Here is a 573887-nt window from a genome sequence, read left to right as displayed (position 1 = left end):
GAACTGTCATGTTATTTTGAAATAAAATATCTTTGAAATTGTGCATTTTGTTTTTAATTTTACTATCAACAGATATTTATGAAACGAATATATATATATATTATATAAAAAATCATCATTCCTATCCATAAAATGGAATGTCGTTGTTCAGGATCTCAACTTCACTCTCCTGACAGAGCAATCCGGCGTGGTACCACCAGATTCCAAAGGGAAGTGTGACTGGAGTAACTCTTCAATAATAACTCCAGCTCTTGAATATTGGTCTTTATTTAAACAATAAAAAAGACCCGTAGGGCAGCTCATGTACGGTGAGCCCAATATTGCTATCTCTCTCCGCGGTTTTATAAACCACATGTAAGTGAAAACCTGGCAGCTCTGCCGTTTTGCCAAAAACGACCCGCCCAAGACGGATGGTAACAAGAGAAGAAGGATTAAAAATCCGTGGCAATACGAAATTGCCCTGGCAATCGCTAACACAAAATAAAATGTTGCCACACCCATTAGGGTGACAATCACCAATATTAAGATTTCAGTACCTGAAATCTTAACAGTCGTAGAGGTCCACAAATATTATTGGCCCAATATCACTATTATCAAGTACATAAAAAAATTGTTAGAGAGCAAATCTTGCATTTAAAAAATAAATTCTAATCAATTTGGCTTAAAAAAACAAAAGCACTTAAGATGCTCTACCGAAATAAAATAAATAAAGACCCCAATAGGTAAAATTACTTGATCAAGTTAGTGAGTCTGAAAGTATTTACTTCTCAATACCTCAAGGTACAGGGTTGAGCCCTACGTTATTTATCATATATGTCCAAGATGTACTTAATGTCTGTAAATTGAATTGTCTCTTACGCAGGCGATACAGTGCTAGATGGACGGAAATAAATATTCGAAGCGATACTGACAATAACTTCCAGATTGGAAGACCACACCATTCAGAATTGAAACGTTCCTGGAAAAAGGAAAGATAAGAAACAAAACCTTTCCTACAAACATAAAATAGGTTGTTTTCAGGAAAAATAAAAACAATAATTGTTTATTAAAATATTAAATGATTTATTTGGCGGTTAAAAATAAGCCGACGTAGCACAGTTGTTCCGTGTACCTGACAGGCAATCGAATATACTGGTTCAATTTCTTAGTGCATTGCATAAAAACCTTTTAACAGGAAAATGAATAATTTCGCCAGATTTTTATTAAATTATTGGTAAGTTTTCTCCGTGAATTGTGAGATTTGAATACTACTCTTCAGTGGAAGCGTTAGCTTGTAGTTGGAAGAGGAGTGTACAGTACATTATTGTAGTTATTTTTATCTATGAAATAATATAGTAGGTACACGTGAGTAATATAATATAATGTTATATTTAAGATATATGTAAGTATTATATTTATATGTAAGTACAATGCAGTAATACATATTTGTTAAATTTATTATAAATGTGGGAAATTAATGAGATTTAGGTTATTCTCAATATCAATTAACATGGAAAATGTTTTTTTGTTATCAGATTGTCTTAGCAATATTTTTCAACAGACTTTAAAGATTCTTTGGATTTTGTGATTATATCTTCAAATTTCTTCATTTACAGGGTGTTCGGGGGTAAAGTGCGCTAACTTCAACTTAAGTAGAAAAGATACATAACTTTTTTCTAAATTTAACATTTTAAGGTATAGATTATAAAGTCGAACCGTTTGTATGAGAAAATAAATATTAATGTACGGGAAAATAAAAATTTGAATATCCAGAAAATATAATTATATTTTTTACTTCTTTCAATGTAGAATTACTTCCCGAAGTATGCACACTTTACCCACGGTCACCCTGAATATATATCCTGTAGGTATTTGATGACCTCTGTGGCAGAACGATAAGATTGTTGGTGTTGGATCCGTAGATTAAGAGTTACTAGTAGTAGCTCAGATAAAATAACCTAAGATCCAACATTACATGTTATTTAAAAAATATATAATGATCGAATTTTTCATCACTTTCTAGACTACCATTAGAATCTAAATGTAATTGATCGGGCTTTCATTGAACTATACTTTAACTATACTCGTACATTAATTATCCAATAATTATAATATCGGGTTACAATAATAGCACAAGCACTCTCTTTAGGGTGAATTGCCTAATACAAAAAAAAAAAAAAATAGCACTACCAGCTTCGAGTAGAGAAATTTAATGCTATGCAATGTGAAAACCAAACTATCGAAGAAAGCAAACACTTTGTGGCTTGACATTATACAAAATGAAACAAACACTTAGTTTTAAACCACTTTATTTCGAGTTATATTCGTCGACCGGTTTCGATTGGACTCAATCTTCATCAGGACAATAAAATATAATACTAAATTATAATACAGAGTAAGGTATAAGGTAAACATAAAAGAAAGAGAAAGTATGTAGTAGAGGGAAAGAACATCAGAGACTGGTTGGTGGAGGGGGTGGGGAAGGGGTAGGGGTTGGGGGAGGACCAAAGGAAGGGTGGGGGTTATGGGTTAGGTTGGAGCAAGGAAACAACTTTAAAATCGGGCTGTTGGTTAATTCTATCTGTTTATTTAAAATTTGGGAATTATTTTTCGTTGATTTAGAGATTTCCAAAGCTTCTAAGTTATTCAGGCGTATTCCTATTTTATTTTTATGAATTATTTGGACTCCCGTATTTTTATTAAATGTGTGGTTAGTATTGATTAAATGTTCAGCAAATTCTGAGAAGCCTGTGTTTGTTAAGCACCTGATATGTTCTTTAACTCTAATATTTATATTTCGCGCGGTTTTTCCTATATAGGTTGCTGGGCAATCGTTGCAATTTAGTCTATAGATGCCAGAGTGGCTTAATTGATCCTCTTTGTCTTTAGAATTAATTAAAATTTTTGCTAAGTTATTGTTAGTATAGAAGGCCGGCCTTATTTCTGAAGGAAGTTTAGATATGCAAAGTACACTGTAATAATTATGCCCAGAAGTGAATATAACTCTAAAATTGGAAATTTTCTTAACAATAAAGCGTTTGAAATATTACGTTCAGACCCCACTAATAAATACCAACAACATGTAAAGAATGCTTTGAAAGACTGTAAAAACCCAGTTTTCATAGATTTGTCATATGACAAAGTTAAATTACTCACTAAAAACCCTAAAATCCCCAGGTTATATGGGTTCTTAAAAATCCACAAAAGTGACTCACCAATTCGCCCAGTAGTTGCCTGCTGTAATGCCCCAAATTTTAAATTAGCCTCTCTTGTTACTAATGTGTTTAATAATTCCAATGTGTTTTCCCCTAATTATACAATTAAAAATTCCATAGAATTGGTGAATCATTTGAAAGACTTAGTTCTCCCATCTAACTCTAAACTCATTTCATTTGATGTTATAAACTTATTTCCGAATATCCCTGTGTCTGAATGTAAAACTTTAGTATCTAACTTACTTAATAATTCCCATTTATCTAACGACCTCTCTAATGATCTCTCTCGCCTTTTTAATTTGTGTTTAAATCAAAATTATTTTAAATTCAATAATGTAGTGTACCAACAAAAAGATGGCCTTGCAATGGGATCGCCCACCAGCCCGGTATTAGCTGACATATTCATGGATAATATTGAAAACAAGATATTTGAATCTAAATCCCCTTTGTTAAAAAATGTTCTTTTGTGGAAACGGTATGTCGACGATATAATTTGTATGTGGACGGGCTCAGACCGTCAACTCAACACCTTCCTATCACTCCTTAATTCCTTCCACTCAAAAATCCAGTTCACACTAGAGATAGGCGTAAACTCCAACTTAAATTTTCTAGATCTCTCTTTAACCATTATTAACAACAAAATTAGCTTCAACATTTATAGAAAACCTACATTTACCGACACTATAATACATAATACCTCCAACCACCCTATGTCACATAAACACTCCTCTTTCCACAGCATGATTCACCGGCTTGTTACTATCCCCTTATCTAATAATAATTTTTCTAATGAACTACTTACAATTAAACAAATAGCCATCAACAACGGATATGACCCCGGTCTAATTGATAAAATCCTCTCAAAAAAACTTCGCCGAATCACAACAAATAAATTCCTATATAATGCCCTCCCAACTATTAATAATAATAATCCTGCCACCCAATGGCGTAGAATTTTGTATATAAGTAAATTGTCTTCCCTTTGCATATCTAAACTTCCTTCAGAAATAAGGCTGGCCTTCTATACTAACAATAACTTAGCAAAAATTTTAATTAATTCTAAAGACAAAGAGGATCAATTAAGCCACTCTGGCATCTATAGACTAAATTGCAACGATTGCCCAGCAACCTATATAGGAAAAACCGCGCGAAATATAAATATTAGAGTTAAAGAACATATCAGGTGCTTAACAAACACAGGCTTCTCAGAATTTGCTGAACATTTAATCAATACTAACCACACATTTAATAAAAATACGGGAGTCCAAATAATTCATAAAAATAAAATAGGAATACGCCTGAATAACTTAGAAGCTTTGGAAATCTCTAAATCAACGAAAAATAATTCCCAAATTTTAAATAAACAGATAGAATTAACCAACAGCCCGATTTTAAAGTTGTTTCCTTGCTCCAACCTAACCCATAACCCCCACCCTTCCTTTGGTCCTCCCCCAACCCCTCCCCCTACCCCTTCCCCACCCCCTCCACCAACCAGTCTCTGATGTTCTTTCCCTGTACTACATACTTTCTCTTTCTTTTATGTTTACCTTATACCTTACTCTGTATTATAATTTAGTATTATATTTTATTGTCCTGATGAAGATTGAGTCCAATCGAAACCGGTTGACGAATATAACTCGAAATAAAGTGGTTTAAAACTAAGTGTTTGTTTCATTTTGAAAACCAAACACAAATGAATTATTGCTACCTATTTAGACCGTCTAGAAAACTTTTTACAATTTAAAATTATATCCAACAAATCGAAATATTTCATGATGAAATTTCTTTTCATATTAATTTTCCTCAAAAAACCTTCATCTTTCGGTGCCATCGATTTAAAATCAGGGGAAATTGAAAAGTTCCCGAAAACCTTGAACAATTTGCCGGAAGGAAAAGCATGAGAAGTTTGAATTTCAGAGAGTGATTTATTTTATTAGATTCGTAGAATTTTTGACAAAGGCTGCGCTCGTCGAACAGTGCAGAATCAAGAATTCGTACCTGTTTAATACTGAAACGGTTTTGTGATTTTTCCTGTACAAATTATCATTTCGCTTGTTCCTTTCCCTTTCTGAAAGTCTTATCTTGGAAGAAACAAGAACTGAAGCAAGAAGACCGACATCAGTGTTACACATTACTTATTAACACACATATTATGTCATTTGATTTATGATTCGAATTTTTTTCGTAGTTGAGAGTGCATGTTATTTAGCTCTTCTTATCAATAATATCATGAAAAGTCCATAGAATAATGTAAATAACATCCCGAAGTTCAATATTGTCGTGTGGTGAATTGTTGAGTTGTGAAAATTTTCTTATTAATTCAATTCAATTTGCCATTTTTTTAGGTATATCTCTTGGTCGTTATAATTGTACCGTTTATAACTTCATTGTAACTTCGGTTGTAACTTCATTGTAGGACATGAAAACCATACTGATTTTTTGATCAACTACATTTAGGAAGTACGTGGGCCTCCCCACGGGTGATTTCATGAACAAATTGGTGCGACTCATTTTTCAATAAAGGAGGTTATCGCTACGTCCTCGAGAGTGTGACTTTGGAGCAAAGAAAGAAAATTTAACATTAATGGTGATTGCATAAGGGTACACTTATAAATTTTAAGTGACCCACGGAATCTACAAGAAACCAGCATGACTCAGAAAAAACCAACATCATTACCAGGTAAAGGCTTCTTTTCCTCTTATTGATTCCTTATTCCCTATTGATCTTCCCTTTTCATTTACATACTGATATTTTAAATGCCAATTAGGCATCAAGCACTGCCCGTACAGTGTACATGCCCTGGACTTTAAATAGAGTAATTCCCCAGGGTAAGCGCGTTTTGCACCATGATTCTATTTCATATGTACGTTGCGTACAATGGAGTAAATTAATTTTCACCTTTGTTGGAAAAGGTTCTATCAGTTTTTTTTTTCAAAAACAATACTTTTGCTCATTTCAATAACCAAAATAATTTTCAGAGCCATCTGTGGTGTGTTTCCGTAAATATTTATGTAGCGGAAGTTCTATCTATTTTACGTGATTCTAACAACACTTTGAACCTAATGCAATTGCTATTTTGTTTGTATCTATATCGTTATTGTGAGAAACAGTGGAATATGGTAGGTACTATCCTCGTCTTCCTATCTTCTGTGATATGTGGTATCAAAGTTTGCAAGGACAATAATCAATCAAACCATTTAATATTTTGGGGTTCAAATATTGTATAAAGGAAAATATAAAATGTTTGGCGCTGCCTCGATATGGCACTAAGGGAAGTGTAATTAGAACAATATAATTATTATGCCCTAGCTCTAAAACTGTAACTATAAGTTTTTTCTTTAAAATATGTTAACACTCACTCAATGATAATAATAAACCAACTTCATTTCATAAGCTAATGGAAAATAATGCATGCAACCCCTGAGCCACCTAAACTATTAATTTACAAACTTTAAGAACCTTTATTAAAATTTTAACAATACAATAATTGGAGGAAATTTTACTGGGCAATAACCATTTATATTTTCCGATACTTACTCGGAAATCAATAATGGCGTCGATAATATAACGATAACCTTATGTTTCAGAACAAGGTAAAGTGTAGTTAGAACCCTGTCTAACCAAAGTGACATCCATTAATGCAGTCCTTTATACTAATTTACGTGACGTTGGATGCTTTGTTGTTCTTGTACCGATGTAGACAGTGCCGCCACCTACCGGGTTTAGATGTTTTCACATTGAATACATTTCTGGAAAAAAGCAGCTTTTAACATCTACAGGTCGATAGGGTGTTTTACAACAGTGGTGAAAAATGACGAATAATGCAAAATTTAAAACAAAGAATAATACAGTTAAGATCGTGATTTATAAATATAAAGCAAAATCCTATCTGTATGTATATTCTATGTACTCCTGTACAATAATGATTTCACACGGAGAAATATGAGAATTGCTTATTTATTAAGAAACTTTTCAAATTATTGGTACGAGTAATTCCGATTATAGCAAGCCTTACAAACGAATTCCTTCCGATTATCACGAAATCAAAGTTCTTTGAATCGTCATGATATATAATCAAAATCATTATATTTTCCTCTTCCTCTCCCCTTCCTTTAACCCAAAATTAATTTCAAGATATTAAAACATCATTTCCAATGAATTTTAGCATTAGAAACTTCTGTGGCTTGACTTCAGTTAACTTGTATATTTATCATTGTATATTATGTAAAAGCTGTTAGTTTCTTACAAATAAATAAAAACATTTTTTTCTTGAATTGAAGTTTTATTAATAAGGCTTGTTAATTTATCGTGAGAGCAAAATTGATCTGTCATAAGAAATTAAGAACTATAAATATAAGATTATAAAACAATACTGTTGTATTTCACCGCACGATGTTCAACATTATTATAAGCTCGCTCTCTGACGGGTCGGTAAGGAATAGACATAACCCGGGTGCAGCAAGAATGAGGACAATCAATGAAAGCACGCAATTACCTTGCCGTAACGACCAGTTCACGCTAGTCAATAGAAATTTATGGAACGGTGGGCTCCCGGTATATTTCTTACTGCACTCGGTTTATGTCGGTTCCTTACCGGCCCATGAGGGAGCAGCCTAAGTATGAGGTGTACAGTAGCCACTTATGCTATGCAATCTAAATACGAGCGAATATCAATCTGGTTACTTAGACCTGACAGTGTAGTAACAATTAAACTGCCTTTTTAAGGTTGCATAGTAACGTAGAACTTATATCATATTCCGCATATACAGAAATATATCTAGAAGTTACGAATACTTCACGTAGCATACCCAAAGATGATAGAGATCATGAGGGTAGGATAAAAAACCTTGGAGCCTTCTGTGTACACGGAGAAAAAAATTAATTGGTAATTTATTAAGAATCTCTTCAAATTATGAAAAAATTAGGTTAGAAACAGGTTTTCTGTAAGCTTTTAGTAAATTACGAATATATTATCTCATGATATATTATTAACGCAAAAGCGAGGAGATTTTCTTTGATAATATATTCGTACTTACTAAAAGTTAATCTTATTTATTTTGAACTCGTAAGGCTTGCAATCACGTTTTTAACCAGAATTACCAATTAATTAAGAGATTCTTAGTAAATGATCAAAAGTCATTTAACTTTGTGTGCAGATTTTCCGAAAAAGTTAATCTCCCTAAGGCATTCGTCCCTTAACAAAATAAAACATTTTCATAATAAAATCATCCCCTGTCCAATTCGGTCCTCCCGTGCTATAAATAGCCCGATCTGGGCTGAAAATACTCGGTAGGTGATGTTTTCAATGTCTCTAGATGCAACCTTCACCCGCAGCGAGAGACCGGAAATGGGGTGGCATATGGGGCGGTGTTGAGGGGGTTGGGGGTTCTGAAGGCTGCGCGGGGAACCTGGTTTAAGGACACTCCATCCGCCCGGGATTGAATGCCGATTCAATTCATTCAGGATCATCGTAGAACCGCAACTCGGCGGTTGTCCGACAAAGCGTAATTGGAAAATGATGAAATCTCGGCCAAGTATTAATAACTATGCATGTTAATGCAAGTGATAGTAAACGTTTTTTTCTTGCAGATGAGAGAGTATTGGAAGGCTTTCTTGTTTCATTATAAACCTACTTTAATTTATTTATTTCACGCCTATTAAGGCTTTTATATACATATATATAAAAATATTTACGAAATTATAAACAAAAATAGTGCAGAAAACGACTATTTAAAACAATTGCAGAAAAATAAATATAAATTAAAAATATCACTGAACTTGATCTACACAGCATGCAGGCACAAAACATAAAAAATCCAAAATATCTTTTTCTGTTTCAGTTGACAAAATTATTATGTGTTAGTCAAATCAAATAAAATACCTTTATTAAAATATTCCACTACGTGACGAAAAAAACTTCAATAGGGTATGCTTATATAATGAAATTGATGTACTAAATATATCAACAACATCGTGGTATTTGTTTCCTAGCTGTTGAATCCGTGGCATAGGAGTGTGATATTGGGACGTTGATATAGAATTGCTACAATAATATGGTAGGTACTGTCTTGTAACCGACCTGCTTGGAGTATGAAAAGAAATTACATATAATAAATCAGGGGTATCAAACATTGAATTAATAATTTTATGCACACAGGTTAAATCGTAAATTATTCTGCGATCAGATAATTTAAATAGAGCACGTAAGGCCGAGTGACTCAGATTATTGCCTTTGCACCCAGAAGTCACGGGATTAGTCAAACATGTAAGCTAAATCATCAAAAGCATTTCTTGTGACCAAAAAAATTAAAAAATTAATCTATTCTTTTAAAATTACAATCGTTAGTTTGTTCAAAATCTTAAATCTCCGAAAGTTCTTCGCCTTAAAATTTTTACATAATATTGCGTTCAAATATGCGTGTGTTTTTAAATATCTATATTATATACATGTCATCTGTGACATGTAGAATGATTTTATTTGAAAATAGCGCCATCTGTTGAACGTAAAGGCAACATGCGCTATTGTTTCTGAACCATAGTGGCGAAGATCACCTAGTTAATAATAATTATTAACACTTCTTCGTGTAACAATAATGCAAGGGAGAGTTTAAATATATCCAATGAATTTTGCACTGTTAAAAAAAGAATTCGTTCAATGTGTGGTTCGCAATAATTACTATACGCAACATATCAAAGAAATATAGCACAACAAAAAATGCAAAAATAAAACGTCTGTATAGTAAAAAATATACCAAAAAAGTTTGTAAAGGAAAACTGTATACAATTAAGATGTGCAGTTAAATTAAAAATCATAATTTAAGTCAAAATTGATAAAAATACATAATAGAGTACAGTTTATAGAATTGAATTTAGCTATAACTTTGTATTTCTTTTATTTGTAATAAACAAACGGCCTTTAAGTTTTTTTTTTTATTTTTATTAACGTCACAGGGTTACACAAATAAATGTGTTGGGCTCACAGACATATGAATATATAGACTAGAAATTAAAGGTGAGGGGTAAAATCAACTGTTGAAGAACGAAGGGGGTAAAGCTGACTGTGATTCGTCAATAAACCAATCTGACAGTATATAGGCATCTCGCATTTTAATATCACCATTTAGTTCTTAAAAGTAAAATCTGCTTTTGAATGAATAGACATTTTTACATGGCAGCGCAAATTACTCGCCACGTTATGAACAAATTTGCGAAGTCCAAATTCGGCAAAAAAAAATTCTTCTATTTTCAGAGTCCAATATTTTGTTTACGTATTTAGTTAAGACACTTTTATAAGTGTTCATAATTTACTTCCCAGTAACAACGATGCGCACACTTGGGAATCGCTACATTCGACCAATGTTGGAGGGTTGTCACAACCGCTATGTTCCTACTAATAATAAAATATTGAAATCTTTAAGAAAGAAAAGTAAAACAACTAAAAAAAACAAATGAAATTATATACACACAGTTTTTACCAGCGATTCCTAAGAGTATTTGGAGTAAAAATTTGGAAATCATTTTGCCTTCCGATGACATTTTTTCAATTAAAAACAAAAAACATGATTTTCGATCACACATCGCCACTCGGTATAACCTAGCGCATTACGTGATATGCACTCCTTCTCGTTCCAGCAGTACCGTACATACGAAACAAGCGCGTACCTAACGCGTGGTACCTAAAGCGCAAAAGGCAAAGGCACATCCCTGATTCTTATGCACACGGCTTTGTATTTTGCGTCCAGATGTATCTTGATGTGATAGTATATGTTTCTACAACTGATCCATATTATACGATGTGAATAAGCTTAAAATAATGCTTACATATGGAATGTAATACGACAATTGGGTTTATTCTCTTTTTCACATCTATTTTTACAAGTTTTCATATCACAAACCACCATTTTGCCGTGTTATTTCGTAAAATGCCTCGACCATAGCTCGAACAAGAATGATGACGTCAAATTCTCAAGATTCACGGGAAGCCATACGCGAGCCCAGCCGGCTCCAATGGGACCGGTATGGGGAGTGGGTAATAATACGCTTTTAATCACTTAGGGCAGGTCTACTAATATTCATATGTCTATGGTTGGGCTAAAGTTGATTAGAGATAGTGGTTATACATTATATCATACTACATTGCTGATAAAATAACAAACTTTGTTTTTACAAACTATCTTCTTCTCTAATCTCTAAATAGTGTAAAACAATGTCGCTATCCGCTTCAGTCTATTTATGCGCTAAGTTTTTCTAAGCTACGCAACGGATTTCGATAGAGTTTTAATTTTCATTTAGAAAATTTCTTTCAGAAGGTTAATATATATATATATATATATATATATAAAAAAGTTTCCGAGTATACGTAAGCTGGTAACACATAAAAATCAATCCTGCTTATGTTTGTCCTTCGCAAAGCTCGAAAAGTTGTCGGCCGATATCGCTGAAAATTTCAAAGTTTATTCTATTAAGAAATATACATTATTTATTGTACATAACTGAATTGCTTGATTAAAAATAAATTGAAGATGTCCATTGACTTGGTATAATTGTTTCCCTCCATTAGTATTCTGGGCAAAGAGGAATACATATGGTAGTTAGTCCCAAAATTTCTGCACTGAAATAAATCCTGACTTCAAGTATTACGTTGTGGAATCCGAAAGCTTATCAATTCTAGTAATACCGGACTATCAACTAATTACTAAATAATTTAGAATTTTATATAGAAATACCAAGTCAGTGAAAATTCTTCTGTCTGACAATTTGAGCATATTCATATAATTTAACAGAGTGTTGTAGCTCAACATAATTGCTGGAATACACATTTTAATAATAAATACCCATACACAAAAATATGAGAATAAGCTGTGTGAGAACAAAATAAATTAGTTATCAATGTAAGAATTAATTTTATGGATTGATTAAAATTACAAAGAAAAATTGTTTTATGTATGTAAACAAAAAAAACTTTTATAAATTAAAACGTTTATGAGTTCAACTATGTTTGTTATAAGTTCCGTTTCAAGTACAAAAATTCCTTTTTAATTCTTCTGAAAGGTGCTCAGGTCGTCGGCCGTCTTATTAACAATAGATAATACGAAGGAATAAGAACAGGTTAGTAGAAAATCTTACTCATAATCACGTGCATGCGTGCTTCTTATACCGGCCGTAATACCGCAGTATTAGTGGCTGACAGATTTATAAACCGCCTGACCCGCAAGATTAGGGACGTATTACTATCGTTTTAAGATGGACATCACGGAATTTCTTAATAATCTGGTTTGTTTATATTTGACAAATATAATGAAAATTTAATAAAAGCAGTAATACCCATTGGCAGCTCTATAAGAGGAATATTTAAAATTGAATTAACAAAGCAAATACGGAACGCATAATCAAATTGGCCAAAATTCGAAGCAATTCAAAGCAGACCGGGTCAATGACAACGCAAATATCATCTGAAGAAGCGTGAAGTTAGCAACTAAACGCGAAATGCAAAAATTACCAGGTTTTTTTAGGATTGGAACCAAGTGGTGCCAGTTTGAAAAAACCTTGTGTGAATATTAATATGAGTAAATATTTTAACCCGAGCAGTAAACGGGTCTCTTCACCTGAGTGGTTTATTTATTCTCTTCACCTTACAGCTATACCAGCGCTGCAGCGGCGAATTAGTGAATATTTATAAGTAAGACTGTGGATATTTTGCTTCTGAATTCTTTGTTAATATTTGCTTATCTTATGATGCAAGAAAATCGTATACATTACGCTGTTTTCTAGTAAAATGTATTCCTTACTATCATACATATCAGTCATATTATCATATATGAGTGATTTTTGTTTTAGCAATTTTGATAGTAAGATTTTTTAAATGGTATTTATGTATATCTGTTATTTTCACAAAATTTCCACATTTCAGTATACGAATAGGACCAGTTTTATAAAAGAATATCTGGTTGGGAGTATCTAGAGAACCAAGAGTTTAAGATAGGCTTTAAAATTAGATATGAATGAGATATCTTCCTCCGTTTTCATCATTGAGGTTTTGCAGAGAAGGCTGTATTTTCAAAAAAACAGAAACTGAATGAAAGATATGAATGTAATATACATTTAAACGTTTGGATCATAATTCCGCAGAGATGATTTGAATCGTAATGTTAAGGTGGTTCATATTACAACTTCATTCCATTTAACCAGAAATAAGCCCGCCTCATTCGACCATAAAGTTAAGGTGGTTCATATTTCAACGTCATTCCATTAAATCAAAAATAAGCCCGCCTTATTCGACCATAATGTAAAGATAGTTCACGTTATAACTTCATTCCTGTTGACCAGAAATAAGCCTGCCTCATTCGACCAAAATGTTAAGATGGTTCATATTTTAACTTCATTCCATTTAAACAGAAATAAGCCCGCCTCATTCGACCATATTGTTAAGATTGTTCATGTTTCAACATAATTTCCTTTAACCAGAAATAAATCCGTCTCATCGTTAATCTCATCATTAACGTATCATTCAAAGCCAGTTTAATCAATATTTTTATCGTAATTAATTTTAAAAAATAATCATAATAATTCTTTTAACCCAGAAAATCTCAAACAACATTTTTATTAATTTTATTTCATTAAATCATTGAAGAAGAATATAATACTTTTAGATCTAAACGAAATATAAGATAAAAAGAGGTACAGAAAATAAAAAAGTAACGGTCGCAACTAGGAATCGAACTCAGGATCTCTCTTTTACCGATAGAACGTCTCTAACAACTCAGCCAGGTCATCAAAAAATCAGGTCACAATACCTGATTTTTTTAACCATCTTATCTTCAACTATATTTTTTTTTTGGTTGCTCTCTTTTTGTACGATTATTATGTTCTACGTGAAATTACTTGTAACCTAGAACCTAGACAGTGTCTCGGTTATATCCGATTTTTGTTTATATTGGACACTAATTGAATTTTTCTACAAGATTTTTTACATATTTTGTTAAGATTTATTAGAATCATCAACTTATTCAATGATTAAATATTGCAGTAAGGGTTATAAAATTCCATAGATATTAAATATTATTTAATTGGTTCAAAAAACTTCCTATAAAAATATTTATTAGATCGAAGAATTTAGAAATATATCGTTGTTGCTGTCTAAATTTACTACTAAAAAAAACAATAATAGGTTTAAAAAAATCGATCTTAATTTCTCAGGCAACAATTTCTGGCAAGCAAATCAACTTCTCGACATCCGATCGAACTGAAATTTGGTAGATGGACTCGTTGTCAATAAAAATATGTTCCGTTAACTTTTTGTTGCAATCACACATACACACGAGACATATTCGCATTTCAGTTAATATACAAAATAAATGTCGGTCCTACCCGATCGGGGTTTGGCGGAGAAGTTACCGCTGTTGACTCGAGTCACAGCAGTAAAGAGCCAGCCATGGGGAGGAAGTTTCAATACTCAGTCAAGCCAAACAAAATATATACATTTTTTTATGGACTTCACAAATATGAATCATTCGTTGGTAGGGGGATCAAAATGATAATTTTCAACTCTGAAATACTCACTCTAGATTTAAATGGGTTTCAAAGCGTACGTATTCTGTTTATCCAAGGACTCTGTCAATATTAATAATATTATCAATATCAAGCGGACGTTAAATACACACGCTTAGTAAAACACGTGTAGCAAAAATAAAGATTATTAAAACTGAAAACGACAAAAACCTTGCGCCTCGAAAAATTGCATGCAATATTAAGTTAGCCTTTGTGTCTTTGGAATCTTGTTTGAAATTCTTTTTGAGATTTTTTTTGATAATTCATTAGAATTTTACGATATGAAGCAAATACATTTATGAATATTTCACTGAAGCTATAAGATAAATTTTTAATATTCTTAAAATTGAAATTTATAGAAAAAAAAATTCAAATATTATGTGGAATAACTTTACTTTCGGTTAATCTTAGAGATTGAGAGAGATCTTGGAGATTGGAAGACAATTTTTCCACCGGTTTTATACAGGGTAGGGCAAAAGTTCCGGTGTTCTTTTGCTGTAATTTTTGTTATGATAAACTTTGGTACTGTTCGTTATTCCAACTTCTTGCAAAGTAAACCGATTTATGTCTTGTTGATTTGTATTCTGCGTTTGTTTACTTTACAAATGTTAAAACTTAATTGACATTTGGCGTCATTTGCATAAGTTATGGCGTTTTTCAATAAGGTGATTACTTTTGCCCCACGCTGTAGAATATACTGTAAGTTCAAGAACACCATTCAGAATCAAAACCATGATTGAAAGGTTTTAAAATATTTTTACCCAAGAGTCTCAACGACCCGGTGAAATTTCATGAAATGTCGGAATGCTCCCGAGGTATCTAAAATATGCTATATGTATCTTATTTTTGATGCAGTCGTAAAAAATACCATTTTAGAAACTGGATAAAATTATAGTTGAATTTTTTGTATTCTAAATAATAAATTTTTCATTTCAAACATTAAAACATTAAAAAAACTTTACCTATGCATTTTGTCTGAAAACGTTCATAATTGTGGAAGAATTCGATATTTATAAAACACATTCTTTTTGTGTAGGGGGTTTGTAATAAATCTTTCACTTCACTTTTTAAGCTGCTTATACAATAAATAAGACACAAATCTTTTTACAACTTTAAACTTCAATGGAAAAAGTCCAGAAATTTGTAATCATACGCTTCGAAATTTTTTTGGATTTTATCCATGTTCATGTTACAAATATTTTAGGCAAGTTGAGAAGAATTATATTTTTTTTTCCATCGACGAACAAATAACATTTCTACGCATTATGGAAAAAAGGTAAGAAAATATTTTAATAACGTATGGATGCCCCGGTCAGATCTGACCTTCAGAGCCTCTAACGGAATATGATATTTGTCACTAATAATGTATGGATGCCCCAGTCATATCTGTCCATCAGAGCCTAGTGCTAATGGAATATGATGTTTATGACTAGTAATGTATAGATGCCCCGGTCAGATCTGACCTTCAGAGCGTCTAACGGAATATGATGTTTGTGACTAATAATGTATGGATACCCCGGTCAGATCTGACCTTCAGAGCGTCTAACGGAATATGATGTTTGTGACTAGTAATGTATTGATGCCCCGTTCAGATCTGACCTTCAGAGCGTCGAACGGAATATGATGTTTGTGACTAGTAATGTATTCATGCCCCGGTCAGATCTGACCTTCAGAGCGTCGAACGGAATATGATGTTTGTGACTAGTAATGTATTGATGCCCCGGTCAGATCTGACCTTCAGAGCGTCTAACGGATTATGATGTTTGTGACTAGTAATGTATGGATGCCCCGGTCAGATCTGACCTTCAGAGCGTCTAACGGAATATGATGTTTGTGACTAATAATGTATGGATGCCCCGGTCAGATCTGACCTTCAGAGCGTCTAACAGAATATGATGTTTGTGACTAATAATGTATGGATGCCCCGGTCAGATCTGACCTTCAGAGCGTCTAACGGAATATGATGTTTGTGACTAGTAATGTATTGATGCCCCGGTCAGATCTGACCTTCAGAGCGTCTAACGGAATATGATGTTTGTGACTAGTAATGTACTGATGCCCCGGTCAGATCTGACCTTCAGAGCGTCTAACGGAATATGATGTTTGTGACTAATAATGTATGGATGCCCCGGTCGGATCTGACTTTCAGAGCGTCTGACGGAATATGATGTTTGTGACTAGTAATGTATGGATGCCCCGGTCAGATCTGACCTTCAGAGCGTCTAACGGAATATGATGTTTGTGACTAGTAATGTACTGATGCCCCGGTCAGATCTGACCTTCAGAGCGTCTAACGGAATATGATGTTTGTGACTAGTAATGTATGGATGCCCCGGTCGGATCTGACTTTCAGAGCGTCTGACGGAATATGATGTTTGTGACTAGTAATGTATGGATGCCCCGGTCAGATCTGACCTTCAGAGCGTCTAACGGAATATGATGTTTGTGACTAATAATGTATGGATGCCCCGGTCGGATCTGACCTTCAGAGCGTCTGACGGAATATGATGTTTGTGACTAGTAATGTATGGATGCCCCGGTCAGATCTGACCTTCAGAGCGTCTGACGGAATATGATGTTTGTGACTAGTAATGTATGGATTCCCCGGTCAGATCTGACCTTCAGAGCGTCTGACGGAATATGATGTTTGTGACTAGTAATGTATGGATGCCCCGGTCAGATCTGACCTTCAGAGCGTCTGACGGAATATGATGTTTGTGACTAGTAATGTATGGATGCCCCGGTCAGATCTGACCTTCAGAGCGTCTAACGGAATATGATGTTTGTGACTAATAATGTATGGATGCCCCGGTCGGATCTGACTTTCAGAGCGTCTGACGGAATATGATGTTTGTGACTAGTAATGTATGGATGCCCCGGTCAGATCTGACCTTCAGAGCGTCTAACGGAATATGATGTTTGTGACTAGTAATGTACTGATGCCCCGGTCAGATCTGACCTTCAGAGCGTCTAACGGAATATGATGTTTGTGACTAGTAATGTATGGATGCCCCGGTCGGATCTGACTTTCAGAGCGTCTGACGGAATATGATGTTTGTGACTAGTAATGTATGGATGCCCCGGTCAGATCTGACCTTCAGAGCGTCTAACGGAATATGATGTTTGTGACTAATAATGTATGGATGCCCCGGTCGGATCTGACCTTCAGAGCGTCTGACGGAATATGATGTTTGTGACTAGTAATGTATGGATGCCCCGGTCAGATCTGACCTTCAGAGCGTCTGACGGAATATGATGTTTGTGACTAGTAATGTATGGATTCCCCGGTCAGATCTGACCTTCAGAGCGTCTGACGGAATATGATGTTTGTGACTAGTAATGTATGGATGCCCCGGTCAGATCTGACCTTCAGAGCGTCTGACGGAATATGATGTTTGTGACTAGTAATGTATGGATGCCCCGGTCAGATCTGACCTTCAGAGCGTCTGACGGAATATGATGTTTGTGACTAGTAATGTATGGATGCCCCGGTCAGATCTGACCTTCAGAGCCTCTAACGGAATATGATGTTTGTGACTAATAATGTATGGATGCCCCGGTCAGATCTGTCCATCAGAGCCTAGTGCTAATGAAATATGATGTTTGTGACTAGTAATGTATAGATGCCCCGGTCAGATCTGACCTTCAGTGCGTCTAACGGAATGTGATGTTTGTCACTAGTAATTTATGGATGCCCCGGTCGGATCTGACCTTCAGAGCGTCTAACGGAATATGATGTTTGTGTCTAATAATGTCCCTCCGAGGCTTGAAGAGTTAAATTGTTTACCGAGTTTAGTAATCAGGTCTGAATTATTATTATTTGTGTATACCGCACAAGTCCGCTCCCAACCATCTAGAGCCTGTGAAAATATGGCATCCCCAATCAGGGTATGTTATGGTGAGGGGAAAGAGATGGAAAAGAGTAAGGTGGTGGAGTACCTGGCTATTCAGATCTGTCATTTCAAGCAACATTTCAATTGTGAATGGTGGTCTTACACCAGAGCGATAATGGGAGTATCTTCCGCTCTGGAACTTACCGCAAGTATACTTTATATTATTTTTGATAGTAATATTATTATTATAAATTGTGATAGAACATAAATTCGTCAAACAAAATTTACTTGCGCACGCCGGGATTTGAAGAAGCGACTTTCGAACTGCTAGTGAAGAGCCCTACCCCTCGACCACGGAGGCTGTCAATAGCCCGGTACTTTCCATTTCTTAAAGTCCTAAAAACTACGCATTTCCAAAATCGAGAATTTATGGTACCACATCTCTGTCAATATTGATACTGTTAAGCATTATCGCTGAGGTTTTTTTGGGCTGCAGTCTGCATGGTGAATATTACCGTGATTGAGTCGTCATCATCATTTACGAGAAGACAAAACGTGACATTAAATGAACGTGGCCTAGGAGTAACAAGATTCCGTCTGACGTTTAGTCCGAAATTAATATTTGATAATTGACATTTTTAAAACGTTTTTCAACAATAAAATTACGAGTTTTTTTATTATTTTCTACACAAAGAATTAGTAACTTCTCTAGGGATTCAGTCAAAACTATCTCGGATTTTAGTAACTCGTTTATCAGAATGAATTAAAAGATCCATCCATGCCTAGTTAGACCAATTTGACCGTGGGTCCGTCCAATGCACTGCGCACACGCGCCAAAAATGTGTGTACATACCTTCTTCACTTACGTCGTTAAGATTCCGATGAATATTATAGTATATTGTGTCTTGTTAATTTAAAGCCAAAATTCATAGTTTGTTCCTGGAAGCAAGAAACCATACCAATTACTGTTGGCAAATACATAAGTTTAAACGTCAGGAATTCCCTAGTTTATTTTACTCTGCCAAATTGTGTCGTGATATACTCCCCTACCTGGAAATGGATATTACTCGATGTATTTGATAGCAGTATCCGTTTGTTTGGATGAGTTAATAATTGCTTTCACGGTTAGCCAATATTTACCTTGCCCAATAATCCGGTGCATTTTGATATATTTTACTCTTTGTTGCATCAGACGATAAAGCAAACAAAAACAGTGCTGCAAATATTGCGGGTGAAATTTAACGAAAACTGTTTGTCCATTCTGCAATTTAAATGCAGGTACGAGTATTACAACATACTCGAAAATATAAAGCAATGACAGATACATTTGTTGATTCGTCTGTGATGTAGACGCGGATACACTTATCCATCTAAAGTATAAGTTAGGAAAACTATGTATTGAATACATAAGACATGGAATCAAATGAACGTAATAAAATAACATTATTTATTAGTACATTAAAATACAGAATAAAACAATTGTAGCAAAAAAGGTTTTTAAAACAACTATAAAATGTGAACATGCTAATATGATAACTTAATTTTACAACAAAAATTTATAATAAGGCTACAAAATTTTAACCAATAACTGTTTTAAAAAATATGTGAAATCCTTTTTTTTCTAATTCTTTGTGTGCTATTGAAAATATCTTCTACTTTTAATATTGGTTACTTAAGCTGAGTATGCGCGGTATAGGGGAATTTAAAAAACTAACAAACCATCACGCCGTTTCCCCGCAGGGGTAGGCAGAGAGAACGGACCGCCAAACAACTCGGTCTTGACACACACTCCTTGCCTCATTCACATTCATACATCGTCTCATACATACTCTTCTATTGTTCTGACTCTTGACATGGCCCGACTCAAGTATCTGATTCACTTGGTCGTGCCATGTCTTCCTCGGGCGTCCCCGACTTCTGCTACCATTCACATTTGCATCGTATATTCTCCTTACACTCCTTTCTTCGCTCATTCGCTCTACATGCCCAAACCATCTAAGCGTCCCTTTCTTGATCTTACTCATTACGCTTACATCAGCCTTGCACTCTTTGCGGATCTCCACATTCCTCACACGATCATACATGGTTTTACCACACATACGCCTCAGGGATCTCATTTCAACAGCATTCAATCTACCTTCATCCTTTCTTTGCCAGTTCCATGCCTCACTTCCATACATCAGGGTAGGTACCAGCACTGCATTGTGGACTGCTAACTTCGCTTCTTTGGACAATTTCTTGTTAGCGCCAACTGCGTTCAGTCCTTCATTAATGGAGTTACCTGCATTTACTCTTCTTTCAATATCTCTGTCAGCCCTCCCATCTCTCGTAAACATGCTTCCTAAATACACAAACTCATCCACCTGCTCCAAGTATTCCTCATTCACAGCTATATTGCACACTGTTTTCGTACTCTCTCTTTCAAACACCATTACTTTAGACTTACTTACATTCATCGTTAACTCATTCTTCATGCATACTTCGTTCATCCTAGACACGACAGACTGCAGATCATCCATACTATTAGCAATCAGCACCGCATCATCAACATACAAGAGGCAACATACTTTCAATTTACTCAAATTCGCGCCCAATCCCACCTCTTTCAATTCTTGCATACAAATATCCATGTAAAGATTGAATAACCATGGTGACATTACGCAGCCTTGTTTAACACCTTTTGTGATATCAAACCACCCCGTAAAACCACCGTTCACCCTAACACATGCAACGTTTCCCTCATACAGAGACGCAATTGCCTGAGTCAGATTCGTATTCACTCCATACTTGGACAACACCTTCCATAGCTTTTTCCTGTCGACTCGGTCGTATGCTTTTTGTAATCTACAAAAGCACAGAAAAGTTTCTGGTTTATTGCCAGGAACTTCTCGGTGAGCATACGCAATGAGAAGATCTGGTCCATGCACCCACTTCCACTCATAAAAGCACCTTGCACATCCCATATTTTATCCTTTGTTTCCTTTCTTACCATTTCAATCAAAATTCTACCATACAGCTTGCCAACTGAACTTAGCAGGTTAATAGCCCTATGATTCCCACATTCCATACGTGACCCTTTCCTTTGTATAATGGCATGATCACTGCCCTTCTCCAATCTAAAGGCGTGTAAGCCTCCTTTGAACATTGGTTAAAAAATTATCTTCTGTGTATTGTTAATAGTTCTGTGTATTTGTGTATGCATGGTACAGGAGGGCTAATAAACTCTTTTGTACTTCTATAAATTGGTTGCCTGAGCTGTGTATGTGTATGCGTGGTATAGGGGATTTATAAACTCTCTTCTACTTCCAGATATTGGTAACCAGAACTGTGTATGTGTATGTGTGGTATAAGGGAGTTTATAAACTCTCTTTTACTTCTGCATATTGGTTACCTGAGCTGTGTATGTGTATGCGTGGTATAGGGAAGTTTATAAATAACTATTGTTGCAGTGAAGGGTATTTTATATGTGATAATCAAACATTTTTATACACCACTCTTAATTAATAATAATCCTTACGTTTCAAAGCCAATGGCTTATTCTTCAGAATAATGAAAATTAACAAAATTGGGATTGCGGTCCTACTACCAATATTTAAATGGAAGATGCTCCAAAGAACGTTAATTCCAGTATCGGTGTACAGTCGGTAAACCTTTATTTCCTTAAAAAGACCCTTCCACCCGGCATCCCCAAAGACGACGAAGGCCCGAGGAAAAAATATTTTACTCAGGGTCACATTTCTGCCAAAATAACAGAGAACTTGTAATTAAAATTTATTTAAATAACTTTGTATGTACAACCATTTTATAAAAATAATCGACGTGTTTCAAAACAAATGATTTCTTCGTAAGGATAGTATAAATTAACAAATATAAGAATAGACAAAAAATATAGACCAATCAGTATCTATGGACAAAAATTATTACAATGAAAGGTGATTAATTAATTATTATTATTGAAAATTTTATTAAAGGTAATTGTTGTATTTACGTATATTATATAAAAACTTTTATAAATTAAATCATTTTATATATATTATAAATGAACAAAAATTTTGTTGATTTCTTCAATTCGCGTAATAAACTGGAATCATTACAACATATAATGATGGTTTTATAATTTTAAAACATCCGATTTATTATAGTAGAGACCCAAACCATTAAATAGGCTTTTTGGGTCCATGTAAATAATACTTCTTCCACTAAGGTAGATATTGATTTCTGTTGCAGCAATCGGTCGTCAGTGTTGACAGTTCTTAATAACATGCTCGGCATAGCACCGATCTCTACTTACATACAGTGGGTTGCCATATTAATAGGGACACCTATGGAAAATGTGTTTTTCACACTATGTGTTCATAAAACAAAGATGTTTATGATTTTAGGTGCGGTTATTTTTATTTACTAACAAGAACATTGAATTTTGAACAATTAAACACCATATTTGTCCTTAATCTGCGATTATTTTTTATTATTTTTAAACATTATCGAACAAAAAGTTAATATTTCGTAACTTCGCCTTTAGCCGCAATAACAGCTTGTACACGCCGTGGTATACTCTCAATGCACAATTTTTGCAGTAATCTTTAGGTCAGGAGAATGATGCCACACCCGGATGAGGGTTTTGATGACCTGCTGCTTTGTTGTGATCACCTCCTTGGCAATCTCCCTCTTGGTGAGCTCCTACAGGTTTTAAATAGGGTTCATACTAGGGGAATTCCCCGGCAAAGGTAAAACCGGCACATTTTTTTCAGCCAGGAATGCAGTGACAGTCTTGGCTTTATGACAGGGTGCGGAGTTGTGCATGAAGACGTATTCCTGGCCACCAGGGAACCATTCTCCGACTTGAGGCAGTAATCGATTTTCCAGTATTTGTCTGTAATTATCATGCCTCATAGTCCCTTGCATGATGTGGAGGCACCCCATCCCTTTAGAAGAGATGACTGACCACACCATGATACTGGCAGGGTGTTTGATCGTCTCTACAAGGCAGTCCGGATGAAATTTCTCTCCTGGGCGTCGTCGGACAAACGATGATTTATCCAACAAAATTTGGAATATGGACTCGTCAAAGAAGCACACCTAAAAAAAGGGCCATAATCAAACTAATGGAATTTTTTTAAAGTTTGATAACAAAAAAAATGTTAATTACCATATTCCAGTTCTCTATAGTCATTTTTTGGTGTGCGTTGGCCCATTCCAGTAGTTTTTTCCTCATATCTACTCTACTGTGAGGCGAGTTTTTTAGCTGGCCGATGGCCAATGAAGTTCTCCTCAGCCAATCTCCTCTGGACTCTCCTTTGGTAGACTTTGATATCATCTTCGTTGATCATCAAGGTCAGACGAGCCACACTCTTTTTGAGGTTTTAGAGAAAGACGTCTATGATTTTGCGGTCAGTACGAGGTGTAGTGATTCGTTTTCTGCCACATTTCCCATTTTGATCCAATTCAAGGGAGAGGGTTTTGATTGATTTTCTAATTTATCCTGTTAACCATAGACTTTAATATACCTGTAAAGGCTGCTATTTCCCTTTAGGAATGTTGAGTGTTTAACAATAGTGTCTTTACTTCCGGATATTTTCTTGGGGACGTGTCTGAAGACCTAGCCATACTGAAAAAACAGAACATCGGACTTAATATGGAAAAACTATTCACTGAAATAAGAAATGAAAAAAAAATATTACAAAATTAATAGATAATTAATAATTACTTACATTTTTGTACAGCTAAACTGTTAAAACTCGTAAATATAATTATGATATAAATTTATTTACCGGAACTTCAATCACGCATTTTCACAATAATGCTGGCCACGTGGAAAAAACCTTAAATTTTCGAGGGATGTGGCACTTGTGCGAGTGTTTCCACTTCTTAAAAGTGTCAGTGGTGATACCAGCAACAAAAATAACGAAGGAATGGCCATCATATCCAAGTTATTTAGAAGTAGAGACAACGTTAACATAAAAATCAGGAAATATTGGAACTGTTCCTATTAATATGGCAACCCACTGTACATAAATAATACAGAATCCGTCCCACTGAACAGATTATTGCCTAGAAATGTAATCCATACCGAACTGAAAGAAATGTATCTGATTTGCATTAAATCCTTCAGGATAAATCAATTGTTGCTCAAGAAAGAAGTACAGTGTTTCAAATATTTAATTGATATTGTACAATGACACTGGATTTGCATCACCGTAATTTGGGGCGGAAAAGAGGGTTCTCCTTTTTATATTCCAGGAGACTTTGACTAGGAGCTTGCGCCACTCCAAACAATACACAATGTAATCGCCAGATTTCTCTACTTACCAGGTTGGTGATTCTTTGGTTCGATGTCCAGCGGGGCCGGACTTGGGAAGAACGTTTAATTAATCACAAGACACTGTTTTTCACATAAGTTAATGCACATAATCGGCGAGCATGTGCTACAAATAATGAGGGTGAAACAGCGGTTTGTATTGTTACTTGCCGCACTTTACTCGGTGCGTGCCTGTTATGTACCAAAATCAAGCGCGGAATTTAAATTCCTGCCACATGGTTGGTGAGAGCAGAACAAAGCTGATAATGACAGAAAAATGACAAACGTCACAACGAAATAATTAATACAGTAAAAAGAAGGACGCGCCCACAGTACGATTATATGACTCTTAAAACGCTGGAAAAAATCCTTAATCCCAAGAAGGATGACTTCCAAATTGTACGATCTAGGAAGATCAAAGGCGCCGGTATGGCTTTTCAAGCCAAAGATAAAAAGGGCCTGGAGAACATTAAGAAAGCCGAAGCAAAACTCGCGGCAAGTGGTCTGAAGATGATCAACCCTCTGGGCCGACTTCCAAAAATTGTAATTTATAATGTGCCTAAAGGAGAACAATCCGCAGATCAGGAGCTCTTTTCCGAGATTTATGCGAACAATTTATCCGGCCAGACTTCACTGTCTTTGGAAGATCACCTTCGGACCATGCGACGAGTTTCGCTTTTCGGTAAACGAGATACTCCCACCAGATATATGGTGGTGACTTGTCATCCAGCCGCTCGCAAGGTCTTACTAGATAGCGGAATGTGCTTCCTTGGGTGGAATGCCTGTCGCACTCGCGATTATACAGGAGCCACAAGATGCTTCAAGTGTCAACAGTACGGCCATATCAGTAAGTTCTGCTCTCAGGATAAAGAAACCTGTCGCCACTGCGCCGTTGTGGGACACAGTCATGAGGATTGCCCCAAGAAGGCACTTCCCGCTGTCTGTGCTACCTGTACTCGTTTCAGGAAGGTAGCTGACCACCCTACTGGGGATAGGGACTGTCCGGCACAGCTGGCTGCAATCAACGCACAAGTCAGAATGACTGACTATGGCTCCTGCTAATCTCCTCTCCCTAGGTCAGATTAACTTACAGCGTTCCCGGATGGCCACACTGGAGGTGCTGCGGGTCATGTCTGACCTAAACATCGACATCATGCTTATACAGGAACAGTACACTTGGGAAGGTAAGACTCCTATTGACTTTCCGGGAGCGGTACTCGAGGTCGGCTCTCTACCGGGGGCGGGTGTTCTGGTCAACACCTCGTTGATTAGCCCCCTCCTTCTGGCCGGGCTATCCAATGAGTACCAAACCTGTGTATGTATTAAATTTGCTGATACTGAGATCTATCTGATCTCAGTTTATTTTAAATGGGGAACCCGGTAGGACCACATATCCTGAGTCTGACACGCGCCCTAAACGCGCTTAAAGGTCGTAACATAGTTATCGGAGGTGACTTTAATGCTCGCTCTCCCCTATGGTTTGACAATAATAAAATTCATTCAGTACGATCACGGACTGATGCCGTCGAAGACCTGATTGCTGCGCAAGGCCTTTGTATCGTCAACGAACGGAGTTCGTTTTTCACTTTTTCAAACCATATGGGAGAGAGCAACATTGATTTAACTCTTTGCTCTGAATCAGTTGCGGCCAGGATATAAAAATGGATGGTCCACGAATGCGCAATAAATTCGGATCACAGACTTATCACATTTACGATTGGTGTCAAGAAAACCGAAGCTCCAAGATCCTCCTGGAATTTCAACACCACTAGGGCGAACTGGGATAACTTTGGGGAAGCTCTACGAGATACATTAAGGGATTTTTACCACGTAGCAGCTACCGATCCGGACAATTTGGGGAATTTTTTCAACTCGGCTGTAGTATCAGCGGCCAACTCATCTCTGGGCAGAACAAACCCAAAGACAATTATCCGGACGACGTGGTGGTCACCTGAGCTGACTTCGCTTAAAGGGGTTTATAAGAGAGCTTATAGGGCACTGGGTTTGTCCAGGAGGGGTGGCTGCACGGAGGAGGAGACAGCCCCTCTCTGGGCCGAACTCAGAAAGTCCAGGGCGACCCTTAAACACGCTGTACTTTCTGCGAAACGAGCTGCCTGGCATAATTGGGTTAATAATGTGGGCAACGCCAACCCGTGGGAAATCCACAGCGCAATTGAAAAATCCGGAAAAGGATCGGATCGGTATTTGTCTAGTCTCATTGGGATCACAGAAGGTAGGAACGCTGAGACGATAGACGTGGCCTCTACTCTCAACACACTTTTGGGCAAGTTAGTTCCTGTAGAATCAGTAATTGGGGAAAGTGACCACCATAAACAGGTAAGACACCTAGCACGGCTTCCACCTAGAGACCTCGCCCAAGAGGATAGAGTCATTCCAGTCACTAGAGCAGAAATTGATTCAATAATTAAGGGTTTGGGTCCTAGGAAGGCACCAGGGCATGACAGACTCAACGGTGTGATAGCGAAGCAAGTCTGGATCCACGCTAGGGAGGAACTCTTCCAAGTGATGGAAACGTGTTTGAGAAGAGGAGTTTTCCCTTCTGAATGGAAGAGAGGCGTGCTCAGGGTCATACCTAAGGGGAACGTCAAGCCACTAACTGATGTCAAGGCCTATCGGCCCATTACCTTACTTCCAGTGCTTGGCAAGATCCTGGAAAAACTTATCCGGCATAGACTACGACAATCACTCTCCCCGTCCAGCGATCTTCAATTTGGCTTCGTCCCCGGTAGATCCACCGTGCACGCCATGTCGTTTGCGCTTGATTGGGTGAAGGTTTGTACTAAGAGGTATGTAGTTGCAATCTTCCTCGATATCACTGGTGCCTTCGACTACGCGTGGTGGGACATGATACGCATCAAGGTTAAAAATAGGAACTGCCCAAAACTTTTATTTAAATCGGTGGACAATTACTTATCGGGCCGCACCATCATTATATCTCATGGCGACACCGTTATTGAACACGAAGTCGATATGGGGTGCCCTCAAGGCTCCAACCTAGCTCCTGAATTTTGGAATATAACCTTCGATGACTCCTCTAGGTTACCCTTGCCCGAAGGATGTATCATGATCGACTATGCTGACGATAAAATGTTTCTTGTCTCTGGGGACAGTAGAAGAGAAGTTGAACGTAAGGCTGGTGAAGGTTTGGACACCCTCCTTAAATGGGGGGAGAGGAATAAAATGACCTTCGCTCCCCAGAAGACAATGGGTCTCCTGATGAAGGGTTCTTTCAGTAAGGAAAGAAACCCTACCATCCGTATGGGAGACACTAATATCAAATTTGTGGATAACGTCAAATACTTAGGTGTCACTCTAGATCGATCGTCCTCCTTTCTGGCTCATGTCAAAGATGTATCCAGCAGGGCTCAGGCGCTTTTCCTGAAGCTAAGAAGAATCTCCACGGCTGAGTGGGGACTTCGCAGACCGGCTCTGCACGCTCTCTACAGGGGGGCATATGTTGCGCAAGTCTCATATTCTGCCTCTGTTTGGGAGCACCGCCTGGATAACTGCTTAATACTTCTAGCTCTCAATAGGGGTCAACGCACTCCCCTGCTGGCACTATCTGGGGCATATCGAACCGTCGCCTCGGACGCTTTGCCAATTTTGGCTGGTGTACTACCAATTGATCTAGAGATTAGGGAAGTGTTAGCGAAGCAGCGATTAATCCGAGGATCCCCGGCAAACCACCTTGGTGTCGTTCTGACACCGGGTGGACCAGGAACTCTCCCAGGACTGCTCCGAACGATGAGAGACCTGTCGCTCAAAGAGTGGCAGGTCCGTTGGGATAGGTCGAACAAGGGAAGATGGACCTTCTCCTTCTTCCCTTCAGTTAAACTCAGAATGGAAGGGGCCTTCCTCAAACTGGACCATCACGTTACGCAGCTCCTTTCAGGACATGGGGAATTCAGGGGAAGGCTTCACAGCCTTGCCCTGTCCACCCACCCCAATTGCGCTTGTGGCAATAATTACCAGTCGGCCGAGCACATTCTGTGGCACTGTGAGATTTTGAAGGATGCCAGAGACGAAATGATAGAAGGTCTGAATGTCCCCATTAGACCGGTGTGGAACACCGATCTTGTTTCTAACAGTGTGAATTTCGAATGTTTGAGGAAGTTTACTAGGATCTGGGTTGAGAGATGGCCTGTGCTTAGAGTCGTTGACTAGTGTAATAATTGGGAACCCCCGGTGTACTGCTCCTGCTCCATGACTTATTCTTTTACAACTCTTTCATTATTGTATATGCTATTCAGTTTTTCTTATTTTACTATTCTTATCTTATTTCTTTTTCTTACTGTACCAGCTGTTGCAGATGATTTCCATTCGTTTATATTTTGTTTTTTTTTAACTAACTTAATTTTAATTCTTATTTTCTGTTTTCTTTTCATATGTTTCTTTTTCCCTGTCTAAGGATAACACACTGTTTTTCTTTTTACAGACACTGTAAGCACTCTTATATATTTGTGTTTACTAATTATCTCTCTTACTTCTTATTCTTATTCAATACTTACTGTCCTCTCTACAGACCATGCAGATCTTATTTTTACACCTTTACTTTTGTTTTTACTTATTTACCGTTGCCCTTATGTGGCACTTTTTGGATTGATTATTGTTTTTAATTTTTCCTCTTATTTTCTCTTCTTTTTGCATGTATTTTTTCCGGTTTTCTTTTCTTTTTTTTTAGTAACAGCAACGAGTTTACAGGCGAGAACTGAACTCCGTTGTCTGTTTTGTTTTGTTTATTTTCCCCATTAGGGGTTGGATAACGGGCCTCGTCCCCGCATGCACGACTGGAGCTTCTTATTATTCTTTCTTACTGGGGACTCCGCCAATCACCTGCGCCACCCCTGATGAGCGTTGGTGGTCAGAGGGGTGACTGTGCGGGCTGGGGTAACCTCCACCCTGCCTCCGACCTCCTGACGCTTCTTTCCCCTAGGTTCTTTAGGGTTTTATCCCTCTTTTTCCAATACTTATCTTCAGGGCACCACCGGGTGGTCGGCTAAGGGGTGTGGAAGTCCTGACCTGCACCAGTCGCCCCAACCACCACCAATTTCTCAACAGGACAGCCAGTCGTGGTTCGGCGAAACTCCCCCGTCACTCTATTGTTTTCTTTACTTTTATGTGTTTACAGGTACTGGATGGAGTGTGGGTCCCCTCCACTAACTATCTGCCTGACACTTGAACTTGATTGTTTTGTTGTTTATTTTTCTGTGTTGTCCTTAGTTAAGTACTTGTAAGCGCTTGCATACCGCTTCATAACACCGTATGCGGGGACATTGAAGGCCTAGCTTCATTTATATAAATTGTAGAGCCGTTTATTCAAAAAAATTAGATTCATGCGAGAGCTCCGAAGGGGTGACCATAAGTCACCTATACCGGGTGGGACAGGGTGGGTGTACCTTCAAAGTACGATTATATTGGTTTGACTTTTTAGTGATCTGAACTATTTAGGACTAGGTATAACACTACATTCAGAAGCAAATGCAAGTAATCAAAATGCTTTCTGTTAAGGCGATGCACTACGTCGTGTGATATATTTAAATTGAGCCGCTATCAATAACAACCCTTACGTAGATGGCGATAAGGTTTAAATTCCCGCTTAACACCATCCGCATGTTTTGATTTATGCAAGAAAAAACATGGCCAAAATGTACCTTTTATTTTATTTCGTGGAAGTTCAGGCATAATTTGATTTTTCGATCATTTTATAAATTACTTAATTTGCCACATTATACAATAAAATCATAACCGAAAATGGGTGCGTAAGTAGGAGATTTTGAACTTTAAAGCAGTTTTCATAGGCCTTTACATTATTTTTTTCTGAGCTTATAAAAAGACTTATCTAAAAAATACTCGATTTTTTCAAAGGCCAAGATGTATTCTACTCGCAGTATTTAATTAAAGCATCTAAAACATTTCTAGTCGACCAAATTTTCAAACGAAAAACACATGATTTTGCATTACTACGTATGGCATCGCCTTAAAATATGCTTTCTCTATAATAATATAGTCCCTACAGGCGGCTTTTCGTGAGCTTTGTACGATTTGGTGAAGTTCCCTGATAGTAGAGTTTTCCCCTTTGTATGTACAGCAGCAATTATTAGGATGTGTTCAAAAATATTTGATAAAAATCACATATTCCAGACAAAAATTCCGGATAAGAATCCGGAATATTTATGATCGGAAAATGTGTCGGGAATTTATGTCGGGAAATTTATACAAAAACATATATTTTTGATAGATTTGAAATTATCCATGCTGGCATATTTTTATTTTTCCGAAAAATAATACTTAACCGGAAAACTATGTAAAAGTTTTTGAAACTGAGAAATTCCAAGTTTTATTTTTGAGCTTTGCTCATCGGGAACGCTGTATGAAAACTTCAACGGTTCTTTTTTAAAATGACAGAGGGCGCCATTTCCGTCTACAATAATCAAAGCTGTTCAGGCTTGGAGATACTAATACTATCAGATAATATTTATTCTTTTAATTTTGCAATAACTTAATACTAAAACATCAAAGTGTAATATTTAAACATTGTAGACGGTATAAGAGATTCTCAAACGGAAATTTGAAAAAGATAATCATAAAAAGATACGGTAACCTTTCCGATGGTAGGCGTTCAATTCTTACAAGGAGAAAATGAGTAGGTACTGCTGATTTATTAAAAATCTCTTTAAATGTTTTTGTAATCTGGTTAAAAACGGGATTGCAGGCCGTTTACTTAACAACGTAGTACTTAACTAATTTATAACGAAAAAGTGTTCATGCACCTGCACAATGCGTTGATAATAATATATGATAACGAAATGTTGTGATTTTTATGAACACATGTTCCGACATCGTGATGATAAATTTTTCTTTAATTAAAAGTTAAGAACCTTTCCATTTAATTGCTAAGTGCCTAAAATCCAGTTTTAAATAATATTAGCATTATATTTTCAGTATGTTTTCTACGTGTAACTGCAATAGTATATTTTTCTAATTTTTCTTTTTCAAAGGTTCATTTTAGAATCGCTTATGTTGTCTACAATTGATTAAATAATAATAATAATTGAATCATTTATATATCGCCGTTTTTGTGAAAAAACAACTCAACGTAGTTAATCAGTTTCCCGCTTGAACTACGAATTTGAGGACGTCGTTTATTATAATCAATGGTAATTCGTTAAAATACAAACATACTGTGTTCACATCATTCATTTTACAATTAGAAAGCTCTGTAATAAGGATTACGTTTCTATGCGGCAATACAAACCAAGACGTAATATAACACTGAGTGGGAAGAGTTACGCGCGTCATCCCTTTGTTACGTCATAATTCTCTAACATTCCAGAATACGTTCGTTTAACGTAGTCTCGTACGTCTGGTACGTGCACGGTTTACTGGCTACGTCTCAAAAACTCTCGATGATTACGAGGTAGTATTTATAACAATAAAATTTAGCACAAAATATTATTTTCGTCACCAAATTGATTATTATAATTTATCAATTATTATTTTTTTAAATATTATTAGATTCTATCAATGATAAAACAATACAAAACTGCCGTATATACTTTTCTTCTGGTGCACTCGGAGGTTAGATGCCATCAGGATAGTCAATAATACAAGGGTATAAAGTTTTTTATTTATTTATTTGTAATGATAAACTAATATTTATAAGACAAGGTTATAGTACAAAGGATAAAAAAAATATCATAAGCAAAAAAATTACTCTTTAACTTACATACAAATTGAAAATTTCTTCCGAAAAAAATTATATGCCGCCGATGGGAATTGAACCTGCTGTCTTCGGATTAGGGAATTGAACCTGCTGTCTTCGTCAGCTGCGCAGCGCAGCGCTGTCAGAAGTCTACGTTTCAGACTAATACTAATTACTTATAACAATGTTTGTTTTTATTTTGAAATCTAAGAAGAAGATAATTATTAATCAACGAAACGTAAAATAGAACAAGATACAGAAAAATAAAAAGATAACGGTCACAACTAGGAATAGAACCCCCTTTCCTTTCCTAAACACGCTCATTAAAGAACATAAATATATATTATTAAAATAAATACCAGAAAGTCCAATTATGTTCAATTTTTCAATTATGTCCTATATCCTGTATCTGAATTTCGCTAATAAACAATTATTACATGATAATTAAGTATTAATCTCAAGTGACCTACCAGTTAAGTATGGTACTGTATATTATCTCCATATATAGTTAGTAATAACATAGATCATTGTATAAATCTATTATATATTTCTACAGCGCCCTTGAGGTGATTTTGCACAAAAACGGCGCTTTATAAATCATCCAAATATAAGTGGAAACTGATCGTTGGGCATTTGTCTGTATTTAATTATAATTTTTAAAATTACCTAAATTTATATATTTTTCTTTATTTGGATTAGAGTTGTGGTAATTGATTTTGAAAACGACCACCCAATGTAGCACCTGATATTTCATTTTGGCTGTAATATATATTTTTTTAATGTTTTGTCATTCTTCACTCTAAACTATCGCTTAACTGCCAAAGCAATTTTAAAGTTTAACTTCACAATAATAATTTTACTATAACACTAACGCACACATATAACAAGACACCGCAATATATAAAATAAAGATAGAAGAAAAACATTACAAGTAACTAAAATATAAGGACATAAAATACACAGCCAGATAGACATATCAGCGCCAACATACTAATACACTATTTTGCATATGTATATATAAGATTACATGAATAAGAGTAATAGATTCTAATGTAAGAGGCAATATGATAACAAAAAAAAATGTTGATCGACTAACCATTTTTTTAGTTCAGTGTTGCAATATATTTCGCTTTTTATATGCATTGTCATGGTAATAAGTGAACTTTTAATGCCCGTATTTACTTTAATGTTTTGAATGGCTATACCTTCATTTTGACTAAATCTTGTGTTGTGTGTATTTTCTAATTTTTCTTTTTCAATTTAATAAACCATTCTTTTCGAATAATAAACTTTCAAAGACAAAAAAAACATCATCAGCGTTTAGTGAAATATTAGCAATAGTGTTGGTACTACACAAATAATTTTCACATGCACAAAGATATAACTCCTTTACATTATACAGCTTCCTTGACGAAATAGTCTTGTAAATCGAATTTCAGTTTTGTTTCAGCCGATGGGACTTCCTGAAAACATCCCTTCTCTCTTGAGCTAAGGTTGCCAGTGACGTCATACTCCCAGGACTAAAGGATGGGAAAGTTTATGAAAACAGTGGTAAATATACGAACAATGTTATATTAGGAGGATACACAGAATGTGTCTACTGTTATTGTATCAGAGATTATAAAACAATATCGTTCTTAGGCTTTGCTGCCGTATGTGGATAATATTACTTTAAAGTATTTGGAATAATATTTTTTTCTAAGATTACTTTTTTTTTGGAACTAGCCGAATTCTTTGAGGGCTTCACGTATAGCTTTTTTTTTAAATCAGATGTAAACAGCAATTATTGTTCTCTTATTTGGAATGCAAAGTGTGTAAAATTTAATTTTAAAAAATTAGGAAAATATTTCTAAATTCTCTAAAGGAGGAAAACGTAAACGCAAAATATATGTCTGCTTTGAATGTGTCTAACATCACTTCGAATATTCGTGATAGGAATAACAATCTTTAATAAAAAATAATGATTAACCTGAAACACCCATGTATATTGAAAAAATCTTCAGAGCAAAAATAAATGCCGCCGACGTATATCGAAATTTTGTTTTTAACAATGCCTTTTCCATAAAAAATATTTTTGGTTAATTCCACGTGAATCTAATAAGCAATTGTTGAATAAAATACTGGTATTTATTGAATTATTTGGCGGTTTAAAATAAGCCGACGTAGCGTAGTGGCTTAGTGCACCCGACCGGCAATCGGAAGGCTGAAGGCTCGTTTCCTGTCGGCGGCATTTATTTTTGTCGGAAGATTTTTTTTAATTTTTAAGGGTGTTTCATGTCTCATCATTCATATTTGAAAAATTCCTACTACCACCATAGTAAGCGGAAATGTTGCTTGAGTTGTGACGGAGAACTTAGCCAGCCAATGAATTAATCATACGACGCATGGGTGGTACCCAAACGCGATGCCAACTCAAACACTGAACTGTCTATATATATAGTGATTTGTTTTGGGGGTATTATGCCGTGTAACGCTACCTTTTTCTTTAGCCAACGTTTTGGACAGTATTGCAGTGTCCATCGACAAAACTAAGGAGGTAGCGCCACACGGCATAATACCCCAAAAACAAATTACTATAATACTTTTGGCCGTGAAAATCTCAAATCATATCTGTCTATCTCTCTCTCTGGTTTCAATCCTGGGATTGGTTTGCAGCAATTTCATCTAATCTCCTCTTCCATTCTTCCCTGTCTTGTGCGGCTCTTTTGACTTCTGCATATGATGAGCAGCGCACGTCCACCAGTAGGTCCTCCAGGTACTCTCGGCGTGGGCGTCCCCTAGAGTTGGTCCCCTCGGTCATACCCTCCATTATGACATGCAAGAGGCCTTCTTGTCGTATAACATGGCCGATCCATTTGCACGCCTTTCGGACAAGGTCCTGAGCAGGTGCCTTATTCCTTCGATTCTTTGGAGGACCTCCTCATTTGTAATATGGTCTCTCCAGGAAATTCCTAACAGTGTTCTATAGGACCACATCTCAAAAGCCTCTAGTCTCCGTTTATCTCTTTCGGATAGGCACCATGTTTCGCAGCCGTACATCAAGATACTCCATACATAGGTCTTGATGAGGAGTATTCTCAGTTTTAGGTCTATATTATTCGATTATATTATTTTCGACCTTTTATTGAATGCAAGCCTAGCCTGCTGTATACGGCTGTCAACCTCGCTCTTAGACCGACCGTCCCATGTTATTTTGCTCCCGAGGTAGACAAACTCCTTGGTGTTCTTTAGTGGAACTCCTGCCATCTCTACTCTCATCTAATGTTGCGTTCGGCCTACAGTCAGCAGCTTTGTTTTGTCTATATGATTATTTTGTTAATTATTTCAAAACAAATAATCACGGAATACATTATTTTTAAGTTTACGCTTACATTTTTCAAAAAGTAATCAAACTTATTTTATTTAAATTCTATTCAAATACAACGATAGGAAAAGCTTCAATTTATCCAAATCAAGGATTTTGGTATTCATAATGTAAACTAATTTGTAGTTAAGACTAATCGAAAATAGTGATTTTATAAATAGCTTCAACAGGAAGGTTAGGAAAGGGGATGGGGCGGTTTTTAGAAATCATCTTTATGTATGTACCTACTGTATACTTAGATTATCATTAAAATATTTTCTAACTGAATTCAGTTGAAGATGAATGAACGAAAAACGTTGTTAAGATATCGATTTATTTTTGTTTAACAGGTTTCTTTCTGTTATTTCAAATGTTACAGATATGAAAAAAATCTATGCGTATCTTTAAATGCAAATTAAGCATTTGTCAAGAGATTTTTGTTCAAATTCAAACGAGTCGTGTTTTATTAAATATTTTCACTAACATTCGTATTAACATAACTCCCTTTCATAGCATCTTTGAACGCTTACTAACTGTGCACAACATTGCTTCGGAACATGTGTGACATCATAAAAAAACTAATATTGCTAATTTATTAAAAATCTGGTAAAATTATTCGTATTGCGGTTAAAAACGGGACTGCTGGAATTAAACGAATGTGTTATGATGATCTCGGAACCCGTGTTCATAAAAATCCTAATATTTAAACATTTCGTCATTATATTTATAAGGAAAGACATCTGCTCGAACACATTAATTAATTATTAATTAATATATTGGAGAATTTGTATAGCGCCGCTTTTGTGAGATATCACCTGAGGTGTGCTTTTCCGATTTATTCTGAATTTACTAATATTTTATTAGGAACGGCGTGACGTTTTTAACAGGATTTCAATAAATCACCACATTTATTTTTTTCAATGTTGTACAACAGTGTTCTGCAGCCCCGTATTTGTGGGTGTAACAGCACGTACACTAATGGTTTTAATCGACGGTTCCTGACCATATTTGAAGTAAAAAACAAAGATACTATTTTGTTGTTCGATGTTATTTTTTTCAATTTTATTAACGTATATTTTTCTATCATACGTCGCCACAGATGCGACGGACATTTTTTAGTAGAATTGTGCTCAGGAATCTCTGGTCAATATCTTTCGGGTCTATGCTGTTACACCCTTTGTAGATAGGTATTGTTAATTTAAGTTATTTTATGCTTTTGTTACGAGGAGTTGTTTTTATGAGGAGATCTGGTAATTACACACATAGGGCTATTTCCATTTAAGACGACACTGAGAGTTAACCAATCTACGTTATTTCCCGATTTAGACAACTGCACTAATAATAATTTAATAAAACTAAATTAACTGCGGCATCAATATAATTTCTAACATTCTAAAGAGTAAAGGACGAATTGTATTTTACCTTAATGAAAACCGTCAGGAAAAAACTAAATCTTTCAAAAAATCTAACAAAATAAATACACATTACAAAAAATGAAATATTGTTTAGTTATTTTTCTGATTACATATTTATCTTCATAACTATTCTTCACAAGATCAGTTCCAATTTTGAAAATGACTCAATGCAAATTTGAGATAATTGGATCAGACTTCACGCAGGAATAACTAACGCACAGAAAACTGAAATTTGTATTTTTGATTAATAATATTATTCAAAATTTAAAAATAAAATTAAAAAGAAAGGAAAACGCAGGGGAGCGGAACCTTTACAAACCGCAAAATAACATTCAGAATCCGGAATATCATCATTGTGCATGTTCAGTGGTCTGGAAAAGGTTTATATTTTTCATTCCTTTCTAAACATGATTCTCATTGACTTCTGAATAATAGAACATCTCACCCGGTAAACAAACATTTTTTTTCCTTCTGAAAGCAATTTTTAAGCGCCCAACAATATTATTTTCATTATTCTTTATTCTTAAAATTGTATAAAATTGTAAATTGTTCATTTGAAACTCTTAGCTCCTAAAACGACCCACTAACTCCGTACATTTATCGGGCCGGTTACTTTGGAACTATGGCTAACGAAACAGAAGCACAAAACTTTTTTAAATTATCGTTTTTTTTAATAAGGCAATTAATTTACCCTAAAAAGAGCGCTTTGTTTCAATTTATTCATTGTTCTTAAAATAGCACCACTTCATGTTGACTAATATAAAATTGGTAAATATTTTAATTTTTTCTTACGCTTCTATTACTAATTACATACATAATTTTTACATTTTTATTTGATTTTTCTGAACTAGGTATATTTTTAATTTCACTAGGAACTAAGTCATGCATTTGGAATCCTTTATACATTAAAAAGATCTTTTTTCTGATGTTTTCTTTCTGTCGTGTGTGGTTTATGAGGAAGTCTTTATTATATTGTAGTTTTTTTCTAAAATCTGTTTTAAACTTTGTTGACAAATATTAAAACTTAATATAAAAATCATTGTTTAACGTTAGGCATTTTTTTCGTCACTTCAAAATTTGTCTGATTGCTCTATTATGTATTATTTTTAGTTTTACTAAGCTAACTTCATTAATACTAAGATAGAAAATACTACACATCTAGATTTTGAACGTCAATTTTACAAAATTTCATTGAAAAATATCAAAACTCTGCTTTAAGGGCGGGAAAATGAGATGGGGTGGATATCATAAATATCATTTAGCCATTGACATTTCTATTCTTTTGATGGTTAAGTGTGCAAAATTTCGTCAATATCGGAATAAAACTGTAAATATCTATAAAAAAAATACACGCCGCTTGAGACAGTTTTCTGATAAACATAAGAGATTTTGGAAGAGCCTTAAATGTAAGTATATTAGGTTATGGATATAATATTTTTTTAATATTTAAAATGGTAGGTGATTAGGTCTTTCATATTTAACTTCCCGGCTTTCATCCTTCGTTCAATGTCCTTATCTGCCCTCTGGTTCCACAATCCATAGTATTTGCGCCGATTAGCTGTTCGGATCATTACGGCCGACAGAGTTTCATTTGCATTCAGCCCGGTACGCCATTGTGGAGCCATTTTCCATAGAAATTCAAAACCATAGATTTCTACAGTACCTACGGAGGAGAGTCTGTGGAAAATGGGGAGAATTTCGAAATGAGAACAGTCATTATCTGAAAACGAGAAGATGTAAAGGTTTAAATAATTACGTAGGTACCTAAATAATTTGAATCCAGAGATAAAGCAATTTTAAAATACAGTCTGATGTTTTTCGGAGGAACCTAATTTTGGGTAATGAGAAATATTATTTAAGTTATTGCGTAGATGAACATTGATGATTAAATATTTCTTTAAAATCAAAAGTTTTGATGTTTGAAAATCTTAGTACCTACCTAATCAATTGAGATTTTAAAAATCGTTTAAAAGCCAACATTTATAAATATTTTAGTAACTTTTTAAACATTTGCCTGATAAATATTTGAAGCAGCAAAACTCTCGAATGGTGATCTGTGGGGTCGTGAAATTTGCATTCAGTTTGACCGCAGCGCCCAAGGAATGGTTTTTCTGCACCGCTTTTTTTTCTCATCTTTTATTTTATAGATCTTTTAAATATTGCAATTTTCAACTACCATCGTGAGCTGCAAATCATTTAAAAATGCATGCTATTGTAAATACATAAATAATTTTTATATATAAAAAAAGAGGATAAGGGGTTTTGACAAGCGTTTTTCAATCTGTATCTCGAATGAAGCCGGGTAGTAAATGTAATAATTAGTAAACACGAACAATCTTCAATAATGTGCTTCTTGTGACAAATTATTGTCCTTAAATAAGGGTTGAAATATTATTAGTTAATCCAACCAGCGAAAACACTAGATCCTGCAATCAAAGGTACATCCAACAAGCATAATTACTAGATCCTTAAATCAAAGTTACATCCAACAGTCAAAATCACTAGATCCTTCAATCAAAGGTACATGCAACAATCAAAATCACTAGATCCTACAATCAAAGGTAGGTACATGCAAGAATCAAAATCACTAGATCCTTTAATCACAGGTCCATTCAATAAGCATTATCACTAGATCCTTCAATCAAAGCACATGTACATGTACATGCAACGTTCAAAATTACTAGATCCTTCAATCAAAGGTACACGCAACAATCAAAATCAGTAAATTCATCAATCAAAGGTACATTCAACAAGCATAATCACTAGATACTTAAATCAAACGCACATACAACTAGCAAAATCACTAGATACTTCGACCGAAGGTACATCCAATAAAATCTAACACGGAAAATCCCAGTGGGGAAAACATTATCACATAAATTTATGTCAATACAAATCATAGTAAATAAATGTTGCAAACCATTAAGACTGAAAACTAGTTGGCAACAAACATGAATAATTGTATGCATGTACGAATGTACAATGTACATAGTTAATTTATATTTGAAACTTTTCTTTATTTAAAATATCAGATGTTAATCTTAGTATTTGATTTTTATTTTTGTATGTAGTTATGCTTTTATCCAAGTATTTTGTTACATTTACATACATAAATTGTCAATTTCCTCTGTAAAAACCCAATAAGGCGCTAACAAATAATAAATAACATAAATAAAAAAAGAAGTCACAATTTTTGCTACAATATCATCATGATTACATTTAATGTCAGGACAATACTTTATTCGGAATAAATATCAGAAAGCAAACGAATCATGCTGTATAGTCAAAACCAGTCTAAATACACTTAAGATTTATAACAATGGTATGCTTTCTTTGTTCAGAATAAAACAAATCATTATTTTCCATTTTGTTCAACCTCGCTCTATGCAACAAAGACGCAAGATACACGTGGGTGCATATTATATATCTCTATATGAATAGACTGACCCGACTATAACAAGTAATCTGAAAAATCTGTTTTTATTTTAGATAATAAACGTGTATTTTACAAAAACCTTTGCAATTTATCAATTCTCTCAAATATGCTGTAGAAAAGAGATCCCTAAGACATTGTGTAGTAAAAACATGTCGTGTGCAGTTTTACAAATAACGCAAGGTATGAAAGTTTAACGACTAAGATTCAGAAAGGGACGATTAGAAGGGTCCCACATGCAGAGCGATTGAAAGAAGTTTGAGGAGAATATAAAAGCCGATTTTGACTGGTAAAAGTCGGGTACGACCGAGGAAGGCATGGCACGATCAAGTGAACCAATTACTTGAGTCAGATCATATTTGCAAAATTAAAGGTTAATAATTTCTGCAAAGGTCCAAAGAAAAAAACAATTTTTCAAAGTCTTGAAATGAACCACTGAAGCGAGTTCAAAATTAAAGGTCAAAGTTTAAATGTTTATTTCACCCGGTTAAAATCTCGGATGTGGTAAAGGTTTTCTCGTATGTTTTCTTCCTCAAATGATTTCTAAATTTGTAGTGCTACAGTACAGTAGGGTAGTAGTGGATACTTTCACCATGTTTAAAGACCAACAGTCAATATCGAAATCTTGTTTGAAGTGGCTTTAAATGTGTGTGTTTAATAGTTAATCTTTGTAATCTCTAACTTTTCTGTAACGCATCTCTTTCCCCTACCACAACCACTTTCAGTGTGTGTCAGGACCGAGTTGTATGGGCATCCTCTCTGCTTACCCCTGCGAAGAAACAGCGTTATGATTTATCGGTAACAGCAAAAACTTTAATAAATTAAAACAACCAAGACACCTAAATAACAAAAAATGTTATGAATATACAATATAGGTATTAATATACAATTTAGGTATTAATATACAATGTAGGTATTAATATGCAAAGTAGGTATTAATATACAATGTAGGTATTAATATACAATGTAGGTATTAATATGCAAAGTAGGTATTAATATACAATGTAGGTATTAATATACAATGTACGTATTATTACACAATGTAGGTATTGATATACAAAGTAGGTATTAATATACAATGCAGGTATTAATATACAATGTAGCTATTGCTGTGAAAATAAATTAAGGAATTTAAAACAATTACATTTGGTTATTACTAATGATTATATTTAATGGAGAAATAACATTTTATCTTATATACGAAATTTATATGTATATGTGTGTAAAAAATTAACCCTTATATACGTAAAAAGAATGATTTGTATCCAAAATGTGGTTGGCAAATTTATAATATTTATTATTACTCAAACACCTTTACGGACTGGTATACTAGAAGTATAGATATATGTATATATAAAGCTACAATCGTTACTAATTAGTTTATGAACTTACGATTTGATCAAAAAAAATTCTTATTCTTGTTAGAGTATATATTTATTTTGCGTATCAAGAAATGGATCAATTTTTGGGATGTTTTTAATACTAAATTTTAAATAAGTATGATAAGCAATAATAAATATTTGCTGGTGTATTTTTACGTTAACATTAAATTATTAATTATTCAAGTTTTACTGATATTTTTTTTGTAAATACAAAAAAACATTTTCTAAACTCTAAACCCTTCTCTTCACTTCAAATAAAAGGTATTATGGCCGAGTATAAAATGACGGGGATAATGACGGCAACTTTATAAAGAAAAGGTTTAAGACTTCAATTTTATTATTAGTTTTATCTGCCTCAACAAATAATATATGTGACAGTAAATACAATATTAAAGTGAAGCGCATGCAAAAAGTTTTAAATGTATTTTGTATGTTTTTGCCACAAAGGGTTAGCTTAAAATATATAGGTATACATCGGAAACGTTATGTTATCAAGATATTGTTATTTTTTTCGATGGGCCTCTGTAGTCGAGGGGTAAGGTTCTCGATTAGTTAACGTGAGGTCCCGGGTTCAAATACCGGAGAGCGCAAATAAATTTTATTTTGGGTTAATTCACAATTTACTCATTAAATGTACATTTGCGGAACGTTCCAGAGTTGAATATACTATCAGTGTCGCCCTGGTGTAAGAACACCATTCAGAATTGAAACGTTCCTTGAAATGGCTTTGGCCGTGTTTGGTGATCAGATCGGAATAGCCATGTACTTTCCCACCTTTATCTTCCCGCTCTCCTTCCCCCATCCTCGGTACCTTCAGCCTCATCCCCCAATTGGGGATGCAATACTGGCTCCGGTTGGGAGCAGTTGGAACTATGGCAGTGCGATAAGAGAACATCGTAAAGAGGAAGTTAGGGAACGAAAAACCGGGCTGTTAAAATCTGGTCACCAAATAAACTCCTCCTTCTTTAGCCAACGTTTGTTCATCTTCCAACCAGATGTGTAATCTGAGATGAGCGGAGAAAAATTAATATTGCTAATTTATTAAGAATCAATTCAAAGTATTTGCTAATTTCAGTTAAAAACGGGATTGCAGGCCTTACGAACAGGATTCCTGATAAAATTTAAATATATATTATCATTATGTCAGAACACGTGTTCATAAAAATCCGAATATTTTTGCATCACAACGAAAATTCTTGTGTATCGTCGCGATGAATTATCAAGGGACATCATTAAAACATTCCTAAATTGATGTTTTGTCAATAAGGCATGTTAATTTATCTGGTTGCATAGAATCGATTTATCTTTAGTGTAATTACACATCAGTCCTGATTTACGTTTACCCTGAAAATTTCTGAAATTCTCAAATAATTATTCTACATGGAAAAAACAAAGGTTATAAATATATTTTTTTATTATTCACCTACGGTTTTGAACCCCTAAACAATCCCCGACCTTCCTCTTCCCCATCTCCTTCCCGTCCTCACTACCTTTAGCATCACAACATACCACAGTTGGGGATGACATAGTCTCACTGGCTCCAGAAGGTTGGGATCAGTTGGGACGCTTGTACGGTAGGGTGTCCCAGGACATAAGGAAGAATATTTTTTTCATGAATTTAAATATGCATACCCTCTTATTTTATTCCATTTGATCCCAATAACTCATATAATAAATATTATTTTGATTAAACACCGGCAACCCGTGCCGACTTGATGCCAAACATATGGTACAGAGTTAATATGGAAGAATTTTCAATTTTCATTTTTGTCGGATAAATAAAATTTAAAAATTCACAAATGTTCAATTATGTAGTATTTTATATTTAAAAATGGTTTATTGATTAAATTTTTTCTTCATAATTTTTTTTACAGTCAGGATAAATCTTCGGTGTTCCTGAACGCATCGTAACAAAAATTATTTTTGTTCCTCTTCGACCGTGAGATTAAACCATGAAAATCTTGCATTAACTTAACAGTTCTTTCAGCTGTATCATTCACTACCCTCAGCGGCGACACCTTCTTTCTGACTTCTTGATACGAAGCATTATTCGAACACATCGTAGGGAATTCGTTAAGAAAACTGGCATCTGTTTTCCGACGATCAAACAAATACTTGCTCTTGACTGAAATGAAGTCGTAAATATTTTTCTCTGAAACAAAAGTCACTAAATTATGATATGAACAAAAACCTCAATACAAAACATAATTTAAACTACTTAATAAACTTACCATAGGTACAATTTAAAATCAAGATCTTCCTTCGATGGGATGTAACGTTTGTCATGGGTTGATAAATTAATTTTTTTGATGTTAAGGGCATTTTTATTTTAGTTTTTTGATCCACAGCGTCGTCAAACAGCGATAAAATAGATCCTTCATCGGTCAAATACTATAACTGCTTACTGAACAGAAATAAAGCTGCCATTGAGATGTTTTCATCATTTTTTTCTTAAGCCTTCATCGATTTCAAAAAGCACAAGTCCTGGTAAGGTGCTTTAACTGCTATAATACATTGTAACCATGGCTTGACATAGGATGTTAATATGAACAGGCAAAACGTCTAAAAGTGCCGCCTTATCCTTACCGGTAATTTTAAATTGCGCACAAATTAATGATATTTTCAAGGAATAAAGCGCCTTTGCCATCCATCGAGCACCTGGAGGCCGAATCTTAAATTTTCTCGCTGTATCTCCTCCTAAAACTATCACACAGAGCTCTAAAAACTGTCAATAGTCATCTCCAAGTATTTTTGTTCTCAATGCAGTACGGTAAAAGTCAAGCAAATCATCGATTTCGGAAGCGGTTAGGTGCAATGTGAGATTTTCTCTGTAGCACTGAATTTTATCGGGATCAACATTTTTACAGTAATCTCGAAACTTTTTGAAGAGTGGTGTGTCAGGGCTTGTAGTCACTTGACTGATTTTTACTTCAAACACAGCTTTTAATACCAACTATGGCTATATTTGGTATATATTGACAGTTAAATTCACTTTCCGGATATTGTAGAACAAAACTTCAAGAACTTGTCCATTAGATGGCAGTTTAGAACCCGATATTTGGTGTTTTACGACTCCTATTAAAAATATACTCTTTTTAGAAGTCCGTAAATCTAACAACATCTTGCCTGAACGAGTGATTTTCGTTACAAACAAAATAGAAGTTACTACAAGCTCATCAACACGTTTGCTCGCTGGCGTCTTAATGTACAAGTACTGACATCTTTCGATGCAAGTCGGCACGGGTTGCAGCTGTCCAAAGTAAACGAAATATTTTTTATAAGTGTTTTGTCATTATTAAAACAAAATTAGAGGGTATGCGTTCAAAAATAACAACTTTAATTTTTTTGGGACACCCTATTGTACGGTATTCACAAGTTCAGGGCAAACGATCATTTCGCTTTATCAGGATGATTATCGAAGATTTTTTTTTTTTTTTTAATAATATCTCTCACATGCGCCTCGTAGAAATTGTTGTAACTCTCTTACTGTCATAGCAAGAAATACTATCTAAACGGTGTTAGAAAGAAAAAAATACAACGCTTTATATTCAAATCTAGAATTTTGCCACGAAGTATTTAAAATGTGCCCCTCTATGTAAACCAAAGATTAATTTAAGAAAAAAATATTTATATTTAATGAAACGACGAAAAGTGAGGTGACAGTAATGATTTTTATACATTTGTCTATTAAAATGTGGGTGTCTTTATTTTTTCGTTATCATTAATTTTAGTCAGAAAAACGTAAGGTGAGGTATTTTTTTTTGCATTGAAAATTTTTATATTCTAAATTTTTTTTATTTTAATATAATGAAATTTAAAAGATAATTTTATCACCTCTTTTTGTCTCCTCTAAAACAATTATTTGATCACAGTGAGATATTTTCAAAGGTCCAAAAAATACTTATTTTTGCTAAGCTGTTATTTTAATTTTATTTTGGTCCAATTGTGCGAGGAACGGTTAAAGGTTTTATTTAAATACTAAAAAGGTTTGTATTTGAAGATAATACGCATTTCGGTTACAAAGATTTTTGTATTTCGGAGCACGATTGTGTTTATCATTATTTATCGGTTTGATTTTTAAAAGAAAATTGTATTAATAAATATTGTCGCTTTATTCTTTTTGATTTCTTTGTAATACTTAGGACGAGTCGTTTCACAGAATTTTCACAATTCATCCAAGTTTCATTCGAATTAATTTTCAGGTACTGTGAACGTTATATTTAAGTTCTGTTATTATAACATTATGGGCGAATTGCTTCACCGAACTGATGTAATAACAGAACCTGAATATTAACTTTGAGGTACCTACCTCAATCAATAAATAAATAATAGTTATTACTATAAGGACGGATTGTTTCGTAGAATTTGAACATTTCATCAAATTTCAATGTTAATTTTCAAGTTTTGTGAAAATCTCATTGAATTTCTGTTATTATATCATTACGGACCAGTTGCTTCACAGCACTGAAATAATAACACAACTTGAATAGAACTTTTGCAGAACTTGAAAATTACCTTTAAAATGTTGATCAATTTAAAAATTTAAACTTTCATTTTCGGGCTGTGTGAAAGTAATATTCTAGTTATGTTATTATATATTTATAGGCTAGTTGCTTCAAATTCTGTGAAACAATCCGTCTTTAAAGTACCTACCATGACAAATACCCACATTAGCCATATATAAAAAGAAAACAGTGGTGAGAATAAAAAAGACCACTGTTGAATTGAAACGTTGCTTGAACGTGTTTGGTGGCAAGATGTGAATAGCTAGGTACTTTTCCATCTTCCTCTTCCCCATCTTCTTCCCTTTCACACTACCTGCAGCATCAAAACATTCCCCAATTGGGGATGCCATACTTCGACTGTCTCCAGCCTGTTGGGAGCATTTAAGACTTGGGCGGTTCACATAAAAAAATATATGTTTGCCAATAATTTTCCTCTACAATATGTAAATACATTCTCCCCCTCTTCACAAAATACTCGCAATACTAGAACATGACATACACGTATATAATCCCTTACAGTTCTGAAGGTATTGCCACAATCTTACAATATCAATAATTCAAGTAGATTTTTTAAAATTGATCAATAATATTATTATTAGCAGAAAAGAAACTCAAAAAACAAACTCCCACTTAGTGTCAAACAATTCAAAACAAAAAATAACTACATTAAGTCTTGGATTAAGGAACTACCGGGTAAAGAACTTACTAACATACTTAAAACATCGTCGTAGAAGTTTATGGAAAACCTTTCCCAAAACATGAAGTCGAATCATAGAAGTCGCTGAAAACTTCCAACACCTAGTCCCCCTCAACACAGGATCTCCTAGTGAGGAGGACTACGAATGTAATCAAAATCTGTTATACATATATATAAATATACTCGTACATATTTTTGTAAAAAATGTAAAAATATATATAGCTATTCAATAAAAAATTATAATTATTTCACCTCCTATAATAGCCAGGAATCATATTTTTTACATGAATATCGCAAAACAGTTCCAACTGCAGCAATTATGGCATCACCAATTGGGATATGTTGTAAGGCCCAAGGTAGTATGGAGGGGAAGGAGATAGGTAAAAGGAAAGTGGAGAAGTACTTGGCTATTCAGATCTGCTCACCAAACACGGCTAAAACTATATCAAGCAACGATTCAATGCTGAATTGTGGTATACTCTGGAACGTGCCGCAAATATTAAGTAATTAAAAGTTAAGTTTAATTAAATAAAATTTGCCGGGAATTGAACCCGCGACCTCAGAATTACCAGTCGATAGCCTTACTCCTCGACCACCAGCTACCAGCATGTAATTAAAATCATTTTAAATTTAGATCGTAGTATTCTGTAAATAAAAGCTTGCTTTATTCTATAAGAATTTTTTTGAAAAATCATGTCCCTAGCCAACTGGAACTCAATCTTAATTTCTGATCATTGAGGGATGTTACACAGACATGAATTCCCACCCTTCAGCCCCTAGGCCTTTCACCCGTAAACTTAAATCCATCAAAGAAAGTGTTTCAAATTGCGTATTTTCTAATTGTGTGCATCAGTTCTAAATCTCAACAAATTAAAATGTTTGCAAATGACTGAAGTGCTTCTATTTAGAAACTTATTTTGCCTCAGTAAAAGTTTGCTCAGAATTGTCTTTGACATTAAGTGCGATTCACTAAACTGCCTGTGACGTTCTGTGAACCAATTAATTGCTTTCGCGTCCCTCTCCATAACTTGAACTTAATTATTGTGTGCTTCGTGACTCATTTACAGAAGTTGTTGTTTTTTTTTTTTTTTTATAGTGAATACCTCACAAGAGTCCCAACTGCTCCCGTCTGGAGCCAGTGAGACTATGGCATCCTCAATTGGGGGATGTTGTGAGGCTGAAGGTATGTGGGGAAGGAAAAGAGGAAGGTGGGGAAGTACCTGGCTATTCAGATCTAGTCACCAAACACGGCTAAAGCCATTTGGAGCAACGTTTCAATTCTGAATGGTGGTCTTTATTAGAATGTCAACATATTAATTCGAGGAATTTTCTTAAATAGTTGTAAGTCATTATTTTATGTTCTGTTTATCTATTATCTAGTATCTATTTTACTGGTAATCATATATCTTTTCAAACAAAATCGGTGGTATTCTGTTAATTTCCCTCTTATTTAAATATAATGGAGACGATCGGGAGATTTTATTAATACTTCGGTTCGTCTTCGATCACGAGTATGATTATTATCGTGACGTGTTTACAATAGAAGTGAAGCGTATTTATCGTACCCAGTAAAAGTACTGGGTATTTTCTTGCGATACTTTGTACTTGTGACAAATCTCCGAAATACCTGGTTCCAAAATACTCACAAGTATTTTACACTGGGACTAAAAATTTTTAATAGGTACTTTTACCAGGTACTGTTGGTATATATTTTTGCTGGGTATTTTTAATAGGTATTTTTGATGGGGTTTATTTTAATAGGCATTTATTTTTGATAGGAATAATGGGGGGAATCTTTCGACAGGGAATTTCGTAGCCACCCCCCTTCCCACGGATTAAAATAATTACTGCGGGGAATCAAAAATGTATTTATTTTAGGGGAATAACTTTTCTAGTTCTCTAACAAGCCTTTCCCCCTCCTCCATGGATTTGAAACAATTTCGAATAATTATTGGAGGATAAAAATTTGTGGGTGGAATTTATGTGAGTCCAGTTTAGAAATTACGTATTCTTAATCAATCTTCAGGTCGGTATTAAATACGGAAGTATTTTGACACCGGTATTTTTACCAGGTATTTTTTGTACCTGTACTCATTATACCCAGTGACGAAAAGTACTCACAGGACCCACCCCTAGTTTACAATCAATGTCTAACTGGACGTCCATTCTACAGGATGCTTTAAGTTATTCTGAAGCGGAGGATCGCATGTGGATTCAATTGTCCGATAATCGCCTCTCTCATGTGGTTCTATCACTGACACCTATGGAGATACCTTCAAACTATAAAAACCAAATATAGGGCCTTTTTAAGGAAATAAAGGAGATAAAGTTCTGGGAAGAACAAAGTTATGAGGGGTGGGTAGGAATCTACGGGTCAGTGTATCCAGTTGTCTCCTTCTGCAACGTATGGTGACAGGTCAAGAAAGACCAGTTGGAGAGGTCAAAGGGTCTTACCAAACCAGACGCCCGTATTTACTAATAATAAACTACTCAATTATTCAAGACAATATTAGCGATTCGTAAACAAAAATTTGTAACAGAAAAATCAGAAAAAAAGTCGCATTGCCAGGGCACAGCTTTACCAACTGAGCTAATCGGACCCTATCTCCTTCGTTCATATTTAACTTTATCATACTTCGATAAAAACTACCAATATTTTCTTCATTTTCTCACCGCACATCTTTATGTTATGTGTGCCCCTGCAAGGCAAGAGTCCTGGGTTCGAGTCTTATTTACAAAGATTAAACTATTAGTTACACGTGCAACTAAATATGAACATCGATGGATTCCTGGTTCTTATTCAAAAATGAAACATTGCTTGGAAAAATTTTTGCCGTTTTAGTGACCATATCTGATTAGTCAGATTATTCTTCACCTTCCTCACCTCCATTTGCGTTTTTTTCCCAATAATTTCACAACATACCCTAATTGGGGATGACACAGCATCACTGGCTTCAGACTGTTGGCTGAGCAGTTCAAACTCTTGTGCGGTATTCACATTTAAAAAAAAATAAGAATAATTATTAACAACTTATATCCTTGCTTTTCAACACACTTTGCCCTTTATTCAATATGCACTTCAATGTCCCCGCAATATACTGATGGTATCAGAACCTGACTTCGACAGCTGCTGTCAGATTCATATCTCCTCTAACACGTGACTATAGCCAACTTCCCTTTATGTATATTATTAAATATTTTATTATCCATTTATTAATTTAAATATTATCGAGTTACAAATGCGTATTATTCGCCATTGGAATTACGCACAAAACCCCGTTCCTGCGTCATTCATATGTTTTACAATTTTCAGATTTTACTCAATGAATGGCAAAAGGTTTTGTTACGTCAAAAAAGGTTTTAAATATTCGTCAAGATATACTTATGAGTTTCAGTTATAAATGGTATAAATAAAAAAATCACTGATATTTTTCGTGCAGTCAATTTTTTTAATATTTTGGAAAAATCAAAAAAAAAATCGTTGCAGTTTTCGGGGCCGGTAAAGTTTAATGATGCCATGATTTATTTATATGCAAATATTTAGTAATGAGCACTTCCCCGGCAAGAAAGGAGTTCTGGGTTCAATTTGAAGTCTTTTTCTGTATTTTCTGATTCACATCTTTCGTTAAGAGGAAACTACAAGCCAAAAATGTGCAAATTCTTGGTATGCTTTATATCGTCACAAATATAGGTAATAAGCATAAAAATCGCTTGAGAAACGAATTTAGAAACGCTCGATTCCAACCGCAAAAACGGTTTTTTTTGTACAAAAAATTATACGAAAACAAAAAAGTTAATTAAGGAAAACTGTCACAGATAATCTAAGCCATAATATTTTGTCTTTTAAACTTTTTTCATTTATGCGTTCATATATTTCTGTTGAAAAAATTTTTTTTTCGTAGTTTACATTTATGTTTTATATTGAGTAACTAAAATTATCATTTGGATTCTACCCAAAGGAAATGACACGAAAAGCTTCAATTTATCTAAAGCATATTTTTGCTATTTCCAATGTAAACCAATTCGTTACAAAGGTTAACCGAAAATAGTGATTTAGCATTAAGCTTCGTGTGATCACAATAGGCGAATCAATAGTGGACTGTAAAATATTAATTGTGAACTTTGACGTTGACACAACTATGGTTGGAGATGGTGAACATGGAGTAAAGAATGAATCCGACTTGATGTTCTTCAAAGATGATGATGATTGGTTTCACTCACAGGAGATATGAATTCACGCAAAAGCTACCATAACACCCAGGTTGGATACGAAACACCCTGAGGGAACCGAATAAGTTAACTGCACAGGCCTTCTACCCTGAGTTGATATCAATAACAGCACTGATAATAAATACATGTTCATCAAACAGGCTCCATCAATAAACTGGTTTGATAGTCACTTTTATTGTTGTAAAATGTCACACACGCACGTGGGTATAGTCAGATAATGACAGGTACTTGAAAATAAATAGGATGGAAAATGCAAGGACAATGTTAAAGGATGATTAATAGTTGCGTCAACACTTCGCCTTAAATATATTAATATTGCCTTCAATGATAAAATATTAATTTGTGGTTTTTATCACAAAGTTTACCATATTAAATATACATAAGTAAAATGTTAATCAAAAACCATTTTAAAAAAGTAGCCCACCCTTTGTTCTAGTATAAACCTCCGTGGAAAATCAGATATTGCCCAGTTGAGAGAAATATATTTTCCAAACGAGTATAGCCTCACAAAGTATCTATTTGTTTTAATGTATGTGATATAAAAAGCATTTGTGATTCTGATAATGGTTTCGTTGCGTAATAAAAGGTTTTCCGTTCGGAAATAAAATCACCAAATCAAGAGATTCACGGCGAAAAAAATAAATATATTTTTGGAATGAGTAAAACCTCAAATCGTAATATTTTATTATTGAAGACAGTTTTAGCGACTCAAACGAAAATTTTAATAATATTTTCGATAATATTGTTTTCAATGATTTAAAAATATCATTTTTGTCTTCAATGTGTATTTATTAGAATGTGACCTGTGTATATATTTTTGATTTTATTTTATATTATAGAAACAAACAGTACATGATTTATAGAGATTAAAAAATATACAGGAATAAGGTATTTCATGTTGGGTATCTATGATATGTTTCCTTGTAATGTCTGCTATGTGGTATGTTTATTCCTTAACCACTCGAACGATCGCGCGTCAAAAAACTTTTTTCTCCGATTGCTCGCGGTTTTTTGGCGACGAATTTGAATATTTTCCGCCAACATTAAAAAAATCAAACCTCCGAATTTTAATACGGAGACATAAAACTGATTGTAGTGCTATACAGCCAATGAATTCACTTATATTTTAATAATCATTTTATATTTTTAGAATTGATAGATAAATTATTAAAAAATCTTAAACTTTATAAATGCGCGAAATTAGCGTTTTTGTGATTTGAAATTGCCGCCAGTGGCAGTTTTAAATATCTTTATAGAATATTTATACGTTTTTATGTTTTCTATGGCCTGTTTGATAACTACAGATGCAAGAATATAATAGAAAAATAATTTTTTGTACGTTATGCTCTCTTCAAAAGTTTGGTTAGAAAATAATTTTTTAAAATTTGAGTGCGTGACGTGTCAAAATTGAAATCACTGTATTATACTATATAATAAATTTACCACAAAAACTGGTATAACGTTAGGAAGATACATTAACTGTCTACAATTATTAATAAGCATAGTCGCCGTGTTGGCTTTATTTTATTCATTTGATGAATTATACAGAGAGCCTATTTCACGATGTCAATATCATGGTGCTACTTTTTAAATAATTTTAAATTAGAACTGGAGATTTGTAAACATGTTTTTATATAACGTGCAAAACGAGGAAATAAGGCTTAAAATGAGATATATATCATAGATATAAACATTGCCAATATTTCAGGGGGATACTTTGAAAGTTGATGAAATTCACCAATATTTGACGAAAAATCACTTCTAACAGCTACCTTAAGGTCAATCTACATAGGGTAAATCGGAATATGTAAAATGATGATAAATTTGTATATATATATCAAACCGTTGTATGACCGTAGAATGGCAAATAAAATCATAGTGATAATTTTATATCTAAACGCAAAGGTATCGAAAAAAAATGGGGTAGGGAAAATAATTGATAGAACCAATAATTGATTTATTTATTAAGCCCTAATATCCTTTTAAATCAATGTTACAGTTGTATGGTTACAATGAAAGAGCAGTATATTGATTTAAACATTGTTTACACACTTTGTCATACTAAAAATGTATTCAGTTCATTGGTTTATTCATAATTCAAGAAAATCAATACATAATAATATCATTGTGCCTCGCTATAGAGTGAGATTCTGAGTATCGCTCTGGTGAGGGACCACCATTCAGAATTGAACATTGCTTGAATTGGCTTAGTTATGTTTAGTGACTAGATCTGGAAAAGCCTCTTTACAGAAAAATTGACAAAATATAATTAAGACATAAAAATAAAACGAGTTATTTAATGTGTACAATAAACAGGGAAAAATGAGAATACCTGTGCATTTGTTAACATGCATATTTCAATGATCAGAATTGAAATATACATATTAAATGTCCACCGAACCTGATCATATAGAACCTTTGAGGACAACATAACATGAGACGTGAGTATGCGGAAAGAAATGATTAAGTCCAGCCATCCAGGCCATCATAATTGATTTTCAAACAAATTTAATTAAATTTATAAATTTGAATTTCATAACTAAAAAACCAAAAAAGAAAAAAATGAAATAAAAAAAAACCCTCAGCAAATCTATATTGTAGTGTGATATGGCTTCATGCAATCATAGCATAATGCCACATCACACTTTGTAAGGGTCCTTTTGAAAATGTTATTTATGTTGCACCACGCACATTTCACCTTTTTACCGCTACGGACCTTTCAGGATAGCTCGCAGAGTCTTTCCTTCAGCTATTAGGCCAATGGTCCGCACAGTCGTGTCAATTTGACTACGACAGAACAGCAGAAGGAGTTCATCCGCAACCTCACTCCTGAAGTTTCGGTACAAAATGCGTTTATTTTCCTTGCGGAGCTTTGAGCCGTACAATATATACGCATTCTGCACCGAAACGCTTAGTAGTCTCCTGAAAAGCTTCTTGTACCAGACCAGGTTTCGCTGTCGTTCAATGGGAAAGCCTGACAAAAGCTGATCTTTTCGGTCAACCCCCCCCATTACCTTGTTATAGTCTAGTACGAGTTGAGGTTTGTAAGTCTGATTGATCTGCATACCTGTTGGTCTCTCTCGCCATCAGTTCAACGAAATCTGCATCAAAGATTTTAAGAAAGGGTTTGCTCATTTCGTCGGTATTGAAAGTTGGTCCTGGCGTGCCTGTGAAAGTCTCCCTTATCCCAGTAAAACGTAAAATATCATTAGATCAATCGAAAGAGTAACCTTCAGGCGGCAGAATCGAACGCATTGCCTCACTATCTACCTGGTATTGTCTACTAAAGTCTATGGGAGTTAGGTAAAACGTTGATAATATTATGATAAGGTATTGGTGGCATGCAAAAAGTATCCTCATCGCTCTCTTCGTGGTCGACGTCGGCTTATGACTCGCAATACGATGGTCGCGGGATCAAATCAAATAAATTATATTTGAATAATTAGTGTTATTTTCACACAAAATTCATTAAAAATAATATATATTATATTTGCGGCACGTTCCAGAGTGGAAGATACCCATGGTATCGCCCTGGTGTAAGACCCCATTCAGAATTGAAACTTTGCTTGAAATGGCTTTAACCGTGTTTGGTGACCAGTTCTGAATAGCCAGGTACTTTTCCACCTCCCTCTTCCACACCTCCTTCCCCTACCCGCTACCTTCAGCCTCACAACATACCCCGATTGGGGATGCCATAGTCTCACTGGCTCCAGCTGAGGCTCTTGTGAGATATTCATATAAAAAAATAAATAAAAAGTTAATCAAATACTTGAGGCGGGCAATGTCAGGAGTCAGAATAGCACAGTCAGGTAGGTATGGAATGAAGAAAAGAGTGTGCGTGCCAAGATCGAGTTGCATGGTGGTTCATCCTCTCTGCCTACGAAATGGCGTGAAGGTAAGTTAGTTAGTTTTATAACTCACGGTTTCCAAGTACAGACTCTTCTAGTACAGCTGCCTCGTCCACGTTACTGTTTCTGCCCATGTCTGACTCTGAAATAAAAGAAAACACAAATTTACAGTAGAATTTGGATATAATGACTTTGCATTTAACGGTCTACTGTTTTAAGTGACGATAATGTAAACTCTAGTAAGGTTTCATAGCTTTTAGTAGGAAAACGTATCCGTTTAAAGTGACCAACTACGTAAAGCGACCTATTTTAATGATAATTTGTCCGGTTACAAAACCCACCTACCAATACAGCCTCGCTTTTGACTAGGAAGCTCGACACAATGAGTCCCGTGAAGCGAAAGTGTTTTTTCAATTTAAGAAAAAAGTGCTGTATTACACCGTTTAGAAGCCGGTGAATCAAATGTAATCCTCGCAAAGAAGTTCGGCATGTCTTATTTCTCACTCTGCAATACCCGTTACAGAAAAAAAAGATGTGTAATGATGCATCCACGTCATAACAACAATACATTTTGTATGTTTGTTATGTGGAATTTTTAAGTACTATGCTTATTTCCTGCCAATATACCAACAGTGAAACTGTGCTAGGGATATCAATATAAAATATAGATAATTGATTTTATATTGAGCCCCTGGTATGACATTTCAAAAAATAAACTCACCGTTCCCAAACGCCGACAATTCTTCGTAGAATGGCACGTCCACCCACAGCTCGCTGTGGTAGCCGGCCTCCGGAGAGAAGAGTTCCCCACACTGGAGTTCCCCACTCCGCGATGTCCCAGGTAACGGCTCGGGAGATGCTGCACGGATAGGCATAATTGGTGCATTGGGAGCCGTTGATTGGGTCTGTGCGGGAGTGGACATCCACGGTGGTGGAACGGGTCGTAGCAACGGTGAAGGCGTCCCTTGTGAAAAGGGACACGTTGTTCTCTCCGGAGATGGAATTCTGAAAACATTTACATAAATCATATAAATTGTTCTCATTCACGTGTGAAACAGTAAGTACAGTATGTAAATAAACAATAAAATTAGAACTCTGTAAAATATGCACTGAATGTGCCAAATGCACAGAGCGCTGATCTTACCAACTCTCACTGTAAGAGTGGAACGCTGTCAGGAAAAAACAATAATATTGTATCAAGCATCTAAATACGATTAATTACTTTTGTTTACTTTTTCTTGGAGGTGCGGTAGGGAGCAAAATGCGCGCCGCCTGCTTCTTGAATTTTCGGCTTTCCAGCTCTAGCCGGAAGAAAGCAAGCAGGGCCCTAACAGCCTTTAGGGCCTTGACGCGATCCTCTCGCACCAGTAGCAAAGCAGGGTCGCTGTTTAAATAAATACAAATATATGATGAGTTCAACGGCCACAGCAAAGTACTTTCATAAAAAAACATTAAAAAATACTAACACTCCAGACGAGGCTGCAATTGCAGCTCTGCGTTGACGTCCACGTGCAGGTAGTCCGGCACCAGCTCGTACCCCACCTCTCCCTCTTCTTCTGCCTCCTCTTGCAGTCAGCACCACTCTATATATTTTAAATTGAAAACACTTAATGTAAGTACTTAAATGTTTAAATTTTGTTAAATATTGCACTAATATAAAATTTGAAAATAATTATTGGGTCGTGGAGTTCTCCCTTTCCCTGGACGACAGCTGTTTCTGCACAAATTTGGTAAAAGTAAACAAATTAATTAATTATACAACTAAATTACTAAATTTTTATTGTGTGACGAAGGCTTTACACCATTTTACATGTAAAAAAGAGTCAACTTTTTGACATATGACTTAAAATAATTGGTTAACAAATATCTGTATTAATAATGAACAAATTCAAATAAAACTTATATATATCTCTTTGTTTTGAATCACTGTGATGGAATATCTATATTTCAAATGCGCGAGTGCAGTATTTAAGACATTATTGTAAATCAAAAACAGATGACGTCTTCAGTTGACGTATTCTTACACAAAAACTTCAACCAAAACAATATATTAGAAACAAACGAATTTAAAACGCATTTCAAAGATAGATAAGTCAATCATGATTACACAGATATATAATTATGCGTTAAAAACCCAATAAATTAATTACTTACGGCATTTTAGGAAGAGTCCAAAATTTCGTGAATGTTGAAAATTTATAATTTTGTTTTTTGACAGGACGCCATAAAAAAACCGCGAAAACTCGTTAAATAACACTTCAAAGACAACGGATAAGTTCATAGACAAAGAGAATATATTATCAGCTATTCGATAAAACAAGTAGCTGGCCATGGAAACGTTTTAAATAATTACAATAAATATTTTACGAATGGTAGAAAAATCGGTCCATTTTTGGACCGATATCAATCGCAGAAAAATAAAAGTGGTCGATTTTTCGACCGAAATCGTTCCAGTGGTTAATTACCAGGTGACGTGTGTAGTTTATAGGAGTGTGTGTGTGACGCATGTAATATATGTGTAAGTGTCTGTGAGTGTGAATAGTTTAAATTATTGAAATGATGCCACGTTTGAATTTGGGCAGTGAATCCGAAAAAATGTTAATGTTAGAGTTAAGACAAATATTATTTAGAGTGAGAAGAGCTCGGTTAATTGGCGAATTAGATTCTGCATTTGTTTTATAAATAAGCGTGTAAAATAGCGCTGTATGTCATGTACGTCTCAAAAGTATGTTCAAGTTAATAAGGGACAGAAGTTCAGTGCAGTCATTGTCATTGTTTAAAATTCTGTGTATAAATATGAGTCAGCTACTGCTAAGTGTCAAGTGTACACTCAAAGTTATTATTGAATTTGTAAGTGATATATTTTATAAATTTGTTTTGGATACGTTCTATACTATCTATGTAAAGTTTATATTGTGGATTCTAAATAGGCGAAGCATATTCCAGTGTACTTATGACTAATGCGAAATATAACATTACAATTGTACGCGGATTACTGAATATTTTACTTACACGTAGCACGAAACCAAGAATTTTATACGTCCTATTCACGATTGAGTCAATGTGCTTATTAAATATAAGTTTGCTATCAAGTTAAACGCCGATGTCTTAACATTCCGTTTTAGAGATGACAGATTCATTGTTGAATGAATATGAGTATTTAATTATGAGTTTATTTCTGGTGAATATCAAGTGTGACGTTTAGAAACGTTTATATCTAGATAGTTAACTTTGCAATACTTGCAAAGCCTATATAGGTCACTCTGTAACGCTTCGCAGTCATAAAGAGAACGAATAACTTTGAATATTTTCATGTCATCTGCATAAAGTTCATATTGGGAATTTTGAAAACATGATCCAATGTCATTTATATAAATGTTGAACATTAGTGGACCTAGGTGGGATCCTTGGGGGACACCAAATTTTACCTTGAATCATTTTGAGAAAACACCGTTGATTAAGATTACTTGATTACGGTTACTAATGTAAGATTTGATCCATCTAAACAGGTCACCGTTTAAACCAATTAGGATGAGCTTTTTCAAAAGAATGAGTGTATTGCGCGATCGAAAGCCTTAGAGAAGTCTGTATACATAGTATCAACATGCTATTTGTCATCCATCTTGCTATGCAAGAAGTTAATGAAATATATTTTCATAATTGACTGAATACAATAGAAACGATATCCCTCGAGTTGCAAAATAAAGATAAACTGAAAAAAATCATAGCGGATGTAAGAGTGGTGAACAAAAAGGAAAATACTTCGATGTTTTGGACATTTGAAGCTGATGAACAGAGAAATGAGTAAGTTTTCTCCGTGCAAGTTGTAAAGTACCTGGCTATTCAAATATGGTCACCATGAGCCAGTAGTTTCACAAAATTTGCATTTATAATCAAATTTCAAAGTTAATTTTCAAGTTCCATGAAAGTTCTGTTATTGTATCACTACGGGCCAGCTGTTTCAGTGAATTGAAATAGCATAGCTTTCAATTCAATTCAACCAATGTTTTAATTATATTCTAAATTATGAGCGATACTGTTTGCTTTCACTTACCTATTCTTGCATACGATTATCCTTGCACAGACTGACTAACTAACAGTTTTCCAATAATTTATCTGAGAATAGCATCAAAACACATTATTCTTTTACGAAAAGAGTCCGGAGATTAACGGGTATAAAGATAACATAAGTAATCGCTTCTACTCTATTAATTTATACTGTCTGGCAGTAAATAACCATTTCAGCATCTATTTTATTACCTCCTTTAAGGCAGTGAATCCCAACCTTTGCAATATCGCCCACTCTCGCTGCGCTCTCTCTAAATTTTGGTCAATATAAAAATTATAATTACCAACCAAAAACACCAAAAAATCAAAGCAAATAATGTTAATAAAAGTATTAATTATTATTCCTGTAGTATTCAAAAATCTGTTTCTGAAAAAATAAGAAAACACACAGATTTAAGAAATGAGATTAAAAGAATTTGGCAATCCCAGACTATAAAAATATTAAAATTTGTTATTTCCGCTATTGAAATTATACCTAGCACTCTAATTCTAAATTTAGGCGTATTAGATCTGTCAATGAATTTATATAAAAATGCAAAAAATCAGTCATTTTAAATACATGCAGGATTAACAAAGATTTTTTAAATATTTATACTGAGGGATCAGTAGGATTTATTGGTATATTTTTTATTTTTAATGAGTTTTTATTATTCACAATGTACATTTGTTACGTATAAATTTTTTTATAAAATTAGCCACCGGTTTCGACACGTTTCAAAACCAGAATTAGGGAACACGAACTATGTTTAAAAAATGATAATTTCTCCGAGTTCGCTAATCATTTGATAGAGACAGGCCATAGCTTCAACTGGGATAAAACTATGTTTAAACATTCTAACATTAATAAATATTTTAATTTGTGCGCATTAGAAACATTAGAAATCAACAAAAAAATTAATTCAAGCATTAATATAGTAAATAAAATAATAGCACCTTGCAAATCACCTCTATTGACAATGTTCCCCGTTATGTTGACTCCTCCCTCCGTTTCCCTCTCAACCCCCTCCCCCTCCCTCAAATCCCTCCCACCAAAGAACCAAACTAAATAAAACCCCATATTTCTGCACTTAAAAATTTAGTTTTAAAATAGCTAGTTAATGACACGGGCGTGTCGAAACCGGTCACTAATTTTATAAAAAAAATTATACGTAACAAATGTACATTGTGAATAATAAAAACTCATTAAAAACAAAAAATGTCTAGAAATTGTTACATAGTTAAGAAATACAAAAAAATTTATAGGTATAGTTATGAGTTCTACCGAGCCGAACCCTCTGATATGAAAATATCTGGAGTCGGTGAATTATTTTACCATTTGATCTCTGGTGATTTGACGTGTTGTTCTTGTATTGTTTTGTATTTATTATGCTTTATAATGCACTTGCATAGTGTGAATTGACTACATGATCTTTTGTGGAAAAGTGTGTGAAAGGGTTTAGTTTTATCCTGTGGATTTAATCCGGACACAAAGTTACTGTAAAAATAAGTATAATTCTTTAAATTAAGCATTAATATAAAATTAAGTATTTTTTTATTTTTTTTTATTAGGTACAATATTTTTTACAATTCAAGTTTTCCAGTAATGTAGGCCTTACTGGGTGGCTTGCCCGTGCTGAGGCCTTCATTTTATAGTATGAAATATAAACTACATAGTGCATTTAATGAGAAAAATTATACATTTAAAATTAAAAATACATAATAATATATTTAAAATTTAAAAAAATAGTACACTGAAAATAATCTTATGTGTTTGTGAGTGATGTGTGTTTATATTGGTTATGTGTGTTACGTGTAGGTTTTATTTTTATTTTATGCTATGAAATTTTGGTAATATTGTCTTTTTTGTTCTTTAATTTAAGTATAATTCCACCACCCCGAATTTTTGTTTTTTGTATCACGTGTCCTAAGTCACGTGGTGCGAGCGGATTTCATATCGCTCATGGAGGAATGTCGCCTGGGAACAACAATTATTTATACGTTTGGAGCTTGGAGCTCGACCACCGTATTGAAATGTCTCCAAAACATTAGCGGCGCTCATAAAAATCTCGGAAATCTTCCGTGAGGCGGATATACCCGAAGACACAGTATATTTTTGTCGCGCCGAGATGTTAGCTTATTTAAGTTCAGTTCGCATGTGATTGCTAGTTGTTGTATTCTGTACCTGGTATGGGGCGTAAGGGATGGATTGACAATGTTTTAGCGTGTCATACAATTTTATTAGTACAAGCTAATGCCCACCAGTGTGCAATTTAAGTCGCTTGTGGTGCGATCAAACAGTAAAGGTATTTTGGAGGGTGATTTTAATATGGTTTTTGGCGATAGGCATACTTTTAAGTACTGTCAATAAGTCAGTGTTTTTATTTTATAAATTTTATTTGATGAATCTGTATTATTTCAATTTATTCATTAAATAAAATATATAGTATCCTTGTTTAACGTTCCAGAGTGGAAGATGCTCTTAGTATCGCCGGGGTGTAGGACAACCATTCATAATTGAAACTTTGCTTGATCTGAACATTCTGGTACTTCCTCACCTTTATTTTCATTATTTCCTTCTCCTCCCTACTACTTTTAACCTCACAACATACCCCAATTAGGGATGCCATAGTCTCACTGGCTCCAGAACGTTTTTGCGAGCATTTAGAAATCTTGTGCGGTATACACAATAAAATCACAAATAAATGCTTGGAATGCGACTACTTTGACCATTACACCGCCAACGAATAAAAACGGCTGCATAAATTCATTAAACGTACTGAAAATAATAAGAATTATGTATTATGTTTTGCATTTTAGAATTTTACGTAGGTACTCATATCACAAATGAAATTAAATTGGTTATTTATAACATTTAATTATGTTTGATCAAAACTGAATCATACTATTTTAGTTTTTTTCACATATAAATATACACTTTCTTACTTATTTTAAAATTTAAAAAAATAAATAAAAATTATACTACATGATATATGTTTATAATTAAATTCATATCTTACTTTGTTGTAGTATTAATTTCTTATAATTAAATTATAATATGTAAATGAAATCCTCAGCACGGGAGATCCCGGTGAGGATGTCATTATCTCTATATGTTACTAAGAAAAGAAGACAATAAATCATTATTATTATTATTAAATAAATAAAATTCCAAAAGATTCGTGACATTTTTTTTCTTCGGAATATCGCATTTTGAATGATAAGAATCAACTGCATTCAATTTTTTGTTTTGTCCTTAAGCCTAGAAAAATGAATGAATTCCGTTTATTTAGGGGGGACCATGAAGAAAAATATAGGTACTCGAAAATGAACGAAAGTTTGGAAACCTATGATTTAAGGCTTCGATCAAAGTTCACAGTAGTGGCCTTTCCGCGTTTTAGTACTATCCCTGATCTTTATTGACTTGTTGCCTCGACTGGGCAATCTACGTCTGCAATCAGAGATTTAGTACCTTAGGGAAAGTGCCCTATTTGTTGACAGGGAGAAAAGATTACCAACGTTGGAAATGGATCTCTCAGAGGAAGGCGTGTTGAAGGAGTGTTTCTGAGAGATTCTGACTTACCATAATTCTAGCCCATTACATGATTTCAAACATTTCAGACAATTTTAGACCAAAGCTCAGATTTTTTTTTCATGTCACGATAATATTCCGAAAAAATTATTCATCATCAAGTTGATCAATTCTACATAAAAACAAAAAACAAATATTTTATTTGAAAGTTGTATTGTGGTTGTAGTTTTTGTCGCCTTTTTGACTGAGCGTAGCGAAGTTCGGTTTTGACTAGACACTTTGCATTTCATCAATCCTGTCAATGTTAGCCGTGTTTGATAATACCTTTTTATTTCGTCAGAGCGCATGAACGTTGCGACTTTTGCGAGCTGTCAACAGAGGTATTCTTGCTTGTGTGTAGGTGTGCTGTATCGTAGGATTATTACGAGTAAAGTGTGCACTAATACATTCCAGCGTGCGCTCTTCAAAATGTTTTACAGGCAAATCATTTTAAAGAGACACACGTGGAAGGTGGAAGAAAAGAAGAAGATCTGGCAACCCACTCAAAAGATGAACTGTTAAGCAAAGTTGAAAGAATGATTCGTGAAACCAATCCGTTCTTCTGCTAGATCTTAAGCATTCTTTCTTTTTATGTGTGATTTAGTAACGTTAAAATGAGTATTTGATGAAGTACAACTAAACCCCAAATAACTCGGTCTTGACTCTTGGCACACACTTCTTGCTTCATTTGTATTCTTCTCAAAGGAAACGATAGGAAAACCTTCAATTTATCTAAAGCATGTTTTTTGGTATTCATAATGTATTCGTTATAAAGATTCATCAAAATAGTGATTTTACATTATGCTTCGCCTTAGTTTTTAAAAAATGTTAGGTATTTATAATGTCACGATAATAGTTTTTTTTCTGAAACAATATGCAGCCTGCGGATATTTTGGATCTCGAGAAATTCGCAGACTTTACAATATTATATATCAGTTCTATAATTTGCATTTAAGGTTTTGACGGCCTCCGTGGTCAAGGGGTATAGCTCTCGACTAGCAATTCGAAGATCGTGGTTCTAATCCCGGTAAATTTAATTTAATTAAATTGAGTTACTTCACGATTAAATCATTTAAAATAATAGTAGGTATATTTGGAACATGTTCCAGAGTGGATGATACTTTCAGTGTCTCCTCAGTGTAAGAGCATTATTTAGAATTGAAATGGTTGTCCTACACCCCGGCGAAACTAAGAGCATCTTCCACTCTGGAACGTTAAACAAGGATACTTTATATTTTATTTAATGAATAAATTGAAATAATACAGATTCTTCAAATAAAATTTATAAAATAAAAACACTGACTTATTTACAGTAAGCTTAAAAGTATGCCTATCGCCAAAAACCATATTAAAATCACCCTCCAAAATACCTTTACTGTTTGATCGCACCACAAGCGACTTAAATTGCACACTGGTGGGCATTAGCTTGTACTAACAAAATTGTATGACACGCTAAAACATTGTCAATCCATCCCTTACGCCCCATACCAGGTACAGAATACAACAACTAGCAATCACATGCGAACTGAACTAAAATAAGCTAACATCTCGGCGCGACCAAAATATACTGTGTCTTCGGGTATATCCGCCTCACGGAAGATTTCCGAGATTTTTATGAGCGCCGCTAATTTTTTGGAGACATTTCAATGCGGTGGTCGAGCTCCAAGCTCCAAAAATGGCTTAAGCCGTATTTGGTGACCAGAAATGAATAGCCAGAACTCCCCACCTTCCTCTTCCCCATCTCTTTCCCCTCCCCACTACCTTCACCTTCACAACCTACCCCAATTATGGATGCCATAGTTTCACTTGCTCCAGACGGTTGGTAGCAATTAGTTGGGACTCTTGTGCGATATTCACATATAAAAAAAAAAAAATTGAAGCACGCACTTTTATCATTAAAAAAATAAAAATTATTAGTAATACAAAAATTGATTAATTATACCTAATAAGTTTTGTTCTAAGATTTGTGTTGCAATGGTAATGAAAAAAATAATCAATTGTTCGTTTGAAATTAAATTGAAAGAGTTGAAGACACAATTGTGTTCTGTTTCATGTTTTATTTAGATTTATCAGTGTCATTTTCTTCTTCAAATCATTCATAGATGTTTTTCTTGCTAACCCAATATTTAAATGGCAAACCATTTAATTGCTTCTCCTTTTGTATAATTTAAATAGCGAATCATTTAATTACCTCTCCTTTTATATAATTCTTTAGTCTCTCATCATTATGGTTTTAAGTTCGGATTATAAGTTACGATTAGATTGGCTTAAACACTTCTTAAGCTGGAAGTTTGGCATTTAAGGATTGAAATGTCGATGGTGGAACTCCATAAAGCCAGACTTGAGCTAATGCTTTCTGAAAAGTGGGCGATTTTAAATCATAGACGGAAAGATCAACAGGTTTTATTGGACTGGGACTCATCATGGGTCTGCACACCAACTGATGTTGGAATGTTTTATTTTATTTATTTTATATTTGCATTTTTTGATTTTGATTTTGTGGATTCTTTCGTAATCCTCTAACTAGCTTGGCTTATAACAATACCCTTTCATGTGTCTAACTAATTAGTACTGCGGCTCATTTGGCATTATTACTATTACCATCTGATGGTTGGATTTACAAGACTGATTTTAAATTACATTCATGTTTTTTATGATGAAAAATTCTTAACTGGATATAAAACCTCATACATAGGAAAAGAAAAACAACAAGTTCCGAAATTCTTACTCAATTTTGCCATTATGATTTACTGGATGTAAATGTTTCATTTTTCAATCTTTTAAAGCTCCGTCCTTTTCGCTTTGGTAGTCCTGCTGCACCTACACATCAGTGTTTACTTGCATATCTACCTGTTGGGAGAACAAAGTTTATGACATGTTACATTTTTTTTATGAAAACAACTGTAGTATCCTTGATATTAGTGTATGAGCTCACCCATATATAGATTATTAGGTTTCACATAGATGGCGTTAACTGTACAAATTAATAGGATTATGAATAAGGTGAGAACCTTAAGATATCAAAGCCATTGTCAATCTACAGGGTTTTCCAATAAAAGGTGTTATTTATAGCCAGCTATTTCGGTAGATGTTACTTTTGAAGTTGTCATTTTTTAACATTTGTCAAGTAGAAACTGCGCCATTAATAAAAATGGAACCATACACGCTTCAACAACGCATTGAAATTATTAAAATTCACATGAGTGAATCAAATGCAAATCATGAGTAATCATTGAGTCAAATGCAAATCATTGAGTAATGAGGCCTATTTACACCTCGGCGGCTTGGTCAACAAGCAAAATTGTCGCATCTGGGGCTCGGAAAACCCAAGAGTTATTGTTGAAAAGCCTCTTTATCCTCAACGTGTGACTGTTTGGTGGGGCTTATGGTCCGGCGGAGTCATTGGACCTTACTTTTTCGAAAATGAGGCTGGAGCAACAGTTACGGCGAACGGATTGCGCTATCGAGAGATGATTAATGATTTTTTTATGGACGTAATTGGATGGTATTGATCTGGATAACGTTTACTTTCAACAAGACGTCGCTACGTGCCACACAAACAACGAAACCATTGATCTTTTACGATTGAGTGTTTTGTTTAAGCCGTAGTTTTATTGAATCATTGAGTTTAGTTTATGAGAAAACCCCGGAGTCAGATGCTTTATTCGAGACAACTTCAGTATAAGCGGGATTTTTCTTAACTAACTAACAAAATAAACAGTAGATTGAAAAATACTACGTCTTGACACATCAGTACATGATCATCATGACAATGGTCAGGGAATCATTTCATAAAATATTATTTTGTTTTATGTCTCTTGACATGGCCCGACTTAGGTAAGTTTTGGATTCTATATCCATAATAACTTCCGCATTCATTAATCGAGCTACTCGTCAATCAGTCTATTTATTATAATAATTGTCATCATCAGAGATGTGCTTTATTTCAAATAAATCCATTTCAAATGGAAATGCAAAATGCAAAATAGGTATTTTCCATTTTGCATTTTAAATGCTTTTCTAAAAACCATTTTGCATTTTGCATTTTAAATGCTTTTCTCAATGCATTTTCCATTTTAAATGCTTTTTTGCAAAATTCTTCCTACTTTCTCCACTAATATTTTTTTCATAAGCCCCAAATATCAGTCTGTCCTCAACCTCGCTATATGAGATAATTTACATTTGTCAAGTTGCTCCCTGGTAGAAGCCCTGACAATTGAGTGATACCCTTACAAATAATACCGAACATGGCCGACGCTGTAATATTAAATGTTAGATTAGCAGTTTCTATGTTTTTACGTTAGCAACATTAGTCCCGCGCAAATTTTTTGTGGTTTCATAATCTGTAGTCGTGGTGTTTTTGGATTTACCATCATGTAATATGTTTGTTCTAGATTGATGTCCATTATTAAATGACAAAATTGTATAAGAATTCTATGATTATTTTAATTGTTTGACCTGAGAAACCATTTTGCATTTTCAATGCATTTTGAAAATAGGTATTTTGCATTTTGCATTTGAAATGCTTTTCTGAAAACCATTTTGCATTTTGCATTTTCAAATGGAAAAGTTTTGATCCATTTCCATTTTGCATTTCAAATGGTTTTGGGTACCCATTTTGCACATCTCTGGTCATCATCAATAAAGAAATTGGGTTTCATTTAAGTATTAACAAATAACTTATTTATTTATTTTAATATCATCGGTATAAAATATACCATGTACAGTAAATTATAAACAGTGACATCAGAAAATATACAATTAACAGAATCTCTAGAGGGATATAAAAAGTTAGAAATACAAGTAGATACATGCAAAACTTATAGGTAGACTAGGTTAGATTCGTATTGATTGAAATATATGATAGTATAGATACATGATATAATATATTACAAAAGCTAAAATGTATGCATTTATTTTCAGGTTTTGGTTGAAAGTAGTTAAGTGCCAATCAAGCTGTTGGTTCACCGTATTGAATATTATTATTGACCCAAGTTTCCTCAGTTCCCCCAGGCAGTTCATTTTATATACATATTTATTTGACTTTTTACGTAAGTATGAGTAGACTAACATTTTATTGGTCATGATTTAAAAATTTGGAAGTTTCTTTTGTGGGTTGTAGATCGCCATGAATACTTACTCGTGGTAGCAGGGCCATTGACTCGGAGTAGTAAAAGAAATTTCCACGTTTAATTATTTATTCAACGGAAGGTTATGTATAACATTTAAGAGCGAAAGTGATTTTACAAAGGTAACGACGTGTTGGCTTTTGGACGCCCAAGAACAGAATACCGCTCGAGTCGCTAGCGAGTCCCGTCGGACCTTCGGTGACTCGAGCGGCCGGTGTTGCTATTTAATAAAGGGTAACCATCTTCTAAATAATAATCAAAATATTGGGGTGCTTTCTTAGATAACGACACCGCTTTGTTGTTTGAATGTAATGGAGACGTTGACGAATTTAACAAACAAGTTAACGAGACTTGCCAATTAATATATTCTTTTCTAATCTTTATTTTTAGTTTAAATTTATCTTTATTTTAATGTTGTTTTTTGTTTAAATGTATAAATTCGTATATTTTAAAATGGGGGTCTCAATTCGGGTAAATAACCCAGTGAGGCCAACATTACTGAATTAAGATATAAAATACTGTAAAATAATGTATCAATAAAAAAAAAATAAAAAAATTGCAAACTGGCTGTTATCGCAACATCTATCACTCAACACAAACAAAACCCAAATTTTAAAATTTTGTCCAGTGCAAGCTACACCTATAAATATAAATGTAAACATTAATAATAATATTATCGAACCTTCCCAAACCTGTTCACTACTGGGAATAGAATTAGATATAAACATAAACTGGAAAGAATATGTTTCAAAAATTGTAGCAAAAATCAGTAGTTTGTCTTATGTTCTGGGTACCTCGAGAAAAATATTAAACACCGAATCAGTAATAGCCGCATACTATGGTTATGTATATTCAATAATAAAATACGGTATTATTTTTTGGGGAAACTCGGTAAACGCTAAAGATGTTTTCATCATACAAAAGAGATGCATAAGAAAAATTAAAAACTCTGATCGTTTAGATTCATGTAGACCTATGTTTAAAAATCTGAAAATTCTGACAGTCACACACATATATATAATGGAGTTATGCATGTTTGTGCGATCATCTACAGACAAGTTCCCACTAAAAAACTCAACACATAAATACGCTACAAGGCTCACAGAAAACTTACTAATACCAAAAGCAAACGAAACAATATTCCAAAAAGGACCATACTACATGGCCATTAAAGTATATAACAACCTTCCACATAACACTAAACAAATACAAGATACACACAAATTCAAATCGTTACTAAACACTTTCCTTGTTAATAAATGTCACTACACATTGAGTGAATACCTCACGTAAATGAAACACCTATTTTTATTGGTATATATATATTTGTATTTTTTTTATTTTTTCATTGGAATATTGTTATTTTATCTGTATAAACATTGTAATTATTATAATAAAACAAATAATATTACATAAGCATTGTAATTAAATAAATGTGGTTAGCTGGAAGAAATGGGGTCTACCCATAAACTACACTTTTGTAATTTTTATTTTACAATAAATAATTTTTGATTTGATTTGATTTGATTATGATATTAAAGCCTCTTTGTACCTAGCTTCTGTGCAGTTAAACAGATCCGCTACATCTGCGTACCTATTACTAATTTCATGTAATCTAGGTACAAGCGAGTGTTTGAACTGTTCAGTCTTAAAATTGGCATAATTAAAGATTGTTTTAGAACGAGTAGCTCTTACTGGTACATGAAATTCAATGAGGTTAATTAAATCAATGCTGTCTACACTACCATTTACAATTTCGAACATAAATATTTAATCGGATATAATTCCGACATTAGAATTTAGATTAATTATCTTCCAACTTAGTTCCCGAAAGTTGAAAAATTGATAATTTATAAACTAGGTATTAACGCATGTAAATATTTACAACCACGAGCCCAAAATTTGCAGAAAACTTGTGAGTTTGGGTTAGTTAAATAATGTGTTATTTTCCGGTTAGTTAAATGTTTTTTTGATTTGTGAAATAAGCTTTTTTTCCAGATGTTGACTTTTAAGCTAGTCGATATTTTTTCAGGATTTCAGGATTCAGAATTTTCAATTTTTAATTTCATCCCATCAAAAATAATCACGAGATAGAACACAACCGAGTATCAAAATGAAGTAAACGCTTCCTTAAACGATGAATAAAAAAATTAAAATGCAATTATGATTTGAACTTAATAATTTGAATTTTACGATTTAAAAAAGATTTTATGTTTTATGTAACAATACTCAATTTATCTAAATTTAAAGTAGTGTTTCTCAACCTAAGGCGCACCGTACGGAGAAAAATTAGTATTCTTAATTTATAAGAATCTCTTGAAATTATTCGTAATCCGGTTGAAAACGGGATTGCAGGTCCTTCACAAATTAATTGGTAGATTTCCTGTTCAAATTTTTGTAAAAAGGAATTCATTATCACGATGTCGGAACACGTGTTCATAAAAATTAAAATATTTTCGCATTTATTCATTATATTATCAAGGTAGTGTGTTCATGCAGGTGCATGAAAATGTGTTCCAAAATATGAGAAATTTACAAAAAAAATTATCAGGAAACGGCCTGCAATTCAGTTTTTATTCGAATATTTTAAATCAGCAATACTAATTTTACAGTAAGATTTTATAGATGGATTAATGTTTTTTTGTTATGACTATATATACCAACTTGTGATTTCTCAATTGTTATCAAAGTTATGTGAAAATGCCATATAATTAAGAGTGGTTTTAATGGTAATCTAAATGTGCCCAGGAGTAATGCTCCGCAGTCTGCACAGAAAAGGAGTGCATAAGAAAACTTTTGGATTTATATATTTGTTTCTGAAAAATTAAACTTTTAAAATCATTTAAAGAAACATGCATCTTTCAATAGATATTTGACTTCGAACCAAGTATTAAAAACCAAAAAGCAGTGGAAGAAGAAAGCTTTAAAGAATTAAAGCAACGGGAAACGGAAAAGAAAAAGCAGAGGGATTCTGGAAGCGTGTAGCGGAAGCTGAAAACGAGAAGCAAGAAGCAGCGGGAAGCAAAAACCAAATAAATACTTTGCGCGGGAGGTTGGATGCGATAATCCGGAAGCGGGAAGCTTCAAAAAGGCGAGAATCAAAGCTCGATCAATTCCTTTATTCCTGGCCATCCTACATTCACACTGGACATGTATACCGGTCGAATAAACTACAACCTCCTTCCCATCGTTGGAGAACAAGTTCCCTCTGGTGTACCAATCAGGTTGAGAAACACTGGTTTTAATGTTTAGTGTGGACTTATAATTATTTTATTGCTGAAAATAGCTGTATTTATCGCCTAATGTAGTAAGCAATGATGACGGGCTATAAGCACGTACATCTCATCCCACAACGCTTTACTGCCGACAGTAAAATGTTTGATGAACAGAGTTCTTCTATCAACTTATTGGCAGAAGTATAAAAGGAAGGAAAGCGGATAGCTGACTAGACCGTCCTTTTAAAATACGAAGGTTGTGGATAAGACAAACCGAGGGAAATATATAGAACAGTACCGACTGTCGCCGAGATACGACCAAACTGCACGGGCTATCAATGCGGCGCGCGCGACGCAGGCAATGAGAATTCTACGTTTGGTGACTTAACAGGGGTGCTCAGGTTCTTGGGGTGAGGTTTGTCTAGGTCTTTGCAGCGGATCCATTTACCCACCTACTTACTGCGTGGCGGGCCGGATAAGAGAGACTGGTTGAGGGAGATTTTTTGAAGTCAGCACCCTGACTCTCTGATCAATTTTCACCCCAGTGGGAGGGATGGATCTGGGTGGGCAGCACGAGCGCTCGCCGCTAACTGAATCGGGCGAAGGTTTGCGCCATGGGCCACAGACCTACTACGTCCAGCGTCACCCGAACGAGAGGCTTCGAATTAGTACCGGAAATGTTCAATGGAAAAGTGGTTTGAAAGATAGAAGAAGTCAGGGAGGTCCGAAGCAGTGGAACTTTGAACTGGAAGAGGAACTCTGCACTGGAATGAGATCCGTAGTCAAATTAAAGTCGATATAATGTAGTTGTTTTAGCAGTAACAATGTGACTATTATGATACTACATGATGTGAAAGATTTAGAAAGTTTCGGACGCCCAAGGAAAACATGAAAAACATAAATATTTGTAGTAAATCGAAATCTAAGTGACGAACTAAGAAAAAGGTTAAAAAAGAACGTGTGACTTGAAAGTGATTGGTTGAAGAGATAAAGAACGCTCGGGAAAGACATGACACGATCAAGAGAAATAAATACTCAATACAATAATATTCTTTCCACCTTAAAAATGCACACAATTTTCACGTACTCTAATCACCGAGCAATTCCGGGTATACGTCAGCTAGTCTATTATAAAGCGAAGGATATATTATATCATCAGTATTGACCATCTCAGAAATCCTAAGTGCGTTACTCTTGCTAACGATCCTTGTTTGATTTCTCCAATACTCTAAGTTATCTCCCTCGAGTGCGACGACTCCCCCTGATGCATTATTCAAGCTTCCAAATTAACATTTGCCTGTGAAGAGATTACTAGTTAACTAAATCTGCACAATTGCCCTTAACAGTCTCGTGTTCCAGACGTCTTGGATTTTATACCCCGATAATAGCGGTAGCCTTCTGCAAAATAGATAGGGTAAAATAATTCGGTTACGAATTCATTTATTACAAAATGGACTCGACAGAATAGCCTGATGTTATTTTCCAAACTAGCTTTTATGGCTATTTGTCGGATTCACACTTGAAGAATTTTAGTGGTTTGAGGATGGAAAGCCGTCAACCAACTGATTTTGAAATGTAATGTTGTGATTAAAATGATTTACGGAGATTATTGGAATGAAGGAGAAATCTTGGAAAATTTGTTGGAGCAAGAGCAAGGAATGGGGATGATGTAGACTATCCTCTCAGAACAACATCATGAAATCGACCCATCCTACGTAAACTATCGCATATTCAAAATCCCGATTATTGAGGAGAGCACTATAAATATTTTGATTTTATTTTGATCGCTACAAATCTAAATATTAACCGATTTAAGTCAAATATTTTTACAATAAAAGATATAAATTTGTTTTAGACCACTTTAATCAGTAAATATATTTTTTTTTTTTGCGCACGCCGAGATTTGAACCCGCGACCAATGACTTACTAATCGAGAGCCTTACCATGGCGGCTGGCAAATGATAAATATCAACCATGTAGATGGTCAAATGTTGGGCGCGTGTTTGGCTTGTTCCCCGACTATGTACCGCTGATTCAGAAATCAATGACACTAGTTCTTAATCTTCCATTGAAACACTGGTAGAACAATAAAAATATTTGTTTGATTTTTATAACGCCGTTTTTCTGCAAAATCACCTCAAGGGCGCTGTACATATATATAATACATTTCTTCAATGATGTTATTGCTAAATATATATGGATATAATAAACAGTACCACAATTACCTGACCGGTCACTTAAGATTAACACTTAATTAACATTATCTAATTGCTTATTAGCGAAATTTAGATACAGGACTTAGAACATAATTAGAAAGTTTGAATATAATTGGACTCTCAGGAAAGGTATATTTAATTTATGAGTATGACAGCTTAAAAGTTAAGTTTTTAGTTTAGACCTGAATTCTGTTGGACTTGTGATGGATCTTAGTTCCGGAGGGATTTTATTCCAAGCCTTCGGCCCAGATATTCCGAAAACGCGATCACCAAACTTAGTATTTGGCTTGGGCTTAGGTGCCATCAGTCTGCCGGATGATGTTGCTGATCTAAGATTTTACTGAGACTTCAGACCAGTATTTTCCAGGACGAATAGTTCAGTGATGTAGTGTGGGCCATTCATTGATGGATTTAAACACCATCCAGCACAATTTGTACTGGATTCTTTCAGAGCACTTGAGCAAGTGAAGTTTTCGAAGGTGTTCTGAAATGTGCGAATATTTAATGTATGAGCCGTGCTGCTCCATTAAACACTGATTGAAGTTTGTCAATTTGATATTTTGGAAAGCTGGCATAAATGCCGTTGCAGTAATCGAGACGTGCGACTATCTAAGAGTTGATAAGTAGTTTAGAATCGATTAGTAGTTTAATAAGGACATCATTCCCACCTGACGCCTGTGCTCTAAAGATTGCAATACATTTTTTAAGATAAGGGAATCTATCAAACAGACCTCTCAATGATTTGATTTGATACAATACAATGATTTATACAGTACACAATCCAAGTAAATAAACATCACTCCAAAGCATTGTGACGTTGGAAACGTAAAACTTCACAAACTTATGCATCAACCCATTAATGAAATGAAATACGAACGAATTGCACAGCGACAATTCTCCCTCTAAAGTTGAAGTTATTTTGTCAGTCCACCCTCAAGTTATTTGTTCCACCCCAACTGCGGTGGCACTTACCTCGTTTAATGGAAATGAATCTCGCCGAGCTATCTGCATCTTAAGAGGTACCACCCTATCAAGGCGGGACGGGGTGGCTAAAGGACAATAACTTACCCTTCTGTCTTCTTTCAAGGCTAGATAATAAACTCTGCATACAAACTGTGGCTCAAGTTTGTATGCAAAGTTGTCAGACATCTGTTGGCGATAAGGATTCTGTTTATTTACATAGACATAAGATTTGTAATTTTGTCGCGAGATTCGACGAATACACGAAAAATTGTGGGATGGGGTGGCTGTGCTGAATCTATTATCAATCCAGTTATTAAAGTAAAGGACAAATTTTTGAGAATTCTATTTAAATGCCAACCTACCCACCTCTTTAACGAACTATTTGCTAAAATTAGGGTCTTAGATATTCGCCTGTTATTTACTAATACAATCTTGTGAAACATACGGAAAAAATAAAGTGCTGGTGTCTCCACAACATCAAGCACACACTCGCTTTTCATAAAAACTGGGATGCGTGCTCCCTAAAACTAGAACCAACGACAACGACAATTCTGGTTCATCGCTCCTAAAATATACAATGCCTTAGACACCGATATAAAGTCAATTAATTCTATATCCTTTTTTACTATCTTATTCCCTTTTATCTATATTATTAAACATCGAGAAAGGGGACGAGCCTGCTTTAAAGAATGCATGACTTCCTAAACTGTTTAAAAAAAGTTTTAACTCTATCATTTATTTAAATATTGAAGACAATATTAGTGATTTCTAAACGAAAACCTGAAACAGAAAATCAGAAAATGAAACGGTCACATCTGGGACTCGAACCCAGGACCCTTGTCTTTCCGTCACAGTGCTCTACCAACTGAGCTAATGGGACCCTATTCCCCTCGGTCATTTTTAACTGTATCATACTTCGAATAAGAACTACTAACATTGTCTTCATTTTTTCACCGCACATTCATATGATCGCAAGATTCAACCCGAAATAAATGCAATCTAGACAGCGTCTTTTAGCGTATTTTTTATACCGCTTTATTCAAAAGTGACAATGTTACCATAAATAGGTATATTTCTAGATAATTTTAATTTATTTATTTATATTTTCTTTAAAATATATTTTTACCAATCAGTTTTATAATTATTTCTAATGTAGTTTCTATAATAATATGCTTTTTTTAAATTTTCTTTTACCATAACAATTTCCTTTTCCCTTATGTTTTATTGTTGTTCAACAAAATATTATTATTGTTATTCTTACATTAATCATGTACGACTACCATAATACGGGTAAGAGCCTAGTATGGTAGTTCAGAAAGTCGCCAGAATTGTAATCTTTTAAAATTTATAAAATAAAAAATACATCATTCGCATTGATATCAGTGTTTCTTGCAACGTCTCTATGAAGTCTTTTTTAAAATTATTTCTAGTGGATCCTGCAACGCTTCGCTATTGCTAATGTCTTTCTCGTCTTCTTCCTCTAACCACTACTATTTACCACAACGTTACTGTTAAAAAACTACATTACATCGACTTTAATTCTACTCTATATCTCATTACGATGCAGAGATATTGCGTTAAGTATTCCTCGGACGTCCCCGACTACTTTTACCATTCAACTACTCTCTAAACATTCCTAGCACTGATAAGAACAAACTTTAAATTTTAAGGTATATCAGTCGACTACTTTGCGAGCCACGCTATAAGCGCGCTATATTTTCGTTGCTGAGTCTATTTCAGCATATCGCTCGTCCGCTACCAATGGGAATGTATGACTAGCGATATGCTGAAATAGGCCAAGCCAAGAAAATATAACGACTTTTTTTTTCTATTTTCTATAAATATAAAAAGTAGATAAAAGTATATTAGTAAGTATGTTTCATATATTAGTAAGTATATTTCATAAACCTTTTGGAAGAAATTTTCGAAACGATAATGAAAACTCAATCAACATCCGTTGCGTAGTTTAGTGATAATAATAATGTAAATATTGTAAAATAAATTTATAATTTGCACGTTCCAATATAATATTTTCTTCCAAAGAAAATGAATACTAAACGAAATTACTATCAAAATCCGAAGTTCACGGAACTTGGGCAAAAGCGCGTATTACTGCGTAATTTCTTCGTAAAATTCAATTACGTACTGGTTAAAATATTTCGCTTTAAAACTTCGGGTTCAAGGCTCTAGTTTCAAGTTAACAGTTCCGTGTCAAATTGACCCCACGTGTTGGCTCATTCCACGTGGCACTACGGCCTGAAAAATGGTTCTTCACTGCGTCGTTAACTTTCTTGATTAACATCAGCATTTATATCAATAGGTGTTTAATTAAAATAGTTGGTAGTATTCCAAGAATACAGAACTATCAGACGAATAAAATTATGAAGTGTTGAAGTGTTGCGTTTTTGGCGTGCTAGAGAGTTATTAATTTATTTATTTATTTATTTGTATGCAAGGTGTAAGGTGCTGTTATTTAATTTTTCAAAGATGTAATAATTTTGATAGGTATAGTTTTTTGTAAGCTGTTTCGCCTTTCGGAAGCTTTGTCAAACTGATACATACGCATAATATTGTTAGCAACTTGGAATATGGTCAGCGAATCCTATAGTTTTTTTTAATAGTAAATCGCCACGTCGGCGTCACCCCAAAATCAAAGAAACCCTTTGTTTATTTTAAATTTTTGCGCATTGAATATACCTATATATATATATATATATATTTATTTTATTACTTACCCGAGAAGGTGAGGGAGTCTGTTTTACCCCTAGATCCCAAAGCCCTGCATTTGCAGTCTGGAATTATTGTGCCTACAAACATCACGAAGAACTGCAATTGCAGTGTTGACTATATATATATATTCATTTTGCCTTAGTATATTACTTTTACTGGGTTCGTTAAACACAATAATCAAAATTTCTCTTTATCAAGTGTGGCCTACATGTTATCCTTAACAAAAATCTAATTTCATTTATTGAGTAATATTCTTTCCGGGTCCTAGGGGGAATAAAGGAATGGATGTTCTTTTTATTCATATTTATTTTCTCAGGACCTATGGCACCGAACTGACTGAAATTTTTCATACCTACTAAAAAATATGGCTTACGCTGGGCAGTGCGCGCAAAATAGACAGCGTATCTGTCACTTGCGACCGTCTAATCAGGGTTAGCGCAAGTTTATCGCGGGTATTTGTAATTTTGGAAAAAACGATTTTATTGATATTGTTTTACCCAACGAAAGGAATAAAGGTATCTAGAGCATAACATTTGTATTTTAGCTCAAGCTTTTGAATAAGTCAATGTAGTGCCGTCAACTAGCAGTGATTTTGGGAATGATAATGAAGAATTGAATTTGCATGATTACGACAATAACAGTTCATACGAAATAGAAGGTAGGATATATTGTGTTTTCTTTGTAATATATAATCAATAACCAATACGTCGTTTCCCCGCAGGGGTAGGCAGAGAAGACAGACCGCCGGACAGAACGCCGGACAGACCGCCAGACAGATAATTCGGTCTTGGCACACACTCCTTGCCTCATTCACATTCATACATCGTCTCATACATACTTTTCTATTATTCTGATTGTTGACAATGGCATGATTCAAGTATCTGATTCACTTTAAATGTCTTCCTCGGGCTTTCCCGACTTCCGCTACCATATAACGTAAATTTAAGTAAGAATCACTTTGCTTACGTCGCGTCGTTTTTGTAAATCTTATAATTATTGTGCGTAACTTTTACGATAAAACGTTGGAAAAATTAACTTGAAATATATTGGATGTGACTATTACGATATTCTACGATGGTAAAAATAACTTGAAATATATCTGATGTAACTATTACGATATTCTACATTGGAAAAAATAACTTAAAATATATCGGATGTAACAATTACGATATTCTACGTTGGAAAAAATAACTTGAAATATATCGGATGTAACTATTACGATATTCTACGTTGAAAACCATAACGTGAAATATATCGGATGTAACTATTACGATATTCTACGTTGAAAAAAATAACTCGAAATATATCGGATGTAACTATTACGATATTCTACGTTGGAAAAAAGAACAAAAAATATATGGTATGTGATATTTCCAATAATTTATATCGTCAGATAATTTTACATTCGATACTTTACTACTGAAAAGATTGTTTAAATTAATAAATAACTTATTTTTGTTTACCTTCCTAGAATCTCCATTACCGCCCGGTGAAATTTTGGAAGAAATAAATGCCCTTCTTGAACTGTTATCCGATAAGAATAACACTTGATGTCACATCTCCGTTTTTACTTTATCGATCACTAAATAATCCGTTGTTAAGGGTAATCCGTTGTTGTTAAACACGCTTTTAAGGGTATTATAACTTGGATCTTTCTAAATAAAGTGTGCCAAATAAGCACAGTTACACAATATTTTCTCATGCTTTTCCAAAAATGCAAATAATAATGCACAATTAACAATAACCTAACGTCTTTCAGATAATCCAAACAATAATAGAGAAAATTGCACTGATGATGAAAATGATAACACACCTCGACAATCGCTGAATTTTTCATTTACATATACATTACTTCGATTATTTTTGCTATTTTTTTTTCTAAACTTGATTTGTAGTAAATCCTTAAACCAAGCTTCCTATGTCTTGCGATTCATTCAACAAAATATCCTCTAGTATTGGAAATTTATCAACACCTCCGACAAGTAATCCACCATCATTATCAAATAAGATCATATAGAAAAGTAAAAACAGTTCAAGAAAAAACTGGGGTAAATCTTTGTTCCCAACGTTTAGATCAATCAATTTGAGGCTCCAATCAGCCAAGACATTTATCCAGTAACGCTCGATTCGCCTGTTTCCAAACATCTTTGATACGTTAATTATCTTAAGTGGCCCCGCCCACTTTCATAGACAATAAAATGACTAAAATTATTTCTACTGTAAAATGTGTGGATGGACGACAAAAAAAAATGAAAAACAAGTGAAAATGTTGTCGTCAAACCACACATTTTCACTTCAAGATGTTAGACAGAGAGATAATACCAGGATATAGTTAATGGAAATTTGAAACTGGGCTTTTACGTACCCAAAAAGGATCAGTGCAACCAATGTCACATTTTTAAATTAGTTAGTTGCGTCCCATTATACTATAATATATATGATATAATGGAACGCAACTAACTCACTCTGGCACCTTGATCAGTGGCGTAGCTAGGTAACCAAAGGCCCTGGGGAAAATTAATAAATGGGGCCCCACTGCTATGTAAACTGATTGGGTTTTATCAAATAAAAATATGAAATATACAAACACTTTAAAAATGCTAAGCTACTTAAACTCTTTTTTGTGCACTGCATACTGCAGGGCAGGTAATAAAAATATTAAACAGTAACAACACAAATTACAATTAATACTTGGTGTAGGTTTGGCTAATAAAACGAAATAGAGAAGATTCAAGGGTTTATTATATAAAGGTCGGGCCTAACAACTGATTAGATAACAATTATATTTACATTTTTTTCCTAGCTTTAGTTTTCGCAAAAGTATCAATGACTTCGTTTAAATCCAGGCTTGACGCGGTTTTGTTTTCAATTGCTATTAGCGATAAATGTCGGAGTCGAGTTTGGCCCATCTTATTTCTTAAATTATTTTTAATTTGCTAAATGACCTTTCAGCTGCTGCAGAAGTGACAGGAATTGTAAAGAATAGTAAAATTCCATGTTTGCTCATTATTTCCTTACATAATTGGTGAACAGTCCATGCTTGAGTTAGTTGAGGTAAAACTAGATGGTAAATATTAATAAATTGAAGTGAAAAACTAGGGCCTATTATATCTGAATATTTTCTTTGGAATTCGTCACACTTTTGTAATAAAGTTGCTTCATCAACATGTAATAAAAATGTTGGTGTTAGAAAATCGAATATGTGACAGACTGCACTCATACTAATAAAACGTGTATCTAATTGAGATATTACTGTGTCTAGTACATTATTGAAAATCTCAATTTTAAATATTTTTTCTCGGTTTGGAAATCGGTGATCAGCAGCTAATTCATCAAAATGTTTTTTAACTTTTCTTTGCCTTTTTTCTTGAAAATGGGTATTATTACCATATTTTCTTGCAGTTTCACTGGCTTTGCACTTGAATAATTCGAAATCATTTCTACAAATTTTCAACTTTGCTTTGGTCTCTGCTAAAACTTTACTCGCCTCGCCCAAATTGATGTCGCATTTTTGTAAAGTTTTGGATGCATAATTGATGTCGTTCAATACACTGTGCATGAATTCGCAAAGCAACACGAACTCGAAATTTAACATTTTTGTTTTAATACTCTCTGCTTCACTACGCTCATCTTTATTAGGACTCTTTAGAACTATTTCTGATAATGCTTTGATAACATCAAAATAACGAAGTTTTATTGCAGATTTTATTATCGTATTGACCCTACTGGACCATCTAGTCGGATTTAGTTTTTTTAGAGTGGTGTCCGATTCGCCAGTGACTTTTGTAAATCCCAAAGTTTGATGCTGTTTCCGAAAAAGTTATACAAATCTTGCAACGTTGCGAAAAAAATGTGTATTTCCACACAACTGCTAACGGCATAATTTATCCCCAAATTTAAATAATGAGTGGCACAATGTATGTACTCTGGGTTAGGCTGGATAGCCTTAATATGTTTTTGTACACCATTATACACACCACTCATCACACTGGCTCCATCATAGCCTAGAAACACTTATTTTACTTCTATATCAATTGGCTGTCCATTTTCCGATCTGGTTATTACTGCATACCTCACAACAATGCTTAGCTGATCTACCTTCGATATGTCCTGTGTCGTGTCCAGACAGATGGTATCCTTCCTGACTTAAGTCTTCTTGATGTCTTCTCAAAGCCAAAGAACTCTTTGCTAGGGTAAGTATGATATCGCATAACCTTTGAAGAACCATTTTCCAAAATCTTGCTTCTTTGCGAATTTCATCTTCAAGTTCCTTGTCGATAGTATTTGTTCGCGCAATATATATGGGATTGTTAGGTATGCATCCACAGGCTTAATGGACAAGTGTAATGTCAATACCAAATCCTGCAAATGTCCTACCTACCCTTTTACCCATCCCAAAATGTCACCATATTAAAAATATTGTTGCGACACATGTGAAATCTGACAAGTGGTGTCAGTTGCTTATCAGAGTTCGGAGTGATAATTAATATCAGACAGGGCGAATATACATATAATTTGTGAAGTGAAATCAACTAATACTCCTGGAGACGTGTGATAGTCATCAACGGGTGAGTCCATCTTTCCTGCTTTCCAATCTGGGCTTATCTTGTGCTCCAGAAGCCCAGATTTATACCTTTGATTATTGCACTGTCCATCGGGTTTGTCGGATGCATATATCGTCCTATAACCTATCATTCGGAGTAGTTTGGGACTGGTCCTTTGGGCGTGTGGCATATCACACCACCTTTAAAATATATAGTGGAGTCGCAGCTTCGCGACACCAGTATTAGTATCGTTTTTTTCCCAAATTCATACACAGCACATGCTTCCGAATGGCCACTCGAACAACTGTGTTGTTTAATTCTTTCTGATAAATGCTTCCAATCTCGATTTCCCGTACACCAAACATTATTCCTTTGTGAAGCAAATAACCAGCAGGGTTGACAATAGGCAGCGTCTAGTATTTTGGAATAACACAACCAAAAACGATTAACTGGCCCATATTTAGAACACGAAAAGTGGTACGATTTTGAAAAACACCTATTGTTCTGGTTGATGTCTGTTGGAAAAGGTCCTGAAGGCTGTAAAGGCCCCATATCAAGAATTTGACGTTTTTCGTTGTCACTTAATATTTTGTTCGTGAAGTTTCCCAAGTCATAAGAAGATTTGAGGTCTGTGGTTCCTTCAAACCCTCCGATCTTATGTGTGTCATGCAAACATCATCCACGTTCACATGATCGGCGGCGGAGGTATCTCCAACTGCAATAATTGTCGAATCTTCTGAAGAATCTTGAGAAGCCTACTGAAGTAGGCTTCTCAATTGAGTCACTATCAATAGAAATATTTTGGCCAGATGTACTTGCAGAAGGCTGACTAAAAAACTTGTCAATTTTGGGAAATTTTTGTTTACTATCTTCTCTTTCTTGGCGTTGTTTGCGTTTAAATGCACCACTGGGTTTCTTCTTTTTATCTATATTTTAATACGCTACAAGTGTCGTTGGGGAATGACGCACATATCACTATCCGTCAAATTGACAACACTGCCAACCTACAGAAAGAATTTAGGGGAATTCCCTAGGCATAACTTTTGAATTTCTCTCAACTGAGTTGTCATGATTAAAGTGGGGTTGCAAGTTGCAACCTGTCATATTTATTTTGAAAATGGGAGAAATTTCCAAAAGTTCAGTTCGATCGAGATTTCTGGTAAGGATTCGAGGGCCCCCTGAGCTTGAGGGCCCCGGGGCACTGCCCCGCGTAGCCCCTACGTAGCTACGCCGCTGACCTTGATGCGTATCTGTCAGTAACTATGAACCAGAACAAAAAGTTTGCTGAGTAGCCATGTGATGACAATTCATTCTGAGTTGTTCTGAATCATTACTGTGATGAATAAGTTTGTTCTTAAAAATCATGTGATGAGTCCCAATACTATGAGTTGTCATGATCAGTTGATACCATCGCATATATCAAAGGATGCAATTGACATTCTGGAGTATAAAAAAAACTTTCTAACTGACCAGAGTGACTAGAACAAGTGCTGTTGGTTCGAGAGTAAAATGCTGCCCGCCTATGTTTTACTTGGCTTGCTGTTGTTGCGACAGCATTTATGGACTATAAAAAGCTGCGCGTCTATTGCTGTACTTACAATCCGTCCATTACGATATAATGTATCCAACATTTATCTGTTTTTGCACACAGTATACAGTTTTTTGGGACTATCTAGGATGACGAACCTAGAGACTCAGAAGTGGCTACAAAACTATGCAGAAAATAGTGACATGCATTTATTTTAAAAATACTGTGTAGTATTCAGATAATAATGAGAAGTAAATATTTCAGTTTTGCGGAAATTTTCTGTATATTTACCCAAAACTTAACACAATAGCGTATTAGTACGTAAACGTACAAGTCCAGGGTCAGCAGAATATGTGTTTTACTGTAACACATACATTTTATATCCATAAACAGATTTCAGTAATAATGGCACAAATCTATCATATCCCTTGGTATATACCAATTCAAATTATGTTCATGTCATAATCCCATATTTTTTCACTTTAGGATATTAAAATACCTTCAAGTGACGAACGTTGACAGCGTTTAGGTTTTTTCCAGCGTAATGCGATATAACCTCCACACACAACACAATACGTACATACACATACATGTATACTTACCTTCTTGTGGGGAATTTGATACGGCGGTACTTAGTGAGCGATCCTTGGAATATTTTCTCATTTCGGCTGAGCTGACGGGCGTATATTGGATCATTCGCTTTTCACAATTTCGACGTTCGTCCTTTCAAAGTTCAACAAACTTTATACTATCTCCGTAAGAATTTTTGTATGGCCCTTTTTACATTCAGAGTATTTTGTTAATTTAAAGAAAACACGTCTCAGGTCTACAATCTTACGTATATTTGAATCGGTTCTGTGGAAAATTTTGATTGAATATGTATATTTAATAGGTACTTAGCCAGAGTGATTTTCGGCATATTATGCCGAGTTTTCAAAACGTCTCAAGTGATCGCACACCATAATGTACCATTTTTGACTCGTTTTTTTTAGAATATAAGATAAACGCTTGAACGTAGGAGAAATCATTGGCCAAATAGCACTAAAATCAGTTTACATGTCTCCGTATTAAAATTCGGAGGTATAATTTTTTTAATGGGGGCGAGAATTTTCCAACTCCAACGCCAATTACTCGTTCACTCGGGTGGTTAATATAATATATAATAATAATTTAAAATGTAAATATATCTCCTTATTTTTTTCTCCGTCTGCAGGTAAAAGTTAATTAATCCACAATCTATGCATAGGTACGTTTTAATAGTAATTACTTTGAAAATTAGTATTTCAAAAGCATTCCTAACCATACAAAAAAATAACACGTCAAACCCAACCTTGAAACAATCGTTGTTTATCCTTTAACAATTGCGCCCAACGTTCATTTGTACAAAATTAATATTTGTCACACGAGAACGGGGCGCTTTTACGCCGAAGAAAATTAATTACATAAAACGAATAATTACAAATCTCATAATTAGTAGTATCAGGCTCCAAGGCTTGGAATAAACTCCCCCACGAACTATGGTGTATAAAACAACAATAAAATTCAAATCGATACTTACGAAAATAAGAAAATAATTTCCATAGATAAACAATAATTGAAATTCTTATTTTTAAACTACGGTTCACTGAATTCATACTTTTAAAATTTTCAATTTTCTGTATTCCTCCAAAAATAAAACACGATAATAGTTCAGACCGTGGAAATCTCAAATTACCTCTTTCGATATCGCTTTTTATTTTAAACAATTCTAAGTAAATCCCATAAATTAATTCAAATTAATAATTACATTTTTGAATAAATCTCAATAACCTGAAATATTTCTGTTTTTTTTTTCCTTTCATCGGTTCTAAAAGTTTATATAGGTACGTTAAATTCTAGTTTATCTTCCTTTGTTATTCATTGGTTATTCAACACCACTGCCGTAGGTCACCCACTAAATCAATGAAGTAACAATGTCTCCACCTGGTGAATTACTTGTAATTCACCCACTAAATCAATGAAGTAAAAATGTCTCCACTTGGTGAGTTACTTATAATTCACCCACTAAATCAATGGAGTAAAAATATCTCGAGCTGGTGAATTGCTTGTAATTCACCCACTAAATCAATGAAGTAAAAATGTCTTCGCCTGCTGAGTAACTTATAATTCACAAACCTTATAACTATACGAAAACAAGATTGTTGTATCAATGGCGACCGGTACAGCTAACAGATTGATACAAACTGACGAATTTGACAAGTTACGGTTGTTTAAAATGACATGCAAACCATTGCCGTTAATGATTCAAAGGACCTTGTAATGTTTTCACCCTCCCTCAACGTTCTCGTTCTTATTAACGAATTAATATTTTGCTCGTTTGATTTGCAACTTCTCGCGGTTTATCAACCCTTCAATCTTAACGAATTAATGTGTCACGTTGTGTCAATTTTTTGTTTCGACAGGGATTAATTCATTGAAGGATCCTTTTAATTGGTTGTGGTAACTTTGGTTCTTTTTAGATGAGGCGTGTTACATTCTGTATGGTTTGAAAATAAGACAATGACCGACTACCCTGATTTTAACTACCTTTTCCTACCTTGTTTGCTCGTCCAAACGTTTCCGGATGCTGCAGTCGATAAAGTGCTAATATAATGAGACAATTAATTACAAGTACATGAAATTCGCTATAGACAATTCAATTCAAGATGCACAAAATTCTAAGTTAATGATTTGACTAGGGATTATTAGTTTGTGAGTTATTTCTATGAATAGGTATTTTTGGGAATAGCTAGAGACAAAACATGTGTTGCTTTCGATTGGTCTCCGTCCAAATCCCATCCATCAACGTGACCAGCTCGAGAGCAGCCAAGTTGATGGTCCAATCCCAACACCTCCAGAAATGAATTGAATATCGCTCAGCGACAGATGAAATAATGACATGCTCTCGCCTCCTGCCGGAGGGTGATGAAGGTGGAATGTGGGTCCTTGGTGGTAACTGATGATGTTGATGTTGATGATGAATGATGAAGATTCATCTTATACCGTTAGGTACAAGGGGCTGCTCCGGTCCGGTGGCATGATAGCCTGGTGTCAGGAACCATTTGGGTCACGTGGGTAGCGCGAGGTCTAGGTCGCGTCAACCTCCCCCAAATCGATGATGAGTTAAGCTTCGCCAGCATGCCGAAAATTAGGAGTCCACTCTACTAACCTCAAACATAAACATATACTGAAGTGGTTTGCATCAGCAACGTCAGGAGTTCGGGAGTCCCGTGAACACCCCTCTGGTTTACGCTCGTAAAAATAATGATGAATTCAGCTTCAGTTTGTTCGACTTCGCCTCTGCAGTCACGCTACTCCAAATAGCTCCTGGCTCCAGTCTATACAGCTTCTCGTTCCAGTAGAGGTAATGACACATATTTATCATATGTACAATACAGAACATACTTCAAGTCTTTCGTCCACACTCAAAATAGTCATGTCAATATTTAATTTGGATGAGGGCGTCCATCCGACATAACGAATGTTTCCTAGACGGGAGATTTTACCCCACTTCAAAGTCATGGTCATTCGCTCTATCGTTTGTTACCCTCCGTTCGCTTCAAATATCAAAGAATGGTAGAAATTGATATCCTCGACTTCCGGCGCTAAGGATCAGGGATACTGGAATCATCAGGTCGTGAATCTGAAATCATCCGATCTCCGTCAGCTCAAACGGTTTCAGTCGGAGTCAATTTCCAACCTAATTCTGGATGACTTCTCCTCCTATAGTGGGGTAAGTACTTATTGAATTTGACAGGAAGGACGTCAGAAATCGCCGAGACAACTTCATATTCGTCACGATCCCTTCGTTCTGTCAGCGAGAAAATCCTCACCATACGCCAGACAAGAATAGCATAGCCCTTATCCGCTTTGTTCCTTCGTCTACCAGCTAACTCAAGTAGGAAAGCCCATTAGCAATTTTCGTTCCCTTCGATCTGAACTCAGTGAAAGCGTCCTCTCACCAGCTGAAAATACTCGAAACAGGGGTCTATTCAGGGTGACTATCTAAGGCTGGTCCGCCAACACCTTCGACAGAAACCGGTGCTTTTACGGGAATAACTCAACCACACCTGAGCAGGGTAAAAACCGGCGCTACTCTACTGAAAATAGACTTTATCTCGGTATCCAGGGTTATCGACTTTGCTAACACAAAAGTCCCTATTAGGCAAGCCAATTACAAATTTCGTTCCCTTCGCTTTTGTCGCTTTGGTAAGATAGGACAGCCTTCGGAAAATTCGTACACTCCGTCCCCGCCAAACTTATGAAAAATTAAAATCTCACTTGATAGAATAGGAATGCCAGACAGATGCATTCTCTCGGCGGCTAGCTTCCATCCGCTGCGTTATCCCGATTCAAAAATGAATGAAAAGAGTGATGTTTGAATAAATTATATTTAATTAAATATATACTATGAATTCCGTGAAGAATAAGTTGAATTCCCAAGGAGGATACGACAACTCATTGTCAAATAACAGGCATTGAAGCATTTAATTAACCGTTCTATCCGTTACTATTCCGCCCATAGGTATCTGATTGTTTCGACTAATAACCGTTCTATCCGTTACTATTCCGCCCATAGGTATCTGATTGTTTCGACTAATAACCGTTTGCCGAACTATAAAAACACTGCATAGATACAATGGTTTGTGTTCTATAAATTTTGGCGCTAAATATAACTACTGGAGAATTATTAAATCATTTTAAATTGCATAAAATAGTCTAACTCATAAACAATGTCTATTGTTGGATGATCTAAAGCGGTTTCAGGGTAACCGTTCTTCGTCTTTTTTTTAATGGCCAGGTCTCGTAATTTATGGCCTCCTTTGCTAACGGGTCCGGACCTATAGTACTCAAGTTAAATACCCTTACTTCAAAATACAATTGGATTATTTGGTTTACATTAGGGAAATAAGTGTTAGTAATTAGATTATAATAGACTTACCGATACATCTTAGTGTCAACAATCCAAATAATTATAAGAAACAACCACACACACATGCAGTAAAATACTCATGCTGTTAGAAAAATCACTCCTTCTACACTAAACGACTTTAGCCGTGTTCGCGTCCCGACGATTAATTCTTGTTGACGCGCTTCCTAGTTTTTACCGACTCGACTATCCTAAAACGCTGACCGATCCTGATTATTCCTGACCGTCTCCCAGACCTTGAAACTCTGACCCCCTTGACTTTATTTCCCGCCTCCCAACGTTTTCAAAACCTGACTCTCTTGAACCGCTTTTTTCACCCTCGACTATCGACTTTCTTCTTCCGTTCTTCAACGCTGACTGTCTTGAACCGCTTTTTCTAACCACCGACTATCGACTTCCTTCTTCCGTTCTTCAACGCTAACTGTCTCGACCGTCTCCCCGCACTTTCAAATCCAGACTCCCCCTTCTCAAACCAACCCCCCCAAATCACCATATGCGATTTCTAATTTATTTTCTTTTGAATTCTGAATGCTTTTTGTTTTCAAAAGACAGAAATGCACTAAAGGAACACATCAATTATGGCCCTAGAACCTGTCACATTAATTTTAAATCGTTTCAAAACCAATAAATTGTTACTTCTCCAGTAAAATGTCTAATTCTTTGTTCAAAGGATGAAACTTGACTACCCCCAGTCCAGTGGCGTGTTGGCCCACCAGTTTTTAGCCTCTTTTCAAATTACCAACCTAATTCTAGAATGTAGTAAATAATTATGATGTGATAGTTTTATTTTTTTAATCTTCTTGCGAGATTTTAATTTAATTAGGCAAATTCCAAACTCGTCCTGTTAAAATGTTATTTACCTCGCTATTCATAATTATAATTCGTCTGAATCCTTAGAAAATTACGTAACTATATTTAACGGCGTATTTCATACTTAGAAAGCCACTTAGTAGCATTGCTCAACCTAGTTGAATTGTTTCTTATCGATCTCGTTAGGTTTTTTTTTCCTATCCCCCCCCCTACTCTGGCAAATCCATTCTACCCCACTGAATAAAATCTAAGAATTCAAACGACCATCACGGAGGTCTGTGACGATACAGTGCATGTTCCTATTTTTTTCTCTACCCTAATAAATCTAAACACTTTGTAACGTAAAAGAATTGTGCAAGTTTGGATTGCCAGGGTAGTGCCCGATTATTGTTTTGTTGAGAGTTTTTCGGGTGGCTGCACTGCGATCGGTTTGACGGGCGGGCAGAATAACGCGGGTAGATTTAGATTGGAACATTACGGGAACAATACGCGAGACGACGATTCCGCGGTGCGGGTGGTTTTTGGGCGAGAAAGAGTGATATGGAAAATAATGAAAAAGATCGCGCGGATACCTTGAACTTAATATCCTTCGGAGACTTTCCGTTTAAATTTACAAAACATAAAACCAACGTTTCGACTCCTGTGTGAGATCGGCCTGTGCTTGTTCGAGTGTTGTGGCTTGAAGAGATGGAAATATACAATCGTTTGTTTGAAAGTAAAAAATGGTTTTATTTGTGAGGCGTAATTCCTTGGGGACTACACTGGATTACCAAGCATGCTGTCGAAGTGACACAAAGATGAATCATCATTGTTCCGTTAGACGTTAAATGGAAGCTGATTAATTGAGGATGGCCTCGCGCACTCGTTCGCACTCCATCTGACGAATCTCTACCCGGCGCAACCTGCTCATCAGACGTGACAACATGAACAAGGTTCTTCAATGTTTTTTACACATTATGCCTGCTTGCTTTAGCCCCATAATAGCCCTGGTGATTGACAAGGGTCCATGCTCATCAGACGGGACATCAAACGGGACATCAGACGTGACATTGGCGCTCCAACGTAAATAAAGTTTTAAAACAACTTTAGGTGCTCGTATTTAAGCCTATGGCAAGGGGATACTATCTATCGTATCAAATTTAAGATTAAAAATTGTAATTTAATAATTTTTAATGTATAAATTCTCTAATAATATGCTTAATGTATAGATATGATGTGCATTACGAAGTACCTATGTGTGTGCATTGTGGTTGCGTTGTGGCTTCGTTCGCTTTACATTGATGTTTTGCTCGGTAGCCGGTGTACAATTTTGACGTGAACTAGCTTCGTTCGCTCATTTGCTCGAAATATTTATTTTTTTAAATTAACTACTGAATTGATATTCGTGTACCGTTGTTTTATTCCACTGGTAACACGGACCTGTCAGTTGATATTGTTTTGAACATAGTGACAGCGATAATGTTTATTATTGTCGATCATTTGATATGTCATTACATTTGTAAATGCGAGCTATACACTTATCAAGAATTTGAACACATTTGTTACGACTTGCGGTAACGTGTTAGTGTACCAGACTGTTTTTTAAAATTTAAGAGTTAATGTTTTTTAAATAATTTTTGAAAAATTTCTCAAAATTTTTTTTTCCTTTCAATTAAAATGGCGATTCCTAACATCAATAGTTGTACGAGGGAGGAGTTGATGGTACTTTTAGAAGATAGAAAAATTGTTCCGGAAGCAACCAAAAACTAAAGGGCGGTTTTCACCATCTTACGTACGAGGATGAGGGGAACCGTACTTTGTTTTCATCTTTGGAGTGTTCTAAGACACGTGCAATGCAGGCATTCACGCCTCTGGAACATGCCAAAGATGACATAAGACCACATATTAATGTTAAGGACATAGTTCGTTTAGATTAAGTTTAGTTTAGTATATCATAGGAAGCCAATGAAATAGTGTAAAGGACTACCAACCCTTCATGCTGCTTCATTCCCTTCTTTATGTGTTTGTTCCGGTCACGTGTTCTGGAGTTTGGTACCTTCAGGACTTGTGCTTGGAATAAACGCAACATTCTAGTGTACTGATGATAGATTTCATTTTTTTATCCTCGTTGGACTAGAATAGGAACATCTTCACAAAAGATGTTTCTCTGATCCTAGTGATCAGTGGCGCCCATTAATTTAGTTTAGGTCTTAATTTTTTATTATCACTTAAACTTTACTGAGATTTATTCTTATTTAAGTTTTGAGTAATTTTCATTTTAAATGACACGATTCGTCTTCTTACTGTTGTGAGCTTAGTAGTGCGACGCACACGCGCACACACACACATTGGTACGTTCCGTCAGCATAATGGACATAAGTTTTGGTTGTCATTATCCTTTGGTCTGAACCCTTCATTCACAAGTTCATTGGAGTTTTCTTATACTTTTGTCAAGTATCGAAGTTTTATTAGTATCCAAAGAGTCTTCAGGGGACTTAGAAAGAAGGATTCTTATTTTTTTTTGTGTGTGAAAGAATTGAGCAATTTTTCATACACAAGATTATGTAATTTCTATTTTAGTTGTTCAATGTACTAGTTTTATGGTTAAATATATTTTGTTTAATATATATATTTTTAAGTCTTAGTTTCTTAAGGAAATTCTCAAATTGTGTTGTTTCAAACAAAGGGAAGTACATACTGTTTGGCGTGCTTACCTATTAAATAATTCCGTCTGGATATTATCACCTTACCTCTGCTACGTAAGAGTGTGTCTTTGTACAGTTTTGTTAGTCATAAGTACAATTTGGTTAGTTATAAGTAATATATGCATAAGTATCTCATTGCTAGTACCAGTGTTATGCTGTAAATTTTGTAGTACAAGTGTCGATCTCTTGAATTGTGCTCGTACACCTCGTAACCTGTGTCAATTATCTAAAGCACATAGTTGAACACCAATTATATTTTGTTTGTCCAAGAAATTTCGACTCTTTGCTTACATGGTAAGTGAAATTTTTGTTAGAATGCCATCTAGGCTACTTCCTTAGTCATATTTCTTGAGCAAGCAATGTTCATTCGAAGAGAATATGCTAGGTATTTTTTATATGTAAACCTTGATTCAACCACGATAGACAGGTTTATCTTCTGATTGTAAAACCTCATCTAAAATTCTTGGCATTAAGTTATGTAAATCCTGCACTGAACATTTTTAAATCAATGTTGTAATTGATTTTGTGAAGATCCCTTAGAGATTTAGTGGATTTTTATTTTTTTATTTTGTTAACACTTCCACCCCGGACCGGGGTTATAATTCTACACTAACTAGAGTTTTAAGCTGTATCTAGATGGTTTTTTACACCATATAACAAATAATTTAGGTAATCTTAGAAAAACTATTCAGCTATCGATCTGCATTTAAAAAATTTATATCGCATTACTACTTTTTAAGATATTAAATAAATTACATCTAAATCTGATAGAATATTTTTTACGGGGCGGGACTTTATAAACGTTTCCACGAACTGGACGAAGATCCTGCCGAAGCCGGTAGCCGAAAGATAAATTTTGCATTGTAATAAAAAGGGCTACACCGTTATAATTGAGTCACGCTAGTATTCTTATTATCACTTTACCATTTTGCTTTACCTAATGATTGACCGGAATTGAAATGGGAGAGGCGGTAACTGGACAATTTTTAAGGGATAGTAAGTAATTTCTTAGTTATTAATGAAAAGGACTTAATCCGAATCGGTGACACAGCGCTTCTCATATGTCCTTTTGAAATACTAAGATATTCACTTGGCGGTCCCAGACCATTTCGTCTGGGTAACATCCGGCGCAGGTGTCCTTATACATTCTATGAGCAACACATTTTAGGAACACAATTAAAATTGCATCCGTCTCTGTTTGTCGTATGAAATACAAATAGACCAGAAAGAGACAATTATTTTTTTAAATTTGTTGGAATTTGGAAGATAGAACTTGCTCAAAAGTTTAAAGTACAGTATGATTGAAGACTGCAGCGAATAAATAGTGTTTTCGGTTATTGCTAACTTGTGTTTTGGTGTTAAATAATTCTCTTTGGGAACGGACCAGTTTCACAGTGCTACGGGCGTCTTCAGATTGGTAAGTACATTTATCTTATGCAATGGCGTATAAAAGTATATGTTTCAGGGGTGTTAACTAACTAACTAACCATCACGCCGTTTCCCCGCAGGGGTAGGCAGAGAGGACGGACCGCCAAACAACTCGGTCTTGGCACACACTCTTTGCCTCATTCACATTCATACATCGTCTCATACATACTCTTCTATTTTTCTGACTCTTGACATGACCCGACTCAAGTATCTGATTCACTTGATCGTGCCATGTCTTCCTCGGGCGTCCCCTACTTCTTACACCATTCACACTTGCGTCATATATTCTCCTTACGCTCCTTTCTTCATTCATTCGCTCTACATGCCCAAACCATCTGAGGGTCCCTTTCTTAATTTTACTCATTACGCTCACATCAGCCTTGCATTCTTTGCGGATATCCACATTACTCACACGATCATACATGGTTTTACCACACGTACGCCTCAGGGATCTCATCTCTACAGCATTCAGCCTACTTTCATCCTTCCTCTGCCAGTTCCATGCTTCACTGCCATACATCAGGGTAGGTACCAGCACTCCATTGTGGACTGCCAGCTTTGCTTCTTTGGACAGCTTTTTGTTGGCGCCTACGGCATTTAACCCACCATTTATGGAGTTACCTGCATTCACCCTTCTTTCAATATCCCTATCAGCCTTCCCATCTCTCGTAAACATACTTCCCAAATACACAAACTCATCCACTTGCTCCAAGTATTCATCATTCACAACTATATTGCACACTGTTTTCATACTCTCTCTTTCAAATACCATGACTTTGGACTTACTTACATTCATAAACATTATTTATTCTCCACAATATTAAAATATTGCATTTTAATAGTTTGCTTTTATTGATGGTATCAGTGTCAAAATTTCTCGGTGTATTATTATTATAACTGCATATTATTGCAGCTTGTTTTTGCGCTTTTACTCAAAATGTTCATTTGGTTCCCATATTCTTTTATTTTATGATAAAAATTATTATATTAATTCTAAATTTATTTTCATGTAAACATTATGTATTCCATTGCTCAAACCATACAATTTATAGAATAATCGTACTACTAGTAGTACTAATAGTACCTACTAGTTTTTCACGCATTAGAATATGACCATATGATTTAAATAGCGCCGTTTTTGTGAAAATTCACCTCAAGAAGCGTTAAATTTAGTCTTACATTAATTATAATTAACAAAAAGGTATCATTTAATTCTTTTCTTTATGTGAAATAATAATTTCAAGATGTTTTTGTTATTTATTTTATTTTATCTTCGTTATTTGATAGATCATTAAAAACATAAAAATGTAAACACATAATCAACGGAAGGCACCCATGGTTATTTTTTGGATGCATAAATTTTCGATTTGAGATATTTTGAGAATATCAATCTCAGATGGGAAGGCTGATAGAGATATTGAAAGATGGGTAAATGCAGGTAACTCCATTAATGGAGGACTGAATTCCGTTGGCGCCAACAAAAAGCTGTCTAAAGAAGCGAAGCTAGTAGTCCACAGTGGAATGCTTGTACCTACCCTGATGTATGGCAGTGAGGCATGGAACTGGCAGATGATGATGATGAAAGTAGACTGAATGCTGTTGATATGAGATCCCTGAGGAGTATGTGTGGTAAAACCATATTTGATCGTATGAGAAATGTGGAAATCTGCAAAGAATGCAAGGCTGATGTAAGTGCAATGAGTAAAATTACAATATGCCCATGCTATTGATTATATTACGACTGGCAATTTAATGTTATTTTTCTTGGAAGCCTCGAACCAGGTGAAGGTAGTTATAATGTGTTGATTGTTTTGAGAAAGGAATTGTGGAGCGGGAAAACGAAAAATTAAAAACAATCATTGATTATAAATTTTATGAATAAAAGTGTTGTTTTCTAATACACTACACATATATTAATAGTAGGGGCAGGTAGGTAGGTACTTACGACTTTTAGAAAACCTATTTTGGATAAAACGAGTAATCGCTCTAAGGAGAAAATTTAGTTTTTTGTGCTCGCTATAACCAAGTTTGACTGTATATATATATTCATATATCGTCTCATATATATATATATATATGAGACGATATATGAATGTGAATGAGGCAAAGAGTGTGTACCAAGACCGAGTTTTTGGCGGTCTGTCCTCTCTGCCTAGGTACCCCTGCGGGAAACGACGTGATGATTAGATATTTAGTTAGTTATTATTGAAAAGTAAGTGGGTTGATGCTACATAATTACTTTTTTCTGATTACAGATTGCAGGCTCTGATTGCAGATTCAGTTACGATATCAAGTTTACCTACTTACTTTTTAAATTTACACAATTCTAAAAAAATGCCCAAAAAATTTTTAAACGCTGAGCAGGTGCGAGCGTTATTAGAGAAAGACTCTGGTAGTGATGAGTCAAACAGTGATTTTGAATTTGAAAACATTCAAAACACATCGGACATTGAAGATCATGTTTCTTTTGAAAGTTCTTCTGAAAGTGAATCCGACACCTCTGACGAAGATGCCGAAAAGATTACTGATGAAACGGAAGAAAAATCTTTTACTTCCAAATCTGGATTTAAGTGGAGTTCCGTTCCTCCGACACAATCCCGTAGTAGGCAACACAATATTGTTTACTCTCGTCCTGGCCTGACAAATGAAAGCAAAAATATTTCATCTATTGGAGACGCATTTTCATTGTTTATTACTGACGATATTCTCAAAGAAATAGTTACTGAAACCCAACGTTTTTGTGTGAGGGAAAACAAGGGCACAGCCGATGATGCATCAATTTCTACGGATGAAATTAAATCCTTTATCGGCATATTGCTTGCTGCTGGGAGAAACCGTTGCAGAAAGATGCAGTTGAAAGAGTTGTGGACAACGAATGATCTATTTAGGCAATTTTTTTATACAGCAGCTATGTCTAGAGATAGATTTGCATTCTTATTTAGTACTCTACGATTTGATGATAGAGTGACTAGGCACGAAAGAATCGCACAAAGTGGGACAAAACTGGAGGCGATAAAATCAATTTATGAAAATTTTAACGCAGCTTGCACTAGAAATTACTCCCCGGATTCCCACATCACCGTAGACGAACGTTTGGCGACGTACCGGGGATCATGTCCTTTCCGTGTATACATGAAAAGCAAACCTGGACGATACGGAATTAAAATATGGGTGGCAGCTGATGCCAAAACAGCCTATATTTTAAATACTCAAGTATACACGGGCAAAATTGGCAATGCCCGAGAAGTAAATCAGGGGTTACGAGTCGTAACTGACTTAGTAGCACCATATTACGGTTCTGGAAGAGGTGTTACGACAGACAACTTTTTCACGTCAATACCTCTTGCCAATAAATTATTGGATAATAATTTGACGCTGACTGGTACATTGAGGTCGAATAAAAGAGAAATTCCAAAAGAATTTTTACCTTCTCCGCAAAGGGAATTACATACAAGCCTTTTTGGTTTTACCGATGCACTTACAATTGTTTCTTATGTGCCGAAAAAGAAGAGTGCAGTGGCTCTTCTTTCAACCGAATTCCACGACGACAAAATTTCATCAGCGTCAGAGTCAAAAAAGCCAGATATAATATTACATTACAACTCAACAAAGGGGGCTGTAGACACCGGGGACAAAATGACAAGGGAATATTCCTGCGTTAGGTCGACAAGAAGGTGGCCATTTCGTATTTTCATGGAGATTTTAGATATGGCTGCCTTGAATGCTTATGTTATTTGGATCACTAAATATCCAGAATGGCATTCAAATGACCGAAGCAGACGAAAAATCTTTATCAGGGAGTTGGCCATGGACTTAGTGAAAAACAACATTAAAAGTAGAAAAGAAAGCGGTGTAAAATTTCACAAAGCGCAGCAATACGGCTTCGAATTATTTGAAAAAGTTATGCCGAGCACAAGCGACGATATTGTATTAAATGAAGTACAAGTTTTACCTACCAAGGCAATACGAAGACGGTGTTATCTTTGCCCGCGCAACATTGATAGAAAAACTAAGCTGTGTTGTTATACTTGCAGGAAATCTATTTGTGTTCTGCACAGGGTCCAAGAAAATTTTTGTACTAACTGTAAAACTATCAAGGACAATGCCAATAATGAATGTTGTTAAAATAATAAAAGTTGCTTAGGACGGATCTTTTGACAGATTTTAAACAATTCATCAAATTTTGATGTTAATTTTCAGGTTCTGCGAAAGTTCTATTCAAGTTCCGATATTATTTCAGTTCTGTGAAGTACCTGGCCTATACTGATATCATAACAGAACTTGAATAGAAATTTCATAGAACTTTAAAATTAACAAACAATCTGTCATTTTTGTAATAAGCATATCCGACCTTTAGAAATTTCTTCTATTATTCACTTTTTCTAGTATTTTTGCTGTTTCTTTTCAAGTCATCACTATACTAATGGTGCCATGATCTGCAATTTTAGGTTTGTCTAGTATTTTAGAATTTGTTCACGTTCATTTGATTACACAAACTCAATTAGTGTACTGGTTGTTTGTGTTATCTTGGTGTATTCTCAGTCGAATTGTTTCATTTTTAAAATGATCACGTTGGAAAATATTTTGCATAAAAATCCGTTTTGTTTATTTCATATTAATATTATAGTTTTTAATAATAAATTACGTGTATTTTAAATAATTAAAGCATTCATGATAGTGCATGTAGTCACTTACTAACATTTGGTAAATGAACAACATATTTTTCTATAAGAAAACAAACATTTTTCGACCATATCTTTTGTGCTTTTAATCATTTCTCTGTTTATCACTTTTTTATAAGAAGTCCCTCTACTGTTTTAGACGTGGTGCACTTTTCTCATTTTCCATTTAAATTTATGTATAAAGGTTTCAATTGCTCAAAGCATAGTGGTCATTTGGAAATTGTTAATTTATGCGATTGTTTATTGATAACTTGATATCAATTTTACAATGTTTTCCAGAACATCTAGTTCACTTTTGCAGTCTTGTGCAATAAGTATATATCCAGGAGTCATTACGCTATAATATCTTACAAGTGAAATGTTGTCAAAAACCGGACATAATATCCAATAGTTACTGTACCTTCTTATAACATTATATTTTATGTTTTTCCATCAAATTACGCAAAAATTGTGTTGTTAACGTCAGCTTATTTTTGTTTTGTCTTCTTTTATAAATATGATCCCAATTTTAGATTAGATTATTTCTTGGTAATCACTTTGCATTTCATTTTTTCATACAATTTATTCTGGAGTATATTTATTCGATTTACCAATAAATTAAAGTTTGGGATATGTATGTACCAAAATTAATAGCTGACAGAATTATTCGCTATTTAATAATGCTGATTTTATTCCATGTTGTTTGGGTTTAACTTTCATCGTGTTGTGTGTGTTTTTCTAAATTGTGAATTTTTATTTAAAAAGTTATTGTCTTCTAGCTAGGTTATAATTTTCGTTTATTTCATCTTCAATTTTGGGAACTCGTGCCGTGTGTATATGTTACATTCCACTTGCTCAAGAAAAAAAATTCTTTGTAATAATACGATAAAGAGTAAATATCTTACATTTCAAGTTGTGATTTTCATCACGCGATTTGTGTATAATATGTAAATATAACGATCGTCCAGTTGATTAGTCAGACATCTCCGAAGAATCGGAATTTGAGTTGAGTATACAGTTATATGTAAAATGAAAAAACAAACAAAATATATGTTTTCTGGGTTATTTGTAGAAAATTTAAAAATGTCGTACTAATGTACCGAACCGTTATACTTCCCGGTGTTATTTTTTTATAGCATATTTAATTTATAAAATACAGACACATGTAAATAATATTTGGTTTATGGCGAGCATTCGAACATTGCTTTCCTCATTATCTCAAAACTTTGTATTTAGAGATGTCTGACTAATCAACTGGATGATCGACATGTCTTGTTTACCAGTAATAGGTATGTTCATTATACTATATGTGTAATAATTTTTGCTAATATCTAATGTTTGTTTCATAAAACTCATTTATTATAAAGTAGGTACCTACCTTATGTGTTTCCAAAATGTTGAGGTGTATTTTTGTAAAAATATAATATTTTGAGGTGTGTTTTTTGTCTTTTTGTAAATTTCTTCATTTTACTACGATATTATGTGTGTAAGATATTTTAAAATTATATTAAAATTATGTTTTATATTACGAATGTCTTTTTCTATTTTCTATTATAATTTTGCAATTTTCAGTTTATTTAATCAATCCCTATAAATGGTCACCATAAAAGAGATAGCCTCCTAGTATGATGACGTTTCTATTCTAAATGGTGGTTTTTGTTCAGGGCAATACTGAACGCATTTCCCATCCTTGGCCGTGCGGAAAATATATTATATTAAATGCATTATATTTTATGAATTATTTATGAAATATCACATAATTATTGAATTAATTTGCGCTTGCTGGGATTTTGAACCCGCGACCCAGAATCTCAACCATTTGACCATGGGGGCCGTCATTACTAAGAAAAAGAGAGAAATTCTCCGGTTTCTCATATGTATCCTATTACGAGTTTATAAATACCGTTTCCAGATCTCTCATAAATATTGTTTATCAAAAACGGGGAATTCTCAGGCTACAATAAAAAAATATTTATTTCAAGATTGGATTTCAATACTTTAAAAATACCTTATTTTTAACAATTTGAAGTTATTAAAAATACCTTATTTTTTACAATTTTATTTGATAAAACATTACAAAACAAAACCATTCACCGTTAAAAATGTAAAACATACCTACATAAATGGATCAGTGAAAAACTATAAACTCAATATATACCTATTCAAGCAAACGCATCATTTATGATTACAGGTTAACTGCGGCACGATGCTAGATGATACTCTAAATGAAATTATAATAAAAACAATCAGAAATAAGATATTAATTTTTTTTTTTTTTGTAAACTAATGTTTAAGACAAGAATTTTTTTTCATAGCACAAAGGGTAACATTTATTTATAAGCAATAATTATTAGCTTGAAACACTCATCCACATTGAAAAATCTCCCGAGAAAAGATACATAATAATAATAAGAATAATTGTAGAAATAAAATAATTTAATACCTACATTAAATATCAACATACAACATTTGTTTCAAAATATTTAACATCCGTACCTAGTTTAGTAGTACGTAGTAGTTTTCATAAACTATAAAAGTAAAAAATACATATCCATCATTTACAGACCACCCTATGCAAGAAACTAGCCACCCACGTCGACGCTTAATCGCCAATCGGCAGTCGAGATTCGGAAACGAGGCGCGATGCTTGCTACGTACCCGCCTTCTCCGTTTTCTTTGAAAACATATGCGTTATGGTCTAAATTCATTAGAACATTAATTATGACTTTATTTATGAAACGATTTTGATAATGACTACTGAAATATGTAATATATACTTCCCTCTAATTATAACCAAAACAAATTTCATCGAATTATGTCATTAACACCTTTTAATAAGCAAAACAAATTGGGGGACTGAGTGACCCCGCTTCGGATCCAATGTGATTTTTTTCTTTCCGGGACGAAAGGGTTAAGTTCTAATGTTTCAAGTTTTTATCTTAGAATGGTAAATTTGTTTTATATAAACATAGGGAGAGAAAGAGAGTTTATGTAGTTACTTTATTTATTTTCTGTTAAAAATATATATGTGTTTTTGTTTTCTTCTTCAAGAATAAAGTGGGAGCTTGAGTTCTCCATACTCACTGGTGTCTCAGAGAGATTGTCTCTCGATAAGTGAGTAAGTGTTTGCGAATCTCATATTAGAGATATAAAAGTGAAGGTACAATCCCCATGTAAATATTGATAATAATATCGGTTGTGCAACACCAATCTGCGAATTGGTTTTCTCTTTTCGTTTTCTTGGTTTATAACTTGTTTAGTTTTATGGTTTTCTGTAAAAACTTATTTATTTCTACTAGCTTTGTCTTTTGTGTACATGTGCGGGATAGAAAGGTATTCGCGTGGGTTTTTTTTGTTTTTATTTTAAGGTAATTTTACTTCACTTCGCGGCGTAAAATTTCCGGGGGTTGCGGGGAATTGTAACGTAAAAGAATTGTGCAAGTTTGGATTGCCAGGGTAGTGCCCGATTATTGTTTTGTTGAGAGTTTTTCGGGTGGCTGCACTGCGATCGGTTTGACGGGCGGGCAGAATAACGCGGGTAGATTTAGATTGGAACATTACGGGAACAATACGCGAGACGACGATTCCGCGGTGCGGGTGGTTTTTGGGCGAGAAAGAGTGATATGGAAAATAATGAAAAAGATCGCGCGGATACCTTGAACTTAATATCCTTCGGAGACTTTCCGTTTAAATTTACAAAACATAAAACCAACGTTTCGACTCCTGTGTGAGATCGGCCTGTGCTTGTTCGAGTGTTGTGGCTTGAAGAGATGGAAATATACAATCGTTTGTTTGAAAGTAAAAAATGGTTTTATTTGTGAGGCGTAATTCCTTGGGGACTACACTGGATTACCAAGCATGCTGTCGAAGTGACACAAAGATGAATCATCATTGTTCCGTTAGACGTTAAATGGAAGCTGATTAATTGAGGATGGCCTCGCGCACTCGTTCGCACTCCATCTGACGAATCTCTACCCGGCGCAACCTGCTCATCAGACGTGACAACATGAACAAGGTTCTTCAATGTTTTTTACACATTATGCCTGCTTGCTTTAGCCCCATAATAGCCCTGGTGATTGACAAGGGTCCATGCTCATCAGACGGGACATCAAACGGGACATCAGACGTGACAACTTGTTTCTAAAGCAGCTTTAAGGCCAACATCTGGTAAACCCTTACTTCGTGAAATCAACTGAAAAATTCTTTCTAACCATAATAAATCAAAAATAAAAAAATTTATCCCAGGGCGAGTCCATCACAACCTTTACCCTGCCCACAACATTTAAAAAAATGTAAATATCAGATTTACACGGTTCAAACTTTCTGAATAACTACGCATTTTAAAATTTATTTTACTTTACATTCTTAAAATATTTTTCTGACCTTTTAAAACGCCTTTGGGATTAAATTTTTTACAAAATGGCATCGAAGTTATCCAAGTTTTTATCATTATTATTGTTATAGTTTACTAACATTACTTTTTTGGCTTGACTGTTTTTAACATGTATAAATTTATATTTATATTTTATGTATAAGCTGTTTGTCTCTTACCTTTACCAATAAATAATTATTAATATTATAAAGTCATTGACCACAACGGATAATGCTTGAGGCCACCAATGAAATATTCTGAAAATCTCGTTTCTTTCGCGGAATAAAGCTCCTTTCTAACCATAAACAAAAACACACCAATTTTATGCAACAGTATTTGTAATAATGTATATGTTTATAGCGTTCACTTTTTGATAAAACTCGCCAAATAACTTTTATTAGGTTCGTAGAAACAATTTTTCAGTATATTGGCCTACCTACCATTTTTTTCTCTTTTATTGAAAAGATGGCTTCGAAAAAAATACCTATGTTTTGTATATATCATTTGGTATAAAACATGTTTTTCTTCAATTTGTTTTATCCCTTTACTTGTTTTTTTTAACATACAAAATAAATTTACTATGTACCAAGGTTATAAATACAACAATAATTATATCTGCACTCTCCAATCCCTGAAATCCAGGCGAACGGCAGCTGACATGACATTTCTCCATAAAATAATACACAACAAAATAGACTGCTCAGAACTTCTATCCCAAATAAATTTTAACACCCCATCTAAAAGAACTCGACACAACAACCTTTTTTACACAACTAGTAATAATACAAACGCTGCAGCCAATTCCCCTATTTCTCGCATCCTTCAAACATTCAACTCAATTCAAACAAGCACAAATACTGATATATTTTTTGATTCTCTCCCTCTATTTAAGAAAAACTTTTTTAGCACACCGAATTCGCCCACATAACACATACAACCACACACACACAGGCTCATGCACACGTACACACAAACACTCACACACACCTCTCTTCTTCCCCAGCACACTAATTAACTTAGCTTAAAAATGTAACTTAACCGTAAAATGTATAATATACCTCATATGTATATGTCAGCGACATGTCATTGGTATAAATTATTGTACTAACTTTTATATCTTTGTAACTATTGTCATCTATGTAATTATATACTGTTTGTTTCTGCAATAAACAAAAAAAAATAATAAAAATAAAAATAAGCAAAAAAAAATTATAAATTCTTTTGTTATTTATTAATTACGTATTTATAAAAAAAATGAAAGAAGATTTCTTTTTAAGTAAGAATTCGTCAAACTAAATTCCATAAAAACTAAAATCACTATTTAACGTCATTACTGCTCAACGATTTTTTTCTTGTGTAACGACAGAAAAAACGACGAATTTTACAAAACAAAGCAATGAGAATAATACTTAGGCGAAAAAGATTTTTAAAAGTAACTAAAATGTTGAAGGAACTAAATTGGTTAGCAGTAAAACAGATGCTGAGCTGGAACGCGATGAAATTTATCCATAAAATAGTAAATCATCTATTACCAAAATACTTTTCAAACAAAGTTGTACACAACAAGGACATTCGTAGACATCACTCAGCAACGTTTAATGAAATCAAGCTACCAAAAAAGGACCAAGCTAATACGCTAAATAGTTTACTATTCAAAGGGATGAAGTATTATAATTCGCTGCCGGAAATTTTAAAATCTGCATCAATAATTGGTAGATTCAAGATGGATTGTAGAAGCCACATCAATAATTGGTATATTCAAAATGTATTGTAGGAGCCACATTACAGAAGAGAAAATAAAGTACATGTCATAATTAATTAGTAATTTGTGATGTACAAATATAATTAATAAATATACAAAACTAGTTATAATTACTGATCTGTGTACCGTGGTCGAGAGTCATTTTGTTTACGTCATTTTATATATATTTTATTATGGTTTACAGGTTTTATGAACGATTTTTGAATAAAAACAAGTTTCTTCAATTTTTTTATATCTAATATATTCATAGTTTGCAGTACGAACTTTCTGTAAATTTTAACTAAAGAATATTACAGATATCTATACATATATTACACGTAGGTATATTAAAAAAATGGTCTAATTTCTAAATCGACATCAATTTCTTAAGGTTTATCATCATCATTTTCATTTCTACAAGAGATTGTTTACCTTATTTGTCTTATTTTAAAAATGTGTTTTAAATAATCCGCTGAAATACGTGTCATGGAATTCTTCCTAATGATCTATGTAAAGGGACTATTTTTATATTAGCATTGGAACGTAATTTATCCAGTTCTTACATATCTTCAACCATCAATTTGCTGGAAGAGGATTTGAAATGTAGAACAATAGCAAGAACACTACAAATTCGAATTCGTTTGTTTGGAAAAAAAATTTGAACGACTGGAAGCGAGTTGTTTGTGGTCACCGTGTACATAATCTTTGAAAAGAAGGAAGAATTGAAAGAGCATATCGTTAAAGTATTCATTAGTTGTGTTGTGGCGAAAATTACCCCGAGGTTTCGCGGTGGAACTCTTATAAACTATATTGTGTTCTGTGCTGCTATTTGGTAAGTGATTGTTCGACATTTTTTGCTTCTTACCACAACTTGTTCATCCTTACATATACTATCACCCAATTCCAAAAAATACCATCCACTTCGTTTAGTTTTAAATTCATTCACAGTCTACAATTCATGTTAATCTGAATCTGTAATTCGGTAACAGTTTCGGATACAACAATTAAGGTCATTAATATTACACTTTACGGAATACGGAACTTAAAACAAATTTCTAATAAAGTTATGTAAATTGTAATGTATGTATGTGCGAGCTTGGGCCAGCTTCAAGAAAAGTATAACCATACCTACCGCATGATGTTTAGCCTTCCTATATACTGCAGCGCTTCCAACATGCTCACGGAAGGGCGAGTACCAGGTTTTACAGCCCTCATGATTCCGGGTAGTAGGTTTGAGGGAGAGGACAAACAACTACATATTTTTCCTTATCATGGAATCACAGCACAATGGAGAAAGTTGTTGGCCACGTCAATCGAATGCTTAACGCATAGACTAAATTGTCTTTTGTTTGTTCTTATTATTGTATTATTATAAATATGTATGTTTTATGGAATTTGAGGGAACGCACAAACGTACCAATGTTTCGGAATAAACTCGTTTTTTTATTTTTTATAGTGAATACCTCACAAGAGTCCCAACTGCTCCCGTCTGGAGCCAGTGAGACTATGGCATCCCCAATTGGGGGATGTTGTGAGGCTGAAGGTAAGTGGGGAAGGGAAAGAGGAAGGTGGGGAAGTACCTGGCTATTCAGATCTAGTCACTAAACACGGCTAAAGCCATTTGGAGCAACGTTTCAATTCTGAATGGTGGTCTTACACCAGGGCGATACTGGTAGTATCTTCCACTCTGGAACGTGCCGCAAATATACTATATATTATTTTAATTAATTAATTGTGAAATAACACAAATTAATCAAATACAATTTATTTGCGCACGCCGGGTTCGAACCCGCGACCTTCGGAATGGCAGTCCAATGCGTTACCACTGGACTATGCCGGCCGTCAATTATTATTATTATATATGTAATAAATAAATTAATTATTAGGTTTCCATGTAAATTAACAATATGTTCTTTCTTATATTATTTGTGTTGATGTTTTATTTCACATAAAAACGAGAATATTAATTTATGATGAAAACAGGAAATCTCCATTGTTATTATGTTAAATTTTCAGCCAACATGTTGTAAAATAAATAATTTACGGAATCAAACCAAATCGGATATCCTATTGTCACAGAACAAAGAAGTGATTGGAGCGTCCTTCAATAAAGAGATCCTTTGGTAGACAAGAAATCGACTAAACAATATCTTTATTGAGATAGGTATTCTACTTATTGTATACAAGGTTTTCATAACATTGAAGAGAATGATCTTGTAGTTGTCTTTAGAAATCTTAATTATGATTTTTCATTAACGCCACACAAGAGACCACGAGGAAAATATTTTCCTTATGGGCCTGTCATATATGGGGATGCTGTGTGAAGGACATTTTTAGGGAAAGAAAGAGGAGGAAGTTCGGGAAAGGATAAAGGTATGAGGGATGGGTATGAATCTAGGGATCAATGTGACCAAGAGTGACGGTCTAATGAATATAACCCTCCCACTGCGGCACAAGGCGATTCGTCGAGATACCAATTGGGGAGGCCAAAGGGGCTGCACAAAGGAGCCTCTCCTGATCTGGCGCATCCTGAACACACCTCAACAGATGAACCCGTGTACCCCTGCTTAGTCAACAAACGTAGCTAACCACTTGGGGGTGATCTATAGCAGAGGCGTTGGTTATCAAATAAATTGCTACTTGCTATTTTAAAATAGATTTTCGGAGTCTTATGGAATTTGATTTATCTCTTGTTTAATTGTTTTTCATTTGTTCGTACATATTAACTTTCTGACGTACTGCTCCTACACAAAATTATACATGCATCAGTTGATACACCAAACATTTTATCCCAAATTAACATCAATATACCATCAAGAAAATCAACAAGAAGGATGAAAGACATTTTCTATATTAAAGCCTACCACACAAATACAGGATATTTTTCCCTTGTACCTCGAACATTAAGAAATTATAACATTATACATGGCTCTAATAATGAAATAGACATTTTTAATGACCAATTTAAACACTTCAAAAAAAATGTATTACCTTTAATCATATTGAGCTGATATTGTGATGAAGCCCTTTATTTAAAGAGAAGAAACATTGTACCTAACTAATCAGTGTCTTACCAGTACAGGTGTGACAATAACAAATCGTTTATGAACATATTTGTATTTACCTTTTACCCATTCTTATTTGTTATTTACTTCTGCATATTTAGCTTATTCATTTTGTTACAATTTTTGTTATTATTATGTATTTAATCATCCATGTATGTAAATTCTTGGGCACCATGCCTGTTTTATGTACTTAAATAAAAATAAATAAATATCTAAATGCATTTAAAACCTGTAGATTTTTAAAGATTTCAATTATTACTACAACTAATATTTTATTTAATACCGATCTGTGGCTGAGTTGGCATCCCGTTTTGGTCCCACCCAGGCGTCGTGCGTTCAATTCCTCGGCTGGCTAAGTCCTCCATCACGACACAATCAACATTTTCCACTTACTGTGTTGGTAGAAAGAAATTTTAAATACTCAGTTTATTCGTAACTCGGGAATGTGAGTCTATCTTTAAAATAAATAAATACGTCTTTGAGCAATTCGTATTTACGCAATCGTAAACACCTGCTGGACAAATTTTAACAATTAACAGGAAAATTAAAATTAAATTTCCGATCTAATATTTAACTGTAGGTATTTACATATTATGTTTTACCAACTAAATAAACCCTTTGTCCCGTTTGAATATTATTTGCTGACGGAGTATGAACAACACTATACTAAATCCTTTTATATTTTGCAGACGGGTGAAGTACAATGGATTTATGCTGGTCTGCCTAATGTACATTTGAACAAACCACACGGGGTGTTCAACTCAAGAGCTCGCCTAATAGACGATGCCAACAGATATTGTCATTACATAAATCATTCTTCTCGTATGTGATTGCATACACTGACCTTGAATCACCGATTAAATGAACGATTAACTGAACGGTTAACAGCCTATGTAGCGTAGAAGTTATTTTATTTTTTAAACTAATCACAAAATCACTGTCTTGCGTCATTTTAATTTAAGTAAAATAAATAACTTTATATGTAAAAATATTTTTTACATCAGCTCCACACATCACCTCAGGTCCTATGACATCTTTGGGGATGCTGTGTGGAGGGTTTTTTAGGGAAACGAAAGAGAGAAAGTTCTTGGAAGGAAAAGGGTATGATGATTATATTATGTATTTCTTGCATCTCTTACTTTTCTGTAATATTTGTATTTCATAATTATTTTTATTTTTATTTGTTTTATATTTTAATCTTTATTTAGGTATATGAGAATTAATGTGTCTTTGTATGTGTATGTGTATGTTCTTAGTTTTTATAACTGGATTGTTCTCGTAAGTGAGATCGTCTGTAAAAACCCAGTATAAAAAAATAAATAAATGAGTGGGTAGGAATCTGTGGTGTTAATGTTTCCAGGAGTGACGGACGTATGAATCCGTCCCTCCCACTGCGGTGCAAAGTGATGCGTCGAAAGAGTCCGGGTGAGGAGGTTGAAAGGTCTCTCTTAACCAGTCTCTTCCGATCCGACCTACAAAGCGGCAAACGCAACCACCGTCAAAACCTAGACAAAACTCACCCTATGATCCCGGGTAACCCTGCTCATTACGTTTATTTATTTTTTTATTTATTAGATCTATGTAAGTAAAGCTTATTGTTTATTGTTTATTGTTTATTGTTTATTGTTTATTGTTTATTGTTTATTGTTTATTGTTTATTGTGTATTGTTTATTGTTTATTGTTTATTGTTTATTGTTTATTGTTTATTGTTTATTGTTTATTGTTTATTGTTTATTGTTTATTTTTTATTGTTTATTGTTTATTGTTTATTGTTTATTGTTTTTTGTTTCTTTACACTGTATGTTTTTAACGTTAGAACTTTTAACCTTACTAAAACAAGCCCGTGTTGAGGATGAGATTTAATATATTACATATTTACACCTCTTTTGGTATAAATACACAAATATGTATACAACCCCCAAAAATATAAACATGTTGATGAAATCGATTCGCCTCATAAGCAGCAAATATAATCAATAAATTCTTTACTATACATTGAGCGTTCATCAAGTTTTAAAAAAACGGTCCTTAATATAGTGGTAACGTAGTTTTCCGGCGCATGAAGAATCCTTAGACGTAGTGACGTTAAATTTTATGAATTTAATCAACCCCATTCGCCGCTTGTTCCGCCGCCTCTCGGAGATCCTCGTAGCAGCTCGTAGCACAGTGGATTCGTAGCTCGTATCTGTAGCGGCGTATCCCACCGTTTCTCAGGCATTCTCGTTTAGGCATTCCCTCGTGATGGGTGTACTGCGGGAGCAAGCTTATACCGTAGACGAGACGGCGTCTCAACACCCCGCTCAGGCAGTCGCGCGTAGCTTAGTGGATTCGGGCGTCGCGAGTGGACGGTTCAGTGTTGACTATCAAGACATTTACAGGAATATCTCGGACCTGTTGCCGGAACGCAACACGCTGCAGGAAGCGAGGGTTTACGGCGAGGAAGACGCAACACAAAACGGTCTGTAAACTTTACAACTTTACAACTATTCAACTTTTTCTCCACGCTGTATGTGATTTTTATACGATATTTTACTACAGAAAAGTGATGATTTCAAGTGGAACGAGCTCATTTATATCATTTACTATACAGTTTTGTTTATTTTATAACGAGGATTTAACTATCACCAAATTAGATGCATGATGTCCATAAGATGGTAGTTGAACTGTTATTTCTATTTATCACTGAAATCAGCAAGAAAAAAATGTTTTTGTCTTAACTAAGCACCTGTGAAACTATCACTGTAGTTTGTCAACATGTACAACAGGTATTTTGCTCCGTGGTTTCTTAATAACGATACATACGTACATAATACATGTATTCGTACGTTCATATAGATATTCTAAGGGAGAATAATTATTAGTAAAACGGTATTAAAACTTTATTTAACTAATATAGATGTTGTTCCATAAGTAACTAAAATATAGGTACTTTAAATGGTGAAAATAAAAAGAAAAATACCAAGGAATAAGTATACAAAATAACAAGTTTTGTGAAACAATAGTTTCAATTGATGAGAAAGTTTTTTTTATTTTTCTTCAAGATTTTTTTTTTCGCTATAGTAAACAATTTTTTATACTACGGTAGTTTATTAACAGATTCCAAATAACGCCGCCTTTTTAAGGTGTATTTAATATGAACTAAGTACAAAGATTCAAAGTACATTGTTGTTATTTTACTTCCCATTAAAATCTTAAAGTCCGTTTATATTTTCTAATAAATCATTAAAAAATTTATGCAGTTACGAAAAATTTGTTATTTTATTAAAAAATTCGGAACTTTTGTGGCTAATAGAAAGGTCGTGCTTATTTGTTCCAAAATTACGTAATAAAAAGCTTTAAAGCTACAAAAGAAGCATTTTTAATGTTATTCATAAAAATGTTTTGGAAAAATCTATGGAACCACTGTTTTCGTATTTATTTTTATGCATTGGAGAATCACACATTTAACGACTACAGATTTAATAAAAAACACAGTTTTTTACGAGATGAAAGCATAAAAAACATAATTATTTATTAGTAGAAAACAGGATTTTGTTACAAGGATTTCGAACAAGTAATGTTGATGAGGAATTTTTCGATGTATTATTCCACATTAAAAACTACCAAAAATAATATGATGACTATTTATCCAGCATATTTAAATGTTTCCGCACAAATTTATTACTAAATCAAAATGTATTATTTGTTTTAAGAATGTACAAAATTCTGCTAGGTGTGGTTATTTATATGCGTCACAGGTGTTTCGCCTTATAAAATTTGAAATATTTAATGAACTGTAGTAATCCTATAGTACTCCCAAATGTTAACTTTTCGAATAAAAACGATAATGACGCTGAAAGCTCTGCTGTAACCTCTCCCTGCTTCGCATAAACGACGCTTGTGCCAGAAGGCGCGGTTGCAGCGGATCTCTCAGCGGTCAGACAACGATGATGATTATTTTAAAAATGATGTTGTTTCAGGACAATTATGTTTACAATATAACTAGCTCTATTTAATTATTGATTCAGATCATATCAAGAGTCTGCATTATATAAATATATGTATGAATGCTAATGAAACAAACAGTATGTTACGAGGTTTATCCTCTCTGCCTACCCCTGCGTGGAAATAGCGTAATGGTAAGTTAGTTAATCAGAAATAAATACTGGATAAGAGTTTGTATAAAAACAAGTTTTTATTATAATGTAAATGAAGCAAGGACTATGTGCCAAGAGATAGTTCTCTAGCAGTCTATCATCTCTGTCTGCTTTCGAGGAAGCTGTGTGATTTTATTGATTTGTTGAATACATTTGATACGAGAAAATTATAAGTAAACGAATGTAAACATGGTTGTTTTATGCACATTAAATAGATATAGGTATATATACGTACGTTTAGGATAAGATGCAATATAGTTGTGAATACGTTATGGTCCAATCAACAATAGTTTCTAACTGAGCAGTGTCTGGTAAGTTTTTAGATTTTCACGGCCAAAAGCATTTTTGTTGTTTGTTTTTGGGGTGTTATGCCGTGTTGCGCTAACTCCTTCTTTAGCCGACGTTTTGGACAGCGTTGCAGTGTCCATCATCAGGGCAGATCCGGTAGATCCGAAGATGTGTAATTGTTGGTTGTCGAGTTTGTATCGCTTCCAAGTAAATAAGCACAAACTCGACAACCAACAATTACACATCTTCGGATCTACCGGATCTGCCCTGATGATGGACACTGCAACGCTGTCCGAAACGTCGGCTAAAGAAGGAGTTAGCGCAACACGGCATAACACCCCAAAAATAAACAACAAAAATGAGCAGTGTCTGTTCGAAAAAACTGTTCACATTTAAAAAATTAAAGTTATTAGTCTGTATAGTTATAAGTTTTGTTACTAGTTTATTCTTACAGTTGTCTAAAATATATGTATATAGCAAACTGTTTGGCATCTGCAGAGAAATCGCGTGTAGATTCTTGATATCCAGCCTTTTCGAATAAAATAAAGTCTCGCGCTCACTTTGCCGCTCCCCGATCCTTGCCAGATGCGACCTAGGCCCATTCCGCCGCCCGGCGTGATGCGACCCTGACCAGGAGAGTCCTGGGTCAATGTCACGCGATCGATGCAACCGAACCACCCAACGCCACCCATCACAACCCGCTACAACCCGCCACCACCCACCTGTGCCGCTCCACCCCGCTCAGGTGCGGCCGGTGCAAGGGCACGCGCCCATTCAGATTGCGCTCGTGTATTGGTGCAGTTCGCACGAGCGCAAGGCGGAACTTAATGGAACATTACGGAAAGGAACATCATGGAACGGAACATTCCGGAACCTAATAATCGTTATTGAAATTCGAGCATTGTGTGGTTGATAGCTTTCAAAGTCGATTCTACTCGTTGATAAGCAGGTTTTTTTCATACAAAACTGTTTATTGAATATATTATCAAAATACCCAACCAAACTGAATAATTTTTTTTACACCAAGGCACATAAAATATCTTATTCTACTCCGAAAAATTTTATGATTTTTTGTTTTAAAAAAAGAATATTTTTATGTGAATACCGCACAAGAGTCCCAACTGTCGGGGGCCAGTGAGACTATGGCAACCCAAATTGGGGTATGTTGTGAGGGTGAATTTACTGGGGAGGGGAAGGAGATGGGGAGGGGAAGGAGATGGGGAGGGGAAGGTGGAGAAGTACCTAACTATAAAGATCTGACCAAACATGGCTAAAGCCATTTCAAGCAAATTTTCAATTCAGAATTATGATCTTACACCAGGGCGATACTGAGAGTATTTCCCACTCTGGAACGTTCAACAAATATACTTTATACTATTTTAATTAATAAATTGAGAATTAAAACACATTAATTAAATGGAAATTGTACCGGGATTTGTACCCTCGACCTCAGGCTTGCTAGTCGAGAGCCTTACTTTACCTCGGAGGTCGTCAAACATGGAAATTATTTGCAAATTTGTGGATATTATTGAAAATAATATTTTAATATCCGGTCTGCCAAGTACAAAAATATTAAAAAAGCGTTTATACGACATATTTGTGTTCCAGCGCAAATTGGTAGTTTTTATTTTAAATTTCTGCACATCATAAAACACATTTTTTTTTTAAATTTTATGAAATTTACAATGTAAGTGGGATATATTTTTTTTAATAATTACCATAAACTCACACATCATTGCCAAAGCTGCCTCCATAATCATGTAAAATCTAAATCCAATTAAATTTACGGGGACTAAGTGAAAAATAAAGGATCCTAGTTTTGACTTCAAAAAGACAAGGAGATTCGTGAGAACATATTATGATTGACTAACGTTTCTGATAATTACATTTGTGGGGACTAAGGGACTCCTAATAAGTCAGTGCTGTCGATAAGTAAACTTCACTAATTAAATATTCAAATCAATTTTTTATATAATATGCCTGCGGTCAAACAACACACAAATCTGCAGTAACAACGAGTATCCACAACAATCGCCACCATTTGAATGCTAACTTTGCTCGATGGCACTGACTTGATCACGTGACACGTAACATGAGAAAATATGACGATTGACCTAAATTTATCTGACAGCGATTAATTTTGCGGAACTATGTAAGTGGAAATAAAGGATTCAAATTTTATAGGGTTCTATGTCAATTCAGGACAGTGGCAATTCAACACACTCAAGTTTAATAGTTAAAGTTAGGATAGATTTATAGAGTTCCATGGCAACTCATAACAGTGGCAATTCAACATACTCAAGTTAAATAGTTTAAGTTAGGTTAGATTTATAGAGTTCCATAGCAACTCAGGACAGTGGCATTTCAACATACTTTTGAAAGGGATATTAAGACATTATAGGTGATGAATAAACATTTCCTATAAATTAAACCTGTTAAATCACTTTTCATGACTTTATATACCTTTTAAAATCTGTGTTGAATTGCCACGGTCCTGATTTGTCATGGAACTCTATAAACCTAACCTAACGTAACCTAGTTTTTTTAACACTTTTCATGACATTATATCACAAGAGTGTTTTAAATTCAAAATAGAGCCGTACGTTATATATATATAATCTGCCATGGGATACACATGTCAAAGATATATACTCACAGACACAAATACTTCCTCTTACAGTCCTACCAAAGTATAACATCGCAACTGCCATTCTACAAATAATTCAACACTCCTCACACATCAACACTAAGCCAGTTTTTAATTCTGACATACACCAGCACAAAACACGATCACAAAATCAAATACATTTATCGTCATTTACTTACACGACCAAATTTTGAATTAAATCCTTACAACACATTGCACATAAACAATATAACGCATTACCTAGTAATTTAAAAATTCTGGCAACGAACAAAAAAACATTGGCAAAAGCTCTTAAAAGCTATTTCCTTAGCAGTTTCATTAATGACTAACACAATCTATCTCTGGAACTCCATAATAACATCTGCGTTTATTTATTTTATTTATTTGTCTTGTCCTTTCTAATGTTATCTTTCCCGAAATGAGTTTTATAAACTCACTGGGAATAATACATTATTACTTTGTTATCATTTTGTAATGTATTTATTATCTTGTAATAAAAAAATAAATGTCCTGAGTTGCCCGGTAATTAGTTTATATTAAAACAAAATAAATCAAACGCTTCTGATCAGTACAAGATATTTGATATACCTTTTGATTTAAGTAAAGATCGTTCATGGTATGGTTGGGTATTTCGGCCTCATATCCAAAATTAAATTTTATTTGAAAAGATCCTAAAATTGAAAACTTGTACATTTAATTTTGCTGATATGTATCTGTAGAGTAAGAAACTACGGTTGCATGTCTTTTATTTCATAGTAACGTAGTGTACAAAGATATTGATAATTTTTGAAACCAGGATTGTGTGAAATATATTAATTAATCTAGACAGATTGATATATCTCATCGACACTTCAACAAAGTTGGAAAGTTTCTTAAAAAACTTACTTATTCTGGCTACTATTTGTTAAAGATATACATTACATATTTACTCCCAACTGCCCTAAGGTATTGCAACTATAAGTTGTTTGAAAATAGACTCAAGGAACTAAGATTACCAACCTTACAAGATAGAAGAGAAAGGGGTGACTTGATTGAGACTTTCAAAATTTTATCTGGACATTACAGTTGCCTTAGCATCCAAGAAAACTTCACTACTAATAAAAATATAAATCCCCGTGGACACTCAAAAAAAATTACCAAAAATCCTTTTGCATCTAATCCTAGAAAACACTTCCTTGCAAATAGTGTAGTGGGTGCTTGGAACAAACTCCCACAACATGTCATCTATGCAACAAATATAAATCAATTCAAAGCTCTATTGGATTCACATTTTGAGAGAAGAAAGGACTTAGTTCAAACTTAAAACAACTCAATTACTGTCAAACTTGTTGTGAAATCAGATATGAGCGCATCAGCAGAATGCTGCCTGCTCATTACATAATAATAATAATAATAAAATGGAAAGGTTTTGAGGAATTTTCTGGGACTTTTGTGAGACTACAAAAAACAAGGTACAATATAGTACCTACCCGACTATTTCGATCTGACCAATGAAAATTGCCCAAGACTTTTTAAGGTACTGATTACACAGGCCTGCAAATTGACACTTTTTGATAGTTTTTTTCACCGTAATGGGTGAATCGTATGTATTTTGGTGCGCTGAGTCCAAATATGCCCTCAGTTTTTCTCCAGCACGTAGGGATTTTCCGCAAAATGAAAATGAAAGTTATGTAAAACCCGCAGTACATATAGGTAAAAATGTTTTTTGAAATAAAAAAAATATATATTACTAGTGGTTTATTTACATTTTTAAATACAAATTGATAAAAATAATATGTATATACAATAAGGATTTATAATTCTTTATAATATCTACATCTTTTTCCCTCAAAACTCCGTTTTGAGCTTTTCCGTTTGCGTGGGATGTCTGGAAGTTCTCTATGGAGCATCCAACAATAGTCTCCCACCATATTCACATCCCATCGTCCTTGGTACTGGAATACCGGGTCCATGAGGCACAGGTCGAAGTGCAGATTGCATGTTTGGGTAACATATATCTTTTTTTATTTTTAGAATTATACCATTGTATGTTGCAAGAATAAAAGTAGCAGTCATCACCGTGGTTTCTCGGCTCTCTCCAAATCATAGGCACCCCAAAACGAAAAGATTTCGCCTTTCCTTTAGACCACTTGCAAAGTCCTTCAACACAGCCTGAACACACTCCATGAGGGGCCCAAAATTTTTCTTGATCTCCGATCTTCACACCAAAATAGGCAAAGTACACTTTTTTTAAAAACTCCGTAATACATCGAGTTTGTTTTTTTTAATACAAGTTCGCCACAAATGTAACAGAAACTATGAGGATTATTAACACAAGCTCTTGAAGACATTTTGAAAGACACTTTAAGAATGTTTAAATTGAAATGAACAAATCGAAGGACAACGAGGGGTATATTTAGGACAATGGGAAAATCCAGGTTTTACCATCTTAGTCACTAAGCAAGACACCTTTCTACTGGGTTTCCAATGTTTCCATGATTCATACGCTGACTAATACTGTTAAATATACTCATTTTTATCATATTTCATAGTTTCTGATATAAAACTATAAAGCCGAATAGGAAAAACAACTTTTTTCGGTATATTCATAAATATACGCCTTAAGGTAGGCAATCCCGCAGAAAAATGCATTTTGCGGAAAATTCTTACGTGCTGGAAAAAAACTGGGGGCATTTCTGAACTCAGCGCACTAAAATACATAAGAATCACCCATTATTTTAAAGAAAGCAACTTGGTCGCAGGCCTGTGTTATTTGATGCTGTTCAAATATAAGTTTCTTATTTTTGTTCGTCATGAGCATAGATACTCTCAGTATCACCCTGGTGAGAGACCATGAAATGAAAAGAAACGAAATTTAAAATGATGACGGCTTAGTAACCGTATCTGTTGAATAGCTGGGTGCTTTCCTATCTTCCTCAAACACATCTCAGTCTAAAATAAACAAAATTATATTGAAATTAGCATTTATTTTTTATTACTTAGTCATTATTGGATTTTCTCTTTCGCACAGGCTTTAAAATTAACTGTTTTTGAACGTTTGCTTCAAAATAAAACTAATTATGATTTTTCAATATGGATGGATAAATTCATCATCTCCATTCAGATAATCATTTTCCCCACAAAAAATACTCCCCGCAAATAACAAAATTCTTAAAAAATCAGGATTGCCAATTCTCCGAGAATTGGCAACCCTGATGTGAACATTGTAGAATAAAAGATATATTCCTCACATAGACTGGTTATGACGAGCAGCAGATTCAGTCGTACAAACCACGCGGTGCGTTTTATTGTGATTGTGGACTATTCGTTTCAAAACGACGATTTATTAATTCTACTTATAATAAAATATAGTTAAACTTATATGATATATTCAGAATCAGCGCTTATTGATCTATATAAATATATTTTTTCACTGGAGTTCCTTGTGATCATTTTCGTGAAACGTTCTTAGTGAGAGCTCTTGTTTGCGCTTCAAACGTGAATAGCTACTGGCTGTATATACATCTGATGATTACACGTGTTTGGAGGTGTACATAATGTATTTGAGAATGTGGCACCGGTTGCTAAAGGCAATCAAATATTCTTCTTACGCAAATATGCGTTGCTGGTTTTATGGAATATGACTAGTTTAAAAGACGTAGTTTGAAGTAAAATTTTAACATGAAAGCAAATCTAATAACTTGTCAAAACTTTTCGATCGAATTAAAGAATTTCTTCGAATCACATCTGCAAAATATTTTATCAGTTATTTCAAAACTCGGTATTGCTTTTTTAAAAAAAATACATATTTGAACAAGGTCACTGCATAAGATTTTTGTGTTTGTTTATTCTTTATTTCTTTCATTGACTTTGTTCTAATTTACAATATTTTGTCCTGCTTACTTATATAATCTTATATTTTTTCTTTTCTTTCTTATTTCTTTATTGTGCTATGACTGTTAATAATTATCATGTATGTACATACATGGCACTTATGCCGTTAAATCTAAATCAATAAATAAAAAAACAGCCTTCGTAATCTAAACTCTTCTTGAAATGGCTTTAGCTGTATTTAGTAAGCAGTTCTGAACAGCCATTTAATTGCCTACGTAACCGCATCTTCTCCCTCCCCCCTACCTGCAGTCTCACAACTTATCCTATGGTGATGCCGGTTCTATGATAACTCCCCAAATTTGCAATTCAACACACCTATTAAAAGTGCTATAAAGTTACTAAAAGTGATGAAACAAAAACTAGGTTAAATAGTTAACATATGTAACTATTTAATATTAGTTACATATAGGTTACATATGTAACTATTAAAACTAGTTTTTGTTTCATCACTTTTAGTAACTTTATAGCACTTTTTATAGGTGTGTTGAACTGTCATTTTGATGAGTTAACCGGTCACCGGGGATGCTATAATCTTACTGGCTCCATATGGTTGTATGAATTTGAGGACTCTTGAGCAGTACTCATACAAAAAATTTAAAATTTTCCGAAAACACTTCATGTACTCAATAAACAAAAACAATTACATAAAACGTGTCTAAAATACACGTTTTTTATCTTAAGGTTATTAAGACAAATCATTTGTTTGCGCCCGTATATACGCAATATGAATATGAATCAATAGTTTTGTTCGTTTAAAGACTTAATTCTTTCGAGAAAGGCACACAAATACATTATTTTACCGATGATTCAATCCAATATTGTATTTGTATGCCTTTCTCGATAGAATTGAGTTTTTATATGGACAAAACTATTTATTCATATTCATATTGCGTATGTGAGGGCGCAAACAAATAATTTGTCTTAATACTGTAAAGCAATACCTTGCAAAAGCGTATTTAAACTAAATTAATTAATTAATGCCATCTGTGAACACGTAGAATACAACGAGCGTTGCGTTTAACCTTAAGGCAACGAACTAGGTACCTACATAGTTTTGCAAAATCATGTGTTGTAGAAATATTTTAGAAGCTATAATCAAATACTGCTAGAAGAAAACATCTTGGCCTTTAAAACAATCGATCATTTTTGGGTCTTTTTTATAAGCCTGGAAAAAAATAAAGTATCGGGCCTATAAAGACTGTTTTAAAGTTAAAAATCTTCTACTTAGCATCGAATCTTCGAATCGTTTTCGGTTATATTTTTATTGTGTAATGTGGCAAATTAAGTTCTGTAGAAAATTATCGTATGATATTTAAATTTTTGTGCCTGAACTTCATAAAGCAAAATAAAACACACTTTTTCGATGTTTTTTCTTGCACAGATCCATGCGGCTGGTGTTAGCGGGAATTTAAACCTTATCTACATAAGGAGTGTTATTGTTAGCGGCTCGATTCCAAATGTTACACGACGTGATATGTGTTATTTCTTCCCGTTTTGTCGGGCTATTATATATTATGAAAAATGGTTTAAGTATTTACAATGGTGAGTTATTTGTCGATAGTTAGAAAACAATAGTGATATATGTGGAATGGAAATCATACCGATTGAAAGTAAATTTAGTGATTATTGATTAATAATGGAATCTATTTCTTGATTTTTAGACGACATAATACCCAAAAATTAAGTTGACATAAGTGAAGAAAGCGTCTACAAAAATATTCGGCGAATTGCCCGGGGAATTATACCGACGAAGGCCTAGAAAATTGAACTTTCGGCTGGGTTTATTTTAATTAATTCTTATAAACATATTACCAAAATGTCCGATGTTCAACCAATTTTGGAGGCGGGTATAAGTACCATTTATTGGATAACCAACACTCTTACCATAGGTCACTCCAAGTGGTTCGAAATGTTTGGAGACTTAGCAAGGGTGCCCGGGTTCATGGGGTGAGATTTTTCACACCTACGTGGCAGGCCGGATCGGGAAAGACTGGTTGAGGGAGAACTTTTAACTTCTCCAGACGGACACTCTCGACCTTGCCCTGCAGTAGGGGGAATGTATTCATACGTTCGTCACTCCTGGCACATTGACCCCCCAGATTCCTACCTACCCTTCAAACCTTTTTCCTCCCCAGAACTACCTCTCCTTCCTTTCCCTTAAAAGACCCTCCACACGACAACCCCAAATATGACGTAGGCCCTGAGGGATTATTTTCCACTAGGCCTCATGATTGGAGTTAATGCTAAAAAACTAAATACCTCGGGAAATTACTAATTCATCTTCAAGAAAAATAAAACTTTTTGCTTACAGCAAATTACAAAATTGAAAAACGTTTTACAATATATTCAGGCCGTTTTATCGAAAATATTTTAACTTGAAGGTACAGTTTTTATTATTTTTTAGTATAAATAACTTTATTTACAAGGTTATCGGTCTAGAAAAAAAGTAATTATAGTTACGAATTCGTCTCAATTGAATAAAATGTGAGCCTCGTGCAAACCCATAAGGTAAATAATTAGAATGACGTGCCAATTTAGCCTGGTTTACTTCCACGTGTACCTAAGCACGGGAATTCTTAATCAAACATCCATCAGTGTAAATAATTGACGTTGCTTTTGCAGTGGGATGCACAGCGAAACTCAGCAATTATTTGTTAACGCAACATTGGTGATGCACTCCTGTGTACGTTGGGAAATATTTACAGTGCATTAAAATCTAGAAGATTGGTGTGAAATGATATTGAAAATCGGTTAGTTCATTCTTACAACATAATTTTAATTAAGTCCCTTTAAACTGCAAAATATTCAAGTTTGTTTCATTCTGAAATCTGCGGTATTCATTTTAAATGAATATCTCGAGTCTCAACTGCTCCCAACCGTCCGGAGTATTTTTTGTATTACTTTTGAAAAAACCCAAATTCATGAAATAAAATTTGATTGACTTAAACCCGCCTTCGGATTACTAGTCGAGAGCCGTTCCCCTCGATTTTTAATTATAGACAGAAGATATTTATTGTAAATAAAAATTAAACAAAAACAATTTTTACAAAAACATTGAATCGGGAAAAAGTACAAATATAAAATAAGAAAAAAATACAATTCACCAATTTTTCAGCACGCATCTCCTACCGAAAATTAGTTCACAATTTTATTATTAAATTTGGTAACGCATTGTAAATTTTAAGGACATTTTTATTCTAAGTTTCTTTCTGAACGTTTTTATTTAAATATCTGGGAATAACAAGTCTAACGTTTGCAGTTCGTCTTGTATTATGAGCATGTTTCATTGTTGTTGTTATTCAGATAGAGATGTGTACTGACTCATAATAAAGCATAAGCCGATAATAAATATACAGAATTGTGTAACAATGATTTAGGCACATCGTGTATTTGTTAATATTTAGCTTTGTGAGTAATTTGACTATGAAATTTTGTAAATTTTGGACTAAATTAAGATTTGTTTTTGTTGAACGTCCCCATTTAGTTATTCCATAACTTACAATAGATTACGCCAATTATGGGCACTATTATTAATGTATTTTGTGTTAGTTATAAATATTTAACATTTTAACCGTAGGGGGTAGAAAAAGAGGATGGGATGCAAACCATCACTTGATTTATAACTCCTGGCTTCTGGTTTCACATGCAACTATTTTGTTATACAATTGATCTGACTCCAGGGTGTATTTGATTAATTCGATTGAACCTTATCATTTGATGAATTCCCCTTTTCCTATCCTAATGGATTGCAAGTTTTAGAGCACAGGCGTCAGGTGAGAATCCCAGAAAAAAATACAGGTAACGTTAAAGCCTTCATCGGTTGCTGATTAGTGGAGAGAAGCTACTGCTATTAAGCTATGGCGTCCTCCAAGGCAGTATACGGGGACCGATTCTATTTATTGTCTATATAAATGATATCACTCACCTCAGCGACGAATCAATAAACCTTTGAAAAGTGAAATATAAAGTCATTAAAAGCGATGAAAAAAAACTAACCTATTAAACTAACCTGATATCCTATTTGACCTGTGTATTGAGTGCTCCGGTTACCAAAAAACAGTTATAAAATTATCATATAGTCAGTCTCCTGTTGTATTCCACCATTTAAAATAATGATTTTCTCTGAATTCAAGCACTTCAGCACTTACGCAATAAATAAAAACGTAATAGAAACGATCTTTTTCAACTTAATTTGGATTTTTCGCCAAGTACCCAACCTAATTAAATATCTATATGTGTTGTATAATCAAAATATTTATTACGAATGTGCGTTATTTAAATTATTTGTTTTTTCAATTAAAAAACATTGGCCATCAAAAAATTCAATGATTTTTGATAAAAATAAAGTCGTCGCGGGATGCCTGGCAGATGTGAAACTTTGAAATTGATTTATGTATGTCGAAGGAAGTTAAATGGAAATAAACAAGTATTTTTGTTTTTGAAAATAAAAAAATTATTTAATTATTATAAACAATATAAAGAAAGAAATATATTACTTCATTGAAGAAGAAGAGTCTAAACGAAACATGAAAACATGAGATGGAATGGGATATCCAAAAACAAAAATTTTTTTTTAAAGACGCCTTAATAATTTACTTTCATACTTATTGGAAACGTGCGATATTTCCCAGAAAAAAATACAGGTAACGATAAAGCCTTATACGTTGCTGATTAGTGGAGAGTAAGCTACTGTTATTAAGCTATGGCGTTCCCCAAGGAAGTGTACTGGGACCGATTCTATTTATTATCTATATAAATGATATCACTCACCTCAGCATTAAAGGAAAGATCATCAGTTTTGCAGATGATATCGTTGTATTATTTCAGGAAGATAACTGGACGAAAACATTTTATGTGGCTAAACAAGGGCTTACACTTCAAAATTAGTTGAAAATTAATTCGCTTACCCTTAATGTAAGCAAAATTAAATACGTTTCATTTTCAATGAACTCAATGGGCCAACTAGTAAAATCACTAGAAATAATGTTATATGTTGCTACCCAGTCATACAAATCTTGGAGTAGTAATTGATAAAAATCTTAGATGGAACTTCCACGTCAAGGAGATTACGGAAAAATTCATAAGCTAACATTTTAAAACTTAAACATTTCTTTAAAATTTGTAAATAAAAGAGATATGTATAAAAAATAAAATTAAAATACATGTATTTATAGTTTTCGTTTGTCATTTGCATTTGAAAATTGTCTCCTATAAAGAGTCAACAAGGCCATTAGACATGATGCATTCTTTAATGATTGGACAAATGTAACTGTTATAATAATGGCCTCGTTAAATTAATGATACCAAGAAATATAATTGATAAGTTTTATTCTTTAGAAACACACATCACTGGTAACAAAAAACAACGACCCTCGAATTCCTTAATTATTTCATGGTTGTTATTGATCCGTTATTTAGAGAGAGAAGAGGAAGAAAATGGGCTTGCAAACCTATTTATAAACTAATTAATTTGAATGTATTGGTATATATAATCACAATTATTGCCCTTAGGGGAGACATCTGTCGGATATTTCAATTACTCAATACAGATACAAGTGGCATTTTCGTTGGTTTGATTCTTGGCTAAAGTCTGAACATGCTGCCAGGGCACGGAAGAATTTATTTTTTTACACATAAACAAAAAAATTTTTTTTTTTTAAATAACCATAATATAAACAAAAATAATTTGAAAAATAAACATAATATAAATATGGACAAATTAATTTGAAAAACAATCATGAGATGAATATGAACAAAAAGTTCTAAAATAAGAGAATCATAATATGAACAAGTTAATTCGATGTTCCTAGGTCATCCTTCAGGTAGGTTGCTAATTCTTCTCCTTCTTATGACTGCTAGCAAAAATTTGATGGTCCAAGGTCATCCTTCAGGTAGGTTGCTAATTCTTCTCCTTCTTATGACTGCTAGCAAAAATTTGATGGTCCAAGGTCATCCTTCAGGTAGGTTGCTAATTCTTCTCCTTTTTATGACTGCAGGAACTTATTTATTCAGTCCGGGGGGTACATCGGGCGTCCCTGTAGCAATGCTTGAATCCTTTTCCATGGGTAATAAACATATTTTGCTGATAGGTCTCTTAAATGTTCCTTGTGCGGTTTTGAGGGTAACCACCCGCACTTTCCCGTCAGCTCCAGGGTGAGTAGCTAGGATCCTGGCTAGTTTCCACATATTAGGCGGCAGGTTGTCCTCCTTTAGTATGACCATGTCGTCCCTTTCAACAGTCCTGAGGCCCTTGTCTTCCTTCCATTTGGTACGTCTTTGTAATTCTGCAAGATATTCCAGTTTCCACCTGCACCAAAATGTTTGAATCAGTGCATTTAATTTTTGATATTGATCCAATCGATTATATTGTATCTCCCGAACATCCTTCTCAGAGATAGAAGCTATCCCTCCGCCAATCAGGAAATGATTTGGAGTCAAAGGATTCAGGTCAGTCGGATCGTTGGACAGAAGAGTGAGCGGACGTGAATTTAAACAGCATTCTACCTGACACAATAAAGTATATAATTATTCAAAGGTTAAACTTGAATTATCGGTTATTCTTTTTAAATGATATTTGGCGGATTTCACTGCTGCTTCCCAGAGTCCAGCGAAATTCGGTGACCGTGGTGGAATAAATCCCCACAGTATTGACAAATCAGCTAAATATTTTTGAATCTTGTCATCAGATTTCTTTAACTTATCATACAATTCTCTCAGTTTATTATATGCTCCCTTAAAATTGGTCGCATTATCTGAATATATTTTAAAGGGTTTGCCCTTCCGCGCAATAAAACGTTTTAAACAATTTAAAAAGTTGTCAGTGGTGAGGTCCGTTACCAGTTCCAAATGCACAGCTTTCGTTGAGAAACAAACAAAAATGCATAAATAAGATTTCACCAATGGAGCCTTCCTGGTGATACCGCTTTTCATCATGATAGGACCTGCGTAATCAATCCCGGTAACCTCGAACGGCCTGCTAGGTGTTATTCTGTTTACGGCAAGTCACCCATGATAACTTGACTGGTTACTGGATTTTTTCTGAAACATAATATACATTTATGTAATATTTGCTTAACAGTGGTTTTTCCGGCAATCGGCCAGAACTGTAATCTCACTAGAGATAACAAAGTTTGTGTCCCTGCATGTAAATGTACATAATGAAGATGTCGAATAATTAATTCTGTTAACTTATTATTTTTTGGTAAAATTATTGGGTGTCGTTGCTGGTATGATAAATGTTTCGCCTTTGTTAGCCTGCCCCCGACGCAAATTAATCCATTATTTATAAATGGATTAAGCGACAAAATAACGCTACGTTTATCCAGTGAACATTTATTACTCAAAGCCCTGAACTCATCCTTAAAATGGTAGCGTTGAATTATTGCTATTAGACGATGCAATGTATTGTCCAGCTCCGGCACGCTTAACCTCCCGGTTAATTTACAGTTTTTTGTGTTACAATTATTAAAGAAACGCAATATATATGCAGTTACTCTCTTTAGCTTGTTGAAAGAGGAAAATTTTGAAAAGATGTCCCACTCCGTGACATTAGTAGACACGCATACCGCCTTGGTTTTTATCTCTGGAGGATTTATACAGGAATTTTCTGGCTTCGGCCAGTGATCGGCCTCTCTTATTAGCCAATCTGGACCCTTCCACCAAATATCGGCTTGTAATAGTTTGTTTGCTGTAACTCCTCTTGATAAAATATCAGCGGCGTTTTCCTGCGATGAAACATGTCGCCAATGGGCGGGATCGCCGGCCTCTTGTATCTCGGCAACCCTGTTGGCCACAAAGGTATTCCATCTAGCTGGCTGTCCTCTTATCCAGCATAGTGCGATGGTAGAGTCACACCAGTAGTATGTATCCACCTCAACCATGTTGAGCGCTTCTTTGATGTTTTTTAATAATTTCGTTAACAGCACCGCACCACAAAGTTCCAATTTTGGCAGGGATATGCTTTTTAATGGCGCTATCCTGGACCTGGAAGATATTAACTGAGAGTGCATCTTACCCTCGGCGTCCCTGGATACTAGATACGCACAGGCTCCGTAGGCCTTTTCCGATGCGTCGCAAAAACCATGGATTTGTAGGCCGTTTTGACCCCACAAGATTCTTCTCTTTATTTTCAACAGGTTTATTTGAGATAAATTTTTCATGTAATTTTCCCAATCTTTTAATATTCCCTCGGGTATTTCTTCGTCCCAGGAAGTCTTAGATATCCATAATCTCTGCATAATTAGTTTTGCTACAACCGTTACTGGTCCTAGCAGTCCTAAAGGATCGAACGTTGAGGCGATACTTGACAATATCTGCCGTTTGCTTTGTACGGTACATACTGGTTTTTTCACTACATATGAAAAGTAATCAAACTCACTGTTCCAGATTAATCCTAGTATTTTTTCTTCTTGGGGTTCTTTAGATATCAATCCTTGCATATCTTGACCTGGTTCGGAAGATAATTCTGCCACGTTCGATCTCCATTTTCTTAGATTCATCCCTGCAGATTTTAGTAAACTGATTACCTGTTGTTTTAGAAGGTGGCACGATTCAACGTCATTTCCTCCCGTTAATAGGTCGTCCATGTAAAAGTCGTTTTCAATGACATTGCTTGCTATAGGAAATGAAAGCCTATTTTCAATACCTATTTGCTTCAGGCATCTTGTCGCCAGGAAAGATGACGGTCCTAATCCATGAGTCACTGTCCTTAGCTTGTAATGCTTCAAATCCTCATCCTGTGAAAAGCGCCAAACAATTTTCTGTAGATTGCGGTCGCTTTCCTGCACGTTTATCTGACGGTACATTTTCTCTATGTCCGCAGTTATGACTACAGGATGTTTTCTGAAATGTAAAATTTGCATATTTAAATCCTTTTGTATGTTAGGTCCGACCATCAGAGCATCATTAAGGGAAATACCAGAAGATGTTTTTGCCGATCCATCGAACACCACGCGAACTTTAGTAGTGGTGCTTGACTCCTTCATCACCGCATGATGTGGTAAAAAATATGATCTCGCATCGCATTCGGATTTTCGGCACTCTTCCATATGACCCAATTGTAAATATTCTCTCATAAACATGCTATATTGACATTTCAATTCTTTATTGGTGGAAAATTTTCTTTCCAATGTATGAAACCTTTTTTCAGCCATTGACAAAGAACTCCCTAGTTGGTCTATACAAGGGCGGGTTGGTAAGGCTACCGTAAATCTGCCCTCCGTGTCTCTACTATGACACTCTGTAAAGTTGACTTCGCAAGCCTTTTCTTCAAAATTCTGAGGTTTCATGGCATCCACCTCCTCTAGTTTCCAGAATCTTTCCGTCTGGTTACCTATTTTATTAATGGCTAGATTACAATTAATTGATACTGGCCTTGTTTTAGTGATGATGTCGATCGCTCCGGAAACAATCCAACCGAGTTCAGTCCTTTGAATAGTTGGCCCGCCCTCCGTTAAGCGTATTCGATCATTATTCATTATTTCCCAAAAAACTTCCGCACCCAACAGGATGTCAATTGGAGACGTGACATTGAAATCCTTATCCACTAGTTGCAAGCCAGATGGGATCTTCAACTCTTGTTTCCTGAAGGTCATTTGGGGTAGGTCGGTTGTTATAGCCTGCAATACTAAACAAGAAATTTTCTTATTATAATCACTATTCACTGCTAACATGTCAATTGTAACTCTTCGATTGATATGTGTGATGCGATTTTGTATTCCAGACACCGGCGTATTTATTTTTTCTGTTTTTAATTTTAATTTTTTTGCAAAACTCTCTCTTATGAAATTCGATTGAGCGCCTGAATCCAATAATACCCTCGCTTTGTGTAAACGGTTGTCGCTACCTACGATATTTACGATTGCTGTAGATAATAAAATTATCTTTTCATTTTTATTTAACACCGTATGATTTGCCACTGATGTCGAGCTGTGTGCCTCTTCATTTGTGTTTTCACTATTTAATTCATTAACATGTATCAAAGTATTATGTTGATCACTTGCACAGATTTTACATTTGAATTTATTTTTGCAATCTTGTGTAAAATGTCCTACCCTCAAACATTTGAAACAGGCTCGGGCCTTTCTTAAAAATTCTAATCTTCCCTGGATATTTAATTTGAGAAATTTTTTACAATAATACACTGGATGATTTTCTTTACATAGGATGCATCCGTGTTTGGTTGCTATCAATGAGACAGACAAATCTTTCTTGCGATCATCACGTGTTGTAACATTCTTGTAGGTAGGCCTTTTTTCTTGCAAATTTGTGAACTCCAGTACCTCAACACGTTTGGTTAGACATGTAATAAATTCTTTCAACGTTGGGAGTGCACCATCTATTGGCTGCTCTTCCCAAAATCTACGAGTTGATCCATCCAATTTATTAGATATTAAATATATCATAATCGCGTCCCAGGAATCAACATGTAATCCTAGATTTTTTAACGCTTCTAAATTTATATTAGCCTGATCAATAATATGCCTTAACGCGACTGGACATTCTTGTTTCATATCTTTTAACTGAAATAAAGATGCAACATGCCTATGAACTATTATTTTTTTATTCGCGTAACGTTCCTGCAGTATCTGCCACGCAGATTCGTAATTGTCGTGCGATATGGTCAAGGAGGCAATCAATTTAGCTGCGTCTTTTTTAAGGCACGATTGTAAATAAAAGAATTTTTGAGAATTGTTTAACGTATTATTTTCATGAACAAGTGCTTTAAAGGTCTCAGCGAATTTAGCATAATCAGTAATTTCACCATGAAATTCAATAAGTTTCAAAGTTGGTAATTTAATTTCACATTTTTCATGATTTACTGAATTCAATAAACCTTTTGCTAATGCAAGTACAGAGAAATATTGATTTTCAAAGGATTCACGTTGACTTACGTGTTCTGCCTCGTCATCCGAAAGTTCTTCGATTTGAGATTGAATTTTTTCAAAGTCATCTAACAATTTTTCGACCTTTTGATAACGTAATTCTAGTTCCGTTTTATCGATTGTCTTTAAAATATCATTAAACCTTGTCAATTTCGCTTTCAAAACTCCACGCTTGTTGATTAACTGCTTTAACTTTTCCATCTTTAATGGTAAATAATAAACAATTTAACTTTTAACCTCAAACAACTGACAGTTTACGAATGAAAACACGGCGATGTTAGTAAAAATGCTTGTCAGTGCCAGGGCTGACAACCTTTTAAATCAAAACAACCACTCACCACTGACAACTTTTTAAATCAGAAATTCGCTGAAATTATTTGTAGCAAGATTTTACCCGGTAAATTTGAATATTCGCGTGAATTATTTTTAATTAAATAAATCCAATGACAAAACTCTTACAATTGAGATGCTCATTTAACAATAATCGTATCAATTTGCAATGTAGGTAGCTATTAAAATTTTATGCAACTGAAAAATCAGAAACAACAATAATTTTTTTTCAATCTTTGTTGCATATTTAAATATTTCATTTGGGATAATTTGAAATAGGAAGGATTCGGGATTCGGTCACAGTTTTGATAGGATGGCATTGGGATACTTATCTGATGATGATCTGCATCTTCTTGGTTTTTTGCTGGTTCATATTTCGGCTCTTCCTGGTGCACGATCCGGCTCGAAGGACCATATGTTATAATAATGGCCTCGTTAAATTAATGATACCAAGAAATATAATTGATAAGTTTTATTCTTTAGAAACACACATCACTGGTAACAAAAAACAACGACCCTCGAATTCCTTAATTATTTCATGGTTGTTATTGATCCGTTATTTAGAGAGAGAAGAGGAAGAAAATGGGCTTGCAAACCTATTTATAAACTAATTAATTTGAATGTATTGGTATATATAATCACAATTATTGCCCTTAGGGGAGACATCTGTCGGATATTTCAATTACTCAATACAGATACAAGTGGCATTTTCGTTGGTTTGATTCTTGGCTAAAGTCTGAACAGTAACTTCTAACTTGTTTTGCAAACTCCGACTATCAGTAGATAATATTATCTAGATTTCTGCCCTTTTAAATCAGCCCTGGATGGTAAAATTTGAATGGGTATAATTTTATAGGGTTCTGTTGAATTCATGTAAAGTAGGTAAACATTATTTTTAACGTTTTAATATTTTAGTAAAAGGTTATAATATAGAAAAGTATTTATTTTACACGTTTCAGTTTTGGAACATTACTTCCGAAAGGTTAAACAAATTTTCAGCATTATATAAATATAAAATTTGGACCTTCATTGAATTGCTATAATACACACGTTTCTTTAGTAGATACCCGAAAACCACATAACAACACATAATATAGTGTGGTAAAAGTTTTTGTACAAATACTCTTCATACACTTAAATTAAATATACCATTCCTGAGAGAAAGTCCAGTTATATTCAATTTTCCAATTATATCCTAAATCCTGTATCTAAATTTCGCTAATAAAAAATAAGATAATGTTAATTAAGTGTTAATCTCAAGTGACCTACCAGGTAAGTAATGTACTGTATATTATCACCATAAATAGTTAGTAATAACATAGATCACTGTAGAAATGTATTATAAATTTGTACAGCGCCCTTGAGGTGATTTTGCACAAATATGTATGATGCTATACAAGTCATCCAATTATTATTATTAATATTAAATAAAATAAACTGATCTACTTAATACTTCGCTATTTAAGGTGCTCTGAACACTTCGTTATTTAAGGGCACTGCGAATAAATGCTTTAATCAAATACTGCTAATAGATCACATAATGGACTTTAAAATTATGGATCATGTTTTTGACGAGTCATTTTATCCAAGTCCATAAAAAAATAAAGTATTAATCCTATAAATATTTCTTTAATGTGCAAAATCACGTTTTTTTCATTTGACTTTGGACATGATTTTATTGTATAAAGTGGTATATTATTTTATTTTAGAAAATTATCGGCAAATATTTTAATATTAGTGACTGAACTGTGAAATTTTGAGACTCCAAAATTAAATAAAACATGCTTTTGGCGAGGTTTTTTGCGTAAATGAAAACAGAGGGCTGTTGTTAAGCGGGAATTTCAATCTTATCGCCATCTACGTAATGAGTGTTTGTCCTGATTCTGACTGGTTAATATCCACGACCACGTATCCGTAAGCCAAGGGTTCATATGCCGGTTTGGGCAAAAGAATTCTAATTGATGATTTTGTAATAAATCTTACACTAGCTGAAGTCCATGGCATTGACCGGGCTTTCGACACAGTTTTTTTTAAATCAGATGTAGGCAGTCACTTTCCTCTTATTTTGAACATCGAAAATTATTTCATTAAAAAGAATAAAAATTCCGCTTTAAGGATTGGGAAAAGGTGGTGGGGTAGTTTTTATAAATCTCGTTTGACAGAGACCTTCCTCTTGTTTTAATGTGTGCAAAATTTCAGCCTTGTAATTAAATTGTAGATTTGTACATAAATCAAGTGTCTTTCACAGACATTCTTATTTTTTAATAGTTATACGAGTAAATATATTTGGTAAATACTTTCAGTATGACCCTAGTGAAAGACAACCGTAGTTTTTGGCCAGATTTGAATAGCCAGGTCTTTCCCCACCTTTCTCTTCCCTATCTCCTACCCCTTCTCACTACCTTCAGTCTAAAAGATACCCCAATTCGGAGATGGCACAGAGAGACTTGCTTCAGACGGTTGCGAGCAATTGGGACAATTGCGACGCATTTATATTTAGAAATAAAAATGATCAGTGTAATTATTTTTGTATGTAATTTGTTTGATATTTCTATTTTGATATTGACAATTTGTGGTGGAATTCCATTATGATATATTGAAACAATTTTAAACTTTTATCTTATTTTATTTTTTTACCGTTACCGGTTTGTGCTTATTATAGCCATCTGTAACAATTATTCCTTAAACATAAGCTTTTGTGAATATTCTTCACGTGTTCTAAAAATATGTATTAATTTTTTTTAAATCCATTACAATATTATTTCCTACTCCAATGTAAAATATGACTCCCTATAAAGTTTAGCATAAAAAATCTTTTTACCAAAAATGTGATAATAATAATATCAATAGACACCTGCCTGACAACTGTAATTGGGTGAAAATCATTCAATTAAAATTTTCGTAAATAAATATTAAATTAATTTATAAAACCGAGGTAATAATGCCTGTTGGTAATAACCAAATATTTGTGAATTCAGTTGAGGAACACTACACAGTAACGAAAGTGGGGGAAAATTATTATAATTGTAATAAAATCATGGTATTCCACTCCTGTTAACCCCCACTCCCTATCCTAAAGATTTCGCATATAAACCATAATAAATGAAATATTTGTCTGAAGATGGCTTAGCTCAAATCTGTAACGCTAAAAAAATCCGTGGAAAATAATAAATATTATTTGAGATTTCTCGGCCAAAAGTTTTACAGTTCTTTATTTTTGGGGTATCATGTTGTGTTGCGCTACCTCCTTCTTTAGTCAACTTTTCGGACAGCCTTGCAGTCTCCATCATCGGGGTAGATTTCAAAACGAAGATTATTTTCATGTTTCTAACTAACTAGTACTGCGGCTCATTTGGCCTTATTACTATTACCATCTTATGGTTGTATTCACAAGAATGATTTTAAGTTATATTAATGTATTTTAAGAGAAAAATTTCTTAACTGGATAAAAAAACCTCTTGTGATGAAGTGTGCTTATGGTCTTAGAAGTGATACCATGTTGCCAGGTCCAAACATCTAAAATACTGGTATTACAGTACAATTTAAAATGTTTTTTTGCGTTTGGTTTTGGGGTATCCATCAATTACCGATATACCAAGAGGTGCTGAGCCTAGCTCCGTCAATTTTATTAATACTAATGGTATTTTTATGAATTTCAATTGCATCCTCCACACGACTTCAGGAACAAATCCGAAGTAATGGCCGGTTTCAATTAAATACTCGGCCGTTGCCGATTTATCAGGGTGGCTGAGTTTACATGTGCGAGAGTGATATCGTTTTGTGGATTGCCTGTTCTGTCTGGCCTACATAATCCTTGTCACATCCGAAACAGCTGAGTTTATAAACTCAATCTGTTTCAAGAGGAAAATTGGTTTTTGTAGGCCTCAGTAAGTTTTGTATTTGTGTTGTAGTTCCGAAGAGTCTTAATGATTTCTTTTCTCAGTATCTTGGCAATTCTGTCCGTCACATTGTGAACATAAGACAAGAAACTTTTTAACATGGATACACCGTAATAATAATGAACTAATATAATGTGCTTAACTGAAACTACTGAGAAATATTCTGATTTTGTTTCTTATAAACTTTGATATAAATCCAGTACCAGCTTTATCTCATGATATACTCATAAAGAAATTAATTGCTCACTGAACTCAAACATGTGTTTTCTGTTCTTTTTACTTGTTTCGCTTTGATATTGTTAAATACGTCTTAGATAATTCCTTTAACTTTTTCTATTTGACCTTCCTCGCGGCGTACTATTCGTTTTGTTTTCTCCACTCAGGCTCGTATAAAATCGAGTGACATTTTAATTTTGAAAAAGACAATTAAAAAAAAATTCTGTCAAAATATTTTACTGTACATGGATAAAAATGAGTTTTGCCTTTCATTTTTATTGGTGATTAGGCCAAAAACGGGATTGCAAAACTTAACGAATGAATTAACAGGTTTCCTGATATACTTTTAGTAAAATACGAATACATTGTAGCGATGTCGGAACATGTTTTCATGAAAATCCAAATATTTTCGCATTTTATCATCATATATTCTCAAGACAAAAGTACGTGCATGAACACGTATTCCGATATATTAGGAATTTACTGAAAGTTTAGCAGGAAACAGCAGTAACGTCAATATGTCAGAGTTATAACACGTGGAGATAATTACACTTTTTGGAACTATACACGTAAAAAAATTAACCCAACTTAACTTTTTTGTTTTTCCAATAGTAGTAAATTTTATTTTGTACGAACTTCAAGACTCTTTCTTTTTCTTATGTTTTGGCAGAGAACAAAATAAGTTGCAAATTCTCCAAAATAGAGCAATGAGAACATACTTAGGCGTAATAGATTTACAAAAGTAACTCGAATGATAAAGGAACTAAATTGGTTTACAGTGAAAAAGATTCTGACCTTGAACGTGATGATATTTATACATGAAATAATAAAAAACCTATTACTAAAAACTTTAAAAAGAAAATATATTATCAAGGACATACACAGACATAACACAAGAACGTGAAATAAAATTAGGCTACCAAAAAAGGACAAAAAATAGTTTACTTTGAAACCATAAAATCTGCATCAATTGGAATATTCAAGTTGGATTGTATACTCTATATATTACCATATTAATCAAAATTAATAAAATTTTATAATGTACCTATGTAATTAATCATAAATTAGAAATTTATAAACTCTGATGCAAAAATGGCTAAAATAAATTGAATTTATTAAAAAACGGATTTTTTATGTGCGTAATTCTCTTTGTGTGTAATTTTTTTCACGTGTAATTCCTACCATGTATAATTCCGGTAGTGTAAAATCGGTACGTGAAATTCACGTCCATGTGATTTTGTTTCTAACACAAATAAATAGATAGGTGCTTCACCTCGGAAATTTTCTTGAGTTTCACAAATTTTGATTATTAATTGGCACGGTTCCATCGTCTCCTAGTTATTGGCAATGAATTTTTATTTGTCAAATTTTAATTTAAATTAACATGAAATTTATATAATCTTAAACACCATATCAAAAGCTGTTAAAAATGTTCCACAATTTCTTCCTGAATACAAGAAGTTAATGCTTTGAGTCCTATTATTTTATTCTGAAACTAGAAGCGACCAAACATTTTTCTTTTATATGGTATTGTGTATGTTTTTAATATTTTTTTTAACAGTTTTTTTTTTTAATTTAACGTAAATCATATTTAACAATGTTCTTATTAAGTTCTACAAGAATTTTTGTTTTTTTTACTGTGGTGACAGCTGTTTCGGTATTTAAGACCATTTTAAAATTATGATTGAAACGTTGAAATTTCTTATTTATATGATGCTATTATTTCAATTATTATGATGTCTAAAGCGGCCGCTACACTACTCGCTTCGACGCTTCGACGAAGTCCTCGACGAAGTTAGCCGAAGTTCGAAGTGCGTGCCCACACACTCGTGCAACTTCGCGAGTAACTCAGTCCAACCAGTCAGTGATTGGTTTATTTATGCCGTGACGCTTCGAGTCCTTTGACTCGGGCGCATTTACCGACAACAATCGGAAGTCGGGCGAAGCGAAGCGAAGTTGCCCGAAGCGAAGCGAAGTTCGTGCCCACACTATCGTATTCGGTCAACTTCGATCAACTTCGCGAGTAGTGTAGCTGGGCTATAAAATAATTTGAGCCGATTTCGCGAGAGTGTAATTGTGACAAAAGATTAATTATTAAATACTTGCAGAACTTAATAAATACATATTTTACAATTGTTTTTTATTAAATTTAAAAAATAATAAATTAGTTCCTCGAATTAAACACAAAAACAATTAATAATGAGAGAGGGGTATTATGCCTTTCTTCCATGTGGATAACAGGCCATATTTAAACTATGTTGGTTCACCAAACACAGGACACAACAAATCTTTTCTTGTATTGGGCATTATACAGTAGTTAGTGGCAACAAAAAAACGATGCTCTTGAGTGATTTTGGGTTCCATACGCCTTGCGTCTTTTTTTAGTATATTTAATTTATAGACTTTTGGCTTCCTTAACATTTAAAGGGAGTTCATTAAACATTTTTATATCTTTGTATTAAATATTGTTTTTTATTGCCGTTAAGTTTGTCTTAGGAAGCCTAAAATCGTTGCAGCTTCTCGTAGGATAGCCATGGACATACTAACACTTTTTAACATATAATCTGGTAACATTTTATCTTTAGACTTATATATAAATACTAGGGTATTATAGAACAAACGTTGCCACACACTTAGAATATTGAGTTTGCGTTGCATTGTTTGCGTCCTAGTATATCTTCTGAATTATTTTCTTTCTTTTAACTTGCCTTTTATTGCTAATAAACATTACACTTGTGCAGTAGTTCATGTGGGATGCTACAGTGGTGTTGTAGTCCATTTTTTTTGTTGTTTTAGAACCTATTTTACTTTTATCCTACTTAAGAAGTAAACCGTTTTATTGGGGAGTTTGGAATGTAATTGCGAACAATTTAAAAAAAATATATATTTTATTATATGTTCACAGCAGTCGTTTACTCCTATTAAGTATAATAGCTCTTTTTAATAGCGCGCTCTTTCTATCATTCATATTTACTATAAAAATGTCCCATTCAAACCATCTTCAGTGATCCACTTTTTGAATGCTGGTAAAGAAACCTGAAGTGAAAAATGATACAAAAACTGTCTGGCAGGCCATTTGTAAAAATAACCGAGTGTTTCTGTATGAAACGACATAAAAAAGTTGACGAAACAGATAGTATGTGACATCCCACACTATCTGCTTACATTTTCTGGTAAATGGCAATCATATTTGTATCAAAAATATTCAATACTTCAAATTTACAAAGAAATACAGTCAAATACTCATAACTTACAATTCAATACATCAGCAAGATACCAGAAAACTATTAAAATCCCAAAATTTAACACTAAGCTCATTCAAAATACTTATCTTTATCAAGGCATAATTTATTTTAATAACCTTCCATTAAATTTAAAAAATATCGAAAATATTCAGGAATTTCACCTTAAATTAAAAAATTACCTTAAAGTCCAAAATAAGTTCACTACTTACATCTCTATGTAATATTGTTTAAATCTTGTGTTTTTTCTTAATAATTTATTTACCTTAATACTAACATGTACATAATTGAACTAGAATTCCCTCACCAAACACAAGAGCATTGTCTCTTTATGGTGAGGAAACTACTTTAATTTCTATTGTTTTACATCTTGTTTATATCTTGTATACTAATCTATGTAAAAAAATATTTTTTTCATATATAAAATAAAAAATAAAAGAATAATAATAAAATATTTTGCATATGTTTATGAATTATATTTTAACGTTTTGTTAAATTTTATAAAACCTTAAAATATGAGAAAAAAGTGAAGTGGATTCATTATCTTCGAATTGCAGTAATCAGTTTATATGTTTCCATATCGATATTTGAAGGCGTAATATTAATTAATTCGAATGGTGGAATCGAAGGTCGAATACACGGAAATCTCCATCGCTCGTGTGTCTAGAATTATTATAAAATATCTGGCGTGTACCCAGCGTTGCTTGGGGACGTATAAATGGTTTGAGGTAAATTTTTGAGACTGTGAATTCTAGAGTACCTAACTGACTGGGTGCATTTTTACGGTGCAAATAATATTATCGCTTTGTAATAAGTATTTGTTGTACTTTATAAAGTGATTTTTAATATGTTCAAAAATAAATATGCCTCTGAGGAAAATACAAGTTTAAGCATGAAAAATGTAAAAGATGTGGCATATGAATGAAATCTGTAAAAATAAAATAAACAAAGAAGAAAAAATAAAAGAGTGGTGATGTGCGGTGAGTTTGTTAACTTTAAGAATAATTTGACCTTTTTCTTGAATACCAAATATGTAATTTTTTTATTATTTTATTCTTCGGGAAGGCTATTAAAATATTTGTGTACCTTTGGAAGTATGTATTTCTTTATGTATAAATATAAATGGATTTGTATTGAGGTAGAACCTGCAGACAAGCAGCCATTTAGTAGCTTCGCGGGACTACCTATCTAATAAAAAAAAATAAAAAATAACTTGATCTTTGTAATATTTCTCTTTTCGCCATTCTTTTATTTGTTTAAAACAATATAAAATTTTCTTCTCTCTTGGATATGACCGATATTTAATTTTTTCTCTAAGGCTTTGCATATGTGTTCGCAGGGATGGAAAATTCCTCCCCTACAACACATAAGCCTCCATGAAAATTGGACCCTTTTCTTTGATATCTACAGAAAGCTACTTAAAGCTCTCTTGTACTATATATCTTTATAGACATATGTACTTAACTAATTAATACGTTATTTACGAACTTGAACGCAAATATTTCCGTATTTATATTGTAATTAAATTCCATCAAACGTTGTGTAATTTTTTGATTTATGATATAGGATTTTAATTACCTTCATTTTTGTGGTAACCCCCTTGGTTCTGATCGAGGCGTCGAGTTTCACAATTTAATTGGTCTTTCCATTGCAAACCTAGACTTAAATGAATTCCCTGAATGAGCTAACTTTCCTATTGTAATTATTCTGATTCCCTGCACCCTAACAAAGTCGTAGTTAAACGCTGATAAAAGATATTATACATGTTTATTTGGACAGGTAATTAAATATAACTCAAATGGTTAATTGTTAGTAAATTTGATTTTGGTAAACTTTTGTGTCAGTTTGTCGCCACTCCTTTATGATTCTGCTGCTATAAGGTACATGTAAAGATTGATTTAGTAGGTTAATGTAATTAGTTAATTGCATATTTGACGAACTCGGAATAGCCCATTTGCTGGCATAATTTGGCTCCAAATCCTCCTGCAAGTAAACGAGATGATCGTGAGTCAACAAGAAATTCGCACAATCCTTTGACACGGCTCTTTGATTGATACCTAAGTTATCGCGTCCCAAAAAGCCTTCCACGTCATCATGCACTGCCTTCAAGTTTCCCCTCGAGTCCCGATACCCCCAAATTCCGACCCCTCCTTGGACTACAATTTACTTAGGGCGAACTGGTTTCGTCCTATATACAATCATATACTCACGGTTGGTGTGGACTTACGGGTCGTGAATCCTCATTCCACGTTTAAGAGAGGATGCGAGAGTGGTCCGGAAGACCTAAAATGCAAGCTGTATGCAGGTCCGCATCCTCCAGTAAACAGTACATACGAATAAATATATGTATACATACAGTTTGGGAAAGGTTTATAACTCGCAATACGAGGCTATCTACCTCGCATTCCAAGCTCGGATCTCGCACGAAGAGTTCTGCAAAACTCTAGGCTTGGTAACCGAATATATACGTAAGAATAAGGTTATACTAATAAATACTAGTAGAATAAGGTCTTATTGATAGTTTGTTTTGGAGAGCTATCGAACTCCAGGCTTTTTGTTTGGTTTTGACGTTTTTATTTAAGAGAATCGTCATCTCTATTTGGTTTGGTTAATGGTCTTGTTGTAGGAGCGACCACTGCCTCCTGTTTGATGAACTGTATTTGTTTTAAATTTTACCTCCAGGTTTCAACATTAATTTTGTTCATCCTATCCCGTGATTTTCCAATTGTTTCAAGTAGTTGGTTGCCACATTAGAGAGTACTCGACTCTCAAATGTCTCAGGCAACTGATGGGGTTTTGTATGAACACCCAATCAATAACATTCAAATGTTTTGTATAATTATTCGATATAATCCTACTAACCCGTGATTTTCCAATTGTTGATTGTGAATGATAAGTAATTATAAGCACGCAGCTTCCAGCTGTTTCAGGTAACTAATAAAATCTATGCGACTATCTAAACAATGATATTTAAATGTTTCATGTAATTTTTCGATATAAATCTTGCTAACCCGTGATTTTCAATTATTGTTTGTGAATGATAGGTATTTGCGAATACGCAAAAATCGCTGCACATTGTACAATGACATCCTGGTAATTATCCTTATAACCCTGACAAATTATCTAGTTATGGCCAAGGTCGTTTTCAAACTATGCAGTTGACTGACCCAATTCTTCAGTGTATGCTTTGTTTTATCAACAAATTGAACAATGTAAACATCTCATCTGACCCACTAACCCAGATGTGAGATTGTTTATTTTAAAATATCTCGCGCTCTCCTTGTGATTCAGTTTTGTTACCGTTTATTGTGCATAGTTAATTTAAATATTTTTAATTCCTTTATTGAAGTTAAACTATTTTTTCATTTTCCGAATTTAGTAAATTTACTAGAAGTTAGGTGAAAAAATAAATATAAATATATATATAAGTACACATATCTCGATTGTCAAAATACGTTAAACAAGATTACATATATTAATAAATAAATATAAGATATATGATTCTACATAGTCTTGAATATTAATAAATACATATTTTCTTTTCAATAAAGTAGATATGTCCTCAGGTAGGTATCTAAGATCGCTACCATTTCGATGTTCTGATTAAATGATAAATATATATATACCAGTGGGCACATACATTACTCATATATATATTCTTTATATACAATATATTACTTTATTTTTTTATATAGATAAATACAAATATTACATCTATTAGTGTGTAATTCCTTTTTGTTGTTTTTTCTTTAATATTCAATTGATATACTTCCATTTCACAGCCCTTCTGTGTCTCCTGGACCTGAAAATTATTTATAAAAGGAAAACTTACCCTAATCAAGGTATTTCCGGTTGGGTGGTACACAACAACCTTGATGAAGAAAACTACCTAATTAACTGTATTTTCCGACTAATTTCAAATAAATCTTTTCGACTATTTATTCCTATTTAATATTTTATTCTTGCTTGAATCATATAAATTTGCTGATAATTGATTTTTCTTCCGAACGAAATCCTAATCCAGAAAACCCGTTGATTTAATAAGACCTTTCTAGTTTAGGCTTTGAGTGATAGCTATCTCAAATTCTTTTTCGAAATAATGGCTTGATGTTTAAAATTCCGATTAGAACGACAAACACTTTTAACACGGTCGCTATGCGCACGATGGGTTTTAATCGATCAATTTATTGATTCTAAATTTCTTTTATATAAATTTATACGAAATTTTTTCCGAATTGCGCAACCTTTTAATTAACTCGATTCTTAATAAATTAGATTTTTTTCGAACTTTTACTTTTAGAACAAAGGTTTGAGCATTTGTTGTTATTTCTTTTTCGAACTGTTTAAATTGTGTTTATTTTAAACTAAGATGTAAATGTTTATTACTATTATTATTTTTTTTTTCCAAATTGATGTTAAATTATAATCTATTTTTAAATTTCAATTCACGAGCACATCCACTCTAGATGAACGACAAAACTCTCAATCGAATTTTAATTTCACTTGAATGGAATAATTATATTTTGATTTAATTTTTAATTCAGTAATCACTTTTTTGCACTTCACTAAACACTTTTTAAGCACTGAGTTTAAATTATATTTATTTTCACTGTTTAACCAAATTAAACTGACTCAACAAAACTTCACTGATGGGATTTTCAAAGGAATTTAAACTGAATTTAAAATTTCTAACTTTTCACAAAACTTCCTAAGTCCAGGGACTTGTTCAGAATTTAAACTTAGACTTTTTCAAAATTTAACACTTAGATTATTTCACTAGAATTTTACCAATAGACGTAGTACTGCGACGTAAACTCCGTTTTCAAAATCTCGACTGACTGTGTCAAAACTGGTGTGTACCTTTATTTTATACCCTTCTCAGATTCCAAAAGACGTATCTGAATTTCCTCTGATGATCGATTCCATCTTTTACCAACTCGCAAATCCGAACATCCCTGCCATCAATATCGATTGTGCTTCCATAAGATGTTCTGCTTTCCGGCTCTGGGCGGTAGTTAGTTTTTATCTCACGACTCTAAATCGATAGGGTCCGAATCGGGTAAGTCTGTGTTAATCGCCCAAGCTCCCTTTGTCCTCTGTTCATACAAAATGTAGTTAAAATCTCATGATTTTGCGTTCCTTTTTTTTCTCAATTCGCGATAGGTCCGTCCTCAATAACATATATATAGATCCCAATTTTATGCATCTCGTGCGAAAATTGTTTAAATCCATGTCGAAGTCTTTACTACGCATTTTTGAATTTCGATTTGTCTAAATTCTACTTAATTTTATTGTCACTTATATGAGCTTTTCCATTTCCACCCGTACTTTCTCTTCTTTATGTCGCAGATTCGAATTTCCCTTTTTCTTCGAATTTTATATTATTCGCGACGTTTTCTTCCACAAATTTCTTCTTTATTCTTATGTTATTTCTCATAACTCTACAGCTACTTATTCTCCAAGTCGTATTTATTTATTTCACGGATAAATTAGAATTGTATCGCTTTTCTCCACTTGGATCATTCCTTATCACCGTTCTTTACCCTTCCTTTTATCTTTTTCTCACTTTTCCCGATGTGTGTGGTCTCCAGGAAAATTTCATACTTCATCTATTATTAATTAATATATAATTTTCCACACTTCTATGGGAGATATACCTAATTTGACTCTGGGATATCTGTCACTTTTATTGTCTGACCCAATCTCCGCCCATTCTCCATCCCTCACTTACAAGATTTCACATAAATTATACGTCTGGACATATGTTTACGTCTCAGATTTTATGTACTACGGCCGTAAATTTAGTTTAATTTTAGAGCCATTATTTTTAATCTCTTTTGCTTTAAATAAACATTCCATAAGGTCCACGTTAAAATTAATCGTCTCTCCAATCGTTTATTACCTTAACGTAAATAAAAATCATGTTCGGATTTCGATTGTTTATATTCCAAAATACACATGAGACCGTCAACCTTTTATCTTGTTTCGATCCCTCTGTAATCTTGTGTAGCTCTAATATCTATCTAACCTAATAATTATGTAAAATGTCTACTTTTCCTGAATATAATCTATCGCTATATGTTTAGTTTTACTGTCTTCTTCTGATACTCAATTTTCATGTCCCTAGGACCTTTGTAGCAGTTCAAAAATCTCTGTATTATCCTTCCATTCGGTCGCCGCACTTTTCTAAAATGTCTATTTTTTTTTGCGAGATTTTCATTCAAAATTGATTTACCAATATGTCCGTTTCATCTTAAATTGATAACGATTAATTTCCATTGTTTCCAAAACTCTCACCTCTCTTTAGTACGATTTTTTCGAACTCGACACCCTACTTCTATCATAAATAATTGCACTACAGTTGAAAATTCCGCCAGTAACTTTCCTTCGCTTTTCCCGTCCTTTTTTATACTATCACGTTTATAATTTTTTTCATTGCATTTTCGTGTGTGTGTTTTTCCAACATGAAAACTTCAAAGCACTCGATTACAATGGTTCGCTACCTCCTAAATTTCTCAGTTATTGTAAACATTCCCAGGAGTTTGTCACCTTGAAAGTCGATGCTTACCCTAAAGTGCGTTCACCTCTAATTTCTGTGGGAATCGAAATGTCGTTAATTATCTATTTTAATGTCGGGTCCATAGTTCGTTCCTTTGTTTTTCGTAGACACACGCCCCTCCGTTCACTGATTGGTTACTCAAAATTTTATAGCTCTTTGTTCAGATCTATTGGTTGACAAAATTCAATATTTATTTTTAGGCCTAGAAAGGGGGTTTTCTTTCTCGTGCTAGACGATTTTACGACCTCTCTGCTTTCGTCCCGGAACCTTGATTTAATTCCAACTATTACAGGTGTCTACTGCAAGCAAGCTGAATCAATTCTTTCTCCGCCAGATGTCGTTAGCATGTCCGTTTTCATAAATAATTTGTATATTTTTTTGCAGCTATGGTTTATCTGTTTTTTCACTGTGATTTAAAGCCTTTCATCACATCTTGCCGTGTCCTCCTCAGGCGTCCTCAACCTCGTCTACCATTCACTTATAAGTCATACATTCTCTGTTCACCCCTTTTTGATAATCATATAGGTACGCCTCATTATACCACTATGAATTATTTGATTCATATCTTTCTCATATTTTTGAAGTGAAACTTCTTTACGCGCGTTATGCATTTTCGAAGACCGGAGTAAAACCGACTCATGACCGTCACGAAAAACCGTGATCATTTCGCTATAGGAGCCTAGCTAATATTATATACCTAGTTTAGGTCACTCTTCAAACTCATTTTCGCGGTCTAGAGGCAGAGCGCCCGACTCCCGTCGTGAAGAACCGAGGTTCGATCCCCGCATTAACTATTTTTTTTTCTTTTTGTGTTTTTTTTTTAATACGAGGAAAAGTAATAAAATGCTCTCGTGCTGCGACTTAGTCAGGCATACATATAAGAAGATATCTACATGATTGTTGTCAAAGATGCACATTTATATTTTTTTATTGAGTAATTTATTTTTAGAATTTTTGCGATCGAACCTTCTAATTATGTTTGAAACGATCGATTGAAGGAAGCGAATTTTGTATCGTAATATAATATCATATACAAACTCCGTTATAAAAATAAGCGCGGGACAAGTCAATTGAGGAGTACACGTTGTATACGCGGTTCTCGTCGCGCGAGATACCTCTCCTCGCGGTCTAGAGGCAGAGCGTTTGACACTCGTTATGCAGGACCCGGGTTCGAATCCCATATTTTTATAACTTTTAATTTTTCTTATCACATGCTACTTATAAATATGTCAATATTAGGAATCTAGTTAAACGTTCATTTGTTAAAAAGCATAAATAAATTTATGCTTTTTAAAACTATAATGTACAGCATTCTGAATAATAATAATATGAAATGAAAAGAGAGAGAGAAGAATACTAAAAGTTTCACTTCCGTCGTGCGTAGGCTTGCCACACACTGTATTTTTTTTTACCATTCACATCTCGTACTATCGTAAAATCCGCATTGTCGCTGTTAAACTAGTTAATTATACAGACTCTAATTCAACCCCGTATCTCATTCCAGTGCAGACGTAACGCGGATATCCCCAACAATTATACAATTTATTACTGTTACTAAATTGTTATTTTTAAAAAAAGTACATCATATAGACTGTAATTCGACTACGCATCTCATTACAGTTCAGATATAATGCTTTAAGTCTTCCTCAGGCGTTCCCGACTTGTTCTACCACTCTCTAAGCACTAGTGGTACTAATAAGTATGATAATCAATCAATCGGATAAGTGGAATAGGAAAGCGTACGGGACAAACAAAGATATATTCATTTTAATAAATTCATATTTTTCCAAAAATAATTTGATAAAAGGGTACTGAAACGCGGGCAAAATCGTGTATCACTACTATTGAAACGTAACCTAGTACTATCGTAAATATCACTTGATCTTTGTGCAAAACAATCAGGAAACAAGTTTTGTTCACAAGCGCGGGCGTAGAGAACTGATCTAAAACAAAATAAAACCGAGCGCTAATGAAAAAAGTTATCGGTGCGTTGAATTTTTGGTAGAAGCTCAGAGATTTGATTTCAACAATAACCAAACTTCCGAGAGAATTTACTAGAACCCCCACTCCACTAAAATAATAATACAAATATTTAATAATTCACCGAATTATACTTGAATTCTTCACCCGATGGTCGTCAACTGCCTACTAACAAAACCATTATGGTGAAGCATTCATTTATTGTTGATTGCTGTAAATTAATTAAAATTATTGAAATAATATTTTTTTTCTTTCTTTATATGAGTCCTAAGTGTCCCCTGTTATTGAAGTCAGAGAGACTATGGCATTCCCATTTGGGGTATATTGTAAATATTTCTAAGCAATCAAATTATAAAACAAAAAAATGACAAATAATTATAAGCAATAATATTATCTATAAAAATTGATAATATCTCCCGAGTAAAAATAAATCCCGCCAACGGGAATTTAACACTTACCTTCTAATGTCCGGTCAGGTACTCTGAACCACTGAGCTATGTCGAATTCAATATGTACTAGCACCTCAATCAACAATTACAGCTTATTATATTTTTTTAGCTGTAAACAACCAACTTTATTTTTGTAGGAAATGCTTTGTTAGTGCTAAATTTTCCACTAGATGGCGTCGAGACATATTATATCTACATTTGTTGGTGAAATATTTTTGTTGTCAAATATTATTGAAATATTTCAAGCGACTAATTGTTGCTTATAATTATTTGTTATCCTTTATGCTATGCATAAAACCTTAAATTATAAACATTAGTTTATCATTAAAATTTAAAAAAACACATGATTTTGCATTACTTCATAATTTTTTTTCTTAATGGCGATAATTTTAACAACAAAAAAAACTAAAACAAAACTTACGTCGAAAACCACATTAATTTAATCAAGTCCTTTGAGAGTTATCAACTCTACATACGTCATAAACTCACACTTCACCACAATCTACGGATGATGATACTGTCATGCTGCTCGAAACGTTGTTTAAAGAAGGAGGAAGCGCAACACGGCATAATAACTCAAAAATTAAATAAATGTGCAACTTTTGAGTCGCCCGACTCTTACAAATTCACGAAAAAGCTTATACAGCGTAAAAAAAATCCTACTTTTAGGTGTACACTTATTTTCCAAAATACGAAATAAGTTGTGTCAATTATAATTCCAATTTCAGAATACTAAAATAAATTTATCGCTCGTCTGAATTTTTCACACAATCAGTTCCAATTTTGAAAGTGACACTTAAATTCAAACAGATCCAATTTCCGAAGTTCCTTGAAACAAAGTTTAAGACAGACACACAACCGGAATTATTATTTTCGATTAATGATTTAGATTCTACAGGTCAGTTCTTCGAATGTTTTAAAAATATTGAATCTGGAGTTTTTCTAATATAAAAATTGTTTTTTTTTGTGTGATGTACATGTATATATTTCACTAGTAATTAGATAAAAGATATTATGATATGATTAATATTTATTATTTTTCAATGTTCTCCCATAATAAGCAATTGCTCGTGTGTATGGGATGAGGTATAAAGTTATAAATCAAGTCAATTAATTATTTAGTTACAAATATGAGTTATAAAGCGAAAGGACTCTTTTACACTATGTTTTCAAATTGATCACTTTGCAAACATTCTAAACTCACCAAATTCCCAACTGGCCGCTTTACCAACTAGTAATAACTGACCTATCACGCTTTTTGCTTAACCTAACGCTAAAGTTACACCCAACTTAATCGGGACAATGGATAATAGAAATAATGGATACGCCATGAACCCATTACCCGAATGAAATCGCGCGCAGAAAACGGTTGCCAGCATTATTCGACCATACTAATGCAAATCGTCATTTAAAATCTTTATTTCCACCTACACACCAAACGCACAACTTTCATTGGTTCGCCACTTTGATAGTCCGTGCAGTTTGATCGTAGTTTATACACGGTTTTACCACACATATGCCTCGGGGATCTCATTTATACAGCATTCAGTCTACTTTCATCCTTCCTCTATCAGTTCCATACCTCACTGCCATACATGTAGGTACCAGCAGTCCATTGTGGACTGCTAGCTTTTTTTGTTGGCGCTAACCGCTTTCAGCCCTCCATTAATGTTACCTGCATTTACCATTCTGGTTCTGTTATTTAACATGCAATAGAGATGAAAAAAACCAAAGCGTTTGTTTAAATACTACTTAACGCAGATGTGAAAAGTTTTTAGCAGTACTTTAAACAAATTGTGTTTTATTAAATATTTCGAAAACAATCATCAACGCCAATTCAATGTAATCGTTGTACAGGGTGTCCGAGGGTAAAGTGCTTTATCTTCTGGAGGTGATTCTACATGACGGAAGAAGTAAAAAGAAAAAATTTCAAATTTTTATTTTCCCATAGAAACTTTTTTTTTCTATAGAGAAATATTTTCGCATTCAAGCAATTCAATTTTTTTGCGTAAAGACTACCTTAAAACGTTGGAATTTCTAAAATAATAATTCATCTATTTTACTTGTACTGTGTAGAATCACTCCCCGAAGTTATCTCACTTTACCCCCGGACACCCTGTATATTATAGCGCTCACCGTATAAAACTTGTTTTATTGATTCCCCTCCTAATTTTTTTAAACATCATTTGGTGACGTAAGCCTCACTGGGTGCTTACCCGTGCTGAGGCCACCATTTTACAATTTAATAAAACAAATTATTTATTTGTTTCTTAGTACTCTATCGCTCTTTAGTATTTTAAATTAAAATCCCTATTTTTTAGTAGGGATTATAAAAAAATAGGGAAATGGTTGCCACCATTTCACAATTTAATAATACAAATTATATATTTTTTTCTTAGTACTCTATCGCTCTTTAGTATTTTAAATTATGATCCCTATATTTCCCTATTTAATCCTCAGCACGGGTAAGTGCTGTGGCCACCATTTCACAATTTTTAATACAATTTTTTTTTTCTTAGTTCTACTATCGCTCTTTAGTATTTTAAATTATAATCCCTATTTTTTAATTCAATATTTCCTATAAATAAATTATTGTCCTATTTATCTACCTTCTATCTATATTTATAAAATATGAAGGAAAATGATTGCCCCTTTCGGGTGGCGTGGGTTTGATTATTATACAAATTAAAATTCAAATTCAAAAAAATATTTATTGCACGAAAATACAGAGTACAAAGGGTATAGCTTATATGTTACAACCTATTTCTTCCAGCTAACCTAACAAATCCACACTATATTACATAACCCAACAATTACATGTAAATAAATAAGTAAAAATAAATAACAGTAAATAAAAAATAAAAACAGAGGTATTTAATTCATTTAAGGTGTAGTGACATTTGTTTAAAAGAAATGTTTTTAGTGATGATTTAAATTTAAGTATGTCGGTTATTTGTTTGATGCTACGTGGAAAGTTGTTATATACTTGAATGGCCATGTAGTGTGGTCCTTTTTGAAACAAAATTTTGTTTGCTTTTGAGATTAATAAGTTTTCTGTGAACCTTGTAGCGTGTTTATGTGTTGAGTTTTTGTGTGGAAACTTTTCTAGAGTTGATCGAACTAACAGGCATAACTCCTTTATATATATGTCCGTCACTGTCAGAAATTTGAGATTTTTTTTAAATTGGTCTACATGAATCCCGGTGATCAAAGTTTGTAATTTTTCGTTGGCACCTCTTTAGGATGATAAAAACATCTTTGGCGTATACTGAGTTTCCCCAAAAAACTATTCCGTATTTTACCATTGAGTATACGTATCCATAGTATTACTGAAAATTACAAATCTACGTTTATTACGAACTTGATAAAATTTTACACACTTGACCTTCAAAACAAGAGAGAGGTCACTGTCTACGTGAAATTTCATCAAACTCTGCTAAAAGATCGGACAACGCCGCGTATTTATTTATAAATAAAATAAATAGTAACAACAAATCATCAGTGTTTATTGAAACAATATCTCACATATTTTAACTTATTCTGTTATAGTAAAGATCACTAGAGAACTATTATAATTTTACCTTCAACCAATAATCTTCTTAAATCTTCAAGTCTATCGTGAAAACAAACTCGAGAAAGAAAGGACCTGTCCTGCAATAGATTCCATCACATCTCACTGAAGAATTTTTCATTAGAGCTCCACTGCACCTTGCAAGGCTGTAATTAATCCCTTAATGGCCCTGCAATTGTACGAAAACCCTGTTGTGTACGAAAACCGACTGCTGGGGATACCCTTATTTCTATTATCATTATTTCTGCCGCGTAGAGGATGGAACTTGGGCGAAGGATCAACTTATTGAAAAAGTACGTGATCAGAAGCTCTGATAATGCGCAAAACGGTACAGCTATAGAACTAGTCGACCAATATAACCCTGGGGAATTGAAAGACCAAAACCTAAAAGGATACAGGTGGCATTTTAAATTACTAACACCTGTTTATAGTGAATTTGTTGTGTGTATCCTCGTATAAACTGTAAAGAAATTGCAAAAATTATATATATTAAATTTTTTAATTTAATCAACTTTTCTTTAATAACTTTGAAAGTTATACCCAACAATTTAATATATCATTGAAGAAGGAGATAATACTTATAAATCTAAATGGTGAAACAGTACAAGACACAGAAAAAAATAAAAAAGGGTCTAAACTGGGAATCGAACCCAAAATCTCTGTCTTGCCGGGATAAGGTCTTTAACTAGTTGCAAGATAATACTTTTAATTCTGAATTTGAAAGATGCGATCGACAAAAATTACGTATAAATATATTATATTATATTTTAGGTCCCAATGGTCAAGTGGTAAAATTTATATCTAGTTTTATTTAATTTAATTTTTGCACAGGATACATCCATCGATGAACTAGTTTATACATCGATGAATAGGTCACATTGTTAGATTTTAAAACCTTATAAATTAGGTTAAAATAACAAGTAGAATAAAACCAACAGATACGATACGAATTGTAGTAAGTTTTTGTGAAACTGAAATAATTTATAATAAAAATGATTGCTTCAGGATCAATGCTAAAAAAACATTGCCAAAATAAACAAGTTTAGACGACGATAAATTTACCTTTCGAATGAACACCGTTTGTAAACTTGAAAAATTATGACCTCTAAAATTTGTTTTTTAAACCCACCATCAAACCCTAACAGCACACCACTGAATTTTTATATATATATATTTTTAATTATGCCTTTCATAAATATAGTTTTTTGTTTTATACACATATCATTTGATTTTCCTTGTTTGTTAATGTTATTATTCTGAGATTTCAAAAATAAGTCACAAATATTTAAAATCTGATTTTCTAAGCATTTGCTCATGAGAGCCATTTAAACCTTTTAAACGGCTTGCCACGTGGATCCATTTTGTCGATTTTAACTATACATTAAAAATTATATAGAATAAAATCTGTATGTTAAACCCAATCGGAAGAAATTAAACTCTCCAGTACAGTGACATTTTCACCGCATTTTCGTCTGAAATTTGAAAGTCTAGTAAACTCTTTAAAATATTTTTAATGAAAATTACATTGCGAGATGATAAACTTCCGAAATTGTGTCATGTTAGGCTTTAAAAGAGTTTATTTTTTTATATAGAAGAAGAATTATGTATCTTATTTTTTTTTACTTCGGAAATATTCTAAATTGCAGTAAATCACGGTAAAACTCCTTCAATTCAATGCATAAATAATATTTTCTTCGATTACAGAACAACAATTAAATTAAGCGTTATTTCCACACTTCATAATAAACCGGGATGTAGACGCTCATTATTATTATTTCCGTTCCTGAAAAGCAAAGAAACAACAAAACTTGAGTATTTATAGTTCTGGCACCAGGCTCTTCAAACTACACCAGCCTTATTAAAGAAAAACCACTTCACATTCGTTAAACGGTGTTTTTGTTACACATCGTATAAAGACCGTAAAAGTTTAGATTTGAGTTGGTACTGATCAAAAATATCTTTAACTGGGCTCCGAAAGAACTGGAAACGCTGGATTTCCCGCAGTTATTTTTTAATTGACTGTTACATCAAGAATTTGATAAGAATTCTATGAAAGTATTTTTTTTCATAACACAAATGTTTTATGTATGTGTAGGTAAAATAAATCATAGAAATCAACGTTTATATTGCGCTTACAATGAATTCAAAATCTCATTTTTTGTTTTTATTCTCTGGTAATTATTATATATATTTTTATTTTATTTTATCAACGAGATTAAAAGTGAAGTAACAGTTTTCTTGTACTTTCCATTAATGAAAAGAATGTGTTTTCTCAATTTCAGCGTTTGTAGTAAAAAAATGTTTGTTCTTTTTCAACTTTTAATGTTTATCTCAATATATAAAAATCACGTATCACTGTGTACACGCTAATCTCCGAAACCGCACAACCGATTTCAATGAAATTTTGTGAGTGTGTTTGGTTGGTTCCAACTTGAAATATAGGATAGTTTTGGACCCGATACGCAGCTGTCGATAGCTAAAAACAAAATGCGGTTGTATTTTTTTTTTCAGATTTCTCATGCTAAAATACATTCAACCAATAGACATATGAATATTAGTAGACCTGCCCTAAGTGATTAAAAGCGTATTATCCCCACTCCCCATACCGGTTCCATTGGAGCCGGCTGTGCTCGCGTATGGCCTCAAGTGAAATTTGAAAACGTGACGTCATCATTCTTGTGCGAACTATGGTCGAGGCATCATCGGTTCATTTTACGAAATAACACGGCAAAATGTTGACTTGTACTATGAAAACTTGTAAAAATAGATGTGAAAAAGAGAATAAACCCAATTGTCGTATTACATTCCATATATAAGCATTATTTTACTTTATTTTAAGCATATTCACATCGTATAATATGAATCAGTTGTTACTATCACATCGAGAAACGTCTGGACGCGAAACACAAAGCTGGTTGGTTGCTGGGAAGTAAATTATGAACATTTATAAAAGTGTCTTAACTAAATACTTAAACAAAATATTCGACTCTGAAAATAGAACCGAATTTTTTTGCCGAATTTGGACTTCGCAAATTTGTTCATAACGTGGCGAGTAATTTGCGCTCCCATGTAAAAATGTCTATTCATTCAAAAGCAGATTTTACTTTTAAGAAGTAAATGGTGATATTATAATGCGAGATGCCTATTTACTGTCAGATTGATTTATTGACGAATCACAGTCAGCTTCACTCCCTTCGTTCTTCAACAGTTGATTTTACCCCTCGCCATTATCTTCTCGTCTATTAATTCCTATTTCTGTGATTCAACCACAAAATTTAACTTCCCTACGTATAAGGCGGTCTGTGACAGGACAACGTCTGCCCGGACCCACTACATATACAATAATCAAAAATTTATAAAATTAAATCTAGTTTCTTTAAATGTTATTTATTTTTACAAAATCATCAAAAAGAAATTCCGAAATTCTACTAAAATTTTTAAGTTTAAACAACAGATAAACAACCCCTCTTTGGCTTCGTAAACAATGTATTTATCTTTCCATGAAATATTTTCAGTTTCAGTAATGTTTTAAACACACAGTTTATCAATTGAATAAAATATTCACCATGTCTTTTGATATTTTATTTCGTTTGTTAGGTTAGAAAATTAATATTTTATTGATGACGGAACCTCAAAATAGTGATTCATTAAAAATTACTAATAATATATTTACGATATAAATACACAAAAATCGTTTGAAACAGTTTATTACAATAATGACCGCTCTATCGGTATAGAAGGGGACCTTCCTTCATTCAAACAAATGTGCGTGTTTAAATTATAATGATGAAAAGCCACAAAGTAAATGGTTTCTTCAACATGTAAGAAAATAGGTAGGTACTTCTTCAACAGTAAAATCAAGTAAATTTTTATGAATATTCACTTAACCTATTCTGAAATAATTTTCGATGTTTAAATTTTTCAAAGCCTGCCAATAAGAACAAATTCTGACGGGGTACATCCAACTCGGCTATGAAATCAACAAATCCTAATGTAAATATTTAAAAAGATTTCCAAAATATGAATTCTTTTAACATAATTTGTACACCACAGTGATAACCGTGTGAGAGTGTACGCAGCGAAACTTGGCACAAAATTGTCCGAATTCTTAATATCATATAAGTTCTGTCAGAACACACCGACCAGTCACATGGTGTTAGTATCTTACGGTTTTATTCATTTTTAAATGGCGATTTATTAATTCTACGTTTGAAATATTCAGTAATCAGCGTTTGTTTGTTTTTTTTTTATTACTGTTTCGACAAATTATTATCAATCCAATCAGTACTATCTTCTCATTCTGACACTCTTACGATCTGCGAAGATAATTACACAAACAGGTAAAAGCATTTAAAAGTGTTATTGATCAGGACAAGGGGAAGGTCACCATACGTTTTGTCGAATAATAATGAGATACTGCAAGCTACCTACGATATAATGTTTTTAACAGGATATTATTTTTGTAATATTGAGTGTTGATTTTTCACGGGTCTGCGCTAGGAATATAATATCATTAAATACAGTGGTTGAAACTAAGTGTCTCTTCACTTTTTAAATAATAATATAGTTTTTTCTACTTAAGGCTTAGTTCCGTGTTGTGATTTCGATTACAATCAACTATCGTGGAATATTATAATAGTACCTTCGGACTCTGTACAATTCACAGTTCACCCAACTTCTAATGCCAACTTAACTTGGGGCTTCAATGTGCCCTCGTGCCTAAACTGGCCACTTAGGGTTACAGCGAGAATTTCAAAAGCTTGTTGGGAAGATTGCTTCCGTTGAAAGAGACTCAGGCAGTGCTGAGTCTATAGGAATATTATACTCATTGGCGGCTTTCTGTAAGGAGCTTACGTGCAGTGAACTCCCAAACAGTACCATGGACGAAAAAGACTGATATGATTTATAATATAACTACATCTTGAACATAATAAATCCGCCTGCCACTGCACGTATAAAAATTCGTTTATAGGAGCGGAATCCAGAACGCACCTATGGACAGAAAATTTCTATAGAATATTTCATACGAACAGTATTCTGACCCGTAGAATGAGATGTACTTACCTCTCTTTCTCCAGGGCCAAAATATTAGTACTAATTTATGCATATATAGATATTATACGCCCATATGGGCTTTTGCAAACACGTACATAATAATTAAGTGGAACAGTAATCACAAGTAAAATTTTCTTTTAAACTTATATATAACCCAAGCAAAAGAAAAGTATTATGCTTACCTTAATTGTAATCATTACTGAGCTATGGTATTATAGCCTTCTTGTAACTATATTCAATGCAGTTAAACATATGTCAAACTTTTGCAAAAGTGTTGCCAACTGCATGCAATCTAGGTACAAGCATGTATCTAAATGACTGCAGATATTAATGTTGCAATCAAAAATAATTTTTGATCGAATAGTTCTAGTTGGCATGTTGAAGGCGGCTAGATTCAATAAATCAGGGCTGTCTATAATACCATTAATCATTTTAAAAATAAAATTCATTATTGTTGCCTTTGAAAATATTGCATAAATGAATCAATTTTTGTGTATAAGCGATTGAATTTTTTTTTTTCCTCTCTAAGTAAACTTTGATTGAATCCCCATTGAGAATGGCCAGGCCACGAACCTCCACTGATTAAACTTGGTTGGTATTTTGTATTTCAAGAAAATGTTTTGTACGAAATAATTAATTTGAGTAAGCTTACTAAGGATGTACAGGCGAATCATTTTAAGATTTTTCACACCGATAGTGGTTCAAATTTGTTGGAAATAGTTTGAAACATCTGCCCGTACTCCCCTATTACCCCCAAAGTAGCCCTACGATACAATACACCAATTTTGGCGATCGTTAACTTTTTGTAGAAGGGATGCTTGGCAATATATTTAGGTATACCTACAAACTGCCTACTAACAAATATGAAAATCTACAGACTCGCGAATAAGATGCAATTACTGACTAAAATAGTGTATCAGATTAGCTATATACATTCTTTCAAACAATCCAAAATCCTTAAAAACTGATCCAAAATTAAATACTTTATCGAATGACATATCTACAAAAATACATTGTTCAAATAATTCGACTTCAGTCATTCAAACTTAACTGTTAGTAGTTAATCGTCAGTAACAATACACACGACTCGATGTAAATTAAAACCCTTTATTAAAAATTATGTCGGATGCAGATTTTACATTCAATGACTAGGGAGACGGGACTGAATGTGCATCAGTGAAATTCTAATCCTTTGTGGACGCGGAACGAACATCGAATCCAATCCACACTGTTCCTTGAATCTGTGTATTCTAGCATTTTGGGCAGTTCGGAGTTACAATTTCAACTTTTTTGTATATCCCGTCGCATCTGTGTATTCTGTGATTTTGGGCAGATCTGAGTTATGAACGCCACTATGTTGTATATCTCGTACCCCAGGGGTCGCATCTTGGACCACTCTTATTTAATATTACATTTTGGGCAGATCTAAGTTATGAATACCACTATGTTGTATATCTCGTAGCATCTGTGTATTATAGCATTTTGGGCAGATCTGAGTTATGAATGCCGCTATGTTGTATATCTCATTGGACGTCGAGTGGTATAAACAGCCGTAATATAATATAAATAAAAACAATTTCAAGGTTGGCTTTCCTGCAACAACTCAATGATATCCAAGACGACCCTAGCTTCTAATCATCAAATAAAAGAGGATGGAATAGTTGAAACCTATATAAAACTCTATCTTGTAGAAAAATTGGAAGGAAAATTACCAGCAAGTATCAAAATTAGTGTCAAAATGATGCAGTTATATCGAACTGTCAAAATTTGGTTTGACATCTCGTTGGTTTAGCTCAAGAAGTTTTTAGGTGATATTTTTTGTAAAATTGAGTTTTTCTGAAAACTACGAGTATATTTACGCTTTTGGCACAAGAAGCTGCTTTGGAGGAAAGAAGTCATTAATTATTATATAAAATGTAATTTTATTGAAAAAAAATTTCAGATTACTTAAGAATTCCTGGTAAGCTTTTAAATGGAAGAAGAAGATGGTTTGAAAGAGAGATATGTAATTATGAATATTAGAGATTAAAAAACGGTTATATTTAAAGAGCGAAAGCGAAAATATTTAATAAATCATGATTTATTTAAAATAGAACCAAAATCTCTCGACAAATGTCTAAAGTCGGATTTAAACAAATACTGTGGTATTTTCATATTATCATTATTACATATTAAATAACATAGCAAATATTTTTTTAGTTTGTAATAATTTTCGTAGCATACTTTCCTTTTTTTCCTATCGAGGGAATTTCATGAAATTACCGTTTCGGCTCGGCAAATGTAAAGATATTATCTTAAAATACAGGGTGCACCAAAACTGACAGAAGGGCCGTAACATCCGTTGTTGTGTGGTGGGGAAAGTAGTCTGGAAGGGATCACATTATTTCACGAGGGTCGTGCCGTTTTCAGTCGTTACCATAGTTTGGTCCGGACAACAACGGGGCTTTGCCTTCCGCACGTTTCTTGAAAATTAACGTCATGAATAAATAAAATTTTCATTACAATAAATAAAATAACACAAGGCAACTTCACGAGAGACCTCTCCACTCCCCAAAAGTTACGGTGTGGTGTGTGATTTCCAAATTTAAGGTGATTGGCCTTATTTTTTGGAGAAGAATGGACAAACCGTGACTATCGACGCTCAATGTTATGTTTCCATGTTGTTAATAAATACATTAAAAACGATTTTTCGAGTTTTCCAACATCTGTTAAAATCTGGTGGAAACATATTTATTTAAAGTTTAGTACAATTAAATTTGAATAAATATAAAGTAACGATCAATATCCCTTTTAATATGGCGCTCAATAAATTTAAAGCTCTTAATGAACTTTATTAAGTCTATGAAACTTTCCTCAACACAAAATTCATTATTCGATCATTGAACGAATAGATCAATAAGTCTCGCATAATATATTGAAGTGCTCGGTTTATGTAAAATATTTGTATTGGTTTCAAATTATTATCGTAATATAAAATCACGTTTCGAATTTTGAAATAAATTATTACTGGAAATATTTAGAATATTCTATTTTTGAAAATCTTAGTACTTAATGGAATTCTGCCGTAAAGAGTACAAAATTGAGTCAATCATTTTGAATAACTCAAAATGATTGACTCAATTTTGTAATTTTTTTTTTTAAACGGCGGACTAATGACAAATATGAAGTAAATTTATTTAACAGTACTAACAATAAAGTTTAGGGTGAATTGCCTAATACAAAAAAAAAAAAAGCAATAAAGTTTATTAATTTTCTTATTTGACCCCCGTCGGCTGCACGAATCCGAATAATAAGCTTGTCTTGTGTTGTCGAGTTCACTGCAGCCACGTTATGGTTCCACAGGTTATGGCTCGGCCATAATTGTTGTTAGAGGTGGTACATATTTTGAGAATTGAAAGTGTTTGAAATATGAAGTTACGAAAGCGAATTAAATTAAAACTAACCCTTTATAATGAAACAAATTTAAAACCTTGTTCCAGTTGTTTATTTCTCAGACCGGTTTCAAACAGTTTACACGTTTATCTTCATGTTGGTACATGTGAACAAGAGTCACTCGCTTGCTAAGGTAGAGTGTTGAATTTTTATAATATTATTGATGTAGTACAATCTATCTAGGTTTTGTCTCAGCACAATTTAGTACCCAGTAAGGCCCACTTTAAAAAATAATGTTAAAAATCATATATTGTCAAATAAAATTACGGCGATTTTGATGGGACACGGTAACATTGGCGGTCAATAGTATTGGCAAGACTATTGATGGGCAAGATAGTTCGTACCCCTAGTCTTAGACTACGTGTCAAAGATTTGCAATCTTGAGTTAATAATGCAGAAATATTGGAAACATTCTTCGAAACCTGCTTCAAATCACATCTCTAAACAAACTGTACAAATTTTTAAGACATAAAATTCCTTACGCCTTTTTTGATTTTTTTCTCAGAATAGTTTTTACATGTCATGACATGTAAAAACTATAACATGTGATCCATGGGTCTGATAGTCAATAATCTGATAGTATTATTGTCCCAGCGTCTGGACGATGTAGGTCCTCTGATTGGTCAAATTAAAATTGTCTGTTTCGGGTAAATTCAGCTAACTTGAAAATTAAGACACGATTTCATACTAAAATAGGATCGCCTCATAATAATACGAGATTTCTTCAAAAGCATCGTTTCTGCTCATATAATTTTTGGATAATATCGAAAATATGTTTTAGAAAGTTCATAATCCATTGGATTAATTACATTACAGTGAAAATTATCCACAGTTACGTGATTATGTTTGACGTTTATAAAAAAATCACGCGTTCCTTCAATTGCCGATACGCACGGCTATAGATTAGATGGCCGACAGAGCGCACCTCTGGCGGTATAAAAACCAACCAAATGAATGGCGCGAATATTTAAATATGCAGCTCACAATATTTGACTACTTACGATTAACAAGCGTTTAATAAAAAGATTTCTTCTGGAAGCTTATCACTTTGTAATGGAATTTTTCATTATTATTTATATTTTTTTTGTTAATTAATTATATCTGATTTTATATTGACATGTTTTCTAATTTATAAAATTTCAAAATTATTTATTTGCGATGCTTTATATCCTGAGTGAAGTATTTTAAGACCTGAATTTTTTATCGAAAGTGTGATCATTATTCAAACTCAGATTCTATATTTCCATTAAGAGCCCTGCGATATTCTTTAGTTCTGACTTCAAAGTTTCTATTGGTTCTACCTTTGTAAAAGAAATTACAATCATCCCAATTGAGTTTTTAAATTCCTGATTTTTTTGTTTGAGTTTTGCTATCTTTATTATTAAGAATACATTTCTTGATTGTTATTAGTGTAAAACGCCAGTTGAATAGTACCAGGATTGTTTTTATATATAATTTTAGAAGTATCGTTATCCACAAACAGAATTCTACGCCATTGTTTATTTCTATCTTTAGAAAGACCGTTTGAAGAGAATATGTTTAATTTTTTTATTTAGTATTTCAACTATCAATTTATTAGAATAACCGTTATTAAAAGCTATTTGTCTTATAAATATATTGTTTTATGGTTATATGCTATTTGTTTTTTTCAGGTCTTAAAATACTTCACTATAAATAGTTTTGAAATTTTAGAAATGAGGAAACATGTTAATATAAAAGCAGATATAATTAACAAGAATTTTTTTATAAACTTTCTTTTAAATATTTTCCCACTCAACTGGTCTTTCCCGTCTAACGATATTGTAATTCCTAATTATTATAAACCCAGCCTACTCTTACCCCTCCCCCCTCCTTCCACGTCTTCTTTCACAATTGCAATCTATATTTAATTTTTGACTTCGCTGTATACACAATAAAATGTAAACATTATATTTATTTATTTATTGGACAATTTGCATAGCGCCGCTTTTGTGAGATATCACCTCAGGGGTGCTATATTGTAATAATCTACCTTTATATATAGATTTTTACTCTCCTGATGATGTTGTATATATAATCTAACGTTAAACTTTATTAGATACAGTAACAGTTGTAGGTAAAGAATTACTACCAGTTGGAGTAAAATTAACACCTTTTAATTAAACCGACTGCTAATCTCATCGCACAATTAGCCTCCTTTTATTCATAAACACGGGTACAATTAATCAATATGTAATAATCTATTATTTAAGTCAACTTTGTTTAACTATCTTTAATTGTAACAAACTAAACGATATTGATTCAACTTATAGACATTGACGGTTGTAACACATATTTAAGCACTGCAAGTCTCCTATGAGCTAATTATATTAGGTATCTAAGATAACAGATAATATCAGTTGTAGACATGTAGTCAATAATAGTGTTTCATTTGAAATAATCCATCACAAATACGTAAAATTTCATTTATTCAAACAACTGTCATTCTTATTATGCGTAAATTTAGCATGTTATTATTAATTAACTCCTTCCTGTTCCGTGTTTTAACAATATATATACTCACCCTCTCTCTGTGAATGTCCTAATATCTATCTATTAAATGTAACTGTTGTTAACATCACTTAAAATGGGCGAAGCCCAACCAAGAGCCGCCCGCAGGGCCTAGCAGAAAAAAACCCGCGGAGCGGGTTTTTAACTGCTAGTATAATATAATAGTATAATCTGTGCTATAGTCAATAATAACCAATTTATCTTGATAGTTTACCAGGACCTTTATGATCTCAATAAAACCACCACGTCAATATTACGATGGAACGTCATTTCAAAGCAGTGAATCTCAAAGTGCTACTGAAGTGGCCTCAAGTGCACTGGGGAACGTTCGGAAAATAATAAATTGTAAAATAAATTCGGTTGAACGTATTTTTTTCTTAATTTTCCCACCACAACACAGATCCATAATTATATTGCTTGGAATGACCTTTCGGTGGTAGAGTTTGCATCGCGTCTGGTTCCCAATACCTACCCAATGGGTATTGTTAATTTACTAAAATTTTTGGTAAAATTATTCGTTTTCCTGTTAAAAACGGGACTGGAGGCCTATTACGAATGATTTGACAAATCTCATTACAAACTATAAATATATATATAGTAAAGCGCGAATATGTTATGAGAAAGTTGGAACATGTGTTATTACAAATAATAATATTTTCATATTATTGTAGAAAGTAATCACTTTGTGGTTTGACATATTTAATAAAATAAAATAAAATTCCTTTTTGTTTTAAAACCACGAGTTTTCAATAATTTTTAGAACCGACCGGTTTCGCTTCACTCAAGCATCTTCAGGGTACAAATTATTACTAGACAAGAAGTACAAAGTGTGAGCTTTTATATAAAAAAATTTTGAGGGAGACAACATGATATAAATACACGATATACGACAACATTTAAAACAGTGCGCACGTCAAATAATCGCTCCACAAAAATCGCTCAAATTCATAGTTAAAATCTCACCAAAATCAAACAACCGACGGTTGGTGTTTACCTGAAAAACCAGTGAAGTGATTCATCCAATTTAGTTTAGTCTAAACGGCCTAGTCATTACAATTTTAAGTGATTAAAGTGACAATTTGAAGTGACAGTGACCGCCTTGCAAACTCAATCAAAACCTTTTATTACAACAAATACAAACGGACCTGTGCCCTCACAATTAATATTATAATTATTTATCGATACGTCACAGGCGGTCAGTAGCCTGGTGGTATAAACGTTTCGCCAATTCTCTCCGTGGAATACGGGAAGTCAGTTCAAACCCCACAGTTTCCAAAAAAAAAAAAAAAACTTTGCTGCTTTTTTTTCAACCGCATTTTTTTTTTTTGTTCTTTTAAATTTAATTTTAATCTGCATTGTAACGTGTGATATTTTTGAAACCCTTTAAACAAAAAATATAGAACATCTAATTAAACAATAAACCTTTTTTAAAAAATACACAATGAGCAGCACCAGAGGCAAGACAACCATTCTGGATAGCGAAGATAAAATCATACAGTTCCTAGAAAAAAAAAATGGACGTAATGAAAAAAGACATAATGTCTCAAATAGCTATTCAAAACATTGAAAACCAAAAAAACATCGATAGCTTAAAAAAAGATATGTCGGAAATTATAGAAAAAAAATTCTCTGCTGAATTAAAAGATGTAAAAAACCTCAAGAACCAGCTGTGCGAACTCACCAAGACCATTGACTTTCTTTCACTAAAAATCGATGACTATGAAGTAGAGAGAAATAAACTACACAAAAAAATTAAGGAAGTGGAAAAAGAAAACAAAAATTTAAAATCTGTTGTAAATCAATCTCTACAAAACTGCCTTGAAACATCGCTCGAAATCAACGGAATCGAAACTAAAAAAGAAGAAAATCCTAAATTACCTATTGAATGCATCTTTAAAAAAATAGGGTGTGAAGATTTACTAAATAATAATTCCATAATAAACATTTACACCAACTCACTAAAGAAATGTATAACAATAAAGATGGCTACAAAAGAATTGAAAGACAGGATCCTTTCCCAAAAAAAGAAAGCGGGATATTTCTCCGCCAAAGATATAAATCACTCCACCTCGATAAACCCTATCTACATAAATGAAAAGCTGACGCCACAAAACAAGCAATTACTCTGGCTAGCGAGAGCAACAAAGGCGATGGGTTACCAATACGCGTGGACGAAGAACGGGAACGTCCTTCTCCGCAAAAATAAGGATACTCCAATTATATACATCAGAGACGCGAGCGACATACCCCTTCAATAACCTGGACTCCCTCCTGTACCTTCAAAGATGACCTCCGGACTCAACTAAAAATGGCCCCTTCAGAAGAAAACAGCATCCCTGAAACTCTTGAATGTGACAATTTTGAAGATGTAAACACACTTTTCTACGACACATCTTTCAACATACTAAACATGAACATCAGAAGCATTCGAAAAAATTTTGATGATTTCTGTATCCTTTTAAATTCGTTAACCTTCCAAATTGATTTTATTGCACTCACTGAAACACAAATGCGTGAATGTACCCCTTTCAACTTACCAAACTACACTACTTTTTCAATTCCGTCTAGACACACCTCTCACGATGGCATAACCATATTTTACAATATACACACCATATCCAACATTAGCATAGACAACACTCATTTCAAATATGCAAATGCCGTCCATGCAACCTTCTCCTCCAAAGGAAAAAAATACTCAATTTTAACAGCATACCGCTCCCCTTCTTTATCCCCAATTTTGTTTACACAAGAAATCAAAACTTTTATCAACAATAACAGCTCTAATCAATTCGATTTTGCATTTTTTATGGGTGATATTAACATAAATATACAAAACGCTGTATTAAATCCGACCGCAAACGAATATCTAAATGTTCTATACTCCACAGGATACCTATCATATATAAACAACACTACCAGACCTAATCATCCAAACGATACATGTCTTGACCATATATTTCTAAAAACACACAAAAATTTCCAACATAAATCCGCTACATTAAAAATCGACATAACTGACCACTATCCCACCTTTTACGGCCATCATACACCAAATTTATCCATCTCTGTTGAACCGAAAAACAAAGCAATGATTAAAATCAACTATTCAACTTTAAATAACTTACTGAACGAAGAATCGTGGATCGCTGTCCTATCTAATGACAACCCAAATTTGGCTTTAAATACCTTCTATGAAATACTTCAAAATTATATTAAAAAAAGTCAAGAAACAATAGCACCGCCAAAAAGTAAGCACAAACACATAAAACCGTGGATTACGCGCGGACTAATAATCTCAATACAACACAGAAACAAACTTTTTAAGATCTATAAAAATCACGAAAAATATTGCACATCCAAAAACGAAGCACAGAACCACACCAAACGGAACGAATACATTTTATTTAGAAACTACCTAAACTCAATCATAAAAAAACAAAAACAACAATACTACTCTACACAACTACATAATGCTCATAACGACTCCAAAAAAACATGGCACGTCATAAACGAAATCTCAAACAGGAACCAAAAAGTTCATAAAACTCCTCAAAAAATCATTACTGACAATAACACAACCATCGAAGACGCTGAGAGCATTGCAAACAATTTCAATCACTTCTTTACAAACATCGCCTCAACCCTCATAGATGATAATCCCAGTCTTAGCATTCACTCGAATCAAATTCCTCCCGGCCTTTCAGATTCTAATGTCACTACATATGAACTATCTACATTCAACGAAATAACAGAACTTGAAATCTCAAAACAAATTGACAACCTTAAAGAGAAGTCTGCAAATGGCCCAGATAACATTAGCAATACCACAATTAAATCAATTAAAAAGCATATAATCATTCCAATACATCATATTTTCAACAACTGCATCAGGCATAGCATTTACCCCAATGACTTCAAACTCTCTCACATCATTCCAATACATAAATCCGGATCTCAATTCAAAACAGACAACTACAGACCTATAACTTTAACTTCTCAATTATCCAAAATCTTCGAAAAGTGTTTAAAACGACAAATTATGAACTTTCTAGAATCTAATGATATCCTCTCAGCTAATCAATACGGCTTTAGAACCAAACTGTGCACCGATGACGCTATCTTTAGCTTAACCAAAAGAATATACTCTAACCTTGACTCTAACACTAAAACGCTAACCATTTTCTTGGATTTAAAGAAAGCGTTTGACACAGTCAACCACAAAATTTTATTAAAAAAAATCTCTAAAGTCGGTATTAAAAACAAAAGTTTCATGTTATTAAAAAGCTATATATTGAATCGCCAACAACGCACAAAAATAGGAACAAGCTTAAGTACCTATGACTTGACAAAACATGGTATTCCTCAAGGAACTGTCTTAGGGCCACTACTCTTTCTAATCTACATCAATGACCTATGCAATATTGCAATACCAGGTAAAATTCTCTCTTTTGCCGATGATACTGCAATAACAGTACAAGGTAAAACGTGGGAAGAAACAACCAGGAAAGCCAACAAATGTATTGCAACAGTCAAAGATTGGCTTGATAGAAATCTCCTCAGTCTAAATTTGAATAAAACTATCTTTATTCCCTTTTACAATTCCCAAAAGTCATCCCCTAAAAATAATCTTAATCTGAAGTTCCACAACCCTAATTGTAACTTTGCGACATGCTTAAACTGCGAAGACGTGAAATTCGGACAATATATCAAGTATTTAGGAGTTACTATAGACTGCCAACTCAAATGGACTTACCATATAGAAAAGACGGTCAATAAACTGAGATACCTAAGTTACATTTTCAAACGAATGAGCAACATTGTCAATATAAGAACCATGAAACTTGTTTATGACGCGTTAGTGCTTTCATCTATTTCCTATGGAATAATTGCCTGGGGAGGAACTTACAATAATCACGTAAAACCCTTAGAAATCGCTCAGAAATCCATCATTAAAATAATGTACCAAAGGACCAAGACATATCCCACCAACCAGTTATTTCAAGAAACAGAAATCATGGAACTAAGACGGATCTATTGTATTCAATGTCTCAAATTTATATTTACGCGTCCTATCAATTTCACCAAAAACACAAATCGCTCGAGCCAGAGACATACCACATGCGTGTTCACAGTCCCTCACTGCAAAACTAGGCTGGGCCAAAGGCACATCAACTATATTGCCCCAAAATTGTTCAATTCTTTACCCAATTCCATCAACATGTCTCAAAACCTGAACTTATATAAGAAAAATGTTAAAAGTTGGATAAGAAATAATTTCGAAGCGAGTAACTTTTTTCTATAATTTAAGCCATCTGTTTCTAAATAACTAAACTACCACATGTCTCTCTGTAAATTAAAGATTAATTTCTTTAAATCAAAGAAATATATACATGCATCTATGTTTTATGTGTGTGTGTGGGTGTGTGTGTGTGCGTGAGTGTGTGTGCGTGTGTCTGTGTGTGCGTGTGTCTGTGTGTGCGTGTGTCTGTGTGTGCGTGTATCTGTGTGTGTATGTGTGTGTGTGTGAGGGTGTGTGTGTGTGTGTGTATATGTTTGTAAATTTAAAAAAAAAAAAAAGAAAAAATAGAAACTTCTCTAAAAAAAAAAACAAATCACATTGATCTCTATAGATACATTTAACAAGTTTAAAAAAAACTATATTTTAAACACCACTGTTTTATCCTTACACTATAATACCCACGCTCAGGCTTCGCCTTTGTGGGATTTTTTTGTTACTCTTTCATTCTATATTACTATGTATGTACCTGAATTGTATATGTATCAAAAATTTTGTTAATAAAAAAAAAAAAAAAAAAAAAAAAATATAACAAACACAGAGAAATCCCACAATACTTTTACACAACGCTGTCCTAGTTCTTGTATGTTCAATAGACCTTTTTTTGCAAAACTGAGTTTTGAATGCCAATATGTTCATTAGCCTATTGCGCATTAATGAAGCTAAAAAAAAACATATTTTTTGGTTTTTAAGTGACATTTTAAGCATTTTTCGAGTGCAAATATCCACTCACGGAATAATTTTTCTGTTCTTATTTGTTCAATCTCCTGGATATTGAACATTCAAACACTCAAAGTTATGAATATAATATTTTTAAAAAGTTCATAGATATTTTTTCAACATCCCACCGAACGTTGAGGTCTTGAATGTTCAATCTCCACTGTCAACCAATCAAGAGCCGACTAGTTAAAATGTGCGGCGATGTTGATTTTTAGTTGTTTTCTAACAACTAAATTGTTCCACTAAAAATACGTTTACTTGCGAATATATACTGTTATTGAACTAAAAAATGACTTCACCTACTCCAGAATCAATAAACCTTAGAACAGTAGCTCCAATAGAAAGGTAAGTCTTAAAATTATTTCATTTATAGGCTTTTTCACCATATTTTACATGTACTTCTTGAATTTGTAGGCAAATATACAGGTGCTTCATTTATTATTTATTTATTCAATTATTTATTTACAAACTTAGGACTTTTGCCTAAAATGAGTATTAATAAATTATATTAGTGCATTAAAACTTATTTTTATTCAAGAAATACAACAAAAGAGCCAGGACATGGAAATGTGCAAAAAGTCGATAGTCTGATTGAAAGACATCTACGACACATATTTAGTCCGTTATCACTGCTGAGATCGCTGATGAAAACGAAGTCCAAATATTTCAATTTTGAATTCATTCAATTAAAAGTTTCTGATTTTTTGTTTTTTTTAGTCACATAAAAAACAATAAACATATTCTTATGTAGGAACTACAATAAAACCAATTTAATAATAATAAATAATAAATTTAATGTTAAATAGCGCACACCCATAACCCAAATCGCGGGATATTATAATTTTAGGATTTTAAGAGCTGAAAGTAATTAAAAAAATAATATTTTACTCACGATAATCAACATAAATAATAAGCTCACGGCAAATAAGACCTTCCGAAAGAAAAAAAAATCTTTCTAAAGTAAGTAAACTTTAAAAATTACATTTATCAAATGTAGGTAACGAAACAATAAAAATAAAACAAATTTTCAACTGAAAATTGAACTTCAATAGTTTTACACATCACTCGGGATTTTTTTATTGAATACCGCACACAGTCTCAACTGCTCTCAACCATCTGGAGCCAGTGAGACTATGGAATCCCCAATTGGGGTATATTAGTATATTGTGAGGCTGAAGGTAGTGTGGAGGGGAAGGAGATGGAGAGGAGTAAGAGAGGAAGGAAGAATGAATGAGAAGAGAGATGGTATGTGAGTATCTATTCAGACCTGATCACCAAACACGGCTAAAGCCATTTCAATTCTTATGGTGGTCTTTACACCATATCTTCCTCTCTGGAACATGCCGCAAATAGACTATATGTTATTTTAAATGAATAATTTGTGAAAATAACATAAATGAGTCAAATAAAATTTACTTGCGCACGCCGGGATTTGAATCCGCGACCTCCAGATTTCCAGTCAAGAGTAACCCTAGACCACGAAGGCCGTAATACGTACGATGTAAGAATATTTCATATCACGCATGCACCGACAGCCGATAGTAGTATATTAGCGGTAGGTATACCGCACACAGTCTCAACTGCTCTCAACCATCTGGAGCCAGTGAGACTATGGAATCCCCAATTGGGGTATATTAGTATATTGTGAGGCTGAAGGTAGTGTGGAGGGGAAGGAGATGGAGAGGAGTAAGAGAGGAAGGAAGAATGAATGAGAAGAGAGATGGTATGTGAGTATCTATTCAGACCTGATCACCAAACACGGCTAAAGCCATTTCAATTCTTATGGTGGTCTTTACACCATATCTTCCTCTCTGGAACATGCCGCAAATAGACTATATGTTATTTTAAATGAATAATTTGTGAAAATAACATAAATGAGTCAAATAAAATTTACTTGCGCACGCCGGGATTTGAATCCGCGACCTCCAGATTTCCAGTCAAGAGTAACCCTAGACCACGAAGGCCGTAATACGTACGATGTAAGAATATTTCATATCACGCATGCACCGACAGCCGATAGTAGTATATTAGCGGTAGGTACCTTTGTACTTGTGCATTGTTTTCAAACTTCCAAAATATTAGATGATTTATATAGAGCTGTTTTTGTGAAAAATCAACTCAAGGGCTCTGTTTGTATATTTTAAAGTAATACTTTAAGTCAACTACTAACTAAGATAAAAGTAAAGTATTTGAAATCTGAAAAGCATTCTGTATATGCAATTTACCATTAATTGGCTAATTGAACAAAAAATACCTCAAACTTATGGGAGCCGAATTGTTCAATCTCCAGACAATGTGTTCAAAATCCAAAATAATCATTCATCATTTTCAAGCCATGTTCAACGTCCACCTTTAAAGTCATAATATGGGCATATTATAGCTTCAATCTTCGAAAAATGATCATTAATAATTTTTTGTTACACATATGTATTAAACGAAATGACCAAAATCGAGAATTTTTTAGAATTTGCCTGTAAAAACAAAAAAAACGTCTCCTGTAAAATTTGCTAAATGGTCTATTGAACATACAAAAACTAAGGCAGCGACAAGTACAAAATACATGGTAAAAACCGATGTAGGGCTGATTCAATACAATCCTGTTAAAAACGTACTGGCAAGCGATTTCTTAATAAAATATTAGTCCATTCAGAAAATATCAGCTTCGCTTTTCCTGATAAACATATATATGAAATGTGCCAATATTAGAGTTTTTATGAACACATATTCCGACGTCCTTATAACACATTTGTGTTTTACTCATAGTTTGTAGGGAAATGTATCTATTCATTCGTTAATGGCCCGCAGTCAGGTTTTTAACATGAATGCGAATAATTTGACCAGATTTGTAATAAATTTGAAACTTTTTTTATCAGAAATTTTTCTAATTGTATCAATAATTATTGATTGGCTTTTCTTGCAGCAAGGAAGGTGGGGGCGATGTAATAAAGACATTTTTGAGAATGGGGGGCGGTGAGTCAAATAGTTTGGGAAACTCTGGAAAGTTTTGAAAGACGGACGGCGCAACCGATAAATCTGAAAGCCTTTATGGGCTTCATAGGAAATTCAATACAGTTTGTATGAGGGGATAAATCTTATAACATAAAGGCTATACACGTGCAATGGGAACCGGTCGCGATTTTTATTTCTTCGGTAGACCATGTAGGTAGGTACTGTACAAATAATATAGTTTCGATGTGAATTTTATATTTCAAACCTTTCCATTTATTCCGCTTCCTCTCACCGGATTTATTGGCGCCGGATTTTGTACGCGTTTATAATTTAAACTAAATCTCACCGGAAACGAAGAAGTACGTAGTTTTAAATATCGTATTCATCCATTAGGTAATGGCGCTTTTATTTCAGTTCAAATATTAGTACATTTTTGAAAAACAAAATACTTCGTGGTCATACAAAATAATTTAATTATTCTCCAATTTTTACGATTAACTTCCTATGTTCTGTTAAGATTTGCAATGTTTCTGTCACTTTTCAAACCCCTGTTGACGAATGAAACAAACCCTCTTCATTTCTGGGTCAAAATTTTTTAAAAAATTATTATCTAACTAACCATCACGCCGTTCACCTGTCCAGGGGTAGGCAGAGAGGACGGACCGCCAAACAAGTCGGTATCGGCACACACTCCTTGCCTCATTCATATAACATCGTTTCATACATACTCTTCTATTATTCTGACTCTTGACATGGCCCGACTCAAGTATCTGATTCACTTGATCGTGCCATGTCTTCCTCCGGCGTCCCCGACTTCTGCTACCAATCACATTTGTCGTCATATATTCTACTTACTCTTCATTTTTCGCTCATTTGCTCTACGTCCCCAAACCATCTAAGCGTCCCTTTCTTAATCTTACTCATTACGCTTACATCAGTCTTACATTCTTTGCGGATCTCCACATTTCTCACCCGTTCATACATGTTTTTCCCATTTCTGCTGCATTTTGTCTTCCTTTAGCTTTCCTCTGCTAGTTCCTCATCAAACAAACAAAATATTATTCCGCATGGTTAGGCCAGACATAGTAATTTAATTACTCTGAAATGTTTATGATTAAATTCCTACGTTCTGGCGGTTATTCATGTCTGCGCCCCATTGTTTGTGGTTGAAAACGATTTCAAAGTAAATTTCGAAGAGAAGCATCGTTGTTAAAAGTGATTGCTTCGAGATTTCAGAATAGACAGGCAAATGCAGAAAAACTTCTTTCAAAAAGCTGCTTTTGTAATGTTTATGTGGCCTCGTGTGTCTTAACTTATCACTCAAAGACTAAAATGTCTCCACATTTAATAAATCCGGTTCATTCAATTATCAGAAACTTTTTGATTCATTATCGGTCGAGGGGTAAGACTTCCCACTAGTAATCTGAAGGTCGCGGGTTCAAATCCCGGCATGCCCAAGTAAATTTAATTTGATAGTTTTTGTTATTTCACAATTCCATCATTTGAAATAATATATATGTGCGATTCGCTCCGTGCTCTCAGTATCGCCCTGGTATTAGACCACCATTCAGACCTGAAAGGTTGCTTGAAATGGCTTTGGCCGTGTTTGGTGACTAGATTTTACTAGCCAGGTACTTTCCTCACTCTCTTCTTCTCCATCTCTTTCCCGTCCCCACTACTTTCAGACTACAGCTTCAGAGAGTTGGTAGCAGTTGGGACTCTTGTGTACTATTCACATTAAAAAATCAGATTACAAAACTGTACTGCATTAAAATGTCATCCATAAGACAATAAATATTCTTTCCATAGAACTATCGTCTTGGAAACTAAAAATGCTACGAACTCTACAACCTGCGTTTTGGAAGTTTAGAAGTCCTCCTTTTAAAAAAGAGCGGAAAACATATAAATCTGAAGAAACTACATCAGGAGAAAATGTTGGAAGTGGAAAAACTGCAAATAAATTATTGCGCTGTGATCCCATAAAGTACAGCCTCCTAATCAATATACCTACTGCTAGTTCACCTTTGTATTTTCATGTTTTCATATATCCATTATCCTGGTCAAATAATGTCCCTACCAAATGTTACGGTGGGCAGAAAGAAATTGTTAATATTATTGTTTAGTTACATACGGCATATACAGTACAAACTTCCAATTTATATTTGCATTGTTACTTTTCAAACAAGGTAACGTGATCTGTTGACAGGAAAAAGGGTCAAAATTTCAATTTCAAAAACAGTTAAAAAAACTGCCTTCTAAATATTATACGTAAATAACATTATTTATTTTTCACAAAACGTTCTAGTTTTAGGTTTCGTCATTCACACTCCATTGGATTTGATGCCCCTCATTTTGTTTTCTACTATCGACATTCGAACGATCCCTGAATTTCTAATATATAGGAACACGTATTTATGCACCTGCATTTGCCTTGATAATGTATATAATGACGAAATGCGAAAATATTAGATTTTTATGAACAATTATGATTATGTTATTGCAATAAACGCCCGGGTTGCCGGCAATTAAAAAAAAATCTTCCGAAATCGTGATAATATATTCGAATTTTACTAACAGGAAACTTATCAAATCATTCGTTAAGGGCCTGAAATCTTGTTTTCGACCGTATTTCGAATAATTTAAAAAGATTCTTGATAAATTAGGAATACTCATTTTTATCCGTGTAGTGGCGGGAAACACAAACAAAAACTTTGAATATTTACAGCTAAGTATATCTTATTGGTAGGAGTTATAGAATTTTCTGCTGTTTTTAACATTTTTAGTGTAACAACGTTTTTTTACATTAAATAATAATAATTTCCTTCAGTGCCTATGTCATCTGTTAGTTTGCTGCGTCTTTTTTAAGGAAAGGAAAGAGAAGAAGTTCTGTGAAGGTAAAACGTATAAAGGCTGTGTAGGAATCTAGGGATCAGTGTGTCTAGAAGTGACGGAGAAATGAATATATCCCTCTCACTGCGGCGGAAGGCGATGGGTCGAGAGACTAGTGGAGACCAAAGGGTCTCCCCAAACCAATCTCTACCGATCTGGTATGCCACGCACAACACACCTCACCCGTTGAACACGGACAACCCTACTAAATCACCAAACCAGAGAACCACTTTAGGGTGACCTATATCAGAGGTGTTGGTTATCAAATAAATGATTCCTGGGGCGGCGGTACCAAAAACCGATTCCCGAATTGAATGCTTACATTCACGCACGTTTATTTTTCCTTTATTTATTTGTTTACAACTTTTTTTAGGTGGATATTTGGATCTTTTTGAAACGTACGACACGATATTATGTGTTGGCATTTTGCATCAGTGATTTTGTGCGATTACTTCTTTTTTTGGCGATAAACCTTGTATTTATCTTCATATGCCTGTTCTTCTGTTACAATCCCTGTGTATTATCTTCTCTTCTCTTTTCTTCCCTTCTCTTCTCTTTAGTTTTTGACATCCTAATTCCTAACAGATCAATCATTTATTATTGTCACATTCTCTAGAGGCAGCATATTCCGAGTAGTGGCTTAGTGCAGGGCAGAACAACTGCGGCTCGCGGCCCACAGTGTATAAAATCAATATTTTATTTACATATTATAAATTTGTAAAAGGCGTGATTATGAAGGGTGATTTGGATAGTACGCGAATTCTCATCTAGTATCGAGAATCATCAAAAGAACAAAGAAGATTGAACTTTGTCATAATTAATGATTCAAGGAAATACAAATAATTAGGTTGACTTCGTGACTTAAATAAACATATCCATATATTTTAATGTGTGACCTTTATTGTCTTTTCTCGGATGAACATTTTATTTTTTGTAAAATTTAATGAGTAAAACCTCAAATTGAAATATTTAGTCATAGAAGAATATAGACAAATATACAATTCCTAGAAGCGACCTTATACTTATTCTGATTTTTCTATTTCAAATTTTCGTTTGAGAATAATTATTACATTCCATTATTACAATTCGAGGTTTCGTTCCTTAAGTTATTCCAAAAATAAATTCATTGCTTCATACTCAAATTGCAAGATGCAAGACTTTACAGTTGATGATTAAAGAGTGACTCACAGATTGCATTCACGTTTAGCATTCGTGATTTTCAAACTGCTATTTTTTTAACGAAATACTGCTTCAAAGTTTTAAAATCTGTATAAAATTTGATAAATCTATTTTTTTAATTAAACAAATCACGAAATCTGTTTATCTACCAATATTAAGTCTTAGATCGTCGTGCCACGGGTCGGTAAGGAATCGACATAATCGGTTATACGGCTACTTATATATGAGGTAATTGAATGTGCTAATATAAACATAAAACACAGAAGACGAGCGAATGGCGCGTTAACATGTCAACTATAACAAACTATTTTACTACTCACTTTTGTAAGGTTACTAAAGTGCCTAATTAATGAATTCGTAAGATTATTTTGACGGCCTCCGTGGTCGAGGGGTTAGGCTTAGCAAGCAGTAGGTCGCGGGTTCAAATCACGGAGTTCGCAAGTAAATTTTAAGTGATTAATTTATGTTATATACTAATTTACTAATGTAAAATAACATTTACTCGTAACATATTTGCGGCATGTCCTAGAGAGGAATATACTTTCGATATCGCCCTGGTGTAAGACCACCATTCAAAATTGGTGACCAGATATGATTAGACACTTTCCTCTTTCCCATTTCCTTCCCTTCCCCTCTACCTTCAGCCTCACAAGATACCTCAATTGGGAAAGCCATGGTCTCACTGGTTACAGACGGTTGGGAGTAGTTTGGGCACGACACAATTTCACGTGAAAAAGGCATTTTAAAACTAAAATTTACTTTGTTAATAAATAATATAATTAGAAGTTCATTTTGTGATATTGGCAGTGAGGCTATAAATATTTATCGTCCACTGAAACTACGTACAGTGGTATGTAGTATACGGGAAACACGTCGCATCGCTCCCGCTTCCTCCCCGGCCCGTTTGCAGACCCCAATACCAATATGTATATAAAATAATAATAATAATTGGATTATTTATATAGCGCCGTTTTCGTAAGAAAATCACCTCAAGGGCGCTTAACAACTTAATTTATGCATTGATCAATTAGACTTAATTAATTTTGGTTTATAACTAAGTTTCATAGCCAGAGAGAGACTTATAACTAAGATTAATGTCGATTGATTAACAACTAAGACTTTTAACTAATGACTTAAGCTATACATATTTTTATGACCAAGTGGGCATTTACACAATACCGCTATATGGATCGGTGGGCTCTCGGATACCGCATCCTTACATCACCTGGTTTTGTCGATTCCTTACCGACCTGTGGGACGGCGGTCTAAATCTATTTTTTCATTTCACCGTCGTCTGTGTATATCGTTCTACAGATTACTTGTTTGGTAACATTGTATTAATATATAAACCGGTTTGCGCTCATCTTTATTTCTACCGATATAAATTATCCGGTGACCGGATAAATCATTACAATGATAATTCATCACATCTTCAAAAAGTTGTATAAAGTCATGGAAAGTGATGAAACAAAAACTTTATTAAGTGGGTTAAGTAAGTTGGGTTAGGTTTTTTTTTTTTTTTTATAACCCCAAACTAGGCAAATGACCGTGTTATGGTGGTAATAAATAAGAAAATATAAAATAAACCATAAGAAAATATAAAAACATATAAAATAAAGGTTAGGAAAAAAAAAATTCCATCGTTTCTAACGACTTAATATCACTTTTTAAAATTGTGTTGAATTGTCACTGTGTTGAATTATCATGGAAAATTATCCCGTGTCTTTTATTCTAGGGCACACTTTTCAAAGCGACCCTACAATAAAAGTGCGTTTCCAGCTCTGGATAGAGTATCACTCCATCCTTTCACTGTCACAATATAAAATTTGATGTTTATGAGTAAGCACCTGCCTTATTTTCTATTGATATATTTCCAATATTCTAGTAGGTAGAATGTTTTCTGTTTTATTTCATTTGTTTAAAATAACTCCAAATTTCTGGTCTTGAAGAAATAATTTCCCTCAAGGCTTATTTCATGTTCGGGGATGTTGTGTATAAGCTCTTTATAAGAAAAGGATGTGGAAGAAGTTATGGGAAGGAAAAGAGTATTAAGGGAGGGGTAGGAAGATTATCATTTCATCCCTCCCACTGCCGTGCAAGGTTACGGGTCGATAGGGTCCTACTGGAGAAGTCAAAAGGTCTCCCTTAATCATTTTCTCCCGATCCACCTGGTAGGTGGGCGGGTTCATCCACCGCCAAGTCCTATAAAAACTTCACCCCATGAACACGGGCACCCCTGATACATCACCAAACGTTGAGAACCATTTAGGGTGACTTTTGGTAGAGGTGTTGGTTTAATAAATGGTTCACGGGAGGCGGTATCCAAGCCTGCCTCCCAAATTGCAATATTGTTCTGTGGCGTTACTTAAATAAATTTTCAAAACTTAACCATATTTGTTATTAGAATTTCTGTTATTGTTAATATTGAGGTATTTCATAACTCTGAAATGTTTTCTGTCGGCAAATATAGGCGGTTATTTGTAGTCAGCAAGTAAAACAAGATTGATCAGCAAGTAATTTTAACCTGTAACCTAACCTAACCACCTTTATTTTCTCTGCCAACAAATACATTGTATGATGTTCAAATGATTAAATTGAGATTTTTTTCTTGCTAACCCAATATTTAAATTGCGAACCAATGAATTACTTCTCGACTTTTTTTTACTTGATAATCACTGATTAACCAATATGCCATTTCTGAGCATGGTTAGGCAGAAAGGTAGATTAAATATTTCATCAAAATTAAATAGACCAGTGAAATATTTTTCTTTAATATCTTAAATTCAGCATATAAAGTTCAGCATCAAAGGAAGTTTTTAGTTATTTTTTAATGTGATTAGCGTAACGAACTTTTTTGTTAAACAAAAACTTTTCAGGGTAAGAAAATATAATTATTATTTTTAAATATAAATGAAAATCCAATAAATATGTTTTTAGACATGCTAAAAAAGTAAACACATTTTCAAGTTTTAAGATCAAGATTTATAAGCGTTAGGTACCATTATAAGTAGGTAGGTACCATTTGAACCAAAAATCTTCAACTATTGGGCGTGGCAACGATATGCGCGGTGATCTGCTAGCCAGGCTATATTAGAAAATTATGCAATCCCCACTCCTACCTACAGCAGGAGAATGGGTCAGAACAATTTACGGAGCGCTGTAATTACGCGGCTGTCATCTGTCAAAGTGACAGATCCCATACAAAGAAATGATATTCGACAGCAATTCCGCGATTGAACTGAACCCCTCTCCTAAGAAAGATTACAGCGTAGTGTGTGACCCCAACATATAATACGTATATGTAGCTCCCAAATTAATAATATAGCGTAATATGTCTAAGGCTTAATAATCTGAATACGAACGATATAAGCAGGTACAACACAAGTTATCGTAGAGAGTTCGGTTGTAATAAGAAATAAGTACTTAATATACTATGAAAGTAGTTACAGAGAAATGTACAGTAACTTTGTTGATATTTATAAAAGGAGACCTGAAAAGTTTGTTAAATAGCATTTAAATTCACTATTATGCCAGATTGGGTGTTATAATACAGCGATAAAAGGTACACATGAAAAAGTATAAAATATATAAAGAAGTACAGAAAGTTTTAGAAAGGAGTTTGATACGTGTTTTACTAACATAATAACGGGACCAAAGATATTAGAAGAACGAGATATGCTATGTTGACCGCCGGACTGTAGCCGGAGTACTACCTAATTAGGGTACTTTGAACGGTATCGGGACGTGTACGCATAGAAATCTGTTCTATGTATTAGTGCGGATACCTTAGCGCAAGCGAAGGTGTGCAGTAGTATTGGTGAACAAAACCGGCGACACTCGGCAAAACAATTCCACTCAGTACGAACTGCTCATAGCACATCTCGTTCTTCTAATATCTTTGTCGGGACTAAGTTTACTTTAACTAAAGTAAGTTTGTTAACATTATTATAAAAATCAATATGAACAGTTTGTTGTATAGCATATTTGCGTTTAGAAAACATTTTTTACGCCAGATTAGCTGTTTTACAGAACATAAATAAATTTAAAGATAAAATGTGTACATGGAAAAACATTATATATCTTTTACAAATATTCTAAAAGACTGGATTTTAGTTTATAGATATGTTACAAATATTCTTTAAGACTAGATTTTAATTTATAGATCGGTTACAAATATTTTTGAAGACTGGATTTTAATTTATAGATCGGTTACAAATATTCTAATTAAGACTGGATTTTAATTTGTTGATCGGTTACAAATATTTTCAAAGAATGTATTTTAATTTGATTATGATACTTCCTAGCACTTTCTCAATACGCATTAATCATAATTTATAACTCCATCGACGATATCCACGCAATGAGTAAAAGTACAAGGGTACAAAATAATCTCTCATTTCAAATTTATGACGTAATAATGACGTCGCGTTATCGACGTTCATACTTCCATGAAGCTATTCGTCTTGATACGTATTATCTTCCGGCTGACAACACCATGACAAAACACTTGATACGAAACTTGAAACCACTACAGAATAGTTTAATGATATATTCAAAAATTCTTTAAAAGAAATTCTTAAATATAAATAAATATATAGGTATCTATAAAATTTGATAATAATATCACGCCTTATACAAATTTTTGAGGATCTAAAATAATATTTCTATCGTCTGACAATGATTGCATTTTCTCATTGCTTGATGAAAATATATGCATTGGCACATTGTTAGATTCAATTTTATTATTTAATGAGGAATCCAAAACACCTTCATCAGGAGCTCCTATAAAATATAAATTTATGATACATTAACATTAATCTCAGGTAAAGAATAAGGCACCATCATAATATTATTTAAGGATAAAACACCATCATATAGGTACATAGGTTAGGTATAGAACAGTTAGGTATACAGATAAAACAGGTATTTCTCTATTTTATTACAAACAGTGATATAAAAACGATCTAAAGTTGGAGAAAGCCATACATGAAATTAATTTAATCTCTATTTGGTATCTATATAATTAAATGTATTCCTAGGTATTCTACTTTTTTGGGGTTAGAATTTGTAAACTTTTGTTATTAAATTTACTGATATAAATAGGAAACATTATCCAAAATTTATATACTTACCACAAGCCTTGTTTAAATTTTTCATCATTTCCATAAAACGCCGAGATCTTTTCATTTTGTAATAATAATTAATTGAGTTAAGTAAATAAATAATCCACAGAACACAAAATAATCACAACAATGTAAAGCAAATGACAAACGTCAAAACTACTAGTGACAAACTTCATGATGGTCACAATAGTACAAGTACATAGGCACGCCTAGCGACATAATCATTTAGAAGTATTATCGGTGGATGTAACAGTATAAGGTACACTTATACTTATGAAACTGAAGAAATGTGTCGAATTACTTTTTGCACGTGTGTACCATCTAGTACAAGTACTTTTATTCTGTTTCAACCGAATCTTTGAGCTAAAGAGGTGATTGTCATTACGAGTATAAGTGATCTTATACTTATGAGCTCAAGTATTTTAAGTTAGTTTAATAGGCACAAAGTTGTTTATTTATGTTTTGAGTACTGGTGTAACTATACTGTTAATACCATTGATGCCGGCATACACAAGACACATTTTCTCATATAAATCGTTAAATGGTCAAAAATGCAGTTATACTGTTATGTCCGCCCATCAAAGATATATCATGTAATTTATTATTTGAGATTTTCATGGACCAAAAGTATTGACGTGATTTTTTTTGGGTTATTATGCCGTGTTATGCTTCCTCTTTTTTAACCAAACACTTCCAAGAGTGCAAAATCGACCATCCGGACTAATCATTAACTAGGTATATATTATTTTAAATGAATAAATTGTGAAATAACACAAATTAATCAAATAAAAATTTCTTGCGTGCGCCGGGGTTTAAACACGTTTAATTTTGTTTATTCAAAATCTCTTCACATTATTGGAAAACCGGTTAAAAACGAGACTGCAAGCCGCTTCATGATAAACCTTTACTAAATTTTTAATAATATCGGAACGTGTAACGTGTTCCGACAACGTGACAATACATTGTTTTTTTTACTAAAATTTTATCAGGAAACCTATCAATTGATTCATTAAAGGCCTGCAATCCCATTTTTATCTGCATTATGAATAATTTGAAGCAATTCTTAATAAATAAGCAATATTTTTTATCAATTAGTTTTCTCCGTGTACGGTTAAATGGTTAGGCAAAACATTTACAGAACAAACCTCATCAACAAACACATTTAAAATGATGAAACTCATTATTTATTCCCTTCAGAATTTAAATGAGATGACAAGTGACAGTAGTTGTGTTTACCAGGAAATCAGAAGCACGCGGCGGTACATTATGTCTCTGAAAACCCCACCTCCGGCCGGCTGGCGGCCGGCAGACATCACAACTTCCCGGCTGTCAAATATATCGGAAGTTCCGCGCGGTCTGTCGTTTATTTAATGAGGTTGCGATTGGATTCATAACAGCTGTTTACCGGAAATGTCAACTCATGATACAACAAAATTGTTGTTCATTTTAATGGCGAAATAAAATACACGTACACGTTTAACACTCTTACTTCCGAGTATTTTTACATCAAAATTAAATGGTGATCTTCTTGAACCTTGAATTCATTTGTTTGACTTCTCGACCTAGACATATCTGCTTCCGAAATACTAGCACTTTTTACGATGGCGCGCAAATTGCTGGTAGCGTAATAAACATTAAACATATAGGGATGATACTAGAATATTCGGGAATTTTCGCCCATGCAAAACGCATCGTAGCTAGAACTCTCTAGATACGATTCTAGAATTGTAGGTAAATTCTACCTACACGCCCGAAGATTCTAGACGCACCGGGTGCCCACAAAACGGGCCTCATTGAGACGTAGTCAGTCAGTCAATCAGTCATCAATCAGCAGTTTCAATTGTGAAGCAACCTGCAGGCCCTGCGAGTGCTCGCTGCCCACTGAGCAGGCACCGCGCCGCTTCAGGTCACGGACTTACTTACTACGACCGGCTTTGCACGGACCTTATAGGAGAGGCTACGGATTATCATGGAATCCGCGGGATTACATCATCGCCCTGGCCCGGATATTATCACTGGCCTGCGCTCCCCAAGCGCCTAGACCCCGCGACAACGTCGCCGGCCTGCATCTCCCGCGCATCTGCGGACCAGGTCAATTAAACATTCGGCCGAATCCGCCCTAGAGTACCAGGAAGACTCCACGTCTTTGCCAGTGCTGAACACATCCTCAAGTCTGGTCTTCACTAACGCAGTGTTGAGCTACCCACTTTATTGCATCGACCACTACACGTCATGTACATGTCCTGGTGTCATCGTCTTGCACCTGGTGTCATCGTCATCGGTATGGAGTAACTTACAACTGCGCTACTGACTCAAAATAAACATCATAACCTACCCGTCTTTCATTGTCTTACCACATCCCCAAAAACATATCTACCAAAATCGGATGAAAAATTTCGGTCTTGTTTCCATAATTGATTATTTGTTACACTATTTAGTTAGACACAATTACAAATGTATTATAATTTACCCACCTCAGTCATATTCGCGTCGCTACGCAACTCGATTTTAAGTTTGGTTATTTAACCGTTTTTTCAAACATTCCGATCCTGCGCAGCAAAGTCTCACAACGGACTGTGTTTGCAAACCGTTGCCTTACTTTTTACGAACTTGACTTTGCGATGTTTACTTTTTACAATGTTTGGGTCTGAGTCTGAGTCTGGTTATTCCAATATGCGCTCTTAGGCGTTCTACGTACGACTAATATAAGTAAGTCTATCATTTTGGATGTCTATGAACAACAGACTGAATATTATAGAAATGAGATCCCTGAAGCGTACATATATGATTGTGTGAGAAATTTTCAAATAGATAAGATTAAGAAAGGGACACTTAGATGGTTTGGGCATGTAGAGCGAATAAGCGAAGAATGGAGTGTAAAAAAATATATGACGAAAATGTGAATGGTAGAAGAAGTCTAGGACGCTAGAGGAAGACATGGCACGATCAAGTGAACAAATACTTGAGTCGAGCCATGTCAATAGTCAAGAGGATGTATGTATGAGTCGATGTATGAAAGTGAATGAAACAAGGAGTGTGTGCCAAGACCGAGTTGTTTGGCGATCCGTTCTCTCTGCCTACCCCTGCGGCGAAACGGCCTCATGATTAGTCAGTTAGTTATGAACAACCCTAATGAACGCTAATAGCTCCAACTAATCTATCCAAGAAATGCAAAATAATACGTTTTGAACCGATTATGTCTTCCTGTGTAATGAAATTGAATGGAGTTCAAAAGAAAATACAATTCAACAGTGTTCCGGCGGCTTCGAGCAAAATACGATTATTCTGTTAAATGTCTTCATCAATATCCTGTGTTTGCATTTCCCCGCTATTCCGCCTGAATGGAACTTGTTGCCTGTTGATTCGGGAACAATGCAAACGATAAATACTAGTATTAAGCATCACATCGTTTCTCTGCAGGGGTAGACAGAGAGGACGGAACGCCACACAACTCTGTATCGGTACACTTTCCGTGCTTCATGCAGATTCATACATCGTCTTACACATATTCTTCTGTTATTCTATCACTTAACGTAGCCCTCCAGTATTATTAACAAATTGATTTATGATCCCCAGCTGCTCCCAACCGTCTGGAGCCAGCAAGACTATAGCAACCCCAATTGGGGTATGTTGTGAGGCTGAAGATAGTGGATAGAGGACGGATATTTTGAAGGGGAAAGTACCACGCTAATCTAATGATCTGGTCAGTAAACACGGCTTTAGCCATTTCAAGCAAACCGGAGATACTGAAAGTATTTCAGCTATTTTTCATACGTGGGACTTCTGTCAAATATAGGGAGTGTTCAGAGCCCGGCAGTGGCGGCTCGTAACTTTTGGGTGTACTAGAGTGCTAACATTACAAAAAAGGCATTATTGATGTTTTACCTGAAACCGATTTTTTATTTTTTTTTGAAAATACTATTTTTTTGTGAAAATTTTCAGGAAATTTCAGTTTAGTCGTGCACCGCACGGATTTCCTGAAATTCTTCATACAAAAAATTGTATTTCCGAAAAAAAATAAAAAAATCGTTTTCAGCTACTACAACATCAATAATGCCATTTTTTGTATTAAAAGCACTCTAGAACACCCAAAAGTCACGAACCGCCACAATTCAGGGTTTCACGCTCACACAACAGTCGGAATCAAAATTGTTTGCCCCATGTTGTATCTCCGGATTTTTTCACAAATTCATTCTCTTATTAAATCGACAATACACTTTTCGCCTTATGTGATATATTGACATTGGGCTCTGATATCCTTAGCGGTTAGAATGATATGGACCCCGACACGAAGGTTCCCACCTTATTTATCAAACACTCTCTACAATGCTTGACAGCTAAATGCCATCAACGGGTAGCATTATAGACTAATCTAGTGCCAACTTTGACCGCATGTCACTAAAATAATGTCCTCGCATTATACATATGTAACTATTTAAATTCATCGTATCTCTGGTATTAGCGAGTAGACCCTTAATGACGGTACCTATAAAGCTTCGAGTAAGAGAAATCGGTTTTTGTTGAGTTGTAAACTCCCCTTCATAATATTTATTTAAAATTGAATAATTTATACAGCATCGCCTGCGCGCGCCTGCGTGAAAATCGCGTCAAGGACTATTTTAATTAAACCACGTTGTTAATTTAATGAAAATATTTTATGTTCAATTAAAATTCACTTGATGATTTAAATATTATTCTGGCATCTTTTTAGTAAATCATGGTAATAAAAATGCCCGGGAATTTTGTTGAATTTTGTAATAATTTTAACAACATTTGTAGAAATGGTAATTATATTTGATAAATTTAAATTTGATTAAATTGTTACCTTTGTCTAGTTTTAATAATGTACGATGACAAAATTCACAGAGCGTAAAATGTAGTTATGTTGATATTTTAAACTAGCTGTCATGTACCCAGCGTTGCTGTGCGTCATCGTTGGGAGGTAGACATATACCGTCTTGGACTTTTTTGTAGGCTTCTTTAAGATGTACTATTCTGTAGTGTTGAAACATTATATTGATGTATCTTATGAGGATTAGCCAGCGTTAGCAATGTAAACTCCCGAAAATATATTGTTTACGACTTGATTACAAAATATCAACTATTCTCTACTTTCTATAAATATTAAACGTTATTATATATATTCATTTTCGTTTTGTTTTTGTTTGATTTGGTAGAGCATTGTATAATTTCGTAGCATAGAATTTAATATTTCTATGTCCAAAAGATGTATTCAAACTGGGAGTAACCAGTATATTTTGGCTTATTGCTCTGGTTGAGTATTTATGTTGGGCAGTGGAGTGTTCAGATAAAAAAAATGTTTTTTTAATAAAGTTTATGTATATTGTAAACTTGCAAGTTTTTAAATATTTCGGAATTTTAGAATTTTCTTTGGTACTCCTTTTTGGGCTATGTTGAGCCGCTTTGTGTGAGTGCTCAATGCCGTTTTTCCTTTCGATATTCTATATTTTATAAAAAATTTCGAGGCCGTAAATATTTCCGGTATATTGCAAGAGCTATTAAAACAGAATGTTTGACAGATGTCGTAATTTTTCAAGCTTATAAACATTTAAAAAGTTTATTCTGACCGTCTTTTATAAAGATAAATATTTTTTTTGACAAATAGTTTCAAATTCACAAATCCGTCAATTATAATATCTTGTATTTTATTTTATAGGGTCGGCGTACGTTATATTATATTATTGGTTAGTTTATGTATTTCTTTTAAAAAATATATCTTAATTCAACGATTGAATAAACTCGAAAATAAAAAGTTTTTCGTTTTAATGAGCATAACTACGGAAACATTTTTAATTAAAGTTGTCGAAAATTCGGGAGCTTTATGCGTACTTAATTAAAACAGTATATATTGATCACAAAACCAATCACATAGGATTTATTCTCAAAACCTTCCACAGTGTTTTTATTGTTGGCAGTTGAGCGTGTAAACAAATTAATTTGAATGCAAATTGTGGAAAAATAAATATATTGACGAACTTGAGCTAATATTTCTGGTTAGTTGTAAAATTCCATAAAAACGAATTTCGATTATTTTTTTATGTATTAGTATTTTGCTTTAAATTAATGTAAGACTGAACGTGGTAGTTGCTAATATTGCAGTAGTTAATATTGCAGTACTGAGAACAACCCCGAATTAAGGAAGGGAAGCATAGAACTGGCAGAGGAAGTATGGAAGTAGACTGAAAGATGCAGAAATGAAAACCTGGAAGTAAGTATTGAAAAACAATTTAATTGTATTTCAATTGTGGAGATCCAAAAAGATTGCGAGGTTGATGAGGCGTAAAGCGGCAGATTAAAAATTGGGACTTACATAGTAATGCACAGAATATGTAAAGCAACAACTGGAGAAAACAGAGCTAGGAGAATATGTGATGCGAAAGGAAGTAGTAGGAGTCAGGACATCCGAGGAAGTCTTGAAACGATCAAGTGATGATGAAACGATCATATAACGGCCTCCATTGTCGAGGGGTAAGCCTCTCGACTAGCAAGCAGGAGCTCGCAAGTTCAAATCCCGGCGTGCGCAAGTAAATTTTATTTTATAAATCTGTGTTATTCACAAATTACTTATTCAAAATAATATATCGTTTATTCGCGCAACGTTCCAAAGAAGAAGATACTCACAGTATCGCCCTTGTGTAAGACCACCATTCAGAATTGAAATGGTTGCTTGAAATGGCTTTGGTGACCAGATTAGAATGGCCAGGTACTTTCCCACCTTCCTCTTCCCCATCTCCTTATCCAACCCACCACATTCAGCTTTACAACATAGGTACCATATGTTGATGCCATAATGTCAATGGTTTTAGAGGCTTGGGAGCAGTTAGGACTCTTGTGCGGTTTTACATAAAAAATAAAATAAAAAAGTAAATCAAGTGGAAGAATGATATAATTCAACAATGACTTTGAATACACATTCAATTTATGCAACAAAATCCAGCAGTAGCTGATTTAATAATTATACACAGAATTTTAAACAATAACATCGATTGTACAGAACTTCTCTCCCTAATTAATTTGGACATACCTTTGAGGCATACCTACACACAATACAGTACTATTCCATAATATGATATATTACAGAACAAACGCAGCAGTTAATTCTAATAATATTAGCCTAAACTATTCTATTATCTATTTAAAAAACGAATCATAGATATAAACTGCTGCATTCACTTCACAGATCACCACTTTTCACACCTGCAAAACTACATTCATACATTCACCCGTATATTACGTACATCACTTGGTAATAATTAAAAAATATGCATGTACCTAATACGTACCACAGGTAAAGCATTACAATAAAACACGTCAAAGGTACCAACAAAGAAATATTTAATATCTCTAAATTGTTTCATTACTGTTTAGTCTGTAAGCCTACATAATGTGGTCCACAACTCTACTAACTTCTAATTTTGAGGGATCGTCTTCATTGACTTCGATGTCCTGAAAGAATGTATTTAAAGATTTGCGACTTAATTATTGACTATCAAAGCACTGCATTCCACCAGCCTATATGTCGAACTATGTGTGTGACAAAACCTAAGTGAAATAGAAATTAACTTGAGGTCAGCAGATTTTTATTCTGCTAAATGATTAGTTGAACCCTCTATGATCGTATAACTCATATGTCATTTCATATGTCTAGCCCAGTAAGCTTCCCCCGAGTTCGTGCGGAATTCATAACAAAACGATTTAAAAAATCCTATCTTAAATAAAACCTGTCATGTTATTTTGTATTATAATATTTTTCTAAAACTTGATTCATTTTGTTTCTGCAATGCAATAGTGAACACGATGAATATCAATGCATTTTATGAAAACGAATCAGAAACTGTGTTGGTTTTTTGTTCGTTTCCATTTACTTTTATTCGATTGAGTGCCCAATTTTTGCTTCGTTGAAGCCGCTATTCAATTCATGCAGTTTTGTACTGTGTGTTCAACCCAAAATATCTCCATTCAATTCGTAACATTTCTCTTTTTAAGAACGTTTACTCGTTCTGGCTTTTTAAAGAAATTTTGTGAAATGGTCAGTACCAATGACATGTCCCTATGAAATGCCTGCGCAGAGAAAAATATGTTGGGTATCATATGATAATTCTAGGCATTCTATTTGTTATTCCGGTTAAAAACGGAATTGCATGTCTTACCAATAAATTAACACGAAGGGACGCCCTAACAAAAAAATAAAAATTATATCTTTATTTAGGAAAGTTTACACATTACAACTATACATACATATTATGGTGTACATTGATTTATAACTTTAATATTTAAGGTTATAAAATTAACAGAAAAATACAAACATAATATTGTGAAGGTAAAAAGAAAATAAAAGTACAATTGAGGTTTCTCAAATACCGCCTCACTAGGCTAGCCTGTGTTGAGGCAGAATTTTTCGTGTTAGTTCCTAATACCTTTGAACATACCTATACTTGTATTAAGATGTATTCGCTCAATAATGTGGTGACTTCAATAACTGCGAATTTGGGTGAATGCACCGGTGAAGGCCCTATTCTCATTTTTGATCCAAATTTTTACATTATCTTTGAAATTTTTTTGTGTATCACATTGTTTTATGCTTTCTGGAAGAATGTTGTAGAGTCTTGTCGCAAAGTATTTAAAGTTTCGTTGACCAAACGTAGTAGGTGTTATCGGTATTTGTAGTAAGTTTTTGTTGTTGCTTCGTATACATCGTGTATTTGAACTTTTTTCGTAGTATTTATGTATATTTGAGTATAGATGAGTTAGGATAGTTTTTGCTGCCGAACATCAAACACATTCATAAAATTAAAAATTAGATTCGTGTCTGTAATTTGAGGTAGCCTTAGAATTATTTTTTAAATTGTTTTCTGAGACTTTATGATTCGGTCTAGTGCAGATGAAGTGCCGCCTCCCCATGTTATGATGCCATACTCAATAATAGATTGGAAAAATCAATTCGTTTGTTCAAATCACTAGTTCAATAAATATTATCTACGTATAAATGTATGTTGTATTCGAATGATTTGTGAACGATTATTACTAGGATAAATTTGAAAAATGAGGGGATTTAACCTTTTGACGTAGGTAATCCTTCAAACGTTTCGAATAGGAAATTGCCGGAATTTTAATAATTAAATTAGCTTCAGAACGTTAACTCGAAACAAACCCTTTAACTCTTCGGCTTCGGCCTAATCAAGTTATGGAGTATGCGCCATGGCTTATTAGTCTCGAAATAGAAAAACTGGCGTGGGAGGGTGTTAAGGGTTTGTTTTTTTCATTTTAAAAATAAACCTCACGGAAAACAGACACCCTTGGCGAACATGTTTTAGAAAAATGTTCAAACATACCATATTTTACCCTTAAAATAAAACTAAAATAAGAATTGGCATAAAAAACCTTGTACCGTTTGTGGTGAAGGTACTTATTATATGATGTTTTGCCTTCCTGTGTATTTTTAGCATGGTTTAGCAAAGTTTTATCGATTATGTCGGTAACTTGATTTCAGGTTGTCAACTGTTCACAACGACTAAGTGTTCCTAATTTATTCGACGTGAATCTTTGTTTGCTTTTGTTATACTCTGGAATGATGACAAGTTATCGACATTATCGATACATTCTTTATCAATCGCCCGTATAAGTTACTCTCAAGCTCTAGCATGAAAGCCCATCATCGATTCGATAGAAGTTTTATCGAAGATTTCGGTTATTTGTAAATTGTTGTCAATTTCCGAGCTCCACCGCAGATCGCTATAGATAAAATCTGCTAAGTTTGCCGTTGCCCAACCGTCCCAAGATTGTCTACATATCGTAGAACCAAAAATTTCGCGCCGAGATCAATAATATTGGTTGATTTGTAAATCAACAGCAGTGGTTAATGAACGAATACCATTTTTAACCGGGGAATACGTTTTTTAACCGATATTCATGCAATGCTGTCCGAAACGTTGGCTAAAGAAGGAGTTAGCGCAACACGGCATAACACCCCAAAAACAAATAAAAAAAATACTTTTGGCCGTGAAAATCTTAAATCATATTTGATATTCATGAGTATGTTTTATTATCGGTGTGACAGTTTACTTCCAATAAGCAATAAGGTAAGCTGTCATACCCTTAAATTAAATATACCATTTCTGAGAGAAAGTCCAATTATATCCAATTATGTCCTAAATCCTGTATAGCTAATAAACAATTAGTCAATGTTAATTAAGTGTTGATCTTAAGTCACCTCAGGTAAGTATGGTACTGTATATTATATCAAAATGATATTTCATCACATCTTTAAAAAGTTATATAAAGTCATGGAAAGTGATGAAACAAAAACTTTATTAACTGGGTTAATTAGGTTAGGTTGGGTTTAATTTTTTTTTATTCATCGTTTCTAATGACTTAATATCACTTTTCAAAGGTGTGTTGAATTGTCGATGTGTTGATTTATCATGGAACCATTATATCCATATGTCTAGTGAGTAGATCATTTTAGAAGTGTATTATACATTTGTACAGCGCCCTTGAGGTTATTTTGCACAAAAACGGCGCTATACAACACATCCAAATATTATTATTTATTATTATTATGGTTCATGGTATTAACGACTATTTGCTAATAAAAATGGTGGATTTTCGAAGTCCTCTGATCTTATTTTTTACACGATTTTCTTGTCAAATTGTCAGAAACAGACACAGCTTATGTTCATGTTTAGTTCATTTAGTTAATCCACGAAATATATTCAATAAAAAGTAAAAGAGAAATCCAACTTCCAATCTTCTGCTTAATCTTAAAAACTTTTGTAGAATTTTTTTTTAAATACGAGAATTTTACAAAAATTCCGTTGAGATTTGTGTTACCACCCAATTTATCTTTAATTTAAAAGAAACTTTAATACATTTCCTTTGGAAAGGGTATAATAATCAAATACTGGAGATATTTTATAAAATATATAATATTTGAGAGATCTTCACACATTTCTCTTGGGGCACCAATGTAAACGGTTTTTCCATCTCTTCGGATCATTATTTCATTTTCAGAATTTAAATTTACAACGAATCGACACAAAATATAATAGATTAAACATTGCGACCTTCGTGGACGGGGGGTAAGGATCTACTAGCAATTCGAAGGTCGCGGGGTGAGCAAATAAATTTTATTTAATTATTAATAGACAATATTAACGATTCTTAAACGAAAATTTGAAACAGAAAAAGATTCGGACGCACATGGGTTTTGAAACCTGGACCATTGCCTTTCCGGGGTGCCGCTCTACCAACAGAGCTAATGGGACCCTATCTCCTTCGTTCATATTTAACTGTATCATACTTCGAATAAGAACTACCAACATTATCTTCGTTTTTCTCGCCGCACATTTTTGTTGGCTGCTATCTATTTATCGCGTGATCCCGGCATAACCGTAATGCAGAAAATAGTCTTATTTCAAATAACTTCTCCCAACTCTTGAACGGTGAGCTCTGTCAATACGTAAATTGGACAGCTTTTTACTTATGAAAATATGTATTCAAACCGTTTTCAGCTCGCATTGTCAAAGCCATCATAGGTTATGGAGTTTAATGTTTTAAGTTACAAAAAATAGTACGGAAACTTACTGTTACCGAGTTGTTTAATTAAACTAGGACGAATCAAAGCTGCTGGGCTATTATTGAGAAATGCGTCTGGTTCCCACTCAGACATCATGGGTTCAATTCTTTTGTTTGCTAAAAGTTCTCCATTATGCCCCCATCAAAATTTTAGTGATGATAGTGGGAAAATAATTTCCTACAGGGCCTTTTTCATCTTTGGTGATGCTGTGTGTAGGGTTTTTTAATGTAAGTAAATAGAGGAAGTTCTGGGAAGGAAAAGGGTATAAAGGGTGGGTAGGAATCTAGGGATCAGTGTGTCGTGGTGACGTAGAATGGCAATGGGTCATGAGAGATCTGGTGGAGAGGTCAAAGGGTCTCCTTAAACCAGCCTCTCCTTCAGGCACATCCTAAATACACCTCACCCGATAAACCTATGGCAGAGGTGTTAGTTATCTGACGAATGGTTCACGGGACGGCGGTCTGTAACTGTAACTGTATGTATGAGACAATGTGTGAATATGAATGAAACAACGAGTGTGTGCCAAGACAGAGATGTTTGGCGCTTTTTCCTCTCTGCCTAACCATGCAGTGAAATGGCTTGATAGTTAGTTTTTTGTAGGAGTTATTAAAATATTGTTAGATTTTCAGAAAACATAGTTTATGTCTTTCTTTTTTAAATAGAATAATAACACGAGCCACCCGTGTTTCAGCCTACAAATGTTAAATAAATATCATTTAAAATTCCAATAGGAAGCTGCCTTACTATGTCTATTTAAATAAGGGGTTGGTATTTATACTTTCCGAAATTTTCATTAATTTATCGAAAAGTTGAGAGTTTTTCGTGTTTCAATATGCCAACCTCACACATGTTTCGAATCAGATTTCAGGATACAAAAAATATGTAATTTTCTTTCTAAAACAAATCATTTTCTATGTAATAACAGTAATGGCAAGTTCAGCAACACACAAATTGTAGTACCTACGTACCTGAATTTTTAAGGAATATGTTTTTTCAATTTAAGCTCTGATGAAAAAAGTTTTTATACGGAATTTTTTTTATAATTTTCAATTTTCGAGTCAGAGAATTTTTTCTACAGATTCAAAAACTTCTTTGGAATTTTTACTAAACAGATTGTCGCAGAATAAAACGGTTGTCAAGAGTAGAACTGATTTATAACTTCTTTTTGTATTGGTTTTCGCCCTGTTATCGAATACGATAAAGGAAATTTTCTTTATCTTTTTGAAACAAGGTGACTTGCTGTGTTATTTGTTTAAATTCAGTATTATCATTAACATTTTACGTTTCAACATAGATTTTTAAAATATTGGAAAAATTATTCACATATGTTCGTGACATCCTTAACCAAATGGTTAATTTTCGTAGCTCTGGGACCGGAGTTTGTGAGTTCGAAAATCAATTTCCCTTTGTCTATATTTGTTATTTCGCAATATTAATACGAAATATTTTTTTACTTCTTCAAATACTAAAAACTTGTTTTATTAATACATTTAATTATTATTCATTTAAAAATATATAATACGAACTGGAGAACAGTAGACCAGTAATATTAACAGTAGAGAGAATTGTAGGTACCTAGCAACACTTTAATAAACAATGACAGATTGTACTAAAACACACATCAGTAATATTATGATTTCTTGAGCAAAGGTTTCATGAAATTCACAATTCACGCAATTATCTTAAGTGTTTCTAGTTACAGTGCAGTGCAGCCCTGACGAATGTGAGGCTATATGTAAAAGTAATTAAATATTAATCATTTTAATTTTTCAAACCAAAGCAATTTTTTTCAATATCGTGTATGGTTTTGTTTTAATTAAATATGTACAAGTGAACGCAAGCGGCGTTTCGTTCAATTTGCGTTGCTTCATTCCTTTCCCCTAATTCGTGGCTCGGCTCACGGAAGTTTTGTCTTGTTTATATATAGCATTAAGTACCTATGTAATTTGTTCTTGTAGAAACATAATACTTAGATGATAAGAATAATAAAATAATTAATAATTATAAACAGTATTTATTGATAATAGGTCAGTTTATAAGTCAGAAGTATCGTGGAAATAATGGCGATCCTTGAAAATGAAATCTGGAATGACTGAGAGTTGCGAATGTCACCGATTTTCCCGTTGATTTCATTGCGAAATGTTATGGCCGTGTAATGCTGTATACTTGCGCTAGTTCAGTACTTTATAATTTTAAGGGGTCAAACACCAATTGACCTAAGGGAAGAACCGCCACTGGTCTGTTGTCTCTTTATTTATGGGCTAAAATTAAACAGCTTCTACACGTGTTAATATGGATCAATTATTCTTATCTCTAAACAGAATGCCTGAGAGCATTAAGAAATCAAGTAAAGTAACCGAAAATTAATTTCTACGGTTAAATCCCATTTGACTTATGATACGTGTCAGGTCATAAACGTCATAAAAGATTTGCCATCGTAAAATGTGTGTAACAGATAAATGTTTATTTCCTTGATTATTTTTAATGTATTTAACGTACGTCCATCTGCTGTCCGCTACACACATTGCTAGATTGTTTGCGGCGGGATTTACACAATCGTTTTTGCCCCGTTCAGACAGAGCGATTTTAGTTGAACAACTGTTATTGAACGATAAAAATTTAACAAGAATTAGTTCAGACGTTTCAGTTTAACTCGAACCGATATTGTTAGTCAAAATGGCGTCAATTGAAGTTATCGCTGCGTGTGTACCTATAATTTCGAACCCTTTGGCGAAACGAACTTGAAAATATGAAAAAGAGCAAAAAACGTCGTATTTGGGCCAGATAATGGATTATAAGGAGAAACGAATTTAGTGCTTCTAAAACTATGATGAGAGAAATGGCGTTAGAAGGTATCGAAGGCTATTGCAATCATTTACGAATTGTGGAAGAGCAATTTGATGTACTTTTATCTAAAATTCAGTAAAAAATTTAAAAAAATGATACAGCGCGTGGCTGTTCTGGCAAAAACTATGTTAGTAATTATGCGATGCCTCGCTTTCACCTGGATTTTCATTGAGATAGATGCCATGATGGTAGGTACTAGGTACGCATAAATAAACCACTCACTAGGAACGTCTAACGTCTACTTTCAACCGCAGGGAACTAAAAGTCGCAAGCGACTTGAAACATATATTCACACGTTTCAATTCGGCGGGAAAATCGAACGATGATTCATACTTGAACAACAAAAGTAGACGGGCTTTACACTTTCGTCGCTCAGCTAAAAACTAGATCAACTCTGTTGAAAGGGTGTCGATTAGTTTTCAAGTGTCATTCAACACAGAGTTGATCAACTAAAATCGCCCTGTTTAAACGGGGTATTTGCGAGTTTTCTAAGGCGGCATTCACCGGAGGAGCTTGGGTTATATTCGACCAACATTCGAACCATTCGAACGCTAGCGTTGCGTTCAAAAACAAGAACACACTGGGGTTTGTCTGTGGTTTTCGGAATTGAATTTATCTATTCAACAATATATATCAAACCAATCAAATAATGTAGACGTAGGTACCAAATCGGCGCAACCACCATGTATATTTCGTCGCATCAACCTTTACAACTTAACATTTATAATTCACACTTAAAACCATTAAGGACAGGTATTTGAAAACGTGTAACATGATAGGCAGTTTTAGTAAGTAATAAGTTATTACTTACTAAAACTGCTTGTCATGTTACAGGTTAGTACTAATAACCTAATAACAGATGACAGATTCAAAATCGTCCACAATCATCATAGAACATTTAACTAATCCATCAAAACGCCTTATGTTGACCTTCAAGTAATAAATTTGTAATTTTTATTTAAATTGACGATTTAGCAAATGCGTAATGGCAGGGTTTTGATATCAGTTCGCAAACAGAGTTTAGCAATATTTCATATCGTAACACGGCTTTTGCGTAAAATTACTTTCGCAGTAAAAAGAGTTTAATGATTTACCCTTAACGAAATGTGAATTCCGGCCATCAATTCGATAATAAAAGTCAACAAATTTTGTGCAAACAAATATTTTTCAATCAAGCTCTGTTGAGTCAGTAAAATTCAAAAATATTTTCTTTTTTTTCCTTGAAATTTTATTTTACAAAATATTTGTCTATAGTTAGGTTATGTAACTACAAATATTGATATCCAAAGTAATAGTTACTGTCCAAAAAATATCATTTTTGTTCATACATTCATAAAATGCTGGAGGTTTTTAAAATATTTTTTTCCTTAAATACTCGTTTCATACATTTATTTCGCCCCCAAAACGTTAAAAATGACAGGTTCGAATATAAAGTTGTTTTGTAATGAAAAATAGTAATTTCTGTTGTATGTGCGTGAATGTAAAGAGTAGTTTTATTCCTGCGTGAAATATTTCACGTTAAATGCGCTCAAATTTACTTTGATAATCAAGTAACATTTCAAAAATTGGAACTGATTGTTCAGTAGGTTAATAAAATATTTTTAACATAATCGTAAAACTTTTTTTTTCAACTAATTTGTTAAATATCCTACATTTGAAATGGGCTGTTAATTTTTTTAAATTTTGGTCAGTTCTCGTGATTTTTTCTTTTAACTAATTGTGTTTATTAAAAAGTTAAATGTCTGATCGTCTCTCTAATTTACAAAATAAAATTACATTATTTGTAAAATTGGCGATATTTAAATTAGCTAAGCCAAAGCCAATTTCATCTTTATATATATTGCTTGCCATGAATAAAAACTTAAATACCTACACTGAATTATTCATAAAAAATTACATCGCTAACATTCGGTTTAACTATATTGTTTCTTACTTTTTTGTTTTTTCGAAATATCGAATTCTGTCAATTTTTTCTACGTTTGGAGTAAAAAGTTAAGTAAAAATGTAGAAAGCGTTTTTGTCAATAGTTATCCTGTTTGATATTAAAATTGTATTATTTGAACGCAGCAATATTTATTTTAATTACATACGACGGTAAGATAATTTTATATAATTCATAAAATACCATTTGTCTTAACGGAATATTTAAAAAAAAAATAACAATATAGCACAATTGAAATACATCGAACACATTGCAAGCTGGGGCAAAATATTGAAAAGCCTGAAGGGTTTAAAACCATTATTATCTATTTTCTAAATTTACTAAGGCATTTTTCGAAAATCAGCTTAAAAAAAAATAAAACAAAAATTAATCACAATAAAATTTTAAATTGCAAATCGTTCAAGTGAAGAACAAAAGCAGGAAAGGGGAGAGTTTGTCCTTTGTTTCCAATATTCACCAAAATTGATTTATCTCTTCTTCTCCTTTCTTTCAATTTAACTTTTAAATCACCAGCGAAAACCATTGTTTCATTGTTCAATTTCAACATAAAATTTCCAAATCTTGGTTACATTTTGACATAAAATTAGTCGCGTTAAACTAAAGTAAAAAATAATGTTATGTGTTGAGACATTATATTTTTAATTAAATCAAATTCTTTGTTTTTTACCACGAGTTTTTATTGTTTTTCACATCGACCGGTTTCGCTTAGATCAAACTTCGTCAGGATATAATTACACAACACAAGCAACATTTTCGGCTTTCTGTGGTGGTAGTAGGAGATTTTCAAACATTGTTGGGTTATCCGTGACCCGGGAATGTTTGTCTTTAAAAAAAAAAAAAAAAAAAAAAAAAAAAAAAAAAAAAAAAAAAAAAATAAAAAAAAAAAATAAAAAAAAAAAATAAAAAAAAAAAAAAAAATAAAAAAAAAAAAAAAAAAAAAAAACAGAACCTAAAATATAGAGTAAACGGTGAAAGCTAGGTGGATTCATTGGCTTTGGTCTGTCTCGATACAGGTGTACCCTAGTGAGACAGATGTCGAAAAACACATGTAAAAAACTTTATATTGATAAATAAATAAATATGTAATCTTTGTATGTAGTTCTAATGTTTTCACATTAATATTTTGAGCAATGACATTAATCAAATCGAAAATCAAACAACTATCTGTCGAGTATAATTTCAAATTTAGAACCTTTTAGCTTGTATTTAATTTTCCAAATAAAAAAATATATAACGTATTTAAATAGCGATAAGTAAACGATTTTGTCATTTTTCAGAGGTACGTTTACAGAAACAGTAAAACAAAGTTACGCATGTATTACCAAATTTTTATAATACAGTATTTTTCTATCTGTTAACTACGTAACAACAACTACAAATTGCGTTGAAAAATAGCGTAGTACATTTACGAGTAACCGAATTTTTTTCTTTACCAGATTTTTATTTAACATTATATACTTCAGACGGATTTTTGCATTTTTGCACGATTACTACCAAATATCGCAACATAATGTCCATAATAAATTTCACTCAACAGTCTACGTTAATTAATCTACAACTTTTTTCGAAAAGACTGAAAGTTTTCAACTTGACGCTTTAATCCAAAGTAACAAAGAATTCCAGGCGACTTGAAAAGCATTAAAGCCCTTTTGCAGCTTCGGTATCAAAAAAATATTCAAAGAGAAATGACATTCAACGTTCAATCCCACTGAACATACTATAATACAGACTAGAAATGTCTTAAAAGGATGTTTGAATGGAAACCATACGTCACAACTGACTGAAAAGCGAAACCTGGTTGGCTGTCAGTTATTAATTCAATAAAAAAAGTTGTGTATGACAAAGTGTATTTTTTCATTTAAGATAAAATTAGGTTTGTTTCTGGCAACATAAATTATATGTGATACTTGTTGTAATATATTAAAATTTGGTTTTATTTTTAACGACTATTTTTCATGGTATGTACTTATGCATATTTCACAATATCATACATTCATAGATTTATAGGTGTGTGTTTTCATGTTCTACGGAGGTAAATAGATCTAATTTATGTTTTTACTTTCGAAATGTATTTCTCTTGCTATGTCTCCAGGTAATTTTTTGTTTTTTTTTTTTTTATAAAGTTTTTTTACAGGTTTTTTTTTTCGATGTCTGTCTCACTAGGATAAACCTGTGTCGAGACAGACGTATTTGATACATGAATTAATGTGTACATATTTTTTGATACATAAAATATTTCATTACATTAAATGATATTGTGAAAAAGATACAAAATGATGTAATGTGTTAAACACATCAGGAATTTTATGCCTCTTTTTCTATCTCCGTATACGTTTTGTGATTTATTATTTTAAACATCTGTACATCTCTATACCGAGTGAAACACAGTTCTGTATTTAAAATTTAAGTAAAGAATGGTCAGACTTTTTAATGACAAAATACGCCCACATCTTAATTCTCTCGTTCTACTTTGTCCTTGGTTCAACCCTTACATAAAGCATACCTGCCTCAGCACAAAGGAAGCTTTAATTCAGTTGTAAAGAAAATTCAAGGAGAAACAGAAATTTTTAAAACGTGTTTTTGAATTCCTGAGAGAGAAGAATTTCGTCTATTATTGTGATAAGTGTTGAGAATAATAAATGGATTTACAGTTTAGCTTAAAATATTTATTTTTTATGGGTCCAACATTATTAATTTTTACTTGCGAGGAAGTGAAAACAATTTTTTTCTTAAAAGACAATCATTGCCGAGTAACGAAAAACCTGACAATATATGATTTGATCTTACATTAAAAATGGAAAGTTTTTTTGCAATAGCTCCATGCGGGAAGTCCTTAGGTAAATAATTTGCCTCATGACCTATGTCATCTTTGGGGATGTTGCGTAGTGGGTTTTTATAGAGAAAGAAAGGAGAGGAATTTCCGGGTAGGAAAAAGATATGTGGGTTGGGTAGGAATGTATGTCTAGGAGTGACGAACATAATGTTCTCCATAAAACGGTTTTTGCACCAATATTCTACGGAAAAGATCAAAAATTTGAGGTACATATATATATATATATATTTTTTTAAAGCGTAGACGGTTTACACGTAGTTCCCGTGAGCACTTAGGCCATAGGCCCATTGTGCTATCTCCCATTTTACCTCATTCCTTTAACAACAACCCAGTCCCTTTAATAAAGTTCACCAGGGTTGTCATTGGGTATGTGGCTATGTACATGTAAGTATAAAACAGTGATTCCCAAAGTGGTCTATATCGACCCCCAGGGGTCTATGACAACCTGCAAGGGGTCTACGTCAGCAAAAAAAAAAATTGGGGGTCCATGAAATGAAAATGGGGGTCCACGATAGTGGATCTCAACGTACACTGATAGTACCTATTTACTTACACTTAACCGACACTAAAGGTGAATCAATATTTCATGTTTTGAAGGATTACTTCATTGAAGATGGTAGCTATAGATGGAGCACCTGCCATGGTTGGACGTTATCGTGGATTTATAAGCTATTTAAAACAAAATGTGCCAGGGGTGTTAGCAAAACATTGTGTCATCCATCGACAACATTTAGTTGCTAAAAATTTGAGTGTTAGATTACATGAATCTCTTCAATTAGTCATTGATGCAGTAAACCGAATCCGAAGCAACGCGTTGAATACGCGGTTATTTGCGCAGTTGTGTGAAGAAAATGACGAACACTTTTATCAATTACTCCTTCACACTGAAGTACGCTGGCTGTCGAAAGGCTTATGTTTGACAAGATTTTTTGCACTTTTTGAGACTATTTTAGAATTTCTGGATACTAAAGATAAAATTTTAAAAGACAATTTAATGGAGTGGAAAACAGACATCGCCTATTTAACAGATTTGTTTACAAAATTTAATATGGTTAATTTGCAGTTACAAAGCGACAGTCTAAATTTGATTTAAAAAAAGTCCATCTTATCAGCGTTTCTTGCCAGAGTTAAACTAATGAAGCAAAATATTGGACGGGGCGAATTTTCCCAGTTCCCCAATTTGTCACAGACAAACTGCCAGGAAGACGACGTTTCAACCTACGTTCAACATTTAAATGCCCTCTATTCAGATTTTGAAACTAGGTTTGAGGATGTTATGACTATGGTAATACCATCGTGGATAATTAACCCATATGGTGACATAGAAGAAACGAATGTCATAAAACAAGAGGAACTGACTGAAATAAGTACAAAAGAAGAACTTAAGGTTCAGTTTAAGCACGGATATCAGCACTTCTGGCTGCAAAAAAACATACCCGTTACTTATCCCGTATTATGGAATATAGCGAGGAAATTTTTAATTTCCTTTCCATCGTCATACCTAGTGGAAAGGGGGTTCAGCGCTGTTACCAATCTCCTAACGAAAAAAAGAAACTGACTGGACATCATTAGCCGAGGAGACTTAAGATTAAACCTTACAAAATTGACGCCAAATGTTAATAATCAATAATTTATTATTAAAGCATCAGGTTCATCCTTCCCACTAAAAACATTTACTTATTGCTTAGTTTATTTTATGTTACGTTTATTTTATATAACATATACAAAATTTATTTTGAGTAGTTTTAATTTAAATTCAATTAATAAATGTATAAAACTGAACAGTTTTTCTTCTTCTTCGATGGCGCTACAGCCCATATCGAGCTTTGGCCTCCTGCAACAGTCACCTCCAACTCCTCCTGTCCTCAGCGGCTGACTTCCAGTTTGTCACCTGGAGAAGCTGTGCTGTATCCCTTCTTACCTAATATTCCCACCTCAGTCTGGGTCTTCCCACTTTTCTCTTTTCACCTGGGTGACCAGTCAGAATTCTTTTTGGGACGCTTGTATCCGGCATTCTCTGTACATGCCCAGCCCATCTCAGCCTGAGGAGTCTCATGTGTGCAGAGATGCTAGGGGCCTTATATATATCGTACAATTTTATATTGTGCCGGATACGCCACTGTTTGCCCTCTTTCACGGGTCCACATATTCTTCTCAGCACCTTTCTTTCAAAAGTATCCAGCATTTCAGCCATCTTTACCGTCAGTGCCAGCGCCTCACATCCATATGCCAATACAGTTCTTACAATGGTCTTATATATGGTTATTTTGGTTTTTCTGTGGACACTACGTGACTTAAACATTGTTTTTACTTTAAGTTTTTAACACTAAACTTCACTACAGTTAGAAATTTACAAAAAATCAATATCAGGTAAGTAGGGGGTCTACCAAAAACAGAAAAACATGACAAGGGGTCTACGACACAAAAAAGTTTGGGAACCTCTGGTATAAAAGGTTATGGCAGCAGTTTTAATTTATTGTGACATATGTTAAAAGATCGTGTTTTAACAGTGTGAAGTGACGTTGAAAATTTCGATGGTCAATGCAGAATCTCAAGCAGTTGAGTCGCTCTGTTGATTGGCGCGTTCTGATAGCCAGAAGTCTTCGCTTTCGGTTTTAAAAAATTTGGTTTTATTATTAAAATTTGGTTTTATTTTTAACGACTATTTTTCATGGTATGTACTTATGCATATTTCACAATATCATACATTCATAGATTTATAGGTGTGTGTTTTCATGTTCTACGGAGGTAAATAGATCTAATTTATGTTTTTACTTTCGAAATGTATTTCTCTTGCTATGTCTCCAGGTAATTTTTTGTTTTTTTTTTTTTTATAAAGTTTTTTTACAGGTTTTTTTTTTCGATGTCTGTCTCACTAGGATAAACCTGTGTCGAGACAGACGTATTTGATACATGAATTAATGTGTACATATTTTTTGATACATAAAATATTTCATTACATTAAATGATATTGTGAAAAAGATACAAAATGATGTAATGTGTTAAACACATCAGGAATTTTATGCCTCTTTTTCTATCTCCGTATACGTTTTGTGATTTATTATTTTAAACATCTGTACATCTCTATACCGAGTGAAACACAGTTCTGTATTTAAAATTTAAGTAAAGAATGGTCAGACTTTTTAATGACAAAATACGCCCACATCTTAATTCTCTCGTTCTACTTTGTCCTTGGTTCAACCCTTACATAAAGCATACCTGCCTCAGCACAAAGGAAGCTTTAATTCAGTTGTAAAGAAAATTCAAGGAGAAACAGAAATTTTTAAAACGTGTTTTTGAATTCCTGAGAGAGAAGAATTTCCTAAAAAAGTGCCTGGGATCTTCCACGACTAAACTTGTTAGGGATGAATCCCTCCTACTGTGGTGCAAGGCGATGGATCGAGATTGTCCTACTGGGGAGGTAAAACAGTCTCCCTAACCAGTCTCTCCAAATCCGGCCCTTCACCCAGCAGATTAGAAAAAGCATCCGCCGCCGAGACCTCACCTCCCATGAACCCGGGCATCCCTGCTAAGTAACCAAATAGGTAACCTATGGAAGAGGTTTTAGTTGCCCAATAAATGGTTCCTGGGGCGGTGGTACCCATACCCGCCTCCAAATTGAGTGCTATGCCAAAATTAACCGCATAATAATTAAAATGTACACCTATATGAAACTGAAGGTTCTATTATTAACTTATATTATTTTGAAAAACAGTTTTTGTTTTTCATATATGTTATTATTATAATATGCAAAACTAAAGCTGATCATATACAAACAAACAATAATTTAAAAAAGTATATTTTTAATTTTCGAACTAAAAGGTATCATAGAGTACTGTGGAGAGAAGCTGAATTCAAAATTTAAAAAAGTATAAAAAGCGATTAGGTAGGTGTACCGTTTGATTTTGGGGTACTCAAATATTTTGGTACCTTTTGAAATATCATTAATAAAAATCTATTGAATGGCAGTAACCTGATACTCATAACGTATTTACCGTTCACAACAAAACAAACTCTGGAAACTAAATAATTGACATTTCCAAGTACGAGTAGTACCTTAAGTTATGACATTGCCTCGACTAGGAATTCAAGTAACTGATCATCGATTTCTTAGAATTTTTCTTAGTCACATTACAGAATGAACAAAGAATTGTTATTTTGCAATAAGCACCTACTCAAGTTTTTTTAAAGCTATAAATGCCTATCATGTTGACGTTTGTAATTTTATTAATGTGAAACAGCATGTAACAATGAGATTATTGCGTCAACTTAAATTCACCACGTTGAACACCATAGTAATAAATAAAATCTTTACCAAGTAATAGTAATAGATAATTATCAAATATGAGATGACAAACCCGCGATTGCGGCATCATTGTAACAGATTAGGTTTACTATCAGAAAGGGTTGCATTGAATAAAAGAAAGATGAAGTTAACAACATTTATTAAATAACAATAAGAAACATGAGACTCTCAAATTATCATGGATTACATAATCTCAAGGTGTTGCAGTGAAAAGAAGATCACTAGCACAGTTGATATTAAGTTAAATAAGTGACAAGCGATTACAAAGAATATTGTCTGACCTGTCTCTCAAAAGGGCGCTATACAGCTCTTAGATTAGAACTGTAAAATTTATAAAGGTTTACATGATGACCAGCGATTACAACAGCTAGCTAATCAGCCATCATAATCTCCCGTAATGACATGAGCAGTTGCTCGAATCCTTCCCGTTGTCCTGTCTTCGCTCCAAGGCCGCCCTTTTGGTATTGAATTCACCGGAGATCGCCAGTCGAGCTGCTCTGCGATCAACCATAGAACGAGAGTCCCATATAGGAAAGCGGTCTGCAGATAGAGTTGTGTAAAGAATTACCATAAATAACTTAGGGGTGAAAGTGAACTGCTACAAGCTCAAGATTCTCAACTGCCCCCAACCGTTAGCAGCCAGTGAGACTATAGCATTTCAGATTGGAGTATGCTGTGAGGCTGAAAGTAGTGGAGAAGGAACCTGGCTATTCGTATCTGATCACCAAACACGGCCAAATCCATTTCAAGCAACGCTTCAATTCTGAGTGCTGGTCTTACACCAGGGCGATACTCAAAATGTCTCCCATTCCGAAATTTGATTGATTTGTGAAAAAACACAAATCAATCACATAAAATTGATTGCGAGTCAAGAATCTTACCCCTCGACAACGGAGGCTGTTTAAATTTAAATGTACAAATTTAAAACATCATTTATTCCTGTGTCTATCACAGTCGATTGATAAAGATTGTTTTGATAATGTTCCCTAGCATGACGAATCGGTACATCTTTATCGTTTGTAGTTTAGCATTATTTGTTTAGTGTTGATTGCTAAAACTATTTATGTCTTGTTTGCATCTTCAGTGGGCGATTCCCTGGTTCAGAAAAACACAGAGCACCCTGTAGATAGAACGTGAGTCCAGTTAGATATTCATTGTAAATACAACACCATAATAAACACAGACCCGTGATCTCAGAACGAATCAAAGGGTTATTGAAGTCTCCCGATTATCCAAGTGCATGTTTAACGATCAGAGTAATAATATCAGTACCCCACAATAATTGAATTTCGTAAACGAAGCTTAAATGTTTGACATAAATCTACGCTTGCTTTCCAATCGAAGGTCATCCAATCATTGTAATTTACTCAGAATTAACCAGTTTCCCAGAATTTTTATCAACACGCCTTTGTGTACGTTGTCTCCGATATCATTTGCCTCCATATTTAGCCAAAAATCTGCGAAAATTACATAAAAAGAAATATCATTGATATTTTTCAAAATTAAATTATTGTCTTTATCAAGAGATAGTGACTTTTAAAAAATATATTTACACCCCACAAGAGACCTAACTGTCTGGAGCAAGTGAGACTATGACATCCCCAATTCAGGTATGTTGTCAGGTACGAAGGTTTTGGGGAGGGGAAGGAGACGTGGAAGAGGAAGGTTGGTGAGTAACTGGCTATTCAGATCTGGCCACCAAATACGGCTAAAGCCATTTCAAGCAACGTTTCAACTCTGAATGGTGGTCTTATACCAGGGAAATATTGAGAGTATATACTATATATTATTATAAATTAATAAATTTTACACAGATTAATAAAATAAAAATTACTAGCGTACGCCGAGTTTTAAACCAGCGACCTTCGGCTAGCTAGTCGAGAGATTGCTACTCGACCAGAGGCCGGCTTAAAGTGTCCATTGTTAAACAAATATGTACGATTTATTTTATAAGCAATAATTATTAGCCTGAAACACACATCCACATTGAAAAATCTCCTGATAAAAGATACATGACGCCAACGGGACGGGTTCATGTCCCGTTGGGTCATGTATCTTTTATCAGGAGATTTTTCAATGTGGATGAGTGTTTTCAGGCTAATAATTATTGCTTGTAAAATAATTGTTACCCTTTGTGCTATGCATAAAAAAATCTTGTCTTAAACATTAGTTTACAAAAAAAATAATAATTAATGTACGAGTTAGACAAAAAAAAATTGTACCTAGTTGTTTTGGTTGGGGTACGTACAGAATAAAGTTAACAAATGAACATCATTTTGCACTCCTTGAAATGCTGAGGCTGCAGCCGGCCGGCTGCCGCTGACTACACACCAATGATATATAACTGCTAATTTAGAAGGTGAACTGCGTGCATACAAGGATATTAGAGCAAATCCTTCGCAAAACAACTTTCATATTTGCGAGGCAATTTCGGAAATGAATGAACAACAAGTGCGATCTAAAAATATTATTATTTGCAATGTGCCCGAAAGCATTAAAGCGACAGAAGCTGGCAGGATCTTGGATGACCAGGCAGCTGTCACCAGTATAATCGGTGTAATCGACAATTCAGCAAATGAAAATATTTCTAAATTTTATAGGGTTGGAAAATTATTAAATGACAAGCCTAGACCAATAAAAATAGAACTACAAAATTCAACACAATCCAGAAATATTCTAAACAAACGAAGTCTTCTCAAGAACAATGTCAGAATTTACCCCGACTCAACACCGGCGCAACAAAAATTTCTGAGCGATCTGAGGGTTCAGCTGGAAAAAAGGAAAGAAAATGGTGAAGATGTCACCATAAAATACATTAACTCCACCCCCCGAATCGTGCCGAATCGACCAAAAAACTAGGAAGTAACAAAAATATTCAAGAAATCCCACCTAACCGAACCAGAACCATAAAAATCTATTATCAAAACATCCGCGGACTGCGATCAAAACTCGATGACCTACAAGCAGCTCTACCTTCTCATCATCATGACATCATTATACTTACGGAAACCTGGCTAAACTCGGAAATCAAATCGACTGAACTCGGTCTTACTAACTACAAAGTATTTCGTTGCGACAGAAACGTCAGATCAAGTTCCAAGTCAAGAGGTGGAGGAGTTTTAATTGCAATAAAACAGAAGTTGTCAGCAAGAAAATTAACCACGAAACACAATAACATCGAACATATTTTTGTGCAAATAACGACTCCTCTCGAGAAAATTATATTTGGAACGGCCTATCTACCACCACTTTCTGACCCTCAGTCATATAGAAACCACTGTCAAGACATCGAAACAATTTCATCAAAATATCCTGACTCGAAAATTGTTATTCTTGGGGATTATAACTTACCAAACTTAATATGGAAAGCAAATAACTGTGGTCTCATCATAAACGAAAGTGAAAACGATCGTGCACGTGAAATTTTGGACATGGTAAACTTTCTAAACTTTCATCAACATAATTTTATATATAACAGTAACAATCGCTTATTAGACTTAGCTTTATCAAACTATCCTAAAATGTCTGTTGAACTCTCAAATGATCCACTTCTACCTATAGATAATCATCATCCTCCCCTATACATTAAATTAAATATGACATGTGATAATGAAAGGAAACCTTCACAAAGCGTCCTAAACTTTAAACGAGCCGACTTCGACTCAATTAACTCCCATTTCTCAAATACAGACTGGTCTTTTTTATCCGATGAAAGCGTTGATGAATCGTTAGATAAACTTTATTTATATTTTTCTAATACTATTGAATCCTATGTACCTTTTTACACACCAAGAAGCTATACCTACCCGGTTTGGTTTTCATCAGAGCTTACAGCCTCTCTTCAGCAAAAAAAGAGTCAACACAAAAAATTCAAACAAAGTAAATCCATAAATGATTATATAATCTTTAGTGAAACTAGGAAAAAATGTAAAGATCTTTCCAAACAATGTTACAAAATGTACATAACCTCTGTCGAGGACACTGTCTTTAAATCCAAAAACCTTTGGAAATTTCTTAAAAAAATGAACAATGAAAACACAGACTACCCGCCAATAATGCATATGAATGGAATCAGTGCAAACAATACACAGGATATTGTAAACCTTTTTTCGGACTTCTTCAAAAATGTATATGATGAAGACACTCCAGATGATAAAATACCCGAATACAAATTTAATATGACCACAAACTTAACAAACTGCCAAATCACACAAAAGTGTTGCGAACAAAAATTACGTTCCTTAGACACTGACAAATCCGCTGGCCCAGACAACATTCCACCAATATTCCTCAAAACATGCTCTAATACATTATCTAAACCACTTACATTACTATTTAACCGTCTCTTGTCCCTTGGACATTTTCCAGACCGCTGGAAATCTAGCTTCATTACACCGATCTACAAAAAAGGAGACGATACTGACATAGCTAATTATCGCCCCATTTGTATACAGTCAGTACTGCCAAAGCTTTTTGAATCATTGGTCCTTGATGAAATCTATCCCAAATTAATAAAATTAATTAATCAAAAACAGCACGGTTTTATCAAAGGAAGATCCACCGCAACTAACTTAACGGTATTTCAAAACTTCATTATACAATCATTTGCAGAAAATAAACAAGTCGACTGTATATATACAGACTTTTCGAAGGCATTCGACAAAGTATCCCATAAACTACTAATCCAAAAACTATTTGCTCTAGGAATAAGGGATAACATGCTAAAATGGTTTAGTAGCTATTTGTCAAATCGTAAACTGTTCGTTAAAATAAAATCTTGGATGTCGAAAGCTTTCCGGGCTACCAGTGGCCTACCGCAAGGTAGTCACCTTGGCCCGGTTTTGTTCCTCATTTTCATCAATGATATAACCAATTGCTTCAACGATGTCGAGGTATTGCTCTTTGCAGATGACGTCAAACTATACAAGAAAATAACTGATATAAATCATTGCCATATACTACAGTCAAATATTAGTAAGTTTAGAGATTGGTGCGTTCAAAATAATTTATTTTTAAATGTAGTAAAGTGCAAAACCTTGACTTTCTTCAGAAACAAAAATCCTGTTTTATTCGAATATTCCATCAATAACATAGCTTTAGAAAGAGTCACGGAAATGAGAGATCTTGGAATTATTTTGGATGAAAAACTAAGTTTCACCAATCATATCCATCAAATTGTGAACAAAGGTATGAAAACACTAGGCTTCGTATTAAGAACAACTAAAAACTTTAATTCTTTGCAAGCCATTAAACTATTATACGTATCTCTAGTAAGAAGTCTAATTGAATATAACTCAGTAGTTTGGTCTCCATCTTATAAAATTCACATTAACAACATTGAGCGAATACAAAAAAAATTTCTACGTTTTATAAATTTTAAATTAAATATCCCTGTCGAAGACTTAAAATACAATTTCTTACTAAATACTCTAAAAATACATACATTAGAAGATAGACGTAAAATAAACGATTTAACGTTCTTATTCAAAATACTTAACTCTAAATTCGACTGTTGTGAACTCCTGCAACTTATAAACATACATACACCCACAGTAACAACACGACAAAATACAATATTCTACAGCAGCACACATAAGCGTAACTACATTGCCCACTCTCCGATACAAAGACTTCACACCATGGGAAATCATTACTTGGGTGATGTTGACATATTCAATACCAACTTGGCAAGTTTTGTGGATCATTTAAAACATTTATTTCAACAATACTCCTAAACACATCATGTAAACCAACAAATAGCTGTAATTTTCTGTTTTTGTTTCTTGTGTTTGTATGACTTGTTGCATAGCTTTTATCAAATGTTATTTTATTCTTATTTTTTATGTTTGAAAGTATTTGTCAAATTAAAATTATACTACCAACCATGTAAAAGCCCTCTGGGCGTTAAATAAATAAATAAATAAATAAATATAAAAACGAATACAGTAAAATATACATATGCTCGTCCGATTTATTTATTTATATATCTATATAATAGACATTTACAAGGCATTGATACATTGAATCCGATGTATTTATCTATATATCAATACATGGTATATAATAGACATTTGCAAGGCATTGATACATTGAATCCGATGTATTTATTTATATATCAATACATGGTATATAATAGACATTTACAAGGCATTGATACATTGAATCCGATGTATTTATTTATATATCAATAAATACATCGGATTCAATGTATCAATGCCTTGTAAAATCACTCCTATATTCAAAAATGTTCTGATTGATGAACAGCATGGATTTAGATCGGCGAAATCTACAACAACTAATTTATTGTCCTTTACAAATACCATTGTTAAAGCCTTGGAAGACAACACTCAGGTTGACGTACTCTATACTGATTTCTCCAAAGCCTTTGATAAAGTAAATCACTCGATTCTCATGGCCAAACTTTATGCTATAGGCATTAGAAACCCGTTGTTATCATTTTTTCGCTCTTACTTGAGCGATAGAAAACAAAGGGTTAAAATAAACAACTTTGAATCCTTTAACATTGACGTAACGTCCGGCGTTCCCCAAGGAGCTCATTTGGCCCCGCTTCTCTTCAACCTTTTTATTAACGATATCACCAAAGTTTTTTCTCATACACGCTTCTGGCTTTTTGCGGATGATAATAAGATTCTTCAGATAATTAAATCCTACCTTGACTGCTTACATTTTCAACGTGATATTGACTCGTTTAATAATTGGTGCAAAATAAACTGCATGGAACTTAATGTTGATAAATGTAAAATTTTGTCCTTTTATAGAACCAAAAAACCTATTCAGTTTGACTATAAATTAAACAATGTTTGTTTATCTACTGTAACATCTATCAAGGATCTTGGGGTCACTCTAGACTGCAAACTTTCTTTCCGTGAACACATTAACAACATTGTTAACAAATCACTTAAACTACTTGGCTTCGTTCATAGAATAACCTCTGATTTTAAACATATAAGTACCCTTAAAACTCTTTACTGCTCGTTAGTTCGCCCTCACCTTGAATACGCTAGTGTTATTTGGTCTCCTTTCTATGCTATCCACATTTGTCACATAGAATCCGTACAACATCGCTTCCTACGAGGAATCGCTTGGAGGTTGAGTCTTGAAAGAGGAGAGTACTCATATGATGAAGTTGAATAAACTTTAAACATTTCTTCTTTGGAGAAACGTAGAAGGGACACTGATCTGATTTGCATATTTAAGATTATCAATGGTATTACAGACTCACCTGCTTTGTTGCAACTTATCCAATTCAACATCCCTTCCCGTAGACTCCGAAATAATGAATTGCTGTTCGTCAATCAACATTCTACCAATTATGGATACCATTCTCCTTTGTCCAGAATGTCGAGACTTGTCAACTCACTGTCAAGTCAAAGCATTGAATTTTGTGGTATATGCCTAAATGACTTTCGACAGTCAATACGCAATGTCTAATTTCTAATGCCCTTTGAACCATCTTCATGCTTTGACTTATTATTATCTCCCATTCTTACTTTTATTTTATTATTGTCATTGTTATTGTCTTCGCTCCTCATTTATATATGCTCTCCTTTCACTGTCATCTCTGTTTATAAAACTTATTCGTGTAATTAATATGTTGTTAATGGACTATTTGTCCGTAAATAAATAAATAAATGTCTATTATATACCATGTATATAATAGACATTTATAAGGCATTGATACATTGAATCCGATGTATTTATTTATATATCAATACATGGTATAATAAATCAGATATAATAAATAACAACCCCGCATTTCAAAACCATATACATCAACCCACTCAAATGGACGAACACTCTGAAAATTGTCCTAAATTATCTCAATTTAAACGTGTTACCGAATCTGATATAATAAAACACATTGACAATCTTAACACAAATACAGCCAATGGTCCAGATGAATTGAGCGCCATCGCTATCAAGTCTACTAAACAATACATTTCGAAGCCCTTGCAACACGTTTTTAATTCCTGCTTTGAAAAAAATGTTTTCCCAGACGCATTTAAACTCTCCAATATTGTACCAATACATAAATCTGGATCAATCTCTAAACTAGACAATTACAGACCAATATCGCTAATATCCCAACTAGCAAAGATATTAGAAAAAAATATTAAAATACAAGTACTAGAGTTTTTAGAATCAAATGCACTTTTGTCCAAAAATCAATATGGTTTCAGAACAGGTCTTAGTACAGATGATGCTTTATTTAATCTAACAAAAAATATATACACCAATCTTGACTTAAATATGAAAAGTTTAACAATCTTTCTAGACCTGAAAAAAGCGTTTGATACAGTCAATCATAATAAACTGATTAGAAAACTCAATAATATAGGAATTAAAAATAATTGTCTGTCACTTTTAACAAATTATTTACTTGATCGCAGACAACGTACAAAAATTGATGATATTATTAGTAAACCAGAATCTGTGAGACATGGGGTTCCACAAGGAACAGTTATCGGTCCGTTATTGTTCCTAATCTATATCAATGATCTGTGTAATATCAGTATTCCGGGAAAACTATTCTCGTATGCTGATGATACTGCAATCACAGTTGATGGTAAATCTTGGAAAGAAGTCTCTGAAAATGTAAATAAGTGCACATCCATTGTCAAAGAATGGCTAAACCAAAACCTTCTAATCCTGAACTGTGAAAAAACTATTTATATTCCATTTTATAATACCAAAAGGACGGCACCCTTAACTCACCTAAATATAAGGTTTCATAACAATACTTGCAACCCTGTTTCGTGTTCTAACTGTGTAGAAATGAATTCGGGGAACACAGTTAAATACCTAGGAATTACTATAGACAGCCAACTAAAATGGACAAATCACGTAGAAAAGCTTGTAAATAAACTTAGGTATTTAACTTACATTTTTAAAAGATTAAATAACATAGTTGATATCAAAAGAATGAAACTGGTTTATAATGCATTGGTACAATCATCAATATCTTATGGAATAATTGGATGGGGGGGTATCTATAATAACCACACTAAGCCGCTAGAAATATACAATTATTTCAAGAAGCTAAACTCTTAGATATAAGAAAAATTTACTTTATGCAATGCCTGAAATATATATTTTCACGAAATGTACATTTTACAAAAAATCAAAATCGTTCTAGCAGTAGAGTAAATAATGCATATGAGGTTCCACTATGCAAAACTAGGCTTGCGCAGAGACATGCTTTTTTCATTGCCCCAAAAATCTACAATGCACTCTATCAGACTATAGAAGTTAGATCTAAAAATATATCGTCTTACAACATATACAAAAATGTAATAAAGACTTGGATCACTACCATTGACACAAATACTTACCTGCTATAGCATCCTACCTTTTGTAAATTTACAAATCCTTAATTTTTCTATTTTGTAACCTTTTTTTCTTAATTATAATTTTGTATAAACGGAATTATTTTGTTTTATAAACTGCACTAAACAAAATAAGTATACCCACGAACTGGCGATGCCTATGTGGGATTTTTTTTGGTATATATGCATACTATTCTATTATATTTTTTATTTAATTGTATTATTTTATTTTTCTTATCTTAAAGCTACCTTTTTTTATTTTTTATAGTACCTTCTTTACCTGTGAATGAAATGCTTTTTGTAATACTATAATAATTTTATACTTGTTTTTGTAATACTTGATTTTTGTAAATATATTTTTTATGCATGTAACAAAAGAAAATTATTAATAAAAAAAAAATAAAAAATAAATAGACATTTACAAGGCATTGAGACATTGAATCTGATGTATTTATTTATATATCAATACATGGTATATAATAGACATTTACAAGGCATTGATACATTCAATCCGATGTATTTATTTATATATCAATACATGGTACACAAAACCTAAAACACTCCCATTAGTAAGGGAAGTTTGGAATTAACGTTTTAATTTCTTCACAGTTCAAACGCCTTTGATCAAAACAGCATAAAATATTATCTACTGAATGAAATCAAATTTTTCAAATGTATTCGTTCCTCAAAAAAAATTATCATTTAAGCCCAAACTTAATGTAATGTAACCATTTCTAAAGATAATAAGTGATTTTGATAATTAGATAATAACAAGATAAGAATCTTTCTGGAAAGAGATGAATGTAATAAACATGTTAAAACAACACAAATAAATATAATGAAATATCTAAAAATGAGATCAAAACGGAGCATTAACATTTCAGTAAAAAAAATCAAGTTTTATACAATATTGATATAAATGTATCAAGTTCTGCAAGTAATCCCTGAATAAAACTATTATTAGAAATGTTACTGATATTAAGGAATATTATTTATATGAATACAAGAGATTTTAATTGCTTATATGGTGGGAATATTGAATAGTAAAGTACGAAATTACATATTGTCACATTGCGACAGTATGTGATTTCTTATTGATAACTATCTTACGTGGTTGTCCTTAGAAGATAGACTTATTATTACATTATCTTCGATTTTTCTGTAGGCGTTTTTAAGATATATAATTCCGTTGTACATTATTTTGATGAGTCTCATAAGGTTAAGCCAATAAAATATTTAATATAAAAATATTTCGAAAAATATTTTTACGACTTGATTATAAAACATTGACCTTTCTCTACTTTCTATAAACACAATATGCATGCATTAAATATGTAAACCTTCCATATCAATATCCGTGGCATAGTTTAGAAGAACTAAGCGTACAAAAAAAAACGAATCAAATAAAAATAATGAATTACTAAAAAGATTAAGATTTAGATGTCATAGAAATAAATTGTTTAGAGGTTTATACTCGACATAAAAATGTATTTTATATAACTAAACAGACAGATGCGGAGAGCGACTTGATTTTATATATTTATAAGAGATAAGTTTATTTTTATGTAAAGATCCACAGTCGGGGAATCAATGAGTCTATAGAACTAGGAATTGTTATGGTCTATTTGGGGTTGATAGAAAGAAGAGAAAAATAAGCTTTAAAAAGTGTTATGCCTATTTAGTAATTTATTGTTGTCTATTTGTCTTTTATTCATATTTTTACACATTTAAATACAAACATATCCTTGAGGTTTTTCGGAATACTTACCCATAAAATAAACACTTTTAAACAAACACAAAACACAGATGTGTTTTCTTAACTCGAGTAATATAACCATTTTCAAGGCAAATGAGTAATGTATTCTTTTTCCTGTGTTAGAAAGCGTAAAAGCGCTTCCTGGGCTTAAAATAGAAATTTCAACCTTGAATGAAGTATTGATTTTGACAGGATTCTTTTTAAAAAATATACAATGGGCTCGAATAAATACAAACAAATATTGAAATATCATCAATTCGATTTCATTTTTATTTTACTTTTGTTTGGAGAATATAAATTGTGAAGCTTCGGAATCGAATACAATTTTTTTGTCATATGTAATAAATTTTTTTTCAGGACTCAATATACAGGGTGTTCACGGGTAAAGTTCGCTAACTTCTGGGGGTGATTCTACAAGATTGTAGAAATAAAAAATAACTTGAAAAGGAAAATAGATTTTCTTCAACCTGTATTATTCTAACATACTGGTGTACTGTATAATGATCTTCTTGGTATGAAATATACTTGAGTTCAGCTGCATTCAATAAATGCTTTGGTTCGTCAAAGATTACGAATACTTTAGTATCGTAAGATAATTACAATGATTCTTTAGCAGGACATACGTCCGCTCTATCAGAGGCCATGAGTTATTCTAACTTGGGACGCAACTAGAAGTGAACTCCCAACCTGGGAATCGGCTGCATTCGAAACCATTCGGGTACAACCGACATGCTATCTCTGTCAGATTTTGCAAGTACTCCAATCTATGGGAGAATCCTTAAAACTACATTTACTTGATGAAAATGACTTAAATCTACACACTTTATCGATATCTGGCGGAGGGTATCGAAACTTCAACCAAATAACAACACTAGAATTATGAGTAAATTTTTATGTCTATTGGTTACCAAAGCTCTTTTTAAATGAATATAAAATCTCAACTGCTTCCAACTGTCTGGAGCCAGTGAGACTATGGCATCCCCAATTGGGGTATGTTGTAAAGCTGAAGGTATTAAGAAGGGAAAGGAGATTGGGAAGGAAATGGTGGGGAGTACCTGTTTATTCAGATCTGGTAACCAAATATAGCTAAAGCCACTTTAAACAAAGTTTCAATTCTGAATAGTGGCCTTATACCAGGGTAACACTGAGAGTATTTTGCACTCTGGAACGTGCCGCAAGTATACACCATATTATTTTAATTGAATGAATTGTGAAATAACACAAATTTATCAAACAAAATTTACTTGCACACTTTGAAACCACAACCTTCGGCTTGCTAGTCGAAAGCTTTACCCGTCGACCACGAGGGTCGTCAAAATGCTAAATACCTTTGAGAGGTGTTTGCTATAATGTGTTAATATAGGTTCAAGACATTAATAGTATTTCACTTAAAACTTAACGATTTCTTGATTTTGTAAAATAGTGTGGTTTTTGCAAAAAATTTTAAGAGTTTATTCCATATAATATCCCACCTGTTCATGATCTCACTCAATCAGATTTTCATATGTTCCGGTCTAACAAATTTTTATCTACAAGAAATTTCATTAGATAACAACGCTCATCTTTTAATATTGGCTTGACTAGTTTTTCACACCCAATCCAACAACTCTGCAGTTTCTTGACCGTAATCGTAAAACTTCCGGGTAGTTGGAAGTTAATGGTAACTGTTGTACAGTATGTATATAAAAGTCAATAAAATTATAATATTCATAGACATACCGTTCAAATCTCAAAGTGCCAAACCAAAAGCAAGCCAATTGTATTGTTTTCAATTTTATAGTTTTAGTACTAAACTGCAAAAGTTCTCGTGTGTAAATAAATATTTTCATTATTCGGCAAACACTAAATAAGATTTCATTCGTAAAGACAGACAAATTATTTTATAAAAAATCCAATTGTTTGAAAATTACGTTATTTTTTTTTAAAATACACTTTGGGTATTTAGAGCCAAGAAAGGAGTGTAAGGAGAATATTTGATGCACATGCAAATGGCAGCAGAAGTAGGGGACTTCCGAGGAAGACACGGCACGACCAAGTGAATTAGTTACTTGAGTCGGGTCATGTCAAGAGTCAGAATAAGAGAAGAATATGTATGAGACGATGTATTCTCTATGCCTACCCCTACGGGAAACGGCGTGATGGTTAGTTAATTAGTTAGTTACATTTGTTCTGTATTGTTTCCAAAGTTTTCAGTGAAATTAGAGAAAGTGAGATAGCGAATGTACTAACACATAAGTGTAAGAAAGACCTAATAGCAGTAAGTCGTTTCATACAGTATTCCGTGTTCGTCTTACAGTGTTAGCGAATGAGTTTATCATGGTATCTCAGTCACATCTGTGATGTAGAATGTAGAATTCAACGCATTTGTCTATCGTTTATTTCTTACATACGCACATATTTTTTTAATGTCTATCTTTGTCATTCAATTACAAATTGAATTAAGAATTTACTGGAAACATAATAGTATTCTTACTTGAGTTTGTGAGACAATAGGAGGTCTAGATATATTGTAACGTCATTAACAAAAATCATTTAACAACTTTTTTAAAATTGAATTATGCCTCTACAAACTTATATACGAAACTTTTATATCCATTTCCATAATTCTATGCCCATAATGTTTAATTTGCGTGTATTAATACGTCAGGTAATCGCTGTAAATTACACATGACTGAAGTTCAAGTTCAGTAGAATGTAAAACTGACAATTAAGCGATAAATAAAATTTAACAAATACTTGTTAAATGTTACATCCTACCGGAAATTAATATTTTTGATCATTCTTTTTGTTACTTTTATCACGATGAATTATATATTTTTAAATTACTCGTACTATGGGAAAAAAACTTTATAAATTTATGTTTTAACAAACAATCGGTTTTAATCTGTGTATTTTCACAACGATACATAGAAACTGCTTCTAAGGTATTCCACCATCCTCTTGATAAGCACTATCCATGGGATAATGTATCATTTTATTTATTTATAAACTGTATTTCTTATTAGATTCTTAGGCAGCCGTTTAACGTAGGTGCGGTAAAGCCGGTCTTGAGCAAGGTTAACCGACCGTTGTAATCAAACAAACGCCATGGTAAGTCAAGTTTTTCACTCTTCTAACCTTATGCGCCTCGTAATATTTACACCACGTTTTTTACTAAGGTTGAAGAGTTCACTTTTCGGTACTCGAACCTAAGAATATTGGCTGTATATTACATCGGATAAGTGTGGTGATCTCACTTGGTCCAACGACATCCCACAAATATTTTGCAATAGTATTAATTTAAAAAAAAAACATTTTAGCAAACTACCCGATTATTAATTGAGTTTTATTATTAGTGCAGATTCGTGCGGTAATAGTGGGTTCCAGTGCCATCTAGCGTCCAAATGAGAAGCTATTATATATATACATACCATGGGTCACTTTAAATTTAGTCCCCAAACTATGTCCTTTCTTTCTCTTTGCTACACACACAAAAGAGTTAAACACTATCGTTTGCATTTTTTTCTATCCCGAGAATTTTAAATAATTAAAGTTTCATATAAAAATATCATATGTTCTTTTAGAACTTAAAGAGTTAAAGAGAAACTTGTTATAAATCGGTAGAAATTGGGAATGCAGGGACTTAAATATGTACCTTCGAAGTGGTTTTTTTTCCCGTGATGTTTCGTGCGTACCATATTAAATCTATAACCGTCAAGTGAAAAATACCTATGTAATAAAACATATTAATAATAAATCCTTCAATTTTCCACAATTTACAAGTATTACCTTACTAAATTTAATAAATAAATTCTCGTAACCAAAATAAAAACTTGGTATTTTTCCGTAATTTTCCCGACATACTTTGAAGAATCTAATATCGTCGAGAGATGAGAATTTACTCCGAAAATATTTATTTTACGATCCTACCAAATTACCTTGTTCATGTGTCGGGTAAATACCCCGTCGATTTTTCTTATCGTATTTAGTGCCTATAAAGCATTAATAACCGCTTCAATCCTTCACACAAAGCACGTGTAGTAATAAAAAATAAAAATAACAATATTCCTTCATAATATATTGAAAACATTGTTTCCTAGTACTTAAATTAATCTATTTGTATTACATTTTTCTTTTAGATGAATGCACATCTTAGAAGCAGAAATTAACCAATTTCCCAACGTTCGATTAAGCTGAAACTCCGCAGATAAACTCTTTATTGATGACAATGTATTTTATCAACTTTTGGTGATAATAACGCATATCCGATCTGGATTTATTGACTGAGTAGAAAGTTTGAATCCTCAGTGAAAACAAAAACAAAAAATATTTTTTTTTAGTTTTGATAAATAAGTAAAAAAAAACATATTTTTATGGGTTTATTTTTATTAGTGTGGTTTGTAAAGGAAATTGTAATTAATGCGTGACGTATTTCCTTACCTTACAGTGTAGATTGATACACTAGACTCTGTAGTGATTGTAATAGTACCTGGATAAATAAACGCCAGATATGGAAGGTGTAATACTGGGAAATGAACAATCTTAAAGTAATTTAAAGTTAAGAAAAAATATATATTATATTTAATAATTTTAATATTATTCCTTTTTGAATTCATAAACAAGTTTTTTTATGCAGTATTTTTACGGGTAACAGCTGTTTTGCCTTCCGAAGGAAATGTCAAGCTGTGGTGAAGCCACTCACAAACGATCTACTTATATAATTTCTATACAATGAAAATCCAAATTCCTGTAATATTCAAAAATCTGTTTCTGAAAAAATAAGAATATACATAGGAAATGAGATTAAAAGAACCTGGCATTATCAGACTAAAAAAATATTACCATTTGTTATTTCGGCTACTGGCAGTATACCTAGCTCTCTCATTCAAAATTTAGGCGTATTAGATCTGTCAATGAATTTATATATAAAAATGCAAAAATCCATTTAAATACATGTAGGATTACGAAAGATTTTTTAAATATTTATACTGAGGGATCAGTAGGATTTATAGGCCCTGTTAGGAGTTCTACCGAGCCGAACCCTCTGATATGAAAATATCTGGAGTCGGTAAATTATTTTCCCATTTTATCTCTGGTGGGTTGACGTGTTGTTCTTGTATTGTTTTGTATTTTTTATGCTTATATAATGCATTTGCATAATGTGGATTGACTAGATTACTAGATTATCGTTTTTGGTAAAGTGTGTGGAAGGGTTTAGTTTTTTCCTGTGGGGAAGATTTAACCCTGACATAAAGTCAATAAAACCTTATCAGAAAGTGGACAACCTCATATTATGAAAAGCCAGCGTTCACTGAATCATCAACAACATAAAACAACTTATTTACGCGTAAATAAATTTTAGATCGTTTTGGTCTGGTCCGAATGCTTTCTCCCTGACGACTATGTTTTTTTCGTGGCATCAAATATGATCAACTACTAAAAATACAAAACTAGAAGAATAATTTGAATTTGGAATACGTCCATTGGTGATGGTTTTGATTTGACTTTTTGAAAATTTTATTTGTTTTTTCCTTTCATCGTTATTTGTCGAAAATCAAATCCAAAAACTGTGTAAATACCCTTTAGCAGGAAGTGGCTGCATTACTTCGATCAAAGATATTAGGATACTTTGATACTCTTACAGAATTTACATAATTATAAATTTCTCTTCGTGCAAAATTTTTTCGTATTACTGTTGCATTTTTCAATTGATGTATCACTATTTTTTATTTATGAAAACGATATCAAAAAACTTTATAAACTAAAATTATTTTAAATACTTTTGAATAAAGCTGTCATTTTATGGTTATCCATTAAAATAAAATGAAAATTTATAAGTTTTTTTATTTTTTTATTGAATAAATAGTAAATACATATCAACAAACAAGTCCTGCTAAGCCAATTGAATTGGCTTGTCAACAGGTGCTTAAAGTTTAGTTACATATACATTTTATAAGTTATAATTTACATCTTATATCTACAGAATCAACAATTTTTTCAAACAATTTTTCATACATATTAAAGTAAAAAAAAAAAATTTCGATAGCCAATTTTTCACCATATATTTAACCTTATTCATAGACTTACTTTGCTTTATAGTGTCAGGTAATAAATTAAATATCTTCGGTATGTTGTATTCAAACGTTCTCTGTCCGTATTTATTATTAAATTTCGGAACTATTAACCCGTCATTGCGCGTGAATTCTATAAAAAATTATTTTTTTTATTAACGCTGACCGGTTTCGGGATAACCATTCCATCCTCAGGGCAAATCAAAGTTTTTCATGGCCAAAAGTACTAAATTGTTTTATTTTTGGGGTATTATACCGTGTTACGCTACCTCATATTTTAGCCAGCGTTTCAGACAACATTACGCATCTGCTCTTTTGACAGACACTGTAAACATTGGCTAAGAAAGAGGTAGTGCGACACGGCTTAGTACCCCAAAAAAAATCACTATAATTTTTTTTGAAAATGTCTTTCAACTAAACCCCTTTTTCATATATATTAAATTCTTCCTTCAACATTCAACATGTAACATACAGGGTTTTCCAATAAGAGGTGTTATTTTGATATTCAATCGTAAAAGATCAATGATTTCGTGGCTTGTGTGGCACGTAGCACGTTTCATTGAAAGAAAACGTTGTCCAGATCAATACCATCCAATTTCGGCCATAAAAACTCATTAATCATCTCTCGATAGCGCAATCCATTCACCGTAACTGTTGCTCCAGCCTCATTTTCAAAAAGTAAGGTCCAATGACTCCGCCGGACCAGAAACCGCATCAAACAGTCACACGTTGAGGATAGAGAGGCTTTTCAACAATAATTCTTGGGTTTTCCGAGCCCCAGATGCGACAATTTTGGTTTTTGACGAAGCCACCGATGTGGAAATGGGCCTCATCACTCAAGATGATGTGCATTTGATTCACTCAAGTGAATTTTAATAATTTCAATGCGTTGTTGAAGCGTGTATCGTTCCATTTTTATTAATGACGTAGTTTGTACTTGTCAAATGTTAAAAAATGACAGCTTCAAAAGTAACATCTACCGAAATAGCGGGCTATTCAAAATAACACCTCTTATTGGAAAACTCTGTACAACCAATCAAATAAGTTTTTTCAAAACCACAGTTTCCTTTCAAACTCTGATAAAATTCCCTCTTCAAAAATGTACTCTATTTATTGCATTAGAAAATAGAATAGAGGCCCATTTCAAATAATCGGAGAAATCCATCAGGAAAGTACTTTCCTATACATAAATATTCTTGTAAAATTTTAAAAGATTGTTCTATTTTTGAATGACAGGTACCTACCTTCTCGCAGTTTTACTTGATCCAGAAACATCGAAAAAAATTATGGCTACTCACTGAAATATTTACCTGTCTTCTTTAAGGTAACCGTTTATATAATTCAAAGGCGTACATCCATGAGAGAGAACCAAACTATAGGGAGTTTTTTCGATCCCAAAAACCAATAAAATATGCAATAAAATGGTAGGGAATTTGTCCTATCATAAAACTGAAAAACAACATGTGTAATTTTTACGTTTCTACCTTATTTTTATTTGGTAGATTTAGTCTCATAAAACTAGGGCTGATAGTTACTTCCCCCTATTATGGAGGACAAAGATGTCCTTCGATTGATAAGAATTTAACAGAACCTTTTTGATCCAGGCAATATCTATTTTGTATTTGAAAATCAATGGTCAGACGTGGAATGGTTTTCTCTGTTGTCCTTATTGAAGAGAGAAAGAAATGGCGAAAATGTGTATATGCTGGCTCTTTCATTGCAAGCACTTATCAGGATATTATTTTAAACGAAATTTGATGTGTCGGTACTTGTAGTACCTGTACACGTAATAAAAATTCAACAGTAACGTTAAATAAAAAAATTGAATTTAATAATAAAAAAATGTTTTTGTTTTACTGAGAATTGAACCTTTCTCCCTGGAGACTGACTCTTAGCTGACTGTGGACTTTTAAATTAACACAACATTTTTTTTTTAAATTAACTATCATATGCCGCGTTTTTTCTGCTTCCCTTCTCTTGTCTCGTCGTCCGTCCACTCCTCCCCCTGGACTGCGAAGTACCCTCATCTTGGACGAAGTCTTCCCTGCCACGGGTTAGACCTGAAACATGGAAAAACAGTATTAGAGTCACTTCTACTACGTAACATACCTGAGAGATTTACTTCATCCGTCGACAGTTCCATTGTGTCAGACGTACCGAATTCCGGCTTATCTCCCTCCTGCCATGAAACATGTAATTTTTTAATCTGGTCTAAATGTTTTTTCCACACCATATTAGACTTGTTAATTTTTATGAAATATATTTTGCTACCTTTTTTTCAACAATAACCCCAGGGACCCATAACCTATTACCCTGAGCTCTGAAATCTCTAGTCATCACTTTCTGACCTACATTCAAATCTGACTTATTTCTACCCTTATATTGTCTTTTCTGATTGACTTGACTCTGAATAACCTTTTGCATTACTTCGTGTTGTCGAGTAGAACCTGAACTATTCGTTCTTTCATCAACCTTCCTAGCTTTTTCGCCGCTACGCGCATCAATTCATGCGAAAATAATTCGTGCCCCCCACGCTACGCGCATCATATCATGCGTTTCACTTTAGCGGCTTGATACTACGTAAATACGGCACGAATTTAGCAGATAACTGAACCAAAAAATAGTTCAATCCTTTTTCTTACTGACATCTGGCGTTTGCTGGTTAAAATATAATAAATTGTTTACATAAAACATTGTGAAAGCGATGATTCGTTAAATCTTCATTCAGTCATTTGAATGTCGCGCCGCTGAATCGTTGTGTCATCCATAGTATTTCTTAGGTGATCTAATCTGCTTTGATGGACTTATGCGTCGATGTAAAATATTGACCGATTTCTATTTTGCGAATCTTTTTAAGTAATTTATTTTTCTGTGATACATTAGTTTGTTTGTGAACTTAAGTAACGTGACGTGTTTTAAAAATAGTTATTTTACTCAAGACTTTTTGATTGACTTTCGTTTGTTTGTGAACTTGTGACGTGACGTGTTTTAAAAATAGTTATTTTACTCAAGACTTTTTGATTGACTTTATTTTGTGATTTTATTTCTAAATTTTGTGGACAACCTAAATAGTAATATATCTGTCTATATTTATAGGCTTACCGTTTATATATCAAAATTGAACTCCCTTAAAAATGGCAAACCCCAGTCTTACGGAAGACGAAATTTATAAAACATTTTTAGACATAGACTCTGATTTAGAAATAAGTGAAGATGATCAAGATATACCAATTACTGAAGAAGTTAGTGACAGTGAAATAAACGCCCCCGGGACAAGCCAAGATCATGACTCTCGTACACCTAACTTAGACTATACCGTAAATGCAGACTGCTTTTCTTCTTGTATTAGTTCATGTATTTGATGATTTTGTGTCAGGTTTTGATCCGTCCACTTTATTTTCTGGTAATTCATCGGAAATTGACTTTTTTGAATACTTCTTGAACAAAGAAATAGTGACAAAAATGGTGATCGAAACTAATCGATATTACATAGCCACCATATCAAAACAAGAACCTTCCCAAAAATCCAGACTTCGTAAATGGGTTGACACATCTGTCGAAGAAATGTACATTTTTTTTGCACTGTTAATGTTAATGACGAGAAACCGACATCTTACTATCGAAGAACACTGGTCCACTGACCCATTGCTCGCTAGTACAATTTTCGGAAAAACCATGTCTAGGGATCGTTACGAAATTATATTGCGAATGTTACACTTCTCAAACCCCGACACACAAATTCCTGGTGACCGACTTTACAAAATTAAAATCCTAACTGACCATACCCGAAAAATGTTCAAAAAAACTTTGATGCCTTATGAAAATTTATGCATCGATGAGAGCATAATTGTTTTCAAAGGGCGTTTAATTTTCAAACAATATATACCATCCAAACGTCACCGGTTTGGAATTAAAATGTTTGTATTGTGTGACGTGAAGACGGGTTTTATATTAGACTTCATTATTTATTGTGGCGAAGGGACTGACATAACTGACTCTGAATGTCTCGGAGTTTCGGGGGCTGTAGTAACGACACTACTTCAAGATTATTTAAATAAAGGACATAATCTTTTTATTGATAATTGGTACAGTAGCCCTCAACTATATGATTTTCTCCATACTAACAAAACCAATGCATGTGGTACGGTGCGGAAGACACGAAAAGGCATGGCAAAATTTAATAAACTTAAAAAGGGTGAAATGAAAGCACAACATCGTGGACCTCTGTTGGCTTTAAAGTGGTGCGATAAAAGAGAAGTTCACATGCTAACAACCTTACATGACGACTCCATGGACATGACGGGAAAAGTTGATTGGAAAACTCGTCAACCAATTATGAAACCCAAGTGCGTTCTAGACTATAATAAGTGTATGGGTTCTGTTGACAAAGTGGACTTGATGTTAAGTAGTATTAATTGCCTGCGAAAAACAATTAAGTGGTATAAAAAAGTGGCCTTCCATATTATTGATCTGTATTTATTGAACTCTCATATAGCTTTTAAATCAATAACAAATAAAAATGTTAGTTTAGCAGATTTCCAATTAGCCGTAATACGACAATTGTTGCAAAAATATCATGAAACTTCCCGATCTGAGCCTCATTCTCGCTCTTCACACGATTTACCTCTGAGACTAACTGCTAAGGCATTAGCAAAACATATGCCCCACCCAATAAAGGGAAATAATTCTCAAAAACTTCACCGAGCCTGCCGAGTGTGCGCCATTTCTAAAAAAAGGAAAATGTCCCAGTATAAATGCCCAGAGTGCGATGTGACATTGTGTGTGTGGCCATGTTTTAGAAACTACCATGAAAAACAAAACTTATAAATATTTCTCCTCGTGTTAACTTTTTATTAAAACTTTATTTGTTAGTAGATATAATAATAAAAATAATTGTGTTTTGATGATATCGGCGCAGTGGTCCAAATCCCATCAGACCGGGTAAGTAAATACTATAAACAATATAGCAGTGTGCATGCGATAGCGACAGTTCTTGTTGATTTCTTGTGATGGGTCACTGTTTATAATATTATATCTGTATCTTGCGGTTTATTGTTTATTTATGTGTTTCAACAAACTTCAAGAGCACTAATAAAGCTTTTAAGATAAGCAAATCATAAATCTGTCTAGAAATAAGAGATTTATAGCTGTTTCAAGTGGTAGGTTTTGATTTTTAAAGTGAGTACCGCGTACGAGTGTAATTTTCGGTACATTTGATCGCGGTGAAAAGGCTAGGAATCAGAGAGTCGAATACTGTTCTAATTTTCCTTCCCATTAATAATACAGATGGTTCACACCCTGTTGTTGCATAAACGGTATTTCTATAGTCTGTTAAAAAGTTACCTAACTTTTTTTTATAATCTGAAGGAAATCTATTATTTTTACAAATTTTTTTAAGAAAATTTTTACAGGTTTTAACAGCATTCTCAGCTTGCCCATTGCTACTCGGGTGGTTAACTGGACTAGTGATATGTTCTATCCCATTTTTCTTACAAAATTTTTCAAAATCCTCAGAACAAAAACACGTACCATTATCACTAACTAAAGTTGCTGGAAAACCAAATTGTGAAAATAATCTATGAAGTACTTCAATATTTTCTTTTGAAGACAGACTGTTTACTTCCAGACACTCGATCCACTTCGAAGAAGAGTCTACCACAATTAAAAAGTTTTTATAAGCTACCATGATCAATATGCACCCTGAACCATACTTCAGGTTCATAAGGCCATACTGCTAATGAACTCTTTTGTGATTCTGGTTTAATTTCTAAACAATATCTACAATTTTCTGTTATTTTCTCCAAATCTTGATTAATTTTTGGCCACCAGACAAAACTTTTTGCAATGCCTTTCGTCTTAAAAACCCCTAAATGAGATCTGTGTAACATCTTTAAAACTTCTTGTCTTAAAGACTCAGGAATAACAACTCTATGTTGATATAAAATACACCCATTTATCAATGACAATTCTAACCTTTTCTCCCAGAAAACTCTAATAAAACTACCATTTTATGCCTTTTTTACTGATGCTGGCCAACCTTCGATAAGAAATTGTTTTACTTAACTTAAAATTTCGTCCTTTTCGGTCTCACTTCTTATCACGTCTAAAGACAAATTAAACCCGTTATTTTCAAAATAATTAATGTAACCAGACTCTATATTATCTTCACAGCTAACCTTTTCCATTGGACACCTGCTCAGAAAGTCTGAACAATTATTTTTCGACTTTACGTATTCAATCGTAAAATTAAACGATCCTAACATAACTGCATAACGCTGTAATCTTGACGCCGCAATCTTAGAAATTTCTCTATTCTGACCGTAAATTCTGACCAAAGGCTGGTTATCTACAGCTAAAATAAATTCTCTGCCGTACAAATATTGATAAAACTTCTTAATCCCAAAAATTATAGCTGTTACTTCAATATCCAAAATCGAATAATTCTTTTCCGCTTTATTTAAAGTTCTGCTTGCGAACCCTATTGGTCTTTCTACGCCGTTTTTAAAGACGTGGATTAACGTTGCTCCGACTCCATTCAAACTCCCATCCGTGACAAGTTTCACAGGAATATTTTCGTCGAAATGTGTTAAAATCCTATCCGAAGTTAATATTTTTTTTATTATCGCAAAACTGTTTTCTTGTTCCGTACCCCATTGAAACTTAACATCTTTTTTAAGTAAATCGTATAATGGTGACAATTTGTTTGCCATGTTTGGAATAAAATTACGATAATAACTAACCGTACCTAACAAACTTCTCAATTTATTTAAATCACTAGGCGCTGATGCGTTTAAAATGGCTTCTTTACTCCGCTGATACGGTTGAATCCCTTGCTCACTTATTTTATAACCTAAAAACTCAATAACTTTTAAATTGAATTCACACTTTTCACTATTCACCGTTAAATTACAACTTTTTAACCTCTCTAAAACGAGACACACGTTTTTTTCTAAGTCGACTTCATCTTTTCCTATCACAATAATATCATCCAAGTAGAACGTCATGTCCCGTAATCCTGATAAATAATTTGCCATTGCTTTAGCAAAAACTGCTGGCGCTGGTGACAACCCAAACACTAACCGTTTATACTGAAATAATCCCAAGTGGGTATTGATTGTTTTGAAACGTCTACACTCCTTTTTCAAAACAAACTGGTTATATGCGGATTTTAGATCAATTTTAGCAAAAACCTTGCCTCCATTCACTTTGGTCAATAATTCCTCAATTCTAGGTAACGGATACTTGTCAATTAATAACTGATTATTTATTGTAGATTTATAATCACCACCGAATCTAATGCTAACATTTTTCTTGATCACCGGCACGATCGGACTCGCGAAATCACTATATTGAACTTGCTCTATAATACCGTTTGAAAGTAAATTATTTAATTCGCTTTCAACTTTTTCCTTCAAAGCGAACGGCATTATTCTTTGATTACGATATATCGGAGTGGCAGAATCTTTTAATGTTAGATTCACTTCGTACTTGTTAAACTTGCCTAATTTATCCGTAAAAACTTCTGGAAATTTTTTTACTAATCGCTCCTTTAAAGTATTTTGTTTTACACAATTAATGATCCCAGTTATTCCCACGTAAAAGAGATTCATGAAATCACGTCCTAAAATAGAAAGAGACGCGCTACTGACGACAATAATCTTGAGTCGGTGTCGTAAACCGTTAAACTCTAGTATCGGTGAAAAAGTACCTACCACACCAATGAGCGTATTGTCAAAACTCCGTAAGCTCACGTTTTCGTGCATTAACTCAATACTGCTGAATTTATTGAAATAACATTCTTCGGGAATTACGCTACAAGATGCTCCAGAATCTACCATGAATTTATTATTTATTCCATCGAGTGAAACTTCTATATAATATGGCTCAATACTTAGTACATCACCAACCATTCCATCCGATAACAAAGTATTCACGTTTTTACGTGTTGTTACATGCTAACATTGTTTTGTTAAATGACCCCTAGTACCACAAATTTTACATACATAATTTTTGAATCTACATTCTACCGCCGTGTGATTATGATATCCACAAACCGTACAATTACGTTTTGTAACTTGATGAGACGGTGAACGTGCCCGATTATAGCTACCGTTTCGCTTGAAACTATATCCATCTCTGTTTTACACATGCGTATTAGGTGAGACACGACCTCCGCTGTCTTTTACATTAGCTAAAACTCTGTTAACAGCTGATTGAGATTGAGTTGAAGCTACCAGTTCAATACACTCTGCTACTTGCACACATTTTTCGAAAGTATATGACTCACTATCGAGAAATAATTTTTCTCTAATCTTACCGGGTTTACAACCTAATACAAAGAAATCCCTTAATTTCTCTGATAAACTTTTCCCGAATTTGCAATTGCTAGAAAGAGATTTTAAACGAACAGCAAAATCGCGAACTGATTCGTCATTCCTTTGTTTAGCTGAATAGAACTGTGATCTTTCTTCAAAAAAACATTTTGTCGTACAACAATATTCATTGAGCTTAGATATCAAATCTTTTAAATCAACCTCTGTTACTTTTTTGGAATGCACAAATTTACCAGTAGAGAAAAACAATCATCTTGCAAAGCATTTAGGAAAATAGCTCTTTTTTTATCATCCGATGCGTACTTTTCATGATTCACAAGGAGGTACTGCTCGAGACGGACCTTGAAGTTCTCCCAGTTACCGTCACGCAAACTGAAGGACCCCAATCCTGACTCCATGCTTCCTCTGCCCAGAAGGTACCCACAAGACAAGAAAAGAAAAACAGAAAAAAACTTCCCAATGAGATTTCTCCGCTCTCCAATCTGCTCTCTGGAACCTCTCAGGAAACCGCTCCTTGACCCTTGTTGACTGGATGGCTCTTCCCAGGCCGCTCCTAAGACCTGGTAACACCGATACTTGACCCTCGGTGCTGCTGATGGCTGCCCCAGACCACTCTTGTGGCCCGGACCCCTCCGATCCTTTGACCCTCGGAGATGCTGCCGCTTGACGCCCTGGACCCTCCCGTGCTTCCCCCTTCCGAGAAGCTGGCTGGCTCCAGTGGCTTCTTCTTCTTCTTCACTCCTTCCAGTGAAGAACAATAATTTCGGTCCGGCCTTTTTTACCGACCCGAACAATATGTTGCAATCCGACAATATCGCGTATTTTTTTTCTGTGCGAAATCTCGCGCGTCGATTCTTTTAATCGATGTTTTTACGATTTCCGTAGGCTGCGCGACTGTTATTTACAGACTTGGTGGTACTTAATAATAAAACGCGTATCGAATATAATGTTTATTTAACAATTTAGTACAGATTGACTACTTCTATCTTCTGAGCTGTCGGTTTGGAAAAGAGAGCGAGCAGATGCATCCGTCATCTTTTATACCTCTATCTGTCATCTCGCTCTTACACATTCAAAAGGCAGGCGTACCACCTAAAACCATTCTTACAATTTTTAAAATTATAAATGGTTTGACTAAGGATTGTACCTTTCACCCAAGCGACTGGAGTCACCCGCGCTAACAAATGAGCCATATCACGATTGGTTAGGACCGACATTTATTTCGTATACTAACAGCTGTAATGTCACCCAATTTTAGAGAAACTGTTAGAAATGTCTTATGTGCGTTTGACAATTTAATGTGAGATATTTTCCATGACGCATATAAATAGTGTTAAAAACACACATATTTTTATGTTTTACTTAGTCTTGTAATTTTTAAAATTGTTTTTTATTTATTCATTTTCAGAAAATCGATAGTTTACATTTAATCAGTTTGTACATGAGTATTGTATAGATAAATAAAACAAATTATGGATTTCCTCCTTGTGATTTTAACTGAGACAGCATAACATGGATTAAGTTATTTAAATTTGTGAAAAAGGAATATGAATTAAAAAATTTATACAAAACAAAAGATTATATAAAACGAAAAATTTACAAAACAATACATTTATAGCCATGGAGAGAGGTTGTAGATATAAATCAAATCATAATAGAGACATAAACATTATTCACAAACCATCAGAGAAATATTCTTTTATGGACCTCTTTTATTTGGTAAGTTCGCAACTGAAAATATCAACCTTGGATAATACGCTATTGTAATTATTGCATAGTCTGTTCAGGCAAGAATTCTGCTCAGAGAGTTATTCATCTCACTGTATGTTTATCCTTCCTTTATTTAAGAATTTTATTTATTGGTTCTATATCTTGTTAGTACCGTTTTGCCGAGTTTTAGCTCGATCGGATGTCGGGAATCGGGGTAATTCCCACTTTCAAGATTTACTTTCAAAATCCAAATTCAAATAGATGAATTTAAAAATTTGCATCAACATGTAGTTAATGTATTTTAGTAAAGAGTAGTAATATTTTGTATGTTGTGGTCACTGAGTGAATATTACAAAAACCCCGATAAAAATTTTAACATTATAATTACCTACCACTTGAAAAGGAAGAGGGCTCTTGAACATCCCTACATACTTTTTATACTTTTTCACATCTTTTATACCCTTCTTCACAACTTTTATACCCTTTTTTACGTCTTTCTGTCTCACTCCTGTTTAAGCTCATGTTTTAAGAATAGCAAATTGTAAGGCTATTGTTGGTGGCATTTGATTTTCCGTAACTATTCTGCCACAACCGTTATTTAAATGCGAACGCCTTGGCTTATTTAGAATTTATCGAACAAGTACATAACAAAGGAAGCGAAATTCGCATTTGTAAGTGGAAATCACGTTAGGTAGTGGAAATATTGAATTCTTTGGCTTGAACTGATATGTTAAGTTTACTAGTTTAATCGCTAAGATACAGCACTGATATCCATTGCTTTCCAGAAACTAGTACGATCCGATACGGTACAAATATACCACCCCAGCCAGGAGCACTCCTGTCCCGGCGCGACCGGTATATCAGGGGGTACTGATTTGTTAGGACTTGGAACACGTGTTCTGAGCATAGTAAAAATGTTGGAGTTCAATCGGTCGGTAGACATGGCAAGCTAATCAAGCAATAGATTGAAGTTTTTTTTCTCCTCGTATCATCCTTCTTCTTGCCTCTATTTAGCTCTTCATAGTTCTTATTGGCTCGCCTTAACTTTTATTGTATCTGCTAGTTCCTTCTTATCTCTTCCTCAACGGTTTCAAGAAACTGGTGGTTAAATATTAAAATATCCGGAAATCTGTTTTTAACTGTCTTCATTTGTAAACTTCGCTTACCAGCATTGGATTTTTACGATACTGATTATGGTATATTTAAGAGGTGTATAAGTGTACGTTTATACGCATTACCCTTTAAACAACTTCTGAAACACGAGTAGCCAGCTGTTGAAAAATATTTTATGTTTTGTTTTATTTTTTCACTTTTTCACTGACGCAACTAGCGATGGAAAACCATCCAAAAAAATCAAGCAAGATCTCACTGTTCGCGGGTTTTTAGTGGGACGCCCAAACAGATTTTCTGATTAGTTTTTACTAAAATAATGATTTGCGTATTGATACATATATTACGTAGGTATATAGCAGTACTCTGCACCGTGCAGTGAAGCAATAGATACACATCTGAAAAAAAATTATTTTTTTTTCAGAATATATGGGAATATTTTTCATAAAATTCGGTTGTTACATATAAACTGTTTGACACCACTGCTTAGATCCGAATTCCATTACCCTCTTTTCTGCCTTAAAATGAGTTGAAGTACTCGCACATCGTGAATGTGAGTTACGACTATACTCCTTAACATCCTTATAAACAGGCATTTATGTAAATACACCTTTACAACGAAACATTCGAACAGGTAATGTCATTTTACTGAGAGCATCTGCTAGTAGCTTAAGCTTATTCAAATTGCCCCACCTTTGAGCCGACAGATTTAGATCTACTCCGCGCAAAGACCTATTTTTTATAAGTCGTCACAAGAAGAGTTCCTTTTAGAACATTAAGGCATATTCTTTCTAGATAGAAGACTGTTTTCTCGCTTTTTACTTATTTGAAAACTGTTAAATTGAATGACTGAGACTGTTAAGTTGGAAGTGTCGTATTTATCTTTAGTCAAGAACTTAAAATATGTATAAGGCCTTACTTATTTTAAATTCTTTAAAGAGATACGGGATGTTTTCTTTTATTGCGGCAATAACTTAATAGCAAATTCCTAGCAATGAGATTTATTCACATACTTACCGATTTCAAATAAAACTGACGATGTGAATTTTGTGATGTTTTGAATATCCACAAAAATAAACGATAAATAATAAACGAACGTGCTCAAAAAAAATTTTTTGGTTAGACAACGACGGAAGATTTATTGACAGACAGGCCTGGAGTAAACAGATTCCCACGGGAAAGGAGAGACCGGAGGGACAGTCGAGTCTTGAACTTGGGTGCATTGACAACCCCGAGAAATGGATACAAATCAGAAGTGTTGTTTGAAATTACAGTTAATTATTGAATTCAAATGGTATTAGAGAATATTGCGGAATATTGAATTAAAGTGAAAGATTATTGATCCGGTGTTTGTGTGAAGTGAAAGTGGTTCGACTCAGTGAGAAACAATTAATAATAATGACAATAATAATAATTGGATAATTTGTAGAGCGCCGTTTTGTAAAAACCCACCTCAGGGGCGCCAGGTGTTGTGCAATCGCGATTGTGTTATAAAGTTGTGTTGATTTAAATGTGTAGTTCAAACTAAATTACTTGTCTTAAAAACATGAAAATAATAATAATAATGATTTCGTTTTAAAAACAGAGTGACCGTATATAAAGGCAGCAAGTTTTAATCGGGCTAGGTTATAGATTTGGCGAGATGGCATTCTATCCACGGAGACCGAAAACCAGAGAATCAAATAAATTATTAACTGTGGGTTCGAATCCTGACAGATTAGGGAGGTACAATTTTATTTACAGGAATATTTAATTACCCTTTTATAAGCGTAGGGAGGAGGTCGAAAATTAAAGTGATTTAGCTATATAGTGTAACCAGGTAAGCTTCACGCTGAGAATGAGAGGTGACTAACTGGGTGAGTTTTTATATTATTTATTAAATTTCAGAGGACCTTTTTAAAAGACGGATACAACCGAGGTACAGGAACTAAGTTTACGACACCTGCCGCCCAAATAATGTTATCATTAACAGGGATGTGCTAGGCGAACCGTCAATCAGCTGTGAGCGAGAGACAAGTCAACGACCTTTTCATATATAGGACAAGACGCAGGTACAGTCAGTCAAAGGGGAAGTTTTGCTGGCGTATGCCCTCCCGAATTGAAAGCGATCGGATGCAACCAGACGGAACAAAATGAAAACTTTTCTTCTGTTATTTGACTTTCTAATTTAATACTTTTCATCTATTGTTTGACTTTCTAAGTTACGAATTGGGATGCACAAAAACAAATCTAAAGTCGAAAGAGGGAGATGGTAATCTCCGAAATAAAACTACCAACCGAACAACTTTTCTCAACAGGTACCTTTCGAGAGGTAGGCAGCCTCTTTAAATTAAATGCAAAAATCAAACCAATTATCCGTTTATACCTACCTGAGAGGATAGGTATTCAGTAGGAGTTACCCATACCTAATACACGAGGATGCTAGTAACCTCATAAAATAATTACTAGAACCGAATATTAAAATACAGACAGTCCTCATCCTAAATTTGGCATTTCGAGTAGACCTTACATATATCTCACATGATAATTGGCTGAATGGGTAGGCACACAACCTATCGTTAAAAGGCAGGCTAAATGTCGACAAGATCGTCGTGTGTTATCTATGTATTGACCTAGAAAGCGATGTAAATCCCCGACGGCGTGGGAGTTACAATGTTTTCTAGAGGTGGCTCGTAACTTAGGACCTTACGTGTCACATTTTCGCGACTAGATTCGTGACAAGGGATGTCATGGCTTTCCCCTTCTACACTCAGTAAAGTAGGTTATCCTGGAGGTGTTTGAGATTGGGGCAATTCTGAAATTGGTGATGAGACCTGGTTTTCTTTATTCTGGCGTGAAGGTTGCCGATTTGGAACAAGGGGAGACCCGGCCGGTTGTGATATCCAGACACGCAGATATCGATCGCTTTGCTCAAATTATCATCCATCAGTTTTGTTTGGTAAGAGGAGGAGTCAATCTTAGCTTGAAAAAAATTCATTTCCTTTCCTCTCCTTCCCCTCCCAAAATATATACATGGATGGCGCCGACAACTAACACCATAAACTTATCGTATGTATATCACATATATAAAATCTAACACTTTATTATATTCACATTACCCTACGATAGGTAGAATCGAGTAGCTAGTGGGGGGGGAGCAGGCGACTTAAAAGATAAGGTTTATAAAATGGTTTTAAAACACAGCGGTAATGGATTCAACTCACTCTATCTCAAAAGAACCAAGGGATACCACACATATATAGATAACTAGGTTTCTAAACCGAGAAACAAAAACCCAACACAACGTTCGGTGAAGCCTTTTTATACTGATCCGTCACGTGAAATGAGTACGTTCAAGGTCGTACGTCACGTAGACAAACTAGGATGTACACACTTGAAGGGGTGTGTAATAAAGAAAAGACGGCAGGGAGGACCTTCCTACCCCGGATATATATATAACCAAAGCCTTATGGAAAAGTTACCTACGGGACTTAAGGAAAATTTATCGTAGAAAGAAGAGAAGGAAAAGTTTTAAGTAGAAAGGGAAGATCATTACAATTTATATAAGAATTTCTCTGCTAACCCGTATATATATATGTATAGTTATAGCTATATATGTATAGTTTAAAAGTCTCTTAATAGTTTGCGTGTGGATATACAGTTTTATGTAGTTTTAAGGTGTCTCCATAGGTGTCAGTAGTAGTACCATATGATAAAGACAACTATCGGACTTTCGAGTCTGTAGTGGCCACAACTGTAACTACTCTGGCTCCTCTCTTTCCTTCGAATCTGCATTACGTCGTGATGAGTTACCCTGACATACCGGTAACCCCGTCTCTAAAATGGATGATTAGTAGAGACACCACGGAGCAGCGCGCACCTTAGCACGTTAGCACTAGCGTGAAGAGAGTTACCCACCATGGGTACCCATGAGCGGCCATAACAACTGTCCGATATCAGGGCACATTGAAACATGGCATCCCCAATTGAAGTATTTTGTGGGGCTGAGGGGGTTGGAGAAGAAGAAAAGGTGATGGGGTAGGGGTTGGTTGGAAAGTACATGGTTATTTCAATCTAGTCACCCAAATACGGCAAAGCGATTTCAAGCAACATTTTCTTTCTGTATGGTTATCATTCACAAGGGCGATATTGTATTGAGTATATTTTCTGGAGTAAATCCGGCAGCAAACATTCTCATGAATTGTATATATTGTACGTCTCCGTCTGGAAGCAAAATCAAAATCTGTTGACAAGGTCGTTTGCATCGAAAATTAATTAAAATATTTCATAATAAAAACACATAAATTTGTTTTTGACCACGATAGTTTTATTTTCACTCTACCGGTTTCGGAAGATCCCTTCCTTCGTCAGGAGAATATTTAAAACTAATCTACTACACAAAATATTGACACATAAATACAAAAATGTTAAGTGTTTGAGAGAGATGTCGACAAAGTGGAAGGGGTAATTACGGGAATTCCAGGAAGAACAGAGCGGTTAACTGGAAATATGTCAAGAATAGGACTATAAGACAGATTAATTTGGTTATTTATTATACTGGAGTTATTATTGATGGCTTTTCTGATTTCAAGTGCTTCTAAATTATCTAATTTTTTGCCTTTATTACTACGGTGAAGAATTTTAACCCCTGTGTCTTTACTAAAAGTATGATCGGTGGAAATGAGATGATTGGCAAACTCCGAAAAATTATTGTTATTTAAAAATTTGTGTTTTTATTATAAATTATGATGAGCCACAAAGTGAATGCTTTTTACAATTACGTAAAATATTTCAATTTAAAATTGGTCGGAAAGAAATAAAGGTGTTGAATAATTAGTTTTTGAATCTGCTGAGAGATAAAATAAATTGATTATTTTATTATAATGAAACTTGAGAGACTGAAAATATGAAATTAAAATATGCAAGAGTTCAGATCGGTGTTCTCAGGCGAAGCCAGGTAATTAAGCAAAATTTCAAAATTATCTTTTAGAATTTAAAAACAGTTTTTTGTTTGACAAAGTGTCGTATCATACTGGAATGAATATATTCATAATTAATCACTCTCTTTGGATAAAATTACCAGTGAAGCGAATTTTCTTGTGGCATAGCGATTCGATATTATGTTTTAATTCTCTTTCGTAAAACCTGCTGAAGAATATTAAAAAATATATATATTGAAGACACGAATCTTTAAAAATGCATGTATGCATGTCACCTTTCACGCATCAAATAATATTTATTTATTCATGTTCTCCATAAAACGGTTATTCACCTATGTTTGATGAAGCAACTATTTCAGACATACTGCATGAGCTAACGAACTATGAACAAGGTACACACAATGCGTCATTAATACACTCTGAGTACAGTATAACAACGTCTACAGGGCGCTGTTCGGCCTCCCTTGGCAATGCAGCGCCTCAGACAGATAGAGTATTGCACTCACAGCTCTGTTCAGCTAAAATAAATAAAATGTATTATTATTATATTACAAGGAAGATTACAAATTTGAGGTACATGTTTAGAAAAAAGGTCTTGGGGCAGTTTTACTATTTTGTGACAATGTCAAAAGATAGTTGCTGAATTTTCAATCGATCGAGTCGGTCCGTTGATTGGCGCGTTCTGATAGGCAGAAGTCGTCGCTTTTAGAGTATATAAAAGTGCATATTTTCTCCCACGAGTATATCTACATGTTAGGCACATGTTGACCTCTTTCAATATAATTAAGTGGATTAGGTAAAGTTCCATAGATTTGATTAAAAACTATTTGCCAATTAATATTTCAGGGGTCTTATATTTACATCCATTTATATACCTGTTTTTCGGTAAAGAAAACACGTCCTTAAATAAGGTTGAATAAGATTTTTTTCTTCAATTCTTCAAACTTTTCTTCAGTTTGGTTAAATATACATTTAAATTTTCATACAACAACAAAAACAGCAATATTAGTAGGTCTTATTAATATTTGAGTATAAAATTGAATTGTATGCCTTACACTACCTACCTGACTAGGTGTAACCTGGTGATAACTGACAGGAATGTTAAAATATTTCGTTTCAATGTTATTTACAGATTTATGTGTTTATTTTAGATAAATGTGTGAAAGAGAAGAATTAATTAAGTGTGTAGTGTGGAAAAGAAGAAGAAAATAATACATTTTAGACAAAGATAAAGTTAAAAAGACAACGATCAGTAAATATATTTTGTTATATTGTATATTTATTATTTTGCCTTTATTGTTGTATTTTATTTTAATTCATCTCAGTTTTGTTTTAATTTTTTTGGATATATTATTTCATATTATATTTTTTATTTAAATGCAAAATGGATGCTTCAGCACTGCCAAAATACAAAATAATGCCCGCATTATCAAATAATATTTGAAAAAATTTAAAAGTATTTGTATGTCAAGAAATCTATCTATCTATATAAAAATCTCGTGTCACAATGTTTGTGGTTGCACTCCTCCGAAACAGTTAGACCGATTTTTATGTTTTTTTTATTTATAATTTTTCGGTATGAGAACTGGTTTTGAAGTATATTTCATACCGTTAGGTGAATAGGGTGTCCCTAGCCAGAATTTTTTTTCTGTTTTTTTTGACAAAAAATATTTTTTGTATTTTTTTATTATTTTGTATCAAAAAATATCTATAACCTTTAATCTTCACTCTCCTACCCTCACCCTACCATTTTTTAATCGTGATTTTAGTATTTATGTATGAAAAAATTTAACCATCGCGTCGTTCATATTTCAAAGAGAACAAAATTATGTTAGTTGTTGAATAACAGATGGCACTGCGTTCGCCTCATCGAACATTTATTCACACATGCGCAAGTCATTCACGAGAAACGTCGCGACAGTTTGACATTTCATTTGGCATTAAATTTGTTATGTATCACAACGCAGTGCGTGCATAATTTTGTACGATTTATTTTAATTTATCTATTTGTGTGCGTGTATTAGAGTAAACAATGCCAGCAAGACGCAAAGGGGCCCATTTGAGCCGTCGAACGAATTTTTTTATTTTATTTTTATTTATTTGTTTGTTACAAAAATATTACAGCATAGATTTTGACTGTCCAACTAGGAAGGTCTCCCGTTCTAGGACAGTCAATAAATAAAAGCAACAAACCTTCAAAATAGTAGAGCAGAAAGAACAGACATCAAATCCAACAAAATACCGAAAGTGTGCATGTGAGCATGTCGCAATGTCGAATTGAGAAAATGAATGTTTGTTTTTATCGGCGGTCATCGTCTTCAGTGCTCCATTCATCTTTCTGCCATTTATATCATCCCCACACACTTACAATACATTCGTTATTTTTTATTTAACAACGAAATATTCACTATAAATTATTTATATGGCAGAACAACGTTTGCCGGGACAGCTAGTAAAATAATGAAATTTGAAAAAATTAAATTAATTTTGATGTAAAGAAATGAAATAATAAAATTTGAAAAAATTAAAAGTATTTTTATGTAGAGAAATGAAATGATGTAATTTGAAAAAAATAAAAGTATTTGCATGTAAATAAATTAAATAATGTAATTCGAAAATCCAAGACAGTGCTACAAGCAATGCTTAAAGAATAATAGATATACGAGATGTTCCAAAATTCAAGACAAGTTTTGGCCAAAGAAACCACATATATCTGGCAACCAAACTTACAACATCCTTTCTCCAAGTTTGAAAAAGATAGAAAAGATAAATAAGCTTACAGAAAAAAATCAACACATGGGTGAAAGAAATTAATGCAGACATACTAGAAAATGTATTAAAAACATCATAGAAACTAAATAACAGAAAATTAAAGAAATCTACCAGACCGCCTCTGCACAGGACTACCTAGTTAGGAGGACTAAGAACAAACTATATGAATGAAATATTATAGATTTTTATATAATGTAACTCTCATCAAACCTTATTAAATAGACACTAATAATAAAAAAATAAAAAATTTCTTAAAATATTTTTTTTACATTGCTAACCATTCTTATAATGTTTATGAGTAGCGTAATATAAACAAAAATGTCAGTAAATTGAGTACGATTTATAAAAAGAAACATATTTCAAAGTTGCAGAAAATGTTTAACGTTCCTAATCTACTTCTAATGTGATTCAAAATTGGGACTTTATAATATTAATTACTAACAGTTCTGTGAACAGTATATACCTACAGTGCAAAAAGGATGTTTCTATTTTTTTCTTATTTAAAATCAAAACCAAAATTTCCTCGGAAATCATAAGATTTTTAAGGAGGTACTTAAATACCTGCTTACCGATGATTGTGTGCCGATGCGATATTTTCTCCGTACGGCAGGAGATTCAATTTTCGTAATAACTCACATGTTTTGGCAAAATTGTGTTTTTGTATTTGTGGGTTTATTTGTTTATTTTAATCTTACGCGTTTATTTTAATCTTCCGTAAGTACTCTACTAGCACAGCTTCTTATATTCAGAGAAATTACTTTTTTGATAGTACCTGTCGGCTACTGCGGCGCATGACAATGGCGCATGGTGCAGGTTTAAACGGTCACCATCTTGAAACCGTAACCAGAACGTAAAAACCAATTTAAAACACTTAAAAGGTCTAATAATTGAGTTAAAACGGGAGATATGGTGAGCCATTTTTTTTCAAACAAAGTTCAGAAACTAGTTGAAAATAAAATAATCAAAATTCATATACATGAGTCAATTAAACAAAATGATTTTATCATTCTATGTTACACTATGGATCAGAAAGTTATGCGTTTTCAAAACGTTTCAACATAATTAAAATGAAATACTTCGCATAACCAAAATATAACCACGAACCATGTTACGCATATTAAAACGAAAATACCACGCAGGAAACATTCCAATCGGGTAACATTGATTTCAAATTGAATCCAAACAATGCATCGATGAATCAAACAATGTTTGAATAAATGTTAATTTTCAGATGCCCCCGGGCCCAATTAAAATGGCCATTAAAAATGTTAACTCATTTAACGGTAACTTGAGTTAGAGTTTATGAAGTGTCCCAAAAGCTTTTACAAAACAATTTTATTTTTTAACACTCAATTAGCATTCAGTGATTTGAGTTATGACGTATTAATTACATCTCAAAGTTTTTCCTTCCGAAGTCCAGTACCTACTTAGAATGAAATTAGATATTTTTCAAGGTTTATCACCGAGGTACACGCGGACGCACAATCTATTTTCTTTTGCAGTTAACAATCAAATGAAGAGTATAGTAATTAGTAAAACAGCCTTTTTAGGTTAAACTAAGAAGTTAAATCGAAGTAAATTTATCGGAAAACTACCGCATATTATAGATGAAAGAAAATAGGTTTAACCTCTCGGGCTAATTTGTTCGGTTTTACGAACAAACAACTATTATACCTAGAGTCAATCTGTTAGCTTTTGGGTACAGCTCATATGATCTCGTGGAAACCGTTGTGTTTCCCCTGCTGTTACGGTTAGAAATATCATCTAAACGGAGACGGAAAGATAACATACCGCGCTTTATATTCAAATCTAGAAGTTAACCACGGAAGAATTTCAATGAATACCTCTATGAAATGATAAAAAAAAATTATGAAGCTTTGTGATTTTTTTATATGAAACGACAAAAAAGGTGGTTGTTATTTTTTTAATAAATTTGTCTAAAAATTTTTTGATTTTTCGAATCGATAATTTTAGTTCAGGGCTTAGACAAAAAAAAAACATGAGGTGAACAATTTTATGTGTTTTATTCCAAATTTAGTACCTACTTACATTTGAATAATAATACTTTAATTTCTAAAAAAATTATTTATTTCGTTTGTCAAAAACATTTTTCTGGTTTGCGGATCGACACATAGCATAACCAAATTGAAATCAACAACATTGCAAATATTATTCTGATCTAAACGATAAATCATTTCAATTTATAATTATTAAAATCAACATTGCCTTTTAATAAAAACTACGCGTTTCTCTTTTACATCCCAGCGTTTAGGTAGGCCCCATCCCAAGACTTTATTTTTTTCCACAGAATCCACACGGGAGGCCTTGAGAAAAATAATTTCGCTCTGGGATATGCTTCGTGGAGGGTTTTTTTAAGGAATGGGTAGAGGAAAATGTATTAAGGTAGCTGGGGGTCAGCATGTCTGAGAGTGACGGACGTATGAATTCATCCCACCCATTGCAGTGCAAGGCGAAAGGGTCAGAAGAGTCCTCCGGGAGTGTTAAAAAGGTCTCCCTCAACCTGTCTCTAGTAGCAGGTGTGGGGATGCATCCGCCAAGACCTAGATAATTCTCACCCCGTGAACGAAGGCACCCCTACTGAATAACCAAGCGTAGCAAATCACTAAGATACAATGAATTTTTCCCAGGGCTGCGGTATACGCTGTATCTTTACAAATAACACCCCTTATGCTAATTTGACATTGTCTGGGGGTTTTTATGCTATTTGTTTTTTGATATTAGCATGGGTTTCTTCGAATTTCAACTTTTCAGCGAGTGTTTAGTATGAAATATACGTTTTGCTTTTTAAATTTTATTACATTCGCCATAAATTTTACCCCATTTGCTTACTTAGAATAGACACTTATGCCAGACAATTCTTGTGGGACATTGAACTCTGCGATAATTTTAATTCAATGCTTTATACTCCTAAAGAACCTCTCCGAGATGACGAAATAAAGTTTATTTTAAAGGACCTTATATATAATGTGGAACAATTATATTAATAATATATTTTATTTGATTTAATAACTCAAACATTATATCAAAAAACATTTTCTAACCCCTCGGGCTAATTTGATCGGTTCTGCGAACAAACAGTTATTACCCTTAGTGTCAACTTGTTCACTTTTCGGAACAGCTCATATGGTGTCATATAACTGAACTAAACCAGCGCGCTTTATATTCATATCCAAAAGTTAACCACAGGAGAATTAAAATGTATACCTCTACGAAACCAAAGGTTCTGACCATAATTTGAAAAAAAGTTGTGAAACTAATTATTTTTGTATGACAGACTACAAAAATCAGTAATGTTCATAAAACATTTTTCTAGAAAAATTAATTTTAGTTCAGTTTTTAGAGACTGAATCATTTTAATATTTAAAAAAATAAGAAATATGCCTATTATTTGGATTTTCTTACAAAGCGGAAAAACATACAGACTCTCCGACTTTTTGACAACGTCTGTATGAAATATAACGGTAAATATGCCAGAGGCCTGAGGGGTAAATTTTTAATCCTTTTGTTGAAAATAACAAAAAAGCCTATTTGAGAAATGCAAAAATACATGTTTTTGAAGTGAAACTTCTTTACGCGCGTTATGCATTTTCGAGGACCGGAGTAAAACCGACTCATGACCGTCACGAAAAACCGTGATCATTTCGCTATAGGAGCCTAGCTAATATTATATACCTAGTTTAGGTCGCTCTCCAAACTCAGCTTCGCGGTCTAGAGGCAGAGCGCCCGAATGTCGTCGTGAAGAACCGTGGTTCGATCCCCGCTTTAACTATTTTTTTTTCTTTTTGTGATTTTTTTAATACGAGGAAAAGTGATAAAATGCTCTCGTGCTGCGACTTTGTCAGGCATACATATAAGAAGATATCTACATGATTTGTAATAATGTAGTAAAAAATTACATAAATTTGTTAATTTTAACCGAGAGTCTCCCGAAATGTCTAAATCCATTTAGTGAGACTCTAGACCGGCAGGTGTTCACTCGAGTAATTGGCTAGAATTAACGGTCGGTACCTATATGATATTTTGGTCAAAATATAGCTTACAAATCGAACCGGTAGAGTTGCTCGGTATTTTGATTAATTATTTTTATTTTGAATCATTAAAATTATTAAGCAAGGCCGATAACGCGACTAATTACCCTCGCAGACGTGCGTGACAAGTTTTTTTAGTAAAAAACACAGCCTTAAGTGAGTTTTTCAAAATTTGGAAATGTTTTTCAAATTCAGACTCCATACGGGTATGAGACTGTTAAAACACGAAAGATCTTTTCCAAAACGGACTATTTACAACTATTTCCTATACGGAAATATTTTGAAAAAAGACAGATATGACTTCACACTGCCGATATATCTTCGATTTGACCCTATATAAAGCGTTAACGAGACGTTATGTGATATTATTCATTTGCCGTGTTTGAAAACTAAAATTTGCGCTAGACAAGTCATTTGAGGAGTACACGTTGTATACGCGGTTCTCGTCGCGCGAGATACCTCTCCTCGCGGTCTAGAGGCAGAGCGTTCGACACTCGTTATGCAGGACCCGGGTTCGAATCCCATATTTTTATAACTTTTATCTTTTTTTTATCACATGCTACTTATAAATATGTCAATAGACAGAAAAAAAAGAGAGAATGAAATGAAAAGAGAGAGAGAAGAATACTAAAAGTTTCACTTCCGTCGTGCGTAGGCTTGCCACACACTGTATTTTTTTCTGTCATTTATCAAGCACTCGTGATGGGATAAAAAAAAACGAAGTAGATAATCTAATAATAATAATATTTGGCTAATTTGTATAGCGCCATTTTCGTGAGAAATCACCTCAAGGGCGCTGTACAAATATATTTCTTAAATTGTTAATACTAGAAATAACAATACTCGTATTCAAAGTGTGAATAATACTCGTAGTCAAAGTGTGATACAGTTAAATATGACTGAAGAGGTTATGATTGGATTACCTCAGTAATAAAGCAAAGTCCAGGCAAGGTTGGGTTCTTGGGTTCAATTTAAATTCAATTTCTTTTACACAATTTTCGTTGGAGAGTTTTTTTAATACTATCTTCGATGATTATATTTAACAATTTGAGGTTTTACTCGATAATTTACTCCACAATTAGGATATATATTTTTTCAATACATACCTTTTTGACGGTGTTAGATATGTTTATTTCATTGACCTATAAAATAACGATTTTCAAAATTTAAGACAAAAAAACATAACAATCTGCCTCAAACACCTACATGAAGCAGCTCGAACACAAAAAATAATATAAAAATGATTCTGAAAGTAGCTATCAGAACTCCATCAAAATCTTATTATCTTATTATAAATTTTGGCCAGAAAAATTATAATATCCATCATAAGCAATTATTAACAGCCTGAAACATAAATATATTTTGAAAAAATCTTACGGTAAAAAATAAATGCCGCCGAAGTCAACCATTTATTTTTTCCCGGAAGTTTTTTTCAATTTATATTTGTGTTTCAGGGTAAATATTATTGCTCATAATAATTGTTATCCTTTGTGCTTTGCAGAAAACCATATCTTGTAAACATATGTTATTATGCCCTTTCAAATGAAATTACATCCACAATGGAGATAAATTAGTTTAAAAATAACAACAAAATATGGCTAACTAAACATGAAGATAATGAAATCATTGATATTATGAAGTAACATCAACACAACTTACGGACAACAAACATGAAGATGATGAAATTGTTGAAATTATGAAGTAACATCAACACAAGGCAACAAACATGAAGCTGATGAAATCATTGAAATTATGAAGTTACATCAACACAACTTATAGACAACAAACTTGAATTTTTAAACTTACTCATTTTTTTGTCGAAATCAAATACGTAAAGATGAATAAATCATGATGCCCATACAACAACCAACAGTCAGTATAATATAAAGAGTTCTGATAAATTTCATCTACTACATGTAAAAAGGGGCTTATACTTTAGCGTTATCCAGTTCCATCTATAATATCTGATAGAAATATGGGATAACACAAATATTACATACTTAAACTATTTACAAATAATAAAAAATACAGTTATGAAAAACTCTTCAAGTATCCCAGATACCTCGAAGAAATGAACGAAGAAATGAACTTATTGAAAATTAGAAAATTTTACGAATGTAACATATGTCTCTTAATCTACAAAACACAAAATGGACTAATACGCTCGAACACAACATGTATAAAGACGTCAGAAGAACACAAACACAATACAAAACAACATTAAAAAATATACACAAACATTGTAGGAGAAATCATAATTAATTGTGCACTAATACAGAAGTACACAAACACTACACAATACATTAAAATAAATTGTACACTAATAGAGAAGAATATTTACACTATACACATCATAATAAATTCAACACTAATACAGTAAGGACTGAAAGTACTGACAATCTCTTTCCCGATAACCTGAAAACGGAGAATCGAAGAATATATTTTAAAAAACGATTCGCCAATCTTAATATGAGTGAACAAAATCGCCATGTCTTCTAATGTAGAATAACTGTAAAAATATGATGTATTATTTTTATATTATGTAAAACTATTATTTTATTGTGTATTAAAGGGTGAATTTTTATATTTCTTTAACTATGTATAGTAAATATATATATTTTGAATATATAGCATTGAAGTTGATCAGTTTTTCGGTTCAATGAAACGTTCACTTTTATAAATTTTATTATTTCTTCCACGTGGTTCATAAAGATTATTACTTGTTAATTTCTAGAAATAACGTATATTTTTGTTGTTGCAGGCGAGTGGTACGGTTGGATTGTATACCAGACTGCGGGAGGGCTATCGCTGGTTGCGATGGCCCTAGTTCTGCTGGCTGCAGTTGGATACCACTGTGCCAATACATGGAAGTGGATTAAAGGGAGGTAAATATCGCACTTTACTTAACCGCTCGAGTGATCGCGTCAACAACTGGAATATGAGTCACACCTCTGAATTTTAGTACTGAAACATATAAACTGATTATAGTGATATATAGCCAATGAATTCACCTATATTTTACTGTTTATAAAATATTTTTAGGATTTATAAAAAAAATCGTAAATGCGCGTATTATGGCGTGCGATCACATTCCGAAAATCGCTCGAGTGGTTAATAACGTTAAACCATAAAATTGTTATACACATCTCTGGTTAGAAGCCAAATTGAATATAATTCACGCATTTGGTCTCATTTTAACTCTCATTGCTGACAAATTAAAAAATTAAAAATATTTTTTTACGCCTTGTTAATTTCAAAATTGGTATTCATATAAATTAAATCACTCATGTAAATTTACGAAGTAAACTCAATTTATAGAAATTATCTGAGGCGAAAAATATTTGATCTCTTTTTATTGTATAACATTACTAATTCAAGGCTTGACTGCCCTGACTCTATAAGTTTGCTGTCACTACATATATCTCCAAAAAATACAAAATGGAATATATATCTCACAACAATAATTTCGTGTTTAATTCTGTTATGGCGAGAATGTGTTGGCTGGACAATGAGATTATACATGTCGCTGATATTTTCATTTTAAATCTAGACACATTTAAAGCAAAATTAGTTCTTGTAAATAAAGAATAAGTAATCATGATTTAAGCATTTGCTTTATAATTCGAAATATCTTTTTTAATATAATAATAACTTAATATGTCTCTTGTGAAGTATAAAGCTGCACTAATAACACATTTTAACGCCTCTTATTTTAATGAGGTCACTACAAAACAGGTTTATGTTTTTGCTTCTTTCTTTATTGTTACTTTATTTGTTATGTTTTAATTTAATTCTTTAATTTTTCACTCATCAAAATTAAATATTGTACTAAGTATGTATAAAAAAAATTATTTTTACACGTATATATTTCTAGGTTGTTTTAAAGATAGTATGATAATAACTTAACAAATTTATTGTTTTTTTGCTTTATTTTTTAGATCTTTTTTTATTTATGGTTTACTGTTGTTTTCAATTATTTTTTATTATCTTTGTGTTAATCCCAGTAGTCTGTTAATAAATAAATAACTTTAGATTACATTTACGGTACCACCATGCATTCCATTGATATCCTTGGTGTAACTCTAAGGGCCCGTTCCCACTTCCGTTTTCAAATCGGAGGCGGGTCCCGTTTTAAAAACGGACGGCCAATGGCCCTGTTCACACTACCGTTTTAAAAACGGATCCGTTTTAAAAACGGACCATACTCTACGAAAAAAAATAATTGTCGATTCAACAAAAACATGTTATTTGCTCATTCTTCAGTAATGGTGCGCAATGGACGACGATGAAGCTCTTGTTGTCATGTTGTACTTATTAAAAAGAAGGAAAAAAGTGAAAAGAAAATTTTGGGTACACCCAATCATAGCCGAATGATTTTCTGTAGGAATTTTCCAAGTGTTAATTGGTGAGTTGAGAAGTGATGAACTAAAGTTCTTTAATTATTTTAGAATAATAATGATTGGATTATTTATATAGCGCCGTTTTCACCATGAAAAATCACCTCAAGGGCGCTTAATGGCTTAAGAGAATGTCTATCACTTCCTTTAACCATCTACTGGAATGAGTTTCAGAGAACTTAACATATCAAAATACAAAATTGAGAAAGTGCATTTGTCCTGAAGAAAGGCTATCGATATTTTAAAGTAAGAAAACAATAACAACTCAAATATTTTTTATTATGTGTTTGTTAAAATAATAAGCTCTTCCGTGCATCTCATTAAAGCTTTAAAATTTAAAAAAAGTAAACTTAAAAAAATAAAAATAAAAATTTTGATGTACAAAAGTTGTGTACACCAAGTGTTTTGTTTTTATTTGGTTAAAGATAAAATATTACCATACTCTTTCTTCGACCAGTGGTATTAAATTTTCGGGATTTATTTCCTTATCCATTATTGTAGTTTTGATTTATTTACTTAACAAAATAACCAAATACAAGCACGCAGCGTGCCTGCTTCCTTGCGACAGGGAGCGGGCGGGGAGGGGTCGGGGTTTGGCGGGGACTCTGCCGGAACGACTGGACGACAAGTGTGAACAGCTCCATACAACACTATGAGCGAGCGTGTTCCGACACGATTTGAAAACGGACGCGCTGCGTAGGCGAGCCATCCGACAAAAAATGTCGGATCCGTTTTCAAATCGTGTCGGACAAGTGTGAACAGCTCCATACATCCACTACAGCCACTAGGGCATCCGTTTTTAAAACGGGACCCGCCTCCGATTTGAAAACGGAAGTGGGAACGGGCCCTAAGAGACCAGTTCAGGCACGGGGGCTACAGCGACATCAGAGTCAAGTTCGCCTTTCAAATGCTGGGCGTTTTTTGATTCTGGTGATTTTTTAACTATTTAATTGTAGAATTTTAAAATCCCTGTATAGTTTTCATTGATCCTATAATAAAAGAAAATTAATTGACCTACGTCTTCAGGTAATGCGATTAACCTTAAATTTATAACAAAAATAATAATTTGGTGAACCCAAACAGTTTGAATACAACATGAAAATACTGTTTGTGGGTGAAAATTATATGGCCTGAAACACTCATCCACATTGGAAAATCTCCTGATAAAAGATACATGACGCCAACGGGACTTGAACCCGTGTCCTTTCGATTTCCGGTCGACAGCTCTGACCACTGAGCTATGGCGGCTTATCTCTTCTCTCTCTCATCTCTCCTTCTTATAGTTGATAAAAAAATTATGTAAATCAAATTTAATTATGTTATTAATAAGTTCTGCAAGCGTTTTAGTTTGTTAATTATTGTGACAGCTATTTCGGCAATCAATGCCATTTTCAAACTTCACGGCCACGTTGTGACTTATTTATATGATTCTACTTAGCTCCGCACAATTTAAATTTTAATGATGTTTATAATAATTTATTACCGGTTAAACCGATTTACTTAGAAAATAATAGTGACATTAGATTCTCTATTCTCTTGGAAACTTTGAAATCGGTTTTTTCCACATTAAATTGTAATGTTTTCTTTTTTTATAAATGATGTGACTAATGTGTTTATCTTACTTTAATGTGTTATATTGTTGAATTGTTAAATTAAAGTTGGGCGGGGGTAAATAGAATCATATAAATAAGTCGACTAAGCGTGGCCTAACCAAGGTTTGAAAATGGCCTCGAACAACGAAACAGCTGTCACAATAATAAAAACTAAAACATTTGCAGAACTCAACTAAACATTATTTATTTTTAGAAATTAATTATTAAAAGAAATTAATTAACGGATTTCTACGAACTAAACGCAAACAAAATTAATAATGGTTCGTATAATGTTTATTGGACCAGTGGGTCAACAATCAAGTCTATTTTTGGAAAGAAAATTCGGAGAAAACTCCATTTGTGTGCTTGTGTCGTTTTTTTGACGCTGTTATATTTATTACAAAATGGTCCTATTATTTTCCGGCAGGAAAAATGAGCACCATCTTAATACGGAACCGGAACGTAAAAAACAAATTGGTCAGTGAGTTTGTCTGATAGTTGGTTGTGTATGTATTGCAGAAGAATGTTGTAGTTTGTCTTGTATTCCTAGTCGGCACAAGGAATTTAATAGTGGCAACGATGGCAGGACTGTCAATTAAGTTGTTAATGACTCTGTGTAACACAACCAGTATGACATAATTCTCCTGTCGGACAGTGTTATTAGATGCAATTGATTCATCGAACTGATGAAATAACATTAGAAAAACAACAATATTTACCTACTGAATATTTTTTTAAGCTCATAAAAAATAAAATCACGAACTCCATTACCACCGATCACATTACCATGAGAAAACTAATTAGACTGAATAAAGTAAATAGCAAAATGTTTGTCGTTAATTTTTTTTTTTAGAGAGATACTCGTCCTTAACAATATGAGATACATGTTTTTCAAACCTTATAACACCTTATTTCCCAGAAAAATTCTACTTTTGGGACGTTTTTATGATATTTTATATCAGTTTTGACTTAATTTGAATAAAGGTTTTACATTTCTCGAAACTATTTCCATTATAACTACGTTAGCTATGCCACAAACTGTATAATTATTTTATAAATTAGACTTTGTCAAAAACAAAATGAAAACTTGAAATATTTTATTCTCTACAATCATTCATTTTCTTTTTTCGAAAAAAATAATACAAGATTTTTTTATTTTATTATTCAAAACAATATTAGCGATTTTACATGAAAATTTGAAACACTAAAATCAGGAAACGATACGATCTCAACTAGGACTTGAACCCACGACCTTCGCCTCGCCGGGGCACTGCTCTACCAACTGAGCTAAAAGGACCCTATTTATTTCGGTCATATAGCACTGTTTCACTCTAATTCGAATAAGAACTACGAACATTATCTTCATTTTCTCACCTCACATTTTTACTGGCCGCTATCTTTATGTTTGATCTTAAGATTCAGACCTGCACCCCCACAAATTGAAGGTCCTGGATTCTGTCCTAGATGCGACAGTTTCTTTTTCTGATTTTATATTTTAAATTTTCATCAAAAAATTGCTTATATTGTCTTCGACAGTTAAATATTACGATTTGACGTTTTACTCATTAGGTTATTTCAAAAAATGAAAATAATTTATTTTATTTAAAAATTACAAATTATTTTTAACTAGGCAAAATCACATTATTTTGATATAACTCATTTGACATTATTTTTGTCCACCCTTGGAATGCCAGATGTAAAATGCCAGTCACTCACGGTACGCCGGCTGACACTATTTTCCTAATAACTTACTTGTTTTTTGTAAAATTATATTTTTATAAATTGAACTGTCTTACCAGATAATGTGTTCATTTATTTTATCCCTTAAAGTTTCCAAATGATAGCTACTTATATCCAGAGAAATATTTTTTTTCTCTGATCTTGTAAAATATATTTAATGAAGACATTTGAAAAAATTCTTGGTTTTTATAATATTTTCCAGCTAAATAAGCGTTCTTAAGTAAATCATTTGTAAATAAATAACAGTACTGGCTTTTTAAAATTGGAATTAGGACATTTGACATGGAATTTTGCGACGCGCTTTTTCAAAGACAGGTGACGAAATGAAAAGCTAGAATAATATTAACGTAGGTACTTTATTTCCTTGCCAAGCGAATAAAAAATATTTTAGTATGCTAGGAGCATTTTTTTTCCACTGGAAAAAACACGGCTATATCTCGGCAGGCTAAAGGTTAAATTTGAATAAAATTATACAGAGTCATAAGATACGTACTTGACTTACTTTAACCAGTAATTCCTGACATTATTTTAAGTAAAAAACGTATCTTCGATGAAATTTTTTTTCCAACAAAAAACATTAAAATTCAGTAGGAATTGGACAGCTAGGGTCAACAATATGTGAAAATTTTAACAAAAAAAAACATAAAATAGACACCGCTGACCAAAATTTAATTTACATTATTTACTCCAAATATCGTCAGGAATCACTGGTTAAAGTAAGTCAAGTACGTCCCTTAACAACCTGTTAAAGTAAGTCAGGTACGTCCCTTAACATCCCGCATGAAGATTTATTTATTTTTATATATATAAATTACAAACAATACAAAACAAAATTAACCTTTGTCTGTCCAACTGGGAAGGATTCCCGTTTCAGGACAGCCAAATTGTGTATTTAGTACATAATATTCTTACAATGGAATGGCGATGCTGTCAAAACAAATTTTGAGAACATTATTGATTGCATTCAAAGTGACAGGATGGTTTCTTGAGGTGATGTAATTTATTACCAGGGTCAATTTGAATAACATTAGTAATTGCATTCAGAACAGATGAATGGTTTCTTTCGGGACATCACAAGTCTGAGATTCTTTCCAGGGCATTTTGGAGAACATTTACAATTGTATAGTTAGAATTTGCACATTTATAAATCAGTATAAGACATATGAAACCTATAGTACTATATTTTTAGAATTTCTTAGGTGATAGAAATTACATATTACTAGACAAGAATATATGCCGTATGACATGAATTTTCAATTAAAAATTTCGAATCTTTATTTATTAAATGGCTAGTCATTATTATACAGTAATCGAAATAAAACCGCGCAAAACATTCGTAAATTTTAATTTAAATAATAACAACAATGAAGATCAAGTTATTAGGAACGAAAATAACATTTTTAAACTTGAAATAAAAAGTTACTTTAGATCCTTATCTCTCTTAAGTATAGATAGTTACACAGTTCTCATAACGTATTGAATATAATCAAAGTGCGCCATATCAAACTTTTACATCGTGACGTCTATGTCGACATTCCAATAAAATTCAATTTGATCTTCGAATTCCCCTTTCCCTTCAACACGTGTACCGAGTGGAAGTTTTACTGAATCCATTACAGGCGTGTTTAACTTCAACCTTTAGAAAAGTCTGCATCCGAGAATCTCGCTTACGTTGGCCGACTGCAAATCTCAAGATTGGCTAACTTTGAAGCTAGTTTCACATTTCACAGTTGATAAAGAATTCTATTTTAGAAGGGTGAACGGGGAAAGCAAGTGTAAAGATAATTTATGGCGTGAAAGTAAACAGTAGAAGAGGAAAGGGATGTAAATAATAAATAGTTTTTTTATTATAAAATGCTTAAAACAACACCCTAAAATAAAGTCGGAATCTTAACGACGTAAGTCAAGAAGCCATGTAAAAAAATATGCAACGCGCGGCTGTGGTGTATTCGACAGACCTACGGTTGAATTTGCCATGGCAAATCTGGGAATCTTAACGGAATAAGTGAAGTAGTCATGTCAAAAAAATGATCTTTACGTGGGGTTTATTTTAAGTATTTCTGATGATTGTATTACTAAATTCTCTGATATTTCTAAAGGGATACCTGTGGAAGTTACTAAATAATCATCTAGATAAATAAAATCCAGTGCTTATGGCTAATTCTATAGTTGAAAACGTTTTATAAAATAAAAATTTCTTCTAACCAATTTTCATAAGATATTTTCATGGTAAGGTACTGTTTTTATTAATCCTTAAAAAAATAACTAACATCCGTGGGTATCGGTATAAAAAATAAATATGTATCATGTATATTATCTTTTTGAATTCGTCGGAATTAATTAAAATGTTAGACTCGAGCAAACCACCGTTATTGACGCCTTAAATTCTAATGAAGGAACAGTGTGCTGAAAAGGAGGAGTCGATGTAACTGTCGTGTATCTATCTACCTTCTTTATTTTGTTATTGATTTTTTTTACATGGAACAGATATAAAATGCTGCCTAAGATAAAATGAAAATAAAGAAAAAATAAAATACAAGGAAATTTTATTATTTATTATTAACTGTAAACAAATTAAATCCCACAAAGGCAAAGCCTGGTATTACAATTATTTATTCCTACGATTTAAAATTTTAAATTATACCTTAAATATTAAGTATTACATAAAGTCTTAGTTTTCAAGGTAGAAATATTTGTAAAATGGAATTAATAAGGCACATAAAATTAAAATAAAAAGAAATAGGGTTCAATTCTGCTTAAGTAAATACCATATACCTTTATTAATACCGTTAAGACTTAAAATAAAAATATATCTCTTCCAGGGATGCTGCAAAAGGTTATTTTAATAAAGGGATAATAATTGAGATCTAAGTAAGAAACTAGCAGAAGTTCCCAGCATGTGCAGAGTACGTTTTTTATGTTAAAACCTGTTTTTTTTTTAATAAATAAATAAATTGCCCTGGCTTCACACAGAGTTTTAATAAGAAACTAGCAGAAGTTCCCAGCGTTGCCCTAGCTTCACACAGAAACTAGCAGAAGTTCCCAGCGTTGCCCTGGCTTTACACAGAGTTTTTAGAAATCAATATTTACAATGATCATCCTCTTGTTTTTGAGGGTCAAGTGCGCCAAATTTCATCAACCTCGGAATAAAACTGTTGAATTGTGTAAAAATTAAAATCCCGTAAACGTCTTTCGTTCGTCACTATGCATAACTTATGAGGAAAATGAGAGACATATTTCTATGATCGTATTTATTTTGTTTTGGTAATTTTTATGATGACATTAAACAATGTACAGGGTAGTGAAACAGGCAATTTATAACTATTAAGACTCCAAATCACTTTAGTAAAGAAAAATACACCGAAATATGAAAAATACTACCGAGATATAGTATGGCTCTGCGATTTCTGAAAGAACTGAAAATAGAATAATTGATTTTTAAGGAACCAGCTTGTATATAAACAAAATGGATAACAATAACAAAAGTATTGACAAAATTCTGTGTTTACAGGTAACCACTGAAGTATCATCCTACCATATCAATAGAGTAACTGTCTTATCATATAATCAGTGAAACATAATTAAGGCAGGATTCAGTCAGGCTTCAAACCGAATATCTTTATATTTACAACATATAGGGCTTTAACAATCCATTTTTAAGCAGATTAAGTAAACTATCATCACCCGCACAATTTTTCACTCAATAACTTTGATACTTTTCCGCCAAGCTTACTTTTTAGACCACCTCAATACCTACACGACGACGCACGAATAACCCATGTAACCCATGTGTGGAGTTATGACTGATTATTTTGTCGTACAGGGTGAATTTCGGGTGACCGGATAAATCATCACAATGATAATTCATCACATCTTTAACAAGTTATATAAGTCATGGAAAGTGATGAAACAAAAACTTCATTAAATGGGTTAAGTAGGTTAGGTTAGGTTAGGTAAGATTAGGTTAAAAAAAAAATTCATCGTTTCGAATGACTTTATATCACATTTTAAAGGTGTGTTGAATTGTCACTGTGTTGAGTTATCATGGAAACGAATTTCGAGGCTCTTATCTGACCGCCTCTCCGTTTGATGACGTAAGTGCACTAACAAGTAACGGACAATGGTCTATTTTTAGAATATATGTATGTCTTTTGGCGCCACAACCCTTGGGCCACGAGATAAATTTAAATATGTGACTACAAAAAAAGCGTTTCATTGCTAACTCTTGCGGGAACTCAGTACGGGAGCCTTCTGAAAAACGTATTCAACTATCTTAGCCGTAAACTTTAAAGGAATATCTTCATTATACTAGTTTCGAACAAACTAAAAAAAATCGAAATTATGGCCCTGATGGCTATCGCGGGTGTAATCTGCACAAGTTTCAGTAAAAAAATGATATTATACACATTGAGAGAGCACTTTGCATGTTCACGGCACAGCCTTTCTTAACAGACTGGTCATGTACAGTTGTTGTAATTTTACTGATGTAGGTATGTACTTCACACTATCAGAAAGGGAAAGGTAATTAGGTTATAGTTGGTAGAATGCAGGAACATATGTTAGAGGGAGATGCATATAGTTGCGTCAATATGACATTTTATTTTTAATTACTAGTTTACCCTAGTCCTATGAGGTATCGAATATTTATGCACATCACTACTTATTCTGCGGTCTTTAAAAATTGATTTGGACAAGATGATATATGAATACAACGTTATTGGATGCCAAAAGTATTTAGGTAAAGTAACGATAAATAAATAATCTTTAATCATTGAAAGACAATGTTAACGACTGTCAAACGGAAAATGTGAAACACAAAAAGATTCAGTCGTATCTGGTAATTAAACCCAGGACTTTTTTAATACCGGAAAAATACTCTGATCACTGAGCTAATTCGATCATATGAACTTACGGCATTTTTGGAGAGCTACCAACATTATATTTTATGATTGAGTTGGTTTATATTACGTTTTATATGTATAAATTAATATACAAATGGTTAAATTTGATTGTTTCTAATATTTAGGCCTTAGACTTTCAGGCATATTTAGGTATCTATATAATGGCGACAAAAGACTATCAATAACGGTGGTTTTTTCGAGGTTCACCTTTTAATTAATTCCCACAAATTCAAGTCTCTTAACATTTTTTAATCTCTAATAATTTTTAATATAAGATATTTATATATAGTAAACAAATTACTTAACCATGAAAATATTTTACATTAAACAGTTTGAAAATTTATAAAATTAGCGTTAAGCACTATAGTTCATTTTTCTGAACGTTGAATTAGTAATTTTATTCGAGGTTTAGAATGTTTAGAAACATTTTAGTAAATCGTTATTCAGAAAAAAACTGCCAGGGCAAATTCAACCGTAGGTCTGTCCAGGACGCCGAACCGCATACAAAATATTTTATACGCGACTTCTTCACTTACCTTGTGAAGATTCCCATTTTATTTAAGAGTATTCACTAGGGCAAATTAGACTGTGGGTCTGTCCAATACACAAGAGTCGCGCGTCGCACATGTTTGTATACGGCTTCTTTACTTACGTCGCGTCGTTAAGATACCAGCTTTATTTTCTTTCATTTTGCCATGTCTTCCTCTATTATTCCCGATATCTTTTCGCCTTGCATTTTTAGGTGTGTTATATTTATGAATTGTCTTTTCCAGGTCACGAAGGTCGTCCGAAGACAGCCAGTGCGACTCCCTGTCTCGCCAGACAGCCATCAGGATCAGTCACTCCCTCCCCGACTTGCAGACAGAGCCTCTCAAGAAGGAGTATGTGCAGGAGCATAAGGAAAACCTAACTAATAAAAAAGTATTCATTTTTCTATACTTTCTCCATTGAATTAAAAAAATATTGCCTGTAAACTTCCGCCACCATGGATCATTCAAGATACAACACAGCAAAACAGATGTTCTAGAATAACACATCATGAAATCAACTCACAGTTTTAGAATCTAGAAAACATGACATCTACTTTTGCTCCCAACCGTCTGTATGTTTTTTGTATATTGTGAGGCTGGAGGTAATGGAAAGAGGAAGGAGATTAAGAAGATCAAGGTGGGAAACCTTGCTATTCAGATCTAGTCACCAAACACAATCAAAGCCATTTCAAGCAACATTTCAAATCTTAATCGTGGTCTTACACCAGGGTGATACTGAGCGTATCTTTCACTCTGGAACGTGCCGCAAAAATAGTAAATATAATTTTTAGTGAGTAAATTGTTATTGAAAGCAAATTTTTCAAACCAACTAACTAACCATCACGCCATTTCCCCGCAGGGGTAGGCAGAGAGGAAGGACCGAAATACAACTCGGTCTGGACACACACTTCTTGCCTCATTCACATTCATACATACAATCTTCCGAACAGGGCTTTCATTGATATGCTTGGTGTAACTATAAGTGACCAGCTCAGGTACGAGGGCTCCATCGAAGCCAGAGTAAAGTTGGCCTCTCAGAAGCTGAGCGTACTGTACAGGGCACGCAGATACTTTAATGGTACACAACTGCTGACCCTGTACAAATCGTAAGTGCGCCCTACTGTCGAATTTGGCAGCCATCTCTGGTCCGGAGCCCCTAAATACCTGAAACAAACCCTTGACTCTGTGCAAAAACGGGCGGTCCGTTTGATAGATTCCCCAATCTTAACAAACGGACTGCAATCTTTAGAGCACAGGCGTCAGGTAGGTATGCTGTTCTTGTTCTATCGGTATTACAATGGAAGATGCTCTGAGGAACTAGCGTCATTGATCCCTTCGGCACCGGTGCGTAGTCGGGATACACGCCAAATGCGCGCCTAACATTTGTACACGGTTGACATTTGTCACATGAGAACGGGTTGCTTCTATGATTCGTTCTTAGGTTCAACAGCTCGGCTGTGGAACGAACTGCAGGCCTCTGTGTTTCCTCCCTCCTACAACTTGGGACTCTTCAAGACCCATGTTCACTCCTTCCTCTCCACAAAAAGACCCTCCACACAGCATCCCCAAAGATGACATAGGCCCTGAGGGAATTTTTTTTTCAGGGCCTCCTCTGTGGAGTTAATATAAAAAAAAATATACATCGTCTCATACATAGGTACTCTTCTACTATTCTGACTCTTGACATGGCCCGACTCGAGTATCTGATTCACTTCATCGTGCCATGTCTTCCTCGGGCGTCCCCAACTTCTGCTACTATTCGCATTTGCATCATATATCCTCCTTACACTCCCATCTTCACTCATTCGCTCTACGTGCCCAAACCATCTAAGCATCAAAAACCATCAAATTTTTCAAATCAAATTAATAAGATTTGAACCCATGACGCTAGTCGAAATCCTCACCCTTCGATCACGGAGTCCATCATGTGATTCATGTTTAGGATTATTAAATAGAAGTATATCTTGGAATGTAATTGAGATTTATTTTAAATCCTTTGAACCGAGGAATATGACCTGTTCAAATTTAATATGAAAAAAACAATAAATCTCAAGATGATCGTTTGAATTTTAGAATACAAAATCTTTACTTTGAAAATACAGAGTCAATTTCAAATTAGAATGCTTGAGTCCTCCTTTGACATAAATTTTTGACATATCAGTAATAACTAGCCCTTAGAATAAGTCGTCCATCAGCCAGCAATAAAAATATACAGCTGTGTTAAAAATACACAAAAATATATGCACGTTATTTGAAATCAACTCAAACGATTTTTGGCAAATTATGCCAAGTTTGCAAAAACGTTTGAGCGATCGTTTGCCAAAATTTGCCAAATTTATAGATCCTAAAAAAATAGGATAGACGGGGAAATCTAGGTGGATTCATTGGCTTCTAGCCACAGTAAGCAGTTTTACATGTTTCGATATTAATATTTTGAGTAATGGTATTAATTAAATTATTTTGTAAATGTATATATATGACAACAATATTTCGAGTGGGTACTAGACGAGGGATAAAATAATCATGCTCTGTTCCAAAGTTTTTCGAATTTGTTTGAACCACTACCGGTGTTCACAAAAAAAACAATAATTGTAATAATATGTATAACTTAAAAATAATATTATTTAATCAATATATATTATAATAGTACAATGTCCGTGCTGCTAAAAATCAGTAACGAGTCCCGGTACAATCAAAAGAGTTATAAGGTGTGGTAGCATCCCCCATCCATGAAGAAGGTTTCCGTTTTTACCTGAAAGGCGTTCTTTTGAAAAAAGAAGGGCTTGAAGTTTCGCCCTCTACAAATTTCTAGAATAGTCCGGAACATTCGAGAGTATTCGAGAGCATTCCACAACATTCCAGAATACCCCGGTACGTTCTAGAATGTTGTAGAATTTTCGGGAATAGTCTGGAACGTTCGGGAACATCCCGGAACATCCCAGATCATAATGAACTAAAAACGGGATTATAGGCCGTTTCCTAATAAACTATTAGTAAATTCGTAATCGTGACAAAATACATTGGTATTTCTAAATAGTATAAAACACAGTCACTATCCGAGTCTGTCTGTCTGTGCGCTTAGCTCTTAGTGCTAGTTCAGACACGGCGGGAACCGCGCGGTTTGAGAACCGCGCGGGAACCGCGTGGGTCTTATTTACGCAGGTATTTATATAATCATTCAGACATAATCGCGCGGTTAGTCCAACCTCGCGATTACCGCCACTCAACCGCTATAAAATAGAATCGTGCGGCGCCCACGCGGTTTTATTACTATGGAGATCTTCCTCAGCGTTCAGTAGCGTTGCGGGCACCGCGCGATATAATAAATATCTTACCTCAAAGTTACTACGAGTTTTTCTTCTGGTGACACGCTTGCCCTCATATGTGTTTCAGAGCTCGAAATATCTTCCCTGATTAGTTTAATTAGTTCATCAAAAGATTTTATTGACATTCTTAAATAGTCAAAAAATTTCCTCTCAAACATTCTTAAATTGGGATATAGCGTTACGAATTGGCCATGTGTCAGTCGATCCCTTAATATTGGATGCACCTAATACTGCCTTTTCCTTCTTTTCTTTATTTTTTTCTGAAGCAGCCACAGACACGCTAGTTCCTCTTCGACTTCCATCTTGAAACTGATCGCTAATCGCTAACTAACCGCCGATGTTTGAACAGTCAACATTTTTGCGGTTCAAACCGCGCGATTTTATCAATCGCGCGGTTATCGCCGTGTCTGAACAGGCCCTTATAAATTATGAAACGGAGTTTTATAGGGTTTTCACTATCATTTAGAGAATTTCTTCCGGAAGGATGTGGATATTATATTTATTGGAATAGAGAAAAGTCGACCAACGCCGGGAACACGTCAGCGAGTAACTAATAATAATAATAATATGAATGTAATAACTTTAAAATGATACGTCTTTACTTTAGTTTAAAACGTGCGTACAACTCAAAGTTTATGTTTTAAACCAACTCTCTGTGGGAGATAGACGCAGGTGCCATAAAATGGCGGTTTTAAAGTTCGCGTAAGTTTCCTCGGCTCGACGTCGGTGATACACGACAGCTTAGCTCTCAGCTCAAACTATGACGAGATGTCATCGACAAAGGAAGCTCTGTGTTATTTAGGAATTATATTGCCATATTAAATTTTTCAAATCAACAAAAGAAGAAAAAATCGGCGAGTGTGAGTGAAGTGCTGGAGCGTTTATCTCATGTGAATTTAGTAAGAGAATTAGAACGAAGATTATCGTTATTATTTGAGTTTGCCCTAGCCGCTGTATGAAGAACTCTTAAACTTAGTTATGCCTATTATAGCTAATCAGGATACTCATATGCATACAAATTATTTAGTACAACGTAATCAGAGCAAGAATGGAAAGCAATTGCTGACGAGTTTGAGCATAGATGGTAATTTCCAAATTGCTTAGAAGCTCTTGTCGGGAAACATGTTGCTATAGTAGGTACCTTCAGTTGTTGCTGGTCAAAGATATTAGAAGAACGAGATATGCTATGTTGTCCGTCGGACCGTAGGCGGAGTACTACCTAATTAGGGTACTTTGAACGGTATCGGGACGTGTACGCACAGAAATCTGTTCTATGTATTGGTGCGGCTACCTTAGCGTAAGCGAAGGTGTGCAGTAGTATTGGTGAACAAAACCGGCGACACTCGGCAGAACAATTCCACACAGTACGAACTGCTCATAACACATCTCGTTCTTCTAATATCTTTGTTCCTGGCTCACATTTCTTTAATTATAAAGGGTATCGTACTGTTATTTTTATGGCAATATCTGTACTGTTTGATTACTTGTTCGTGCATATATAACTCACAAAACAAGAAAATACTATCTATCTAATGTTTGCATACTTGACCTTCAAAATAAGAAGGTTGGGACGTGGGACTTCAGCTGGTTAAATAAATAAAAAATAACGCTATTAATAAGTGTGCTTCCAGTGCGAAAAGATTATATATTCCGTTCAGTTCTATTTTTATTTATGAGAGTTTCAAACCAATCATAAAAAACATAAAATTTGTTTCTTGATTTATATTAGATTTTCAATGAGTTTAAATAAGTTAAGGGCATATTTTTTTAAATTTAAATCTACTACAGTTCATATTTTCTTTGCAAGAAGCTACTTTCAAGATATCAGACATCACCTGTATCTTTTTGAGTTTCTTTGCCGGCTCCTAAAGCCGGGGAACACGTCATTCACTCTAAGTATATTTTTTTTGTAATCACGCTTGAAGAATGTTTTGTTTTTCGATTTTTGCCAGAGATTTAATTAACCAAAATGCAACTATTGTTAAACATAATCGTTCGATACTAATTTATGTATTTTAATATATTATTTTTTCTTTTCGCTTATTCTTATAAGTATAAAATTGTATGTTTTACTAAAGTTTCTATTATTTTATAAGCAATAATTATTAGCCTGAAACACTCATCCACATAGAAAAATCTCCTGATAAAAGATACATGACGCCAACGGGACTTGAACCCGTGTCCTTTCGATTTCCGGTCGACAGCTCTGACCACTGAGCTATGGCGGCTTATCTCTTATCCGCGAAATAATTCAATATATAATAGTGTTTCATTCAACAATTACTGCTTGTTACATTTTTCACCTGAAACAACCAACTTTATTTTATATGAGATATTGCTTATAAAATAATTGTTACCCTTGTGCTATGCATAAAAAATCTTGTCTTAAACATTAGTTTACCAAAAAAATAATAACTAAAATTTCTAACAGGAATTCATTGTTAACAATTTTTTCCTTCTATAAAATAATATGTTCTATAATTAAACAACATTATATGAAATTATGATATGAACTAAATTTGTCAATTTAACTGGCCTAAAACAGGATTCATTCCTAGTTGGCTAGTCAAAGTTTCCGCATATTATGTTTTATTGTATATTTTTTTGTGAAATATACTATTATTTATACCTGATTCAAAAAAATTCCCCTTTAACACGAATCCATTTAAAAAAGCTTTTCGAATATCTACCAGTAATATTGAATATCTACAACTCTAGCACGAGGTGGAGTAATTACAGATTGGACGTAATATCCCTATACATATTTTCAGAATTATTTTGTTTTTGGAAAATAAAGTCCCTAACTAACCAAGCCAACGAAGTTTGATCTACATAAATCGTCATATACATAATAAAAAATCTGCTGATTTAAAAACGATTCATTAGGTTAATTTAGGTTATTGGTCATTTGTCCCTCTGCTCTGCTATGAGCTGAGGGTCCCAAAAACTGATTAAGGCGAGTAGGTTGGTTGGATGACAGCAAAGCAACACTGGCGACACCCGATCCTCCCGGGACCTGGACCACTTAATGCCAGGAAATCTGATCGGGCTGGTCTACAAGCCGCTTGACAATTACAAGAGCGGATTACATCACAAAATAGCTGATTTTCACTATGTACGTAATACAGTTATTTAGATTAACACCTGATTCCTGTGTTAATCTATCTGTAATATTATGTTTTAATGTATGTGAACTACGAATTATACAAGTTTCCAATAATCTACGCACATCGGCATTTAACATTCGATTCAGACGTAACCATTGCCAAATTATATGGTTACAGCATCGATTCTTAAGCTCCCCGCATTCCAAATTTCTAGCGAACAGTTTGAGTTTTAAGCTGTTGTTGACGATAATATAAATACATTTGTAGAAGCGAACCGGTAATTATATGAAATCAACTCATTGGAAAAAAAACGCAAAGTGTGCTCCGAAAATTATTAAAATCACCTTATGTTCTGTTATTTATCATGTTATAGATATGAACAAAATAGACAGTATATCTTTAAATGCAACTAAGACATTTGTCGAGAGATTTTCGTTTTATTATAAACGAGTTTGTTCTATTAAATATTAATAATTTTCGCAATTTTTTTCTTCTTTTTTAATGTTGAACATTCGTATTTATGTTTCCATGACTCAAACAATGAAAATTCAACACACGTTTAAAAAGTGACACATCTCCCTTTTAAGTCATCTACTGTGGAGCCTACTACGGAGTATTACTTAAAATAAAATAAAAACGCCAATGACGTACAGGTTATTTAACTAAACAGTGGCAGGCAAAACTTTCACTGGATGACATTATATAACGTGTGGGGCGCCAAATATAACGTATGAGGTACGGGGTATTATATTTTATTTAAAAACTATTGCCGGGCAAATGAGATCCTCTCAGGTTTAAGTGGAGCAAGGCTTGTGCTGTCTTGGGAAAAAGAAAGGTTCCATTTTTGTTCTGAAATAAAAAAATTCGGCTAGGAGCAATCATGTAATGTTTATTTAACCAAAACAAATTATGAATAAGTAGTCATCATTTGCAAAACAATCATCGTACCTGTGGACCAGACGTAAAATTGAGCTAATCTAACAAACTATGTAGAAAGTACGTGGAACAACTCGGATGGGCAGAGCAGGATCTCTCGTACGTGACGATCCTGAATCCAAACAAAGCATCGAACTATAGCATCCCGCGGAGCTGATTCCTTCAAAGGCGAGCTCGCTCCATAAGGCGAAGATAGCCGCCAACGTGTTAGTAGATTTTCCATCGAGGGGGCCCACAAATAAGGCTTTTGCGTGAACTCTTTAGTTTTAGGGTGCATCCGTGTGATAATTCAACAGGTACTTCATCACAACGGCAGCACACTTTACATTTAAAACGAAAAGAAAGTTCTAATTTTGAAAACACCAAAATATCACAATGGCAATCGTTCTTAACAAAAAAGATTGCCTAAAAGTAAAAAAAAAGCAAGTGAATCACTTTGATTATGTGACATAATCGAATCATCGTCCTTCCCCTCACACGGCAAGAATTCCAGATGTGACGCTACTCCCAGAAACGGTGCTTAAATTCCCCAAAAAAATTTTGCCAGTCAAATTGAAGCTTGTGAATTAATTCCTTCACTGGCCAGGTAGTTAGGAAAATAATTATTTTCTTGACAATTATTTTATAAAATACGACTACTTTTCGAGTTTTGCGAGTTTTTCGAATATATATTAAGATTAGAAACCAGTAAGAATTTATCTCAATCATATGGAATTAATTTTATAATATAATAATAATAATAATAATGATTTATTGTCTTCTTTTCTTATTAACACATAGATATAATGATATCCTCACTGGGATCTCCCGTGCTGAGGATGTCATTTACATATTATAATTTAATTATAAGAAATTAATATTACAACAAAGTATAATGTAGTATATATATATTTTTTAAGTAATTTTAAAATAAGTAAGGTACTGTTTTTTGGTATAGTTCAGTTGATTCTGTTTTAGTCTGTGTTTGATTTCAGTAAATTTTCTATTTCAGATCTTCCTATGTTAAGTATCCAGCTTTTTATTTCAGATTTAAATGTTAAAGTGTTGAGGTTTTTGAGTGTGAGTGGTATTTTGTTGTAGAGTTTAATACTGTGATATAAGAAGCTTTTTTGCCCAAAAGTTGTATTTGTAATTATTTGTTGGATAAGTTTTTGATCATGAGATCTAGTGTTTCTATTGTACGTGTTTGTTGTTATTTCTTGTGTTTTGTGTTTATGAATGTAAATGAGTATAGTTTTAGAATATAGTTGTTTAATAGACATGATGTTAAGATTGGTGAAGATTTCGTTAGTGCTAGTTCTTACAGGAACTTTCAGTATAATTTTCATTATGGCTTTTTGAGATTTAATAAGTGGATTTAGTATGTTTTTATTTGCACTGCCCCATCCGATAATACCGTATTCTAACAGTGATTGGCAGAGAGCCATGTAAATTTTGATTAAGTCTTTTTTAATGAGCACATTCCTGATAGTTTTGAAAAAATAACTAAGTTTTTTAATTTTATTATCTAAATAGCTAATGTGATTGGTCCATTTTAAATTTCCATCTATTTTTAGACCTAGATACGTTATATGGTCAACATTTTCTAATGAGGGACAATTACAATGCTCATTTAAGTGATGCGGGCTATGAATTTTCAAGTTATGGTTTTCTTCAGAGTTTTTTGTATTTTTTATTTTGAAAGTGATGAATTTGGTTTTATTAGCATTTAGTGTAAGTGAATAGTAGTCTAGCCATTTTTTAATCCTGTTTAGTGTGTCTTCTGCTTTCTTAAATGTTTCTGTCCAATTATTCCCATTTATAAGGAGAACAGTATCATCCGCAAAACTTATGATTTCTCCGTCACATTCTATGTGGCATAGATCATTAATGTAAATTAGGAACAGAATCGGACCCAGAATACTTCCTTGAGGCACCCCGCATTTGACATCAATACACTCACTGGTTATGTTGTTAAGTTTCACAGTTTGCTTTCTATTTCCCATGTAGCTTTTAAAGAATATCAGTTCATTATCAGTGATCCCTATGTTAACTAGTTTTTCAAAAAGATGTTGGTGATTTATTGTGTCGAAGGCTTTAGAAAGGTCGAGAAATACTCCAATGCATTTTTTATGTGAATCTAGAGAATTTTTAATATATTCAATTACTAAAGCTATGGCGTTGGATGTTCCTAGATTTTTTCTGAAACCAAATTGTTTTGGTGATAATAGTTTATTTGATTCTAGGTAATCGATGAGTTGAGTTTTAACTGTTATTTCTAAGATTTTAGATAATGTGTTCAGAATTGTGATTGGTCTGTAGTTATTGATATCTGTACGATTTCCTGATTTAAAGATTGGTGTAATAGTCCCTATTTTGAGTTGTGATGGAAATCTGCTTTCCGTAATAGATTTGTTTATTAGAAAGAGTATCGGTTCGGTAATTTCATCTTGTATAAATTTTAATGTTTTCATTGTGATTTCATCACTACCAGATGAAGATGTTGGTTTGAATTTAGAAAATATTAGTATTAGTTCTTGTTTAGTGATTTGTTTTAGAGCAAATTTAAACCTTTGTGGATTTGGGTGTTTGTTTATTTTTGGGTTATAGTGTTGGGGTTTGGTTATTTTATTCGCTAAGTTCGAGCCTATGTTTGCAAAAAAGTTGTTTGTGTAGTTAATTAGTTGATGTACGTTTTTGTTGAGCGAGAGTGTGCCGTTCTCTGTGTTGATTTCTTCCAATGGGTTTGCTTTGTTTTGATTTGTGTAGGTGATTTCTTTAATTATTTGCCAGAGAAATTTTGGATTATTATTGGATTTATGAATTTTAGATCTGTAGTAATTTTGTTTGGCCGATTTAGTAAGATTGGAGCAGATGTTTCTATAATTTTTGTAAAATAGTTTTAAGGAAAGGTCGTATGGATAGTTTTTTACTTGCTGATGGAGCTTGTCTCTTTTTCTTATACATTTTAGTAGGCCAGGTGTGATCCATGCTTTTTTGATAATTTTATTGTGTGAATATGTGTAAGTTTTTATTGAGGTGTGGTTATGTATTTTTAATTGCAATAGTTTAATAAATAATTTCCAAGCATCTTCAAGGTCTTCAGCTTTATATATTAATTCCCAGGTTTCAGTTTTTAGTGAATTTTTTAGTTCGTTGTAGTCTATAACATGTCTATTCCCCGTTAAATTTTGAGTCGATGGTCGATTTTCCTTTGCATGGATGTTAAAAATTAAAGTGTAGTGATCAGTGATAGTGGATTGATGTATGATTGTGGAATATTTTTTATTTGTTTTTGTCATTATGTGGTCAATGCAGGTTTGCGAGGGGATTGATTTATTAATTTTGTGATCCACTCTTGTTGGTTCCCTTACAGCGGCAGTCATCCCGTGGGAGAGGAGTAGTAATTGGTATTCCTGTGTTTGTGGATGTTGCCTTCCGGTATCCAATATGTTAATGTTGATGTCCCCTATGATGAACAAGTTCCTGATGTTCCGATTATAAGACGTTGTCCTGCCACAGACCGCCTTCTATATAGCGAAGTCATTTTTTTTGACAAAATTATCCTATTATCCTATATAGGAACCAACATTACATATTTACAAAATTTGTTGGGCGGTTTCGGAGGTTAGCGTGTACGAACACAGTGACACATGAATTTTATATTTTAGGATAAATTCTTGATTTCTAATTTTTTGAAATGTTATAATTCTATTTTAAAGCAGTAAACAACATCCCTTGAATGAATCAATCATTTTTACGAATACAGCATTTGGAGAAGCAGTAAACTAAAACTTAGTTAACTTAAAATTTAAAATAGTGGACAGGATAGACCTCTCTGGGAATTCTCGCATAGATTTTGCTCTGCAGGTGAAGAGATAATTAAATAAGTCATCTATGCATTAATTAGCTGGATTCATCCGAATTATATTGTTTGACAAAAGAGGGCACCACTGTTCCTGTTTGGTCGATTTAAGACTAAGGGATTAAAATATTTTTGTCACAATAACGTGACAGTACTTTAGAATTACAATATGTTAATTCTTTTTTATTCTAAATTCTACTCTCTTGAGAGCTTGTCGTGATAGATTATATTTTCATGGTGCGAATGCAAGTGTTATTGTGCCAATTGCCGTCCGCTGCCGAATTTGGAGATTAAGGAATCGCTGCAAACTCAATGCGAGTGATATATTCGGTGAGTTCACTATTTGTATGTATTTGGTGGCTGTATTATAATTTGTTACTTTTCATGCAGAGTGAATTTTGTAATCAACCCATTTTTTTCAAAGGGAATTAATTATTCCCTGATGGTCTAGGGCAGTGGTGCTCAAACTTGAACTGCTGGCGATCTACCTCAATATTATTAGATTCCGATAGATCGACTCTGAGAGGCTGCAAGTATGTGTGATGCAGGATTGTCGTCTATGTAGGTAGGATGTATCGTGGCGCAGGTATAAGTGTATATATAGGGACATTGCATAATTGCATGGCCACGAATCCACATAGAATTTGGAGGAACGACAGAAATTAGTTGGCAATATGCATTTTTTTAGTCAAGGTAGGTGGAGGTCTGCACTAAAAAGTCGATGAAAAAACGTAAATTTATTCAAAATTTCAAGTTTTTTGGTTCTTACAAAAAACAAACGAGTTCTAGTTTCTAAACTTAACTAAATAATGACTTTGGATTTTAAGCGTGGCACTGCAAGTCGTCAGCATACTTTTCATACGATGGTACGTATAATTACGGTAATCCGAGTGCTAATCGCAAGCACGATGACATATGTTCGTCAGTTAGTCGATTGCGATATTTTGACTTAATTATCTTCATTTCAGAAAATGCAGACTCGCACAAGTAAGTTGACCCAAACATTGCGAATACGAAATTGTCAGCTGTTCCAGAACACTCCGTTCAGTAACTCAGTCTGCTACAAGCTACAAATAAATAATAAATAAGAAGGCATGGAACATGGGAAATTTTTCTTGAGATCGACTCAAATAGCACTCGCGATCGACCGGTCGATCGCGATTGACCGTTTGAGCACCCCTGGTCTAGGGGTTTACAAGCCAGATCATCACCAGAATTTCTAATTTAGTACATTTATAGCCTCCGTGGTCGAGGGGTAAGGCTCTGGACTAATAGGCCGAAGGTCGCGGGTTTAAGTCCTGGAGTGCGCTATTAAATTTTATTTCATTAATTTGTGTTATTTCACAATTTAAAATTATATATGGTATACTTGCGGCACGTTTCAGAGTAAAAGATACTCTCAGTATCGCCCTGGTGATAATGAAATGATTTAACCGTGTTTGATGACCAGATCTGAATAGCCAAGGCACTATCACACTTTTCTCTTCCCATCTCCTTCCCCTCCCTTACCTTCAGCCTTGCAACCGTTTCTGTGGCTCCAGACGGTTGGCAGTAGTTGAGACTTTTGTGCGATATTCACATTTAAAAATTATGTAATTTTTTTTAAATGTTACGTTACAATAAAATGATAAGATACTCGTCTCACTAGGGAATTCCTGTTATACTCGTAGAGCAATTCCTGTTATTATTTAACAAAATACACGTGAACTTTATTCCTATATTATTTAAACAATGCCAACTTTGCACAATAAGGAAAAAAGACCTTTAATGAATTTCAAAAACGCTTTACAAAATCGGCGTGACGTCATCACTTTATTGAACGCTGGGCAATAATTAAAAACAGTATTTTCATTGTAAGCGTCAAAACGAGTACTTTGAATTTCCAAATGAATATGCTTTGAAAGTTTTCCTGCCCAATTAGCATTCATTGGACTGTAAAAAAAGTTTCGAGTTTTGTGCTTTTTCTCAACTTTTTCACATTGTTAGTAAAAACTCTGTTTTTCAATTCCAAAAATTAAATGAAAATCATTTGGTATTCAAAATGAAAAGTTTTTTAAATAACAATATTTAAAAAACAACCATTCAATAGAATTCAAATCAATTGAAGAAGAAGCATCAGGGATGACAAATGGGAGTGAATTAATTAAAATAACAAAGTTTTCAGAAAGGTTTTTCAAAGGAAACTTGAGAATTATAAATGTTTTTTTTTTGTCTTCCTCTTAAATGGTGCGCAGTAAATGGTGTTTAGTAAAAATGCCTCTTGACTGTCTTTTCCAAAACTTTCTTTTTTTTAGGAAAACCAACAGATTTTTTTACATCTTTAAATAATAAACTTATAAACAATACAAATAAAATCTAATGGCAGGTTTTCACGTAAACATAAAATTATTTCAACAAACTAAGGGTCCAGTACCCGTGGGCTAAAAATATTTACAAAAATACAAAATTGTAAGTATTTATTTATTTCACGACTATTAAGGCTTTTACATACAAATATATAACAAATATTTACGAAATTATACACGCAAACAGTGTAGGAAATGACTATTTAAAACAATTGCACAAAAATAAATAGAAAGACATAATATTACTGAACTTGATCTACACAGCATGCAGGCACAAAACATAAAAAATCCAAAATTATTTTTTTTCCTTTGTCAACAAAATTATTATGTGTTAGTCAAATTAAATACCTTTATTAAAATATTCCATTAGTTGATGAAAAAACTTCAATAACTTAAATAAAATTAAAATAACATCGGACATAAGAACACAAAAAAATGACAATATATCAATTTTATCCTCACTGACAACACCAATAATCACTTAAATATGTAAATACCTACAACTAAACTGAACAAATGTTTATTAAATGAATCACTTTGCAACTGGACAGGGTTCATATCAACAGCACGATAACTTGCAGTGTGTTATTAATAATTATTTAATAATAGCTAAGGTATATTTATTAAATGTTGATGATATCCTCACTGGGATCTCTGGTGCCGAGGATTTCATTTACAAAGTATTTAAATTTTTATATATAAATATATATAATATAATTTTATATAACATATTAAATGGCGTTTTTTCTTAAATAGTTATAAATATATTAAAACGTGTTTTTTTGTTCACTTTAGTGTTTTCTGTGTTAGTCTGTATTATCTATTTCGGATCTCCCTATGTTTTTTATCCAGCTTTTAATTGACATTTAAACGTTATAGTAATGTTTTGAATGAGAGTGGGATTTTTTGTCGAGTTTTCGTATTTGTAGTTGCTTGTAGGATAGGTGTTTGACTCCGAGATTTAGGGTTTCTCAGATGAATAGAATGAATAAAATTGAATTTGTAAATTAAGATCTAGTAACTCAACATTGGCGTCATTCCAAGCAATGTTTCTCACTATGGCATTACTGAAAGTATACTATACTTTCAAACGAGTGCAATTTGTAAAAATACGTTCAGGTACAAAATAGTAGACCGCTCGGTGGGTGAGTTGACATTTCGTTTGGGTCCCACCCAGGCGTAGTGGGTTCCTTTCCTCGGCTGACTAAGTCCTCCATCACAACAAAATAAATATTTTCGGCTTACTGTGGTGGTAGTAGGAGATTTTAACATATTATCAGGTTATTCGTAACCTGGGAATGTTTTTAATTTTTTTAAATTAAAAAATATATACAAACATATATTTTTATTTCAAATAGTGATTAAACCTACCTAAATATTATAAAATGTAATTTTTTTAAATTAAAAAATATATACAAACATATATTTTTATTTCAAATAGTGATTAAACCTACCTAAATATTATAAAATGTATGTGTCACCGTGATTTTTAACGTGAAGAGTCTAAGTGAGAATATGACTTCCCCATTTGGTTTAGTTGTAAGGTTGAATTGTATGGGGACGGGAAGGACATGGGCACGAGGAAGACAGGAAAGTACCTGGCTATTCAGATCTGGTCACCAAACACGGCTAAAGCCATTTCAAGCAAAGTTTCAATTCTAAATGGTACCTAGTATTTCACCAGTTGAACCAAACTGGAACAATTTTTTTTATGAAAAAATATGAAATAACACAATTTAATTAAATAAAATATGCCACGTCGAGATTTGAACCAATGACCTTGGGATTTGTGGTCAATGACCTTACTCCTCAACCACGAAGCCGTCTAGTCTGGTTTTGAATCCCCGACCTATGAGACCAGAATCAACTATAATATTTTTTTGTATTTTTTTTATCTTGTTTGAGCAATCCCGATTAGTTACAAACTCATTTTAGGACGGGAAAAAGGTAAATTTTTAGGTCGGTATTTTGATAACAAAATTATAAGTACAAGTCCTTACTAAAACATTTCAAAAATGAAAAAGGGAGGTTAAGCAGAACAAACAAACAAAGCATTCAATTTGATATTCAATACAATACAATACTCTCGATTTGGGAGGCGGCTATCGGTACCTCCACCCGGGAACCATATATCATCCTAAATGGTTCGCAACGGTTGGTAAATTAGCTTAGGAGTGCTGGATCGGAAGGTACTGGTTGAGGGAGACCCTTTGACCTCTCTAACAGGACTCTATCGACCCATCACTTCTGGACACACTGACCCCAGATTCCTACTCACCCTTCATACGTGTTTCCTTCCAAGAACTTACTCTCCCTTATTCCCTTATAAATACCCTTTACATATCATTCCCAAAGATGATATAGGCCATGAGGGAAATTTTTTTTCTCAGGTCATCCTGTATGGAGCCAATGTAAAAAAAAACATACCTACAGACTTTAGACTCAATTATTTAAACATCCAGCACATACAGCGCCCTTGAGGTGATTTTTCACAAAAACGGCGCTATACAAATTACCAAATTATTATTATTATGTGTTTTGCAAATCATGATACACATCATTAGCATACTAGGGATTGTATTTAAAGGCAAAAGTTTTTACACATAGTTTGCGGAAACTTAATACTACTAACTCTGTTAATCTAATCTGCTAATGCCACGACTTGTCTCCTTTAAAATCTAATTCACGTTAGTTTCCGGAACAATTTGGTGGCTTGTGAATCAGGCCCCAACCCCCATTTTACAACCCTTAAATGGCACCCCCACCCCTTTACTCAATTATCTGCCCATTAATCCCTAAACTGGCTTTGTCAAACTAAGTGGCATGGTGAACTGAATACTAACCACTTCAGGTTCACACCGTGACCACCCGACTGACCACTTCTGACAGGATAAGAAACACTGAATGGAAAATTCTTAGAAGTTCTTAAAATAATTATTACATATTTATAGGCCGGCATAGTCCAGTGGTAACGCATTGGACTGCCATTCCGAAGGTCGCGGGTTCGAACCCGGCGTGCGCAAATAAATTTTATTTGATTGATTTGTGTTATTTCACAATTAATTAATTAAAATAATATAGTATATTTGCGGCACGTTCCAGAGTGGCAGATACTACCAGTATCGCCCTGGTGTAAGACCACCATTCAGAATTGAAACGTTGCTCCAAATGGCTTTAGCCGTGTTTAGTGACTAGATCTGAATAGCCAGGTACTTCCCCACCTTCCTCTTTCCCTTCCCCACTTACCTTCAGCCTCACAACATCCCCCAATTGGGGGCCATAGTCTCACTGGCTCCAGACGGGAGCAGTTGGGACTCTTGTGAGGTATTCACTATAAAAAAAAATAAAAAAATAAATATATTTTATCTATCGAGTTTTCACACGGAGAAAACTGAGAATCGCTAATTCATTGAGAATTCTTCGAATTATTGTTAATCCTGTTAACTCATTCGTTAAGGCCTGCACTCCTGTTTTTAACAGGATTGCCAATAATTCGAAGAGATTCTTTAATTTAACAATACTCATTTTATGCCGTAAAAGTTTTTTTTAATATGCTATTATACAAATATGAATTATAATGCATTCCAAAACCCAATCATTGGATAACTAATACATCTGCCATAGATCACCCCAATTAGTTTGCTACGTTTGGCGACTTAGCAGGGGTATCTGGGTTCTTGGGGTGAGATCTGTCTAGGTCTTATCGGATGCGTCTGCCCACCAACTGCGATCGGGAGAAACTGGTTGAGGGAGATCTTTTGACCTCTCCAGCCGGAATCTCTCGACGCATCGCCTTGCATCGCAGTGGGAGAGGTGTATTCATACGTCCGTCACTCCAGAACGCACTGACCACCAGATTCTTATCCACCCCCTTATTACTTTTCCCTTTCCAAAAATTCCTCTTCAAGCTTTCCTTAAAAAATCCCCCATAATGAAACACGGTTGGTAGTTTAGTTTAGCCCACACACAGCTTTCTCAAAGATGACATTATCCATGAGGGAAATTATGTTCCTCGTGGCCTCATGTGGTCAGCTAATATAAAAATGGAAATAAACTATTACTCTTATTATGCCTATACCAAAAGGAAAAAAAACTATGTCGCCAAGATCTATCGACTCCGGTTAAGCCGATGAAAACGTTTACATGTTCAAGAAGTATATATGAAAATTTTCGATAAAATGATTTTTACGAGAAATAAATTAAGATTTTAATGTCATTGCCTCGCAGACACGCTCACAACGTGCTTCTACCTGTTAGTGTGTTCAGTGGTAATGGCTAATATGATAGATTTTTACTCGTTCCTCCTGATTTGATTATTTTGATGATTGGTTAGTTTTGCATTGTCAGAGTAGTTATGAAGAAGGTCAAATCTTTGCTTGAGGATTTGGTTAAATTGTTGGTAATTGCTCTTGTTGGATTGAGAACTATTAATTTTAGCATATTTGCTCCTGTTAATACTATTAATTCTGTATTAGAACAGTTAGGTCAAACAACAAAGCCAAAATTTCTTCTGAAATCGTAAAATTTGAACGTGGGTACTTAATTATCAAACATAAATTTTTTCAATTATTGAAGACAATATTAGCGATTTGTAAACTGGAAATCTGAAACAGAAAAATCAGAAAAGGATACGGTCACATCTATGACTCGATCCCAGGACCCTTGCCTTGCCGGGACACCGCTCTACCACTGAGCTTATGGGACCCCATCCCCTTCGGTCACATTTTAACTGTATCATACTTCGAATAAGATCTACCAACATTGTCTTCATTTTTTCGTTTAGAAATCGCTGATATTGTCTTCAATAAATAAATATTACAATTTGAGGTTTAACTCAATAAAGTTATTCCAAAAAATAAATAATATTTTTCATTCAACTTCAAAAACGTATAGTAATTTTATTTTAAATACGGATTAGTTTTAAAATATTTCCAAAGAAATGTAACCATCTGGAAACTGAAACGGAACGTACAAACAAAATTACAGACTAACTAAATGAGGAATTTCGCAGCGCTTAGTCTATTAACAGAGGTCTTGTGGAATTCAATTGCCTCCTTGAAGGCGTGCTCGATGCGTTTTGGGTTTTCCCAATATTTCAGAAATCCAAATTGAAAAATAAGGAATTGTCAGAGAAAGGGTGGAAAGTAGACTGAATGCTGTGGAAATGAGATCCCTGAGGCGTATGTGTGGTAAAATTATGTATGATCGTGTGAGAAATGTTGAGATCCGCAAAGAGGGCAAGGCTGATGTAAGCGTAATGAGTAAGATCAAGAAAGGGACGCTTAGATGGTTAGGGTATGTAGCGCGAATGAACGAAGAAAGGAGTGTAAGGAGAATATACGATGCAAATGTGAATGGTAGCAGAAGTCGGGGACGCCTAGTGAAGACATGGCACGACCAAGTGAATCAGATACTTGAGTCGGGCCATGTCAAGAGTCAAATAGAAGAAGAGTATGTATGAGACGACGTGTGAATGTGAATGAGGAAAGGAGTGTGTGCCAAGACCGAGTTATTTGAGTTGTTTGGCGGTCCGTCCTCTCTGCCTACCCCTGCGAGGAAACGGCGTGATGGTTAGTTTGATAGTTATTTAGTTTCAAATTAGATAATTGCTAGAACCTTCGTTGGAACTAGAACCTTCCAAATTCCACCATTATTTAAAAATCTCACCTTCACGTCTTCACAGATTTCTTTAGATTTTTAGAAATGTTTAGATTGATCTGAAAAAATATCGACACTTGTCCTCCTGCTAGTGATGGGTTTGATTCTGACAGTGTGTTAAACAAATCTGATATTCCCTTACCTCACAGCATAACGTGACAATAGTTTCGGCATGAGCCTAGCTAGACAGCCTTATACCTGTACGTGGCAAGAGTTACGGCGTGATCCTAGACAGAACGTTGCGATGTAAAGATTCGAATTCATTCTGAAAATTTTCGTGTCGATGTCGATCTTAATTTGGTAAATATTTCACTAACCGCTGTACTCGTGTCATGGAAATTACTCTTCGTTTCAACTTAATTTATACAAGATACAACGATTTACGTTGGGATAGATGGTAAAAGATGCATTATAATATCTTTTTTTGTTCAATTCAAATCAATTCAATTCTGTTTATTCATTTGAAAAACATTACAAAATTGTTAATTTCAATGCATTGTTAAAATATTTTTGTAATAAGAATTCTTAGATTAATATTAACAGTGTGTATATCAACTATACCAGTAATAATAGAGCTTTTAAAGGAAGCTTTATTGATGCTAAAAATGTCGATATCCGAATTGATTCTGTTCAACAGCAAGATTGCTCTCCCCACAGGCATGACCATTGGCAAGTTAGTTCTGCAGGCCGGGTGATAAAATAGTCTATGTTTTCGGTGACGGAGATAACCATCGGGAACATAGAAATGAATGCTGAGCGAGTTTTCAAACCATCCACAAATCAGTCTAAAGAAATGTGTAGCAATGCGCACTGACCCATAGATAGTTCATTCCGAGCATACCCAAAAGAAAGACAGTGGGATAGAACAACGGGTAGTGGCCAAATATGGCTCATGGAGTACCCTCATGTAGAAAAATGTCAAGAATTTCCTCTGAACTCTCTCCAACATGAGAGAATACTTTACCTGGCGTGGACTTCAAATCACCGACCCACTTTCAAGTCTACTCCTTACTAAGCAATTAAATAAAACTATAAGCACCCAGTATCAATCATGGTTCAAAATTCATATTTTCAAACTATCAGTTTGCCGCCTTTTTGAACATTATTTTGTATTGAATGACACTTATGACAGATTAAAAAAAAAACAAACTAAGAACCTATTTTGTGAATGTAAATAGTTGTTTTTTTGTAGTGATTATTGAAACAAAGTATAATTTCCATAAACTGTGCCGTTAGTTAGGGAAATAATTACCTTAATTTTTCTATGGAGGTGAGAAAATCAAAATTTCCAATAAATTTACTATAACGGAGAGGATTTATTATAACTGTGGATTATAATAACGCTCTCCGTTGCACTGTGAGACACACATCGTTGGAACTCGCACTCTGCGACACAATATCCTGTTCGAATAATATTATGATAATCAGCAGCGCTTTTTATCCCAATTTCTATGAAATGTGATAACCATCACCGGTCCAATGGCGTACACTATGAGACGTATTTCGTTAGAACCGTTAATTATTTTGCACTCCGCCACAATATCCCCCTCCAATAATATTATAATGATCATAAGCAATTTTTCTATCCCAAATTACCTGAACGTATTCACAATGCACTCATTTTACATAATAATATTATTTTGTAAAATAACGTTTTTCAAACCTGAAAACTTAGACACGATTTTCTCAAAACACTAATAATACTTTACACCAAATGTTCTTTTACACGTGATCGATATCCCCAAAGATAATAGAATAATCATAAAAAGTTTTAGAAAACAATATTGGACAAATCAAATTAACTGTTCTGAAGAAATTTTTGTGATCTAATTGTATGGGATAAATGAAAATCGATATGGGTTTATATTGTATTCATTTTATGCCCGTTGAGCTTTTACATAGTTATAAGTTGGATAATTATAATATGTTGTATAATATAGAACAAATAGAAAAAAATAAGATTTCGATAAACAAAAAATCTATGTAAATAAAAATGAAAATGTTCGTTTGTTCAAAATCTTAAATCTCCGAAAGTTCTATACTGATTGCTTTGAAAATTTGACACAACTTTACATTCAAATACGCGTGTATTGTTTTATACATTTATTATATAGATGTCACTTGTGACAGGTAAAAACATGCTTATTTTCAAAACAGCGCCATCTGTTGGACGTTAAAGCAACCCGCGCTATTATTTCTCTGACTGAGCCACAGCAACACGTGGTGGGGTGCAGTTAGTGTATAAATAAATTTTCTGCATTTTCAATAGCTCTCTCGCCTGTTATACGCAAAATGTTTTTGTATATGGGAGTACAAGACAGTGATCGAAGATATGAAAAAGTTTTCGACTGCTTCTTGCCTGACAAGTATATTAAAACCTACCTCACATCCAGCCCATTTCAAGCTTTTCGCACAATCAAGCAGTTGGCCTTAGATGAAGGACAAACTTTTCCTGAAGCAAAGAAAATATTTTTAATTTCCAAGACTCTTTCGGACCAAAATATTATAGACAAATTTTTAATCGCTTGTTGAAACCGTAGATCATAAAAGAAATAAATATGAAGAGCCCCCCTGAGGTGATATCTCACAAAAGCGGCGCTATACAAATTGTCCAATAAATAAATAAATAAAATACAATTATTCAAGTGGAATTTGTTCCATTCTTGAACCTGGTAACTTGAAATTTTGAACGATATTTTTGTCGCTATGACAATGGTTTGAATACCGATAAAAAGAAAAGATACATGAAATAAAAATACAAGATTTTTTTGTAATGATAAATTAGATAGGTTAACAAAGAGACAACCAAAGGTTCAAGAATAGGGTTGTAAGAGGTTTTTAATGTGATATAATATGATAAGTGTTGATTTCCCATAGTGTGAAACCTCTGTAAGGTAGAATTAGCAATGTAGTTGCGCTTCTGCACACTGCGGTGGAATATAGTATTGTGCAAAGTCCAGATCACACGTATTCATGTTTATCTGTTCTGAGAATAAGAAAGTTAAACTTGAATAATGTGATTGAAATATCGATTTTTATGCCGATTTGGGTTCTTGCAAACCTTACCTATTGCTAATGACAAACGCTGTCGGGACGTGTAGACACAGACATTTGTTCTAGTATTAGTGTATAATTCCGGAAAGGGGCGGACACTAACTTTAGCGTAAGCGAAGACGTTCAGTGGTATTGGTTAACAACATGAGTTACATTATAATAAAAATGTTTGACAGAATATCTCCGTGTATTTTATTATCTTTGGATATAACTTACAAGAAGAAAATACGAAATTAATGTTAATGTAAGAACCCATGTACGGTCTGACCAAAAAAAATTAAGAATTTCTTTTAACGACACAGTTTATTTATCACACTGTTCCGTTCCTAGCAGGTCTTGCGGCAGACCACCCTGCCCATAGTGCCCACCCGCCACCAGACCTTCCAGCGCCAGTTGTCCCACCGACTCGACCTGCCCTCCATACAGTTCAGCATCTGCAGTCTGGAGAGGGCCGACTCGTCCATTGGGCTAATCAAAGTGAGTTCTTTAAAACCTTTTTTCCACACAACTCGTAAATACAATTCTTATTATTTTATTCTCTTTTATTCTTATTCTTAGTCGGTTCTGTTTCATAATTTTTGACATAACAGTTTTCAGAAAAAAAGTTTTATTTTCTGTTTTGTTTAGATTTATCAGTATTTTCTTATTTTTCAATGCTATATTACACTGATAGGTATTACCTTCAAAAGTTATTACAGTAAAAATTTAATATTAAAAATCTCTTCAAATTATTGGTAATTCCGTTTAAAAACGGGATTGCAGGCCTTTCGATTGACTCCAATTTGATTATTTAAATAATAATGTGATGGATAAGATTCTAAGCAATCTGGTCAATATAATAACTTTAATTTCACTTTAAGAGGGAACGGTATACAAAACTTAAATTCGGATTTGAATACTCCAAAATACTCCACCATACGAAACAATTATTTTTGTAATCAAAAAGTATAGCGAATATCTAGTACGTGTATATGCTGCTTTATTTATTTGTGTTTTAAGTTATATTTTTTTCCATAAAAGATTAAATTTTTTCTCGTTTTAAGAGGCACCTTCAACTTTTTTTTAATTAATCGTAAATATTTAAAAAATTATCTTTCCCGGTATACTATATAAATATAATTAAAAATACATCAAAAAATAAAACGTTGTTAAAAAGAAGTTTTTTGTATCTGAAGTTTAAATTTGTTTTAAAAAATTGTGTTCGTTGTAAATCGGATGTTTGAAAATTAAATTTGAGCCCATCAAAATTGGTTTTTAGGAATTCATATTAATTTTATTTTATATTTCAATATATTTTTAAAGTAGGAAAGGCTAGTTTTTTTTAGTAATCACCATTAAGTGACAATTAATTGCCTCTAAAATCGCGAAATCTTGATTTCTTTAATGAACCATATTTTATAATTTGAAACACAACTAAATAAAATACCACATATCCATACTAGTTACGAGGGTCATCCAGAAAATAAGGTTACAACGTTTATGTAGGATCGAAAAATGCTTGTATTTTATTGAAATTCACAGGATACTTCACAAATATATTAAACTATTTTCCGACGTAATCATCGTTGAGACCGAGGGATTTCTGTAGTCAGGGCACCAGTTTTTGTATGCCAGTGTCATAGGCCTCTACCGCCAACTCTTTCAGCCACTTCTTTATAGCTTCCTCGGCCTGCTGATCGTTGGAAAAAACGTTTCCCAAACAAAAACTCTATTATTTTAGTGAAAAAGTGATAGTCCGAAGCCGCCAAGTCAGGTGAGTAGCGGGGGTTGGGTGAAAATATCCCATCCAAACGATGTCAGCAGTCTTTGAGTAACCCGCGCGGTGTGCGGCTGGCAGGAGACTTCCCGGGTCAGCATTCCCCCTCCGCGGTTCTGAAAGGCTCTTCTGTGTTTTTAGGATATTGCAGAAAGCCTCTGCATTCATGGTAGTCCTTTTAGGCAAAAAAATCCACTTAAAAAACTCCTTACGGTCCCAAAAAACAGATGCCATGACATATCCGGCTGAATAGCTGAATGAGTCATCTTGAAGTTTTAGGTGGTTGGGAAAGATGAATGACGCCACTGAAGTGATTATATGTTGGATTATGGGGTGAAGTGACATACTCACGTTTCTTCTCCCGTCACGATAGAGTCCAGAAAAGATTCTCCCTCTTGTGCAAAACGATCCAAAAATTCACGCAGATCTCGCACGGACCGGAGGTGGCGGGAGCGCGCGACGACCTCTCCAGCGGAAGAATTTACTGTGACTGAACAAAATGGCCTACAAAAATGCGGGACCAAACCAAGTTTAAGGCAAGGAAGAAGAAGAGTTTCTGAGGGACGAATCATATTTAGGAAAGTGAATTCTGATCAAAACCTTGTCCTGTAGTACCGCCCTGCATAAAATTTGCTTTTCCTTTCTTAAACACGCTCATTAAAGAATATAAATATACACGTATATTATTAAAATAAATACCGGAAAGTCCAATTATGTCTAATTTTCCAATTTTGTCCCAAATTTTGTATCTAAATTTCGGTTAATAAACAATTGGTTTATGTTAATTAAGTGTTAATCTCAAGTGACCTACCAGGTAAGTGTGGTACTGAATATTATCACCATATATAGTTAGTGATAACATAGATCATTGTAGAAATGGGTTGTATATTTGTACAGCTCCCTTGAGGTGATTTTGCACAAAAACGGCGCTATACAAATCATCCGAATATTGTTATAATAATAATTATTAAATGGTATTAGGATTGGGTATGAATAAATAAGGTGCCGAGAAACCTAAAAATAAAACCTTTTTATTAATTCAGGGCAGCCCGAACCTAATACTGGGTACCTGGTTAACTTTTAATAAACATTCATGTTTACTTATTCAATCAATTACTATTCTCTTCCAATTGGATTTCCGCACGTATTTGTTTATTTCACCAATATTTACTGCAGAACTTACCGCAAGGATAGCGAATGACAATAAATTATCGCCACTTTCGATATTATAATACTGTAAGTAAATTCTACACACACTGTACAGACAATCCCTAGAAGTGTTATCCATATAAATAACAAAAAAACTTATGTTAACTTCGATTTACGTAAGTCCGTATCTCATAGGGCTCAAACGGGCCATAATAATGAAAAAATCTAATTGATTCTCGGACAGACCGATTTCTATCTCTAATGCACAGCCTCAATGTAGTCATGCTGAGTCTGTTCTATGAGTATTTACATGGAGCCTGCTCTAATGTGCATCGGTGCACGTACACGGAGAAAAAATATTTGCTAAGAATCTTTTTAAATGATTGGTTATACAGTTAAAAACTGGAGTGCAGGCCGTTTCTTGGTAAACTTTTATTGATTTCGTAATAATATCGGATCACGTGTTCACGCACCTACGTTTTGTTTTGATTTAACCGGATTACGAATATTTTGAGAGATTCTTAATAAATTGTCATGAAGTGTCCAAAAAAACAAATGTTTATATGGTCAAGAAATAATTTCGATTTGTGAAAATATTAGATCAATTTTCCCAGAGATTGGGTAATTTTCTATTTAATTTATCCTAAAGCGGACTCTTCTATTGACAAATATCTTCACTGGCTGCAAAGTCTCTTCGGGATTACATTAAGGGATTATAATCAAATAAGATTATGTCGAACATTTGTGGGGATTATTGTAATTCTGTGTTTGTTCAACCTTGGTTTATAATTATCGTCATAATATTATATATCAACTTCTCTTTTGCTTTGAAAACATAGCATATTTTCAAAACAGTCAAAAAAGTAGTAAATTTTTATATTATTACGTTTCATCAAATTTCACTATGTATTTTTTTTAATATTCTTAATTAAAAAAATAATGTTACATAATTCACAGCGTGTTACAATGTACATAGTAATAATTTCACATAATGTCATATACAGGGTTTTCCAATAAGATGTGTTATTTTGAATAGCCCGCTATTTCAGTAGATGTTACTTTTGAAGCTGTCATTTTTTGACATTTGACAAGTAGAAACTACGATATTAATAAAAATGGAACAATACACCCTTCAACAACGCATTGAAATGATTAAAATTCACTTGAGTGAATCAAATGCAAATCATCTTGAGTGATGAGGCCCATTTCCACCTCGGTGGCTTCGTCAACAAGCAAAATTGTCGCATCTGGGGCTCGAAAAACCCAAGAATTATTGTTGAAAAGCCTCTCTATCCTCAACGTGTGACTTTTTGGTGCGGTTTATGGTCCGGCAGAGTCATTGGACCTTACTTTTTCGAAAATGAGGCTGGAGCAACAGTTACGATAAATGGATCGCTATCAAGAGATGATAAGTGATTTTTTATGGCCGGAATTAGAGGGTATTGATCTGAACAACGTTTATTTTTAACAAAGTGGCACCACGTGCCACACAAGCAACGAAACCATTGATCTTTTACGATTGAATATCAAAATAACACCTCTTATTGGAAAATCCTGTATAAGATGTACCACAGTAATAAAGCCAGGCTTGTGTGTATGGGGGATGTGTTATTATATTCATTATTTCTGTATTTATTTAGTTTAGATTTTGAGTGTATTTTTTAAGAAAATTTTTTAAATCTTTATTGTTATTATATGTTATCTGCCTTTTTAGTCAGACCTCCTTTCGGCGGGAGTATGTTTAATTTTAAAGATATATTTATTATTGTCAACAGGTGTCCTTTTAATTTTACCACAGTTTTTTTAATTTACAATCAATTTAGTAGATTCCTGTGTTACCAGGATTAATCCGTGTTCTTTTGTATTCCGTTACAATTATATCTCTTCAAATTTTCCAATTCTGCAATAAACAGCTTGTGACCGAAGCGTTCTTATGTGTTAATATTATAAAAGGAATTGAACTGATATTAAAAGGGATTGAGGTAATATTTAACAAATGCTACGTTATGTTATGTATTAAAAAAACTTTACTCCCTCATAAATAAAAATAATATTCGTAAAATAATTGGTATAGAGCCATTTTTTAAGGGTGAAACATCATTTCAGGGGTGCTGTACATGTATAAATATCACTTCAAGGGTGCTGTACATGTACACACATCACTTCAAGCGCGCTTACAAGTACAAACGTCACTTCGGGGGTTCTGTACATGTACAATTATCACTTGAAGAGTGCTGTACATTTACAAATATCACTTCAAGGGTGCTTTACATGTACAAACATCACTTCAAGCGTGCTCTACATGTACAAGCGTCACTTCAAGGGTACTGTATACAAACATCATTTCAAGGGTGCTGTACATGTACAAATATTACTAGAATATATATAAACAGGTTCAGATACACACTTACCTTAATGTAATATCCAGTCGAATGAAAAATCCCTTTACTACTGAAAAAAATCTTTTGAAACTGGGTAAAAGACACTACGTAAAACGCAATATTTCTTTGACTATTGACTGGAATAATCGGGAATAAATATTTTATAATAAAAAAATAAATAAAAATAAAAATTTTAATATTCTTCTGACGAAGGAAGGGTTCTTCCGAAACCGGTAGAGGGAAAATAAAACAATAGTGGTCAAAAACAAATTGATGTGTTTTTATTATAAATTATGATGTGCCACAAAGTGAATGCCTTTTACAATTACGTAATAAATATTTTGTTTGCAGAACACGAAACATGACGAAGAAGGCGAAAATATAAGAAAACTCTTCATAATTAAAATAAAACTACGTTCTTTGAGACATCATACCGTATAACTCCACACTTTTGTTCCGTTTGCGCTTTATCTCAAGGCTTCAACGCTCAAACTTAGAGCTTTAGCCAACATGAAGTTCTAATATCGAGTCAACATATTTGTAGTCAAGAGGCGTAAGCGCCCGAAGCTAAGCATTGATTGGTGGACGAGGCTGAAGGCGCTTAGGTAGAATTGAAAGAATTGAGAGAATTATCAAACTGCTTAAGGACGAATCCCAAGTTTGGGATAAGCCCAAAGATCTATTTAAAGCTCGGACTTTGTAAAAGTTAACTAGGAATGTTGACTTTTGTAAAGTTTTTGTTCGGATTTATTTTATTCAGTAAACATTAAGCGTGAATCAGAGATTAGTGGTTTTAATTGGATCTTAATTTTGATATAGTGTATTTTTTTTTCTTTTGGCACCCTGTCCTATTTTGAGGTTAGCTAACTTAAAGGCGATCTTCACCCAGCAGCCCAGAACTACATTTGTACCTTAGTTAGTACCATATGTGTTTCAGAGCCATGCTACAATACGATGACTTCCGTGGTCGAGGGTTGAGGCTCTCGACTAGTGAGTCGAAGGTCGTGGGTTCAAATCCCGGCTTGTAAATTAAAGATAATTTATTTGTGTTATTTCACAATTTACTTGTTACAAATAATATGAAGTATATTTGCACAACTTTTCAGAGCGAAGGATACTGTTAGTATTGCCCTGGTATTAGATCACTATTCAGAATTTAATTGAAATGGCTTTGGCCGTATTTGGTGACCAAATCTGAATAGTCTGATACTCCCCCACCTTCTCCATCTCCTTCCCCTACTCCACTACTTTCAGCCTCACAACGTTTTTTTTTTTTTTTTTTTATAGTGAATACCTCATAAGAGTCCCAACTGCTCCCGTCTGGAGCCAGTGAGACTATGGCATCCCCAATTGGGGGATGTTGTGAGGCTGAAGGTAAGTGGGGAAGGGAAAGAGGAAGGTGGGGAAGTACCTGGCTATTCAGATCTAGTCACTAAACACGGCTAAAGCTATTTGGAGCAACGTTTCAATTCTGAATGGTGGTCTTACACCAGGGCGATACTGGTAGTATCTTCCACTCTGGAACGTACCGCAAATATACTATATATTATTTTAATTAATTAATTGTGAAATAACACAAATTAATCAAATAAAATTTATTTGCGCACGCCGGGTTCGAACCCGCGACCTTCGGAATGGCATTGGAGGGGACCCACCCTTTCCCGACGGCTGTGTGAGGAAACTGATTGTTTAACCTCCTTAGCCGCACACGTCAGGACTCTAATTTTGTAAAAAGAAGCTACATTTATTTTAAAATGAATCTAGACCCTCCAATGTCCCTGCATGCATGATTGTTAGTACGAAATAATGTATGCATACTTACATTAATAGTAACACAAAATAAGAACACATATGAAATGTGTTCGCCTGGTGGTTTGGCATCTAAAATTAAATAATAAATAAGGAGCACAAATTTTATAAGTGGAAGTATGATTGAAACATAAAAATATACAAGCCGCGTATCGAGGGCAGTTTACCCCACTATCACGGGGCGGTCCCGGCAAGAATGAGCGTGGCAAGCGGCCTGGCCACAACGATCCCAAGCACCCGCGTCCCTTAGCCAGTTTTCCGAGAGTACCCTCGAAGAAATGTAAATGGGGGGAGGGGGGGGGGGAGATACTCCCAAAGACCCTAGGGAATGAAGTGAGCCTCAGGTCACCGGAGGCAGGACGGAAGGGGACCGGGCTCGCGCAAACATTCCCCAGGCCCGCTCATGATGCCGGGGGAGGCACCCGTGGTTCGTGGGACAGCCGCCCCGGATTAATGTCACCTTACTGGATGCAGGAACAGGGTCTATCCGCCCCCGTGGTGGGGAAATGAACAATACAGTACGATAGAGTTCAGTTCGACAACCTATTCATAAACCAATTTGTTAGTAACAAATAAAAAGGCAAATAACAAACGTAGAAAATAAGTTGTGATCAACAACAAATTGACCGTTCATAATAGAAAAAAAAGAAGGGAAAAAAAGATTAACATAGTATTAAAGAGCTAAAACACAAAAAGAAACAGTATTATCATTATCAACGCATTCCTAATAAATAAATAAGGCCCAAATTCAAAAGTAAAAGGAAGAATGTGCATAAAAATAAAAATAAACAGTGTAAAGAATTGGCAAAAACGGTGTAAAAAGCCAGTATACACAATAAATGAATAAGAAATAATAAAACAAACAAATAAAATAATAAATGCATTGCGATCATGCCATAAGACAAAGAAAGTAAAACCAATGAGTATATAAAAATAAAAATAAAACATAAAGCAATCGCGAATAAACAATATTACATTTGTTATAAGAGGAGTAACCGTGGAGTGACAGGAACAATACGCTTGGCACCTGAAACAAAGATGATTTTAATCTAAATCAGCAACTCTAAGCACAGGCCATCTCTCTACCCAGGACTTTACAAACTTTTTGAAGCATTCAAAATTTTCTCTGTTCAACACGAGATCGGCATTCCATGCCGGTCTTGTAATCCCTCTCAAGCCATCCAACATTTCCTCTCGGGCATCCTTCATCAACTCGCAGTGCCACAGAATGTGCTCGGCTGTCTGGTTAGTGTCACCACATGAACAGTTCGGATGAGGAGACAAGGCGAGACTATGTAGCCGCCCCCTGAGCTCCCCATGACCGGACACCAATTGCGTCATATAGTGATCCAGTTTTATGTGCGCCCCTTCCATTCTGCTTTTAACTGAAGGGAAGAAAGAGAAAGTCCATCTACCCTTCGTCGACCTATCCCATCGCTCTTGCCATACACTCAGCGTTCTATCTCGCATGGCTTTCAATAAGTCAGGAAGGGACACCGCTCCACCGGGTGTCAGTTCGACTCCCAGGTGGACAGCGGCCTTACCTCTTGTCAATGCCTTTTTTGTCAAAACTTCCCTTATTTCCAAGTCAATCGGCAGTGTACCAGCCAGAACCGGTAATGCATCATTAGCCACAGTCCTATATGCGCCCGAAAGAGCCAACAGGGGAGTCCGTTGGCCCCGCTTGAGGGCCAAGTGGATCAATGCATTATCCAGCCGGTGCTCCCACACAGAAGCTGCATACGAGACATGCGTCACGTAAACACCCCTATATATGAGGCGAAGTGCCGGAGTCCGCAATCCCCACTCAGCCGTTGAGAGCCTTCTCAATTTCAAGAATAGGGCCTGGGCCCTGCTAGAAACGCTCTTGACGTGCGCTAGGAACGAAGAAGATCTATCTAAAGTGACGCCTAAATACCTGATGCTTTCAACGAAACGAATAGTGGAGCCTCCCATTCTGATGGTAGGGTTTCTGGCACGACTGAGCATACCCTTCATCAAGAGTCCCACGGTCTTATGGGGAGCGAAGTTCAGCCTGTTTCTCTTACCCCATTCAAGAATTTCACGCAGACCCTCTTCTGCTTTACACTCCACTTCCTTTCTGCTGTCCCCTGAGACCAAAAGAAACTTATCATCTGCGTAGTCGACCGATATGCATCCTTCAGGCAAGGGTAACCTAGAGGAGTCGTCAAAAAGGATGTTCCACAGGTCAGGCCCGAGGACTGACCCTTGTGGACAGCCCATGTTAACGTCACGTATGATGAAGAAATCACCAAACATCACAATAACCTTTCTGTTACGTAAATAATCACTAATAATATTGAACAGTAAAGGCGGGCAATTACGACTTTTCAACTTAGTTAAAATCATCGGCCACCACGCATGATCGAAGGCACCCGAGATGTCCAAAAATATTCCAATTACATACTTCTTGGTACAAACCCTCACTCATTCAAGCGCATACTTAATGGCGTGCTCAGTGGACTTACCGGGGATGAACCCAAATTGGCGGCCGCAGGGTGGAGACAGGGTGAGACGGAGCCTATGTTTGATGATTTTTTCCAGTATTTTACCTAAGATACCGGAATGGCAGTCCAATGCGTTACCACTACGAAACGCTACACTTGTCCCTTTCCATGTGTGCCACCCCCAATTGGGGATACACTGGACTATGACGGCCGGCATAGTCCAGTGGTAACGCACGTTCCAGAGTGGAAGATACTACCAGTATCGCCCTGGTGTAAGACCACCATTCAGAATTGAAACGTTGCTCCAAATGGCTTTAGCCGTGTTTAGTGACTAGATCTGAATAGCCAGGTACTTCCCCACCTTCCTCTTTCCCTTCCCCACTTACCTTCAGCCTCACAACATCGCCCAATTGGGGATGCCATAGTCTCACTGGCTCCAGACGGGAGCAGTTGGGACTCTTGTGAGGTATTCACTATAAAAAAATAAAAAAAAGGAAATTGAAACAGCAACATTGATAACAGAAACGAAGGGAGATATGGTATGGAAGCATGCCAATTGTCATTGAACTACGACCTAACTGCACGAACTATCAAGCGGGTAGCCATTTAAAGTCAATCGTTTGATTTGTAAGTAGAAAAAACTGGGTAACGTTGTTCCACTGTACATAGTGTACACACACGTCGTACATAATGCGATTTCCAGTATTACGTTCGAACCATGCTGACTACGCTTTTGTTCAAATTTTATTGCTTGTTCATTGTTTATTCGTATGCTTTGCCAGTAATATTTACAGTATCAGTACTTTCAGAATTTTCATCACTTTAGTACAGTTTGTAATGTTTTCTGTGTGTTTCAAATTCGTTTTATACATCTTATTTTTTAATTTTTCGTAAAAACAAATACTGTTTTAGAAACTAGATCAAAATAGAACCAATGTATGCATTTAAAATAAACATTCTAAATTTTAATATCAAAACGTGAAAAATTTTGACAAAACCGCTAACCACATTTTGATTTAAATTTTTACTCCAATCATAGAAAATTGATAGAATTTGATATTTCGAAAACAGGTACGTCTTGTTTGGAAAATTATTAAGAAAACTGTACTTTCACTTTTATCTCGTTCATATAATAAAAAAAATAAAATAAAGTTAAGTCGATTATTACGATAGCGGTGCGAAATATGAATTATTCATTTTGGCTATTTTTAGGATTTTATTAATGGATTCCAGTATTTTGAGACAAACTGGAAAGAATTATTATTTCTCTTTCTAACGTCAAAATATTAAGTTTTCCACATGATTGAAAAAAAAGATTAAAATACTATTATAAAATATGGACGCCCGGTCATATATGACCCTTAAACGCTGAAGGGGTTAAAACATTAATTTAAATTTCATAAATAAATCAAACAATTACTATAAATCATCGTTAATAATATTGTGTATTAGTTACCAAAGTATTCGCTGTTGATTATAAGTATGTATTCAAAGTTTTAGCCATCTGCGGAATAAGATACGTGTGCTTGAGAAAACAACTAAATTAGCTAATATTCCCATATGATAAGGGTAGACAGTAGGGTAGTGAGTATTCCAGGGGTTTTATAAATACTCGTATGGTATTTTGGAAAGAGATATGTTTGGTAAACCTGCTGCTGTAAAGTTACTAGGCAACTGGTATTGTAAGTCTGATTCTTAACGAATAGTTTGATGTTGTTTTGCACTGTTTTTAGTAGATTTCAGCATAAATCACAATGTTTTGTTTATCTTCCTTTCCTTTTTTTGAGTTTCAATTTCCCGGAACTATTGAGACTGTATAATCCCCATGGTGTAGTTGTGAGGTTGAAGGAAATTGGGAGGGAAAGGAGACTGGAAATAGGAATGATTTTAATTACTTAACTATTTCGGATTGCTTTCACTCTTTCACATTGGCTTCGTTTGGTGACTTAATCGGGGTGCCCGTGTCCATGCGGTGAGGTTTGTCTTGTTTTTGGTAGCTATGTGGCGGACTGAATTAAGAGAGATTGGTTGAGGGTGACCTTTCGACCCATCGCCTTGCACCCTAATAGAAGGGATGGATTCATACATCCATCACACCTAGACGCACTGACCTCCAGATTCCTACATTATCCTTACATTCCCCAAAGATGACACAGGCCCTGAGCTAAAAGCCTTCAAATGAAATCTTAATATGTTTAAATAAATCTTCTGGCATGCAGATTTCCACACACGCATCCCTCAAGTGTGTTCGGTTTTGTTGATTCTTGACTGCTTTCTCTTTAATTCGATAATTATTATTTACTCCCGAAGGTATGCAGGGGCAGTGCAACGCTATACATACCATAATTAAGAGAAAACAAAATAACGACACGTAAAGTGAAAAGTATTAGTTAGAATGGAGTAGGGAATGCAAGAAAATGTCAATCCAGGTATTTGCGGGACTGAACAATTTTAGTCCCGCTGGATCCAGGTATTTGCGGGATCCAGCAGAGTGGACTTAGATATCTAATCAATCGTATAATAAAGACTTCGATCTACCAACCTTGTTTTTAGACTTTTTAATTTATACCTATAATTTTTATAGATTTTAAATTAAATATCCCTGTCGAAGACTTAAAATACAATTTCTTACTAAATACTCTAAAAATACATACATTAGAAGATAGACGTAAAATAAACGATTTAACGTTCTTATTCAAAATACTTAACTCTAAATTCGACTGTTGTGAACTCCTGCAACTTATAAACATACATACACCCACAGTAACAACACGACAAAATACAATATTCTACAGCAGCACACATAAGCGTAACTACATTGCCCACTCTCCGATACAACGACTTCACACCATGGGAAATCATTACTTGGGTGATGTTGACATATTCAATACCAACTTGGCAAGTTTTGTGGATCATTTAAAACATTTATTTCAACAATACTCCTAAACAAATCATGTAAACCAACAAATAGCTGTAATTTTCTGTTTTTGTTTCTTGTGTTTGTATGACTTGTTGCATAGCTTTTATCAAATGTAATTTTATTCTTATTTTTTATGTTTGAAAGTATTTGTCAAATTAAAATTATACTACCAACCATGTAAAAGCCCTCTGGGCGTTAAATAAATAAATAAATAAAAACAAGTTCTTTGGGACATTTTAAATGATTAATTAATAGGTATACCTTTAGTTAGACATAGGTAAAGTTTAAATCTTAAATTGGCAATGAATAAGATAAGACATAAATTTACATAACACACCCGCCTCGGAACAGACTTTGTCTAGTGAGGTGGGTAAAAGCAATCTGTACATAGATGAAAATAAAATAAACGCCCGGATTGCCGGCACTGAAACTGAACTGAAACTTAAATTTAAATAATAACGTTCACACGATAAACAATATTCTTGTACAATGAGCATCATAAGTTTAATTAAACATTATTTTAGAAATAGCTTCGTAAAAAAGTAAAAGTATTAATTGTGTCTGATATTGAATCTGATAAACGGCTTCTGATATTGGACACAAGGTAGCCAGCGGCTGAACAAGCTCCTTCAGCTTCCACGCTGGTTGGCTCAATAGTCATTAGCGCATTGTAAGTGAATTGAAGTTATGTGCCTTTTAATCCACCGGACTCGAAGTAATTCATTTTCTTCTTTATCAAAACCTCAAGGTTGCTCATATTGCCAGATCTAGGTTGTTGGTGGGCTGTTGGTCTCGAACTCTTCATACTAATCAAAGTAAGTTCGAGTTCGTCTTGAATTGACAATGCTGAGCTTCTCTGTAATCCCGCCAGTCCAGCGGGATCCCGCAAAATTTTCTACCGAGATTAGTCCCGCAAAATCTCGGTATTTCGGGATCCCGGTACACCGGGATTGCATTCCCTAGAATGGAGGTTATTTGAACATCTCTCGTCTCCTGTTGGACCATCAGGTTATCTATCTAGGCAGCCACGGCAGTAACATTCTTAGCCGTAATCTGCGCTGCACCGTAAGCTTCCCATGCGGTTGCGGAAAAGTGCTCTCAAATAGTCTACCCAGGAACAATTCCGTAGAGCTGCAGCATCTCGATATAAGGATATGGGACTTTTAGGGGAATAATATAGTTGCAATGATTGCAATGTGTTAAATAATTCTGCCATTATGATTTATTGCAATACAGGAAGTTTATAATAGAATGCTCAGTTATCTATCTAGTTATGCATTATTGTAAGTGACTTTTAGCTTACGCCATTGGGATGCAGAGTAATCTTTGACTCATTGAATGTATTTATTGTTTTAAACATTTACAGCGTTGACAAATATTACATCACATGCCCTGATTATAGACACTATAATATGCAGTCCAAAACGTTGGCTAAAGAAGAAGGTAACGCAACAGGGTAAAATACCTCAAAAATAAATCAATAAAATACTTATGGCCGTGAAAATTTTTTCACTGACTTCTTTCAGCCAAGTTTTTATTCATGGTTTATGGTCACTAAAATTTTATATAATTTTTGTATCTGGGGGTAGGTTATTGAAAAGTTTTACTGTAAAAAAAATAATGTGTCTTAACGTGTGCAAAGATAGAGTCTGTGTTCCAATATATTATCTCCACTAGCGTTTTAGTTATATGCATACAAACAAATTATTTAACTCTCCATACGAACCATTAACATCGAACAACTCAACAATCTCTCGTTTCAAACTAGTTAGGAAACAAAATGAAGGACATTACGCTCGCATCGAGCTTACTTCCAACTTACATCAAGCAGACATGAGGCCAGAGTAATTAAGTCAACGTGCCTCAGAGGGCGTTGGCGATGTTATAATTTATTGGGGACCGTATTTTCAAAACCCTCTAAAAGCTAAACTAACCAATCTTTCCCCTAAGGGGCGCGCAGAGAGGACAACCGCGCAACTACTCTTAAATGAGCCTTGGCACGCATTTCTGGCCTCATTCACATTCATACATGCTCTTCTATTATTCTACACGGCCTGACACAATTATCTGATTCACTTGATCGTGCAACGTCTTCCGTTTGCGTCGTATATTTTCCTACACTTCTTCGTACATTTCCTCTACATTCTCAAACCATCTGAGTGTCCCTTTCTTAAGATGGGTTGTTTCACGGAATTTTAACAATTCATCAAATTTCAAAGTTGATTTTCAAGTTCAGTGAAGGTTTTATTCATGTTCTATTATTTTATCATTACTAAACAGTTGCTTCATAAAACTGAAATAATAACAGACTGTGTATAGAACCTTCACAGAACTTTAAAACAAACTTTTAAATTGAAACAATAAGTCCTTAATCTTACTTAATCTTTAATCTTACTCACCATCCTTATATCAGCTTTGAATTATTTTATTTTTTCACACGTCATACCTGGTTTCACCACACACATGCCTGAGTGATCTCATTTCTACAGCATTCAGACTCCTTTCATTCTTGATATACTTGTTCCATTCCTCACTGCCAAGCAAGGTGGATACCAGCACTTCATTGTGGACTGCTAGCTTCGCTTATTTGGACAGTTTTTTTTGTTAGCGCCAACTGCGTTCAGTCCTCCATTAATGGAGTTACCTGATTTTACCCTTCTTTCAATATCTATACCAGCCTTCCCATCTCTCGAAAACATAATTTATTTTCAATTTTTTTCAGGAGGTTGTTTTTGTGAACTACAACTAGGTGCTTGAGCGATTATTTAAAATATTTATTGTGATTAAGATTAAAAGTAATTTAAGCTGTGTAATGATATTATAATGAAAAATTTTAATTTTTTTCACTATTTTATTTAGACTGGTCTGAAAATGGCCATAATAGGCTGAAACCGGTAACGGTCTAAAATAAAATAAGTGGAAAAAAGTTTTAAAATGTTATGTTATTATAATGGAATTCCACCACGAATTGACAGTATCAAAATAGAAAAATTTTACTACACTGGGTGTCCGGGGGAAAGTTTATAAACTTCGGGAGATTTGTGAGTGAATGAGTGATTCTACATGATGGTAGAAATAAAAAAGAATTCATTTTTTCGAAATTCCAATGTTTCAAGGTAGTTAGTTTTCAGGTAAAAAGTATGAATCTTTTAAGTGGAAAAATATTTTTGTATCACACAAAAAAAAATTATCTTTTTACTTCTTCCATCATGTGTAATCACTCATTCACTCACAAACCTTCCGAAGTTTGTGCAATTTCCCTCGAACAGCCTGTATTTCTAACATGGTTACAAATAACTCGTTTGGTGTCATAAATATTTATACTTTTACAACATAATTTAATTAATACCATTCCTAAAAATATTGGTATGGAAATATGAAACTGTTTACTGCGGTTTAAAGCCAATGAACCCAATTAGATTTCTCAGTGTATCCCACATTTTAAGGTTATATAAATATGGCACATTTTAGCAAGCGATCGCTCAAAATGTTTTTGCAAACTTGACATAACATGCCCAAAAACGCTCGAGTGCGTATTATTTTTCTATTCAAAATGAATTATTGAAATTATGCATTTACGATTTTATTGCGGGTTTGCTTGAGATTTTATTAGAGAAATCGATCCGTCTCGAAAGAATCTAATATAATCTAAAAAAACATTTAACTTGCAGCCGGTTTTGAAAAAACGATCCTTGAAAAATCCTAAGAGCCTGATCAAAGTTTTGTTCCAACCGAAGTACCACGTGACGAAAGTTTCCTGGAAACGTATCCTTGGGGCGCCTGTTCCCAGCTTTCATTGCCTAGCAACTGGAGCCTCGTCTAAATTACTGAAATTGCTGGATTTTTAGAAATTTTCGTCAGAGCAGAGAGCTTTTCTGAATTATTATTTTAATATATTTTTAAGAAATTTAAGTAACTTTTTTTTAGTTATTTATTTATTTGAGAAAATACAGATAGAGACAGTTATAAACATGACAATAAACAACATACATTGGTGAACTCATCTGCATCCTAACTATTTCTGACAGATAAACTTTTATAAAAGGTTTTTCCAAAATATGAGATTAATACTACTCTTCTATTAGAAATAGGTAAAGGGACTGTTATTATTTGTTTATATTATTTTTTTTTAACAGGGATAGTATATTTTATCAGTAAGTTTTCTCCGTGTGGTATATTCAAGGGTGTTTTTGCTGTAAAAGTGTCATTGGATGGTCTCTTTCAAACTTTCGTCATATTTTTATGTTCATCAAATCGTCGATGTTGTTTGATTTCATTTTTTGTTATCTATTTGCTATTATTTTTTATATAGGTCTCACCAGTATACTTGGTCCGAGTTCAACGTATTATAATTATTGTTTTCCATTATTCTTTTGTGATTTGAACCTCCAATATAAAAATAAACAAAGATTTGAGCTTAGTGTGTTGCTTATGTTATTTAGTTGTGTTTGTGGTTCGTGTATATGTTATAAAATCTCTTCCTGTTGACTGCTTTTGTTTGGTTTTGATAGCTAGATTGTTTATTTTGTGTTTTGATTACAACCATCATAATATTATACACTTTTGGTCCCACATAGTGATTTGTGCTTTGTCCAAAAGTAGTGTTCATTGAGGATATTAATTTGTAATCTGATTGATATATTTGTTTGTGTGGAGTTGTTATGTGGTTTATGTTTATGTGTATTATTTAATAGTGCACACTTAAGTATTTGTATTATGTCCTTAAAATTTTGTAAATGTATGGTTAGTACCTGTTTTTTTTAATATATTTGATTGTTTATTTTGCATATTTTACATTGATTCCAGGTATGTATATTTAATTGATTTCAAACAGGAATATATGTGATAATTTTGAATATGTAGGTATATCTTTTGAGTACCTAGTTTGTTCGTGATAGAGTAAATTTGTACGTTCCATTTGAAAATATCCGTGCGATATTTTCAAAGATAATACAATTTGCCAATAAAGAAACCTACAGATGTGAGTTACGAATTTAAAAATATATATATAAATACGGTGTTGAAATTTTCCACCATATTTCGATTTTTAGTGTTAATTATTTAGATGAAATTTATTAAAGCAAATATTTGAAAACAATAACGTAGGTATATTTGAGATTGGTACAGAAATACCTTAATTTTTATCGTAAATTCACATTTTATCGTATTTGAAAATTCTAACAAAGATAACTCCTCGAAGCAATGAAAACGTCTGACAAAGTTTAGCTCGTAAATTTTGATAGCCCTATCATTTCAGTTTCCCCAAGATAACGACTGAAAAATTGAAACAAATTCCGGTGTAACGGCGTTTAACGAAACCCGAACCTGTTGCTAGTTAAGTCGGCTCACTTGACGACCTTTCACGCCATTCTAACGGCATTATAACGGCGGCGCTATAACGGAGTTGTTCGCGGTGTTCCGGCGAAATCCCCGGCAGCCCACGCAAACGGGCGAGATCCGTGGGAGGCTCTAGCGGACTAAAATAGAACCTGTAGGGAGTCGTTATTATTGCTCCATCGAACGAATTATGAAAAAATGCGATAGTTCTGTTTTGCGAACATTTTTACCAAGACAAAGCTCACAGATGATTAGTTTTTTTTACTTTATTATCTTAATACAATGATTCGTGTTAGTTTCTTTGTTACAAACAAGAAGCTTTTGTTTTTTTTATACTCTGTTATTATGGTTAGTAGGCTGTACTACTATTAGTATAAGGTTCGCTATTATTCATACTTCGAGATCTATTACTTCGTTTATCATTAACCGAGTATTAGGATTACGGATACGCGGTTACTGGTTGCGAGTTGTGACGTGAGAGGGAGATCAAACTAAAACGTGGGCTTTTTTACAACTATAATGACCGGTCGGTGGCTGAGTTGACATCGCGTTTGGGTCCCACCCAGACGTAGTGTGTTCAATTCCTAGGCTGGCTAAGTCCTCTATCACAACACAAGCAACATTTTCCGCGTACTGTGGTGGTAGTAGGATATTTTAAAATATTGTCAGGTTATCCGTAACCCGGGAATGTTTGTCTTTCTTGAAAAAAAAAATTACATCTGTCTCGCTCTACACAAGCACCTGATTTTATTGGACCACAGTTTTGATGTGTTTTTTGATTATGCGGAGAAGTTTCTTCGACGTTAGAGAATAAACAACATTCTTCGTTCGAATTATTAATAACTTCTAATAATTCAACGAATTTAATGGTTATTAATGTTGCAATGTATCATTTTGTTTTAGTTTATTTTTTCTTCCTACTTTACCGGGTTTATTTATTCCTAATTTAAGCCATAATAATCAATTAAATAATTTAGATTTTAAACTAAATTATAATCCCCTCTTTAATTGTGTTGTAGAAGATGACCTATTCTACCAAACACACCAATTAATGGGAAAATGTTTTGTAAGTGCTGCTTAAATAACAAGAGTTAATCACAGGTATTTTTCACAATCTGATATTTGGACTTTTTTTTATTTATTTCATAAGTGCATAATTCTTAAATCATCAGCCAGGATGATTTTTGTATATTGTAAGTTAGTTCTTATTCATAGTAACATTAAAATTACAGTTGCGCTACTTTGAACGTTTATTACAAACCTATTTTCGCAACGTAATACAAAATATCTGATTTCAACATAATTAAATAGTATATTACATTGTGGTAAATAGGAAGCAAATACAAAACCACAGAACCTATTGTTGAAATTTATACAGTATTATTACCTCACTAAATAATAACAATGGAAGTTATCCTTGCTATAAAGCGCTTTTATAAACCTACCTACATGTTTTTCATCTCAAAAAATATTTTTTTAAGTGTGGAAAAGTAAACATTTAAACGAACAAAGGATCGGAAAATTCTTAGTTTTATAAAGATTATTCCGAGGGATAGTTTAAATTAAGGCTATGTAAAAAGATAACTTATTAAAAAGCAGCTTTACAATTGTATTTAACAAAATAAGTGAAGTACATAATTCATACATAGATGGTTTATATCGAATAAAGGGTTTCTAAGATGATGATGCTACGATGTGACAAAAGCTACGATATGGGTAATCTGAAATCACCACTCTCAGCTAGTATGGAATTTTCGACCATTTTATTAAATAAGTTTAATGAAGCCCTAGTTTTTATATTTTAACTCTTCTGTCCAAACTTATTATTTTATTGATTTTTTTTCATCACAATTCCACTATTTTTTCCTTTTCTATTTTCAGTTTGAATTGAAAAAATATATTTTAAATTGCAGAATAACAACACAATTGAATAACATCACTTTCTCTCACTTTTATTATTTATTGATGCCCACTCCATGTTTAAATGTAATCCTAGATTACTAAAATATATTTTTTTTATTTAAGTAGTTGCACATAAAATAGGCTCTGAGGGAATCACATATATTTTCCTCAGGGTCCATTGTGTGGAGTTGATGGTGTCTATACTGAAATAGAATATAAATCTGAGATATAAAATACTTATTTTAAAAGAAATAAATAAGATATGAAAGACTTACTTTAAAAAATGTAGACAATGTGCTATGCAGAAACTGCCGCAGTTATTTTCTTGAAAATATAAATCGTGCATAGTCAAGGTCGATGTTATTGTAATGTAAATTATGTGCTTTCGTTAAAGTTTTTATCCATTGTAACACGAGGAACGTTGAAATATATTTCTCATTGTCCGTATTTTATCCTTGGCGTATCAGATATACGAGACGTGTTCTAAATCCGTTTTAATCTTCTTCAGTGGATGATTGAATTGTGACACCGATTTTCAAAACGCTTCTTACTCCTAATATTATCTCACATCTACTATGCATACGAAATAAGTAATTAAACTAGGTCAACCCCTGGAACCTCTGATATTTTGCAATGTATGTTAACTATCAAATAATGCTGATTTCGTGGGAAATATAATACTTTGTGTTCGCATTTCATTCGATTTAAGATGCATTAGCTATTTTTGAACGTATTTCAAAATAAAATACTGTTTAAATCAGGTAAAAGATTCTTTGAGATTTTAGAGTTTTAAATCGACATATACAATTTTAAATATAAAAATTTTGATCGCAAACATAGATAAAGTTTTTAAAATCGTTTATCCAAGGTTTTTATCATGTCAAGTCTAATTATAAGATATTTGTATTATTATTTTAATAGGATTTAAAAAACTGTCACTTTACTTTTTCACGTTTTATTTAAAAATATTCATTAAAAATTTTGCAAAAATTGAAAATGTTTTTCAAATGTTTAGTTCTAGATTTATAGAAAAAAATTCGGGAGGTCTATGGTAAATTTTTGGATCTTAACTAAAATCGTGGTGTTCTCTCTTTCTAACATTGTTTAATTCATATATCTCACTCTAATACAGTGAAAACTTCCTTTTTTATGTAAATACCGTACAAGTATTCCAACTGCTCCCAATTATCTGGAGCCAATGAGACTATGGCATCCCCGATTTGGGTATATTGTGAAGGTAGGAGGAATGAAGGTAGGTAGATAGTGGGGTGGGGTGAAGGAGATAGAGCGGGAAGGTAGTGGAGTGCCTATCTATTCAAATCTGGTCACGAAATATGGCTAAAGCTATTTCAAGCAACGTTCCAATTCTGACTAGTAGTCTTACACCTGGGCGGTAGTGAGAGTAACTTCCACTCTGGAACGTGGCGAATTGTGAAATATCACAAATTTATCACATTAAATTTACTTGCGCACGCCGGGATTTGAACGCACGACCTTCGGCTTGCTAGTGGAGACCAAGAAGGCCGTCTCATATAAAATATTACTAATTTATTAAAAATCTTGTCAAATTATATAATTTGACAAGTTTTTTAAGTACGCCTTTAATCGACAGATTTCCTAAAAACTATCAGTAAAACACAAATGTGTTATATGAATGTCGGAACAAGTATGCATAAAAAATATTTATCAGGAAAAGCGCAGCTGCATAAACACGAATTCCGATATATTCTGAATGGACTAATATTTCATTAGGAAATGGCCTGCTATCACGTTTTTGAAATGCACTTAATAAATCAGCAATACTCATTTTTCTCCGAAACAAGATAACATGAATTTTACTAGCTCATATCAGCCTGGGAAAAATATCTCCAAAAAGCCTCTGCGGGTGTCTGATAAGGGGTTAAGTGAAAAGCCTTAGGACGAGTAATTTCACAGAATTTGAATAATTCATAAAATTTTAAAGTTGATTTTCAAGTTCTGTTATTATATTATTATAAACAACAAAACAACCCGTCCTAATTATCCACTGTTAAAAACATTAAAGTCTGAGAATATCTATTATTTTTGGATTATCAACGTTTATGAGAAGTAACTACGTAAAAATTAAAACGTTACTTCAAATAATATAAATCACTCTAGTTTTCTGGGCAGAAAAGAGATTCTTCATTATTATTTTACGCTCAAACTTTAGCTCAGTAAAAATGTTGGTGAAAAGGACATAAATTACTTTAGTGCACACTTTAACCAAAGCCCGGGGCTCGTTTTTTAAAAAAGCTTGGAACATTTCAAATTAAATTAATTAACGAACTTTAAGGTTTTTACGACTCTATAGGGCGCCCTTAGAGATGGTAACCACTAGAGTTTTTTTGTTTTGTTTGTTAAACCTCGACTTAGTTCTAAAGGGAACTAGATTTGTCGAAGAAAAATTTAGGTAAGATTTTTTTTTTTTCAATGAATTTATCTGACTCAGATCAATCTTCATGAGAGAGCGGTAAAATCATTGGCTTTGGATTCAGAGTTCTTCATATTTTGTATCGACTAACCACAAATAATAACATAAAGATAAATAAATACATAAATACGCGTTCACCACGCCCTTCTGTCCTGTTTAGGGTGGATCAATTCAAAAAGAACTCTAAGCATAATTCTTACCTGAAAAGACAATAGAGTAATTAGAAGAGAGTATTATGCAAGTTGTATATTTTCAGTTGCAAACTTAAATACAAGAAATATAAGAGGTTTATAAAAAAATATGTCTCTGATTTTTTATGAATAATGTCATGTCTCTATTGTTTATACATATTTCTATTATGATTTGATTTATATCTACAACCTCTCTCCATGGCCATAAATGTATTGGTATAAACAACCCAGTGAGGCCAACATTACCAAATTGAAATATGAAATATTGTAAAAAAAATGTATCAACAATAAAAAAAATAAAATAATAATAATTGGTTTTATTTTGGCTCTATAACACTTATTTATAAACTGAAATAAATGTAAACTGTCGGTTTCCCGAAAATTGATAAATAAATAAATGAAAGCTCTCTATTCATAGAGTTTTAGCTTTTTCAGCTCTCTAATAAAATTAATGTTGATTTTGTCTCAAATAAATACTTGCTTCGATTAATTTTAATTATCGTCGTGGCAAAAAAACCCGAAACCATGAAATAGATTAATGCGTCAAATATGATTTAAGATTTTCACGGCCAAAAGTTTTTTTGTTATTTGTTTTTGGGGTGTTATGCCGTGTTGCGGAAGGAGTTAGCGCAACACGGCATAACACCCTAAAAACAAATAACAAAAAAATATTAATGCGTGTTTTCTCAATAATCTAAACATCTTTATAATCGAAGTACTTGGGAATTATTTTCTTTTCCCTTTTTTCTTCACACAGAGTGACTACATATTTAAATGAGGTTTCCATAATCCTACTGAATTTAAAGATAATCGTGAGATTCATTCGATATCCCATTAAAAAAGTTACATTCAAAGCTATTTTTCATTTTTTTTGTGTAATATAATAGTTCTGGGTCGATCGTGATCGACCCGCTCAGGAACCGCCAATGATCGATCGAGTAAATTTTTAAAAATAAAAATCGATCATTTGATCGATGATTTGTCACCTCATTCAGCACCCACGATAGGCGTGGCGAGCCACCATAGATGTATAAATTTTCGTCAAAAATCTCATCTTCAAGTCAGAGAAATGGAGATAATATGATCTGAAATCTGAAAAAGACGGTAATTGCATTTCCCGCATAGATCATTTCACTAGCTGGTCGTGATTGACCTGGGTCAGACAAGACAGATAAATGGAGATAACATGACCCAAAATTTTAAAAAGACGGTCATTGCAGTTCCAGCATAAATAACTTTACTAGTTGGTAGTGATCGACCTCGGTCATATAAAATGATCGATCGACCCAGAACAACAATATAAAGATTTTTTAGACCAGGTACCTGTAAATACTAAGCACTTCTCAGAATTCCTACTAACCAAAAAGGGTCTCATAATACATACTATTTTTATTGAATAAATTAATTAATTTCCGAAGCTCAACTAGAAGTTGCTAATATTATTTTTAAAAGAAATATCTTTTTTAATAGGCCGTGTTCGCCTCAGGAATTCGAATGAACCAACGAATCACGTAACTTTTCATATTGTTGAGAACGTGCCATTCCGCATGAAGCTTTTCATGGAAACACAAAAGCTTATCTAAAGAACAGGCTTCAAACCACGTGGAGCATATTCAAATGAATAATTAGAATCTAAAGTTCATACAGTTCATACAGTACAGGACAAATCTTTTATATTATTCGATATTTCCGACATTTGCGGTTATTCAACAAAGGCAAGCGGAAAATGTCTTACATTGACATTTTCTTGGTGAAATAATTACTGGATAATAATATTTACAATACTTACGATTATTTTTACTTATTTATTTTATTTAATATTTGCTGTACCCCGCCACGCCTAAAGCATGTATCAGTTGCTTTTATGCCCAACGGATGGCGCTGTTTTTCAAATAAGCACGTTTGTCCAATAGATGGCGCTGTTTTTTTTTTAAAGCACGTTTTTACCTGTTGCAGTTGACATTTATATAATATTGTTTTAAAAAAACTCATTGTCAAAATTTTAAAGCTATCGGAGGAGAACTTTCGGAGATTTAAGATTTTGAACATACGAACATTTAATTTAAGATTTTGAACAAACGAACATTTACTTTAAGATTTTGAACAAACGAACATTTAATTTAAGATTTTGAACAAACGAACATTTAATTTAAGATTTTGAACAAACGAACATTTAATTTAAGATTTTGAACAAACGAACATTTAATTTAAGATTTTCACGGCCAAAAGTATTTTTGTTATTTGTTTTTGGGGTGTTATTCCGTGTTGCGCTAACTCCTTCTTTAGCACATTTCAGGCGAACAATTATTGCTTATAAAAATAATTGTTATCCTTTGTGCTATGCATAAATAAAAATCTTGTCTTAAAAACATTAATTTATCAAAAAAATAATAATTAATATTTGACAAGTTCAAGTATTTCACCTAAAAATGTAGACAATTTGTCTCAACGCCATCTAGTGAGAGATTTAGCACTTACAATGCCTTTCTCATATAAAATAAAGTTAGTTGTTCTCAGGTGAAAAAAATGTAACAAGCAGTAATTGTTGAATGAAACACTAGCATATATTGAATAATTTCGCGGGTAAGAAATAAGCCTCCATAGCTCAGTGGTCAGAGCTTTCGACCGGAAATCGAATGGACACGGGTTCGAGTCCCGTTGGCGTCATGTATTTTTTATCAGGAGATTTGTTCAATGTGGATGAGTGTTTCAGGCGAACAATTATTGCTTATAAAAATAATTGTTATCCTTTGTGCTATGCATAAATAAAAATCTTGAACAATTATTGCTTATAAAAATAATTGCATATATATATATTTTAAATACGTAAGCCGATATTTTTAAATAGACGTATTCAATATGTGTCTTGGCGTCGCGAATATTTTTCACTCTGTTGACATTTTTCATAACTAGTCACTTACAGGGGCAAATTTAATCCAATAGTTTGGCTTTCTTAAATTGGTTGATCGCTCAGTCATCATCTTTTCGTTGGAAAGAGCCTAGTTGTGCGTTTGAACAGTGTTGAGCCAAAATTTCGGCTCAGCAGTTCGGATCAGTAGGATTGGGAGCAATGTCCGCAGTGATAGATTAAGCCGACATAATACTCTAATAACGGGGCTTTGCTCGACGCTCACATGAACGTGTAACTAATGTCTCAAATGTTTCTAGAGGGATCCCTACGGATGTAAGTAATTTATATTTAAGATTTGAAAATGTATAAAACTTTTTTCAACTATAACATTAGCGGTAAGCACCAGATTTTATTATTCTACACGATGAATTAGTAACTTTCCAGGGAGTTCGTCTAGAAACATATGAGATTTTAGTAATACGTTCATCAAAAATAATTTAAATAAACCCCGCGGGAAGATCAATTTTATAGGCCCGCTAGGTCAAATTCGACCGTATATCGAACTATTACTTCTCAAAAGATTACAAAATATTGGTGTGGTAGGTATGCCGTACGAATGGTTAAAGAGTTACTTAACAGGTAGAAGCCAACAACTCAAAATAGGCAAAACAGTGAGTACCTCACTAGACACCAACTTTGGTGTACCACAGGGAAGCACACTGGGACCTGTTCTATTTATAATTTACATCAATGAGTTATGCGAGCTACCAGTAGGCGGAAAAATTATTACGTTTGCACACGATACGGTTGCTATATTTGAAGGAGAAGATTGGACTGAAACTCATAAACATGCTGAAAGTGGAATCAATGCGATAAAACAGTGGCTTGACAAAAATCTACTAACACTAAATATAGCAAAAACTTAAAACATAAGATTCAGTTCAACTATAAAAGAACTACCTAGTACATCATACATAATAAAAACTCATAAGACTAATTGTATCTCATATAATATGGACTTTAACTGCAACTGTGAAGCTTTGGAATGTCTGAACAACATCAAATATCTAGGTGTTATTGTAGACAATCATCTTAATTGGAAACATCACATTGACAACCTTTCAATTAGGGTACGAAAATTAATTCACATATTCTTAGCATTACGCAACATAATTAAACAACAAGACCTAAGAAAAATTTATTTCGGACTGTGCAACCCCATCTTAACGTATGGTTGCATTGGCTGGGGAGCGTCAGGAAGATCAATTTTAGATCCGCTTGTGAAGGCCCAGAAATCCATAATTAGAGTCATTATGCGTAAACCCTATAGGTTCTCAAGCGATGAACTCTACAAAAAATTTAATGTTCTTGATATTCGTCAAAACTTCATAAAAAAGATTACTATCCATGTGCACAAAAATCTAGAATATTTTAATAAAATTGATCATAAATATAGTACAAGAAGTCACACCAGAAAAGATCTCGTGGTCCCAGGGAGCAATACGGCAAAATATCAAAAGACATATACATATCTGTGACCGAGATTATATAATAAAATCCCCCCAGATTTAAATATAAAAAAAGCAAAATGTCCTACATCGGTTCAATAATAACCAAATGGTTGAATGGCTTAGGTAAGGAGGAGTCTGAAAAAATATTATATAATTTCACTTAAAACTATACATGTTTACCTATGTCACATTTAGTAAAAACTTAATATAAGACTGAAAAGCTATTATACAATGTCACTTAAAACTATACATGTTTACCTATTAAAGTCACATTTGGTAAAAACTTATTTTAAGTATACTTAATTTTTTTTTTTTAAAGTAAAAATTAAATTACATTTGGCATTTCACAAACATTTAGTTCCTTGGAACAGGCAATCTGCCTTGCTAGGAACTAAATTCAACCTAACAAAACGTAATAACACTTGTACCTACTCATTTTAAATATATGCTCTCATTATGCTATATTATTACTGTTATGTCTGCTTTAAATGTATCTAATGTAAAAAATAAATTACGCCGGGCTGCGCGCCGAATAATTTTTAACACGACTTCTTCACTTACGTCTTTAAGATTGCCAGGGCCAATTCAACCGTAGGTCTGACCAATACACCAGAACCACGCGTCAAATATTTATGTGCATGGTTATTCACTTACGTCGTTATGATTCCGACTTTATTTTAGGGTATTGTCCGGTCTTAACTCTTTTTTACGGTCTGAATCCGATTCTGCCGTAATTTTGTACCCACCTCTCTGAACCTTTTAATCTCGTTCCCGATGTGTATTAAAGAATAATGGACTCTGCGACCTTCAAACATTAAAACATATTAACGATGAGTTGAATGTAGATCAAAATTTGTTTATGTGATATAAGCCTTTTCGGATCTACTGTTAGCTATTGATTTATTTTAATGCTTACGAATTTCTAATACGACAATACTTGAACTACCTACTTCAACTCACAACATTTAAAGCTTTATGCTAGTGCAATGATGGAGGGTTTTATTTTTTAATACCGCACAAGAGTTCCAATTGCTCCCAACCGTCTCGATCCAGTCAGACTATGTCACCCCCGAGTGGGGTATGTTGTGAGGCTGAAGGTAGTGAGAAGGGAAAGGAGTTGAGAAAGATGAAGTTAGGGAAATACCAGGCTATTCAGATCTGGGCAACAAATACGGCGAAAGCCATTTCAAATAACTCTTCAATTCTGAATGGTCGTTATGTACCAGGGCGATACTGTCGGAATTTTTTATTATTTTTTTTATAGTGAATACCTCACAAGAGTCCCAACTACTCCCGTCTGGAGCCAGTGAGACTATGGCATCCCCGATTGGGGGATGTTGTGAGGCTGAAGGTAAGTGGGGAAGGGAAATAGGAAGGTGGAGAAGTACCTGGCTATTCAGATCTAGTCACTAAACACGGCTAAAGCCATTTGGAGCGACGTTTCAATTCTGAATGGTGGTCTTACACCAGGGCGATACTGGGAGTATCTTCCACTCTGGAACGTGCCGCAAATATACTATATATTATTTTAATTAATTAATTGTGAAATAACACAAATTAATCAAATAAAATTTATTTGCGCAAGCCGGGTTCGAACCCGCGACCTTCGGAATGGCAGTCCAATGCGTTACCACTGGACTATGCCGGCCGTCATTTATGGAATGTTTTCCATAAATGAACTACGTGTTATTTTTTATTTCTCCCGAACAACTTTTCTATAACATTGAAATGCCTTCAAGGCGTGAATAAATAAAATGTGAAATAATACAAATTAGACGAGTAAAGGGTTTTATCGATAATGATCACGATCATGGATACCGCTGCCCCGGGAACCGTTTATTGGATAACCAACATCTCTTCCAAGTAACTAACTTAGTTTGGCAGCAGATGAGAGACACTGGTTAAGGAAGACCCTTTCACCACTCCAGCAGAACTCTCTCGACCCGTCGCATTGGATAGCAGGGGGAAGGATGGATTCATACGTCCGCCACCAGTGCCCCCCTAGATTCCTACCCACCCTTCAAACCGTTTTCCTTTCCAGAACTTTATCTTCCTCATTTCCTTAAAATGACCCTCACCACAGTGTTTCCATAGATGATATCGGGCTTGAGGCAAATTATTTTCCTCAAACCCACCTGTGTGGAGCTAATGTTAAAAAAATTTATTGAACCTGCAATGTGTGGTCCTAACCCAATGATCTGATATGGCCCAAAAAATAACAACAACAAAAACTGTTATTTGGATATCGTGCTAAAAGCATAAAAATCTACGTCCACAAAAAACTAATATTTTAAAGCCAAATGAGAATCAAGGAAATAAACGCGGAAAAATATAAATACATTTAAAAAAAATCAAAAATTATGTGTTTATGTATCAAAAATTGTAATCCGTTGGGTTTAAAACTGGACCCAATTTCGTCATATAGAACAGGTAAGCTGGCGTTTAAATTACATTCGGGATAACCTCGTATTTTGGTGGATTTCATTTGAATATTAATGGTTTTTCATTTCTATGCTTTTTCGCAATCGAATTTAATAAAATTAATTTATTTGGAAACATTGACAGCTTTAATGTTTCCATTTCAGAGCTTATTTTCTTTTACCGAGACTAACATCGATCGTTTTGGAAAATTTTCAAACAGCGTACTGGAAACAACCTTGAATTTCGCCGAAATAATTATTTGATTTTTTAAACGCGTTTTTTGAGGTTGTTAAAACATTATTTTTAAATTGAGCCTGAATTTTTACTCACGTCTGTCAAATATTCAGTCAAGGGTATTTTTACCCACATCTGTCATATTCACTCAAGGGTATTTTTTCTCACGTGTCAAATATTCAAATATTCACTCATTGGTATTTTTACTCACGTCTATCAAATATTGTCTCAAGGGTATTTTTTCTCACGTCTGTCAAATAATGACTCAAGGGTATTTTTACTCACGTCTGTCAAATATTCAGTCAAGGGTATTTTACCCATATTTGTCAAATATTCAGTCAAGGGTATTTTTACCCACATCTGTCAAATGTTCACTCAAGCTTATTTTTATTCACGTGTATCAATATTGACTCAAGGGTATTTTTACTCACGTCTTTCAAACAATGACTCAAGAGTATTTTTACTCATGTCTGTCAAATATTCAGTCAAGCGTATTTGAAAGCTAATAATTCATTTCATCTTTTCTTAATTATGTATTATTCAGTTTTTCCTGAGTTTAATAATTTATTTATTTTTGTTGGATTTGAAACAATATACATAGGTTTCAAAGCTTTATTGCTGGCTAAAAAATTTGGATTGACATTTAGATATAAAATGTAAACTACCATAATTTGGCCAATCATTTCCCTTTAGCAGTACTTTACCAACAAAGCATATGCATTTTGTATGGAAATGTATTTTTCCTCGAATTAAAGTATATTTTACTATCCTCCGTCAACATAAAAGTTTTGTGGTAGCCTTTATGACCATAAAGGGGAAAAAAGTTGGAAGGTTTCAAGCGAAGTTTTACGACAAATGACAGCCATAGTGGGATGAAGAAAATTTTCCTCAAAAATTCAACACGTTTTGCTTATTGTTTTCTTCATTTTAGAATTTTAAAGGGTGTTGTATCAACGAGATTTTTTTGTTTGATTTTTTTATTAGTTTTATGTCACCCGCCATGCTAGTTGTGTAGTCCCCGTGTTATGGCGGGAGAAGTTTACTGATTGAAATTTTGTTCGTAATATACATATGATAATTTTTATTAAATTATACAATTCAAATATTTCATAATTTATAGAAAATTGGATAAGGAATGTGAGCGATGCATGAAAGGAGATTGAGTGGTTAGAGTTAGTGATTAGAGAATCTATAAGAAAGGATCCATAGCTTTATAAGGATCCATAAATTCGTTGAAAGTTTCACCGCAGGGGTAGGTAGAGAAGATATACAACGTTATCTAAGTTATCTACCTCTCATACAAAACACTAAATAATATTGGCGCAGCCGGTAGGAAAATACGACGGAGAGCAACAAAACAACTAAGTTTTAGCACGCTTTCTGTCAATCTTATTCACGGATCGTCTTGTCTATATAAACTTCTGATGTAACGAATCCCAATGTCTTGACATGACCCGACTCAAGTATTGGGTTCACTTGAAAGTTCCAAAGTGTCTTCCTAGGGCGTCCAAGACTTTCTATTCTCTGAACTTGAACATCAGCTGTTAATTTCCTTGACACTATTTTTTTCAGTGCATGTACCCTACGTGTATTCTAGTATACTGTACAACTGTACATATCATCTATGAGTCCCTTTCGTTCATTAAATTTATTACGTTTTCATCGGTCTTGCATTGTTTTCGGTTTAATTGAGAATGAGAAAACTAATCTATATATTTTTTAGACTAAGAAATATTGTATCATTAAAAATACTAAAAGATATTTATTATGCACTGGCGCACTCTGTCCTACAATATGGAATCGTGGCTTGGGGGGGTGCATATAAATCATCCCTACTCCCACTGGAAACTATTCAAAAAATACTAATAAAAATCATCTTAAAAAAGCCATATTACTACCCAACTATAAATGTTTTTCAAGATTTCCCGGTTCCCCCACTTACAAAAATTTATGACAAAATTGCACTTCTACAAATACATAGAGATTTCTTTAGTAAAAATAATTTACCACAATTGAATATTAGCAAAAGAATAATATCTGTTGGAGGACTAACCGTTCCACTAGCACGAACCACAACAGCACAACATCACTATATATTCAAGGGTGTAAAATTATTTAATAAATTACCCCTTGATATACGATCGGAAGAAAACTACGAAAAATATAAAAAAAAATTAAATTAAAATACTCTTGTACCACCTCATAACTTTACTGATTGTTTAGAAATATGTTTTTGCCTTTTAAATTCTTTGAATCATTTATTAACTAACCTATATTTTTATTACTTTTATTGTTATTTTTTGTGTTATTTTTTGTTTTATTACTAATATTTTTTGTTTAATTTAAACAAATGTAAAAATATTTTTGTTGTCCTCTCCTAAACACAAGCAGCTGCTTTATTAGGAGAGTGATTGATATATTGGTGTTTATATTGTTAAAAAAATTGTAACCTTGTTTATATGTTTAATAAAAAAAAATTATGGTTTCAGATAGAAGGAGTAGGCCCTGCCATACATGGTTATACTATCATATGACTGATAGATCCTCCATATGATTCAACTTGCAAAACCCAATGTGTCGGGTTTCTATAAGTCAGCATTATTATTATTCCCTTTGTCGGGCCTATATAATTCGGTTGGCGTTCCAACTTGTTAGGTTCTGCAAGTCGGATCGTGTGTAGGGCCTATCAAAGAACAAAGTTTTCAAAATACCGTATTAAAAAAATGTTATTTCTGGAAAATAAATGTACCGAAATGTAAGTATTTCTGAACGTTGCTTTATATTTTAAACATGTTTATTTAAAAAAAAACTGTGATAGTTTTAGCTACATAGCGCAGATGGCTCTAGTTATAGTTGATCATAAAGTTCATTTAGTTCCCCAAATGTCACCAGCGCTCCTCCAGGAGCAGTCTGTAGAAATTCTAAGAGCATAAGAATACGTACATTAGCCTTCTGGCTGTCCTATACACTCGTAACTATTATACGAGTTTAAAGTCTAATAAAAAGACAAGTCTTTGTTGTGAAGAAGGTGTTTTATTCTATCAAGAATCATTCATAATAGAATTCAGAAACGAAACGTTGCTTGAGATGGTTTAAGCTGTGTGTAGTGACGAGATCTGAATAGCCAGGTACTCCTACACTTTCCTCTTCCTCATCTACTTCTCTCTCCCTACCTTCAGCACCACAATATACCCCAATTCGGGATTCCATTGTCTCACTGCAGATGGTTATGAGCAGATGGGACTCTTGTTCAGTATTCACAACAGAAACACACCCTCAATTAGGGAAACAAATGACTTATTATGATATTTAAAGATGTGGTAAGATGTATCAAACGATGTGATTGATAAATTAAACAAATGTGGAAGTATTTGTTTGATTTTCTGTGGCAGAACTCATTTAGAAGAACAACCCCAAACTAGAAAATCGTCTCCACCCCATTTTCAATTTGCAGAGTTTGTAAGGTCTGAAACTCGAGATAATTTTGACAACCGCTTTAAGGGTCTCGCGTACAAATTTTATAACTACCTTTACAACGTAAATTAACGTTCGAATAGGTGTCGTGAAAGTAAGGGTCCTTATAAAGCAAGGTTCTAAATAATGGTTCCGTTTGGCCACAAAGGGTATTCAACTAAGGTTGTAAATGACAAACGAAGGATTTATATTAACGAATGAATAATGTGAATTCAGAAATTTGTTTAACAGTTTCCTGTTAAAATTTAACCACTGTCTGTCCAATCGTTTTAATTTTGTATTAGGCAAGGACGTTAGAAGAGAAAACAATGTAATTTTTGTACAGTTTTATTGTTATTTTTAATGAAAAAACATTAATTATATTATCTAAAACTTGTTATTTAATTACGGTAAAGTGCTGTAGAATTAATTAGTATTGAGTTAACATCGCTGGTTTTATGTGTCAAACGGAAGAAAGAGTCTAGGGAAGTTATGATGTTATTTAATTTGATAGAAATTGATGGATAGATTGACACATTTTAATTTGTTTATAAATTTATTAAATTCATTGACATAATTATATTTCATAATGTTTTCACCACTGGGATTTCCCGTGCTGGGTAAAATATTTAACGTTTACCGTATTTTATTCAATTTACAATATAATACCTATTACACTGGTTAAGATGCGTGCTAGATTTTGTTTGTATTTCTTAATACTTCCCATTTTACAAGCTTGTTATGTTTTTATATTTTCACGGCTAAAAGTATTACTGTGATTTATTTTTAGGGTATTCTGCCAATGTATTCTGACACCTCTTTCGAATACAGGACAGATGTGTAATGCTGTCCGAAATGTTAATGACAGACTTAATGGCATAATAGTGAAGAATGTATGGATCTACGCCAAGGAGGAGCTCTTCCAGGTGTTGGACACGTGCATGAGAAGGGGAGTTTTCCACACAGTATGGAAGAAAGGCGTGCTCCGTGTCATTCCAAAAGGGAATGATAAGCCCCGGACAGATGTCAAGGCGTACCGGCCCATCACCTTGCTGCCTGTATTTGGAAAAATACTCGAAAAACTGATTAGATGCCAACTGCGGAAAACTTTGTCACCACCCAGCGATCGACAATTTGGCTTCGTCCCCGGTATGTCTACGGAGCACGCAATTTTATATGCGCTTGAATGGGTGAAGGCTTGCCCTAAGAGGTATGTGATTGGGGTCTTCTTAGACATCACTGGTGCTTTCGATCATGCGTGGTGGCCGATGATACTCTCTAAACTAAAATCGCGTAATTGTTCTCCAAGGTTATTCAAGATAACGGCAGATTATTTCAACAACCGTTCTATAATTCTGTCGTACGGGGATGTCACTATTGAACGGGAGGTAAATATGGGTTGTCCCCAGGGTTCGGTTCTTGCTTCAGATTACTGGAACATTTTGTTTGACGACTCCTCCAGGTTGCCCTTGCCTGAGGGATGTATCTCGGTCGATTACGCTGATGACAAATTGTTTTTGGTCTCGGGGAACAGCAGAAAAGAAGTAGAGTGCAAAGCTGAAGAAGGTTTAAGTGCAATTTTAGAATGGGGTAAGAGAAATCGTTTGACCTTCGCTCCCCAAAAGACCATGGGTCTCCTGATGAAGGGCTCCCTCAATAGAGGGAGAAATCCCTGCATCAAAATGGGAGATTCAAACATCAAATTTGCGGAAACCACTAGGTATTTAGGCGTTCTCTTGGATCGATCGTCCTCTTTCTTGGCACATGTCAAGAGTGTATCAAGCAGGGCCCAAGCCCTCTTCTTGAAACTGAGAAGGATCTCAACTGCCGAGTGGGGATTGCGTTCTCCAGCGCTTCGCCTTCTATACAGAGGGGTGTATGTGTCGCAAGTCACCTATGCAGCCTCTGTGTGGGAGCACCGCCTGAATAATGTACTGATCCAGTCGGCACTCAAGAGGGGCCAGCGAATCCCCCTGTTGGCACTCTCTGGTGCCTATAGAACAGTTGCCTCGGACGCTTTGCCAGTTTTGGCCGGCATATTGCCAATTGATTTAGAAATTAGGGAGGTGCTAACAAAGAAGAAGTTTATCAGAGGAAGACCTGCTACTCACCTAGGTGTTAACTTAATACCAGGCGGATCTGTGTCTCTCCCTGCTCTTCTTAGAGAGATGCATGAAATAACGCTGAGTGAATGGCAAGCGCGATGGGACAGGTCAAATTCGGGAAGATGGACTTACTCATTCTTCCCGTCTGTTAAACTCAGAATGGAAGGGGCATATTTAAACCTGGATCACCATGTGACCCAACTTCTCTCCGGGCATGGGGAATTCAGGGGGAGACTTCACAGTCTCGCCCTGTCCCCCCATCCAAACTGCGCATGTGGCAATACTGACCAGACTGCCGAGCATATTCTGTGGCATCGTGAGATTTTGACGGATGCAAGAGAGGAAATGTTGGAAGGTCTGAACGTCATCACACGACCGGTATGGAATGCCGATCTCGTTTCGAATAAGGTGAACTTTGAGTGCCTGAGGAAGTTTACAAAGGTTTGGGTAGAGAGATGGCCTGATCTTAGAGTCGCTGATTAGATTAAAATCATTCAGAGTTTCAGGTGCCATGTGTGACTGCTTCTGGTTTCCTCGGTTAATTCTTTTCCTGCTCTCATATTACCTTCGTTATGATGTCTGTATATTTCTTTTTTATTTTCATTTTATATTAAGGTTTGCAATCACCTTTGCATTATATATTTGATTTTTTTTTTTTTTTTTGCTGTTTTTTTTTTAATTTTGTCTGTTAATGCTTCTCTTCTTTCCATAGTAACTGCTATTATTTTAATTATTTCCTTTGTTATGATTGTTTCTATTTCAGCAGGATTCCATGCGAGACTGACCCCTTGAGCGATGGTAGTGATGACATCATCGCTCAATCCGTCATAATGAATTTAATTAATATAATTTGAGTTTTTAATTAACTTGTCCTTTATCATTTTTTTCTTCTTTCTTTTGCTTTACATATCATTAGGAGTGTGTGCAGTAAGCCGGAACTGAACTTTAATCGTCCTGTACCGTCTTCAACCCGTTTTGGGTGTGAAATAGACTTCGTCCCTGCCTAATCAGACGCCTCCTACACCGGACAAGTGTTCACACAGAGTCGACTGCGCCTCCCCCATCGCCATGGCGGGCTTGAGGAATGGCCGAGCAAGCTCGACAACCTTCCGCCCACCCTCCGAATGCCTGACGCTCACTTAGTCCCTAGGGTCTTCGGGCACGCCCCCAACCTTCCCACATACTTTTTCTTCAGGGCATAATCAGGTAATCCGGCGGAGAGGCGCGGTAGTCGTTCTTTGTGTACGGACAGACCGATCGCCATGCACATTCTCGATGGGACTGCCAGTGGACGGGTGTAATACTCTCCGGTAATATTTATATATGTTTAAACGTAGATTCCTACAATATAAACATGAATGTATATGTGTTTCCTTTTTTTTTTTTTTTTCTTTCTCTACAGATGGCCTAGGCTTTAAGCAGTTATTTCGTCCTGTATTATTTTTAGGCCTATTTTATTTTACTATACCTGTACATATTTTAATATTGTTATTTGTGTTTTTGTGTAATATTGTAGGCATCCCGCAGCCTAACCACTATGCAGGGACATTGGAGGTCTAGATTCATTTTAAAATAAATGTAGAGTCGTTAAACAAAAAAAATTAGAGTCCTTGTGAGAGCCCTGAAGGAGTAACCATCTGTTACTTATACCAGGGCGGGTAAGCGGTGGACAACCTCCAGTGATCCTGTCCGAAATGTTGGCTAAAGAAGGAGGTAGCGCAACAAGGCATAATATCCCAAAATTAAATCACCTTAGTATGTTCTGATTATACTAATTTATTTGGATATTACACAGGTCGTCTTAATTCAATCAGTTGGTGTTTGGTTGCAGTGTTCTATCAATTGCATGTCTCCCTGTGTCCCAGATCCATTGTTTTATGAATGATTGTAAGTTTTTCGTAGGAAAACGGTAATCCGTTGCAAAGTTTTATGCCGTAGTAAATGAAATTGCTCTGTCCAAACGTTGGGTTCGTTTTTGCTTGTTGAATGTACCTTGATTGAAGGATCTATGGATTTTGTTAGGCGTATTGGTTAATAAAGTATATTTGTAGTGATTATAAATACGTATGGTTTTGGCATAGAGTTGTTTAAGTGACATGAAATTACGATTTTTGACAATTTGGTCAAAGCAAGTTCTGGTAGTCTGATATTAAAATATTTAAACCACCGATCGGGTTCTACACAATATCAGACTAATGTTAAAATCGCACAAAAAACCCCATTATACACGAAGCATTATTTTAATGGAAGCTTTTCTATCATTTGAAAATATGTTTTACCTTTATAAAATCACCCCTGACAGTAATGCGAACAGAAATATATAAAAACAGTCGTAATGGTGGTTTAAAATGAGGTAATGAGTTCTCTTTCCAATGTCACTGCTTCTCCTAATCAGAAGGAAAATTTAGTATCAAAGGCACCATCAAAACTCTTTGTAATAAATCTAATGCTTTTTGTATTTTAAATACGAAATTAGATACCCACCTACTTTGCAAGCTAAAAGAAGAAAAATATATGTTTTTTAAATGATATCATTTCGCATACAAATTACTGAGACTTAGAACAGTTGTAATGTTAAAATTATAATATAAGGATTAGTATCTTCGGTAAAATATTTACCTTATCTCTAAAAAATTGTGTTTACACAGAGAAAATGTGTACGGATTTTTTTATAAAGATACTGTTAAAAATGTATGCGTGATCATATTCAAATGAAATATTAGTCATTCAGAATATATTTGAACACTTGTTCACGCAGGTGCCCTTGTCCGAATAAATATGATGGGCTAGAAGCAAAACTATAGTTATTTTAAAAACACGTGTTCCGACTTAACATATTCGTGCTTTACTGATAGTTTGTTATAAATTTTGTCAACTCATTCGTTATGGGCCTCTAGTCCCATTTTTAACAGAAAAACAAATAATTTGACCAGATTTTTAATAAATTAACAATATTTCATATTAGTTAGTTTTTTCCGTGTTTGGTCTGTTGTTTTCCCGAAAAATCCCGAGATCCGGGGAAAAAAATCTCCCCAGAAAAATTTACATAAATATACAATTTTCAACTCGTATTTTAAATATCCTACCTATAGGACAAACGAAGTAAAATTTCCCCTTTGGGTTGTCAGCTTTGCTATGTCCGCGTACTATAATTTAACTGAATAACTACGTTTGTGGGGAATATTCTATCAAGTATTGATTGATTCTTTAAAAAAAAAAAAAAAAAAAAAATTTTTTTTTTTTTGCAAGTAAGTGCGTATGTATTTTTTACGTACACGTTCATTCGGTTCAGTTCAGTACTGACAAATTGGCGTTCATTGAAATATTATTTTTACTTTTCATACAAAAACAAAGAGAACAACAATATTAGTAATCTTGGCATTGCCTACCTCACTAAATGTAACCTGTTCTGAGGTAAGTGACAGGAATGGACAGTAAAATTATTTGATTGCCATGCTGGCTGATATACGAAATGTTCAATTTAGATAAATATTGATAGAGAGCAGTTAATAAAATATGTAGTGAGTAAAAGAAGAAGAAAAACAGTATTTTTTTTTGTATTTTTGTTTATATTTTGTGGTCAGTATGACAACGATTAGATAAGATATAAAAATATATATTTTTGACACCTCTCAAAAGCTCTCCTATCCTCCGGCAGATGAGCTATGTCGCCTCCCGATTGAGCAGCGTTGCGAGGCGGGTTAAAGTAGGGGCCATAGGAATCAATTTATCAATGCGGGTCTTGAAGAGGCCCGGATTATAAAAAGAAAGATAAAAACAGATGCCAGCAACTCGTGTCATATACTAGTCGCCATACACAAAAACGAGTCGAACAAACGACGCGTTCTGATGAAGCCAACATCAACTGTGAGCAAGTGTTGCCTTCGTATACACCGTGATCAATGCTGCTAGCCCCTTAGAGCATGTTCCATTAAAATACCTGTAGAACAGACTTAACATGCCCACATTGCGTCTGTGCATTAGATATAACAATCGATCCGTTAACAATGGATTGTCACTCAGACGGACCGCCCTCCTTTGCACAGCATCAAGTAGATTGATCAAGTATTGCTTGAGGCTCCAGCCTAGAGGTGGCTATCAAATTCAATTGTTGGGCGTACTTGAGATTCGTATAGGGTAAGCAGTTGGTTATTAGTGAATAATCTGCTAACTATATACTATAAGCAATGCATAAAGAATAACGCGTTCCATTTCATAAGATCTTCAATTTCCATGTGATATTTTCTCATTAGCAATTCAGTGATGTTTTTGATAATGGAATACATATATAAGTTATTGCTATAGTCTGTAGTGACAGTTTGTGGTATTTGTGAGGCGCTTTACTTACACTAGGTTCATTATACTTGTAAGTTCCTTTGTTTGTTGGTTTGATTTAGTACCTAACTTTGGAATATTATCACATGGGAACTAAAAATACCTCACCCAAACATTTCAAAAAAGTTTGAACACTGAAGAATTATACAAAATCGTGTATTTTTTTTTTTTTTTTTTTTTTTTTAATTCCTTTATTTTTCCCAATTTTTACATTAATTACATACAATATTATATAAATCAATAAGAATAATGGGAACCCACTAAGGCGCAGCCTGTGCGTGGGTAATATATTTAAGTTATTATTTTATTGTACCTAGAAATAAACAAATTGTGGGCATATAAAATAAAAACAAGAATACATTTTGTAAAAGCGTTTTGTATAAAAAGTGTTTATAATAGTGTATAGTGAAGTTATAAGTGTTTATTGTAATATATGTAATATATGGTGAATATTTTATGAGAAACATAAATTGATACAAATTAAATAAAAAAAGTTTCAACTGCTGTGTCGAAAAGCCATAATTTTAATTCTTTTAAATATTGAGGAAGTTTAGTTATCACTTGAATATTTTTCGGTAAAAGATTGAAAGTACGAGGTCCAATGAAACTGCAGTGTGTTTGCATTTGTTTTGTGTTCGTTTGGGGAGTATAAAATACATTATTATTTCTAATGTTGGTTCTGTTTTCATTTATTTCGAATTTATTTTTGTTTTTAAAGATGTATTTCATAGTTTGCAAAATAAATAGTTTACGGAGACAGAATAGTTTAGATTCTTTGTATAACTCATCCGTTGAAAATGTTCTTTTCCGACTATACATAACTTTGATGATATAATTTTGAATTATTTGTAAAGGTTTGATATGTGCATTAAGCGCACCGCCCCATCCTATTATTCCGTATATGAGTGAAGATTGCACCAAAGAAAAATAAATCATTTTCAGTTTTTCAACATTGAGCACTTCTTTTAGTCTGTAAAATGTGTATGTAAGATATCTTAATTTACAGACGGTATTATTAATTTGTGACTGCCAATTTAATTTTGTATCAATAACAATACCTAAATATTTAATCTTTTCAACTTTTCCGAGTTCAAAGCAAGATGAGCATATTTCTTGATTACAGTTAACGTTATGTATTCGAATTTTAAGGTTATTAGGGGGTTTATTTTTACTATTTTTAGAAAAGGTTAGGTAAAATGTTTTATTATAGTTTAAGAAGAGTCTATTACTTTCTAGCCATGATGAGACATATGTAATACATTTTGTTGCCTTCAAAAAAGTTTCAGGCCAGGATTTTCCGTTCACTATTATTACTGTATCATCTGCGTAAGATACAATTTTACCAGGGATTATAACATCACATAAATCATTTATGTATATTAGAAAGAGAATTGGGCCAAGCACAGTTCCCTGTGGTACTCCATTTTTTATTCCTGTTTCAGTACTATAAAAATCCCCTATTTTTGTTTTCTGTCTTTGAGATAGCTAGTAAGAATTTTTAGTGTATCATTTTTTAAACCTATTTGATTCATTTTTTTAATAAGTAGATTGTGATTTACCGTATCAAAAGCTTTTCTTAAGTCTAGGAATATAGCTAAACTCTTTTTATTTTGATCAACAGATGTGTATAATTTTTTAGTCAGATCGAATATTGCATCTTCAGTGCTTAGTTTTGTTCTGAAGCCATATTGATTTTGGGACAGAATTTTGTTTTGTTCTAGGTAATTCATTATTCTATTTTTGATACATTTTTCAAATATTTTTGAGAGGTTTGAGACCAAGGAAATAGGTCTGTAGTTGTCTAATATGTGCGTTTCTCCTGATTTGTGAATTGGTATTATGATAGAGGTTTTTAATTGTTCGGGAAAATGTCCCTCTTTTAAGGATATATTAAAAATATGTAGCAATGGAGTTAAAATGTAATGTTTTATTTTTTTTAGTGTGTTGCCTGATAAACCATCAATTCCTGTAGAATTTGTTGATTTTAGACCATCAATGTGTTTATCAATTTCATCTGTTGTGATGGGTGAAAAATATTCTAAGGAGTTAATTGAATCGTTAGTTGAGTCTAAGTGTAAAGATGAGTCTACGGGTATTGTATTATCAATTGTGCTAGAAGATTCAAGTATTTGATCTACTACATTTGTAAAAAAGTTGTTAAAGTTTTCTGCAATAGTCGATTTGTCAGTTATAATATTTTCATTTATTATAATCTCATTGACATCGGTTGATACTTTTTTTTTTTTGTTCGTGATTTCATTAATAATATTCCATGTTTTTTTGGTATCATTTTTTGCACTATCAATTTTTTCACAATAATACTTCTTTTTGCAATTTCTTATTAACCTATTTAGTAAATTTCTGTACATTAAATATTTCGTTTTCATGAAAGGCATAATACTTGTGTTATTTTTTTGACAGGCTTTTTGATAATTTAACATCTCTTTGTATAATTTATCTCTTTGTTTGATAGAGACTATTAGTCCTACAGTGATCCAAGGCTTTATTTTTTTATAATTTCTCTTAGCGATGACAATTTTATTTGTACTCTTGGAAATATAAGCTTCTAGAGTTTTATAAAATAATTCTAATGCTGAATTTGGGTTAGCTATTGATAGTATGTTGTCCCATTTTTCTGAATGAAGTAAATTGTTTAATGTGTTGTAATTAATTTCATTTATTTCAACAGTGTTAGAGTATTCTTTTGAATTTGTGGTTAAGATGTTGTGTCCGTAGAATGTTGGGTAGTGGTCAGTAATGTTTGTTTTTAGAGTTGAAGATTTAGTTATAATGTGTTTGTGTGTATATCATTTATGCAGAGCGATTTTTAGCGTGCACGCACAGTTCGAATGTAGGTACTCTATCAATACTCTATTCAAACAAGGTACTCTATTCAAAATACTTAACTCTAAATTCGACTGTTGTGAACTCTTGCAACTTATAAACATACATACACCCACAGTAACAACACGACGAAATACAATATTCTACAGCAGCACACATAAGCGTAACTACATTGCCCACTCTCCGATACAACGATATATATTATATATAATATATTACGATATATATTATACAACGATATATATATATTCAATATATCTTTTTGTAATGTACTAGTGTGGGTACAGTTTTATTATCTTCTTTGTATGAAATATTTTTTAAGGTCGGGAGTATTAAATAAATGCTTTGCTTCGTCAAATATTATGAGTACTTTATTAGCGTAAGATAATTACAATCAACGTTTTGCATGACCTACGTCTATCAGAGATTATCATTTATTCTAACGAAGTAAGCAACTGGAAGTGATACCTACCGAGGGATCGGCTAGCATCGGCTGTACTCGTAACCATTCAGGTATGACCGACATACTGTCTCTGTCGTGCAGCATTAATACTGCCATCTATGGAAATACCGTAAAACTACATTAACTGGATAATAATATCTTAATCTACACACTCTACCGACATCTGGTGGATGGTATCGAAACTACAACCAAATAACAAAAATACATTTATCAACCATCGACTGACGAGTTCATTTACCTTCTTGTAAATAATTATACTGGTATAAACGATATCAAGTGTACTGCATACCTAATCGAAATATCTTTAAATTATTACTCCATGAAAGGTGTGTATATAAAAATGCTCAAAGAGATCAATAAAAAAATTATAAATTAAATGTATTAATATGAATAAAGTGGAGGAATATTATTTTATACGCAGTATCATTAAAAATAAAATGGTTCAGACACCTTGTATTTATTAATCTAAATACAAGGCGTCGGAACCGTTTTATTTCAAAAAATACTAAGAAATATTATTTATCCGATGAAAATTGTACAAACAAGATGACACTTAATTATCCTAGGCCTTGGGAACCTTTCAAAGAGCCCAATTAATTAATAACTATAGGAATGGAAGTTTTAAATTATTACATTTTGCCGAATGTTTTGATCAATTTAGCTCTTTTTTGTTGTTATCAAATTTAATTTATAAAACTCCGATTGTATTTTAAGTTTTTTTTGCAATTTTTTTTTTTATAGTGAATACCTCACAAGAGTCCCAACTGCTCCCGTCTGGAGCCAGTGAGACTATGGCATCCCCAAATGGGGGATGTTGTGAGGCTGAAGGTAAATGGGGAAAGGAAAGAGGAAGGTGGGGAAGTACCTGGCTATTCAGATCTAGTCACTAAACACGGCTAAAGCCATTTGGAGCAACGTTTCAATTCTGAATGGTGGTCTTACACCAGGGCGATACTGGTAGTATCTTCCACTCTGGAACGTGCCGCAAATATACTATATATTATTTTAATTAATTAATTGTGAAATAACACAAATTAATCAAATAAAATTTATCTGCGCACGCCGGGTTCGAACCCGCGACCTTCATCATTCAATAATATTAGTATTCAATTTATTTTAAAAAAGTTTAGTAATAAACAAGTTGAGTAATTATTACCACACAACATTAAAGGCACATTTTGATAATACCTTAAGAAGGCGAAACAGCTCTCACGCGTGATACTTATTTTATATAAATTGATTAATAATATTTCTGAACATATGAAAGAAAAAAACAGTATTTTTTTTTTCAACGCGAGTAAGAGTTTCAAGTTTTTATGAATTGGTCTTGAGTCCTGTGGAACTATTTGACGGGTCTGTGTTTCCGCTCTCCTACAACATGTCCCAACTCATGTTCACTCCTTTCTCACATCATAAAGACCCTCCATACAGCATCCCCAAATATGACAGAGACACTGAGAAAATATATTCTTATTTGGCATCTAGTGTGGAGTAAGTCTAAAGAAAAAACTTTTTTTATATGTCATAATAAAACATGTTATAAATGTATATTTACATGTGTTACATTTTATGTCATATTAATGATGTTTTACGTGTACACCTGCTGAAGTAACATCGTTTTATTCATTCTTATTTTCATACGGAGAAGGTCGATACCAATGTCACCTCGAGGCTATTTTTCATACATTTTACGACGTTAACCAAACTGACGTCATCCTAACATATTCTTCTCGGAGTGCTTTCCACGAACTAGGAGTAAATTATTTACGTCACGGAAAATACTCTCAGTATTGCCCCGGTGAAAGGCCACCTGTAAATATACATAAAGTGAGATGCGGTTAATGAGTACATTTAATATTGAAAACACTTGAGAATGAGAAAGAATTATTTCAATTGTGGGAGATGGAAAAAATCTATTTCAATATTTTCGTTAAAAAACGGATAATTTTATATCTTCAAGCCTTGTTTTGTTAAAATATTAAAACAGTTTTTTTTTACTAAATCCTAACTAGGACATAAAATAGGGTATTATTTCGGGTTTGAATTTTGGGTTTAATAAGAAAAATAAAAAAAAAACTCAACATAAAACGTTTACGACCATAACAATGGCCGCCAAGTGAATAATTTAATAGTATTTTTAAGGAAATAACTACTAAAATGCTTTATTTTCTATTTCCGTAAACTGAAAAATTTACCTACTTCTCTTATCGAACTCATTAATGTATTTTTCATTGTAACTGATCGTGGATATTTTTTAAGTCTACTCTAATGTTTGACAAACCCTCATAATTACTATGATTTATTCTAACGAGGTAAGCTACTTGAAGTGAGATACCTACTCAGGGATCGGTCATTTAGGTATGACCGACATGCTGTATCTGTCGCATGGCGTAATTACTGAGAGTTCTTCTGGAGAGGTCAAAGGGTCTGCCTCAACCAGTTTCTCTCGATCTGGCCCAACACGTAGCTGCTGAGCAGGCATCCGCCATCTAGACCTATACAAAACCTAACCTCATGAACCCTGGCACTGCTGCTTAGTCACCAAACGTATCGAACTACTTGGAGTGGCCTTTGATGGAGGTGTTGTTGGTTATCCAATAAATGGTTTGAGAGGCGTAGGTACCCGTACCCGCCTCAAAACTCTTGTGCCATTTTTATTACGATATTATGAAGTTTTCTTGTAAGCCTTGTTACCTAATTTGAAGTCTTAAAGGATTAATTCAATTCGTAAATTTGCCATATCATGGTTTCAATAATGATAGATCCAAACCATGGCATAATATTTGCTAAATTTAAATATTCTAAAATATATTCATGGAATTTTCATAAGGCGGAATGAATGTGTTTGGTATGCATATTAAACGTCGCGGGCCTCCGTCCTATTTCAATATTTCTGTATTCTGTTCAATTATTGCTAAACGTTTTCCAATTTTCTCGAAATTAATTGACAAAGGCTTTATGAGCCAACCCTTCCATATCAAAACCTCCCCCACCTTTTGGTATTTTCTAACCGCGAAAACCTCAAGAGCAATTAACAACCTTTTAACCTTTAAAACACGATAATACGATATCTGGCGTGATAAAATAAAAAATTTAGTACCGTTCTGTTCACACTTTTACGTATAATTTTTTTTTAGCTGCATAAACACTTAAAAATAATACAACACAACACAAAAATAATAGTAAATGTTGCTATTGTTCCGTACACACTTATCCGTATGGTGATAAATGTTGGTATAGCTTTGTACACACGTTTACGTATAATAACGAGTGTTGTTTTAACTCTGTTCACACTTATACACATGATATTAAATGTCGGTATAGCTTTGTACACACATTTACGAGTGTTGTTTTAACTCTGTTCACACTTATACACATGATAATAAATGTTGGTATAGTTTTGTACACACGTTTACGTATAATAACGAGTGTTGTTTCAACTCTGTTCACACTTATACACATGATATTAAATGTCGGTATAGCTTTGTACATACATTTACGAGTGTTGTTTTAACTCTGTTCACACTTATACACATGATAATAAATGTTGGTATAGCTTTGTACACACGTTTACGTATAATAACGAGTGTTGTTTTAACTCGTTAGCTTTAATTTAGTTAGTCCTGCGTGAATCTGGTTCAATGAACTCAAATTAGTTTTTAATTTAAGTGTAATTTTCAAAATTGGAACATTTGAAGATTTTAGACAAGCCATAAAGTACCTACCTATAAAAAAATATTTTTTAACCGATATTTATTTTTATTGCCATTCAAAATTGAAAACTGATAAGTCAAGAATTCAGACTATTCCGTGATTTTTGGGGGCTGCGCTAATAATATTCGCGAAGCTGGCAGTTTAAATCCCGGCTTGAACAAGTAAATTTCATTTGATTGCCAGGTACTTCTCTACCTTCCTCTCCCCCATCTCCTTCCCCTCCCCTCTACCTTCAGCCTCACAACATACCCCAATTATTGAAGATGCCATAGTCTCACTGGCTCTTGTGCGGTATTCACATTAAAAATACATATATTTATATATCGTATGGAGTTACTTACCAATACGCTAGAGCGACCATTTTGTACATCAGTGACATATTGTCTACAACATTTTTTATATTACTGTATACTGTAAAGTTGTGGAAATAAAAAAATTAAAAAAATATTTAAAAGGATATCAATTGATCCTCTTTCGAACACCAGCATAGATAAGCATGCCAATGTGTAATAATGGTTTACACACGGAGAAAAATAACTCAAATTGAATATCGATAATTTATTAAGACTCTTTTTAAATTATTCGTAATCCAGATAAAAACAAGATTGCAGTCCCTTAACAAATGAGTTCCTAATAAACTTTTAGTAAAATACGAATGTATCATCACAATAACGGAACACGTATTCAAAAAAATCCTCATATTTCCGTACTTCTTCATTGTATATTACCAACGCAAATGCAAGTTCACGAACACGTATTCCAAAATACTGTGAATTTTCTAAAAGTTTATCACTAGACGGCCTGAAATCCCGCTTTTAAACCGATTACCAATAATTTATTAAATTAATGACATTTTTAATAAAATATCTATTCTCATTTTTCCGTATAATGTTGTGGATATATTACAGCGCCCTTGAAGTAATTTTTCATAAAAAACGGCGCTATAAATATCAGTTGTTCCTCTTTCGCATACCTGTATAGATAAACGTGTCAATTTGCAACAATGGTTTACAAGAAGACTGTAAAAGTGAACGTAATTTTAAGAATACAAAATAAAAAAGAAGGTATTTAAAATATAATATGGTCGGTATAAATTAACGAGCAATTAATTATCTGATTCACCCTTCACGATTCTTAAAACACAACTGACCTCGGGAAATTCGAGCCTTTTCTCTTCCGGTTTGTTTTAGAATTTACACAGCCTTATATCTCGCCTCCTATGTGCCTATTTCTCCATCCAATTATCCGACAAAACCATCTTCCGCCTGACCTCGTGATGCTTGTTTGCAGGAAATATATCAGAAACGCATAAAGTGTGGAGATTTTGCCTCCCTTAAGCCTGTCACGGGTGGGTTTTCATAAGGCAGTGATATATAACCCAGGGATTAAAATATAAAATTCAATCCTAACTTTTTATTAAAATGATTTTTTTTACTATTTTTATTTCTTGCTAGAGCAATCCCGTTGAGTTACAAAACTCATTGTAGGACGAGAGGAACTTACAATACATACATTAAAATTATAAGTTTGAAATACAAAACAGTACAAAAATATAAAAAGTGAGGTTAAGTAGAACAAACAAGAAGAAACAAAAAAGGAAACAGACGGGGATATACACATAAGCACAGGGCAAAGGAAGGAATTTACAAGAACTAATAATTTCGGATATCTTAGTCGGAAATCAGATAGTTTGGGCATGTAGAGCGAATGAGCAAAGAAAGGAGTGTAAGGGTATATATGATTAGAATGCGAATGGTAGCAGAAGTCGGGGACGCCTGAGGAAGACAAAGCTGTAAGAATAATAGAAGAGTATGTATTTTTTTTATTACATTACATAAGATACTTTATATGGAAAAAATGTAAAATAATATTTTTTTTTTAATTTAATTAAAATCAAATTTAATAATATAATTATTAATTTCTGCAAGTATTTTTTGGTTTTTGTTATTGTTACAGCTGTTTCGGCTTTTAAGACCATTTTCAAACTGTGGTTTAGCCACGTTCAGACTACTTATTAATATGATTCTATTTTACCCCCTCCCAAATTTAAAATGATTTATTACCGGTTAAACCAATTTACTGATAATATAATTGTGACAAACAATTAATTATCACAATTATTTTTAATAAATAAAATTAATATTGCAATAACTGTATAAGTATATTAAAAATAAGTACAAGTGTTTTTATGAATTGTAGGTCGATATTAGTTCCTAGCTAGGCAGATTGCCTATTTTAGGAACCAAATGCTGCTAAAATTGCTAAAAAATTATTCTGTAACATTAAAGTGTTTTTTTTTTATCCAAATTGAATTTATATATTAAGTTTTTATTAAATGAGCCATTAAAAGGTAAACATGTAAGATTTTAAGTGACATTATTTAATTGTTTTTTCAGACTCCACGCTCCCCAAGCCAATCGACCATATAGTTATTATTGAACCGATGAAGGATATTTTGGATGCTTAAATATTTAATTCTGGTGGGATTTTATTATATAACTTTGGTCCAAGATATGTATACGACTTTCTATGATATGTATGAGACGATGTATGTATGTGAATGAGGCAAGAAGTGTGTGCCAAGATCGAGTTGTTTAGCGGTCCGTCCTCTCTGCCTACCCCTGCGGGGAAAAGGTGTAATGGTCAGTTAGTTCAGTTAGTTAGTTAGTTAGTCGGAAATCAATAATGGCATCGGTAATTAAAAAAAAACTTTTTTTCTTCATTTAAAGTACCTTTATGGAAATAATATAAATATACAGGGTGTATCGGCACTAACCCGACAAACTTTAACCAGCTATTCCTTAGCACATTTGGAGTAAAAAATGTTATGTACACTTTGCTGTCCGGTAACATTTTTTTTCTTTTAAAAACAAAAAATAAATAAAATTTCCACACTCCGCTACTGCCCACAGTATAGGGGTAAAATAATTGGCAACGCCGCGCTACTGTCATCTCTTTCACACATATTCTGTCTCAAGTCCCGTGTGGTTCCCGCCACCCCGTCTCGTATCAGTGGTCAGTGCTGTTTTGGGAGTTCGCATGTCATCAAGTTTCTAGTTTCGTTTTTGTTTTGTTATCTAAGTTTTTACTGTTGAAATATGCCCCTCAATTATCCACCTGCCGAGCAAGCAGATATTGTTTTTGTTTATGGATTTTGCAATGGAAATTCACGAGCAGCCGTAAGGGAGTATCGCATGAGGTTTCCTGGAAGACGCGTCCCACACCATGCTACCTTTGTCCAGGTTTGTACCCTATCAATTGTTTATTGAAACTATTTACATTCATTGATAATGCCAAAAAGCGCTTTTGAAATTTAAACTGGGAACATTAAAAACATAACAAGGGGCCACCAACTTTAAAAATGTAAATTGTACTTTAGGTGATTTGTGTTCAGTGGTCACTAAACGGCGTTTTAAAAAGTTAATTAATTTTAATCTCTAATAAATGCATCATTCACTGCAATTGAATTCACTCCCTTTCTCACCATGGGATTATTTAAATTACTTGAATTCAATTTCACCCCTGTGAATCCAAGATATCAACCGTACCTAGTTAAGAAAATTATAATTTAAAACACTTTGTTATACATTTTACTATAAAAAAATGAAATAAATGAAGAGAAAACGTAAGTTTTCTGATATGTGCCTAAAATAAGTGTTCTTTAAAAATAAAATGAGTGAAAAAGCCCGCGATTGTTTATTTGACATTATTACTGAGCTGAATAATAAAAGCAGTTGTTATTTGTTGTTTTGTTTCAGATGTATCAACAATTGCGTGACTGTGGCATCGGACGGATTGAAGGCGCCGGCGGAGGACACAACATCGTTCCTGTGGCAGTTGAGGAGAGAATCCTGAACTTAATTACCGAAGACCCCACGCTGTCCGTGCGTCGGGTCGCTCTGATGATAGGACACAGGGAACACATGGCGGTATGGAGAGTTCTGAAGAAGCACGGGCTCAAACCTTTTCACTATAGGCGCTGCCAAGGCCTCATGGAGAATGACCACTTTTCCAGAGTCGTGTACTGCAGAAGAATGCTGCATAATGTCATAAGAGATGCAGACTTCATGAAAAACATATTGTTTACCGACGAAGCACAGTTCACTAAAACAGGAGTGCTAAATGTGCACAACTTGCACCATTGGGCTGAACAAAACCCCAAGCTTGTTCGGGAGTCGTCGAGCCAGGACAGATTTTCCATCAACATGTGGGCAGGAATCCTGGGAAATCAAATACTCGGTCCAATCGAGTTGCCTCCCAGACTAAATGGACCGATGTATTTGGAGTTCTTACAAGTGCAACTGGGCGAGATTCTGGAAGATGTGAACCTCGAATTACTACGGAGAATGTGGTTCCAGCACGATGGAGCCCCACCACACTATTCGATTGCCGTGCGGAACTACTTGGATGTCGAGTTTCCTGGTCGTTGGATAGGCCGTGGAAGTCCGGCCATTGCTTGGCCACCAAGATCACCCGACCTGACCCCCCTGGATTACTACCTGTGGGGGGCTCTCAAGGAAAAAGTGTATGCTAAGCCAATAGCCTCAAGAGAGCAACTGCTCGAACGAGTGATGGAAGCCGCTGCAGAAATTAAAGCAAATCCTGCAAACTTAAATAATCAAAATATAACAAGACTACACGCTTGCATCGAAAATAATGGTAGTCACTTCGAACAAATGCTCCAATAAAAAAATTAACATAAACTACATGTCCGCATTTTCATTTATTATTTATTGGTAAAATTCTCACAATGTCATTCATTTACACATCAATATTACCTACATATCAATATTTAATAAAATCTGTAGAAGAGTATGCCCGTCGGCATTCAACAAGTTTTTCGACAAGTGTGTCGAAAAGCGTCTTCTCTCTTTCCTACACACTAAATATTAATGGTTAAAAATGAGACGACTGATGCTTGTAAGCGCGCCAATACGTAAAAACAACGAAACTCGAATAAGAATTGCCAGGTGGGTTTTTTAATCGCTTTAATCTGACTTTAAACAATAATTAAACACGTAAAAATTATTTAATATAATATTACAGTACAGTACTTTGAACCTTCGCAATAAATTTATTTGATTTTAAGTTTAGTTTGTAGAACTCCATTTCAATTTAGAGATTTTTTTTATTTTAACAGTCTTATTAAAAAATTTATAAAAACAGTGTGTTTATAAACAAGTTCTGCTAGTTGTAATTATTATTACGCGTGACAGCTGTTTCACCTTCTGACGGCATTATCAAACTTTGGTAAAGCCACTTACAGACGACGTAAGTGATAACTTTCTTTTTTTATTATTCTGGCTTTATTGATTTCCGAGTAAATTGTCGTAAATTATTATTTGCTAATCCCAATATTATTTGCTAATGCTAATAATTAAGTGAAATTTTAAACAATGCAATAATAGGATTATTGCATTGTTAATTTCACTTAATGTCGTTGGTATTTCCAACTGATGACTCAGGGGTTTATTTCCCTGAATAATTAAGTATTTTGGGGTCTAATTATTATGCATTTCATTACATCCGATAATTTAAACAATTTTTATGTTGAATTGGGGTAAGTTTTATGGCTAAGGGAAGGAGTGGAAGGTGAGGAAGTACCTGGATATTCAGATCTGGTCACCAAATACGGCTAGTCATTTCAAGCAACGTTTAAATTCTAAACCTGGATATTCAGATCTGGTCACCAAATACGGCTAGTCATTTCAAGCAACGTTTAAATTCTGAACCTGGATATTCAGATCTGGTCACCAAATACGGCTAGTCATTTCAAGTAACGTTTAAATTCTAAACCTGGATATTCAGATCTGGTCACCAAATACGGCTAGTCATTTCAAGCAACGTTTAAATTCTGAACCTGGATATTCAGATCTGGTCACCAAATACGGCTAGTCATTTCAAGCAACGTTTAAATTCTAAACCTGGATATTCAGATCTGGTCACCAAATACGGCTAGTCATTTCAAGCAACGTTTAAATTCTGAACCTGGATATTCAGATCTGGTCACCAAATACGGCTAGTCATTTCAAGCAACGTTTAAATTCTAAACCTGGATATTCAGATCTGGTCACCAAATACGGCTAGTCATTTCAAGCAACGTTTAAATTCTGAACCTGGATATTCAGATCTGGTCACCAAATACGGCTAGTCATTTCAAGCAACGTTTAAATTCTGAATTAATTAATCAATTACGAAAAAGCGTGGGGTTAAGAATATTTTTTTTAAATTATAGTTGTAATTTATTGTCGATTTTTTAAAAAAATTGCGATATTTTAAATAAAATTTAATAATTATTGTTTAAATAAATTAGCAATCTGGCAGCATTCATTTGCAGGTGGTCAATCCAATGCAGTCATGACGTTTGTGTGAGTGCTTTCCTTTGTCTCAGTGTGTTGCGCAGCAGTTTTATATGAACCGTTTTTTGATTCATCGGGATTGTTTTTAAAACTATACATTCTTTGTACCTTCAAATTAGTGGAAATAAACTTAAGTGTGTCAAGCTGCTCGTTATATTCCGGTAATTCTGGAAGGCTTTTAACATAAGCAATAATATTCATAAATCACATTCCGCGAAGTTGTAAATAACTAAATTTATTAAAAAATATACGTTGTAGGATAGCCTAGCAAGTAACATTTTGACAGAGCACTTACGGTGATTTAAAAAACAACGGCGCTGTTCAAATAATCCAATTATTATTATTGATAAGTACCTAAGTGAGGAAAATTGTTTTTAAAAGTGCTCAGAATTATTGGACTTCGATTATAAATTCAGGAAATCTACTAATTAGTTTCTTAGTTTCAAAATTAGACTATTTAATACGTGAAACGCGTAAGAGGTGAAACCAAAGCATTCCAGAGGTGAAACAATTTAGATACAAAAATAAAACTGATGTGTACAATACAAGAAGACAATCAGTGATTCGCATACGAAAAATGTGAATAATCATTATTGTTAAATAAAATATTTCTTTTCTGGTACTGGATTATGTAATACGGGCTTCGTTCGCAGCAACACGCGAGAGTTGCGATGTTGCTTTCAAATTTTGACAAAGGATAAAACAGTGGTGACATGTGGTGAAAATATGTTTAATTAATTTTTTATTAAAAAAAAACGTTACCGGACAGCAAAGTGCACATAACATTTTTTACTCCAAATGTGCTAAGGAATAGCTGGTTAAAGTTTGTCGGGTTAGTGCCGATACACCCTGTATATATATATTTTTTTAATATCGTCTGTAGGTGGCTTCACCGCAGTTTGATAGTGCCTTTAGAAGGCGAAAAAGCTGTTACACGTAGTAATTATTTAACGGCAGAGCTTATTTATAAAAGAACTGTTTTTTGTTTAAATTCAATAATATATAGTATTATTGAATAAATAATAGTAAAATAAAAAATTAATGTTTTTAACTTTGTTCGAGGGATATTATGGTTTAAAATTGTATACCAAAACATATCGTCGGATTCCATATATAAATAAAAAGTAGATCATTACAAGATTTAGTCAAAATGAAGGTATGGCCATTCCAAAAATTACAAATAAACATGAGCAACGATCAATCACTATCAATTAGAAAATGTCTTCTGGAGGGTTTATGTATATAATAATTGCATATTTTATTTATGTAAGGAAGAGAACAGTTTGTATTCTGTAATCAAGTGGTAAAAAAATATTTTCGGGCGCTAAAATTGCTAACGCTGGCTAAACCTTATGAAATTCATCAAAATAATGTACCACGAAATTACAAGTATATATCTTAAAAGGGCCTATATAACAGTTCGTTGAGAAAAATGTCTATTTCCTACGGATAACCCCCAGCAACACCGGGTACACGTTAGCTAGTAAGTTTATGAGATTATTACAGCCATATTTACTTATGTTCTATGTAAAACAAAATTGTTACTTCGAATGTAAAAGAAAAGGCTTTTACCGTAAGCGTTACCTTCAAAGGTTGTTCACCACTAATAAAAAGTGTGTCAAGGCTTAGGACCGCTCCCTAAGAGCAGATAGTACCTTCTCGGGAAATGGAAAGGGCTATAAATCACATAAAGAAACTACTTGTTGTCACAAAAACTCCCCAGGTGTGAACAACTGACGTGATTCTGAGTGCTCTTCACTTAATGATGTCTTAATTACTGCGAGATTTTTGTAGCTCGTATAAACAGTAGAATTACATTATTTTATTAAATTAATAAGAGTTATTCTGTGATATTTTCCTACATCTCGAAGATTCGTACCTATAACATAATTTACTATTAATTAATTAATTGTAACAGTTTTAAATGAAAATCTTGGAAGTGTGAAATATCCCATTTTCTGACATCCGATCGCACTGAAACTCAGCAGATAGACTCGTTATCGATGACAATGCATTCTATCAACTTTTAGAGGCAAACTCTTTGTATCGGACGACATTACAGCAAATAATGCATGAAATGAATGTCGATCCTACCCAATCGGGATTTGGCGCAGTCGTTAGCATGGTCGACTCAAGTTTCTGGGGAGGATGGTTCTATCCTCATTCAAACCTAATTATCAATGAAAGTAGATATATCATACAAAAAAAACATTTATGGGTTGATTTTTTCATGCTTAAATAAATGTTTTTATTCGTAATTGGTAAGTTTTAAAGCAGGTTTTATTTGGTTTCTACGTTTATTTAAATGATTTGATAAATTAGTAAGAATCATTGAGGAAAGTTTTCAGATTAATTTGCTTCTTGTTTATTTTGACAGGTAACAAAAAAAATGTCACGTTCCTTCATAATCTTTAACATTTGACTTGCTGTTATTAAGGCAATTTAGTGTTTGAGTGATATTTTAAACAAAATAGATAAACAATAGTGACATATTGATGAAAATAAAATAATAATTTAAAACCACTAAATATAATTTATTTCATTTTCTATAACCGACCAGTTTAGTGCAAGCATCTTCAGGGGATAACATTAAAATCCACTTTTATTTTATATCCGGAAGTTGCTTGTACTAAGGGAAACCGGTCGTCAATAGAAAATTAAATAAATAAAATTTCGTGGTTATAAACAATAAATTGTTGTATTTTCAAAAAAAATTTCATTTTGGCAGTAAAAATAATGCACGAATAGTGAGATTTTTAATAAAATATCAACTATGTTTTTAATTTATTTCAAATTAAAACCAGACGAAATTTAAGTAATGACTTAAAATTTAATTTCGCCTGGAATATTCTCTACTCATTTGTTATGATATTTCAAAATAATACCAGCATTGTGTTTTAGAACTACTGAAATTCAGACTCTAAAGCAATTTCGCTGATTAAACCGTATTTTATCTTCCACTTCTTCATAACACAAATGTTTGTTATTAAAAATTAGCAAAGTACGTTTAATTACAAGAAATGTACCATCAGAAGATTATTAAGATCATCTTTTGTAATCTAAACCATACGTAATCTAAACCTTTGTAATCTAAACCAAAACTCATCGAGCACGTCTAATTACGGATGTAATTGAAAACCTCAAAAACCCCATTAATATTAATAGAGACGATGGATTTTTTATATTAACTCCGCACAAAATAATTTCTCTTAGTAATTTGTCATCTTTGGATTCTGGATTTTTTGATTCTGTGTGAAGGGTCTTTTTGATGAGACGAAGAGACCCATGTTGCAGGAGGAATGAAACGCCGATCTGTTGAACTGAATAACGACTCGTAGAAGCGATCCATTATCACGTGACAAATGTAAACCGTGTACGTATGAAATATATACGAAAGGATCAATGACGCTAGTTCCTCGAAGCATCTTTCATTATAATACCGGTAGAAAAGGGACAGCATAACCTACCCGACGCCTGTTCTCTAAAGATTGCAATCCGTTTGTAAATATAATAGAATCTATCAAACGGACCGCCCATTTCTGCACAAGTTTCTGCAATCCGTTTGTAAATATAGTAGAATCTATCAAACGGACCGCCCATTTCTGCAAAAGTTTTTTTTCAGGTATTTTGGGGCTCCAGACCAGAGGTGGCTGCCAAATTCGATAGTGAGGCGCACTTGCGATTTGAACAGGGTCAGCAGTTGTGTACTATTAAAGTATTTGCCGGATATCTACAATACGCCCGTCTTCTGAGAGGCTAACATGATTCTTGCTTCGATGAAGCCTTCGTGCCTGAGCTGGTCAACACAAAGCATATCAACGGAAGGAATGTTGGGAAGATTGTTGCTTAATAGTTTTTAGTATCCGGTACTTGAAAGCTACACCTGAACTTATCGCCGAAAACCACGCAAATTCAACTAATTTTGCTGAAATAACTACCCTTAAAAGATTGACTCGCCTGACACGACATAGTCTCTACATACAAAAACACACACACATATCTGCTCGGATGATGAACACTGTAACGCTGTCCAAAACTTTGGCTGAAGAAGGAGGAAACTCAATACGGCATAATACCCCAAAAAATCAAATAAGTAAAAGTATTCAGAAATCCATTATTATTTAAACTGATCTAGTTTTGTCACTGTCTTATTATTAACATATACTGTTATTCGGAAATTAAAATTTATTGTATTTCTAAGATTAGTGCAACATTTGTACTTTGTTTTTTGGTATATTGAGTACAGATAATCAATTTCTTATTTTGTATGAAAATTACACTTAAATCCAAAGCAAATTCGAGTTCTAGAATTCATCGAACCAGAGTTACGGACGGACACAACCGGAATCAGTTACGCTTATTAGCACTTGGTTTCAACTTAATTACCACAAGAAATAATTATTTATATCGGGGGAGACGGTAAAAGACGCATTGTAGTTCCAGTTTTTCTCAATCAAAGGTATGTTTGAAGGTTGTGAAATACGCACAAATTATTAATATAACCCAAACTAACACCCTACAAACCTATTTTGTGCCTGTTTACTTAAACCCCCGTCTTAAATAGTAGTCTCCATTGGATATTTAAGTTGAAATCAAGCGTTATTGTTTCAATCAAGAGCCTTTGCGTGCAGCGAAGTTCGACAAGTTTACCCTGTATTTTTCTACTAGACAAGCTGACAAGTGTGCCCGTCGTTGCTCGGGGACTTATGAATGGATCACGATTAAGATTTTGCGTTGTGAACTCTAGTGTAACTGACCACTGGGTGCATTTTTAAGGTGGAAATAATATTATTGCATCAAAATATATTTTTTTTGACACAACGCAAACATTCCCGGATTACGAATAACCCAACAATAATTGAAAATCTCCTACTACCACCACAATAAGCGGAAAATGTTGCCTGTGTTGTGATGGAGGACTTAGCCAGCCGATTAATTGAATACGCGACGCCTGGTTGGGAGACCCAAACACGATGCCAACTCAGCCACTGACCGATCATTTGTTTCACTTGATCGTGCCATATCTTCCTCGGGCATCTTCGATTTCTTTAACCATTCACATCCATGTCATACATTTTCCTTACACGTCTTTCTACGTTTATCTCGTACGCCTTAATTTAACATAATAATTATTTGAGTCTTGTCTTTCTCGGGCGTTTTCCCGACTTTTTCTATTTTACCATAATAATTATTTGAGTCTTGTCTTTCTCGGGCGTTTCCCCGACTTTTTCTATTTTACCATAATAATTATTTGAGTCTTGTCTTTCTCGGGCGTTTTCCCGACTTTTTCTATTTTACCATAATAATTATTTGAGTCTTGTCTTTCTCGGGCGTTTCCCCGACTTTTTCTATTTTACCATAATAATTATTTGAGTCTTGTCTTTCTCGGGCGTTTTCCCGACTTTTTCTATTTTACCATAATAATTATTTGAGTCTTGTCTTTCTCGGGCGTTTCCCCGACTTTTTCTATTTTACCATAATAATTATTTTGAGTCTTGTCTTTCTCGGGCGTTTCCCCGACTTTTTCTATTTTACCATAATAATTATTTGAGTCTTGTCTTTCTCGGGCGTTTTCCCGACTTTTTCTGCCATTAATTTATTGTTGGTATCATGAATTCCACTTTGTTATCGTACCTCATTACGGTGCATATATGATGTATTAAGTCTTACTGGAGAATCCCCCCATGCTTTCACTTATATCATTCAAAACACTCTCTAAACACTCCTGACACTAATAAGAACAAACTTGTCAAAACAAAATGTCTTGTAGTTTTTTAGTATATAGGGGTCAAACAAAGAAATAGATATTTAAAATGTTGTATGTATGTACTTACCTTACTATTTAAAAAAATTGGAATTAATCAAAACTTTTCTTGAAATAGCTGTTATAAATAACAGACTGGGATGTTTAGTATAATGTCATATTATTTTACAAAAAATGTTCAATAATTTTAAAATATTGCTAAAAAATAGTGTTTAAACTCGTGCGAAGCCGAATATAAATTTGTGACGGATAAACATTTTAGGACTTATAAGTATAATTTTAGAAATTTCATAACGAACTTGAGCTGTTACGGGGATGGTTTCGAACTAACTTATTATTCATAACAACCGGAGAAACCTCAAAGGACATTTCCAAAAATAGTCACTTAAGTAGTGAAGGATTTAATCGAAATAATCGTCTCAGAAAATAAAATCAATAACTTCACATTCTTAAAATAATGATTTTAGACACACGTGTATAAATAATTACAATGCTTAATTACTCGAATTAAATTGCATTGGTTTTTTTTTTACTCGAGAAAAAAAATCGAAAGAAATTTTTCGATGTTTTTAAAAATTCATTGCATATTGTTTAGTAATATGAATAATTTTTCATGGATAAAATATTTTTATTTATTTATTTATACAAGTTTTTTATAGACGTGAGAACAATCCAGTTATAAAAACTCAGTTAATATACAAATGGGTACATCAATTTCAAAAACCTACTCAGACCTAGGATACTTTCATATTCATACATAAAAAATCAAAAAGAAAACAAATTAAAATACAATTTCAAAATTATAAAATTATGCAAGAGCTCACTTAAATGACAAATATAAAAAATATAAAAGAGACATAAATACATACATATACTATAGCAAGAGCAGAACATTTTTTCCTGAATCCGCATAAATTATCGACGAAAATTAAAAACACATTCCCACGTCATCTATTCTGTGAACAAAATACCATTAGATAGATAAGATTTCGATTTCGTAGAATCTTTGAAATCTTTGAGCTCTGACTACAAATGAATTGAAATAGTGCAAGTGTGAATGTGCAAAAATTCCTTTCTATCGTAGACCGGTTTGCTCTGTGAAATATATCATAAAATTGAAATAGTAAGAACCAGTATACTAGTCATAAGTACATAGAACCTTCACAGTTGATCTTTTTTGATATTGACAATTCTTTGTTGAATTCCACTATAAATTATATGTTTAAATAATTTATTTTTTTTTTCCATTTTATTTTTTATTTAAACTTCCGATTTAGTTGTCCGGGTTAAATCTTCCCCAAAGGAAAAACTTAACCCTTCCACTCACTTTTCCACAAATGATCATCTAGTCAATCAACATTATGTAAGTGCATTATACAAGCAAAATAAATACAAAACAATACAAGAACAACACGTCAACTCACCAGAGATCAAATGGGAAAATAATTCACCGACTCCAGATATTTTCATATCAGAGGGTTCGGCTCGGTAGAACTTCTAACAGGGCCTATAAATCCTACTGATCCCTCAACATAAATATTTGAAAAATCTTTTGTTATCCTACATGTATTCAAAATGACCGACTTTTGCATCTTTATATATTTTTTTTTTGATAGATCTAATACGCCAAAATTTTTAATTAGAGAGCTAGGTATAATGCCAGTAGCCGAAATAACGAATGGTAATATTTTTATAGTCTGAGAATGCCAAATTCTTTTTATTTCATTTCCTAAATCTGTGTATTTTCTTATTTTTTCACTAACAGATTTTTGAATATTACAGGAATTTGGAATAGCGACATCAATGATATAAGTTATTTTTTTAATTTTGTCATGTAAAACTATATCGGGTCTATTATGACTAATAGCTCGGTCTGTTAGTATAGTTTTATCATAATATATTTTATAAAATTCGTTTTCTAAAAATGAATTTTGTTCGTATTCATAATATGGTACTACATTACGGCAGTCAATCAAGTTATGTTTAATTACCAAATTTTGGTGAATTATTTTTAAAACTTGATTGTGCCTAAATGTATACTCGGACGGTGCTAATATAGAACATCCCGATATAATATGTTCTATAGTTTCCGGAAAAGCCAAACATTTTCTACACAAATCATCAATTTGATTTGTATCTTTGATTATATGCTTTCTATAATTTTTAGTATTAATGACTCTATCCTGAATGGCAAGCATAAATCCTTCTATTTCTGCGCTCAACTCTCCAATACTCAACCATTTGTTTGACGAAATTTTGTCAACATACGTTTGGTTGAGATAATTGAAGTGTTTTGCGTGTAAAATTTTATTTGACCAGGAATCTAATAATTCCTGGTTGGGATTAATAAAAATGTTGGCATTCTCATCGTATAAATTTAAAGGTGTAATATTTATATCTGCCTTGCAAATTATTTTGTGCATTTCTGAGCTATGAGCTTTCCTATGGAAAAAAGTTCTTAGCATTTCTACCTGATTATGTTTCAAAGAAGTTATTTTGACTATACCTCTACCTCCTAAATTTCTAGGTAAATTAACTCGTTCTATAGCTGAATTTGGATGATGGCAATTAAACTTTGTTAGCGTAGTTCTAATTAATCTTTCTAAGTTATCTAAATCTGTATTAGACCATTTAATTATGCCAAATGAGTACGTTAATAGAGGTATTGCCCAAGTATTTATTGCTTTTACTAAATTTTTAGCAGATAGATTGCATTTTAAAATTTTCCTGATCCTAGTTTGAAATTTAATCCTAATATCATTTTTAATACTACTATGGTCTAATCTATTTGATTGTGGGTATCCTAAATACTTATAAACCTCATCCCTTTTCATACTAGTAATTTGGAAATTTCTAAATATACTCTCGTCCCCATCTACAATTTTGCCTTTCTCTATATGGATCGTTCTACATTTATCTAAACCAAAAGTCATTTTGATATCATCTGAAAAGTTTTTAACTACCTCGATCATTTTCTCTAAATTTTGTTCAGAATTCGAAAATAATTATTTAAATATTATAATTATATAATTATTATAATTATTTAATTATTATTATATAATTACTTTTTAATTTAATCAAAACATGAAGATTAAAATTATTTCATAGCGGAGATTGCCAAAATGCCATGACACGGGAATTTCAGGTGAATAGAAAAAAAATTAATTGAATTTAACTACATAGAGAATCCAAAAAATAAAATTATACACATTTGAAATCGTAATAATCGAAAGAATCGTCATAATTCGATTCTTCGATTATCAAAAGGTTCCGATTTTATCCATCACTATACTAAAGCCGAAACAGAATATTGTATGGCCCTACCTAGAAATTCATGAAATTTGAATTAATTTATTACAATCCAATGTTTGGCTGCTTTCGTGACGTCAAAGTCAAAGCACTTGACTTTGAGTCCAGAGGTCATGGGTTCTTAATCGGGCGTATGAATTTCTTCTCAAAATCTTTATTAATCATAATAATCATCCTTACAAAATTCCACCGAATTGGGATACCATAGTTCCACTTGCTAAGGAAATAAGTCACTATTTTGTAGTTTTATAAATATTGCCTAGTCATTATTTTTTAATGAAAAACTAATTTTTATAAGACAAGGTTTTATACATAGCACAAAGGATAACAAATTATTATAAGCAATAATTAATCACCTGAAATATCAATACAAATTGAAAATATCTCCCGAGTAAAAATAAATGCCACCGACGGTAATTGAACCCGCGCCTTCCGATGTTCGGTCAGGTGCTCTGGACCACTGAGCTACTTCGGCTTATTTCGAACACGCCAAATAATTCAATAAACAAAATGTATGGTAATTGGTTATAAAAAGACATCCATTGAAGGCAAAATCAAAATTGATGGTGAAATTATTGAAAATGTTACCGATATAAAATACTTAGGAGTTATAATAGATTGAAAAACATAACTTTAACAAACATGCTGAATATACCCAAAAGAAAATTGGAAAAAAAGATATCTTTTTTGGGAAGAATTCGCCAAAAACTGTCCGAAAGCTGTTATCACCATTTATAACTCCATTATTGATCCACATTTTAACTACTGTTCAACTATCCTTTTCCTGTGTAACGACCGAGAGCAAAATAAATTTAAAATTCTCCAAAATAGGGCAATGAGAACAATACTCAAACGAAATAGATATTAAAAAGTGAATAAAATGTTAAAGGAACTAAATTGGCTAACGGTGAAATAGATGTTGACCTTGAACACGATGATATTTGTACACAAAATAGTAAACAACGTGCTACCCAAATATTTTTCAAATAAAATTGTATACAACAAGGACATACACAAACATAAAACAAGGACGTGCAATGAAATCAGGCTACCAAAAAAGGATAAGGCAAATACTCAGAATAGTATTCTATATAAAGGGATGAAATACTATAATGCGCTGCCGGAAAACCTAAGGTCTGCCCCAATTAGAAAGTTCAAGATGTTGTGTAGGAGCCACATCAAGCAAGGAAAAATATAGTATATTTATGTGTAAAAAAAATAATTAGTAATTTGTAAACATAAATGTACAAATTACTTAAAGAAAATTAATAAATAAAAAATAAATAAAAATATGTACTATTACTTCAAAGCGACTAAGTAGTGCTTATAATAATAATTTAATACCTACTCAAATGAAAGTTTTCACTTCTAAATACTTCAAATTACCTTACCCATGTAAATAAATGTATCAAAGATTTTTTTAAAGTAAGTAAATAAATTTCAGTAAATAATTCTTAATGTATTAATGCGTTGTTTTCTAAAAATAATAAGCTTATTGGCTTTGTTATCAAAATACTTGTTGACAGTTACTACCTACACGTCTCCAAAAATAAGCTTATTTTTTTCCTTATGTTTCATGAAATACACCACAATTTTATTTTTACTCTCAGCCTAGCTATTAATATTTCATACTTTATTTGTACGCCTTGATTGCGAGTGTAACATAAAATCCATTTCATATCTGATACGAGTAGCTATTTTTAAATGTAGTTAGTGGAAATAAGAGAAAAAAATATCAATAAGGGATTTCCTAATAATATTCTGAAATGTATCTATCTCTCTAGTTATATAAAGAAAAGTGTGTGTGGCGGGTGAGCGGTCGGCGTAGATATGATTGTTCATACAAATCAACAGTTTTATACCGAGATTGTCGAAATATTTCCCACCTGACCTTCAAAACAAGTGAAAGGGCACTGTCGATGTCGGATTTGAATATGTAAAGCTCGGGCAACGCCGGAAACGTATATTTTATTGATTTTGAAAATTTAAAAAATGAAATTCTGATTTTTTTACGGAGGTATGAATGTAAGCCTTTCTGCTTCGGGCACTTTGGGTTAAGAAAACACTAGAACTAGAAATTCCATGAAATTATGCCTTTTTGCTTCGTTCGACCAAAAGTCAAACCACTAAAAACTGTCAATTCCGTTAGAGTACGCCTTCCTCATTCGGGCACAAAGGTTATCAAACCACAAAATTAGTTAGGAAACCACTAAAACTAGTTGTAAAACCACTAAAACTTTAAATTCCATGAAAAAAGCTTTCCGCTTTGTGAGTTTTGGATTAGGAAACCATTAAAACTAGAAATTCCGCGAATTCGTTTGGAAACCACTAAAGCAACTTTTTATTAAATCTTCGTAGACAGATTTTGAAAGAAATGTTTTATCTGTTATTTTAAACATAATAGAGCAGGTATCTTTTGTCTTTGACGTTTTTTTCTTTGATAAATTTCGCCAGAACTCCCAACAATTAGATTACGAAAAGCAGTTTCATCTTGAATTTCGTTTTGAAACCCAATGGTAGTATTGCGGTATAAAACATATTTATCTAACAGAAAATAAAATATAGTCAAACCTAATAATACACCAGAATTAAATTAACGTGGTAAGTGTAACGATTTAAATGTAAAAATATAAATTTACAGTGTAAATGCGTTGGCGTATTTGAATCACTACTGTTCATGTGTTAAATATATTGAGATGGTGGCGAAAATATATTACACGTTCCGTAGATTAGCTAAACCGCGAGGCTAATGTGACAGAATTCCGACAGTAGTTTGAACCCTGTCAAACTAAGGAACTGAGTCGAAATTCAAAATTCCGCAATTTCAAACCCTGAGTATGTATCATGTCGATTGTAAATATATTAGAGATTAATATATGTATTTCAAATCGATAAGAAATTCACGCACTTTTAATGACTTACTTCGTAGAGTAATTATTGGTCCAGGGTAGGGATGGCGAACAATTTCTGTATAATAACATGAAAATGGTTTTGCTCTTCATAGTTCTAATTATGTGCCAAGCTTTAAGAAACTTTTGACGTCTGCTATTGAGGGGGGCGAATTCCTCTAAAACACTGTCACGCCATAGCTATTATCCGTTGAGTTAATCTGTTCGCTTTTGAGAACAGCTCATATGGTTTAATAGAAATCGTTGTATCTCCCTTACTCTCATGGTGAGTAATACAATTTTAAAAATGTTAGAAAGGAAAAAATACCACGCCTATATTAAAATATAGAAATTAACCACAACATAATTGAAATGTACACCTCTATGAAACCAAAACTTTCGACCAAAATTTGAGAAAAAATTATGAAATTTTGAGAATTTTTTAATAATTATTTTTAAACGAAACCACAAAAAAGTGAAGTGATATTAATGTTTTTGTTCATTTTTCTAATATTTTTTTACTTTGAGTAATTTTAATTCAGAGTTTATACGAAATATAATAAAAAACTTAAACTGAGTCATTTTTGAAACTTATTATGTTCGCATTCTAGATTTTGATATTACAAAAATTATTCGAGTTTTTTCTTTTAACAAAATTTGAAAGCAAATTTTTTTAACCTTTCAAAAATATTTATTATTTTTCAGTTACATCTTGAAATATTCCATTTATTTGGATTTTATAGTAAAGCGGAAATACAAAAAAACTCTCTGATCATCTGACAGCGTCTTTAAGAAATATGTCAGAGGCCTGAGTGGTCAAAATATTGTTTCTTTATAAAACGTATTAATAAAAAACGCATCTACAAACAATAAACCTGATTTTAATAAATTCTTGCACAGTGTAATTATTCTGAGAAGAAAAAATCGTTAAAGTGTGCTTTTCAGCATTGCAAATAACCGACATATTTTCGATGGTGCAGCAAACGCTGTAGGTATGGTATTTGCAGGGTTTACTGGGCGATAAAAGATGTGCGTTAACTTATAACTGCCTGTTTGAATGATGAATGATGGATTGTTGATTTTCCCGAAAACGAAAAATCATTTAAGGTAAAAAAAAATTGTGCAACAAATATGTAAATTTATTAATTCAAATTATTTCGCCAAATTTATTCATTATCCATCATCATCCTGACAGATTACCATACTAAATCATGAATAGGGGAACGGGATAAAACAGAAGAAGGATAAAACAGAACATGTTAAAAATCTAAACATTAAAATTAAATTGTTACCACGTTGACATTTGTAACTATATTATACGGGACAACGCGACTCACTGACTCAAAGACTCACTGACGCCCTCCGTGATCGAGGGTAATTCTCGCGAATGCCGGAGGTAGTGGTTTCAAATCCTGGCGAGCCAAGGTAAATTTTATTTGATTAATTTTTGTTATTTTACAATTTACTCATACAAAACCATACATAGTATATTTTAAAGTGTGGAAGATACTCGACATTATAGATAGACCACCATTCAATTTTCTCGATATATTACAAATTTCCTAACATTAAAATACCATACTTCACATGATATCACAATGATAAATGTTTTTTTTAATAATTTCCAGACTCATTTTCCGTGCTTAAGCTTTAAGATTTTTTAGTAGTCTTGATTTTTTTTTTAGAAAATTAAAATTTCAAAACTTCACATAATATCAAGAAAATTTCTTTAAAAAAAAATTCCAACCAATTTTCCAAGAAACATTTCCAAATATCGAGTAAAAAATCAGAAAGATCAGAAAGCAGAACGAAAAATCTAACTTATGAACTCAATTTCACTTACGAAGATATATGCGATATATTTTTTGGAAGTTTTTATTTAGATATAAAAATGCATTTTTCCATCTACTGTAAACCTTTTGTCAACTTATTTCTGTGACATTAAGGACACTTTAAAATATTTTTGGAATCGGTTCCTTTCGGCTTTTATAAAATTCGAAAATTTTAGCTGTGCCTATGAACAAAAAAATGTATAAAAAAACAGATTTTATATGTAAATGCTAATTTTAAATTTTTAGAGCTCTCAAATTGTTTGAATTTAAAATTCTTGTCAAAATGCACAATTTCGGTAAGCAATCGACACTGCGCAGAAAATTTAAACGCGGAACTGAGCTGCAGACCGTACTATAACGGACTTAATTTTCTGCGCAGGGTCTTGCAGCACTCGGTTTATATCGATTGCATACCGACCCGTGGGATAAAGGCCTTAGACAATGTTATACAACATATGTATATTATATAGGCATTCACAAATGTTTTTATTTCGATAAGTGAATTTTTAAAAACATCATCCCGATTTCTTACTGAAATACCGTTACAAAATTTGCCTGCGACCAAAACTGGAACCAAAAACATATTTAAAAATTATTTTCCTTTGCCGTCGTACCGTTAGAAAATGTACTATTTTTGGATCGCCTCATGTAATACGAGATTTCTTCAAAAACATCGTTTCTGCTCATATAATTTTTGGATAATTTCTAATAATATACGTTTTAGAAAGTTAGAAATCCATTGGATTAATTACATTACAGTAAAAATTATACACAATTACATGTTAAATATTTGAAGTTTGTAAAGAATCACGTTTTCTGAAGTTCCTTGAAAATTAAAAAAATATACCAAGCCATTGGAACATTGGGAATGTCCGATCGGACAGAGGAAATGTCCAGTCGGACAGAGGAAATGTCAAGTCGGACAGAAGAAATGTCAAGTCGGACAGAAGAAATGTCAAGTTGGACAGAGGAAATGTCCAGTCGGACAGAGGAAATGTCCAGTCGGACACTGTAAATGTCCTATCGAAAATTGGAAATGTCCGATAGGACAGAGGAACAAGCGTAGTTGAATTTTTGAAGCTCATAGAATTGAAAGAAAACGAAAACGCATTTCATAGACTTAAATAATTCATCTAACACGCGACCAATTTATTACGTGTTTCAAATATGACAAAAGTCCTCAAAAACAAATTAACTCCTGTTGAGTAGATATCAAAATTGGGAATTTATTAGTTTATTTTCTTCAGGGCCTCAAGTATATATCCCAATAAAATAATTCTTGATATATTTTAAAAAAATGTAATTACTTTGACAATATTTCGGTAAGAGTATAATATTATTTCAGCAAAGTTATTTGTAATATTGTTGTTATTTTTTTATTTCCGAATTACATATATATATTTTGCAATTTCGATTTAAAAATGAAATCATTTCGGTGGTATGGGAGAGGAAACATTTTTCTCGTTGACGAGATTTATGTTGGGGTAAAGTGTGTTCCACTCATTGTCCGCGCTCTGACTACTACAGAATGTCTTACTATTATCTACTCATTGACCTAATATCTACCTATTAAATCTAACTGTTGTTAATATCACTTAAACTGGGTGAAGCCCAACTAAGTGCCGCCTAGCGGGTTTTTTGCTGCTTATAATTGCTGTTGTACATATAAAGGGGAAAAACTTGACTAAATTGGTCGAAACCCATCAAAAAGCCACCTGCAGGGACTAGCATTTTATAACAAAAAAAAATCACATATATTGTAACACTTATATCATTCACTATCAGCAGTTTTATGGTCCATAAATTGCATAGGTAACCATTTTTATTAATATATGTGATATGTTAATTTTTAGATTTGCTGTCGACATTTCCAAAAACAAATAAATAGATAAAAAGAATGGCTAGATTGAGTCAGTTTATTTTTATAGTTCTTTTTCTTCACATTTCTACAATGTTCTGTTTTGTTACTGTTCTGTTTTTTACAGTTCTCTTTTGTTAATGTTCTGTTTTGTTACTGTTCTCTTTCGTTAATGTTCTGTTTTGTTACTGTTCTCTTTTGTTACTGTTCTGTTTCGTTATTGTTTTGTTTTCTCATGAAACCATGGAATTGATTTATTTTAAGATATAGTTGAACTCGTACCTGTTGTGAGCAAAACTAAGCAGTTACTCTCGCGTTTTTCCAAGTAACTTTGGGCAGATTTTCAAAACGTGAGATAATAATGTTTTTTATTTTCATTTCTTTCTAGCCGGAACTATACAAGAACGAGCTGATGAGGCAATCTTCCACAGACTCCGGGGATCTCGAATTCTGTGGAAAGCTGCATTTTGCTCTTAGATACGACCAAGAAATTGAAGCACTCATTGTCAAGGTATGTTTTCAAATTCGGTGATTGTATATTTGCATGGAGAAATTTACTATACATCTGCGTAATATAAGCGCTTACAATTTGATCAAAAGCTAAAACGGACAGAGAATATACCCCAACCTAATTCACTCTGTATAAACCGCTAGTTAGATAGTAGGTATTTACGTACACAACCTCCGAGGTTGGGGTATTTCATTTGTTTTTTTTCCATTTTTTTTACATAGATATTTACATTTCCTTATTCTTTTTAATTAATACACAATTATTTAATTAAGCGTTGAACCTTAAGACCTAGACCTTTTCACTAAAAATAACTTCCAAAAACTTAGCCGAGCTTCAGAGTGAATAAAACTCTCAGTATCGCCCTGGCGTGAGACCACCATTTAGAAATGAAACTATACTGGAAATTACTTTAGCCGTGTTTGGTGATCAAATCTGAATAGTCAGGTACTTCTCCCCTATCCTCTTTCTCATCTCTTTCCCCTGCCTACTTTCCTCTACTGCCTTCAGCCTCACAACATACCCTAATTGGGGTTGCCATAGTCTTACTGGCTCCAGATGTGTGGGAGCAGTTGGGACTCTTAGGCGAAATTTACATTAAAAAAATACACATACATTAGGACTTTTCAGGTCTGTAACATAACATAACAATGTTTTATTGTTTTTGTATTAAATTACAATATCAAAGTGATAAAACCCTACGCAATATAAAAAAATAAATAAAAAGTAAAATACGCTTGTCGTGGGACAATGGAACAATATTTATATAGGGGCGGCAAAAGGGTTTACACGTCCTTCCAGGATGAAATGGTTCCCAACCTTGAAGTAGGACGTTGCTATCAATCGACCGTAGGATCTGCGCGCTCCTTGATAATATTTCACTACTTTGCCTTTTATAATCCCACGTTTCCGTGATAAAAGATAACGTTCAGAGATCAAAGTTTCTTAAGCAAAAGTTTGGTTAAAATCCTTTTTACGGTTGGTAAACTTGCAGGTCTGTCGGATATTTTTAAATATTCTCTTTTTAAACTTTCTTTAAAGTTTTACGTGCTAATTTAAAAAAACATCAGTAACAAAGAACCGTGAAATTTGAGGGTTATTAGACGGGTTTAGTTTATTTATTTATTGGCAAACCTACATCTAATTTACCAAATAAGTAATATGAAATGAAGATGAATGTACATTATAAGTACAGGATCGAATATGGATTAAGTTAAGATAGAAATAAACATAAGAGCATCGAAGTTACAAGTCAAACTAAGACCTCACTACAAGTCGTAACATACTAAATATTGTAGTATGTTACGACTTTTAGTGAGGTCTTGAAGTTACAAGTCAAGTGAAAGCCTCACTAGAAATCGTAACATTTATAATATTTCTTCATTTGTTATTGACTGACAAAAATCATTTCGTGTCTTGAGTTGACCAGTCTACACATTCTAGACAGTGGTAATTGGTATTCATAATTAGTCGAGGGTTGATTAAGTAAGAGCTATTTCTTGATAAAAACTTTTTTGGTTTATTAATGTTATTTTATTAATCATTTATATCTTACATACTACATTTTCTCTTGCTTGACGTGGCTCCTACTATACATCTTGAATCTATCAATTGATGCAGACTTTAAAGTTTGCGTCAGCGAATTATAATACTTGATTCATTATAATGATTATTCTTGCATTATAAACTATTTTGTCCTTTTAGTCCTTTTTTAGTAGCCTGATTTCATTGCGCTTCCTTGTGTTATGTCTGTGAATGTCCTTGTTGAATGTAATTTTGTTAGAAAAGTATTTTGGTAACAGGTTGTTTATTATTGTATGTATAAATATCACCGCGTTCAAGGTTATCATTTGTTTCACTGTTAGCCGATTTAGTTCCTTTTAACATCGTACTTACTGATGAATTTCTTTTTCGCATTGCTCTATTTTGGAGAATTCGCAACTTATTTTGTTCTCTGTTGTTGTATTAGAAAAGAAGCGTTAGTCATAGACAAAGTGTTCTCCAATAATAGAGTTGTATATAATAATTGTAGTTTTATAGTTCTTTGAAGATTTGGTAATAATATTTACACATTATTAGATACAAGGGTTTTATCGCTAAAACGACTTGAACTCAATATAAAAGAAATAGAAAATATAATAAATCTGGTGTAATGAGATCAATAGAATGGGAATGAAGTGAAATAACATCACATCTTCAATAGCTACTTTTGTAAAGTCAGTAGTGTGATGTAGTTTTCTGCGTAAATGGTATAATGTTCCTAGCAACCTTCGCTTCCTTTCTCTGTTAAACTCTTTCAAAATGGCAAGTCGAAAATTAAAATAAAGGAAACAGCTCAGTGCTTTGTGCGTTGTTCGTATGGACGAAACCATTAATAAATCCATTACTTTTCTGTGAATTGTATATGTACCATTAACAGCTTTCTATAATATCAGTGGTGAATCTAAATTATTTGGTTAGTTATGTCAAATACCAACCAAGTGAATAATATTGATAGTGTTATCTGCTTCGATTAGACGAGGCCATTCCCAAATTCTGAAAATCACGAACATTTGTTTTTCATCCATTGTCTAAATATTCATCCGTAAATTTGGTCGGCACGTCCTTGGTAATTTCCGTTAAATCATGTAGAATAGTTGTCGAGTTTCGAACCTTTATCATCCCAGCCTCGGAGCTTCACTTCCAGGAATTATTTGAAATAACACTCGGTGTTAATTATTAAAACGGTTGGGAAAATGATTTTGCCGTTTTAACCAGCTATTGTGTAACGCTAAAGTTGAGAACCAAAAATAAAGGACTTAACACATTCAAGGAGATTTGCAGGAAATATCGATGTTTCTAATGGCGGTAATAGTGATTAATTTTTGGGTTATTATGCCGCTTCCTCTATCTTTTGCCAACGTTTTGGACAGCGTTACAGTGTCGCTTAGTCTGTACTAAAAAAATAAGGATTAGATATATTTGACGGTCTCCGGGTAAGGCTCACGACTACAAATCCAGAGGTCGTGGTTTCAAATCCGAGTGATGTTTATTTAATTAATTTTAGTTTCATAGTTAATTAATTCAATGTTTATGACACGTTCCAGAGTGGAAGATACTCCAGTATCGCCTTAATAAAAGACAACTATTCAGATTTAAAAACATACTTAAAAACGGCTTTAGCAGTGTTTGGTGACCAGATCTATATGACTACATACTTCCCCACTTCCTCTTCCCGTCTCATTCCTCTTTCTGCTACCTTTAGCCCCACAACATACCATAATTGGGGATGCCATAGTATCACTTGCTCGAAACGGTTGGGAGCTGTTGGCACTCTTGTGCAGTATTCACATTTAAAAAAAACATTTCATTTGTATAAGGAACTAGGCAGATAGCCTTACATTACATTTAAAGTTCTGTAAACCCAGTTACATAAAATACGTAAGGGTAAACGTAACGTACGTTATAATATTCGCCTTCATTGATGGTGTTTATTAAATTATTTTATAAAATACACTTTTTGCAAGTTAGTCTTAAAATCTATGAACTTGAAGATTATAACTTACGTTACGTTTACCCTTAATTTCCATGACAAGTTCGCAGAACCGTAAGCAACTTCGCCATTCCGCTCAAATACCCCTTTTTATTACTCGCTCCGCCCATTTCCTTACCGCCCCCGCCCTTACACGTAATTAACCTACTTCCCTTTAATGAATTCAGGTCCTGGAAGCACGTGACCTGCCCATCAAGGACGTAACAGGGAGCAGCGACCCCTACATCAAGGCTTTCCTGCTCCCAGACAGGAAGAAGAAGTTCCAAACCAAAGTTCACAGGAAGAATCTCAACCCTGTCTTTAACGAAACTTTCATCTTCAGGTAAAAAAGTTTTTTTTTCTTGTTTATTTAATTCAAAGTTCTTGGTTCACATTCTTGGAATGACCTTCTTCTGTTTAACTTGATAACTGTGTAAAAATGAGTGATTCTTTCTTTAGTTGTTCCGTTAAGGTCCCGTAGTAAGTATTCAAAGATGGTTGGAATCGGGATGTAAGAAGAATGTAAGAGGAGCGCGTTTATATTAAAAAACGATAATAAACAAGCGAAAATGGTGAAAGTATAAACACTGTGCATTTTTTCACACCTATAACATATTAAATTACAGAACAAACGTGTTTTTAATAATTTTCGTAGCTACCTTTGTGATTTTTTTCCATCGACGGAATTTCATATAATTACCGTTTCGGCTTTACAAATGTACGTATATATAGATATTATCTTAAAAAATAACATTAATTTTTTTAGGAATATAAAGTGTGAAAAAGATAAATGTCATAAATCGGTATAAATTCGGAATGCGGGGGCTTAAATACTCGTCATACACGCTGAGGTTGGATTAAATGCTTTTTTTGGTGCTCAGAGTGGTAGGTACTCTTAGTATCGCCCTGGTTGTCGGAATGTCGGAATACGTGTTCTTGAAAATCCGATTATTTTCGCATTTCGTCATGATTTATAATCAAGCGACATAAATGCGACATAAGTGCACGCGCCTTTATAATGTATAATACTGCGACATAAATACGACAATATACGGATTTTCATGAACACGTGTTCCGACATTGTGATAGTATATTCGTAATTCACTAAAAGTTTATCAGGAAACCAGTTAATTCATTAGTTAGGCCTGCAATCCAGTTTTTAACCTTTAACTTTCAGGTCCATTTGTTGGACGTAAAAGAAACACTTATCTATTGTTTATCGATCTGCACAGATATACTGAGCTACAGCAACGCATGGTGGGATACAGCTAGAATTTTTTTTTGTATTGATTTATTCTAGTTTTTTGACCACTCGAGTAAGTTTCGACATATTATGCCGAGTTTGCAAAACGTCTTGAGTGATCGAACGCCATAATATGCCAGTTTTGACTGGCAAAATTCGCTCATTTACGATTTTTTTATATTATTTTTTAAACTCTAAAAATATAGTAAAAACAGTAATATATAGGTGAGTTCATTGGCCATATAGAACTATAATCAGTTTACATGTATCGCTATTAAAATTCAGAAGTATGATTTTTTAAATGAGGGTTGAAATTTCCAACACTAATACCAATCACTCAACTCATATTACAGTTATTGACGCGAGCACTTGAATGGTTATTAAAGCGATGCCATACGTAGTAATGCAAAATCATGTGTTTTTGGTTTGAAAATTTGGTCGCCTAGAAATTTTTCAGATGCTGTAATTAAATACTGCGAGTAGAATACATCTTGGACTTTGAAATAATCGAGTATTTTTTAGATAAGTCTTTTTATAAGCTCAGAAAAAAATTATGTTTAAAGCCTATGAAAACTACTTTAAAGTTCAAATCCTCCTACTTACGAACCTATTTTCGGTTATGATTTTATTTTATAATGTGGAAAATTAAGTTATTTATAAAATGATCGAAAAAAAATTTTTGCCTGAACATCCACAAAATAAAATAAAAGGCACTTTTTGGCTATGTTTTTTTCTTGCATAAATCAAAACAGGAGGATGGTGTTAAGCGGGAATTTAAACATTATCGCCATCTACGTAAGGGTTGTTATTGATAGCGGCTCAATTTAAAATATTCCACGACGTAGTGGATCGCCTTAAAGAATAAAGGATTTAACCCGCAGTGGCACTAAGATTAATTTATTTCACGACGCAAGAAGATTCATTATTTTGTTTAATTGTTTATCCTTCTGATTTAACTGAGACTCTTGTTTATGACCTAGTTACTTAAGCCTGGTAGTCAACATAAAAAACTAATAATAATACTGTCTTTAAGATACTTGAGTATTTTATTATGTAGATTAAGTTACGAATTACAAGAATTTCATTAATCATCCAATTCAAAATTAATCTGTTAAATTTCTGTTATTTATATGTTCACCCATCGTTTAAACTCGTTTAAAGTAAGCTTATTAATACTTAAGATTTCGTGCTACATGAAGCTCTGATAATTCTACAGCTGTTGCACAATGAGACCGATAAAATAGCTAACGATTACGCCTCCGATAATAACGTCGCGACGCTGTAACAGCGCGGAAAAACCAAATTATATACTGCGTTATTAAAGTTCACTCGTTATTCGTATGAACATCACTATATGTTCTTCGTCTGGTGCAGTCTCCCATCGTAGATTAGCTGTCATCACACTGCAGGTCTCAAATACAGGGTTTTCCAATAAGAGGTGTTATTTTGAACAGCCCGCTATATCGGTAGATGTTACTTTTGAAGCTATCATTTTTTGACATTTGACAAGTAAAAACTACGCCATTAATAAAAATGGTAAAAACAATACACGCTTCAACAATGCATTGAAGTTATTAAAATTCACTTGAGTGAATCAAATGCAAATCATCTTGAGTGATGAGGCCCATTTCCACCTCGGTGGCTTCGTCAACAAGCAAAATTGTCGCATCTGGGGCTCGTAAAACTCAAGAGTTATTGTTCAAGGCCTCTCTATCTTCAACGTGTGACTGTTTGGCGCGGTTTATGTCCATCGGAGTCATTAGACCATACTTTTTCTAAAATGATGCTGGAGCAACAGTTACGGTGAACGGATCGCTAGCGAGAGATGATTAATGATTTTTCATGGCCGGAATTGGATAGGGTATTTTTTTTTTGGCTAGATATGTAAAGCATTTAAGCATTAAAATGAATCATCAACATAAAAAAAGTTTTTATGTTGACGATTTTTAAAAAAAGAATCGCAAGTTGCGTCACAATACGAAGTATGTCAAAAAAATACAAATAAATAGTAGTATATCTGTGTGTAAGGATATAATGGCCAACCTTATGATACCAGAGATAGTCTCATTTTTAATGTCAGTGCCATACAATTTTTTCTTAAAAAAATGATAATTCCTTCATTTGTACACGCAATTGCTTCGTACGAAATTTTATTAATGATCAGCAGAATCCATTTCTAGCCAAAAAAAATACCCTTGAAAATTCAAGTCTCTATGTCTATGAAAGGTGATTTTCAGCCCACTGTGCGACGCCAGTGGCGGCGGCAGTTGGGCGTGTTGCATGTAGCCCTATGGCTAATAGCGTGTCGCTACATATATTATCATATATGTTTTATAAAATGTGTGGGATTTTATAAACTTCTCCACATTCTAGAATAAACTTGTTATTATTTCTGACCGTTCGGAATTTAATTTTTTGTTTTTGTTTATTTATTATTTTTATTTCTTGTTAGAACAATTCCGATGAGTTACTAAACTCATTTTAGGATGAGAGGAACTTACAATACATAGGTGGAAGTTAATAGGTACAAATTTAAATTGGTATTTTGATATCAACATTATAAGTTTCACATACAAAACAGTACAAAAATTGAAAAATATCATAATTATAATTTTCGCATACAAAGCAGTACACAAATAGAAAATGGGAGGTTAAGTTGACCAAACAAGAAGAAGAAAAAAAAGAAAAAGACAGGGATATACACATAAGCACAGAGCCAAGGTAGGAATTTAAAAGAAGGTACTTACCCACTAATACATTGGTAAAAATAGATTGGATTCTATTACAAATACAGGGGATAGAAAGGGAAAAGAGAAAAAACAGAGTACAAAACGACAAGAATTACCTACTTAATTTCGTTTTCAAAAAATATTCTTTTAAAGCCTTACTTTGAATTTTTTAACTATGCTGGCTGTTTTTATACATATCTGGAAGAGAGTTATTGAGTGTGTAGGCAATATAGTTAAGAGATTTTATTTTATTTTTATTTTTTTGTATTATTATTATAATTATTATTTTATTTTGTTTTCGTTTACTGTGTATGTATTATCTTAAATTATTTTTAATTTTACTTGATATATTCAATGTATAATATGGAGCTCTTGGGATTGCACCACTCTCCCCAAGATCTGGAATAAACAAGAAAAAAAACTATTGAACAGAATTGAACCGGAAGTACCCACTTACGCGGCACACCCGATTTAATTATAATATCATAAAACGAATTCACATTAAAAAATTGGCTAAAAATATAACTATAAAACAGAAATATAAATAATAATATCTTCAACATATAATGAAATCCTCTCTTTAATCGTAACGAAAACAAATATAAAATTTATTCATGTGTCTACTAAACCAAACTCCATAAAATTATTTATGTAATATATGTACTGTTTCATTTTGAAATACATAATGTTAGAATAATGAGGAAATCTATAATTATTGTTTTCTCGGTTAAGTAAATTGCGCATGCCTAAACCAACCATATTTCCTCAGTACTTCCACATGTCAGTACTTCCCCACCTTCCTCTCTTATCTCCTTCCCATTCCCACTACCTACAGCCTCACAACATACCCCAATTGGGGATGCCATGGTCTCACTGGCTCCAGACGGTTGCGAATAGTTAGAACTCTCTCGCGGTTTCACATAAAAAAATAAATTGTGAATATAATTACTATAACCTATATAACTACCCGTGTAACAAGCTCATTTGGGAAGATGACTCAGTAATCGCACGCTGTAATTACTTTACGCAAAATTTTAAAAACTTTTTACAATGCGTAAACTATCTTTAATATTACACGATTCATCTCGAAGATTGCTTCTTTCTTGGGACTTTACAGGGCGAAGTTTTGTCCTGTCACTAATAAATTATCATGTTCGTAATCTCTCAGCGTTGTTGGCCTGAATACAAATAGGTACTCCATTAAACCTTTGACAAATCCTGCCGTCAACATTAGCTTTATCCCATAGTCTTGTTTATACTCAGGATTAAAGTATCTGGGAGCAAATTGCGCGACAGCGTTTTACTTCCTTCGTCCTTCCTGTAAGAAATTTGTACCAGCTATGAAAGGAATTGACATTTTAGGGCCTTCCTGAAACGACTTAAACAGGTAGACACTACAATGCTTTATGGGTAGAAAATAGATTCGAATTTAACATCTTCTAGTTAAATAAGATTAAAAAAAATATTATTTTTTGTGCCCAGCTGTCCCAGAGACAAAAAAAAGAACAGAAGCAACTTGATTTTAGTTACATGGAGTCTGAGATTATGATGTCCCATTAAAGTTGATGATAGATTAACAATCCTCGCTCTCTGTCACCTACCTTGGTTATATTGGAACTAATTTAGTCCATTTTATTTACATGCAAATTATGTACGTAAATAAAATACATTTTATTATTGTATCTTATAAAATTGGAAAATAGGGACCTTACCATTTTGTCTAAATATTTCAAAAGTATCAATTTCAAAAAATGAAATCGTTTATTTAATTATTTGTCTAAACCTGGATCGAACCCAGGTCGATGATCGAGAATCGAGGCTCAGATCACTTCACTCCTGCAAAGAAGAATGCTTTTTTCTAATGATAGTTTATAAATTCATTCGAACAATTTAAAAAATATATTCTTCGTTGTTAACACCCGCTAAACCGCCAAAACAGTTTGAAATTTGGATAATTTTACAATAATAATTGAAACACCAAAGCACACATATAACGAGAAACCACAACATAGAAAATAGAGACCTACGAATATCGTTACAAGTTACTACAATACAAAGACATGAAATACACAGATAGACAGATATAACACAGGTCACATGTTGAAAGACATGTAACATACTAAAACACATTTCATATTTATACATAATATTACAAGTATAAAATCAATGGACACTCATGTATTTTGATTTATTAACCATTGAATTGAAAAACTAACAAGTTCGAACAACTGAAATAACTAACTAAAGTTGACCAGATAACTTTTATAATACAGGGTTTTCCAATAAGAGGTGTTATTTTGATATTCAATCGTAAAAGATCAATGGTTTCGTTGCTTGTGTGGCATGTAGCGCCATCTTGTTGAAATTAAACGTTGTCCAGATCAATACCATCCAATTCCGGCCATAGAAAATCATTAATCATCTCTCGATAGCGCAATCCATTCACCGTAACTGTTGCTTAAGCCTCATTTTCAAAACAGTAAGGTCCAATGACTCCGCCGGACCATAAACCGTACCAAACAGTCACACGGTGAGGATAGAAAGGCTTTTCAACAATAACTCTTGGGTTTTCCGAGCCCCAGATGCGACAATTTTGCTTGTGGACGAAGCCACCAAGGTGGAAATGGGCTTCATCACTCAAGATGATTTGCATTTGATTCCCTCAAGTGAATTTTAATAATTTCAATTCGTTGTTGAAGCGTGTATTGTTCCACTTTTATTAATGGCGTAGTTTTTACTTGTCAAATATTAAAAAATGACAGCTTCGAAAGTAACATCTACCGAAATAGCGGGCTATTCAAAATAACACCTCTTATTGGAAAACCCTGTACAACTCTGGGTAACACTTACATTATCTACTACTTTTATCGGTTCATGAACTCGAGCATTATTCATAATTCATCATTTTATTCAAACCCTTCTTCGTACTAATTTCTCCTCTGTTGTTTTACATTAATTTCAAAACACCGATACGCAATTTAAATTCATTACACAGGATAGATCAATCAACGTTTTGAAAATTCAGAAGCAGTCGTCGTATTGTTGAGAGCATCTGTATTATTATTTCGTAGCTCATATTTCATCCCGCCTCCCAAGACCTGCTTACACACATAATACAAATTTTCAAAGCGTTCGGATTTCAGACCCAGACTCCAATATCGATTGCTCGGAATCGTTATACCTTGTAAGGTCTTATTCAGATGTCTATGAAAAATTTTTTAGTATCAAAAAAAACAATATTTACAGATCCCTCCTGAGATATCAATACCTCCTTCTTCCAAAAAACCATTTTACGTCCTTGCGAATTCTTTACGGTTGGGCTGTATTATTTATCGTCGCTTTTACAGTGGAGTGACCTTTTCAACTGATAAGCTTTTCGTTTTGTCAAAAAAACCAGCTGAACACTTCAGGCTAATTTTTTCGCTTTTGGTTAAAGCTCATATGACCTCACAGGAATCGTTGTCTCCCTTACTGTTTTGGTGAGATATAAGCGGTGTCAACAGGAGAAAACAACACACTATTTCGACCGCAAGGTTCCAATCGGGATGTAAAAAAAACTTATGGGACTTTGTGAATTGTTTATTTTTATTTTTTAAATGAAACGTTATCGTTATCGTTAAATTGTAATTAAAGTGACTGTAATGTTTATAATACATTTGTCTAATGAAATACGCGCGTTTTTTAATACATTTGGTTCATTATCAGTAATTTAAGTTACAAAAACGTAAAGCGACCCATTTTACTTTTACTTTTTTATGTTTGCATTCAAAATTTTAACATTTAAAAATATATTTGTTAAACACTTATAATAAATCATTCATGATCTTTCAATAACAGTTTTTGGATACGTTCAGTAATATTCCATTTATTTGGATTTAATTGCAAAGCGGAAAAACTCCGACTGAGGAGTTAATTTTAGCAATGTTCTCAATTGTTTTTTAAACTGGGCGATTGTTTATGAAAGCCTTGTGATAGTGTGTGTCTTCGGGAGTGAGAAACTGTTATGATATTACCCTGGACCTAAAGATGTACAACTCTTTTTTTTTAATATTGCATTTCTTTAGCAATAAAAAACTTACGCAAATAAATCACGATTGTGTAATGAAACTGAAATGAGAAAAATTTCATCTCATTGGTTATAATTTTTTAAATAATACTGTATTTATAACCAAAGTTTGAAGATGGCCTTGAACAGCTATCAATAATATTAAAAACTAAAACACTGAAGGGTAAATTATAGGGAGTTTACATCTCCCGAAAATAATAACAACATTACTTTCACCCACAATTATGTGAGACTGGTATCACTGTAAACCTGCGCGCAATACCTCGCGCGGCAAATATTTAATTCTTTCTCCAGTGGTCTAGCCGCCGGTTTAGCCCTAAATCTCCTCTAACGTACGCGATCTGTTTTGTTCATAAAATTATTATAACGTGAGTTTTGTTAAAATAAAAACTAAATTGGAATTATCCGAATTCTTATTATTACACACCGAGAGTAATCACTTCACCTTGGATTCTGCGGATTGGAGAACCACAGAATCATTAAGCCAACAACCCATTTAAATTGGCGTAATCACAATCCTCCAAATTTGGTGACCCCGACGTGAATGAACACGCAACCTTCTGATATGGAGTCAGATCAGAGGCTGCGTGTTCAATCACGTCGTCACATAAGATAACAATTCTCCAAAACACTTAATAACATTATAAAATTTGGTTAACATTAAAAAAATAGGAAAGAAAAATACTTTTATGAATCAAACACAAAGACAATGAATAACGTATTAAATTTTCTAATAGGTTTTGTGTGGGTTTTTTGAGTAGGTGGGTACTGAAGACGGTACTGTAGCAACATTATGTAGAGCAAGCTGATGTAAACACTAAAAAAACACGTTTCTTTGTTAAATCATGTAATTTATACTTTGCCAAAGATGAAACTGTTCCAGGAATCTCTTTTTGCCATCGGTTTAAAAATAGGTGAGGAAAATCTTTAAAAATGCGTGCGTCATAACATTTGTATCTAACCTGTGTTTAATCTCTATTTAATAATGTAATCTTGTTCATGTTCATAAAATAAGCCCATTACGTAGTCCTACTAAATACTTTTTATCGTGGCAGTTTTGTTGAAATGCTTTCAAGGGATTTGATTTTTTTTTACTTAAAAGCTGTAAAACACAACCATTTTTTTTTTTTTTTTATTATTTATTAACCAATAAATTAACATACATTTTTTTGGTATAATCCACCTCACTAGGCTGAGCCTGTTCTGAGGTGGCGGGAGTTTGATTTAATTTTAGATAATGCGAATTTACATAGAATCAAAGATGTAGATAAAAAGATATACATAAAATATAAATAAAAAAGATATATAATAATTAGAAAGATAAGAATTTTAAAAAGAAAAAGAAAAACATAAGAAATAATGAAAATACATATAAATGAGTGAGAACAGAAGAGAAAAATTCAGGCGTGGAGTGCCACAATTTATGGTATTGTAGATGTTATCTGTCCGCAGTATACAATGCCTTTGTTGACTATCCATGTGTGGATTTTGTGTCTTATATTTACACTTGTTGCCAGGTCTTTAATATCTTTTTCCATTAAATTGAAAATTTTTGGGGCCAGATTATGAAAATGTCTTTGTCCATAGGTGGTATTTATCTTCGTTTTTCATTTGTTTAGTAATTTTCTTTGTAGGAGTTCTGCGTTAACACAAAAATTTTAAGCTAAAGCTGTCACTTCAATTATCAACTACGGAGCTTTAAAATTATAGAAATATCTGTCAACACTAGAACAAGTCGACTTTCTTGTAAAGTTTTTTATTTGTTAACATTTCTAGTCGCAATATAGTATGCGAATCAGTTTGTGGTAGACTGTAATCGATACTTGACTTCACTATTAGTATAGATAGTTAACATAATTGGGAAGGGATTTTGATATACCCCTGGTCTTCTGAATCACTGCACAAGTTGCCGTAGTAGATTCGATATTGAACGCACTAAAGTAACGTGTTCACTGTACCGGCAGACTGATCATGTGTTAATATAAAATTGAGGAAAACAAAAATAAATTCAGACACAAAATGGATTAAAGAACAAAAAAGACAATATTACCAAAATTTCATAACATGAAATAATAAAACCTACACCTAACACACAAAACCAATATAAAACACACATCACTCACAATCACAAATCATGAAATATAAATTTACCGATTTTTTCCTTTATTTCGTTTTATTTCTTTTTATTTTAATTAATGTTAATTTTAAATCTATATTTTTAATTTTATTTTAACAACAACTAATGAAACCTCCACACAGGAGGCCCTGGGAAAATGATTTCCTTCATGGCCTATGTCACCTTTGGGGATGTTATGTGGAGGGTCATTTTGAGGAGAGGAAGGAGTGATTTTTTTTTTATTGTGAAAAACAGTTCACATTTATAACTAATTACATTGCGGGCCCATTTCAACGGTTTTCCGTGGTCAGCTGTTTGTTTTCGGACTTCGGACCCTTCAAGATGTGCCCAGGAGATTGGTGAAGTCATCAAATCGGCGATGGATGGCTTCATAAAATCGACTACTAAAGAAACTGGTGTGGGCTCAAAGCCGTGGTTCAGTCGACAATGCTCCGAAGCAGTTCGACGAAAAAACGTGGCTTACCGAGCCTACAACACATCTCGAACGCCCGAAAGCAGATCAGCATACAACAAATCGGCAAAGGAATGCAAGAGAATCATTAATAGGTCAAAATTCGAACACGACCTGCAGATCAGCAAAAAGCTGACTGCCTGCCCGCATGGCAGCAGAGTATTCTGGTCGCTTGCGGGCTCAATAAGTCGAAATTTTTGCAAACCCAGTTTGCCAACTCTTATCAGACCTGACGGCTCACTAGCAAACACCGCCACCAAAAAGGCTAACCTATTAGGTAAAATGTTTGCTGAAAACTCGACCCTCGACGACGGAGGTGCTGTTCCGCCGTCGGTTCCTCACTGCGGCTTCTATATGAAAAAGCTGAGGATCCGGCATCGGGATGTACTCCACGTCATACGGGGGCTCGATGTTAACAAAACTAGTGGACCTGATGGAATACCTGCCCTGGTATTGCAGAGGTGTGCTGCGGAAATAGTTCCAGTTTTGACAAAGCTCTTCAAAATGTCCATGAAGTGTGGCACTGTGCCCTCTGGTTGGAAAAAAGCGGTCATTCACCCTATTCCCAAGAAAGGTGACCGCTCCAACCCGGCCAACTACCGCCCCATAGCGATCACATCAGTTCTGTCCAAAGTGATGGAACGTGTGATCAACGACAAACTGCTCACATACCTCGAGAAGAACAAAATTATCAACGACCGTCACGGATTCCGGCGGAACCGCTCGTGCGGTGATCTTCTCGCGTATGTGACGCATGTTTGGGGACGGTGCCTGGAACGTCACGGTGAGACCCAAACGGTCGCACTAGACATATCCAAGGCCTTTGACCGGGTCTGGAGGACCACCGAGGACTTGTCAACAAATTGCATTCTTACGGACTTCCCGCATCCCTGTGTACGTGGATTGCTGACTTTTTAAAGGATAGGTCGATTCAGGCGGTTGCTGACGATTTCACCTCTTCCTCGCACTCCATAAATGCTGGCGTCCCACAGGGATCGGTTCTGTCTCCGACTTTGTTTTTGTTGCACATCAATGACCTTTTGACATGTGCACCGATTCATTGTTACGCGGATGACAGTACAGTTCATGATAGTTTTTTGTTTGACAAGCCCCCAAAGGGAACACAAACTCCAACGGCTCGGAGTGCTTTGAAGCAGAGAATGGACGGTTATCTCGAGAGTATTTCCTCCTGGGGTATAAATAATCTCGTCGAATTTAACGTTTCAAAGACCCAATCCGGTCTGATTACGTCTAAAAGGGATACAAATGATAATCTAGTCTCCTTCAACGGAAGCAATCTTCCGAACAGGCCTTCCATTGATATGCTTGGTATAACTATAAGTGACCAGCTCAGGTACGGGGGCTCCATCGAAGCCAGAGTAAAGTTGGCCTCTCAGAAGCTGGGCGTACTGTACAGGGCCCGCAGATACTTTAATAATACACAACTGCTGACCCTGTACAAATCGCAAGTGCACCCTGCTGTCGAATTTGGCAGCCATCTCTGGTCCGGAGCCCCTAAATACCTAAAAAAAACCCTAGACTCTGTGCAAAAACAGGCGGTCCGTTTGATAGATTCCCCAATCTTAACAAATGGACTGCAATCTTTAGAGCACAGGCGTCAGGTAGGTATGCTGTCCTTGTTCTATCGGTATTACAATGGAAGATGCTCTGAGGAACTAGCGTCATTGATCCCTTCGGCACCGGTGCGTAGTCGGGATACACGCCAAACGCGCGCCCAACATTTGCACACAGTTGACACTTGTCACATGAGAACGAGTCGCTTCTACGATTCGTTCTTAAGTTCAACAGCTCGGCTGTGGAACGAACTGCCGGCCTCTGTGTTTCCTCCCTCCTACAACATGGGACTCTTCAAGACCCATGTTCACTCCTTCCTCTCCACAAAACGACCCTCCACACAGCATCCCCAAAGATGACATAGGCCCTGAGGGAAATTATTTTCTTCAGGGCCTCCTGTGTGGAGTTAATATAAAAAAAATTCCATTTGTAGTTAATAGATTAATTATATTAAAATTAATTATATAATATAATAGGTACATTTATAATGACAGGTGCTAAAGAATACTATTATTTCGCTCTTGAAGTGATTGAGATTCGATTGAAAAATGTCAATTTCGGAAGAAAGGTTGAATAGGTTGTAGGTTGTTGTTTAGTAGGTTGGTCCTGCCTCTTGGAAAAATAAACAGCCTATGTTGCCTCGCTCTGGTGAAGTTATCGGGCACATAAAGTGATAATTTTTTCAGAACATCAGGATTGCAAATCTGCCCGTTTAGCAGCTTGTGTGCTATTAATACCAATGCAATTTTTCTCCTAACGTCAAGACGATTTAATCTCAGCATTTCCGCGAGGAAATCCGAGGGATCCAACAAAGGGTAGTACCCAAACTCTCGCATGTACAGGTACCGCATGAACTAATATGGGTCTTGAAGAGACCGGTGGAACTGGCAGCTAAATACAACATTGGGAGCCCTTGCGATTTGTACAGGATCAGCAGTTCCGTACAGTACGCCCGCCTCAATTCCAATGAATGAAAAGGAAATACAAAACGTGATTTTATTATGATATCATAATCATTAAGCGTATGTTTTTTCAGCGTGCTCTATGAAGACCTCCGCTCCAGAACGCTACAGTTCTCAGTGTACGACTTCGACCGCTTCAGCCGCCACGACCTCATAGGCCACGTGTCACTCCGGGGCCTGTTGGAGAGCGCGGATCTACAGCAAGAGATCGAGTACACGATGAATATACTGTGTGCGCCGCAGGTGAGTCACTTAACCTATTAAATTACAAGATTATCCCCTGTTTAGACTGTTCTGTGGAGCTGTTACCATATTGTGTTTGTTATGGCTATACGAGGTTTAGTACGAGTAAGAAAAGTGGATTTCATTCGGCTGCCAGAAAAACTGCATAAAAACTAAAATATATTATATACGCACAGCGCCACTGATCACACTGCCACGCTTCGCAACGGATCACGTGACACGCGCTCCGTCACCTCTGTACGGCGCTGCTGGAACGAGACGGAATGTATATCAAGTGATGCTCTGAGATACCCAGTGGCGAAGCGTGATAAAAATATTTATTTTTAAAAATTTCACTGCTATGCAATTAGGGAACCAATAATAATAATAGAGTTGTGAGGCCTCTTTCACTGTGGGACTTGGTTTCGGTTTGGTTCGACTCTTTCCGCGACCCAATATTCTGCCCTCTTGTGGGGGCTGCGTGTAAACTCAACTTTCCTGTGGAATTCTTGTGATATCAGTCGGTAAATTTTTCGGGTTACGCATATGATTATTTATTTTTCACGGCCTCCGTAAAACAGTTGTATACAAGTAGATATATTACAGAGATTACAGGTGTAGAACACATAAAGGTTTGGTAAATTAACATTTGTTAAACATTTTAATGCGCAATAAATTTGTGGTTTCATATCCCAAATTAATAAAGATTTATGCCTAAGCATAAACCCAAAGGCTATTTCGAATAGAAACCTTCTGAATTATAGTATAATTATATTATTAAAGCTTCTAGAACATTCTTTACGGTTTGATTTGTATTATTATTTAAAACATTGAAGAGTTGAGCAACAGATTTCTTAGTATTATTATCATCGCTTTATTCAGGTTTTGTTGCCAAATTCGCAAAAATTCAGGTTCTCAGTAAATAAGGTCAAATTAATTCAATTTCTTTGTAAATATATCCTTCATTCCAGAGGCAAATTCTAAAGGTTTTTGGTGCCACCGTAATTCGATACAAAAAACCTTTTGAAAGAATTAGATAATGTTATTTTGATTACGGAAATTTTTTTGCCAGTTTGTTAGTTGGGAAATTTAGAATAACGAAATTTAATTTGACCCGGTAATACAATTAGGTACATAATTCAATGGGTAGAATTAATTTAAATTATTAAATAATTTTAGTTTTTTTTAATGAGAGATCATAACTTCAATCCTTCTTTAGAAGATGACAAATTACATTTTAAAATTATTACTCATTAGAATGAATTGAACATTTGCTACGTAATTCAACAAATCAATTATGTTATTCGGGAATGTATGAAACGAGGCGTACGTTCAGTATTTTCAGATATAATAGGTACCGGATTCCTTTTTCAGGATGCTTGTTTAAAAATGTTGAAGCTTTAAGGAGTCTGTCCACATAACCGAAGCATACCATGACCGTGCTATGAACGTATCAGGTTCAAAAAGAAACACGACACACCTATGCGTTGCAGTGGGGGTAGAGCATCTATATCCTATCATACTTGTCGTGACCTTGGCCATTTCGGCGTGCGCAAGTAAATATCATTTCATTTAAAATAATACACACAGAGTGAATAATGTGTAATTCGCTCGCCACTCCTAGATATGCTTAAGCCAAGTTTAATTATTACAAAACACAAAAATTCAAGTTAGTTAAATAATAATGCAGGACAAAGAATACACTGAGGCATGCAAATTATTAATTATGAAACGCCTTACTTTAAGAACGTTTAGTCAAATTAAACAAAACAATAATTGGGAAAACCTTCAACAACCATTTATAATTTCCGTTATATTACTCGGAAATCAATAATGGCATGGAAAATTAAAATAAAAATTTCATTATAAGCACCTATATGGAAATAATATGAATATATATGTCGTCTATAAGAGACCTTACCACAGTTTTATTAATTTTTTCAATGTTTTTTTTTTAATATTATACGCCCATTTGTGCTTTTACACAACACTGTGATAATATATGCATAATAATTCAGTGGAACATTAATAAAAAGTAAAATTTGCAAAGCTCAATTATTATTATTACTGAGGTAAGTTATTATAGCCTTCTTGTAACTATATTCCGTGCAGATGAGCACATCTACAATTTTTGCGAAAGTATTGCCAACTACATGCAATTAGGTACAAGCGAGTATCTAAATAACGCAGTAATGATATTATGATAGCAATTAAAAATAATTTTAAATCGAGTAGTTCTAGTTGGTGCGTTGAAGGTGATTACACTAAAATCAGGGCTGCCTATAATTAAATTAATAACTTTAAAAAATAATATATGCCTTTAGAAGACGACACAGCAGTCACGCTTAAAAATAATTACCCAGTGGAACTTTTTAATTGAATATGTAAAAGAAAAATTAAAAATAAGTTCTTCAAATTAAATTTGAAAACAATTTGATGTAACACAATAAAAGCTAGTGCGCGAGTATACCTGGGCGAGTGTACATTATTTTTAATTGTGTCCCAAAACAAAAAAATATTTCACTGCGCTTTTCTTGTTAGTGGCTTTAGCTATATGGGAACGTTAACTTAGTGCAACGACCCAGAAAGGCAAACAGCCGTGCTATTAATTGCCCAGTGTTCTGGAAGATATAGTTCGTCACCTGGTGTAGGTACCTATCCAGCTTACGGTGACAAAGGTCAGTGTACCTATTGCAAGACCTCCAACAATATTTTAGTAATAACACGTATTTTTCGATAAATTTTATCTTAACTCCTTTTCCTTGGAGCTCAACACATATGCCTCGATTTTGTGATATTTTGAACCTTTAAAATGCTTCTAGAATAATAAAATATATTTTGTTTAGAATACACTTGCAAATGTGTTTATTTTATCTGGCTAAAGGCTTGACCTGGTTTGGTGACCATATGTGAATAACCAGTTTTCACTTACGCTTAGAATGTATCTAATAGGTATATTTTAGGGTAAGTAGCTGTGGCGGTGGAAATAATCAATTTCATGTGCGTGAGAACTCTTATAAATAAACACCCGTACAAGAGTTTTTGGAGATCAAAATTTGTAGTTTAATGTGCAATACACACAAAAAATACGTTGAAATTATCATACAATGACAATTCCAAAACTCACAATTTAAATTATTGCATCTCAAACTGCACAACTTTAGAAACAGCAAACACAATCAAATATCTAGATTGGTAAAAATCTGAAATGGTAGGACCAATTATGTCAAGTTGTAAAAAAAATTTTAACTTAATATATATAGTTTTTAAAATCCGAAATTATTTGTCGATAAAAAACCTATGTTTTATTTACCACGCCTTAGTCTAATTAACTATACAATACGCTATCATTTTAATAATAATTAAAATCGTTTTTAAAAAAACCCAGCGACTACGCTTCAGATCGCTTATTCGTAGAAGTATCTACCTTCATTACTTTAAGATCGGTGAATTAAAAATTCAAATTATAAAAGAGGAAGACAAGTACCAATTTATAATTGAAAACCGAACTCGGCCTGAACATATGTTTCTGTGCACAAAATTAGTTACCTCATTTGCACAAAATTATTATACATACCAAGGAAGAACACTTTCTTCCATCGACTACCGGAAGAAACTAGAAGCTTTAATGACAATCAATCATTTTTCATTAGTGACAGTGTCTTCTCCAAACATATACATTATCATGTTGTATTACCAATTTCATTTTTTTAGATACGTTTTAACTATTTATATTTACCAAACATTGAATTTAATTATTTTCTTACTTTCTCACTGCAATTTACTTACTACAGCACATAATTTATGTACCTATCATATTATTAATTACTTATAAATAACTACAATCGTGTACTGCACACTCCTATTCCAAACACAAGCTTACGATTCCATGGAAGAGTATTATTCAAAGCTTATAATATGAAGAAACCCATTATAAATACTTTTTTATGTGTTGTTACTTTATTTCTTTAATAAAAAGGTACTTCTGAAACCGGTTGAGTGTGATTAAAGTAAAGTGGTCAAAAACAAATTAATGTGTTTCTATTATAATAAATTATTTGTACAAGAGTTCTCACGCACATGAAATTGACGATTTACGCCACATTTCGCAACGGCAACTTACCCTAAAATAGACCTTTAGATGAATATTTAAGGGAATGGCGTTACCAAAATTCACTATCCCGAGATAACGTTAAATATATCAGTGGTTTTACGCTTCGAAATTTCCCAACACCGCTCGGCACCATTTGCTAAGTGTAAGTTTAAACTCAAACGCAAGATTAAACCATAGAAAATAATTGTTTCTAACTCGGTGTTGAAGTTGACCGAGAATCTGGAAACTTTACATAACTGTGAGGGTGCCTTGGGCCTAAAGCTTCTAGTCTACATATCTCGTGTTTTTGTTTAGATATGAAATAAATAGTTTTTTATGTTGTAAAGTATTTTGTGGTGTTACTTAGGAAATATATTTGGAGTTTAAAACTAGCTGTTTTGTAAACAGTAGACAACACGTCCAAAAAAGTATATATATAATTTTATTTTATTTGTTAAATGCAAACCAACATTTTCTCTAAGATCTCAAGATTTATAAGTAGGTACTTAATAACATACCTACTTAACTGTGAACTTTAAACCATATTATATTTGTAACTTTTTTTTATTTCGAACAATTTGTCAAAAGAAACGTCACTATCTCAACTACAATTATTTTAACACTTTTCGGGTAGCTAGGTACATACAAATTATTATAAGCAATAATTACCTGCCTGAAATATCAATACAAACTGAAAATATCTCCCGAGTAAAAATAAATGCCGCCGACGGGAATTGAACCCGCGCCTTCTGATGTCCGATCAGGTGCTCTGAAGCTACGTCGACTTATTCCCATCTTGCCAAATAATTCAATATGTACTAGTACTTCAGTCAACAATTACTGCTTATTATATTTTTTCACTTGAAAACAACCAACTTTATTTTTGTAGGAAAGGCTTTGTTAGTGCTAAATTTACCACTAGATGGCGTCGACTAGATTTATGCTATGCATAAAAAACCTTGTCTTATAAACATTAGTTAATAATTAAAAAAATAAGCTTGGTACATATTGAAAAATGCTTAAAAAGTTCAAATAAACACGACCATTTCACATTTGAAAAAGGAATCTTTAATACATCATTAAAACGGAAAACCATTTTGAAACGCAAACGGAATGTATAAAAAAATAGACTAATTACGTGTTGCTTGACAGAGATCACACCAATATGACTTTTAAAATAATTATTTCAATTTATATTATGAATGCACATAGTATGTCTTATTATTCTTCAAAAAAGGGTTAATATTTTTTTTGATATTGATATCCTAATAAGCTATAAAACGGAAATAAATTTTCTTAAAAATAAAATCTTTCGTGCTGTAAGCTCTGACGTTATGAAATTTGCATATTTGTCTGTCTGAACTGGTCTAAGGCTACTCTATTTATAACTCAACGTCATTCCATCATGATCTAATAAGTTTTTACACTTCATTATTTCTGTTTGTGCAATTTACAATTTGTAGAACCTGAACCTTTAACAAAATATTTTCCAATTACAGACATATGGGCAATATGATTCTCAATTAAATCTCAATTAAATCATTGAGCATAGGTATAAGGTTACACCTTGTTACAAAGGTGAAATTTTCGTTATTCTTTTTAAAAGAAATGTATTTGAATCCGAAAAATTCGTCGCGCTAACCGATTTTTCGCTTTACACGTTTTCTTTTTAAAAGGTTTTCACTGTATTCTTTTTCTACATTACCTAAGTATGCCGTTTGGTTTTGAAGTCTGCAATGTAATTACCGCTATGTAAATATTACAAAATACAATATTAACCCCACCCGTGTGGCCGCTATTCCACAGCCTTTATTTGCCTTCGCCAACCCGCTTATAAAGGCATTCAGATTATGAAAAGCGTCGGATGATTTTTGGCAAAAGCGTCGACGTCGCGACGCAAAGCATTCAGACTGATGATACCGATTAAATGGAATTGCTTTATTAATCCTATATACGGTCTGTTGCTTATTAAGTTGATATATGGATGCAGCGTAAAGATGAAATTATAAAATAATAATGATAACGTGTTCAAACTAATAATTTATCGCAGTGTATCAAAATAGAGCACGTTCAGTAAAGTTTTACCATTAGCAGAACCTTCAAGAGTTATTCGGTTACATTTCTTCACTTTTTCACTTAAGGCGAAGATTAATGCCAAATCACTATTTTGATTAATCTTTATAACGAGTTGGTGTACATTATGAAAACCAAAAAATATGCTTTAGATAAATTGAAGGTTTTCCTATCGCTTCGCTTGAGTAGAATAAAAATAATAAATAAAAAATGACTCAATAAAAAATATAAATGAAAACTACTAAAAAATATTTTTTTCAATAGAAATGTATGAACGCATAAAGGAAACAAAAAATACAGTATTATAGCCAAGATTATCTGTGATAGTTTCACTTGATTAACTTTTTTGCTTTTTAAAAAAATTATTTACAAAATAAATAAAAACCAGTTTTTTGTTTGAAATTGAACGTTTCTAGACTTCGTTTGTCAAGCGATTTTGATGCCTATTACCTACAATATAAGGAATACCAAGAATATTCACATTTTAGGCTTGTAGCTTCCTCTTAAGGCGAAATAGGTAGACTTGACCTGAAATTTGGCATTTTTGAGGCCATTTTTAGACGTATGGACACTTTTCTGGAAAAAAACACAAATTGATTTTGAAAGATCGTTATTATATATAGTAAAGTAAGATGTTTAATTTTGAAAAATAATATTATTTCCATATCATAATAAAGTGTTACCTTTGGACGTTGCGCAGATTTGTTGCATTTTCAAAGGTAAATTTGTATTAAACAACAAATATTTCAAATCATATAATAATACAGTACAAACAATCAATAAATTATCTATCATATGTATGTATAAGAATTTTGTTTTTATTTTAAATAAAATTACTAATAAATAAATACGAACACGCGTTTTGTGACGAAAATGCCTCAATTTGACCATTTATTCATTGTCTTACAAATTAGTATAGTTCAGATTTTTTTACAAAAATAATTTACCAAGACATTATTGAAACATTAAAAATAATTTACGATCAAAAAATATATTCTTAAAGTATATAATAGTAATTAATTTCGATTCGCGTTTGTGCATTTTTATTAACTCGGCACAAGACAAAACATTGTCATTCTCCGCCGCGACCGGGCGGCGAACGGACGTGTAGTTCATGCCGGTCTAGTTATAACATTTAAAAAAAATTCCTCGCTTAAAAATGGGGAGGAAAATACCCTTGGAACAATAGTTTTATTAGAAAACACAAATTACGACATCAAAAACGTACGTGGGAGATATATTTTCAAAAAAAACAAAGGTTAGTGATATTTAATTATCCGTGTACATTGTACTTACTCATATGTTACAGGGTCGTTCAAAATAATCAGTCAGAATAAGCACATATTTTTTATAACATTTGGCGATAATTTTGTGTTGTTTGATTTCCAGGGAAAAGAATCAACTATGAACTATCAGGAGTTTATGTCTGTCATCGATGTTTCATGTATAAATGTTAAAACTTATGCCAAAGTACGTGAAACTGTTTGTGATTGGTGGTCAAAAAGTGCCACAAACCAAATGAATTTTGATTCGTGATGTGCGATTCAAATCATTTTATTTTTCATAATTTCTATTTTATTGTCCAATTCACTATTATATTGGTACAATTCAACATAGTTAATATTTTTTGTGTCACTTTTTTTCAGTTTCATAATGTCACATTGTGAATTGAGCTTCTTGTTTTAGGAAAAAAGACGAGGTTATTTTTGACATACTAACCTATGATTTTTCAATCGAAATTTACCTCGTGAATTTAATTACATTTCGAAAATTATACAAGTCAGGTCGCTCCGTTAACCATGAAATCGATACAATATTATGCAATCGCATAACTACATATGTAGGTAGGTACCGTAGAAAATAGTTGGAAATAAAACCTAGTTTTAATATATATATACTACTTCAGTTGTAAGGAATAACCCTCTTTTCAATTTCATACGTATCAAATCAAGTAATACTTTAAAGATAAGTATTAGAAATGAAACTTACAGGTAATACCTTTCGGACAAACGAATTAATATGTAAAACAAAAGATTTTTACTCACTTTTGGAAAACCTATGTAAAATTAATTTAAAAAAATTAAATTAAACAAATATTTGAATTTTTTTATATCTACCATGTCAACGCACTGCATTTGTATTTATTTATTTTTACGCTCTCCGACGTATAATTTACAAATATGTATGTAACTACTTATTAGGAAGAAAACTACAACCGAGAATTCAACAAAAATAATTGTTATTTCATCGGAACCATGCTGTAGTTTTCGTCAGCCGCGTGGATTTACGGCTCGCAGTGGAATGAATTCGGTATTTCTGTTTGGTTCTAAAAAAACGTCCGATCGCGAGACCGTCTTTTGACGAAATTTGAATTCTCGTCCGCTGGTTAAGACCCCTTAAGGCCAGCGCCACACTTGACGGAAATTCCGTCGCGGATCTTCCGCTGGAGTCAATCCGTTACCATACGTTGCAGCCACACTGAATATTCAGTGGCGGATTATCAGTCGACTGCCAACGCTTATACAGCGTGGTCGTAATGGATCCGATAGAAGTGATAGCTATTTATGAGGCATTAGAAGAAGAAAGAAAAAGAAAGCGTAAAAATTGGGTTCATCCCATAAATACTCTTCGACTAGAAATTAGGCAATTTCATACCTTGTATATGCAACTAAGAAATTATCCAGATAAAGTATTCAAATATTATCGAATGTCCATACAATCATTTGATGTATTGCTGAATTTAACGAAGGACTATATTACCAAGCAAAATACAAAACTTAGAACGGCTATATCTCTCCCAAAGGCAAACTCTATTTTGCACTTCGATAATAAATCTTTCAGTGTCGAACATCCTGTGCGTTCGTCGTCGCCGCGTGTTATCCGCCGAATGTGTCGCGATGCATACAAATACTTGGAATGCGACTTTGCCGATCTTCCGCCGACGGAAGATCGGTGCGCGGAGGACGGAACAGACGCGAGTGTCGGCGCGGTCCGCCACGGAGCGACCGATCGTCCGCGACGGAACGACCGATCTTCCGCGTAGTGTGCCCGCTATTTGTAATTTATATGCAATTACATGTATTGGCGTTCCGTCGCGGATCTTCCGCTGGAGTCAACCCGTTACCATACGTTGCAGCCACACTGAATATTCAGTGGCGGATTATCAGTCGACTGCAAACGCTTATACAGCGTGGTCGTAATGGATCCGATAGAAGTGATAGCTATTTATGAGGCATTAGAAGAAGAAAGAAAAAGAAAGCGTAAATACTGGGTTCATCCCATAAATACTCTTCGACTAGAAATTGGGCAATTTCATACCTTGTATATGCAACTAAGACATTATCCAGATAAAGCATTCGAATATTATCGAATGTCCATACAATCATTTGATGTATTGCTGAATTTAACGAAGGACTATATTACCAAGCAAAATACAAAACTTAGAACGGCTGTATCTCTCCCAAAGTCAAACTCTATTTTGCACTTCGATAATAAATCTTTCAGTGTCGAACATCCTGTGCGTTCGTCGTCGCCGCGTGTTATCCGCCGAATGTGGCGCGATGCATACAAATACTTGGAATGCGACTTTGCCGATCTTCCGCCGACGGAAGATCGGTGCGCGGAGGACGGAACAGACGCGAGTGTCGGCGGTCCGCCACGGAGCGACCGATCGTCCGCGACGGAACGACCGATCTTCCGCGTAGTGTGCCCGCTATTTGTAATTTATATGCAATTACATGTATTGGCGTTCCGTCGCGGAAGTTACGCGACGGAATTTCCGTCAAGTGTGGCGCTAGCCTATGGGTTTCTCTTCTCCCTTTAACCTCAAATTTGGGCGTCGTAGTCTCATTGGCTCCAACAATTGGGAGCAGTTAGAACTCTCGTCCGATATTTACATTAAACAAACAACTCGTAAAAAACAATGTTTTTTTTTTACATAATACATCTATTTTTAAAAACATATTTTTTGGTCGATAGAGGACATGCGGCTTCCTTCCCGGGGACCAGCTCTTGACTGCTGTGAACTTTTAAAACTTAAACAAAATATATTTATTTGACCAGGATTGAAACTTCCACCCCAAAGCCAAATCTCAATAGGATAGGACCGATACATATTTCGTACATTAACTGCTGTTCATTTTTTAATGCCATCCAATATCAGAGAAATGCGTGTAAAATGTATGGCCATCGATAACGAGTCTATTTGCCAACTTTCAGATCGATCGGATGTCTGTAATGTGTTAATTTTCACTTCCAAGATTGGCATTAGTTCACTACCAAAAACATTAGTTAAATTCAAATAGATGTGTTTAAAAAGAAAAATAACATTAATATTCATTAAAAAAAATTCGTACTTCCATAATAAATAATTAGTACATAACATGAGATTACGTTAGTAATTAAGTAGATTGCGTTGTGGGGGCCCTGTGAAAATCTGGCTTGATTTTTATAAGATATGTCTAAATAGTAATTGAAGCAAATATGTAACGCATTCTCTTACTGTATTTCATTGCTACGCAATGGAGGGAAGAGTAATCAGGGATGATGGAACGACATGTTACTTGGAAAATATTTTTTGGAAAACATAAAAATAATCTGTGTTGACTAAACGACCCAACGCATTCTGTCAAAAATAATGATTTCAACTGAAAAGACGCTTACGAATTTGGCCATCCGGGTCGCAACTTTTTGTATTACCTATAGTATACCACGAAAAAATAAATAAAAAATTTCTTTGCCTTTTGCAATCTATAACTCAGACTTTTATATAATCTTTTTCCCTGGTTTTCTGAAACCTTACAGGAATCCCAATGCTTCCCGAACGCGAAATATTTTGTTACTTTCACGGCTGTTGTATCAGATTACTTTGGATTAAGGTAGTGTTAAAAAAAGCGTTCAAAATTTTTTTTTTCAAAATTAATACTTCATGAGCTTCATTATTTTTTTTTACTACGATAGTAATTTCGGCATTTGTTGAATTTGTACGTAGAAACACGGGGATCGTGGCTTTTTAAATTCTCGTTATTCGTTTTCTTATTTTTTATACAATCGGCTTTAGGGATATCTGAGTATCTAGAACGGTAGATCGATAAAACCTTAAAAAATATCAATACGATATTAACAAAACCCGTCAACTTTGGTCATTTAGCGATATTTGCGGGCACGATCAGAATAAGATTCTGAGAGTCGGTAGTTTAGCGCAGACAAAAGGTGTCAGATAAGCTGTCAATATGCACAACATTTTGGATAATATCATTTTTTATCTAAAATAACTGGATTATTAATGAATTTAGATGAACTAACAAAGCTCTTAAAGTTGAATGAAATCATATACACGATCCATGGACTTAATAACTTCATCGATGACGCGATCTATTGATTCCGTTTCAGCTCGGAGCAACAAAGTTGTTAGTTATGTTATGACTAAAGACCTCATTAACTAAATTTCTTTTTTAGTGTCAAAAAGTACATGCGGACTGTCAATATGTATTTAAGTTATTATTCGGCTATTAATTTGGCGTTGTCAACTTATTCGTATTTTTAACTTTTACGTTACAAATACGAATAAATTGACAATGACACTAGACAGATATGCCAGTGTTGCCAGCGTACATACATTTTTCATATTTTGAGTTATCAATATCGGTCTGGTTATCAACAGCGCGACCGTGCTCGGAAAATCGGCAAAAAACCATCGGCAGTTACATATCGATCCGATTTTGTAAAGTTATCGATCTCACCGTGCTAGAGCCACTGTCATTCGTGATTTTGGCGTTCAGTAATATGACCTACATTCAATATGTATATGTGAAAATTGTTTGGTAAGTTGAATAAGTCAATGTGGCAGAAATAAAGTGATCGTAAGTTTTAAAATTCGCTTTATAAAATTGTTCTACTTTGCATTTTCCAATTTGTTTCCTTGGAAAATGTCGAGATATTCATTGCACCGCATTCGCGGGTAGCCCAAGTTATTCCTGAGCGGTTTTCCGCGTACACTATCCATTGTACAATATGCATAATACATTTCCATACGACATTATTCATAATGTTTATTACTCAGCTTCACGGCCAAGATATGGGTAGGATTATTCTAAAAAATTGTTGATTTTCGTTTTGAATTTAAATACACACAATCAAAATTTGACAGGTCGGTTATGTATGTCACTGTAACTGTGTTATGTTACTGTCCGAACGAGGTTGGTTTTGTATTTACTTACTAGCTATACTCCGCCACTCGTTGCTGTGGTTAAATTTGTCTATGCAGAAAGAGAAACAATAGCGCGTTTTCTTTAAAAGCTTTTACCTGTCTCAGGTAACATCTATATAATAAAGGTATATAAGAACACACGAGTATTCGAATGCAATGTGTCATATATTCAAAGCAATCGGTGGAGAAATTTCTAAGATTTTGAAATTTGTACAAACGAACAGTAACATTCTTATATATATATAGATTTAAAAAAGTAAGTAAGTAAGATTAAAATCAGCTTATATTGTCATATTGATGAACTAAATATATAATGTAGCAATTTAGGGGTTATATATGAGGGGTATAAAACCAAAAATGCCACTATCCACAAAGCAAAATGTTCAGCGTTTAAAATAACTATGATGTATACTTTTTTGGTGATATTTTTTTATTGCAAGCTTATGTAGGTTTTTTTAGATTCGCATTTACAAATCAATTATTTTTAGATTTGTTTCTGCTCTAAAAGTACGTGTATTTTGAATAGTGGAGGTTTTGCAGTTTAACTCAGATTATGTAGTGGCGTTTTTGAACCTGAACATTTGTTAGAAAGGCGGTTTTGCACTTCAACCAGCACAGCGGCTATATTGAATTTATGTAATACTTGCATGTTTTCTGGCTCGTGATTGGTGCATTTTAAAAGTGGCGCTTTTGAATAGCATAAAAAGTGGAAGAGAGGCGGTTTTGAATTTGACCATCGTTTTAAAAGTAGTTTTTGAATGCCTTTGGGTGGTTTTTGCTTTTGGTTTGCTTGTACTTTGTAGATAGTTAAATATAGATTGCTAATTTATTTTTTTTGGTAAACTAATGTTTAAGACAAGATTTTTTATGCATAGCACAAAAAATTATTGTTAATACATACATATACATATTACATATTTTAAAATAATTGTTACCCTTGTAAAGTGTCTTAAACATTAGTTTACCAAAAAAAATAATAATTAATATTTGACAAGTTCTAGTATCTTCACCAAAAAATGTAGACAAATTGTCTCGACGCCATCTAGTGAGAGAGTTAGCACTTACAATGCTTTTCTCATATAAAATAAAGTTGGTTGTTTTCAGGGGAAAAAATGTAATAAGCAGTAATTGAGGATGAAACACTAGTATATATTGAATTATTTTGCGGATAAGAGATAAGCCGCCATAGCTCAGTGGTCAGAGCTGTTGACCGGAAATCTAAAGGACACGGGTTCAAGTCCCGTTGGCGTCATGTATCTTTTATCAGGAGATTTTTCAATGTGGATGAGTGTTTCAGGCTAATAATTATTGCTTATAAAAATAATAGATTACTAATCAATCATGAGGTCAACATGAAAAAGCGTGGAAAGTGGCTGTATTGCTCATATATAAATAAAACTATGCTTATAAATTAGCATTGAAATGAGAATAATTCTATGTATTCCGGTTTACTTTCACAGGTCGGAGCGTAATATCACCGTCATCGATGTATTATACTAGATTAGCCCTGTCTAGTTAAATTCATTTTAAAAATAACGCCACGTAACGTACGTCACAAATATAGAGATGAACTTAACAACCCAACTCTGTTTAAACTCCTTGTACAAGCGTTCAAACTCGTAAGCGAAACCACGGAGAATTTGTTGTCAGAGGTGTTGTAATATGGACATAATTCAAATTTAAATATTTGGAACTCGGTTATTTTTGTGATTGAAAAAATGAACTTGCCCAGCATAGCTGATAAGCAAAATAGACCCACAAAAGGTAAAACGCAATGCACAGTGCCCATTTCGCATTGCGACATAATGCGTGGGCCTTTTCATAAATGTGCATGTGAACCAAACCAAAATTGTGTTGAGGTTATTTTTAAATGAATATGCCGTGTCTAGTCTAATTTAGTCTATGATCACCGTACAATAAATGAACCCTTAACGAAACTAATTTTTAATTGCTACCCATGTTTATATGACGTAAAACGCTTTAACCCAAACATCGCTGCTGGGTTACACATTTAGAGAGATATTATTTTAAGTGACGAAGTTACCTTAAATAATGTCAAATATTTTGCTTTGTCACCCTCTTCAGTATGTATTGTTGATGTTTCCAAAAATTATATTATAAATATATGATTTACCTTCTACAGCATGGTTTCTCAACATTTTTAATGTCGCAACCCCCATAGAATGCAGAAAAAAATATAGAACCTTACAACCTCCTTACGACATATTTCAATAGGTGACCGGGTTTCTCTTCTAAATGACAGTTCAACACACCTACAAAAAGTGATATAAAGTCATGAAAAGTGATGAAACAAAAACTAGGTTACATGGGAAACTATTGAACATAGTTTTTTTTCATCACTCTATATCACTTTTTTAAGGTGTGTTTAATTGTAATTTTGATGAAATATCATAGAACCATATCGAAATGCACATACATACAACATTGTGAACATAAAAAAATAAAAAATTTACCAACAAATATATTAGATTATAGAGATAAATTTTTAGGGTACTATACCGCGTTACCTCCTATTTTAGCCAATGTTTCGGACAGCATTAAGGTATCCATCATCGGGGCAGATGTATAAAGATTGCGGTGAAGTGTGTGCCTATGTATGTAGATTTGATACCGTGTCGCCAACTCCAATCCTCTAAGAGTTGGAAATATATTATAAATTAATATGGTTCTTTGAAAAATAAAGTATATTTTCTAATAAAATAATGTGTGTACAAGACATAATTTGGTGATACTATCAGGCTTGTAAAATGCTTAGAACTCTCTTACTCGGATCTCTTACTTACTTAACCCTCAGTGTGACAATAAATCCACCGTGGATTTGTTAGTAGCTCACTGCACTTGCTACGGTTTTATGGTATTTTGAACTTTAAAAAATTGCGACCACCATACTAAAATACATTTTATTCGTTTGGTGAGGACAAAACATATTTTAATATTATTCTAGCTTGACGTTTCGTGACTTGCAAATATGTTTATCTTATCTATTAAAAAACGCAAATGTCAAATTCCTACTTTATAATTTCCTCATATGACTTATGTGTATTGTGAAGAGCGTTATTTAGCTAGCAAATAAAATAAAACTAAATAATATTTTCGAATGTCTTCATTATATTGTATTTTTATAACATCAAAGATTAAAATAACGTTTCTCTGGATATAAGTACATATCTTAGGAAAACTATATGGATTACATTTTTTTTGCAAAATTTATTTAAGACAGTACAAATTTACAAAATTAAAAATTTATTTTGCAAAAAAAAAGTAAGTTATTTCTAAAATTTCTCCAGCGTACGGCGGGTGAATTTTACCCCTGGCACTCCTAGGGTTAATACTAACACATTGACAAGATAAACTCATATTGTATAGAGCCGTGTAAATTATATGACGTCTGAGCTCACCGTTCGAGAGTTTTTGACTGATTTTGTCAGAGTCTGTTCTTGAAAATTTTTTACGGCTTATCTATTTCTTCCATTATTTGTGATAATCCACTTTGTAGGTCCTTTTCCATTTCACTTAACTATTGACATTATATAGTTTTTCATAAATATATGTGCTTATAACGTCAATGCTTCATTGGTTCCGTTCACAGCACGCTTGTACAAAATACTTGAACGTTGATGGGTCCCGTAAACTTTATTTGTCCTTTTGCTAGTTGGGAGAGGCTCAGCGAGTTAAGTGGGCTTCGTATGAACGTAAACATTGACGTATGGACTTTTTTTTCAATAAAGTTTTTTTTTTAAATATGCGGAAAAGTTAATAACCCACAGATATAAAAGGAGTAATTTTTTTCAAGAAATACAGGAATACATTTTTTCTCAAGAAATACGGGAATACATTTTTTCTCAAAAAATACAGGAATACATTTTTCTCAAAAAACACAGGAATACATTTTTTCTCAAGAAATACGGGAATAATATACTCGTCATTTTACGCATTCATTTATTCAATTCAAAAAGTAGGGCAGGAAAACACGAAAAAATTATTCCACAAGACTCTTATCTTTAAGTACCATTCTGCAATGAAAACATAACATACTTTCCATTATAAACTCTACACCCAAATGAATGTGCTTTTAATTATGCCCCACCGAACAGTAAATCTCTAGAAATGCGATCTATACCGACTAAATGTAAAACTGATGTCACATATAAGTCCTTTCGAATTCTAGACCTTTTTTATTCCTTGCTAGAACTTTCCCAGTGAGTTACAAAACTTATTGTAGGATGAGAGGAACTTACAAATAAACTTAAATTTCACATACGAAACAGTAAAAAAGTAGAAATTTTATAATTACAAGTTCCATAACAAGTACACAAATAGAAAAAGGGAGGTTAAGTACAACAGACAAGAAGAAACAAAAAAGGAAACAGACAGGGATATACACATAAGCACAGAATCAGGGTAGGAATTTATAAGAAGGTACCTACCCACTAATACATTGGTAAAAATAGATAATACTCGATTACAAATACAGGGGATAGAAAAGGAGAGAGAAAGAAAAAAAATAAAGGACACATTACGACATGTTACGACAATTACGTATTTTCGTTTAAATATGTTTTTGAAAAATATTCTTTTAAAACCTTACTTTGAATTTTTGGATTTTGCTGGCTGTTTTTATACATATCTGGAAGAGAGTTATAGAGTGTGTAGGCAATGTAGTTAAGATGATTTTATTCCATATTTCGTAGTGCGTGTTAGAGGAATGCGGATTTTATTGTTATTCCGAGTATTGTGGCTGTGGATGTCTGGATTGTAAAGTAGCTTGATGTTAGTGTGGGTTGATTGTTGGGTAATTTGTAGGATGGTGGTCGTGATTTCATGTTTGTGAAGGATTGTGATTGGAAGGATACCGGAAATTTAACAGGCCAACTGCAATATCGTTGGTATTAGTGTATTGACTCACCCATAGATGGTACCAGTAGTAGTCCATTAGGTTACCCATAGATAGCATTAGCTATTGATTGTAGAGATCGAGTGGACAATAAATAAAGCGGGAACTACAAGGTCCATATTATATATTCATTTACTGTCTTAATACGCTCATGGGGCTATTATATTTGGTACATTAAAATGTTTACAAATTCGCACATAAGGGTTAAAAACATTAATTGCAAAAAATAATTTCTTACATTAAATACAAACATCTCATAAAAAAATACCAACTACTTATTATGAACTAAAAATATTAGAAATAATATCTTTACATAAAAACATGCTCTTGTATGTTTTAAGCATTTATTTTTTTACATAAACATGTTGATATCATTGGTATATTAATTTATTGTTTGTACTATGTAGGCGAGGAATTGGCGAGTTTGCTACATAGTTGTTTATGAATGGTGACTTTGAAATAGGTCCTTATGCCTAAATATGTCGTGTAGGTATTCTAAAATTAACCAGACTTAGAATTTCGCAACAGCCGAGCTCTGAATTTACAATTTTTATTTGTAGACATGGGTCGCTTATCCTACGCCGAACCTCAAATATATATATATAAATATAAATAAAATAAAAAGTCTATGTTTTATAATCACTACATTGTTAACGCTGGCTAAACCTTATGAGATACATCAAAATTATGTACTACAGAATTATATATCTGTTGTGTTCTCACAAACAGTTCTTCAACTCGTCGTGGAAGGAGATTTTAAAGAATAAGTTCTTTGTGTTAAATCAGGAATTTATTCAATACTTCGCGTATTATAATAGTGACTCGATTGTCGACCTAACTAGGAGCTGGCTAAATGAGATCTGCAAACACCATGTTTGTCTGGAAGCAGCCTAACTGGCCCTAGCGAATACTGACTACTAGCTGCCATCTTGCGGACTTCCAAGCAAGCTCTTTGCACTGGCCTCTATGAGTGCATCTATGAAGCTCTTAGCTAACTCATTTCCCAACAATATCTTAAAATGGCATAAATAAAAGTCTGCTATGGTATATGTCAATATCCTAAGGATAACCCCTAGCATAAATCAATCACTCACACCCACAGCAACTCCAGGTACATGTCAGCTAGTTAAGATATAAGAGCAAATTTAACAATTGATCAAAATCAAACAGTGATAGATTAACAATCTATCACGTTTTGTCGGGTAAATTTGAGCTTACTACGGGCACAAAGATACGCCAACTGCACACACTTCCATAGTACTATCTGTTCAGTGGTTCACGTCCGTCTACACGTGTATATAGGTCCACGTGTTTCACTTTGACGAAGATCGCGCCACGTTATCTTTTTATTGCACGCCGCAGGAAGGGTCGCAAACGCGTGAAATAAAAATATAACGACAGGGTGTGGAGTGGCCCACGCGGGTGATAAAGGTTTAAACAGCCCTGCACAGTATACATACATGTTGAAATGATAACAACAGGTTTGTGGAACAACACTAGTGTCATACGAGCATAATATATAACATGTAGTTTCATTCCTAATATGTTAACAGATACCCGCTTTTTCCGCCATTTGCCCACTCTCCCAAAATGATAAAAGCTGTGAAGTGGCCATCGTGGTTGATAAAGGGTGAAGTCCTATATACACATCCAGGTAAAATCAGCTGTTGTTGATAAAAACAAGCACATCAGTAGATTTTTAAAAATTACGGGTAGTTTCTTTCGGAATATGTTCGCAGAAAACTGTTTTTTTCATTGCAAACGCCAAATTTATCCAATCTCCTAATGTTAGTATGGGGAAAGGGTGAGAAGGACTCCACGTAGGTGATAAGAGATTAAGCCTTCTATACAAGTTAACACAATAACAGCTAATTTTGCAAAGAGTCGATAATTAAAATTATAGAAATGTAAAACAGTTGTACTCTTTAGACAGGAATCAAGTGTATATAATATATAGAATTAGAAATCACACGAGTGAAAATCTGGTTAGACTAAGAAATATTTTAACTAAACCAATTCATAAGATTCCGATGGTACGGTACTGATTGTTTTTTCACTTAAACATAATATTGTGTTGTTATTTGTATTAATATTATAAACTGTTCCTAACTGTTATCAACTGGGTCTGCTCTCAACAGTTTCTAGTGATTTATTTAATCAAAGTTGTGTTTTTTTTATTGTTTAATTTTATCTATTTGTTCCGATTGGTTTATAATACAACGCAATTTAAAAGGAAGATGAATGTAGTTTTGTTATTGTTTGGTAAATAAAATCGCTTTGCTTTGTTGTTAGGGTTGTTTTAAAATTAAGTGTAATTAATCGATATCCATTTCTCATTAGTTTGTAATATTCCTGATATTTTTCTTACAAATTTTATAACAGAAGTTTGCTTAAATACGTCTTCGAAATTTAGTTCTGAAAGGGGTTTAAATAGTGATTTTGTGGAAAACTCCTGTCATTAAGCTATTATTACACGAAACATAGTTTTTAATGCTGCAGAAACTTAATTTTTAATGTTTTTTTAACTGAGTAGAAACATTTCGCATTTTTTATATAATTTGTACAACATCGGACGGCTTGGAAGGTTCTAAAAATTCCACATTTTTTTCTATATACGGAGTTATTTCAACACAATTTTTTTACTGTGATATCACCCAGATTCTTTCCAACATTTGCGAAGAAATATTAAATGCTCCTTTTTTAAGTTCCTCAATACAGTTTATCATTATATTCTTTTGTATTATATTTATATACTCTTATATATATTTGTATCCTCTGATGTTTTTTTAGTTTTTTGCTTATTTTCCAAGATTTCATTAATAATCCGAACTCTCTTACCATCGTTTTCAGAATCATCAACTTTATCTTTATAATATTTTCTTTTGTGTTTTTTTTTATGGGAGAACCTAATTTGTTTTGTATTTTCTAAAAAGATTATTTAATGTTGTTTGTTGATGGTTGTTTTCAGTTTCTTTGTAAAGCCATTATTTATGTCTTATGGACACGATTAGTCCATGTGTGGTCCACGGTTTGGTTTAACGAAATTTTACTGAGTTTTATTTAGGAATATATTTTTTTGAATCATTTGTATTATTCGTTAATATGTTTTCAAATATTTTACAAAACTTGTTGACGTTTTCATTTCTGAGAATTTTAATTTATTTATTTTTCAAGGATTCGATATTAAAAACAGTTATTTCTTTGTTGTTATTAGCAGGTATATCGCCTGAGGTATTTGAGTGTATCAAAGTCATGTTGTGGTCGGTAATCGAAGTTTTCATAATTCACGAGTTTATATTATTTATATCCTTAATATTTGTAAAAATATGGTCAATGCATACGTTGCCCTCTAGTATAATAATTTATAATGTAATGAGGGTAAGAATATTTACATCTTTTACGCGTTTTAATATTATGAAAATGTAACAATTCACATGGTGAAGCAGCATGAATACGTCTATAAAATGAATGCTGATGTTACAATTTTATTTGATCGACAAGTTGAACGACAGATCTGGTAGTGTGTGGACGGCTTAATGCACCACCCCTTACACGTTAAGTAAAACGACACCTTACCTACTACTTGAGTTATGATGCAAACTGTTTCAAGTTGGATGTATAATAGTCGTTGGGAAAGTTTAACGATCTAACTTGAGAACATGATTAAAATGTCACAATTATAAGTTTGTGGAACGTGCAGGATGTAGGTAAGTGATAAGTTTATTTTACGCTTGCACAATGATATAAAATATAAATAAACGGAAGTACATTCTACTGCTGCTCCTTTAGCAGATTCTAACAAAAATGAAATATTACAAGCAAATTTATTTAAGATATAGCGTTTTATATTTTTCAATTTTCCAAATTGTATAATTTTCACAGTGTGTGTAGGTCTAATATCTAATTTATTACTAAGTGATACGTTTTTTCTCAAATAATATGGCATAATTACGAATTTTCTCCCATGAAAGGAACAGTTTCTCCTGTGAAAAAACAGTTTCTCCAATGAATAGAACAGTTTCTCCCATGAAAGGAACAGTTTCTCCCATTAAAGGAACCGTTTCTCCCATGAAAGGAATAGTTTCTCCCATGAACAGAACAGTTTCTATCATGAAAGGAACAGTTTCTCTCATGAATAGAACAGTTTCTCGCATGAAAGGAACAGTTTCTCTCATGATAGGAGCAATTTTATTCGGTTACTTAATAACTAATTGGCTATTATCTGAAATAAAACGTAGTAGGTTCCGAAAACAAATCTATGCGTTTTATCACCAAACAGTAAATGATTTTTTTTAAATTGAATTTATAATTGAAGAGATAAACTAGAAATAATGGATGAACTTATTATAACTTATTTTATGTAAGTACCACACAAGAGTCCCAACTGCTCTCGACCGTCTAGATTCAGTGAGACCATGACATAATTGGGGTTTATTGTTAGGGTGAAGTTATTGGGAAGGAGGAATGGGGTAGAAAAAGGTGGAAAAGTAACTGGCTCTTCTGATCTAGTCAAAAAGCAACTATTGCAAGCAACATTTATATTCTGAACGGTGGTCTTTAATCAGGACAATAATAAAATAACAACAACTCTGAAACGTATAATAATGTGAACGTGCAAACTTGTGAAATAAAACAATATAATTAAATCAAATTTACTTGCGCATTTCGGGATTTGAGTTTCGGGTCTGTCTCCTGACAAACGTAATTGATTTATTATTATCTGCATAATCATATTTCTGCTAGAGTTCATTCCAGATATTCTAGATTAATATAACTATAGCTGTTACCTGTAAACAATCACCTGATTTGTAACCGAATCAAATGCTTCCCTTAAATGGAAACTTATCAATTTCAGAACAACACACATTATCCAGATTAAGAAAACTTACATCAATTATGATTCCATGCTAAAAGCTCTGCCGTAAAATAATATGTTAATCGATTATAGATATATGATTTGCTATTCAACATAAAAAGAACCCGTAACTATACATAAGAACACTACTAAACCACATTCTTGACCAAAAACAAATTTCAACCAACGCGAACCATCATTAATAGGCCAGTTAAACCAGCGTACAATAAAACATAAAACTTCTGACAGTAATTACAAGCAAGACAAAGACACCACAGATACGAGTACTAGGCAATAAAAGCACTCAACAATCTCCCACTCGATGCAAAAAACATTTCGGATACAAAATCAAAAATGAATTAAAGAACAACAAAAACACAAGATTACAAAAACTTCATAACGTAAATAAGAATAAAACGTATATACGTTACACACAATACCATTACAATACACATTACACACTTATATACAACCGTTCCTCAAAACATTTGCCAATTTTTTTTTCGTTACATACTTTATTGTTGTATTTCATTTCAACTCAGATTTATTTTAATTTATTTCAATTTATTATTTCATATTTTTATTGAATTTTATTTAATTGTAAAATTGGGGCCTCAGCAGCTCAGTGAGGCCAACATTAACATATAATGTTTGAAAACACACAATATTATTTTTTAATACAAACAAGATCACAAGTGCTGAAGTTGTTTTTTTTTTTAATTTATCCCAATGTCGACCAGCGCAATAAAGCTTGACTTCTCAGGCTTAAATGAAAATAAAGCCTTCGTAATTTGTATTCAAACAAAGCCAACCCTAAAGGTCATGCTTCTTTGATCTGATTTACCTTCATCAAGAGTCCAACCATTACAGTACTTGACTTGTCTAATCGATTCATGACTTAAATTGAATTTCAATATAATCATTGTCTCGAAACATTTATATTTCTTTTACAAAATGTTTTTCCAAAATTGCTAGTTTTTGTAAATCACTTTAACAACACTAATTTTTTTAAACATTTATATTGCCTCAAAAACGAATGGTTTGATATCAAACTGCAAATAGTTTTTTGCAATAATTTTTATAATATTTCGAATATAATGTTTCAAGGGTTCAATTTAAAAAGTCATGCAAAGATAGGGAAAAGATAAAAGAAATGAAGAAGGGTTAACATTGAACGAGAGATAAGTGTCTACATATTGTAAAAAAGTAACTTTTCTGTTTACAAACCCGATTATTTTAGTATATTTTACAACCTATGTCCTAAATTAATGTTAATTCTTGGATTCACATAATTCTGGATTTTTAAATAATAGCATAAATAAAATCTTATAATGTACGAATACTATTTATTTTAAATCGAAATAATTTAAATACAACCTGTCTCAGTGTAAAGAACTATGTGGAATTAGATAATTTAAATCTACTTTAAAATCAATTACTAACTTAATTCTTACAAAAAAGGTGTTCAAAGTTAAAAACATTTTATTTATATAGAAAGTAAAAACCTTATCATAAGTTTTCAGTGTACTTACTCCAAAAAGACCATTTTAAGGCCAAACAGTCAGATATAAAACAAATAGGTTGTCCTGAGATAGTTTTTTAACAATAATAAATTTCTGTAATCTCACCAAAATTGGTAACATATTACCCATAGTTATTTTGTCTAGTATTTTTAATTGCATTGCTTATTATTTCCAACTCAAATGGGTGGGTTTTTTCCTTTCGAGAATCCATATTCTTCAACATGTCACTTTGCTGAATTTTGTAATTTCACAAAAAGGCCCAAATAGGCTCTATAGAAAGGGAGTTATTTTCAAAGCTGCATTGTCTTGATAGTGACGTTAAACGTTTCAATTAGAACCTAAACCATTAGTCTGAATAATTTGACGTTAATGTATTACTATTTCTCCAGCCTGGAATGCTGCATTCCAACCAATTCTTTGTGAGATCTCTAAACTACGTTACTTTATCATTCCGCAATGAAATTAGTTTTTTAAATAAGATTTCTTTTTAACTCAAGTGGAACTAAAAAGCTGAAAATTTTCCTAAATTATTATTAGAACAAGGGTAAGAACAAAGATGATAACACTTTAAGAAAAAGGATAATAGCACATATACGAAAAAATAAGAACAATGATAAGCACAAAAGTAGAAACAAATGTAAGAATAAAGATAAGTACACATTAATAACAAGTATAAGAGCACTCACATGCCCAATAAGATCAAAAATAAGGAGATGATTGAGAACAAGGATAAGAACAACGATAAACACAAGGATGAGAACACAGATAAGAACAAGAATAAGAGCAAGAATAAAAACAAGGATAAGAACAAAGGTAAAAACGAGGGTATGAAGAAGGATGTTAGTATGAACCAGAAAACGATGAAGGAAAAATCAATTTTCGACAAATTTCGTTGCCGATTCTTGGCGGCACTCACAATCCAAAACCGGAGCGTTTAGAGTGCTAGCTCATCTCATCTACGGGTGACTTCTGTTTTCTAGAACACCGTCCGTATTTCAAGTTCACTATAATGTAGACATTCTGATGTTAAACGTCTGACATAAAACTCCAATTTGTTTTCTTATATTATTAACAGGGAATATAATCTATTTTAATTGTGATCCACGCTCGGAGTCCTTTTACGGACGACATTTTTAATGATAAATTTATTCTGAACAGTGGAAGACTTTGAAATAATAATAAAAACAAAATAAATTATATATTTTTTTAATCTCAACACAATACAATTTATCTATTATTTATATATTATGTGCTTTGAGCATCGGGTGACGCTGTAAAATTAAATGTAATAGTTAGGTCCAAGCTGAACTTAATCCGGAAGAGAAATAGATTAAGAAATCCTTCAGTTGTCTAAACACCTGATTTATCCGATTATTTTTCGTAAATCCTTCAAACAGCTTAAACGAATACCGTCTTTGTGATTTATTTTTTTGTTTAATCCTAGGATTTCCCGATTACACAAATTTGCTCGTTTTTCGCTAGATCAACTTTTTAATTTTTCTAATTATTATTAGCATTGGAAGAATTAAGTGGTTTAAAAACCGTTCACTGTTCGCAAAATGCCAGAATATTCACATAATATGATTTATCAATAGATTTTCACCGTATTTTTAGTGATATTGTGGTCGCTTTTTGATGTCGAATTACTGAGAGTGAGAATCTCAGTGCCACTTAGAATTAGAATACTGGTCTCGCCCGATACGGCTCTCCGGTACGTCTCGCCCACTACCGCTCCCTGGTTACGGCTCCTCCGATACGTCTTTCAGATCCCTGGAGTAAGGTTATGAATGATGATATAACTCTTGTTACCGTACCACAAGAAAAATAAGCTGCTATGTAGTTAGTGGGTGTTCATTTATTTTTACATCTTTGTTAAAATACCAACCGAAATCACTTTTCATCGGAAAATCGCAAAAATACCTATTTTTTGAAGAGTTGAATAACAGAATACACTCAAAAGTCTTCCCACATAGTTATAAAAGTGTTAAAATACCAAAAGTTAAGAACCTCGTTTTAACAAATATTTTCGTATTTTATTTAATAACGCCTACAAAGTACGCCCACGGAATAAATTCTACGGTAAGTATGAAGGGCAACAGATTGTCCCTTTCCAGTTTCGCTGTGTACTCCATACTATTAAAATGTCACCGTTGTTGTTCATTTCAATTAAAATTAACTTGTCAGCTGCAGTATGGCTTCATATCTTGGCCATCTGAAAATTTAATTTAAACCATCTTGAAACTTAAAGAAAAATTCTACATCCCGTCTTTTAATAGTAGTTATGTAGTTATGTTTTTTATAAAACATAAAAATTCTTAATAATAAGTGTGTCATCCACATGGTTAACAATTAAGTGACGAAGAATTATCTTCTTCTTATTGTTTCATTACTTCAATGCATTTTTTTGTTAAACTATCTACATATTCTGATGTTAGCATCCTTACATATCTTACATATTACTTACCTTAATACAAAAGACTGGCAAATTAACAATTAACAACTCGTATGATAATGAAGAAACTTCAGAGATAGGTATCCTCCAAGGTACTGCACTAGGACCATTGTTATTTACAATTTTTTTAAACATTTATTTCATTTCATACGTTGACCTTTTCGTATTCAATTTATTTTGCAAACGAATGATTACCCAAATATCTTCACATTAATAACCCATCAACAAAAAATATATCTCGCTATCAAAATTTTAGTTTTGAAACTGTTAAATTTAAAAAGGCAATATCTTGGAATAATTATCGATGCAAATCTTAAATAAAACGACCTAATTTTGTCAAATTGTATCTACACGGCATCGCTCAAAGAAGAAACGTAGTTTTGCGATTGAATTATAAATATAATCAGGAAATATAATATGTTTAAAAAAATATTGAAAATTATTTGAAGTTTGACGATTACGTGACGTTTATATCCCATGATTCTACCCAAAAAATGTAAATAAATACTAACCATACTTATATATTTGGTCCTATATTATCTATCAAAGATTGCTAACTGGTTGTGGTGCAAGATTTGATCAATCGCAATAATTACAATTGTGAAATTTGTTTTGCTAAATGGTCAAAGTTTTTTAATAAACTTAAATAACAACCTCAATAATTCTGCAAAGATTCTTTTTAGAAGTCGGTTCCCGTGAAAAGTGTAGTAAAAAAATTACAATGAAGCTTTATCAAGCCGTTCAAACTCTCATCCTTTGAGCCCTGGCAATACGAAACTTTGACAAAGAGTTTCTAAAAATTGTAGAGGAACTCATTTTTTATATTTTTAGTCAAATTCGCTGTCACAAAATTTACAAAACCTTAAATTGTTCAAACCATCCATATAAAACACTTACTGCAGTTAAAATCGACCATAGTTACTACGTCTCATACTAACCATCTTTTACCCGCGGCTTCGCATTTTATCTACAGTTATTAGAAATAAGTTATTGTAAAACAAATTTTCTCACGGGAACGAAATTTCCCCGGATGAAATGTAGCCTATGTCACTTCCCAGTCATTCAACAATCCCTATGCAAAAAAAAATACGTGAATTTGTCGCTCCGTTTCGACGTGACATAAAGACAAACAAACGAACAAACACACTTTCGCATTTATAACATTAGTTTAAATATTGAATCCACAGAAAACGGTTTTGTTTGAAACACAGCAATATTGAATCCACGGGTTTGTTTGAAACACAGCAACCATATTAATCTTTTTGAGATAACGGTTTGTAAGGTAGATTTTAATGAGTTCAATTTCACGGTGGGTCCAAACGAGGCAATTCAGAACTTCAAAGTTATTCGTTTGATGTCAATTGTAAACCCGTATTATTTATTCTCTACTTCGTACCGTTGTTCTTTATTGTAATGGGCCGATGAACTACAATTATTTCCATGATATAAATTTTGTTTTAATTGTTCGGATTTTAGAAGATTTAGAGAGCAAATTAACAATTGAAATAATAAATTAATTACTTAATATATACGGTACTAGGTATACCTATAGCTGGCGTTATTATTATTACGGGTTTGGAATAAAGTTTTGTGTTTGTAAATTCTAATTTAATTGAAAAATGTACCTTTTATTTATTTAGCGTTTTTAAGATGGAAATAAAATTATTTTAAAAACTTTAAAAATTTACTGTTTTTAAGAATTTGTTTTACTTGATCGTGCCATGTGTTTCTCGGGCGACTCCGACCTTTTCTATCATCCACATACATGTCATTCATTCCCCTTAAACATCCTTATTCGTTCTTACCACAAATAATTATTGGGCATCCCCGACCTTTTCCGCCATTCACTACCGTTGGTGTTAAAATATCTACATTATACTGTGTTTGATTCGGACACGTTGTTTATTCCAGTGTAGAGTTAATGCGTCAAGTCTTCCTTTGTTTTCTTTTTGTAGTATATGCGATCAAACAATGAAAGAACATGTTTGTGTATTGTATAATAATAACTATTTAATATCGTTTAATTTAACCATTAAATCATCTTACACTTTAAACGTAGAAATATATATTTTTTAAATTCTTGTATTTTTTTTTGCATCCATATTTTATTTTAGGTTGTGATAAACTACCACTTACTAGAAACGCGTAGATGTTTTACGTTGTTAATATATATATATATATATTTAATTTAGTAAAAGTTTTTTTATGATGCATCTATTTTCAAATGCCTTTAAAAAAAATCTGTTCTCTGAGGATTGAATCTTTCGACATATATAGCGTATATCAACTGCTGTAATTTCGTCGAATTTCAGAAAGTCCGCGTGCGTGTGCGCAATTGCCATCAAAAGTTGATAAAATATATTATCATTGACAATGAGTCTATCTTCCGACATTAAGTTCGATCGTATATCGGAGAGTGGGTTAGTTTCTACTTTCAAGATTTGCATTCATTCATGAAAACAAAAGTGAAATTCAAAGAGATGTATTAAAAAAATTGAGACTCCGGCTGCGCCAATTCGAGTCTCACACTCGGGGACGTCACCACAACTTGACTATCGAGCGGATCATTTCAATATCTGTCTATCGCCACCTAATACGGTGTAACAAATACGACGTATTCTTTGAAACCAGTAGTGAGTTTACAATATTTGAAATGTATCAATAATTAGGTAAGTTGTAATGTAGGTACACAAATAAAGTGATAATCCATGCTTCCGCTGTAATTGATCAAAAAGTTTCATTGCACTGTCTGGGGCCTAGGAGTCAAAAATGTTTGTGTAAACTGGCGAAATCATTTTTTTTCAAATACGCTGGGTGCGTCATGTATTTCGTTAATAAATTTAAACATATTTACGAAACGAATAACTGACACAGATGGTCGTTTTTAATAAAACATTAAAAAAATACTCATACAAGACTCTACTAACTTTAACCATAATGTATTGGATACTTAAGCTGAATCACTTTCTTAGCACAATAAAGTTGGGTTATTCTGCCGTATTTAAAGATTTATTATGAAATTTTTAACATTATGTGCGTTGCAAAAGGTTTTTTTGTTTCTAGAATCAGACGTATTGGAAAGAATTAACTGACATCACACCTTACATACACTATACAGACAGTATTGTACAGGTATTATATATAAGATTTTAACCAGCGATATGTGGCCGTATTTGGAGTAAAAAAATGTAGATTTTTTTTCTTTATTAATCTTAACTAACTAACTAATCATCCTGTCATTTCTGCAGGTGTAGGCAGAGAAGGACCACCAAACAACTCGGTCTTGACACACATTCACACATCATCTCAGACACACTCTTCTATTATTCTGACTCTTGACATGGTCCGACTCCAGTATCTGATTCGCTGCGTGCCGAATCTTCCTCGGGCGTCACTGACTTCTTTTAATATTCACATTTGCGTCATATATTCTCATTACACTCCTTCGTCATTCATTCGCTATACACGCCCAAATATCTCACATGATATAATATTAATCTTGGGATACACATGTCAAAGATAATACTCACAGACACAAATACTTCCTTTTACAGTCCTGCCAAAGTATAACATCACAACTGCCATTCTACAAATAATTCAACACTCCTCACACACCAACACTAAACCAGTCTTTAATTCTGACATACACCAGCACAAAACACGATCACAAAATCAAATACATTTATCGTCATCTACTTACACGACCAAATTTGGAATTAACTCCTTACAATACACTGCACATAAACAATATAACACATTACCTAGTAATTTAAAACTTCCGGCAACGAACAAAAAATATTGACAAAAGCTCTTAAAAGCTATTTCCTTAGCAGTTTCATTAATGACTTACACAATCTTTCTCTGGAACTCCATAATAACATCTGCGTTTATTTATTTTAATGTATTTATTTTAATGTATTTTATTTATTTGCCTTGTCCTTTCTAATGTTGTCTTTCCCGAAATGAGTTTTATAAACTCATTTGGAATAATACATTATTACTTTGTTATCATTTTGTAATGTATTATCTTGTAATAAAAAAAATTAAAAAAATAGAAATAATATATACAAAACTTAAAGTATTTGTTCATGCATATAAAATAATAGTTTTACACCTTTTTTAAACAGGCGGAGAAACGGACATAACTTAATAACTTTTAAATGGATTTATTTGTATAGCGTTACCTCCTTCCTTAGCCAACATTTCGGAGAGCATTACAGTGTCCAACATGAGGGAAGGACAGACCCCACAAGTAAATCGCTTTGGCTAATACTTTTGGCAGTGGAATTCTCAAGTCATATAAATTAATAACTTTTTAACATAAAGTTTTCAGAAAAAGCACTTGGTCTTTGAGAATTATCATATTATATCTCAAAGGAAAATAATTGAGAAAATTTTTGAAAGAGTTTTTTTTTTATTAAACTGATAATAATTAATACTGAATTTTGCATATTTCTAATCCAATTTTAAGTTAACCGGTAAATGGTTAAACCATTTCACTCAAATATTTTTGTAAAATAGTTGGACTGTTGTCGTGACAGTACGAGACAGTTATATGTAGAGTCAAGAACATTTGGTGTACTGCTGTTGAAAATTGCTGAAACAATGGGTTTGTTAAAGGGCTATTTTTATAAATCATTTGCATGGAAGGGACTTCTAACTCATGAAGTAATCTGATGGTAATCATATGGCTTGATTAAAATTATAAATTGTGCCATTTTCCTGTTCAATTGTTTTAAATTAAAAACTTAACAGCCTAACGGATCACGTGATACATACTCCGTCTCGTTCCAGCAGCACCCTACACACGAGACAAAGCGAGATCACGTGATCTGTTGCGACATGTAGAGGAGTGATCAGTGGCGAGGTGTGATAGAAAAATATCTTTTGTTGTTTTGACTGAAACAACAATCATTGGACAGCAAAATGTCGTCTTATGTTTTTACTCCAAATATGCCCAGGAATCGCTGAATAAAATACTTCGGGTACGTGCTAAAACACCATGTTTGTAGGTAGGTATATGACCTTGCAAACTTTTCAAACAACATTTTCGACAAAGTTTGGAACGTTCCGAGAATACAAATTTGTTATTGTTGATACATTGGTTTGTTTTGAAACGGGGATAAAGTTTGGTTTCAAATTTCAAAAACAACTTCCTTCCATTTTCTTCATGGAACAAATTACAATATAACTCAACATATTTGTTTTCCTTCACAAATGACATATACAACCTTCGGTTTCTGAAAAATTAGTACATCAGACCAGCGTGAAACTATTTATGAAACATGAAATAGAGAGAAAGACACAGAAAAATAGAATATTACGGCTACAAATAGGAATCGAACCCAACTCCGACGGGATTTTGATAAAGATTTTGATCAAAACTGAAATTAACATTTGAAAACATTGACAAAATAATTATTATATATATATAGATATACATTTTTAAGTATATCTATTTGAATCTATCTGTTGTTTTTTGTAATGAAAACAACATAACGGACGCACACACATTGTAAAATGTCCTTCATACATTGATGTTCATAGTAGACGTTGGCTTCATGAGAACGGGCCTCTTCTTCCACTCGTGTTTATGTAACACAGCTGGAGTGAAACGCCTTACCGGCATCTGTTATTCTTCCTTTATATAATCTGGACCTTTTTAAGACCCGCATTAATAAATCCCTTCCTACAGCCCCTACTTTAACTCGCCTCATAACGATGCCCAACCGGGTGGCGATATATCTCCCCTGTTTTTACACTGCAAAGACATGGGCGCTCTTGTGAGATATCACATAAAAATAAAAATTTGATTGAACGCAAATCTTGGGAGCGGAAATTAACCCACTTCCGACATCCGATCAAGCTAAACTCGGCAGAAAGACTCGTTGTAGATAACAATGCAGTCTGTCAACTTTTGGTGGCAATCACGTGTGCACACGCGGACATTTACGAATTAATCTGAAATCGGATGACTTTAGAACAGATAATATACTAAATAAACGATCGGCATTTGGCGAGGGTGGTAGAGTTGTGGACTACAATTCCTGGGAAGGAAGATACAATTCTCAGTCAAAAGTAAAGACATTTTAAAATAGATGCGTTATAGCACATTTTTACTAGATACACTCCTGCTTCATATTTTGGTGTTTTGAATCATTTTATTTTTAATTTGTGACGACTTCCCCACAAATTTGAACCCTTTAATAATCCGCGACATCTGTCAACCAGTTTTTGTAAATTTCATCTGCTTTAATAGCTAACGTGCAGATGGGAGGTATAAGGGTCAGGAAAATATGTGTCGGGAAAATCGGTAAAATTAAGAAAAAGGCGAAGAATCCTCAGAAAAACACGACCTATTATGAAACAAAGAATTTCACATGATAGAGTTTTATATTTTATTTAAAAATCATAGTATTTAATTAATATTAATATAAAAAAGCATTGAATCACCATTGCTTCACGTTGACCAATACATTATAGTTATTTTGTATAAAGTGTAAACATAATATAGAATTTCGGACATTACTGATAAAGGCGGTTCAAACTCTACACACATGATAACCAACCATTAATTTAATTACTAACACTTTGTTAAAATTTGTGCCACATATACGTCTGAATCGCTTCTATAACAGCCTTCATTCTTACATGATTCTCACTGATTTAACAATAATATTAATATGGTTAATAAGACGTATTAATAATAATTATTAAGATGGTTGGAAAGGATGTTAGAGATATTGAAAGAAGGTTACATTTAGGTAACTCCATTAATGGAAGACTGAACGCGGTTGGGGCTAACAAAAAATAGCCCACATTGGAGTGCTGGTACCTTGTACCTACCCCGACTTATGGCAGTGAGACATGGATTTGTAGACTGAATGCCGTGGAAATGAGATCTTTGAGGCGTATGTGTGGTAAAACCTTGCACGATCGTGTGAGAAATGCGGAGATTCTCAAAGAAGTCACGGCTGATATAAGCGTAATGAATATCTAAGATTACAAAATGGAGGCTCAGATGGTTTATGCATGTAGCACGAATGGACGAAGAAAGGAGGGTAAGAAGAATATATGACGCAAGTGTGAATGGTAGAAGAAGTTGGGGACGCCCGAGGAAGACATGGCACGATCAAGTGAACCAAGTACTTAAGTCAGACCATGTAAAGAGTCAGAATAACAGAAGAGTATGTATTAAACCATGTATGAATATAAATGAGGCAAATAGAGTGTTTTGGCTGTCCGTGCTCTCTGCCTACTTTAGTTTTAAACTTATTTATAAAAATTCTACAAGCTTTTTCTGTATTATTAAATATAATATTCATGCATCCCAAATCTTACTCATAATGTTACAAATATGTAATAAATTAATGTAGCATGATGATCAATATTTGATATTTAATTATATAAATTAATGTAGCATGGTGATCACAATTTTATATTTAATAATATAAATTAATGTAGCATGGTGATCAACATTTTATATTTAATAATATAAATTAATGTAGCATGGTGATCAACATTTTATATTTAATAATATAAATTAATGTAGCATGGTGATCAACATTTTGACATGTTGTTAATCTCTTCAATATCCTAAACTAATATAACAGAAGCTGCGTACATTGTAAAATGTACTTCATCCATTGTTCATGATATTGATTGCTAAGCCTATCGATATTCACAAGGAGGATAAACCCAAACAACATGTTCAATGAACCCTTAATGAATATGCTCTGAACATTGCCTACTGAACTTGAAGTGTTTCAATATGGCATCAATCTTACACGTCGATACCACTTCACCCTTAGGATTAATATTGTTAATACTGGATGCGAGTACCCAACGTGACAAACAATATATACAGACCTGGGGATGCTGTCCTCTCTACCAGTGGTGGCTCGTGGCCAATCTCATTGGGAGTTCAATCGGAGATTCAAAGAGAGAAAAAATACCTCATTAAGGTACATATATGAAAAAAATTCTATGTTAGTCTATTCCAGGTTATTTTTCCCTGGATCTAAGGGAATTTCATCACGTTATCACGAAACTGTTCGTTTTTTAACGTAAAGAAATCAATCTAAGAAAAGAAAAGAGTTTAACTATAAAGAATCTGTTTTTCTGGTTTTTAAACTTTCCTCCCCAGGGATTGACTTAATGAATCAACCGCTCTATCACTTAAGCCAAATCTTAATTGGATATTACCAAGATTAATGTCGTGTTTTAACTGCTGTAATTTTTTACAATGTGAATGAAAGACACCAACATTCGATAGAATGCATTTTCATCGACAACGAGTCTATCTTTTGAGTTTCAGCCCAATCAAATGGCGGGAAGGGTTAGTTTCTACTTTCAAGCGTTTCATTAATTTATTTATTTATTAATTAATTTAAGGAAACAATATCGAAATTCAAATAAATGTATTTACTCTTAAAAAGTAACGTCATCTTCACTAATTGACTTATTTTAATTACAACAACTTTAGAAAAAAAAATTCTTGCAAAATACCATTTCGTACAAATTTGGTGTTAACAAATCTCATAGGTGCTGCGCACTTAGGCAACTAGTAGATTCCCAAGGTTTGCAGTTCTACCGCTTTGGCGCCACCAGTATGTTTTGTATGAACCTGAGAAATCTGACAGAAGGTCTCTTAGGTGCTGATATTCATAACGCACCGAAGCGATTTAGGATTCATTTCGGACTCTCTCTTGGGCAGTACGAGTTTCATTCGGTAAGAGGGATTTTTTTTTAGCACGTAATTCGAATGGCTCGCTGTTTATTAGTAAAATCATAAAGTAAGTTTGTCTTAGTTTTTATGGGAGTTCAATATCTAAACGTACTTTAGAGAAAGCCGCCACTGTTCTCTACGTCACTCTTTGAATACTTAACAAGACAAAGTTTAATTAATCCGTCAAATCAAAGGTAACGACTAATAAATAGATTGTCTCGAACAAATTTTTGTTTCGTGGAACTTGATTACATTCAATATTCAATACGCATCTTCTATTCCAATACTTATAATCTAAGACGTTCCTTCAATATTTGACAATTTTAATATTTAGTCTTTAGTTTTTATTGAGTCATGATTTTAGAGTTAATAAAATCCGCTGAAGTAAAGTGTTATTTAGAGTAAAAAGAATTGAGCTGAAATTGGACCATCGTGTTACAACGGTATTCGAAAGGAAGTGCTCCAAATATTTACCGAAAACGGTGCATAGCAGGAAAATTTCCAAATTGTTAAAATAAGAGAATCTTTTTCTTTTTTTATAAATGTCCCAACTGTCTGGAGCTAGTGAGACTATAGCATCCACAATAAGGGTATGTAAGGCTGAAAGTAGTGGGGAGGGGAAGAAATCTATTCAGATCTCGTCACAAAACACGGCTAAAGCAATTTCAAGCAACGTTTCAATTATAAATGGCCGTTGCTCAGAGGAAGGGCGCGCTCCTACACCATAGTGGAGAATTTCCCTCAAGCCACCGTAGTATAAATGTTAAATATGTTTTATTTTATTATAAGCTAATTACTCGCCCAAAATATCCATACAAATTGAAAATATCCGCACCTTCTGATGTCCAGTAAGGTACTCTGGACCACTGAGCTATGTCGGTTTATTTCCAAACCGCCAAATAATTCAAAATGTACAATTACTTCAATCGACGATTACTGCTTATAAGATTTTTTCACCTGTAAACAACCAAATTTTTTTTTCTAGGAAAGGCTTTTTTAGTTCTGAATTTCCCACTAGATGGCGTCGAGATATATCGTATCTACATTTGTTGGTGAAATATTTTGACTTGTCAAATATTATTATTTAGTTTATCATTAAAAAATTAATGTTTTATTTTATTTTATCATATCAGATCTTTAAAACTTCCATGTAATTGTTAAAAAACAAGACAAGATAACATCATTGTTTGTTTGTAACGGAGTTATTATTGTTTACCCCTATTATCAAATCCACTGTTATGATTCAATCAACAATAACACAACTGATGTAAGTAATGAACCTTGAATGCGAAGGGAATATTCAATGAAGTGTTGTTGAACAGATTTTCGTAAACTATCTGGTAAACTATTAATTAATTTACATGGTCGGCTTGCTTTGGACCCTACTGGTTAGCCTTTCCGTCGCTTGGGGATCATAAATACAACAATTATTTGAACCCTCCTTGAGGTCTGGTAGTCATTGAACTGAAATAAAAAATATATACTTTTAAAGTCGTTCATATTTTATGTATAGGGAAAGTACATTCGATGGGACAATATAAGATCAAAAAAATCAAAAAATGCTTTAAGCAATTAGGTACCGCTAAACAAAGAATTTTCTATAACGTTGTATTTACTACAAATTTACTGACCAACTTTCTTAAAGGACAAATTATATTACAAGAAAGACTTTCACATGCCATACAAAACAAAAAGAAAATATCAGACTAAAAAAATGATCAAAACAAAAACATAGAAATATTTTCTGGTAAAGGAATCTAAATGTATAGCTTAGTTCATAGTGAAATTTAAATTGTACCTGGTTTAAGAAAAATTAAAGGAACATTTAAAAATGATAAATGTAATAAATTTCGGAAGCGTAAAATAAAATCATCATCATCCTTTGATCTTTAATCTTTAATCTTTAATCTTTAATCATTTAAAACTTCATCATCATTTAATCGTTAATCATGTAATCATTTCAAACTTCATCATTATTTAATCTTGAGTAATTTAAAACTTCATCATCATTTAATCTTTAGTTATTTAATCATTTAAAACTTCATCATCATTTAATCTTTAGTAATTTAATCATTTAAAATTTCATCATCATTTAAAGTTTAATCGTTTAATATTTTAAAACTTCATCGTCATTTAATCTTCAGTAATTTAATCATTTAAAACTTCATCATCATTTAAAGTTTAATCGTTTAATCCTTTAAAACGTCATCATCATTTAATCTTTATTAAATTAATCCTTTAAAACTTCATCATCATTTAATCTTTGATCATTTAATCACTTAATTTTATACATGAACATCAATACATCAAAAAATCGCATTTGTCTTTTATGATTAGAATTATTGATTTTGAATGAATAGGTTTTTAATTGACGGTACTTGAAATTCTTTATCCGTTTGGTACTCGGAAGGATTTTAAATACTATCAAATTCCCAAACAAACTGATCAAATATATAGTTTTTTAATTAAAACAAATATAAAATATCTCGTACTTATATAAGCTATTTTATTCATTTGTTTTTTTTTTACTATGGCAACTTTTTGTGTATGTTTACTGCAATTATTAAAATAATAATATTGAAATTTTAACTAACATAATTTTTTTTTTCTGACGTATGCCGGTCGTTTGTAATTTGAATTTTCGAAAATCAAGACGCTTTTTGTATATTTTTTCATTTATATTTAATCATAATTGTGTAATAGTATTTAGCGCAAAAATTGTTTTTTTTATGATTATTAATAACTCACAAATAATTGCCAAAGTTGCTAAAATAAAATCTAAAATCATGAAAAAATTTACTCATTAATGGCCTATTTGTTTTTTTTTTTAAGTACAGTTTCGTTAAGTATTTTGTAGATATGGGTACACATTTTATTGAGCGGGAGTTACGATACCAGCTCAATATTTTCGTACGACTCAAGGAGTGAACTCAATTGAACTTCGGCTCAATTGAACTACGGATCAATTGAACTACGGCTCAATTGAACTATGGCTCAATTGAACTATGGCTCAATTGAACTACGGCTCAATTGAACTACGGCTTAATTTAACTACGGCTCAATTGAACTACGGCTCAATTGAACTACGGCTCAATTGTACTACGGCTCAATTGAACTACGGCTCAATTGAACTACGGCACAATTGAACTACGGCTCAATTGAACTACGGCTCAATTGAACTACGGCTCAATTGAACTACGGCTCAATTGAACGGACTCCCCCGATACGTCTCCCCGGTACGGCTCCCCCAATACGACTCCCCCGATACGGCTCCCCGATACGCCTCCCGAATACGGCTCCCAGCTCTCCAGCGTAAGCGTATGAATGATCCTACGACTCCTGGAACCGGTACCTGGTATTTAGTAGGTCATATGGTAGTCAGGTATGTCAAAGGGCAGATGTTGGACTATCAGACTTCGTTGAAATAACAAATATTACTTGGATAATTTGAATGGCGCCATTTTTATAAAATTTCTTCTGATATTGATCCTGATACATAATATATGTTAAAATTTTCTCGGTTGAGGGTTACCTTTTTGCAGTAGCCGAAAGTAATACTTTGATATACACATGACCTTTAACAAAGGATAATGGCGCTTTGTAATTCTTATTACTAAGACTCTCAGATTTTCCCGCAGATTTTCAAAACAACTTTTAAAGGTCACAATTATTATATTTCACTTTATCGGATTGGAAACCTACGTAGAAAGATTTATGCACAGTGAAAAGCTCTCAAAAATTCTACAACTTATTGATATTGGCATGACGACAATTTTTTGGATATTTTTAGAGAATTATTGTGTCATATTCGTGAGTATATACAATTTTCCACTAGGAAATCTATTAAACTATTTCATATAATATTTAGACCTCAAGAAGTAAATTGAAAAATCTTAAAATAAAGAGGTTGTAATACTGATGTCAGATTTCTGGAGATAGAGCTGTCACAAATTGTCAAGGGATTTTATTATAAACCACCTCGGCAACCTTTTCCACCCACCCACAATACACTAAAGTTCTTCTCAGAAATCCACATATTCAAATTGTAATATTTAATCATTGAAGACAATATTAGCAACTCTCAAACGAAAATTTGAAACAGAGAAATCAACAATAGATACGGTCGCATATTGTAATTGAACACTTAAATAATATATTCACCTAAACAGAAAAGTCAATAGATGTCGCGTATTATAATAAAAATGGACATATTTATTCAATACACTGTCTAGATTGCACTTACTTCGGAAAGAATCTTGCGATCATACATAAAGATAGCAGCCAATAAAAAATGCGTTAAGAAAATGAAGATAATGTTAGTAGTTCTTAGGCGAAGTATGATACAGTTAAATACTACCGAAAGATGTAGAGATGAATAAACTCATGGATAAAGCAGAGCACCGTCAGGTCCTGGGTTCAACTCATAGAAGCGATCCTATCTTTTTCCGATTATTCGGTTTTAAGTTTTCATATGATAGTCGCTAAAGATTTTATAATATTTTTACTTTTTTAGAAGGTATAAAAAAATCTTTAAATATACAATATCATAATTTCATTTTTGTATTCCATTTGTATACTATATATTTATGTTTGTTTTTTTACATTAACCCCACAAATGAGATCATTTGGAATGCTGTGTGGAGTATCTTTTTTATGGAATAGAGGATGTACTGGGAAGGTAAAATATATGAGGGTTGTGTAGGAATCTAGGGATCATTGTGTCCAGGAGTGACAGACATATGAATATATCTTTCCCACTGCGGCACAAGGCGATGGGTCGAGAGACCAGTTGAAGAAGTCAGAGGGTCTCCCCAAACCAGCCTCTCCCTATCTGGTACGCCAAGCAGCTGGTGGGATGGTGCATCTTGAACACACCTCACCTGATTAACCCGGGCGCCCCTGCTTAGCCACCAAACTTAGCGAACCACTTGGAGTGACCTATTACAGTGATGTTGATTATCCAATAAATAAACCTAACTCCCAAATTGAAAAATGAAAATCGCACAATTTAATTTGGATACCGACTGACTTTGTAGGATTTGATGGTCTTTCTTAGAACATGGTGACTTTTTTGTTGTTTGTTTTTGGGGTGTTATGCCGTGTTGCGCTAACTCCTTCTTTAGCCGACGTTTCGGACAGCGTTGCAGTGTCCATCATCAGGGCAGATCCGGTAGATCCGAAGATGTGTAATTGTTGGATTGAAGCTGGCGGCACGGTATCGCTTCCAAGTAAATAAGCACAAACTCGACAACCAACAATTACACATCTTCGGATCTACCGGATCTGCCCTGATGATGGACACTGCAACGCTGTCCGAAACGTCGGCTAAAGAAGGAGTTAGCGCAACACGGCATAACACCCCAAAAACAAACAACAAAAATGCCATTGGCCGTGAAAATTTAAAAACTTATATGGTGACTTTTGTTTTAATTTCTTGAATAAAATATTTATTTTAGCAAAAAACGACCTTTCCAGATTTCTTATGATAAACAGAATCTCAAAGGTCCATCCCATCTCGTTTTCATTTTCCTAAACTCATTAACAAAATTATTGCTTGTCCGGAACCACCTCCTTGATTTACTTTCTGCTTTAGTTCTAAGAACGATAAAGGTTAAAAGATTGATTGTGCTTTTCACAAAAATCTAATAAATCGGATACGAGAAAAACACAAGAATGTATTTTTGCAGAAATTAATATAACATTTATGACAAGATTATATATATTGTAAATTTTATTTTGCTTCAGTTTAATATTTTTTCTTTTTCTTAGTTTCATGTAAAGTACAGGGTTTTCCAATAAGAGGTATTATTTTGATATTCAATCATAAAAGATCAATGGTTTCGTTGCTTGTGTGGCACGTAGCGCCGTCTTGTTGAAAGTAAACGTTGTCCAGTTCAATACTATTCAATTCCGGCCATAAAAAATCATTAGTCATCTCTCGATAGCGCAATCCATTCACCGTAACTGTTGCTCCAGCCTCATTTTCGAAAAAGTAAGGTCCAATGACTCCGCCGGACCATAAACGGCCGGCGTGGTCTAGTGGTATACGCTTTTGACTACAGATCCGAAGGTCGCGGGTTCGAACCCGGCGTGCGCAAATAAATTTTATTTGATTAATTTGTGTTATTTCACAATTAATAATTTAAAATAATATATAGTATATTTGCGGCACGTTCCAGAGTGGAAGATACTCTCAGTATCGCCCTGGTGTAAGACCACCATTCAGAATTGAAACGTTGCTTGAAATGGCTTTAGCCGTGTTTGGTGACCAGATCTGAATAGCCAGGTACTTCCCCACCTTCCTCTTCCCCATCTCCCTCCCCTCCCCAATACCCCCAGCCTCACAACATACCCCAATTGGGGATGCCATAGTCTCACTCGCTCCAGACGGGAGCAGTTGGGACTCTTGTGCGGTATTACTGTAAAAAAAAAAAAAAAAAAAAAAAATAAACCTAGAGACCTATAAAGACGCTTTTCAACAATAACTCTTGAGTTTTCGAGCCCCAGATGCGACAATTTTGCTTGTTGACGAAGCCACTGCACCGTGGTGAAAATTGGCCTCATCACTCAAGATGATTTGCATTTGATTCACTCAAGTGAATTTTAATAATTTCAATGCGTTTTTGAAGCGTGTATCGTTCCATTTTTATTAATGGCGTAGTTTCTAATTGTCAAATAACAAAAAATAACAGCTTCAAAAGTAACATCTACCGAAATAGTGGGCTATTCAAAATAACACCTCTTATTGGAAAACCGACTTTTTTTATTTAATTTTTTTATTCAAACGTCCATTGAGCATTATCCTTTAACAGATTTTTTAATGAAAAAAAATAAAAGTACATACATAATAGTTATAATAATATTATAATCATAATAACATTGGTGGAATATACAGTACACACTATCAGTATCACCCTAAAATCATTAAGAATTTAAACGTTTCATGAAATGAATTTAGCCGTGTTTCCTGACCAGATCTGAATTCCCCACTTTCCTCTTACCCATCTCCGTGCCACTACCTTCAACCTAAGTAAGGGTTATTTCATATCGGCAAGTGTGTTTGGTTTTTAAAACTAGCAATGTTCTTAACATTCAACAACAACAACAACAACAGTCTTAAATACCTAGATACAGCGCCCTTGAGGTGATTTCTCAGGAAAACCGCGCTATATAAATTAGCCAAATAATAATAGATAAAGTTGCTTATCGATGGTCTTTATCGTGTAATAATTACCAATTCACTATAAAATATGTTTGATAAGACTAATGAATTATAAAAGTTACACTTCACTTTTATTATAAAATATGAAAACTGTTCGAGGAACGAACAAGGGTTGGTATAGCCGGATGAAGCCTATGGCTTATGACAGGCGAATGGGATAACACAATTTGTATGGTTAATTCACAGTCAGCTTACCGGGTGGCGAACGAAGTCTGCATCTCGGGAATCATCTGTCAGTACTGGAACGGTGATCGTCGTACGGTAGCACTCGTTATTTTGAATTGGATTGTGATAAAATACGTTTGAGGAATTATTCCGATAAATAACCGGCGATAGTATACACATTGGTTTTGACAGGACGAACGTTTTTTGTGCGATTGTGCGGCTTACGGAACTCCGTGGTTATAGCTGACGTGTGTGAATTTCAACTACACAATTCAAATTCTGACCATACTATTGGTTAGCACACGGCCTGTCAAAAGCAATCGGCGTGACGGAACAAAAACATTGACAAATTTTTGTCAAAAGCTAAATGTTGTTTCATGGAATTACAAGTTGTTTATCATTCATCTACAAATATAAAGTGTGGAGTTCTCTCTCGTTAACACCGTATATATTATATATCTCACTATAAAAAAAATAATCTTGCTGGGAGAAATATCTCCGAATTATTCTAAAACAAGGAGGTACAAACAAAAGATGTACATCTACAGAATTTGATTTAAAACTAGCTGTACCCCGCCACGCGTTGCTGTGGCTCAGTTTGTCTGTGAAGATATAGAAACAATAGCGCGTGTTGCTTTTTATGTCCAACAGATGTATTTTTCACAAAAGCAAGTATTTACCTGTCAGGTTACATCTGTATAAAAACACAGGCATATTCGAATGCAACGTTTTGTCACAATTTCAAAGCAATCGGTGAAGAACTTTAGGAGATTTAACATTTTAAACAAACGAACACTTACATTAATATTTATTAATAGATATTCTTTGCTTATTCGGGGTTGTAAATATACAGTAAAATTATGTAAACACACAGTAAAATGGTGTAAATATACAGTAAAATTATGTAAACATACAGTAAAATTATGTAAATATACAGTAAAATTATATAAACATACAGTAAATATGTAGTAAAATGATGTAAACATACAGTAAAATTTATTTATTTATTTATTTTCACATATACGGCACAACATGTGCCATTCACATATTAAATTACAGAGAATAGTACAGCAACATAAGGAATGCAACAATATAAATGTAAGTATAACGGTATAATCAGTAAATAGTAGTAAGGTTAAAAGTATGAAAAAAGAGGATATAATTTTATTTATATATAATAATATACAAATAAAATTATGTAAATATACATTAAAATTATGTAAATATACATTAAAATTAAAATTATAAAGTTTAAATTCAACTATTTAATAAACAAAACAGGAACTGACGATATTTCCAAATCGATCATGACTTAAAATTTTATGTAAACCCATTCGGTGTTCAGTGACAGTCAGGGGTCGCCATCGACAGGACTCTTGCACAAGAGAAAATAACCTGAAATTATTTCTTTTTCAATCTTCAGAACCTATTCTGATCCCAAAAAACACTTGTTCACAACTTCCCAAAATTGAACATTCCGATTTTGGATACGGGCATGGGTACCGTCGCCCCGGGAACGTTTTATTGGATAACCAACCCCTCTCCCGTAGGTCAACCCAAGTTGTTTGCTACGTATTGTGATCTAGCAGGGGTGCCCGGGTTTATGAGTGAGGTTTGCTTAGGTCTTACCTTACCTTATTGCGTAGTGGGCCGAATCGGGAGAGACTTTTTTTTTTATAGTGAATACCTCACAAGAGTCCCAACTGCTCCCGTCTGGAGCCAGTGAGACTATGGCATCCCCAATTGGGGGATGTTGTGAGGCTGAAGGTAAGTGGGGAAGGGAAAGAGGAAGGTGGGGAAGTACCTGGCTATTCAGATCTAGTCACTAAACACGGCTAAAGCCATTTGGAGCAACGTTTCAATTCTGAATGGTGGTCTAACACCAGGGCGATACTGGTAGTATCTTCCACTCTGGAACGTGCCCCAAATATACTTTATATTATTTTAATTAATTAATTGTGAAATAACACAAATTAATCAAATAAAATTTATTTGCGCACGCCGGGTTCGAACCCGCGACCTTCGGAATGGCAGTCCAATGCGTTACCACTGGACTATGCCGGCCGTCAAACTGCTTGAGTGAGACCTTTTGTCCTCTCCAGCCGGACTCTCACGACCCATCGCCTTGCGCCTCACTGGGAGGGATGCATTCATATTCATATGTCCGTCACTCCTGGGCATACACACTCCCAGATTCCTACCCACCCCTTTTCCTTCTCAGAACTTCCTATGCTTCCTTTTCTAAAAAGACTCTCCACACAACATCCCCAAAGAGGACATTGGATCTGATGGGAATTTATTTTCTATGGGCCTCCTCTTTAACTCCAAAAAAAAAAACTTTATTAAGTTTTTTATTAAGTTTTTCTGTTTCACGCAGTATCTCATATGTTTCTTGTTGATCTAAATCAAACAACTTGACAATACTTCTGCGTATTACAGTCAATATTCCACAAGAGAGTCAATATTCCACAATAAAGTAAGAAGTATCACATTTCATTTTGTTGTTTACGTATTTATTTGTGGAAGTTGACACAGTGCGATTTGTTTCAAGGGAAATGCGATTTACACATGTTTTATATTGTTTCCTTGTTAGTTGTCTCGACTTCAAAGTGTAACCTTTTTTTTTCATGTAAGCAGATATGGCTGTTAAAATGATAGGCAACCAACTATACCTACCGAAATGTGTGCTCAATGAAAAAATAAATGTATCAAATTTTTACATTAATCCCACGCACGAGTATATATGGGGATGCTGTGTGAAGGGTATTTTTAAAGAGAGGAAGTTCTGCGAAGGAAAAAGGTATGAGGGGTGGATCGAGAGACCAGTTGGGGAGGCCAAAGGGTATCCTCAAATCTGCCTCTCCCGATCTGGCACGACACGCAGGATGAACACGAGCACCCATTCCAATTCACCAAACGTGGCGAACCAATTAGGGTGACCTATGGCAGAGGTGTTGGTAATCCAATAAATGGTTACCCGGGCGACGGTACCAAAACCCGCCTCCCGAATTGAATGTTTCAATAGTGAATTATTTATAATTCACTTCAAACCCAATATCAGGTGTGCTCGTAAAGGTTATGATATTTTAGTGAAAAATCACCTCTATCCTCAAGGGCGCTGTAAAAACATGAATTCTTAGAGAAATTATTTTTCACAGTTATGACAAAAAAATATAAATGATGTGTAAGTGATTTAAAGGAAAAAAAACACTTTATATATGATGTTGAAGAACGCTTAAGACATTTTTAGCATTTAATAAAATTACATGAAATAAATCATACACGGTAATCACTAATTTAACGGGCTTTTCAATTTTCTATCAATATGTTTTAAAGCAATAAATAAATAATAAAAATCATTTTTGGGATTAATCTGTGTTTAAACGTTGGCTAAAGAAGGAGGTAGCGCAACACGGCATAATACCTCAAAAACTAAATCACTATAAATAAAAATCACATCTAGGAATGCACACAAAATTTGATGAGCGTAGCGAAATCTTGTTTTGACTCGACCACTTCGCATTTCGTCTGTCCGTATTTTTGTGTTCCGTGTCCGGTTAATCCTGTCAAGATGGTAGCCGTATTTGTTGGTACCTTTCATTTTGCCAGAGCGCATGAACGTTGTGAGTTGTCGATGCATTCACGTAATCAATACTGTTTACAGAACTACTAGTTATTATTATTATTATATGACTAGCAATCCGAAGGTCACGAGTCAAATCCCGGCGTGCGCAAGTAAATTTCATGTGATGAATTTGTGTTTTTTCACAATTTATTAATTTAAAGTAATATATAGTATACTTGCAGCTCGTTTCATAATGGAAGTTACTCTCAGTATCGCCCTGGTGTAAGACCACCATTCAGAATTGAAACGTGCTTGAAATGTCTTTAGACGTGTTTTGTGACCAGATCTGAATTGCCAGGTACATCACCAACTTCTTCCTCTCCATCTCGTTTCTTTCCCAACTATCTTCATCCTCAAAACACACTCCAATTGGGGATGCGATAGTCTCACTGCCTCCAGACGGTTCGGAGCAGTTGGGACTCTTAGGCGAAATTTAGATTGAAACTTAAATTTGAAAAAAAAACTTTACAAAAGCTAAAGAGTTTTAAGACCATATATACTGTAGAGGGCGCAATTTCCCTGTGAGAGGTCCATTGCAAAAAGGGTGCCTTGGTACATATCGGCGTTAGCTCAGGTGGTAGAGGTTGAGATCATGATCATCAGGCGTCAGGTCAGCTACGGCTTTTACACGGGGAACTGATTGCCAAACAAACCACTTCGAATTCGTCAAAGGAAACGCATTAATGGGGTATGATAGTATATTCACAAAGCACAATTACAAACAGGTACACAAATGAGATGGGTCATTTACATCCTAAATATTCCTAGCGTTTCGTTAGGAACAATCTCTCTTGATAATTTAGGTTCTGGCTGGCAAGCGTGTGTGTAGGCATAATTCAAGTCACAAAAGGCACATAAAAGGTAAAGATAGTTAATCCGCTTACATGAATTTGTAGTAGGTTTCGCGTACATGTTGAACCACAAAAGGAGGGTTATCTTCCGTACTGTACGCGCTATTACACGTACATTTCTCCATGGTGAGTAGGCACAGCAATTAGGTACAGGCTTCGAAAATACTTGTACAAAGCGGCCGTTAATTTAGGCGCGCAATCATGGCGTCCTGGTTGATAGCAAAACAGACATGTTGACAGGGCCAAGGCTAGATTGTGAGTCTGGGCGGTTGGTGATTTGAATGGCCGGCGTGTCGAGCGTAGAGCAGTTTTACCAACTTGGCCGTGCACAAGGCAGGCGCGCGCGCACAGCGACAATGGTAACAACTCACCGCTGACTAATTTGAATTCGCGGGAGTTTTGAACGTGTCCGATTCGTTACGTGACAATACCTAGGTCCTCTCTAATATTATCATCTCTCTTTTACCTCTCTTTCCTTTAAAATCTTACCTACTTCAAGAAAGAAAAAGATTATCTTCTTCTTCAATGATATATTATATTGATGGGTATAACCTTTAAAAAAGCTAAAGAAAAAACATATTTCTAAATATTTGCAGGAAAAGGGGAAAGGTTATCTTATATATTTATCCGATACACTATGTAGATAACAAACCAATTCATTGGAACGTTGTGATCATTTAAAAAAGTAGCTGCCAAAATTAGTTGAAAGATGGTATTGTTAATTCTGAATTTGAAATATGACATCAACCAATTATAACGTTTAATAACTAGGTCCCAAAGTTCGAGCGGTTAAAACGCTGTCTCGATAAAACAAGATATCCTGGGTTCGATTCCTAGTTGTGAACGTTATCTTTTTATTTCTGTGTCTTGTTCTGTGTCATAGTTTGTTAAGATTATTATTATTTATTATTATTATACCACACTAATTCCAACAATGTACACATCAAAATAGATGCTATTTTAACAATGAAATAATTATTTATTTTTTGGAATAACTTAGTGAGTAAAACCTCAAATTGTAATATTTAATTATTGAAGACAATATTAGCGATTCCTAAAAGAAAATTGAAACAGATAAATCAGAAAAAACTCAGAAAAGTGGCCCGTCAAGGCAAGGGTCCTTGGTTCGAGTTCTAGATGTGACCTATCTTTTTCTGATTTATCTGTTTCAATTTTCGTTTAGGAATCGCTAATATTGTCTTCAATAATTAAATGAAAAAATTTACCTGCTTGCTATAACAATTGTATGACAAACAATTATATAAATCACCGTGCATAGATATCACTGGCTACAACTTATAAGTTAAAAGTAACGACTTGTATTGGTATAAAAAATATTCGCAAAACGCTGTAAAGATTATATATCCTTGGTCGCTAAACTTAGTAATGCTATATTCTCCCCGGATGGGGTTGAAAAGGGTTGCTAACGAATTTACTTTTTTAATTTTTACGATAAATTTTCATTGTCCCCTTTAATAAAACGGGGAACTGTTTCTAGAAATTTCCATTTTCGATTTTCGCGAATATTTTAAAAACTATGATCTCGTCTGGAATACTTTTGCGTATTTTTGAATTTCCGATTTATTGATAAAACGAAAATTATTGTTTTAAGGCAGGAAGAAAGAGTGAGAGAAGTTGCCCTTAGGAATAAAATTATTGCAAAATTACAAAAATTACAAAAACGAAATTGGTTTTAACTATAATGGCAATAGCGTTTTTAACGGCTGTAATGAACAATTACAAAACGATATTTTAATTCAGACTTATCTTCATATAATCGTTGACGGTTTCACTGATATACCGTGCAAATAATTTTGTCAACACAATTTTCAGACAATATTAGCGATTCCTATACGAAAATCTGAAACAGAAAAATCAGAAAAAGATACGGTCACATCTAGGACTCGAACCCAGGACCCTTTCCTTTCCGGGGCACCGCTCTAGCAACTGAGCTAATGGGACCTTATCTCCTTCGGTCATATTTAACTGTTTCATACATCGAATAAGAACTACCAACATTGTCTTCATTTTTCTCACCGTATATTTTTATTACCAACTATCTTTATGTATACTCGCTGAATCCGAACTAAATGCAATCTAGACAGTGTCTTAAGATAACCATATCTTGTTTTTATTTTAATGTGCGACATCTATTGACTTTTTTGCAAGTCTAGGATGAATATTTATTTTTTTGGAATAACTTTAGTGAGTAAAACCTCAAATTATAATATTTAATCATTGAAAACAATATCAGGGATTAATTTTTTTTGGTTGACATCAAAATTCAAGAGTTAAGGTTTCTGTTGATTTTTGTGAATTTCATGTTATGCAAAATGGTTCTTCAAATTTGGTTCCATTTAGGAGATGCAGCGTAAATTAACAAAAACTCTATAAAAAAATGTTCTCTGTCAGAGTTTTCAAGAATTACCTCCAACATTTTGATTTTTTTCTATTACTAAGTAACTAAAAATTGACATGCGTGCCGCTAGAATGGAGCCACGGGTTGTGCATCACTGGTTTGTGACAAGTAAAATTTTACAGCCGAAAACCAAACCAATCCCGCAAGCTAGTTATTTACGGCAAGTGCGATTTTACAAGACGTAGATACAGTACGCACAAGCTAGTGATAATAAGATTGACAATTTAGTAATATTTTTCTCGGAAGCCTTGAACCAGGTGATGATAGTTATAATGCGTTGATTGTATTGAAGAGGAAATTGAGAATAAACCTTTAAAACAATCATTGATAATAAATTTGAGTAATATTAGTGTATTTTTCTAATGTATTTTTTGAAATAAGTAATACCTACTTGTATTTAGAAAATGTGCAGTACTTTTGCGAATATATTGATGGTAGAGGCAAGTAGGTAGGTACAGGATTTTTAAAAAACCTTTTTTGGATATTTGCTCATTATAACCAAGTATTAAGTAGTATATTTTGTAAAATTGAGGATGGGCATACATTTTTTTATTTAGTCTGTTATTCGAGAGAATATTTTGTGTCAATTACAGTGTATTGACTATTATTCCACCATCCCCTATATATATATATATAAGGTTTTCACGGGTGTAAGATGTAGAATGATGTTCTCGGTTTACCCGCGTAACGTAGTCTTTAAAAGGAGTTTTTTTTAATTCCTGATGCTTCGGACAGATCTCACTGTCCATCTTCAGAGGTCTTATGCCCTGAATTATGGCTCAAACTGAACGCTTTCGGGTGTCTGTTTGGTCCAGAAGTCAAAATTCATGTGGGTGCTTATCAATTCTTATGTCCAGGACGAAGTATGCGTGTTGAGAGTGATTTGACGGTAGAGGGGGTGGGAACCGAACAGACACGCGAAAGCGTACAGTTTGAGACAAAATTCAGGACATAAGGCCTCTGAAGATGGACAGTGAGATCTGTCCGAAGCGTCAGGAATTAAAAAAACTCCTTTTAAAGACTACGTTACGCGGGTAAACCGAGAACATCATTCTACATATAAAGAAATAACAAATATATATTTTTAAATAGTAGCTTACATTTTGTTTTCTTTACCTGATTGTAAATTTTACTGTATAATTCATTTTCGTAATACTTTTTTGTAAAAAAAATTTTCATCTGTATTTAAATGTACTTGTACCGTAAATAAATAAATTAGTGATATAGTGGAGTATTATCACGAAATCATTCAACTATTTAATGACCAGCCCGAGTCAGACATTACGGAGATTAATGCCTTAGCCGTCAAGCCCACGTCAAATTACTTGGCATTAAAAGTTACACTCGGCAAGTTGGTGACTTGACAAAGTCAAAATTTTGACCCATCGAGGTGGTGTCCTGAGTGGGTGGAACTAAAACGAACTCAACCAAGGCCAGTACATTTAATTTAATTGGCCTGCTATTTATGTAATAGAAGAACACTGATAACGTAATACATTCTAGAAATGCCTCCATGTAGATGTGAATAGAGATTGATATTGCCATTGACTCACAACTTTTTTGTCCTATCCCGTTTAGCACGCGCTCTGTCTCTCTTACGTATATCTCCATTCTATTTTATCAAATTGCTTATATTTTGATATTTTAATGTTTTTATACTTATAATAAATGTATTATGTTATTTTCTGATGGCTTACGACACGAATAGAAGCCTTTTATAACTCTTTTTCTATATACATTGCTAATAATCCACAAACTCCCTTAATCGATGCACTTTGTCCGTTATTTAAGAATAATAAATAGTTTTTCACCCACAAATTGTACTTTATAACATACAGTTAGTTGGTAACATGTAATATTTAAACAGTTTTGGTTCACCAAACACAGGAAACGACAAATCTTTTCTTGTGTTTTTGTGAATTTAGTAAAAAAGTGTGGCATCAAGTGATTTTGAGTTTCATGCACTTCGCGTGTAAGATAACTGTTTGTCTGTAAAGAGTAGAAAGATCGAGATACAATCGTCAAACCATGAAAAATCGACCTATGAATAATCGTACCATGAATAATTAATCGAACCATGAATATATGAATAATCGAACCATGTATAATCGAATCATGAATAATCGAACCATCAATAATCGAACCATGAATAATCGCACCATGAATAATAATACTTAAAATTTAGGCGTATTAGATCTATCAAAAAATGTATATATAAAGATGCAAAAGTCGGTCATTTTGAATAAATGTAGGATAACGAAAGATTTTTTAAATATATATGTTGAGGGATCAGTAGGATTTATAGGCCCTGTTAGGAGTTCTACCGAGCCAAATCCTCTGATATGAAAATTTCTGGAGTCGGTGAATTATTTTCCCATTTGATCTCTGGTGAGTTGACGTGTTGTTCTTGTATTGTTTTGTATTTATTATGCTTATATAATGCACTTGCATAATTTTGATTGACTAGATGATCATTTGTGGAAAAGTGTGTGGAAGGGTTTAGTTTTTCCTATGGGGAAGATTTAACCCGGACATAAAATCGGAAGTAATAAATAAAATAATACTTACTTACTTATAAATTGCACTTGGTGCGGTGCTCTAGTAACATGTAAAAAAATCTTTTAAAATTTAAGGTTAACCGCGCAGCTTGAAGATTTTATCGTAGGTCAGTGAAATTTTGTGTGTTTTTCTCATATAGCAGAGGGACAATGATTAAACATTTATGAAATTTTAATATTGTAATAAAACAAATTCACTCCGCCCTGATGTATTAGAGCTTCTTATAAAAGTGTGTTAAAAGCCATTTAACCTTATACACGAGTAAATACAACATTTTAAAGGTTATAATGACATAACATAGGTTAACCAAATAACACACGATAAGAGGATCATAATAATTAGCAGGCCAAAAGCAGCCAGTGTCCTGGCCTAGTTAAAGGTGGTTTTGGTAGAACTAACGCCACCCACCGTTACTCCACGGATTATCTTGTAACACTTTACGAAGAGTTTCCAACTATATTTGCTAACTTGACTGTTATAATGTTTAGTGCAAATAAAGTTTACTGTTATTATTTCTAAGATACTATTCGACAACTAAACTTTCCACAATAATACTTTGGATGGTTGTATTTTTATGGTTATTACAGGTTTTATTTCAGGTATTACTAAGTTTAATTTTCGCTGCACTATCGAAATCATAGCTATAAAGTAAACAATATCCATCTTACTCATAATAGATAATACGGAGGGATAAGAATAGGTTAGTAGAAAACGATACACGAAATCATGGGCATGCGTACTGCGTATACCGGCCGTAATACCACCGTATTAGTGGTTCCCCTAGGATTAGGGACGTATTACTATGGTATTAAGACGGAGACCGTGGACTTTGTTAACAATCTAGTTGATTTGACAAATATCCATCGGTCGCGCAGTGAAAATGTAAAAAAGCAGTAATATCCATTGGCAGCACAATAAGAATAATATTATAAATCGATTTACAAAAGCAATTACGGAACGCATAATCAAATTTGCCAAATTTCGAAGCAATTCAAATCAGACTATGTCAATGATATCGCAAATATCATATGAAGTTAGCAAGAAAACGCGAAATGGAAAAATGACCGTGTTTTTTTAGATTAGAACAAGTTTGTGCCAGTCTAAAAATAACTTCCGTGAATATTATTATGAGTAAATATTTTAACCCGTGCATTATTTATTTATTTATTTATTTATTGACGCCCTATTGGGCTTTTAATACATAAAAATTACAAATTTCAATTTTAGCAACAGTATAAAACAAACAATAGAAAATCGAAATAAAATATAATGATTTCTCATACATTATTTACATTTAAAAAGTGGTGGACTAATTTGGCTTTAAATGTATTGAAGTTTAAATTAAATATGTCAGCGACATCACTTAGTTCATTGCCCAACCTATGTATTCTTTCTAACACAGAATTCGTAGCGAAGTTATTGTTGTAGAATAAATTATTCCGTCTAGTATATTTTGGAGGTATATGTAAAGATAGCAAGTTTATAGTGTCAGGGCAGTCTAACCTTGAATGAACAATTTTATATAATAAAAGAAGATCAAGATCAACGGCAACAAATTATACGGCCTAAAATTCATTCAATGGACTTGAGTATGTAAACTTTCACTGAAAATTATCTTTTTTTATTTGACACATCACAGCGCCACTCTCTATAAGAGCAAAGGCAAGGAAACTATGTCGCCACCCGTCGGACTATGTCGCAATCCATGCAGCGTTGTAGGCGAGTTAAGATAGGGGCTGTAGAAAGGGATTTATGAATGCGTGTCTTGAAGAGACCCGGTTTATATGAATGAAGAAAAACAGATTCCGGTAGCTCGTTCGACATAGGAGCCGACTTACACTAAACTGAGTCGAAGAAACAGCCCGTTCTCATGAAGCCAACATCAACTGTGAACGGGTGTTTCGCTCGTGTCCGTCGAGTCTCACACACGTGCATCGGTGCATCTAGGATCAATGCTGATAGCTATTTTGAGTATCTGTAGAACAGACTCAGCATGCCCACATTGCGTCTCTGCATGATGGCAATCGGTCTGTTAACAATGAATTGTTAATCAGACTGACCGCCCTCCTTTGCACAGAATCAAGTAGCTTTATTAAGTTTCGTGGGGCTCGACCCCAAAGATGGCTCCCGAACGTAATTGTTGGGCGTACTTTAGATTTGTATAGGATTTACAGCTAGTCACTATTGATAAATCTACTAGCCCTACACAAAATAATATTGATTATTGGTATTTGTCTTCAACCTATGTGTTGAACTTTATCCTTTGCCTTTGCTTATAGCCCAGTCAATGAAGGTTTTGTGTCGGAACTAATTCCCCGGAAGCTGAATTTTTCACAGATGTTAGAAAACCTTTAGACATGTATTTTTACAAAAGTCCCCGACTTTCCCCCTTGTGCTTCCTTCCCCACCCCCTCTTGAATATATTTTTCAAAGCCTTTTGAAATACGCTAATATCTCCTTAATTGTTTTATTAAATCAAATTATTTATTTTTTGTTTAGCTTCTAATTAGTTACTCTAAAAAATTGTATTCTTTAATTTTTGCGAGAAAAGCTATACAATCTCTACAATTTATTAGTAAAGGAAAAATATCAGTTTTTAAAATAGTATTTCAGAATATATTTGCACATAACTTTTATCTGAGCCTGTTAACGAAAAAAAATAAACCAACAAAACTTGTAGAAAATATTTTCAGCTATAAAATAATGTATATAATGATGGGTTTTTATTTATAATAAGGCACGTAGGCTGTTAATAAGGAGCACGGCGCGAGGCGGCTCGAACGGGCAGCGGTTCGCGGCGCAGCGAGAAATTACAAAAACTCATGGAAAGTAATGATTAATTCATGTATTTGCTTTATTTTTATAACAAATTCATCTAACGTTGAAGAGTTTTATTGTTATTTACCAGTTTTAGTTCGGAGGGGAGGGGGGGAATATAAATATTTTCCCCTGCCCAATGAACCGCTTTCATTATCCACCAACCGCCGTGCCCCGGTCTGGCTAAACAGTCATATTATGTTGTATGATTGTTTGTAACTTATTATTTAAATAAAGGTATGTGGGAAATTTATGGGAATCAGTTTACGCGTCCTCAACAGTAACCCACATGCTCCAGGGACATGTATTTTCTCGGGAGCAGAGAAACAGAGCCTACACTTTAACAGCAGTGTCTCTTTTCCACGTATGAGAGAAGAATACCAAGATATTGATGTGAAATTAAGACAAATAGAAAATATGTATCAAGATTTAGTTACGTGGAAAAAATATGGAGGAGGTTAATAATGATGACAATCTAAAAGAGATTCCATATACTGAAGCAAGTGAAGACAGGATTAAGGATCATCGAGTAGGATTGCCAAGTTGTGGCTTTACCTTCTACATTGCATCGACCTCATGCTTAGATTTATATTTGCAGAGAAGTCTGGGATTCGGAAAATGCACCTAAATACTATTGTTGATATGCTTCCCTTTTCCACCCCGCAGGACATTTACCATACGCAAAATCAGCACATATGTACGTTTAAAGTATGTTGCAACTCGAATCAAGAATAAATAAAGAAGAATATAAACTATTCACTGAAATTGGGTACTTTACAATAAGAAGAAGCGACAGATATTGGTCCGGTACGTGGACGGACATGATCATCAAGCAGTGTCTCATACGACCAATGAAGTCAGTAGGAGGTTTGACACATGGGCGCGGAATCTGTGAAATAACATCTGTGAAAAATTTAGCTTCCGGGGAATTAGTTCCGACATTGGGTCTTTTTTTCCCTTCATTGACTGGGCTATTAGTAAACTAAACATAACACATAAAAATATTAGTGATAAGTTTTCCTAATCTAAAACAAAATAGAAGTCTATCTAAATTTCATTACCAAAAATGAATAATATTTCATAACTTGTTACTTACAACTAATGACTAATGACTTATTACGTTATTACTAAACTTACGACTTAACCAAAAAAAACTAAATTTATTTCTGACAACTAACTTGTCTCTAACTTACAATGCATGACGACCTACGTGGTCGAGGGTTAAGGCACTCGACTAGCAAGCCAGAGGTTGCGGGTCCATAAGGCACAAGTAAATTCTATTGATTAATTTGAGTGGAAGATACTCTCAGTATCGCCCTGGTGTAAGACCACCATTCAGAATTGAAACTTCGCTTGAAATGGCTTTTGCTGTGTTTGGTTACCAGGTCTGAATAGTCAGATACTTTCCCACCTTCCTCTCCCCCATCTCCTCCCCCCCCACTACCTTCATATGGGAATGCCACAATCTCACTGGCTCCAGACGGTTGTGAGCAGTTGGGACTCTTGTTCGGTTTCTTATAAAAAATAACACATAAATTTGATAACATCCGTATAACCATGGTTAAACATACATGCAAATCACAACAATCTTCCGTAAAATAACTCTCAACACAAATATAAACAAAGTATAAGATAGTTTGCGTCTATTGTATTACACTGTATTACTGCACTATCAACCTCATATCTCCTGTTACTCTATCTGGGTTGATAGCACCTAGTCAAGTACCTACTGAGTAGCAGGGTAGTTTTCAACAACCACTAGCCGTAACCTTTTGGCAGCTAGAGATAAGCACTAATGGTCATTTTTTGGGCTTCCTTTTGCAATAAGTTCTTTACCAATATTCTGTGTGAAAGTTAAAATAATATTTATTTAAAACTATTTTAATTACATTCATTTATAAAACCTCGAAGTTAAGTTAGGAGTTATATTCGTATATTAGTAAAATAAATTGTTTATTACATTCATAAGCACACACACTTAACCATTTAATTTCTTAGAAAATACACACTTTTGTTTTCAGTCGAGGACTTCGTTGCAGTAGATACTTATTTTGGACACTTACAAAACTTTTGTACGTAATTAAAAAAAAATGTTCTGTCTTTGGTTCCTCGTTGTCAAACTATTGTTTTCTTTAATATATACAGGATATTAAGGGACGCACTTGACTTACTTTAACCAGTGATTCCTGACATTATTTTGAGTAAAATATGTAAATGAAATTTTGGTCCGGTGACTTTTTTGGTGTTTTTCAAAATGTTTTTTTTTAAACTTCCATACGTCGTCACTGATCACTCATCTGAGTAAACGCTCAACCCCTTACATCGAACCCAACGGTCCAATTCCTACGGTTTTCTAAGTTTTTTGTTACGTTTTTAAATATATATATTGCTTTGCAGGAGACAAAAATTTCATTTACATTTTTTTACTCCAAATAATTTCAGGAATATATATATGGTTATATAAATATACATATATATATTTTTTATTAAAATACCCCAAACTAGGAAAAATGCACGTATTATTGTGGTAACATAACGCATATAAGAATAATATAATATTAAGTATACAATGACATAGCAAAACTAATTATTATTATTCGACATCTTTGTTCCATCATTTGGACAGCTGTCCATTTATTGGTTGCTAATGGATTTGGGTGGTTCGGTGTTGGTAGGCAATTCCGGAGATGTCAAGTTGGATAACAGCTGACTGCAAGAATCTGCTTCCTCGTGTCTAGTCCTCTACGTATACTGATATCCTAAACTTTTCAAAAATAAGGTTGTCTCAAAGTCAGGGTTGATTGATCGATTGGTATAAAAACGGTATGATGGGTCATTTTCTTTTCCCCGATTTCCATAGTTCAAATGTATCTTTCTCCAAACAGAAAATGATATGATGGTATTATACTGCACGGAGAAACCTTACGGATATAAAATATTTCTAATTTATTCAAAATCTGATCAAATTATTTGTAATCTGGTTGAAAACGGGACTGCAGATCTTTAACAAATGAATTGACAGGTTTCCTAACAAATCATCAGTAAACCACGAATGTGTTATGGGGACGTCGGAAAAATTCTAAAATGTTCGCATTTAGTCACTATATTTATTAGGTTGAACTCAACTGCATGATCACGTGTTCCGATATATTCTGAATATATTAATATTTGATTAAGAAATGGCCAGCTACCACGTTTTAACAGGATTTAATAAATCAGAAATACTCATTTTTTCCACGTGTAATTCGCTTTTTAATGTCTGTTTGATGCTCACTGTATTTATGTTTGATTCTATTATATACGATATTTACCTTAGGAACTGAGGAGATATTTAATATGTTTTCAACTGGTACATATTCTCACATATTATAATGTTTTCATTAAATGGCTAAATATTTTCCATTTCTTAATTACAATCTTCGATATCAACCCTTTTTCAGTTAAAAGTTTAGTGTTTATTTAAATATCGCGTTTAATCAAAAATCTTAAAGAAGCAAATATCTTTAGCCTATTTTATCACCTTCTTAAAACTCAGTGTCATCTTTGGGGATGCTGTATGGAGGCTCCCTTTAGGAAATAAAGGGGAGGAAATTCTGGGAAGGAAAATGGTATGAGGTGTGGGAATCTGGGGGTCAGTGTATCAAGGAGTGACACAGGTATGAGTCCATCCCTCCCACTGCGGTGCAAGGCGATATTTGAGAGAGTCCTGCTGAAGAGGTCGAAAGGTTTCCCTTAAACAATCTCTCCCGATCCAGTCTGCCACGTAGTTATTGGGCAGGCGCATCTATCTCCCAAACCCGGACAAACCTCACCTCATGAACCCGGGCACTCTTGCTAAATCACTAAACGTACCGAACTATTTGAGGTGTCCTTTGTCAGAGATGTTGGTTATCGAATAAATGATTGCCACCTAAATTGAAATGGCTAAAATAACGTTGCGAGCACAAAATTAACGTATCATTTGAATATCTAAAAACTACAGAAAAATAACTGACTATGCATATATAAAATGAAGGGCGACAATCTACAATACAATGTCAGAAAAATTGAACACAAAAAGGAATAATAAATATACTATACCTATCACATATTCCGTATTAACTTAGTTTTGTATTTATAATAAACTAGAAATTGAAATTAGGTAAAATAAATTTAACAGCATGTAACTGTTTTTGGCCGTCAGAACTGTGTGATACCTCATTTAGGTTTCCTGGAACAAGAATGAGTTTAATTTTCCTGTGAATTCAACTTTTCTCATTTGTTTTTCCGAAATATTTCCACGTCGTTTTGTTTGAAGTAAAATTTATATCCATTTCCCAGAAAAGGGAAAAAATATGTTCATGTTTTGTCGGTTGTTTTATGTTTGCATTGTTTCTACTGTAGATGGAAAATGTTGAGATAAAATTGATTTAGAAGCTGTGCGAATGTGGAAGGTAAAATATGTATAAATCTACTACTGTAAAGCAGAAATAAACGATAAGCTTTGAGAATTTCTGCGCTTTTCTTTAGCCAAAGCTTCGGACAGCTTTGCAGTGTCCATCGTCACAACTAAATACATCGTAATTACTTTAAAAACATTTATCTGGTGGTCTAAATTCGTAATCTTCTCAGTCATTTATTGTTTTGCAACCGTTTTATGGAGAGCGATTGAAATAGATAAATAAATAATTTATTACATCTCTCATGTACGAGTATTGCGCACTAACACTATTTTCTTAAGAAAAACTCAATAAGCGTGTATTTCATAAATAAATAAAACCAACAAAATTATATACGCTGTAAGAAATCTCTTTGATTCCCAAAAATACAGAATATCTTCGGAGACAAACAAGTTATAGGGTAATATAAGAATTGTTTAGAACTGTGGCACCTAGGGTGAAAAAAGTACAATGATTCCAACTCCACAGAGAAGAAAACAAAAACAAAATCTATCTCTGACCGAAATGTATCAGAAACTATCGCAACCCAGACTTTATGTTACCAAGTTTTTATTCCTCACCGTTAGGTTTACTTATCAAAAGAAATAAGATTACCATACTTAAATTATACATTATTCCGTCGATCGATAAAAACCCTCTGTCAATACTATGTATTGAATAAATCGGTCATCTGTGTCAGTTTGGGATATACATATATGTCAGTTGGCGAGCCTGGTCAACAATAATGATAAGAAATGTTCCGATGGCCGATAGACAAAGTTAACTGTCAGTATACACATCTTTTTTAATAATGCCGTTCGTTATGAAAAAATATTAGCTTTTTAATTAATGGAGGTGAACTAGTGAAGCTCTTAGAATTAACAGAAGTGGTACCCGTGATCAATTTAGTACGTTCGTTCTTGGAGAAACGAATGTTGTTCAAATATAACAAGCTATGACTAAAGACTTCATTTAACTAATGAACTACCTTTTTCGCGTCAAAAAATATGTGCGGGCTGTCAATGCAAATTAAAGTTAGAATTTCAATTTTTCATATTTTTACGTGGCCGTTTGACGTTTAGGAATTTTGAACCAAAGACAATACTAAAAAGTGTTGCCGTCGTAAAACGATTTCATATTTATTTCGTGTCATTATCGGTTTGGCTATCGACTGCGCCACCATGCTCGGGATATCGATATAAAATCTTCTGAAATAAGGCCTATCCATTCGATATTGTTAAGTTATCAATTGGACCGCGTTGGACCCTTAGGCTGACTTTCATTTTGAAACGTTATTACGCTTTGTTTCAAAATATACCTTGCGGCAATGTTTTTAGTTTAATTAAACGTTGTGTTTTTTTTAATCTGTCTTCCTAAAAACAGCGATGTCTGAAAAATTCTGAGTGCTTTTCAGAAAACTTTTTTCATTTTTCAAAGTACACAATAATTATTAAAAATAAGGGTGAAAAATTCTTGAAATGTGAATACTTAAAACAGAGATCACACGTAAATATAATGGGTATGCACAAAGATTCATCGTAACTTCTCCCTCTTTTCAGTAAACCAGGCATGTAACAGAAAGATATACAACGCAAATAGGACCATACAAACAATTTAAGGTTGTTTTTGGTTTCGTGTTGCTTTTTGTAATTATATCCCGAAAGGTATTGTTTATTTGACATTAAAGAAGAAGATTTTTTTATTATTTTAATATAGATCATAGTTACATTAATACATACATATTTTGCAAAATATAATATTTAGGTACATAATTGGTCATGTATACCTTATCAGAAAAATTATTAGATAATACTAATAATTCGAAACGAAATATAAAACAGAACAAGTTACCGGTTTCAACGGGGAATTGAACCCAGGATATCTGTCTAACCAGGACAGCGTCTTTTAACAATCTTAATTTTGGAAAGTTATTTTTTTAAGACCTTAACTTTTAATTTAACTAACTAACTAACCATCACGCCGTTTCCCAGCATGGGTAGGCAGACAGGACGGACCGCCAAACAACTCGGTCTTGGCACACACTTCTTGCCTCATTCACATTCATACTTCGTCTCATACATACTCTTCTATTTTTCTGACTCTCGACATGGCCCGACTCGAGTATCCGATTCACTTGATCGTGCCATGTCTTCCTCGGGCGTCCCCGACTTCTGCTACCATTCTCATTTTCATTCACTCCTTTCTTCGCTCATTCGCTCTACATGCCCAAACCATCTAAGCGTCCCTTTCTTAATCTTACTCATTACGCTTGCATCAGCCTTGCACTCTTTGCAAATCTCCACATTCCTCATTAATAATTTAATTTAAATGTTTTAAATTTATTGCACAAATGTTCTTACACACAAAACAATTTCAAGAAGTTACAAACTAAGGAACCTGAATATTTGCTCTTTTTGTATGCCGTACAAGACTACCAACCCTAACAGCCTTATTTCCACTAACGTTAATTAATTTTTTTTCAGCTTTTTACGGAAAAATCTCGATATATCACTTTGCTCACTTTCATCAGACATAATTTTATCTAAAAACATTTTTGGCGTCGAGAAAAATCTAGATTAACTAATTAATAATAAACCGCTCGACCTACTTGGTACCTACTCCCGAATTATGTACCTGCAGTCGAAATCGCATCGTAAACAAAGCAACCTACGTACTGCAAGCACAATTGCCGCGCTGTCGAAGGTTCCTGAAACATACAGTCTGTGCGAGTGCCTAGGATTTAGTTGCCATCCACCTACCTACTGCTGCCGTCGGCCGTGTAGTATAAATATGCCCGACGCAGCGAGTCAGTCAGTCAGTCATCTATCAGCCGTCAGTTAAATCAACGAGTGATCACCCGCGCTCCTCTTACTAGCGTGAAGGACAACGTACCCGGCTTCGCCCGTACCATCATGGACTCCACCGGGACATCATCATAGCGCCTTGTCCAGATCGCCGTCCCTGGCAAGCGCTACTCGGATTACAAGCGCCCTGGTTCCAGCGTCTCTGACCAGCACTTCTTCTACGCCACCATGACCACCACGAGGACACGCAGCATCCTCACTGGTCTACGCCGCTCCCGTTCAACTGCCTACAAGGTCCGCCGCACCTTCGGCTTCCGTCAGCACTGGAGTATTGATTCCCCAGATCGCCAGTGCCTGACAGTCATCGAGTCCCGGTCACCAGTGCCCGGCGTCGACTCACTGACTCGCGCTTGACCACCACACCATCGCAGCTACCGGAGTATTCAACATTTGTCCTACATCATCTCCTCGTCACGGCAACTGACTCAATACACACTGTGACCTTCATGACACGCTATCTTTTATTTAGTGCCTCACCTGTGATCCTCAAACATTTTTACATAGAAGAAAATTCTATTGTAATTGCAAGACGCAGTCCGTTTCCGAATGTTTTCCGCCTGAAGTGCAGTCCAGTGACTAGTGAAACATATAAACTTAGTCGAGAGCTTTACCCCTCAACCAAAGACGCGGTTATATACATATGTATATATACATATATATTTAATTATATTTTACATTTAACCCACATAAGAAGCCCTTAGGAAAATAATTTCCCTCTAGGTCTATGTCAGCTGTGTGGAAGGGTTTTTTTAAGGAAAGGAATTAGAGGAAGTTCTGAGAAGGAAAAATATATAAGGGGTGGGTAGGAATCTGGGAGTCAGTGTGTCCAGGAGTGAAGGAGGTATTAATCCATTCCTCCCACTGCGGTGGAAGACGATGTGTCAGGAGAGACCACCAGGAGAAGTCAAAGGGTCTCCCCAAACAGGCCCACCACAAATCTGATAGCCAGGCGAAGAACTGTACACACCTCACCCGATGAATCCGGGCACCCCTACGAAATCACCAAACGTAGTGAACCACTTGGGGCACCCCATGACAGAGGTGTTCCCCGAGCGGTATACCCATACTTGTCTCCCAAATTGTATTCAAACCCTTCTGAGCAGCGTCCTCGTGTTGACTCCAGAAGCCTCCAGTCAGGTTGTAAGGCTGATCGGCTTGTGTTGGCTTCTTTCGTTTCACGCCAAGGATTGGCTTGCCGTTGAGATAGATTGAGAGATTCGCTTCTCATTAAAACACTTGTGTTTTTTGTTGAAACGTTTAATATGTCACACAGAAGAGGGTAGACATTAAAACTTAGAGAGAGAAGCGAAAGTTGGTTGATAATGATTGTTGAAGAATGCTAATGTAGAATTGAATCGTATCTGGATCACAACAATCAATTTATATACAAACATAGATTTGACGTGACTACAGACACAAGATATTATAGACGCGAAATTATGACAATATTACACTATGACGTGCCATAGACAAAAATATTTAACATAAAAGGTGGCACAGACAGAAAAAGATAATGTATAAGGCTCTACACATCGAGATTATAATATGAAAAAGTGAAAGAGTTTAGGCTTGACTGAAGTTAAATGAAACAGGACAATCACAAGATACGACACGCAACACCTTCTATTATTCTAACTCTAGTATTTGGTTCATCTGATCGTGCCGTGTCTTTTTCTGGCATCCCCGGCTCCTTCTTCCATCAGATTTGCATCGTAAATTAGCCTTAAATTAGCCTCAAACTTTTTTCTTCATTCATCATCTGTACATGACAAAAAAAACCTATGGGTGACCTATAGCAGAAGTGTTGGTCATCAAATAAAGGATTCCCGAAGCAGCGGTACCGGTTACGCGCCTTCCATATTTAATTATTTAGTAATACATATATCTATCCGGAAGAAAACATTATTGTGTTCGAAACTAGTACATTCTAAAATCAAATCGAGGCATACTTAAAAATTTACAGTTTTATATTTCATGTATATGAATGTATGAGTATATTATATTTGCTTGGTAACATTTATAACCAAAATTAAAAACGTTTCGAATTCACATTTTTTTATTTTTCGTAGTATTCTTAATATGCAAAATATTTTCAAATATTTTTTTTATTCTAAGAACTTTATTTCGGGTTCGTTTTTATCTCCTCGGTTTGTTTCTCCTGGGAATGTATTATAATAAAAAGTGAAAATGGATTCTGCATAAATTGAAATAACATTGTTCTCTTTCGTTCTATCTTCTGTAAAATGTAGGATTAAATGATAGGAAAAATCCTTTCTCAGTTTTTGTGTTCCTTGAAAGGATTCTACATTACTTTGAAATTGACTTTTTCAAAAAAACATTCGTTAGAATTTAATACTTATGCTAATGTTAGTCGCAAAGTGAAATTAAAATATGCAGTAGGATTTAAATTAATCTAAAGTAAGACATAATATCATATCACATAGATAAAATATCATTACATCGCTAAATCAAGTCGGTTACTTACGTAAAATAGAAAAATATTTGGAAAAGTAATATAAATATTATATTTTCTAATTATTTTAAACGATGAGCAACATTCCAAATATGACTTAGAAACTGTTTGGGGTTAGGTTGTGAGTACCTGTCAACTGACTGCATTTTTAAATTGTGAAATGTAGAGTACCTGTCAACTGAGAGCATTTTTAGGTTATGAAATGTAGAGTACCTGTCAGCTGAGTGCATTTTTAGGTTGTGAATTGTAGAGTACCTACCTGTCAACTGCGTGCATTTTTAGGTTGTGAATTGTAGAGTACCTGTCAACTGAGTGCATTTTTTGGTTGTGAAATGTAGAGTACCTGTCCACTGAGTGCGTTTTTAGGTTGTGAAATGTAGAGTACCTGTCAACTGAGGGGATTTTTGGTTGTGAAATGTAGAGTACCTGTCAACTGAGAGCATTTTTAGGTTATGAAATGTAGAGTACCTGTCAGCTGAGTGCATTTTTAGGTTGTGAATAATAGAGTACCTACCTGTCAACTGCGTGCATTTTTAGGTTGTGAATTGTAGAGTACCTGTCAACTGAGTTCATTTTTTGGTTGTGAAATGTAGAGTACCTGTCCACTGAGTGCGTTTTTAGGTTGTGAAATGTAGAGTACCTGTCAATTGAGGGGATTTTTGGTTGTGAAATGTAGAGTACCTGTCAACTGAGTGCATTTTTAGGTCGTGAAATGTAAAGTATCTGTCAACTGAGTGCATTTTTAGGTTGTGAAATGCAGAGTACCTGTCAACTGAGTGCATTTTTAGGTTGTGAAATGTAAAGTACCTGTCAACTGACTGCATTTTTAGGATGTGAAATGTAGAGTACCTGTCAACTGAGTGCATTTTTAAGATGGAAATAATATAATTGAATAAGTATTTTTTTCACTTGATCGTGTCATGTCTTCCTCAGGCATCCTTAACCTCTTCAACCATTCAATTAATACATTCTCCTTACATGTTTTTTTTCTTTCATCAATTATATCTCATTTTACCACAAATAATTATTTAATTCAAGTCTTCCTCGGGCATACCCGACTTTTCCACCTTTCTATTCATGTAGTATCATAAAATCCACATTGTTACTGTTAAAAACCTGCATCAAATATCGCCTTTAATTCGACCACGTATCTCATTCTAGTGCAGAGATAATGCTTTAAGTTTTTTTCAGCACCAGCTACAAAAGAAACATTCATTTTATATATTTATAAGAAGGGAGTGAACTCAAAAGCAATCAAAGCCAAAAATTTACAGTCAATTTAAAAGCGTATAAATTTTAAACCAAATAACCTTCCTATGAGATATCAAGCTAAGTAATGTAACTAATTTTATGTAACATTCTATAGAATTACAAATAAAATGGCTATGTGACGAAGATTTTTGAAATTATTAAACTGAAACTACAATAAATCTAACTAACGTATTAACAGCAACAACCCAGTGAGGCCAACATTACTGAATTAGAATATGAAATATTGTAAAATAATGTATCAACAATAAAAAAAAAAAATAAAAAAACAAATATTCATCCTGGACTTAGAAGTCAAGTCATTAGATTGCATTTAGTTCGGTAAGAAACTTGCCTTAATAGGTAAAGAAAATTTCCATTAAAAATATGCTTCCATTAATGATGATAATGTTGGTAGTTATTTAAAAATTAGCGAAGGAAAAATGGTCGGATCAGCTCAGTGAGAGTGGCGTCCCGTCAGGTGGCAAGACCTGGGTTCAATCCCTAGATGTGACAGTATCCTTTTCTGATTTTTCATTTCTAATTTTTGTTCAAGAATCGCTTATGTTGTCTTTTGGTTCAATTGATTGACAATCTTGTCTCAATGATTAAATAAAATTATTATAATAATCTCCCTCGGAGCCTAATTCATCTTTGGGGATTCTGGCAGGAGGGAAATTCTGGTCAGGAAAAAAATATGAGAAGGATAGAAATCTAGGGATCGGTCTGTCCAAGAGTGACAGATGTATGAATCTATTCCTCAGACTGTGGTTACTACTGGAGAGGTCGAAAGGTCTCGCTCAACCAGTCTCTTCCGATCCGTCCCGCCACGCAGTCGGTGGGTAGACGCATTCGTTACCTATACAAACGTCACCACATAAATCCGGGAAACTCTGCTAAGTCACCAAACGTAGCGAACCACTTGGGGTGCCCAACATTGATGTTCCCCGAGCGGTATGCCTATACCTGCCTCCCAAATTGTATTCAAACCCCTCTGTTATTCTGACTCAAGTATTTGGTTCATCTGATAGTGCCATGTCTTTTTCGGGCGTCCCGGGCTCCTTCTACCATCAGATTTGCGTCATAACACTCTTTTCTTCATTCATCATCTCTACATGACAAAAACCTTCTAAACGTACCTTTCTTAATCTTACTCAGTAAGCTTACATCAGTCTTGCATTATTTGCGAACACGGTCATACACGGTATTACCACAAATACTTCTCAGTAGAAAAACGTATCCACAAAAGCGACTATTCTAAACTGAAAGCTCCACTCCAAAGATAGCTTTTTTAAATTCTGTAATAATTGAATCAATTTAAAAGATGCACCGTTTAATTAAACACACACAGAGCTCATAAACAGCGTGCCAAACTAAGTAAGCATGTCCAATCAACATTATCCGATTCTGGTCCGTAGCTCCGCCAAAAGCCCCTCGTATTTTACTTTGTACTTCGGTTACAAAGCTACGGAACACAAGGTCTACGGTCCTTTGTTACTCGTGTTTCTCTAATGGGGATTCCCTTTCCCCGTTCTCTCAATCCCGTTTATCAATCATCGTAATTACATCGTTTTTATTTAAAGTGAATATTCGTTTAATCAAAGTGGTTTTTGAGGAGCTAACACGGAACACGTGTGTATAATACATACTAAATTCTGACAATGAGAAGAATAAAAATACTAATTTTGGTTATGTGTCTCCGTATCTGTCTGTTACTCCGGATCAATGAACTCTAGAACTCTTCAATTTAAGTATCATTTTAAAAAATTGGAACTGTTTGGTGGAACAAATTTATACGAGCGATAAAGTACCTTCTTATTGATATATTTTAATTGAAAATTATTTTATCGAAGAAAACACTTTTTGGTTTGACATTGCACAAATGAAAACAACCTTATTTGTTTAAAATCACTTTATATGTAATAATAATATGAGTTTATTCCAGAATGTATGCAAGGGGTAGTGCAATGCAATACATTTCATATTTTAAAATAACAGACAAATAATAATGTCTGTATATCATATGACCTGTATATCAAATATACAGATCGACTGGTTTCGGTTGATTTCAACCTTCATTAGGAAAATAAACAAATAAAATTGTCCTGATAAAGATTGAGATCAACCGAAACTGGTTGATCTTATAACTCCAATTTGATTTTAAACAAAGAACTTTTACTTTTGAAAACTATTTTAATTGACTTTTTAATAATGGAATTAATATCACGTGATTTTTCACGGGTATACAGGGTGTATCGGCACGTACCCGACAAACTTTAATCAGCTATTCCTTAGCATATTTGGAGTAATAAATCTTATGTGCACTTTGCTGTCCGGTAACGTTTTTTTTTAATAATAAATTTACTATTCGTATTTTCACCACTGTTTTATCCTTTGTCAAAGTTTGAAAACCCATCTGACAATATTTTATTCGAATTCCATTGAATAATGCACGTGTGTACCTATATTGGCGCACTTTACAATCACAACGAAATGGCACGGCACCATTCGTCTCATTTTTAACTATTATTATTTAGTGTGTGCGAAAGAGCGAAGACGCTTTTCGACATACTTGCTTATAACAGCTGTTGTACACGAAAAGCAATGCCAACGACAGTGATGTAGTGTGGAAATTTTTAATTTTTTTGTTTTTAATTGAAAAAAAAATGTTACCGGACAGCAAAGTGCCCATAACATTTTTTACTCCAAATGTGCTAAGGAATAGCTGGTTAAAGTTTGTCGGGTTAGTGCCGATACACCCTGTATAGATATTTTTAAAAATAAAATAAACGACAAAATGTGAACCTGTCGACAGAAAAAAATACAGGAGCGCTGAAATGTGATAGGATAATTTGTGTTCATTTCAGTAGTGGCTCTAATTTCAAAATTATTTGGCATAAAAATATACTAAATTAATAAAAATAAACGTCAAAATGTAAACCTGCCAACAAGAACAAAATTCCAGGAGCACAACATTTTCATTGTGTGTTTTCATTTGGTTATTATTACAAACATTTATTGCTCAGTGACGATGGTTGTTAAAAATCACATAATGGGGAAACCATTTATATTTCATTTTCCCACCATTTTTGCCAGTTCTACTGCTTGTTCTCGCTGTGGGATGATTTACCAGTCTCTGTATTTCCTCTCTCCTACAACACGTGTCTCTTCCGAGAACCAGGTTCACTCCACAAAAAGACCCTCCACATATCATCGCCAAAGACATACGCCCTGAGGCAATAATTTCCCATTTTGTGGACTCAATTTAATAATCAAATTAATTAAATCTTTACGAATTATTGCGTCACACGCTTCTATGCAATAATTTAGGAGGCAAGTTTGGGTACCGTCGTCCCGGGAACTATTTATTGGATCACCAACGCTCAACGCTCTTCGTTCGGTACGTTTGGTGATTTAGCATGGGGGTCCGAGTTCATCGGGAGGGGTGTTTTTAGGTCTTGGCAGCAAACGCGTCTGAGCACCAGCTGCGTGGCAGGCCAGGTCGGGACAGGATAGGCTTTTTTGGAGAGGGATACATTCCTTCCCGCCCCTCACGCCTTTTTCATTCCCAGAACTTCTTCTCAATGTTGATTCAGCAATTAAAATTTAGGTGAAACCTCACTGGAGCTCCCCTGGTATGTTTGCAACTTGGGAGACCATGGTGGGGGACGTTGTTAGGCGAGTTAAGGTAAAGGCTATTAAAATGGATTATTTGAGGGAGGTCTCGAAGAGTCTCGGATAAAATTAGAGAAAAAAGACGAATGCCGGTAACTTGTATCGTAATTATTATGCACAACGTTTTATATTTATTTATATTACATTAGACATTAGCCAGAAAATATAAGATCACTCAATGATAGTTTCAAAGAATTCAAAACACAATTAAAAAAATATACTGAAAACCTAAACTAAATAAAAAAAACGTAAATAAATAAAAGAAAAACAAAAACAAAAATTTAAAAAATAAAATAAAAATCTAAGAAACTAAACAAATAATACCTCATCACATACACACAAGCAATTGCTTAGTATGGGAGAACATTGAAAAATAATAAATATTAATCATATCATAATATCTTTTATCTTATTATTAGTGAAATATATATATGTATATCACACATTGTAAATTTTTTTATTGAATAAATATAATTAAAAAATATAAATATATTATAAAAAATATAAATATATATATATATATATATATATATATATTTATATTTTTTAATTATATTTATTCAATAAAAAAATTTACAATGTGTGATATACATATATATATTTCACTAATAATAAGATAAAAGATATTATGATATGATTAATATTTATTATTTTTCAATGTTCTCCCATACTAAGCAATTGCTTGTGTGTATGTGATGAGGTATCATTTGTTTAGTTTCTTAGATTTTTATTTTATTTTTTAAATTTTTGTTTTTGTTTTTCTTTTATTTATTTACGTTTTTTTTATTATATATAATTAACGCCTTTCGGTTTTTACATGTGATACTTATAGTTTAAGAAACATGTGTAAATAAAGCAAATTGAGATCCTTTTTCAAGAAAAAAATATTGGAATGAAAAAATATACATAAATTGATGTATAAAAAATATATATTACCTTATATATCTTAAGTAACTGACTTAAGATAGATGAGGTATACTATAAATGTTTATAAGTTGGTGTATAATAAAAGCACATTGAGATCCTGTACTATTATTATATCTTAATATATAACAATCACATGTTCATTTTCATCCGAAATCGCTCAGTAGATTTCAATGAAATTTTGTGAATGTATTATTGTTGGTTCCAGCTTGTAATATAAGATAGTTTTAGACCCGATAGGTAGCGCTGTTGTCAAGATCTAAAAAAAATAAAAATTTCACTCAAAAATTTAATTTTTATATTTTCAGAATTCTCATCCAAAAATACATACAATCAGAAATCTTAACTTCCCTACATAGAAGGCGGTCTGCGGCAGGACAACGACTTTTATTATAAAATGCATTCCACACGGTTGAATTAAATTCTTCGTATATTTGTTCTCGCAAAACTCGAAAGGTAGTCGACCGTTATCGCTGAAAATTTAAAAGTTTTCTGTTATTCGTGTCAGAAGTATTTACAGATGTTTAAATGATAGAATAAGTCGGGTACGCTTGAGGAATACTAAACGCGATATCTCTGCACCGTAATGAGATACAGATTCGAATTAAAGCCGATGTAATGTAGTTTTTAACAGTAACATTGGTATGCAGTAGTGAATGATGGAAGAAGTCGGAGGCGCCCGAGAAAGACATTAGCAATAGCGAAGCATTGCGGGGCATCCACTAGTATACTATAATAAGTAACTTACTTAAGGCGATGCACTAAGTCGTGTAATATTTCAAATTGAGCCGCTATCAATAACAACCCTTACGTAGATGGCGATAAGATTTAAATTCCCGCTTAACACCATCCACCTGTTTTGATTTATGCAAGAAAAAAACATGGCCAAAAACTGCCTTTTATTTTATTTTGTGGATGTTCATGCATAAATATTTAAAAAAATTTCGATCATTTTATAAATGACTTAATTTGCCACATTATACAATAAAATCATAACCGAAAATGGGTTAGTTAGTAGGAGATTTTGAACTTTAAAGCAGTTTTCATTAGGCCTTTACATTATTTTTTTCTGGGCTTATAAAAATACTTATCTAAAAAATACTAGATTTTTTCAAATGCCAAGATGTATTTTACTCGCAGTATTTAATTAAAGCATCTGAAGCATTTCTAGGCGACCAAATTTTCAAACAAAAAACACATGATTTTGCATTAAAATGTTTGGCATCGCCTTAACATAAAGGTAGCTAAATGCTTAAGAGTAGGTATATAATAGGTAAAATACATTTCTAGTTGAGATGATGATTATATATCACAAGACAGAAAACCTAATTTCTTATGAAATAATGTTACTAAATGCATAACGTATAACTCATGAAAAAATAAACAAGAGTAAAATAAATTTTTAGGTATTACAGGTTGTAAGGGTTTATTTTTATTCCCTAATCATAAATTTAATAACGTAAATAGCAGGTATATGTATTATATTTCCTTTTTTCCAAGAAAGGTTCTTCTAACAGCTTATCATTTTGTGATATCATTATTTATTTTATTAAAAATACAAATAACTTAAAACAAACACTTAGTTTCATTTCATTTTGTATAATGTCAAGCCACAAAGTGTTTGCTTTCTTCGATAACAAATAACTTAGTTTACATCAGTTTATTTGCTATATACACAACCTAAATGTTTCGCGAACAATGTTCGCTTCATCGCTTTTTCAGTGTGCATTTACTCCCTATGACGCGAACAATGTTCGCTTCATCGCTTTTTCAGTGTGCATTTACTCCTGATGAAGCGAACATTGTTCGCGAAACGTGTAGATTGTGTACATATAAACTAAGTTATTTGTCTTTTTAAAAAATATCATACTTTCGCCGATGTAGTGTACCTATATTAACCGTAGATAAATAGTTCGTGAGTACATAGCTCCGATAACATGAAAAACGACTCGTTTTCAAGCTGCTGACTATGGATGCTAACAGATGTTCGGCATGTGCTTACCTATACTACAGGGTAGATGTTACTTTTGAAGCTGTCATTTTTTGACATTTGACAAGTAGAAACTACGCCATTAATAAAAATGGAACGATACACGCGTCAACAACGCACTGAAATTATTAAAATTCACTTGAGTGAATCAAATGCAAATCATCTTGAGTGATGAGGCCCATTTCCACCTCGGTGGCTTCGTCAACAAGCAAAATTGTCGCATCTGGGGCTCGGAAAACCTAAGAGTTATTGTTGGTTAGCCTCTCTATCCTTAACGTGTGACTGTTTGGTGCGGTTTTAGGTCTGGCGGAGTCATTGGACCTTACTTTTTCTAAAATGAGGCTGGAGCAACAGCAACGGTGAATGGATTGCGCTATCGAGAGATGATTAATGATTTTTTATGGCCGGAATTGGAAGGTATTCATCTGGACAACGTTTACTTTCAACACGACGGCGCTACGTGTCACACAAGCAACGAAACCATTGATGTTTTACGATTGAATATCAAAATAACACCTCTTATTGGAAAACTCTGTACAAACAATTATTTTAGAGAAAATGGAGATAATAATATCTGGTTGTCTTTACAACGGGATCCAATAACATTTAATGACTATTTTAATAATATTCAAGCTTCTCGAGTTTACACAGACTTCCCAAGTAAGTATTATAATATTATGCCTTTTGTAAAAAAAAACGGAACGTGAAACCTATTCGCTCTCTCAATTTTAAACAAAATTCTCGAAAACATTAGTACCCAGCTGTGTAAAAAAAAACTTTAAAAACAATTCAGTACAAAGGTACAGCTTACATGTTAATCATTTTATAGACCTTGTTTTTATAGTGTTGTACTGGATAGATCAAAAATAATAATATAATTAAAAATAATTGGCTCAATGAACTCCAGACAGAACTCGGATTTGCTTTGAATTTGAGTGTCATTTTAAAAATTGTAAATGTTGGCTTGCACAAATTTGGACAAGTAATTAAGTACCCTTTTGCAATATAGTGTTTTAAAAGAAAAATACTTCAATAGATTTTCAAATTTTTAAATTATAATATCTCGTAATTTTTTGATTTTTCAACGTCAAACCGTGAAATGTCATAGGGGTCTGCGTTAATTTCCGCAACGGCTCTAATATCACTACAATACAAAACTGTGTTCACGAAATTAAAATGGAATTGAGATCTACGTCAGGCGAGTTTAAGTGAGACGGAGCGCAGGCCTATTAGGCTAAATGAATGTCAAAATAGTGTGTACAATAAAACATAATATAAAAAATGATAATATACCTCAAAACGTAACTGAAATATTTATTTTTCAAAATTTGAATTATACTATCCCGTGATTTTTCACGGGTAGCGGATGTGTACGTAGCATAAAGACCTAGACAAACCTCTCCCCATAAAAGTTACCAATATAGCAAACTACTTGGGGTGACCTATGGCAGGGGTGAGAATCTGTTTAAAGTTATTAATTTAAAACCGGGTTCTTTTAAAACTCACTTTCACAAACGAGGTTCTCTTTTCCGTTGTGAAATCAGACCTGACCTTTAGATTCGCTGTAATCAAAGATATCTAATGGAATGAGGTCTAGATGTATTGAATAATAAGTGTGTAAAAGGAAGGTAACAGTAACCGAAGATGAATATAATATGGAAACATAAGTCACAATTTGAAGCTGGAAAATGGACAAAAAAATGATTTATGTAGATTTATGCAGCGTTAAAAACTCTTTTTTTTAATTTTTCTGCTAACCTAACCTCACCTATCCTTTTACGTACCTAACCTAAACTTACCTAAAATATTCTAACCTAACCTAACCTAATCTAACCTAACCTCACCTAACATAACTAAACCTAACCAACCTAACCTAACCTAACTAATCTTACCTAACCTAATCTAACCTAACCTCACCTTACATAACCAAACCTAACCTAACTTAACCTAACCTAACATTACCTTATAGAATTTGATTTTTGTATATTTTTGTAGAGTTAAACCATCTGTTTTGAATTATTTAAATTATTTTAACCTCATCTATCCTTAACCTCACCTAAACATTCATGACAAAAATGTTTTTTTTTTAATATAAAAGTAAATCAAATTTAAGTTTTTATTATTGTGACAGCCGTTTCGGCGTTCAAGGCCATTGTCTATAAGAATATTAAAATACTTTCAGAACTAAATAATAACATTATGAAATTTGATTTTAGAAATTGGGTACATTGTTTTATTAAATGGAGTCCTTTTTTCACATTAAAATGTGGCCCTGAGGAAAATATTTCCCTATTGGATATAGCGCCTGTGTCATCTTTGAGGGAGTTTGAAGGAGATGTTTTTGTAAAAAGTAGGAAATATAGGCTAGGCTAAGCCTTCCACAGCCGAGTTCTCGGGTGAGTAACTGTTGAAGTCAAGAACGAGTCGTGGATACGACCCGTTCATGAAACGATCATGACACAAATGTTAACCGTGTGCACTGTGTGGACACGCGTTTAGCTGTCTGACTGTGCACCGGTGCCGAAGGGATCAATGACACTAATTCCTTGGAACATCTTCCATTGAAATATCGGTACAACTGGTGCGATGTAAACACAATAAATAATGTTTAGTTGATTTGTATTGCATAAGGTGGTGGAGTTTTTGCAAATACTTTTTTTTTCAATACCGCACAAGACTCTCAACTGCCCGGAGTGTATGAAGGTACCTGGCTATTTAGATCCAGTCATAAAAACGGCTTATTCAATTCGAGCAACTTTTTGTTTACTTTTTGTAATAACTTTATTGAGTAAAACCTCAAATTGTAATATTTAATTATTGAAGACAATATTAGCGATTTCTAAGGATACGGTCACATCCAGGACTCGTGCCCCGGCAAGGCAAGGGTCCTGGGTTTAAGTCCTAGATGTGACCGTATCTGATTTTTCTGTTTCAGATTTTCGTTTAGAAATCGCTAATATTGTCTTCAATAATTAAACTTTTTGTTTGTTTTCGGAATCGTTTAAGAGGGGTAAATATTATAAAGCAGACATGAAATTTATGTTGGTTTGTCTGATGCGTGAAGACGGAAATGTTGAGTTTTAGAATCCTGAAATTTGCAAAAAAAATTTGATTAGAATATTCAATTTGGTAGGCGGGAATGGGTACCGCCGCCCTGGGAACCATTTATTGGATGACCAACACCTCTGCCACAGGTCACCCCAAGTGGTTCGCTACGTTTGGTGACTTAGCAGGGGTGCCCGGGTTCATGGGTTAAGGTTTGCCCAGGTCTTGGTGGCGGGTGCGTCGGCCCACCTTCTGCGTGGCGGGCCGGTTGGGAGATGCTGGTTGAGGGAGACCCTTTACAACCGGTTACCGCTGTCCGGGCCGCTCGATAGTACAGGGGCCCGACCCTCAGGCTCACGACTAAGGGTGGGCTGCCCCATCAGCGAGTGTAAAAACCCCGCCACTGCTGTTGTGCCGGTTCGTGACTGGAGGGGACCCAGCAGCAGCGTTTGGGGCGCATTGGATGCCCTCTCCAGCCGGACTCTCCCAGCCTATCGCCTAGCACCGCAGTGGGTGGGCTGGAACCAAACGCTCATCACTCCTGGACAGCCTGAACCCCATATTCCTACCCACCCCTCACACCTTTCCATTCCAGACCTTCCTTTCACTTCATACCCTTAAAAACAAAAAAAAAACAAAAAAAAAAAAAATTAAAATCATGAATATACATAAAAACAAACATAACATCTTTACAGCGGCGAGTAGCAGGCGTTCCCGGTGCGGGCCAAAACTGTTGGTAAATTTTGCCAACATTCGCGGCCTGCACACAAATTTAAATTCCGTCCATCACCATCTTTTGTCCCAACGTCCCAACCTTCTTTTCCTATCCGAAACTCAGATAGCCGAGCCGCCAGACTCCTCCTATCTGGACTGCCCGGGCTTTACCCTCGCAAGCAAATTCCGACTGAAAGGAGGAGTCTGCCTCTATAGTCGAGCTGACGTCAGCTGTGTGCGACTATTGAGTCTGGAAAACTCCAGATTCGACGTAATGTGGGTGCGCGTCAATCTTGCCAGTACGGCAAGATTCTACGAATGTCTATACCGCTCACCGAACCATAGCGAATCAGACACTTCCGAGCTCTTCAAACATTTGAGCGATACTATTGATGATCTCTTGCCCCGCTACCCTTCGGCCGAGTTTGTTGTTCTGGGGGACTTCAACGTTCATAACGAACCATGGTTGAAGTTCTCAGGCCCAACGGACTCGGCTGGCCGACAGGCGGAATCCTTTGCCATTTGCTACGGATTAGAGCAATTGGTTCAGGAGCCTACAAGGGTTCCTGATGTCCAGACTCACCGCTCCAATCTGTTAGACCTATTCTTAACTACTGTGCCACACGGTTATAAGATTGACGTCACAGCGCCTCTGGGATCATCTGACCACTGCCTAGTGACGACATCAATCCCCGTTAGCCTCAGACCAACCAATGAGAGGCTGAGGAGAAAAGTGTGGCACTATAGGTCAGCAGATTGGTTCGGTATGCGGGCCCATTTCAATGCTTTTCCGTGGTCAGCTGTTTGTTTTCGGACTTCGGACCCTTCAAGATGTGCCCAGGAGATTGGTGAAGTCATCAATTCGGCGATGGATGGCTTCATACAATCGACTACTAAAGAAACTGATGTGGGCTCAAAGCCGTGGTTCAGTCGACAATGCTCCGAAGCAGTTCGACGAAAAAACGCGGCTTACCGAGCCTACAACACATCTCGAACGCCCGAAAGCAGATCAGCATACAACAAATCGGCAAAGGAATGCAAGAGAATCATCAATAGGTCAAAATTCGAACACGACCTGCAGATCAGCAAAAAGCTGGCTGCCTGCCCGCATGGCAGCAGAGCATTCTGGTCGCTTGCGGGCTCAATAGGTCGAAATTTTTGCAAACCCAGTTTGCCACCTCTTACCAGACCTGACGGCTCACTAGCAAACACCGCCACCGAAAAGGCAAACCTTTTAGGGAAAATGTTTGCGGAAAACTCGACCCTCGACGACGGGGGTGCTGTTCCGCCGTCGGTTCCTCACTGCGGCTTCTATATGAAAAAACTGAGGATCCGGCATCGGGATGTACTCCACGTCATACGGGGGCTCGATGTTAACAAAGCTAGTGGACCTGATGGAATACCTGCCCTGGTATTGCAGAGGTGTGCTGCGGAAATAGTTCCAGTTTTGACAAAGCTCTTCAAAATGTCCCTGAAGTGTGGCACTGTGCCCTCTGGTTGGAAAAAAGCGGTAATTCACCCTATTCCCAAGAAAGGTGACCGCTCCAACCCGGCCAACTACCGCCCCATAGCGATCACATCAGTTCTGTCCAAAGTGATGGAACGTGTGATCAACGACAAACTGCTCACATACCTCGAGAAGAACAAAATTATCAACGACCGTCAATACGGATTCCGGCGGAACCGCTCGTGCGGTGATCTTCTCGCGTATGTGACGCATGTTTGGGGGCGGTGCCTGGAACGTCACGGTGAGACCCAAACGGTCGCACTAGACATATCCAAGGCCTTTGACCGGGTCTGGCACCGAGGACTTGTCAACAAATTGCATTCTTACGGACTTCCCGCATCCCTGTGTACGTGGATTGCTGACTTTTTAAGGGATAGGTCGATTCAGGCGGTTGCTGACGGTTTCACCTCTTCCTCGCACTCCATAAATGCTGGCGTCCCACAGGGATCGGTTCTGTCTCCGACTTTGTTTTTGTTGCACATCAATGACCTTTTGACATGTGCACCGATTCATTGTTACGCGGATGACAGTACAGTTCATGATAGCTTTTTGTTTGACAAGCCCCCAAAGGGCACACAAACTCCAACGGCTCGGAGGGCTTTGAAGCAGAGAATGGACGGTTATCTCGAGAGTATTTCCTCCTGGGGTAAAAATAATCTCGTCGAATTTAATGTTTCAAAGACCCAATCCTGTCTGATTACGTCTAAAAGGGATCCAAATGATAATCTAGTCTCCTTCAACGGAAGCAATCTTCCGAACAGGCCTTCCATTGATATGCTTGGTGTAACTATAAGTGACCAGCTCAGGTACGGGGGCTCCATCAAAGCCAGAGTAAAGTTGGCCTCTCAGAAGCTGGGCGTACTGTACAGGGCCCGCAGATACTTTAATAGTACACAACTGCTCACCCTGTACAAATCGCAAGTGCGCCCTACTGTAGAATTTGGCAGCCATCTCTGGTCTGGAGCCCCAAAATACCTGAAAAAAACCCTTGACTCTGTGCAGAAACGGGCGGTCCGTTTGATAGATTCCCCAATCTTAACAAACGGACTGCAATCTTTAGAGCACAGGCGTCAGGTAGGTATGCTGTCCTTGTTCTATCGGTATTACAATGGAAGATGCTCTGAGGAACTAGCGTCATTGATCCCTTCGGCACCGGTGCGTAGTCGGGATACACGCCAAACGCGCGCCCAACATTTGTACACAGTTGACACTTGTCACATGAGAACGGGTCGCTTCTATGATTCGTTCTTAAGTTCAACAGCTCGGCTGTGGAACGAACTGCCGGCCTCTGTGTTTCCTCCCTCCTACAACATGGGACTCTTCAAGACCCATGTTCACTCCTTCCTCTCCACAAAAAGACCCTCCACACAGCATCCCCAAAGATGACATAGGCCCTGAGGGAAATTATTTTCTTCAGGGCCTCCTGTGTGGAGTAAATATAAAAAATAAAAAAAAATTCACCTCGTAACACAGTTTTCGTTGTAAATATTATTCGAATGCACAAGCGGGAAACTGGTTAATCTACATCACTAAGGACGGGTTGTTTCGGAGAATTTGAACAATTCATCAAATTTCAACGTGCATTTTCAAGTTCTGTGAAAGATTTTTTTAAGTTCTGTTTTTATTTCAGTTTTGTCAAGCAACTAGCCTACAATGATATAATAACAGAACTTGAATAAGTCTTTCACAGAACCCGAAAAAATGAACGTTGAAATTTGATGAATTGTTCAAATTCTCCGTTTTTTTTTTGTTTGTTTTGTTTTGTTTTGAGCTTTCGTTTTTGAGTCCGAATTAAAAATTGGAATTCTTTAGGCAAAATTTGAAAAAAATCTTTCGCTACCAGATTACTATCAGCTGTTTACTATCTCTTTAAATGCGTCCAAAAACTTGGCCCGACTCCTAAAGTTTGTTTGTTTTTGTGTATTTCACTTTAGTTTTCGGTAATGAATGAATGCAAATGTATGAAGCGGAAATTTACCCACTTCCCGATTTCTGATCGAGCTGAAACTCGGCAAATATACTCGTTGTCGATATCTGTGCTTTCTATCAACTTTTGGAGGCAATTGTTTACACACGCGGATATATACGCATTACTCTGAAATCGTATGACATTAATGCAGTTAATATACGAAATAAATGTCGATCCTAACCGATCGGCATGTGGCGAGATTTTTAGAGTTGTGTACTCCCGTTTTAGGAGAGAAAGGTCCAATCTTCAGCCAAATCAAAATACGAAAACAAAAAGTGTTGACAAATAATTATAAGCAATAATTAGTCGCCTGAAATATCAATACAAATTGAAAATATCACCCGATTAAAAATTAATGCCGCTAACGGGAATTGAATCCGTGCCTTCTGATGTCCGGTCAGGTGCTCTGATCGTAAATAAGCCGACAGAAGTTATGGGTTACAGGTAATTCCCGTTAGCGGCATTTATTTTTACTAGGGAGATATTTTCAATTTGTATTGATATTTCAGGCAACTAATTATTGCTTATAATTACTTGTCAACACTTTATGGTATTCATAAAACCTTGTCTTATAAACAATAGTTATGAAAAATATCATTATGAAAAATAATAAAATTTTGAAATAAATTTAAAATAGGTGTAATGATAAAAAGATTTGGGTTTTACTATTTTTTGTTCAACCTTAACATAAGAATAAAGATTTCTTAAAATGGCTTCGAAGCTGGAAAGTCAAGTAGTAATCGCTTGTATCAAATAAGGTTTACAATTTGGTAGAATTTTGGTAATTCCATAGTTCCCAAGTTCTCATTTTCGAAACAATCATCATACTTCAGCCTAACCAATTTTAACATTATTATTTTTTCTTGGCTGTTCTCTGAATTTCTTGAACCTTTTTGGTACAAAATGCTGCAATTTAAATTTTAATTTCGCACAATAATTTGTTTTAGGAGATTGCTTTTATTTTTCCCAGGAATAAAACCTCATAAGCACAAACAAAACAAATATTTTAATACTGTGATATCAAGAGACATGAAATTAGAGCATGCGGAGATTGTTGAGCATAGAGCTGTTAGAATTTGTGAAAAATACCAAATGGTACCGAAGATATAAGTTATATTTGTTGACATTTGCAGCCGGCCGAAAACTGTGACAATCGAATTACAAATTGTACCAATCGCGTCTTATATGACGTCACGAGACACTATTGCATACGTTTTACCCAAGTTCAATTTGAAAGTTCATAACATCGTCATTTTTAAAGATATCGTAAAACTAATTTTACCGTCATTATTATACACTCTTTAAATATAATCCATAAAAACAACTAACAACTAGGCGACCACATTGATGAGAATTTAATAAAAAAATTAAAATTTTTATTCGTATGCGTTGTGTGAATTTTATGTTTTTTCATGAGTCGGAAACATTAAATTCTAAAATGCATTTGTCTCGATTTAACCAGATATGAATAGAAATCAGTAATCACACACATAAATGGATTGCTTATCTAGAACTGTTTTTGCGAAATATCACCTCAAAGGCGCTTATTATAAAATTAATCGAATAAGTTAAACAAACAAAAAAATGATTGCTATATTTATACAGTGGTTACCACAGAAGAATTATTCGACAGAGCTGCCCATAAGGGCGAGGGGAACAAACCAAGTGGCGTGGTGCAGAGGGAGTGGCGTTCGCGTGTCCGTATCAGTAATTTGTCAATAAAGGAATCTGACAGTATACAGGCACCTCGCATGGTGTTATCATCATTTAGTGGGTGAAAATATAATTTGCTTACGTATTACTGTTTTTTTTACAATAGCGCGCCAGTTGCTGGCCAGGTAAAAAATATTTACTGCATATCCCAAATCGGGTAGGTAAGCAAAAGTTCGGGTTATTTCTAAAATATTTGTATTTTGTTACACTATTTAGTCATGACGCTTTTACAAATGTGTTATATTTTACCCGCCACTTTGCTTTGTTTTTCTGCGCGGGGTCGGGTTATTTTAATGATGTCGTAGATTATTCAAAGCATTCTCGAATCCCCCTGGTGCCAAAAATATTCTCACGTGGTTTGAATCCAGGTCATCGAAATGATACCCGAATTTTATGTTAGTGCAAATCTATCTCTTCTGACGTCAGTGGTAATAACGTATCTGCCCTGATGATGGACTGCCCACATCTGCCCTGTAACACACTGTGATAATGGACACTGTAACGTTGTCCGAAACGTTGGCTAAAGAAGGAGTTAGCGCAACACGGCATAACACCCAAAAACAAATAACAACACATGTATTTTTACTCCAAAAAAACTAAGTCGATAAATTGTATATAATACAAAATTTTGAAAATACATACTTTTTAAATATGCAATATTTTCGTTTATACAATAAAAATGTATTTAAAAAAATCCCAGAGAATAACCAAAAAATAAGACATATAGCGAAACCCATTCTCTCGTTGTTTAAGCAAAAGTTTTTGCTCATCGGACCCAAACAAACCTGTACCTGTGTATAATCATAACTTCAGCAGTTTCAAATCTTATCTCTGTCGTTGTCTACGGACAACTTATCCAATGACGCATATCACCATAATCTTATATCAGTCCCTGAAGGATTTATCCTTTTATTATTTATTATATTTCACCTTCAATTTAAATAAATTACACACCTGGAACCAATAGTTTTTGCTCTGGATTCATGAAGAATCACCAACAAATGACCAAAAACTTTTACTCTACAGTACTCTACATGGTAGTCGATTTATCACGTATTTTCCAGGCTCAAACGATATTTCATTTTATAAAAACAATGAAGAGAGAGCAGGTGAACAAATATTAACAAATATACCAACCAAGTTATGTCATTTATCTTGGTAATGTCGTAGAAAAGTTTTTACAGGTGATTCATTACATCTTACGTATTTAACCCTTCAAGGTTTGATTTTTCGTGAACTAAGGACCGATAATATTCCCGGAAGGTCTAAATAAGTAAAGTTTATTGATGTTTATTAATGCTTCAATTTCAAACCTCTTACCAGCCATGGGTTAAGTTGTCAAAACTGTATACGTATTTATGTATATGTAATGGGTTCAATCAAGTGTTCACACGTTGTTAATGCTGCGTATAGAGCCACGACTTACGGGAAAGGAAGTCGTAGTTCAGCTCGGCAGTTTGGCTCGCGTGTTAATACGCACCCTAAAGTAAGCATTTAAAAAAAAAAATCTAAATACAGCTTGGTGTATTTTTCACCCAATTATGGCATCATTTATGATATACCCATATGATAATAATCTTGTAAAAGATTTTGTTGAAAAAAAATTTTTACACACGTATTTTTGAATACCTTTTTATTTTTCATTATAAGTAGAACAAAATAACTTAGATTGAACACCACTTTATTTGAGTTTAATATATAAACCAACCGGTTTTGATACGATCTGTTACCCTACCCTTGTCAGGGTTTTAAAAAACAATACTCGAGAAACCGGTTGGTTTATATACTATACACAAATGAAGTGGTAATCATTTTTGTGAAACTGCGCTAGAGTCCTAACTGCTCCCAACCGGCTGAAGCCAGTGAGACATCCCCAATTTTGATATGTTGTGAGGCTGAAGGTAGCGGGGAGGGGAAGGATATAGAGAAGACGAAGATGGGCAAGCACCTGGCTATCCAGATCTAGTCACGAAACACCGCCAATTCTGAATGATAGTCTTACACCCGGGCGATACTGATAGTATCTTCCATTCTGAACGTGCCGCAACTATAAATTGTAAAACACGAATCCACCAAATAAAGTTTACTTTGCGCACGCCGGGATTTGAACCTGCTACCTCGGGCATTCTAGTCGAGAACCTTTCCCCCTAAAGTGATTGCTCGGAAATATTTCATTTATCGTTGATAAAAACTTTTAATTACTACTAAATAATATGGAGTGTACAGAAAATTTAACACTCTGACTAATTTTTGAAATATCTTTAGTTAATTTTTAACCGAGACAACTTTTACATTTTGGTTAGACACATGATGCCCTGAGAAAAAAAATGAATGAATGGTTTCCTAATAATCTTTTAGTAAAATACGAATATAATATCATGATCACGCATTCACATAAATCGTTATATTTTTGTATTTTGTAAATATAAATAATCAAGGCAAGCAGGTGCATGAACAGGTGTTTTGGTATATTACGAATTTACTAAAAGTTTATCAGGAAACTAATTTGAAGGGTTACCAATAATTTTAAAAGTTCATAGTAAATTAGCAATATTCATTTTTCTCCATGCAGTTGGTTTATTTTTAATGGTATTTAACCATTTTCTCAATAAGCTGTTAAAACACTATCCATTGGATGACCTATATTTTTATACCTAATTTTTTTAAGTCCCATTTTACTAATCGGTACTAGAACCTTTTAATAGAGGTTGTATTTATTAGATAAGCTAGCTGAGTTTTCTACTTATTCGGAGTATTTATTTGTTGTAGTGGATACTTATCGAGAGGATAGTAAAATACTCCCTTAACTAATAACTTATTATGCAATAATCTACGTAATCACGATCAACAGTATTGGTGATAGATGATTTAAAATAAATCCTGATTTAGTTTCTACGTTAAAATGGCTCCCTTTACCCTGACTTATCTCTGCCCTTAATAACTTGTAATACTATGAAAACTACCCTAAAACACAAAATTCTTTTCCCTATCACCGGTTTTAAACAATATAAGATGAATTTCCCAAATAGCTGAAATTTGAATCGATTAATTTATTTGAATAATCTCGTTTCATCCCCCCATCTGAGCCCTTGCAGCTCCCTGGGGATGTCGGCCGGGTTAAGGCTTTCAAGGAATGTCGGAAACTAGGTCAGGGTTGGAGCAGCGCCTCCTACGCAATGCAAGGATGATCCCGTTGTAAGGGTCCGAAGGTACATTTACTAATTTACGTAATACTGTTTTCATTACTTGGATCTTTCTGTTTATCTTTTTTTGTTAAATTTCTGCGCGCTTTGAGAAAGAGGGTGAAATTTAAAATAGGCGTTTGTTGCGCTTTAATATGGAATGAAACGGTTGGAACAAACGAAATCTTCTAACATAGCTTTATTTTGAATGCTAAAATCTTGCCCAAATTGGAAGGTTCTTTCCTTCGTCCCCTGAGGTTTCTGGTTGAAAACCTAGCGTAAACAAATGCAATCTAACAATATTGTGTTTCTTGCTCCAGTGCGGAAGATATTCGCAGTATCGTTCGAAGACAGCCATCCAGAGTCGAGAAGCTGTCTGAATTGACTTTAGATAAGTCGAATTACTAGATCTGAATAGCCAGGTACTACCTTCATCTCTTTTTGGTTGTACTTGTAGTTAGCATCCGACATTCGCACGGAAAAATTAGTAATACACTGTAATCCCGAGTTTTATCACTTTTTAATTATAATTTTTTTTAATGTTACACCTCACAAGAGGGGTGTAAAGTGTAAATACGGAGGAACTATATCACCATTCGGTTGGGCAGCGTTGTGAGGCGAGTTAAGGTAGTTAAAATAGGGGCTGTAAGAAGCGATTTATTAATGATGAAGAAAAACAGATGCCGGATGCTGGAGATATTTACTGACACAATAAAGGGATATTACTAAGCTCCTGGTAGTAAAATCTTTGTCTGCTATAGTTAAACTTTTAGACGATATTTCTGAAATAAATACTCTCATGTTTTGTTTTGGAGTAAATATAAAGTGGTTTCTAGTATGTAGGCATTTAAAATAAGGTTAATTCCTTTAAAACTAAATATAACGCGTCATGTTTATACCATAAGCTAGTTACGGATTAATTATGAATACGTTTTAGTAATGGAAATTAATTTATTCGATTAATTAAATATTAATCTATTGAATGAACCCGTTCTTCGAATAGCTCTCGAGTAAATCAGCCTGTCTGTACAGAGTTCAAACTCCAATTTCATGCTCGACAAATAACGTGCTTTGAAGTGACAAATTCACCCCGCTGCAAAACAAGATACAGCCTCCGCGCTATTTCCGCATAGGGGTGGCGTTGCGTTGAAGGGGTGGGAAAACTGAAATCCTTCGCAACTATTTACTTCTTTGAGGCATTAAACTAATTGCAAGTCGGCTCATTTTACAGTATTCAGGTGCGGAATTAATCTTGATACGACAGTTCGCAGAACGTGGTTTTTTGCAAACTGTTTGTTTCAAGTTTGTTAAAGAAAAAAATATATATTTTCATAAAAACAAAGTACAAAAAACTCTGGAATTTTTACTAAAATCGTCATACCAGACAATAATATTAATATATTGAAATATCAAATTTCCTGACGTTCCCTGGAGTAGAACAACAAAATACTTGACTCCAAAATCCTGATGTTAACAAAATGAAGCTACATAATTGGTTTGTTTTTTTTCACGTATTGAATTAAAATAAAAGAAAATGGATTAACTTTATAATAGATGATGCAAATTTGAATGGTAGAAGAATTTGGGGACGCCCGAGGAAGACATGGCACGATCAAGTAAATCAGATACTTGAGTCGGGCCATGTCAAGAGGCAGAATAATAGAAGAGTATGTATAGATGTGAATGGGGCAAGGAGTGTGAGTCAAGACTGAGTTGTTTTTGCGGTCCGTCATCTGTCCTACCTCTGCAGGGAAACTACGTGATGGTTAGTTAGTTTACTCTATTTGGTCCTTGTTCCAAAGTGAATTATACTGTCAGTATCGCCCTAGAGAAATGCAAAATTTTCTTTGTTTGAAATGGTTTTACCTTAGCTTTTTTTATGCGAATGCCGCACAAGAATACTAACTGTCGCAACCGTCTGAAGCCAGTGAGACTATGGCTTCTTAAAAGGGGTAAGTTGTATAGATTAAGGTAGAGGGGAGAGCAATAAAATGGTATAGAGGAAGATGAATTACCTGACTATTCCGTATTGATCACCAAATACATATCGAGCAACGTTTCGATTCAAAATGATCGTCTCTCACCAGGACGATACTAAATTATGGATCATTTATTATTCATATCTTGAAATGTATAAATTGAGAAATATCACAAATAAATGAAATTTAATTTAATTATTGCCTACGTCAGGATTTCAAATGTAACATCAAAACCACTCAAGGCCGTCAACTTTTCCATTATTCTACAGTAAATGTTACTGAGGTCGGCTTTTTTTTTATTTTTTTTTTATATTTACTCCACACAGGAGGCCCTGAAGAAAATAATTTCCCTCGGGGCCTATGTCATCTTTGGGGATGCTGTGTGGAGGGTCTTTTTTTGGAGAGGAAGGAGTGAACATGGGTCTTGAAGAGTCCCATGTTGTAGGAGGGAGGAAACACAGAGGCCGGCAGTTCGTTCCACAGCCGAGCTGTTGAACTTAAGAACGAATCGTAGAAGCGACCCGTTCTCATGTGACAAGTGTCAACTGTGTACAAATGTTGGGCGCGCGTTTGGCGTGTATCCCGACTACGCACCGGTGCCGAAGGGATCAATGACGCTAGTTCCTCAGAGCATCTTCCATTGTAATACCGATAGAACAAGGACAGCATACCTACCTGACGCCTGTGCTCTAAAGATTGCAGTCCGTTTGTTAAGATTGGGGAATCTATCAAACGGACCGCCCGTTTCTGCACAGAGTCAAGGGTTTTTTTCAGGTATTTTGGGGCTCCAGACCAGAGATGGCTGCCAAATTCGACAGTAGGGCGCACTTGCGATTTGTACAGGGTGAGCAGTTGTGTACTATTAAAGTATCTGCGGGCCCTGTACAGTACGCCCAGCTTCTGAGAGGCCAACTTTACTCTGGCTTCGATGGAGCCCCCGTACCTGAGCTGGTCACTTATAGTTACACCAAGCATATCAATGGAAGGCCTGTTCGGAAGATTGCTTCCGTTGAAGGAGACTAGATTATCATTTGGATCCCTTTTAGACGTAATCAGACAGGATTGGGTCTTTGAAACATTAAATTCGACGAGATTATTTTTACCCCAGGAGGAAATACTCTCGAGATAACCGTCCATTCTCTGCTTCAAAGCCCTCCGAGCCGTTGGAGTTTGTGTGCCCTTTGGGGGCTTGTCAAACAAAAAGCTATCATGAACTGTACTGTCATCCGCGTAACAATGAATCAGTGACTTTGAATCTCTTTAACAGAGTTAACTATTTAGAGTTAATTACTACATTTGGCGAGTAGCCTGTTGACTAAATAAAAATAATCCTGGCTTTTTTAATCGTATTATGTCGAAAATTTAGCATTAAATAATTAAAATATAAGTCCATTTTGATCCCAATGAAAAGATACTACCTCAGTGGAATTAACATTCATAACATTTATCTCAAGTCTCAAGTAAGATTTCTGACTTAAGTCATGAGAAAGCAGATTATTGGAACTTCTAAAATTTAATTAATTTATCTCCTCATCAATCTTTACGCAAAACTCAAAGAAAACGAAAATATTAGAGGAACTTATAGTTGAGATAAATAGATATCTCTAAATAGTACAACACAAAGTCGCTCTCCGCATCTGTCTGTTTGTGCGCTTGTTTTTCTTAACTGCAGAAAGAAAAACAAAGAAAAACTTCTTCCGGAATATACAATACATGCATATTACATTTTTAGAAAGTAAAGAAAATACGAGCAACTCCGGCTATCTGGCACCTAGTAATATCTGTTCAAGAATGTAGATAGATACTAAACCTTAATTTATGGGAATACTGTAGCTAATACTTTGTTGAGAATGAGATATATTGAATTTGACTGTGCAGAAATGGTTTGATGGATCCCCTATCTTAAGGCAAGACAATTCCATAAAATAAAGCCAGAATCTTAACGACGTAAGTGAAGCAACCGTGCACAAAAATATGCAACGCGCGTTCCTGGTGTATTGGACAGACCTACGATCGACATTGCCCTAGCAGGCCTAAAAAATCTAACTTTCCGTGGCGTTTATTTTAATTATTTCTGATGAACGTATTACTAAAATCTCAAATGTTTTTAGAGGGAACTCTCAGGAAGTTACTAATTCACCATCTAGAAAAATAAAATCCATTTGTTTACCCCTTAAACTTAGAGTTGAAAAACGTTTTTTTTTAATTTTCAAAACGTTTTACATAAAATATTTTAATGGTAAGGTTCTATATTTATTAATTCTTAATATAAATTATGTATATCCGGGGGGATCCCTCCAGAAAAAAATGAAATATTAGTAATACTTTTATCAGAAATAATTCAATGTGAGCGTTGAGCAAACCCCCGTATTATGAGTATTATGTCGCTTTAACAAACCGATTGCAAATTTTAAAGCACAGACATCAGGTGAGAATGCTGTCCTAGTTCTACCGATTTTTTTCAACGGAAGATTCTCCGAGGAACTAGCGTCACTGACCCCTTCGGCACCGGTGCACAGTCGGAAAACACGCCAAACGCACGCCCAACATTTGCACACGGTTGACATTCGTAACACGAGTACGTGTCGTTCTTGAGTTCAACAGCTCAGCTGTGGAATGATTTGTCGGCCCCTTTGATTACTCCCTCCTTCACCATGGTCCACTCCTTACTCTCCTCAAAATGATCTTCCACACAGCATCCCTTAAGATGACCGTAGACTTCATTTAAAAAAAATAAAAAATGAAAATCCGCATAAAAGTCCGAACTCTTCCCCACTCTCCGGATAGTCACAAAACACGCTCTAAAAGGATTATTACGGTATGTTACAAATTTCAAATTAATATTTTGTCTATTCTCAACAAATATCGATAAATAATAACCAGAAAAATGAAGGAATCGGACCGTAAATGAGCCACTGGGGCGTCTATTATAACCTCTCCCTCTTTTTCACAAAACGTAACATGTAAGAATGTTGCAACTTACAACGGTGCTCTCAGCAGCAAGTTCCCAGCTCATACCACGAAACTTAACTATAATTATTCATGAAAAACTTTGCAAAAAATGTAGACATTTTTTTATTAGTGTTCAAATAAAAAAGGTTGTGATATATTTCTGATTTGTGTTCGCTTTACAAAACGTTCGTACGAACACACCTTTATAATAAATATTATTTCTCCGCGCTCGGTCAGTTGTTCTATTAATTACATTGATATTGATTTTGCACTCTCTTATTATTTATCTTTTAAAACACGGGTGGAGAACCTTTTCAAAGGCCGGGGCCATTTGGATGTTTGTGATATCGGCCGCGGGCTGCACTTTTTGACGGCGTGGTGGTCGAGGTGTCAGATATATTATTATTACCTCATTTTACATATCTGACAAGAGTTCTTCGAATAGTTTTTTTTAAGTGATCAAATGTCGTGTTCGCAAATGAGTCTACTACTAGTAATTTATAACTGCACTCGGAACGCAAGAATGGTTTTACCTTGAGTTAATATAATATATATATTTATTCAAGAACGTTTGCACTTTACAACTATAAAATGCATATAATCATGTTTATTGTATATTGTTTTGAAACTTTTTTTTAAGGTTATAAAATTAACAGAAAAATACAAAAATAATACGATGAAGGTAAAAAATAAGGTACAAGTACAGTTAGTTGAGGTTTCTCAAACTTCACCGCCTCACTAGGCTAGCCTGTGTTGAGGCAGAATTTTTCAAGTTACTTCCTAATACCTTTGAACATACCTATACTTGTATTAAGATGTATTCGCTCAATAATGTGTTTATTTAAATAACTGCAAATTTGAGTGAATGCACCGGTAAAGGCCCTATTCTTATTTAAGTTTTTACATTGTCTTTGAATTTTTTTATGAATCACATTGTTTTATATTGTCTGGAAGAATGTTGTAGAAACTTGTCCAAAAGTAGTATGCGTTATCGGTATTTGTAGTAAGTATCTTGTATTTGAATTTTTTTCGTGGTAATAATGAATACTTGGATACAGATGAGTTAGGGTAGTTTTTTGCATATAGCTGCCGAACATCAAACACATTGAATTGAAGATTAGGTTCTAGTCTGTAATTATAGGTAGCCTAAGAATTATTTTTAAAATTGTTTTCTGAGCCTTTATGATCGAAAGTGCTGCCTCCCCATGCTATGATATCATATTCAATAATAGATTGGCAGACTGCAAAATAAATCATTTTCAGGTGTTGTAAGCCGAGAAAGTTGAGTCATGAATCATGAAGTTGAACATATGGTGTGAAGCTATAATTAAAACTCTACTCGGAACATGCGAACCTTTTCTTTCGAAATTCCTCTGCATATGTATCCGCAACTAGAATTTTAACATATCCTCCGAAAGACAACAGTGATTTTAGCTTAATATTGAATCTTTATGCCACAGCTTTGATTAAAACTACACCCAGCACATGAAAATGGTTTCCCGATGGATGCACAACTGTAATTATATCTTTACATTCTGAACACAAAAATGGTTTTAATTTAATAGTTAATCTTTGTGCAAGTCCCCAACTTTAATTAAAACTACACCCTGAACACAAAAACGGTATCCTCAGATTTATGCAGCACATAGTCTGCAACAAGAATTTTAAAAATTCACTCCAATCACGGGAATCGTTTCCTTCTTAAATGCATCTGCAGATGAATCCACATCTGTAATTTGACCTGTAAGTGACTCCCTAGTTTAATTAGCATTACATTTATATATTTTTATTACACATTTAATTTATTATCAGTAAAATAATAAGAAATTAAAATTAAATGAAAAAGCTATGTTGGATCGCCTATTTATTTTTGCCTAAACTGCTTTCTAGTAACGTAGGTGTGTACGTAACTAACTGTCAGATATGATATTCCTTTCTCTGGGTTTTATAATAATGCCTTAAAAATTTATCAGAAACACCGTGAAAGAAAACCTTGCGTTCTGAAATATTTTTTTTACTCTTTTTTTGTTGTCGTGAAAGTACTCGCGGACCGCACCAAAATACCTCGAAGGTCGAATGCGGCTCACGGGTTGCAGGTTCCCCACCCATGTTTTAAAGATGATTGGAACATTTTTGCAAATGAATAACCGCTCTTACTGCATTGCGACTCGCAGAAATTAAAGCTACTATTTAGGCAATTTTTGTTGTTGTTGTATAAAAAAAATTATTAGTATTTGTTTCTTAGATTATTATGAACATGACTCTTTTATTACGTCCTTAAATTATTTAATTAAGTCAGAGTCAACCTTGAAATATATAAATTAATTTTTTTCACTATGTTCAATTTTCTTTCACAGTTAATTAAATATTTTTACGTGCCGCTGTGTTTTTCAGTCCTTTTAAATCTTTTGTCACTTAGACAGCGAAACAAATTAATTTAATAAAATTGTTTCCCAACTTGGTACAGTTGTTTTACATGATGGAGTCACTTACATTCATTTATAATATAATTCTTGAGAAAACTTGAACCGGGGAAATTATTTCTCTATTATACGAGATGAAATAAAATTGTAAAAGAGATTAGGGATGACCTGGTTCACTGACAAGGTTAAATCAAAAGAGACGAGAGATATCTGACGAAACCACTGATGTGAAAACATCCCGCTTTAGAAGTTATGTTTGCTCTTTTTCATTTTTAATTTCAGATAAAAAATATTCACCATTGAAATAACATACTAGATATACCTGATACCCGGCTTCGTCCGGAATTTATAATGTATATAGGTCGAATTCAACAGTTCACAAGGAGAAAAATTATTATTGCTGATTTATTAAGATCCTGTTTAGACACGCCATTAATAATAAAATATTAGTAAATTCAGAATATATAGGAACGTGTGTTCATACAGCTGCGCTTATTCTGATAAATATTTAAAAATGTTTATCGTTTTAGAGTTTTTCAGCCTAAAAATACAGTTTTCTATTATAAACTAAGAATTAAACCCCCGCATTCCGAATTTCTACCGATTTATTAGATATTTCTTTAAGTTGTAAAGTTTCTAAAAAAACATTTTTTTTTTAAGATAATACGAAATGGTAATTATATGAAATTGCCTCGATAGAAAAAATCTCGAAGTAAGCTCCGAAAATTATTAAAAACACGTTTTGTTCTGTTATTTAATATTTTATAAGTATGAACAAAATTACAGTGTATTTTAAAATGCAACTTAAGCATATATCGAGAGATGTTTTTTCTATTTCAAACGAGTGTTTTATGAAAATATTTCCACACTCCTTTTCGAACAATCTTTGAACGCTTACTACGGAGCCTTAAAAGAGAACGTACGATGATGATATTGGCTATAAGTGTGTTTTGTAGCCAAATCTAAATAATAAGGCACTTCCAATCTTTCCTTGCCCATTTTATTATATCTTCTCACTTCGATTTTACCTTTACGACATTAAGACAGCCATAAACTGTCCGAAGGCAATTGAGGCAGAAGACAAAAAATTGAACAATTATTGCTGTCCAGTTTATTTATTTATTAACCCCCTTTTTCGGGGCTTTTACATGAGAATATTAAGAAATATACATTATTTATTGTACATACCTGAATTGCTTCATTAACAACATTTTACATTTGTTTAAAGATAAATTGAAGATGTCCACTGACTTGGTATAATTGTTTCCCTCCATTAGTATTCTGGAAAAAGAGGAATACATATGGTAGTTAGTCCCAGAATTTAAATAATTTAATTTAATTATAACCTATTGGTTCAAAACATCAGGTAAAAACGCAGAGTTCAATCAATCGACGACCTAATCTATGACGGCCGGCATAGTCCATTGGTAACGCATTGGACTGCCATTCCGAAGGTCGCGGGTTCGGACCCGGCGTGCGCAAATAAATTTTATTTGATTAATTTGTGTTATTTCACAATTAATTAATTAAAATAATATATAGTATATTTGCGGCACGTTCCAGAGTGGAAGATACTACCAGTATCGCCCTGGTGTAAGACCACCATTCAGAATTGAAACGTTGCTCCAAATGGCTTTAGCCGTGTTTAGTGACTAGATCTGAATAGCCAGGTACTTCCCCACCTTCCTCTTTCCCTTCCCCACTTACCTTCAGCCTCACAACATCCCCCAATTGGGGATGCCATAGTCTCACTGGCTCCAGACGGGAGCAGTTGGGACTCTTGTGAGGTATTCACTATAAAAATAAAATAAAAAATCAGGAGTTACTAGGGAACAATATGGAATTTCTGCCAAACAAACATATGTAACATTTGTATTATCCCTGTCAACGTCACTTGTTGATGAAAAATAGACCATAAAATCTCATGATACAGATTGTTCCTGGAAACACTATTAAAATAAACAATACTAAATAAATCACTTTTCACAAAATCTTGTTTTCCTGAACTCTATAAATTGTCATTTTCTTTTACAATGGCAACCCCACAGTAAGACTTAAATAAACAAATAAATAATAATGGATTTCATGGGGAATCTTCCAGGTACCTGGCAACATTATTTATTACTTTAACCCTCTTTGTATTGATAAAAGAACCTCCCAGCTCTTTTTAATACATCAACCAACAACCTTCATCAAAATGCTTTATTATTTATAAAGGACTTTCATTTCACGGTCTTACAACGTTTGCAGGTATTTTTTTATCCGCGTAAAAATCTGTTGAGAAAATTTTTAATAATTGAAGAAGACGATTTTTTCTCTGTGTAACCATTTAAAAAGATAATAACTAAATACATGGTAAAATGAGTTGAAGATACGAGTAATATTATTGATTCTGAATTTGAAATATGAGATCGACAAAAATGACAAAAAATAATTAAGTTTCAATCATCATTACCGATTCGGTAAGACGGAGATCCTTAGTTCGATTCCCAGTGGAAACCGTTAACTTTTTTATGTGTCTTATTCTGTTTCGTTTAGATTTATTGTCATTATCTTCTTCTTCAATGATATTTTACGAAGATCGGTATAACCTTCAAAAGTTATTCCCGTAGAATTAAATTGATTTTTGTTAATTGCCGTTTAATTTTAAGTTATTTGCCGTTTCTAATCTTCGTATAAATGATGGACACTTCTGTTTACTAACTGTAAATATACGATGGTAGATCATACAAGGTTTTTAATCATGAAAGGTCTCATCAAAAACACCCGTTGAAGATGAGACCTTTCATGATTAACAACCTTGTAAGTGTATGTTAATCATGAAAGGTCTCATCAAAAACACCCGTTGAAGATGAGACCTTCCATGATTAACAACCTTGTACGAGTATGTTAATCATGGAAGGTCTCATCTTCAACGGGTGTTTTTGATGAGACCTTTAATGATTAACATACAAGGTTGTTAATCATGAAAGGTCTCATCTTTAACGGGTGTATTTGACGCGTCTCGTTGATGTGTTTTCTCCGCACCTATTACTTCAATTGTACGCGAGTACATCATAATTAGTAGTGAATTTCTACATTTTTATAAGATAATCATGTTTACATTTGTCAAATATTTCCATTTAATTTTTATAAGCTCCTATCTATAGGCCCAGAGATTTTCAGTCTTAATGTTTTATATTTTTCTTTAGAATAGTAAAAAGATTTTACAGCCTGAATAAATAAATCTTTAAATAGTATAAAACAAAGTTACTATCTGAGTCTGTCTAACTACGCAACGGATTTTGATAAGGTTATAACTATCATTTATAGAATTTCTTCCGGGAATAAGTTGAAATTATAATTCTTATTTATACATTATTACACATCATAAAAACAATAAACAATATTAAGATGCTTACCTTATTCTTATATTTTTAAGTAATTTCCACAATGTTATGTAAACAGTAATTTTACCAATGATATGAATTTATTGTTATGTATTTGTGTTACATTACTTACTTCATATGAAGTAAGCCTATCAATGTGATTGTCCTGAAACAGGAAACCTTCCTAGTTGGACAGTCAAAGATTCATTATTCTGTAATTGTATTTTTAATATCTAATAAATAAATAAATATATAAAACATGCATATCATATTTATAGAAAGTAGAGAAAATTCAAGCAACGCTGGGCACAATCCAGCTATTTGAAATATAACTAACTGGGGTATTTCACCACCCTTTTGATAGCTTATCTATAGGATATCGTTTATAAATAAATAAAGTTTGTTATAAATAATAAGTAGAAAACTCGACTAACTTATCGGATATATACGTTATCCTACAAAGATGTCTACGTTATCCTACAAAGATGTCTACGTTTTCTTACGAAGATGTCTACGTTTTCTTACGAAGATGTCTACGTTATCCTACGAATATTTCTAAGATATCCTACATATCTATGAAGATGGTGGTAAACACCGCCTTGACATTATTAAATTTGATTTAAATTAAAAAAAAATTTCATTAATATAGCGTCTAGATTATAATAATCTGTTGATAATAGCACTTTTCCAATGCTTTTAACGGCGTCATTTATATGAAGAAAAAAACATTACGCAAGCTATTAATGCAGCTACCTTCCAATAGTTATTTTCCTCTTTTCCTGTCGCTATCTACTTCTCTCAGCTTATCAACCTTCCCTAAAAATGGAAAATATCCACACAAAAATCTTATTGAATCTATGTGAATTATTATTAATATTCTGCAGATAAAAAGGAATCGGACAAGAGCATTTCTCTCATTCGCAAAATTCTACAGAAATTCTGAACAATATACCAACCTTGATAAAATGATATTTTGAATACCTTTACTTCCTGACCCATCTGATACCCAATTTCAGGTTCAGTTCACCATACGATTCGCAAATTTATCGGTGATCATTGTCGATCGTAACGGATGTTTTCAAATTGTTCGAACATTCCATTCAAAACGGAAACGGTTCATCGATCATTTCCTATCGTGACTCTCAATTTGAAAAAGTAAAATACATTATAAACGTTCCTTTAATTTTTTTACGTTATCTATTCGGGTGTCCTTTTTATGTGTGAATAAATGCAAATCTTAGAAACGAAAATTAACGCAATTCTCATATCCGATCCGTCTGAAACTCAGCAGACAGACTCGTTGTCTATGACAGAGCATTTTTATCATTTTTTGGTGTCAATCACGTACACACACGCGGACATATGGTTAATATACGAAATAAGTGTCAGTTCTACACGATCGGCATCTGCGAAGGACGGTAACGCGGTTGACTCCGGTCTCTAGAAGGATGTTTCAATCCTCAGCCAAAACAAAAATAAATAAATTTAAAATACATTTTTTTTAAATGTGTTATAGTTAAAAAATTTAGTTATTTACGGGTTGAATTTATGTAGGCTCACTTGTTTACTTTTCTAGATTTTTAACGTTATCATTGTTTTATGTAAATCTTCCCAAAAAAAAGTACCAACTGCTCCCAACCGTCTGAAGCCAGTGAAACTATGGCACATCCAATTTGGTTGCTGTGAGGCCGAAGGTAGCGAGAAGGGTAAAGAGCTGAAAAAGAGGAAGGTGGGGAAGTATTTAGCTTTATATCTGGCCGCCAAACTCGACCAAAAACTTTTAAATTCTGAATGTTGGTCTTTCACCAGGGAGATACTGAGAGTGTCTTTCACTTTAGAACTTATATGTCATATTTTTTTTTTTTAATTTATTTATTATTTTAATATAGATCATAGTAGATTATATATATATATATCATATATGTTTATATTCAAATATTTATTTATTTATGCCATATATTTAACACAACTTAAATAAAATTTACTTACGCGTTTGAACTCGGGATCTCTGGATTGGTAGGTTTCCCTAATTAACAAAGGAACATATATAACAGACATGCGCTCATGTGACTATTGCTACGACAAACAAAGATCGGTCTTTTCAAAGACGAACCCGATGTACACCTCAATGTTATGGTTGAACTACAAACACGGACTACACACGGACTTTACAAACACAAACAGGTTACAATTTCCGCCTGTGTCCTTAATGTCGAGAATTACACTTGTTCGCGGTCTGGAAAACAGACGGTTTTGAGGGAAACATTCATCACAGGATTCACAGGATATTGTTACTTTCAAGGTCATTCTAGGACTTTAATAATAAGGCAATTAGAACACTTTCTTCCTGGAAATAATGTATTTTATGGTACTAATGTACCGCCCCAGCCAGTAGCACTCCTGTCCCGGTGAGACCGGCATACTTATATGTTAGGACATGGAACATGTGCTCTGAAGAGAAGCAGTATATGAAGAGTTCAATCGACGGGTAAACATGGCAAATTGACTGAACTAATGACAAATTTAAATATATTTATTTATATATAAAAAAAATTTGAATATAAATAAATTTCAATATATCATTACCAGATCTGGTCAGTTTGTTAACACTATGAGCACCGGCCGAATAAACATAAAACTTATTGTGAAGGGTTTCTTAAAAGTGTTATAGTTATGAAAATACTGAGTTAAATCAATTAAAACTTCTCGTATTTATTAAAAACACTTTAAAATATCATTTTTGTATGGTAGTTTTGCCAACACTGGTCTTTATGGAGAGCCACATTGCAATGTTTGTACATATGTCGGGTCTCATTCCTTTTTTTGTGCTTTGCAAACACCTTGCATGTTCGACAGGGTATCGAACATCAGATGACATCTTTTGGTTCGAGTTGTTGCTATTCATAGAACTACGAAAAATTTATAATATAAGTCACTAGATGCAACTATAAGTCACTAGATCAGGGTGATATTGAATAGTTTTATCATTTACACACAAGAATCATTACGATTTACCGCCACTATTATGTACAGCCGTTAAATGAACTAAAACACCAAAAATCAATTGAAATCCTCCCTCTTTCATATTTCCTTTCCACCGCAGCACTTACTTCAGCCTCACTACATTCCCAAAAATTGGGATATCATTTTACCATTGGCCGCACACAGAAAGTAAACGAAAAGTTTTAAAAATTTTGCATCAAGTTTTGTCGCTATGTCTTTGCCGATGTGTATTTATTAGTATGTACACGGTGTCCGAAAACTCACAGTACAAGCGGAATGGAAACTGATGAATCTACATCACTTAGAGATACAAAAAAAAATCTTTGTTCTAAAATTTTACTTTTTACTTCCATCATTTTTTTCGGCAACTAAAAGGTTAAAAAAACTTGGAGCCTGCTCAACGCTTCGACCCATTTACAGCTGATATTGACCTCCTAGCTAACAGATTTCTTTCAAATATGACTATAAAAATTCCAACTTCGCACTCAATTTACACCAAAAGCTCAAATCATAAAAGTAAAAGCTTACCCCCAAATATACTCCAAATGTAAAACACCGCCGCCCCAGGAACTGCTTATTGGATAACCAACAACACTTCTGCTACAGGTCACCCCGAGTGGTTTGTTACGTTTGGTGACGAAGAAGGAGTGCCCGGGTTCATAGGGTTGAGGTATGTCCAGGTATTGGCTACTCTAAATGACCTTTTGACCTCTCCAGCCGGACTCTCTAGACTTATCGCCTTGCACTGCAGTAGGAGGGACACACTGAGCCCCAAATTCCTACACATCCAACCTTTTTCCTTCCCAGAACATTCATTGCTTCCTTTCCTTAGTAAGACCCTTCACACAGCATCCCCAAAGATGAAATAGGCCTCCATGGAAATTATTTATCTTAGGACTTTCTGTGTGACGCCATTGTAAAATATATGTATACAATTATATAAATAAAATAAAAATAAATTTATTAAATAAGTTCATCTAGTATTGATGTGTGAAATATTATTTTCGCAAAGATACTTTATAAATTTAAGTATTCTAAATAAATTATGTTCAATCCAGGAATTTATAAATCTTAACCATTTTAGTTCGTAGTTATTACAAATAAGTTCATGTCGATTTTTTTGAAACAACATAAATAATTCATGAATATATCTCCGAATTAGTCTGTCAGAATTCCTCCTAATCATTTTTTGTCTAGAAATGAGCGGAATTCAAACCCTCTCAAGTAATATCAATGAACGAAATATACTTAGAAGTGTAAAAACGTAATACACAATTTTACACAAATAAGGGGTAAAATGGCCAATGATTGACTTTCAGTGGATGTAAGTTTGATCCTACCCACCATATTATAAAACAATAAATAGCTGCATAATATTTAATTAATTACCTATTTACTAAAAATTCAAACATCCGCTAAGATTTGAGAGTGACTAAATTAAGCATATTTACCAAAGTAAACTCTTATTTCTTCGTGGAGGTTCTGTAGCCGTGCTGTGGAACGATGACTAATTACCGACATAATCGATAAAATGTTTATCGATGTTCTTATGCTAGAGTAACTTATTTTTATTAACAGATAATAATTTTCACTGGTCTAACTAGAGCCTACTAGTCAAAAGGTCTAAGGCAAATTTTGTTTTTTTTTTAAATTTTTATCTATAATTATTAATCTTTTTATTTATTTTTTTTATTTATATCTTTGATTCAATGTAAATTCGATTTATCTAAAATTATATCAAACTCCCGCCACCTCGGAACAGGCTCAGCCTAGTGAGGTGGATTATACCAAAAAAATTGTGTGTTAATTTATTGCTTAATAAATAATAAAAAAATAAAAATTTAAAAATTGGTGCACGGAGAAAAGTGATTATTACTAATTTATTAAGAATCTCTTAAAATTACTGATAATCCGGTTGAAACGGGATTGCAGGCTCTTTTGGATAAAATATTGGAACACATGCACATGCGTTTGTCGTGATAAAACATAATAACGAAATGCGAAAATGTTAGAATTTTTATGAACACATGTTCCGACATCGCGACAATACATTGGTACCTTACTAAAAGTTTATCCGGAAACCTATCAATTCATTCGTTAAGGCTCTGAAATCCCGTTTTTAACCGGTTGCGAATAATTTGAAGATAATACATTCGTAATAAATTAGCAATATTTTTTATCAGTAAGTTTTCTCCGTGTGGTTTTGAATCGGTTTTCTTTCAAATTAGTATGTTGTAGTCACAGGCAGAGCTGGCTCATGTGAGCATGTTGTAAGCGCTGCAGTATCTGGGTAGGCCGAACATCGTCAAGGCCAAATACCGTAAAAGTTCCACAATTTGAAAGAAAATTTCGTTAGCGAAATTTCAATGGGAATGTGATTAAAGACATTCGATGTTCTAAAATCTTCTGACTTTTCTTTTCATACAAGACGTGTGAGGGTCGGCGATGACCTCTCTCTGGGACTACTATAGATAACACTTCTATGGGTTTTCTGATCAGTGTCAAGTAAGATCGACATGCCGAGTCTAGACTATAGTCGTAATCTCCTTTAAAACTACTTTAATATTAAACCTCATCGCATTTATTTAACCGTAAAACATGCCGTCGAAAATTACAGAAAATCTCTTAAATCCTGTGCCTTTACAATAATAGTATTTTCATGAAAAATTGTAATCTTGGTATTTGCTGAAAAAATTTCTGGAAAACTATTGAGTTTTGTTTTAATCGATAGTATTAAAATGTTTTTACTGGATTTAATACCGGACTTCGTCCATGATTTGGATCATTGAAAAAATGAAACCTTTTTTTTTACTAAAAAACATTTTTATAAAACATTCTAATTTCGATAATTCTGGGTAAATGAACCCGGATTTGTTTTTATTTAATTGTCAATTCTACAATTCTATTATAAATATATTACACACCATTGGCAACTCTTATGCTGGCTGATGTTTTTTAACATGGCTCTATTGAAGTATAAATCTGTAATAATTAAACACTTTAGAAGTGCATATTTTAACGATGTAACCGCATAACAGGTTTTTAGTTTGTGTTTCTTTTCTTTCTATAATATTATGACAAATTTAGTCAAACAATAAAGTACCCATTTACACCTGGTATGATATTTATTTACCAGTAATTTTTTTTATTGCTTTTTATTTAATCTTGACGTAAAGTCTGATTTCGTGATTTTTCAAGGGTTTACGCTTTTTTCATTTCCAAGAAAGCAATATTTATTATCTAATAAAATTTACAAACTTAATATTCCGTCATTTTTCAAGGGTCTATGCTTTTTCCATTACCAGGAAAGCGATATTTACTAATGAAACTAAAAACTTAATATACCGTCATTTATCACGGATCTGCGCTAGTAAGAAATAAACAGCCAAAACAAATTAAGTTATTTATTTGTAAAAGTATTTATTACAAAACTTTTGAAGTTGTTGAAAATAATTTAGAAATAATATTATGAAATAACACAATAATAACATTGTTTACAATCACCATTTAACACAAGCATTATCAGGGTACAAATTAAACATAAATGAAAAATACCAGAACATATTAAATAATTTGATGTGTTTTGAATAAACTGATGTAGCGTAATTGGTAGAGCACTTGACCGGCAATCAGAAGGTGGCGGATTTATTTTCCGTCGGTGGCATGTATTTTCTCGGAAGATGTTTTCAATTTATATAGGTGTTTCAGGCTAATAATTGTTGCTTAAAATAAGTTGATAACCTTTGTGCTATGCGTAAAAACATTGTCTTGTAAACATTAGTTTATCATTAAAAATAATAAATTGCCTTATTATAAAAGACACATACACGGTGTCCGGAAACTCGTAGTACAAGTAGGAAACTGGTGAATCTACACCACATGGGGAACCCAAATAAACATAAAGTTTTTGATTTGAGCATTTTCACCAAAAAAAAAAAAAAATATATATATATATATATATTTATATATATATATATATTTTTTTTTAACAAATAACAAATATATATATATATATATATTTATATATATTTGTTTCAAAGCATCATAACTCATAGTGAAATTAACATTAGGAGCCGAAATAGTTGAATTGGCCCCAAAATCACTTTTCAATGGCTTCCACTGCATTAACACACAGATTTTGGATTTACAGTTAAGTTAGACAAATATTTTAAACCTTCATAGCTCATTGTGACAATAATGTTGCGAGCTGAAAATAGTTACCGAATCATTTTCAGCAGCGATTCCTTACCATATTTGGAGTACAAATGTAGGTGTCCCATCTGAAAAAAATTTACAAAACACAAACAAAATGGACAAAAACATGGAATTATTTTTATCTAAACTTGATGAGAAATTAGAAAAACAAGCGGAAATAATAACTCATTCCGTTACTAGAAATGTGATGGAAGCGCTAGATGAGAAGATGAAAACAATTATTGAGGAAAACAATATCCTTAAAAATAAAGTTTTAGAACTAGAACAAAAACTTAAAGCAGTAGATAGAGAAAAACGTAAAAATAACCTGGTGTTCTTCGGAATGGAAGAGAAGGGAAAATCTGAAGGAGACCTAGTAGACTACATTAAAGACCTCATAGTAAACACGGGAGTACATTTGGACAGCCAAGAAATTAGCAACGTGTACAGAATAGGGAAACAAAGCGAAAACACGAATCGTCCAGTCATAGCCTCTATCACGACCCAATGGAAAAAACACCTTATACTCAAGAACAAGACAAACCTTCCGCCACGTATTAATGTGAAAGAAGACTACTCGAAGGAAATCCTGGAAAAACGAAAACAGCTACAACCTCAACTAGAAGAAGAGGAAAAGAAAGGAAAAATTGCTTACATAAAATATGACAAACTGATAGTGTTAAAACCGAAGGCCAACATTAGCGAAAAGCGAAAAAGAGGAACTTCGGATTCTCCTAAGTCATCAGCACAGAAGAAAGTAAATACAAACAAAATATCAAGCGATCCTTCACAACCTCTACCCAAAACTAGCATGAAAGAGACCAACAGACCTAACATACTGAACTATGTCAACCGGGCAAGTTCTGACCCACAACTAAGTGCTCCAAAAAACTAATTACTGTCTCGGAAGATCGGAAACAAGGAATATTAACAACAACCAAAATTAACAACCAAAACTAACCAACAAAAAGTCTCCCAATTCGGCTGGTCCCCGCGGGAGTTATAGACCACAACCCTCTAACAACAAGAAGAAACAAAATACTCAATATTGCAACTTTAAATACGAGAACTCTTAAAACGGAAGAAAGCCTACACGAGCTAGAAATAGCTCTCGAAGAAATAAAATGGGATATCCTGGGCATTAGTGAGATGCGAAGATTGGGAGAAAAGATTGAGGAACGCATTGACTATATACTATTCCATAAAGGCAAAACAGCCGGCCAAAAAGGTGTAGGTTTCATAATCAAACGGTCAATGAAACAAAACATACAAGACCTAATTGGAATCTCTGATCGAATAGCCATTCTTAACATTGACATACCGGGATACCAAAAAGTATGGTCAATTATACAAATTTATGCTCCAACAGAACAAGCAACGAAAACAGAATTCAAACTTTTCTATAAAGAACTAACCCAGATAATAACAAGGTATCAAAACAACCATATTATTCTAATGGGCGACTTTAATGCTCAAGTCGGGGAGAAGCAATGCAAGGAAGAATATGTCTTGGGAAAGTTCGGTCAAGGTAGAAGAAGTCCACAAGGTGAGTTTCTGGTTGAATTCTTATTACAACACAACCTAACGCTCTTGAACAGTTTATATATGAAAAACCAAAAGAATAAGTGGACATGGATCTCCCCCGACGGCAACACCAAAAACGAAATTGACTACATAACATCAAACCATCCAAAAGCCTTCACGGATACGTCGGTTCTAACTAAATTCAACTTCAATACAGATCAATCATCGAATGGTCAGAAGCAACATAAGAATAGAATTACCAAAGAAATCTAGAAAACATTTCGCTTCACTCACTACAAAACACCACAGCGAAGAAAACTTAAAGGTAATAACACAATCTCTAATTAGATCAGCCGCAGAATTAACTACGAGTAACATTGATACTCATACGAAATATGGAAAGCTAGAAAATCTACTAACTAAAGTAAAAGCTGAGACTAGCAATAGAAACAAGTTGAAGCTAAGTGATACAACGCTGCAACTTATAAAAGAAAGAAAAAATCTACTTACAAAACATCCTAAAAAAGAGAACATAAAAACTATAACGAAACTAAGTAAGGAAATCAGAGAGAACATCAGGAAAGATAGGATGACCAAGAGGCTGCAAACATTAGAAAAGCATATAGTGAAAACAGGAGGAGTGAAAAAAGCGCTTAAAGAATTGAAGGAATCAAATAAGGAATGGATACCAAAACTAAACAAAAAGGGGACTACTTCTTCAAATAGAAATAACATCAACGAAATAGCCACAAAATTTTACCAGGACCTCTATTCAAGCCCAGACGACAAACAAAAATACGATCAGAAGACAAACGTCATTAAAGAGCAGAAAAACGTTATAACCGAACCAAAAATACTTTCCAGAGAAGTAGAAAAAGCCATATTCAGTCAGAAGATGGAAAAAGCTCCAGGCCCAGACAAAGTGACAAATGAACTTCTTAAAGGCACCCTAAAAGAACTACTACCAATACTCACTTCAATATTCAACGAAATACTAACAACTGGTCTAATCCCTCCACAGTGGAAAACATCAAACATTATTCTCATATTTAAAAAAGGACAAAAGCAATATATAGGGAACTACAGACCTATAAGTTTGATGTCAAATATCTACAAAGTATTTTCCAAGGTTATCGTGGAAAGAATAAGTAAAAAGTTAGACGAAAACCAACCACGGGAGCAAGCCGGCTTCAGACAAAAATACTCTACCCTGGACCACATACACACAGTGAAACAAATAGTAGAAAAATATAACGAGTATAACAAGAAAATATACATGGCATTCATCGATTACTCCAAAGCTTTCGACAGCATAAAACACACAGCTTTATGGGATTATCTTAAACAGCAGGGGATACCTTTAATATACATCAATATTATAAAAAACATATACCTGAATTGCGAAGCGAGGATCCAACTAGAAACCTTGGGGAAAAATTTCAAGATCAAGAGAGGAGTAAGACAGGGAGACCCTCTATCACCAAAATTGTTCTCGGCTGCTCTAGAAAGTATCTTCCGCAAACTAGATTGGGAAAAATATGGTATCAACGTGCAAGGTGCAAAACTGAACCACCTAAGATTTGCAGACGATATAGTCCTATTCGAGAAAAACCCAACGCACCTAAATAAAATGATAGAATCACTAAACGAGGAAAGTGTGAAAGTCGGCCTATGCATGAACAAAGACAAAACAAAATTGTTTACAAACTCTGATCCAGTAACTATAAAAATTGACAACCAACCACTCGAATATGTGTCAGAGTACATCTATCTTGGACAAATAATATCACACAAAGATCAAACCACTAAAGAAATCGAGCGAAGAGTAGCAAATAGATGGAAGAAATACATGTCTTTGAAAGAAGTCTTGAAATCCAAGGAACTAAGTATGCAAATAAAAAGGAAAGTCTTCAACACGTGTATAATTCCAGTCATCACCTATGGATGCGAAACTTGGGCACTCACCAAACGCCACAGAGAAAAGTTGGAACGCTGCCAAAGAGCCATGGAGAGACGTTTGACAGGAATAAGAAAACAGGACAGAGTGAGATGTAGCAAAATAAGGGAGATAACTAATGTTGCCGATATAGTTACCCGAATAGACCAACAAAAATGGAAATGGACAGGTCATATGATCCGAGACCCACAAGAGAAATGGTGTAAAAATGTCACTGACTGGTATCCCAGAGATGGCAAGAGAAGTAGAGGACGTCAACACATGAGATGGGAAGACGACCTAAAACTCACGGCTGGACATCAATGGAGAAGAGTAGCGCGTGACAGGTCCCAATGGAAATTGTTAGAGGAGGCCTATGCCAAGAGGCAAACTGAGCTTCGGGATATATTATAATAAACAAAACATTTCTAATATTAATGTACCTAACAGAAGTTCAGAATAAAAGGCTTATTATTATTATTATATGTAGGTGTCAGTTTACTGTCCGTTAAAAAAATCCATTAAAAATAAAATATTTACTTTTCATTCCCACACGGGGCACAGCCTAGCGGGTCACGTGATATTCACTTGACGTTGCGACGTGGGGCAGTGCGATCAGTGATAAAATATTTTTTTATATCATCGGACAGCAAAATTACATGTACATTTTTTACTCCAAATATATTCAGAAATCGCTTGTTAAAATCCGTCGGGTACGTTCTAATATATACACAAGAAAATGGTATGTGTTCAGTTTATTTATTGGGGTAGGTACTTTCATGTTATTTTTTTTCACATTTAAATGTGTCCAATTCTTAAAATAATAACAAAAGTGAGGAGGGTTTTGACAGGTTGGTTATTCACAGGAAAACTACGTTTAGAAAGGAAACCCAACAGGGTAACACGGTAAGGAAACAAAGAACTTAGGGAAAGGTAGAGATTGGTTTGAGGTTAGAGTATTGCGTTGTGAAAATGATATTTTTTATATTAACCCCACGCAGGAGGCTCTGAGGAGAATAATTTCCCTCGGGGCCTATGTCATCTTATGGAATGCAGAATGGAGGATTTTTTTAATGAAAATGATGGAAAGGAAGTTCTGGGAAGTTAAAGGTTTGAGGGTTCAATGAATATATCCCTCCTACTGCGGTGCAAGGCAATGGGTCGAAATCAGTTGCATAGGTCAACGTGTCTCCCCAACCAGCCTCTTCCGATCTGGCACGGCACACCGATGATGGGCAGGTGCATCCTGAACACACCTCGTCCGATGAACCCGGGCACCCCTGCTAATACTCCAAAAGTAGCGAACCACTTGGGGTGACGTATATCAGAGTTGTTTGTTATCCAATAAATGGTTCCCAGGCGGCGGGACCCAAACCTGCCTCCCAAATTAGCGAATTTACATCACATTTGGAGTCGATTTTTTTCAACATTTTTTTTTTAAATTTCAGTTTCTGTTTTGGAGTAAATCGAGGCCGAAATTAGGATTTTTAAATAAACGTCAACAAATGGCTTCTAGGCTAAATCTATTCTTTACCTCAATTAAGTTCTAAGAACCTCGCATAAGTTCCATGCGTACTCATATAGGTACACCTGAGGATTTTTTTCTGGATTTGTTTCAGCATATTTATGTATTTAGTTTGGAGCGGAGTCCACACGCTACTACCTAGCATACATCAGCTTGCTTCTTATTTAATTAACTTCCGCGTGAGTATGTTAACCTGTCCATTTACGCAGGATGTATCCTGTTTCCACCTTTCCAAATTAGAGACAAAGCGAGATTGATGAACCAGGTGTATCCCACCTTGACCCACGAATTAGATGAACCCGGGGTACCTTTTCCTACCCTAACCTGTGAACCGGGTATTCTATACCCTTACAACGGACCCTTCGTCATGTCATTTGGCTAGTTGTTTCTTTTAGATGATAAACTGTTCCCTAATGGTCTAAGGCGGTGGGATAAATTGGAATTTTTCGGGCTTCAATATATAGCAAATTATGAAATTCACGTTATTAGCAAAAAAGGGCTTTGATGATTAGTATTTAAATTGTGTCTGCCTCGTGCGGCATACAAACTCATTTGATATTAAGATCTTTAATAAATCTAAGCAATAATAATAATAATAATATTTGGCTATATAGCGCCGTTTTCGTGAGAAATCACCTCAAGGGCGCTGTACAAATATATTTCTTAAACAGTTAATACTAGAGCACTACAATGCACAGAGAAAACTTTCTGACAGAAATATTGCTAATTTATTTTTTATTCGCTATTCGGTTAAAAATGGGATTACAGGCCCTTAACAAACGAATTGATAGGTTTCCTGATAAACTTTTAGTAAAATATCTAGGAATTGTCACGATGTTGGAACACGTCTTCAAAAAATTCTAACATTTTAGCATTTCGGCGTTATTAAGAAAAACGCATAACACTTGTTCTGAAATTATTACGAATTTACTAAAAGTTTATCAGAAAGTGGTCTGCGATCCGTTTTTAACCGGATAACAAATATTTTGAAAAGCTTTTTAAAAAATCAGCAATACTCATTGTTCTCAGTGTGCTTGAATCGTAATTCTTAGTCCCAACTGTCTTGGGCAGTGAGATGCATCCCCAATTTTGATATGTTGACAGGGTGACGGTCAAGAAGAAGGGAAGGAGGTGTGGAAGATGATGATCAGGAACTGGATACTCAGATCTGGTCACCAAACACAGTCAAAATCATTTCAAGGAACTTAGATTTTCAATGATGGGCATTCAGGCGTTTTTGAGAATATCTACTCTGGAACTTGCCACAAATATACCTATAAATACATTAATTTATATTAAGTATGTATGTGTTATTATTAAATGAATTTATGGCAATTGAACGTATAACGCCGAAACATTCTTTGTAGTCAAGTACTTACATTTAAATATTTTGGTATTGCCACCCCGAGCGCAGGCTACGTACAGTGGGGGCGGCGACTACGACTGGCGACTACGTCCTGCAACTACGTCCGGCGATGAGGGCGGGACTCCGCCAGCAGGGCAGTTCTAAGGGATGTTCGTGTCTTGAGACGCTCTTGGATTTTTGCTTTCAGAAGAACAGGTTGTCTCCAGTCTCTTTACTTAGAATCCGAGATTTTCTTTTCAAAGTAGTTTGAAAGTCTTTGTTACCTAAAAATAGTTAATGTAAGAGATATTTTAAATCATTAACTACCGTTATCGCTGCCGGGTCATTGCTGCCGGGTTATTTCTGCCGGGTTATTGAGGTCTTTATATGTATCGTCAATGGGTATCGTTCCAATTTTCTTCTTTTTATTTAAACTTTGCTTTCGTCAGACAATATTAACTTCAGTCAACATTATTTTACAAAATCAACTACATTCTTAATCAATCTGCTAAGAGATTTAAGCTTTTCTTAGAAGCATAGAGCCAATTTGCCTCAATATAGGTCTCCACGGGGGCATTTTTAGAGCCAAAGAGTCTGTTTCATTTACAAATATCCCTGTATTATTTTCAACCACTGAGAAGTAGTGGTTCTGTAAGTCTACCCTAGTCGATGTGAGAACACGGTAAACCACTCCCCTACAAGAGCTAGTGCGGCAAAAGTTCAAGTATCTTCTTTGCTGTTCATAATAATCAACGAGCAGGACGGTTTGAAACCATATATGTATGTGAAACTTATATTTTTTAATGGTGTGTGTATTCATAATTTTTTTCATTTTATTTATCAACAAACCATTTGAGTTTAAATAAAGTAACATTCTAACCAGTCACTGGTGTTAATTAGTGATTCACTTTTCACACGAAAATTCTCTTCAATTTACACAATTAAATTCCTAAAAAATAACACAACAGCCGCGCATTCATGACCTAAGTTAACCAAAAAGAATTGCTGAGCACGCCCAAATATCTATCACTTTAAACCGAGGAAAGCAAAAGTATTTTTCGACAAAACTTTACAACTTTCTCCCCCAGAGTTAGGAAAATGTAAGAGAAGAATGAATATAGAAGACGCATTAAAAAGAACACTAAAAACTTCATAAGAAGACATAAATTGGACAGTTTAAAATATGAATCCTTGTCGCTTCAAAACTTAACTCCCTAGTGAGGATATCTAAGAAAAAAACTCACATATTTTTACGTAAGTTACTTTTATTACCCAGTCACAAAATAAAATTAAATAAACTACGGGAATGTTTTCACACCATGTATATGGTATTCTGGTATATTTAACTATATGGAATATAGGTACAAGAAGGCTATAATATCATATCTTTACAAATCATTACTAATCCTACGTCTACTAATAATTTTATCATGTATTGCTTAGTTTTATATCCGCCTCTTTTTAAGTCTCTGATAGAAGATAAGGGAAATAATATAACTAAAATATATGTCTAAGCTACTTCGAAACATGATAATCGCCTATATATAATTAGCCTCCTGAAAACGTGATAGTCGCACTTTCATATAATTGTAAAATTAAAAGTAAAAGAAAACCTTGTAGCACATAGTTTATTGGGTAATGGGAACTATGTATATACAGAACAATTCACTGTGCTATAGTAGATCCATCAACCCGTATCTTGTCCCTTGAGGATAGATTAATTCATCATCACCTGTTGCCAAGCTTTTTGCTCTTCTATTGTAGTCTATTCTATGGCAGTATTGGTTTTTACTTATTTCTAGAAATGGCAATTAAGATTTGCGATCCCGCAATCCCGCATCCCGTAATCCTTCGGGATTTCGGTGATATTTCATCCCGCACATTTGCGGAATTACCGTTTGCGGGATTATCGTGTGCGGGATTTTCAAGACGAAAAACATTATGTTGAGATAAATAGGTGATGGTCACTTTTTGACAATGAAAGAGGAACTGAACTTGATGTTAGGCAGATAGGCCTTGTCTTACGCTCGGAAACTGAAGACCTGAAATCGATTTAGATGAAAGTGATGTCCCTTTTTGTGAACGGGTGTATCAGAAACATCTTCAGTTAATTTTTCAATTTGTATGGGTGTTTCAGGCTAATGATTATTGCTTATAATAATTTGTTATCTATTTGACCGGTCGGTGGCCGAGTTGACATCGCGCTTGGGTCCCACTCGGGCGTAGTGGGAGTAGGAGATTTTCAAATATTGTTAGGTTATTCGTAACCCGAGAATGTTTTTCTTTCTTTTAAAAAATAAAATAATAAAATGATAAAAATAAATAAAATACATGTAGGATAACAAAAGATTTTTTAAATGTTTATGTTGAGGGATCAGTAGGATTTATAGGCCCTGTTAGAAGTTTTACCGAGCCGAACCCTCTGATATGAAAATATCTGGAGTCGGTGAATTATTTTCCCATTTGATCTCTGGTGAGTTGGCGTGTTGTATTGTTTTGTATTTATTTTGCTTATATAATGCACTTACATAGTGTTGATTGACTAGATGATCATTTGTGGAAAAGTGTGTGGAAGGGTTAAGTTTTTCCTTTGGAGAAGATTTAACCCGGACAACAAAATCGGAAGTTTAAAAAAAATATAATTAAAAATTGAAACACTTATTATGTTACCTTGTCAATATATTTTTATCATATTACCAGTACTAACGATTATTTATACGAAAAGTCCTCTTCAGTGAGTTATCTGTCACCCTTTCGATGTATTTTTCACAATACTTTATTATCGAAGATAATTAATACTAAATAATAAAACAATTAAGAAATGTGGGCAGTATTTGAATTTAATTCTTCTTACTGAAAATCCTGCAAATCCTGCAAAATCCTGAAAAGGTTGCGATTTGATTTCTAATGGCGATAGTGTTGTCCCAGTGTATTTCTACGTCAGATCATTTAAAATCTTTTACTAAAACATTATAAAATAATACTTTAATGAAATTATTTTTATTTTCTTCCATTTTGGTAGCAGATGAAAGCGAGCACTGGCTCATCTATACTGATAAATAATTAAATTACAGACACGTTATTCAAATATTAAGGACCTTGGTTTCTTTTTAGTTTGCTTGTTCAAAGTATCCATTGAAGTAATTTGAATAAACAAAGAGACGATAACGAGGTGAAATAAAACGCTAAAACAATATTGTTTTACTAATTTATTCATATCTACCTTTTAGAATAACAGATTATTGTTATTTAAATTATTTTACTTCCGATTAATCAACGATTTATGATACAATATTTCCTTTTTTAATATTCTTAAGATTTAGGAAAACTATTTATTTATTTGATATTATGGAAACAAAAATTACATGAGTTATAGTGATGGAACAATATACAGGAATTAGATATTTCATGTTGGGTACCTATGATATGTTTCCTTGTAATGTCTGCCAAGTGGTTCCTTAATTACCTGGCCACGTGTGTAGTATATAGGTGTGTGTGTGTGTGTTATGTATGTGTGAGAGGGTGTGTATATGTGTGCGCATTTAACAGTTTATATTATTGACACGATGCCATGTTTGAATTTGGGCAGTGAATCCGAAAATGTGTAAATTTTTGAGTTTAGACAAATATCATTTAGAATATGAAGAGCTCGGTTAATTGGCGAATTAGATGCTGCATTTGTTTTGTAATTAAGAGTGATTAGGTACACAATTTTTTTTTAGGTTAAAAAGGGCGATTAATTATATCTACTGTTTTAGAGATTTAATTAAATAGCACCATTAGCACCATAGCTATGCTATGCTAGAACAATTGTTCTGACTTGTGGTATCTGGAAAAGTTTAAAAAAACATGGTATGTTAACTAACAGTGTGCCCAGCTTTTTTATTTTTATTTATTTATTTAACGCCCAGAGGGCTTTTACATGGTTGGTAGTATAATTTTAATTTGACAAATACTTTCAAACATAAAAAATAAGAATAAAATTACATTTGATAAAAGCTATGTAACAAGTTATACAAACACAAGAAACAAAAACAGAAAATTACAGCTATTTGTTGGTTTACATGATGTGTTTAGGAGTATTGTTGAAATAAATGTTTTAAATGATCCACAAAACTTGCCAAGTTGGTATTGAATATGTCAACATCACCCAAGTAATGATTTCCCATGGTGTGAAGTCGTTGTATCGGAGAGTGGGCAATGTAGTTACGCTTATGTGTGCTGCTGTAGAATATTGTATTTTGTCGTGTTGTTACTGTGGGTGTATGTATGTTTATAAGTTGCAGGAGTTCACAACAGTCGAATTTAGAGTTAAGTATTTTGAATAAGAACGTTAAATCGTTTATTTTACGTCTATCTTCTAATGTATGTATTTTTAGAGTATTTAATAAGAAATTGTATTTTAAGTCTTCGACAGAGAAATTTAATTTAAAATTTATAAAACGTAGAAATTTTTTTTGTATTCGCTCAATGTTGTTAATGTGAATTGTATAAGATGGAGACCAAACTACTGAGTTATATTCAATTAGACTTCTTACTAGAGATACGTATAATAGTTTAATGGCTTGCAAAGAATTAAAGTTTTTAGTTGTTCTTAATACGAAGCCTAGTGTTTTCATACCTTTGTTCACAATTTGATGGATATGATTGGTGAAACTTAGTTTTTCGTCCAAAATAATTCCAAGATCTCTCATTTCCGTGACTCTTTCTAAAGCTATGTTATTGATGGAATATTCGAATAAAACAGGAATTAAATAATAATATTAATGGTGAGGAAAAGCTATTATTATTTACCTTTATAACACTGTATAATATGTATAAATTGTATATTTATTGTAAAAAACATACAAATATTAAATAAAAAAAATAAAAAATAAAATAAAAAAAAGTGTCATGGAACCAACTTCCTCATTTTATTTAGCGTTGGGAAGTTTAACTTAATAATAATAATAATATTTGGATGATTTGTGTAGCGCCAAAATCACCCCAACAAATCACCTGTACAAATATATAATACATTTCTACAAATGTAAATTTGTTATTATTCCTATTTATTTATATGTTATACAGGTAGATAATATACAGTACCATACCTCCCTGGTAGGTCACTTGAGATTAACACTTTCCGATGTTTTTCGGTGTTTATTTTAATAATGTGTTTTATTTTCTTTAATGGTTGTGTTTAGGAAAGGAAAAGCAAGTTTTAATGCTTTACTACAGCACAGGGCGGTACTACAGTACAAGGTTTTGATGAGAATTTATCTTCCTAAAAGTGATTCGTCTCTCAGTATAAGACACATTTCGAATAATGTAAATTCAATAAGAATTCTCAACTTAACGCAATGACAATCCTACAAGACTTTAAAAGTGATATAAAGTTATTAAAATCAATTAATGTAAACCTAACCTACGTAATCAATTTAATCTAATTTTTGTTTCATCACTTTTCATGACTTAATATTACTTTTTAAAACTGTATTGAATTGTATTTTGATGAGTTATCCGGTAACCGTACCTACCTTCTGACATATGCATGTATTTTCATATAATTTCTTATAATGGTTTCATGATGTAGATGATGTAAAAGCTCTGCTATTTGCTCACGACTTAAAAGTATATAAAAGAATACAAAATTTATACGATTGCCAAATTTCACAGACTAACTTAGAACAACTTAATCAATGATGTGAACAAAATGCTTTATTTTTGAACATTCAGAAATGTCACGTAATACAATTTTCCAAAATCAAAATTTTCATCATAAGAAACTCAAAAAAAAACTTCATCATAAGAAACACAAAACTTTTTAATAGCATCGATATCAGTAAGCAACTCTACTTTGCCTATGTACGAATTCATTTGTAGTTTGCATCAGTTGTTTGGTCTCCATTTTACAAAATCCACATAAACAAATCGAAGCAATTAAAAACAAATTCCTAAAATATCTTTGTTACAAGTCATTTGTAAGATTTAATAATCATGCAGAGGCAGCTTCATACTTTAAAATTGATTCACTGAGTGTACGGAGGCACCCCAAGAATGCACTATTCATGTATAAAGTACTTAAAAATAATATTCAATGCCCAAAGTTGCTAAACAAGATTCCATTAAATTTACCTGTGCGTTCAACACGCTCTTGTGTCCTGTTCAGGGTTGATCAATGCAAAACGAACTCCGAGCAAAATTCTTGCCTGAACAGACTATGCAATAATTACAACAGCGTATTATCCAAGGTTGATATTTTCAGTTGCGAACTTACCAAATATAAGAGGTCCATACGAGAATATTTCTCTGATGGTTTGTGAATAATGTTTATGCCTCTATTGTTTATATTTCTATTATGATATGATTTATATCAACCTCTCTCCATGGCTATAAATGAATTGTTTTGTAAATTTTTCGTTTTATATAATCTTTTGTTTTGTATAATTTATTTAATTCATATTCATTTCTTAAAAATTTAATATATTTATCCATATTATGCTGTCTCAGTAGAGGGAAAGTCACAAAGAGGAAATCCATAATTTTATTTTTATTTTGGTCATATAATAGTTATGTACAAACTGATGACTTGGATGTAATATTCGATGAAATTTGAAATTAATTTCCCACATCAACTATATAACTAATAAGGCTTTTAAGATGCTTGGCTTCCTTTGCAGAACTTTAATTGATTTCAAGTCCTTAGATTGTATGATAACTCTCTTTATTTCACTAGTAAGAAGTTAAGTGGAGTATAATTCACCTATTCCCCTTTATATAAAGTTCACTCTAACAATATAGAAAAAGTTCAACGCATATTTCTTAGATACGTAAATTTTAAGCTCAGTATTCCAATTGATTACATTAATTATGTCATAAAATAAAATAAAATACCTTTTTTTTAAAACCACGAGTTTTTAATAATTTTTAGAACCGACCGGTTTCGCTTTACTCAAGCATCTTCAGGGTACAAATTATTACTGTTAAATTATTACTAAAAATTGGTACAGTAATAATTTGTACCCTGAAGATGCTTGAGTAAAGCGAAACCGGTCGGTTAAAAATTATTAAAAACCCATGGTTTTAAAACAAAACGTATTTTATTTTATTTTATTAAATATGTCAAACCACAAAGTGATTGTAATACAGTAATATTAATTATGCAAGTTTGATTAATCAATTGCATCTAATAACACTGTCTGACAGGAGAATAATGTCAATATTTTATGTTACTGTTACATGTTTATGTTACATGTTTATGTTTCTCAATGAAATTTTTTTTCATGCAGTTCTACAAAATTAAACCATTAACAATAAATTTTAAAATATGATGGTAAATATTACTTACCTGTATAGTTACCAAAGAAATGAATTTATAGATTATGCATTATAATAACTTTGAACATCGTTTCTATAAATTCATTTATAGCCAGCACATTTAAAATAAGCACCGCCTTTAGTAGTACGATCTAGGCAGGTACTTAGTTTTTGCAGTGTGTACAATGTGTACATAGAGTAGAGAAGAGAGTACCCGCAGAGTGCTTTAGAAGTAACTTATGAACAAGTACCGTAGTACCTACTCGCACTCGACGTTAAATAATACCCGTCCAATGTCCATTTTGTATAACGAACCCGGCGAGTTGGAAACGGAGGCAAGACTCTGGTAATGTTCAAAAGCTTTTTGGGAAATGTCACGAGGAAATCTGTAGCCTGCTTTTGAAATTGCGCAGAGACTATAATATGTTATACCATGTAATTGCTCGTATTTCTGTAAGATTCTGTGTTATAATTGGTCAACGTATATATTTTTGAAAAATGGTTCGTTAACAGTAAATGCGGACTAAATGAGAGTCAAAAGGTAACAAGTAATTTTTTTAGCATGTCAGTTTCGTACGTCCTCCAGGTAATGCTTTCGCTTGATAACACGTTTAACAATAGAGTAATATAAATACATAATCAGGCTGGTATGGATACCATTTGTTGAACCATTTATTGGATAACCAACACCCCTGCCATAGATAACCCTAAGTGGTTTTCTGCCTTTGGAGACTTCGCAGGGGTGAGGTTTGTCTTGGCGACGGATGCGTTAGCCGGATTGGGAGAGACTGGTTGAGGGAGACCTTCTGACCTCTCCAGCCGGACTCTCTCAACTCATCGCCTTGCACCGCCGTAGGTGGGATGGATTCATACGTCCGTCACTCCTGCACAAATTAACCCCTAGATTCCTATCCACCCCTTGTACGTTTTTCCTTCTCAGAAATTCCTCTCCTTCCTTTTCTTGAAAAGACCCCCCACATAGGATCCCCAAAGATGACGTTTAATTTTTCAATGCCGGTGCGGAGCCTATATACATTTTTATCTTTCCGATTTTATGTCCGGGTTAAATTTTCCCCATAGGAAAAACTAAATCCTTCCACACACTTTTCCTCAAATGATCATCTAGTCAATCAACATTATGCAAATGCATTATTTAAGCAAAATAAATACAAAACAATACAAGAACAACACGTCAACTCACCAGAGATCAAATGGGGAAATAATTTACCGACTCCAAATATTTTCATATCAGAGGGTTCGGCTCGGTAGAACTTCTAACAGGGCCTATAAATCCTACTGATCCCTCAACATAAATATTTAAAAAATCTTTCGTTTTCCTACATGTATTTAAAATGACCGACTTTTGCATCTTTACATATAAATTTTATGATAGATCTAATACGCCTAAATTTTTTTTTTATTTTATATATTTTTTTATTATTTTATATATATACATATATATATATTTTTTTTTATTTCACCAACTATCCAATATTCTCCTTTGATTTCAATCTTACATTTTCTTCCTTTTCGCTCTCTACTACTTTTCAACGATTACTTGACAACGTCTTCACCTCAAAAGTGGCGAATTTATGTATGTATACCCAACACGTATAAACACACAAAACTTAATTAATTAATTATTTCTCTTAAGGTCATAAACGTTTTCACTTCCAGACTCCAAGGGTTAATATCCTGGTCACGCTGAACTCGGCTGAGTAAAATCATGAGAATTGTATAAACTATGCGAAAAGTCGTCGAACCCTTTCTCATTCCAATTACGTTCTATGGACTAAATATGTTTTGGTGTTAGAATATAATTCTGCAAATGTACCTACTTACTGGAATCGATATTTATTTATTTTTTACATCTGTGTAATATATATGTAACATTTTGAAATTTGACTTTCTACTACCACCGCGCGTGTTCACGATGCGTGGCGTGACTTTCGAATGATATCTGAGATATTAGTAGCCACCTGCATCTGGCGGCTGGTGTGACGGTGGATTAAATGTGTGGATTGTGGTTTAATTAGAATATCATAAGGTCCAGAAAAAATAACATAGAATTTTTTTAGTTTTGGAAGTTAAAAAAGGAAAATTAGGAAAAGCTTTTAAGGCAAAGACAATTAATTGTAAGCTACAGGCATTTGCCTATTTTGGTGGTCAAAATATCGTATTATTAACGAATAGCACATATATTTAAATATTGTGAAGTTGATTGTATTCATTTATTCATGCCTTGAACGCTTTTACATGTATACATTTTTTTTATTTATTTTTAATATATATGTTCTTTATTCAGTAAGGTTTATACATTACAGTAAACGGGTAAATTTTTGGCCACCACACTAGGCACATGCCCGTGTTTTAGTGATCAATTTTATGTTAAGTATAATAATACAAATTAAAAATAAGTTGAATGAAAACAAAATAATATAAAAATAAAATAAAATAATTTATACATCTAAAACAAGTATGAAGTATAAAGGAATTAAAAATAATGCAAAATATCTACATAAGTTTAAGATATATGAATATAAAAAATAGGTGTGGAAAACAGAAAAATTTAAAATAATATATAAAAAGTATATCAAAGAAAATACGTATTATTGAATTAAAAATAATACAAGGAGCATGTATCAAAAAAAAGAAAAAATACAAGTACATTGTTATAGGTATGTCCTTCGGGAGTAAGATAATAAGTGAATATTACATAACATGATCAATTGAGTATGAACGATATAAGCAGGTACAATACAAGTAGTCATAGAGAGTTTTGTTGCACAAAGGAGTTCAATAATCGTAAATAATAACAATAGGTCACAATACGTACTAAAGGTACTATGAAAGTATTTCGGCCTCTGTTTATCCTCCCTGCAACAACATGCGTCTCTTCAAGACTCATGTTCATTCCTTCCTCTCCTCAAATAGACCTCCACACAGCATCCCAAAAGATGATCTAGGCCCTAAGGGAAATTATTTTCCTCAGGGCCTCCTGTGTTGAATTAACGTTAAAAAAAGTTACAGAACAATGTGTAGTTTTTTTTTGAGTTTTATAAAAATGAACGTGAACCGTAAAGCATGTTTGCATTTAGCTATCATTCTTTACCCCAGATTAGATGTTTTACAGAACATACATAAATTATTACAGTGATAAAACTTGCATCTGAAGAAGTATGAAAGACATAATTATGCATCGAAAATTGTACAATGTAGTTTAATATAATAACATATTATGAAAATCAATATGAACATTTTTTATAAAGCATGTTTGTGATTGACACATCTTTATTACACCCGATTAGATGTTTCACAGAACATAGAAAAAATATACAGTTGAAGAGTGAATTGAATATCTTATACGACCTATAATGAAGATGGTATATTAGCAAAATAAATAACATATTATGCGTTTATATAAAAAGAAGAAAAATCAACAAGAAAAAGAAAAAAACTATTACGACATATCTCATCAGTGAACTTAGGACTCTCTCTAAAGATCTCATCAGTAGATGTAATCTCTATCTAAATACGTCTTAAATAATATTTATATGTCTTCAATACATTCAAACAGTTTCTAAATATATAACAAAATGTATAATAAACGATTCGATCCAATGTTGAAAGGGCATTTTAAATCATCCACTGTTTTCTTCCTCAGGAGAAGGTCCAGCTGGGAGAGTTGATGCTGTCCCTGTGCTACCTTCCCACCGCCGGAAGACTCACCCTCACCATCATCAAGGGGAGGAATCTCAAGGCAATGGACATCACTGGATCATCAGGTAAGCCGCAACTCTTTAACGTTTACCCACCATTTAAGCTAATAATTTCAAAAATTTATTTATTACTTAATTATCGCCGTTTTTAGGGGATTTTACATAGTAAAAATTACATATTAATACATAACATATTTATTATACCTAATTAAACTGTCTCGGTAACAATCTTTTGTATTTATTAAGTGACAAATTAAAGAAGTCCACTGACTTGGTATAATTATTTCCCTCCATAAGTATTCTGGGCAGTGAGGAATACATATGGTGGTTAGTAACAAAAGATCTTTTTCAAATCATAACTGCCGTCGAAAAGTTACCTGCTGGAAGTTAACTCGACCTATTTGACTGGTACTGGGCAATGAAAAAAAATGACGTATTCTATTTTTGAACGGATTTATGCACATTTTAATATGACGGACATTATTAAACATATGCCGTCTTTATATTGTTGTGTTAATATTGAATAATTTTATTTTATTTTCTATTCAATCTTAGTTTGTTAGTGTGGTACACAGCGTTATGAGTTGCATAAAAATATTATTAAAAGAATTTTTATAAGAATACTGTGACAATTTCCTGTTCCTGTAGGGTGACCTGTAGTAGTTTTTTTTATTATTATTGTATTAGTTATCCAGATATCTTTAGTTAGATCTTCACAATGTTTGCAAGTTGATCATCACCCAGTTCTCTGATCCATGTTTTGACAGTTTTAATATACTATTTTCTGTTATTTTTTGTGGTTTGATTTAGTAGGGCATTATATTGTTTCGAGCCATGAAATGTGGATGTAATAAATTTGAGAATAACTGGTATATCTTTGCTTATTGCTCTAGATGAGTGTTTATATTGGGCAGTGCAGTATTCTAAAAATTTTTTTTTTTTTTTATTATGTGTATTATGCGTACTGGTTAAATATGGCGGGTTTCAAATTCAGCGTCTCAGTTTACATAAGACTTTATCATGAAATCTAACTCAATAAAGTAACTACGTACCAACAAAAATACATCTCCATTGACTTTTCTGGATAGACAGAATAAAAATGAAGGCATTTAATAAGTAGATGGAGAATGCAAATATACACTAGATGAAGAAAATGAAACAAATGCGGAAATTCTCAAGCAAGATAACATGAAAAACTTCAGACAAAGAAGCAATATTGCAAAATGAAACAACGTTGATACAAAAGGACGAAAATCAATGCAAAGGAATATTACCCAAGCGTTGTTGCATTTTACATTGAAGCCAGCGCACTATGTGAAATTGTAAACAAGCTATGAAAATATAGACTGAAGACATGCAGAAGGAAACTGTGATCAATATTATATTAAAACGCAAATAACTTTGTTTACATCACTTTAATATATATAACCTATACATGTTTCATGAACAAAGTTCATCTCATCAGAAGCAAGTACATACTAAAGTAAAAAATTAATTATAGATTACAATTGAACAGTGAAAGAAGTGGGAAGGGGTAAGAGTGGGCGGAGTTTTTCAGAATTGGGAATTACAATATTGTTAGACGGTATCAATATTATTATGTAACGAGCGCAGACCCGTGAAAAATCTCGGGATATCATTATTGTAGGATGTGCAAAGATAAAAGTATTTATAAATTAAAGTATTCATTGCCTTTCAAAAGAAGACATTCAGGTACTTGTGTACTCTTAGGACGGGTTGTTTCACGTAATTTGAACAATTCATCAAATTTCAAAAAAGATTTTTCTGTTCTGTGAAGGTTATCTTTGAAATTTGATGAATTGTTCAAATTCTCTGAAACAACCCGTCCTTTATCCGAACAAAAAAAGAAGCATCATTTATGAAAAGGCAAGTCAAAGTGTTGTGTTTCCAACAGTTCTCCAACTCGTCGTGGAAGGAGATTAAAAATTAATGGGTTCTTTGTGATAAATCAGGGATTTATTAATACTTCGCGTATTACAATGGTGACTGTAAGACTGTAACAGTAAGTTTGTCTGGGAGCATTCTCACTGGCCCTGGCGACTACTGGCCACTAGCTGCCATCTTGCGGACTTCTACGCAAGCTCTATGCACTGCCCTCTATGAGTGCAAGCTCTTACTTCCCAACACAAAGAATATTTGTGTACTAATGAAATATATATGAACGGCCGTTGAAGTATTTATTTTACATTAACTCCATACGTGAGGAAAATAAGTTCCTTTGATTTCATTAATAATATCATCTTTGGGGATGCTGTGTGGAGGGTCCTTTTAGGAAAGGAAGGCGAGGAAGTTCTGGGAAGGAAAAGTTATGAGGGGTGAGCAGTAATCTGGAGGTCACTGTGTCCAGGAATGACGGACGTATGAATCCATCCCTCGCAAGACGATGGGTCGAGAGAGACCAGCTGGAGAGGCCAAAGGGTCTCCCCAAACCAACCTTTTCCAATCCGGCCCGCTACGCAGCTTGTGGGCAGGTTGCATCCGCCGCTAAAATCTGAACACACCTCACCCGATGAACCCAGGCATCCCTGCTAAGTCACCAAACGTAGCAAACTACTCGGGTTGACCCATGGCAGAGTTGTTGGTTATCCAATAAATGGTTCCCGAGGCGGCGATACCCATGCCCGCCTACCAAATTGAATGCTTAATCATAATTTCCGAGAAGGTTGTATACTTGTTAAGCACGTCTAATTTTAGAGCTTACTGAAATTCATCAGTACCCTATTAGCATTAATAAGGACGTCGGGTTAACTAGCACTCAAAACTTCCTGATGCCCGGCTTTGTAGGATTTTTCCAAGTATTGACCGGCACAGTATCCCTGAAATTCAATATATAATTATCAAACTTTGTGAACTAGCAATACTGGGGACACTGCAAATTGCAAAACCATCCATTATCCATAATGGGACCGTCAATGGTGTGAAAATTTGGCTCAATTAGGAGAAGGAACCACATCACAGATCAATATAACAAAATATTGCCATCTCCTTCCCTCTGTCGCTCCGTTCCTTTGTAGAGCCCAATGACATCAAGCAAGAAGGAAGTATGCAAATATATTCTTCGCCATAGGGAAATTATTTCTTCTTTGGGATTCTTGGTGGAGTGTCTTTTTAATTGAATGAAGAAGAGGAAGTTCTGGGAAGGAAAAACGTATGAGGGGTGGGTAGGAATCTAGGGATCAGTGTGTCCAGGAATGACGGACGAATGGTCTATCTCTCCCGCTAAGACACAGCAGTTGGAGAGAGTCAGTTAAAGGGTCTCCCAAAACAAGTATCATTAGTGAACCATTTGGGATGACCTGTGGCAGAGGTTTTGGTTATCCATAAAATGATTGCCGGGGCGGCGGTACCCAAACCCGCCTAAATCTCGTATTTTCACTGTTCTTTTTTATACTTGAATAAAAATAAATAAAAATTTATTCGTGAATTCAGCGGCGTTGATATGAATGACAGCCGTCTTACCAGAAATGGCGTTTATTCTGTCATAATGACGTTGTAGCCAGTTGGAACCATTCCAATGTGAGGTTTTAGATTATTTTTAAAATCAATTAATCATATGAATGAAAATATTAAAATTACAGATAAGTAGGTACATTGATCAGAAAAATAAACTTTTTTTATTTTTTTTTATTTATTTATTTATTTAATTCAAAAAACAGTTTTTACATAAAAAGCATACTCTGCACATCTAACTAGGGCATTCCTGTATCAAGATGTGCAGCTTTACAATAATATCATTTTAAAAAATACATATATGTAAATTTAAAATAATAACAACATTAAATTAAATTTAAACAAAAAAAGAAAAGTTTATGACACGGACGTTTCGAGACCGGTAGACAAAAATAAACAAAATTTTAGTAACAAATGTATGAAAAAAATAAAAACAAAAAACAAAATAAAAACAAAAACAAAAAACAAAAAAGTCAACAAAAGAAAAGAAAAGAAAAGAAGCATTATTAAGTAAGTTGGCAACAATAATATTCTTCTGTTAACTAAAGTACAAGGTACCTGTGCTGACTTATCAGACACAGGCATAGGGAAACCATACTGACAATTACAACATGGATAGTATGAATAATAGATTATAAGAAAAAATAAAAAATAACTAAATAAAAAAAGGTAAATAATAACCGATAGGTAAGTAGATAATATTATAATAAAAAGTAAGTAAGTAAATATTTTAGCTAGACAATAATTAAAGTAAATATTGATACGATAATTAAGTAGATAATAATAATAATAATAAGTAACATAATAATAAATAACCAAAAGTTATTTTAGAAGTAAATAAGTGCATGCGCAGTAAGTAAATAAGGATTGTATCGAAACAGAGCTTCCACAAGGAATTATGATATAAGCGACAACATGGGTGATCCAAAATCATCATTCTCAGCTAGTACGGAGATTTTGACCATTTTCTTGAATGAATTTAACGTACCTATAGTTTTTATATTTACTCCAAGCATATTATATAGCAACGGAGCTTTATATGAAAAACTCCTTTGTCCGAAGGATGTTCTGGTATACACCGGCTGATACATTAAAGAAGAACCCATTCTAGTGCTGCGCACTTGTTGAGATCTTTTGGCAGTAATAGTGTTGTTGAAAAATTTACAGAGAGCCTGTATTATGTACAACTGCCTTATTGTCATAATTTTGCTTTCACTATATAATAACTTTGATGGATACATAAAATTTCTCTTATACATTATTTTTAAAATTAATTTTTGCGCAACATTCAAAGGCTCTAAGGTAGTCTTGTTACAAGAACCCCAACAGACAACATTATATGAAAGCATTGATTGAACTAGAGCATAATATACAGTTTTTAATGTATTTTTGTCCAATATTTTTCTTAGATTTTTGAAAATGTATGCTAGCCTTCTTATTTTGTTTCTTAATGTAGTAATGTGATTGTTCCATTTTAAATTTTTATCAATAATTAAACCCAGGTATTTGATGTTGTCTACTCTTTCCAAAGATTGACAGTTACACTCCTGCACACAACAATGTATTTTTAATGAACGTTCCAAAGATGGTTGATTTACAGAGGAAATGCTAAAAGTAATATATTTAGTTTTGTTCATGTTTAAGGTTAACAAGTTTTGATCAAGCCAATTTTTGACTGCCCTTAATCCTGCCTCGCACTTAGCATACGTTTCGTTCCACGTGTCAGCAGCAAACACCAAGACAGTGTCATCTGCAAATACAATTGAAGATCCAGAAAATTTCAGTTTACAGAGGTCGTTAATATATAACAAAAATAGAATTGGACCCAGAACACTACCTTGAGGAACACCATATACAATTGATTTATTTGAGCTAATGTGATCATTAATTATTACTCTCTGTGTTCTATTTTCAAGATATGATCTGAACCAATCTAAAGATTTATTAACAATACCCATTGAACTGAGTTTTTTTAAGAGTAAACCGTGGGATACGATATCAAATGCCTTAGACAAGTCTAAAAAGACGGCCATTGCTTTATTGCCAGTATCAAGAGCTTCTACGACTGTGGTAATCATTTTTAATGCAGCATCACTTGTTCCCATGTTCTCTCGGAAGCCAAATTGATTATCTGAGAGAATTTCATATCTTTTTACATAAGACATCAACCTAATTTTAGCTAATTTCTCTATTATTTTTGATAACGTATTTAGCAAGGAGATAGGTCGATAGTTATTTACATCTTTGTTATCTCCTCCTTTAAATAAAGGAATAACTTTGGAATTTTTGCAATGATTAGGGAACAAGCCATTCTCAAAACTAACATTTACAATGTGTGTAATAGGTATTACTAGTTCAGAAGCATTTTGTTTGTAGACCATTGCACTTATATTGTCATTTCCACTCGAAAAACCTGATTTTAGCTCATTAATCACATTTAAAACTTCATTACAATTCGTTGGTTTGAATTCAAAGCAGGCATTTTGCATAGATTGTGTTGGATTATAATTTTTTACTAAAGATTCTTCACTGGTGTTATTTGCACTACACAAAAGATTAGCAAAATTTTGACCTATATCACTAAAAAAATTATTCACATGGTTAGTAATGACTGTTGGATTATCATTTATGGATACAATGTTATTATTTACTTTCAGTTTATTTATGGGCACTGATTCCTTTTGCAAATCCAATGCTTGTTTTATTATTTTCCATTCTTGCTTTATGTTTCCTTTTACCTCGTGAAGCTTCCCTTTATAATATGTCTGTTTGGTCGTTTTTATAATTTTAGAACACCAATTTCTGTATCTTTTATAATGTGCAAACAATTCGATATTATTTGGTTCTTTACGACAACTCTTGTGTAATTTGTCACGTTTAATGAGGCAGTTAACAATTCCAGAAGTTATCCATGGTTTCAAGTGCTTTTTATTACAATGGATTCTCTTAGTATATGAGCAATTTCCAATATGTAATTTTAGACGTCTTATGAAATTATCAGCTGCAGTATTGACATCACTGGTGGATAAGACTGTATCCCATGTTTCCTCTTTCAGTGTCGAATTTAGTAGGTCATTATCCACAGTTAGTCTAAGCTTTACGTCTATTTTTTTTGATTTTGTTACTCTGGATTTAGGATATTTCAATAATGTAGCAAAATGGTCTGTAATACTGGTCCTGAATACAGCACTCTGAGGATCGTCTTTTGACTTAACCATAATGTGATCAATACAACTCTCAGTACTTGATGTTACTCTAGTCGGTGAAATAATTAATGGTTTTAGACCGTGGTAAATCAAAAGTGAAAGATATTGTTCACTTTTTATGCTGTTCATATCCAGAATATTTATATTTATATCACCACATAAAATCACTTCATGGTTATGTGTTGATACAGAACGTAGTAAGTCATTTAGGTGGTCAAGAAAGGTATCAATGTGTGCTTGAGAAGGAGATCTATAAACTGCTAAAACACATACATTATAAGGTAGTTGTAATTTAAGACAGTTGGCATGTGGAATAGTTATTTCTTCAACAGAAACTATGACATCATTCCGAGTGTAAACGACAACTCCATCATTTTGTAAATAATTTTTTTTGGTGCTATGTGATGAATATCCAGTAATACTTGGGATATAGATTGAATCTTTCAACCAAGCCTCACTAAAAACGATAATGCCAAATCTATGTTGTATTGCGTCGAGAACAGCTATAGTATCATCGAAATTTTTTTTTATGCATCTTATATTCATACAATATATAGAGAGAGCAGAATGGTTAAGAAATTCATTACATACTGATGGGTCATCTATGTTGATATTGATTTCCTTGTCGTCATTTAGTTCTTCATCCAATATAGAATCCATATTAATACTTTTTTATACATGTTGCTGTTGGTGGTGTGACTCATAAAACAAAAGCAAATAATATGCGATGTAATTAATAATAATAATAAGAATAATAATGGGTGTATATTAATTTGAGCCCGTGAAAACTTGTCGAAAATGTAGGTATATCCCGTGAAGGTACAAACGAAGGAAATTATGTTTACATAATTATCAATCTTAAAGTAAATATTTATAATAAAGTGAATAATAGCAATAAAAGTGGTTATAGAGTGGTAGTAGATCTTTTGGTGGTAATAGATTGGTAAGATAAATAAGTTAGCATCAAGAACGCAACTAAAATGACAAATACATTCAATAACATTAGAAATACACAGAATGTGACTAAAATAGTGCGCAGGTATTTGCAATGATTTTATGATATTAACAAAACAACAATTATTAAATGATATTAACAAAAAAATATAGCTCAGAGCATGGAGCGTACTTAAGTTGTAAAGATGTTGCAAAGAATATGTTGACATAAAATAAATACATACAAAAACATTTGAAATACACAGCGATGTGGCCAAAATAGTGCGTAGGTATTTGCAATGAAAATTTTTTTTTTCAGGTATATGCACAGTTGTTATTTGTATGTTATTACCTAATGACAAATTATATGTGATAACAACAGCTAAGGGTGGTAGGTAAATATAGAATACATCACATTGCTCATTCATTATCCTATTGAAAATTATGAAATGAGTCTTAAATGAACAAGTAATGAATTTCATAATTACCGACTTATTATTCTTAATCAGAGCACGGTGGGTACTCAATCTGTAAATATGTAGGTGCGACGGGTGTGTTGCAATAGAAAAAGAAGTTACAATTACCTGCGAACTATTCCAGAATCTGACCATAAAAGGAATATAGATATATTCATTTATTTTTTTCCCAGATTTATATAGATTTACTAGAAGTATGAGGTTGCATGAGATCTTACTGATTGTGATAAAAATAAATGAGTATATAAATATTCTATAACAATATATTACAATATGAGAACATGAAATGATATCTTCATTAACAGCCATAATGACAGAGTGAAATAGAAGTCAGATAGATTGACTTTTTAAACGTTGCAGGTCATTGGCATTATTTATTGTTATGATTTTTGAGCTGTCAATTTTCTTCAGTAAGATACGTCCTGAAGATGTCCATGCATATTTAAAATTATTTTCTCTGGCGAATCGTTTAGTTTGTCCTAGGAGGAATTTTGCTTTTTGTGTTAAGTGATCCGATATATATATTCGTTGGGCATCTTGCGATACTCCTAGATCGTATGTATTTAATTTATTTGTGCTGGGAGTTGTGGCCTTTGTGTATGTTTTTATTTTGCATAAGAAATTATCTCGATCTAGTGTGTTATTAAAGGTCGCAATGATTGATCTGGGATTTTTTTCAGCAATTTTAGGCCCCATTCTATAGATTTTTTTTATTACCGAGTTCACATTTCCTGAAGAGTCCTCAAAGTTGATAATTTTTGTTATTTTATTGAGAATTTCTAAATAGTTATTAGAGATGGATTCTGGAATGCCTCTTATTTCAATATTACATATTTGAGACATATATTCTAGTCTGTCGATTTTGACGTCTTGTTGTGAGATTGTATTAATTAAAATGTTGTTTTGGTTTTTTAATTCGATTAGATCAGCATTATCTTTAACCCGTAATTTTTCCATAGAAGTCACACGCTTTTTTAGATCTTCCTGTTGATCCGCCATGAATTGGAATGACTTTAGTAGATCATTGTTTTGTTTTAATATTTCTTCATATTTGTGATCATAGATGCTTAGTTTATTGTCTACAAAAGAAATCATTGTTGTTTTAAATTTTTCAAGTTCCTTCAAGAATATTTCCAATGTTAACGGCTGATTAGAGCCATCTGTGAATGATGAAGCTAGATTTTCACTGGTTATTGTAGGTGTGGTTGTAAGCTTCGCTGTTTGTGCAATTCGTTTTTGATTTTTGGCAACAGGTGTCAGGTCTTGATTGAGTTCATTCATGTTATTATCGATAAGTTTCTGTTTAGTTGATTTCGGAATTTTAATGCACTTCTTACATTTCCATTGTTGCGATTGAGATTGATTTTTTGCACCTCGGCGAGAAGTTTCCACTATATCCGCACACAAAATGTGATATCCATCTTCACATACAGAACATGCTATAAAGTCGGCCGGAACTTCAATGTTTTTTTCGCATGCAGTACATTGAGTATTCATTCTAAATTCGCTGAGCGTGAAATTCACACTAAAAGAGCACTATTGAATAATTGTTTCCTTTAAGGATGGATAACTTTGCTACACTTGAGATCTTCACTCTTTGATATTCAAGAACTATGGCACCGATTTTTGAGTTTATGACACAAGCTCTCGAGGAAAAACAAAAAACTCTTTTTGGTGCAAAAAACACACTTTTTGTGAAAAGAAATACACTGGACAGTGCGCAATCTTCGATTTAGATGAATTGACCACTTTTTAGCTATTTTCTATTGTTGATTTTGTTAATTTTTTGATAATTTGAAGGAGATACAGAAAAACGTCAATACTAGACTTGACAGTGTTGCCATCGCTTTAAATCTTCCACTCCTTTTTAACTGTAGTTATAGTTTGTAAAAATATCCCAATGTCGTCGATCAATATTAATTTAACTGGTTATTGCATACGGTGAAAAGAAGTGTGGATTATATGTAGGTATGGATTTTATACGAGGCAAAACTTCGATGTAAAGCTCCACTTCCTTCTTCCATATTCTTCCTACAAGCCCGACCAAATATCCCTTGTTAAATCTCGTCGATTTTTTTACAAACCATTCATTTGTCGCTGTCGTGGCGTTAACATAAATCAATAAAATAAATATCAATAAAAATAGTGGAATCGCAATATTCGTTCACACCAAATTCAGTATTGTCACGACTTTAGAACACCCAATATTACTGACTAACTGTATTCAAATCGAAATTAAACTCGATAAATATATTTATCACATAATTGCCATTTACAGAACACACGAATCAAATATTTCACATTTTATAACTCAACTGAAAAAAAAATTACTACCGCTTAAAAATAAAACCTGTTTTATCGCGGGTGATTTTAATATTAACATTAACGAAAAATCAGAAAATATTTTCAAAAATGAGTTCCTAAATTGTATGACTGAATTAGATTTTAAATCATGCATAAACAAAAATACTAGAGAAATGCACGGACAAAAATCGTCTTGCTTAGATCATATTTGGATAAACATAAAATTACAAAACCTATATAAAATCAAAACAATGATTTGGCAAACGAATATTACTGACCACCACACTTGCTTATTATTGTATGATAATGAAATAAAATCACAAATTAAGGCTCCAATTACTATTAAAAAAACCACAAATATTGCCACTTTAGAGAAAAAATTGAAAGCAGAAACTTGGTGTACGATACTACAATCTAACGATGTCGAACAATGCTCAAATATGTTTGAAAAACAAATTATGGATCATATTGAAACCTCCACAACAGAGGTCTCATTATACACGAATTCAAAATTCAGACGTATAAAACCTTGGATCACTTGTGGCCTAATAAAATCTATCAGAGAAAAAGAAAGGCTATATAAAAATACAATTAAAAATCCACACGATGAAAATGCTAAGATAGTTCTCAAAAAATATAGAAATAAATTAACAGCTTTAATTAAAAAAAGTAAAGACGACTACTTTAAAAAAATAATCTCTACTTCAGAAAACAATCTAAAAGTTATTTGGAAAACGGTAAATTATGCAATTGAAAATAAGAAAAAAAATAATTCTATAAAATATTTAAAACATGAAAATAATATCATAGATGTATCCAAAGACCCAAAACTAACAGCAAACATTTTCAATTCTTACTTCTCTAAAGTAGGAAACAATCTCGCTGATAAAATCACTAAATCTGTACACACACCAAAAACTATAACAACTAATACCCAAAAACAAAATACACTATCCACTTTTAAAAAAACTACCGAAACTGAAATACAACTTGTAATAGAAAGCATGAAAGACGGATCCTCTCCAGGTTTTGACCACATTTCTGTGAAAATTCTTAAAGAAATGAAAATGTATCTACTGAAACCACTAAACCACCTTATCAATCTCAGTCTGACTAAAGGCATATTCCCAACAAATTATAAAACATCTATAATATCCCCTATCTTTAAAACCGGCGACCCGCAAAATGTTTCAAATTATCGACCGATATCACTAATATCGAATATAGCAAAAATATTTGAAAAGATTGTGAAAAAAAGGGTTGTTGATTTTCTAGAAAACAATAAAATATTACATTCCAATCAATTCGGATTCTTAAAAACAAAAAGCACACAAGATGCAATAGCAAATGTAACATCATTTATATACTCTGCACTTGATGAAGGAAATAAATGCGCAGGAATATTCATAGACCTAAGAAAAGCATTCGATAGTATCTCACACGCAAAGCTTATCAAAAAACTGAAATTAAATAACATCAATGATAAAGCCGTCCAATGGATAGAAAGTTATTTGAACAATCGTGCACAATTTGTTAAAATAAATGACCAAACTAGCGACCAAGAAACATCAAATTTTGGTATCCCACAGGGCACCGTGCTTGGACCAATATTGTTCATTTTGTATGTAAACGACATATTTATTCAACCATTGCATGGCCAAATTATCTCTTACGCTGATGATACAGTCCTTATAATAAAAGAAAAAATTTGGGAAAAAATTAATCTAAAAGCTACAGAAGACATAAATAATCTAAAAATATGGTTTGACAATAACCTCTTGTCGTTAAATAGTGATAAAACATATGTCATTCCTTTCGAAATTAACACTAACATTGTACCTCCAAATCTTCAAATATTCTTACATAATCATTCTCTCGCACAACACGATACTAATCACTGCCAACAAAAATGTTCACTTCTGAAAATAGCGGATAAAATTGCATATCTTGGAATAATCATAGATAAAAACCTAAAATGGAAAGATCACATCGACCATACAATAAAAAGAGTTAATTCATATATTCTTACGGATACGAAACTTTTTATCAACGAAAAACCTATACTCAATATACTACGCATTAGTACAGTCTATTCTTCAGTATGCCATTATCAGTTGGGGAGCAGCTTACAAAACTAATCTGACCCCCATAGAAATTGTTCAAAAACTAATAATAAAAATTATACTAAAAAAACCTCCAGACTTCCCAACTGACAGCATATTCGAAGAATTCAAAGTTCCAACATTTAAAAACTTATTTATAAAAAATTCAATTATACAAATTATAAAAGAAAAAGATAAATACGCATTTATAACTGAAAATCGTACTAGACTTAAACATGTATTTGTGTGCCCCAAATTAAACACTTCTTTTGCACAACACCATTATACTCACCAAGGAAAATTCTTTTTCAATAACCTACCAATAGAAATCAGAAGCATTAGGAACAAAATTCAATTGTTGAACTCCATCAAAAAGTATTTTAGAGAATGTCACACTAAAAATCTTACTTGTTTTTCTTCTTACTGAATACATATATTTTTTTTTTTTTTTTTTTTTATTATTTTAATATAGATCATAGTTACAAATACATACATTTTTTTGCAAAATATAATATTTAGGTACATAATTGGTCATGTATACCTTATCAGAAAAGAGGAGCTCTTGTGCCTGATAAGGGAGCCACGATTCTTACTTCAGTGATTCAATGTTATGTGTAAAATATAAATATAATATATCCATATATTTTTTTAATATAAGTTTTTTTTGAAAAAAAGTTTGATTTTATTGATTTGTTCTTGTTGGTTCGTAATACAGCGCAATTCGGAAGGGAGATTATTGTAGTTTTTTATGGCTTGGTAAATATAATGGTTTTGCATTTGAGTTGTTTTAAAGATTGGCGTAATAAATTGATTTCCATTTCTCATCAGTTTGTAAAATTCTTGATATTCTGTGTTATTTTTTTCTTTACACATTTTTATAATTGAAGTTTGCTTAAATATATCATCAATATTTGGTACTGGAAACATTTTAAAAAGCAATTTTGTTGGGAAAGTAGAGTTTTTTTTAAGTATTACCTTTATAATAATTTTTTGCGAGACTTTTACTGAGTTTAGGTTGTTTTTATAAGATCCTCCCCAACCTATGATTCCGTAAATAAGCAGGGAGTGGACAAGAGCATAATATACATTTTTTAGTATTTTCACATTTAAAATATTTCTTAACCTAACAAATATATATATACATTTCCTTATTCTCTTTACTAACTCCGTAATATGGCTTTTCCATTTCAAATTTTCATCGATGATCACACCAAGATATTTAATTTCAGAAGAAGAGTTGATTACAGTACAAATAGGATTAAGTAGTTTACAGTTGACATTGTCACAATTTTCATCATGGATTATGATATTTACTTTGTGTTTAGGTATTTTTTGTAGTGAAAATAATACATATGTTGTTTTTTTGGCATTAAGTGTGAGTAGGTTATTATCAAACCATGATTTTAAGATATTAATACATTCATTTGCAAGTTTGTTAACTAGTTCCCATGTTTGACCTTTTATTAATAAAACAGTATCATCAGCATAAGAGATTAATTCACCTTTGATTTTCTGTTGGAAAATGTCATTTACATACATTAGAAATAGTAATGGTCCAAGGACCGTGCCTTGAGGAATGCCAAATGTACTTGTTAGTGGTGTACTAAAGGTTTGGTTAAATTTTACAATTTGAGGTCTCTCTGTTAAGTAGCTTTCTATCCATTTAAGAGCTAAGTGGTCAATGCCATTTTCTTTTAATTTTAATATAAGTCTTTCATGGGAAATGCTGTCAAATGCTTTCTTTAAGTCAATAAAAATTCCTATACATTTATTTGATTTGTCCAGGGCACTCTGAATACTAGATGAAATTTTTGCAATGGCATCTTGGGTACTTTTTCCCTCTGTGAAACCGAATTGATTTTCATTTATAATCGAGTTTTTTTTTAAGAAAGCAGTTAGTCTTTTTTTAACAATTTTTTCAAAAATTTTCGATATATTAGATAAGAGTGAAATGGGTCTATAATTAGAAATGTCCTCCGGGCTACCGGACTTAAATATTGGAGAGATTATGGTTTTCTTATACGTGCTCGGGAAAACTCCTGTCTTAAAGCTATTGTTTATAATATGAGAGATTGGTGTAGAAATATAATTTTTAATGATTTTTAGTGTTTTTACAGCGAGACCGTCAAATCCCGGAGCAGAACCACCTCGCATTTTTGATATAATTTGTACAATTTCAGACGGATTGGTTGGTTCGAAGAGTTCAAGTTTAGTTTCTATATTTGGAATATTTTCAATATACATCTTATTTATTTTTTTCACGGTAATTTTTTCTGCTAGACTCTTTCCGATATTTGCAAAGAATTCGTTAAAAGCGTTTGCTCCTTTTTTAGGTTCTTCAATACAGTTAATTATGTTATTGTTTTGTATTACACTCTTAATAGTATTACTTTTGGTATTTTGTTTATTTTCCATGATTTCATTGATTATATTCCAAACTTTCTTACTGTCATTTTCAGAATCATCAAGTTTATTTTTATAATAATTTTCTTTCGTGTTTTTTATGAGCGTGGTTAATTTATTTTTGTATTCTCTAAAATGAACATTTAATTTAATGTCTAGTGGTTTTTTTTTTGTTTCTTTATAAAGCCATTCTTTGTGTCTTATGGACACAACAAGCCCATGTGTTATCCACGGTTTGATTTTACGAAATTTTGCTGTATTTCCTTTTGGAATAATTTTTTTTGAATCATTTATAAAGTTCGTTAATCTATTTTCAAATATTTTACAGCACTCGTTGACGTTATCACTTCGGAGAATATCTAACCATAATTCAGATGACAATTTATTTTTCAAAGATTCGATATTAACAACAGATATTTCTTTTTTATTATTAGCAGTTTGTCCGCAATGTTGGTTTGTCGCCTGAGGTATTATTGAATTGTAATGTAGCAAAGTCATGTAATGGTCGGTAATTGAGGTTTTTATAATTCCCGAGTTTAAATTATTTATATCTTTGATATTTGTGAAAATGTGATCAATGCATGATGGACGTTGCCCATTGAGGTTTCTGGTGTAAGAGTTTATACACGACACATAATTCAATTCCGCCAATTGAATTATGTTTACATATTTTAGTTTATTTATTTCAATTTATGTTTACATATTTTAGTTAACGGGTCTGATTGCCATGTGTCTATATTACCTACACATACATATATATTGAAATACATGATTATAGTAAATAGTAATTATAATTATATGAAATGTATTAACTGTATTAACTGCATTGTATTAACTGTACACGTGACTTTATTTGTACATAATATGTGAAATGTTAACTCTTCTTCCATCCACAAGCTAAGGCTTTTAATGGAAGACCAGTAAAATTATAATATAAAAATACCTCTAACTGATGTTGGTCCTTCGAGCTGGATTCTAATAGCTTATGTTTTCTGGAAAGCGGTGGACTATAATATTTTATATCTGTTATAATGAGAGACTTCCTTCTTGAGAGACTCAATATCTCAAAAGTTAAAATTGTTCAGGCTTCTCTCCTGAACAATCATAATATATATGTATATATAATTATGACTATGCTAACCTTACTTCGTTAAAAATTGTGGTAGCATAACGTGTCTTAAAATCAAAAAGTTAAAAACCTAACTTTTACTTCCAAAGTGAGTTTTCTCAAAAGAATACACATCTAATATGTTCACGGAAATCTTGTACTGTTATTTACTTTATTAGAACCCGCGCTGTTAGAGATGGTGCCGTGAAAACGATATCCGTTCGTGTGAAACTTGTCTGTTTGAAGTTCTTATAAAGAAAGAGGACATTTGCTCCCCGGCGCGAAATACCACTTGACCGACCGGTGTTTCCCGTATTAAAATCCCAATAAACTCCTCTTAGGTAAAACCAAAAGAAAGAGGGTAAAACTCAAGGACTCCAAATTCGTAAAGCCCTGAAGCCCGATAAATATTGAAAAAATCAATGAAATAATTCTCTAACTCACGTCACAACCGAAGAAGCTGCCGTCTTGGGGCTCATCAATTCGGGTTTCCAAAAATTGAAAGGTACTTTCAATATAATGTAGTTTTATTGAAATCTATTGCGTAAAATGTGGCGGTGAAATTAATATACATTATTCACAAATAAATGTATTAACATACCCGGAGCTGATTCATTTCGAGTTTAAAAAGGAAAACTGTACAACTGTACATAAATTTCTGATGAAAATCATACATTTTATAGAAATCAACATATTTCTTAAATATTTATAAATAAAATAAATTTGAAAAAAGTATTAACATAATTAATAGGATAATATAATAGTGTACGTTTATCCTGACAAAGAAACTATTGGCTTTGAAACATGTCGATCATTCTTTATTAAAAAGTGGTGAAGAAGCAACATTTATCTCTTTTTTATTCGTTTATACATGGTTTAGCAGTTTTCGTGGTTTTAAACTTTTGTAATTTCTCCCTTCTACAACATTGATCTTTTAACCCCCAGGATAATTTGTTCGGTTTTGCGAACAAACATCCAAGTCGATTTGTTCGCTTTTTGGAACAGCTGATAGATCTCGTAGAAATAGTTGTGTGTCCCTTACTGTCTTGATTAGAAACATGATCGAAGCAATTTTAGAAAGCTAAAAGGTTTTATATTCAAATCAAGAAGCTAACCACAGAAGAATTTAAATCTACTTCAATGAAACCAAAGGTTCCAACCGCAATTTAAAAAATATTTCATTTATTTATTATTTTTATACGAAACGACAAAAAGTGAGGTGGCAGTGAAATGTATAATATATTTTTCTAGTAAAATGTGTGGTTTCTTTGTTATCAATAATTTTAGTTCAGCGTTTAGTCGAAAAAACGTAAAGAGAGACTTTTTATGTTTGATTTCAAAGTTTGAACATATCAAAAATTTTACGTTTATTTCTAATAATTAAAATTTAAAGCGTATTTCATCATATCTCATAAAAAGTTTTCAGTTTTTGGATACGGTCAGAAATATCCCGTTCATTTAGATTTTATTGATTACAATAAATACATACAAATTCTCTGACTTTCTGACAGCATCTTTGAGAAATACAATGGTTAATATGCCAGAGGGGTTAAGAAATATAACGGCTAATATGCCAGAGGGGTTAAGAAATATAACGGCCAATACGCCAGAAGGGTTAAGAAATATATCGGCCAATATGCCAGAGGGGTTAAGAAATATAACGGCCAATACGCCTGAGGGGTTACGACTTGCTTCTTCCATTTCTCAATAAAATCCAAAAAGCTGGGCCAATTACTTAAATTATTAAAAGTGGGTAATTCCGACTTTTCCTACAATATAATAAGTAATACAATTAAACCAGACCTTATACATTATTTTATTAATGTACAGTGTTATGACCCTAACATTTCATCTACTCAAAATGTACTACATTTAGATCAGAAAGACTTTTGCAGGTCAAAAAACTCTTTCTTAAGAAAAATTCACAATACAAGTTCTGTAGACAAAAAAACTGCTTTGAAATCTTGAAGCCTTTATTCCGACCTTAGCATTTTGACAAACATTTTATAGTACTAAACCTAAACAATCTGAGATTTCTCTCATTACTGTAATGCTCCTGTCAGCTCGCATTAGTCTTTTCTTTATCTTCATTTCTCACGCGGCTCTTCTAAATCTCTCCATTTTTCATCGTGGTCGCATCTCGGCTGCAGCTTACTTAATTTGTCCGGGAGACTCATTTTACTTACGTTCACTTTATAGGGGGGTTGAGGGAAATTATTTAGTTTTAAGGTAATGGGAGGATCATTCCGGGTCTTTAGATGAAGGAAGCACAAAAGTCGACAAATTGGATAATGAGGGTAACCCAACAAGAGCGCCGGATAGAAATTGGATAACGTGGGGTAACCCAACAAAAGCGCCGGATTGAAATTGGCTAATGTGGGGTGAACCAACAAGAGCGCCGGATAGAAATTGGATAACGTGGGGTAACCCAACAAAAGCGCCGGATTGAAATTGGCTAATGTGGGGTGAACCAACAAGAGCGCCTTATTGAAATTGGATAATGTGGAGTGACCCAACAAGAGCGCCGGATTGAAATTTCTCGCCATTTTTTATTACTAAGTTGGTAGCTGTATGCTATAGAAATGAGATCCCTGAGGCGTATGTGTAGTAAAACCATGTATGATCGTATGAGAAATGTGGAGATTCGCAAAGAGTCCAAGGCTGATGTAAGCGTAATGAGAAAGATTAAGAAAGCGACGTGGCACAATCAAGTAAATCAGACACTTGAGTCGGGCCATGTCAAGGGTCAGAATGATAGAAGAGTTTGTATGATACGATGTATGAATGTGAATGAGGCAAGGAGTGTGTACCAAGACCGATTTGTTTGGCGGTCCGTCCTCTCTGCCTACCCCTACAGAAAAACGGCGTGATGGTTACTTAGTTAAGCTCTAAAAATTTCAAATGTTTCCTGTGTCAACACGGAGAAAACTTACTAATATCAAATACTGTTAATTTATTAAAAATCAAATTATTCGATTTTTTTAAAACGTGACTGCAGACCTTTAACAAATGAATTGACATAATTCCTGACAAAGTGACAGTTAAAAGCAAATGTCTTATGAGGACGGCGGAACACGTGTTCTTACGGATATTGTTACTGATACTGTCACATTCCGTCATGATATTTATTAGAAAATTACACGTGTTCTCGATATATTCTGAATGACTAATATTTAATCTGGAAATTATTTTATCACTTTTTTAACAGGATCGTTTTTTCTGTGAACCTTAAAAAACAAAGATTTTTAAACAAAAATACACCTATTTTAATTAATGGATAGATAGGTTAAAATATATGTAAAGGTTTTTTCGGTTTGACTGAGAATTGAACCTTCCTCCCAAGGGACTGGCTCTTGACTACTGTCAACTTTTAAAATGTCTTTTAAAACCTTTTTTTGGTTTTACTGAGTAATCACAATATTGTAATATTTAATAAAATAGAAACAGTATTTTTTTAATTCTTTGATAGTATTCGTTTAAGGCGTAATGACATTTGTTAAGAGGAATGTTTTTAGTGATGATTTAAATGAGAGTATATCATGTATTTGTTTAATGCAGTAAGTTCTTTTTTGAAATATTGTTTTGGTTGCTTGTGGTATTATATTAAGAAAACTAAATCCCTCGGTATTATTGGGTTACCCTATATAACTCTCGAACTAACTATATATTACGCCATTTCTTTGATTTAGTAGGAAGAAATTATGAAATATCACACAACTGTGTATTTGCAAACACTCCTTACTTCGGATTTGATTTGTGATTTTTATTGCTTTTGTATTATCTTGATTATTTTTGGGTTATTATGCCGTGTTTCCCTTCCACGTTCTATAGCCAATCGGACAGCGTTATAGTTACACATCTTAACTTTCCTTCATTCTTTGACCTTTATAGTCACTGTTATAGTCTTTTTTAGCAATGAATCAAAGAAAAAATCATTTACAGTAAAATTTTTCACCTTCGCGTAAGTTTGAAAGGTTTATTTTTTGTATTCCCTTATTGTAAGGAAACATTTCAAAAGGGTTTTTTTTGTAAATCCAGCTATCGTTTTTTCTCTTTTTACCGGATAAAATTCAATTCAAATCTTAAATTCAAAGATATTCCGGACAAGATATTCCAACCCAGGGAAATATTGTAATATATTGGTAGAAATGATTATCACGCGGATATGGAAAAATCTTTGACCATAAAAATTTATGAGAAGAGAAACAGCGATGGGAATGAAAGGAAAAACTAAGGCCACAGAAGCACTTTATTTTTCATACATTTCGTAATAATAATATGAAAAAATAAGGTGAAATCACAGCTTTTATTTATGAAATTGAAATAATATGCTGTTATTAAGTTTTCTGTTCGTACGAAAGGCAAGGATAGTGTTAAGGATTTGAAGACTTCGCAATACAGTACTGCTTTGTATGCAATAAGAATGAAAACAACGTTTCACGCGGAATACGAGAATGTTTGCATAATCTGTCAGCCACATAACCAGAAATTATAAATTCCTCCTACGTCAGCTGGTTTTGAATACATAATTTTGATAATGGATCCGTAGAATTGTAGAAAGATTTTATTATTTTTGTAAAAACCTGTAGAGTTTCACCGCAATTTACTCTGCCGCTCTCCCTCTCGTTACTACGTGTTAAGGTGGGTGATGACTCTCAAAAGATGATGCCAATCTTCTTGCCATTGCCCAATTCGGGTCGGGAATCCATTACCTGCACAAAGAAAAATAGTGTTGTGAATTACTTCAAATTATTGGTAATTCGGTTAGTAACGAGATTGCAGGCCATTTCCCGATAAACTTTTAGTAAATTCTTAATATATCTGAACGCGTGTTCATGCAAGTGTATTTGACTTGATAATATACAATCACACAATGCGAAAATATTAGGATTTTCATGAACATGGTCCACACATAAACATAATCAAAGACAGAATGAAGAAACTAACACACATCTTTAGATGTCTAAGTTTAAAGAATTCTTTAGAAGAAGTCTTTCTATTTAAAGTCGGAAAACTAAATTTATTATACTTCTACCATTCAACATTACAAGTTTACAAATATAGTATTCTAATTAAAAATGCACTTTTTAAAAACAATAGATTACTCAGACAAACGTCAATACTCCCAACTACGAAATGTAAAAAAAACAATGGGCTAATTCAACTTTAATATTTTGGAGTAATTTTTTTTTAATTCATTACCGGAAAGTACCTGAAATATAAATAATAACAAATATTTTAAACTTAACGTTAAAAAACACACTGAAAATTTAAACTGAATACTTTGGAAAATTACATAAAAAATAACAACAAAAAAATTACACAACCTCCAAACACACAAGCCTAGCTTTATTATTGTGGTACATCTTATGAATAAAATTGAAATAGTTTTTTTTTTCTATATTTTTGAAATGTGATTTTTTCGTCGTTGGAAAGATAAATAACTATTCTTTTCAGTTTGACTCAAATATTTATACAAGATTACATGGATAAAAACCAAAAAATTATCATTGACATTTGAAAGTTTAAAATTTATTTTTTATTGTATAAACGGCATAAAAAAACGGCATAAAAGTGGCGGTTTTCCTACTAATTCCCTACACAAAAGGAATGTGTTTTTTAACTGTCAAATACTATGAATGTATTGTAGGTGTCCCGGTAAGCCTTTTTGTTAACATTTACATGTGTGATATTAAAACTTTATTTTTTAATGTGTTTTTTAATGCACAAAACAACTGCTCCCAACCGTCTGGAGCCAGTGAGACTATGGCATTCCAAATTGGGGTATGTTGTGATCCTGAAGGTAGTCGGGAGGGGGAGGAGATGGGAAAGGGGAAGATGGGGGAGTACCTGGCTATTAAGATATGGTCACCAAACACGGCTAAAGCCATTTCAAGCAACATTTCAATTCTGAATAGTGGTCTTATACCAGGGCGATACTGAGAGCATCTTCCACTCTAGAAAGTGCAGTAAGTACACATAAATTGTGAAATAACACAGATTAATCAATTAAAATTTTCTTGCGCACGCCGGTATTTGAACCCGCGACCTTCGGCTTGCTAGTCGAGAACCTTACCCATCGACCACAGAGACAGTGTACTAGAAAAATGTTAATTTTTTCCATGATTTTTCTTTCTAGGACAAACATTCAGTTAAATTGAACTTTCTGGGGCCTAGGAGTTGAAAGTTCTTATGTAAATTGGCGGCATCAGCTTCAAATGTAAAGAGATCGCACTTCATCACCTTGTTCAATGTAGTGTACTTTTCATTTATTTAATTAAATAGTAGATTTATTCAGGTGTGTTAGTTAAAAAAACATTCTACTTTAAGCAAAGTATATTTTTCAGGTACAAGTATTATTTTAATATTCACGTTGCGTGTAGGAATTAATAATAACATAATGCTAGTACAAATATAATTAGAACAAAGAAAATTACGAATTTAAATCAGGAGTTTAACATTTTCATAAAACCATTAAAAAAAACTCCAAAAACAAACTAAAAAAATACATTGGGGAATCATCGATGAGTTCAAAAATTGCTTTGAGCATGGTAAAAAATGTTGCAAAAAGTTTATTGTGTCCTTTGAAGAGTGCTTTGAAGGTCACAATATTTCATTTTTTTCTACTGATAAATAAAAATTATTCTATAATTATTAGTTTCCCTGATTTTAGGCTTGATTTCTGAAAGTTGATCCCCCGACACTTAATCCCCCGGACACTTGATCCCCTCAACAGTTCATCCCCGTACAGTTAATCCCTCGGTCAGATGATCATTCGGAAAATTGATGATCCAAAGTTTCTTCATGTATTTTAATATTCGTACACCCAATGATCTATTATTATTTATTATTATTCATTTATTATTATTCATTAAATTTATAAATAAAATTGCTAAAAATTAAATTCTATAATTTCAGATCATTAAGTATGTCATATTTTAAAATCCTTAGGGAAATAGAAATTAACTGCACATATTTTAAGCTAACCCAACCTAATCTAACCTAATACTTGGAAAAAACTGTTTTGTCACATTTTGATAAAATAATAATATTTTTTTATTGGTGCCCTTTTTTACTCATTTAAAGTACGCTCTAGCGTGTTTAAATCGCACTATATGGAACGCGCTTTTTTTAATCAATCAACAGATCAACAAAATGTGAAGTCTAAATGTCAACTTTTAACTATAAATCCAACTATTAATCTTATGTGACAGATTTCAAATTAATGTTTGTGTTTTTCATTTCTATGACAACAAGATATTGTGATGTCACATCACGAATTCATTAATAGTTCTTATTTCCAAATTTTTAATAATAATATCAATATTTATGTTTTCAAAGTGTACCAATAAAAAAAAAATAGCGTAAAGTATTCGTGGATAACTGGTCTTTAAAACACTTGCTTTATTTTAATTAATCGCGCGTGTTTTAAAGACCTTTTTATCCACTTATACTTTAATACTATTAACTAAATATATAAATAATAAATGAACTCATAATTTAAATACGTATGTAATTTCGAACGTAATTACGGTAGAATTGTATAGATGTGCCCCCGCCCTATTTAAATATAATATCATATACGTATAACATAAGTATACAGGGTGTATCGGCACGTACCCGACAAACTTTAACCAGCTATTCCTTAGCATATTTGGAGTAAAAAATCTTATGTGCACTTTGCTGTCCGGTAACGTTTTTTTTTTAATAAAAAATTTACTATTCATATTTTCACCACATGTCACCACTGTTTTATTCTTTGACAAAGTTTGAAAACCCATCTGGCAAATATTTTATTCGAATTCCGTTGAATAATGCACGTGTGTACCTATATTGGCGCACGTTTACAGTCACAACGAAATAGCACGGCACCATTCGTCTCATTTTTAAATATTATTATTTAGTGTGTGCGAAAGAGCGAAGACGCTTTTTGACATACTTGCTTATAACAGCTGTTGAACACGAAACGCAATGCCAATGACAGTGATGTAGTGTGGAAATTTTATTTTTTTTTGTTTTTAATTGAAAAAAAAATGCTACCGGACAGCAAAGTGCCCATAACATTTTTTACTCCAAATTTGCTAAGGAATAGCTGGTTAAAGTTTGTCGGGTTAGTGCCGATACACCCTGTATATAAGTCACAAGGAGGAAATCCATAATGGGTTTTATTTTACTATTTAATACTTATGTACAAACTGATTAAATGTAAACTGTTGATTTCCCGAAAATGAATAAATAAATAACATTAACGGATGCTGGTATGTACGGGGATATAAACTTTGGGGGATTAATTTTTCAAAGAATCGACTGGCAAAAGGAACAACTGTCCGGAGTATCAACTGGCAGAGAGAACAACTGTCCGGGGGACCAACTGTCCAGGGGAACAACTGTCCAGGGGAACAACTGTCCAGGGGAACAACTGTGATCAACTGGCAGAAGCAATAACTGTCCAGGGGGTCAACTGTCCAGGGGTTCAACTGACGGAGTGAACAACTACCAGGAGATCAACTGTCCAGGTATCAACTGTTTGGGGAATCAACTGCCCAGGGGATCAACTGGCAGGGGATCAACTGGCAGAAATAATAACTGTGCGGGAGATCAACTCTACAGGGGATCAACTGTCCGGGGGACCAGGTGTCGGGTCATCAATTACACGTTCTCTATTTCTTTCGTATTTGCTTTGAAATCCCATCGCAAGCTAATATTATCTTAAACGGAATCTAGCAAACGTTGATTTTCCAATGAGAGATATGTGATTTACTCAACTGTGCAATGAAGATTTGATGTTTGCTATATCGGTTCATATCAGAAATTAAACGATGCGTTATTTCTAAGGGTCAGTAAATACAATTCAGATGAGACCTTCCTAAGAAATAGTATCGGATGAACAAAAAAACATACTCCTTGCATAATACATCATGTTCCAAGCTCATACCGCGAAAATTTGGCGTGAGATTATTCATGAAAAACCTGGGATATTTTTTTTAAAAGGTATCTTAATCAAAAAGTTATGATTTATTTTTTATTTATGTGTGGTTTACTAATTACTAGTTGTAATTATTTGTTGTAATTAAAATAGCTTTCATCAGAACTTCTCTTAAATTATCACGAACAACCAAAGTTTCGCGGTATGATCGTAGAACACGAAATATGTATATAGATAAAACTAAATAAATACCAAACAATCACACCGTTTCCCCGTAGGGGTATGCAGAGAGGATGGACCGCCAAACAACTCGGTCTTAGCACACACTTCTTGCCTAATTCACATTTATACATCGTCTCATACACAGTTTTCTATTATTCTGACTTTTGACATGGTCCAACTCAAGTATCTGATTAACTTGATCGTGCCATGTCTTCCTCGGGCCTCCTTGACTTCTGCTACCATTCGCATTAGAGTTGTATATTCTCCTTACACTCCTTTCTTCACTCATTCGCTCTATAGATATTATGTATAAAAAAATTAACAAAATAGAGAAAACATGAAACATAAATAAGCAATATTGAACTAATGTCTGCCAAAACTTTTTATGTGGAACACGGCCAAAGCCATTCCAAGCAACACGACGCGATGTTTCAATTCAGGATTAGGAACTTCTTACTGCAAATGTAAAAAAAACAGTAATTCCCATTGGCAGCACTATCAGAGGAATATTTTAATAAATACGGAATTCATAATCAAATTGACCAAATTTCGAAGCAATTCAAAGCATACCGGATCAATTACATTGCAAATATCATCTGAAGAAACGTGAAGTTAGCAACTAAACGTGAAATGTGAAAATTATCGTGTTTTTGAGGATTGTAACAAGTGGTCTAACATAATCTTGCATAAATATTAATATGAGTAAATATTTTAAGCCGAGCAGTTAACGGCCTTCTTTATCGTATAGCCATACCAGCGGCGTGTTAGGGAATCTTAATAAGTAAAACTGATATACCTAATATATATATATAGTCACATACTGAAGTATATGGTGTTCACATACACATGAATAATAGATTTTCATTCACAGAACCATTCATTATAGTATATCCTAAATAAATTTTCTTGATGTGTTCTCAACACATTTACGACGTTCACAAATCAATTATTGCTTGGTTAAATAATGAGAGATGATAATTGGGCAATAATAATATGCGTAGTGAATATATGTTCCGTCACGCCGATTGCTTCTGACAGGCCGTGTGCTAACCAATAGTATCGTCAGAATTTAAACTGTACAGTTTAAATTTCGCACACGTCAGCTATGACCACGGAGGGCCGTGAGCTGGGCAGTCGCACAAAAACCATTCGTCCTGTCAAATCTCGATCGCCGGTTATCTATCGGAATAATACGTATTTTATCGCAATTTAATTTAAAATAACGAGTGCTAACGAACCACAATCCCGTTCCAGTGCACACAGATGAGGCTCACTATGCAGATTTCACCATCGCCACCCGGTAAGTTGATTGTGAATTAACTTTACGCATTGTATTTTCGCATTCGCCTGTCACAAGCCATAGAATTCATTTATTCGTTATCTGTGTGGAATAGCCCTTTAGTCGGCTATTCCAACCCTTGTTCGTTCCTCGAACAATATATACACCAATAATTTATCTTTTGAGAGAAGAGAAGCAAACCTATGATAGACAAAAATGATACCAATTGCAATAGCTAACTGCATTCGGTATAAATCTCGACACATTTGCAATAAGGCTTCATTACAGCAATGGATACAATACTTATTATTCTGGCTACCGAGGTTCCATAGGTCCGGTGAAATTTTTATTATTGTTTTGAGTGAGAGCGATAACAGTGAACATTGCTTTTTGTTTTGCATTTAAATAAACAGGTCATTCCTGGAACTCGGACAATTAAATAATGGTTTTTTGGAATGAACTGTCAATGTCATAATTTCCTATTTTTTACTTTGCATATAAATTAACGCTTGTTATTAATTTTATCTCACTGAAAAGGTTTTCCTTTTTCATTTCATTAATTTGCATTTTTCATTTCATTCCCAATTAACATGAGGATGACGATAATGACCTTTTTGGTAGAGCAGTGAGCTGTTTTTTTAGAGAATCCCTTTAATTTTAGGGTTTTCTTCAAAGAGTCTCAAAACAGATTCAAATACTGAATTCAAAGTGAAGCTTTGGTGATTCAGAATAAAATCTCTGTGGCTTGAAATGTCTTTAGTTGTGTTGTCTGATAGATATAAATAGTCATGAACTTCTTCCTCTCCATCTTCTACACATCCTCCCTTTCTGAAATCTTACGGCATTCCCCAAATGGGAAAAACCTAGTTCCAACGAATCTTGATTGTTTGAATTCTTGAGCCGTACCAGATAAAATAAAAAATATTTTTTTAATTGCCTGTCTATCCTAACAATGTATATAATATGAAATTAACGTCGTGGAGGTGAAAAAACATTTGTCACACTCAAGGTATCGCTCAAGCTTAAATGTCGATAAATGGCCTTAGCCTCGAATTGAAGCCTTATATGAATGAATAACAACCTCATTATGGTTCTGCCGGCCTTATATTCTGATCGTAGAGTTTGGAACATCCCCTCGGCGACCTCTGTGGTGGAGAGGTAAGGCTCTCTGCTCGCAACCCCGAGGTCGCGGGTTCTAATCCCGACGTGCGTAATTATTTGTGTAATTTTAACATATGATTTAAGATTTTCACGGCCAAAAGTATTTTTGTTATTTGTTTTTGGGGTGTTAAGCCGTGTTGCGCTAACTCCTTCTTTAGCCATGATGGACACTGCAATTCTGTCCGAAACGTTGGCTAAAGAAGGAGTTAGCGCAACACGGCATAACACCCCAAAAACAAATAACAAAAATTTTAACATAGGTTGAGTATTTATTTTACCCAGTTTTTAAATAGCATTGAACGCTGAAATAGTTGTCACAATAATAAAAACTAAAATACTTGCAAAACTTAAAAATAACAGTATTATTTTGGTTTACGTTATTTTTTTTAATAAATTGAATTTTTACGAATTAAACATAAAACAATGAATAAATGAAAAGATTGAGTATGTTACACGATACACATTATGTTACACCACGACCTGTAACAAAGTAAACATCATCATCAGCGTTAAAAACAAGTCCATTAAAATACCTATATCCGTCGATTTAATTCTCTATAAGTGCCTTTAATCTATCCTTCGTTATTTCTTCACAAGGTACAAGAGTTTGTCTACAAAATATCCTCGCAACATTTAAGCCTTATCGTCACACATACTACTTGTTAAGAAAAAAACACACCCCTTTCACAGCCACAACAGGTGGCTGAGCAAACATCCTCGTGATTTATCATCCCCCATCCCTCATTTCTTATGCCACCCTGTTATCTGCTATAAGGGGGGCATAATCTCCACCCCTAACTCCCCAGAACGTCCCCTTATCCAGGCTCTGGTCTGGGGGGAATATACCCACATAACCTTGCCAAGTATACAGCCAAGTATGTAATACCTACCCCATGTATTGTTGTGGAAGGCTCGGTTTGAGCGTATCGACTTCTTGTTATACTTATGTTTCTTTTTAGCTTGGGAAATTGAGGCGCTCAGAAAGTTTTGTATTCATATTAAAACGGTAATTATGATGGGGGAGTTTTAATATAATGCTTTAACATGGAAAAACCTGAAATTTTTCCGGGGAATTAAATAATAAAGAGACTCGTCTTCCTCGGGCATCCCCGACTTTTTCCGCTATTCAGATTTGCGTCATATATTTTCCTTACACTTCATTCTTCGTTGTGTCCAAACCATATGAGCGTCCCTTTCTTAATCTTATTCATTACGCTTACATCAGCCTTGCATTTTTTGCGGATCTCCATATTTCTCAAACAATCATATATGGTTTTACGATATATGTATCGTTCGAAAAATTCGGGGATGTCCGAGGAAATATAATATAGGCGTATGCGCCTCAGGAATCTCATTTTTACAGCATTCAGTTTGTTAGCTCCAGGGTCTTGAAATTTGAAGAGCTTTTTAGGACTAGATTTTTTTTATATCGATACAACTATTTTGGGGGCTGAGCTTTGAAATATCATTTTTATTTTGTCAAAATTACTACAAAACTCCGTATTGTTTATTCCACATTTCTCTATTATCTGTTATAGTAAACCAATTTTCTCCTCCTTCTTCCATACGTCTCATCGCAAAAGCCGCCACAAGAATACTACCGTACTACCGTGTCATTCTGCCAGCCAACCTCGGAACAGCTCTTCATCCGTGTTGCCAGTCATAAGGCATCTCGTCCTCTCCAAATATTAAAAATAATGGGGTACTTGATTTAAATCCGTTACACAACCTTTCCTGAAGAGGACTCAACCGGGGCTTAATTTACGAACACAAAGCAGCAAACGGGGTAAATCTTTGGCATCGTTCTCAAATGTTAGATGTTGTGATACGATAGTCATTATTCCAGGCTTTGACAAATGATCTCGGCGATCCTCGATACAAGATTAAGGCGATGAATTGCCCTTGGTTCAGACCAGAACCTCTTCACAAGAATACTGCATGTCCAAATCAGCGTGGGCATTGTCAAGATCCCGCTTTCACGAAATGTCAGAAAGGAAAGGAAAATCCGACCTTTGTATTATGGATGTATTCCGGTAGAATTTCCCATAAGATACTTCGATTACTTCGAATTAGTATTGTCTTTCACTTTTAAAATTACTTGTCGTACGTGTATGTATTCGTCAGAAACATACGAGGCGAGAGCTCCTGTTTCGTCTTCTACAGGAGGTTATAACTCCAATAGAAATTTGCAACCGAAATATTGTGGCGTCTTATGATTGCCTAACTATATCCACCAATGAAAAAGTCTAATGGAATAAACTTTCCGAGTTTTTCATTTGTGTATAGTATAATAAGTAGGCTCCGAATGAGAAATGTACTGTCTATTTATTGGTATATCTATGGTTTTTAGTACCAATTTGTTTCATACAAAAAGTCTGAAAATATCGATTGAGTGGTTTATTTATGGTCTTGTGTTTTGTTAAAGAATGCCATAAACAAAGCACTCACAAGAATGCTCTCTTTCCTTCTGTCACAATCATAGACAAACATCGGGTTAACAGTATATAAAAGCATCAAAGACAAATTAATGACAGGGAATGTACCCTTTATGCAAGTTTTATGTCTAATATCTACCCGATCTGTCAACAACATTGAAACATTTGTATTGTACATTCTTGTCACCTACATCATAAATGGTTCCTCCTAATGAGGTAGGTAATTATAGCATGCAATTAAAAGACATTGAAAATTAATTATCTTACCTACTAACATTGTTGTTTTCTTTGTATAAGTGATTATATTTCAATAAACGCTGATTTATCCTCACTGAACAGAAAATAATACTCAATCTAACCAACACAATTTAGTTATTTTTTTTTTTTTGATAAACTAATGTTTATAATACAATGTTTTTATGCACAGCACAGAGGATAACAAAATATTATAAGCATTAATTACTCGCCTGAAATATCCATACACATTCAAAACATCTCCCTTATAAAATAAATGCTCCTGACAGGAATTGAACCCGCACCTTCTGATGTCCGGTCAGGTGCTGGACCACTGAGCTGCTTCGGCTTATTAACCCGCCAAATAATCCAATATATACAAGTACTTCAATGAATTTATTTTTATTTCAGGCGAGTAATTAATGCTTATAATAATTTGTTAACACCATTATGGCAAATAATTTAAATTTATAACAACATAATTTAAACAAAAACATATATAAGTACTGTGATACTAGTTTGAGGTTTTCTATAGCCAAAGGGTAACCCCTTTTCCACTGGTTCCCATTCTTTATTTTTCTATTTAACCACCTGGAAATAAACTGTATTTTCCCACTGTCCTCAACAGAAGGACTCACTAATTACTGTTTGCTTCGGTTTCCTTCGAAATTGAAAAACAGTGTTGAAAAGGAATTAACGCTTTCTATACACGGAGAATTTAAAAATATTCAGTTTAGAACAAGAAAAACTTGTTTTTCTGTTTATGACAAAATTTGAAAATAATGAATTGTGAAAAGGGCATAATGTTTCTCTCGCACGAATATAATTTAAGTATTAGCCTTAGTTAACCCAAGAAAATACATAGCTTGTTTAAAAATTAAACACGTTTACATTGCATAACTTACAATCGTATATTATTATAATTATATTATTTCATTAAATTATTTCACATTTTTTTTTAATCAAACTTTTAATAATATTTTTTTTGGTTTGTCCTTCCTCCGCAGGAACTGATTTTTAAATGCTGTGAATGTTTAAAAAAAAAAAGTTTGACTGAGGATCAAACCTTCCTCCCCAGGGACTGGAGTCAACTGCGCTAACAACTGAGCCAAATCCCATTGGGTAGGACCGACATTTATTTCGTATATTACCTGCTCAAATGTTACTAATTATAATTTCAGACAAATGCGTACATGGCCGCTTGTATGCGTGATTTCCACCAATATTTGTCATCGATAACGAGTTTATCTGCCGAGTTTCAGCTCAATCGGATGTTGGGAAGTGGATTAATTTCCAATTCGAAAATTTGTATTAAAAAATCGTCCATTTTACAAGACTTTTAACATTTATGAAAACAGGTTATACAAAAATATTATTTAAGGCGAAGCTTAATGCCGAATCACTATTTTGTTTAATTTTTATAACGAATTGGTGTACATTATGAATACCAAAAATATGTTTTATATAAATTGAAGGTTTTCCTATCGTTTCGCTTGAGTAGAATACAAATAAATAAATAAATTACTCAGTAAAAATATAATTGTTAACTACTAAAAAATATTTTTTTCAATAGAAATGTATGAACGCATAAAGGAAACAACTTAATAAAAAATACAGTATTATAGCTAATATTATCTGTGACAGTTTCACTTGATCAACTTTTTTGCTTTCTTATAAAATTATTTACAAAATAAATAAAAACCAGTTTTGTGCTTGAAATCGAACGTTTCTACACTCCGTTTGTCAAGCGATTTTAATGCCTATTACCTACAATATATAAGATATACCAAGCATATACACATTTTTGGCTTGTAGCTTCCTCTTAAAGACTAACTTAGCATATCCACTAATTTAGAAATTCCATTCTCTTGCTGTGCTATACTGTTATAAAACGTCTGTTATCTTGAACAAGTCTTGAAAATGATTACGGCTAAAGTTTTTAGGCAAAGTTTTCATTCTGATTTAATATAAATCGGAAATCATCAAGAGATGGCTCGAAATATTGTTATAATGATCGAAACCGAGTGGGTCTGTCTGTAATTGTAAATCTGTTCTGTTGTCGGTACTTTTGTTTTTTCGTACAAAATACTTTGAACCCCCCCCCTCTCCTTCCCCTCCTCTTATACACGCCCCAGATATGAATTATAATGCAACAAAGCTAACAAGTAGGTAGAAATACGCTGTCGTGTTCAGATGTAAAACGTTTGTAAATTTCGCCTAACGTAAAATTATTTTACACCCATGATTACCCATGACAACAGTATTACTCAAAATGAAAATTATATTACACAAAAAGTTAGGTAAGGTTAACTTGTTGCCAGATACATTGCTGGCTTTGTAGTTTCACCTTTTAAAATTGCGCAAACTATTTGTTTTGTCTTTAAATAACTGTGGTAATATACAGCGGATCTTATTGTGTCTTCAAACAGTGGCGTATCAACTATCAGGGCAGTCACTTGGGGTTCAAGCGTCGCGCGCCGCGGGCTCATGCAAAGACTTTGAAATTTGCAAAAATTATGGTGGACCTTTTTTGCCAGTGCTCTTCATTTCTTGACTACTTTGGCTGCGCTTAATAAATTTGATTTACTAGTCAAATAGGCTAACAAACTCTCTACTTGTTTGAATTATAATGTGCTACTTAACATTAAAACGAGTGTAATTTTTTTTTTTTTTTAAAAGAAAGACAAACATTCCCGGGTTACGAATAACCTGAAAATATTTTAAAATCTCCTACTACCACCACAGAAAGCTGAAAATGTTGCTTGTTTTGTGATGGAGGACTTAGCCAGCCGAGGAATTGAACACACTACGCCTGGGTGGGACCCAAACGCGATGTCAACTCGGCCACCGACGAGTATATAAGGTGATTTTGCTCAAAAACGGTGCTGTACAAATCATCCAATTATGATTATTATTTAGTATTATGTTTGTGAATAGAAGTTTTGTTGTATTAATTTATACATCACAATAGATTACTTATATATCATGAACTAACTGTGTAAAAAACTATTAAATTAGGAAAATAAATTAAAAATTAAAATAAAATAGTCATGAGAGACGAAATATGTTAAAAATGAAGAAAAATTATGAAATAAAATGTTAGTTTGTATTCATTATTTAATTATTAAATGATGTACCTACTCACACATTAGAATAAAACACATATTTATAAGCACTACATGAGTTTAAAAATTCCCTCCCCCCCTCTTACCAATAAACGTCTTTATATTGAAAAATAACCATTTACTACACGTCTATAGTCGACAGTTGCATAAAATTCAACACAATTTTCTCAATTAGGATGGAACAAATAAACATTTCGCTTAAGTATATACGAAATCTTACATCTCGCATTACTTCATGTGTACCTTCAATAAGATTTTGTTGATTATTTTTATTAAGAACGTAAAGCGAAGAATGAACGATTAGCGTACGAAATCAATTCTCGAAAAGTTATTTCTATCGCAAAACGTCAATACTCCCGAAATAAGTGCCCGTAATACGTAATACAGTTGAATGTCCTGGATGTGATACGTTTCGTTCCTTACATGTAAAACAATATACAATTATTAATATTAGTTATCAAAGATTGTGCAAGGCGTTTGCTAAATTCGCCTCGGGGCTGAGAGTTTATAGTAACGCTAATGTCCCCGACACTATCTAATTTCAGACATATCGTGTACCCAGCTAAATCATTGTCAAAGCAAAGGCTGCTGGCAACACACAGTTGCTGGTGGTAACCTGGGGCGTATTATTCTACTCTGGGTTCATGGAATGAATATACTGGTGATATAATATATGTTGGTGGAATGTAACACTAGGAAAGACATCCGATATTATTTAAATAAATATTAATTATATTTAATAGCCTTCCAGAATATACTAAGTCATCTAATTCGTTGGGTGCTTTGAACTCTTGACAGGCCAAGATGCCAAACAAAACGTCTGTAACTAAGTGGGTCTTCCGACGACCCCATGCATTTTTCTGTCTTATGGGCTTATAAACTATAGAAATCGCAATTATTCGGTCGGTTATTAATGGTAACTTATGTATTTGCGCAGAAATACGTAAAATACTAATGTATCGATCATCATATCATACAACTAGATTAAGTTGTTGCCCCCACTGTGTCAATATCTTGAAGTAAACACCTGCAAGTTTGATGACCCCCCTTTTCCAAATCGTAATATTTACCAGTTGAAAAATGTATCAATCTGTTACTAGACGGAAAAAAATACCAAAACAGTTCGATAACCCTATTTTCTTAAACTAAATTAAAATATTGACAAAGCCAGTCGATGGGCGACTATTATTCGCGATATTATTCGCACCTAAAACACCTGCGTCTGGAACGATAAACAAGTTGTGGTAATTACAAGAAACACGTTACAAGAAAGCTTGTTAGAGAAATTATAAATAGCAAAAGAAAAACACAATATGGGGCATTCAAGTTTAAAAAATTACCACGAGTGGACGGAACACCTCCAGTTACAACGCGATCTGTTAATTATAATTTAAAATTACAAATTCCTGAGTGTCAACTGAAATTTGTAGTCGCTTCTGTTAATCCATCACGGCACAATCATTTTAAAGATTACAACTATGTTCAACGAGCTGTTCACGGCCAGCACTCTATCAGCTGAGCCAGAAACATCTGTCATAATTACAATAATGGGGCGTCTCCGTGTGCCGGCCCTTATAATCAAATCACCATGCCGCCGCTGAATTCCTGCGACTGAACTTCCCACTGCCGCTGATCACCTAGAGGCTGATGAATTCCTCCTGGCTACCGACTGAACTGCCCACTGCCGCTAATCACCTAGAGGCTGATGAATTCCTCCTGGCTACCGACTGAACTTCCCGCTGCCGCTGATCACCTAGAGGCTAGTCAATCCCTGCTGCATTGATGCTGACAACCTAGAGGCCGGCTAATTCTTCCTGGCTACCGACTGAACCAGCACTGATGCTGACAACCTAGAGGCTGGCAAATTCTTCCTGGCTACCGACTGAATTAGCCATTGATGCTGACAACCTAGAGGCTGGCGGATTCTGCTGGCTACCAATTGAACCGGCCACTGCTGCAGCATTCGCCTACGCCATTTGCTGTATATATTATGCACAATGTGCTCCAATCTGAAATTATCGCTGAAAGAATTCCGATTGTCTCAATTTTCTATCTGTGTATTAAAACCCAGTTGTGTTGAAATACATATAACTATTTCTTGTGAATTAGGTTGGCTGTAAAAAATAGGAAGTACCTATAAGCTACACCCCTTTGTACGTTCTGTATGCCAGTACAATACTTGTAATAAAAATGTGAATTTTGATTTAAATCGTCTTTCTTTTATGATGGTTTGGATAGAGCACCTCACAGTGTTTTATTTTAATCATTACCCAGGTTGAGGGCTGATGTGTGCCGTTGCTTATTATTTACAATCTTTTCTTGTGCAGGCAAACACGTCCCGTACAAATATTTTTATTTTATTTTTATTTTTAAAAAAGAAAGACAAATATTCCCGGGTTACGAATAACCTGACAATATTTGAAATTCTCCTACTACCACCACAGTAAGCTGAAAATGTTGCTTGTATTGTGATGGAGGACTTAGCCAGCCGAGGAATTGAACACACTACGCCTGAGTGGGACCAAAGCGCGATGTCAACTCGGCCACCGACCGGTCGTAAATACTTGATATATCATAAAATGATATATCAAGTATTTAAGCTAATATAAGGAGGATAGTAATTTTTGTTACTACCTACTTCCCCACTTGGCTGCGGGACAGTTAAAAAGACTGTTTAATTATTTGTGTTGTCCGAGTATTGCCAACTTTTTGCCTTTGTCTTTTTTAAATTTATCGCAAAATTTACATGATTTTTTTTTCTACTCTTCATGTTTGTCCTTTTTAAACCCTACAGCCTGAATAATAGGTACCCAATATTTGTAAGAAACAATATCATTCTTCGGCTACGTGTACCCGGCATTGCTCGATTTTTCTCTAATTTTTAAAAATATAATAAGCATGTTTTAAATGTATAAACTTTCCGGAATAAATCCTCCAAATGATAGTGAAAACCCTATCAAAATCCATTGCGTGTTTTATAAGAACTAAACGCAAAGACAGACAGACAGATTTTTGCAAACCCAGTTTGCCACCTCTTACCAGACCTATCGGCTCACTAGCAAACACCGCCACCGAAAAGGCTAACCTATTAGGGAAAATGTTTGCGGAAAACTCGACCCTCGACGACGGAGGTGCTGTTCCGCCGTCGGTTCCTCACTGCGGCTTCTATATGAAAAAGCTGAGGGTCCGGCATCGGGATGTACTCCACGTCATACGGGGGCTCGATGTTAACAAAGCTAGTGGACCTGATGGAAGACCTTCCCTGGTATTGCAGAGGTTGTGATGATTTGAATACTCACATAAAATAAACGATAAATAATAAACGAACGTGCTCCAAAAATTTTTTTGTCTAGACTAGCAACATGGGATAGATGACAGGCAGGTTTTTTTAAGTAAACACGTTCCCACGGGAAGGGAGAAAGAGGAGATCGCATGGGTCAGTCGGTCTTTGAACTTGGGTACGTTGACAGCTCCGAGAAAGCAATACAAATCAGAAGTGATGTGTGAGATTACAGTTAATTAGTGAATTCAGATGGTGTTAAAAGTATTGTGGAATATTGAATTAAAGTGAAATATTATTGAACCGGTGTTTGTGTGAAGTGAAAGTGGTTGTACTCAGTGAGGATAGAAATATTTGGATAATTTGTAGAGCGCCGTTTTGTGAAAAATCACCCCAGGGGCGCTAAGAGTTGTGCCAATGCGATTGTGTTATAAAAAATGTGTTAAATTAAACGTGATTTCGTAAATATGTAGTTCAAACTAAATTACTTGTCTTAAAAACATGGAAATAATAATAATAATGATTGCGTTTTAAAACAGAGTGAACGTATTTATTGACCTAGAAAGGGATGTAAACTCCCGACGACGAGGAATTTACAGCGTTTTCTAGAGGTGGCACGTAACTTAGGACCTTACGTGTCACATTTTCGCGACTAGATTCGTGACAAGGGATGTCATGGTTTTCCCCTTCTACACTCAGTAAAGTAGATTTTCCTGGAGGTGCATCAGGTTGGGGCAATTCTGAAATTGGTGAGGAGACCTGGTTTTCGTTATTCTGGCGTGACGGTTGCCGATTTGGAACAAAGGGAGACCCGGCCGGTTGTGATATCCAGACACGCAGATATCGATCGCCTTGTTCAAATTATCATCCATCGGTTTTGTTTGGTAAAGAGGAGGAGCCAACTTTAACTTGAACAAATTCATTCCCTTTCCTCTCCTTCCCCTCCCAAAATATATACATGGATGGCGCCGACAACTAACACCATAAATTTATCGTATGTTTATCACACATATAAAATCTAACACCTTGTTATACTCACATTACCCTACGACAGGTAGAATCACGTAACTAGTCGGTGAGCAGGCGAGTCAGAGAATGAGGTTTATGAAATGGCTTTAAAACACAGCGGTAATGGATTCAACTCACTCTATCTCAAAAGAACCGAGGGGTACCACACACATTTTTTTTTTTTTTTTTTTTTTTTTTTTATTTATGCTTTAATATATTTGTTAAACAATGGTATAGTATATTGTCCTCCACGCTAGGAGTTCACCTGTGTTGTGGAGGACTTTTTCAATTGTAAAGTTATATAATTCTAAAACAATACAGTGGAGTTGGTTACACAGAGAAACATTAAAAATTAAAATATAAAATCGATTTTTCCATAGTTATAACAGTAGTTTTTCCATAGTAATTCCAAAAAAGTGAAATATAAAAAATTAAATATTAACAGGATTGTAGCCAGTTCCATATGTGTTTTTTGTATTCTGTAAGATTAGATGTTTTATATTGTGTTGGAAGTGAATTGAATAGTTTTATAGCCTGGAATCTGTAGTGTTTTTGTCCAAAGGATGTGTTGGTTTTTGGTATTAGTAGTTGGTGTGCATGTCTTGTTCTGGTATTGCGAGAAGTTTGTGAAGTTTTAAATGTGTTTAGGTTCTTGTAAAGGAAAGTAAGTATTTGTTTTGAATATAGTTTTTGAATCTTCAACACTGGGAATTGTTTAAATATGGTTGAAGTGGGTGTTAGTATTGGTACTTTAAGTATTACTTTTATTAAGGTTTTCTGAGCTTTAAATAGTGTGTCTATGTATTTTTTACTGGCATAGCCCCAGGCAATAATGCCGTATTCCATTATAGATTGTGCTATTGCGAGGTATATATTCTTAATATCAAATATGTTCAGTATATTTCTCACGTTTTTGAAAAAGTAAATCAACTTATTTATTTTTCCTTTAACCGATTCAATATGTCTGTCCCATTTTAAATATCGGTCGAAGTATATACCAAGATATTTTATATTTTCGGTTTGTGTGATTGGAGGACAATTGCATGGGATGCTCGCTGAGTGACAGGAATGTATTTTAAGGTAGATGTTTTTGGCGGGTTGGCCTCTCGAGTTTATGCTAAAGGTTATGAATTTAGTCTTATCTATATTTAAAGTTAATAAGTTAGAGTCAAGCCATTTTTTTTTTCACCCACATACGATAACTTGGTTTCTATACCGAGAAACAAAAAAGCCAACACAACGTTCGGTGAAACCTTTTTATGCTGAACCGTCACGTGAAATGATTACGTTCAAGATCGTAAACCACGATAGACAAACTAGGGTGCACACACTTGAAGGGGTGTGTAATAAAGAGAGGGGCAAGGGCTTGTAAAGACGGCAGGGAGGACATTCCTACCTCGGATATATACATAACCAAAGCCTTAGGGAAAAGTTACCAATGGGACTTAAAGAAAATTTATCGTAGAAAGAAGAGACGGAAAAGTTTGAAGAGGACAGATCATTACAAGGTATGCTGCGGAAATAGTTCCAGTTTTGACAAAGCTCTTCAAAATGTCCCTGAAGTGTGGCACTGTGCCCTCTGGTTGGAAAAAAGCGGTCATTCACCCTATTCCCAAGAAAGGTGACCGCTCCAACCCGGGCAACTACCGCCCCATAGAGATCACATCAGTTCTGTCCAAAGTGATGGAACGTGTGATCAACGACAAACTGCTCACATACCTCGAGAAGAACAAAATTATCAACGACCGTCAATACGGATTCCGGCGGAACCGCTCGTGCGGTGATCTTCTCGCGTATGTGACGCATGTTTGGGGGCGGTGTCTGGAACGTTACGGTGAGACCCAAACGGTCGCACTAGACATATCCAAGGCCTTTGACCGGGTCTGGCACCGAGGACTTGTCAACAAATTGCCTTCTTACGGACTTCCCGCATCCCTGTGTACGTGGATTGCTGACTTTTTAAGGGATAGGTCGATTCAGGCGGTTGCTGACGGTTTCTCCTCTTCCTCACACTCCATAAATGCTGGCGTCCCACAGGGATCGGTTCTGTCTCCGAGTTGCACATCAATGACCTTTTGACATGTGCACCGATTCATTGCTACGCGGATGACAGTACAGTTCACGATAGCTTTTTGTTTGACAAGCCCCCAAAGGGTACACAAAGGGTATCGCAGCTCGGCTGTGGAACGAGCTGCCGGCCTCTGTGTTTCCTCCCTCCTACAACATGGGACTCTTCAAGACCCATGTTCACTCCTTCCTCTCCACAAAAAGACCCTCCACACAGCATCCCCAAAGATGACATAGGCCCTGAGGGAAATTATTTTCTTCAGGGCCTCCTGTGTGGAGATAAAAAAAAAAAAAAAAAAAAAAGTCCAATGGCTCGGAGGGCTTTGAAGCAGAGAATGGACGGTTATCTCGAGAGTATTACCTCCTGGTGTAAAAATAATATCGTCGAATTTAATGTTTCAAAGACCCAATCCTATCTGATTACGTCTAAAAGGGATCCAAATGATAATCTAGTCTCCTTCAACGGAAGCAATCTTCCGAACAGGCCTTCCATTGATATGCTTGGTGTAACTATAAGTGACCAGCTCAGGTACGGGGGCTCCATCGAAGCCAGAGTAAAGTTGGCCTCTCAGAAGCTGAGCGTACTGTACAGGGCCCGCAGATACTTTAATAGTACACAACTGCTGACCCTGTACAAATCGCAAGTACGCCCTACTGTCGAATTTGGCAGCCATCTCTGGTCCGGAGCCCCTAAATACCTGAAAAAACCCCTTGACTCTGTGCAAAAACGGGCGGTCCGTTTGATAGATTCCCCAATCTTAACAAACGGACTGCAATCTTTAGAGCACAGGTGTCAGGTAGGTATGCTGTCCTTGTTCTATCGGTATTACAATGGAAGATGCTCTGAGGAACTAGCGTCATTGATCCCTTCGGCACCGGTGCGTAGTCGGGATACACGCCAAACGCGCGCCCAACATTTGTAGACGGTTGACATTTGTCACGTGAGAACGGGTCGCTTCTACGATTCGTTCTTAAGTTCAACAGCTCGGCTGTGGAACGAACTGCCGGCCTCTGTGTTTCCTCCCTCCTACAACATGGGACTCTTCAAGACCCATGTTCACTCCTTCCTCTCCACAAAAAGACCCTCCACACAGCATCCCCAAAGATGACATAGGCCCTGAGGGAAATTATTTTCTTCAGGGCCTCCTGTGTGGAGATAAAAAAAAAAAAAAAAAGACAGACGCGGATATCGACTTTGTTATACTATTGTTTTCTTCGATATATTACTTTGTGTTATTTTTATTATTTTATAAAATTATTAACCTCAACACAGGCTAGTCCTAGTGAAGTTAAAATAATTTATGTATTGTTGATTGAGGAAAAGCAATTCATTAATTCTGAGGAAAGCGTTAGAGGGATGAGATACAACAAAGTAGGTAGTCAATCATACTGTTAATAATTTTGAAAATGCAGATGAGATTAAAGTCCTATAATGTTACATTATAAACAAAAGTTTATTTTTATCATTGAAGAAAGAGATAATACTAATAAATATGATACAGAACAGGACAAAGTAAAATGAAAAGGTAACAGTCTCAACCAACAATCGAACCCAGGATCTTTGTCTCACCGGGACAACGCTTCAACCAACTCAGTCAACAATTTTTACCGTTTTTTCGCTGATATCTTTTTGAATGAATTACAAAGTTGTTACGAATGAATTTGTAACCTAAATAGTGTTATATAATGGCATGTGTTTATATTTTTTTATCCGGCATATACGAGTATATATACAATTTTATTTTTCTACCAGCACCACTCGTTAAAGGCCGACGTGCGTAGGATTAGTTGTAAAAATGGACTTTGTTTATTATTTCTGAATCCCTGGAACCGTCCAAAAAAACATTCAACTTCGTAGTATTTTCTGTTTCTCATGAAGTAATCAACGTCAATGACTGTAGGTATTGGTTTTCCGGCACTGTTTTATAGCAAGTCTCTACGAACCATATCTTGTTTATGTGGAAGTAAGGAATACTCCATTACTTGTTTTGGTATTTTATATTAACACTCTTGGAAATCTATCAGACGGTTCTTCCAATATTACAGAGGTATGGCTTTTTTAATCAGATTAATATATTTATTTAATATGAACGGTAGCTGACATGACATTTCTCCATAAAATAATACACAACAAAATAGACTGCTCAGAACTTCTATCCCAAATAAATTTCAATAACCCATCTAAAAGAACTCGACACACCAACCTTTTTTCACAACTAGTAATAATACAAACGCTGCAGCCAATTCCCCTATTTCTCGCATCCTTCAAACATTCAACTCAATTCAAACAAGCACAAATACCGATATATTTTTTTGATTCTCTCCCTCTATTTAAGAAAAACTTTTTTAGCACACTGAATTCGCCTACATAACACATACAACCACACACAGACACACATGCACACGTACACACACACAAACACTCACACACACCTCTCTCCTTCCGCAGCACACTAATTACCTTAATTTAAAAATGTAACTTAACCCTTAAATGTATAATATACCTCATATGTATATATGTCAGCGACATGTCATTGGTACCAGTTATTGTACTAACTTTGTAACTATTGTCCTCTATGTAATTATGTACTGTTTGTTTCTGCAATAAACAAAACAAATAAATAAATAATGATCAGGTCGGGTGTTGGTTAGTAGAAAGGCTTTGTGAATACCTCACTAGGAGAACCTGTGATGAGTTGCTAGCATGTTTTAGGTAAAGTGTATAATTATCATAAATAAAAACACAACATCGTCCTTGAGATTGCTGTGGTTCTGTATACATATTATTAGGTAAGCAGTAATTACATCATAATATTTCATATAAGACAGATTGTGGTAACAGTTTAGTGGAAAGAAAAAGACACTACATGAAGTGTTCTTAATGATGCAGCTAAGATTAAAAGAGAATAAAACAAAACAAAAGCAGATATTTAAAAACATTACCTAATATTTACACTATTATATTTATTACAACTAAAAATATAATATACAGGCTAATTAAATTGTGTTATGTTTGGTTTGGGATGAATAGGTTTTGGATAAAACTTTATCCATTCTGTCAGCTGTTTTTTCAGTTTGCATATTTAGTGAATTATTAGCAGTTTGTTTCAAATTAGGTGGCAAGCAGTTATACAGTTTATTGTAATAGTACTTAAAACCTTTTGAACGCGTTAATTTGCTCCGTTTTATCTATACCCGTACGCGGTACATATTTTCAAATACCTATGCACGAAATTAAATGTCAAATTATAGCATTCTGGCATGATTTATTGGACTATATAGACAGAACAGATTATTCTCCAACTTATGAAAACAAATCCTCGTGTGTCTACACTCTTAGATGTTTATAAAAACAAAAACATAAAATTTCATACAAAGACGTACCTTATCTTTTTAATGTGGTCCCGCCATTCACTCGGCGTGTGTCTACTTAGGTGATAGACACAAGTGGGACACCATGATCACTTATCATTTTTAGTTATGAAAAGTTGTGAATGATATACTAGTACTAACGCCATCCGTTGACAAAAATGTAAACTAAAGGACTAAAAGGCGCACTTGATTATCGATCTTTTTTTATGAAATACAATTTTATTTTTGAGAAATTCTTGTAGATGTCAGCATCGTGATAGTTCTACGAATGTCCAAGTGAGCAAGAAATACATTTATGACGAAAGAGCGCTGGAATATCGGCCGTCAAAGTTTCCGTATCAACTGTTGATACAGCCGCGTGTGAGTATAGACTTTTGCCGTAACAACAGTTGATACGGCCGCGTGCAAAGAGTTAAAGGGTCTTTGTCTGTTAGATTAGATATATTATATTAGATATCTAGAAGTTTTAGACTTGCTCGGATTGTAGTAGGGGGCATCCACAATAGCTAGTAAATCATTCCACAATCCATTTTTGTTTAACACAAGAAAGTAGTATTTAAGTTTATTTGTTGTTATTTTTGTAAATACTGAACAAGATTCCTAACTGCTCTAGCTGTGGGGAGCTGTTGGACGAAGTTCCTGGCCATTCATACCTGGTAACCAAATACTTCAAAAATTAATTCAAGCAATATCGATTTGAAAGGCGAGAATTTAAGGCTTGCTTTGAAAAGGGATCTTTGGTGTCGCGAAGCTGCGACTCCACTATATTTTAGAGGTGGTGTGATATGCCACACGCCCAAAGGACCAGTCCCAAACTACTCCGAATGATAGGTATGGGACGATATATGCATCCGACAAACCCGATGGACAGTGCAATAATCAAAGGTATAAATCTGGGCTTCTGGAGCACAAGATAAGCCCAGATTGGAATGCAGGAAAGATGGACTCACCCGTTGATGACTATCACACGTCTCCAGGAGTATTGGTTGATTTCACTTCACAAACTATATGTATTATCGCCCTGTCTGATATTAATTATCACTCCGAACTCTGATAAGCAACTGACACCACTTGTCAGATTTTACATGTGTCGCAACAATATTTTTAATATGGTGACATTTTGGGATGGGTAAAAGGGTAGGTAGGACATTTGCAGGATTTGGTATTGACATTACACTTGTCCTTTAAGCCTGTGGATGCATACCTAACAATCCCATATATATTGCGCGAACAATCTTAAACTAAAAATAAATCCCTTTGAAAAAAAACACTAATGGGTAAGGAACTTACATATGCTATTACCGTTTACAATTATATATTTTTCTGTATTTTGATAACAGGTAATATTTTTTTAAATGTTTACTTATAATAAATTCGTATAAAAACTGAAAACGTGGAATATGTGGCAGCATTTAACTTTTTTCAGATTTAACCTTGTAAATAAAATAAATAATAATAAGGGACATTTGATAAGTAACGAAAAATATAATCATTTTTATTCATTCTTATTAAAAGTATTGAAATAATTTGAGCACACATTTTTTTTAACAATCTAATGAAATCGGAGAGAAGCTGTCAAAGTTACACCTAGATACGTTCACCACTAACATATACTTTCCGTATTTGGAAGCGATTTTGATGGCAAGTTCTTCTCATTTCGGGTTAAATATTCTTCACCGGCATTCTTTGGGGTTCTAAGTTTGATGTCCTTCTGTTCAAAAACGCTTAGTTTTCCCGAAATTCATCGGACCACGTAAAACTCACGCCATCTTGGATGACTGTTAGATCCGTATTCCACGACAGGAAATCATTAAACACAGATACATCATAACAAAATATTGCTAAACCAAATTCTCCTGAGATGGTAGCATAATAAAGAAATCGAGCTTTTATCCCATTATTATCTCACACTCAACAAAACAACGGTTAGATACCTGTTCGAGGAAAATTATAGACTTCAATTAGAGTCTGTACCAGTCTACGTATGCATATATCGTTTGCATTAAGCTGCACCTTGTTCTAGAAATAATTAAATACGTTCACAGATTAGATACATGGTGCAGCAAAACAGACAGTGCAGCTTTGGGGCTGTACATCCCGCGTGGCTTGGATAATAACAAGGTAGGGGTCTCATTGTGTCGGGGGGGGCTTGTCGTTTTCAGTCGTTGTCTTTACCATGGTTTGGTTCGGACAACACCGAGGCTTCGCCGTCGTTTTCCTAGCGCGTTACTTGAAAATTGCTATTCTTTCATAGCCACCCAGCGGGCCTTCCGGCTGCAATTTCTGCTTCAATGCGACTTCTTCCTGTGAGGCTTCCTGAAGGAAAATGTTTTTAAACATCGGCCTCACACCATGGAAGGACTAAAGGATTGAATTCGGGAGGAAATCGCCGCTATACCCATATATTATTATTTATTTGTATCACAGTCTCATTCTCCTTTATTGTAGAACGACCCGCACCAATATGTGTATGAACTATCCCTAAATGTAGTTTATCAAACGATCGATAATGCACTTACAAGGTTTTCTGTATCTGTAAATACACTGTATAAACGATACAATTTTAACTACCACCTTAAACTGTAATGTTATATATAATAAATTGTACAAATTGAATTAAATAAATAAATGTACCAAAATGCGGCCGAAACTTCAGAAATTGCCTTCATCAATGTATACGATGGGGACCATCATCTTTCTGATGTCAACTTCGAGACTAGTTGAACGTACCAAATAAAAATTTAAATAAATCCTATTTATGTAAGTTACGCCGTTTTTTTTAGTAGTTCTTCAAAACTGCACTCTCTGTTTTGCCGCACCCTATACCATTCCTCATTAGTCATTATTATTTAATGTTTCTTTTAGGAGCAAATTACCTCCCTATGTAGTAAAAGGTATATTATTATGTCTTCAGCAGTGTTAACCAACTTTAGTTAATAACTAGGAATGTATTTACCAACAGTGCTTTGGTAATTTGTCTCTCAAAGAGCATAAAGCGAGTTAATTTGAACTGAAAGATTATACAATCATTGTTATCTAGTGCAGGACTTAATTAGGGCGTATATGATGGGAGGATTTAGGGGCTAACCCCCCCCCCCCCCCCCCCCCCCTGTACTCCTTGATATCGTTTCTTGATATTGTTTCTAATGATTTCTAAACCTGCTAAATAACCTTCCTGGCAGGGATTTACAAGCGATTTATTATTATTTTTCTTTTCTATCTTACAATATTTTTACTTTTTATTTTTCGGAATAACTTTATTGAGTAAAACCTCAAATTGTAATATTTAAATATTGAAGACAATATTAGTGATTTCTAAACGAAAATCTGAAACAGAAAAATCAGAAAAGGATACGGTCACATCTAGGACTCGAACCCAGGACCCTTGTCTTTCCGGGACAGTGCTCTACCAACTGAGCTAATGGGACCCTATCCCCCTCGGTCACTTTTAACTGTATCATACTTCGAATAAGAACTACCAACATTGTATTCATTTTTTCACCGCACATTTTTACTGGCAACTATCTTTTATGTATGATCGCAAGATTCAACCCGGAATAAATGCAATCTAGACAGCGTATTTTTAGATAAACCTATTTTATTTTTTTATTTTTAATGTGCGACATCCATTGACTTTTTTGCAAGTCTAGAATGAATATTTATTTTTCGGAATAACTTTATTGAGTAAAACCTCAAATCGAGTCCTAGATGTGACCGTATCCTTTTCTGATTTTACTGTTTCAGATTTTCGTTTAGAAATCACTAATATTTTCTTCAATATTTAAATATTTTTACTTTTATGAATTATATTGAGCTCGTGGGATTGCACCCTCTACGAGATCTGGAATAAACAAGGCAAAAAATTATTATAATGAATTACTGCTTATAAATAATTAATTTATATCGGATGAAGGATCTCACTTTACAAAAACGCCTTTCCTCGAACTCTGTCAATAATACTTCCATAATAATTAGAAAGCTAACGGAAATGACAGATTATCAAATTTCATGTAACGGGAGGGTGAGTTTTAAATAAATTCCCTGTTTATTTATTCGCTTATGAACGGGTTCGCTTTTAATTAAGCATCGAAAAAATATTTTAAATAAACTTTCAATATTTTCATCCTCGTCGTAGGGACGAAGGTAGGTGTTTATGTCCTTGTTTTGATTTATTACTCAATATGTGTCAAAAGGATATATTTTCTACTTGATAATCTGAAATCAATTCAAAACCCATGAAAACAGTTTTTGGCTAATTGATTAAAACTCGAGTTAATCCGTAGTCTTTTCCGTCTAAAATTTCAAGTTCAACTACAATCCAAGGTTTTCAGTCCGAAAACAAACGAAAAACAACGACAAATCGCAGTAGGTGTTGTGTTATTTCCTAAAGCATATAATTTGATGATTGTGAATATTAAGAAAGTGTAAAGGAAGGTTTGTGAATGGGACAAGCACATGAACACCTTGATTCCTGAGATGTTCAGTGTTCAGCTTGTAATTGCAGTAAAAGCTCTATTGGACCAGTGGGAAGATGGTCGATAAAACAACTTATTACTTTTCAGAGTATTGTCGGATGAAGAATGCCTTCTCGAACGACTCTATTTATTGGGCAAAATTGTACATTTTCCACATTTTTTTAACAGTGCTAATCATCTTTGTCTTCTCACTGAAATCCACGAGATTGAGCAGAGTTAAACAAACGACATTATTTTTAAATGCCTGAAAATTCATTAAAATTAATTGGATTGGTTTCAGCTTAAGGAAACGAGATAAGGATATGTAGAGTTATATGATATGATATTATCATATATACAGTATTCAGGTATGATAAGGATTTTATCTTCTTCTTTCGTATGGTGGGGGGTCAGAGGGGACATCTAGGTTTGCGAGCCATTTTCTAGGGCCTCAGGCCTCGCCATGAGAACCTTATCAATCCCGCCGGGGAATTAATGGAGCGGACATTCGTTGACCACATGTAGGATTTCATCAAATATGTGTCATATTAAAAATGTAAGATGAGCAAATATGACATATTAAAAAAACAGTGAAATAAATACAGTATAATATAAAGTGTATACAGTGGACAGTAACAAAATAATAATGTTTCATTATGTTGATCAACATAAACGATTGCAGAAAATTTTTGCTATTTGTTTTTGGGGTGTTATGCCGTGTTGCGCTAACTCCTTATTTAGCCAACGTTTCGGACAGCATTGCAGTGTCCATCATCAGGGCAGATGTGTTATTTGAGGTTGTGTTAAAATGTGAGCTTAAGTATGAGGTTGTGGCCACCCTGACAAATCAGCAATTGCCGAGCATTTGATTGACACCGGGCATTACTTTGGATTTGTTCCTGAAATCCTGGGGAGACATTAATAGAGACGATGGAGCTAAGCTCAATAGTTCTTGGTATCCGGTAATTGACGGCTACACCAGAACTAAACGAAGAAAAACCACTTTAAATAAATAAAAAAATGATACGTTGATGTTAGCTCAGAGGGTTGGAGCTGGCAACACGGTATCACAACCTCATACTTAAGCTCACATTTTAACACAACCTCAAATAACACATCTGCCCTAATGATGAACACTGCAATGCGTGAAAATCTTAAATCATGTTTGATTGCAGAAAATGCTTCATCAAAGTAGTGTGTTTGACGGTCTTCCAATTTATCTGAAATGAAGAACTTCACGGGAAAAATAAATAAATGTATAGGTAATATAAATGTATAGGTAATATAAATGTAACATAGTCTGAATTCACCATCTCGATGAATCAGTTTCAAATTTTAAAAATGCAATTAAAATAATTTTCTTCTCTGAACATTATCGCTTCTCTGAATTCTCTTAATCATTCCTCGCAAATTTTTAAATGTAAATCAAATCCGAAACTGAAGTTACAGACAGACAGATGGAGTTACAATTGAAATAAGTTGTTTTTACAATACTTTTGTTTACAGCAGAAGAGAAGAAGACAAATAACATTCAGCGTAAAAAATGTGTAAAAAGTACTTACACAGCCAATTTCACTTGTTTGAAAGTTCACGCACCGTGACCTTACTAGAATATGTATTACATTTCGTGACCTATTTTGAACCTTGCCTCTTATCTCAGACATGCATTTGCGCGTAAACTGTAAATAATGGTTTATCCTCCTTTTCATAAAGAAGAAAATGTTTTCTGAAAATTTATGATTACTTACGATACGATAAACCATTAGGGGAATGAAAGAAAATAGTTGACTACAAAAAAAAACAAATCAACACAAAACATATTATGAATATGAAAATATGTAATTACTATTAGGAGTGTAAGTACTAACTATCCGAGTTTTAAAAAACTTTTTTAGTATCGAAAATAAAATAAAAAACATGAAAAATAAAAGTAAAAAATTTGGGTTCCACTCTTATTTTTTTTACCGTTATGAGGAATTTACAAGCCAAAAATGTGTATATTCTTAGTATAGCTTATATTGTAGGTGATAGGCATTAAAATCGCTTGATAGAGTCTAGAACCATTCGATTTCAAGCACAAAACTGGTTTTTATTGATCTTGTAAATAATTTTATAAGAAAGCAAAAAAGTTAACCAAGTGAAACTGTCACACGTTATCTTAGCTATAATACTGTATTTTTTTAAAATTGTTTTCTTTACGCGAACATACATTTCTATTGAAAAAATCTTTTGTTAGTTTACATTTATATTTTTTATTTAGTAATTTATTTTTTTATTTGTATTCTACTCAAGCGAAACGATAGGAAAACCTTCAATTTATCTAAAGCATATTTTTTAGTATTCATAATGTAGACCAATTCGTTATAAAGATTAATCAAAATAGTGATTTAGCACTAAGCATCGCCTTAAGACGACATAATACTTGAAAATAATATCAGTTATGGTCGTTTCTAGTGGGCGCGGCTATAGCCCAAAACATTTCGTTTACGCCCCGCGTTGGTCAAAATTTCGCACAGTGTCACATGGTTTGATTTCACACGGACAAGTTTTATAATTATAAATTTAAAATGATAATAATAATTTTCATTATTGTTGGCATTAGTTAATGAATTGCATAATTTGCATGGTGTTTTGAAAATCGTGGTATCTACATACAGTATTATAATCATCTGCAGTATGTAAGGCATCTCAAATAATCATAAATCACAAATCCTTTTTTGGTTACTATTTTTTTTCTTGATAGAACAATCCCGAAGAGTTAAAAAACTCATTGTAGGACGGGAGGAACTTACAATACATAGGTGGGAGTTAAAAGGTACAATTTTACATTGGTATTTTGATATCAAAATTATAAGTTTCACGTACGAAACAGTACAAAAATAGAAAATTATAGAAATTTCATACCAGCTACTTTGTGTAATATCTTATACTCTGCGAATTCTTGAAAAATCTGTTTGCATTTTAAACTAAAGCAATTTTATGTTAAAATCTTATTTTAGGTATAGAAAGGTATTTATGGCATGTCTGAAATCTTTACATTCATTTTAAATTTTTCTGTGCCCAAAAATTGGCATGACTGAAAGCCAAATAAATATAATTTAAATGTAAAAAGAAAAAAGGACATTATTTATAATTATTATATTTGAAATACTTTTTACATGAAAAAAAAGTTCTACTATATTATCATTTTTAGGCGCTCCAATTACAAAAAAACAATCACACATAACAGCAGAATTTTTAATTGAAAAAAATATTTAACGTAATATTTAACTATTAAAATAAAGAAACTTAAGAATTTAAAAAAATCTACAAAATAAATTCTTTTCATATTTTTTTTACTATGTCCAAATTTTTTCTGAAACTTAACCACCGTGCACTTTTTAAGTTCAAATTATGACGAAAATATAATCTTTTGTTTTTTATTGGTGAAACACACAAAAAACCTTTACTGACTTGTGGAAGAGGTCACATTATAAAAAACAGAAAATTTCACTAATAACTTTAAAAGTAATCGTTTGATTAAATAAAAAAATACGTAATAGAAATTACTGGACATACCGGCCGGGAGTCAGACGACCTTTCCAGCTTAAGCTCTGGCCGTTACTGAGGAATAACGCTGTAAGTGCCTGGGGACCTGCACACGAATACAGTTACGCGCGCCTCAGCGTGTTGGAGTAACGTACGGCGAGTTTACTTTATCGGGACAGAAGTTTGATGTTTCCGAGTGTTATATTTTAATTAATTCTTATGAATAAATTAGTAAAATCACAATTTTTTCTAGAGAGATTCCTCGGGAAGTTACTAATTCATCGTTTACAAAAATAAAATCTAGTGCTTCCCGCTCATCTTATAGTTGAAAAACTTTTTATAAAATTGGCAAACCGTTTTACATAAGATATTTAATGGTAAGGTCCTATTTTTATTAATCTTATATATAAATAACTTGCATCCCAGGGAATCCCTCGAGAAACATTTAACATTTTAGTAATACGTACATCACAAATAATTAAAATGTTAGCGTCGGGGCAAATCCCCGTTATCAGGGTAGTAACCAAAAAAGGATTTGTGATTTATGATTATTTGAGATGCCTTACATACTGCAGATGATTATAATACTGTATGTAGATACCACGATTTTCAAAACACCATGCAAATTATGCAATTCATTGACTAATGCAACAAACGCAGCTATCGCTCAAATAGAAATTGCACAGAAAACGGTATTAAAGGTAATACTCAAAAAACATAAACTAACCGACACAGACCAAATATTTAAAAGCTGTGACGTACTTGATATACGCCAATTATATGTTAAAACACTACTAAACTACATTTTCGACCAAAAAAACAAACCCCAACAAACACAAAATATCACTAATAGACCGGCCAGACAAGCGTACAAAGAAAACATAAAAACTCCGACGGTAAACACTACCTTTGGACAAAGACACCATAAATACCACGCTATTAAAGCATTCAACAGTCTTCCACTTGAAACAAAAATTGAGGAAAATAAAAATAAATTCAAACACAAAATAAAAAAATGGATTAAAGAACAAAAAGACAATATTACCAAAATACTATAACATAAAAGAATAAAACATATACACGCAACACAAAAAAAATATATAAAACACGCAACACGCACAAACACATATATCATTATAAATGCCGATTTACATTCTCTTTTGATATTTTTCTTTTAGTGTTATAATTATATTTTAATTTTTAATCTTTATTTTTTATTTTAAATTTATCTTTATTTTAATGTTGTTTTTCTTTTATTTTTTTTTAAATGTATAAATTCTTAAATTATAAAATGGGGGCCTCAGCACGGGTAAACAACCCAGTGAGGCCAACATTACTAAATTGAAATATGAAATATTGTAAAAAAAATGTATCAACAATAAAAAATAAAAAAAAATAAAAAATGCCAACAATAATGAAAATTATTATTATCATTTTAAATTTATAATTATAAAACTGACCATGTGACACTGTGCGAAATTTTGACCAACGCGGGGCGTAAACGAAATGTTTTGGGCTATAGCCGCGCCCACTAGAAACGCCCATAACTGATATTATTTTCAAGTATTATGTCGTCTTAACAATCAACATCATTTCGTAAAAAAACTTTTGATTTTCCATTCCGCATTATGGGGCTGACAGATTACGTTATACGCATCATGGCTTATATGCTGAAATAGGCCAAGCCACGAGCATACAGCGCGCTTATGGCGTGGTCTGTCACAGACTTTATGTGCTCAATTTTCCGCCATTTTGTAAAAGTGAATACTAACGCCATCTATCGAAACAAATTATCTGATAGTATTATTGTCCCAGCGTCTGGACGATGTAGGCCCTCTGATTGGTCAAATTAACATTGTCTGTTTCGGGTAACTTGAATATTAAGACACGATTCCATACTAAAATAGGATCGCCTCATAATAATACGAGATTTCTTCAAAAGCATCGTTTCTGCTCATATAATTTTTGGATAATATCGAAGAAAATATGTTTTAGAAAGTTCATAATCCATTGGATTAATTACATTACAATGAAAATTCTCCACAGTTACGTGATTATGTTTGACGTTTATAAAAATTCACGCGTTTCTTCAAGATGGCCGACAGAGCGCACCTCTGGCGGTTTAAAAACGAACCAAATGCCTGGCGCGAATATTTAAATATGCAGCTCACAATACTTGACTACTTACCATTAACAAGCGTTTTATAAGAAGATTTCTTCTGGAAGCTTATCACTTTGTAATGGCATTTATCATTATTATTTATATTTTTTTTCTTATTAATTATATCTGATTTTATATTGGCATGTTTTCTAATTTCTAAAATTTCAAAATTATTTATTTACGATGCTTTATATCCTGAGTGAAGTATTTTAAGACCTGAATTTTTATCGAAAGTGTGATCATTATTCAAAAGATTATTTGCAAACTCAGATTCACTATTTCCATTTATAGCCTTGCGATATTCTTTAGTTCTGACTTCAAAGTTTCTATTGGTTCTACCTTTGTAAAAGATTATTAAGAATATATTTCTTCATTGTTATTAGTGTAAAACGCCAGTTGAATGGTACCAGGATTGTTTATATATATATAATTTTAGAAGTATCGTTATCCACAAACAGAATTCTACGCCATTGTTTATTTCTATCTTTAGAAAGACCGTTTGAAGAGAATGTGTTTAATTTTTTTATTTAGTATTTCAACTATCAATTTATTAGAATAACCGTTATTAAATGCTATTTGTCTTATGAATATATTGTTTTATGGTTATATGCTATTTCTAAATTTTAGAAATGAGGAAACATATTAATATAAAAGCAGATATAATTAACAAGATTTTTTTTATAAACTCTCTTTTAAATATTTTCCCACTCAACTGGTCTTTCCCGTCTAACGATATTGTAATTCCTAATTATTATAAACCCAGCCTACTCTTACCCCTCCCCCCTCCTTCCACTTCTTCTTTCCCAATTGCAATCTATATTTAATTTTTGACTTCGGTGTATACACAATAAAATGTAAACATTATATTTATTTATTTATTGGACAATTTGCATAGCGCCGCTTTTGTGAGATATCACCACAGGGGCGCTATATTATAATAATCTACCTTTATATATAGATTTTTACTCTCCTGATAAAGGTGTGTATATAATCTAGCTTTAAACTTTATTAGATACAGTAACAGTAGTAGGTAAAGAATTACCACCAGTTGGAGTAAAATTAACACCTTTTAATTAAACCGACGCTAATGTCATCGCACAATTACCCTCCTTTTATTCATAAACACGGGTACAATTAATCAATATGTAATAATCTATTATTTAAGTCAACTTTGTTAAAACTATCTTTAATTGTGACAAACTAAACGATATTGATTTAACTTATAGACATTGACGGTTGTAACACATATTCAAGCACTGCAAGTCTCCTATGAGCTAATTATATTAGGTACGATAACAGTTAATATCAGTTGTAGATATGTAGTCAATAATAGTGTTTCATTTGAAATAATCCATCACAAATACGTAAAATTTCATTTATTCAAACAACTGTCATTCTTATTATGCGTAAATTTAGCATGTTATTATTAATTAACTCCTTCCTGTTCCGTGTTTTAACAATATATATACTCACCCTCTCTCTGTGAATGTTCTAATATCTATCTATTAAATGTAACTGTTGTTAATATCACTTAAAATGGGCGAAGCCCAACGTAGAGCCGCCCGCAGGGCCTAGCAGAAAAAAACCCGCGGAGCGGGTTTTTAACTGCTAGTTATTATTATTGTATCTATTTTATAGAGGTCGCTTCTGACGAAAGTTGCTCCCAGTAAAAGCCCTTGAATCTAATGAGTTTTTTATTGGTTTTGTTTATGAAGGCGAATATTTTCTTACGTATGAATATTTTACTTAGCAAGCGGATAATAAAACTGAAAGTATTTCTTCTCCTACACCTCAATTTAAGTCGATGTACTGAATACAGGCCGGTCGTAAAATGTGCCTGCATTATTTACTTGGAAAAGAGGGTACGTACTTTTGAGTTGCGATCAAGTTTCGTGTACGGTATTATATTGTAATATTATGTACTTGGTTCAAATTTCTTACCACTAAACTAATTTATTTCCCACGTTTACGAGTATAATACTTTTTTTATTACAGTGACAGTACTTTAAAAACTGTACACACAAAATATGATAGTGAATTATTTGTTAGTCCTCCTCACTAGGGTGACCTGTACTGAGGCGTACTAAATTTATTCATTTCTATTTTATGTGTTTTCTATGGAGTTTTTTCATTGATCTCTTTTAGCCAGATTTTTGTTCTTGATTTGTAATCATTAAACTTTTCTATTCGCTTTATATCTGGAGGAAGGATGTTGTGGGATGTGTTTTGTGAGAAAACAAATGTAGTTTCTTTGTCTGAATGTGGTTTTATGACTTGGAATATTTTATGCGATTATGATTTTATCTAGTGTAATGAATACGCAGTGTTGTAGAGGATTCAGTATTTTTGAATAGTTTCATTAGTATATTTTTAGCATATATTTATTGTACATTTAGCACATAAAAACTATTGAAAATTTCAATCGAAGGCGTTCTTATGGGTACTTTCAATATGGTTTGTATTATTCCTTTTTGAATTGTGTTCTGTTTATGTATATACTAAGACACCGCAGATCCCCATCCTATAATTCCATATTCAATTCGAGATTGACATTAAAGCTTAATAGACTTTTTCATGTCCTTTTTATTTACCATATTTCTCAAATTATTAAAGAAATTTTACAACGTGACTTAGCATGGGTTGTTTGACAGAATTTGAACAATTCATCAAATTTCAAAGTTAACATTCAAGTTCTGTGAAAGCTCTTTTCATGATCTGTTACTATTTCAGATCTGCGAAAAGACTGGCTCATAATGATAGAATAACAGAATTTGAATAGTATTTTCAAAGAACTTGAAAATTAACGTTGAAATTTGATGAATTGTTCAAATTCTGCGTAACAACCCGTCCTTAATCTGAATTCTGATTTGAATTATGTATCGCATTGAAAAGAATTATTTCAGTAGTGTGTCTGTGTGTCACTTTGGTTCAATAAACTGTTGATCTGGGATTTTCTTTAATTTTCAAAATTGGAACTGATTGTTGAACCATTCAGAGAAGTAGGTACCAAAATTAATTACAATTTTTTGTGTCATTTTTTTCCAAATGTCGTATTTTTTAAGTTTAATGGTCAATATATAGTAAATATATTTTTATAAATACTCTCAGCTTCAAAAATTTGACAATTATAATATCCCATAATTTTGCACGAGTGTGCGCTAATATTTCACTAAAATGAAATGACCAAAATTATATTTATTCCTTACGTAATTTTAAACCTTTTTTATTTTTTCTTATAACACATATTAAAAATGTAGGACAATGACTCTTTGCCTATTTAAATGGACGTTTCAAAGATCTGAAGGGACCTGCTACGTAGGTACCTATATATTTTTAAATATACCTACCTAACATATCTGTATGTAAATAATCAAATTAGACAATTAACTAGTAATAAATTGTACAGGGCACTTGAGATAATTTTTCACGAAAACGGCGCTATACAAATTATCCAATTATTATTACCTACCGAGCGAGACGCGCGGAGCTCATCGGTGAATATGATGAGAGAGGTAGAGGGGGGAGATTCGGTGTGGGTCCCATGGACCCACAACGCCACTCAAGGGTTAACTTGTAGCAGTTTCGCCCGTTTAAGTACCTACCTTACCGACAGTCAGCATTCTCAAGTTGCCGTCTTGTTTTGCGAACTACTCTGAAGGGCGCTGCGCTGCATTGAATTGTTGGTTCTGTCAGTTGTGGTTCGAAACTCGTGTGACAAGGAACGGTGAAAGGCTTACCGACCTTGGCGGACCCTGAATTTACGTAAGAGGCCCTTTTAATTGATATTGACATATTTTTAGTTTATTAGGGATTACACTGATAATTTATAAATTTGTTCAGAATTATCTAATTCTGAGCTGGCGCCCATTTATTCTTATAGCATCATTTATTCTTTGTAAAATCTTCAACTGACATGACTTGCATTTTAACTATCGAGCATTTCTGTCTCGACACGCTTTGAGATATAACCTTTATATTGAGTCTCTTGTCTCTTTTATTATTTCCTAGAGCTATGTGTTAAGAAACCGCATTTTATAAAATAAATCTTATATTTGTTATAAGAGTTTTATTACTGGTGCAAGCATTTAATCTACCCACATATATGTTGAGTTCCTTTTGAGAAGTATTCAATACAGGTAAGATCAAATGTTACAAACTAAGAACCCATTTTCTATTATGTTGTGCTCCCCATAAACTAAACGCATACGATAATATAAGATAACATATGGATGAAGATTTTGGGTTCGGCCCGAATCTTGCATAACCATTAAAAAACTATTGTAAGAGATATTATCATTTTTTTAAAACCCCAATTACTTTCGCTCGTATTTATTGTACGTGTCGTTATATAATAGTATATTATATTACGTCCTTTCAGGCAGTGACAGATATCCAAAGTAAAAAAATTGTTAAACTTAGTATTCAACACAAAGTCTACATCAGGCATGCCCAACCTGCATGCGGCCCAACTGAACATTTTTTGTATCCCAAAACGAGGTGTTAAGCTTTCTTTGTTTTGGATTTTTGGTATTCATACAAAAAAAAAATCATTCTTGTAAATTTATCACATTTAAATTATGTTTTGTGAAATAAGAACAATCTTGTTATTAGACCTCGGACTCTCAATGGGGGTTTTGATTTATCGCTTGAAAGGTGCCAGGCGCATTCCCTCACTAGGAATTTATTTTCGCAATCAATTCACACCGGTATATTTTTTCCGCACATTTCTCGGAAGATCGAACGAAATCGCATTACAGGAGGTATGGGCAATATATTAAATTATTAATAATTTTATACGCCATTACTGCAAAATAACGGGCATACCAAATATCTTGAACAGATACGTACCACTTGATGTAGATATGTGTTTTAAAATAGTTTTTTCATGACTTCCAGGGTCGACTTTGGCAATTTTTTTTTCTCCATTCATAAAATATATTTGAATTCAGTTTTTTACATGCTTTTCGACTTCCACACTAGACACATGCCCGTGTATGGTAGTCGAAATTTGTGTATAATTATATAAATGTAATACATGACTCATTTGTTAATATATTATTTTGTGAAATTCAATGTATTTGTAAAATAGGTAATACTTTAACTGAAAATAAGAAAGAGATGAAAATAAAGATTAATTAATTATTTTAAACAAAATTTTAATGAAAAAAAGAATAATAAAGCAAATGAACTTAATTTATTATGTCTCCCCCCCCCCCTTCATAAATAACCAATTCTGAATATATAATATTAGGTAGATGATCACATACAGGAAAGGAGTTGAAGTAGGTGAATCTTGTAAAAATAAAGATAAAAATAAGGTAGGATACAAATAAAAATAATAGAAAATGTTATCATAACTATAATTAACAAAAAATGTTAAAGTTGCCTCTAAAATCATGCAAAGATGAATTCTGTAATTTGTTTTTTATTTTAATTATTCTGTTTGGTCGGGTATTTTAGCCCCAAGCCCATGTTTAAGCTTGGTATAAAATACTCCTCGCAGCCGTTCCTCTTAAGGCTGTCATTGCTCTAACTATGGGTAAACCGATAGAAATTTCTTGTGGGCTTGTCTGTCTACCCAAAGTTAGGTCAATTTGCCCTTTGGTGTAATTGATCTAACTGTGGGTAAACCGATAGATATTTCTTGTGTGCTTGTCTGTCCACCCAAAGTTAGGTCAATTTGCCCTTTAAGGTGTAATTGATCTAAATATGGTTAAACCTATCGATATTTCTTGTGGACGTGTCTGTCTACTCAAAGTTATGTCAATTTGTCCTTTAAGGTGTAATTGATCTAACTATGGGTAAACCGATAAATATTTCTCGTGGGCTTGTCTGTCTATCCAAAGTTAGTTCAATTTGCCCTTTAAGGTGTAATTGATCTAACTATGGGTAAGCCGATAGATATTTCTTGTGGGCTTGTCTGTCTACCCAAAGTTAGGTCAATTTGCCCTTTAATGTGTCATTGATCTAACTTTGGGTAAACCGATAGAAATGTCTTGTGGGTTTGTTTATCTGCCCAAAGTTAGGTCAATTTGCCCTTTAAGGTTTAATTGATCAAACTATGGCCAAACAAACACGCACATAATATGGATTTTTCTTAAGTTATGTAAATTTTCCCTATAAGCTGAAATTGATCAAACCTTTTCGAATATCGATATTTTTTCTAAAAGATAATCATTTACATTGGTTTACCTGGGGCGTAGGAGTTGGGTCTTATGTATGTAAATTTGTGTAATTTTATTTCTTTGTAGAAGTACTCAAAGAACATTTTCACTTTAATCGACAGAAATCGGTTTTCTTTTCCGATGTAAATAACTTATTCTTCCATTTATATCCAGATATTCGACTGTCCTCCAATTATATTTCTTTATAATTCAAATTAATTTTGTGAGGGTCTTTTGTCACAGTTGAAGTGATTCTTAGAATATAAATTCAAGGCACATGGATAAAAAAATATATTTTCGTTATTTTTTCATTAGTTTTCAACAACCCTATGCCACATGTTGATATCCGAACAATGGCTTATGCTTTACACAAGTGATAAGATAACCCTTAAAATCTCTACCCACCACCCTAAGGTGCAAGTATTTTACAGAAATTTGACATTTTTATCAATTTTAACAATGGTGTTAAATGTAACATTGTTATCAAATTTAACAATGGTGTTAAATGTAACATTGTTATCAAATTTAACATTGTTATCAAATGTAACAATGGTGTCAAATGTAACATTGTTATCAAATGTAACAATGGTGTCAAATGTAACATTGTTATCAAATGTAACAATGGTGTCAAATGTAATATTGTTATCAAATATTATTTAAAAATATTACATTGTTTGGTATCAAATGTTGTTGTCAAATGTAACATTGATATCAAATATAACATTGCTATCAAATGTAATATTGTTATCAAATGTAACAATGTGATCAAATAAAACATTGTTTTAAAATGTAAAGTTGTTATCAAATATAACTTTGTTTAGTGACTTGAGTAGTGGGGCGGGTAAAGAAAATCTGATAAAAAATAACTAAAAACTACCGGACCGATTTCTTTGAAAAGTAAAAATTTGTTCTTATTAGTGCAAGGAGGGTTTAGAGAGTAGTTCGAATTGTAGAAGATTTCGGGTATGCCAGATGAAGATTTTGTACTGGAATGAGATATGAAGTCGAAATAATTTAGTTTTTTAATAATAACAATAATTTAACAATACATTATCGAATGGTAGGAACAGTCGGGTATGCCCGAGGAAGACTTTACGCATTATTTCTGCACTGGAATGAAATACGTAGTCGAATTGAAGTCGATATTGTGTCATTTTTTCACAGTAAAAATAATATTACATGAAGTAGAAAAGACACGAATCAAATAATTATTTGTGATAACGAATAGTTGAAGAAGTCGAGTACGCACGGGAAGACATGGCACGATCAAGTGAAACAAATACTTAATACAATAATAGTATTTCCACATTAACGATCTTACTAAAAAAACGTAGTGAAAATTTTATTCTATTGATAAGCGACCGTTTATGTGAAAACATTACTAATATAAAAACTGACACAAAATAGTTCATGGAAAGATGTATAGATCGTTTACACAGGCAAAGAGGGTTGTTTGTCTGTTATATAAACAATCCCCATGTTTGTTTCTCATCGAATTTTCGAATATTTCCAATGTTTTTTAAATGAGATATATATTTCATCTTTTTGAAGATGTCGTAAAAACAAAAATCATTTTAAGAAACTAGATAAAATTACCGTTCAGATTTTGTATTTGAAAAAGACTTTGAAATTTATGAATTGGAATATTTTAATTTCAAACACATTCCTTTTATTTTATTTTTGGATTAACTCAATGAGTAAAACCTCAAATTGTAATATTTAATGATCGAAAACAATATTAGCGATTCATAAACGAAAATTTGAAACAAAAAAAGATACGGTCATATCTAGTACTCGTACCCTTGCCTTGCCGGGGCACAGCTCTACCAACTGAGCTAATGTGATCCTATCTCCTTCGGTCATATTTAACTGCATGATACTTCGAATAAGAACTACCAACATTGTATTCATTTTCTCACCGCACTTTATGTATGATCGCAAGATTCAACCTGAACTAAATGCAATCTAGACAGTGTCTTAGGTAAATATATCTTATTTTTATTTTAATGTGCGACATCTATTGACTTTTTCCGCAATTCTAGGATGAATATTTTATTTTTGGAATAACTGAGTTAGTAAAACCTCAAATTGTAATATTTAATTATTGACCACAATAATAGCGATTCTTAAACGAAAATTTTAAAGAGAAAAATCAGAAAGAGATACGGTCACATCTAGGACTTGAACCCAGGACCCTTACTTTGACGGGTACTGCTCTACCAGGAGCTAATACCCTATCTCCTTTGGTCATCTTTTTCTATTTTTTCTATTTCAAATATTATTTTTTGAATCGCTAATATTATCTTTAATAATTAAACATTCCTTTTATTTAGGGAATCTGAAAAAAATTGACACCTCACTTTCAATCTTGCCAAAACAAAAAAAAACAATTCCCAGAAAATAACAACAACAAAAATTAGATTTTGAATTCATTGTTATTTCTATAATTTACATCATACCTACACATATGTAAAACATTTATCTTATTAAAAAACATCACTTTCAAAGAATTCTTAATAAATGCACGCGGTAATAGTCAGTTAAAGAATAATGTGTCCTCGAACTTGCACTCGAATCTAAACGTTTAACAGTATTTAAGTATTTAGTAAGGCTGTTAAAGTGCACCCAGTTGAGAGGTACATTAGAATTCACAACCTCAAATCTTTACCCCGAACCATTCCCCCGAATTCCTCGATCAATGCCGGGTACACGTCAGGTAATGTTATATAAAAACCACCAGTTTCGTCTCAACCAATTATTTCAAAATTTTCGGGAACGTTTTAGGTATTTTAATGTAAACTTAAAGCGCTGTATTCTTTCTTTCTGACACTGTTAAAATTTACACTGTAATACAAAATGAGATGAGATATGAAACCATGTCTGGTTGGAAGATATTATATTTCTAAAAGAATATCTCCCAAAATTGACCAATAACAAGAAAAATATCACTCGCCAATAATATTTAACCCATTTACTGCCACGGCTGATTCACACTCCCCTGTTACGCGTGTCACTCACCTCTGCCATTGAAAACAGTGCTTATTTCAGTGCAGGTATCTCTCACAGTATTAATTAAAAGCTCCTTTGTCGTCTGAAATATCGCGTAATGAATACGGCTGACGACGCACGTCGCACGGACGGTACCTGATGTGAATAAATTACCTTATGAATAATGATGTCATTTTTATAATTTGTTTAAATTTTATATTTTATGTAACTATTTTGTGTACGTACTTATTTTATTTATTATTACTTTTCGACTTTACATTTAATACGTGCATAATAATATAAATAGGGGCTGCACGAGAATTTAAGTTGCCATTCTGCTTGCCAGGTCGCACATTAATTCCTAACTAGACATAAAGCCTGTTATGGAATTATTTTTTTGGTGTGTAACAACATATGGAGTTGAGTTGTAATGTTTTGTGATTATTGTCATTTAAATTTACTGTCCATTGTTTAATAATACTTAGTGTGGGGTTAGGAAAAAAAGTTTTTTTTTTATATATCAAATGAAAAATACAATTTGTAAAACACCACTTTTATTTTGAATTAATATTAACAGCCAACCAGGTTTCGCTTAGCTCAAGCTTCATCAGGGCTTATTATATCAACTGTTGATATAATATAATAAGCCCTGATGAAGCTTGAGCTAAGCGAAACCTGGTTGGCTGTTAATATTAATTCAAAATAAAAGTGGTGTTTTACAAAGTGTATTTTTCATTTGTTATATAATGTCACATCACAAAGTGTTTGCTTCCTTCGATAATTTTTATTTATAATTTTATTTACTTAATATTTAAAATGAAGTATCAATGACATCTAATTGGTGGATAGCGACATCAGTTTACATCAATTCCAGCTTTCTTGACGCTAAGGAAACCAAATACAAAGAATTGAATGAAGGGTAAAAACTTTTACATCCAAGATGGCGGACAATGAAGGTTCCAAATTCAAACTCAAGCATTCTGACCCCATATGGCCGGACTCGTTACGTAACAAAGCATTCCCGATTTTACGTAATAAAATATTTCCGTCTGCCCGTTTTATATTTCAATATTTTTTATCTGATTTTTCTGTAACTGTCCTAAGCCAACATTTGAAGAAGTAAGTATTTGGCTATTCAGATATGGTTACTAAACATAACTTTAGACCACAAACATTGAAAGTAACATTGATATGTGGTCTCTTGTCCGATGCGCAAATATGCCGAATTTCTTTTTTGTGTGACGTAAATAAAACTAAAAAAAATGTTTATTCGTCTTCGTCGGGTTTTAAACCCACGTCCAAGCCGCCAAGAAGTTCAGAGCCGAGGAGCTTACCACTCTGACGAGTCGTTGTCGAATTCAATCGGTTCGTCCAACAGTGGAGTATTTTCAAAAACTTGGAATACCCTTTAAAATGTGTGGAAGTTTTAAAAATTTTATCTGTTTCTGATCATCGTTAACCACTCGAGCGATTGGTGTATACATGTATATAGATTAAAACATTGTTATACATATACATATATAACAATGTTTTATATAAGAATTAACTCATGCTATTCCTCAAAATATTACTATTGAAACATATGAAACTGCTTACTGCGGTTTAAAGCTACCGTATTCACCTATATTTTACCTTTTTCCCATATGTTTAGGTTCTATAAATTTGGCACAATTATGTATAATAAATATGTAGAACATTTTGACAGGTCCACCAAAATTATCAATCAACATCACAAATTGTACGAATTGAAAAGGAATCTATGACAAAAATATCCAAATTCCTGTGGGAATTAACTCTCGACCTCACGAAGACGCCAAATATCTCTAGATTAAAATATTCTCATTGGAAACAATCTCTAACAAAAAAAATCTGCTGCCAAAATATTAAATCTTTGTCGAAAAACATCACGACAAGCCTCTACTATGTTTGAAGGTACATTATGTTTGCTACGTCTTCCTCTGTTTGATCCATCGCTTTGGTCTAATGTCCTTTTCGTTCCACTTTGTCCATCCGTCACCAAAACACGGACACAATAGCTTGTGAGAGAATATGTCCTAGTCTCTGGGACCTATTCTTCGCCCAGGATCCGAGGCCCGTAATGGGACCCCAGATTACCCAGCGAATAATAACAATACTAACAATAGCGGCAGGACCGAACAAAGGACAAGCTGTTTCGAGTTTTTGGCCCCTACAAAAAACTCCTCATGAAAACCCATTTCATTGTAAACTATTCAAATTACGCTTTTTGTAAACGTCTAGAATTGTCAATTTAAAAATATAAATACCTATCGTCTTTACGAACAGGTTCAAACAACTATTATAAAAATGTGGTTCAAACGTACCACACGATCGTACTAGAATTAGTCATTAAATGACATTGATAATGTAACGAAAATTTGCGTTTAATGTTGTGTTAGACGGTAATAATAAAAGTATGGGAAACAAAGAAAGTGATGCATTTCCATATTATAAACCAACTAGTTAACCATATTGCCGTTTCTCCGCTGGGGTAGACAGAGATGACGGACCACCAAACGAATCGGTCTTTCTTCAGTCACATTCACACATCACCTCATACACCATTCTGTTATTCTGACTCTTTACATGACCCGGCTCAAGTATTTGGTTCACTTGATCATACCATGTCCTAGAAGGGCGTCCCAGGCTTCTTCTAACATTTACAAGCGCATCATTTATTCTCCTTAAACTCCTTTCTTCGTTCATCCGCTCTACATACCAAATTCATAAATTTTAGCGTCCCTTTCTTAACCTTACGTCAGCCTTCGCAGATTTCCACATTTTTCACATGGTTTTACCACACATTTGCCTTACGGATCTCATTTATAGAGCATTCAATCTACTTTCATCCTTCCTCTGCCAGTTCCACGCCTCGATGTCGTACATCAGGATTGGTATCAGCCCTTTCATTGTGGACTATCAGTTATGTATGTATGTTTTCCCGCTTATTTTTGAAGAAGCTCGTGCACCTTTTTGCCATTTGGCGCCCTGGGTATCGATTGGGCAATCGCCGTCGAAATTACATACATAGGTCGACGTTCTTATTCTTGAGTTTCGTCGAAGGCACACACTCACATACGCCAAACGTCAAAAGTCATTTCACTTGTTTGTTCGAGTGGAATGACTTCGTCGAGAATTGAGGCCCTTTTTACACGCTTAATCGTATATACATAAGATCCAGCCCTGAATAAGGGCCCGACGAAAGGCCTGCATTACTGGGAAGCCCGACGCTTTCCTCGGAGACGCTAAACGGGGCCAACCGGCGCTGCTCCCGGTGGAAAATGGAAAATTCCCCTTTGACATTGTCGCCGACACGGGGACTAAAATGGGAACTAAGCCCTCGCTTTACTCGCTATTGTTTTACGGGTTCTGTTTGTTTCCTTCCGTCTTCTCGTGGCTAGGGACTAGGGATCACTATGGTTATATATGTTTTTAATTACGAGTTGAAAATTAAGAATACTCTTTTGCGAACTGTCAAAGGTATATTTTGTAATAACATAAGTCTGGCAGAGGCCTAACATTTACATATTTAGATAACAATATCTATGATATATGAGATTAAAAATTTAGCAAAGAGTTATTTTTTTCAATTTTATTTCATTTTCGGTTCTATCCGACTTCATTACAATTCGTTTGATAACTTTATTCTTATTTAATGATTGAAATATTCGAAACATATAAAATAATGACGTATTTTCGTATTTTTTATCTATTGACTTGTTTGATGATGCTTACATTGTGAGCAGAAAATTAGTGATAACCTTTGAAATCATAATTGCAAATTATATGAAGACAAACCTCTGTGTCTGAGAGTTTTTAGACTCAGAAACAGATATGTACACATTTACTTTTTTAAACTAGTCAAATTATTTTTTAAGTGTAGTATAAATTTGTCTCGTGGCTCCTGCTTTTTGTAAGCTAAATACTGTAGCATAATAAATTTTAATTAGGTCCTTTAATGAAGGGTACAAACGTAATTTTAATATTTTTGAGTTATCTGTAACACGTGTGCGTGTTTGCATTTTAAGTTGAATAATAACATTTTTAAATTACCTGGGTACTTTTATAGTTCCACGGTACTCACGATAAGGAAAATATGTTCAGGGCTGAGTTAAACATTAGCGCAGATTGAACGTGATACCATGGGTATAGAATAGTGAAATTGTTAACATTAGCAGATCGATTGGCGTAACTACAGATACGAGCACGATCGCGCTGCTGACAGCCAAACCTATGTTGATAACACAAAAAATCAGAATTCGATATACGTTGGCAACACTGGCATCTCTCTATCAATTGACATTCCAAAACCCACATTATAATATACATGTACAAGCTGTTAAAAGAATACAAAACAAATTCTTACGTTTTATAAATTTTAAAATGGGTATTCCAGCAATTATGTTGAACTACAACACTCTGTTAAATTATATGAATTTACTCAAATTGTCAGACAGAAGAATTTTCACTGACTTGGTATTTCTATATAAAATTCTAAATCATTTCGTTGATAGTCCGGTATTGCTAGAATTGATAAGCTTCCGGATTCCACAACGCAGTACTAGAAGTCAGGATTTGTTTCAGTGCAGATATGCTGGGACTAACTCCCATATATATTCCTCTTTGCCCAGAATACTGATGGAGGGAAACAATTATACCAAGTCAGTGGACATCTTCAACTTATCTTTAAACAAATATAAAATGGTGATAATTAAGCAATTCAGTTATGTACAATAAATAATGTTTATTTCTAAAAATTCGCATATAAAAGCCCCAAAAAAGGAGGTTAATCATAGACATATGAATATTAGTAGACCTGCCCTAAGTGATTAAAAGCGTATTATCCCCACTCCCCATACCGGTTCCATTGGAGCCGGCTGTGCTCGCGTATGGCCTCAAGTGAAATTTGAAAACGTGACGTCATCATTCTTGTGCGAACTATGGTCGAGGCATCATCGGTTCATTTTACGAAATAACACTGCAAAATGTTGACTTGTGATATGAAAACTTGTAAAAATAGATGTGAAAAAGAGAATAAACCCAATTGTCGTATTACATTCCATAAGTAAATATTCCATATTCACACGATAAAACTAACGAAACAAGAAGTGAAATCAAGTTTAAAGTCGCTAGACATAAACAAAGGTGCGGGTCACGATGGAATTCCGGCGTTTTTCCTTAGATCTGCTGCGTCGTCACTGTGTGTGCCGCTTACCATAATATTCAATAAATGTCTGAGTGATGGGGTTTTCCCTGGCAGGTGGAAGCTGGCCTACATCATACCGGTTCACAAGGGTGATTCGCGTCAACGAGTGGAAAACTACAGGCCAATATCCATTCTCTCAGCGATCTCTAAACTATTGGAAAGACTTGTCCATACTAATATATATCCTCAGCTTACTGCCAAAATTACAGACCAACAACACGGGTTTGTCAAAGGCAAATCTACCGTGAGTAATCTACTTATTTACTCTAATTTTTTGTTTACTAGCATGGATCGAGGCCATCAGGTAGATGCAATTTACTGCGATTTCAAAAAGGCTTTTGACAAGGTTGATCACCTTATTCTTATCAAAAAAATTATGTATAACGGAATTAGGGGAAACTTATTACGTTGGTTCATCTCATATTTAACAAAAAGACAGCAAGCTGTATCGTTACGAGGACATACTTCCGTATGGGAACCAGTTACTTCTGGCGTACCACAGGGATCAATCCTAGGACCGCTTTTATTTATACTTTTTATTAATACAGTTTCTGAATGTTTCATGCATTGTTTATTTCTCTTGTACGCCGATGACATAAAAATATTTGCTATTGTTAGAAATTTGAATGATTGTCTGCTCATCCAACGAGACTTAGTAAGGTTCGAAGCGTTTTGCAATGAAAACAAAATTTACCTAAGTTACAATAAATGTTAACAAATAAGCTTCACTAAAAATCATAACGCTATTATACACAATTATTATATAGGCAACTATTCACTAGATCGTGTATACTGTATAAGGGATCTTGGCGTACTTTTTGATTCCAAACTTCATTTCGATGCGCACATTAAAAACATTGTGAATAAAGCTTACTGCATGCTAGGCTTTGTTATCAGAAACAGCCGCGTATTTCGAAAGCCTGAAACCTACCTTCTGCTTTACTATACGCTGGTCCGTTCTCAACTTGAATACTGCACCTCCATATGGACTCCACTTTACGATATCTATAAAGAAAATATTGAAAGTATCCAGAAGAAATTTCTGCGTTACCTCAACCACAGAATGAGCGCACCTAAACGGGGATACACAAATATGCTCTCGAAATATAACGTCTCCACTCTTACTAACCGGCGAACTTACCTTGACCTAATGACCTTGTTCAAAATCTGTAACAACTTTATCGACTGTCCTGGCTTACTCAATCTAATAAACTTTAAAATACCACTCAGAACGACGAGGCTTAACGACTTATTCCATATTAGCCGGACGCGCACAAATGCTGGTGTCAGAGATCCAATCAGAAGAATGTGCGAATTGTATAATAAAAACCAAAACCTGAAGGATTCCGACATATTTTTTGATACATATAGTACTTTTGGCAGGAAATTGAAGTCTGTTTTACTATAAAAAAAAGAAAATGTGTACTTACTTCATTCACTATACTCTTTAAGTACTTTTTATGATCTATCTCTAAACTTGTTTACAAAATATGTGTACACTTTTATTTGATACTGAGCATTATCTATATACAAATTTTTTACCTTATTTACATGTAAAAAAATATTTAAAATTGTTATCTACCAGTCAATCAGTGAGAAATAGTTAGGATGCAGGCGAATTCTCAAGTTATTGTTTTACAAAATTATCTTTTAATTACTGTCTGTATCTGTGTTTTCTCCTTAAATAAATAAATAAAAATAAATAAAAGTAAGCATTATTTTACTTTATTTTAAGCTTATTCACACCGTATTATATGGATCAGTTTTAGAAACATATACTATCACATCACAATGTAGCGATTCTCAAGTGTGCTCATCGTTGTTTACTGGGGTAAGTAAATTATGAAACATTTGTAAAAGTGTCTTAACTAAATACTCTGAAACTAACTACGACTCTGCAAACAGAAGAAATTTACTTTGCCGAATTTGGACTTCGCAAATTAGTTCATAACGTGGCGAGTAATTTGCGCTCCCATGTAAAAATGTCTATTCATTCAAAAGCAGATTTTACTTTTAAGAACTAAATGGTGATATTATAATGCGAGATGCCTATTTACTGTCAGATTGATTTATTGACGAATCACAGTCAGCTTAACCCCCTTCGTTCTTCAACAGTTGATTTTACCCCTCGCCATTATCTTCTCGTCTATTAATTCCTATGTCTGTGAGGTTAATTAATAAATAAATAAAACGTCAGATGGCTACGTAAAAGTTAAAAATACTAAGAAATTGACAATTTCGAATTACTTACTTGTAAATAATCCAATAACTCTTTTAGAAAATTGAATGGATTTGTTTGTTTTACGTTTAAAAAGTTGGAAAATTGAATGCACTCGTAATAATTGTATGAATTTGTGTGACATGTCGCAGCAGTGTAAGTGGATAGATGGCTCGAAGCATGATCTAATTTTCATCAAAAATATCCAGCGTGTATTTTTTAACCTTGTTACTGGATATAACCGATCGATCGGTGTTCACTCTCCCGGAGGATATTTGATAGGTCACACGTGTTGAAAATTTATAAGTGCTAAACAGGCACGTTATGTTGTACCGAAACAAATAGTGTTACGCGGCCACACTCGATGAGATTACTCCTGGGGGCGAAGGCAGTGGTGTCACACATTTTCTGTAAAAATGGGTTATTTCAGTAGAGATGAAAGGAAATAGTGATTTTCATTTTTCATAACAACGGACATTTAGAGGGACATGGCATATCGGTTTGCATTTAGTATTGGATTGCAGATGGAAAACTTTTCACTTGTATTTATTAATTTATTAACTCCCTTTTTAGGGGCTTTCACGTATAAATAGAAAAAAATATATATTAAGGCCCGTAGTAAGTTTTCAAAGATGGTTTGAAAATGAGATGGGTGAATACGAATGTTAGACGAAGCGTGCTAATATTAAAAAATAACGATAATAATGGTGATTATATTTGCTAAAACACGACTCGTTTGAAATAGAGCGAAAATCTCTCGACAAATGATTTAGTTGCATTTCAAGATAAGAAGTGAAATTTAACATGCCTTTAACATATTAAATAACAAATCAAAACGTGCCTTTGATAATATTTGGAGCTTTCTTTGCAATTTTTTTCAACCGAGGGAATTTCATATAATTAACGTTTCGGCATAAAAAATGTACTGATATTAATTTTAAAAATATTGAAACTTAAACTTAAAGAGTTGACGAGAAACTTGGTATAAATCAGTAGAATTTGGGTATGCGGTGGCTTAATACAGAACATAACTATACTTAACTAAACCACCTCAGTAATAATTTTTGTATTTTTTAAATGATAAATTAAAGATGTCCACTGACACGGTATAATCATTTCCCTCCATTAGTATTCTGGGCAATGAGGAATACATATGGTAGTTAGCCCCAGAATTTATGCACTGAAATAAATCCCGACTTCTAATATTACGTATTAGAATATGAAAGTTTATCAATGCAGGCAATTCTGGACTATCAAATGCATTATTTTGAATTTTATGTAGAAATACTAAGTCAGTGAAAATCCTTCCGTCCAACAATTGAAGCATATTCATTTAATTTAAAAGAGTTGTAATTCAACAAAATTGCTGGAATACCCATTTTAAAACTTGGGAAACGTAAGATTTTTTATCTTTTGCGACACTGAAAAATGTATACTGTTCAATGCATTATACAACAATGAGGTTTCTGTTTTTTTTTTGATAGAAACACAAAAATATGATAATCTCAGACACTATCTGAAGGATATTGATAACGTTGATAAACGGGAAAGTTAACAAGTTGACCACTTACTTTCTTGTGGACATTTTCCAACCCGTTGGAAATCTAATTATATTCCCCCGATTATCAAAAATAGTGATGTCACAATCATAAAAATATACCATACTATATGCAGACAATCAGCACTCCCAATTTTTTTTAATCCCTTGTTCTCGATTTTATTTATATACGTAATAGATAAAAAAAAAAACCAGCACGGATTCGTTACTCGAAAGTCAACTGTTACTAACCTATTACTTTACCATAACTATATTACTGAATCTTTTACCAACAAAAAACTATAAATACGGTCTTTACAAAAGTTTTTACAAGGTATCCTATATGTTATTACTCAGTTAACTATATATATTAAGACTGACAGGCACGTTGTTAGATTGGTTCTCAGAATCCTATTCGTCAAAATCAAATATTCCAAATCAAAGTTATTATATGCAACTAGTGGTCTACCGCAAGGAAGCCATCTCGGCCCCATTCTATTATTTATATTCTTATCTGACATCGTAAATTACACAAAGAAATATCCATTATTAGCGATTGCCTAATCGTAGAGTCAAACATCGACTAATTACGTAATTGGTGCCTTGATAACAACTTATTCTTCAACTTCGATACATCTAAGACACTTACATTTTGCCGAATCAAAACCCCGATATCATTTAACTACTATCGACAACAAAATCTTGGTAAAAGTTAACGTCATTAGGGATCTTGGAGTTATATTTGACACTCAAATTAAAATTTGTAAATCACATATAACAAATAACCAAGGCATGAAGACATTGGGTTTTATAATCAGACCTATCAAAGACTTTGTTTCATTGGAAGTTATTAAAATAGTATATGTTTTGGTACGCAGCTTGTTAGAATACAATTCAATAGTATTTTCTCCATTTAAGAAATTCAAATTCACATAAGAAATATTGAACGTGTGCAACACAATTTTTTACGATTTATTAACTTCAAACATCACATACCTATTCAATACATAAACTATAAATTCTTACTAAATACCCTTAAAATAGATAAACTAGAAAATATAAAAATAATAAATGACTTTTCGTATGAAATAATTTATTCCAAACTAGATCGTTCAGAACTCCTGCATCTCATATACTTTCAAGTACCAAATCGAACAACCAGGAAAAATATATTACTCTACGAGAATAATTCCGGGTCTCGCCTTCATACACTTGGAAACAAATTCACTTCAAGCATCGACATGTTTGATTTAAGTTTACGTTTATATAAGACATACCTGAATGATGTGTTTATGTAGCATTATATTATTATTTAAAAGCATCGCGTAGGAGCGATTACATTTTTTTGTTTCATATTCTTCTTATCAGAAATTACTTGTATTCACTTGTAAATTACCTATTATACACCTGTAGATACTATTATTTTTACGCCATATACACTTTTAAAACTGGTTTATTTATTTTCTCTTTATTTGTATTATGTTCATTTAAATGGAAAATTATATGTACTGTGTATTCCGTTGATTTTTTTTTTTTTTTTTTTGTTGTTGTTAAAAAACTAAAACATTAAAAAACTTCTGATGTCACTGTATTATGGAGTAAATCTTGTAACATGTATAAGTTCCGTAGAGACGGGTTCTTCACGGACGGGTTCCATCGATTGAATCTTTCAATACGTATATAAAAATATCAGATTCAATGATATTATCATGGACGGCCTGCGGGACATTGAGGATATGGAGAGACAGAGAAGAGAGATATCAATTAAAGCAAGTAAAATCAATGTGGTTCTCATCGGGTCCAATTTATCACAAGGTTGTATCGAAGAATCTACATACGATTAGGTATATAGGTAGTATTGACCATTGGAGAAAGATACTTGCTCCCACAATCTTAGATCCGTTGGATTCCCGTGCTTCTCTGCTTTAACTTAATTTAATTTTTAATTTTTTAATCTCTTTTTATTTATTTTATCTATGTTACTCTATGTAAATATTATTTGTATTTATCTCATCTATGGGATGTGTGGGATTGCACTAACCTCCCCACATCCTGGAATAAAGAATTTATTTATTTATTTATTTATTTATAGTAGCTATAGGTCGAATTCATTCTCATTAAGGAAACAAACTAAACAAGCACGCAGAAATTCTGGGACTAACTACCATATGTATTCCTTTTTACCCAGAATACTAATGGAGGGAAACAATTTTACCAAGTCAGAGGACATCTTCAATTTTTGATTAAGCAATTCAGTTATGTACAACAAATAATTTATTTATTTATTTATTTATTTATTTATTTGTTAAGACATACACAGTACAATAAGATACAGTTAGAATTTTTTTAGTTATTACATAGTTGTAGTACCTATTACGTATGTCCATAAAATGTCATTACGTAATTTCGCCTGAGATTGTTATAAAAGGAAGGAAGTGTGTGGATAGATAATAATAAATGAATTGAAAATAAGAATTATAATAAGCTCACGAATTGTAATTGACTGTTAATACATAGGAGTTTTGAAAAATGATGTGAAAATATTTTTGAAATTTGTCATGCTAAGAAATTTAATAAGTTAGTTTTGTATGTTAGAAAGGAATCATGAAAGATGTCTAAATGTAGTAATTTTTCGTAATGGGTGTATGTTGTGATTGCGCGAGTAATTACTGAGTTGTTTGCTGTATTGGTATTGTTGGCTTCAATATGAAATAGTGTAGTGTGCCTGGTACGCCTCGTTGGAACATTTAAACCAATGACGGATAGTAATTCGGGACTATCTATTTTATTATTTAGCAGATTATGTAGAAACAACAGGTCTGACAATGTGCGTCTTTTTTGTAAAGTTAACATATTATTTGTAGTATTGTTGTATTTCTTGAGTAAATGTTTCGAAAATTTATTCTGTATACTTTCTACTAAATCTATGTATACCTTATATTGAGGATTCCATATTGTGGAAGCATACTCCAGTGGACTTCTAACCAATGAACAAAACAAAATTTTCAGAGTATTAGCACTTTTGAAAACTTTGCATATTCTTAATAAGAAACCTAGCATTCTGTAGGATTTAGAAATAATGTGTTCAATGTGCTTGTCAAAAATTAATTTGCTATCTAAGTAAACACCTAGATCTTTACACGTAGACATAGGTTGTAAAGGTTTGTTATTCAAGTTGTATGGATAGATGATTTTGTTTTTATTTCTAGTAAATGTAATCGAGTGACACTTAGATATGTTTAAGGACAATAAATTTGATTCACAATATACGCACAAATTATCAAGATCGCTTTGCAATTCCATACAATCGGATAAACACTGTATAGCTTTATAAATTTTCATGTCATCCGCGTATAAAACAAAGTAACTATTTTTAAAGCATACGGAAATGTCATTTATATAAATATTAAATAAGAGTGGTCCAAGATGCGATCCCTGGGGCACACCTGAGATGATTTCCGTTAAGCAAGATGCAAAACCATTGACAACCGTGATTTGGTGCCGATTATTGACGTATGATGCGACCCATCTATAGAGGTCACCGTGAATTCCTAGACCTAATAACTTTTGTAAAAGAATATAATGATTAACACGGTCAAATGCTTTAGAATAATCCGTATAAATGGCATCTACCTGGCATCGCATATCCATTTGAGCATGAAGAAAATTTGTAAAAAATGCAAGATTTGAAGTTGTTGAGCGATTTTTCATGAAGCCGTGTTGATTATTTAAGAGTGAGGGTGAGATAATAGAATATAATTGATCGTAAACAATTTTTTCCAATACTTTACTTAGTATCGGTAATTTGGATATAGGTCGATAGTTCGAGACATCATTTTTACTGCCATTTTTATATATTGGGGTAATCAGGGCTGTTTTCCATTTGTCGGGAAATGTTCCTTCGGATAGCGATAGTTTGAAAATAACAAAAATGGGGGGTGTCAATTGTTTACTACAATAATTTATGAAGATCCCTGGAAGTTGATCATCCCCTGGTCCCTTTTTGATATCAATGGACTTAAGGTATTTGAATGTGATGTCTTCATTGATCTCGATTGAGTTGATTATGCTATTTGAATTAGAGCAAAGACTGGCATTGCTTGTATGTGCAGGTTGAGCATTCGAAAATACAGATCCAAAATACTCAGAAAATAAGTTGGCTACTCCTCTACTGTCATTAGCAGTTTTTTCACCGTAAATCATATGATCAGGGATGGCAGGAGATTTTCTTTGAGAATTGACGTAGGACCAAATTTTTTTAACATTGTGCTGTATACCGGATTCTATTGTAGAAATGTAGGTTTTGTAAGCTGCTGAAGCGACTGTTTTTTGCCTTTTGCGAAGCAATGAAAATGAGAGATAATCAAGGGGGTTCCGATGGCGCTTCCATTTTCTAAAGAATTTTAATTTTTCGTTTGTTATTTTTATTAAGGCTGCCGTGTACCATAGTGGGTATTTTCCAGATTTCACAACTTTCTTAGGAATAAACGCTTCGATAATCTGTTCAATTATAACATAAAACGAATTTAACGCTGTATTTACATCTGGTGCATTTATAACGGTTGACCAGTCGGTTTCTTTCAGTCTCTCATTGATCTCTGCATAATCTGCTTTATGGAATAATTTTATTGTTCGAGGAGTTGAGAGGGTTGCAGTAGTGGATGGAAATTCTAGTTCTACAATCAATGATTTATGATGAGCATCTTCTTTAACTAATGGGTGGTCGGCAAGCGACACATTAACTGAAGTGTTACAAAAGACGAGGTCCAAAATTCGACCGTATTTGTTAGGTAAATGGTTAAATTGGGTTAAATTTGCAAAAGATAAGCAGTTAAGTAACGCGAGTGCGCATTGATCTCTATTACTTGGCATTTGTTGATTATTCCATTCGATATTGGGCATGTTATAGTCGCCAATGATTAAAAACTTGTCATTGGGAAAACGGATTGTTAAGTCAGAAATAGTATTGGTATGACTAGTAAATAATGCTAATCTTTCTGATGATGTTAATTTTGGACCGACGCTAGGTAAATATACGCAGCACATATGAATATTATAACAATGACGATTCGATTTTGATGTATTGACAGTTATCCAGATATCCTCAGCGTCTGATTTCCAAGAGCGAGGGGTAACAAAAAATTCTTTTTTAATTGCTATGAGTACGCCTCCGCCAGTTGATTTGCTAGTGCGGTGTATATCCCTATCATTTCTGTAAACAGAATAGCGATTATCGAATAATTCCTCATCTCGGATACTATCAACCAACCAACTTTCGGTAATGAAGATCAAGTCATAATTATTGAGCAGTATATTTTGATGAAATTCCAGTGTTTTCGAGCGCAAACCTCTTGAATTTTGATAAAAAATTATTAATGAATCATGCATTGAGAATTTTCGGTAATTACATTATTATGTTCGGTTTCTGTAGAATATATATTAAGAATATTATATTCTAGAGTTATGTTATTAGTCATGAGTCCACTGGGCTTAGCAAAGCACAACATACTATTATTATCAATTAAAGTGAGTGAGTATATTATAGAATGTAGTAGTGAGCAGTTAGTGTAATTATTAGCATGTGGGGTTAATGTAAAAAGGGTGATGTTGAAAAAATTATGAAAAAAAATACGAAAAAAATAGTAGTTATGAGAGGATAGGTGGTTTAACATTGCAATGGTAGTTAGATAAGGTTTTTTAGCTGTAATTCGCATGAGACGTGTATGGGTGGTGATGTTTCGTTTTTCCGTAGGTAGATTTTTGCACTTCTTATCCATAAAAACTGATAGTTGTTTTCGTTTTTAAAGGCTTTAGCGCACCTCAATGTAGATTTATTCTTCCGCGTGAGATGGTCGTTGACGAAAATCCTCTGGTCAGCTCCAACCATCCCGATGGCCTTGGTAGTGATTCCTTTTCTTTTCTTGATGGCTGCGACAAATTCGTCCTTCTTCTTGCGGGAGGTGAATTTGGCGATTATGTTACCCGGACGTCCATCTGTCGTGGCTTGTGTACGATGGCGCTTACTGATTCTGCTAACGTATTCAATGTCGCTTTGATGGAGAGGGCATCCAATGACTGTTGCGATATTCGACATCATGGTAGGTAGTTTCTCATTGGTGGTCTCAGGCATTCCATGTATTTCTATATTGTTGGATAGAAGTTCCTGGTCCCTTTCGTCGTTTCCCCTCTCTAACATGTAAACTGTTTGTTTTAATTCTGAGACCTCCATTTCTAGCTTATCAATTTTAGCTAATTTTTCGTTTATAGATTTCATATTACTTGAAAAATCTTCCATTACATTATTATTATAAATGATGACTTTTTCGAATTCCGCCATTTTACTGCTCATTTTTTCTATTTGTAGTGCCATTTTTCTGATCTCAACAGTTAGGAGTACGTTGCTTTGATCTGAGGAGCAGGATTGGGTATCTAAATTGTCCAGGGTTTGGATACAATTATTGCACTTCCACGCATCCTTTTTACCTTGCGACATGCGTTTAAAAACACTTGCCGAAATATCAGCGCATTCGAAATGGATGGTGCATTTGCAGGTTGAACACTTTATACACTCAGCCAGTTTCAGCTGCTTAACGCAATATTTGCATGTTGTATCCATCTTATGTTTGGCTTGCGGCTGCAATAGATTACAATACTGTGGGTAGCTTGAAGATTTTTGAAGAATAACTAAAACTCTAGATTTAGCACTTTTTACACTCCAGACAAACACTCACTTTCGTATTTTAATGCACTTCTATGAATATTATCAGCTGGTATTAAAATTTTAGGATAAGGGTCGATGTTTTTAGAAGAAAATATAAGATTAATAGGGAGCGAAATGACAAACGTCAGACTTGTGATGATTGTTGTTGTTGTATGGTTCCATGTTAACTCAACACAGTGATAATTCTACACACTCTAAAAAAGTGATATAAAGTCATTAGAAACGATGGAAAAAAAATTTTACCTAACCTACATAACCCAGTTAAAAAAGTTTTTGTTTCATCACTTTCCATGACTTTATATAACTTTTTAAAGATGTGATGAATTATCATTGTGATGATTTATCCGGTTACCATAATGTATATTTATTAATATTCATATGTTAAAGCCCCGAAAGGGGGCATTAATTAATAAATAAAGTAACTATTCCCAAAATATATATTTTTTATTTTATTTTTTTTTATTGTTTAACTTATCATAGTTACATTGTACATAAAATTAGGTAATAATAGGTAATATTGAAAAACATATGTTATTGAATTTCTACTCCAATGAAGAGTGCTAGCTCTTGAGCTTGGCGTAGGAGTTATTTGACAATTATTTCATGTTTATATCAGTAATTAACATAAATACAGTACAATAATATAAACTTAAAAGAGGATATAATTGGGTATTTTCAAAAACTATGAGTACCGTTAAAAATGCGTAAACATTGAAAGTTTATTGTTCTGTAATCATATTTTTAGTATGATGATCATGATCATAATTGATCATCACACCAAAAAAATTTAATTGACAGATTTAAAACCGCACATTCCGAAACGGTTTCAACTTTTGAAGGTACACCCACCCTGTCCCACCCCGGTATAGGTGACTTATGGTCACCCCTTCGGAGCTCTCGCATGAATCTATTTTTTTTGAATAAACGGCTCTACAATTTATATAAATGAAGCTCGGCCTTCAATGTCCCCGCATACGGTGTTATGAAGCGGTATGCAAGCGCTTACAAGAACTAAACTAAGGACAACACAGAAAAATAAACAACAAAACAATCAAGTTCAAGTGTCAGGCAGATAGTTGGTGGAGGGGACCCACACTCCAGTACCTGTAAACACATAAAAGTAAAGTAAACAATAGAGTGACGGGGGAGTTTCGCCGAACCACGACTGGCAGTCCTGTTGAGAAATTGGTGGTGGTTGGGGCGACTGGTGCAGGTCAGGACTTCCACACCCCTTAGCCGACCACCCGGTGGTGCCCTGAAGATAAGTATTGGAAAAAGAGGGATAAAACCCTAAAGAACCTAGGGGAAAGAAGCGTCAGGAGGTCGGAGGCAGGGTGGAGGGTACCCCAGCCCGCACAGTCACCCCTCTGACCACCAACGCTCATCAGGGGTGGCGCAGGTGATTGGCGGAGTCCCCCTGTAAGAAAGAATAATAAGAAGCTCCAGTCGTGCATGCGGGGACGAGGCCCGTTATCCAACCCCTAATGGGGAAAATAAACAAAACAAAACAGACAACGGAGTTCAGTTCTCGCCTGTAAACTCGTTGCTGTTACAAAAAAAAAGAAAAGAAAACCGGAAAAAATACATGTTAAAAGAAGAGAAAATAAGAGGAAAAATGAAAAACAATAATCAATCCAAAAAGTGCCACATAAGGGCAACGGTAAATAAGTAAAAACAAAAGTAAAGGTGTAAAAATAAGATCTGCATGGTCTGTAAAGAGGACAGTAAGTATTGGATAAGATAACAAAGTAAAGTAAGAGAGATAATTAGTAAACACAAATATATAAGAGTGCTTACAGTGTCTGTAAAAAGAAAAACAGTGTGTTAACCTTAGACAGGGAAAAAGAAACGTATGAAGAGAAAACAGAAAATAAGAATTAAAAAGTACAAGACAAGTTGATTAAAAAAAAAAAAAAAACGGTTTCAACTGGCTACAACGTCATTTATGACATAGAAAACGCCACTAGCTTGTAAGATGGCTGTTACTAACATTGCTCGACGTTACTTCACCGCCGCCATATTGACGATTAAATAACATGTCGTTTTGGTGACAAACCAAAAGTGATCGTTATAGAAAATTTACTAAACATAAAAATTCCTTCACTGTCTAATTTTTTTATTCTTTACGAGAATAAAAAAAAGTGAAAAAACACCATCATCAAATAATTCAAAAAGAAGCGAAAGTTTATTTATGGAGACATTAATTTGAGAACTTCTGGATTTTTGTTTTGTTTTGGAGAACTTGTTTCCTAAAACCCTTAAAACCCACTGTACCACAACACTGGGCAAAGAAGACATATTTCAACCATTCTAATCCATTTCCAAAGAAAAAATAAATTCATCGTGTACTTGTGCGACACGTTGAATAACGGGCGGAACGAGCAATCTTGTCTTAAAAAGGTTCTAATAAATTAAAGTGTTTTTTCTGAGTTTGACAACGGCAGATGCTGCCTAAACTGTGTATGACCTACATTTCACAAGATTACTTTTACGGTGGGTAATGAAGTCCTCGCGAAGTACGGAAAAAATGATTCCAGTCTTTGATCATCTTCGTTTGACCAATTACTCATATTATTGTGTTTGTCTTATCGACAAGATGCGGTGCCTAAAAGTAAATAACTATCCAACGCAAAGTGTTGTACACATTGATGTAATAAGTCCTTATTAGTCAATGGTTGTACACTAATTTCGATATCAAGTCGGGAGGCGGGTATGGGTACCTCCACCCCGGGAACCATTCATTGGGTAACCAACACCGCTGCCATAGGTCACCCCAAGTGACTGGCTATGTTGGTGACTTGGCAGGGGGCCCGGGCTCTGAACCCCAGATTCCTCTCCTTCCTTTCCTTAAAAAAAATCCCTTCTCACAGCATCCCCAAATATGACATGGACCATTTAGGGAAATTATTTTCCTTAGAGCCTCCTGTGTGGAGCTAATGTAAAAAAACATCGAATAAGTATGAAACAACTTTGAGTGATGTACTAAAATTGTAATTCTCTTTTCTTCTAGACCCCTACGTGAAGGTATACCTAATCTGCCAGGGTAAGAGGATCAAGAAGAAGAAGACGACTGTGAAGAAGAATACCCTCTGCCCGGTGTACAACGAAGCCCTGGTATTTGACGTTCCCTCCGACAACGTGGAGGAAGTCAGCCTGTTGGTTAAAGTTATAGACTATGACAGGTAAAAAAATATCATTATCTACTTATTTGTTTTTCAGAGCCAGGGGAAATATTATAACGTCTAACGTTTTTATTTATATCACTGGGTGTTTTCCATCCCCTGAAAACTGCTTGTCTCCTGAGACAGATGTCCTGTAAATAGCCTTGTTGGCTTCATCAATGAGAATGGGTTTACATCCATATAGATTTAGTGCTCTGGTTCTTTTGGGGTTTAGACCGTTGAGCACTTCGAGCACTTCGAGCACGTCGAGCACTGCCTGATGTTACCAATATTTTTCTCTCGTTCTCCAATCATTTCTCCTTCTCTCCTTCTCTCTTTCTCTTCTTCTCTTCTTCTCTACTTTTCTCCTTCTCTCTTTTTCTCCTCCTCTCCTTCACTCCTTTTCTCATTCTCTCCCTAAAATTTCTTGAATTTTCGACAGCTCTTTCTGTGATCTGTAAGTGACATCTGCTTCCGTTTCTCAACAGAGTACGCCATCAGATCATATTTGAACTTGTCGTTAATGTAAGGTATTTACTTCCAGGATCGGTTCCAACGAGCTTATGGGCTGCACAGCCATCGGCTCCAGCTACATCGGCGTGGGGCGTGACCACTGGCTAGAAATGATGGACAACCCGCGCAAGCCCGTGGCACAGTGGTACCCGCTAGCCGAGAGCGTCCAGAACGGTGTGCCCAACGGTACCGGAGGGGTGGAACACCCTGTGAGCTTGAGCTGCTTGAATGGCAGGTGGGGATACTGTATATCTATATACCATAAATAGTTTAATCAGAAATCAAAAGAGAGTCAAGACTAAATAAATGCAGACCTCTACCGTAGGTCACCCCAAGTTTTAGCGGGGGTGCAAGGGTTCTTCGGGTGAGGTGTGTTCAGGATGCGCCTGCCCACCAGAAGAATTCGGATCGGGAGAGGTTGGTTTGTGAAGACCCTTTGACCTCTCTAACTGATCTCTCGACTCATCACCTTGCGCTACAGTGGGATATATTCATATGTCCGTCACTTCTGGACACCCTAATCCCTAGATTCCTACCCAACCCTCATACCTTTTACCTTCCTGGAACTTCTTCTAAAGAGGAGCCTAGAGCCTTTCCTTAAAAATTACCCTTCACACAGCATTCCAATATATGACATGAAGCCCCTGAAGGAAATTATTTTCTTCAGAGCCTCCTGTGTGGGATTAATGTTAAAAAAAAACAAATACTGTTGGAGATGAGAATTGCTTGCGGCTTCTAGCCACATAGCAGTGAAATTCTGCCACCAATAAACATTTTTTATGCCAGAATCTCAAGCTAGAGGATATCATCAAAACATTTTGTCTTGTCGAATATCTCTCGTACAACTCCAGTACAAATCTGTACCTACTCGAATTCGTGTCCTGTTTGATGAATTCGACATTTTATACTGATTGTAACATCTTACACTTGCCTGACATCATACATTACCGTCCATTTAAATTTCATGATGATGAAAAACAGTTCTGTATTTGAAATTTAAGGCCCCATTGCCCATATTTTTTATCAAAAAACACGTACACTTATGTTCTTCTTCATTCTCTGTTATTTTTATAGTATTTATGTCACATTGATTTATTTTCTTCTCCTTTTCAGGTGAAGAGACAAATCAACACAGTTGGATCGTCTAATCTTTTTGACTCAAACTTAAACATTTATTAGAGAAACTTGAGAATCCTCAGCGAAACTTGCTAATGGTTGAGCCCGGAGGTATTTACAAGAAGAAGCCATCTTCTTGCCTCCCGTTGAAAGTAGGAATGAAGTAATAGAGACAGTCTTTCACCGTAGCCGCTGCCGACACTCTAAGAGTCTTTAAAGTTATTACGCGACTGGCAAGAAAACGTATCACATATTTTTTTATCAATGATTAGATGATATAATAAGATAACAGTTTTTCAAAGAAACAACATACTTTATTTTAGATACATTACGCCAAAAGCTTTAATTACAGTGTTGTAACTGGAGTCATGGCTATCAGAGTATGAATAACAAATATATATACGACAATATATTTGAAAATAATCTTCTATTGCATCTACATTTGTACCTATACTACTCAAAATATTATATAAATATGTAAATATTTTTACTGTTGAAAAATTATTTTCTTCCATTATTTTTGTTAACACAGCAATAGTTATAAAATTATGATGTTTACAGAACTAACTGCAAGATTCATATTATTTACAATAATATGAATTTTTATAATCATATTTAAAGTCTCTTGAAAATATGAAAATGTTACCTGCTTACGTAAAACATCTTTAAGATTCAGTTTATTGCTCAAGTTGCAGTGGTCAACTTTGTAAAATGACATTTTTGATCTCCAAGTACAGTTGTTAAATCGATAGATTCTATTAGACACATTGAAGAATAGCAATGATCGGACACTAATGAATTCAAGTTAAAATGTTGAATTCTTCAATAACACTGATTCAGATGGGTTAAAGTCCTTCAATGCAGTCTCCACCGTTGCACACATCACACAACTAGTACTGAACGTAAGTTCTTTTCAAACTGCTTAGACTTAAAAACAGTTTTAAGGTGGTTAACGTCCTTCAAAGTATCAATCGTTTCTAAAACCTAATATGACTGTTGGGATCTCAGCTAAATATTCATTCATTCCAGTAATTGCTCTAAAAAGTCTGTCAAAAACAGATACAAATGGGTTATAGTCCTTCTAGGCAGTCTCCACAAAACGTTAATTCCCTTTTTTTTAATATTAAGATGGATTGAAGTTCTTCGAGGTATTTTTTTATTGTCTCAAACACATTATTATGACTGTGTTAAGGATTGTCAACTAATTTTTAAATGACAACCATAAAAGTAAAAATGATTATTCCTTTAACTGATTCAGGTGGGTTTAATTCCAGCAAGATTTTCAATTCGTAATTTTTCACACACCTTATATTCACTATTGGGTTGTCCTTCTTGTTAAAGGGGTTATAGTCCTTCTAGATAATCTCCACATTCTCAAATAGCTAATGTTGAGTAATTGGACACATCCAAGTAAAAATACTGGATCCTTTGAAAATCTATTTCAGAAGGATTTCGGGATGATTTTTAATTGTCTCATACATCTAGTTTTGCCTGTTAATTAGTATCACCTTATATTTGTACTAAAAAATTTAAAATAGTCCTTCAAAAACACATAAACATACAGATTAATGTCCTTCAACATATTTTCTACTGTCTCAAACACCTAACGTTGACTGTTGGAGTGTCATAATAGAATAGCGAGATGAATGATTCCAAGAAGCTTTTCTACATGTTTAAATATTTGTGAATAGGTGTCAAGTGGAATCGACATCAGATTATTTAAAAGGATGCGGAGTTATTCAGCGTCCTGCTGTATTTGCTAAGAGCGTTATAAGAAATCTTCGAAAACTCTTGCACCGAATGTATTTTTGCACCAAGCTGCTCGTAATTAAACATCTTAATGAAAATATAACTGTTGTAAATAAAAAAATACGTTTAGTTTTATATTGGAAAATTAATATAATTAAATATATATCACTAATGCAATGCGTGTGAATTACTCTCTTTATTTATTGTGCTAAGCTTCTTATATTATCTTTAACCAAATGTGAGTCTGTGATTGTATCTTTATTTCATTTACTCATTATTTCCAACAAAAAAATGCTTCGTTCGAATATTATTTTTTAAATTATTTTTTTATTAATATTTTATTGTCATTTTGTAAATAATGTGTAGATAAAACTTTCTATTTGCCAATGTGTATTTTTAATAATGTCATAATAATTGTAAAGAAATCTTTAGTATCTTGTTTGATTAGGAACGATCTCCGTGGTTGGACAATATGTTAGAACTTACTTAAGATGAGTTCTACTAGGTTATTCAGAGAAAACTACACTATTTTTTTTTAAATATCATAAGCTGTAGAATTCCAAATCACTATATCGCAGTACCTAGGTACTAATTCACTCTCAAAAATTATCCTGACAATAAATCGGTTAATTTGAGTTCAAAGTAAGGAAATAATTAATGTTTTTAAAGTGCATAAATGTGAGTAAATCAAATCTTTGTGTTTCAAGATAGAGAAATCTTTTCTACCTTTCAAATATCTGTTTTCTACAGGGACGGATTTAACCATTAAAACATGTTCTTCTCTTTTTACATGGCTGAAGTTTTGAATGTTTTACAGCATTCTTTCACCTAGCTCCATCAAATATCCCAGATACTGTATTTTAACTTTTACTAATTCGACTAACTATTGCTAGAAGATTCCTAACAACTTAATTAACAGATTCATAAAAGCATAAAATTTGTAAATTCGTCCCTTCCTTTTTAGGTTATCTAACACATAAATCTTTTTTATTCCAATAAAGAGACATCTATGGTGATTTTATTTAAGTATTAATTTTATTTTAAAATACTTTCAATAGTATACCACTTATAATGTTATATTATATGCAGAGATGTGCAAAATGGGTACCCAAAACCATTTGAAATGCAAAATGGAAATGGGTCAAAACTTTTCCATTTGAAAATGCAAAATGGTTTTTAGAAAAGCATTTCAAATGCAAAATGCCTATTTTCAAAATGCATTGAAAATGCAAAATGGTTTCTCAGGTCAAACAATTATATAATTTTTAAACAATTATGTCATTTAATAATGGACATCAATGTAGAACAAACATATTACATGATGGTAAACCCAAAATCACCACGACTACAGATTATGAAACCACAAAAAATTTGCGCGGGACTAATGTTGCCAACGTAAAAACATAGAAACTGCTATCTAACATTTAATATTACAGTGTCATGGCCCCATGTTCAGTATTTGAATCAGTATTTTTTGTAATGGTATCACTCAATTGCCAGGGCTCCTACCAGGGAGCAACTTGACAAATGTAAATTATCTCTCATAGCGAGGTTGAGGAACGACTGATATTTGAGGCTTATGAAAAAAGATGAGTGGAGATAGTAGGAAGCATGTTGCAAAAAATCATTTAAAATGGAAAATGCATTGAGAAAAGCATTTAAAATGCAAAATGCAAAATGGTTTTTAGAAAAGCATTTAAAATGCAAAATGGAAAATACCCATTTTGCATTTTGCATTTCCATTTGAAATGGATTTATTTGAAATAAAGCACATCTCTGATTATATGACCTATTATTTTATATTATATGACATTTTTACACAATTTTTCCAATGCTAAAATAATTACTGGTATATTAAAATCATTTTCTCTGTTTGCCATTTTATAATGAGAAGGAGGAAATATGTTTAGGATAAAAAACTATAATATTATAAAATATATTTGTCTTTATATTTTTAAGGGTCAATTACATTTAATGAAAAGTTTAAGATTTTAGAAATATGTCAGTACCTTTACGAGAGAAAAATGTCTAAAAAATATTAAACTATAAAAAACATTGCTTTGGTTTACATTTCATAGAGGCTGCTTTATATTTTTAGATGGTCGGTTCCTACTTTCCTGAAGCGATTATTCATTTTTCACACTTAAAATTTACTTCTATTCTACTTGTATTATAACCGTGTATGGCTAAATAATTTTCGCAAAAGATTGTGTACTTCATTTTTTTACGGAGTAGGCACCAAAACTAAAACAAATTTCTTTCGTCACCTGTATTATTTTATGCTTTAAGTGTAACTCTCGCTAATGATTAATTTGTTATTATGTTTGGTACGTACTTAAAAGCTAGTATTATTTGGTTTTGTTTTCAATGTTGTCAGTATAAAAATATTTTTAACCTTTTTATGAAATTGACGTCTAATGCTCAAGTACAATAATATAATACTTATAATGTGCTGCATTTTTTCGTTTCTCGCACCTAATATTAATCCTATCTATACGGTCACTTTTTAGTTTCATGTCCGCCAAACCCACTATACAACATTTTCAAAGATACCATATCAAGAAGCAGGTATCGATCATAATTAGGTAGGTACTTAATCACATATTGAATTGAAAACTAGAAAGTTACAACTATAATCTATCAAACAGTCAAAGGTTGGCAGAGATGGTTTGGGAAATTGGGTGACCGGATAACTCATCAAAATGACAATTCAACACACCTTTAAAAAGTGATAAAAAGTCATGAAAAGTTATAAAACAAAATTAGGTTAAATAGGTTACGTAGGTTAGGTTTATAGATTAGTTTTTTTTGATCATTTTTCATGACTTTTTATCACGTTTAAAAGATATGTTGAATTATCATTTTGATGTTGAGTTAATTGTGTCATTGTGTTGAGTTATCATGGAACCATTAGACACTGAAAATAATCCATTCCATGTAGTTTTGAATGGAAAGCGATGTCGCCAATGACTTAGTACCTACCGTTTGTTCCAGCCCATTTAGCATGCGCTTTGTTGCTCTTGCAACTTCCTGACATTTAATTTGCCGATCCATTTGACGAAATAAAAATTTCTTAGTGACGATAAAACGAATTAATTTCTCTATTTGAAATTTAAGCAAAAAATGTTCAGACTTTGGGATCACGAAGCACTCCTAAATAACATTTCTAGTGTTCTTCTTTATTCTATGTTTATCAACTAATCATATTATACTTGCACATTATTACACTCCCCCTTACTATTAAAGGTGTTTTATTTTTTTAGCAACTGATAAACAACCGTTTACCCTTCAGTTATTAGTTGTGTAAAATTTAAAACACCTTTATGATTATTAGTAAGGCCTATTTGGAAAATAATTATTTTCACTTTCTTTGTTAAAAATTAGTTTGTAAAATTCAATGTTTTATAAATTTAAAACTAAGGTTTAATAAAAATGTATAACAAGAAAGTACATATTTTTAAGAATTGAAATTAATGAATTACCAGTTTACACAGGAAAATTAAAGTTCAGTATTTTATCAATTAGTATTAAATTTATTTGTTAGGAAAAATTCACATCTTTTTTTTTTAAATTGCTTCATAAATAAAATAAAGATATTTATCACATTATTACTGTGTTTTTCACATTTGAAATTAAATGTTACCAATTGCTTCAAAAAACTCACCGTACAAGGCCATCTAGCGGAGAAAAAAGTTGAGATAAACAAATATTTGTTGAATAATTTTTTATTAACATTTTTGATTCCGTGTATACCTTTCTATTAGTATTTGATACAATTAGTAGCCCGATTTTATGGTGTTAATAATACATAATTAAAGCCTTTGTAGCGTGTCCTTGTTAACTCTCCATAATATAGATACCCTACAAAATTTGACCCGTAAAAAATATTTTCCATAACACAAGAAACGTATTTTTCTACATGCGATTTCTGTTGAATAATATTCAAACAAATTAATTGGCATAAATATGCACAGAAAGTTTGAGAAAACACGCGAAATACAAATATTTAAAGTTTCTAGTAACAGAGAACATGTGTTAGTATAATGTCTCACTTTTAAAGAATTAATTTACAAAATAAAGAGTAGAGATTGAAAGATACGAAAATAAACAAAAAAATATATATACCGGGGGTGTTGAATTGTTAAGGCATATTTGCATGTTATTTATTCTAAGTATACATTACTTCAATTGAAGGTTGCGAAGGCTAATCATAGCCCTGGGTATGACTGCGTAAGAAATAATACATATGATATTTAAATATATATATGTGTATACCTTTATATTATATTATATGATATTACTAACATAAATCTGGTTAAAGAATGATCTTTGCGTTGTTATGATGTAACAATGATTATTATATTATTATGAATATAATATGTTATTGGCATTTTAAGCATATTTTTATGTATGATAAAAGCAAACTGGTGATTTATATGTTTAAAGTGAAATAAAACTATGAAAAATACTTTGTTTTTTTTTTTTATTTAACAATTAAAAGTTAATATAAACACATAGGTTATAGGCAATTACTGGTATTGGCCACATTTTGGTAGGTAGGCACTGCATTTGCAAAAAATTATCAAAAGTTTGGGGATCTGGTGAGGAGTCACGCAATGAAAGAGGTTGTGAAGGTCACAGTGTTTTTATTGAGTCAGGATGCAGTATATGATTTGACTACAGGAAAGATGATGAAGACTCCGGATGCAGGCGGTGAAGTATTGGTCAATGTGCGGGCCTTTGAGTCGACGCCGCTTGCTGGTGACCGGACTCGTGGTCGTGCCAGGAACTGGTGAAGACCATGAGTCTTCTAGGTGCTCCAATTCTGAACAGAGTAGCCGAAGGTGCGGTGGACCTGGTCGGCGGTTGTGCGGGAGATGCATAGACCGGCGAGGATGCCATGGGGTCTAGGCACGTGGATGTAGCGCTGGTCAGATGTGCTGGAACCAGGACGCTGTGATTATCCGACGTAGCGCTGGCCAGGAAAGCTGGGGCCAGGGTGCTGTGATGATCCCGTTGGAGTCCGTGGATGAACCGTGCAGAGCCGGGTGTATCGTCCTGCGCGGGGCGCAAGGCGCACCGGTTGTTTGCACTTGCAAATTGTTGAACGACTAATGACTGACTGACTGCTCGCTGCGTCGGGCCTATTTATATAGTCCAGCCGACGGCGGTAGTAACTACGCGAGACCGCTGGTAAGCTGGAGTTTGCTCGATCAGTCTGGATACTTCTGTTGGTTTCGATGGCGCTGGAATTATGCCTAGGTGATTGTCAAACTCGCAATTTATTGACGTAGGTAGTTCGCTCACACGTAGCAACAAGTAGCTGGTACCTATTTACATTACGCGATGAATTGTGTTGCGTGAAATGTCTCCTACTTTCTCGGCCCATGCGTTTTATTCGGGCCGACTTTCTGGAGCATTTCAGAGACATCGATCGCTACAAAATTAGTATTTACTTGCAACTTGCAAGTCTACCGACCATAATTCTAGTGATTTTTACTTTTGCAACTGAAAACAACAATTTATATCCAATAGACCACGTCGAGGCTATAAACTGCCCATACTTTGGGACCACTCAGAAAAACGGCCATTACCATAATTATTATTATGCCTATTGTCCAATGACTACGAATTTCAATGCACTTCATAACAAGTAAAATTGAAGGGAAATTTTTATCTGAAATCCATGATCCAGTTTATAGGGCTATTGGTGATATATATCTTTCACAACAAATACATACAAAACCTTGTCAACTTTTTAAAAGACAGAATCCCGTCATAACTTCAAAAATGGCATTATCAATATTTGACGATTGGCAAATAATAATTTGCGTCATCCCAAATGCATATCAAATCATATTTAGTAGGTATGTAGCCATAGACTAAATACAACTAGACAAGGCAAAATCATTGAAAAATAACCTCAACACAATTTTGTTTTGGTTCACGTGCACATTTATGAAAAGGCGCACGCATTGTGTCGCAATGCGAAATGGGCACTATGCATTGCGTTTTACCTTTTGTTGGTTCAGAGTTAAGCTATTTTGCTTTTCAGCTATGCTGGGCAAGTTCATTTTTTCAATCACAAAAATAACCCAGTTCCATATATTTTAGATTGTTCCTATTGCGTACTTTATTTTAGAAAATGTAATCAGCTATCTGAATACAAAAAATATAAGTAACTTACAGATAGATTGAAGGCAGCACATTAACAAATATCAGAAATTAATAGAATTTCACTAACGACTAGTAAATTTTGACAAGATAATTATTGATGGGTTGGTTAAAATCACGCTTTTTTACTCGATACGCACAAAAAACTTTAGAAGTGTGGGTTATTTTTTAGTCTTGTCTCTAATTCATTAAATTATATGAAAAAATCGCGTCGTTGAGTAATTTATTTTTTGTTTACTATTTAAATTACATTTTTCTTTTCATTGAAAAAATATATATTACAAAGTATTTATATATATTTTACGCTTACCTTTTTATTATAACTATTGCTGTAGAGGTGATGAAGGTGGAAGATATGCTACATGAAAAGGAACGTTCGTGTAGGCTTAAAATGTTAGGTACAGGAATAAATATTTTCTATATTCGTCGAAACCGATCGTGTGGCGATCTACTCGGATATGTGACGCATATTTGAGGGCGGTACATGGAACTTTTTGGTGAAACTCAAACCGTTGG

The 573887-nt window shown here is 33.8% G+C and overlaps 1 protein-coding gene across 1 annotated transcript; it reads left to right on the top strand.

Annotated features, from left to right (window-relative positions):
* The first annotated feature begins 109431 nt into the window (after positions 1-109431).
* On the top strand, positions 109432-565823 carry LOC149413528 (synaptotagmin-10-like). Its single transcript, XM_089644730.1, has 11 exons — positions 109432-109557; positions 244679-244802; positions 255321-255468; positions 277681-277824; positions 346042-346164; positions 349861-350015; positions 362910-363078; positions 482497-482617; positions 563669-563840; positions 564364-564567; positions 565446-565823. The coding sequence occupies exons 2-11, from the start codon at positions 244735-244737 to the stop codon at positions 565447-565449; spliced, it is 1308 nt and encodes a 435-aa protein (XP_089500856.1). The 5' UTR covers positions 109432-109557; positions 244679-244734; the 3' UTR covers positions 565450-565823.
* The last annotated feature ends 8064 nt before the right edge of the window (positions 565824-573887 follow it).

The sequence above is a fragment of the Hesperophylax consimilis genome, chromosome 21 (genome assembly GCF_061612785.1).
Source record: "Hesperophylax consimilis isolate HC1 chromosome 21, BYU_Hcon_1.0, whole genome shotgun sequence".
NCBI classification, from domain to species: domain Eukaryota; kingdom Metazoa; phylum Arthropoda; class Insecta; order Trichoptera; family Limnephilidae; genus Hesperophylax; species Hesperophylax consimilis.
This window is presented reverse-complemented; position numbering and strand designations above follow the sequence as displayed.

Excerpts from the sequence above, each read along its gene's own strand:
- LOC149413528 (XM_089644730.1), top strand. The coding sequence starts at position 244,735 with ATGGCCCTAGTTCTGCTGGCTGCAGTTGGATACCACTGTGCCAATACA. Across the intron at positions 363,079-482,496 it reads ATATACTGTGTGCGCCGCAG|GAGAAGGTCCAGCTGGGAGA; the intron begins GTGAGTCACTTA and ends TTTCTTCCTCAG. Across the intron at positions 563,841-564,363 it reads AAAGTTATAGACTATGACAG|GATCGGTTCCAACGAGCTTA; the intron begins GTAAAAAAATAT and ends ATTTACTTCCAG.